Genomic DNA, 571,921 nt, shown 5'->3' on the forward strand with positions numbered 1-571,921 from the left:
TGTGACCCTAGGCAGCCGGCAGCTGGGGCCCATGGAACCAGACCTCTGGGCCTGCCCTCCGGCCTCTGCCTGGGTCACGGCAGGGTGAACCCCTCAGGCCTTGGCCAGACCTCCCAGCACTAGGCCTCCTCTCTAGAGGCGGCATCAGGCCACAGCGCTTCCCCTGTGCCTAGTGGCCCCGCCCTCAACTCTCTCTCTCTCCATCCTGCCCAGGCACTGGGTGCCATCTCCTGACACTCCATCGGGCCTTCCCCTCCCCCTGCCCCTCCCCTTCCCCACCCCACAGGGAACAGGGCATCTCTCCCTGAAGCCCCCTGACCCTGGGATCTTGCCTGTGGAGCCTCCTCAGGCCCCGGAGTCCCCAGGAAAGGTCTCGGGTCCAGACCATAGGGCCAGGCTGCTGTGCTGAAACTCTGCCCACGTGTACCCAGCACCCCTGACTGCAGGAGACAGAAAACCGGGAAGGTGGCCAGCACCAGCCTAGCCAGGGGCCGCTCCCCTTACTCTGCCTGCCTTGCTGCGTGTCGTCCCAGGCACCAGAGACTGCAGCCTGTTTACTCTCCAATGGAACCCCGTCCCGATGCAGATCCGATGCAGCTCAGTTCAGTTCAGCCGCTCAGTCGTGTCCGACTCTTTGTGACCCCATGAATTGCAGCATGCCAGGCCTCCCTGTCCATCACCAACTCCCGGAGTTCACTCAGACTCACGTCCATCGAGTCATTGATGCCATCCAGCCATCTCATCTTGGGTCGTCCCCTTCTCCTCCTGCCCCCAATCCCTCCTAGCATCAGAGTCTTTTCCAATGAGTCAACTATTCGCATGAGGTGGCCAAAGTACTGGAATTTCAGCTTTAGCATCATTCTTTCCAAAGAAATCCCAGGGCTGATCTCCTTCAGAATGGACTGGTTGGATCTCCTTGCAGTCCAAGGGACTCGCAAGAGTCTTCTCCAACACCACACTTCAAAAGCATCAATTCTTCGGCGCTCAGCCTTCTTCATAGTCCAACTCTCACATCCATACGTGACCACTGGAAAAATCATAGCCTTGACTAGACCGACCTTAGTCGGCAAAGTAATGTCTCTGCTTTTGAATATACTATCTAGGTTGGTCATAACTTTTCTTCCAAGGAGTAAGCTCTTTTAATTTCATGGCTGCAGTCACCATCTTCAGTGATTTTGGAGCCCAGAAAAATAAAGTCTGACACTGTTTCCACTGTTTCCCCATCTATTTCCCATGAAGTGATGGGACCGGATGCCATGATCTTTGTTTTCTGAATGTTGAGTTTTAAGCCAACTTTTTCACTCTCCTCTTTCACTTTCATCAAGAGGCTTTTTAGTTCCTCTTCACTTTCTGCCATAAGCGTGGTGTCATCTGCGTATCTGAGGTTATTGATATTTCTCCCGGCAATCTTGATTCCAATCTGTGTTTCTTCCAGTCCAGCTCCAATCCTTAGCTCAGGACATCACAAACACTTGTTCCGCTCACACAGCGCTTCGTGCTCTGTGCACAGCTGTCCTCTCTCCCCGCCTGCCCCGCCCCCCATAGAGCAGCTGTCCCCGCTCTGCGGGGCAGGTGATGTCCCCGCCAAGAGCCTGGACTGTGGACCCCAGCAGCCTGGGTCCCCATGCTGCTGTGTGGCCTGGGGCGAGCTACTTCACCTCTCTGGACCCTTGTAAAATGAGAAGGGTCGCTGCCTCCTAGGCAATACTAGGCACATACTGTGGGATGGAATGATGAATACATACACCAAAGCTAAAACTAGGGCGTGGCACATAGCATACGCCCGGCAAATGCGGCTCTTCTCACTGGGGTTCTCACAGCTCTCCTTGAGGTCAGGGCTGTTTTTCTTTTTTTATCCTTAGATGAGGAAACGGGGGCTCAGAGGAGTCCAATAGCTTGTGGACGGCTGCATGTGCTGAGTGGCAGCAGGGGTCGGGACCTGGGTCACTCGCTGCTCCCAGGACTCCAGGAGATGACCAGCAGGCCGGTGCTTTGCCCTCAGTCGCCGTCGGGGTTGCTGAAGGCATCCGGGCTCGCGGGGCCCCTGCCTTCTTCCCCCAACCCAGGTGAACGAACGTCGCCCGGCGCTCCTCCTCCCGCCTCCCAAAGGACCCCGGCGTCCCGGATGCCCCGATGCAGGGCCTCGGTTGGGTTCCGGCGCCGCGGCAGAGCCGGAAGGCGCGGGCTTCATTGAGATGCGCCCGGGGCGCGCGATCCCGGGCGCTCCCCTCGCGTGTGCGCTGCTGGGGTTGGCCCGACAGGCTCCCGCTCCTGTAGCTCGCGCCCTCCGAAGCGAGGAGCAAATGACATTCGTCCTCTGCGCCCCTCCCCCCAGCCAGCTGGCGAACATTAGCATCCGGTCCCAGCCGCAGTGATGCCGATCTGGGGGCTTTCCGGCCAGGAGAGGCCCAGTCCTGTGGCTGGAGGGCAAATGTCGTGTTAATTCTCAGATGAGGGGCTGTGCTTGAAGTTAACCTCTGAGGTCTGATTAAGGTCAACTTGCAAGAGAACAGTCGTGCCTTTGTCGACATTAAAGCAGTCCCCTCGTTCACCTCCAGCCTCTTATCCTGTTGGCACTACAAGCTCTCCCGCCTCTCTCTTACACCCGACCCCCTGGCCCCGGTCTGTGTTTGTCCAGCCCCTCCCTTCCCTGCTCGCACTGGGCAATCCAGACGCTCCAGAGGCTCGTTTGGGGTGTCTGGTCGTCCCCACCCCGCAAGTGTGTCTCCTGTGGGACCCGGACCTGGTTGCCGCTGCTGAGCCCAGGCGTATGTATACCTGCGCTTCCTCTGAGCCGGCGAATCAGCTTCTCTCTCCCAGGAATCTGGGAAGAGAAGCGAGGGCACGGGTCCCTCTCTTCCTGCGGCTTGGGGAAAGGAGAGGATGCTGGGGTCTGTCTGGCCCATGCGCAGCACCGCAGAGCAATGCAAGTTCATCTGGTGGAACCGAGAGAGGCAGACACGTGCCTGCCCCATTCATTCCACTGGTTCTTGTTGAGTGCCTACTGTGTGCCTGGCACTGAGCATAGAGCAGATGGGAAAAAAGACAAAAATCCCTGTCCTAACGAGTCTTCTGTGCACGCATGCTAAGTCGCTTCTTCAGTCATGCCTCTGTATGACCCCATGGACTGGAATCTGCCAGGCTCTTCTATCCATGGGATTTCCCAGGCAAGAGTACTGGAGTGGGTTGCCAGGCTCATCTCCAGGGGATCTTCCTGGCCCAAGGATCAAACCTGCGTCTTTTATGTCTCCTGCATTTGCAGGCGGGTTTTTTTGTTTTTACCGCTAGTGGCAACTGGGAAGCCCCGTTGAGGCTTTGTGTGTGCGTGTGCTTGCTAAGTTGATTCTGTCGTGTCCTACACTTTGCGACCCTATGGACTGTAGCCCACCAGGTTCTTCTGTCCATGAGATTCTCCAGATGACAATACTGGAGTGGGTTGAGGCTTACATTTTACCAAAAAAATGACAGAAACGAGAGAGAAAAAGACACCACCTAATTTCTGATAGTTCCTAAGATCATCTCTGCCCCTAGGTCCCCTGAAACAGCCCTGCACCGTCCCAGCCAGCTCTTTTTTCCATAGGGGATCAGATAAGATTCCTGGGCACAGTGCATAGAGTGCATGTCCAGGGCCAGGCAGCAGGTAGCAGGGAATTTAAATGTAGTCAGGACTTACAGGAGACCCCCTAGGGGAGGTGACAGTGGCTTGGGAGCTGACTTCTGAGGCACATGAGAGTTTGAAGGCACAGGAAAAAGTGACTCTGAGTTGATCATGGAAATGCTGCCATTAAAAAATTGAAATGATTATTTTTATTATTAAAATGTTACTTATAAAAAAAGAGCCAAACAGTACATCAGAAGCTCATCCCTTAGGAAGGGAAACTCCCATCCTCTCCACAATTAAATCCTTAGGTGTCATTCGCTGGAGATAACTGTATTTCAAAGTCTGAAGCGGATGGATGGATGGATGGACGGATGAGTGAATGGACAGGTGGACAGATAAGTGGTATAAATACACCAATGGGACTGTATTGTATATATTGCCCTATAACCTGCTTTTTAGAAAACTGTGGTAAGGACACTTAACAGATCTACTCTCCTAAATTTTTCAGGGTACAGTACAGTGTCGACTCTAGGCTCATTGTTGTGGGTGACTCTCTAGAATCTTTATTCCACTTGGGTAACTAAAGCTCTGTACCTGGGGAACAGCAGCACCCCACTCCCCTCCCCCAGCCCCAGGCAGTCCCCGGCCTGCTCCCTGCTTCTGTGAGCCTATCTCAGATCCCGCATGTAAGTGAAATCACACAGTGCTTGTCCTCTGTGGCGGGTTGATTTCACCGAGAACAATGCCCTGAGTTCACCCACGTCATCACATAAGCCAGGCACCTTTCTTCAGCAAAACGCTTTCCTGATTTTTTTTCCCCCACCAGCCATTCAAGGCCATCAAATAAGTTACTGAGCCACCAATGTGGCCATTCCTTCCCCAGGGCAAGAGGGCTGAGCTTGGTTCTCAGCGGTCACTTTTGCTCAACCGTAGACTGGTTTTTAGTGATGCCCATGTGAAGTCCAGTGTTTCCTGTCAAGCTCTTGTTGCCTTTGCAAATCTTTCTTACCCAGACAGGATGACACTATCGTGTAATTTACGTGTAAATAGCCAACAGAGCACTAACTGAGTCATACTTCAGAAACAGTGGGACCCTCCCACTGATCTCCAGGTGGAGAGGAAGAACAAGCAGGGACCAGCTCACAGGCCCGGTGCATTGAACCTGCCGCCTCGGATCCATGGGGAGGCTGAACCACAGGTGTGCCCGAGTTGGGGTCTCCTTTGCAGTGATAACTTTATATGCTCTCTGCAAAGCCACCAGAGCTTGGAGGTCGTGGTGTGTGATGGAGAAGATGCAGCAATGTAAACTTTCCAGCTACATCAACTTTATTGAGATCTAATTCCCATATCATAGAAGTTGTTCATTCAAAGCAAGAATTCATTCATTTAAAGTGTATTAAATGCAGATGAGGGTCCCAGTGAGAGCTGCCTGCACAGCACCACCCGCCCCCCGCCCCACCCCCGCCACCCCAGCCAGTTTTTAATGAAGCTGTCATCACAAAGTGTTGGCACCAGGACGGAGACACTGGAACTCCCCTCCCTGCAGTACTGGGGGGCAGGAGCATTGGTTTAACCATTCAGAAGACCGTGAAGCAGATGTCTACCCATGCTACACATGGGTGCCTGCCCCTCGACCTGGCATTCCTCTCCTAGTAGTGCCAAGAGAAATGTGTGAGTCTGTATACAAACTTGTTAACAGCAGCTGTGTCCATATTAACCCTAAACTGGAAACAATACTGGCCATCAGTTGTGGCGTTATCACACAGGTAGACGATCTGTAGAACAGAACAAACCCCTGGTAAAGGCCCCAGGGCAAGCGACTCTCACAAGCAGACCTGGAAGACTCGATGTCATGATCTGATGTGGATGGAGTTCATGAACAGATACAAACGAATCCCTGCTAACAGAAATCAGAAATAACTAAGACCTTTGAGCAGATCATTGCCGGAGGAGGGGGTTGGTGCCAGGAACCTTTTGGACACCGTCAAGTTTTCATCAGTCTGGTAGAAGTTATGCCCAAATCTTAAGCCATACACTTCGTTATATATGTTAATTAAAAAGCTGAATGCATTTAGGATAGACCTAAATGGCAGCACACACGAACATGTGACTGAGAAGTGTGAACAAGGCATAATTGGACATTTTACAGAAGAAAACATGACCAGCCGACTGGATATATTTAAAAAACCCTACCTTTTTAGTAGCCGGGGACATGCACACTGTACTGGGATAGTGCCACATGCTCCCAGACTGGCAATAATTTAACGGCCTGGCAGCTCCTAGTGTTGAAAGAATGTGGCCCAACGGGAACGCATGCAGACTGCCAGTGGGGCCGGGGAAGCTACCAGCTTTGGAAGTGATCGGGTCACTCGGTAGAGTGAAGCTGCGGTGTGTGCACGCGTGTGTGGAGGAGCGCCCTGAGAGGCTGCAGGTGAGTTCACAAGTGCATAAGCATCCCCTGAGGTACACGCAGCTTGGAGCTTCTCAGAGCCCACCTCCGGCCACTCAAAAGATACTTGCCCCCTTAGGTGCTGCCAGGCGTGGGCACCACCTTGAAAACATTTCTCCAGTTAGCCGGCACATATCTTGCTACCAGCCTGACGAGGAAGCTGAAATGCAAAGAAGGGCAGAGCTGAGAGAATCAGAGACTCAAGGACTCAGACCTGGGGCTGGATTGAGCCCCCCCCCGACACCCAGCCTCCCCCGAAATCCCGAGAGACTCTTGGAGGCACCTGTCTTGAACGATCACCCCACTCTTCCTACACTGGTCCGTGTCCCCAGTGAGCAGACCTGGGTGGCAGACGTGACGGTCTCTTGTCAAAGAGTCACAGCTAGAGGACCATCCCCGCTAACGGCGTCAGCATCATTGCCTCCCTCTCACCCCTGACTTCCTTGGCTCGTTTGAAGAAGACAGGGAAAGGAGGAGATGGTAACAGAACCTGAATGTGGAAGCACAGCCAAGGATGGCGTTAGCCATGGCTGTGGGCTGGCTGCGATCCTGGCAACGATGGGGTCCTTCCTGGTGACTGCAGAGATGCCCTTGGAGTCCCAGGCTTCTCCCTTCCGCTTAAAAGCTCTTTAGTTCATGTTTGAGGAGCATGGTTTGCAGGGTGAATCAGTGTCCCAGTATCCACAGGTCTGAAGGCATTGTGGGACTTTCAACGTTAAAACCGGGCCAGTCTTGGACAAACTGGCATGAGTTGGTCACCCTACCAGGCTGATCAAATCTGGGACCCACGGGCCAGCTGCCCTCATGGTTGGAGACACTTAGCAAAGCCTGGGGCAGAGCATCAGTGACAATCCTCTGTAGCCGTGGTCACAGCTGCTGAGGAGGAGGAGGAGAGGTAAGGAGGAGAGGAGGGACAAAGTCCAGCAGACCCAGGAAACCCCTTCCTTCTGCAGTGTCCTTCCAGCACCTTCTATCGACAAGCTTAGCATCGTGCTCATTGCCAAGGAGCGATGCTGACGGAGGGAGCCCACTTGAGCCGAGGCGGCACTGAAGGGTGCCTGGAGCTGAACGTTGAGCATTCAGAAAAGCGGCACACATGTGTCACGGCCCTGCTCCTTTTTCACTGCTGTGTAATATGCCTTTGTGTGGATAGTCTACATTTTTAAAATATATTTACCTATTGATGGGCATTTGTGTTGTTTCCAGGCTCTAGAATATTATGAACAGAACTGTCATAAACATTTCTATCTTTTTTTTTTTTTTGGTTTTTATCCAGAAACCTTGCTAATCTCACTTAGTTCTGAAAATTTACCAGTGGGTTCTTTTATACTTTTTTCATGCCCAGTCATATTGACTGAGAATACGGTGCCTATTTTTCCCAATTTTTATACCTGTCTCTTTCTTGTCTTATTGCAATGGCCAGGACCTATAGTACGATACTGAGCAGAAGTGCTAATAACAAGTCTCTTTTTTTTCTCATTCCTGATTTCAGCAGAGTTCTCAATATTTTACCATCAAGCATAACATTTGTTGTAAGAATTTTTTTAGATATATTTTATTAAATTAGGAAGTTAACTGTTCCTTTTCCAAGATTGATGAGATAGTTATTTTTTAAAAAAATCATTGTTATTGAATTTCATCAATCTTCTTTTTCCATCTTTTGAGATGATCTCTTTATTTTTCTCTTCATTTTCTGTAGTAAACTGAAGAATGATTGGTTCTTTCTGGTTCATTTCTAGAGTAAACCACTTTGGTTGTGATGTAGTATAATTTTTGTTGTTGAGTGGCTACGTCGTGTCTGACTCGTTGTGACCCCATGAACTGCAACATGCCAGGTTGCCCTGTTTTTCACTATCTCCCAGACTTTGCTCAAACTCATGTCCGTTGAGTCAACAATGCCATCTAACCATCTCATCCTCTGTCGTCCCCCTTCTCCTCCTGCCTTCAATCTTTCCCAGCATTAGGGTATTTTCCAGTGAGTTGACTCTTTCCATCAGGTGGCCAAAGTACTGGAGCTTCAGCATCAGTCCTTCCAATGAATATCCAAGGTTGATTTCCTTTAGGATTGACCAGTTTGATCTCCTTGCAGTCCCAGGGACTCACAAGAGTCTTCTCTGGGGCAGAGCAGCAATGGCGACCCTCTGCAGTGGTGGTCACAGCTGCTGAGTAGGAGGAAGAGGATGGGGAGGAAGGAAAGGAAGGACAAAATCCACCAGACCCAGGAGGCCTCTTCCTTCTGCAGTGTCCCTTCAGCACCCTCAAGTGACAAGCTTAACACCACAGTTAGAAAGCATCAATTCTTTGGCACTCCGCCTTCTTTATTTTTATTATATATTAAATATATTTAATCATATATATAATGAATCCATTTAGATAATCTTTGTTTAGGAGTTTTGCACCTAAATTTTTGCTTGTCTGTAAGACTGGCTTTGTCTTGTTTGGGTTCACACCAAAGCAGATCCTGGGACAAGGAGGGTCTTGGGTACTGGGAGGTGATCTTAGGAAGTACGTGTAGGGCTGGGAGACAGGAAAGGGAGAGAGGTCAATAAAGTCTAGGTTGATGGGCAGGATACTGCTGTAGGTTACCAGGCTGCATCCCATTGGGGTATCCTCCAAAAAACCATGGGAACACCCCTTGAGATCATCCTTCCCAGGGACTAACCTTCATTTCTCATTTCCCATTGCTTTAGAGTTACCCTCAGGGGAGTTGACTCCCCAAGACTACTGCTATCTGGCAACCAAGTAAGTCCCTGGGGTGCCAGGAGAAGCCCTCCCACAGGAGAGGAGAGAAACCAATGCTCAAGCTGAGAAGGTATCAGGAACTGCTGACACTGCTACCACATCTAATTGTGGACTCAGGGGAGTCAAGACGATATGTGAGAGGCATCCAGTTTCTGCTACTATCTACCCCTTTGGCTGCCCACATAATGTCCTTGCTGGAGCTGTTTTAGGGTAGTGGCCTGCACAATCTTCAAAGCAAGCTTTACAGAAGAGAATTAGTATACAAAAGGCCCCAAATAGACAAAGCAATCTTGAGAAAGAAAAACACAGCTGGAGGAATAAGGCTCCTTGACTTCAGACTATACTACAAAGCTAGTCATCAAAACCGCATGGTACTGACAGAAAAAGAGAAATACAGATCAACGGAACAGGGTAGAAAGCCCAGAGATAAACCCACACAAACATGACCAATGAATCTATGACAAAAGTGGCAAGAATATACAATGGAGAAAAGACAATCTCGTCAGTAAGTGGTGCTGGGAAAACCAGACAGCTACGTGTAAAAGAATGAAATTAGAACACTCCCTAACATGATACACAAAAATGAACTCAAAATGGATTTTAAAAGAATGACTGGAACCAGCCGTTTCTAATGGCAGAAAGTGAAGAGAAACTAAAGAGCCTCTTGAAGAGGGTGAAAGAGGAGAGTGAAAAAGCTGGCTTAAAATTCAACATTCAAAAAATGTTGGAAGGCATGGAATCTGGTTCCATCACTTCATGGCAAATAGATAGGGAAAAAAAATGGAAACAGTGACAGGTTTTATTTTCTTGGACTCCAGAATCACTGTGGATGGTGACTGCAGCAATGAAATTAAAAGATGCTTGTTCCTTGGAAGAAAAGTTATGATAAACCTAGACAGCATATTAAAAAGTAGAGACATCACTTTGCCAACAAAGATCTGTAAAATCAAAGTTATGGTTTTTCCAGCAGTCATGAACAGATGTGAGAGTTGGACCATAAAGAACGCTGAATGCTGAAGAATTGGTGCTTTCAAACTGTGGTTTTGGAGAACTCCTGAGAGTCCCTTGGACTACAAGGAGATCAAACCAGTCAATCCTAAAGGAAATCAACCCTGAATATTCACTGCAAGGACTGATACTGAAGCTGAAACTCCAATACTTTGGCCACCTGATGTGAAGAGCTGACTCACTGGAAAAGACCCTGATGCAGGGAAAGACTGAAGACAGGCAGAGAAGGGGACGACAGAGGACAAGATGGCTGGATGGTATCACTGACTCAACGGATAGGAGTTTGAGCAAACTCCAGGAGACACTGAAGGACAGGGAAGCCTGGTGTGCTGTCCATGGGGTCCCAAAGAGTTGGACATGACTCATGACTGAGCAACTGAACAATAGTCAGTGATGTTGAACATTTTTCTAATGTGCTTTTTGACCATCTGTATGTCAAGGCTGTATATTGTCACCCTGATTATTTAACTTATATGCAGAGTACATCATGAGAAACACTGGGCTGGAAGAAGCACAAGCTGGAATCAAGATTGCCGAGAGAAATATCAATAACCTCAGATATGCAGATGACACCACCCTTATGGCAGAAAGTGAAGAGGAACTAAAAGTCTCTTGATGAAAGTGAAAGAGGAGAGTGAAAAAGTTGGCTTAAAGCTCAACATTCAGAAAACGAAGATCATGGCATCTGGTCCCATCACTTCATGGCAAATAGATGGGGAAACAGTGCAAACGGTGTCAGACTTTATTTTTTTGGGCTCCAAAATCACTGAAGATGGTGACTGCAGCCATGAAATTAAAAGACGCTCACTCCTTGGAAGGAAAGTTATGACCAACCTAAATAGCATATTCAAAAGCAGAGACATTTTTGCCAACAAAGGTCCGTCTAGGCAAGGCTATGGTTTTCCAGTGGTCATGTATGGATGTGAGAGTCGGACTGTGAAGAAAGCCGAGCGCCGAAGAATTGATGCTTTTGAACTGCGGTGTTGGAGAAGACTCTTGAGTCCCTTGGTCTGCAAGGAGATCCAACCAGTCCATTTTAAAGGACATCAGACCTGGGTGTTCATTGGAAGGACTGATGCTAAAGCTGAAACTCCAATACTTTGGCCACCTCATGTGAACAGTTGACTCACTGGAAAAACTCTGATGCTGGGAGGGAATGGGGGCAGGAGGAGAAGGGGACAACAGGATGAGATGGCTGAATGGCATCACCGACTCGATGGACATGAGTTTGAGTGAACTCCAGGAGTTGGTGGTGATGGACAGGGAGGCCTGTCCACAAAGAGAAGGACACGACTGAGTGACTGAACTGAACTGAACTGAACTGAACTGACGGGCTCAATAAAGGACAGAAATGGTAGGGACCTAACAGAAGCAGAAGATATTAAGAAGAGGTAGCAAGAATACACGGAACTGTAAAAAAAGATCTTCACGACCCAGATAATCACAATGGTGTGATCACTCACCTAGAGCCAGACATCCTGGAATGTGAAGTCAAATGGGCCTTAGGAAGCATCACTATGAACAAAGCTAGTGGAGGTGATGGAATTCCAGTTGAGCTGTTTCAAATCCTGAAAGATGATGCTGTGAAAGTGCTGCACTCAATATGCCAGCAAATTTGGAAAACTCAGCAGTGGCCGCAGGACTGGAAAGGGTCAGTTTTCATTCCAATCCCAAAGAAAGGCAATGCCAAAGAATGCTCCAACTACCACACAATTGCACTCATCTCATATGCTAGTAAAGTAATGCTTAAAATTCTCCAAGCCAGGCTTCAGCAATACGTGAATCATGAACTTCCACATGTTCAAGCTGGATTTAGAAAAGGCAGAGGAACCAGAGATCAAATTGCCAACATCCGCTGGATCATCGAAAAAGCAGGACAGTTCCAGAAAAGCATCTATTTCTGCTTTATTGACTACGCCAAAGCCTTTAACTGTGGAATCACAACAAACTGTGGAAAATTCTGAAAGAGATGGGAATACCAGACCACCTGACCTGCCTCTTGAGAAATCTGTATGCAGGTCAGGAAGTAACAGTTAGAACTGGACATGGAGCAACAGACTGGTTCCAAATAGGAAAAGGAGTATGTCAAGGCTGTATACTGTCACCCTGCTTATTTAACTTATATGCAGAGTACATCATGAGAAATGCTGGGCTGGAAGAAGCACAAGCTGGAATCAAGATGCCAGGAGAAGTATCAATAACCTCAGATATGCAGATGACACCATCCTTATGGCAGAAAGTGAAGAACTAAAGAGCCTCTTGATGAAAGTGAAAGAAGAGAGTGAAAAAGTTGGCTTAAAGCTCAACATTCAGAAAACTAAGTTCATGGCGTCTGGTCCCATCACTTCATGGCAGGTAGATGGGGAAACAGCAGAAACAGTGGCTGACTTTATTTTTCTGGGCTTCAAAATTGCTGCAGATGGTGATTGCAGCCATTAAATTTCCCTGGTGGCTCAGAGGTTAAAGCGTCTGCCTCCAACGCAGGAGACTCGGGTTCGATCCCTGGGTTGGGAAGATACCCTGGAGAAGGAAATGGCAATCCACTCCAGTATTCTTGTCTGGAGAATCCCATGGACAGAGAAGCCTAGTAGGTTACAGTCCATGGGGTCGCAAAGAGTCGGACACGACTGAGCGACTTCACCTTACCTTACCTTACCTTACTCCTTGGAAATAAAGTTATGACCCACCTAGACAGCATATTGAAAAGCAGAGACATTACTTTGTAAGCAAAGGTCCATCTAGTCAAGGCTATGGCTTTTCCAGTGGTCATGTATGGATGTGAGAGTTGGACTATAAAGAAAGCTGAGCACCGAAGAATTGATGCTTTTGAACTGTGGTGTTGGAGAAGACTCTTGAGAGTCCCTTTGCAAGGAGATCTAACCAGTCCATCCTAAAGGAGATCAGTCCTGAATATTCATTGGAAGGACTGATGCTGAAGCTGAAACTCCAATACTTTGGCTACCTGATGCGAAGAGCTGACTCATTGGAAAAGACCCTGATGCTGGGAAAGATTGAGGGCAGGATGAGAAAGGGATGACAGAGGATGAGATAGTTGGATGGCATGACCGACTCAATGGACATGGGTTTGGGTGGACTCTGGGTGTTGGTGATGGACAGGGAGGCCTGGCATGCTGTGGTTCATGGGGTCGCAAAGAGTCGGGACACGACTGAGTGAGTGAACTGAACTGATGTCTTCTTTGGAAAAATGTCTATTTAAATCTTCTGCCTAATTTTGGATTGGGTTTTTTCTCTTCTTTTTTTTTGATATTGAGCTGTGTGAGTGGTTTATATGTTTTGGAGATTAATTCCTTGTCAGTTACATCATTTGCAGATATTTTCTCCCATTCCGTAGGCTGCCTTTTTGATTTATGATTTCCTTTGCTGTGCAAAAGCTTTTAAGTTTAATTAGATCCAGTTTGTTTTTATTTCCATTACTCTAGGAGATGGATCCAAAAAAGTATTTCTGCGCTTTATGTCAGAGTGTTCTGCCTTTGTTTCCCTCTAGTTTTATAGTGTCTGGTCTTACATTTAGGCCTGTAATCCATTTTATTTTTGTGTGTACTTTTAGAGGATGTTCTAATTTCATTCTTTTATACGTAGCTGAACAATTTTTCCAGCACCACTTATTAAAGAAATTCTTTTCTCCATTGAATATTCTTGCCTCCTTTGTCATCTATCATTGGCCGTAAGTGCATGGGTTTGTCTCTGGGCGTTCTATCCCATGCCATTGATCTGTATTTCTGGTTCTGTGCCAGTACCATACTATTTTAATGACTGTAGTTTTTTTAGTATAGTCTGACGTCAAGGAGCCTTATTCCTCCAGCTGTTTTTCTTTCTCAAGATTTCTTTGGCTATTTGGAGTCTTTTGTGTTTCCACACAAATAAAAAAATTTTTTGTTCTACTTTTGTGAAAAATGCCATTGGTAATTTGATAGGGATTGCACTGAATCTATAGACTGCCTTGGGTAGTATAGTCATTTTGACAATACTGAGTCTTCCAATCCAATGAAATATCAACCACCTTTTGACTAATGTTTGCATGGTATAGTTTTCCATCCTTTAAAAGTTCCGGTATCCTTATATTTTAGCACTTTTAACACTTAAAAAAATCAATCTGACAATCTTGCTTTGACTGGATGGTTTATTTATATTTGATGTAATTACCACTGCAATTACTGCTCTATTTTAGTGTAAATCCATTATCTTATTTGCTTTTCATTTTCACAGACTATTCTATGTTTATCTTTCCTCCTTTCTTGCCTTTCGCTGTTGTTGCTCAGTCGCTTAGTAGTGTCCACCTCTTTGTGACCCCAAGGACTGCAGCATGCCAGGCTTCCCTGTCCTTCACCATCTCCTGGAGCTTGCTCAAACTCATGTATATTCAATCGATGATGCCAACCAACCGTCTCATCCTCTGTCGTCCCCTTCTTCTGCCTTCCATCTTTACCAGCATCAGGGTCTTTTCAAATGAGTCAGGCCTTCATATCAGGTGGCCAAAATACTGGAGCTTCAGCTTCAGCATCAGTGCTTCCAATGAATATTCAGGGTTGATTTCCTTTAGGATTGACTGGTTTGATCTCCTTGAGTCCAAAGGACTCTCAAGAGTCTTCTCCAACACCACAGTTCAAAGCATCAATTCTCCAACAATCACCCTTCTTTATGGTCCAACTCTTCACATCCATTCATGACTACTGGAAAAACCATAGCTTTGTTGGCGAAGTCTCTGTTTTTTAATATGCTGTCTAGGTTTGTCATAGCTTTTCTTCTAAGGAGCAAGCATCTTAATTTCATGGCTGCAGTCACCATCTGCAGTGATTCTGGAGTCCAAGAAAGTAAAGTCTCTGTTTCCATTGTTTCCCCATCTATTTGCTATGAAGTGATGGGACCGGATGCCATGATCTTCATTTTTTGAATGTTTAAAGTCAGCTTTTTCACTCTCCTCTTTCACCTTCATCAAGGGATTCTTTTGTTCCTCTTCACTGTCTACCATAAGGGTGGTGTCATCTGCTTATCTGAGGTTCTTGATATTTCTCCCAGCAACCTCAATTCCAGCTGTGCTTCATCCAGCCTGCATTTCTCATGATGTGCTCTGCATATAAGTTAAAGAAGCAGGGTGACAATATACAGCCTTGACGTACTCCTTTCCCAACTTGGAACCAGTCCCTTATTCCATGCCCAGTTATAACTGTTGCCCATAGTTGTCCCTTGTGTTGTTGGAAGAGGGTGTTTGCTATGACCAGTGTGTTCTCTTGGCAAAACTCTGTTAGCCCTTGCCCTGCTTCATTTTGTACTCCATGGCCAAACTTGCCTGTTACTTCAGGTTCTCTTGACTTCCTGCTTTTGCATTCCAGTCCCCTATGATGAAAAGGACATCCTTTTTTGCTGTTAGTTTTAGAAGGTCTTGTAGGTCTTCATAGAACCGTTCAACTTCAGCTTCTTTGGCATTACTGGTTGGGGCATAGACTGGGATTACTGTGATACTGAATGGTTTGCCTTGGAAATGAACAGAGATCATTCTATCATTTTTGAGATTGCACCTAAGTACTGCATTTAGGATTCTTGTTGACTATGACAGCAACTCCATTTCTTCTAAGGGATTCTTTCTAAAATGTTCTGGTTTCCGTCCTCCATGAGCTTAATTTTAGACCCTTTGCTTTTCTTCAGGTATTTAGAGAAAAAACGTATCCAGTCTAATATGGATTAGTTATACCTGCTCCTAGGTAGGGCTTGGATTTAGAGAGCCAAACACTCCTGACTTGCAGGTATGTTTTGTTTCAGAACCGCAGGATGTTCTGTTTGCTTCACATGTTCACAGCCTTGCCCTCCCGCCTCCGCTTCCTAGTGCTCATCTGACGTCACTCTAGAATTTCCTCTGGTGCTTTCATTTTCCATTCTTGTTTGCCTGAACGTGTCTGACGTTTCTGCTGTGCTCTGAATCCGAGGCTGGAAGTTACTCTCAGCCCCCAAAGGCCCCTTTTCACTGCCTTCTCATCTTCACCATTTCCACGAGAAGTCATCTTTAAATCTTACTACTGTTTTCTTCTTCTTCTTCTTTTTTTTTTTAAGGTTAACTTGTTTTCTTTGGAGAAAATTTTTTTTTTTTTTTTTTTTTGCTTAAAGTTTTTTTCTCTTTGATCTTTCAGCAGTTTTATTAGCACACATTGAGGCATGTTATTAATTTTCTTTCTCCTGTTTGGTGTTTATCTAGCTTTTCTGGTTGTTCTCACCAGGAGGATTTGTCTGAATCACATGCTTATTGTTGATGAAATCCTGGTAATGAGCACTTCACTTCACCAGATGCTAGTCAACTGACATTAAGTACATGTGGTCTAACAGCGTACTGAAGCTGTCTGATTTCCCCTTACGTTCCTCAACTTGTTCTAGAATAAACTACTGAAGGCATACTGCATTGCTTCTGGGGTCCTTGCTGATGGCCATTTCTCTGAGGCACAATTCTTTCCCTTCTCTTCTCTCAGCACCTTTGCTGGTGCTGGGTAGGGCAGAATGTTTCTAACCCTTGCTACAAACTGGTGAACCCGACAAAATATGCACACGATATACAAATAACTTGATTATTTTATTTATTTTGAATTAAAAAAGTGGCCAAGATAACAATACTAGTGGCTCTGCATACAAAACACAACATAATTGAGGTTATTTCACATTTACAAAACTGCCATTATGTACAGCACTGGATATTCACAGCAACTCTAATAGACTCTAAGTACTAGAATCATAAAGAGCAATTGAGGAGGGGATCCAAAATGGGAAAAAGTTTAAAAAAAAACCAATGATCTTTCATAACTGGAAAATTGGCCAACCAGCTAACTGGTAAAGAAAGAGAATTGCTATCCTTTCCTTTAGTAATAACTAAAGTAAGATTGCCCCATAGGACTGCATTTGACAAACACCCTACAAAGTTTCCACTTCATTTTCTCTACAATCTTTCCCACTTTAAACTTTGCCCAGAGACTGCTGCCCTTTTATCATATAAAAGCTCAGGACACTAGTATATCTTCAGGGCAAGAAGATAACTAGTGCCATGGAGACAGCATGGTCTGCTTCAGCTCAGGAGACCCAGCTGAAATCCAAGGAAGAATTTTGCCCTCTTCCCATCATTAGTACTTTGCAGTTCTCAACACAGCGGAGAAAGTAAACCAAGCTTCCTCATAAAGGTGGCAGGAAGATACTCACTCCTTCTCTGTGTCACCAGCACCTACGCTGTGCAAGGCACTTCACACTCGGCACCGCAGGAACTCCCAAGACAAGACGACAGTTCCTGCCCTCGAGGAGCTTACAATCTAATTGTGGACACTATGTACATATGTACAGTGCAGAGAAGCAGTGGATTCCTCTGGATGGGGTATTCCAAGCAAAATGTGCTATTTAGTCTCAAGGCTGTTTTACTTACACACTAAAAGTCTAAAACACACCACCTAATCAGATGGTAAGAATTTTTAAAAGTCCCCTTTCTATAACCCAAGTTTTTGGATGCCTGTTCTTTTTATTTCAAAAAATATTGCATGTAAACAAACACATAGTTTGAAGCCAAGCACAAAGGTAGCACAGGCACAGGATAAACATAGAAGATATACCGCTATACATAACACACTTATTTTCCTATAGTCTTATTTCTGTATACACAAGATTGATACTCACTTTCCTTTCATACACCGAAGTACAAATCTGTGTCAAAGTCTTTAAAAAGTCATAATTCATTTTGCATTTAATTTTGTATTAGTACCAAAAACAAAACACCTTTGACCTCACCAATCTATTAGCCAAATGTCAAACTGATAAAATACAAAATGCTTCAAAGCCACCACCTCTTACACCATCCCATGAGACCACTTCATGGGACCTTTTTATGAAACTAACAGGATCTCATGATAGTGACGTAAGCAAGTTTTTACCTTAGGAAAAAATTACAAGATTTAGAGTTTTGAAATTCAATTCCAGTCAACTCATTAACAGTATTTCCACTAGGGAGTCTGCACCTTCACTTTATCATGTCAGTATGAAAGTACCATCATTCCCTGCTTTGCGGCCCCTCCCAAGCCTGGAATGAACGGATAAACAGCATGCAGGGGAGCCACTAATACTGTGTTAAATAAGCTCGCTGTCTAGGATCTCAGATCCTATACTAAGTCTCTCCCCTGGAGTATAGTTACAACCTAAAAAAAAAAGCAAGATAAGAAAAGCTGAATCACCTAATCAAAGAGGCTGTGGGGGGTGGGTGGATGGATGTTAAATACGCATGTACCAAAAGGACTAAACTTCCTTATAGGACACCTATATATAAACAGTCACTTCCCTGTTAGAACTTACTGATCCCTCAGTAGGTTTGCAGAAATAGCCATCATAAAACACCACACATGCCGATGGGAGGCTGTACCCACCTTACCAGACTCAGGCCAGCCAGCCAGTCCTGACGCTGATGTGCATCTGTGCCATGGAAACTAGTCTTCATCTTCTGAAAAACCCAGCTCTATACCGGGACCGTGATGCTGTGGTGAGTGGTCATTAGAAGCAACTCTGCAAATCTGACTTAATTCAATATGCGCTGTGCTTAGTCGCTTAGTCATGTCCAACTCTTTGTGACCCCATGGACTGCAGCCTGCTAGGCTCCTCTGTCTGTGGGGATTTTTCAGGCAAGAATACTGGAGTGGGCTGCCATGCCCTCCTCCCAACCGGGGATCTTCCCAACCCGGGGATCGAACCCAAGCCTCCCGCATTGCAGGCAGATTCTTTACTGACTGAACCAGCAGGGAAGCCCTCATTCAATATGGCAGTCCAACTGCACACACTCTAACATCAGTCTGAACAGCAGACACAAAGATCTCAGCTCCAAAAACTTCTTTCAGGGTCAAGAAAGAGCAGTGCAAAGCTCAATGCCTATACGACTTGAGACATGGCCCAAAACTCTGCTTGCAGCTGCCAGGTGATGCTTCCACTAAGAGCTGCAGGGCAAGCGCCTCACTTGAGCTCCGTTAGAGGCATTCTAACAGTCCAACAGTGTTGAGGGGGAGGCTAGATGCTCAAGCCACTGTGTGGTGACCAGCCCTGCCGAGCTCCACAGACACGGGGAGTGGTGGGAGAGTGCACGGCGGTGTTCACGCTCCACAGCCCATGGCAGGCTAGCAGAAAGAAATGCATTATCTATCTGGCTATTTGCTGTCTGTGCTGTCCAATCTCTAAAATGGAAAAAAAAAAAAAAAAAAAGGCAAAATCTACCTTTTATTTAAAAATTTGAGGCCTGCTGACCTGGAACATAACCTGAATTTTTGCTTGTCAGGACTTACTGGTATGGGAAGCAGAGCGGGTGTGGCAGGGAGCAGAAATGTAGTCCATTCTGCCTGAAATCCAGTCTGGAGGTGCTGGGCACTCCAACAGGGAGACTTTGAGGGAAAAATCAGATACAGTTTATTGAGCTCTTAACAGCTAACACTATTATATTACCTTCAGCAAGAAAAACTACTGTTTAATAGTTTCTTATAGGAAGGGAAGCCTTCTAGGAATGTAGCTTTTAGAAATTTTATCACAAACCTAATTTTCTATCAGACAGATAGCTCAGAGGGTGTCCTAAGGCTGAGAGAAGGAAAGGGAGAGAAATAGAGAGGGCCTCTCCTGGCAGGAGGAGCGAGGCAGAAAGGGGCCAGGAGCAGCGGGGACGGACGGAGGGATGGGCCTGTGGAAGTCGGACACTGACAGCACCCCTCCTTTCACTCTGGGAGCTATGGCAACTCGCCTGACATGGTTCAGTGCTGCCCAGGGAGCGGGGACTCCATAAATGCAGCTCCATGTTCTTCCTGACAAGACCCATGAGCCTTGCTTTCTTCTGCATCTTAGCTCACACCATCACAATTACAACAGAATATATTTTAATATTTAATTATTACCCCGTGACATTCTTTTAACCTAATTAACTGGTGACGGCTGCTAACAGGTCTAGTCCCCACGCCCAACATTAACATTATCAAAAACTTCCTAGAGGGAGAAGCAGAAAAATGTCACACTCCACCACGAGCTTCGCCAGTGCTTCTAATAACTTCTGACATTGAAAAATAATTGGTAGTTTTGGCAGATATGATAGCAGGCAGAGATGGCTTGAAGTCTGGGTCATGGACACAGGAGGATTTCAGAATGAATATCAGGCCTAACAAGCTATCAATTTCCTATCTAGGATAATGGGAACAAACTAACCTTAGGCAGGGAAGACGTGACACAGGTGTGGATATCAGGTTCCCACGATGCAGTGCTGCCCTGGCTTCAAAGGTCCAGTCGTGGGGGACCTTTGCTTCTGCGCCGTCACACAGAGCAGCGGCATCACTGCCACTGCATCCACACCTATAGAGCCACAGAGCCTACAGAGCAGTGACAGCTGAAATTAACTTGAAATACACCCCCCAGGCCAGGGACATTTCAGGATGGAAGAGAGCGTACGGTACAAGTAAACCAGGAGAGACGGCCGGTCTGAAGACTCCCAGTGTCCCACCCACTCTTCCAGGGCTTCACTGCTTGGCACTGTCACCATGTGAGCTGACGTTTGGGACATTCAGAAGGGTACTGTGTCTGTGACGCTGCCATTAACTCACAGTCACCTCTCACCCTCACAGGTCAATGGATTAACCTCCATGGAAGAGGGGAGGGGTGAGGAAACAGAGGAGGACTCCTGACTCAATGGGCAGAAGTTTAGGCTGAGGCAGGTGTCAGCTGGACTTCAAAGTCTTAAGAATGCTGTTGGGCAGAGCCCCTGTACAGAGAAGCCACTTTCCAGTAAAATAGTTGCCAAGTTTACCCCTACAGATATACAGAATAATAACTCAGGCAACCCTTTTTAAGTTCACTCCTAAGAGTCAAAATTTCCCCCCAAATGCACAATAGATTTGAATAAAAACTTAATGTAAGTTTTAAATGGCAGCCCCACAAAGTTCCGCAATAAGAACAGAACAAGCACTAACTCTGATCTGTCGTTGCTGCTCAGTCCCTCAGGCGTGTCTCTTTGGGACCCCATGGACTGCAGCACGCCAGGCCTCCCTGTCCTTCACCATCTCCCAGAGCTGCTCACACTCACGTCCATTGAGTCAGCGTGCCATCCAATCACCTTGTCCTCTGTTGTCCCTGTCTCCTCCTGCCTTCAATCTTTCCCAGCATCAGGGTCTTTTCTAATGAATCAGCTCTTCACATCAAGTGGTCAAAGTATTGGAGCTTCAGCATCAGTCCTTCTAATGAATATTCAGGACTGATTTCCTTTAAGATTGACTGGTTTGATCTTGCAGTCCAAGGACCAAAAAAGTAAGTGAAACTAAGCCTGCTATGGCAGAGAAGGCAATGGTACCCCATTGCAGTACTCTTGCCTGGAGAACCCCATGGATGGAGGAGCCTGGTAGGCTGAGTCCATGGGGTCGCACAGAGTCGGACACGACTGCAGCAACTTAGCAGCAGTAGCAGTAGGCATGCCATGGGGCTTCCCTCGGGTCACACAGAGTCGGACACGGCTGAAGCGGCTGAGCACACACACAAGCAGGCACACTACGACTGTACAAACCGCAGCAAGGCCGCGACAGGACCTCAGCTTTTCCTGCCATGCCTGCTGTAAAGGCTACAACTTTCTGGATTGTGCGCTCCATGATCTTCATGAGACTTCCCTGGTGGCTCAGACGGTAAAGCGTCTGCTGGCAATGCAGGAGACCCGGATTCGACCCCTGGGTTGGCAAGATCCCCTGGAGAAGGCAATGGCAACCCACTTCAGTACTCTTGCCTAGAAAATCCCATGGACAGAGGAGCCTGGTAGCTACAGCCCATGGGGTCGCAAAGAGTTGGACACGACTGAGTGACTTTGCTTTCACTTTCTTTCTTCATGATCTTAATGCTGCCTAGCTCTCGTTCTCTTGATAATCAATTGAACATGGTGAACCCTGAAGTCTGGACAAACACTCCACTTGAAATTGCCACCAAAATGAGAAAGACAAGCAGAAGACACCAGCAGAATGAAACAGCAGCAGAAATGCAGAATTAAACACAGGGGACAAAAATTTGAATGGGAAACAAAAGACATTTCCAAGCAGACTGTTTGGAAGCGCCTCATAAAGGCCCGTCTCCAATATGTATGGACAGAGGGGGAAGATAGACACTACAGGAGGGAGCAGTGCTTGTATTACATGCTCTCCAAAGAATAAGAGTTTCTCAGCAAGTCACCTCTGGGAGACAGTGGAGGACAGAGGAGCCTGGCGGGCTGCAGCCTGGGGGGTCGCAAAGAGTCAGACATGACTGAGAGACTGAAAAAAACAACTACTCAGTGAGGGCAAAAGTCTTTCACTAAGGACACAAAAATGAAAGCATGAAGAAGTGTTAGTATCAGTTAAATTTCACATTTTGTATTTCCTATTCAACTTCTCAGAAACAGGCACCTTTTCAAGGTGCGGGCATTACAGTCCTGTTAATAATTAGCACCAATCCCTCAGATACTTATTTAAAAATCCAAGAACACTGTAGTTCTAGAATGTCTATTTTTGGTTTTAGGTTTTAAGACCAATTAACGTCTAACATCTCTTAACAGCCCACAGAAAAATACCTGTGTTATAAATACCAAGGATCTTTGCAGAGAGAAGGCATTCCCAGGCTCTGGTTGACCCAGCCACATACACCATAGCACCAAGGCTCAAGGGTCCACATTCTGAGCTGTCCAGCTCTCTCTAGAAGTCTCTAGACAGACTTGGGATAGAAATGAGACATCTGAACATGTCAACATGAAAAATAGTAAGGGTTTTAATACTAGGAGAAAATAAAGGAGAGAATATTCTTTTTCCTCTATGTACAAACATCTCACCTGGTCATCACAGTTAAGTCTGAAGAGAGGTGTGACACAGGTTAACAGGAATACTATGACACCCTCATACACATGGAGGAGTTGGGGCAGAACTGACGACATGGGAGAGATCGTTAAAAAACAAGTCACAATTACGAGAGTCACCTGATGTTCCGACACATTAAAACTAACTTTAGTCTTGGCTTTAACCTCTTAAAAATATATAGTTTTAAGAAAATGGTTTCAATACGCACGAAAAAAAACTGGCGGGATGCAGATCTGAAGCTATTTGTTGAGAACAAAATATCAGGCCCACATACTGTTTTAGACAGTTGAGTATCTGCTAGACACCATGTGCCATGTGCCTGGTAACTAAAGCCTCCTGAAGCCACGAGACAGTTCCAGACCTGGGCCAGGATTAAAGCCTAATTCGGCCTAGCGAGGCCCTTACCCACACTCCCTAGAAGAGGTCACTCTGTTGAGAAACAACAGGGTATCCACTGTGTTCAAACTGCTTCAGTCAAGATACTTCAACACTTGAAAAATAAGTGGTAGGAGTGGGGGCTAACATTCATCTCAAAATGACTTAAGATCTCCGCACACAGTCCCTTTACAGATATCCTGTAGTCCCTGGAGATGGAGCACACACTTCAGCAGGGAGTTCCCAGGCTTACCGACCGTCACAAGGGCACCTTTCCACTTGTGGAGGCCAGGCCTGCGCCAGCGCGTCCCAGTGCTTCAGGATAGACGACACTCTCTGTCTTCCCACCGTGGACACTCAGAAGACAGGAGAGTCGCAGAAAGGGCAGGGGCTCTGCAGTAACCTCTTGATCCAGTCAGGGTCTGCCAAAGGGAGACGAGTGATGGTGAGTGCACACTTCAGAGAAGGCAGTCAAATGGGACACGCCCTGGGCCGACCAGTGTGCACATGTGGGTATTCTGGCCCCAATGCACAGAGGTCCTCACTGTAACATTCCAGACGAGGCTGGACTAAAGCTGTGGTTCCCAAAGTTAAATGTGTGATGAAACAGGAAAATAAAGATAACAAGCAAGTGTTTCTCATACATGGTTAATGTTAAAACTTACTCTGAAAACACTGTGTCGACACTCTCCTCCTTTTACAGAACTCCCTGGCCTGTGAAATGCTCTGCCTACTGGTGAGTACTCTCCAGAGCTCAGAGATTCCCGTTCTCCACAGGAGCTGTATGTGGCTCGGTGCAAAGTCAACTGGCAGGTGTGCTTGTTTTTGAGTTTGTTCCCATCTTCCCTGATTTCCTGTCTAAACTGTAAACCAATTCTCAGTTGCAACAAGTGTTTAAAAGTCCCCCAAACTTGTTTCAAAATACTGCAGCCAGAGGAGAGGGGGAGGAGGCCTAGAGAGGAATCAAAAGATTATGAGCTGACGATTTCTGAAGCACAGGCACATAAAAGTTTCTCATCCTCTTTTTCTCTACTTTTAGGATTACATTTTCCACAATAAAGAATTAAAACAGAACATAACATGCCAACACATCCACTTCTCAGAATTAGAGAGCTTCAGCCAGTTTACAGCAAAAATCAAGAAGGCTGTGTGGTTTTACACAGAACATTCTGTGTAAAACATTTGATACCACACGTTACCCCCAAAGTGTACACCGCCGTACACGTGCTGTCTAGTAAGCTCATTTGGTTAGTGTGATATTAATGAACCTTAGGTTATAAACTGGCATTCATGTGACTATTTAAATCGTCAATTCCTGGTTCATGTCTATGATCTTATTCCAACAGTTGATTCAGGAATGTGCACTTCGTCACTAGGGCTATCAGGAAGGAGAATATTGATGAACCAGAACAATAGCCCCACCGTGTCTACTAGAAGGATGCCTCCAGGTTCATGTCCCGTTTCAGCAAGGCTGTCTTTATCTATGTTACCAGCTGCAGAGTTTTCATTCAAATATAATCTACATATGCCATCTAAAACAAAGTCACTGACATTTTTTGAATGAATAATTTGCAGTGACAGAACAGCAAACTGCAGCCCTACTTACTCACATAGTATAATGCTATTTGGATGTTGGTGATTCCAGTGATCGTATGTTAATCGGTGGTGGGTTCATAACAACACTGTACAGAGTAAAGCGAACCTGCTCACTGTTCCCAATAGCCAAAGACCGAGGTGGGGGAGAGGGGGTGCCCCCGAGGCATCAGCATGTGAGTGTGCTCAACCCCCCTGCCAAGGCCAGGGGAGCACCCACCTTCTGGAATTGGATGGCGAGCGATGCTGTCATGGAGCAAACACCTTCTGTATATCAAACTCTGGCAGGACTGGTAGGTTAGAAAGCACCTGAAAGCAGAGAGATGGTATCATCAGTGCTAGCAACAGTGGAAAGCAGCACAGCGTTGAGGGTTAACTCACCACGGACAATTATCCTCAAATGAGTTAACTAAGTGAAGGGCAAAAATGGTTGACAAATTCACAGCAACCATGTATCCCCCTGCACAGGACAGCTGGCTAGACCCACCACACATTAGTAAAGGGGAAGTGCCTGTGTCAGGCTAAGCCAAGAGATACAAGGCTTCTAATCCAGACAGTCACTGCAGCCTGGGAAAGAATGCAGTCTGTTTATACCCGACGATACTGTGAGTTTTCATACGTTAAAAAAAATCAACTATATATCAGAAATTATTGCTAGTGATTTTTAAGATTAGGTACAAGCACAATGTTTAAGACTAATGGCACAGTGGTGAAACCTTGAAAGATATAGAAGACACAATTAGCGGTACAAAAAAATAAGGGCCATAAACAAACGCTCAGAGATTCAATTCCATCCAATGACCCTTCACTGAGCATCGGCCAGGATCTGGCAAGTAAGGGCAGGTGGGAGCAATGGGAGGTCAGAGAGAGCTGCTGGGTTCTGCAGGGAAGGGTTTCTGAAAGCTAACAGGATTTAGGAAGAGCAATAATGAGTAAATCACACAAAGAAGGGAGGTGGGGGCACCTGGGTGCATAGGAAGAAAGCCTATACCTGAATGAGAGCAGGCACCCATTCTCACTGGAAGTTACTTCAGTCAGCAAAAATGCAAATGATTTTTGTGGAAGAAGCCATTCGAGTGACAACAGAGGTTACACGTGAAAACTCTGGAGCCAGAAGGCCAGGTTCTCAGCTCTGCCACTAACCACCTGTATGACTGTGGACAAATTACTGAACATCCCCAGGCCCCAGTTTCCTCGTCTGTGCCCAACATGTGGCTTGAGGTGTGTGCTGCTGAGCACCGTGCCTGGTGCACTGGCAGCACCAAGAAGCGCTGGTTGCTGTTGTTACAAGACCACTACTATTCCTAGTCTCCCCTGAAACGTAAGTCTGAACAGTTAAATTAGAAAAAAGTATAGGTATACAATAAAGACTGGAAAAAAATCCCAATATCAGTCAACAAGTGAGGAAATAATGGAATATCCATACAATGGGAAACTCTATGGCTGTTAAGAATGGAATCTATCCACTGATATAGAAAATAACCACAACATTTTGATAAGAGAATCAGGACATTATTAAGGTAGTTATATGTAGTAAAATCCTGTTTCTATCGAAAATAAAAGTAAACAATTTAGCGAGTGCCTATCACATATCAGACATTGTTCCAGAAATAGCCAGGAACAAAACAACAAAATTCCCTGTCTTCACGAAGCTTTCTACTCTAGAGGGAGGAGAAAAATCCAAAGTAAAAAAATATATTAAGTAGTGATAACTGCTAAGGAGGGAAACAGAGCCAGGATGAGGGATGAAGGCTACCAAGAGGGGAGAGGGATGTCATTGGGTGTCATGATGTTAGGCAGCCTGGTTGGGAAGAAGCCCTGCTGGAAGAGCGGTCCGAGCAGAGAGGACGGCCAGTGCAGATGTCCGGGGTGGGAGGGATGTCGCGTGTACGAGGAAAGACATAGAAGATGGGTTGGGAGATAACTGTAATAATCTGGGCAAGAGATGATGTTTCTTGGACCAGGGATGTAGAGGTGGAGGTAGTGGGAAAAGCTGGATTCAAGTCTGAAATGCCTTTAAAACTTCCAAACAAAGCAACTGAGCAGGTGCTTAGATATGAAGCCTGGACTGAGGGAAGAGATTCAGACTAAAGTGATGTTTACGTCGCCAGTGCACAGATCATACGCAGCAGCCCAGGGAGAGAGCTGTGGGCTTCCCAGGCGGCTCAGTGGTTACAAATCCACTTGCCAGTGCAGGAGCTGCAGGCAACTTGGTTCGATCCCTGGGTTGGGAAGAACCCCTGGAGAAGGGAATGGCAACCCACTCCAGTGTTCTTGCTTGGAGAATCCCAAGGACAGAGGAGCATGGTGGGCCATAGCCCACGGAGTCGCCGAGAGTCGGACATGACTTAGCACACACACTGTAGGGAGAGTGCTGATAGAAGAAAAACAGGTCCAAAGATGGACATCAAGGAGATACTGTGTCCAGGAAGCCAGACGATGCAACGGTGCTCTATGGAGGAGGAAAAGGGCGGGATCAACAGCGTCAAACACAGCCCACAGGGCCACAGAGTGGTCCTCTCAGAGTGAGACTGAGGAGAGAGAAGGGGAAGACTTCTACCCTTTGTTAAACCAAACAGTACAGGAGCACTTTATTTCCTATTAACTTTATTGGCCTTTGCTTTCATCATAATGATTTTTTAAATTTCAGCACTAACTTCAAAGTAAAATAGTATTGTGTGTTAGTCACTCAGTCATGTTTGACTCTGTGACCCCATGGACCATAGCCTGCCAGGCTCCGCTGTCCATGGAATTTTCCAGGCAAGGATACTGGAGCGGGTTGCCATTTCCTTTTCCAGGGCATCTTCCCGACCCAGGGATCGAACCTGGGTCTCCTGCATGGCAGGTGGTTGCTTTACCATCAGAGCTACCAGGGAAGTCGAATATAGTATTACCAAAACTAACAGAGAAACCCCTATTACGACAAGCAGTTACAAAAACACTACTACTAAAGGGTTTCAGTCAAACAGATGGAAAAAAAACCACAGCAGGTTTTATGGCAGCAGCTTTTCTCCAACCTGATGGCATGGGCACCATACCCTTTGGATAAACACTTGACAGTGGTCTGTGGGGCACAGAGCTGGAAAACGCGCAAAAGCAGCTTACCGGAGCCAAATGTGGCCATTGGAGCAGACGGCCTGCTTGCGATCTGTGAACGGCAAGATTTCCTTACACAAACTACAGTGCTCAGGGAAGGTCTGCTTGTTCATCTTCTTTGAGATGTGTCCAATCAGCACCTAGTAAAACAAAGGGGTCAGTGGCACTTCATGGTGAGCACAGGGCTTCCCAACACCAAGGAGAAAAGGACAACTCCGTGGCGTCTTCCACCAGAGAGGAGTGCTGCGTCCCCACGTGGGCCTGCCACACTGTGTAGAAAGTAAAGAAGCTGGACCTTCAACTTGCGTCAACTGGTTGAGTAAAATAAAATAAATTCAGTCAGGCACCCCTGTGACAACGGTGAACTTTACTCACTAAAGGAGAAATGTTCTGAAACACAAATCTTATTATTTGCCTTTACTTGCTTCTGAAAGGACTTCAGAGTTCTGTCAGAAGACAAAGTATTCAGCTATCCTTGCAATGTTTGACTTTTAAGGAAGAAAAGCACAATCTGTACAGGCAAAGTATCATGTGAAATACTAACTCTAAAACAAAACAAATGTCTGTTCTTTCAGAAAAGCTTACAAAGTAAAAAGATGATCGAGATTAAAAATAATACCTTCTCCTTCTGATGGTCCAAAGACCCACGACCAATCTAGTGAGCCCGAGATAGGAGACCCGCCAGCCCCACAGCAAAGGTATGGGGGACCCGCTGTGGAGTAGGGAGGTAGACAGGGGAGCTTGCAGCCTTGGCCCTACTTCAGTTTTGCTTCTTTCTCTGCTTTATTAGGATTGCATCACTTCAATGAAAGTCTGAAAAACACTAAATCTACTTCATTATCTTGTTGGAAAAAACCTTCACAAGCTACGTTTTTGGGAGGCATGGAATATGTCAATCCTTAAGAACCACTTTATCTTATTAGCAGATAATGGCTTTCAAAGTTATAACCCATTTACACTTGAGCTCTCGTGTAAGAAGAACTTACTAGTTTGCCATTCACTAAAATTAGCTCACTCATGTTCTGAAGGGTATCTTAATAGCTCAGAAGGGTGTCTTACCTACTGTGCATATAATTTGCAAATTTAAAGTCCACTAACTTTTGACTTTTTTTAAAGGTCTTGAGAATTCTAATTTATGGTCCCTTACAGCAAGGACAACTACTGTACCAGGTTTGAAAAGATTCATTTTAGGTACACAGAAGGATTTTAAAACAAGACATGTATTGTTTTCAATCTAAACTCAGCTGCTGTAGCTGGGCAGAGGTATAATCTTCCTTTCTTTAAACTGGCTTTGTTGGAACCAAGCCAACTGTGCTAAATGTAGCTTTTCATGCTCATACAGCATGTGCAATAATTATGCTAAACCACTGCAAACCAACCTCCATTTTAGATTTACTAATAAGTTTTTGTTAATATTTTACACTTATAATATCCTTACTTGGTCCTACGAACCAGTGGTAACCAGAAAACTCCTTCACATCATTGAGATCACAATGAAACGATCTTCAAAAGTTGACTTTCGGAGATGAAAAGTCAGTTACATGAACAGTGGATCTTAACTGCTCCTGAGTGTGAATGAACACATGGCTGCTGTACATCAGTAAACAAAAGGTGCGGCAGCCAGGAGCTATCACGTTACCGCTGCCCAAGGGTGAGCCCTGAGGGAACTCAGGATGGAGGTAGGATGGGCCCCATCCAGCTTTCAGCCGCTGCGGTGCCCCCAGTGGGGCATCCTAAGGAGACTGAGGCTGAGAATCACAGGATATGTGGCCCCAGACAGCTGAGGTACACATCACAGTAATGATTTTAGTGAGCCCAGACCCTCTTATCTTCCCATACAGAGAAAAGCCCTAAATTCCTTAACCTGATATGTCTTGGTTTCCTTATTTGCAACAAAGACTGACTATGGTCTTTTGTGTAAAAACGCTTATATATCCTAGCTCCACACCCTTGCCCTTCTGGTGCAGTCTCTCCGAGTTATCTTAGATGCTGTGTCCCAGGCTTAAGTCCTCAGTTTTGCCTGATGAATAAAACATAAGTCAACTTTTAAGGTTGTGCTTTTTCTTTTCCAGTCAACATCAGATTGTTGCAAACATCCTTAAATAAGTTTAGGGGTATTTGGATACATACACACAACTTTCCAACAGAAAAATGCAACAAGTGACTTGTGAATGGTTTAACATTATGCATGAAGATACCTGAATTTATTACCTTCAATTAACACTTTAGATTTTAGATAAGACTTCAGGCAGTGAGAATAAACATCAAATTTCAGAGTAAAAAGGACCATAGTCTTGTCTTCTTGAATATTTTTAGTATACAGTATGTTCCTTAAAACAATTTTTCAGGATTTTAGAAGATGTTAGCTTAGGATTCCTGATTAAAAAGTCTACACAACACTGAACTGCACAAAATTAAAGGCCTCTTTCCTCTAGGAATTCGCAGAACCTTTAGAAGGACGATGTATACTGGAAACCTCGAACAGAAATACGGCTTGGGATATCCCAAGCTTGGAACCCTACTGTTCTGTCAGAGAACTTTAATTCTGTGAAATACGTTTTAGATAACACTGTAAGGTTGTTTACCACCAAAATAAAGATTATACTCAGTTTTTGCGGGGGGTGGGGGGGGGGTGGGGGGAACAAACACACAATGGATAATCGTTTTACTTCCTATGCCCTTGTAGGCTAAATCAGAAAACCTCCTGAAGTCCTATCAAATGCAAAGAATCCCCGCCACAGGCCTCCCCCTCCCAGAAAGATCTGCAGACAGGAAGGGGAGGGAGGGCCTGTCATCCTTCCCCTGCAGTGTCTGCCCAAGTTTGCTCCTGGAGCTTATCCACAGGCTGAAATCGCCCAAATTTTGACCATCAATCAAAGCGCCAGTAAGAGTAAGAACTGACATAACTCTTAGTGGGACATGAATATGTCCTCTGCATTAACCTGTTTCCTATTTATTTTCCTGCACCTCTTGCTCATCAATTACCTAAAAATGTCAAAGCAGAGGTTGAGTTTTACGAATTAAGTTTAAGTCATTTCTTTCTCGTGAAGCAAGCAGATTTTTTGGTTTTCAGTTTTTGTCGACAAACACCTACCCGTGCGGTTCTGTCATCATACTCCTCATCAGACATCAGGAAGTTACAGAGTCCCCTGGTGGGGATGCTAGTGTTTTCTGTGATCCAGGTGTGCAGGTACACTTCGCCCAGGACTCGCTTCATGTGCTCCCTCGTCAAGTGCATTTCCACTGCTTCAATTTTTCCCTGGATTTCAAGGAGTTTCTCTTCCATTGGCTCTCGGCCTCCAGTATCCCCAGATTGAGGGAGTGAGTCCTCTGTGGGGTCCTCTGGATCCCCGTCTTTGCCTTGCTTACTAATCTGTTTGGAAGAGGTGCCTTCCTCCTGCTGTTCATCCTCAGCATTGCCCATCCCAGGTGAGTCAACTAGTAAGATTTTTGAGTCCTCGTGGGTGGGTTTGCATAAGGCTTCTGAAGGGGTTTTCTGCATCGACTGGTATAAAATCCTCAGGAGGAAGAGTTTGAAACGCCAGTAATAGGTGGCCCCACTGCTTTCAATCTTTTTTTCCAAAGCTTCATGTAAAAATTGAGGGATATGCTTATCCTTTAAAATCTTCCAGCGTACTAGGTCTATTAAATCTACCTGCTTAAAGAGATTCTGGACAGAAGACTCCAGAAGCTGAGCAGCTGCCTCTTCAAAGGTTTTGAGAGTAACGAACTGAACCTGGTAGTTTTTGTTGACAGGATGGAGGCCGTTGACCATGCCCTCAGTGGTGATGACGGCCAGGTACGCGCCGCAGGGGCTCACGGCTATCCCGTGTGTCCTCACGGAGCCAAACACATCAGAGAGTTTAATCAACTGGTGCTCAAACTTCAACGCCACATCTGTGAAAATGGGGATCAGCTGCCTCACCTTGCCGTCACTGGAGCAAGTATACACCGTCCCATTCTGCTTGTCGGCAGTCATGGAGACGATGGGCAGGGAGTGCAGGCCTGTGACGTGAGAGTTGTGAACATTCAGACCTGCTTTGGAGATCAGGAGAAGACACCAAAACACATAGGATCCTCGTGCGGCTACCACCAAGCTACAGCTGCACTTCTGGTAAGGGTGATACAGCGGCACGCACTTGATGCTGTGGACTGGCAACTGGTCCATTTCTTTCCACAAGACGACAGGCTGCCTTAAGGTGAAATAGCCTTTGACTGCTTTAAGATTGACAGGAAGGATTTTTACAGGCCCGAAAGCACTCCCCACAATAAGGCCGCTCATTTTCCGATTGTTGTGCTCGTATTCCCACCAAAACAAAACGCTAGGAGAGCTGATTCCTGACTCGATGGTGTTGCATGAAGAGATGGACTCCTTCCCTGCGAACGGGAGCTGGAACTGCCACACGGCGATGTTCCCGTTCTCGAAGAGGACCGCCAGGAGCACGCTGCCCACGTCGCGGCACTCGTTGTTGTGCTTGACCTGCTGGGTGGTGCAGATGCCCGACCACTCCATCCGCACCGGCGCCTGCATGCTGTGTCGCCTCTGAAACTCGGCGAAGTCCCTGAGACTGCCCTCCGGGGCCTCATTTCTGGAGAACCTGTAGCTTGTCTCATAGAGACGCTCTCCGTAAATCTCCGTCAGGTCCACCAGCTGGACCCACTGCAGTCTGTTGAGGTTAGCCTGGATGGTCAGGCGATTGTCCATGGTCAGTGCGGCCAGCAGGCACCTGCCGTTAGCGTCACAGCCCACGGGGGACCAGCTAGTGTACTTGAACCCTCTCAGCGGTGGCAGAGCCTTCCCCTCAGGGTTGAACACCCTGTCCAACATGAAAGTCTGACTGACTGTGGGGTCTTCAGAGGTGGCAAACCTCTGTTTGCACTCGGCAACCTCCCTTTTTGAGCCAACCTGAAAATAAGATATAAAAACTATCAGATAAATATTTCATTCGAAGAGGAACAGATTTACATTGCATAGGGTGGATTAACTGATCCACATACATATGTACAGTAATTTGACATCAATTCTATTAATACTGACACGACATGCATTTAAAAGATCAAGTACATGTCTAAAACTTAAGCATTCACTCAGGAAATGGCAATTTTTAAAATTTTAGTTTGTTTACAGGAAATGGCAGTATTTTTAAGGGTCAGAGAAAGTGCTGTGGTTACTCACAGCCTGGTTCCCACCTCCTTCTCAGAATTAACAAACGCAGTAGCAATGACAGAAGTGTACTTGATTCTAAAGAGTCAACTAAGCATTCTGCTAAACTAGTCACCAACAGTAAAGGAGTTCAAAAGTCATGAAAACACATGTATCTATATCTATATATAAATATACATATATCTTTGATACAATTAGATGTTTGGATTTTTAACAACGCCTTTGCAATATAAGTCTTCCATCTGAAATTTCACTGACAGATTACTCTGAGAACCAGCTCCAATAGCTCTTTCCATTGTTTCTACAGAATAATGTCCACCCTGCCTTCCCTGGCTCCCTCTTGTGTAGAATTATCTTTCTTCCTGTCTGAACCCATCTATCCTAAAAGGTCAAGCTCTATGAGACTTTCTGAGAACATTCTCGCTTTCACTTATCTCTCTCTCCTCCAAGTTTGCAACATACACGTGCAGTTCTATTTATTTAATGTCGAGGTATACAATGGTAAGCTCTTTAGAAACATTTTTAAAGGAACATTAAAGATAGAGGAGAGAGAAATGACCAAAAGAAGGTGATCCAGAGTCATAAGAAGATAGCCAGGAAGACTAGAGCCAAAGAGAGCAGAGGTCGGAAGTAGGAAGTAGGAAGAAGGACCTGATCTACTGTCTTGTCTTCTCTTCCAAAGGGAAAGGGTACAGTAAACATGATCAATAAGGGATTCTAGCCTAAATATACATGGATATAACAACAACAACAAACTCACTTTAAATGAGTTTAAGCCCCCAAGCCCAGAAGAATTACACTCCAGAACATAGAAGATGAACTCAGAACTATAACATTCCTCGATAAAGCTCGGACAACCAGAAATGTGTCAGAAAACCATAATGCAATGAATAGTTAACTGCTAGATCACACTAACAAATAAGCTTATAAAGTGGAAGGTAGATAAAGATGCCCTGGAGAAGGAAATGGCAACCCACTCCAGTATTCTTGCTGGGAAAATCCCACTGACAGAGGAGCCTGGCAGGCTAGTCCATGGGGTCACGAAGAGTTGGACGTGACTGTCCACACAGACATAGATACAAATCCAACAAATGAATTAGAAGACTAACTTTTTCTGAAGCGTGTTAAACAGAACATCACTCTACCAAATTGCCCCTTGAAAAAGTTTTGTAACTAAAACTGTTTTGAAAGTGCTGTTTATTACACATTATTCCCCCTTCAAGAGTTGCAGCTGGGAGCTACTATGGAGTAGCTCTGTAGCTGCCATAGAGCTACAGAGTTACCTGAACTTTTTTTTAACAACAGAACCTTATGGCGTTGGTGGAGGGGCGGGGCAGTGCAGGGGCAGTTATCTTTCTTCATCCTAAGTAACACTCTGGAAATGGGCTCTTAGGCAGTGTATCTTAATTGCAGGGTAGTCTCTTGGATACACCTATGGATATACTGGAGAAATACAGACCAGAAATTCCAATTAAATAGAGGTGTCACTTGCTAGTCTGTTAATAAAACGACGCTAATCAAAGCCCACAGCTTTGTATGGGGTAGATAAAATTTGATTGAAAATCTGCAGATTGCCTGGATTCAAATCCTGGCTCTGTCACATACTGGCTCTGTGACCCTGAGCAAATTGTTTAAACCTTCTGGCTTTAATTTCCTCATCTATAAAGAGTGCAATGACACATTCTCGCAGAGTTAGGAAGGTTAATTAAGTCAATATATGTAAAGCATATATTAACAAATACTCAATAAATATTATCTGATGACAAGTAGTAGTACTCTCTGAGGATTCAGTAAATGTTAATGAGACCTAATAAAAGTAAAATGCAGGTTAGGTAGGTATTAAGTTGTCTGCCAAATGGAGGGTAGATATAAAATTATTCACCAAATCCCATAATACTACAAACTAAGCAATAATCCTCAGACTAGGATAATTTACTACAATAAAAACTACTATAGAACTGAAAATAAAGAGAAAGCATAACTCCAAACAGCAGTACAGAATGAAATAAAGGAAGCTCAAGCTTGGTCCTAACTCACAGCAGCAAGAATCCTTGATAGGATGGACAGCAGCTTGGATGTCAGCCAGTAAGGAAAATCCTTAGGGTTTTGTGCAATAATTTCCATTTTAGGTAATCTGAATTAACCTACTGCACCTCCCCTCAACTCCACACATCACAAAACTGGTTAATGAATCAAAACAAGTACTCAGATGCCCCAGGAGCATGTTAGTTAAGAGTCCAGCTCTCAGAGGCTGACCCCCAGTCAATCTTTTCACTATATGCTATCCTGTTTCTAGTTGGCCACTATGACAACTAATCAGCACATACTTTGTAAGCACCTAACAAAAACTCACTTGAAGCTCGTAGACAGTAAGCTTCTTGAGGGCAGGAATATAATTCCAAAGACAGGAAACAGTTATTTAACTTAGTGGAGTAGATGGCGTTGATATTACTAAAGTTCCTAACAGTTGAAACAAACAAAAGTAGTCATGCACGTATTATTAGATTTTGGAACTGTCTGCAACTAGATGATTCACTAAATCAGCAGTCCAGTGGGAAGAGAAATTGCAAACTTGTTCTTAAGTCACTACTTCACTGGTTCTCAGATTTATGCCATTCGCTTTTATATCAATGCCCAGGACTGCTGCTGTTAAGTTGCTTCAGTCGTGTCCAACTCTGTGCGACCCCATAGATGGCAGCCCACCAGGCTCCGCTGTCCCTGGGATTCTCCAGGCAAGAACACTGGAGTGGGTTGCTATTTCCTTCTCCAATGCATGAAAGTGAAAAAGGAAAGTGAAGTCGCTCAGTCGTGTCCAACTCTTAGCGACCTCATGGACTGCAGCCTACCAGGCTCCTCCATCCATGGGGTTTTCCAGGCAGGCCCAGGGCAGTAACTTGCAAAGAGCAGACAATATGTGAACTATTATTATAACTGTGTATTTTCCTGAAAAAACACATAATCTAAATAACGATCAGAGCAAAAGCTTTAAAGAGGTTTAGCATCTAGCCTTTTAGCAGTTCTACACACTAAAACTGTGATCTACGTTGTAGGAGTCCATCTTCCTTGTTGGAGCAAACTGGCCAGCACCAAAGAGATTGCAGTCCCCAGGGCCTACCAGTGGGCAGCGCCACCAAAGCACAGACTTCCTACACTCCCACCATCACTCCAGCGTTACCCTTCAGAGGCCTCTCTCAGAACTGCAGGGGCATCTCAGCCTTCATTTCCCAGGCAGGGCCTGCGAATTAGACTGCCAACTGACCAGTGCTTTCTGTGAGGTGCACACCAAAGCAGAAGGGGAAGACACCACTGACTAATTTCAGGAAAGCAATTGATTACTAGAGCGATATAGAAGGATTTCCTGTTACTCATTTTCCAGTTGTGGAACCAATGACAAGAATCAAATTTTTATCAGAATACAGCGATAAGAGATAACTTTGTATCCATAGCCAAAGCATTAACCAGAGTCCTTCCTTCATATTTGCATGACTGTTTTTTAACCTGAGCATTTACAGTGTGCCAGGAGCTGTGCTAAGTAATCACATGTGTACATGTGTGTCCATATAGGTTGCCATTTCCTTCTCCAATACATGAAAGTGAAAAGTGAAAGTGAAGTCGCTTAGTCGTGTCCAACTCTTAGCGACCCCATGGACTGTAACCTACCAGGCTCCTCTGTCCATGGGATTTTCCAGGCCAGAGTACTAGAGTGGGGTGCCATTGCCACACTGAGACACACTTAAAATTTTCTCTACCTGATGTGCAAATAGTTAGCAACAGTAAGTTCCTTTTCAGCAGAGGAGACACCTTTTAAAACCCCTCTGTTTTGCCTCCCTCCTTGAGTGTTTCTCAGTTTCATAGGATTATCAACATCTATTCACCTGACTGGTTTATCAGTTGAGTTGCTCAGGCGTGTCTGACTCTTTGTGATCCCATGGACAGTTGCACGCCAGGCTTCCTTGTCCATCACCAACTTCCAGGCGATTGGTTTATACTTGAATCAATTTGTTCACACCCTGTCCAAGATCTTTGAAAGCTGTCATACAAACTTATCAATGATCTAATTCAACATCAAGCTGTCACTTTCAAACTTGGATTAATAAAAGTGGTGTGGGTTCTCTGCACCCCATTCAGTTACTGATCTATATTTTAAATGGCTTGGCAGAGTAGTTTTTTTTTTTAACTTCTCATTCACAGAAACACTTTCTCTCTATATAGATACATATTACAACTTATTACTACCTATTATTACATTGTTGTTTCTGACCTGTCAAAAGAATGAATGCAAGCTTCAAGAGGACAAGGATTTTGTTTTTGTACAATGTTTTACTTCTGGAGCCTAGATTGATGTCTAGCTGATAAATTGTTGCTGTTGTTTCAGTCACTAAGTCCTACCAACTCCTAGCCCACCCTATGGCAACCCCATGGACTGTGTAGCGCCCCAGGCTCCTCAGTCCATGAGATTTCCATAGTGGTACTCAAAAGTGTGTTGAAAGAATGAATGTACACTTGGATAATCACACATATGCATACAGGCCTATAAAGGAAATAGTAATAAAGTTTTAATATTTTTAAACCATTAAATGAACAACACGACTTACTACTTTAAAACTTTGAAAATGGTGATGATCGAACAATAAAACTTTAGCAGCTTTAAAGTTCTGAAGGCAAACTTAGTTAATCTGAAGCCTAAGGCACGAAATCTACATGAAGCATTCAATCTATACGAAGATCTTAAGTTTAAGAGTTGCATTTATTTCCAGAAGCTTTATTTTTCATTCTACATCCCAAAGCCTTTTCCTTACTGAAGAAAAACTGGAGTACTAACGCCCGACATCCAGTATCTATCCATCTGCCCAAGATGAGAAGGACCACACATATAACAAAGTCACTGAAACAGTTAAAGACAAAGCAAAAAAAAAAAAAAAAAAAACCCCATAATTTTCTGTCTTCCAAAGCCAAGGAGGCGGAAGAGGAGGGCACATCACAGTAAACAAAGCCAGCCAGGAGCCTCGGGGACCAGGCCCCAGACAATAGGAGCGGGTGGCAGAGGCAGGTCTGGGGTTGGGTCAACAGCTGGGTGGAGCCTAAGAAAGCACCAAGGGAAGAAATCTGCGCCAGCAGCCGGCCAGAAGCCGGGCCGTAGGGAGAACTCGGCTCCGGAGAGGGACGTTCCGAAATGTACCTGTGTCTCGGGAGTGGGTGGGCGATCCGGGAAACTGGGCATACACGGCGTCCCCCCCTCCCCCGCCCTTAAGCTACGGCGGGGACCCTAAAGACTCAGGGTGCGAGAAGGCGGGAATCCCCGGCCGAGGCAAGGGCCCGGGGATTCCCCCAGGGACCCGCGGGGACAAGGCCGCGGGAAGGGAAGGAGGGAGGCGGGCAGGAGACCCCCAGAGCCCGGGGCGGCGGGCATGACTTACTTTGAGGAAGCAGCTGTGGAGAGGGGCGGGCACCGACGTGCGGTGGATAACCAGGTCCTGGCCCGGGTTGTGCACGTCGCAGATGAGTTCCAGCACGGCGATGCTGCGGGCGGTGGACACCGACACGCGGTGGTCCTCGGACCACGCCAGCGGCTCCAGGCCGCTCACCGCGTACTGCAGCCTCACCGCGGGCTCGCGCCGAGTCACCAGGAGGCGGAACGCCGTGCTGGGCCCCGGGGCCGCGTCCGCCGCCGGCTCCTTCCCGCCGGTCTCAGAGCTCTCCACCTCCTCGGGCGGCGCGGGCCTCTCGGCCGCGGGCCCCACCCGGGTCAGGGCCGTATTCATCTCTCCTCGGAGGCAGAGGCCGGGCCCCGGGGCGCGCGCCAACCTCCCCCCCCCTTCTCCTCCCCGCCCCGCTCCGCCCCGCCCCGCGTCGCCGTCCAGTTGCCGCCTCCCGCACCGCGGCCGCCGCCGGGCCCCCAGATTTCCTCAGCGGTGGTTTCCCCCCCTCAGGCCCGGAGCACCGCCGAACCACGAAGGACCCCGCCGTTGCTAGGCAACCCAGCCCCTGCCGGGTGGCCAAGGCGCTGCCTGTCAAAAAAATAAATTAAAAAAAAAAAATCTAACCTTGTAGTGGGGCCGGATCGCGGGTGGGCAAGGGTCAGGGAGTCCCCCCGACCTCCACCCCCGGCGCTGACAACTAAAGTGCTGAGGAGAGTCAAAGGAGGAGGCGTTGGTTCGACGGGACACGCCTCTCCTCTTTCCTGAGAGGAATTTCAAAAGAACGTCAAGAGCAATAACTCTGGGGTTCGGTGTGACTTGGCATCCCTCCACCCCCGGCACAGGCCGCGCCACGAGGGACGGCCCTGTGGCCCGGGGCGCCGCTGATCCGGCCGCTAGTGGCGCGGGCCCCTTCGTGAGGGGGGCGGGGGACCCCAGAAAGCGCGCGCGGGCGCGCAGGACTCGGCGGGACAGCTACAGCGGGGTCCTCGCGCGCGTCCCACGTGGGGTCTCGCGGCGCCTCGCTCCGGGTTTCGCGAGATCCGGACGCGCCTCTCTGTCGACATGGCAGCCGCCAGCGGAGTCCTTCCTCAGGTCCCCGAGCCCCGGCCCGCCGTCTTCAGAACCTTCTCCAAACCCCGCCCGGCCCACGCGAGGCGGGTGAGTTCTGATCCGGTTTTCTGGATGCGTTCGCTCCCGGGGGGAGGCGGGGGGGGAGGTGGGGCCTCGGTGCGCAGGGAAGCTGCCGTCGAGGCCTTCTCCGTTGGGACTCGAATTAATTCCGCGGAGTTGAGGTGGGGAAAAGTCAGACATCGGGCAGCTCCCGGAGGAGTCGCTGAGCCGCGCGTGTCTTAAGAGCCGACCACGGCCCGCAAAGACGTGCTCGGAGCGGGAGCGGGAGCGGGAGCGCAAGCGCAGCGGGCGGAGGCGGGCGGAGCTGGCTGGGGGCCGCTTGTTAGCTGAAGGCGGGGATGCGAGTCTTGTTACCCGAAGTTAGAAACGGACTGTCGGGGCGTTGAGTCCCTTAGCAGCCCCATCTTCTAATCTTCTCTCAGCCACTCTTATGGGTCAGTTTGTTTCGGGAATGAGGACTGGAGGCTAGAAATTTCTTTGAAGAATGTTCGAAACCGAGGTATACATCGACGCGCCATGAAGGGGTGGAAGGGCGGGGAAGAAAAATACAACTCATCAATGTAATATCTTCGTTAGAGAGACAAAGATGCCTGAAATTTAGCCCAAACCAGAGCAGAAAATTGGTTTTTAGGATGGCTGACTTAGTTCCTAGCTAAGAGGAGGACTGTGGGACGGAAAATCTGTTGAAAAATCGTGTTGCCTTAAATAACCAGGAAGGATACAGTTTGCTGCCAAGGAAAGTGCGCGTATGTGTGTGTTTTCTCGAAAAAGCATCATTTAACGCCATTGAAAAATTATTTGTCAAAGTTCGGTTCAGTTCCTTTCAACTAGTGTAGTGCCGCTGAAGTTCCTTGAATTTACATCAGTTCATAGCAACTGTCTGGGTTATTGTCTAGACTTTTTTCGTGGTAATCAAGTTTAGGGTTTAGAGGCTTGTGAGTAAAAACTTTTCGGCTGGGCCACGTTGTGGCTTCATCTATTCTGAAGGGGGAGGGAAGTACAAAAGAGCCAGTTGGGCACAGGGGCTTTGGAATAGGACAGACCTGGGATTAGATGCCAGCGTTGCAACATGCGGCTCTGTGACCTTGAAGAAATTACTTCACCTCCCTGATCCTCACTTTTCCTATCTATAATATGGGAACAGTAATTTCGACTTCGTATAAGGTTATAAATCATATTGACTCCATTTTGGGTGATAGAATTGCTCCATCAGGTCACTAAGGTGCTTATACCAAGTACATGCAAGACATAGAAAATACTTGCTAAAAGTTCATTGAGTGGGTTGAATAAGTAAACGTAATTTATCTGGTTTTATGATTGCTTGAACCACTGTATCAAAAGGATATTGTTAAACAGCTATCTGTCTGTGTTGGCCTTGTCTGCATATTTGTTGTGTTTTGAATGAGAATTCTGTGTATGCTGACCAAATTTGCCTGAACTTGGCATGAGTAGCTAATTTAACTGTACTTGGAAAGACCTTGACAGCTTAAATTATGCTCTAACACTACATGGAATGTTTTTCCTTAAAAAAAAGAAAAAAAATATATACAGATTTATTGTAGGGAATTTGGAAAGTAGATTTTTTTTTTTTTTTTTTAAAGCCCACAATTGCCACACTCAGAGATAACTCTGGGTAACATTGTGATGTATGTCCTTCTAGAAAAGAAGCAGAGCAAACTAGGGATCAAACTGCACATGATGTTTTCTAACCAAACAGGATACAGTTTCTAAATGGTATTGCAGCATTACTCTTAGAAACTAGGCTGTGGAATTAATGCTTGGGCAAAGCCTTGATCCCTCAGTGATGCGGGTTCAGGTCACCCCCCATCGCCACCTCAGTGTTGTTACCTTAAGATGGGGCAATACCAGTACTGTATGGCCCAGTGACATCACTCATGTAAGTACTTAGCGTACTGGCTGGTGCATAGTAACTACTTAATATGCTTATTAATATCAAAGACTGTTAGGCGTGGATGGGCCCTTATTAGGCAGGTGGGGGAGCGGACACAAGGACTTGCATATTTTTAAAGAGATCCAGGTATATCTTTTCTCCTCTGTGCTCAGCTGCCACCCCATGAAGCATTTCTGTATCTTTGCCTCCCTCCCCCTCGCCGTGGGCCACGGTAGTCTTCTTGTTTTGTGCCCTTAGAACGCTTTGTCCACATCTGTTCCGTAGTACAAATACAGGTTTGGTTTGCAGTCTTACACTTTTGTCTCGTCCACTTGTCTCTGACTTATTCACGGGCTTGTCAGATCTTTGTACCTTTAGAACCAAGCTACTTGGCAGTTACTAAGTGGTCAGTTTTTTGTAATGAATATGTTGTGGATGCTGGGGGCAAGGGGACTGACAAGTAGAACAGTGTCCAGAGTACAGAAAAGGATCATTCCGTGACGTGTTGTTCATTCAGCCACAAGTATTTATTGAGCACTTACTTTGTGCCAAACACGGTCCTGTGCAGGGGATGCAGTGCTATCCAGCACAGGCTTGTCCATTTATAACAATCTAATGGGAAAGACAGACATCACACAGCGAATGACATCCTGTATTTACTGTTGCACTGAGTGCTACAAAGGAGAAGCATGCCAGGAGAGCCAAGGAGTTTGATAGGTGGAGGCAGGAAGTCTGGAAAGGCTCCTCTGAGGATGTAGCAGGTGAGCCTGGATTTGAGGAATGAGTACAAGAGGGTGGGTTGGGGACTTGGGTTTGGGAGTAGCATGTGCAAAGGCCCTGAGGAGAGAAGGAGTTCGGGACATCCTCAGAATTTAAGGAAGACCAGGATGGCAGAGAGTAAAGCTGAGGCTGGTGAGCTGGACAAAGGCAGATTCTTCATAGCTCAGGTCACACATTCTGGATTTTAGCCTGAGCGCAGTGGAAAGCCCGCCTGATACTGTGTTTAACTCGAAACACTTAGAAAGACGTTGACATGGAAATAAAGAATGACCAGGGTGATAGGGGGTCTAAAGTTTGTGTCGCGTTTGGAATATTTGGTGCAAAGAAGGAGAAAAAAAATGGAATTCTATGGTGAACAGGAGTGTTGTGTATAAGAGTTGGTGCCAAGAACAAACTGCAGACGAGGACTTGGATCTTCCAGGAAACAGATTTTGCCTGAATGTCAGAAAGAACTTCCTGACCCCTGGAATTTGGTTGGGAACAGAATGGGCTGCCTCGTGGGGTGGAGAACACTAGGAGGAGGTGCAGGCAGGAGCTGCAGGGCTGCCTGGCAGGGCTCCTGCAATGGGAGGTCCACGCATGCGCAGCGGGAGAGGCCTTTAGGCCTTTTTGTGCTTCAGGAGCCTGTGATTCTATAAACCAAGCAAGATCTGCACATTTCATCCCATCTTGCAAATGAGACCTAATTCTTGACTTCATTTCTTTTTCAGTCTGAATATTAAGGATTTTGTAAAAATAAATTTGTGACATTTGTAAAATGAAGCAGATTATCAATACTAAATGTTAATACCAATGCTAAATATTAATACCAAATATTTGAAGTTATATATATTGAATTAGCTACCCTTAGGGTTGCCAGGAACAGAGAACTGTTGTTAATGCTGGGTTAGTCAGAAGCTGACAGTCACAGTTAAAGCACACAGAAGTCCTGATCTCAAGCCAGGAGGAAGATGGCATGTTCCAAGAGAAACCAGAACTCCAGAATAGTGAGCCCCAGCTACTCAGGGGATGTTTGTATATTCATGTGTAATGTAAATTGGACGAGAAGGTCAAGGAAAATAGAGGAATTGGATATTCTTCTCCTAGGGGAAGTTTGGACGTCATGCATTTAACAACATTCATGTTGTGGAAATAAGAAGCAACAGGCAAGAAAATATCTCATGTTGTTTCCCATAATCGGTGATCAGATGGGGAATGGAAAGGCGAGAAGTGTTGGAAATAATTGCAATGGAGGTGATGGATGGAGCAGAATTCTCATTTGGAATGGAAGCTGGGAGGAGGAATCGTCTCCAAACCCCCTGAATCTGGGGGAGCAGCATGAGGGCAGAGAATGACAGCCATCCAAGCGCTCAGGCTAGGCGGTAATGAAGGTTTCCGCTTCCTGGGCACGTGCAGTAAGCGATGGGCTTTGTTGGTAGAGAGGCAAGATTCATCGCTCCCCTTCCCCGTGCTTGCCGTATAAATGGATTCCTAGGGATTTGGATCAACTTAGCTGCACATTTCACTAGGTGGGTCCTCCCTTCCCTGCAAACAGACTCCAGTTGTTAACATTCAGCCTGAAAAATGTCTCTCTCGGTGGTCTTGGTGGAAGTAGAGGTTAAGATGATTGGTAAGGTCTGGTAGATGTATCAGCTGAGATTTGTGGGCTTTTTTTTAAAAAAGGGCCGAATTAAAGAATCTGATTGCATACCCTAAACTTGCTTGACATATGGGGAGTAATGATCTCTGCAGGGAGAGATGCAATTCTGTGGGCAGTCAGGCTTCACTCTGAGGTCTGTCTTCATGGACTGACGCATCTCTTGTCGCTCTTTCCTTTTGGGAACAACGCAGCAAGCAGCAGCCACCAAAAGAAAATGCCAGGCATCCAGCGAGGCTCCCCCAGCGAAACGGAGGAGCAAAGCCTCTTTTCTCCCGGCCAAGAAAACTGCCGCGAAAGAAACTCGCAGGACCCTGAAGGGGAAGGCACAGAGGACGTTTTCTCCCAAGAAGCCCTCAGCCGGCGCGAGGGACGGAGACCAGGAGCAGAAGCCGGGCGCCAAGACTTCATCGCTGTTCAAAAACAACCCTGAGATCCCGGAACTCCCCAGGTATGGCCAGGGGCTGACGCCCTGCGGGAACGAAAGGGATTAAGTGTCTTCTGCCCTTTTCTTTGTCTCTTGGAACTGATGGCCTGCATCTTATTCGTTATTTGCAGACCTGTAGTAGAGCAGGTGCAAGAGAAGGTGTTCACTTCAGATGCTTTTCAAGCCCTGGATCTCCACCCACATCTCGTAAGTATCCCTCCTTGTTTTCTGGGTGTCTCGATTTTGAGGGTCTGTTTGTTCATTCAGAATGTCTGTGAAGTGACAGTTCTAGGAAGAAAAAAAAAATCAAAGAAGGGTTATATCTGCTCCAGGTACCCAGCTAAACTGAGATTGATAAGACGCTTTTCCAGGACAGTTCACGTGAGCTTAGGAATCTGTTCACTGTCCTCACCCCTACCCCAGCCCAGCCCCCTTTTTTGTTTTTTGCTCACCTAACTCACGTTAGGGCTGGGACTCCACTTGCTTGACTTGAAGACCACCTCATATTACTGGATAAGTACGCATCAAGACTGTTTTGGGTGGCCAGTGTCACAGTGACCCTAGGAGAGGGGGATGAATTGTTGTCTTGCTATTAAGGGAGTTATAAGAACTGAAGGAAGAAGGGTCTTTTAGAACATGGACACTTAAGAAACCCAGACAGCCATGAGTGAGTGTTCCAGGCGTGTTTACGAGTAAGGCGAGAAAAGTACATCCACTTCTGGGAGGTCCAGCTTTTCTTGGCTCAGACGGTCATGGCTTCACCTGCTGCTGCTTCTGGGCAGGTTACCTTTGCTCGAATTCTCAGCACAGAGTGCAGCAGCTTTCTGCGTCTGGGTACTGTGCGCGCTGGGAGATGGGACCTCTGTGTCTCAGGGGCTGCCCCGCGTGTTGTAGGATGTTTGGCAGGTCCTGTGCTTACCCACTGCCAGGAGCATCCCTGCCCCCCAGTTGTAACAACCAGCAGTTTCTCCAGATGTTGCCACACGTCCTAGGCAAGCTGGCGGGGCAGCAGTGTGCAGAACCACCCCTAGTTGAGAACCATTGGTTTGGAGGAACTTGATTGGATTGTGATGATCAGTTTTTACCCCAGTATTTTCCCCTTCTTTGCATCCTTATTTGCATTAAATGTATTTATACCAAAAAAATTATATAAAGTATTTAATTTATTTTTTGTCATTTCTCTTAGATTTCCACGATAAATACAGTCTTAAAAATGTCTAGTATGACCAGGTAAGAGTTCTGGGTCACTTGATTTTCTCAGGATTTAAGTGGGTATAAGCAAATAAAATCTGAGTTGTCCCTGGAGGACAGCAAACTCATGTCTTGGCTTAGAGAGCAATGCCAGGTTATTAACCCTGAGGGCTTGGTAACCACTCGGCTTCCCCATGCAGTACGTGGGACTGGGTCTCCATCCCTGCCACCCTCAACTCTAAACTCTTAAGAGGTCTCTCGTCCAGAGGTGGTCTGCGTGGGATGCCACTGTGGTCTGTGCTGCCTGAAAATAATTTGTCTAAAATACAAAATTTATCTTGTCATTTCTTAGTAGTAAGAAGTAGAGTCAGCTACAAGATAGGAGTAAATACTTGGTTGGATGTAATGGGATGCTGAAAAAAGATTTTAAATGGTAGTGACAACTCCTGGAAAATGGAAATGGAGTAGTGGGAGGGAGAGGTCTGGAGCAAAAATGACCCCCGCCCCCCACCCCCCCACCGGCCTTGAGTATGTGTGCTCATGCACGTTTTCATGTCGCCCGTCACTTGGAACTGTTAGTAAAAGTATCAAAGAAAAAATGAGCCCCTTTGTTACTGATTTGTTCAGTTTTAGCAATCAAATGTGGTTTCCATATTCTTTGTTTTTTTTCAATTTTCTTGAAATAGAATTCGTTTATAATGTCTTAATTTCTGCTGTTACAGCAGAGTGATTCGATTATATATATGTATATTCTTTTTCATGTTCTTTTCCGTTGTAGTTTATCACAGGACATTAGTTCCCTATACTATGCAGTAAGACCTTGTCATTTTAGTTGTTTGTTTTTGAATACACACCTGGACACACATCTTACCGTGTCTGTGGTAGTCATATTTGGTTTTCTAGAGAATGGGCAGCAATTCCTGGCTGTCTGCGGGGCTCACAAGTCTCCCTTTCTCTATTCTGCTTGAGAATCTTTCCATAACGTCTTATTGCTTCGTATTCCCTGGTTCAGAAGATAATATGATATGCTTTGTAGTGGCTCCAGCTTGTCATCATGCTGGTCACATTTTTCTTTTTAATTAGTGTAGCATACCAGCCAATCTCTGGGCTGCCTCAACTTTTTCAGCCCCCAAAGTTCCAAAAATTTAACTAGGGTTTTGCCCTTCTAACCATCAAGGGTTTCTCAGCCCTTCCCACGACTGTTCAGGTGACCTCCAAGGTGACATAGAGCCTGGGGCAGTTGCATTCTGTGGATCTTGTGTCTCTGCCTGTAAACCTGGGCAGGTAGTAAGTACATCATAGATAAGCATGTGCTCTTTCTTTCGGGCGGCCCAAGCGTTCAGAAGCAGAGCATCCCCGTGTTGCTGGAAGGCAGAGATGCCCTCGTGCGATCCCAGACGGGCTCAGGTCAGTCATCACTTGATTTCTGCCCTTCCTCCACAGTCATGTGGTGAGCTGTCTGTTGATGATGGTGGCTGCTTTGTTTGGTGGGGGGAGGGGAGCCCGTGCTTGCTTCTGATCAGAGCCTTGAAAGGAGGGGGATGATCAATAGGACCACGATCAGGAATGATCAGAAGGGAGTCAGGTTCCATGGTCATTTCTCAGCGCTCTGGCTAGAGCCGTCCATCTTTACTCCAGTGGCAATGAATTTTTTTTTCTGGTGTTAAAGCACTCTTCCCATGAACACGCACTGATCAGATGCCAGTTGTTGTGCTCAATCACGGAACACTGGTTTTGTTCCAAAACAGTCTGGAAGGGCTTTTCTGACCTTTTGTGCCTGTAAGAGCAGGTCAGCTGTCCTTTCCGCCCCCGCTCAGCCACTGTCCAGGTGGGCGGAAGCCCAAGGGTTTTGCCATCCATGGTTTCTCCTTGGTTTCTGGAGGCGGGCTCTGGGCTTCCAACTGGCTCCTGACTCTGAAAGCACCACCGAGGACACTTCTGCCTTCAGAAGCTCCTTTGAGAGGTTGAGGGTGACCCTGGGGAGGGGAGCTTCTCTAGTTCCTAGGAACATTCACTGAGCTGAGCTTCTGTGAGATTTGGGGAGCGTGTCATTGTCTTCTTTGTTAGACGTTAAAGGAGCGAAGCTGCAGGCTTATTAGAAGCACTGCATTCACAGAGCAGAGCTGTGACAGACAGGTGCCTTCCGTTTTCCCCTGAATGTGAGTGCACTTTTCCTATCCCCAGACTTCAGAGCGGTGCCAGTTTCCTTTACTATCTTTGGTTTTCTGACGTCCTCAGGCTCTGGTTTTAATTCCTCTTGTCTTCTTTTAAAAGGTAAAACTCTTGCCTATTGCATCCCTATGGTCCAGTCTCTTCAAGCAATGCAATCCAAAATACAGGTGAGTAGGAAGGCTGTCTTTCTGGGAGTTTCCTGGCGGTCCAATGGTTAGGACTTGGAGTTTCACTGCCAGGGCCCTGGGTTCAGTCCCTAGTTGGAGAACAAATGTCCATTTTTCTGTTATTGTTCATGGTGCATATGAAACCATCAAACTGAACCAAAGCAGTAAAATCTTTTCACTTAGCTTTGTTTTCCTATCTCTGTTGAATTCATTTACTATATAAGCGTGTTGCATCTAAAGATTGTGCCCAGAGTGGGAGATAGAATAAAAAGTAGAACAAATAATAGACAACTGTAACAGTCATTCTAGCAGGTCTACGAGGGAACATTTGTAAGATGCCACCTCTGTGTCAGACATGGTGCTGTATGCTTTGCTCAGGTTATCTTCTTGGCTTGCTAACTGCCCTAATCGCACTGAATTGGAAGGAATTACTGTTACCTCAATTTGACAAAAAAACAAGGAGACTTGAAGTTAAATACCATTCTAAGGCCATGCGGGGAGTGAGCCTGAAGTTGGGCCTCCACCTCCATTCTCTTTGGCTCCAGAGGCCAAGCTCTTCTTACCAGAAAAGGTTAGCATTGTATTAAAAACAGGGATTTGGCATGAATGGTAGAAGGGCAAAGAAGCACCCCGTTAGTGAGTGTGACAGTTGGGCCGCCTTATGTTTCGTATTTTCTTGGACCTCTCTTTAATTGTGAAAGAGGGGCCCACTTAGCACCTGGGCCAGAGGGGCCAGAACTAGGTTCCTTGGCGTGGATCCTGAGGAGGCCGCAGGAGTGCCATGTTCCATGGGCATCAGGATCATCTCAGAACCCAACTTGGAATCTCACGAGTACACCCTGGTTATTCTGAGTTGAGAGGAAACGGTGAGAATAGAAATAGGAAGTGGAGTAGTTCACAGGCAGATGAGAAGAGCTGGTTGGTCACTTTTTTCCTTGGTTTGGGCACGCAGAATTGGATGTGTGTTGAGCCTTCCTGTTATTGCAGTGACAAAATAAATAGTGATAGTGTTGGGTTCCTGTCCACAGTCTAAAACAAAGACCCTGAGTCCAAACTGACACAAATGAATTATTGGCTAAACAGACGGGACAAGGGGAAGCCCTTCCTTACAGTAGAATTCCGGTGAATTCGTATAGGACATCATCATATAGCAAGCAGTGATACTGCTTCAGGCAGGAGTCACCAGAGATGCGAGAGTGAGTGGATTAAAGTGTGATGAAAATGGGATATTTACACACTCAAGTTATCTTTCCAGGAAATAGAGGAAACAGTGGTAGCCTTATAGTGGGGGGCCTGGCTGTCACCACCTCGGCCACGTGGTCACGGGGGACCTCACCAGTGCTGGGTTGTGTTGACCTCACAGGTCTCCTGCTAGGGGTATGAAGGATAAAATTGTACTTCCCTGGTTTTCTTTCATGTATATATTTTTTTCTTTTTAATTTTCCTTTATTTTTGCTGTTTGTTTGTTTTTGGTTGTGCTGGGTCTCCATTGTTACACAGGCTGTTCTCTGGTTGCGGCAGATGGGGCTGCTCTCTAGGTGTAGTGTGAGGCTTCCGTGGTTGCAGCTCCCAGGCTCTGAGCACAGGCTCAGTAGTCGCGGTGTGTGGGCTTAGTTGTTCCGTGGCATGTAGGATCTTCCAGGGTCAGGGACTGAGCCTGTGTCTCCTGCATTGGCAGCTGGATTCTTTACCACTGAGCCACAAAGGAAGTCCTTCTCTGGTTTTCTTGCCAAAAATGCACAATTCTAATTTGATCACAAACATCAAATAAAGCCAAGTCAAAAGACATTCTACACAGCAACTGCCAAGTACTCTTCAAAAGTATTAAGGTCACAGAAGACAAAGATACACTAAACCTCTACCCGAGAGTAAAGGAGATGAAAAAAACACGACAGCTGAGTGCTGTGTGCGGCCCTGAATTGGATCTGAGTCTGGAAAAAGGCGTGTTAGAAAATCAGGTAACAAAATTTGAATAAGGTCTTTGGATTAACTGATAATATTGATTCAGTGTTAATTTCCAGTGTATCAGGTTGGCCCAAATGTTTGTTCAGATTTTTCCATAAGATCTTAACACAATGATTTTGAGAATCAATGTCATATAAGGAAGCTGGGAGGAGGGGATAAGGGAGTTCTTTGAACTATTTGTGTAGTTTTGTGTAAGCCCGAAATTATTTCAGAATGAACATGTTCAAATTTATTTAAACTTTATTTAGATGATTTTAAGTCAATAAAACAAATCCTACACAATCATTCAAGTGACAGAACCTTATGTAGTTATTGGAAGTGATGTTTTCTTCAGTTCCTCTTTGTGAACTTGATAGGCATTCTTGCTGTGTTAACAAAGGGAGGTTACACAGCAGTGTGTATAATGAGAGTCCAGTTTCATAACTGATGGTGGCGGATGTGCACGTACGTATGTGCGTGCACACTCAGATGAGAAAGACACTTTTCAAACTAATACTGGGTTTCTCTGAGGTGGATGAGTGAGAATTCTGTTTCCTGTGGACGACTGGTGTTTCCTTCCACTGGGTACTTCAGAGTGCTGGGATTCATACAAGGGCTTTCACATTGTACCTGGTACAGGTTAGAGAAGAAATATGAATTCTTAGGTCAGTGTGGTAAAGTCTCAGCCCTTTATAGATACTCCAGGAGAACGTCTGTAGACAGTGGAGGGTTTTTTCCTTCTTGGAAAGTTGCAGGGTTTGGGCGTATATCTGAGTTGGCGTGGGTCCCACAGTTCCAGCGCAGCTGACTCATTTCCTGGACCTGTGAACTAAGGACAGCAGAGATGTAATTGTGTTCCTAGAGCGGACAGTGTGGTGGGGCTCTGCTCAGAACCTGGGTCTGAGTGAGACGTTGAGTGCATCATTCCATCCCTGTATGCCCCAGGGGGAGTCACGGGGAGCCTGTGTCCTGCGGTTGCCAGGATTAAGGAAGGTGTTGCACCAGGAGAGTGGAGCCCTGCTTCCCCGATCCTGGCAAACAGTACGTGCCTGCTCAGTGTCCTCGTCGTCAGCAACATGGACTTGTATGAAGGGCAGTGTCCTGAATTGCTTATATTCAGAGCATTAACCAGCCGTGTATGTCATTGCTTTTATTTACTCAAGTATTTTTTAAATATCAATAACAGCTCATTCTATTAAAGATGGAAGTATTCTGTAGAAACGGTTTTCCAAGCCCAAATTTATTTCAAGTAACATTCAATATAGGCCCTTGTGGTTCAATGTAAATGGATCCGGCCTCTTAAAAACCCGTCTGGAGGGAGCATCGAATTCAAGGCACCCAGCAGAGTCGTCAATTACTGTAGTGATGGGACGAGAATGGACCAATTTTCTGTGTTTCCACGCTTTCAGCTCCTTGGGCTCTCTTTTTTTTTTTTAACATCCCATCCATCCTTCCTCACTCCCTTCTGCCTTGCGCGGAACTGATTGTTCTTTCTTCTTCTCTGTGTAGTAACACCTTTTGAAATGTCAGAATCTCTAACGCTGCGGTGTTGATACCGTTGTACTAACATGTTTACTGTTCCCCGCCCGGGCTTCAGTGCCGTCTTGCAAAGATGTTGAGTACAGACACTCCTAGTTTGAATTCCAAATCTTTTTCTCCTTATGGGTAAATATTTCCTATGCAAAACATGAAAACCATCCTTGTAATTTGATTTGCCACTAAATCTGTGCTTAGCTTCTACACTAATGTGTTTTTTTTTTTTTCCCAAGATTTTTTTTTTTTTTATGTGGACCATTTTTTTAAAGCCTTTATTGAATTTGGTGCAGTATTGCTTCTGTTTTCTCTCTTGATTCTTCGGCTGCGAGGCATGTGGGGTCTTAGTTCCCTGACCAGGGATCGAACCCACACCCCCTGCATTGGAAGGTGAAGTCCTAGCCACTGGACCACCAGGGAAGTTCCCTAACAGAGTTTTGGTTCCTCCCATGTCCCAGCACTTTGGAGACGCAGGGCACCACTGGACTGTTTTCAGATTACTTTGTTTTCTTCTATCATTGTTACTGTTATTTATGGATATAATGTATAGAAAGGGAAAGTGAAGTCGCTCAGGCATGTCCGACTCTTTGCGACCCCGTGGACTATAGCCAGCCAGGCTCCTCTGTCCATGGCATTCTCCAGGCAAGAGTACTGGAGTGGGTTGCCATTTCCTTCTCCAGGGGATCTTCCCGACCCAGGGATTGAACCCGGGTCTCCTGCATTGCAGGCAGACGCTTTATCCTCTGAGCCACCAGGGAAGCCCATGGTAAAAAAAATCTCTTGAAGAGTACCAGAGAACATGCAGTGATCAGTGAGTCGTTCTACTGCCCCTTGGCCCAAATGGCACAGCTCTTAGGATAGTGTGGTCCTTAGCAGCAGCTTCTTGTTTATCCTGCCAGGGATATTCTTTGAGTGTAAAGTAAGTCTGAGTATGCATAGTTCCCCCCACTTTGGCTGAAGTTTTTGTTTGTTTGATACAGAAATGGTTGCTTGCTCTGTATGATTTTGCCTTGCTTTTTTTCACTTAATATGTTTTGGGGATGGTTTCTTATCATTACTGTGTTGACCTGCTTTTTTTTTTATGGCCTTCTAGTATTCCACTATATGTTTGTACCATAAATTATTGAGTCATTCCCTCATTGATGGAATTCATGTTGTATTCAACATTTTGCTACAAAGCAATTAAACAACTTCTTTACACACACTTATGAATCTTTTTGAGAAATTCTTATGAATGGAATTTGTATTTTTATTTGGTAGATAATGCCAAAATTGATCTTAAAAGGAGTTATACCAATTTTCATTCCCACCAACAGTGTACAAGAGTTTCTGTGTCCCTATGCCTTTATCAACACTGTCAGCTGTTTTATTTTTGCTCATTGACGGGAAAAATATTGTGTCATAGTTTTAATTTGAATTTCTCATGGGAGTAAAGTTGAGCATCTTTTCACATGTTTAAAAGTCATATTTTGAGTTATTATTTCCATAAATTAACTGTTATGCCCTTCTCCATTTTTCTGTTTGAGTTGATGTGTTTTTTATTTTTATTTTTAGTTGAATTACAAACATTTATAAACTAATAAATGGTCCTTTCTCTTATGTATGGCATATTTTTCCCCATGTTATTTGATTCAATTTTGTTTAGGTATTACTTTTTCATTGTGAAATTTTAAATTTTTTGTGTAATAAAATTCTTCATGTTTGATAGTTTCTGAGTTTTATGTCATCTATAAAAAGGCCAGCTTAACTCCAACTTTATTTTTCTAGCTTAGTTTTAAAAGGGCATTTAAATTGTTCATCTTTTCATTGCTGATATAAATTACCCCTTACTGTATTTCCTGACTTTTTATATGTATTTGATTTAATTCTGGACTGTATTTGCTATTATAATCTCTTATGTGCTAGCATCAATTTTTAAAAAACTACTACAGATTTAAGTTGTTTTAACGCTTGATGTTCAGAAATATCTTGATTATTCCTGCATATTTGTTTTTCCATGTGAACTTTGAAATCAGCTTATCTGGTTATGTATATTATTTATGTATATTATTTTTTATATGCATGTATATGTATATTTGTGACATTTTATATATGCATAAATATGCATGTTCATGACATTTTTATTAGAATTTTATTACATTTATGGATTGATTTAGGGAGATTGGCTTATTAATAATATTGAGTCTTCTTATCCAAGAATCATTTATTTAAATTTTATTTTATGTTCCTCAGAGGTATTTAACATTTTTTTATTGTATTTTTGTGAAGTGTAGTTTTTATGTTGAGTTTTTTTTTTTTTGCTATTCCCAAACATGGTTCCATCTAACTTTCTGCATTGGAAGGTTATTGATTTTTATATATTAATTTTATATTCAGCTAGTTGACGGAGTTGTCTTTCTGTAATAGATTTTCAAGTGATTTCTTAAGCTTTTTTTTTTCATTAGGATAAAATATCATCTGCTAATAATGACAACTTTACCTCCTACTTTCCAGATTCATGCATATTTCTTTGTCTGATGGCATGGGTCAGGACTTCTAGATCATTGTTCCATGATAATGGGCTTCCCTGGAGGCTCAGACTATATAGAATCCCAGGGAGACCTGGGTTCGACCCCTGGGTTGGGAAGATCCCCTGGAGGAGAAAATGGCATCCCACTCCGGTACTCTTGCCTGGAGAATCCCATGGACAGGGGAGCCTGGCGGGCTCCAGTCCACGGGGTCACAGAGAGTCAGACACACTGAGCGACTGAGCCCAGGCACAGTGGACCGTCTTGTCACTTTGTTTAAGAAGACTGCTCCTGATGTTTACAAGTGGCTACCCTTAGTATCTCCAGATTCCTATGACCTGTGTTCATTCAACTCATGGCATTTCTTTCCTTCTGTTCAACAGCGTGGTGATGGCCCCTACGCTCTGATACTAGTGCCAACAAGAGAGGTAAGCAGTCCCACTTTCGGGATGTGTGCTGATAACAAGTTCTTTCAGCAATATCATTGAATAAGGTTCAGGTGTTTTAACTATTTTTCTCCCTACTGCACCAATCACCGCACTCTTTTCCTTTGCCAGGGAACCATCCTCTGGTTCCTGACAAGAAGAAAAATTTGAGTAGTCTTAGAAACCAGAAGTTTTTGGTTTTGGAGAAGTGTGTTTCTATTATCTAAAAACTAATGACATTATAGATTTCTTTTAAGAGGAATTAGAATAATTGCATTTTTGTACATTTTTTTTTCTTTTACAACTTAATTAAAAATTAAAAGCAGTTGACCCTAAAAATGAACCTTTTTTTTTTTTTTTTTTACTTGTTTCTGAAAGTTAAGCTTTTTGATATTTTTCTTCTTTCTTGGTGGAAGTCTCTTCTATCCAGTTTATTTTATTTGCCTGTGGAGGCAATTGCAGATCAGGATGTGTGTTTCCTATATCAAATGCCAATCACTTCCTTGCAGAGAACAGATCTCGGCGACGGAGGTTTCAGCCCAGCCTTTTGTATATCCTGCAGTGCCCTGTCTCAGCTCCATCCAGTGAAGGAGCAGGCATGGAGCTATTTAAATTTTTACAGCAGCAACCTCGCCTCTTCCCTGGGATGCTTCATGAATACTAAACACATGGAAACTGTGTATCTTCCTTGGATAAAGGGATTACGTAGAGGCTTTGTTGATGGTTGTTAATGGCTGTAACCTACGTTTATTTTCTCTTTCTCTGATTTCCACTGGGCTTGTTGGTTTCTATGTTATTTCTGCCCCCCTTAATAAACTTGGGAAATGATCATCTCTGTCTTTAGCTGCTGCTCTGCCCCAACATTAGGAAATAGTCTTGTCACCTCTACAGCAGCGACCCCAAGGCTAGCCTGTTGCGTCACCATACCCCTTCACACATACTACGTTCTCTCTTTCCAGAGGGAGCCAGATTCAGGTCACCTCTGCTTCATTTTCTTCCATCTTTATGCACCATAGATGGTACCTGTCTGCACGGTACTCTGGGAATTTGAGCCAGCAGAGGGAGCCCAGGACACTGTGTTTGCGTCTGTCCAAGAAATAGACTCTCCAGACTGACAGGTTTCAGCATCGGCCTGAGAACAAGATGTATTTCCCAAGGAGATCCTGTGCATAGGACTTTTTAAATCCTGGCTTGAGGTCCTAGGTTGCATCCTTATCATGTCACACTGTCTAAATTTTAAAAATTAAATGAAAAGGAAGGGCGGGATCTTGCTCATCATTTCTCACTTTTTCATGTTTACAGCTGGCTCTGCAAAGCTTTGATACTGTCCAGAAACTGCTTAAGGTAAGGCAAGCCACGAGTTCAGCTTTGTCTTTTTTTCCCGACTTTTTGAGGAAAGAGATCCCACAGTCTTTTTTTTATTTTCAAAGAGCTAGGAATCACTCCAGTGTCTCTCCATTCCCTGGTTGTCTCTGCTCTCCCCAGGTACAGTTTGTAGGTTTTTGTTGATCTAAACCTATGAATCACTGATTTCTGGCTTAGCGAGTTTACTAATGTTTCCTGGGACTTCCATTCCTATAATCTATTCATCGTCGTCACTAGCAAGCAACGTACAGAGCTTCACAGGTACAACCTTAAGGTGATCCAGTGAAAGCAACTTAACAGGCTGCAAGCAGGGTTTGTTTCAGAATGAAGAGAGAGAGAGCTTCCAAGTCAAAGCCTGCCAGCCCACCAAATTATAATGAGAATTGATCTCTCCTTTTCTTTCATCATGGGTGGCAATGAGGAAGCATTGTATTTGGGTTTGATCTTAACCAAAAAGGAAAAAATAAAAAATGGCAGTAGACTCACTGAAACGTTTTTTCAGTTCAGGCTCTATGGGGAAAGGCAGAGAAGCTCTTGAATCATTTAAAAAGCTCATATTCCTCTCTCGCAGTGTCAGAAGCTAGTTGAATAGTTGTAATTTAAGTTAGTGCTGGTAACCACTGGCCTGGCAGTGCCTTGGAACTGTGTCTGCACAGTATTGCCTCCTGCCCTGAGAAGCTCTCCCTCCCAACTTCCGGAAGGAGCAGGAATTTGCAGTTAGGCTCTGTTCTGTAAACGGGGTTTCACATTGATTATGGTCTGATGTCTTTCTGTAGCCGTTTACCTGGATTGTGCCTGGAGTGTTAATGGGAGGAGAGAAGAGAAAATCAGAAAAGGCCAGGTAGGGAGAGTTTTGTTTGTTGTTAATTCCTCTTTCAATCTGCCCTGTCTTCCTCTTCTCTAAGACTTTGGCCCTTCTCAGTCTGGGGAGAGCCTTGTCCCAGACGGTGGTTCCTAGTCCCAGGATGTACAGACAGCTCGAGTCCCCTTGAGGGATCGTTCTAAACAGTGCTATTTGTTTTAAATATTGATGAGCCTACCAGTGGCTCGCTTTTGATGAGATCAGTGACAGCTCCTTACTTTCTTAACTCGCACCCTCAACCCCTCCCATCCCCCCAATATCCATGGTCCCCCTTGCTAAGGATACATCACCTTAGACTCCCTTTTGTGACATTGGGAGTTTGGGAATTTGATGTTTGATTTTACAAAAACAAGATTATAAACCTACATGATTCTTTCCATCTTGCTTTTTATACCCAAATGCATTTATTTGTAATGCTGTGTTAGAATTGCTCACGGGTGTCAGTAGAAAATTGTTGCAAAAAGTACATCCCAAATTGTCTGCGTTCTCTTGAAGACGTTTTTATTTTATTGTAGCCTCATGCTTAGTAGTTATGTCCAGCCCTGTGTGTAATGTGTAACCAAGGAGCAGATACTAAACGTGAAGTCTTCAAATATTGGCTAGGATGAGATTCCACTCCACTGTAAATAACAGCAACGGTGCCACAAATGATATGGAAGTTTTTTTTCTTTTTCTTTCACATTTAAGAAGCTGGCTGGCGTGGTGCATGCACCAGCGTGAGCATCCCTGGCTCATTCTGTGTTTTCTGTGCCATTAAGTGAGGCTTTTGTTTTCAATCTTTCCTCATAGTGTTAGGTAGTTGTTGGAGCTCCAGCCATTATATCTAGCTTCCTGTCATACCTCCTTCTTCTAAAGGTACTGAAAGGATTTGCATCTTTCCTTTTTCCACATATCTTGTTGCTAGAACATAGCCATGCGTCCACTTAATGACAAGGGCAGCTGGACAATGTACTCACCTGAAGACTGTAAACTTTTATTACCGCGGGCTGATGGGATAAAGGACATCTGGGGAGTAAGAAGTTAAATTTGTTCTGCCTAGTCTATGGGGCAAGGTGGGGTACATTGCCTGGAAGTTACAACAAGGATTCAGTGTAAGAAACCTTCCAGCCATTAGAGCACATTGACATGGGATGACTCATTCATGTAAAGGGATTCCCTGGCACAAGCGAGGTGACAATCTGGAATGTTCTAGAAAGCATCTGTGGATCAGATAAAGGGCATTGGGTTATATAGTAAAGATTCGTTTGAGACTTAACGGTTTTACGATTTTAATAGAATTTCAGCACTTGCAGTTATTTTCTGCAAGAAAGGGAAACTACAGGGAAAAGCTAAAACCTAAATGTATCTTTGTATCTCTCTGTTGTCGGGTTTACCATGACTCAGACTGGAGCACCGTGGCTCTGGCCAGGAAACTGTCTTCCTTAACCCTTTTCGCTATGTCTTCCATTGATGCGGCTCTGTCAGATTTACTTTCTGTTGTGATGTATACTTTTAAACAGGCTCCGAAAAGGAATAAATATCCTTATCTCCACTCCTGGGCGCCTGGTGGATCATATAAAATCCACCAAGAACATCCATTTCCGTCAGATCCGTTGGCTCATTCTGGATGAAGCAGACAGGTGAGCCCTTCCGGGAAGCATGAGAGGTGAAGGGAAAGGGCTGTTGCTGGGTCTTCACTGAAACTTCTGGAGCCCTGTAGCATCCCATGTATTCATGGAGATTAAAACTCCTTCCTTGAAACCACAGAATCTTGGATTTGGGTTTTGAAAAGGACCTCACGGTGATCCTCAACGCTGTGAATGCTGAGTGCCAGGAACGACAGAATGTCTTGCTGTCGGCAACGCTCACGGAAGGTGAGTTGAAAAGAGACTCTTTGTTCTCAGTGAAGAGGAGGGGCTAGACATGAGCTGCCCCTCGGCTGTCTGCCTGGCTTGGTTCTCAGCCTCAAGGTAGGGGCCGGGGAGGCAAGGAGGAAGATGTCCTGAGAGTGACTGCTCTCCAAACCGCATGTCCTGCGTGCCCGGCCTCCTCCCCCCACATCCTGACTCTCTAGTCCCTGGCGTCTGGGCAGAAGGAGAAAGGGCAGGTCCCAGGTCCAGCACCCTCACGGGAGGGAGAGGCTACTGGCACTCATGTCAGTGTGGAGGTAGGAGGAGGCTGGTGGTCTCTAAAGGTTGTGATGGCGGGTGCTGCCCACTCAGGGCAGGGCTCCTGTCCTGAAGGAGGTGACCTCTCTGCCAGCACATTTCTAAGTATCATCATCCTGACTTTCTCCTAAAGACACTATGGTGGTGTTTAGTTGCTCAGTCATGTCTGACTCTTGTGACCGTCAGGCTCCTCTGTCCTTGGGATTTTCCAGGCAAGAATACTGGAGTGGGTTGCCATTTCCTTCTCCAGGAGATCTTCCCGACCCAGGGACTGAAGCCACATCTGCATTGGCAGGCGGTTTCTTTACCACTGAGCCACCAGGGAAGCCCAGCTGGGACTTTTAAGGCTCTTTTTTTTTAAATTAAACCTGAAAAGTACATTCCGTGAACTCATTTCTGTCTTTTCATCCTCGTGAGATGGGGCTTCTTAGCTCTCTGTCGTAGATGGGAGCACTGAGGCTCCACCAGGATCCCCTGCACGCAGAGCACTGCAGGGCGCTTCAGCTCCCGTGTTCCTGTTTGACCTGGTTTACCAGCCAGTGCACGTGTATCAGACGCCATCCGCCTGCCCTACCAGCAGTTCTCAGAGTGTGTTCCAACTAGCAGTGACCTGAGAGAGAATCCGTGAAAAAGGGATTCTGTGCTCAAAGAGTGGGGGAAATGCCACATTCCTACCCCTCTAGGAGGTTCATGGGCACAGTCACACAAGTAAAGGTCCTGACAAGGCCTGTAAACATGGGAAGCCCTGTGAAAGAATCCCAGGAAACCTTTTTATCAGGATTTCCATAATTTGCTTGACCACCGAAGCCTTTCTGGGGAGTGATGGGCAGACATCTGTTGCAGTGGTCTTCCACAGGTCAGAGTTTAGAGACATTGGTGGTGTATATGGGTTTTTAGACCCTGGGAAGAAATTGGTGGATCCCTGGGAGACTGACAGTGGGGCAGATGAGTGTTAGCGTTTGGAGGTACCCATCAGGGATTTCTTAGTAAGCCTGGATGTGTGGTGTCGGCGTCTGCGGATGTGGCGGTTGTACAGCGCACGCCTGTCAGCTGTTCTTCTCCCTTTCTCTCAAAGGTGTAGCGCGGCTAGCTGACATCAGTTTACACGACCCTGTCAGCATCTCCGTCCTGGATGAGAGCCACGACCTGTCGAGCCCAGAGAGCGAGGCCTCTCTCGAAGCTTCTCCTCCACAGGCGACTGACGAGCTGGACAGCTTCGCCATCCCAGCCGGTCTCGAGCAGCATGTGGTGGTGGTCCCCAGCAAGCTGAGACTCGTCTGCCTGGCGGCCTTCATCCTGCAGAAGTGCAAGGTAGGTCTGAGGGCTGGGCCTGACCTGATCCTGAAAGGACCACAGTATTGTTTACGTCAGGTATGGAGGCCAGTGAACTGAGATGCACGTGAAGTTACCAGCTCCACCATGGTGGCGAGTGCAGGCCATAGCAGAGCTCTTCTCAGTCAGTGGTTCTAGAATTGCAGTAAGGACTCAAGGTTCACTGTGTGCAACTTGAGATCTGCCTCATAGACCAGTCCTAGACTGACACCAGGGACGTCACGTGGTTGAAGCATGCCGGATGTGAGCCAGATTACATGGGTCTGTGTGCGTGTTTTTAGAGACTCATCCTATTTGTGTGTTTACTGGATCCATGTGATAACTTTCTCTGGTACATGGAAAAATAGTACGTGGAAGGGCTTGAGGGTGCAGCTTCTAGACTGCCTGCGATCTCAGGGTCCCCATGAGGAGGGCTGTGCGTGGCAAGCCCTGAGTGAGTGAGGGAGGCTGAGCTCACATCAGCTTAGCTCTGAAGCGTATTTGTTTTCTCAGATGCAGGAGGCCTGTTTGAGGTGGCAGCTAAGTCATTTTCCTGTCCTGCATTCTTTGTATGAATAGTGTGGCAGACCAGTGTTGTTTTAAAAAATAATTCAAAGCCATCTGTCACCTCTGTTTCCAGTTCGGGGCCAGCCTGCCCACGTGTTTTACAGAGAGATTCATTTTAGTGTCACCTGATCTTAAAAATACATGGTGGTGTTTTCCCCCCTTTGTGTCCGTGCAGTTTGAGAGAGACCAGAAGGTGATCGTCTTCTTCTCAAGTTGCGAGCTGGTGGAGTTCCACTACATCCTCTTCCTCCAGACCCTGCTGAGCGACTCAGGGGCCCTGGCCCCAGAGCGTTTGCCAGCCACCTCCATGCCGTTAAAATTCCTGCGGCTGCACAGCGCCCTGGAGCAAGAGGTGAGCCCTGGCCTCCCCGGACCGGGACCCTGCTGGACCAGGGAAGAGCGTGGCTAAAGTGGGCGACCCCCTGGAGGCCACAGCGGGTGACACAGCCGTTCTCCCGGGGGAGGTGGTGAGGAGCCCCTCGTTCCTGTTCACTTGTGCTCCAGGAGCGGGTCTCTTCCACCTGAGAGAGCGCGCGGGCTGGCTTGGCCGGACTCTGCCCCCGCCAGCTGTTAAGGCAACAGAGCACCACTAAGTAGCTGGCACCAGGGAAGGCTTTTGCCTTTTTAGTACCCAGTGTGTAATTAGGGCTTGATGTCTTCAAATTAAGAGCATTAATGGAGCTAAATTGTGGCTCCCATATGGTACTGCTGAGCGTGACTGCTGTCACTGTCAACAAGATGCAGAGCTTTCCCTCGGAGCACTCGGGCCGAGAGAGGACGCGGGCGCCAGGGGCTGCGGGGGCTCCGCGCGGCGAGTGGTTCTGAGCAGGAAGGAGGGTGAAACACTCTCTTCATCTTGGGTAGTTAGGTACTGAGCTGCGTTCACTCTCATTCCGCGGCTGGTCACGGAGCCAGCCGTTCGGGGAGTCGAGCAGGATGTAGGACAAGGTGAGCTTGCCGGAACTGTGACAGGAGCGACAGGCAGGCCTTGAAGAGGGAGCCAGCTTGTCTTAGAGGAGAGGCTACCAGGCGGCTGAGGAAACGGAGAGCCCGAAAGCAGAGGATGGTTTGGCTAGAGCCACCTTAGGAAAGTCCGAGCATTTTTGGAGCCAGAGAAGGCCGTCAAGTCTAGCCCCTCTTTATGTTATTGCTTTTTTGTTTTAATAATTAAGGAAATGGAGGCTCAGAAAAATGAAGTTACTCAAGGTCACTCAAGGACACAGCTTCTTAACATAAGACTATGCCAAATGTCCTGAATAGTCCAGCCTTAATGAGTTTTGTAAACTCTTGAGTTTTACCTCCAGGTTCCCCATTTCAGTTGAGTTTGTTGATTTCATAATGTAATGCCATTTATGGTTTGTTTTTTAACTCAGTTTACTAGTCCTCTAGGTCTCTTTTCTCCAGAGTCATCCCTTAGAGGAGGTGTGAGGATAAAGAAGAAGCTGAATGTGAGCTCAGGAGCATCTAGGACTTGCAGTTAGGGTGTTTCAGACAGTGCATCTCATAGGGCAGCAGGGCGTTTACAGCTGTGTGCGCTGGGGCAGGCTGCCATTCACTGGCTGTGTGACCTCAGGGAAGGATCTGGCCTCTCTGTGCTCGGTGTCCAGGCCTCAAAAGTGGAGAGAACAGTTGTACAGACTTCCGGAGTTGTGGCGGTTCACTGAGTTAGTGCAGACCGAGTGCTCAGTACATGTCAGGGGCCATCCTTGTTATTTCTCTTTCAGAAAAAGTAATTTTTTCATCATTAAATAATTTCTAGTATTTTATTCATGTTGTCCTGTTTGTTAGGTGTTTAGCCGTCACACCCTCCCTGTGAGATGGGCAGGAGGTTGAAGGGAGGGTCTCTATTTAGTTTTTTAAACACGAGTGAAGTGTCTTGTCCCGAGGACTAAGCTAAAACCAGGCCCATCACATCTTCCTGGCTAGTTGCCCTGCCCACTGTTCCACGTGATCTCAGTGTGGTCTCCCTGAGTGGCCAACTCAGTGCTTTACGAGCATCACAGAGGGGCTGCTGTTGAAGGAGTTGTCTCCTGATGGCCATGCTGAATCCTCAGGGGTCTGGTCATTGTATTCCTTGCTCCATGTCTGCATACAGCATGTCCTGCCTTTAAGGTGTTTCATGGGTTCTTAGGAACTTTTTTGGTTTTGACTCCACGGAGAAGCCATGAACTCCCAGGGTTCAGAAACCAGTTCAGCCCTTTACTAACAGTGGATGCACATTAGGAGGCAAGTTCCTTAACCTGTTATGCCTCAGTTTCTCCCCCTGGCCTGGGGGCTGGTGACAGTACCTGTGCAGATCGGGTACGTTCAGACACGTAGAGCGCAGGCCAGCTCTGGTACCTGGGAGCCCTCAGTAGGAGCCCTCAGAGGGAGCCTCATGATGTTGCCAGCTGTGTGGTTTGCTTTAAGAGGTGGGATGATTTCATTTCCTTCCTTTGACTTGAAATATTTTTTTCCAGTTAAGACATATGGTTCTTAACAATTTTACAATCATTTTAAAAATAAATTTTAAAAAAATTGCTCTATAGGAAAGGTTGGTTGCTGTTCATCCTCCAGACCATCTCTAGAAAAGGTGTTAGAATAAATTCTGAGTTGGGACCCCCAAGGGCAGGCACTTGCCTTCGGCACCCCTATTCTTGGTGTTGGCCGTCTCTGGAGGGTGTGCCCCCTCCCTGCATTATCTTAATGAAACGTGCTGCTCTCCATTATTTGCCTCTGTCTGGAAGAAGCCTAGTGCTGTAGGAACAGGGTCTTGTTGGATGATATGAAGAATCCACTTCTTCCTCTTCCTCGGCAAAACCTTTCTGTGCCTAGAAGTGGTTACAGTAGTAGGACGTCGGGAGACTTGTGAGAATCTAAGCCCACCACCTAGCTGGCATTGAGCTGAGTTATAAAGACCCTATTTTTTCTTGTTTTTGTAGGAAAGAACAGCAGTGTTTCAAGATTTCACGCATTCCAAAACAGGCATTCTTTTTTGCACGGTATGTATCGCTCTGTGCTCCATGGGAAGGTTGGAAATTGATGGTGGTGGTGGTGGTTGCAATCTTTTGTCTCTGGACGGTTTGCCTTGCAGTCAGCGGCCCTACAGGGAGCAGGGTTCCCGGGGGCCACTGGCCGTGCTGGTCTCCTTGCCCTCCTGGTTTGTCACCCCGCTGCCACGGGTGGCGGGCTGCCACTGCCCAGAAGACTTGGCGATTTGCTCACTAATGGTGGCAGCTGTTGGTCTGAAAATGTGTGAATCTTGGTGATTTCTATCCACCAAGAACTTGTAAATTACAGCTATCGGGAGTAATTAGAGCTGAGAAAGCCTTTTCACAACAAAATCACTCTGCTTGCCTCTGCTCACCTTTTCTTAAAGGAAACTAGACACGCTTGGACAGATTCTGTGTGCTCTTGTTTAAACCTACCATTTGCCCTACAGTTTTCAGAGCCATTTCACTCGGCCTCGGTCTTGACGATTGTGGTTAGTCGGCCTCTCCGGTACCGCTCTGACCTTTTTCCTGCACATCTCTTGTGCTCTTTCAAGCTTGGAAACACACTTTCAATGTCCCCGCTTCTCCAGGGACTCACTTCACCAAAGGTGCTGCTCGCTCCCAAGATTAAAATGCCTTCCCCATGTGTTCCATCTCAGAAGATATAACTTAATCCCCAGCGGTTGTTTAAGAAATCCGTATCTATACAGTAATGAAATCTCACCGTGGATTTAGTAACCCCGTGAACAAGTGCGAGGTAGAAACAAAGACAGTTGGCTGTTTGAAGGCCTCTTTAGGGCTCACTTAATACAATTACTTTTGAAGGAACCCTTGTTTTCTATTTAGTTTTGAAGGTAATAGAGATGGTTTTCTTTCTAAATTGAGAGTTTATGAGTGAGTATAACTTTGTTACTTGTGTGTATGTACATACGATCATCTACAAGACAGGCCTGCCTGGTCACCTGCTGACGATTCTCAAGTGCACACTCGTGTGTGTGTGTGTGTGTGTGTGTGTGTGCGCGCGCGCGCATGTGTGTGTGCCCAGCAGTGTTTCTGCTGGCCCTGGTGATTCAGATCTTAGAGCAGCGACTGCTGGAACACTTGCCTGCAAAGGAGGTCTGAGTCTGGCCAAGTAGCCCTTGTCTTTATGACCCCCATCAAGTCAGATGCTTGTGTTTATCCTAAACCATCTTTACATGTCCAGAGTAAAGAGAAGATCGGTCCAGACAGTCTACTTGACACAGAAATTTGTTAAGAATCCTATGTCCGTTGACACTTCTGGAGCCTGACCCCTTCCTGTCCCTTCTGTCCCCACTTTCCCCTTATGCTGCATCCTTCAGCCAAACAGGCCCCTCTCTCGGCTCCTTCTGGCCTAAGGGCTCTAGTACATGAATTCCCTCCTCCTGGGACACCCCACCCTGACTTAGACTCACCCGTTCTTAGGTCTCAGCTTCATTGTCATTTTTTCTGGAAACAGAAGCCCCCGTGCTTCCCCATGAGACACTGCCAGGGCAGCCTGCGTTTCTCAGTGATGCTCCTCCCAGCTGGCCTCGGTGTCTTCCCACCGAACCCCAAGCTTATGAAGCTGGGGGCTGTGTGCTGTTTGCAGTCCTGTCCCAGCGCCTGGCACAGAGCAGTGTGCAGTAGGCACCGATATTTGTGGGTTAAATGGGTGGATACTTGGGGATCAGTGTTGAGAACCACTGATACATATCTTCGTCTAAAGACTGAGGCTGACATTAGTATACTTGTTCACTAGGGAATACTACTCAGCCATAACAGAATGGAATCATGCATTTGCAGCAACGTGGGTGGGCCTAGAGATGACCATTTTGAGTGAAATAGGCAGACTGGACTGCGAAGACAGATATCAAATGGTATCACTTATATGTGGGATCTAAAGTACTGTACAAATGAACTCATTTATAAAACAGAGACGGACTCACAGAAATAGAAAACAAACTTACGGTTATCAAAAGGGAATGAGGGAGGGATAAAATAGTTTGGGATTAGCAGATACAAACTGTATATGTAAAACAGATGGACAACAGGCTCTTAACTATATAGCATAGGGAACTATATTCAGTTTCCTGAAATAAATGACAATGGAAAATAATACAAAAAAGAATATGTGTGTGTATGTACAGACACACACACACATAAACTGAGTTACTTTGCTCTACACCAGAAACTAATACAACATTGTAAGTCAACCGTACCTCAATAAAAAAATAATAAAATAAAAATTCAGTTTTACCCATGGGATTCTCGTAAACATTCCTATAAAGGATTGTTTATGACATCTTTTTTTTAAAGTGCTCATTGGGAATCAGTTTACTTTTTCATGTCCATGGTGTTTTCTGAAGAGTGAGCGTTGGAGATCACCTATGTTGAAACAGAAGGCAGCAGGAGCCCTTGTGTTGGAGTTTGGGTTAGGACCGGAACAAAGTGCTTTCTTTGACCCTTACGATGCTGGAAATGTCCCTGGTGGGAAATTGTCAAGTCTCCCAAGGTAAGCAAATGCGACTGTGTATTTCACAGATGTGGGTGAGCTCCAAGTCTCAAAGAAAACTTCAGGTATTTGAAGTTCAGTTTTTGGTTTTTGTCTTTTTCTAGTAGCTCCATGGAAGCAAAGATCATTTTCTGAAATGCAGCTCTTGGTGGGGTCAAGAGTACTTGATGGCTTTCCTGGTTCAGCCTGGCTGCTGCCTGCAAGCAGGTGATGTCAGCTAGATGATGAGTACTCCTGACTTGGCAACATGCGGCGCCCCCCACCTCTGCCCCCTACCAGGCCCCGGTGCCATGTGAAAAGCACCCTCTTGCCATCATCTGATTTCTCTAAGCCCCTGAGTGTTCATTTGCTGGTCTAGGTCGCGTCTAGTATGCTGAGCCTCTGCCAGTCTCTTCTTTATTCTGCTTGAAGAAATGACTGGAAGAGAGCCGGGTGGGGGCTCGTTTCCCTCCATTTCTAAGCCAGGATGCCAGCCCAGGTCCCTGATGATACGAAGTTCTTCATTTCTGCTCGGTCTTCCTCCTCCTTCTGCCGCATGTGGTCGCTGTGGCCCGAAACTTGGGGCGTCTGAGACTCGCAGGCTGTTATCGGTGGTGCCTGGGTTGGGGAGGCGTTGTCACTGCATCTCTGGCAGCAGTCTGTTGCTCACCACGCTCTGACTGCTCTCCGGGAGCCTCCTGGGTGCTAATGAGCAGTGGGGCCACAGGACGAGGCAGATGGAGACTCATGTCTTCGCATGAAGGGAACCCACGTTGTTAACTGTTGCGTGGAGACTTTCTGCCTTTGTACCGTCTCTTTTGCCATTTTGATTTTTCCCAAGATTCTTTTAACAAGGCCAGAAGGCTGAATGTCTTGTGTGGGAAATTGGGAATTGTGGTGTAAGCACACAAAAGTTCACATTTCTGCTATTTCCTTTTCTTCTAGAAAGTACCTTCCTGCTCCCCATTCCCCTCCATTGTATTTTTTCTGTGGTGAAGGAAGTTAAGGGTGTGCGTGTCTGTGTGTTTAATTATAAACATCTTAAAAGCAAGGACTACCTTAATTTCATGAAGTCTTTCAGGACCTGATACATGACTATATAACATGAGTTCTCGGTGCACATGTGACCGCAGTGGCGTGGAGTCTGGGCAGAGGTGAAAGGATACTTGGGCAGGAGAGACCAATCTGGGAAAGAAGAGTTCTTACATACTTGGAATGTAATTCTGTGTAATTTTCCAGCTTTTTCTAGAAAACTGGATCTAAAGAAACCAAGGTAAGGAGGGAGCAAAGTACTAGCAGGAAGGAGTCATTTGAAAGTTCAGAGCCCACTTTCCTCAATGAAATTAAGAAATCAGAAGAACCAGACAGAGGAGATGGGCTTATCTTCATGCTAATTCCTTTGACTCATAGTGAAGCACTCACGCAAAGCCAGAGGTTTTGAACATCACTGTTAAATCGAGCGGTTGGGAAAGAGAAACCCCAGTAAGTGGCTTCAGTGTGGCGTCTCCAGTTCCTTCTGGCCTTAGGGCTGGCGGGCGGCCCTCCTTGGTTGTCCCTGGTGGTGCCCAGTGCTGTGGCCCCCCGGCAAGGACGGGCCCTTCCTGCTCCGCCCGCGTCTGCTGGCTGAGCCTCTTGGAATGTGTGTGGTTGCCCGCACAGGCCTTATGTTTCAGAAGAGACCTAAAGCGCCCGTGCTGCTCTCCTTCACCTGCTCGCGTTCTCTTTTTTTGCTTGAATCACACCATTAGGTCTCTGCACTTCTTAATTTCCTTTCCTCCTGGGGAATTTCCGCAGTGCCAGGTGGCCAGGAGACAAAGGATGCTTCTACACGTCCCAAGAATGTCCCTTCACTGCCCCTAAGAAATGGAGACTTTCTGGGTTTTCTCTGGCCTATGCCTTTTAGGTAAAATTTATCTTTTCCGCTCGTATTTCATCCCTGTTCATGGCGAGATCATTTGGAGACGGTCGGCTGTTGACTCAGTTACGCTAACTCATGTTGCCAGGTTTCTGGCGGCTCCAGCCAAGCTCTCGCGCCTCTGACAGCTTCTGCGCGCTCTCCTTCCCCCTCTGATTACGCAGCCCAATCTGTCACCCGGACGACGGGGGCCCGGACCCCGCTGATGGCTTTCCACACACGGCAGTAATGACTTCTGGCAGGCCGGGAAGGCGGCAGAGGCGAATTTGCTGCGTCCCTTGCTCAGAGAGCCACAGGCCCCCTCTCCCTGTTAGTAAAAGCACTTTGTGAGGTTCTTGGGTAAATAAATGAGTCATTTTAATCCAACTGACAGGCTGGCACCTGAGCAAGCTGCCTTCCATCTGTACCCCTCGGTCTCGTGGAGGCAGCCAATTGTCAGCCCACGGCCTTCAAGGCCTCGCCCGCGAGTGTCTTTCAGAACTGACTTTAGTGAGTTCTTTCATCTGAATTAGGTTAAAGGAATACAGGCGGGTTGGATCGTAAGTTCTGAGGGTGGGCACGGAACTGAGTCTCGGCCGCGTCTTGTGCAGGTCAGAGTCCTCTGGTCTGGTCCTGCCACAGCGTCCGGGAGGATGGAGCCGTCTCCCCCTCCTCTTCAGTCCTCTGCCTGCGTAGGGTGATGGGCTGTGAGTGGGGAAGAGAACCCAGAAGCTTTGACAGTCCCACCTCATTGCCTGCATGCCCGTTTCTACTTCATCACCAGCCAGAACACTCAGATCAGTGATTCTCAAGACACTTTTCACGTCCACTGTCTCATTGGATCGTCATAGCAACCTGGGGAGATAAATCAATTGCAGCCATTTTATAGGTGGGTAAACTGAGGCTCGGAGAGCAGAGTTGACTTGCCCAGATTGGATGGCTGCCTCAGTTGTCCTGGAGTCCAGTTCTTCATGTTCCTCCCTCCCACCCTCAGTGTAGCCCCAGCCGAGACTGCCAAGAATTGCTGAAGGAAACAGCAGGGTTGAGTCCAAGCAGTGGCTGGCTGTGAGGTGATCCCTCCCCAACACCAGGAGTCGTGGGAAGTGGGAGACTCTCAGCCTGGAGTCCTGGGCTGGCTCTCCCAGCCTGAGTGGGAAAACCATGAATGGTCTGATGGCGGTGGCAGCCGAGCCCCCCGACTCACTGATTCAGTGTGTTTGTGCTTGGAGTGATTTTCCTGAACATCACATGCTGTGTGAGAGTTCCATCTGTGTTCCTTAGTTGGATTTACTAAACCAATGAGTACTAAATTTTTTACAAAGCCTGTCTTTAAATCTCAGACAGCCGTTGTCGCCATGCCTCTCCCACTGCAGAGCGCCTAAATGAAATAAATCATTTCTTCATGAGAGCTTTGCAGATTTAAGAGCCTGACAGTTTCTCTAAAGACAGTGACTGGTTTGTGTCAAGAACACTCTGAGTTGTGTTCTCAGAGGCATCGGCCCCGGAACATCCGCCTTCAGCTTTCAGGGCACCTGGGAGCTGTCAGGAAACACTTCCTGGGTGGTTGACACACTTCTACTACATGAAATGTCTACGTAACACCCACAAACGCAGCGTCTTGCCACCGTTCAGAGGGGACCTGCAATCCAGGTGGGATTTAATCAGCGAGAAGGCAGCCCACCCTGACGTGCCCACCGGTAGTCGTTCTGGCGTGCTCAGGTGACGGGTAGTGTCTTCCTCGGGTCCTGCTCTGACCCTGGAAGATCCGGGAGTGGTGTTTTAATGTGGTTCTTGCAGAACTTTGCATTGAGTTGTTGTTGTTTTTTTAAGAAACTTTATAGGGATGTCCTTGGTGATCCAGTGGTGAAGACTACCCATCCAGTGCAGGAGGTGCAGGTTCAGTCCCTGTCGGGGAACTAAAATCCCACATGCCATATGGTGTGGCCAAAAAACAGTAAAAGCTGCTTTATATACAAATAAATCCTTAATGATACTGAAAAGTGAGGGGAGAGGCAGAAAAGCTGTCCTTTACAGAAGGGTGCCAGTTATGAAATGGAAGCGGTCATAGGCTTAGAAAGCCCTCATCTGGTAGCCATCAGGGTATCAACTGATAGAGGCAAGCAGCCTCGACAGATGCGAATCCCACTGGGCAGAAGGTTCTGGGAATCAGTCTCAGGGTTTCCCTCACTCATCACAAGGAGAAAGGGCCCTCCTTGAGGGAGGGCGAGGGTGGCCGCCACCTGCTCCGGCGACTGAGCCCAGCTTCCCCACACAGGAGAGACTGTGTCTCCTGAGGTCACGTGCTGGGCAGCACACCCCACCCTGGTGGTGTCCTTCTGCCAGGACGCTCTACCTGAATCTTGCCACAAGGAGTCAGAAAAACTCCAGATTCTGGGATGTGCCTCCAGACAGTTGGACTCCTCAAAAACTGTTAATATATTAAAAAAGTAAATGTTAAGGGCAGGGATACACCATTCTAGGTTAAGGAAGGCTGTTGTTTAGTCGCTAAGTCGTGCATGACTCTTTGTGACCCCATGGACTGCAGCACACCAGGCTTCCCTGTCCTCCACTATCTCCTGGAATTTGCTCACGTTCATGTCCATTGAGCTGGTGATGCTATCTGACTGTCTCATCCTATGCTCCCTTCTTCTTATGGATCAGCCTTGTCGTGGCGAAGGGGCTTACATAACTCAGTGAAGCTCTGAACCATGCCATGCAGGGCGCCCCAAGACGGACAGGTCGTAGTGGAGAGTTCTTAAACAGTGTGGTCCACTGGAGGAGGAAATGGGAAACCACCCCAGTATTCTTGCTGCGAGAACCCCATGAACAGTACAATTAGGAAGGCTAGATGGCTGTAATAAAAATAGAACACAGTGATCTAGGCTTTAGTCCAGGGTTAGGGAAGGAAAACTGTTAAGGTTGGTGCAAAAGTAATTGCGGTTTTGCATTGTTGAACTTCGTTGTTTGATATTGGGATGCATTCTTAAGTAAATGTGGTAATGTTATACATCATTTTAATGTGCATTTCTCACTTTATGTTTTTTTTGCTAATGATACTACTTGCTGTGTATTTTATATTTATTTTAGACTAGGGTGATGTTGTTAGACAAAAAGCAAATTCAAGCAGTTTTCTTAATTCAAGTTCAATTTGGCCAAGGAACTGCTAACTAATGTACAGTGTGGTGGTGGTTCAGGATTCTGCAAAGGAAACGAGAGCCTTGAAGATGAGCATAGTGGCTGGCCATCAGAAGTTGAAAACGACCAATTGAGAGTATCTTCGAAGCTGATCCTCTTACAACTACACAAGAAATTGTGGGACAACTCACTGTCGACCATTCTACGGTCATTAGGCATTTGAAGCAAATTAGAAAGATGAAAATGCTTGATAAGTGGGTCCCTCATGAGCTAACCCCAAATCAAAAAAAGTAATCATTCCGAAGTGTCGTCATCTCTTCCTGTATGCAACAGCAGTGACCCATTTCTCAATTGGATTCTGACATATGACGAAAAGCGGATTTTACATGACAACCAGTGACAACCAGCTCAGTGGTTGGACAGAGAGAAAGCTCCAAAGCACTTCCCAAAGCCAAACTTGCACTGAAAAAAGGTCCTGGTCACTGTTTGTTGGTCTGTTACTAGTCTGATCGACAGCTTTCTGAATCCCAGTGAAACCATTCCATCTGAGAAGTGTGCTCAGCGAATCGATAAGATGTCCAGAACACTGCCGAACCTGCAGTCAGCACGGGTCAACAAGAAGGGGCCAGTTCTCTGCAATAATGTCCGCCCACACGCCACACAGCCAACACTGCAAGAGTTGAACAAATGGGACTACGAAGTTTCGCCTCGTCCGCCATGTTCACCTGACCTCTTGGCAACCGCCTACCACTTCTTCAAGCATTTCAAAAAGTTTTTGCAGGGAAAACACTTCCACAACCAACAGAAGGCAGAAAATGCTTTCCAAGAGTTGGTTGAATCATGAAGCACGAATTTTTACACTACAGGAGTAAACTTATTTCTTGCTGGCAAAAATGTGTCGATTGCAGTGGTTCCTGTTTTGATTAATAAAGATACGTTTGAGCCTAGTTATAATGACTTAAAATCACAATACTTTTTCACTGACCTATTATAAAAGTCATCTCAGGTACAGTTGGTGAAACTTGAAATGGACTGATTATTAGAAAATAAAATTATTTAAAGTTTTGTAGGTGTGCCCAGAGTGTTGTGACTGGTAGGAGAATGTCATTTTACTGAGGCGATCTGTGCTGAAGTATGAGGGGCGAGATGTCATCATATTTGCAACTTCCTTTCGGGAGGTTCTGAAAAATGTGACTGTACAGAGAGGAAAAAAACAGATGTGACAGTTTAGCAGTTGGAGAATCGGGAGGAAGGGTTGGCAAGTGTTAATGGTACTATTCTTTCGGTTTTTTGTAGGTTTAAATCTTTCTAAAATAAAAATGGGGGGGTTAATACACATTCATTGTCAAAAGAAAGATGAAGCAAAGGACACAGGGAGCTGCAGAAAGTGAAAGTGAAAGTCGCTCAGTCGTGTCCAGCTCTTTGCAACCCATGGTCTATATAGTCCATGGGATTCTCCAGGCCACAATACTGGAGTGGGTGACTGTTCCCTTCTCCAGGGGATCTTCTCAACTCAGGGATCAAACCTAGGTCTCTTGCATTGCAGGTGGATTCTTTACCAGCTGAGCCACCAGGGAAGCCCAAGTATACTGGAGTGGATAGCCTATAATGCCCCCAAGCCTCTGGACCTGGGGATAACCACAGCTGACAGTTTGGTGAACCTCCTTCCAGGTGTCGGTTCTTGGAATGTCAGTCTGTCTATCCATTTATCCATCTGCCTAATGTCTTCTATGTATTTCTTTGGGTGCGTCAGCCCCATCTTAGTTGCAGCGCATAGAATCTTTGCAGGACACAGACTCTCTGTTTGTGGCCTGCAGGCTAGTTGCCCCATGGGATGTGGGATCTTAGTTCCTGGACCAGGGATTGAACCTGTGTCCCCTGCGTTGTAAGGCAGATTCTTAACCACTGGACCACCAGGGAAGTCTTCCCCTAAAGTTTTCTATTTTTATTACCCTCCTTTTTTTGCCCTGGACTTTTTAGCTGAAGAAAGACTGTTATTCTTTAGAATAAATACCCTGCATCCCGGATTTGGCTATTTTTTAGTTGTGTCCTTAAGGTGCTGTTTGCCTTGTTCTTCCCTCCCCGCAGTAGGTGTGGACATTCGTTTAGATTACAGTCTTAGGATTTTGTTTGTGTTTTGGCAAGAATGTGTCATGGGTGACACTCTGTCCTTCCTGTTGCGTGACAGCAGGTTGTCTTCCTTTTTAATTGCATTGAAACATGGTCTCAGGGTTAGAATTATAAGGGCCTTAAAGGCGTACAGGACCCATCCCGGTCCCCTCCCCCCTGTTCTCTTCTTTTCCCTTTAGCTCACTATTTTTATAAGCTTTGGGGTTTTCCCCTCCAGTATTTCCTTTTGAAATATGAGCCCAGTATATTTGTATTTTCTCCACTCCTTATGCAAAAGCATACTATTTGCACTCAAAATATGGCCTCAATGATCTCCATGTCAGTGCAGAGGCGCCTCCCTCTTTTTGAAGCTGTGTTCTGTTGCTCTGTTCTAACAGTGTGGTGGTTATTGCCATGTTTTATTCAGCCTGTCTCCTGCTGGACACTGGGGTGTTCACCAGACCTGCAGTCATAAGCAGTGCGAAATGAAGAGCCTTGTGCATTAGTCATTTACATTTTCACCAGTGCACCTTTGGGATGGATTTCTAGAGGGGAGATCGCTTTGGGTCAGAGAGCAACTGCGTGTGTAATTTTTCTGGCTATCCCCAGATTCCTTGCCATAGTATTTTGCATTCCCACCGCGTACAAGGGACACAGCGTCGTCTTTGATGGCGGAACCGTGCAGTGTAATTTGGTCTTAGAAAAGAGCAGACCTGGGTGGGCGGGCTGCCCTCTGCTTGTTGGCTGTGTGTCCCTGGACAAGTTCCTTAACCTCTCTGAATCTTGGTTCCCCTCTGTTTTGAGGCATTATTTTGACGATGAGTTAAGATAACGCAGGTACAGTGTTCTCATGTACCGCGAGTGCTCAGAGCCTGCTGCCTGGGGCTGCTCTTGGTATGTCTCGCCCTTGGAGGTGGATGCTGGCTGTGTGTTTACTGCCAAAGACGGAAAGATTCCCATTTTCCAGTCTCCCTGCCAGAGTGGCCATACATACCAGCAAGCAGAGTCTTTGCTCTTGAGACGGTGGCCAGCGCAAAGGAAAAGAGCAGTCTCCATTGCTTTTGTACTTTGTGTCCGTCTGGTTAAATCTCTGGCCGGTGTTCTGATTGTAACCACCTATCAGAAGAGGGAGCGTCGTTCGGTCCTTCTCGCTCTCCAAGGCCCATGAGCAGCGTCCTTGGTCAGTGACTCTGGGGCTCACCCTCATGAGGACGTATCTCGGGGTGACCTTCCAGAATTATGCCTCAAAGCACATTATCGTTCAGCATTGCTAATAAGACCAGGCATATACCAGGCAGATTCTTAACCACCGGACCACCAGGGAAGTCTTCCCCCTAAAGTTTTCCATTGCTAATAAGACCAGGCAATACCCATGACTGTGTTCACCATAAAGGGGTGTTTCTGATAAAATGTAAAGCATGCCAGCAGTTCTCTGAATTCCTAACACGACACAACAGCCCACGACTCATTCCAGTTCTCCGGTCTGCATGCAGGTGGTGTTTTGCAGTGAAGTGGGTTGCGGCCGCCTCACCGCAGGTTCAGTAGAACTCATCCCTGAATCAGAATTTTACCCACAGGTGGACAACAGTGCGTTCCTGAAGTTGTATGCACGCCTGTGCACATTCCCAGGGATGAGCCCTCAGTGTTTGAACTAGATCATCAAATGGGCCTAGGACCCCAAAAAGGTTGAAAACTCCATCCTAAGCCATGTTCTTTTGTTCTTTTCTGTTTTGAAGGATATTGCGGCTCGGGGCTTGGATCTCCCTCAAGTCACATGGATTGTCCAGGTAACATCTCTCGTTTTTATGGTGCAGGCTTGAGGCCGGAATGTATGATCACGAGCAGATGCATTGGCTCGAAGTAGAGTAATTATTAAGATCCTCTTGGGTGTTGCCCTGGTCCCTAGGCAGCCACCAGCCTGATCTGCACCATTCTCCTGCCGTCTCTCCTTACCCCAGCCCCCCTGACCATCACAGCTCAGCCTCCAGGCTGCACAGCTGCGGGAAGGAGGGGCGGGCTCCCCAGCCCCCAGACAAATGCGTGTCACACCCCGAGTTTCAGCACTCTGAAAATAACGGGAACCACTGGGCCCCTGGGAAGACAGTGGCTCAGCTGTCCTGAGAGCTGCCGGTGCACGCTGACCTGCGGGGGCAATTAAGGCCTGACAGCATCTTAGCGCACACCTCCGGCCTTCGCCGCCTTGCCAGAGGGTACTGGTGTCAGCCCTGGAGCCTGGTGGTTTCAGTTGTGTTTTTTCTTTTCGTTAGTCTGCAGAGTGGTATTTTTAAGCCCTTCTGTGAGAGGGCTAGGGGACACATGCCCTGTTTACGTGAGTCATAGTTTATTCACATTTTAGTGGAATTGCAGGATTGGCACCAGCTAGAGATCTGCTCTGCTCACCGCACATGACGACTTTGCTACCAGAGGCATTGTGTCTTCTCTCCTGCCGGCCACAGGGCAGATGTGAACTAGGATGATTTTAATGTGTGGGAAACGAGCCACGTAGAATTGATCATTGAGTGCCTCCTTGTAATTGTGGGTGTTGATTAGCTTAATATGCCTGGCCTGCCGCTGTGGTCATCTTGGCCCGTGGTCTTTGAGTCGGGTAGCAGCAGAGGACAAAAGGGCAGAATGAGCGCAGGGTCAGTCAGCGCTGATGATGACCAGTTACTGCCAGGGAGCACGCCTGTTCTGCCGAGTTCGAGCATTTGCCTGTCTCCTGGGCCAGGAACGCTGTCCGCAGGAGCAGCATGTGTCCCTTAGGAAGGGAACCTGCCTCTGAATCCGCCTGCAGCCCCGCTTCACAGGGACTGGGGACCCTGCGGCGAGGCGCTGGGACCTGATCCCTCTACCCTGTGCGCCATCTTCCATGCCCGCAGCCCTGCTGTTCTGTCTCTCGAGGAAGTAGGCCAAGGTCGTGCGGCCATCCTGCCTGCATTCTCACCTTGCCCAGTCACCTCGGTGAAAAGATGCAAATAGGAAAGCGAGGAGACCTGTGGAGAAGTGAAATTAAAAAGGAGATATTGGGACGGGAAGATGTCTCGTTTATCTGAAACTTGGCCACTGTTCCCGTTGGCATGTCGGAGCCTTGTTATTTCCAATGAAGCCGGGAGTTTCAGGGTTGAGTGACTTCTCCTTGTGATGGTGGTGGGGTAACCATAGCACCAGGATTTAATTCTTGGGATACCTGGAGGCAGGTGAGGGGTATTGCACTTCCAATTAATGGCAATCCCTTGATCTGTGAATGCCTTCCTTTTCATGCCCCTCTTTTAGTACAATCCTCCGTCTTCACCTGCCGAGTACATCCACCGGGTCGGGAGGACGGCCCGGATTGGCTGCCATGGGAGCAGCCTGCTCGTCTTGGCTCCTTCGGAGGCAGAATATGTCAACTCGTTGGCTTCTCACAAAATCAAGTGAGTCAGAAACCTGAACGGGGTTTCCGCTGATCTCTCCTAATTAACTCTCTGTCGCTTCTTACAGTGGCTGGGCCTTGTAAGCCTACGAAGAGCCATTAACCCTTGTGATCCCTCATTGAGTCCCAGAATAGCCAGTGGCAAAGACTAAAACCCTTCATGCCGCCAGCACATGACAGCTGTGAGTCAGGGAGTGAGCGGTTGCAGTCCGTCTCTCTTTCGGGGAGAGGTCTGCACTCCCTCGCTCTTGCCGTGGAGTGAGTGTGCACCACCCTCCCAGCCAGCTCCACTGCGGTCTCTTACTGTCATCGAGTTTTGTCTCTTGCAGTTCATTAACGTTTTGGACCTTTAGAGGTGATTTATCTGTGAGAAAAATGATGCTTTGGATTCATCACTTTCCCTCCTCCTGGAAAGTACGCCGAGGGAGGAAACCGTTCCTAGCGGGTGAATTATTGTGCACCCCACGTTTGTGGGCAAGGGCGCCCAGTCAGATGGCAGTGTCTCACATCCCCCAGTGTGAAGCCCCAGTCCCCACTCCCTCCACCTGGGCTGGGGACCCCACAGGGCTCGGCAGCTTTGAACCTGGGCCGGGGGCTTCCATCCAACCCCGATCTCCCCAAGCAAGGACAAAGACGGAGGGCAGCAGCTCAAGCTGGCCAGGCAGTTCTGATGAAAGCAGGGAGTGTTGACCTGGGCCCCAGAGATGAGGTAGTTTTGTCACGTTTTCTGTAAAATCTCCAACACCTGCAGTAATAGGCCCTCAAAATGTGCTTCAAAAGGCATGTGGGAAAAACTCACACTCATCTACATAGGTTCACGCGTTTCCTCTGCTCAAAGCACAGTGATGCCAAGAGCATGTTCGGAACTCAGGCTGGCAGCCCAGTGCACGCTGGGCACGAGAGTGGCCGGCTGCCGTGACATCACGCGGTGACGTGGTGCACAGCGTAGCTAACCGGAGGGTTGCGTTTCTGGGTGGCTTCCTCACCCAGCCTGTGTTTTACGTAACAAGGCTTTTCCCCTTGAAGTGCAGAGCTGGGAACGCAATCGCCTTGCCATCTGCACTGACATGCCCCGGCTGCCCGCTCAGACGGGAGAACTCTGCGTGGCTGTCCCCACGGGGAGCACCCCACTCCTCGCCCTGCGCCTCAGCCAACTGCAGCACTCCCAGCACTGTTGCAGTTGCTGGTGTGGTGGTTCATGGGGTGCAGCTTCCTCAGAAACCACGCTCCCCACCCTTCAGGGTTGGGGAGGGCGGGGCCTGCTCTGATGGGTCCAGGGGGTCATGTCAGGAGGGTCCGAGTGAAAGCTGGAGCTTTCCTCTCAGTTCTCTCATCTCATCTCTTACTCTGTCAGGCCAAAGAGTGTTTTTGTTTGTTTCAGTAAGGCGTGCGTCTTTTCTCTTGTGAGAAAAGACTACTACTTTGGCTACCCCTGGCTACTTTGTGGGTGAGCTCTGGTCACCCTGAGTGTGACCAGGTCTGCTGCTGCGGTACTGCCGAGCGTTGTTACACGTGCTGGTTTCCGTTCAAGGCAGGGCTGTCTGCGGGGGAAGTGTATGCAGACTGTTTCTTTGATTTCATACAGTAAAATTAAATCTAACAAGTCATTCCAGAGTGTGCTGTGGGAAAAGGCAGACTTGAAGATTTTTGAAATCCAAAAGGTACACATGTAAACATCCAAAAAACAGGAAGAAGAAGGAGTATGTGCCTATCTGGTGTCTGAGGACCTGAGAGCCAGGCGGTGGGATGCTGGCTGATGAGTTACAGGGAAGATTCAGGAAGGCAGGCGGCAGCAAGGGCCATCACAGCGAACTGCCACCCACCTCCATGCGCCTAGCGCCGCGGAACCAGCCCGGACAGTGTACTTCAGCAGAGGGAGCGAGAGACCCGGGCCATGCCGCCTCTGAGTGCATACTCAGAGCTTTGTCTCTGCATCCTTGTGACTTCTTGGTTTTTGCCAACTTCTTCACTTTTCCCCACTTCTCCTTAAAATGTTTTTCTAATGAAAGTCACTGTAGGTTTATTAAAATGGGAAAACCTCCTCAAAATGCATGTCTCTTAGATCAGGCTTAAGAAAGACAGTTCCTTGAATCTGTTCCCGCTCTCTCTCCATAGCCAGGTGGGGGTGACTCAGGTCTGTTGATAGAACCATACATAGGCAAAATAGATTGGCTTTGTTCCTCAGAAGTAGTGGCGTCTTAGACAAGGAGGAGGCCCTTTTAAACTGTAAATCTCTGTGGGCCAGCCCCAGCTCCTGCTCACCTCAGGGAAACAGTGCCCCACCACAGCCCACGCGCGGTGCCGACTGCACGACAGCACTCCCACGCACCTGAGGAAACTGCCCCTTCCTCTGGCATTATTGTTCTCTGTATCCCTGGCGGTGAACGACACTGTACCTGCCTTCCTTCTTCTCACTTCAGGATCTGACCCCAAGTTTTTACATTGCTTTCCCTTTTGTTTTCTTCCTCTTCTTTTTTTTTAATAGAGGCAAGGCAGCTGGACAAAGGGAAAGACGGGACTGGGCTCTGGTTTTTACTTTGCTCCAGCTTTGCAGGCATAAGTAAGAGGCAAATTCAATACCCATAACATTTTTCTCCCACATGAAAAAATAGATTTTCCAGGAAACTATGAATAGTTTCTCCAGCTCCTACCCTCTCCGCATGTACCTCGCCTTCTTGGGTTGAGTCTTAACTGCCGTGAAAAGATGTCCTGAATCTGGCAGCCGAGAAGGAGCGGTGCGGGCTGGGGACTGAGGGCGTTTCGGGAAAGCAGTGACACAGCGCAGGTACATCGCTGTCAGAGACGTGACGTGTTCATTCATAGCTTTGTCAGAGTCACCTTTGGGGGAGGGAATGGGGGTTGTCTTCTCCCTCAGAAGAGGTTGCCATTCACATTCTAATTTGCTGTTACATTTTGAAAAAACAACATACAAGAAAAGCGTTTTTCCTTTTTTTTTTTTTTGGCTGCGCTGAGTCATTGTGGCACGCAGGCTTTTCTCTGCGCCTCACAGGGACTTCTTTAGTTGTGGCCCCAGGGCTGAATTGCCCTGTGGCGTGTGGGATCTTTGTTCCTTGACCAGGGATCGAACCCACGCCCCCTGCATCGGAGGGAGGTGGATTCTTAACCACTGGACCACCAGGGAAGTCCCGAAAGTCATTTACCTTTTTAGAATCTGTTTTCCTGCCCTAGAACTCCTCTTTCCCTCTCCCTTCCTCCCTGGGAAGTCTGTTCTCCTTGTCTCTGCCTCAGGACTCTGATGTGTGCCCTTCCCCAGGGCAAAGGCTGGGGCCTTCCAGAGCCAAGGGGGACAGTGTGCTGTCCAGACTCCCCCAAGAGGCTGCTTGGAGATCTCATCCAGAACTCAGGCTTCCCCTGTGAATGGGAGCCACGAGGAGCCAGGGAGGTCACAGGAAGGTCCCCCAGGGTGGATTAGGATGGAGTTCTGCTGCTGTCAGTGGGAGACATTGGTCAGCTGTTTACTTTCACTCAGGTGTTTGTTTACCCCACTGTTAAGGGTCTTCAGCCACCTTAATGTTTTTTTGGCTTGTTGCCTTCTGCTCAAGTCCAGGTAATAATATGTCAATAAGCAGGCCTATGTAGTTTTCCAGATCTGTTAAGAAATAATGATGTGATCCCCATAAAGGAGATTGTAAACGTAGCCTCTGTACATGTATCCGAGAGGATGAGAATTGGTGGCGATGTCACCCCTTCTGTCCTTCTAATACCATAGAGTCCTCTTCCTTCTGAATTCCTGGAAGGTTAGGAAAACATTCCCTTTCCCATGACCAAGCATCACTTCTCCTGTATTTCTGATTAGCCGGAAGAGAGGCCAGTGTTATGCATCACAGTTGATAGAATAATGTTTTTGGAAGAATGGAAAGCTTACCTCTATATGTCCTTCTTTTTACAGCGTTTCTGAGATGAAGATGGAAGACATTTTGTCTGTTCTGACAAAGGATGATTGTTTTAAAGGGAGACGAGGGGGAGGCCAGGTGAGTTTCATTGTTGACTGTGCTTGCTGCTCACAGATATGATTCATCTCCTGGTGTGGGGAGGCAGCGACTCTGAGAACTGGGCAGTTCCTGCCACTGGCGAGTAAAGTGTGTGTTTTCGGGACCATGAACATTAGACAAGGCCACATCTTGCTGGCGTTTCTCTCTCTTTGCTTCTGGATGCATTTGCTGGCCCGTCCAGTTAATGGGCCCCCATCCATCCTGGGTGTCTGCCAGGTGGCAGCAGGCTCCCCAAAAGGAGGGCTCGTCCCCAGCCAGAAAGAGTCTGGAGGCAGCAGCGCTCCGTGCTCAGCCCTGGTGGTCCCCCTCCAGCTTACCCACACGGACACCTGGCCTGACCTGTCCACCCAGGGCTGCGTGGCAAAAATAAATGTCTCAGAACCTCCTTTCAGACACACTTAATTCATCCATTTTTTACCGTGTGCTGTACACAGAGGAAGAGCAAAGCCGAGGCCGTTAGGAAGAAGAATCTTTATCATCTGAGCACTTCCATATAGAGATCCTGAGCAGCGCAGGCATCCCTGGACAGCCTTTCCTGCTGCTTTCCAAGGCCTCCCCCTGCTCAGAAGCACTTCCACCCCCACTCTACTGTGTTCCAGGTGTACTACGTAGACTTGTATGTGTGTATCTGTGTGTGTGTAGTGTTGCTCTGTATAATTTTGTCCCTGAAATTTTAATATTTGGATATTTTTGCATCTCTATTCTGATGCCTGTGGATAGACTGGAAAATCGGAGCCAAATAGGTGAAGTTTAAGAGTCTCTTTTGTTCGTCAGTACATGTCTTTGTTTGGAGCAGTATTCTCCCTGAGGCAAGAAATCCGTTTGCCTGACCCAGATTTAAGTTCTCCTGTTTGAGAGAACCTGCCGAAATGCAGTAAAGAAAGGACAGGAGCAGATGCCTGTTGCCTACCATGTGTTCTGGGCCTGGCTCTGTGCTGATGAGCTCTTCCCATGCTTGGTCCCGTCTTAGCCTCTCAGCAGCCCACAAGGCGGGTGTTACTCTCCCACTTCATAGATGAGAAAACTGAGGCTTAGAGAGCTGAAGGAACATCCGTGAGGGTGCACTGATAATTGTGGGTCCTTTTGGTGTGAAAGCAGGCCACTTGTCCTTCACAGTATACCAGCAAGCCTCCATTAGTGCTAATTAGACCAAGTAAATGAAACTAAAATGCTTTCTAAATTGGGTAACATTAGCGGTTTTCATGGCTTCCCCGGTGGTTCAGTGGGTAAAGAACCCGCTTGTGAATGCAGGAGACGCAGATTCAATCCCTGGGTTGGGAAGATCCCCTGAGAAGGCAGTGGCAACCCATTCCAGTATTCTTGCCTGGAGAATTCCGTAGACAGAGGAGCCTGGTGGGCTACTGTCCATGGGGTCCCAAAGAGTTGGACATGACTGAGCAACTAAGCAGCTGTGTTCATAGAGGTAAAATTTGGCCAGTAAATGGTACCACAGCAACAATCCCCATGAACAAGAAAAGCTATTAAGGACTTGGTTGATCAACCTGTTATATTAAGTGATATTTCACTACAGAGGGTCCTGGCTCCACAGGCCTTCAGGCCATCCCATAATAATAGACTGTTGTCATGGGAACTGGCTGGAAACTATAGAGAATCATGGGTCTTGGCACACTTCTCTGTTCTTCTGAAACTACTGCAAATTCTAGTTAGGGGGCAGGGTTTGTTTTCTGTTTTTCCAGATGTTCCCACAGCTATGTAATTACAGCCCCAGGGCAGCTCTGTGGGCTGAGCAGGGGCACCCGGGGAGCTGTGTGAGGATGGGATAGCTCAGTGGTCAGGAGCACGGCCTTTGGGCCTGAGTCCCATCTCACCAGCTGTGTGGCTTTGGGCCAGGACTAGACCTTGGGGTCAATTTCTTCCTGTGTACAACTGAGATAATTTTAGTTTTCTTCTCAGAAGGAGATTGAAGAATTGAGCGAAAAATAACCCAAGAGTTCCAACACCGGGACCGAGTGTATTTATTGTTATTATTATTATATCACATCAGTTAATAGTACAAGCATATATGGAATTGAAGCTCAGACTCATTGACACGAAGCCCAGTGCCTTTTTTTTTTTGCAGTTTCACACTAAGTGGAAAATTGGCACTTGGCTTCCCTGGTGGCTCAGATGGTAAAGAATCTGCCTGCAATGTGGGACACCTGGGTTCTATCCCTGTTTGGGGAAGATCCCCTGGAGAAGGGAATGGCTACCCATTCCAGTATTCTTACCTGGAGAATTCCATGAACAGAGAAGCCTGGCAGGCTACAGTCCATGGGGTCACAAAGAGTCAGACACGACTGAGCAACTTTCACTTTGACCATTCTCCAGAATTAAGAGCAAGCAGCCAAGTTACACAAGGAGATGGTGAAGGGTCCAGTAACCTTGTCTTCACCTACACTGTTGCCAGGACCGGCTTTGGTGTCCGTATTTATCCCCGAGCACAGCCCAGTTCTGTCCCGGGTGGTCATGTGTCTCCCGAGTATCTCTGGGGAGGCTGTGGATGGGCCCAGGGTACCTCCTGCAGGACGCTTCCCCAGAGCAAGAGAGCCTTCCTCTGCTCTCTCCAAAACGAGCCACAGCCATTCTGTAAACATCTGCCCTGTGGCTGGTGGCCCTAGTTCCTCTCCTTAAGCCTTTTCTGTGGCTCGAGACCAGCCTGGAAGGCTGGCTGGGGTTTGAGGAGCCCTCCTGAGATGGTGGGTGAGAGGCGGGGCCCAGAGTCCGACAGGCTCGGATCACGAGTCCTGGCTTCACAGTCAGTCATTCTGCAACCTGGGGCAGATTTTCCCCAGCCTGGGTTTTCCCCGCTGGAGAAGGAAGACGTCTTGAGTACCTGTCCTGCCAGGCCGCTGTGAGGTTTAAATAGAACAAGACATGGAGCGCTGTGCACACTCTGGGTCATGTGAGTTCACCTCTGCCCTGAACTGCTGCCTTGATGGACATGATGTTTCGATATTTTTACGGTCTGGTGATCTTTGAAAGAGAAAAAGCGCTAAGTAAGGCCGGGCTTTCACCACACCAAAATAACTAACTGGTTAACTTAGAAAACTCAACTAGTCATGCCAGATTCTAGATGTCACATCTATCAGCACCACCTGTTTGACCACATTTACCTTTCATTCACAGGACAAAGCAAAGCAAAAACTAAGTTGGCTGCATTACTGATTATCATGTAGATTACTGCCTTCAAGTGTGCGTGAATCCTATGAATGGTAAAGAGAATAAAGTGAATGGTGGACACAACTTTTGATTCTGTTTCGCCTGAAAGATGCAGTGCCCTAATTGGCATCTTTGATGTGGGCGATTCTTGCTGGTGTACCAGCCAGTGCCTGGCACACAAAGGTGGGTGCAGTGGCTGGGCCTTCATGCCGAGCCAGATGCCTCACCATGAAGCCCATCCTCGCCCAGCTTGGTTGAAGGCCATTGTAAATGTCCCTGTGGCACATACATTTTAGGGCTTCCGTGAACAGAAAGCAAGTGAGTGAAGCATCTGTAAAATGTATATTTCATATTTAGGTATATAAAATATATATAGCTGCATCTGGGCGCGCGAATGTTCACCCACCTACAAAGAGAATAAATCTGATCTTTCAACTTGACTGGGAAGTGCTCAGAGGGTTCTAGGGACTGTGGCGGTAGAACTCAGCTTGGCAGCAAAGTGATTAAAACAAAGTCCTTCCATTTAGTTTAAAAGCACCTCAGAAGTTGTCGATGTCAAGACACGTGCTTCAGACCAAAAAAAGTCTCCCACCCCAACTGCTCCCACCTAAAACTTTTTGCAACAAAAATAACCCCATCCAGCTGTCTTGGACTCATCTGTTGACTCTTGATAGGCATGAATTTCCATCTCCACAGTATAAACATACACCCAAATATATTCTTCCTAAAAGTTTTTTTTTGTCCAATGAGATGCACCTATAAGCTCATCCTAACAGAAAGCTCCCTGGCATCATGAGAGATTTAAGATCACTAGCCATCGCCTGGTTTTTGTGGTCTGTTTCTTCTTGCCAAGACCAGTAGAATCTCTGCAGACACAGAGTATCGAGTGTGTCTAGACCTTTGGAAATGTTTTTTTTTTCCTAAACCACCCACCGTCTGCTAGTTGCAAGCTGCTTCATTAAGCGGGAGTAAGTCTGCGTCTTTGAGGGTTAGGGGGGCCGGTCCTCGGAGATGTGCCCTCTGGGGTCTCACCCCCCTCATTATGGGAGCTTCTTCCCTGTCTGGGGCTGAGCCAGTGCTGCCTGACTCTGCCCCCTCTGTCTTCAGTTTAAATTTAGACTGTCCTCCCCAGAAGACAACGGAAAAATACCTCGTTCATTCTCAAGAGGGGCAATTTTAAAATAAAGTATTTCTGGAAGTGGCAAGGGGCGGGGGGGCTAAGACCTGCTTTCTCTTCAGTGTATGATGTTTCCTGCCATTAACTTTTTCTTACATTCTACTAAAACTGACCTCATCATTTCAAATGTGCGAACCTAGTTTTATCGCCTTTTTTCTACATATTTTACTGGTATACACACATATATATGTGTATATGTAATTTTTTTTTTTTTTTTTTTGGTTGGAAAGAAAAGATGCCTCATTTTGAAACCTAAAGGGGGGAATAAGAAAAGCCCTTTGTAATATATTGCCATATTATCACTAAATCCCCTGACAGTTGTGACACAGAAGCAAGTCACCTGTCACTTAAGCTTGAGGTCTCTTTAATTTTCTCCTGGAATTCGCACCAGGCTGTCTTTAATTTGAGGCCTTTATTGGAATTCTGAAACCTCTCTGCCTCCCTGGCTCTCAGATCTATTCTGAGAGCTGTTACAGAATGTATACAATAACCAACAGAGGGATTGGAGAGGGCTGGAGCTCTGTTTATTTAACACTCTGGAGGGATTTTTGTGCTTATTCGGTCCTGGCTGCCCGGCTTTCAATATCGCTTTGACAACCATTCTGCCCTTCTCATTAATTTTAAACAGTTAAAACACAGGAAAAAGAGGAAAAAGTTTTCATTATTAAAGTGCTTTACTTTTTAATAACAGAGGATTCTGTCCGCCAGGGGAAAGGGCATCCTTGCTAATTTCACATTCATATTAAAAAAAAAAGTGCGAGGAAGGTGACAGTTTCGTTGCTGAGGTGGCTTAACGAAAGGAGGACGGCAAAAAAAAAAAAAAGTTTGCATTTCACATCAGTTAAGAGGGTAAAAAAAAATCCTTGTTAATGACAACAGCAAATGTCCACTTTCGTAACACAGCTCCTGAGTGACTTTTCTCTTGACATTTGAGTGGATAAAACCCTTAGGGGGACCATGTACTGTGAAATCAGCTAGACTGTCATCAGCCAAACAGGTAGCAGGAATGATTTGACTAAACTACAACCATTTTCAGGTTGTTAAGTCTCTATTAACACAGAGACTGCTCCCAGGAAGGAGGCTTTTTCTCCTCCCGCCCCGCCCTTCATTCTTCCTGCAGCAGCTTTCACCGTGAAAGATGCCAGGGCGCCTGGGAGAGGCACGGCCAGGAGACCCTGGAGCATGCCCCTGTCCTCTACAGGAGTCAAAAAGGAGCATGAACTGGTTCTCACGCTGGTTTTCTCCTGGTGACCCACATGGGGCGTGGCGGGTGAGGAGGGCTGGAGCTTCATTAGCACCATCCAAAGGATCAGCACCTCTGGGAAGGTGGGTTAGCCAAGTTTGGGGTCACATTCAGGAGACAGCGTTCCTGTCAAGATACAGGACACATAAGCCACGTGTTTTCAGGGAGATGTAAAGAAAGGAAATCTTTTCTCTGGGGTTGCTAAAGGTTGAAAAGAAATGAAATTTTGGTTTTATTCACATTTTCCACCTGTAGGGTCTTTTGTGCATACAAATATGACTTACAGAGGGACCGTTGGCTGCAGAGATGCGTGGCAGCGGCCTCGCATGGTTGGCGGGAACAGCCCAGTCCTCCGTGGGTTCCTGGGCACAGGGGTCTGGGCTGCAAGAATGTTTCTGGAACACTGAGAGTCTGGACCTCTCAGGAGTGAGGACACGTGCTCTGTGATTCAGGGACAGACTACCTTGTGGGCAGATGGCTGTGGGTTGCTCTTAGACAGAAATGGCCTGGGCTCCACCGATGAATGCCAGGCAGGGGGCAGGTTGAAAGCCTGAGTGGGACACACAAGGTTCCTCTGAAACCGCTTCTGTCCCATCATGTTTTAAAGGCCTGAATTGGACTTGGAAAATTCCAAGGTGTCTCCCATAGACTTTCACCTTAAACATGAGTGATGAGAGGCCAGGAAGAAAAGTAAACAAGTAAATAAATAAGAGACCCGACCTACTCCCTCACAAAGCCATCCTCATCTTTGCTTGACTTTAACATCTTTATCGTTCCCTTTTCTTCCCTAGTAATATTGAAAGGATTACCCTTTTTGGCCCCTTGGTGGTTACTGTGTGATTTTACTGTTATTAAATCTATTATAAACCGCTTCATTATTCCTGACTCTGACTGACTGTCCTCTAATCCTTCCGTCACCTTCCCAGAAATCCCGCGCCACTGGCCCCCAGGAAATCCAAGAACGAGCCACGGTCTTGCAGACGGTGTTTGAAGATTATGTGCACTCCAGTGAGGAGACAGTCTCCAGTGCCAAGAAAGGTTGGTCAATTTCTTGGGTGGTTTTAGATGGATAACCCAACCGGGCATTGTCCCACGTCCACCCACATGCCCCCAGACAGGTTGGGAGGCCAACCAGGCAGCTCTGCTCACCAGCCAAAGCCTTCAATCTCCCTAATTCTGCAGGGATTGGAAGCTGGCACGGAAGGCTTTAAAGTGATATTAAATGTTAATTTCATCCATCCTCGCGTTTTGCACAAGTGAGGCTTTATCTTGGTTTACGTCAGGTCTAGAGCTGTGACCCAGCAACTTGGGTCTCTGGGACCCATTTTCCTCTTTCTTTGAAAACTGGATAGATGAGATTCGGCACGTCGGTAGGAGTTGTAGAGATGGAAATCAGAGATGAAGGCAAGGTCTGGAAATGTTAGACCAAAGCAGTTCCTCCTTGAAAATACAAAGAAAAACTAGAAAGAGCAGTGCTGAGGAAGGGCCGCAGACCATGAACCCAGCTCCTGGGAAATTTATGAAAGGGTTAGGTATTAATTCAGTATTCAGCACCTTTGTAGCATAAATTGGCCCCTGGGATCACCAGGCATTAGGTGTGGACTCAGTAGTTCACTCTGAGCGCCGAACAGAGGAGAGGAGGGCTCAGAACAGCCCAATATCTTCCATGCTGGAATGTGTGTGTCTTGGCTACTGACTGTCCCATGTCTGCTGATGAGACTCACCCCCGCTATGGGGAGATCCACAGTGACCCATGATTTGGAGAAGAATGCCAGGCTGGCTTACCAAGAGATAAACGCTGCAGCCTGTTGTTTTCTTCTTTTTATGAACTGAAACGTTTTTTTTAAATTCCTTTAATATTTATTGAATTGGGCACCATTCCCGGTGCTTGGCACACACCAGGGATCAGAAGACACAAAAATCGTCACCTTTGTACCATTCTAGTGGGGAAGCAGACAGTGAAAGTAATAAACATAATGAATGAATCACGCATAAGTTAGATAGTCTCGGGACTTCACTGGTGGTCCAGTGGCTAAGACTCTGAGCTCCCAATGCAGGGGACCTGGGTTCAAGCTCTGGTCAGGGAACTAAATCCCACGGGCTGCAGCTAAGAGTTCTCGTGCCACAACTGAAGATTCTGTGCCACAACTAAGACTTGGCAAAGCCAGATAATTAATTAGTTTAATTCAGTAGTCCAGTGAAAGGTGATGAGAGCGATAGAGGGAACAGAGCAGATGAGGGAGATGGAGGGCTAAGGGCAGACTGAGCCGTGTTGGGATGGTTGCCATGCGAGCGAAACCTTGAAGAAGGGCCACCCTGGGGCTCTGACTGAGGGCATCCAGGCAGGCACCTTGTGCAGTATGCCCAGAAGGAGGGGAGGGGCAGCAGAGGCAGGGCGTGGAGGCGTCCAGGGCACCCAGCTACCCTGAGCGAAAGGGGAGCCATCGGAGGCCTTGGGACAGGGAGGTGGTCTGGCGGTTCTGAGAAGGTCACGTGCGGCTGGGTGAGAATAGACCCGGATAAAGATGAAGGCCAGGAGACCAGCTCCCAGGCAGTTACAGTAATCAGGAAACCAATGAAGTCTGGTTTCTAATAATATCCCATTCACGTGTCTCCCTGCAGTGAATTCAGCAACTCCTAAGGTTCTTCCTGAGAACCTGCCTTTGGAGATGTACTAGAACATTCTCTCATGGAGAACAGAATGTCTCGGGGAGGGTTTGGGCACATGTTGAAAGTTCGACGAACTCAACTTGCTGTGGGATACCTGACCAAGTGTTGGCCACAAGGTTGATAACAGAGTTGGAGTGAAGAAGAGAAAGCAAAGCCACACCAGCGCTGTATTGCTGGCGTCAGAGGTGCTTTGGATATCCTAGCGAGCCCACAACTATTTCAGCGTGTCTGGGTCATCAGGCTAAAAGTGACAGGGAATGGTCCTTAGAGAATATGGTTTGGGGTTGTCTCTTCATCATTACCATTGAACTTACTAACACCAAGAGGCTGGCAGGGTTACTTGTCGTCTTTTCAAAGGATGTTGAAATGGGGCCACTCTCAATGTTTATGGGCCGAGAAGGAAATGAATACATTATCTTTTAAGGGAACTGCCTGTAGAACAGCTTGGTCACCCCACAGCAGGCACTGGTGCTCTGCTCTGCTCTGCTCCTAGGACTGACTTCTGGAGGTTTGAGGAGAGGAGACCTGTAATTGCCATACCCCAGGAGCTGATACTGTCTTTTGCATTTCCCTATCTCCATATGCAATTCTCTACCCCTGACTCTCCTCCCTTTTAGCCATTTCAGAACCCACCTCATGAATAACTAACAAAAGCAGCTGGGTTTTGCCTTCATGGCAGAAAACTAGTTGCAAACTGGGCCAAGTATGCATTTGTTTTCCTTTTGTCCTTTCTGACCCAGCTATTGCTAATATCCAGCATTTCATCATGGTCAATTTCCAGAAGCAGTTAGCCCTTTTCCCCCTCACATCTTGCATCTTGTGAGTAGAGCTTCAAGTAGTACAAATCGTGGTAATATAAGTTTGAACTCCAGACTCCTGAACAAAAATTTCAGAAAGCGGAGTCCTTCAGCTGTGCGGCACCGCTTCCACTTCCTCTTGGGGGTCCTCCCCGAAGAGCAGGAGTTATGTGTTAGGGCTGCGCCTGGCTCGGGAGGGATCATCCCTCCCTGTGATTAGAGGGAGGCTGGCTCCTTGGTCACTTAGCCTTTAAGAGAATTGGTGCAAGCCGCCTCTCCCACTCCCTTTGGGTGGTTGTCGCTGTTAATATGCCAGACGTGTGCTCCTCTGGGGCAGGACTGGGGTTGGGAGGAGCAAGGATGGGCAGCACCTTCCAGACTGGAGTTTCGCTCCTTTCGGCCTCCTTGACCCTGAGCATCATCCGCAAGACGCTGCTCTCCCTGACCAGATGCCCAAGAATAGACTCGGTTTATTGCTCAAAAGGACAAAATGTCCTATGTCCTTGGAAGGTATTTTGAAATAGATTTCCCTAAATCCTGTCATCCTTACGGCTCTGAAATGGGATTCAGTGAGAGCACCAGCTCTGAGTGGCTGGAGCGTCATCCGACTTGCATCCCACAAGTCTCCTATCATGAAAGGTCTCCTTCCATGACCTCTCCTCTTCTGCCCCATCTCCGCCTCACAGCCCCTCTTCCTTCCACTCATTCCTGGCACTGCCAGCACGAGCCACTTCCTGCCCCCTGGAAGTACAACCTGCCTGTCGAGGGGGAGAACTCTGCTGCCATTTCCTGGCAGACCCCTTTCCCCGTAGCTGTTCGGTCAGTCAGTTCAGTCTCTCAGTCGTGTCCAGCTGTTTGCAACCCCATGGACTGCAGCACACCAGGCCTCCCTGTCTATCACCAACTCCGGGAGTTCACTCAGATTCATGTCCATTGAGTCAGTGATGCCATCCAACTATCTCATCCTCTGTCGTCCCCTTCTCCTCCTGCCTTCAATCTTTCCAGCATCAGGGTCTTTTCCAGTGAGTCAGTACTTCACATCAGGTGGCCAAAGTATTGGAGTTTCAGCTTCAGCATCAGTCCTTCCAATGAATATTCAGGATGGATTTCCTTTAGAATGGACTGGTTGGATCTCCTTGCAGTCCAAGGGACTCTCAAGAGTCTTCTCCAACACCACAGTTCAGAAGCATCAGTTCTTTGGTGCTCAGCTTTCTTTATAGTCCAGCTCTCACATCCATACATGGATGGATTAGCTATTAGTGGAGCACCTATATCTCCCAGGACTAGGCTCTGCAGCCTCAGCTCTCAGGATTGGTGTGGAGAAGAGCAGTTGTTCTATTCTGCTCCAGCACAAGGGCAGTGTGAGTGAGGAGGCCTGGGCCAGCATTGGGGTAAATGAGCTTTTAAAGGTGCAGACTCTTTGGTGTGTCCTGGTCCCAGCCTGCTCTTTCTGTCTAGAGTAGATGTTGGGGGTTGGGAAGAGGCAGAATCTCCTGGGTCATGGTGGTTGTAGCACTTTCCCCTCTGAGGACTTGAATTCGTGTCAGAACCTTCCCAACTGCAGAGACCATTTGAAGCATTAAAGATCTTCCTTGAAAAACCTCGTCCCCAGTTATTAAAAAGGGGAGTGAACACAGATGACAAGAGGGGTGCAGAGGAGTCGCCTTGGTTATTATTTCTCATCGATTGGGAAAAGGAGTTCACTTTGCTCAGTAAATAGAGCTTTGATGGGTTCCCAGGATCCTTCCAGGAGCTGATCTGCTAAAATGACACTTTTTATTACTGTTCATAAACGCTGATCTCCAGGTGCTGCCTGGATATTACATTTAAGCTGTGGGCAAACTTGCCAGTCCAGTGGCTCAAACAGTGAGAGCGAGGGAGACTGGTGCCTGCTTCCAGCAACTGGGTGGAGAGGGGCGGGGCTACGACTGGGCCAGGAAGGCAGGGACGCTCAGTCCGTGGATGAGGAAGAGCGCCGGTGAGGAAAGGGCAAGATACTTGACTGTCACTGTTGTCCAGAGACATTCCGGGGAAACCAGGGATGGAAGAATGGTTCCTCCAGGGAGCATCCAGTGAAGGTGGATCCAGAGTGCCGCCTGCCTGGGAGCCACCTCTGGCTTCTCTCTGGCCAGTGAGAGGTCCAGAACACGGGCCTCTCTCTAGCTTTAAAACAGGACCCAGACGTTCCTGGTTAGACTGTGGTGAATAGCTCTAAACCCATGGCGATCAATGACTGTTTTGAGAGCTCGTTTAGAAACTACATCCTTTTCTTTCTCCTCTTTAAAATTTCTTTTTTCATTTTTTACACAGTCTTTGAATGGGTAAGAAACACTGCATTGGTCAATCCTGCATGCTTTCACGTGAATTTGGTTTTAAAATTTCATGAGTCTATGGCGAACTGGTGTCAGTGATTCCTGTGGCTGGGGAGCTGGAGGTGTGGCTCCGGGTGGAGGCAGGGTTTATAATAACATTGATAATAATAACGTGTAGGAATAATGAGCATGACCTACAATCATGATACAGCCTTGTGGACCTTTCGGATTTTATAACATTTGTTTGTGTTAGCTATTCAAAAAACTAAAATGTGATAGAAAATGTGTTCCCAGTGTAAAGATCTAATGACTTCATTTTTCATGAGAAACTGGTATGCATTGATCCTGTCTTAGTTTCTTCACTCATTCTCTTGCTCATTCACTTGCACAACAAAGACCTACTGTGGGGCTTCCCTAGAAGTCCAGTGGTTAAGACTCCATGCTTCCAGCACAACGGGCATGGGTTCGATTCTTGGTGGGGGCACTGAGATTCCACATGTCATGTGGTGCAGCCAAAAAAAAACATGCTGTCTGCCAGGTACTGTGCTGGCCCCAAGTCTATAATGAGGAAGAAGACAGGACCCTGCCTTCTAGGCTCATTATAAGCTACACTGTAAAATCTGAGATAATATCAGGTTTATTAAAGTGAAGTTATGTTGGGTTTATTCACTGTGTCCAGTGTTAGTCACTCAGTCATACCTGGCTCTTTGTGACCCCATGGACTGCAGCCCACTAGGTTCCTCTGTCCATGAGATTTTCCAGGCAAGGATACTGGAGTAGGTTGCCATTTCCTTCTCCAGAGGTTCTTCCCAACCCAGGGATCGAACCCAGGTCTCCTGCATTGCAGGCAGATTCTTTAGCAACTGAGCTACAGGGGAAGCCCGTAGACTTCCCCTGTGGCCAGTAGACTTATTTATTTTAGGAATTAAACAAATATATGAGTATACATTTAGGTTGTTCATATCTGTCACGCCATCCTGGTTGTGTGTCCGTCGTTGCCTGGCAGGGTGAACTGCACAGGACGGGCCTTAGGCTGGGGCAGCAGAGACCTGTCCTGACACCCCCACCCCCACCCCACTGTCTTCCAGCCCTGCAGTCCTTCATCCGGGCCTATGCTACCTACCCCCGGGAGCTGAAGCATATCTTCCACATCCGACTGCTCCACCTCGGGCACATGGCTAAGAGCTTTGGGCTGAGAGATGCCCCTAAAAATCTTTGCGCCTCGGCCATGAAGAAGAAGAAAGCAAACCTGAAAAGGTAAGGCGGACAAGAGGCTGAGGGTCAGGTGGGTGTCAAGGGCCCTGTTCAGATTGGCGGTGGTGTGGTGGGCTGCTGTGTGCTTAGGGTAGACTCTGCCAGCTCAGGTTTTTGCGATTCTCTCAGCATACTGAGTACTTGGATCAACCGGGAGAATGCCTAATCTGACGCTTGTAAGGCATCTGCAGGAAGTTGGTGATGTCTCCTTTTGGGTCCTGAGTGGTGGGGATTATTGGACCTACAAGACAAATTCACTGGACCATCTTCACTGCCCACGGGTAGAGTAACTCAGGGCTTGCCAGGGTCAGAGCTCTGGATGTGCTGTGGGCTGCGGTCCACCCTGGAAGACTGGGGTGTCCATGAAACTCTGTTGAGGCCTCCGGGGGCCCCCAGCACCGCGTGCTGCTCTCCGTGGTGCTGATGTGCAACCTCCCATGGAGAGGTTGCACTGGCATCATCTCCCACCCATCTCCCCCCTAAAAACACCTTAGCAACTGCCCAGGGGCCCTGGTGAGAGGAGAGCCTATGTGAGGAGGGTTGCCCAGCGGTTGGGCGCTGGGCTCTGAGGCCATCTTCACAATTTCAGGAAGCCCTGAGATGATTCCCCTCAGCAAAATGCAGTTGTGAGAGCTCTTCTTTCTCTCCTCAGAGATGGGGTGTTCTCTCGGTACCAGCTCCAGGCTGTGTGGAAGCTAGAGTATCTTAGATGCCAAGAGCTGCTTTTACAGGAAGTTTGGGTGGATCGTGGTTACTACTTGTGTAATGTGTGGGTGGGAAGGACTCAGAGAACCCCCAAGTGCTCCGGACAGTTATCTCCCAGTGTCCATCCTTTTTGCACGTTAGTTACAAATGCCAGTGCATCCTTGCCTGCTGCCGAGTGCCTGTGGGCAGCACCACACTGTCACCTGTTCCCACGCCGTGTCTGTCTTGCACATTCACCCAGAAGTGCTGATCACATGATCAGCCTCTCTGGGGCCTGGTTTCTCTGCTGTGAAATGACAGAGGGGCGAGGCCATTGGTCTTGGAGTCGCGGGACTTGGCCTTCAGCTCCAGCTCCAGTTCTGATGTGAGCCTGTGAGCCTCAGACCATATCTTTGCTTAATGTCTCAGAGCCTTGTTTTCCTCAACCATAAGAGGGAAGAGGAAATCTGTGCTTTTAGCTACTTCACAAGAAGCAGAGGTCTGTGATGCGTGTCACTGTGCCTTTTGAAGCATGAAGGGCCATCGAGATGAAACACCGTAGGGCAGAGAGCTGGAGGCCAGGTGAGTTAGGATTTCAGAACACCCAGCGGGAGCTGTCCAGGGGCTTGGCCCTCATGAAGCTCTTCATGATGGATAAAAGGTTACCTGATTTTAGTTTCCATTTTGGAATTTTTAAGATGCTCGGTCTTTTCTCTTATACCGACCCCTGTCATATAGGACCACACTCCAGTGCTTCTGCAAGGCAGGCGCTTCTCCACATGCCCTTCTCTGATGCCTGGAGGAGACGGAGACGCGTCCAGCTCTGACTTCTTCCAGGCGGTTCCGAGTTGCAGAGCATTGCCTGCTGCCACACACGGGCTGTCCTGGGCGAGGCTGTGGACCGAGACCCCTCTGCTGGAGCCAGGTCCTCCCAGAGGGAAAGGGTGCCCCAGCTCCACCCAGATTTGGGGCGCTGTGCACCAGAGTTAGCTTCCTGCCCTTGGGTTTGGGGTAGCTGTCATCTGTCCATGGTAACTGATTTTTAAGAATGTGGCAAAACCCTGAGGCTCACAGTCAGATCTGGAGTGACTGCCTAGTGGTCCGGAAGCCTGACCGTCGTGTCACCATCTCTAAAATGCTGACACTTGCAGAGGTAAGACTCGAGCTGCCAGGTGGAGGCTGGTAAGAGACTCGCGTCGTGTATCCCCTCCCTGCAGATCAGTGTGGCCCCAGCAGCTCACTGTCGGCGGCTGAGGTGCCTCCGCCAGCGTCGGCAGCAGCCCCTCTGCCAGGGCGTGCCTGCCCTCGCCCCAGGAGCACAGGGCAGGAGGCGGGGGCTCGGCGCCGGCATTGTCCTCACCTTGCGAAGCCACCAGGGAGCGCGCCAGCCGCCGCCTCCCGCCCCTGCTGACCCGCGCTGGCAGATGGGCACCAGGACGAGTGTCCCCCTGCGAGCAGGGGATTTAACAGGGCTTTATTTAAGGAAGAATGGGCTGATTAGCCAATAAAGAGCATGTAAGATGGTATGGGGCAGCCTTTGATGTCTGGCTGGCGCGGCAGGGAGCCAGGCGCTGAGTGACAGCAGTGTGTCACAGGATTACTCCGCCCGGGACAATGCCGCGTGCTGTTCCTGCCATGTCACTGCCCTGATACAGCCACTTTCCCGTTGTTACGCCCGTCTTTTGAAGGCATTTCTTCCCTCACCCCTTGCACCCTCCCGCCCCACCCCTGACTCGCCAAGGCAGACGGGCCCTCAAGGATACAGTAAGGTACTTTTTCTTAGTGGGCGGGGGCGGGGGAAGGATTCTTGTTGCCCCTGGAAGAAGAATGGCCGCGCAGCTAATCTGCTCATGGACCGTGTCATCATGGCCAGGGAGGCGGCAGAGAGACCTGACAAATTCTCCACACCTCAGGCAGTGCTCGAGCCAGTGCCAGTTGCTGCTCTTTGAGGACGGGAAAGAAAAGTCCATTAAACCCTGCACGAGTGTGGAGAGTTATGCCACGGCCACAATAATCGTTCCGAGCTGAGGCGTCTCCTCTGAAATCCATCTGTTGAGAAAGAGAACAGCTTCCCTGGGTTTTGTATGGGTGGATAAAATAATAGTGCTAAATTCTCCAAACTATTCTGCAGTCCATTTAATGGTGTTTACTTCCTCGAAGAATTATGTCAGGCGTAAACCTCTGATAATCTGCAAACCAAATTTATGAGACCATAAGCATAATCCCGACTCACCTGCCATCACCACCCAGGGTTCAGCCAGGTGTTAGCAGGTGAGGCCAGGGCAGGGCAGGCGAGGTGATGGCCAGGCATTTCTATGCAGTGACAACGGGACTTCTGTCTCCTCTACATGCCTTTATTTCAGAGAAAGGAAAGACCGAGCTACTGTCTCCAAATGAGACCTCGCTCAGCAGGCATGTCTCCGTCTCCCCCTTCAGTCCTCCATTCTGGAAGGGGACAGTAAGTGCCTTTCCCCTGTGCACAGAACTCTCCTGACGCTGACACCCAGACCTGTCAGACAGCCCCCACCCCGGACACCGGCACACCATGCACACAGGGAGTCGGTGCTGCTGGCAAAATACTGAGTGGCCCCTTAGCAACATCCAGCACAAACACAGCATCTTCTTCTCGTGAAACGTGGTTCTTAGTTTAAAGCCAGGTGTATTCAGCAATTCCTGAAAGGAAACGTACCTTCCAAAATCTCCATCTTCCCCGAAGACAGCACTGTCAGCCCTGGGAGGGCAGAGTTGTGTTGTTCACCAGGGTGTTTGTCTGCCTCTCTAGGCAGTCACGTGTGTGAGTAGAACCTGTCCAGCACCAGTGAGCAGACAGTTCCCTCATCTGCTTGACACTCCGTGAACAGTGGTTCAGGGATGTGGAAACTCTGAGCCTCGAGGAAGGGCTTACTGTTACAGTGGCAGTGTGGAAGGGCCTTAAATCAGCCTGTCTAATTTGGATTATATGCTATAATTGTAAATTTATCAAGACTTTTTCCCAGTCTAGTTGGTAGCTACCTGAGACCGGCCCCACCCCTGGCTTCTACCATCTGGGTCTTTCTGATGTTGCTGTTAATGCATAGATACATCTTTCAATAAATTTTCTCACACCAGCTGAGCTAAGTGTTACCTGGTGGTACTAATTTGATCAAACAGGTGAACAGTCTAAACGTAGGGCTCTCTGGTCCCTTGGTGCTCCCTGGGTGCACTCTCAGGGCCTGGCAGGCTGGGATCCGCAGTGGAAGGGGGCGTGGGCTGGTCCCCTTTGTCCTGCCCTTACCTCCCAGTCACCATCCCCAGCACCACAGAGCACGTCCTTCACCTCTGTTACTCCAAAGTTCTACATTTAGTGTGCTGGCTAAAATGAGGAAACGTCCTTGGGGGCGGAATCATACTGCCAGACTTTGCTCATCTGTGAAATGCTTCATCACTAAAATTCAAATCAGATTGCGCAAACCTTTTCTTCAGTGTCTTACAATCTTGTGGCTGCACTCGCCGTCCACAGTGACTCTGGAGCCCAAGAAAATAAAGTCTGTCACTGTTTCCACTTTTACCCATCTATTTGCCAAGAAGTGATGGAACCAGATACCATGATCTTAGTGTTTTGAATGTTGAGTTTTAAGCCAGCTTTTTCACTCTCCTCTTTCAAGAGGCTCTTTAGTTTCTCTTCACTTTCTGCCTTTAGCCTGGTATCATCTGCATATCTGAGGTTGTTGATATTTCCCCTGGCAATCTTAATTCCAGCTTGTGCTTCATCCAGCCCAGCATTTCGCATGATGTCCCCTGCATAGCAGTTAAATAAGCAGGGTGACACTGTACAGCCCTGATGGACTCGTTTCCCAGTTTGGAACCAGCCCGTTGTTCCATGTCCAGTTCTAACCGCTGCTTCTTAACTGCCATCCAGGTTCCTCAGGAGATAGGTAAGGTGGTCTGGTATTCCCATCTCTAAGAATTTTCTGCAGTTTGTTGTGGTCAACAGAGTCAAAGGCTTTAATATAGTCAATGAAGCAGAAGTAGATGTTTTTCTGGAATTCTCTTGGTTTTTCTATAATTCAGTGGATGTTGGCAATTTGATCTCTCGTTGCTCTGCCTTTTCTAAAGTCAATTTGTACATCTGGAAGTTCTCGGTTCACGTACTGTTGAAGCCTAGCTTGAAGGATTTTGAGCATTACCTTGCTAGCATGTGAAATGAGTGCAGTTGTGCAGTAGTTTGAGCATTCTTTGGCATTGCCTTTTTTTGAAATTGGAATGAAAACTGACCTTTTCCAGTCCTGGGGCCACTGGTGAGTTTTCCAAATTTGTTGGCATATTGAGTGCAGCACTTTCGCAGCATCATCTTTTAGGAGATGAAATAGCTCAGCTGGAATTATATCGTTTCCATTAGCTTTGTTCGTAGTAATGCTTCCTAAGGCCCACCTGACTTCACACTCCAGGATGTCCGGCTGTAGGTGAGTGATCACACCATTGTGGTTATCTGGGTCATGAAGATCTTTTTTGTACAGTTCTTCTGTGTGTTCTTGCCGCCTCTTTTTGATCTCACCTGCTTCTGTGAGGTCCAGACCATTTCTGCCCTTTATTGTGCACTTCTTTGCATGAAATGTTCCTTTGGTATCTCCAGTTTTCTTGAAGAGATCTCTAGTCTTTCCCATTCTGTCGTTTTCCTCTATTTCTTTGCATTGTTCACTTAAGAAGGCTTTCTTGTCTCTCCTTGCTATTCTCTGGAACTCTGCATTCAGTGGGGTATGGTATCTTCCCTTTCTCTTTTGCCTTTTTCTTCTCTTCTTTTCTCAGCTATTTGTAAGGCCTTCTCAGACAATCACTTCGCCTTCTTGAATTTCTTTTTCTTTGGGGTGCTTTTGGTCACTGCCTCCTCTGCAGTGTTGCAAACCACCATCCATCATTCTTCAGGCACTCTGTCTTACCACATCTAATCCCTCGAATCTATTTATCATCTCCATTGTATAGTCATACACTTTGTTTATGGTTCAGCTGGTAAAGAATTTGCCCACAGTGCGGGAGACCTGGGTTTGATTCCTGGGTTGGGAAGATCCCCTGGAGAAGGGAAAGGCAAAATTCCATGGACTGCATGAGGTCACAAAGAGTTGGACACAACTGAGCAACTTTCACTTACAGTGTATAATCATAAGGAATTTGATTTAGGTCATATCTAAATGGTCTAGTGATTTTCCCTACTCTTTTCAGTTTAAGCCTGAATTTTGCCATAAGGAGCTCATGATCTGAGCCACAGTCACCTGCAGGTCTTGTTTTTGCTGTTTGAATGGAGCTTTGCCATCTTCAGTTGTAAAGAATATAACCAGTCTGATTTCAGTATTAGTATTGACCATGTGGTGATGTCCATGTGTAGAGTCATCTCTTGTGTTGGTAGAAGAGGGTGTTTGTTCTGACCAGTGGGTTCTCATGGCAAAACTCAGTTTGCCTTTGCCCTGCCTCGTCCTGTACTCCAAGGCCAGACTTCCCCTCTGCTGTATACACGGTAATGTGTACATTTCAGTGCTACTTTCTTAGTCTGTCCCACCCTCTCCTTTGTGTATCTGTTTTGTATACAGCAGTGTTATCTGTTTATCCCAAACTCCTAATTTATCCCTCCCCTGCCTTTCCCCTTCGGTAACCGTAATTTTGGTTTCTACTTTCTGGGAGTCTGTTTCTATTTTGGAAGTAAGTTTATTTGTATCATTCTTTAGACTCCACATAAAAGTGGTGTCTTGGTATTTTGTCTTTGTCAGACTTGCTCATTTAGTATGGTCATCTCTAGATACATCCTTGTTGCCGCAGGTGACGTCACCTCATTCCTCTCTATGGCTGAGTAGTGCTCCTTTGTAAATGTCCGCATCTGCTCTGCCCATCCCTCTGCCAGGGGACACTTAGGCTGCTTCCATGTCTTGGCTACTGTGGCTAGTGCTGCCGTGAGCATTAGGGTCCATGCGTCTTTTTGAGTGAGAGTTTCCTCGCATTTTTCATCTTTAAAGGCCTTTGCTCTGTTCTTCTCTGATTCTCACTTGTTTAATAACTGTTAATAACCTGCAAGAGTTACCGTGTTGGATCTACTCTGGTATGAGAAGTTCTTGGGGCTCGGATGGTAAAGAATCTACCTTGCCCCCATCAGCCATCTCCTTGCCCTCCTCATTCCTTAGACGCTGATTGTGTCATGCAGTGATGAAGGGGCTGGGTTTTGCCCACACGGGCATCTTGGTTGGATCACTTACCGTTTCTGGGGATCAACCAGGTGATGAGTACAAAGCCTCAACGCCATGTCTGGGACTGGCCTTGGGCGCACTTGTGGATATGCTGGCCGGGAGAGGAGTGCTGGTTCTTCCCGCCGGCCTACATGACACTTCAGTGTCCGTGGAGCAGAGAGCGTGGACGTGCCATTCACTGCCAGCCTCTTAGCACCTTGAACTTTGCTTATCAGGAAGCACCTTGAACACACGAGCTGGTGCCTGCAAGACAAACATGAAGACACTGCAGCTGCGTCTCCCTGCAAAGCAATATTCTCATCGTTAGGAGCAGCTCGCCTGCCAGTTTTTATGTGGCATTTACAACCTCCCTAATATCACTTAATTAGCTGAAGGCAATCCTGGAATCTTGCCCACTGTGAGATTTCTCTCCATTTCGTGGAGCCAGTTGTCATTCTGTCAGAAGACAGATCGGCCAGACGTGAGTGCAGAGGCTGGAGCGAGCCCCCCTTGGACGCATGGGGTATCTCTCTGCCCCCAGTCTCAGGGCAGTGTCTTGCTCTGCTGACCCATCTCCTGGCCCCTCTGGCCTCCTGGTGGTGATGGTCTCTTCCCTTAGCTCCCCAGCACCACCTGCCGTGAATCCCCGCAACTGCACTGCTGGAACAGTCCGCTGTTGAGTCTCCTGCGGCCCCTGTGCTCCCTGCTGACCGGCGCTCCCCTCACCCCATCAGCCCCTTGCTCCTTCCAGTGTTTCGGTGAGGTCTCCGTACTCTTGTGATGAGAACACACCCTGGCTTCCCGCAGCCCGGCTGACACCCCTGCTCCCTCGTGCTCCTGTTGGGCCTTTGCCCAGCGTGCTGCAAGCCTGGGCCTCTCCCCTCTCCTCTTTGCCTTCAGGCCTTCGTCCATCCTGCAGGGAAGCCTTCTCTGGCCCGCCTGCCCAGGTGGACACCTCACCATCCCTCAACACGCTGCCGTCGCCACAGCCCTCCGCCGTCTGTGGTGTCTGCATGTGTGGGTTGAGCCTGCGCCTCCTCTGCCCCCATGTAGCTCAGGGTGGAAACTCTGTTTGGTTTTTCTCATCACTGACCTGGCATGTAGTAGGCGCTCGGGAAATATTTTCGAATAGATGGCTGGAACCTCAGAGCCTGAGAGGAAGACAAAGGGAAAGAGAAGAGAAGAATTGTTGCTGCGTGGGAACCAGGCAGATGCTTCTTAATTGTTTCATGAGCCCAGCAAACAGCAAATCCTGCTTTTTGAAGCCCCGACCACTCCTCGGCTAGTCTGTCCTTATAGAACAAGCACACAGTCACTTTCGTCATAGCGTGAAGCAGTCCCAAGAAGGACCAAGCTTCTGGCCCTGTTCGCCTGATGTTGCAGTGTAGGAGGCATGGGGACTGACCTGCAGAACGTAGAGACGAGTGGGTTTGCAATGGCGGCCTCCACCAGCCTGGACAAGACCAGAGCAGATGCCCCGTGGAGGGTCAGTTCGCTGGACCTTAGCCTGAAGGAAGTGTGGAATCCTGAAGAGTGAGATGGAAGTGGCCCTGAACTTGACTGTTAAACCTGGAACATCTAGACCATGTCAGCCCTGGGAACCTGGAAGAGTGTGTCTTCAGAACAGGTGATGGGGTATCCCCAAGACAGGAGGGCAGTGAGGAGCTCACCACGTGAACCTGTGGTTTAAAGATGAGTTAGGATTAAGATTTTATTTTCTTGGGTTCCAGAATCACTGTGGATGGTGACTGCAGCCATGAAATTAAAAGACACTTGTTTCTTTGAAGAAAAGCTATCACAAACATAGCGTATCAAAAAGTAGAGACATTACTTTGCTGACAAAGGTTCGTACAGTCAAAGCTATGATTTTTCCAATCCAGTGGTCATGAGTGGGTGTGAGAGTTGGACTGTAAAGAAGGCTGAGTGCCAAAGAACTGATGCTTTCAAATTGTGATGCTAGAGAAGAGTTGAGAGTCCCTTGGACAGCAAGGAGATCAAATTAGTCAATCCTAAAGGAAATCAACCCTGAATATTCATTTGAAGGATTGGTGCTGAAGCTGAAGTTTTAGTGTTTTGGCCACCTGATGCCAAGACGTGACTCATTGGAAAAGCCCTTGATGCTGGGAAAGATTGAGGGCAGGAAGAGAAGAGGGCAGCAGAGGATGAGATGATTGGATAGCATCACCAAGTCAGTGAACCTGAATTTGAGCAAACTCTGGGAGATAGTAAAGGACAGGGAAGCCTGGTGTGCTGCAGTCCGTGGGGATGCAGAGTCGGGCATGACTTAGTGACTCAACAACAATGATTAAAAGAGAATTTTCACATAGAACCTGGGTAAGCTGTACAGGGTGTAGACAAGAGTATATTCTCCCAGCCTCTCTGTCAAGGGCAGCCTTGAAGCCTACACTGGATTGTCTCTGGGACAATTGTACGAAGAAGAAGCCTCCAGACTGAGACACAGGGCAGGACCAGCGCTGTCGTCGGTGACTGGGCCGCTTCTGGGCGGAGAACCCAGGTACACTGTGGTCGCTCAGGGATGATGTGTTTACTGGGTCCTCGGTCATCTTCACAGGCAGCCCGGCAGGCTGAGCCTTGCAGGCAGGGCTCTGCAGAGAACTGGCCCTCCTGCTCTCAGCACACTGCTGCGGCCGTCAGTCGCCCCCTGCCCTCCGCTGCAACCCAGCTCCATGTGATGACAACTCTGCACACCCGCCCCTTTGCATCTGACCCTTGCTTCTACCCCTGTTTATTTCCTACCTGACACCGTGCAATTACCAGCTCTCTGCCTCCTCATGGAGCACACGCCCCCTGGTCCCCACCAGGCTAATGAGGCGATTAGAGGGATTTCATGGTGACCCTGCGCTTCCTCCACACCTGGGTCACCTGCAGACAGCGGGAACCATGGGGCACACTTTCAGGCAAGCAGTCCGGACTGACAAGAAAGAGCAGGAACCCAGCCAGCTTCTCCCGGGAGGCTGCTGGGATGGCCGCATTCACCGTTGGAGCCTTCCTGGCGCGGGAACCAGGAGATGTGGCCGGCCCAGCATTCATCAGCAGACGCCAGACAAGCCCTCGTGCAGCAGAAGACACAGCCCTCCTTGTCCTGGCTTAAGGCTCCCCTAGTTCAGACCGACGGAGAAGTCAGGAGGGAGCACGCCGGTCCCACAGTTCTCCACGTGCTGCTCACACAGCTTCTGTTCCCCTAAAGGCGACCACTCCCCTCCTCTCACCTCTCCCCACGTTCCTTGGGCTCCTTCCCGTCGCCAGCGTTCCACGTCCTCTCTGCTTTTACGACCCAGAGCCTTTCCGTCTGGTTAGGGCCCACACAAAATGCCTCCAGGTCTCTTTCAGAGGTGACCTGTCTGCGTTGTGGTCCTGAGGTTCTGGCAGCAGTCTGAAGCATGGAGGGATGTCTTACCCACCGAACGGCCCAGAAGGGGGACGTGGTTTGAGAACCAACATCCCAGGGTGTGGTGTGTGGCTCTTTGCCTGTGGGTTTTCTGTTCTTTGCTGGTGACAGCAGCATCTCTCCCAAGGGCACCTGTATGCCCTTGGCTGTGTAGAATCTGTGTGCGTGGTCTTGGTGACGTCACGTGGCCCCAAGTCTGGGTGACCCCAGAGCCTGCGTGCCTGGTGCTTTGCTGCCTTGCATGCACCCTCAAGAGCCTTCTGGCTTCTGGAGTCAGTACTGGGCTGAGTAACAGGTCGATGGATTCTGTGAAGAGTGTTTTTTCCACGTGAACAGATAATTCTCTGTGGAACAGAAGCAGACTTGGCACGAGAGCTGTTTTGGTGCCTGTGTGGAAGGATTTGATCTGGAGCCAGCAGAGCAGCGACCCTTCCTGGAGTGAGTTGGAGAAGCTTTCTGCTCCTGAGACAGATCTTTGAGAAGAGACAGCTGCGGGCAAGATGTGGGTCCGACTTTTTCTCTTGTTTCCTTCCCAGTCTAAGCAGAGGGTGCAGGGGAAAGGGGCTGGGTTGGATGATCAGCTTGTGTGGAGTGTGGGGAGAGACGACAGACACGCGGCGCCCAGCCAGGCTTGGAGTCGTTGTCCAGTAAATGCTGTTCCCTTCCCCCTGCCCGCTTCTCTCCGAGCCTGTGAACAAACAGTGCAGGCTTCACAGACGCGTCCTGAACGCTCCCGCATGCCCGCGCCCTGTGCCGTTGGTCACAGTGCTCCTTGGTCTTCCGTAAGGCCTGTGTTTCCAGCTCCTGGTGGAGGTAGGGTGCTCACAGCCTCCAGGGTGGACCCTGCTCACTAGTTGGGGCTCCTGAAATAAGCCCAAAGTGACCATTTTCATCTTCCACCTTTTAGTCTCTGAGATTGAAATGCCAAATGTGCATGGTTTACAAACAGAACAGTCAGTGTTGTTCTCACTGATCAAAGCTGCCCCGGGTGCGCGTGACAGTGCGCCAGGAGTCTGATGACGCCCCTTGCCTGCTCTCTCCTCGCCGCTGATGACAGTAGCGCTTCCCGAGTGCCTTCATGATCGGTTCTGATACTCGCTTTAGTTCGTTGGTTCGTTTCATCCTTTGAGAGTAAGCAGACTGGCACTGGGAGAGCTGGGTGCCTTGAAACTCAGAGAGCAGGTCCCATGGCCGCTGCAGGGTCCTCCCCCACCCGTGGCTGCCCCATGCCTAGCCCGGCATCTGGGTGGCTTTTCTCTCCCCCCAGGTTCTTTTCAAAACCTGGCTCATCTAGCTGCCTAAACATGCAGTAGAGACCGGCCAGCCCAGAGAGGAGGGCGGTCACGTCTGTCACCGCAGCCAGTGGTGACAGCAGGGGTCACGGTTGCCCACGTGGCACTCAGCCCCAGCCGGGCTCCCGCAGAGCAATGGGGCTCCTCCTCTGGTCCTCCGTGTCCTCAGGTACTGTCCCTCCCCAGAGCAGGGCAGGGTAGGGACTCACACCCAGGCCTCCTGGCATCACACTGTAGCTTCTCCTATCCTTGGCATCAGGTCCGCCCCACGGTTCAGGTGGAAACTCCTGGCAGCCTACCTCCTGCCCATGTGCAGGTGTGACGATCCAGACCACCCACCTTCTCTGACCCACCAGCAAGCCCTCCAGTGGCCCCAGTCTAGGGTCGCCTTTCAGCGAGCCCATCTTTCCGGCCTGCTGGGGTGTTGTGGGTGTCCTGGCATCCGTTGTGTTAGCCTCCCTGCTGGCTTCCTGTCTGCAGGTGTGATAAACACACCTCGTAATGTCATGCAAGTCACTGATAATAGTGTCAGGCAGGACAGGCCCAGAGGGACTGGTCCCGGAATCCTGCCCCGAGCTCAACTGTCTCAGGCAGTATTCACGGGATGCGGTCACACCAGCTCCAAAATTTCATCGTTTCCGTGTCCAGCCTGTGCTTCTCCATCTTGACAGTTTCACAGAGAATTAGACTTTATAAAGCGTTGTTTTCCCTTCACACAACCCCTACCACACCCCGTAGAGGCCTTTCCTGACATGTAAGGAATCTCAGCTTAGAGGAAGCCGCCGACTCTGGAGGGCCGTCAGGGGAGGGCATGCTGGGCCATCAGAGTCCTCGGCTGCATCCTGCTGGGACCCGTGGAAGGTTTCTGGCACTTGGGTAACCCTGAAGCTCCACGCACTTCTGGGGTTCTCACTCAGGGTGTCACTCTCAGGCCCTGGCTATCTCTGGGCATTGTCTCTGTCCCCCTTCCAGCATGGCGCCTCTCCAGGCAGGCGGCAGGGCAGGCCGGCATCTCCCCACTGATCACCTGGGACCTGCACGGCCTGACACCTGCCCGTGCCCGGCTCCTCGCGGGGGCCGGCGCTCAGGGGTGAGGCTGAGACCCACTTTTCTTCCATCTCTGTGTCCACGAGCCACTCAGGCACTTTGCTGGGATAGCATGTACAGCCCTAACAGGGCTCCCCTGGAATGCAGTGTCTTCTGGGGCCCTGGAGTTTTACAGACGCTCGAGTTGGTTTGATCCTAAGATGCCGCAGAGAAGGCATCCTTAAGACAGGCTGCCCACCAGTGCCTGTCTCTGCCAGAACAGAAGCTGGGGTTGAAGAGCCTGACGCACTTCCTCCCCTTCCGTGGCTGTCAGAGGTCTGACAGTGTGTGTTCCTTCAGTGTGCTGACCTTCCTGTCCACACTAGCGGATTCTGTGCCTGAACGACTTTGTTGCACATGGAGGGCTGCCTGTCACCTTCTCCCTGGAGTTATCAGTCACTCTCACTGTCACCAGAGAGCCACCCAAACCCCCTCAGATTCGGGGCCTTTCTTCATCCGCAAGGGTAGGGGCCAGGCAGGAGGGTACAGACCTGGAGGCGGCCTCAAGCCATCTTTTCAGTGGCTATGACTTGACTTGCTTCCGTATTTAGGTTTGCTGACCACCCCCGTGGTTCTTACCTGCCTGTGTGTTAATGTTTGGTGGGCCTGTTGCCCGGCCAGCTTGCCAGCATCACCATCACCATTATCATGTACTCTCTAAGTTGGCCAGTAGAGAGTGTTCTGAGAGTCTGAAGGAGTGTTCTGAGAGTCTGAAGGAATGTTCTAGAGGGAGATTTCAAGACCATGGGGAAAGAGTTCTTGTCCAATGACTGTGGTAACTGGATAACTCTTGGGAAGAAAAGGTTGAATTTGCCACATCCTACCGTAAACCAAAACAAAATCTAGATAGAATTAAAGCAGTGGAAAGTGAAGTCACTCATCGTGTCCGACTCTTTGTGACCCCAAGGAGTGTAGCTTACCAAGTTTCTCGGTCCATGGGATTTTCCAGGCAATAGTACTGGAGTGGATTGCCATTTCCTTCTCTAGAGGATCTTTCCGACCCAGGGATTAAACCTGGGTCTCCCGCGTTGTAGACAGACGCTTTACCGCCTGAGCCACCAGGGAAGTAACGTAAAATTAAAGCAATAGCAGGCTCAAAGAAAATTGTTGTTGTTCAGTTACTAAGTTGTGTCCGACCCTTTAAGACCCCCTGGACTGCAGCGTACCAGGCTTCCCTGTCTACCACCAACTCCCGAAGTTTGTTCAGACTCATGTCCATTGAGTCAGCAATGCCATCCAACCATCTCATCCTCTGCCACCCCTTCTTCTTTTGCCCTCAGTCTTTCCAGCATCAGGATCTTTTCCAGTGAGGCAGCTCTTCGCATCAGGTGGCCAAAGTATTGGAGCTTCAGCCTCAGCATCAGTCCTTCCAATGAATACTCAGGGTTGATTTCCTTTGGGATTGACTAGTTTGATTTCCTTTCAAGAAAGACAGTATACTTGAATATTTTAAAAAGCTGGAATGAGGAAGACTTTCCTAAGCATGATCCTAAAGCTATAAAATGTAGTTTTGAGAGACTAGACAATACATAAAAATGCATTGTTATCCTCTGATGCAATTTACAGTTCTGTCCTGCAAAAGCATGCCATGTGTGTTAGACTGACTTTTTACCTAGGATGGTTGTCTCTGAATTTATTGGTGCTGTTGGGAGAAGGTCCTGAGAGCTCTCCTTTTCAATGGTCATCCTTGCAGGCGTATGGATTTCCTAATTAGGCTGGATTTCACCTCATTGGCAGTGGAAGTGGCATCTGCCTGTCCTGCTGGGTAATCCAGCCTGGTAACGAGGGGGGGTTATCCAGCCTTCACTACAAGGGAGTTCCCTGTGGTTAGATAAACTGATCTGTTGCTTGGTAACCACGGGATTACTCCGGTGGATGCTCAGGATGCCCACTTGAGAGGGGCTTGGGTGTTTGGAGGGCAAGGAGGGCAAGAAAGTTGGCAAGTTTCTGGGAGAACTGCAGCTTGGCAGGAGAAGGAGCCGAGGCCCCATGCACCCGTCGTTTCATCTTCCCATCTGTACTTCGCCCATTCGGGCGTTGGGCCCCAGAACAAAGAAGCAGGCGGCGAGCCGGCCGAGTGAAAGGAGGGTCCCATCAGGGTGTCTCCTGACAGCAGGGGGAACCTGTGCAGGGCTGACCCTGAGGCCCTTCCTCCCGCAGGAGAGGACCCAGCCTGGAAGGCAGGACCCCCTGTTTGCTCTCTGGACAGTCACTCAAGAGCTGGAGTTTGGGTCTCAAGTCGGAAGAATAGTGATTAGAGTAAAATCATAAAATAGCTAGGAAATGTTGAGATCATAACCTCAAGACAAGCACATCCGACTTCCTGCCAGCATCTTCTGCCTCAGTCAGGGTAGACTCGGAGACCCTGAGAAATGTTCCTGATCAACGCACCACTTGCCCAGCAGAGGTCACCCTCCAGAGCCCCAGGCCTGGATCAAGGGTAGGAGCCACCCCCAGGTCACCTTCCCAGCCCAGGCCTGGCTGAGTTTGTCAGCCAGGAAGGACCGATCTCCCATGACTCGGAGGCAGAATGAGGGGGGACCTCGGGGGCGGCGTGTGTATACAGTTACGCGTCACACTGTGTGTGTACACACTGGTACATCGCAGCGTGTGTGTGTGTACAGTCACGCATCACTCTGTGTGCGTGTAGTTATGCATCACTCTGTGTGCGTACGTGTGTATACACTGGTATATCGCACGCGCGTGTGTGTATACAGTTATGTGTCACACTGTGTGTGTGTGTGTATACACTGGTACATTGCGCGTGCGTGTGTGTATATACAGTTATGTGTCACTGTGTGTGTGTATACACTGGTACATTGCACGCGTGTGTGTGTGTGTATACAGTTATGTGTCACACTGTGTGTGTGTGTATACACTGGTACATCGCACATGTGTGTACAGTTACGCATCACTGTGTACACTGGTACATTGCACGCATGTGTGTAGTTATGCATCACACTGTGTGTGTGTATACACTGGTATATCGCACGCATGTGTGTGTACAGTTATGCGTCACTCTGTGTGTGTATACACTGGTATATTGCACGTGTGTGTGTGTACAGTTATGCATCACTGTGTGTGTGTGTATACACTGGTATATCGCACGCATGTGTGTGTACAGTTATGCGTCACTCTGTGTGTGTATACACTGATACATTGCACGTGTGTGTGTACAGTTATGCGTCACACTGTGTGTGTATACACTGGTATATTGCACGTGTGTATGTGTACAATTATGCATCACTGTGTGTGCGTGTGTGTATACACTGGTATATTGCACGTGTGTATGTGTACAATTATGCATCACTGTGTGTGCGTGTGTGTGTACACTGGTACATTGCACACGCGTGTGTGTACAGTTATGTGTCACTCTGTGTGTGTGTGTGTGTATGCACGCGCACGCACTGGTGCATCGGCATGGCCTCTGATGCCAGGTCTAGAGCCCAGTGGCCTGAGCACAGGCGGCTGCTGAGCCCCTGGGCTGGAAGCGGGCCGCATCCTTGCTCTGCGCCCGGGCTGCCAGCAATTAGCGTATTAATCCCTGTAAGATGCCGGTTATTTATGTTGCCTTAACAGTGGCAGGAGCCAGCATCAGAGTGGTAGCGCTTAGGCTGCTGGGAGGATATTTTGACTGAAATTTTGCATATTTTGAAACTCGGGTTGTTACATTTAAAATTATACACGATGTGAATACCTGGCTTCAAACAAGAGGGGGAGAAAAAGCATTCCTTCCTGTCAGAACCTTTCCAGTCTGTCTGTCATGTCACCTGACTAAAAATAAACCGCACGCCCGGGAACTGGCAGCATTCCGTTTGGAACACGCTGGGCGCATTCAGCAGCAGGCCCATTTCCCACTGCGTGCCACCCGCACATGAGCCCCGAGGGTGGACGGACCTCCACCAGGGCCCGGGGGTCAGAGCCACTGCCCATCTGAAAGGGTGAGCCCAGCACTGACATCAAGACCCCAGAGTCGGTCCCAGCTCCCCTGGGGCCTGGCGGGAGTCTCTTGGCCCTCTGGACTTCAGCTGCCCTGGTTTTAACTGTGGTTGTCTGCAGCCCACGTGCCAGCCACCAGCCAGCACTCCATATGTCTTATTCTCTTTCATGTTCACAAAGCCTGTGAACTACATTTCAGGGATCGTCCCCATTTTTCAGATGCGGAAGCCCAAGTTCCCCGTCGATGTCATTCAGCTAGTGAGTGACAGAGCAGGGTTCCAGGCCCGGACCCCCCCTTCACGCTGCAGCTCTCCCCTCACAGCTGCCCCTGTCCTCCGGCCTCCACCCGCATTGCCCCACCGAAACATCCCTGTGAGGCGCGAAGGCCTCCTCCGTGTCAAATCGTGGTGGCTTGTCATCCTTGATCCTGCTGGGGCCTCCTGTCCCGCCCGATGGTTTCATCCGGGACCGGCTGGTGGGAGGAGCTCAGGCTTGAGTCCATGGCCCGTGTGTGCATCGGGCTTACGGTCTTGGGGCGGTACTTGCCCTCCTCCGGCCTCAGTTTCCTTGTCTGTAACGTGAGATGGTGACCGAGCCTGCCTTGTGGAGTGACAGTCCTCCCCCGGCCCGCTCTGACCTCCTCACCACGCCCTGTCCTGCACTGACACACAGGCGTGTTGCTGCAGACGCCTGACCCTTAACCGTAGGGCACTGTCCGGCCTCGAGTCTTCTTCCCCGCACAGGTTGCCTTTGCATTTCTCCCCGTTTGTGACAGTGAAAATGTGACTGGCATGGATTGAGACCCCCGCCCCCCACATCGCGTGCACCCCGCCCTCTGCAGTGTGAGCGTAAAGGGAGACGGTAGCTTTAACCTAGTTACAGACTTTGTAATCACTTTACCGGCACAGTATTGGTCTCGTAGTTAATTCCTGGGCTTTGAAGGAGTTCTGTTGTATTTATTTTCAGTCTGATGTATCCTCTGATTTTTACAGCAAAGGGAATGCTGTCGATGCAGGTAGCAGAGGGTAGCGTCTGCCTTCTTTTGGAGCCTGCGCTGTTGCCACCTCAGGGTTGAAGGCACCATGGGCACAACAAGATGGACCCTGTTGTTTTGGATAAAATCCTGTCTTAAGCATTATTTTACTGTTCAGTTTTCATAATCGTTTTTTCTGTGTACGATTGAACTTCTACAAATTTCCCCCTCTGATCTTCCGATCAAATAAATGATGAAGCGGCTGCCTTTTGAAACCAGTTACTAGGATTCACCATCTGCCATTGATTTCCAGGCTTCGGGACTTTCCGTGTGGGTCGAGTCCATCCCTGGTGCAGACGCCGCACTGCCGTCTGCCCAGGCGCACCTGGGTGTGGGACTGTCAGGGTCAGAAATGATCTCTTCCGTCAGGGAAGAGGTGTCGGTGGCAGGCACCGCAGCCCCCACCAGCCTCCCAGCCGGGGCCGCAGGAGGCAGCCAAGGGCAGGGGCTCCCAGGCACTGGCGTGCAGAGTGCTGTGAATTTCAGGGCCGGTTTTCCCCCCACCCTTTGGAAACTGCTGTATCATACACCTCATTCGCCATCAGAGTGTGAGTGTGTTTCATTCTTTTCTTTCCGTGAAAACAACACAGAACAAAGCCTCACTTTTAAAAATGCCATGATATTTTGCCACCGTTATGAAAATCTGTCAGCAGCGTATCTAATCTTGCGGTGCATAGAATATCAAAACAAGCGCTATTGAAGGGATTGTACTTCTGTTAATACAAAAATGTCAGTTCCGCACTCTCGGAACCAGCTGCCATCCGCCTCTTCCCAAATGGAGAAGGAAAAAAGAGAGAATAATAAAGTTTCCTTTCTCCCCCCTCCCCACCACCCCACTGTCGCTGCTCCCCAGGCCTGACCTTCAGAGGAAGAAGACCCAGAGTAAGCAGCGCCTGGCTGAAATCTTGCGTTCCGAATATGCCAGCGGGATGGAGACCGGCGGCGCCAAGGTCAGGAAGCAGAACACGCGCGGGGGGCCGGCCAGCCAGCCCCGTGGCGCCGCCCGCACCCCGGGCCCAGCCTCCGAGGGAACAGATTAAACACACCCCCCCTCCCACCCCAGGCCTCCCGGAGGGACGGGGAGACGTCCCAGAAAGTATGTTAACCTCTGCCTGCACAGGGACGCCTGGAGTGGGCGTCCTGTTCTCATCAGGAGCCCTGTGAGAACTGAGGGTGCCACCGCCACCCCCTGCAGACCCCTGCCCCTGCGGGGGCAGGGGTCAACAGAGGGTGGATTAGCTGATTACCCTGCCTTGTGTAAGACCCCTCTCAGATGTATTCCATCACTGCCCGTAGATCACATGAGCACTTAATCACTTAATGTAAATCCTGACGTCCTGCGGCACCCACCCGGAGGGGATCCTGCCTGGTGGTGCCGCTCTGAAGAAGTTTCACCGTTCACTTTAAGCTGCCCTCTACACGTATGTTAGCCTGAATTTTGTAAAACAGGATTTTAAAAACTGGAATTGGTAGAGAAAAGCCTATCAGATCCTTTTCTTGATGTATACAAATGCTTTATTAAAAAGGACCAAATGAGCTTTTGGTGTGGGTCACAAATGCCTCCGGGGTCTCAGTTCCCGCGTATGCAGGCAGCTCTGAGCGCCCACGTCACACTCACCTGCTGCTCTGTCCTTCTTGTCAAGGGGAAAATGTACTTTCTTGGGACTAATTGATTTACTGTTGCCTTTTTCTAGTTTGCCTTTGAAGTCAAAAGGCACCGCTGTCCTGAGCGTTCTCTTCCATCTTGCACTCCAGAAAGGCTCGGGGTCTGTACTGTGGCCCGGGCCACAGCTGCCCCTCCCCCATTGTGTTTTCTGGGAGGTCTGAAGGAGAACCCCCCGGGTCGTATTGATTTCCCAATAAATGTAAGATTTGGGCGGGGTAACTCCAGTGGCCCAGGAGAGGGGAGCAGAGCCTCCTGGCCTTCTGTCCTCGGGCAGTACTGTCTCCACCTCTCCTCTTGTTCTCTCCCCCATTCTCTGAAGTTACTAGCACAAGTGTGGAGGCCCCCCTAGCCCCTCCAGAGCCATGTGAGCTCAAGGGCCCGGCGAGGATGGTGAGCGTTACACAGGCAAGTGGTCTGCAGGAGCCATGGGGAGGGGAGGCCTCCTGGCCTCCATCCCTCAAGTGTAAGGTGAACGTGGCTGGACATCCCACCAGAAGGGACGTGTCCTGAAGGTGAGGGTGAGTCTCAGAAGCCCTGGCCCACCAGTGCAGGGAAATGTGACCTCAGAGACTTGGCTGTCGCATCGGAATTAATAGGGGTCTTTGGTGAAATCTGTAACAGTGATAATAAATAAATACACTTGCACACACGCCATACTGACTGGGTAAATCTGCCACCTACTTTTTATTTCCATATGTGAGGGTCCACAAGATTGGGATGAGAAAAGGGGGGATCAAACTTTGTCAACAAAACCCAGCTGTCTGAGAGAGGGTTAATGCCAGTGATCTGGAATGATCAAAGAGAAACTCTGCTTTGCGCCCCCCCCCCACCCACACACACACAAAGTACTCATTCCATGAAAGGAGGACTCTGCCCTGGGAGCGGGCAGAAGTGCTAGGGCCCTGCAAAGCATTTAGGTGACTGTAATTTTGAGATCTAAACTTCCTCTTCATGTGCTGAGACTTAAGTGAAGGTTTCTTGCCATGGATGCTATCCGGGCCTGTTTCTAAGTAGAATCAATACATTACCCCCAGTTAATAAAGAAACATGGATTTAGCAGATTTAGGGTTAATATTATCTAAATTTAAATAACCTTAAAATAAATCTCTTTCTCTCTTATTATGGCTCTTGACAGATTATATATTTCAGGCATCAATTAGGGAAAGCTTTAGCCTAATTCCACTATACATATCCTAATTTTGTGTGTATTTCTAATCTTGCTCTTTTTCTAATTTCCCAAACTTACCTCTTTCTCTGTCTCATAAACCTGATCCCCATATTTAGAAGTCAGAATCTGGACATTTCATGGAATGTTGCAGCCTAAAGCTTTTTTCCCTCATGGGCTTGTAAAATGCTCTTTTTTTTAATTCCAGACATCTTCATGTTTGGAACCCTGTGGGCTGCACATCTTCACAGGGGCCCCCATTCTCACGCACTACAGGGCAGAGAGCCCTCGGTGAGTGATTAAGGAAGGCCGCGCTGATGCAACGCAAGCGGCATTTTCCACTTGCAGAGAAGTGGAGCCAACCGACTCAGAGCAAAGGACATTCTGACAAAGCCTGGTGGATTCCTTTGATTTTTTTTTTTCTTCCCCACTGTGGTGAAGGGAGGCGAGATTTAGGGAAGAGAGAAGAGTCAATGAGAGCCCGTAAGGCAGGTATATCCAAACGGCTAGCACCCTAGGTATTTAGCACTTAAGCCCTTCAGTGGAAAGTCAGCGGAAGCCATTAGAATCCAGCCGTGGCTTCCAGGAGACAGAAATTTAAGCCCCCCCCCCCCCCACTGGAGAAGTTCTCCTCCTTGCAAAGGGCGCTCCACTGGTCTTGTTAAATTGCCTGCGTGACCACGACGCCTTATCTCTTAATCTGCTCCACCAGAGGAGAAGTTCAGAGCAAAGCCTTTCAGCATGGAGGCGGCTGAGCACCCCTTAAAATCAGCTCGACTTCTAAAACAGGCTCGGAAGCCTCGCAACAAGACTGCTAGGGGAATCTCAACTTCTTTTCAGCTCTGTTGCCCCTGCTCCCCTGGAGTCTAGGTTTCTAAGCAGGGTGGGGGTGGGTCAGTGGAGGCGCTGAGCCGCTGCTTTCTCAGTGCCTCTTCTATTGTCTTGCCTGCTGGGGGGCTCACACATCCCTTCTTTTTTTTTCTATCTTAAGGGAGAGTTCACCCAGCCCCCGGGGTTGGGAACAGAGAAACCGATTTAGCCTTCTAAATGGATGAAAACCGAAGCCCACCTCACTGCGGAGGTTGTAAAGTTATTATTACAGATGGGAAGTGCAGGACAATTTAAAATACTGTAATTATAAACTTGTCGGGGAGCCTTGTTCTTCATTAGTGTAAGATATGAAATCAGCTCGGAGGTACAAGGACGATTACATAGTTGGGACTGTGTCTGTGATTTACACGGCCGCTGTGTAAATGTAAGGGTGGTTGCTCCAGTCTATCTCCTTCCCTTGCACAAAATGAAAAGCACACCAGTGCAAGTTGTCCTTTGATAGATTTTTAATATGATTTTAAAGAGTTTTGTTTGGTCTCATTCTTATTCAATGAGATTAATTTAAAGCACTTATCCCCTGGGTTTAAGTCAATCCATGTAGGATTTGGGCAGGGTGTGTTGCGTGGGGGTGGGGGTGGGGGTTTGTTTGCAGGAGGCTGTGAGAGACTTCTTTCCCACTTCATTAACCCTGAGTTGGGGACAGTCCCCCCTTGCCCCCTCCTCCAGCCAGAGCTGAGGATTTACCAACCCCCATTCACATGCAAAAGAACTCGAAAGCCGAGGGGCTCCTTGACTTAATTAGCTGCTGTGCATTTGGCAAAATTAGAATAATACCCTCCTCACCCTAGGAGAGGAAAGGGGAGGCGAGAGGGTGCTGGCGGGGAGGCGGGAGGAAGCTGTAGCAGAGGCCAGCGGAGGGGAGTCAAGAGTGGAATCCGAACCCCACCCCTCCTCCACCAGGCAGTCCTCTCCTGGAGCAGTCCACCACAAACCCGGAGGGGGGCTGGGCTTGCTTGGGCCCCCAAACTTCCCAGCTCCAGGCGCCTCCTGGGAGTCTGAGCTGCAGGTGGTGTGTGGGAGCGGACCACCTGAGCCCAACTCTCCTGTGAGCAGCGGGGCCCCAGAAGGTAACCTTGGCCCTTTGAACGGGAACGTGAAGTCTGGAGTCTGGCTGGAGACTGAAATCCCTGTCCTGAGACCTGAAGTCAGAGGCTGGGGCCCCGGAGCGGACTACGGGGATTCGGCTTCCCTCTGGGTGGTGTCCCCAACATGGTCATGGGGTGAAGGGGCAGTGAGAAAATGGGGGAGTCGGGTTCCCCAGCGAGGGCTCGTCAGGTCCTACCCGGGGCAGGGGCCGGGAGCTGCCTCGCCAGCCGCTGATGCACGCCGCCGAGGCGCAGGGCGGAGAGGCCCACGGGGGGAGCAGCCTCGGAGCCCATCTGTCGGCCCCCGCGCCGGGCCGGCCGGTCACCAGCTGCTGGCGCCCTTGTTGCGGCCAGATGAGCTGGCTCAGCCAGGGCACCGCATCCCGGCCCGCAGCCGAGCCTGCCCGGGCGCTGACCCCACCCCGGCCCCCGGGACCGGCTGAACAGCGCGGAACCAGATGGAGAGGCAGGAGCAGGTGGGGGAGCCGCGCGCTCGCCTCACTATAGAGATGGGAAGACTGAGGCCCGGGAGGCGGACTCCTGCCCCCAACCGCAGCTCCCAGGAAGAGAGGGAGATGAGTCACAGTGCTTCCTTACTGAGGGTGAAGAGCCTGAGTCCCAGAAGCGGGAAAGGAACCTTTGGGAGGAATGGGGAAGGGCCGAGCGCGGACCGACCAACGGAGCGCGCGGACAAGCGCCTGGTCATTTGTAAGAAGTTTATTTTCGACATTAAAAAAGAGAGGGAACCCGAGGGGTCTGACTGTCCCCCAGACGGAAGCTGGACGCGGGGGTTGGGGTGTGGGTGGGCAAGTCCCCTGGCCTCGGCCTGCCCCGCCTGGCACTGCGGGCGGTGGGTGGGCACAGGCCACAGGCTCACTGATTCACAGACACAGTCACGGGCTGATGGGTCACGAATAAATAACTTCATATACACTTTGCACACGGTATGTACAGCTCTACTGCCGGCCCTGGCGCGGGGGTGGGGGTGGGGGCGGCGGGGGGCTCCGCACTCCCCTTCCCCTCCGTGTGTCAGGGCTGCGGGGTGAGGGCTTGGTGTACAGCTGGAACGGGAAGGGGGAGAGCGCTGCAAGGAGGTCGCCCCACCTGCTCCCGGGAGGGGGCGCGCCGGTGGCGGGGTTGGGGGGGTGGATGAGGGGATAGGACGTATGTACACCGGATGGAAGTGGCTCCCTGATGGAGTGACCGGGAGAGAGGACGGCGCGGGGGGGTTAGGGGGACTCAGTCCGGGGGTCCGGGCCTTAGAAGACTTGGCATTTGGCCCTTTTGAGGACCCTGGGCCCGACGACAGGGAGGGCAGGTCGGGGAGCCGCCCCCGCCCCGGGAAGAGGCGTGAAACCCTGCGCCCTCCCAGAGCGCGGAGGACCCAGCGCGGAGCCCCGGGGCAGGGGGCCGGGTGCTCCCGGGCGGGCGGGCCGGCGGGCTGGCGGGCGTTCACCGAGGCTGCGCGGCGCGCGGGAGGACGCCGGCCAGCGGGGGCAGCGGCGGCGGCGGCTCGCTGGCGCCCTGGAGTCCGTGGATAAGGATGCGAGGGACCAGAGGTCTCTGCAGCGCGGGCGGCGGTGCGCTGGGCCCGCGGTACAGATAGAGCGCGGCGCCGGGATCCAGGTTGGAAACCAGACTCTGCGGGTAGAAATAAGGCGACGGGAACATCCGCTGGAGCGCCGAGTAATTGCCCGCCTCGGCCAGCAGCTCCAACCCGACGGCCGTCTGTCGCTTCCACTTAGTCCTAGGGACCGAAATAAATGCGCAAGGCAGGGATCAGGACTGGGGCGCTCGGAGACCCCTGCCCCTCAGAGTGCCTGCCCCGGAGCGCCTGCAGAGAGGCCAGGAGGGAGCCCACTAATTCGTTCAGATCACTAAATCACGGGTTGCTGGGCATCGTTATCGCGTATTAAAGGCATCTATGCTATTAATCTTCCACGAACCTTCCATGACTGTCATCCCCGCTTACAGATAAGAGAACTGAGGAGTGGGTCAGATCTCAGGACGGCCTAGAAAGAGGAGACCCCGGGTTCTAAGCTAGGCTGTTTTATCCCCAAAGCCCGGGGTCTAAGCTCGCCACACTTCGCGCAGGGTATCCCAGCCTGGGCGCTTGGGCGGGATGTCGGAGCTCTCCGCCCCGCGCCCCCGTGCATCGGCCCCCTGGGGAGGCCTTGGAACGAAAGATCACCCCGGAAAGGGCCGCAGGGGATGCCGGGGTCGGTCTGCTCGCGGCGGAATGGGGAGCGGTTGATGCTGCCAGCCGCCCCACCGGCCCGGAGGAGACCAGCCTTGCCGCGGGACCACAGTTGGCCACGGTTCTGCGGAAGCCCGCGGACCAGACACCGCGGCGACTGCAGGGGAAGAGCGCACGGCCACATCCGCCGCACCCCGCGCGCAGGTCTGAGGCTTGGGGCCAGCCCCACAGTCTGTCCGGTCCGGAAGCCGGGAGGCCCCCATCCGAGTGCCGGCTGGGGTTGGAGGAAGGCAAGGAAGCGAGGCCACGCTGGTTGCCAGGGCTGCGGCCGGACTCCTGGGTGCACCTGGCCGGTGAGGCAGCCCCACTGAGCCGGACTCAGCCACACCAACCCCCGTTTTCCTGCCTGAATTATTCATCATCATCATAATTGTGTAATTACTGTAACGGGCCTTAATTATTAATGCCCGAAGCAGTAATCGGTATTTATTATTAATGGGGCAGCGTGTTCTGAGCTTGTTTATGGAAAGCAACATTCCAGCCTCCGCTAAGAGTGTGCGGGTGACTGTGGGTGTGTTTGTATTAGTGAGTTGTGTCGACGTGAGTGTGTGACTGGACTGAGCGAATGGCTGTGTGTGTGTTTTGTATGCGCTTATGTTTCTCTTTATCCTGCGAATGTCTTGGGAAGGAAGATTAGGAAACACCAGGTTTGAGGCCAGTGCCCAGCACCAATTTTCCAGTCCCGCAGGCCCCAAGGAGCTGGTTCTGGGCCCCTTCCCTCCTTGAGTTTCAGGGACTAGAAAGACTGGGGAGGCCTGAAGAATCCTGGGAAAGCTCAGTGCCACCCCCTCTACCCCAGCGGCTGCCCAGGGCTGGAGGGAGGTGGTAGGACGTGGCCTGGGTGGGCAGGCTTGGCCCTCCCGTGCTCCGCATGTCTATCTGTCCACCTGATCGAGTCCTCCCTCTATCCCTCACTGTGGGCTTCGGGCAAGGCTTTCTCTCTCTGCCCGAGGCCTCACTTTCCCAGTTTCACAGAATGGGGAAAGCTCAGAGGTCCTCCGGGCAGTCAGACCCGTGTCCCAGGCGGGTCCGTGGAAGGGCGGGGAGGAGAGGGAGGGGGCCTCACCTGCGGTTCTGGTACCAGGTCTTGACCTGCGTGTCGGTGAGGTTGAGCGAGGCTGCGAGCTCCATGCGGTCCTGCACGCTCAGGTACTTCTGCCGCTCGAAGCTGCGCTCCAGCTGTGCCAGCTGGTGGTCGGTGAAGGCCGTGCGCGCCTTGCGTGGCTTTTTCAGGCGCACCGGAGGGCTGTCCCTGGAGCTGGAGATCTCCCGGTCGCCCTCCTCCTTCACTGCGGAGACACAGCCGTGCATCAGGGCCCAGCCTCGCCACCCGCCCGCCCTTACGGTCTTGTAAATGTGGCTCTCGGTGGTGGTGGCCCCGCTGCACTCGAGCCCGTGGGGCCGCAGCAAAGCTGCTCAGGGCTGAGACCTCCCAGCCCTCAGACCGAGGAGGATCGACACCTCCAAGAAGTAACCCAAAGCCTAGAGAGAACTCGACCCAGCTCCCACACTGCAGGGCACTCCCTGGAGGGATTAGAGGACTGACTGGGTGGATCTGCCAGGGGCGGGGAGCGGTGGGGAGGGGACCCAGGAGTTCCAGCCTGGTGGGCTGCTCCGATGCATGCTCCGGGGTTTAGGACTGTGCCCCCGATTCTCTGGCTGCATCTGGGCCAGGAAGAGAGGAAGCTGAGGACCAGAGTCTGGGGAGAAGAACCCATGTCGAGGGACAAAAACCTGTTCACCCTGGAGTGGACGGTGGTCCTGAAGGACACCCATGTCTCGCCTGGCCCCTCTTTGGGTGCGAATCTACAGGGATGGTTCCCCTGTTTCTTAAATTAAAACAGTGCACGGCGCAAAATGCAAACTGCCAGGTGCCCGATCTGGGAGCACAAAGCGTTTGGAAAAATAAGTGACATGTTTACCCCTCAGACGCACACATCTCTGAGGTCCGTGTGTCCTTGTCATTTGCCTACGGTAGCTGCCCTGTGTTTCCCCCGATGATCGAGACACACCAGCAGGGTCCCCGCTCCTGAGTCACAAGGATGGGACTGGACAGTGTGGTTTCTTTTTTCCCCAGCACTTTCCTTTAGAATTGACTGCACCAAAAATGCACACTTGCTGGAGCAAGCTCAATGACCTCCCTCCTTCTTCCCCTAAAGTGATATCACCAGAGACCATCTCCCCAAAATGGGCATGGGGCTTCCCTCCCTCTTTTTCTCTATTTTTCCTTTATGCTGAGTTTCACTGAGCATGGCGTTTGCAGTGACAGGGTTCAGCTGAATGCGAGTTGATTTCTCTCTGTAGGAAACAATAATCCGGTTAATTGAGCCACAAGGGAGCAAGACTTTTCAACCAGAAAGTGGTTCGAGACTGGGAGGGCGCCGGTCACTGGGTACACCCCAGCGGTTGAGCCAGGAGAGCGATAGCCGGTGAGAAACCGGTGAGAAGCCGGTGAGCGGGGGTCCACGCCTTCCCACTGCCTCCTCCAGACCAGCTCGCCGGCTTCTCCCTGCCCGCCTGGACTCAGGCCACGTTTGGGCAAGGCTGCCTCAGGAGATGGGGATCTGTTAGGATGGGGGATCTTTTCTGTCTAGGCCAGGCAGGTAAAGTTGGAACAAGTTTGAGGAAACGATTATCCAAACCTCTAACTTGATATTGTGGAAACCTTACTTTTTGACCTCATTGTCTGGCCTATTTGTAAAACCCCCCCATTTCTCAGGACTGAGCTCCAAGGTTGGGGGGTGGGGTGGAGGTTGAGTTTAGGGTGTCCAGAAGAACGGGTTGGCTCCTGGGGCTTTTTCTCTAATTCCTCTCTCAGGCGCAGGTTGGAGCCTTCAGATACACACTCGCGGGTGCCCAGCCTCAACCTCCGAAGCAGGCTCAGTCAATCTCAACGCCTGAGAGTTCCAGGCCCACCCCCCCCACCCCCCGCCCCAACCTTCCCGGCTGGGAGCACAGTGCCCGTTCATTTCTCCATGGATATCGGCTCTTGCAAGCCAGGCCGTGTGCTGCAGAACGCCTGACTTCAAAGCCCGGTTCCGCTTCTTTAAATGCTATGCTGAGGAACCTTTGATGCCAAAACTTGGGATAGGACTGACCTTCCCTGCGTGCCCTCCTTGGAGGAGGGACTCTTTGCATGGTAGGTGGATAGGGGAGTCGCTTAGCTGCCAACCCCGTGTGTCTGTCTGTCTCTCTGTCTCTCGGTAAGGTCTCCTGCTTCGGGTCCGCCTTTGAGAAATGCTCCGGAGGCGGTTATTTCTTCTTCTTCACCCGGGACTTTGTTGATGCAAATGTTGGGGAGACCTTCCTCTATCTTCAGCTCCAACCCTATTTAAGTGATATGTGGACAGCCGGCCCTCATCACCACCCCGATCAGATATCATCAGGGACAAGAGAAGAAAATTGATATTCCAATTATCTTAACCGAAACCTTGACTCAAAATCCCACCTATGGGCAAAAAAATAAACAAATAAAGAGACACGAGCCAAACTCTTTCACCAGCAACACGCGGTGCAGGAGGGTCTTGCGGCTTACTCTAACTATAAATCTGGGTGTTGTTGAGAATTATAAATAATAAAATATGGTGTTACACATATATATTTACCTTGCCTCCCTTGCTCCCCCTCACTTCCCCACCACACACCTGTTTTTCTCCCAGGCAAGTTTTTCTTGTCTCTCTAAACAGACCTGGGGGGAGGAGCAGGGGTCCCTGGGCCACAGGCATCTGGACCCCCTTCCTCTAGCTCCAACCCAACCTGCCCATCTAGCACGGCTGACCCAGGGAGACCTCGGAGTCTCCACCGGTTGCTTGGGGCAGTGGAGGAGGGAATGAGATGTGGAGTGGGGCCCCATATGGGTTTTGGTTTGAGGTCAGGGCGTGTCCATAATGAATTCTTGGTTGGGAGGAAAGTGTTAAATGAGCCTTCCTAAATTTTTGTGATGACTTAGTGCAAATATGGGTCAGGAGATGTAGGGCCCCCAAGACAATATAGAAGTTGGCTTTATAGGGAAGCTTTATCTCATGGAAAGCATACCGGGAATTAATTATAAGGCTGAAAGAGCTCTGAACAGCCCCTGCCAGCCCTTCATTTTCTACTGGATGGGGACACAGTGCTCTGAAACTCCTTCCCTTCCTGCCTCCTGACTTCTCCCTGAGAAAAAACTTTGTGCCTCTGGCCTCACCAAAGACCTAAAGTCAAGGCAGTGGCCAGGACGAGAAACAAAATTAAGGAATTCTTTCTCTCCTTCCTTCTTTTTTTCCTTTCTTTCTTCTTTCCTTCCTCCTTCCCTCTTCCCTCTTAGTGCTGATCTCAGCACTCTGGTTAAGGAGGATGGAAAGGAAACTATGGAAAGATTCACGGGGAGAAAAAGCAAGTAAAGGGTCCTGCAACCCCAGTATAGGCTGGGTGCTAGGGGATCTCTGGGTCCCACACACACAGCCCAAAGTTGATTGCTCAGTGCACTTCAAATGAAATCCAGTGAGAACAGTTGGGTGAGCACGGAGACCTCTGAACTCGATCCCAGCCAGCCAGCCGCCTGCCCGACTGCTGTTTCTACTTTGAACTGAGCATTTCTTTTGCAGGATTCCCTGGACCCGGATCACACCGGGGGCCAACGGGAGAGGAAGCTGAATTCCCCTCCCCATCTGGATATTCAAATTAAAGGGTGGAAAATTGACTGTTCTCAGCGCTCCAGCTGAAATTTCCTGCTAGGTTTTCCCCCTTATAAAAAAACATTCGAGCAGAACCCATTGGGTCTTCCGTTGCTTCTGCAAGGTCTTTTCCCAGAGAGCCACTGGCCTGAGAGGAACTTGCTTCTCCCATCGGAGGGTTGGTTAGTCCCAGCCGAAGTTTGGAAAGTTTGCTTTGTATGTTTTCGGGAATCTCTCCTGGGTCACATAGAATTCCTCTCCTCGCTCTCTCCGCTGGACTCTTTGTTGCTCAAAAGCATAACCACGGGGCTGACTGACTGAAAGCTTCAGATGAGACCAGCGGCTCTGCCTGGGCCCGGGGGCGCTCCGGGTGAGCATGTGCCTGTCCCTGCGTGTGTGCACCCCAGTTTTAATGCCGTGTTCAGAAATGGAGCCCCCCTCCCCTAGGTTTTCATCTCCCACTTTCTTACCTTTATACTCAGAATCCGATGAGGCGTTGCTGCCACTTTTGTCCAGCTTGTCTCTAAAGTCCTCCCCAGCCTTGGCCGCAAGACGGCCCCCAGGGTCAGGAGCGGCTGGCTGCCCGCTGCTAGAGTAGGGTGCACAGGCCGCAAGCGGTTTGCAGTCGGCAAGGATGTCCCTGATCAGAAAGGAGGAGGTCACGGTGCGAGACTGGGCTGGGGCCGAGAGCTGCCCAGGCTGCAGGTGGGAGTCCAAACCTGGTCCCGAAGCCCCGCCAGGCCGCTGGGCTCCCGTCTCCAGACAGTCCCTTCCTGGCGAGGCTGGTGAAGAGCAGTCGCTGCTGCTCTCTGAGCGAGGACTCAGCTCCAGGGGAGAGCGGCAGTCCCCGAGCAAGGGGTCCCCCTTGGGAAGGGCGGGGCTGCCCGCTCGGTGGGAGAGAATGGAGTCGATCCCAAAGCCATTGGAGCCTTCCATAGCCAAGCTGCGACCTGTCCTCCCCAAAAGCTCCCCACCCACCCCCAACCCCAGCCGCCGCTGCCCCTGCCCCTAGCTGCGGGCTGGCATGGGGAAGGCGGGCAGGGAGCCTGCGGGCACCTTGGATGGAGTTCAGCCTTGGGGGAGCCCAGGAGCTCTGGGCCAACCTCCTCTGCGCATTAGATCCAAAAGGGCTCAGCGCGTCTTCTGCAGCATCGCACCGAGCAGCCGAGCCGAGGGGGGGTGGTGGGAGTGTCAGGGAGAAACGGGAGGGAGGGTGCGCCAAGTTGGGGAGAGCCAAGGGGGAGATGGACGGCCTGAGCTCCCCTTTGGCACAGAAGAGATGCGAAGACGCTGGAATCTAAATAAAGAAGGGCTTAAAAAAAAAAAAAATCCAAACTGTACGCTTCTTCCAGGCGAGCGGTGGCCGAGGGCAGCGGGGTCAGCACCGCGGATAGCAGCGGGCCCGAGCCGCGCTACCAGCCAGGGGATCGGAGCGCACCTGGCGGCGTCAGCACCGCGGATAGCGGCGGCGGCGGCCCTCGGCGCATGACGCTCCACCTGGCCGGGGAGGTCTTCTCTCCACGCTCCCACCGCTCCGGGGGCCCCGTCAGCACCGTGGACAGCGCCTCCCAGCTCCTCGGTTGCAGCTCTCCGCCTGTCCTCTGCGCGCGCCTTCGCCTCCCCCCCTTTCCTTTAAAAAATGAACTTGTGTCACTTTTACTTTGGGGCTGGGTTTTTTTTTTTTCGTTTCTTTTTTTTTTTTTTTCCGTTGTGTTTTGTGTGTGTGTGTGTGTGTTTTTAAGGGGACTCGCCCACGTGTCCCCGGAGTGATGACGCTGATTGGCTCTGGCCGATTTTGGGGGTGATGTCACGGCTCCGCAAGCCACTGCCCGATTCCTTTCAGTTTGATTAAAAGAGACACTGAATTAATTACAGCACAGACCCAACTGTTTACCGGCGATTTCCACACGGTTTGCTTTCATTAGGCCAGTGATGAGGCTCCTAATGAGGGTGATTAGCCGAGGGGGGTACAGGCGGGCAGGGAGGGGTCCAAAGCTCGGCTGCCGCTGCCATTGGGTTAGGACGTAAGGTTTTTAAGTTTTTCCCCTACACTTTCCCACAGTTATTCAAATTATTCTTCCATCGGGCTGTCAATGATACCTTTTCTACCCCCTCCTTACCTCCCTGCCCTGCCGGTTTTTTTTTTTTTTTTTCCTTCCTCTAGCAAGAAAAAGGGACTAAACCCAGCAGAAAAAGAATTGTATGTGTGGAGAAGAGATTTTAATTTGTTGCATCGTTTTCGGGCATTTCCTTTGGGGTCTACATGTTTTTCGGGAAGGAAAATCTGTAGCCCCCCTCTCTGACCTCTTTGGATCCGGTGGGCCTGGCAGGGGTGGGGAAAGCTTGGTGTCTGCGCCTGGAAGGAGACAGAACCACGGCTTCACTGTGGGGCGAGGCTGGAAAGCTGGGCATGTCGAGTCTGGGACGTTAGAGGGACCCCAAGAAACCCGTGTGGCCCGAGAGGGGCCGCGCAAAGGACCCCAACCCAGCCGACAGTCTCTCCTGCGGCGGAGCGTGTCTCGGGGGTCGGGTGTTTTTGTGCCTCTAAAGAGGAACCTGCGCTAGCTTCTGAGTGCGAGTGTAGACGTCTGCTAACGACTTCATATTTCGCGAGCAGCGAAAGCGCGCCCGAGGATTTGTTTTCAAAGCAGCGCTGGAAACACGGTCTTTTGGCTGTGAATAACTCGCCCCCTCCACCCTCCCCAACTCCGCCACGGTGGTACTCCAGCTCTGCTCCTTTCAGGGTTCGGCCTCCCGCTCGGGGCCCAGGGCTGCGGGCAGATCTGAAGCGCGCCTGGGGCCTGGATCCTCTAGAGGCTACCCCAGGGGTGGGCGACCAGCTCTGCGGTCAAAGGGCGGAGGAAAACCAACCCGCGGGCCTACCAGAGGCGCCCTTCACCCGCCCTGCGCCCGGAGCTCAGGTCTTTCCAAGCGGGCAGGCACCCTCCTGGCCCCTCTACCCTCGGGCCCCAAGAAAATACCGTAGCCCCGCTTCAGACTGAGCATCTAAGATCGCTGCGGAATAGCGAAGCGCCCCAATCGCCCTACACCCGAGACCCGGCCGGGGAAGACCGGTGCAGCTGGACGGAGCAGAAACTTTCTTCTCCCTCGAGCCAGGCCGGCGGTGGCCCCTTGCCCGGCTCCCCGCGCTCTCCCTCTGAGCCTCCTGGCAGATTGGAAGCGGCCTCGCCGCCGGCCGAGCTGGGGGCGAGGACGGGCGGCTCCCCAGGGACGGCGGGCCCGGCTCGGCTGCAAGCTGTCGGGGGAGGCGGGAGGACAGGCGCCGAGGGGCCAGGAGCCCACAGGCCCCCGCCCTGGCCCGGCAGCCGCTGCAGCGGGCGCCTCGCCCGCCCGGACCGAGCCGGCGATTGCCGGTTTTCGTTTGGTGGATGGAGAGGGGGCCATAAATCAGGAGGACCACGGACCGCCCTCGCCCTTCCCGGCCAGTCCTCGACTTGGGCCTCGCTCCCTCTCCAGGCACCTCCGGAGGCTCCGCCACCCCCTCTACTGCTCACCCCACCCCCGCTCCCAGCCCGCTGCCTGCACCTCGGGAAGAATCTCATCTCCCCCAGATCCCAGGGTCCCAGCTTGGGTCAGCGGGCCCGTCATCCTGGGCCTGTTAGAGATCTTGCATGCCCTGGGCCCGCATCCGTGGCATGCGCTAAGCCGCAAGCAAGTCGGGTCCCGCTCCGCCCGCGGCGGTCCGAGCTGCCCCTGCCTTGGGCGGACTTTTTCTGGCCTTGGAGTCTTATGCTGGGGTTTGGATGCCCGGCCCAGCGAAATCGATGCCTCTGGCAGTGAAAGACACTGCGTGGGTATGGGGGGTGAGTAGTAAAGGTTGGGGGGCAACCTTTTACCGTGGAAATAAAAAAGGCTAACCGCTCCCCCTCCAACCTGCTGCAGCCCTAGCCAGCTTCTCTGCGATTCTTCAAGCCCAAGAATACTTAACAGGTTGTTATACTATCAGCTTTGAATTATCCTAGTATATGGTGATAAAAACATGTTATGCCATTTATCCCACCTGGAATTTGGATCCAGCCCACTGTCGCTAACATTGTCTTATTCCTATTTGGGGGTTTCCAGCTCTACTACTGTGCCCCCATCTTTTTCTTTTCTCCATCAAGGGGATAGTTCTAGCATCTCAGCCTGTCCACAGCCTGAGAGGTGTGTGTGTACCCACCTAGACTATTGTTTAGCTGGGAAGAAGCTCAAGAATTGGAACTTTACTAAGGTTCCTGGGGCTCCTGGGTGGGTGATCCACCCCTTACTTTGTGAAAGGAGCCTGACTGGTCCTGGAGGGGTGGATGGTTCAACAAAACAGGATGTGAACTATGGCAGATTAACATCTGAGAACTTCATTTACAAGGCAGGAAACAGATCTCGCTCCCTCTCTGTCCCTTCTGAGCCCCAGCCCCCTACCCAGCTGTCTTGACCCACCTCCTCCACCCAGGGAAGGGAGAGGCTTGGAAGACCTAGGGGAGAAAAGGCAACGGGGGAGATGCGGTCAGATCCAGGACTAGCACCTCCCAGACCGCTCTTCTGGGCTCCAACATCTCCTCCCCAGCCTCCTGCCTCTGGAATCCTCTAGCTTCAAATGCCAGCCCCCTGGCCATCCAGCCCTTTGAAATTGCTTTCTTTTAAACTTTCTGTCTCTCTGTGGACCCAGAGCCCTGCAAAATCCCAAACCAAGCACCCTCAGGGCAACACCAATGGAGAAGGAGCCATTGCTCTTCTCCAGGGCAAGGAGGCAGCTGCACGGACTGGCCCGCAGAAGGCCTGGGCCCTGTCCCTGCTCCTACTCCGGGCAGCTCATCTCTCTTGCCTGGACCTCAGCTTTCGCTTTGGTCTAAAGACATTAACATCGGAGGCTTGTAGCAAGAGGCCAGGATGGGAGAGGCCCATGCCCCCTATGAAGTGGCCTGTCTATGAACTCCAGGCCCTCTGCCCAACCAGGGGCTCTGGGCTTGGGTTTGGCTTTGGGTCAGGATGGGGCAATGTGTCTTAGCAACTTCCTTATCCGTAGCCCCACCTGCCTCTCCACTCTGTGTCACTCAGTAACCCTGGTCCTGAGCATGGAAAAGGCTGTATTTTGACCAGTTTTGCTCACTGACTTACAGGCAGAGTCACACAGGGAGATGTGCTCGAAGCTTTTCGTAAATGGTCCTCAAGTCTTTTCTTCTTGTGGAGGATTGTGGCTTGAATGCCGTGATTCAAGGTTCTGAGTACCTGGGACCAAGGGCAGTATAACACCAGTGGAGTGAGGTGGCTGGGGGTATGGACTCCAGGACGGGCCAGACCTAAAGTAGAATCCTGGTCCTAGAGCCCAGGGCTGGGGCTAAGGTGAGGCAAGTGAGGTGAATAACACAAGTCTATTGAACCTGTTGCCATTAAAATATATATATATGGCTGAGTGGCATGTAGGATCTTAGTTCCCTGACCAAGGATCGAACCCAAGTCCCCTGCATTGGAAGTGCAGAGTTTTAACCGCTGGACCACGAAGGAAGTCTGAACCTGTTGCTGTTTTGTCCATCAGAGATTTTTAAATTTTGATTTCAAAATATTGCATTAAAATATTGTCTGTCTTGGTTACCGAGTTTGGTGGAAAGTCAAAAGGTTTGTGTCCTAGGCTGCGGTTTGCCTCCCTCACCATAGTCCCAGCCCTGCTCTGTGACCTTGACCTTTCTCAAGGTCACTTTCTGGGCTGTATGTTTTTCAGTGGAGTTGCCCACTTCACGTGGCTGTGGTGAGGACTCTGCACTCAGCTTGGTTCCTGGAGAATAGTGATTATGCCTTTCACATGACAACTACTAAGAATGATAGCCAGAGCTTTTCCTCTGGCAGGTTAGGCACCCCCCCCCCCCCCCCCCTGCCCCGCCCGCCCGCCAACCCCGCCCAGGAGTCAGCCCTCCGCCCTGCCCTTTGCCTCAGGCCTTCCTACCAAAACCACTTTTTAACATGGCAGGGGACAAGGGATTTGGGCAATATGGGACAAGGGATTTAGGCGATATGGGCCGATATGGGCCAAGCTTGGGTGCTAATATCTTTCTGCAAACAGATGGGCTGGACAATTTGGACAGTTTGTGGGTTTCAAGGTCATGCTGCTGTCAATCACTTTTGTTGGTTCAGCTCAAAACCCCATGGAGCTCCTGAGACCAGAAAGAGAACATATTCTTTCTTTTCCTCTGTTCTTCTCTCCCTCCCTCCTACCTTCCTCTCTTCTCTTACCCTTGCCCCCCTCTCCTTCTCTTTCCCTCCCTTCCTCCTTCCTTCCTCCCCGTAAATCCTGCACACCGGAGCGCCATGCTCCCTGCTGGCGGTGTCACCAGGGCAAGATGGGATGGACTCTCGTGCCTCAATCTCACAGAGTGCAACGACGCCCATCAACCTAAATTTGTCTCCAAAGATTATTTCCCAATTGTGAATTCACATTTTTAAATTGCTTGCATTCAGTTCTAGGAACCTGTATAAAAAGCCAACCTAGATTTTTTTTCCCGTTTAATGATGATTTCAAGCATCAAAGTGTTTCCCAAGTAAAAAGAAATGCAGGCGAAAGACGGTTTTGGTTCAGAAGGATGAATGCAAGAGAGGGTTTTTGATTGGAGACACAGACCTGTGTGTCTGTCACCAGGCCCACCTTGGCGCCCGAGTTGCTGGTCTGCTTGCTGTCATGCACATGTGCTTGCTCTGGGCCCTGAGATCTGTGGGTCTAAGTTGGGAAGCTTGGATGAATGAGTCAAAGAGTAAGCCATCTCCTGCTGGACCCAGGGAACTCCCAGGACTCAATCAGTGGTGGCCTTTGAGCACTGCTTCCTCTTCAGGCTTCTAGAAGCTCCCTGCCAGGCAGAGCTCAGACATCAATCACCACTGGCTTGTTGCTACCATCCCTGCTAAACATCTTGTACAATTGTCAGACTCCAGAACCCCATCTCCTTTCTTCTGGCTGAGAAGATTGTTAGTTACCTGGTTTGATCAGAGTAGGGGGTGGCAGGGAGAGAACCAGTGGGGTTTGGGCTCTAGTTTAAAAATCTGGAAAGAGGCTGAAGTCAGTGGGGATTCAGCGTGAAAAGAAAGCTGGACCTACCAGCCAAGAAGTCTGTTCTGGTCCTGGCTTAGCCCCGGCTTCTCTGGCGGGAGCAGACATGTCCTCAGCCCCCTCCCAGTTTTGTGAGTCCTGTTTCAAAGTCTTAGTACCCCAGGGCCCCGCTTGCTCCCACCTCCTGCCTAGTGCACATGAACACAGGCATTGCCTTCCTCCCACCTCCAAGGGAACTTCTGAGAATTTCAAGCTGACTGGGTGGGGGTCCAGACCAGCCACCTCTCAGAGGGTCAGGAGGACAGTACACATGGGCCTCTTTGTCTGGTTGACTCTCGGGTGGGGTTTGGCCAAGAAACCCAACCTGGAGGCGGAAAGGCGGAATGTTCCCAAATGCCAACCACCAGGGAAATGAGCAAAACCAGGTCACATCCCTGGTGAGGGCCAGTGTGGTGAGTGCTAGCGTGGCATTCTTTGGCACTTGATCAGGAGCTGTCCCCATATCTGCCCCTCTTTAATTGAGAGGTGGCTTTGGGGGGGCAGACTCTGGGACACACAGTGGACCAATCACTGGCTTGGGGCCGACTCACTGAGTGAAGTCGGGCCCCTTCGACATCTCTTTTCCACCTGGGAAGTGGGGAGGATGGTGGAGGAGGGAGGTTAGCAGATGAGCCCTAAGGCCCCTGCAGACTGGAACCTTGGAGGGGGAGGCTCTGCCCTGGGTTGTGAAGGATGATCAAGGGCCCCAGTTGTGCCTCGAGGTCCCCCCAGCTCAGGCTCTGCGTGAGCGAGGACAGGCGTGCAGCCGACATGACAGGATACCTGAGAAGGCGGAATCGGACTGGAATCGGACCTGGGGCTTTGTGCAGGCTCAAATAATTCATGAGGAGGGAAGGACCAAGCTAGGGGAGGGAAGGAGGCCGGGATGGAAGGGCTAGGCTCCTCCTTGGCCTCCTGCTTAGACCTGCCAGCGGGTGGCGGTGTAGGACAAGGAGTCGAGCAACTCTGCTGCGTGCTTGAGCCTGGCCCTGGACCACCAGCGGCTGGGGGACTCCAGGAGAGGGGAAAGGCGTGCTCCTGGTGCATGGATCACAGCCCCGACCAGCCCCCCAAGTCCCGTCCGACCCGCTGCAGAGGCAAGAAGTAATCAGATAGACGAAAGAGATTTCCTGCTGCGTTTTCTGGCCAAGTCCGTGTTTCCCCACCTTGGCCCCGTCCTTGGTAAAGCTGGCCTGGAGGGGCCACTGACCAGTGGGGCATCTTGCTCATTGCCGTGGCAGATAGAGCCTAATTTGGGATCCTTTAGGCGATTCTGTGTCCTGATGTGTACCCTCCTATCCATTGTGGATTTCAGAGCAAGAGAGAGGGCTCCATTCAAAATATCTTGACCTTCTTGGTGCATCTGGACACAAAGGCTCCTTGGAGCATCCTGCCCTCATCCCTCGACCTCCCTCTGACATTCGGTTGTCCCTCTTCAGTGTGCTTTATTGATAAGAAAATCATCCGCATTCCCCTGTTCTTTGAAAGTGCCGGAGTCTGCTAATCACAGGAGACACGTGCTTCACTGTCATCATTACCGAAGTTCGCTTGAGAAAACATCTGGGGTGTGTCGGGGTCCTGACTCACAGATGAGGACACTGACACAGGGTTGCACAGAACACTCTCAGTGGAGCTGGGCGTCACGCCCTGGAATGGCCGCGAGCTCAGTGACCAGGCCCCTCGGGCTGGGGCGCTGCTCCCAGGGCTCAGAAGGCTGCAGGTGGGGATGCTTGTCTGGTGCATGGGGCGGGAGGGGGACTTTAGACCCTTAGGATGGGGTAGGGGTCCATCAGGGCCCCGCTGAGCCAGATTCCCGAGGGGGTTGGTTAGTGTGTGCGGCATTTTTATGGAATTAGCTTCTAAGGAGCTGCAGTGCTGGCCTGTGTTGAGGCTGGGGAGGCTGTTCAAGAAACTCCCTCAGATCTGTAGTCACAGACTCACTGTGTCTCTGCCAAGGCTGATGGACGACCCCGCCAGGTACTTGGCCTGGGTAGGGGTGGGGGGCAGGAACCACAGTGGATGTTCATACCGTGGGGCGTTCCACAGGCCCCTAGCTCTGGGCCCTGGGATCTTAGACCCATGATCCGGGGCCACTTTCCCTTCTAGAGGAGGAGACAGGCAGTGAATAAGGGCTCATTGCTTTGCTGAGAATAAAACAGGTTGGTGTGGGTTTAGCTGGGGGCTACCCCTGGTGGCTCAGAGGGTAAAGAATCTACCTGAGACGAGGGAGACTGGGGTTCTGTTGCTGGGTTGGGAAAGTCCCCTGGAGGAGGGCATGGCAACTAACTCCAGTATTCTTGCCTGGAGAATCCCCATGGACAGAGGAGCCTGGTGGGCTGCACTCCATAGGGTCACGAAGAGTTGGACACACACACACTCCAGGGAAGGCCTTTTGAATGGGAGACTTGTTCATATCTTTTTTTTTTTTTTTTTTGTCCACACCACACAACTTACAGAATCTTTAGTTCCCTGACCAGGGATTGAACCTGGACCTGAGTCCTAACCGCTGGACTATCAGGGAATTCCCATAGGGGATATCTTACCCTTTTTTACTTTTTAAACTAATTCCTGATTTTATTTTCTTTTTGGCTGTGTCATGGGTCTCCTGGGGGTCTCCTGGGGTCCCCAACCAGGGATTGAACCTGGGCCCTGGCAGTAAAAGCCGGGAACACTAACCACGAGCCTACCAGGGAACTGCCTGAGGGGGTTGAGGGGACTTGGCGTTTGAGCTAAGATCTAAATGACAAGAAGGGGTGGGCAGGTGACAAGCTGTGGAGAAGGGATTGTGGGGAGAAGCAGGAACCTGATACAATTCTCCAGACAGATGATGGGGACCTGGAGATGAATCAGGATGTTTTTGGAAGTAACACTGACAGGCTTGTTGATGGATCGGGTGCAGGAGTGGAGGAAGCGGAGTCGTGACGGTTTTTGTCTTCAGCCTCTGGGTGGTCTCAAGTATGAGATGGGGGAAATGGAGGGCGAATCGAGTTTGGTGGGGAAAACAGAACCCAGAATCCTGTCCCGGCTGTGCTGGTTTGAGATGAATGGCTGACGCTTGAGTGGAGACGCCTGGCCCGGGGCGAGGGGCCTGGGGAGTCGCAGTTGGATAAACGAGCGTGGGATTCCGGGGAGAGATCCAGGTTGAAGGTCAGTGCTGGGACCCCTCAGACTAGTCAGGGGATTTTAAAGCTTGAGAGTTTGCCTGAGGTCTTATAGGCGCTGGTCGAGATGTTGTGGAGAAAGTCAGGGCCCTTAGAGAGCCTGAGGCTGATTCTCACACTGGTTTACCTGTTTTCAAATAAAGGCACAAGAGGAGGTTGACAAATAGCTCTTTTAATTTAAAGTAGATCGGTATCTAATTTGTGGGGAGAAACCAGAGGACCTGCAGAAAGATGGAGGTGTGAAGGGCCCCAGGCTGGGTGCTTTCAGCCCTGGAGGGCATTGTCTTTCAGGAGGTGGGAGGGGTGACCTTCCCAGGTCAGTGTTGGTGGAGGCGTCTTAGCCCTGAAGAGGTGAGGGCCCGCTCCAAGTAAGGAGCTTGGGCTCTTCCTGTCCTCAGGGGTCCCAGAGAGACAGTACTGCCACGGAGAGACATCAGGCATCCCCCAAAAGAAAACTTAAACCTCATGTTTGGAACACGAAATGAGGGCTTTCAAAGCATGATACTGTCACACTTTGTACAGCAAATACATGGGTTGTTTTTAATACTTGAGGACAGAGCCTTAGTCTGGAGCCTATAAAATCTGCCTTGAAACTCGAGTTTCTCTTATCAGGCTGGGGCTTGAGAAGCGAGGTAGAGTCCTGCTGGAAGAGGGGAGTCCCTAAGTGAGGGGTTGCTGGGGCTAAGGGGAGCGAGTATGGCTAACTCTAAAGGGGGGCTCTTGGTAAAAATAAGTCATCTAAGACCCGAATCCAAGGTCCTGGCTGAGGCAGAACCCACAGAACGATGGGGGAGTGTCTTGTGTGAGTTGGGGCAAGGCAGGCGAGTCCTTCAGAGAATTTTCTACTGCATCAGACAGGCTTTAAGGGTGGGTGTAGTTGCCCATCCTCAGGGTCCCCTGGCGCACGGCACACTCTTCCCGGTGGGCTTTGAAGGCTCTCTGGCGATCGGCCTCAGTGGGGAAGGTCGCGAGATGGGGGCCCACCTGTGGACAGAGGGAGAGCCGGTCAGCGGGCATGAGTGCTCCGGGGCTCCCCCGGGGACGCCCCATCCTTCCGTCTCTGATAATGAAAGTCACTGTCAGAGGGAACCAAGTGGAGGGGAAGTGCTGTCCTGGTGTTCCAGGGTGAAGTGGGGAGGACCCACCGTGGGACAGGGAGGGGTGTCAGAGCAGAGCTGCCCAGTGCCCGCATTTCTCCCTCTGTCTCGCTTGTTGCCAGGACGACACGCACTTGATAAATATCACCTGCCGATGATGGCGGTCACCAGGCAGTGGGACCTCTCAGCCAGCATCATCCTTCAAAGCTGATTCTCCACCATTAAAACCCCAAACGAACCGCTCTCTCCAAGGGGGGCCGCCAGGCACAGTTGGGGCCCTGTCCGTCACTGTAAGACCATCTGACCTCCACCTGCATCCCCGCGGCTGACAGTTGGGCCAGAACCAGGGCCAGACCCGAGGTGTGGGGGCCTCTGCCGTGCAATTGTTGTGCAGCCAGTCTTTGGGCCAGTCTTTCCCTCTCGAGAAGTGGTGACCTGTCCCCTAGCTCTGCTGCAGCACCTCCAAATATATGAGAATCCCCCTCAAATGGCACTTCTCTTCTAACAGAGGCACGGGGTGGAAAGGGTTCGTTCAGGCTTGGTTGTTTCAAGGTGTGCATGGTTCATTCATTCATTCAGGCCACACGTGTTAACCACTGAGCACAGCTCTGTGCCAGGCACTGGCTCCCACAGTGAAGGAGGGGGACTCACTCTTCCTGGGCGGGGAAACGGTATGGGTGATGGCCACACAGCTGTTTCATGAGAGTCCGTGGAGTGCTTGGGGGCTGCGAAGAGCACAGAGAGATGGACTTGACCCTCCCCAGAGTCAGGGCCTCTCTGGGGAACAAAGGGGGCTTATAGGAGGAACTGGGGGTTCCATGCTAAGGGGGCTGCCTGTGTGCTGGCCTTGGGGCCCCCCACAGCTCAGGGTCATGAGGGGACGTGGTGGTCCAGACGAAGGGTCCGCTGGAGCTGCTGAAGGCTCTGCCGTGACTTCAGGATAAGATGGGATCCACATGGCCAGCACGGCCACAGGCTCTCGTCAAGAGCCAGGCCAAGGGACCCCTCCCTGCAGGGGTTAGCTAAGACCACAGAGCTGCAGGCAGCCTTCCAGTGATAAAAGGTGAGAGAAAAGAGAAACGGAGAGAGGATGAAGAATTAAAAGGAAACAGAGGGAAGGCGGGCCTTCCCAGGTGGCTCCAGTGGTAAAGAACCTACCCGCCTATGCAGGAGACGTAAGAGACACCCATTTTATCCCTGGATCGGGAAGATCCCCTGGAGGAGGGCAGGGCAACCCACGCCAGTATTCTTGCCGGAGAATCCCATGGACAGAGGAGTCTGGTGGGGTTGCAAAATGCTGGACACGACTGGAGCAACTTAGCATGCACAGACACAGAGGGGAGACGGGGAGGGACTTGCAGGGAACGTCTCTGTCCTCCGTGTCCCACACCCTGGTCCCCGGCAGGACTCACCGTGGCCTGGGGACCCACAGCCCCGGGGGGATGTCATGGCTCACCAGAGCTCGACCTCCTTGCAGACTCTGTCAGCCCCCCAGTCCAAGGTCTCGGTCACAGGCTAGGGTGGGACACTTCAGGTCCAGGGAGACAGTGAGTCAGGGTGCATGCAGGGCCCAATGGCATCTGACTCCACTGTGTTCATTTTACAGGTGAGGAAACTGAGGCCCAGAGCAAAGTTGGTCCAGGGCCGGCCCCAAAGGAAATCAGGGACAGAGAAGCTCTGCCTTCGCAACCCCCCCCCCCCCCACCCATGAACCCCTGGGTCCTAGCTTCTGGATTCCTTCTAGAATATTCTGCTATGGCTGCCACTCTGGCTGCGTCCAAACAGCACTGCAAAAACTTATTAGAACCTGCTAAAAAACAAAAAAATCAAATGGTGATGAGTAGATTGAGTTAGCTACTCCAGGACGTAAATCTGCATCCCTCATTCTCTGGGGGATGTGGGCCCTCTGGAGTCTCTGCAGAAAGCCATGACCCGCTCCTCTGGGAAAATATGTGCCCACGAGTCCTCAGGAACAAATAGTGCAGGAGAGTCATGGACACGCTTCCCCCATCCCTCTGTGGACACTCGTGGTGGCATTTCCGGGAGCCGTCCCAGCTCCAGCCTCAGGCCTCCCGTTTCTGGGCTGTGCATCAGGGTTGTTCCCGGGCAGGGCCCAAGCCCAGGCCTAAAGCTCTGAGTCCCCCTGGGCGGGCCCTTCCCACCGTCACCGAAGGCCACTCAGGCCCAGGCTCAAGGCCTGGGGGTCAACTGATTTCCAGCAGCCACAGTCTTTCATACTTTTGGCTATACAATAGGTCTTTGTTGGTTATCCATCTTAAATATAGCAGTGTCTACATGACACTCCACAGTGCTGTTCTCAGCTCGGTCTCCAGTTTCAGAACACTTATCAAATGGCCTCACGGAAGGTATTGAGAAGAGAGAAGTTCCAATACTTCATGCAGGACAGAAGTAGCCGTAAACAAAAGGCCTTTTCCAGGGTCCATCCTGCATCCCCTCTGGCACGGGACAGGGGCTTGTAAACAGTGACATGTGTCTCCTGACACCCGTGCTTCCCAGAAGGCAGCTAGAGACACTCAGTAAGACCTCCTGGGCAGCCCGGCCGATGGAGAGGTCGGGCTGCCTTCCGTGGTCATCTGCGGCATCCAGAGCGGCAATAGTCCTGAGCCGGGGGCCAGCCGCCAGCCGTTCCTCACTGGAAGCACAGCTCTAAAGGACCATGCACCCCTCTGGCTCTCGTAAGGGACTGAATGGTGACCTCCCGGCCAAAGGCACATCCACATTCTAACCTGGGGACCTGTGACTATGATCACTATTTGTGAAAGGGGGCTTTGTAGATATGATTACAGATCTCGAGATGAGAATTATCCCGAGTATTCAGGTGGGCTCTGAATCCAGTGACAGGCATCCTTGTAAGAGACAGAAGTCACAGGGAGAGGGGAAGGCCATGTGAAGACAGAGCCGTAGGCTGGAGTGATGAGGCCAGAACTCGGGAACGCCAAGAGCCGCCAGTGACTGCTGGGGCGTGATGCTGATGGTGAGTGGTATTGATGGTGGGTGGTGCTGGTGGTGGGTGGTGAGTGGTATTGATGGTGGGTGATGTTGATGGTGGGTGGTGAGTGGTATTAATGGTGGGTGGTGCTGATGGTGGGGAGTACTGGTGGTGGGTGGTGCTGATGGTGAGGGGTACTGATGGTGGGTGGTGCTGATGGTGGGTGGTGCTGATGGTGGGTGCTGAGTGGTACTGATGGTGAATGGTTCTGATGGTGAGTGGTACTGATGGTGAATGGTTCTGATGGTGGGTGGTGCTGATGGTGGGTGGTGCTGATGGTGGGTGGTGCTGATGGTGGGTGGTGCTGATGGTAGGTGGTGAGTGGTATTGATAGTGAGTGGTATTGATGATGGGTGGTGCTGGTGGTGGGTGGTGGGTGGTGCTGATGGTGGGTGGTGCTGATGGTGGGTGGTACTGATGGTGGGTGGTGCTGATGGTAGGTGGTGAGTGGTATTGATAATGAGTGGTTCTGATGGTGGGTGGTAAGTGGTATTGATGGTGAATGGTTCTGATGGTGGGTGCTGAGTGGTGCTGATGGTGAATGGTTCTGATGGTGGGTGCTGAGTGGTGCTGATGGTGGGTGGTGCTGATGGTGGGTGCTGAGTGGTACTGATGGTGAATGGTTCTGATGGTGGGTGGTAAGTGGTATTGATGGTGGGTGGTGCTGATGGTGGGTGCTGAGTGGTACTGATGGTGAGTGGTTCTGATGGTGGGTGGTAAGTGGTATTGATGGTGGGTGGTGCTGACGGTGGGTGATGTGGTTGTGTGCCATGCTAGTGGCAGGAGGCTTGGAACGCTGGTCTCCTGAGTAGATGTCAGGGGGACCCAGGTCCTAGGTGCTGCTCAGCTTAGAGGTAACCAGGTTAACATTAGCACACAAACAAAAGAGAAGCCCAGGGGAAGCTCTCTTTTTCCTTCCTTGGAAACTTTATCAGGGAAGAAACATTCACTCATCCACCCATCTAAAAAGTATTTATTGCGCACCTATGTGCCGAGGACGTGCTCTGGTGTTCCTGCTGCCACGTGGCCCTGGTTTTCTACAGGGGCGTCTGGGGCACAAGAGGTTCGCCCCAGTGACTGACAACACACTCTGACACCTACTGTGTTCTCAGCAGCAGTGGGCTGAAATGTGGGAGGCAGGCATTTAGTATGTGGTCCCTGCTGTTGAAGGATTCCCATTCCTGCTGGACTTTCTTCTCGGAGTTAAGTCACTCATGGGAGGGATGACTTCAGTCTTCCATGGGAGGGACCCAGGGGGGCACAGGTGAGAGTCCAGCCCTAGAACCCTGTAAGGTGGGGTTTGCACCTGCCCTGTTCCCCAGTGACCTGCAGTGCCTGGCATGGGGCCTGGCATTCAGGACATGTTGAAACAAAGTTGAAAAGACCGAACAAATGAGTGGATGAGTGAAGGAAGGAAGTGGGCGAAATTCACCGGGCTTCAGATGGTCAGGGAGGGTTTCTCAGGCCAGGTGGGACTTGATTACGGCCTGGGAGGATTGGGATGAGAGGGTGGGCCGGGGAACACAGCAGGGGAAATGGTGCCAGCAGAGGGGGAAAGTGACAATCAAAGCAGATGCTTAGTGGCTGGGGCTGGGGACTCTCCAGAGAGCTCACTCGAGCAGAAGCTTACTCCCCCGCCCTCATGGGACTGTTCTTTAGAAAGAGAAGTGAAAGTCACTCAGTTGTACCCAACACTTTGTGACCCCATGGACTGTAACCCACCAGGCTTCTCTGTCCATGGAATTCTCTAGGCAAGAATGCTGGAGTGGGTTGCCATTCCCCTTTTCAGGGGATCTCCCCGACCCAGGGATCGAACCCAGGTCTCCTGCATTGCAGGCAGATTCTTTACTGTCTGAACCACCAGGGGAATCCATGAGACAGAAGGAGAAGAGAAGGGGCCTGTTCTGTACCCATGAAGTCCCCAGCTCCTGAAGCAGAATACGGAAGTCCACGGAGAGGGGCGTTTCGGCTTTCAGAACACCAAGAGGCAAGTCCCCCTCCACAGAATGTGCCCTGGAGACCAGTGACTAGGACCTTGGGCCCATGGCTGTTTTGGTAACAGACCTGCTGTTTGCCAGGCCCGGTGCTCTTATTTAACACAAGCCTCAGAGCATCCACTGTTGTCTCCATCTTACAGATGGGGAGCCAGGGGCCCCAGAAGGTTAGGTCACTCGCCCCAGGTCTCACAGAACCCCAGAGCCGTGGGGTCATCCCGGCCCCAGATCCTCACCGAGAAACTCCACTCTCTTAACAAATGCCCAGGAAATGAGTCAAGGGAAAGGCCCTGCTAGAAACCAGGCGGCTCCCGCCCGGCTGCACGCTCTCTCCTCCGAAAATAGCAGCTCCGCCAGAGATGAGGGTCCTAATCACAAGTCAGGCCTCAAGCATGTGTGGTCACGACCCCGCAGACCCCTGGAGTCAAAGGATGAAGAGCCATGGAGCAAAGAATTCCTTCGGAGATGCTTCTAAATTAAGCCATCTGCAGTCTGTCTCCGCCTGGAGCTAAGAAACTGTAACGGCTTTGGCAGGAGACAGCTCTGCTGAATGGAGCTGAGTCGCTCTCAGGTCAATGCAGGTAAATAAGAGGCGAGCGCCACTGGCCTGCCAGCAGCCCTGGGAGCAGGATGGGCAGGTTGGCGAAGGTGCTGGTCCTGTTTGAATGGGGAGCATCTCAATACATTGCTCAAATAAGGACCAGGTGCCTGCACTACACAGGACATCCTGGGGACGTGCTGGTGAATAAGGCCGACCCACACGGACCCTGCGAGATGGCACAAGAGGCGGCTGCTAAACACACTGTACATGTCATCATTTAATGGCAATTCGTAGCGCTGTGGACTGGGGAATTCTAAGTCCATCTAGGGGCAGGAAGGTCTTTCTAGAGAGGATGAGGGAACTATCCAGGAGAAAAGGAAGGCAAGGATGTTCTAGACGAGAGGGACCAGCCCAAACCCTGAGCAAACGTGGCCAAATGGGAGAGAATGAAAGCCAGTGAGTGTGGCTGGGGGACACAGAGACAAGGCCGGGGAGGTGAGCAATTATCACTATCAATCCTTAAAAAAAAGATTTGTTAGGGACCGCAATCCCCTGCCTGGATGATACCCTTTGCCTCTCTGCAACCAGATTGGAATAAAAGATTCCCAGAAACCTAGGGTTGGAAGAGACCTCAGAGATCAGTATCTCCAACTCTCCCATTATACAGATGGAAAAGCCAAGGCGCAGAGGTGGGAAGTGATTCTCTCAGGGTCTCCGTGGTCCTGGGCAGAGCTGACACCAGGAGCCACTCCATCACCATTTCCTGAGGTCCCCGCCCCTGTCACTGTGGTCCCCATTCTGCCCCAGGGGATCTGGATTCCTGGATCCCATTTCCCAATTCATGTGAAAGCCTCTGTGCTTTTCTCGTCTGCTTTGCATCCGATTGATATCTTTAATTGTGCCTTTGACGTTCATTAATTTTGCTCTTGACTTTGTGGTTTCCTTCTTTGAAGTCTCTCTGTTGTTCTGTTTCCAGCATCTAGAGTTGTCTGCTTAGCTGTAATTGCCTTTTAATCTTTCTTTTTTCCCCTAATATTAACATTTATATAACATAGCATTGGCAACTATGTTTCCCTCTAAATTTTCTTTTATCTCATCTCACAAGTTTTGAGAATATTTATTTTTGTTTGATTCTCTTTTCATCTAATCTCCATCAAATTTCGTTTGGATTTCTTCTTTCGTCCTGAGGTTATTTATAAATAGGGTTTTACATTTCCAGGCAATTTTGTTAGTTACGTCTGTGACTGATTGTCTAATTTAATTTCTTTGGTGCCAAAGTGATCTGTGTGAATCAGATAGATTCTTTGGTGTTTGTTGAGTTCTTATGCTTGTGTGAAAAGTCGGATCCACTTTGGACGGAAAGTCACTGTGTGGAATAAACTGGTGCCATTATAGAGAAGGTGCCCACGTGACCTGGGTTAGGGGATAAGGTGTGGCCATTGCCCCTTCATCTGCATGCTCATTATTTCTCTTATTGAATAGTTACTGAGTACCCACTGTGTGCCAGGTGCTAGGAGTCAGGGAGAATTCAGATAGCCTCTGCTATCACGGAGCCAGGAAACTAGCAATAAAAATACAGTCACCCAGCTGCTTATTTGCTTATAGTCATGCTATTAAAAGAAGTACAGTGACTTCCCTGGTGGTCCAGTGGCTAAGACTCCATGCTCGCAGTGAAGGGGGCCCAGGTTCTATCCCTGATCGGGGAACTAGATCTCACATGCTGTAACTCAGATGCAACTAAGAAAGAAAGGAACATAATATGATGCCATTTACATGAAAAATTTTAAACCTACAAAATGATCCCCTGTGTTGTTCAAGCCTGTGCATGAATCTAGTTAAATAGAAAGAAATTGGAGGAAAGAATATGCCCAGAAGTCCTGCCTGGCCTCCCCTGTGGGAGAGAGATGGGAGGACAGGGAAGCAGAGAGAGCTCCGGTTTTATCTGTTCCCTTTTTGTCGTCTTAAGATGAAAACACTAGGGATGATTTTCAAACTGCATTTTGGAGAAGGAACTTAGGGCCAGAAGTTTCTCCCTCCACACACCCACAGTTTAGAGACTTATTTGTTGGTGATTTGTGTTGGATTCCATTTGAATCCTGAGTCTGGTCTCCAGGGTCATTACCAGTGGTGTGTGACTTTGGCCTGAGCTCCCAGTGGGAGGGGGCTAATCCTTGGGAATGATCTAGAGATTTTGATCACCACTGTCGAGTTCAAAAACTGAGCAGCTTTCCCACAATCCCTCTCACCCTGACACATCCTCCTAAAAGGGGCAGGGGGGCCCAGACTGCTTTCCCAAACCCCTCTCATGAGCCACACAATGATTCCCCAACTGGACACTAAAATCTCCAGTGCCCAGTCTGGGGGCCAAGAAGTCCGGGTAGAATCTGAGAAAAAATAGCTGAGTTAACAACAACAGAAAAAAAAATCTCCCCAAGAACTAAAAAAAAAAAAAAAAAAAAAGACAGCTATAGAGATTTTAGTTTAGTTTTTTTTTTTTTTTTTAAAGTGACAGCCACTCAGGTGACTGGGAGAGAGATTTCACTTTAAAAGATTGAGAGGCTGTCTCCTCTAATGAGAGGTACTTGAAAATTATGGATCAGTCCCAGGTCAGTAATTTCTGTCAAGCTCGGGCAGCTGGAGGTCAGAGGCCCCGTAGAACACAAATCCATGTAGGATGTCGCTGGCGGAAGCGGTGGGTCCTGGACTCTGATGGAGCAGGTCTGCAGTGTGAGCAATTAACAAAGGCGGAAGTCTCTCCTGAGACATCTGGTCCCCTAAATTGTTATTCTACTACAGCTCTAATTTCTCTGTGGTCCAAAAATAGATGGAGCAAGGACACAGGGCCTGACCCGCTCTGCTGACACATGCTGTGTTTTCAGAGAACAGCCAAACCTGGGCTTAGAAAACAAACTTCCTGCCTGCCTGCAACATCTAACGTGGGACCGTGGGGAACCGTGTCAGGTGAAGGGGGAGGGGGCAAGGAGTCGGGACAGGGCATCTTCACTGACAATGGAGGAGACTGATTCTCAGGATGGTTAAGACACTGGCTCAAGGAGACCCAGCTTCTACGTGGCAAAGCTGGACCCGGGAACCAGGTTTCTGCTCCACAGACTGTGAAGTTCTTGAGACTCACTGGGGCAGAAGGAAAGACAGTCACGCACTTGTCTTTGAGCAGGAGAACCGATTTGCTATTTCCAGAAGCCAAACAAAATCTCTAGATCATTCCCAAGGATTAGCTAAGGCTAGTCGGCAGCAGTTGAGATCAAAATTGAACAGTGAATCTGTTTGCCAGATGCTGGTAGATAAATCATAGGGCAACCCCAAGGCAGGGTGTTTGAATTTTCTGAAAAACTCTGGGTTGGTGCCCATCTCTGCTCCTTCCATGTCTAAGTTTAATAGGCTCCAGGTAAGTGAAGCTCCAATACTTATAGCCACCTGATCCGAAGAGTCAACTCATTGGGAAAGACCATGATGCTGGGAAAGATTGAAGGCAAAAAGAGAAGGGGGCGGCAGAAATGGTTAGATAGCGTCACCAACTCACTGGACATGAATTTGAGCAAATTCCAGGAGAAGATCCCCTGGAGGAGGGCATGGCAACCCACTCCAGTATTCTTTCTTGGAGAATCCCATGGACAGAGGAGCCTGGCGGGCTACAGTCCAGGGTCACAAAGAGTCAGACACGACTGAGTGCCTGAACGACAACAGCAACAAAAGTGGAGTCACAGCATCTCACCGGGGAGGCTGAGGACACCCCGGGCACCCCCTCATCTGAGGCCGTTTCTTGGGGCCCAATTATCCCCCTGTTCAGGGCTCCAAAGACAGAATCTGGGCGATGAGCACTCATCCGACTCCAGTGGGCTGCTTTCCCCCAGTTTTTAAAATAGCTTTATTGAGGTATAAGGGCTTTCCTGGAGGCTCAGCAGTAAAGAAGCCGCCTGCAACACAGCAGATGCAGACACAGCTTCGATCCCTGGATCGGGAAGATCCCCCTGGAGAAGGAATGGCAACCCACTCCAGTATTCTTGCTTGGGAAATCCCATGGACAGAGGACCCCATGGGCTATAGTCCATGGGGTGGCAAAAAGCTGGACATAACTTAGTGATTGAACAACAATAACAATTGAGATATAATGCATACACCGTAAAATTCACTCCAAGTATATAAATCTTTGCTGTTCACCTGAAACTAACATGACCTTGCAAATCAACTATACTCAAATATAAAGTAAAAATTAATTTAAAATTTTTTAAAGAAAAAAATAATGTTTTCTCCCAAAGAAGTGTATACATCAATGATTTTTAGTATATTCATAGGGCTATGCAACCACCAGCACAATGTAAGTTTAGAATATTTTCATAATTCTGGAAAGAAACCTTGGGCCCCTAGGAATTGCACACCACTTTTCCCTCCCTCCAGCCCCTGCAACAACAAATCTCCTCTTTGTCTCTAGGCATTTGCCCATTCTGGACATTCCCTGATGACCAAGTCATACAGTACATGGTCTTTGGTGATCAGCTTCTCTCATTCAGCTAACATCCTCAAGCTTCCCCTATGCGGTAGCGTGGCAGTTTATTCAAATAGCCCCTCTAAGGCAGCGATGGCAAGTAGGCAGCGCTCCCCAACATGATGTGGCCACATTCGGTCATAACATATTCTCAGGCTAAATAGAGGCTCCTGAAAAAGTGTGCTGTGATTGATTAGCAAGGTCTGCCACGGGCACGGGAGGGAGAGTGCGCCATGGATTTGCTCTAAGAGATCAAAACAGGGTCTCCCATGGTGACAAGGAGGCAGCACAAAGACTCAGAGCCCCGGGAGAAGACAGCCCTGTGTTCACCTGCCCTGAACTGTCTCTCTCCCTCTCGGGGCGACCTTGGGGCACCCTCACCCGGGATGGCCAGTGGGTAGGGCAGCAGGAGGGGAGAACACGGAGAACGGAAGAGAGGAGACAGAGGGACCAGCAGGAGGCTGGCGAAGGAGCCAGCAGGGACTCCCCAGAGTCTTGTTATTTACAGAGTGGGCCCCCCGCCCCGCCTTGGGCGTAGGTGCAGGAGACCAATAAGGACTAACACACGCTCCACAGTCATCCCACAGGGGATATCCCACAGGGGACAGCGCTACGTGCCACTTAGAGACATTGCTTCTGCTTTTCAAAACCATTAAACCTTCATTTAGGATGCAGAGCAGAGGCCAGAATCGTGCTGGTCGTGGCTTTCCATGGGGCCTGTAAGTAGAGTAAGTTTCCAGTGATAAAGCCTTGAGTGTGGTTCTGAACTGTGCTCAGCACCACATCTGCCCCAGCCTGCCCTTTTGTCCGGCACTCACGGGCTGGGCCAGTGCCCGCAGGCTCTGGGAGTCTGCCTGCCTCGGGGTGCCTCTGCAGAAGTTCCGTCCGGGAGGCCTGGAAGCCACCGAACCATCCAGTCATGTTGGCTCTGCTTCCTGCCTTCTCTTTGAAAGTCCCCAGGAGAAGGGTGTCAGGCCGGGAGCTGGTGTGTGGGGGCCAAATGCAACTCGGGCAGAGAAAGCCCCTTTTCCTCATCTCCACTGGAGCCCCCTACACACACACACACACACGCACACACATGCACGCACACCCCAGGATGCAAATGATAACCGCAGAGCCATCACTTGTGAAGCTTGACAGAAAATAATGAGAAACACTAAATCTTTTATAAGGTCAACACTCGCCTTAGCCGAGCAGCTGTCAAACAAGAAAAGAATTTAGCGCCGGAGCCACGAAACTTCCATCGGCTCATTAAGCCCAACAGGGCCCGGGCCTGGCGTGGCGGAGGAGACGCGGGGCCTTTCCGTTTTGTGTCAGTAATTTGCTGCGGAGGAGGAAGAAGAAACAGCCCGCGCCAAAGGGGCCTGGGGGGTGGCTGGGGAATCGTTAGGACGCCGGGAGCGGCCCCGGCTCCTAATTGGAAGCATTGGGCATTATCAACGGAGGATTTGCCTCAGTTCCCTGACAGCTCGTGGGCCCAAAATGATCGCCCACTTGTCAGTGTAAAAGACCATTAAAAACAAACCATTTTGATTTAATTGGAGGCGGTGCACCGTGGGGCCAGGTGAGGCTGCTTGGTAGCCTGGCTCCCCCCAAGCTGCCGCCCCTCTCTCTCGGTGATGGGGCTGGGAGTGGGGGTGGGGTGGAGGTGGGGGCTGGAGGCGAGCGTTTTCCAGACTTTTCTTCACCTTTCAAAAACTGTCTGAGAAAGGACTGAATGGGAGACGGAAAGAGCTTCACAGTGGCAGCGAGGGCTGTTTTCAATGGGGTTGTCAGCATGCACCGTGACAAGCAGAGCTGCCAGGAAGTGGGGGGGCCTCCCCTTGCCTTTTCAGAGCTCAGATGATGGGCGTCTGCTTGGCACTCTTCTTCTGGGAGGTGGCCCAGAGGCGTCTGGCTGGAGTGGGGTCAGCCTGCGGGGGTGGAGGGCTATCCCAGCTGGACAGGTTCACCCACCCACCCCACTTAGACCTGTCAGGATGCGGATGGTCACGGTGGGGCTCTAACCTGCAGTGGACAGCGGAACTTCCTTTACTTTAAGTGACTTTTGTTTTAAACTCAAGCGAAGGAGGGAGTTAGGGGAGGAGGCGATGTGCTGATGGAGAACCTTTGTGAACAGGGCAGGCCCCAGAGACGCGGGTGCTCACCCTATGGAGGCCGTGGCGGTGAGGATGCCTGGTTGAGAACTGCTCATCGTCTCAGAAAGAGGAGGCCGCTGGCGGCAGATACTGACCTAAACTCCCAATGGGTCCTCCCATCAGCGCAGGGGCCTCCAAGCACACGGAGCATCTATCCGCTTGTAGCTTTCTGAGTCAGAGGGTAGACTCCCCGATGCCCGGGACTGTGCTTTCCATGTGGATACTCGGTATTGTGTGCACTGTGGGTACTTGATAAATATTAATTGGTGCCTGCCAGATCTCAGAGAGGGCTATATATTTGTGTATTAATCTCACCCCCCCTACCCCGGCCCCGCAAGCAGGGATCTCATTTGCTGCCTACTGCTTCCCTGCCAAGACAACATGAGCAGACCACACAGTGCTGGAGAGCATCTTCCCGAGGGCGAGGCGGGGGGGGTCGCGCCAGCCCATCTCTTCATAAACTTCTACTGTTCATCGTGATGAAGGATCAAGCTGGGAGGAGACACCAGATCCCTGGCGAGCACTGAATTCCAGAGCTTCCAATTTTGCTGCTGAGTTTAGGCAATGGGGATTCCTTAATTACTTTCTCTGGAAATTTACCTGACAGTGCTTTCCCAGGTAGCGGCAAGGTGGTTATCCAGGCGCATGGTTCCTCGGTTGACAGATTCTTTGATTTTGTGCTTGGTTGCAAATTAAGTCCTTTGCTGAGCTGTCCATGCAGTGCCCGTCAGCACTTTATCGCTTATTCATACTGGTTGTTGAACAACTCCTGTTGCCAGGGAAGCTGGGAACATACTCAGATGTGTGGTGTCCATGGCTCTTCGGGGTGGGGTACAGGCTTGGTGTTGTCTTTCCCCTTTTTTCTTTTTAGAATAATAAGCTGGAAAAGTCTTCCAGTATCTTTTAAGGAGGAACAGACTCTGTGGTTGAGAAGGCTGATCCTGTTAAGTTACAAATAGGAATATTAGAGTTAAGGATTGTCAACTGGACAGCAAGGACATTGATGCCATATTCCAGACACTGTTCCTGGGAAATGTCAAAGGGCAGGGGACCTTACTTGACTGCTAGGGGTGCCCTGTGGACATTCAACAAATCCTGGCTGGATTATTGGATGGACAGAGGGATGGATGGATAGATGGATGGATGGTTGGATGGATGGATGGATGAATGAATGGGCAGATGGGTGGATGAATGGATGGTTGGATGGATGGATGGATAGATGGATGATTGGACTGATGGATGGATTGTTGGACTGATGGATGGATGGGTTAGGAGCCTGAGATAAGGCAACAGAGTCCTTAGAAATGCCTCTGAGATTCAAATATCCTTAAAGATCCTCTCCATCTTCTTCAGCTAAACCTCTAAGGAGAAGGGGGTTTTTATTTTCTTCAATATTTGTACCCACAGTTTTGTTCAGAAATATGTAGAAAGGCAGTTCCAGTTGACAAATCCCCTGTGACGGTGGCCAAAGAAGAGAATGTAAGTTGAGTGGCAGGCATCATGGCATTCAGGTGACCCATGGTCCCTGCAACACAGGGTCTCACCTTCCAACATTCAGGACTCTGCCTGGAGGAACAGTCCAGAACCAGGACATCAGTGACAAAACAGTATCTTACTCCAGGTATTTGCAGGGCTGTTACTTAGAAGGGGAAGCAGGTGGCTCCAGAGGGTTCCAAAAGGAGAGACACGACCTGGAGGTGGAAGGAGGTAGAAGTGGGCAGAACGTCAAGTGGACCTGAAAAAGAAGCTGCTGTGGACTGAATTGGTTCCCTCTAAAAATGCATGTGTGAAGCCCTGCCCCACAGGGTGATGGTATTTGGAGGTGGTTAAGTTTAGATGAGGTCATGAGGATGGGACCCCCATGATGAGATTAGTGCCCTTTTAGGAAGAGATGCTGGAGTGCTTGCTTTCCCACTCTTTGCTGTGTGAGGTCACAGTGAGAAGGTGGCTGTCCATAAGCCAAGAAGAGAGGCTCACCAGATCCTGTCCATGCTGGCACCTTGATTTCTAACTTCCAACCTCCAGAAATAAATATCCATTGCTTAAACCACCCAGCCTACGGTATTTTTGTAGTAGTGTTCCGAGCAGACTAAGACAGACCTCCGGGGACTTCTCTGGAGGTCCAGTGGTTAGGATTCATGCTTCTACTGCAGGGGGCACAGGTTTGATCTCTGGTCAGGGAACTAAGAACCTGCATAGTGGGCAACATCACCAAAAAATAAAAAATAAAAGACGGACATTCATAAACCTTACGGCTAGTTAACTAACAACAGCCTGCCTCCAAGGGGACGTCCCTTTTGAACCCCTGGCCTGCTTTATGTCAAACACATGAAAGGGCACTGCCTGGCTTGGTAAATATGCACTTTGAACACATCTGTGTAGGAGGAGATGATATTGACCCAGGGAGCTGGGGAGCTGCTTACTGAAAATGCAGGCTGGGCAGCTACCCCAGACCCACTGGATTGGGGGCCCTGCGGGGGGGCAGGGGGTGGACCTGGAATCTACATTTTAAACCTCTCAGAGGACTCCAGGCACAGCCAAGTTTGAGAACTGTTCTTCTAGAAGAGCAGATGGCAAAACCCTGTCCGGCCCAGAGATGCCACTGCTCCATGACCTTGCCCCAGCCAGGCCCTTGCCACGTGCTTTACGTGCACAGTTGCATCTGATTCTGCTGTGATCCCCGCTTTACAGAGGCAGAGGCAGGCTGGGTTCTGGAGCACCAGCGTAGTTTCCAAGCCCCATGGGTTCAGCCCTGTTACTGGGCTCTGTCTCTGCCTTGCACCGTTTGATACAACAAGCTTGAACCCCTGATCAATGGGCTCTTTCCTCTTTAGCCTTGGGGCCAAGCTGGAATTTAAAAAGTGCGCAGGGGGGCTGTCAAGGTCTAAAGGCAATCAGGGCAGTGGGAAGTTTTGTTTATATTGAGGGCTTCAGTCAGCCAGAGCAGGGCCAGCCATGACCCTCTGGACACCTATAAACACCTGAGTTCCTGACTACCCTTCACTTTCATTCCCAGGTCCTGCGTTTGGTCCTCACTCGTCCCTGACCCCAGTTGCAGGTCCTTAGTATTTATCAGCCCTTCCAGGGCCTGAGGCCTGGAGGTAGCAGGCCAGAGGGCTCAGCCACCATCCGCCACCTTTTAACAGCGGCCACTGAAGCCTCCAAGCTTCGATTTCCTCATCTCTGAGACACATGACTTATCCCTGTCACGTAGGGTTGCTGTGAGCATCCACACGACACAAGACCGTCCTTCAGAGCACGCGGGGGAGCCCCTCGGCAGCTCTTGGAATGTGCGAGCTGTTGCTGAGGGCTTTCTGCTGTCCTCTGGGAGCCCCATCTTCTTGGATGTCCTTTCCGCCATGCCTCCAGCCAGTGGACTTTGGTCAAACTACCCACATTGTCTGCACCGCGGAGACATCATCTCCCAGGACCCCTTTGAGCAGAGGAAGGGGAGGGGCAGAGAAAACATCGCTGTTGTGTCACTTCCTCCCCGACGCGTTGTGTGCTCTGATGTCCATGAACTTGGCACCTCCCAGGGTAACCAGGGAGGGTGTGTTTTTTGCTTGCGGCTCATGGATACGAGGACACCAGCCTCTGCATCCATCCTGCCTGACAAACTTCAGTTTGAATGAACCCCGAATTATCTGAGTAGGTGATTTGATCTACGACACCCTCCTGCTGGCCATATGCCAGGCGTCTAGGACCCCCGTTACGCCCGCAGCCTTGGTGCCAAGTGACAGAAGCTGACGAGTGGGGATGTGCAGAATTGAGGGATCCGTGGGAGATGGGGAAGGAGTCCTTCCAGAGGGGGCAGATGTTAACCTGAACGTGTTCTCAAACCCAGGGAGATTCTCTTTAGATCGCGGAGGATGGATTCTCTTACGGATGAGCTGGAAGAAGAAACCGGGGACCTGGAAAGTCTTATCAACTCCCAAAACTCAACATGAGATTCTAGCCATCTCCAGAGATTAGACGTATATAGCTGATGTCAAAACAGGCTGGTCTTAGTCTATTTTCCAGCTGATTTTCAACACGAAATGGCAACCATCTTACGGAGAAACCTGAATGAACTTTTCGGCCAACCCAATATTTTGGCCACCCAGTGGGGGAGGGCGGAAGTGCCTCCTGGATTAAATTGCAAATTCCCGGGTGCTGGAAAGATTACAGGGGCAGCCAGGCTCGGGGGCGGGGGGATCCCCAGGTTTCAGGGCTGTTTCTGGTGTGCTGGCCAGCTCCCGCCTCCCCTACGATGCCTGCCACCTCCCTCCATGACCCAGGTGTGCCCAGACTTCGAGATTTCTCCAGCAGCGCCAGAAATGCTGCCTCTGTCTCCTCTAGCCTGCCCCCGCCTCACCGGCCTCCCCTTTCCCACTTCTCCGCAGGCTCAGAGCTTCGGCTCACCGCGATTTGAGCAGCACTGTCACCTCGTGACCAGGTGCCTAAAAATTCTGCCTCTCTGAGGTGCCGGATTATGCAAAACCAATTAAGCCCCTGCCTTTATTGCTTCGGCGAGTCAGCCTTCCCGCATGCTGATCTGATTTATGATGGAGCAGGAGGTGGAATCTGAATTTAGGGAAGACATGTCAAGAGCATCAGGGCCTCTGAATCATTCTTCCCCTTGCCCCATCTCCCCGTGTGTGACATATTCCATCCCTGTTCTCAGTGCCCTACATGGCACCCTGAGATGATTCTTATTCCAACGCGACAGCGAGGCAGCGTTCTTAAAATACATCCCTGGTGCAGGGGCCTCGGGGAGGGCCAGTCGACCTGGAGTCTGCCCTTCTTGGGTCAGCAAGGAGTGACTTCGGGTCTGGAGACCGTGCGGGCCCTCTGGAAAGAGGGAGGCTGCGGGGTGGACGGGCTGAGAGGCCGCCCTGGGGCTTTAACAGAGAGTTAACCTTCCAGCCTGCTATGATTTGTAAGAGAGCTTAAAGGTGGGAAAGAAAATCCTTTTCTTAGATTCAGCAGCTTCCACTAATCAGCTGCATCTCTGGGTGTCACTGCTTGGCTGACTGCTGAATTTTTTTTTTTTTTTCCCTTCCTCGCTGTCTCCTGTTCTATTAGGGAGTCAGGGGCCCAGGAGACCCGAGGCAGGGTTAGTCTTCCACAAAGAGAGGAGTCTGATCCCAGCGTTCAGAGCACACGAGCTTGTAAATCAAACTGTTAGCTTAATAGCTTGGGCCATTATTCTAAAGCAGTGGGGCTGAAACCGAAAGCCAAATGAAAATATAGTCAATTTGTTCATACTTTAGTGATTGAATGACTATGTAATGTCGGCGGGGTATCGGGGCTGTAGCGGGCTTGGTGGGGGAGAGGCGGAGGGTTCAGGTTGGAGCAGAGACCCCGAGATGCTTGGGCAAATCCCCCTCTAGAGTGGATCTTGGCAATTATAACTCAGACGGGCATAGAGGTCCAGACTCCACAAGTCAGCCACCTTCTTGGCTGGAGGAGAGTGCCGGCCTCTGACCTTCAGGCCTGATGGAAACCGCTTAGGGGAGACCAGGCTTCGCCGGCAACTCTGGGAGCGCTCCGAAAGCCGTGGAGAGGAACAGAGCTGAGAGGGGCTTGAGCAGAGGGACAGGCACCCCGGGAAGGACGTAGAGTCCCCGCCCTTTAAAAACACTTAAAAAATTATTTTATTATTCCCATTGCTATTTTATTTATTTTCATTTTTTTGGCCTTGCCATGTGGCGGGATCTTAGTTCCTTGACCAGAGATCAAACCCGTGCCCCCTGCATTGGAAGCGAGGAGTCTTAACCACTAGCCCACCAGGGAAGTCCCTAAAAAACATTAAAAAAAAACCTAACTGGCTTTGTAAAAGTTACATGTACTCACTGTAAAAACGGAAACTGCAGGAAAGAGAGTCTGAGAAAATCAAACAGCCTCCAGCTCACCCCAGGAATTACTGCTGCTGCCACTTGGGGACCCCCCTCCCGGACATCTGTTCTGGAGCACCGACCCCACGTGACGGATGGGTGCCTCCATTCAGACAGGGTCACATAAGACAGGTTCTTTCCCCCAATAATATGTAGGCCAAGCAGTACTAAACCAGGAAAGTATGATTAAAATGCCAGTAAGTAGAGGGTAAAGTCAATATTTTCAATGGTGGACTTCCCCGGTGGTCCAGTGATAAGAATCCACCTGTCAAGGCAGGGGACACGGGGTTCGATCCTTGACCCGGGAGGACCCCACACGTCACAGGGCAGCCGAGCCCAGGCACTGCAGCTACGGAGCCCACAAGGGCTTTAGAGCCCGCGCTCGGAAACAAAAAAAGACAGCAGGGTGAGAAGCCCATTCACTGCAACCAGAGAGTTGCCCCCCACCCTGGTCGCCACACACAACGGCGAAGACCCAGCACAGCCAAACATAAATAAAATGCATTAAAATGTTTTCAGTGGCTGTGTAATATCGTGATGCTGTACATTGTCTCTGTAATATCTGTGTAATGTGTCCCAACATATACTTAAGCCAGTACTTGGCCTGTGACGTCTCCAGCCTTTCACCATCGCTGTCAAGACCACCATAAATATAGGGGGCACCCCACTCCTTCGTCTTTGGTCCTTTATCATTAGTAGTCTTTTTGTAAAAGGGGATAAAACCGTCTGCTTTTCTTGATTTAATACCAGGAGACCAGAGAATATATGGTTCAGATTGGGTCGCTTTTGAGAGCAGAGGGGCACTTATTAATAATTCTGCCTCCCAACCGGCCCCAGGGAGGGCTGTCCTGGGGAGCCAGACCCCCTCCCTGCCCAGGGACACCCAGGGAGGCTTCCACAAAAGGCCGGAGAACAGGCTGGGCCAACTGGAGTGTGCACGGTGTTGGAGGTTTTGTTATGGGGGGCTCATCCCTACCCCCAGACTTGGGGCTTTGCCAACTCAGGTTGACATCCCCCCAGCATTTCAGGCTGAGAGAATTGGACGCCCAGGGCTGGAACGTCTCCGAATTTCCCCATCTAGCCGTCCACCTGCACAGTTACGTGTCTCCACCAGCCGTCTGTCCACCTTACTCTTCGCCTGTCGCCAGCAGCCCGATGGAGGCATGCTGTCAGCGCTGAGAACAGGGTCTGACACTCAGGGATGAAGTTTGTAAATGAATGAGTGAGTGGACGAGTGAGTGGGTGAGTGGGTGATCACCAGGACCATCCTCGCGGCAGCTGCCATTTTTGGCGGCTTGATACGGGTCGGTGCTCTGCTAAACACTGGGCACGTGTTCCCATCAAACACTCCCAGCAGCTCTGCCGACAGGCACAGGCCCATTTTACAGAAGAGGAAGCAGGACCTTGGACAGGTCAAGCCACACGCCAGGTCAGGAGTGGTGGGGTCACCACCCGGCGCAGGTCTAGCCGACCCTGGAGTCACGCACGCACAAACATACCGCACCGCCCCCGTCTCCTGCTCTGCTGGCCCCCAGTGCACCTCGTGGAGGGCAGAGACAGCCCGGCCAGCAGGAACAGAAGGTGCAGGCCCCAAGCCCAGTGGTGCCCCCACTCAGGGACGAGGCGATGAATTCTTGTCCCTTCCCGAGAATGAGGGCCTGTCCCAGTTCACCCCAGCTTGGGGTCTGCACGCTCCACGAGCCCCATGCTTCCTGCCATGTGGCTGCTTGGTCCTGGAAGCTGGGGTTGGAAGAGACCCTTAAGAACCAGTGCCCCACCACCCCATTTTCAGGTGGGGAAACTGAGGCCCAGGGAGGGCCAGCCACTGGCCCAGGCCCGGGGGCTGGCTGGCGGCTCGTCGTGAGCATCCTGGCAGAGAGGCCACTCGCCAGCTGTCGGCCGACCCTCCCTCTGGGCACTGGCTGTCGCGTGGCGACTGCTGGCTGCACAGCCCAGGAGGAAGCCCTGGAACTCGTGTGTCTGGAAAGGGAGCCCCACCGAGGGGTGCTTCTGCTCTGCTCCCTCCCGCGGTCCCTCCGGGCTCAGACGGGAGGGGCCCCGAGTGGCACTGGTGGGGACGGTTGGGTGGAAAGCCAGCTCGCTCCGTACTGACCCGGCCCGGGAGCGCCCGCGCCCTGCCTGCTGCTTTTCCGTGTGAAAGGTGTTTAATTATTTCTGACAGAGTTCAGCGTCGACATCTGTTCGCGAGCGGGGAGAGTCCATTTAGGTTATCCATCACCGTGACAGATTCCACTTTTTTGGAAGCGCCTTTTCCTTTCATAATGGGGCCGGGTGGGGAAGGGGGGCAGGCGGATCAGCACAGACACGAGGCACAAAGACCTTCCCGGGGCCCCGACAACAACCAGCACCCCCTCCCCGCCCCAAGGGAGGAGCAGCTCTAGCCACGACTGGGTCCTGACCCTGTGGGTCCAGACCCTGCCGGTGGCTGCTGGGCTGGCGGGCACTGGGACGTTTAAGTTGGGAAGGGGGTCTCACAGGGCCTGTGAAAGGCTATTCGATTCTGTCCTCCTGGGCGGCACTGGCCATCCAATCGTCCGATGCTTCACTCATTCTTCCCACAAACACTTACTGGTCACCTGTTGGGTGGCTCAGTGGTAAAGAACCCACCTGCCAATGCAGGAGATGGAGGAGACCCAGGTTCAGTTTCTGGGTGGGGAAGATCCCCTGGAGGAGGAAATGGCAACCCAGTCCAGTGCTCTTGCCTGGGAAATCCCATGGACAGAGGAGCTTGGTGGACTACAGTCCATGAGGTCCCAAAAGAGTGAGATACAACTGAGGAACTAACATTGAAAGTGTTAGTCACTGCTGGGTGTCAGGCCCCATGCTGGGCTCCTGGGACCCAGCGGGGACGCAATGGACGTGTCCTTGTGGGCTCACACTTTACTGGGGAAGATGGACATTGAACAACGAGTGGCCGTTAACAAATGAATTGCAGTGCAGCTAAGCGCCTCAAGGGGGCAGAAAAGAGCCCAGTGGTATCAAAGAGGGGACCTGCCCGGGCGGGACTGGAAAGGATAGTGTCCTCAGGAGGCATCACTGCCCAGCCACCCAGAGAAGAGGCCCTGGACCAGGCAGGAACCCCTTTCTCTCAGGGCAAGTTCCTTCCCCTCTCTGAGCCTCAGTCTCCTCATCTGTAGAATGGGACCTTTGCATCTATGAGATAATGAATGTCTGGCACTTGGGACACAGTAGGAGCTCAGGAAGTACTTTTCACTGGTGGTATTTCCCAGCAAGGAGGGGGCTGAGTGTCTCGGCAGTGGCGGCAGCACCCTGGGGCTCTTGGAGCCTCTACGGGGCTGTCCTGGCTGGTGTCCAAGGACCAGCCCTGCTGAGATTCCTGTGGCTGAACTTCCAGAGCCCATGAGCCTCCCCGGGGAAGATGAGAAAACACCCTGTAAGCCCAGGTGCTTGTGTTTTATTCTACTTCGTGTTATTTCAATGGCACTGTGGGTGCCCTTGAACTTGGGCCTGGCCTGGGTTCCAGGTCCAGCCGCTTGAAAATGAACACCATCTCTGCCAGTCCTCCGCAGAAATCAGGTAATGATGCTATGTGGAATAATATGTGTAAATGACTCAGCATGAACACAGGGCTGGCATCACAGGTGGGTGGCCCTGTTCCTAACGGGTTTTTACAACAACAGTCTTAAGATCAGAAGAGACCTGTGCTCAGTTGAGTCAAATCCCCTCTCTTAGACTCATTGGAAAAGACCCTGATGCTGGGAAAGACTGAAAGTAGGAGAAGGGGGCAACAGAGGATGAGATGGTTGGATGGAATCATCGACTCAATGGACATGAGTTTGATCAAACTCCAGGAGCTGGTGATCGTCAGGGAAGCCTGGAGCGTTGCAGTCCATAGGAGAGTAGAGAGTCGGATATAACTGAGCGACTGAACAAGGAGAAGAAATAGAACTCATTTATTTCTGGATTTCTGCTCCTGCTCTGGGCCAGGCTGTGGGGGTACCTGCGGGTGAGACAGGCCTCCTGACACAGAGGACTCTGTGTTACTTGGGTGGGGCGTGTTGGACAGGGAGAGGGGCCCTTTCCTTGCTCCAGCAGGGTCAGGGGAGACCACCTGAGCCCTTTGTCCATTGCTTTGGGACCTATGTGTGTGCTTAGGTACTCAGTCGTGTCTGACTCTTTGCGGCCCCCTGGACTGTAGCTCGCTAGGCTCACCAGTCTGTGGAATTCTCCAGACGAGAATACCGCAGTGGGTAACCATTCCCTTCTCCGGGGATCTTCCTGACCCAGAGATCAAATCCAGGTCTCCTGCATTTGCTGGCGGCTTCTGTACCATCTGAGCCACCAGGGAAACCCCTGGGAACTATAGGTAGATTTAAAAGCAGAGACGAGGGGCTGAGAGGGGCTGGGGGTTGGCATTGTAGAGCAGAGTGCCAGCAGTTTATCTCGTGCCCAGGGGCCTATGGGTCCCATCCCTCCCTGGGCAGGGTCCCCAGGATGTCTATCCCCCCGCCCCACCACGGACATCAAACATCAGGAAAATCAAAAAAAGAAGAGTGAGAGGAAAGGCGACAGAAAGAGGGGCCAGAAAGGAGGCTACGGGCCAAACGCCTGAGTGTGGAGATGGGGCAGGAGGGATGAGGGCGAAAAGAAGGAGCCTGGGGGAGGCGAGGGGTGCTGCCCAGGCTGGACGGGGAGCGGCAGTGGGCCCGCAGCACACCCCGCTCCCCTGCGCTGCGCGTGGCCCTGCCCGTGTGTGCGGCGACGGCCCAGACTGACGGGCGGCGGGGCGAATGGCCACTGACATATGCTGATGGCGGCCACTTGGGCAGGACATGGGCGCCGCATCAAGGGCGGCAGGCAGGCCTCGCTGGCAGCCTGTTTGGTTGCATTAGGCTCAGGAAGGCACGGCCCCCTTCATTGTCTACATCGCAGTTTAACTCAAACAAGCGGCTGGGCCTGGTCTGGCCAGGAACGCGGCTTTGTGTGGCTGTCTCCCTGGGGCCAGGCGCGTCCCTGGTGGCGCTTAGGAAGGGTTCCAACATGTTAGCTCTTGGTAGCATTGCTGTTGCTGTTGCGCCAGTCGAGGGGCAGAAGCCCTCAGAAGCCCCTGCCTAGAGGACAGGTAAAGAACAGAAAGCAGGGCATCCGCTAGGTGCAGGGCAGGGGCGATGGGGGCGGGACTGACCTTCTGGAAGTGAGGCATGTGCCAGAGGGCGTCCAGCCCCACGGGCGGCTTGTACTTCCTCAGCTGACTGCTCCGGGTCTCATAGAGCTTCCCAAGGATCACCTGCAGGGCAGAGAAAGGCTGAGGCCCGGTGGTGACTGGCTCCTGCAGAGGCCGGAGCCACAACGACAGGGCTGGAGGGCCTGGGGCCAAGATTCCTGCTGGGGCAGCCCCGTGGGGCCCTTTCCCCCTGGTTCCCGCCCTTCTCCCAGTCTGATTTCAGGGGACCAGGTGGATTCGGGGAGGGGACCATGGGGTGCAGAGAGCGTGCTGTTTTGGTTTCTGGTTCGACCCTAGAACTCTCTGGGTTCTGGAAGGCAGCTGCCTCAAGGGCAGGGACGTGTCCTCCTTAGCTCAGACAGCCCTGGTGGTTACCAGGGATGCCACCAGGTCTGAACGAATGAATGATTTGACGGGGCTGTTGCCATTTCTGGGAAGCAGGTCCTCAGCACGGTCTGCTCGTGGAAGAGAAAGGAGGACTCCTTTGAGAGGAGGAATTAGAGGGCTCAGTGGAGAGCCCTCGAGGTCTCTGCGGGTGCGATTTCAGAGCTGCAGAGGCAGTCCAGCTCCTCCTTAGCTGCACGCCCCGTACCCACAAACAGATGCTGTGAGCCTATGGTTAGGGACCCATAGCTCATGGGGTCTGCTGTGGACTGAACTATGTCCTCTCCAAATCCATAGGGTGAAGCCCTAGCCCCCAGTGGGGACTGTATTTGGAGCTGGGCCTTTAAGGAGGTGATTAAGGCTCAGTGACATCAGAGGATGGGGCTGTAATCCAATAGGACAGATGTCCTTATACGAAGCGGAAGAGACACCAGGGGTGTCCATACAGGAAAGGCCCTGTGAGGACGGGGTGAGAAGGCGGCCGTCTTCAGGCCGAGGAGAGAGGCCTCCAGGGCAACCGAGGCTGCCACCTCCACCTTGGACTTCCAGCCTCTAGGATTTCTGTGGTTTAAGCCACCCAGTCATACGTTGTCACGGTCACTCCAGCAGACTCACCCAAGGTCCCCGGCCCCCAGTTGCAGGATCAGAGGGGACTCTGATTCAACGTGTGCCCCTGGGGAACTCCATGCACAGTCAGACCTTAGTTCACAGCTGTGACCTTGTCAGAACTCAAAACCTCCTAGGGGAGTTAGCAGACAAATAGGGGGCTCTTGTTTATACCTAGAGCTAGAGAGTTGGAATTCTACACCTGGAGTGGGTGAGCTGGACGATGCGCTGGTACCCAAGTGACCCAAAGAGCATGGGCCACTGCAGAAAGGGGCATGAGAGGGCGACACAGGTCAGATGGTGCAGCCAACAAATAAAAGCTGACCTGAATTTAGCTGAAGACACCACCACCCTATTGAACCCCTTTTATTTTACTTTTTCTTAAAGATAGCATCTCTTTATTTTATTGATTTATTTTTTGGCCAAGCCATGTGACACATGGGATCTTAGTTCCCTAACTAGGGATCAAACCAGGGTCCCCTGCATTGGGGACATGGAGCCCTAACCACTGGGCTGGCAGGGAGCCCCTTTTATTGACTTATTTTGTTACCCAATTATATTAATTTTATTTAATGTGTCTGTGGATAACTTCCAAGCCCCTTGGATCAACTCTCCCCTCTGCTTCCTAGAACAGCAGCTTTGAAACTTCATCTCAAACCAAAGCTGAGAGGCTGCCTCACTAGGGCTTAGTGAGCCGGGCTTCAGAATTAGGAGGATGAAAGTGAGTCTTAGCGCCTTTCTCAACCTCAGTTTCCGCTGCAGAAAATGGGGTACAGATGCCTAGCAAACAGGTTCTTATAGGATTTGCTGAGTTAGCTTTGGGCAGAGTGTCTGGTCCTCGACGATTGCTCACTAAATGGAAGCCAGTTTCCAAGAATTTCGTTTGGGGTCATCACCATCCAAAACCCAGCACATCCTGAGCTGCTAAGAGACCAGTTTCTCCTAAGATGGGAGCAATCTGACCTTGTAAATCAACCATCTCATCAACCCTAACAGCCTGTGTGTCAGCCCCTCCGTGTTTTGAGGGTCTGGGTATTCGTAGCCCTTTGATAGAAAGCATCACAGTCACAGAGAATCTTGGAACAGAAGAACTCTGTGGTTGGTTTGACAAGTGCTTTTTGAGTGCTTACTATGTCCTGTGAAAGTGTTAGTCACTCAGTCGTGTCTGACTCTGCAACCCTGTGGACTATAGCCTGCCAGGCTCCTCTGTCCATGAAATTCTCCAGGCAAGAATATTGGAGTGGGTGGCTGTTTCCTTCTCCAGGGGACCTCCCGACCCAGCGATCAAACTCGGGTCTCCTGAATTGCAGGTGGATTCTTTACCCTCTGAGCCACCAGGAAAGCCCCCTTCTATGTCCTGGGAAGCCCTGACTATGTGCTGGCCCCATTCAACCTGACCCCCTTTTTTGCCCATCAAGGTCATTGAGACCCCAGTTTGGATGGCATCACTGACTCAATGGACATGAGTTTGAGCAAACTCCGGGAGACAGTGAAAGACAAGGAAACCTGGTGTACTACGGTCTACGGGGTTGCAAAAAGTCAGACACGACTGAGAGGCTGAACAACCATCACAGCGGCGAGCCACTCAAAGCCACAGCCCCCTGAGCTGCACCAGTCCCTGACCAGTGCTTGGGGTGGAGCCGCTGATAGTGGGTGATTACAGGCCAATGCTTTGGCCAACCGATGTGAAGAGCTGACCCCTGGAAAAGACCCTGATGCTGGGAAAGATTGAAGGCGGGAGGAGAAGGGGACGACAGAGGATGAGATGGTTGGATGGCATCATCAACGTGGGGGACATGAGTTTGAGCAAGCTCCAGGAGTTGGTGATGGACAGGGAAGCCTGGCATGCTGCAGTCTATGGGGTCCCAGACTGAGTGACATGACTGAGTGACTGAACTGAACTGAACAGGGTTCTCTGTTGAAACAGGAGGGGCACTGGCTACGAGACTGTCTCTAGATTCAGGAGATGTGTCCTCGGAGGCTCCGGATTCCATGGACCTGTGGCCCTCTGAGTTGTTGTGAAATAGCTGCTAATTAAGAACATGACTCTGGCCTGGAGCTCTCAGTATGAAGTAGCAGCATGTAACGGTAATGCTCCCTTGGAAAAAACTGGTCGTTACCATAGTGAGCTCTCTCTTGAGCTATTAATGAATAAACTAGTCACGGACTGCTTTTAAATTATTACTACAGAGACTTCCCTGGCGGCACACTGGGTAAAAATCCACCTGCCGGTGCAAGGGATACGGGTTCGATCCCTGGTCCGGGAAGATTCTACATGCCAAGGAGCAACTAAGCCCGCATGCCACAACTACTGAGGCTGTGTGGGGCAACTGCTGAAGCCCGCGTGCCTACAAGAGAAGCCCCCACAATCAGAAGCCCATGCACCACAACCAAGAGGAGCCCCCACTCACGGCGGCTACAGAATGCCCACGTGCAGCGATGGAGACTCGTGCAGCCAAAACTAGAATTAATTAATTAATTAAAAATACGTTATTGCAGTGCTCTGCTCTAAGTGGTTGTCTCTGACTTCCGACTCTCCCCACCGCTGAGAACAGTCCAGAGGGGCCTTAGGTGGAAATCAGTCTTCCTCTCTAGGGGCTTAAGCCAAAGTTGAACCTGGTCATCACCAAGACCCTTTCAGCACAGCACTGAGCAACTCGATCGCCCAGTCAACACCCCGCCTCGCCCACCAGCAACAAGCAGGCACAGGGGGGCAGCCTCAGGCCTTGCCCCTCCGCAAGCCTCCCCTTCCCTCCCCTCCCCTTCTGCAGTCAGCATGGTGTTTACCCGCAAGCCTCCCCTTCCCTCCCCTCCCCTGCAGGGAGCATGGTGTTTACCTTTTGCTTTTTCTCCAGTTTAATGGCTTTCTGGGTGGCCTTCTGCTCCTGCACCCACAGCTGCTGGTACCGATGCTGCAGCAGATCAAAGAAGGGGGTGGAAGGCCTGTGGGGAAGAAGGCAGACGGGTTTGAGGTCCGGGAAGGGCCAGAGACCCCCCTCTCCTCAGAGGCTGCCTGCATGACTGTCAGGCCTGCGGGGAAGAGTGCCCTCCCAAAGGCTGTGAGAGCCTCTTTCTGGCTTTCTGCAGCCATGGACGAAACGGGTGCCTTCTGTAAATCATTCAATAAATGCTTACTGCCCACCAATCAAGTGCTGGGCCTTATATGGTGACAGACTCTATCCTCGACCAGATTTAAGACAGACTCCTCAGACCCCTCCTTTCCATCAGGACTTGTCCTTGGGACCTATCTTTGGCTGGATGAAGTCAGCCTTAGCAGAGAACCTTGCTAAGCCAGTCCCCTCACCCCTCATGTCTCATCACCTTGGCTTGCCTTTACCAAGAGTCCTGTTAAGGCATTTTTGTGAGAATCCCCTACCTACCCTTGAAGTCTCCCCTTCGTAACTTGCCTTCCACTCTGCTCCTTGGGTAGAAGTTCCCATTCGTGTTGTATTAAGAACTGAGTCCAGCTCTATCCTGAGGTCACTTTCCCCTTTGAAATAGTACTGAATGAAATCTGTCTTTATTGCCTTCAGCCTCTGCTCTGATTCTCATTGGCAGGGGTCTCCAGCCAAGGTGCACATACCCTGCGTACAGCATTTTGCATACCCCACTCCTCACAACACTGTGAAGTGGGTATTATTAATACTATCACTCATCCTGCAGCTGAGGGGGTCAGGTCCCAGAAGAGTGGGAGCAGGGCTGTGTGTGAGGCTCTCTCAAGGCAACCTAATGGGTGATGAGGGAAAGAACTTTCCAGAAGAACCAAAGCTAATAAGACGCAGGAGGAAGGACAGAATTGAGGGGAAGAGCATCGTTACCTTGTGACTCCTAATGAAATAATGGATTTAGGTAATGAGCGATGATGAGGTAGAAGGCTGACGGGAACTTCACAATGGATGGCTCAGGCTGCAGCAGCTGAACCACAGGATCAATTTGTTCTTATTGTGATAAATGTGCAAAACATAAAGTTTACCCAAGCGATCAATCTTACCATCACTGAAAGTGACAGACATGGGGCCAGGAATGATTTTTATTTATTTGGCTGCGCTGGGTCTTCACTGCAGCATGCGGGGGTCTTCACTGCAGCATGCGGGGTCTTCTGAGGCAGCGTGTGGATTCTCTAGTTGTGGCAGGCGGGTTCAGTAGTTGCGGCAGGCGGGCTTTGTTGCTCTGCAGCACGTGGGATCTTAATTCCCCGACCGGGGATCGAACCCTCGCCCCCTGCATTGGAAGTGCAGAGTTTTAACCACTGAGCCTCCAGGGAAACCCCCTGGCTTCGTGTTTTATACAGCCTTCATGGTGGTATTTAAAGTCTTGGAAATTGTTGTCGGCCCTTAAAAATTGGGAGATTTTACATTAAAAAAAAAAAAAAAAACCAGCTTTCCCAGATTGTCCTGAAGATGTATATGTTCTAATCACATAGGTCTGCCTTCCTACGTGGCAACAGTTGGCTGGAGCTGAGTATCAGGTGTCATTTAGCCCAAGTCCTCTCTCTTCCCTACTGCACTCTACTGCCTGCTGGACCCCTCCAAGCGTTGGATTTTGTGGCCCCAGAAACAGACACAGAGCTGGACTGGACCCTAAACACCCACCCCCATCTCTCCCACCCTCCAGGCGGAATTCTCTGGGACCAGGCTGACCTGGGACTCCTTTCGAGTGGCGCTTCCTCGGCTTTGAAATGCCACTCGAGCTCAGAGGTCTCTTTCCAGAGTAGCCTGCAGCGCATCTACAAACAGTGGCTCTTTGTTTTCTGGTTCCTTTACCCCTGCGGTGACTTTTATTACTTAATTATTACACACCCCATGCTTCTGAGCAGCCTAATTTATAGCCGTGCTTTCTAATGACGCGAGATGCGTAATCTCGCAAGATCTACCCCGAGGCCTTTCACAACAGAAAAGCTATCTTCCCAGCAGCCTCCTCTGCCCACAGCACCGCAAACCCACCCTCACGGCCCTCCCACAGCCTCGCTGACCGTCTTTGTGTCCTGTTTCGGCCAGCGGTTCTTATTGCTGGAAAGAGGCAGGGGCGGGGCGTTGGAGCAGAAGAGCTGACAAAGCTTGTAAGTTACAACAGCCCAGTCCCGACTGCCTGCTGGTGGAGGTCCAGCAGATTTTGCCCATTTTTGTTCTGGCTCATTCAATCGGATCACAAGCGGGAGAGGCTTGTTGGACATGGCGAAAACCCAGGATGTAAATTGTATCACGTCATCTCTTGCTTAAAATGCCCTCAGCAGCCTCCCATTTCTTAGATTCAATCTAGATTCCTTGCCAGAATCTGGCAAAGCCTCCCCTCCCCAAACTCCTCTCAGACCCTCAGCAACTCCTTTGCCTACAGGTCTCAGCTTTCGGGTCACCTCCTCAGAGGGCTTGCCCCTGACCAGTCCATCTTCCAACGGCCCTTGCCTGGTGCCCTCCCCTGCAGAAGCCCCCTTGCTAATTTGTCACTGGTCTATAACTGCTCTCGGCCATCGAGTACCAATGCCAGCAGGAATGGTTTGCTCTCCGTAATTATGCATTGTTGAAAAGGAGGGGGCGAGAAGAAGGGAATTAGTCAAAGAAAGAAAGATTAGGTGAACATTTTAGGAAATAAACTCTTCATAAGTCAGGGTAGTGTAAATCAAGCTATATGTGAGTTGTAATAAAATTGAGAGTAAATTGATAGAAATTATAATCCGGGAAAGGAAGGATAGTCTTTCTAACAAATGGCAGGGGAACAACTGGACACCATGGACAAAACCAAAGAGAAACCTCTTGGCCCAAGTCTCATACTTTATACAAGAATTAACTCAAAACGGAGCATAGAGTTAAATGTGAAACTGTGAAACTTTTTGAAGAAAACATAGGAGACGCTGTTTGGGACCTAGGGCTCGGCTAGGTGATGCGTTCTCAGGCTTGACACCGAAAGCATGATCCAGCAAAGAAAAAAAAAAAAAAAGGTAAATTGAACTTCCTCTAAATTAAGAACTTTTGCTCGTGGAAAGAGCCTCTTGAGACTATGACAAGGTAAACCATTACTAGGAGAAAATATTTGCAAACCATGTACCTGACAAAGGACTCCTATTTCGACTATATATAAAACTCACAAAACTCAATAAAACAAAATGAAAACAAAAAATGACTGTATTAGAAAAAGGACAAAACACGAAGAGACAGAGGGTATATGGATGGCAAATAAGTACAGGAAAAAATAGTAACATCCTTCGCCACTGGAGAAATGTAAATTGAGAGCTGGATGACATGTCCCTTCACACCTATTGGTGCAGCTAAAATAAGAAATACGTAGTGACAGTGGGCCTTCCCTGGCGGCTCAGATGCTAAAGAATCTGCCTGCAAATGCAGGAGACCTGGGTTTGATCCCTGGATCAGGAAGATTCCCTGGAGAAAGGAATGGCTACCCACTCCAGTATTCTCACCTGGGAAATCCCATGACGGAGCAGCCTGCTGGGCTACAGTCCATGGGGTTGCAAAGACATAACTGAGCGACTAACCACAGTGATAATGCTCAGTGCTGGCAAGGACACAGAGAAACTAAACCTCATACACGTTGTTGGAGAGAGCGTAACACAGCATCGTTGCTCTGGAAAATGGTTTGCTAGTTTCTTGAAAAACTAAACCGACACTTACCATCGGAGCCCAGCAATTGTGCTCCTGGGCAGTTATTCCTGAAAAATGGAAACTTAGGTCTACACAGACACCTACACACCCATGTTCATAGCTGGAATACCTGTAATATCCCCAAACTGTGAACAACCAAAACACCCTTCAGTGGGTGAATAAACTATGGTCCATCCATACTATGGAATATCATTCTATAGTAAAAAACGAAAGGACGATTGATACAGCAACAGCTTGGATGATGTCAAGGCTGTTACGCTCATGGAAAAAGGCCAGTTTCACAAGGTCACATACTGTATGATTTCATGTACATACCTTTCCTGGAATGTCCCAGGGATCAGGGAATGGCGGGGAGAGGGGTCATTACACAGGTGTGTGAAGGGGTGTCTTTGAGGTGATGGAACAGTTCTCCATCTTGATTTGTAACACAAATTTACACACGTGATAAAATGCATGGACGCCAAATACGCAGACACAAACTGCTTGTAAAACTGGTGAAATCTGAATGAAATCTGCGTATTGTATCAACGTCAGTTTTTTAGGGTTTTTTTTTTTTTATGCTTTTTCAAATTTACTTAATTTGGCCGTGTTGGGTCTTAGACCCTTCATCGCATCGCGCAGGAGCTCTTCTGGAGCACGGATTCTCCAGTTGTGGCGCACGGGCTCAGGGCTGCGTGGGCTCAGTAATTGTGGCTAGTGGGCTTAGTTGCCTTGCAGCATGTGGGTTCTTAGTTCCCAGACCAGGAATCGAACCTGTGTCCTCAGCATCAAAAGGCGGATTCTTCACCACTGGGCCATCAGGGAAGTCCCAAGTTTTTAGTTTTGATATTGCACTATAGTTACATAGGATTTTATCACAGGGATAACAGAGTGAAGAGTAAACAGCAGCTCTCTGTACTATTTTTACAACTTCCCGTGGCTTTATAATTATTTCCAAGTAAAATATTTTCTCAAAATGCAATCGAGCATGCATGAACTAGCTTTCCAACTTTATAGAAAAACTATTACAATATTACTGTCATACAAAGAGGTGATCAAAGAGCTTGGAGCCAAAAAATGTGGGGGGAAAATGAATATAGGGTGTGGCAGGAAATTAATTTTTTAAAAATGTGTTATTTTTCTGGATTTTGTGGCTTATGATATTTGTCAGCTTATTTAAAATTTTAATTTGTTCTGATTCTTTTTCTCATTCTAATTAAGTATTCAGTTTTATGCCTAAATTTGTATTCAGGATGTTGAACTTTTTTTCTTAAAGAGAACCCCCGAATATGAATATGTTCCTGGTCCCATGAAACATGGAGCTGCCCTTGTGTGAACGTAAAATGTTTCTTTTAATTATAAGAGAGTATTAGGTATAACTTCATGCTAATAATGTAAAACCAAAACAACATAGGTGATTTATCCAGGAAAATATAAAAGATCAAAGTTGACTGAAGTGCATATGTAAAACTTTAATAGAGCCACAGGTACCAGACCAAGGTATGTTCACGTGTGTGACCTCCTAGCCCTGTTGAGAACAGTATTCCAGGGCTTTCCAGAAGTTTTTACAAAAAAGCTTCCCACATCGTGCTATGATCCCAAATCGAGAGAAGGAAAATGTCTTGGTTAGTGTCACCTAGAAGAGCAAATGAAATTCTACTTGAGGGTGTGATGGATTTAGGAGTCTGGGATTGACATATAGACACTGCTAGGTATAAAAGAGATAACCTACTGTATAGCACAGGGGACCCGCTTAGCTCTGTGGTGACCTAAGTGGAAAGGAAACCCAAGAAAGAGGGGATATATGTGTGTGCGTGCTGTGTCACTTCAGCCATGTCTGACTCTTTGCAACCCGATGGACTGCAGCACACCAGCTCCTCCGTCCATGGGATTCTCCAGGCAAGAACACTGGAGTGGGTTGCCAAGCCATCCTCCAGGGGATCTTCCCGACTCAGGGATCGAACCCGCGTCTCCTGCAGCTCCTGCATTGCCAGTGGATTCTTTCCCACTGAACCACCAGGAAAGCCAGGATATATGTACACGTGTAGCTGACTCATTTTGCCCTCAGCTCGGAACTGACACAACGTTGTAAAGCAGCTACACTCCAGCTTAAAAAAAAGGGGAGGGGCCTAAAGACATGAAATAAAGTTATGCTTGAAAACTAACAAAAAAAAGAAGGAGTACTAAGTGAAATATTACTCGATCAAATCGGGCAATGTACTAATACCAGAAGGCCCTCCTGTAATGCCCTCCACCCATGCTGGAGGCGAGGAGTGGGGAGCCAAGGAGGGGTCCCAGAGGGCAGCTCGCCCCTGCCCCTTCCCACTGAGCCTCCGAGGCGGGGAGGAAAGAGACTCCTTCCAGTGCAGCCGGAAGTTGCAATGCGAGGATTACACTAGGCTGGACGCATTAACCAGTGCACTGACCTGGCCTTTTGTAATTGCAAGTGAGCAGAAGAGCCTTGGATGGCTGAGACTTCACTCAGGAAAGGCTGGGAAAGCAGCTGACCCTCAGAGCAGCTGTGAATAAGGCGAGGACGCTCATGTTCCAAAGTCCCTTGCCCCTCCCACTTGCGCACATTTATCAGGAAATATTATCAAGCTGCTAGAAAGAATGAAGCGGCCATACGAGTAATGACTCAGGAAGATCTCCAAGATGTAGGTCAAGTATCAAGAAAGAAGCTGGGGAGAAAGAGCCATACTTGCGTAAGTGCATCAACGCAGGTGTGAAGGGTGGTGAAGGACCGGAAGGAAGGCTGCAGAGGACGGTGCTGGGGGAGGGGGGCAGACGTGGTGGGCGGGGCAAGGGGCTCCTCCCCTCCAGTCTACTTACTGGTTTTATGTCACTCTTGAAAAGTGAAAGTAAAGTCGCTCAGTCGTGTCTGGCTCTTTGCGACCCCATGGACTGTAGCCCACCAGGCTCCTCCGTCCATCGGATTTTCCAGGCGAGAGTCCTGGAGTGGGTTGCCATTTCCTTCTCCAGGGGATCTTCCTGACCCAGGGATCAAACCCAGGTCTCCCGCATTGTAGGTAGACGCCTTACCATCTGAGCCACCATGTGCCTCTTATGCAACAACGAAAGCAAAAGAAGAAACCCACATCTGAGAGGTCATGGGACTCGGCGGGGGCCAAGGTCAGGGACAGGGTGATGGATCTAGGTCAGAACTGGATGCAAGTTCCTCCTCCCCCTCCCCCGCCATGCACAGCTCTGCCAACATCACACCGGAACTAGCCAGGCTGTTTGCTTTTTGCCTCTTTCATCATAATCAGATGGGGGTGGTCGGGCCTTCTGGGCACCGCTGTTTGAAGCGAAGTTTCAGCGTTTCCATGTGTACTCGGCCCTTGAAGGATGCACCTTTTTTCTTGGCATTTAAAAGAATGAATCGATTTATTTTTGGTTGCTCTGGGTCTTTGTTGCTGCACGTGGGCTCTCTCTAGCTGTGGTGAGCGGGGGCTACTCTTCGTTGAGGCGCAAGAGCTTCTCATTGCTTTGGCTTCTCTTGTTGAGAAGCACAGGCTTTAGCAGTTGCATCACCTGGGCTCTGTCGCTGGGGTGCACAGGCTTAGTTGCTCCGTGGCACGTGGAATCTTCCCAGACCAGAGATCAAACCTGTGTCTCCTGCATTTGCAGGCAGACTCCTATCCACTGTACCACCGGGGAGGTCCAGCATGGATGCATCTTAACAGCCATTTTTCTTATTTTTTTCCACAACTATCTTTTTTTCCTTTTGCTGCTACATTAAAACATGTTCAGGGTTGTCTTTTTTGTTTTAAAATAAACGTAGTTCTTTACAGTAAAGAAGACGTTTGTTCCACCTCAGAATGAATGATTTTTGCCACAGGCCGAGAGCCCCTGTGGTCACAATTACAGCCAGCCAAACTGCAGCTCTCTTTTGAGGAGCTGGAAGGGGTTCACTCAGAAGATCTCAATTATTTATCCTCACTAAATGAGACGGGAAAGGTGGGAGTGGGGAGGCTGAAGCCCAGAGAGGTCAAATGGCTGGCCCAGGGTCACACAGCACACTCGGCAGCCTAGCCTGGACCCCCACCCACACCCACACCCACACCCCTCAGGCTACACTGTCTTCAGCCAAGAGAATGCAAACCCACTTCCAAACAGGCTCACGGGGCTGCCGGCTAGCCGACTGCAGATAGAGGCCAAATCCAGGGACCTGGCTACACTCCGGCCAAGACCCGCCTTTCCAACCACATGAGTCTGATGCTGTCCCCATCAGCACCTGACCTGGCTTCTCTTTGCCCTTTGGGGTATTGGGCACAGTCTCCCAAGGCCCTGGCCTCGGGCTGCCGTCTCTGTACCCGTGTCCCCCCCAGGAGCCTCCCCACCTTCCTCCGGTCACTCCATCCCATCCTTTAGGTGTTGGTCTCAACGAGATGCCCCACCCCTACCCCCAGGTCCCTCCCTGAGACCTCCCTTAGCATTGCCAACTTTGCCTTCCTAGCTGCTCTTTGCACTTAGGAAAGTTTTGTTTTTTACAAAAATATTTTCAGTGATCAACGGATGGATTCAGTGTCTGCCTTCCTGATTAAGCTCTGAGCCCCATGTGGCAGGGACTGTGGCTGGATTGTTCACTGTGCATCCGGGCTGGGACAGTCTGCACTTTGTAAAAATGCTGAATGGCCCCAGAAGCCTTTAAAGATCGTCTTCCTGAGACACTGACCTCCTCAACGCCCAGGAGGGAGGTCTGTGGCAGAAATGAGCTTTTCCTTAGGGAGTCCAGTGACGAGACAGGGGTGGCCTGAGTCCTACAGAAGGGGTGCAGGCGCTGAGGCCTCTCCATGGACCTCTTTACTCCTCTCCCCCTCTGTCTCAGGGGCTCAGGTATTGAAGCTGGCATGTCAGAGTGAATCCTGGCTCTGGAAAGGGGCAGCAGTGGCAGTTCCTCCCCGCCCCCCCAAGAACAGAGGGTGCAGTCAGGAGGGGTGATACAGGGGAAGAGGTCCCGTCCCAGGGATGAATTAGGGGACCCATGAAGCAGAAGATGAGGCTGAACACGGGTCCTCTGAGAGCCCAGTAAACCAGGGAAACCTGGGACCCTCAGAGCCATTCATTATGAATCTTGAGAAGCACGTTCGAAAGTGATTCGGTCTTCCATGTGGTGACTTTAAAAAACAGTCACAACCGAAAAGCTGAGCGTTATGTTTTATTTGGTGGGAACTCTTAGGACTTCAAGTCCGGGAGACAGCATCTTAAGTAACCCTGAGAGAACTGCTCCTAAGAGGCGAGGGGACGAAGCAGGTCATACAGGTTTTAAACAAAGGGCAGGTAGGCTGAACATCAGATGGTTATTGTTAACTAAAGGAAATAGATATCTCAAGTCAAGGAATTGAGTGCTTTTCTATGTGTGAGAAGATGCAAAACTCCGGGCTTGCTGAATTCATTCCTTTCATATGCATCTCAGCTCTCTGGGGCCAGAATCCTGCGTTCTTCACATCCTGAGCTTCCTTGAGGCTCACTGTAGGGAGTGGCTGCAGTCTGATGGCTGGCAGACGGCAGGTACGCTTCCCCTTTCTCAGTGCCCTTGGGGCTCAGGGGCTCATATCGGAGCTGCAATCGCTGATGACTGTGGCATCCTTGTTTACTGATACAGCAGGAAATACTTCATTTCTCACATGTGATGCTGGAAGGGTTCCCCCAGTGTACTGGAGGCTTGGGGATGGAGGTTGGGGGCACTTAGAGGCAATTTGGAGCCCAGAGAGAGAGAAGAAGCAGGCTGGGCATGAATAAGCATCTGTGGAGAGGCCAGAAGGAATCAGAGCAGGTCCACACCAGCGCTGAGGAGCTTGGTCAGGGCAGGGGTCCTCCTGGAGGCGGGGGAAGGGACTGGCTACAAAGGGGCATGTGGGGGGCCGATTCTGGGGTGATGGGAACATGCTATGGCTTCATCGGGTGCCCAGTTACATAAACTTGTCAAGATTCATCAGATTAAACATAGACCACATGATTATCTGTAAATTGTACCTCAATAAAGTTGGTGCAAAGAACTGACTCATTGGGAAAGACCCTGAGGCTGGGAAAGATTGAAGGCAGGAGGAGAAGGGGACGACAGAGGATGAAATAGTTGGATGGCATCACTGACTCAATGGACATGAGTTTGAGCAAAATCTGGGAGAGAGTGAAGGACAGGGAAGCCTGGTATGCCGCAGTCCATGGGGTTGAAAGGAGTTGGACACAACTGAGCGACTGAAAAGTTGTTGGAATCTTCCCTGGTGGTTCAGATGGTAAAGAATCCGCCTGCAGTGCAGGAGACCCCGGTTCAGTCCCTGGGTTGAGGAGATCCCCTGGAGAAGGGAATGGTAACCCACTGCTTTATCCTTGCCTGCTGAATTCCATGGATAGAATTCCATGTAGCCTGACAGGCTATAGTCCACAGGGCCACAAAGAGTCGGACAAGACTGAGTAACTAACACTTTCACTTTCAAAATTGTTTTAAAAGCAAAAACTGAGAAGGCTGAGGAAGTGGGCGTCATCACAGAAAGTCTTTGCCATAGTACTAGGGAGCTATGGATGGTTTCTGAGCAAGGGGAGAGAGCATGGTGACAGTCACACTTTGGAGCAGTTGCCAGGGGTGGCGGAGTGAATTAGTGGAAAGGAAGGGAGTAGGATTTGAGGATCCAAGGCCATTTCAGGGGGAGGAAAGATAGAGCAGGAGGGCTACACACCTTGCGAATGAGACCTCGACTCTGCTCACTTACTCACATGTCCATCCATCCACCTGGCACACCCAGGAGCATTAACCAGCTCCTCGTGATGGGCCAGGCTCTGTGAGATGTGGGGACGTGTTCTCTGCACCCTGGGGTTTTGGGGCCTGCTGCAGAAGTGCTGAGATCCCCCACTGCTCACACTTCTGTCTGCTTCCTGGATCCTTAAGACAATATCTCTAGAAACAGATACTAACACCCTCTTTTCACAGAGGACAAATCTGAGGCCCAGAGAAGTTCACTGTCTTGCCTAAGACCACGCAGCCCCTGGCTGATATGTTGGCACTTGCCTGGGAGGTCCGTGAGCATATCCACCCTGCGGCTCCTTCCCCCTGCAGAGCAGAGAGCTAATTGCCAGTGCACACACGGCAGTAGGCGCTCAGAGGAGAGAATGGTTAATTGAGCAAGGGCGCGGAAAACTGAGGGCTTCCCAGGTGGCGCTAGTGGTAAAGAACCTGCCTGCCAATGCGGGAGACATAAGAGATGCAAGTTCGATCCCTGGGTTGGGAAGGTCCCCTGGAGAAGGAAATGGCAACCCACTCCAGTATTCCTGCCTGGAGAATCCCATGGACGGAGGGAGCCTGGCGGGGTACAATCTTTAGGGTCTCAAAGAGTCAGACACAACGAAAGCAACGTAGCATGCATGAAAAAAGTCTCCTCTGAGCTTTTCGGCGGGTCTAAGGGTATGAGCAGGAGGTGACTGGGTGGAGAAATGAGTAAGGAGACTCCAGAAAGAGGGCTCGGTGTGAACGAAGACAAGGCATTGGGCCTGGCTGGCACCACACCTCACAGCCCTAGAGCAGCCTGATGGGCGCTGGAGAGTAACAGGCATTCAAAACTGCCTCCCGGTTTTTAATGAGCACTTCCTACACCAAGCCCGCTGGCTGCACTTCCAACTGCAGTCCCCCTGCCTCTTTCATAACCTTGAAAGGGAGGGTTAACAGCCTGCCTTCAGGTGTGGAAAATGACATGCAGAGAAATCAAGCAAATGGCCCGAGGTTTGCTCACAGACATGGGGCAGCTGGGGGGCGGAGCCAGTGCCCCATCTGGATTCCCCAGCTCTGAAGACCCCGGGGTCGTGACAGTTAGGCTCTGAGTGATCCGTGCCAGCGAGGGCGCCATGAAGGGCTTCAACAAATTATTTGCTGATAACCTGGCAGGACCCTCTTGGAAAAGATCCTCGCCAGCCTGGCGTTAACGCTGACAACAAAACCGTGTCAAAACCCAGTCTGGTCAAGCGGAAAATGGGGACTAAAATGAAATGAAATCAGCAGCTACTCGGGGTAGGGAGAAACCTCAAATTAGTTGCATCCGGCCCATCTTCCGCTACTACTTTGCGATTGATAACCCCCAGACCAGGGGTTGATCTCCCATGGAGGCACCTGGGGACAAGCAAGGGGAATGGAAATTACCATTTGCAAACATTAGACTGACACTTTGTGCGTGTGGGGGCAGAGAGGGCTGACAGCTCTGATTTGCCGCCTGTGGCTCCTCTCTGCTGAGGAAGGCTCTAGTGGATTAGAGGGGGCCCCTTTCATGGCAAACCCATCTTCATCTTCGCTGCTCATTAAAACTTTGTGGAGCTGGAGAAGTTGGCGGAAGGGAGGAAGCTGTAGGAAGCTTCTGAGGGACACGAGGTACACATTTGTTGAAAGGTGTTTGAGAAGGGAGCCTTGGGTCTGACAAACCGGATTTTAGTGCGGCTCTCCGTTCACAGTGGGCTAAAATAATTGGTCATCAGTGACTACTAATTCGGTTTAGTAGCCAGAGGCAATTTTTTTCTTCCTAGAAAATCAATGACAGCACGGAGGTCTGTTCAACGTGATTCCGCTCGAGACGGGTCCTTATTTGGCGCTTGATGCTTCTTCCAGTGGAGACAGCTATTTTGTTAAAATAAAATTAAAATCCATCTCTAATGTGCCAGCGGTCTGCTGCTCCCAGGGGTGGGCAAGGAGAGGCCCTGGCCCTGGTCACGACACAGCCGCGGGGACTCGGGAGTGGATGGTGGCTTCTGGAATGGGCCACACGTTCCCGGCTGGGTGTGAGGTTCAGAACATGCCGTGGTCCTTTGGAGGGTCTGGTTTTGGAGGAGGGGAGAGGCTGAGGGGCTGGGCATCTCTTGGCAGCTCTAAATCAAAACCCAGCCCGCTAGGGACAGCCAACTGCGGCACAATCTGAGGAGGCTCAAATTCTGTCCCACCTCCACACTGGATGTGTTCTAGGACGGCACTGGGCAGTGAGGGGCCTCCCTTCTCAGCCTCACCTGAGGCTTCCTGAATGGGCCCATCTGTGTGGGCAGGTGGCCTCAGGGACCATGACTGGGCATTTGGCTGCTGCCTAAAGGGTATCACTGTTTCTTATAATAAGGGATTCTGGTTAACGTGGCTTCAGTTCAATTCAGTCGCTCAGTCGTGTCCGACTCTTTGTGACCCCAAGAATCGCAGCATGCCAGGCCTCCCTGTCCATCACCAACTCCCACAGGCTACCAAAGCCCAGCTAAAGCCTTTTTCTTTCTTTTTTTTTTTTTTTGCAATTGAAATTTTTTTTTTAAGGTCATTGGAGATTCACATGCAATTGTTAAGAAATAATAGAGAGAGGGAGAGGGGGAAGATATGCAGAGAAGCCTCAGTACCCCATACCCTGCTTCCCCCAGTGGTGACATCTGATAAAACTAAAGAATAGAGTCAAAACCAGGATGCTGACAGTGGATAATTCACCCATCTTCCCCTCATGGACCACACGCTTGTGGTGAAGGGGCTGGCGTAACTCAATGAAGCTATGAGCCACGCTGGGCAGGATGGGTCATAGTGAAGAGTTCTGATGAAACGTGGTGCACTGGAGGAGGGAATGAAGCCCACTCCAGTATTCTTGCCTCAAGGACACCATGGACAGTATGAAAGGCAAAGTAACTCACACTCACTGGTGTATTTGCTTGTATATAATTTCATGAGTCTATGGACTCACCATCACAGTCAAAATACAAAACAGCTCCATCACCTCAAGGATGCTTACTGTTATGCTCTTATAACATCACCCATGTTCCTCCTACGCGGCACCCACGGGCCTAGGATGTGTTCTTTTCATCCTTACGAGAGGCTAAGAATCCATATTCCCAATGCAGGGGCCCAGGTGTGATCCCTGGTCAGGGGACTAGGTCCCATGTGCCACAAAGATCCCGCATCCCGCAACTAAAGCCCAATGCAGCCAAATGAATGAATGAATGAATAAAAAGAACCCTAGCAGATAGGAACTACTATTATCTCATCTTATCGATAAAGAAACTGATCGATACAGAACTATCGATACTGCTATTGAACTATCAATAAAGCATTCAATGAGGGCTTCCCTGGTGGCTCAGTGGTAAAGAATCCACCTGCCAACGCAGGAGACACAGGTTCAATCTCTGGTCTGGGATGATCTCACATGCCGCAGAGCAACTAAGCCCGTGCCGCAACCACTGAACCTGTGCGCTCCAGAGCCCGGGAACGGCAACTACTGAATCCCGTGTGCCCTGCAGCCCGGGTTCCACAGCAAGAGAAGTCCCTGCCAGTGAGACGCCTGTGCACCACAGTAAGAGAGTAACCCCCACTTGCCACAAAAAAGAAAAGCCCGCTCAGCAACCAAGACTCCGCACAGCCAAAAATAAATAAATAAATAATTCATTTAAAAAAAGCTTAGTGAGATGAAAAACTTGCTTGGGATCGATATCAGGCAATATTGCACTATGTGATTGCAAACAGACAGCCCATGATGTGATCACTCACCTAGATCTAGCCAGACATCTTGGGGTGTGATGTCAAGTGGGCCTTAGGAAGCATCACTATGGACAAAGCTAGTGGAGGTGATGGAATTCCAGTTGAGCTATTTCAAATCTTAAAAGATGATGCTGTTAAAATGCTGCACTCAATATGCCAGCAAATTTGAAAAACTCAGCAGTGGCCACAGGACTGGAAAAGGTCAGTTTTCATTCCAATTCCAAAGAAGGACAATGCCAAAGAATGCTCAAACTACCACACAATTGCAACTCACTTCACATGTTAGCAAAGTAATGCTCAAAATTCTCCAAGACAGACTTCAACACTGTGTGAACTGAGAACTTCCAGATGTTCAAGCTGGATTTAGAAAAGGCAGAGGAACCAGAGATCAAATTGCCAACATCTGTTGGATCATAGAAAAAGCAAGAGAATTCCAGAAAAACATCTCCTTATGCTTCATTGACTACGCCAAAGCCTGCGATGGTATGGATCTCAACAAACTGTGGAAAATTCTTAAAAATTCTTCTCCAACACCACAGTTCAAAAGCATCGATTCTTCAGTGCTCAGCTTTCTTCACAGTCCAACTCTCACATCCATACATGACCACTGGAAAAACCATAGCCTTGACTAGATGGACTTTAGTCAGCAAAGTAATGTCTCTGCTTTTGAATATACTATCTAGGTTGGTCATAACTTTTCTTCCAAGGAGTAAGCGTCTTTTAATTTCATGGCTGCAATCACCATCTGCAGTGATTTTGGAGCCCCCCAAAATAGTCTGACAGTTTCCCCATCTATTTGCCATGAAGTGATGGGACCAGATGCCATGATCTTCGTTTTCTGAATGTTGAACTTTAAGCCAACTTTTTCACTCTCCTCTTTCACCTTCATCAAGAGGCTTTTAGTTCCTCTTCACTTTCTGCCATAAGGGTGGGGTCATCTGCATATCTGAGGTTATTGATATTTCTCCCGGCAATCTTGATTCCAGCTTGTGCTTCTTCCAGCCCAGTGTTTCTCATGATGTACTCTGCATATAAATTAAATAAGCAGGGTGACAATATACAGCTTTGACGTACTCCTTTTTCTATTTGGAACCAGTGTGTTGTTCCATGTTCAGTTCTAACTGTTGCTTCCTGACCTTCATATAGGTTTCTCAAGAGGCAGGTCAGGTGGTCTGGTATTCCCATCTCTCTAAGAATTTTCCACAGTTTATTGTGATCCACACAGTCAAAGGCTTTGGCATAGTCAATAAAGCAGAAATAGATGTTTTTCTGGAACTCTTGCTTTTCCATGATCCAGCGGATGTTGGTAATTTGATCTCTGGTTCCTCTGCCTTTTCTAAAACCAGCTTGAACATCTGGAAGTTCATGGTTCATGTATTGCTGAAGTCTGGCTTGGAGAATTTTGAGCATTACTTTGCTAGCGTCTGAAATGAGTGCAATTGTGCAGTAGTTTGAGCATTCTTTGGCATTGCCTTTCTTTGGGATTGGAATGAAAACTGACCTTTTCCAGTCCTGTGGCCACTGCTGAGTTTTCCAAATTTGTTGGCATATTGAGTGCAGCACTTTCACAGCATCATCTTTCAGGATTTGAAATAGCTCAACGGGAATGCCATCATCTCCATTAGCTTTGTTCGTAGTGATGTTTTCTAAGGCCCACTTGACTTCACATTCCAGGATGTCTGGCTCTAGGTGAGTGATCACACCATCGTGATTATCTGGGTCGTGAAGATCTTTTTTGTACAGTTCTTCTGTGTATTCTTGCCACCTCTTCTTAATATCTTCTGCTTCTGTTAGGTCCATACCATTTCTGTCCTTTATCGAGCCCATCTTTGCGTGAAATGTTCCCTTGGTATCTCTAATTTTCTTGAGGAGATCTCTAGTCTTTCCCATTCTGTTGTTTTCCTCTATTTCTTTGCATTGATCGCTGAAGAAGGCTTTCTTATCTCTTCTTGCTATTCTTTGGAACTCTTCATTCAGATGCTTATATCTTTCCTTTTCTCCTCTGCTTTTCGCTTCTCTTCTTTTCACAGCTATTTGTAAGGCCTCCCCAAACAGCCATTTTGCTTTTTTGCATTTCTTTTCCATGAGAATGGTCTTGATCCCTGTCTCCTGTACAATGTCATGAACCTCAGTGCATAGTTCATCAGGCACTCTATCTATCAGATCTAGTCCCTTAAATCTATTTCTCACTTCCACTGTATAATCATAAGGGACTTGATTTAGGTCATACGTGAATGGTCTAGTGGTTTTCCCTATTTTCTTCAATTTAAGTCTGAATTTGGCAATAAGGAGCTCATGATCTGAGCCACAGTTAGCTCCCGGTCTTGTTTTTGCTGACTGTATATAATCAAAGAATATAATCAATCTGATTTTGGTGTTGACCATCTGGTGATGTCCATGTGTAGAGTCTTCTCTTGTGTTGTTGGAAGACAGTGTTTGCTATGGCCAGTGCGTTCTCTTGGCAAATTCTATTAGCCTTTGCCCTGCTTCATTCCGCATTCCAAGGCCAAATTTGCCTGTTATTCCAGGTGTTTCTTGACTTCCTACTTTTGCATTGCAGTCCCTTATAATGAAAAGGACATATTTTTGGGGTGTTAGTTCTAAAAGGTCTTGTAGGTCTTCACAGAACCGTTCAACTTCAGCTTCTTCAGAGTTACTGGTTGGGACACAGATTTGGATTACTGTGATATTGAATGGTTTGCCTTGGAAACGAATGGAGATCATTCTGTCGTTTTTGAGATTGCTTCCAAGTACTGCATTTCGGACTCTTTTGTTGACCATGATGGCTACTCCATTTCTTCTAAAGATTCCTGCCCGCAGTAGTAGATATAGTGGTCATCTGAGTTAAATTCACCCATTCCAGTCCATTTTAGTTTGCTGATTCCTAGAATGTCGACGTTCACTCTTGCCATCTCCTGTTTGACCACTTTCAATTTGCCTTGATTCATGAACCTAACATTCCAGGTTCCTATGCAATATTGCTCTTTACAGCATCAGACCTTGCTTCTATCACCAGTCACATCCACACCTGGGTATTGTTTTTGCTTTGGCTCCATCACTGGTCTCATCACCTCATGGCAAATAGATGGGGAAACAATGGAAACAGTGACAGACTTAATTTTCCTCGGCTCCAAAATCACTACAGATGGTGACTGCAACCATGAAATTAAAATATGCTTACTCCTTGGAAGAAAACCCTTGACAACCTAGACAGCATATTAAAAAGCAGAGACATTACTTTGCTGACAAACGTCTGTCTAGTCAAGCTATGGTTTTTCCAGTAGTCATGTGTGGATGTGAGAGTTGGAAGGCTGAGCACCGAAGAACTGATGCTCTTGAACTGTGGTGTTGGAGAAGACTTTTGAGAGTCCCTTGGACTGCAAGGAGACCAAACCAGTCAGTCCTGAAGGAAATCAACTCTGAATATTCATTGGAAGGACTGATGCTGAAGCAGAAACTCCAATCCTTTGGCCACCTGATACAAAGAGCCAACTCATTGGAAAAGACCCTCATGCTGGGAAAGACTGAAGGCGGGAGGAGAAGGGGCCAACAGAGGATGAGATGGTTGGATGGCCTCACTGACTCAATGGGCATGAGTTTGAGCAAAGTCTGACAGATGGTGAAGGACAGGGGGCCCTGGTGTGTTGCAGTCCATGGGGTCACAGTCGGACGTGACTGAGCCATTGAATGACAACAGGCGCGTCTGGCCTGCAGACATGCTTAGTTTGGTCTTCATGTTTAAAAATTCTTGTTACCAATATATGCATTTTTAAGCCAGAAGGAAAAGCTCACATTAAAATCCCAGTGTCTGGCTTTCCTTAAGGAGGCATCAGATCATCTGATGACAGTGGACTCACATTCTCAACTGTCAGTAACTGGCTGGAGTTTGATGCAGTCCCCACCGCTCCCTATTGCCTTAACACAGGGCCAGCTTCGCCCTCAGGCCAGCCAGGCCTCTGCAGGCATGTGATGCTGTAGCCCCAGCTCTACATCTCTTAAATAACAAAATTGCTTGATATTTTCTCTATCTTCCAAGAGCCCAAAGAACTTACTGATGAACTCGCACCATTGTTCTGACACAGCAGGAGGTAGAATTGGTCTCACTTAACATATGGGGAAATGGAGGCCCACGGAGATGGTAAATAATGAGCTCAAAGTCAATGAAGGAGCAGGAGAGCTGTGTTGAGTCTAGCGTTCAGGCTTCGAGGCCAGCTGTTCATCCTCTTTCTGCCTTCATCTCTGCTCCCGCCATAAAGAGGGTGCTGGGAGGGACAGGCTGGGAGAGGAGAGGAAACCCCCCTATAGGAGGAAGGGGATGATGAGGCCTCTAGAGGAAAACAAGGGCCAACTTGCTCATTGGCCCGAGAGCATGGTGCCTGGGCCCCAGGACACTCCTAGAGACTCATCAAAAATGTTCTGCTGCTGCTGCTAAGTCACTTCAGTCATGTCCAACTCTGTGTGACCCCATAGACAGCAGCTCACCAGGCTCCCCTGTCCCTGGGATTCTCCAGGCAAGAACACTGGAGTGGTTGCCATTTCCTTCTCCAATGCATCAAAGTGAAAAGTGAAAATGAAGTCGCTCAGTCATTTCCAACTCTTCGAGACCCCATGGACTGCAGCCAACCAGGCTCGTCCATTCATGGGATTTTCCAGGCAAGAGTACTGGAGTGGGGTGCCATCGCCTTCTCCAAAAAATGTTCTAATTCCTTTTAAAATCAGAAGGGGAAAATAAAAGTAACACAGCCTGGGTTATATTCATCTTTATACCAACACAGCCATAAAAAACTTTAAATTATTATTTTTTTAATGGAGGAAGGGACTCATGAAGGCAAGAGTGCCCAAAGCCCGTAGAAGTCCTGCCCTAGAGCCAGATGCTGCATTTCATACTGTCTCTCCTCCCCTCTGTCTTCCCAGGTGGCTCAGTGGTAAAGAATCTGCCTGCCAATGCAGGAGACGTGGGCTGGATTCCCGGGTCGGGAACAGCCCTTGGAGAAGAAAATGACAACCCACTCCAGTGTTCTTGCCTGGGAAATCCATGGACAGAGGAGCCCAGCAGGCTACAGTCCATGGGGTCGCAAAGAGTCGGACACAATTAAGCGGCTAAATAACTCCCCTCTCATCCTGCTGAGGCCAGAGATTCTCTGTCTTGTGGATAAATAGGAATCATCCAGAGAGCTTATTGACAGAAGGGCAATGCCTGGGTCCCACTATCAAACAGTCTGACTCACCCAGCTTGGGCTGGGACCCAGGCCTCTACATTGTTCCTGGGGTGAACGCCCTGCCCCCTGTGGGATGCTGACCATGTGGTCCTTGGCACTCTTTGGGGGGTCTACCACTCTAAGCCTCTTCCTTGCAGAGGCCCCTCCAGCCTAGCAGCCACCAGCACCTTGCCTGGGGTGGGCTGGCCATCCGCTCTGGTCCCAAGGGATGCCCGCAGCCTCTTTGTCCCCTCTCAACCCTACCGCCTTTTTCTTAATTGTCCCCGCTTGGCCTGCGGGCCTGTCTTTTCTAACTAGCCTGGAGGAAGGGGCGGTAATTGAGGTACAGCCTCTCTCCCTGGCAGGACTCTTAGAGTTAATTAGAGGAGAGGACCTCTGGGCTGGCAGTTATTTTTTAATTGTTTGTGGGTCCAACATAAAAGCTAATGACAGAGGAGGGAGGCTTAGTTAGCAGCACACTCCTGACTTCTAAATTTGTCTAAGAGGTCATTTGCAATTTGTTAACATTTTTCACGAGGGTGAATTCAATTAGCAGTCCCTGCACCGGTGCTCAGCAGAGAGTGACAGGATTGGCAGAGAAGCTGGGCCAGGCTTCCAGGAAGCTTCTCCCAGCCTTGAGTGCCTGAGCTGGAAACTCGGGAGCTCTCCCCACACCCCGCCCCCCAACACTGCACACCCCACTCCTGACCCAGCCACCTGTGACTTGAGCCCCTCTGGAGAGAAAAGGCTCAACACAGCCAAATGGAGGAAATCACCTCTAGACAAGGGGTCCCTAAACTCCAGAATCTGACGCCTGATGATCTGCAGTGGAGTCGATGGAATCATCCCGAAAACATCCTCCTGACCCCACAATCAGTCCATGGAAAAACTGTCCTCCACAAAAGTGATCCCTGGTGCCAGAGAAGGTTGGGGACTGCCACTCTAGACTCCTAGGGAATCTGTGTGCAGGGGGATCTTGGCATCTGGGGAAACAGGTGAGCACCAGATAGGGGATCCCCACTAGGGAGTATGAGGCTGGTAGCGAGAGCACGGGCAGAAAGATCAGGCCTGATAGGGACAAAATAGGTAATTAAATAGTTAATCCCACTAGGGAATAGCAAATAGAAAAATGTAGGAGACCCCTATAAGTTAATGATCCTCGAGAAAGCAGGGTTGCTTAACCACAAAGTCAAGCAGGCTTGCTTAATAGCAAAACCATGCAACGGAAGCACCCGCCCTGCTCCCAAACAATGAAAGAGTGGAGGTGTGAGACCTACGTCCCGCCCAGCGAGCTCAGTGAGTCAGTAACCCCTCAAACGTGTTCTTTGTCTCCTAAGACATGTTCTTTGCAGCATGCCCCCCAAACAATAAAACAATAGAAAAAAAGACCTACAACCTGCCCAATGGTGTCATCAGGATAATGCCCCCCCCCGCAAAAAAAACACACACAGGCTCTGCGCGCATAGAAAACAATCCCTTATGAGGACGTGACTTTTCAAAATGAAAGACCCTCACTATATGTACCGAGACCTGAACATATTTTTTCCAAAGTGCTATGACAGTCCTGGCCTGACCGTCCAGGGAGGGGCGAGTAAAGCCCCCTGCCCTAACTGGAAGAGGGACTGGTGATGGAAATGTACATCTACTCAAGAGAGGCTTCTCCCCCTCCCCACTTCTCCTTTGATTAGAAAACTGTGGCCCACTTAGTGAAGTTCTCAGGGCACGGGCATTTCTCGCCCACTCTCGTGGAAGCCTCACAGGCATGCTGTTCTAATGAATCACTTCTTATCTACCACTTTGCTTTCGCTGAGTTCTCTGCACTGAGACATAAAGGCCTAGGGTACCGGAGGTCTTTGGAGCCCCTGAAATGACGCCAATCGGTTTCAGATCCACTGGGGTGTCTGTGTAAGCTGAGGGCGTCCCACTTTGGTGTGGAAACTCTGCTTGTGGACCATGACCCCAAAGAATTCCACATTTCCTCATCATCATGGGAGAAGTGAGAAGCAAGCTGGGTGTCAAGTGGTGGGAAAGGGATGAGTCCACCGTAGGTGATTTGGACAGTGGACCTGGGGACTTACGCAAACATGCAGAGTGAAAAAGCAAGTCGCCATGCAACGAGATTTGAATGGTTTGCCTGCCTATGTGCTGAGTCACTTCAGTCATGTCTGGCTCTCTTTTCGAGCCTATGGACTGCAACCCGCCAGGCTCTTCTGTCCCTGGGATTCTCCAGGCAAGGATACTAGAGTGGGTTGCCATTTCCTTCCGCAGAGGATCTTCCTGACCCAGGAATGGAACCCACGTCTCTTACGTCTCCTGCATTGGCAGGTGGGTTCTTCACTACTAGCGTTACCTTGAAACCATACTAAATAATATGCATTATTTATGAACATTTAAGGGTATAGCAAATATGTGAACACCTGGGGGGAAAGCCTGTTCCAGCCTCAGGATGGTCCTCAGGGGACAGAGGGGAGAGTGTGGGATTAGGAGAGTTGAGGAGGGGCTTCAACTTGTACTTGCTTTATTTCTTTAATAATGATAGTAATAGCAAAGGTTCAGGGACTTCTCTGTTGGACCAGCAGTTTAGAATCTGCTTTTCAATTAAAGGGACTCGGGTTCAATCCCTGGTTGAGGAGCTAAGATCCCACACGCCTCAGGGCAACTAAGCCCGGTGCAACGAAAATACGGAGCCAGTGTGCTCTGAAGTCTGAGTGCCACAGCCAGAGAAGTCTGCACGCAGGACGGAGAGCCCGCGCTGCAGTGGAGAGCCAGTGCAGCCGAGAATGAGGACAATGAAGATCGGAAGCAAAAATGGCCAAGTGGGGCATGTGGTAACTTGGAGCCTGGCAGTGAGTTATGTAGCTGCTGAATTTCTATTTCTTTTTTTGGAGAACTTCCTCAAAAACAAAAAAAAGAAAAAGTTGGCAGAAATAGATGTCTGATTGTTAGGAAAGCATTTACACCCATCACATGTTGGCTGATTCCAACTCTTGACTGATTACAAAGCACTTTTATATTTTTCATTGAAACATAACCTGTAGCAAGATGCCAGGGGAAGCCATTATAAAATAATAATGTTGAAGGTGGTTTTCTCAAAGTAAAAGCATTAGTCACTCAGTCATATCCAACTCTTTGTGACCCCCAGGGACTGTAGCCCGCAAAACTCCTCTGTCCATGGGATTCTCCAGGTAACAATACTGGAGCGGGCTACCATTCCCTTTTTCTACATGGAGCGCTCCAGACCAGGAGATTGAACTTGCATCTCCTGCATTGCAGGCAGATTCTTTAACCATCTGAGCCACCAGTTTTTCTCAAAAGCCAGTATCTAAAATGCAAACCTTTCTGACTTTGTTTTAAGATGCTTTGGTGATTATAGTGGGTTGAGTGGTGGGTGGCCCCCCCAAAAGATATGTCCTAATTCTAAGCCCCAGTACCCAGGAATGTGACCTTATTTGGAAAAGGAGTCTTTGAAGAGGTCATTCATTAAGGACCTTGAGATCAGACCACCCTGCTTTCCTTGGGTGAGGCCTGTATTGCATGACAAGTGTTTCTATTTGAGACAAAGGAGAAGACACAGACACACAGAAGGAGGCCACGTGAGCAGAGATTGGTGAGAAGCAGCCAGAAGCCGAGGACACTGGGGCCACCAGGAGCTGGAAGAGACAAAGGGTTTGCCCTAGAGCCTTCGGAGGGGGCACAGCCCTGTGACACCCCGACTTTGGACCTCTGGGCTCCACATTAAAAAAGAATACATTTCACATATTTCAAGCCAGTGAGTTTGTGGTCATTGTTACAGAAACCCAGAAATAACAGCTGAAGCTCAGGGCCCGGCAAGCTGTGTCCAAGAAAGGGTTGGTTGTCTCCTGAGCTCTCCAGCCTTAGAATATTGGCTGTTCTCTAAGTCAGGGGTGGATCACCGTCATGCCATCAAGCTGTCTATTCTCTTTTAAATATTGGCATTTGGGGATATCCCTGGTGGTCCAGTGGCTAAGACTCTGTGCTCCCAATGCAGGGGGCCCGGGTTCAATCCCTCGTCAGGTAACTAGATGCCACACGGCTCAACTGAAGATCCTGTATGCCACAACTAAGACTCCTGTGTAGTCAGATAAATTTTTTTTTTTCAAGAAATACTGGCATTTTGCCTTCTTTGTTTATTTGGCTGCATCAGGTCCAGTTGCAGGTATGCGGGATCTTCAGTCGCAGCATGTGGGATCTAGCTCCCTGACCAGGGATAGAACCCGGGTGCTCTGCTTTGGGAGCTGGAAATCTTAGCCACTGGACTACCAGGGAGGTGCCTGTCTATTCTCTCTTATGCAGTCAGCCAGCCAGCATTTATCAAGCACCTGCCACATCCCAGGCGCTGGAGGTAGCGGTGAGCAAAATCAGGTATGGCCCAAAGCCCCCTGGGCCCTCGGTCTTCCTCTGCTCCCCTCCCCTCTGCCCGCCCAGAAGCAGAATGTGCTGGCTGCATGGCCATTTTGCACAATCGTTGCCTGCTTCATTGTGTGTCTTCCCTCCTTCCTCTCTGTGTCCCAAATACCCAGTGTGACACGCCGCACGGGTGGGCACTAAACGAACCTGCAGTGCAGGGTGGAGGTAACAACGTGGCCTTTGAGATCATACCCTACTGTGACCACTTTCTGGCCACGCAATCCTGGACAAATGTGTCTGGGCCTTGGGGATAAGAGAGTCTTATCTGTAATATGGGGATAAGAGAGTCACTATTTGGGAATTCCCTGGAGGTCCAGTGGTTAGGACTCAGCGCTCTCACTTGTCAAGGTCTGGGGTCAATCCCTGGTTAGGGACCTAAGATCCTTCAGGCTTTGCAGTGTGGCCAGGAAAAAAAAAAAAAGTCATTACTTACAGGGCTGCTCTGAGGGTCACATAAGAGGAGGCACCTGGCCTCATAGGAGCTACAGAACCAGAAGCTGGCATTACTACTCATCAGAATTGGTGCAGGGCACCAGGAGTTTCGGCATGAATGTCTGGCCACCTCCACGTGGCCTGCAAAGGGGCCTGAGCTGAGCCCTGAACTGGTCCTTAGCATTCAATGAATTCTTGGGCTTCCGGTTCCAGCAAGGAGCAAGGACAGGAATGATGCGTCGGGCTTGAGGCCTGGTTCTTGCTGTGGCCCCAGGCGGTGCTGGCTGTCTCCCCCATAGTACCAGCTTCTCCACACCTGTGTCGAGGTAACACTGCGCCATGAGAGGGGCAGAGCAGCTGCCCCCCAGCCACCCCTCTAATTATGTCAAGGCTGGAGGCGTGCAGAGATCCTCCGCCAGGCCGGGCACCGAGCCCACTTCCCACGCTTCGCCCACCGACCTGGGAGGGTGAGGCCCGGCTCTGAAAAAATCAAAGCAGGAGCTGAAGCCTGTGAGGTGCGACTGGGGAGGCCCCGAGGGGGAGCGGCCCAGCTTCGTTAGCGCTGACCCCGGCACTGAGCCGCTCCTGATGGATGAGGTTTGGGCGGGACAGGCCCCTGGGAGACAGCGGTCCTATCCATTATGGGCCCATCAGCGCCTCCTGGAGCCCTCTCTGCTCCGAATGCCGGGAGCCTCGGGCCGGGAATAAATCTTTGTCTGGGCCACAGGAGAGAGGCGAGGGGGAAAAAGGCAAAGCATGAAAAATGTCTCCTTCGGGCCCTGGCAACAAAGCCGCCTTGGAGGAAGGAGCGAGTGAGCGGGAGTCTGGGGAGATGGGAGGCGATGGAGCAAGAGGAGTCGGGCAGGGGGTCCCCCGAGAGGCTGGGCTTCCAGGAGAGGAGGAGGGACAGAGTGCGATCCTCAGATCACAAGGTCCCGGGCTATCGCTGCCCGCCTGGGCCCCTCTTTAGCAGAACTCCCTCCAGGTCAGGCCCAGGTTCTGAGCAGGAGGCACCCCTGTCGGGTCCAGTGTGGGGTGTCCCTGGCCCGAGGCGGGCTGTGATGAGCCAGCCAACACCTCCACCTTCTGAGAATCTTTTCCGGCCACTGAGTGTGAAGGTCCTGGAGTGAACACTCACCACCTGCGGAGGGACACAACCTCCCCCTCCACGCCTTAGTTCTTCGTGGGTGAATTTGTGCCGGGTTTCAGTGAGGATGAACTGAGTTATTCTGTGGAAAGCCAGCCCCCAGCGAGTGGTCCTCGGCCTCAGCTGGTGTTCAGAGACGCCATCCTGCTCTAAGGACTCCCCTCCATGCCTGGAGGGCTGCCTCTGCCTCCTGAAGAATTCAGCCCGCTGCAGACAGGGACTGTGGCTCAGAAGGAAACGTGGCGCAAATCCTGCTGCAGCCACTGACCGGCTATGTGGCCTTGGACAAGTGAGTCTCTGGGCCTCAGTTTCCACGTCTGTAAAATGGGGACAATGGTCCAAACTTGACAGAATTGTGAGGATTTAATGAGACGATGCATGTAAAGCACTCAACATTATATCCATTGGCTGCTTAGTGAGGGCTCTGCAAATGTTAGCCACTGGGACTGCCCCCCAGACACACATACATATGCTGGTCTTCGTTTTATTTTCTGAAACCCCTCAGAGCAAAGCCCCTCCACTGTCCTCATAGCAGGGTCTCAGGATATTGAGGACCGTCTAAATCTTTTCTCAGGCAGCTGTGGAAGACCATTTCCTGCCATATTCTCTGACACAGTGATCTCCTTGCCCTTGTCCCAGGCTGATGTCTCCTGTCTGGACACTCTACTGGTTATAGGCCTTCCTCTGAATCTGTGATGGCTTACATTTTAAAATGATGCTACAAGAGTGACCTGAGTGGCAGAAGAGAATAGGAAGGTCACCTCCCTCATTCTGGACCTGCTACCTCTATTAATGCGGCCAAGAAACACATTTGATCTTTGAGGATGCGTCATTGCAATGTGGATTCATAACATCCACCATAGGGGAAGAGAGCAGAGTCTGCTAAATCAGGGGTTTTCAAACTCTGGGATCTAATGCTTGATGATCTGATAAAAACAATAATAGAAATAAAGTACACAATAAATGTAATTTGTCTGAATCATCCTGAAACCATCCCCTACACCCCAGTCCCTGGAAAAATGATCTTCCACAAAACCCGTCCCTGGTGCCAAAATTTTGGGGACCACTGTTGGCTAAATGATACAGGAATCTCTGGTTTTACCGTCTCATCTCTGCATCTCAGATCAACTTCCTCCTCACTGCGAATAATGTCTCAAAGCCTTAAAAGGCCCTGGACCGCATTTCTCCAGCAAATATTTACTGAGAGCCTACTATGTTCCAGGTTCCGACGAGAGAGTGGTGGACAAAACTGACAAGGTCCATGCCCTCCAGGACCTGAGCACCTGATGAAGAAGTAGAAGACTATTTAACCACAGTTGCAGTCAGCATTGGGGAGCAGATTGGTGGGGGGCAGGTTGCCCGGTAGGATGACCCGGTCAGCCCAGCTCTCCGGCACCGGGGTCCTTGTGAGGTCCACGTGCTCCCCCTTGTGGTCAGCCTGGTTTCACTCTGCTGAGTTTTGGCCAGCGATAACACCCAGAACCGGTCTTCCCTTTCAAAACCTGTCTCAGATCCCTAGGACAGATGCTTGGGAAGAGGCTTATTATTATTTTATAGGAGTTTGGGTGGGTGGCTTGGATTTCGGCCTTTGGCTCTGGGAGAAACAAAATAACCCAGAGTGATTGATGGGCCCCTTGTAAATTTGTAAAATAAATCAGCTTGGCAGAGAGATTCAAAAAAACCTGTCAGGCAGCGAACATTTTTTTAACAGCCCGTGAAACTTCCTCCATCCTTCACATTTGTCAGTGTCAGGCTGATGATACATCTGATAGCTGGGCGCGCAGCCGCTGCGGACGGGAGGGTGGGCTGGCAGCGCTCCCCATCTTTCTCGTGTTTCTTGTTTTCCCGTGGTCTGAACACTTTCAGCACCTGGATTGGAGGGAGTCTAGGCTAGACTAATTGGTGGATGAGGTAAGAGTTCCACTCAAGTTGCTGCTGGCTTCATAGTCAGACTTCAATGTGGCCATGTGCTCGTACACTCATTCAGCCAGTATTTACTGAGGGCTTTTCAGTAAAGGCACTGGGGTCGGCACCAGGGATGCTGGGGCGGGAGGGGCAAAACAGACCTGGAGCATCCCGTGTAGGGCAGTTCTGGATGCCCCATCACAGAGCTCGTTTACTGGGACGTGGGCGAAGGCGAAGGCGAAGGGGAAGGGAAGTGAGATTCTCAAAGGGACATTCACTGGGCTCTTACGATGCTTCCCAGGTGGCACAGCGGTCAAGAATCCTCCTGCCAACGCAGGAGACCCAGGAGACTCAGTTTCGATCCTTGGGTCGGGAAGATCCCCCAGAGTAGGAAATGGCAACCCACTCCAGTATTCTTGCCTGGAAAATCATATGGAGAGAGGAGCTTGAAGGGCTACAGTCCATAGGCTCACAAAATAGTCAGACGTGACCAAGTGACTGAGTGTGCACACACACACAGATTATGTTTAAAGCTTTAAGGAAAATCCAGACAAGATGGTCTTCCTCATATATCCTCTGTCTCAGCACACCCCTCGTGCAGGAAAAGCATCTCTACCCATGTCAGCTCCGTCCTTATGTTTGCTGGGGAGGCAGCTCACTGCCACGGTCAGCATCACAGGTGGTGGGGCCAGACCAACCTCCATCCCACCACAGAGCAGCGGGGGCAAATGACTTCTCCTCTTTGGCCCTCTGTCTCTTCTTCTGGGTGATGGGGATATAAGAGTTGTACTCACTGAGCTGTTCAGTTATTCAAGGAGAGAAGGCCTCTGCGGCGCTCAGCAATGCCGGGCACGGAGTGGTAACAATAATACTAGTTGCCGTTGTTAGTTCAAAGCAGGGTCTACCCATCTTCCACCTGCTCATGTCAGATACTGGCGTGCAGGGGGCTGTTTGCTCATTGACTGAATGATGGATACCCCACTAGCATCCATGAAGGCAGAGCTCTGGGCACCCAGAATCTGCCCAGAGCGCCAGCTGCTGCCCAGCTCTCCCCTTCCCCCACAGCCATCCTTGTCTTATCATAATTGAAAATGTTGGACCAATTAGGAGCAGTAACAATTAAGATGTGCCGAGGGCATGTGAACATTTGCAAACACTTATTAAGATGCATCAATAATTAAGCCCTTCTTTAATGGTTACATTTCTGGCCTCCAGATGTATCTGTTTACCTTTTAATGGACCTGGGGTCACAGCATGCTTTGAGATCTGTGTTATGACCTTACACGTAATGAGAATTTAAAATTCTTCCCTCGTTTGGATTCTGAGTTTGACAGTGGAACAGCAGAGCAAGGATCCCCAGGCTTCTTTCCAGCTGCCTGATCCTAGAGGTTCGCTCTTCAAAGCCTGCCAGCTAGCCAGGGTGCAAATCCAGGCTCTGCCATTGTGCAGCCTCAGGGAGTGCCCAAATCCCACCTTTCCAGCTTCCCAGGTGGCTCAGTGGTAAAGAATCGGCCTGCCCATGCAGGAGACACGAGAGACTGGGGTTCGATCCCTGCATCAGGAAGATCCCCTGGAGGAGGAAATGGCAACCCACCCCAGTATTCTTGCCTGGAGAAGCCCACGAACAGAGGAGCCTGGCGGGCTGCAGCGCATGGGGTCGCAAAGAGTTGGACACGACTGAGCACATACGCGCAAAGTGAAGAGAATGCTTCCTGCCTCGTAGGATTCATCAGTGGTTATCTGTGCAGGTAGCTGCCACGTTTAAGTTCAGTTCACAGCAGCTTCTGTTCATGGTGGCTCCTATTATCATCAGAGGATAAAAAAAGAGGAAGCAGGTAGCTGAATAGTCAAGATGACCTGTCTACACCAACAGCTGCAAACTCAATGCCTCCTGAGACCAGATGGGTCACGAAAATGAAAGAAGCCAGGCTGGGTGCAGGCTAGGATAGACAGAAGGGCACCCGTGGATTCTGCCCAGCGGGCGCTGCTGCTCAGTCCCTGCCTCCGGGGAGTGTAGGCAGGAGTGCAGACCCAGGATGCCTGGGCTTCTGGCTTTTCCTTGGTGGCTCAGTGGTAAAGAATCTGCCTGCAACGCTGAAGACCCGGGTTCAGTCCCTGGGTGGGGAAGATCCCCCGGAGAAGCAAATGGACACCCACTCCAGTATTCTTGCTTGGAAAATTCCATGGACAGAGGAGCCTGGTGGGCTATATAGTCCATGGGGTTGCAAAGAGTTGGACACAACTTAGCTACTATACTGCCTGTTTTCATATGAGATCTCCTGATTTTATTTTTATAAGTCATTCAAACTTTTCTGGCTGAGCTCTGCAGCATGTGGGATCTTCCAGCAGGGATCATACCTGTGCCCCCTGCATTGGCAGCATGGAGTCTTAACCACTGGATCGCCAGGGAAGTCCTGAAATTTTGATTTTTTAAATCACTGCCTGGGCCAAACGAACACCTCTGCAGGTTGATTTGGCCTCCACCCCTACTCTTGATCACGTGTCTTCATGGGCATCCTTTGCCAGATAATTGCTTAGATGTCCGCTTCCTTCTAGCCGGAGGCTCAAGGATTGAAATGTACCTTTCTGATTTAGGGACAATCTGTAACAAATTGGTGTGGACTGGAAACCAAATCAGCTAACTGGAAAGGGAGTAATTGAATAGTCCCAGATTCAGATTTTGACTCCGTCTGGCGTTGAGAGGTCGAATGAGAGGGTGGGTGGAGGTGCACAAGGCCACTCAGGTCCAGTTATTTTGTCCATCGTGAAATGTATAAAAGGCCAGAGGATTTGATACTGGGGGAGGCAGGGGGCAGAACTGTGATCAGAGTGTTCTCTCACTTGGCGGTTAAATCTACAAACACAGCATCCCTAGCTTAGAGTAGGCCTCTCGTGTGTTCAGTCTGAAGTGGAACTTTATTTTTTAACATATTTGTACTTGTGAATAATTAGTAGTCATTTCTTTCTTTGCTTCTTTCCTTATTGGATCAAATCACCCCGACCACTCCTCGGGTAGTTGAGTATAATCGGATTTGGTTTCTAACAGGCTTTTAAAGTAAAGAAATAAATACAATCAAGGCTTGTAAAAGGTGATCATTAGAGAATGGGCCTCGGTCCCATAACTTTAAAGTACTAGCCCCATTACGAGAGGGGGCGATGATTTTGTAACTGTTCTTGCACGGATGTTGGAAGGTTGAGGGGCTTCGTGGGCAGGTCGGGCGTTGCAGTAAAAGCTTTTCCAGCAGCCATTTAACCTCCATTTATGAAGAAATAAAACGAAATTGATGCCGATTTGGGCCTGCTTTGGGGGGTATTTTTGTTCCATAAAAGCCCTTTTGCTTGCAATTTGCTGAGCTGCCCTGTCACATCAGAAAGGGCCGCTGTTGATAAAGATAAAGCTTTATGGCCACGATATTTGCTGCTAACAGCAACCTAATGCAGCATTTTCATTTTTGTGCAATTAATGTTAACGTCTGCTACGAAAATTGTCATTAAATACCATTTTAAAATCCATTCAATTTGCATATGCAAAGCCCATTTACCATCACAGAAGATATAGCCGGCACTTCATCACGTCCTTTCCCTGGAATTGTAGCCACTCAGTTTTATAGCGATTTAAGATTTTTATATTGAAAGCTCGATGGTAATGGATGTTCTTTCTGAGCCCGGCTGACTTAAGCTTTTCCATTGTACGTAGAGCCACACAGCACCAGGACCGGACGCTATGGGAGGTCGCACTGTACCCGAAGAAAGAGCCCTGGATGGGGAGTGCTGGCTGGCCGAGATCTGACTTGGGTCTGGTCACACCCTGCCGTGTGACCTTGTGAAAATTTCTTCACCTATCTGAATTTCTGTTTTCCTGTTTCAAAGAAGGGCTTCGAACCAAATGATTGCTAAGGTGCTGTGTTTTAATATCTCATTTTTTTAAAATAAAAATTTCAGCTGCACCCCCACAGCATGCAAGATCTTAGTTCCCTGACCAGGGATCAAAACCATGCACCCTGCGAAGAAAGCACAACGTCTCACCCCCTGAGCCACGAGGGAGGCGCCTTGTATTTCTAAATGAAAGCACACCAGTTAGGAGTCCAGGCCAAGCCTTTCCGTGAAAAAGTTGTGTGAACTTAGGGAGGTCAGCTCATCTCTCCGTGGCTCAGCTGGGTGAGTAACCCTGCCTGCTTCCTGCACGGTGTTTGATTTACAATGTTGTGCTGGTTTCTCCTGTATGGCAAAGTGATTCAGTTGTGCATATATAACATATATATATTCTTTTCCATAATCTTTCCCGTTACGGTTTATTACAGGATATCGACTATAGTTCCCTGGGCTATGCAATAAGACATTGATGTCTATCTGTTCTATGTGTATCTGTAATCCCAAACTCCTAATTTATGCCTCCTCTATCCCCTCTCCCCTTTGGCAGCCATAGGTTTGCTTTCTATGTCTGGGAGTCTGTTTCTGTCTTATAAATAAGTCCATTTGTATCCTATTTTAGATTCCACATATAAGTGATAGCATATATTTGTCTTTCTCTGCCTGACTTATTCACTTAGTATGATAATCCATAGGTCTATCCACGTTGCTGCAAATTGCATTATTTCGTTCTTTTTTTATTGCTGAGTAATATTCCCTTGTGTGTATGTATATACCTGGGTTGGGAAGATCCCTTGGAGAAGGGAATGGCAACCCACTCCACTATTCTTGCCTGGAGAACTCCATGGACATAGGAGCCTGGCAGGCTGCAGTCCATGGGGTCGCAGAGAGTCAGGCAGGACTGAGCGACTCACGCTGACATACACACATGCCGCGTCTTCCCAGTCCATTCCTCTGTCCATGGACCGCTTCCAGATTGCTTCCAGATCTTGGCTAAACAGCGCTGCTACGGAACACTAGGCTGCACAGGGTTTTAATGATGATGGGATGGAACTGACATGGAGGCAGAATGTTCCCTGAGAATCCCAGAATGCTGGTTACTGCTGTAACATCCTATTTACAGATGAAGGAACAGAAGTCCTAGAAGGAAAGAGGGTTGGGAATGAAGGCGTGACTAAATGCCCGGGCGACTCCTGGCTGGGGCTCCCCCTGGACACCATGCTGTCTTCAAGACACTGGTGACCAAAATGGGCCAGGCTAGTGACCACACAGCAGGGACTCTGCACTGCACCTTGCCTTGCCTTCAGAGACTGACTTGGGTGTTTTTTCAAAACAGCAAGAAGGATGATGTACAGATAATTAGTCAATCTGGCCCACGAGTGACGCTCCAGTGTGTCTCTAGCACCACATTCCAGGCCTTGAGGGCTGATGAACAGAAATGCATTTCCATTGAGAGAGAGTGGTGTGTACTCTTTGAGGCCAGAGAGATGGGAAAGCTTAACAAAGAGAGGATGCTGCATTGAGCTTTGATGAACAAGTAGGTTTTACCAGGTAGGATGGTGAGAAAAGGCAGAGGGAAAAGCATAAAAGTATGGTGGTGGACACTGTGGGAAACACGTCAGCTAAAAAAATAAATGTAGAATTGCCATGTGGTCCAGCAATTCCACCTGTGGGTATATATGCAAAAGAATCGAAAGCAGGGACTCAAGCAGATACTTGCACACCCACATTCATAGCAGCACTATTCACAATAGCCAAAAGGTGGAAGCAACCCAAATGACTATTCTGAAAGGACAAACAAAATGTGATGTAGTTTGGACTGTTATTTAGCCTTAAGAAGGAAAGGAATTCTGATCCATACTATAGCACAGATGACTCTCAAGTACATCATGCTAGGTGAGACACGCCAGACACAAAAGGACAAACACATATTACGGGTTAGGAAACTCTGCTGTGCTGGACAATTGCTGATTTTGCCTGCCGTTCTGTTCTGTTCTCATCCTTCTGGGTCAGAACCCCTCTTTCCACATCTTTTCCACCATCAGCCCATATCGATTGTGGAGACTGATTCCAAGCAAGCTCCCTCCAACGAGGGGCCAGGGGTCAGGGCTGACCAATCAGAGCCTCAGAATCCCCTGGCCTCAGTAATTGGTGCAGAGGGAAGACACGGTGACCCAGGCCTGGGCAATCAGTGTATTTTTCGATTTCTACTCGCCCCTGCGGTTGGGTCAGGAACAAGCACGGAACTGAAGTCGGACCAAAGAATCTTAACCTCAAGGCTTTTATAGTTCCTTTCCACTGAGGTCACTAAAAGCATAGGACCTAAGGATGCGGCTGTCCCTGGCCACTTTGCCAAGTGAGGAAGAAGCTTATCAGAGACTGGAGCCAAAACTGGGAAGCACAGCCAAGTCATGGAGAGACAAACAAGACATTGCCTGATTGCCTAGATCCAGCTATGCCTGAAGCTCTTCCCTTTCACTCATGTGAGCCAATAAATTCCCCATTAAAAAAAAATCCAAGTTGTTTGAGTTGAGACTTGATTACATGCAACCACATTCTTTTATAGAATGTCACACATTGCAGAGTTGGGATGTGGGTCACATGTCTGCCTCTGAGCCGATCACCGTGAAGGTGGTTTGTGAAATACGCTGATTTCCATTGGCCTGGATCACTCACCCCTCCCTGGAGTCCAGAGTCCCACTCCCGCACTGTTCCTGACCATGAGCGCCCTATCACCGCCACAGTGAGGGGATGGAGCCTTGGGTACCAGCCGTCTTACCGTGCCCGGATCCCGAACGTCATATTTGGCGGGAGGGAGGGCGGCTCCTTCTTGAGGCGCCTGTCGTCCTGGTCACTGATGCGGATGTCGTTGAGCTGACGGTAGTGCAAATTCTCCCGGGCAGTGACCAGGCCAGCCTTCACGGCCCCTCTGTTCATGGCAATATAATTCCGGGTCAGCTCGTGGGGGCAAGTCGGCTGCTGTTTAAACACGTTCCAGTGTCCAATTGCTGAGGGCGGGGAGAGACAGAGCCCGGGCCACCAAAGTCAGTCAGGGAAGGAAAGCAATCGTGGCGTCTCTCTAGGAGGAAACTGGGGCACAAATGTCTTTCATTAACCCAGAACTGGCGGAGGGACAGCCCTGCTCAGCTCCCCGGAAAGGGAGGGGCCAGGATCCCCAGATTCTAGATGGTGCCTGAGCATCCCTCACGGAGCTGGGCTTGCCTGTCCTTGACCCCCTCTGGGGCTTCCCTGGTGGCTCAGGGGTAAAGAATCTGCCTGCCAGTGCAGGAGATGCAGGTTCCACCCCTGTGTCTTCTTTTAGAAGATCCCCTGGAGAAGAAATGGTGACCCACTCCAGTACTCTTGCCTGGGAAATCCCACGGACAGAGGAGCCTGGCAGGCTGCAGTCCGTGGGGTTACAAAGGGTCAGACATGACTTAACGACTAAGCAACAGCAGCCGCAGGCCTCCTTTGAGCGATCAGAGGGCTGGTCCTGACCCTGTCCATGCTTGCAACTCAGAAGGTGCAGAGGACAGACAGTCTCCTGCCTGGGGACAAGGCTCCACACGGTCAGGGACCCTTGCTATTTCTCTGACACATTAGACCTGGACCCTGTGTGGTCCTGTCCTTTTCAGCTAAGCTGATTTGGAATCATGCTGCTGGGCAGACCCCCGACTCTTTTCCTGGAGCGTGGCCAGCTGCCATGTGGCCTGGTTAGAGGGCTCAAGTTCCTCTGGTGACCAAGGACGCTTGCTCACCTTCGGGGACCCCTCCATCCAGCCCCCGGATGTAGAGTCCATAATTGAAATTAATTCCGGGCAGACTGCAGCTTCTTTCCCGGGGCTTCCCGAGCTCAGCCTGTTGGGGAAGGACAGAGGGCACAGGTCAGGAGTGGGATCTCAGACCCAGGGTGTTACACTGAAATCAGTGGCCCCAGGACCTGTGGACGATCTCAGCATGACTCGGGTGTGGACTGCCGACGCCCCTGAGACAAGTGCTAAGCGCTTTTGGGCATTGAGACACACCTTGGGGAAGTCTGCCGCTGGGCTCCTGCTCAGGGGCGGGTGAGGAGAGCAGAGTCAGGAGGACCCTGGTGGTAGCGGGCGGTTGGGACCCAGGCCCCAAAGGAGGAGGTAAGCATTGATGAGGCAGGAGAGGGCGGCACAGTCCCATGCCGAGCAGCCGCACTTGGGGTCCAGCCCAGATCCGCCCGCCTAGAGCTACACGTGATGTTTCATGGAAACGGATGGAAAGGCCTCGTTCACGGAGACTCCACTGGGGCCACAGCCCGAGGGAGGGGCATCTTCCTCCCTAACCCTCCACTCCTAGCTGGACCCTCCAATCCTTGTCCCTGGAGCTGCCTGAGGGTGGGGCTGCGGTGACAAGGCCCACTGTCACCCTCCCCGCGGTGGGACAGCCATTCTCACTCTGCGTCTCGGGTCAACTCCTCCTTGACCCCACAGAAGGGGTCTGCGGGGATGAAATTGCTCTGTGATCAGCCACATTGATTTCCCTATTGTACAGGTAGGGCAGCTGAGAACCAGAGAGGCAGGACCATGATCCTCAGCTCCTAAAGGACAGGGCCAGGTGTGACGTGCAGGCGCATTTGGCCTCGGGGTGAAGCTCTTTTTTTAAAAAATGAATTATTTATTTCTTTTTGACTGTGCTGGGTCTTCACTGGTGCGTGGGCTTTTCTCTAGTTGCAGAGACCAGGCTTCTCATTGTCAGGACTGTTGTTGCGGAGCACGGGCTCTAGGGCACACGGGCTTGGAAGTTGTGATCCACGGGCTTAGGTGTTCCGAAGCATGTGGGATGTTCCCAGACCAGGGGTCGAACCTGTGTCTCCTGCACTGGCAGACACATTCTTCGCCACGGAATCACCAGGTAATCCTGGGGTAAAGATCCCTCTTAAGCACGATGCTTGTGCTGCCCCTCTGTAGACGAGCAGTTAGCTCCCTGGGCGCAGGGGTCCTTACAGTGCTTAGAACGTTGCCGCTCTTTGTCAGTGGGCACCTGCTGAGGTCTGGGTTCTCCATCCACTTCTCTTACTTAGGCCTCACGGCTGCCCTGTGAGGCAGCCCATTGCTGTCCCCATTTCTCAGACAGGGAAGCTGAGGCACAGAGAGGTCAGACAGGTGGCATGAAGCCACACGGGAAGAAGCAGCAGAGCTGGGGTTTGAACCCAGGCTGTGTTCTCCAGCCCACATTCAGATCCGCCTGCTAAAGAGATACCAACCAGGGGTGCCTGGCTCCTGGTGCCATCAGGCCTAGGGGCTGGGGACTTTATGAGCTGGGTGGGTGCAGCTGCTCCTCCCACCCCGCGGGCCCCAGGCTCCCAGTTGCAGGGTGTTAAACCCCCAGGACATCACTGCTCCAGCCTCACCAGACTGTCCGGAGGCTCTGCTCTCACCCTTTCTCCTGTCCCCTGTCAGTCTCTGTCCCCAAAGCTCGGGCTCCCAGAGACCTGGGTGCACAAAAGTGGATGGCCCAGGACCACCCGTAACGGCTCGTCACCGCCTCTGGAATAACCCCCTCCCTTAGCCCGGCAGTCTGGGCCCTGTACTTTCCAACCCCGCCCACCTCTGCAAGTTTGCCCCCAGTTCCCCAGCGTGACCCTCAGACTTGGGCACAGCAGACCACTCCCCACCCTGAAGGGTCTGCAGGCATCCCAGTCGCGTTCGCTCCTGCCTGCCTTCCCTTTTCCGGTTCTTATTCTTCAAACTCACTGGACCCTCCGGCTCACAGTTTCTTCTCCCTCCTCTGGCTCCAGTAACTCTCCTATATGTTGTGTTCATTTGGATAAGCTTCGAACTTAAGTGACCTCAGTTTCTAGGAAAGCACATGCAGGCCAGCCTGCCTGGATTATAAATCCCTACGCATCTAGAACCATGGCTTCTATCAGTTTCTTTTTCCCGGTAGCACACAATGAATGCTCACTAAACGCCTGAGATTAAAAACTGCCTCCTCTGGGAAGCCCTCCTGGGTTGCCCTCAGTGCAGACAAACTTCCTTGTCTATGGCCCCATAGGGCCCTGAGCTCACATTTAGGGTGGTCCAGCGGTTAAAGATTCTGCGCTTCCAATGCAGAGGGCATGGGTTCAATTCCTCGTCAGGGAACTAAGGTCCACCATGCAGCATGGTCAAAAAAACAACCATAAAACAAAAACAAGAAAGAGAATTACACACTAGAAACAGTAGAACTGCTTCAGCGGGGACGGGCTATGACAGTATGGGACTTGGTGGACAAGTCAGTCACAGAGGACCACATATTGTATGATTTTATTTCATGAAATGTCCCGAATAGGCCAATCCATAGAAACAGAAAGTGTGTTAGTGTCTCTGCCTACGGCTGAGATGCGGAAGGGAATAGGATGATTTAGGGGTGACGGTTAAGGGGTATGAGACTTCTTTCGGGGGTAATGAAAATATTTTGAAACTGATTGTGGCGCTGGTTGCCCAGTCCTGTGTATATGCTGAAAGCCATTGGATCGTATACTTTAAACGGGTGAATTGTATAGTATGTGAATTATAGCTCAATAAAGCCATTAAAGATTACAAAGTAGTGTAATTGGGTTATTAATTGTGTGGTGATCAGTTTAATGTCTCTCTCCCTTGGTAGACTGTCTGCTCAGTCTTTCTTTCTTCTTTCCTTCTCTCTCTCTATCCCTCCCTCCCTTCTTTCCTTTTCTTTCAAGGTTGATTGTTTTAAAAATAGACTTTATTTTTAGAGCAGTCTTGGGCTTACAGAAAAAGTGAGCAGAGATTCTCAACACACCCCACAGAGACTATTTATTTTCACCCCTGATTTTCAAAGAGATCAGCAGAGAATAGATACCAGTGAGAGGGGTTGATCGAGTGAATGCATGAATGAGCTGCCCCTTTGGAGACACTATCAGTTCTTTGCTACCCACCGCCTCGCCATTTTTCTCCTTCTCCCTTCCCATCTCGGATCCCAGGCCTCGACCTTCCTCGAGAACTAGGAGCTCTGAGTTTCAGGTGGGGGCCTCAGCTGGGTGGTTTGTTTTGATTTCCTTCTACATGAGTCACTCCAGCCGTAGACAAAGCCCTGGCTCCTCATTTGTTTATGAAAATGATCTGCCCTCTCCAGTGCCGGCAAGGGAAGTTAATTAAAACGTGACTTCTCCGGGAGAGGCCCCTCCTCCCTCCCCGCAGGTGTGGGTGGGCCGACTTCCAGCTGGCAGACTCCGTGGCTGCCACTGGGCAAGGGGCGGTGGAGAAGGAGGCGGGGGGGGGGGGGGCGGGGAGCGAGTGGCACCATTTCCATGCTTTTTAGTGACGGTTGCCCAGGAACCAACAAGCGGCCAAAAACACTGAAGCTTTGGGCTGCAAAAATCATCCCAATGGGAAAGTCACTCGTTCGTTCCCTGCACAAATATTTATTTTGCATTTCCTCTGCACCAGGCTCTGTGCCAGGAGTTGCAAGGTAAACAAACTGCCCCCTGCCCTTATGAAATTCATTATCTTGCTAAAAGGACAAACTGAACAGGTAATGACAACCAAGAGCATCAGAGGGTTTGATAGCGGAGCATAGACTGCCTCTAGCTCTGAAAATGTGTGAGTCTATAGAGTGAGAGAAGGTATTTGCAATACATACATCTGACAAAGAGCTGTTAGCCATCATATATAAAGAGCTGCTACAGATGAATAAGAAAAAGGCTGCTGAGGCTGCTAAGTCGCTTCAGTCGTGTCCGACTCTGTGAGACCCCATAGAAGGCAGCCCACCAAGCTCCACTGTCCCTGGGATTCTCCAGGCAAGAACAGTGGAGTGGGTTGCCATTTCCTTCTCCAATGCATGAAAGTGAAAAGTGAAAGTGAAGTCACTCAGTCCTGTCTGACCCTCAGTGACCCCATGGACTGCAGTCTTCCAGGCTCCTCCGTCCATGGGATATTCCAGGCAAGAGTACTGGAGTGGGGTGTCATTGCCTTCTCCAAGAAAAAGGCAGGCAATCCTATAGAAAGACAAGAAAAGACTTGAATAGGCCCTTTATTAAGAGGATGTCAATGTGGCCAGGACCCCTAAGCCAAGGTGCTCAGCCTCTGAGGATTGCAAAATAGAAGCTCAGTGTTACTGGTAAAGGTGTGAAGTAACAAGAACACTCAGGTAGTTGGTAGGAGTATAAAACGGTACAAGCACCACAGAGAGCTGTTCAGCAATACCCATTAAAGCTAAGCATATACCTACCAATAACCCAACAATCCCCTCCTGGACACCCAACGGGGATGTGTGCCCATGTCCACCCAAACAGATGTCTGAGAATGCTCACAGCAGCTTGATTTGTCATAGCCAACCACCAAAATGGCCATCCCAGCTGGATAAAAAAGTGGTGATGGATTCATTCCATAGAATACTCCATAGCTGTGGTTCTTAACTGGGGGCAGTTTTGCCCTCCCAGAGGACATTTGCCCGTGTCTGGAGACATTTGTGGTTGTCACAGCCAAGGAGTCAGTCCTGCCCTCTGTCCAGTGGGTGAAGGCCAGAGATGCTGGCCAACATCCCAAGATGCACAAGACAGCCCCCACCCCCAACAACAGAGAGTCATCTGGCCCCCATGCCAGTGGGCTGAGGAACTGCCCACAGCAACAGGGATGAAAGATCAGCTCCACACAACCACACGTGGTTCTCACTCAAAGCGTGGGGTGAAAGGAGCCGGACACACAAGTTACACACTGCTTCACGTGGATGAGGTTCAAACACAGCACCACTAATGTCTGGTTTTAGAAGCCAGGAGGGTGGGTACCTCTGGGGCAGGGACACTGGCTGTAGGCAGCACACGGAGGCTTGGCGGTGTTGGTCCTGCTGCCCACCTGGCGTGGGTGCCCTACGAGGTCCTGTCCACTTCCCTCCTGCAAAGCCCGTTCGTCTGTGATAGTGGCCACATGTGGCAAGAGCAGTGGGTTCCTGATATCACCTTCATGCTTGAAATCCTACCCTTGGCAACTTAGTCCTTTAGATTCATGCTGTGTGTCTCAGAGCCCTTGCACTCACATAGAAACACCCTAGCTGTTGTGCAGTCGCTCAGTCACGTCCGACTCTTTGTGATCCCATGGACTGCAGCACGCCAGGCCTCCCTGTCCTTCACCATCTTCCGGAGTTTGCTCAAACTCATGTCCATCGAGTCGGTGATGCCATCCAACCATCTCATTGTTTGCCGCGCCCTTCTCCTCCTGGCCTCAATCTTTCCTGGCATCAGGGTCTTTTCCCCTAGGGAAATACCGCAGAGAAGCAGCGTATTCACCCACTACCAGCTAAGCTGCCCAATGAGATGGGCTAACTGGGCCCGCCCTGGTGCTACCACCGCCAACCACACAACATCATAGTCGTGGTGACCGTAGGCCAGGCTCCATGGGGGCGCTTACCCCTTGTACCACTAACAGTTAAGGCAGCCCTGCAAACTATACAGCTTTTCAGGTGGGAAAGGGAGGCCTGGACAGCTGGACTTGTTTGCCCAAAGCTTCACCACTAATGAGAGGCCACAGCTGGATCTGAACCCACGTTGGACTCCACGTCTTTGCTGCCCCCTGGGATTTAGCATCAATTGCCCGGGATCCTCCATTGTCTTTTCCTGTGCACAAAGTCAGCTCCACAGACTGGATTTTGCTCATGTTTGCATGAAGCCCTCTACACACACACAGGACATGAGTAGCCTTCTGTCCAGGAGAGCCCTGGGCACAGGCACCATTTGCTGTATAGGCAAGGGGTGATGGGAAAAGCCATCATTTCAGTGACCTGGACACAGGACACCTAAGTCATGCCTGGGTCAGAGCTGGACAGGAAAGAAGATCCAGCTCTTGGGTAGGCATTTTTGGGGAGAGCCGATCTAAAAACTATTCCAGTGGGGCAGCCAGGGAGAACAGGAGTGCTGCCGGTCCTTTGAGAGGCTCCCCAGAAGCAGTAAAAGGACCAGCCAGAGGTGGGTTGGCCTGGCACCAACTCTGGGCCTCCCTCCCCAGTTTGTCCAGAGGGGCTTTCTAGAAGCCTACAGAGAAAAGCTGCCTGGTAGAAGGGTCTGCGGTTCCCTGGGCAACTCAGAGGACTGGTTAAGGACTGACAAACTGGTGCCCAGAGGAGCTCCTGACTCTGAACTTCCAGACGCAGGCAAAAAGGTTGTGAAACTGCTGAGACGTGGTCACAAGTCAGCTCTGATTGGACACTTGGGTAAACCAGGCGCTATTCGCATTCAGCCCAGAATAGGGCGAGAGCGCTCAGCTGGGACGTTCAAAGGTCCTGGGGCAAATGCACAGATGTTGGGCCATGTGAAGGCGGAGAGCACCTGCCCACACGGGGTCCCCAGAGACCACCTTGTTCTCTTTATAACAGAAGTAAAGGAAACAACAAATAAGAGGGAATATTTACTGAGCACCAGCTACATGCAAGGCTCAAGTTATACCCTGTGACCTTGCTTATCAAGCCCTGTTAGTGAGCACTTCCTGTGTCCTGAGAGCTTGTTGCACTTCACCCCAAACTCTCCCAACCCCACTGGGAGGTTGTTCTCCCATTTGATGGGTGGGAAAACTGAAACTTAAAGAGGTTCCTACTTGCCCAAAGGCACCCAGGTGGAAGTGTGCAAAGTCGCTTCAGTCGTGTCTGACTCTGTGAGACCCCATGGACTGTGGCCTGCCAGGCTCCTCTGTCCATGGGATTCTCCAGGCAGAAATACTGGAGTGGGTTGCCGTACCGCCTTCCTGACCCAGGGATCAAACCTGTGTCTCTTGCGTCCACCTGCATTGGCAGGTGGGTTCTTACCACTAGCGCCACCTGGGAAGCCCAGTAAAGGGGAGAGCTGCAGTTGACCTCAGCCCTCTGATATCACACTTCTGCGCTCACCCTCAGCAGCCCCTTACAACCACTCTGCAAGGGAGGTCACATTGTCCCCATTGGACAGATGGGGAAATCGAGGCTCAGAAAGGGATGGAATGGCAGACTCCTTTCACTTTCCACCGCCTTCCCCGCACCGCCCCGCGACACTAAGCCCTCCTTGTATTTCTCATTCTTATGGCTGACTTCGAAGACATCGCAAGCGCGACACTCAAGGTCTTTTCAGAGGCACAACTTCACTTTGCACAGCGCGGAACTGTGAAATACGGGCAGCTGTTCAGATCCGGGCTACTAGCAGCAACCCCTTGTCCTTGTGGTGGTTAGACTCAAGAGGCGAATGTGGGAGACGAATCCCCGCCCTGAGTCTGGCCGCCCTGCCCTTCTCAGCCGTTTCAAACTGCGCCTTTCTCGGAGTTTGCTCTGTCACAGAGTGGTTTGGCTGGAATACAGCTCTGGGTGACAGCTGTCCCCATCAGCAGACAGCTTCATTAAACCTCATTAAGATGTCACCGCTCGCTGCCTTGTTTCTCGTCTCCCAGCTCTAATTAAAACCATCTCGCTCCCCGTCCCAGGGGGTCTTGGGATTCTCTGGTCTCCTTCTTGCATGGACGCTCCCCTCTTCTCCCCAACATCGAGGCCCGAGCCCTGGAAATGCACGCTGAGATCCAGGCCGGGCAGGCAGCCCCTGGCAGGGAAGCCCCCTCGGAGCGGCCTGTTGCCAGCCTCGGGACTGCTGGGGCTTTCTGGAGGCAAGTGCAGGTGGCAAGCACTGCCGGCAGGCTGCTTCTGGAGTCACCGGAGGCCCAGGAAGGAAGTACCAGGGGACAACTTCAAAAGAAGTGACTGGCCTTATAACTCGAGTGTGACGATTCTCCACCCCGTACGCTCTTAAAAAATCCTTAACTTGCCCCCATTTCTCACCTCTTACCAAGAGGTAAAAATGGGTGAAACTAACTGGCTCTGCTTCTTGGACGGTCTAAACTGGATCTCGCCCTGCACAAACGAGCTGGGGGTCATTTCCAAGACGGGTTTTCTGCCTGGGAGCTCAATGCCTGAGTTCCAGACCAGTCTTAGGTGTTCATCTGTGAGGACCGAGCCCCCTAGGCGAGTCACTCCCACCTCCTGGCAGCCACAGAACCCTGTGACTCATTAACCCTCTAGTCCAGAGTCTCAACTCAATGAACGCTGTTCGATAGTTGAGAAGCCTCCGCTCGCTTTCCCGCATCCTATTAAAGCGTAGTTCTGTGAAATCCCACGGTTATTGCCTGGTAGTTATTAAATAAATATCTGTATACGGCTCTGCCCACACCCGCGCATGCACACACATCCCGTCCTGCTCACGGAGGGGGAGTTCATTATTGTAAAACAACTTAAGATCCTCGAATGAAAAGCACAATATAAATGCAAATTGTGATCACGATTAGCATAGAGGATATTTATTTATTTCCATAATGAGAACTTCAGATAAACAATCATGTGAAATAAGGTGCATTATGCATCAAAGGACCCCGGCGTCATCTCAGAAGCCGGGTTCTTTGAACCGTGTGTGTATTGTGTGAGCAGCAGTCGAACATCGCGTTAACGCTACTAAAAAGCCACACACCAGAAGACCGCATCCATATATGATCAAAGGCATCTAAAAAAACGTTAAGTGAAAAAAAAATCAGTGGGATTCAAAAATTTGCATATACTATTGTTACAAACCCACAGAAAAGAATTCATTGAAAAAAAATAACTGGAAGTAAACATAAGAAGGTGTGTGTGAGGGTATGTCCTTAGAAATGGGGCCTTTGGGTGGGAGGCTAAGGGTGGGGGCTGGGTACTGAGAGTTTATTTTTATAATTAAAAAGGCAGAGTTAAAGCCAGTTTCTCTTTTCTGTGTTCCCTCCCGCCAAGCATCAGAGTTAGAGTTCTTCTCCCGGGTCATCGCCACTCTGCTGCACATGTGTAGTGGGGGCTGAACTGGCTTTCCCAGGTCAGGGGAGGAAAGGAGGGGAGAGGGGAGCCCCAGGCCCACAGGAAGATGTGGAAAGCCAACGTATTAAGGTCACAGAGCTGAGACCTTGCTCTGCCAGTTCCTGTGTGACCTTGGGCAAGTCACTTGGCTTCTCTGGTCCCCATCACTCACCTGTAAAACCTCCCTGACTGAGGACTGGAGCCCAATAAGCCAGTGGCCTCCATTACTGCTGTCACTGTTGGTGTTACTGGGTCAGCTCACCAGCTCAGGTCAAGGTGGGGTGGCCCGGGCAATGCAGACACCTCTTCAGGCCCCACTGAACCTGCCCAGCCACCCCATGCTCCCCTGCCTGGTTCCCATGCCCCGGGGCCACCTGTGTTTTGCTGCCTGGGGGGGTTCCTCCATCCTCCACCCCCCGGGGCAGCCCCGGCTCCCTTGGTGCTGCCAGAACCATCGCTGCAGCTGATGTATGGCCCTTGGTGTGCGAGGCGGCCACGGGGATAGGGCCCCGGCGTGTCCTCCCCTCCCCCCTCGACAGCTTGAAACCAGGTCCTTCATTTGCATTTACATGATCTCGCTGTGCAGCTTATGAGATCGAGAGATTTATTTGCTACTTAGCTTGATGTTTGATTACACTCGGAGAAGGCAGCGAGCAGCAAAGTGCACGGATGCCTCGCTCTGAGCCCACGGCCTCGGGGGGCCAGTAACTCAATAGCGGGTTTAGGTGGATGAGGGGGAAACGCTGTGCGTTTTAAAAAAGGCAAACATGAGAGGTTGGAAGGAACAAACACCATGATTTGGATTTTTTTTCTTTTAAAGCAATGAAAATTGACTAGGTATCCTCTGAGATTATGAGCAGACCTGAGCCACATTCAGGAGGCAGCTCACTGTCCTGGGAGAACTTCCTCCTGGGCAGCATCAGAAGCTCCCACAAGAGATGCTGCCTCTGCTGTCGGGAGGTGGCGGGGACGGACTCCCGCTTACAAGGACGGCTCTCGAACCAGAATGTCTGGGTCAACAGGGTCTCTGTCAGTTACACCTGTGTGGTCTTGACACAGTCTCTCAACCTGCCTGCACCCCAAGTTCCCTATCTGTAGAGTGGGGGAAACAACACCCCATTTTAGGTCTGTGGCTGAGACAAGCAGACAAGACGCTCTCGCCACCATGGTGGATAAGGAGCGGGTACCTGATGAATGAAGCTGTTATGGGCACAACTGGCCATTCTCTGCAGACACAGGGGTAAAGCTAAATGCCCCGGTGGAGAGAAATCACCGGGCGTAGGGCTTTGCTAAGTGTTACTCTCCTGTTCTGTGATTTATCCACCATGTAGGGTTTAATCCCAGACTCCCAGCAGTCCACTCTGGGAGCGCACAGCTGGGGCGAGCTCCAGGAAGGCAGACTTGTTTCCCTAATGGTCTGAGCTGGGTGTAATTAGGAGCAGCGATCTGCTGCTACCAGCATATTGCTCATCACATCCCAGCTCCAGACAGAAATCATTCTTCACCTTACTGGGACTTTACAGTTTGGTGCTAAAAACAAGTTTGGGGGCTCCCCTGGTGGTCCAGTGGTTAAGACTCTGCTCCCACTGCAGGAGGCACCGGTTGGATCCCTGGTTGGGGAACTAAGATGCCTTATGCTGCTGCTGCTGATGCTAAGTCACTTCAGTTGTGTCCGACTCTTTGTGACCCCATGGACTGCAGCCCACCAGGCTCCTCCGTCCATGGGATTTTCCATGCAAGAGTACTGGAGTGGGGTGCCATTGCCTTATGTTGCAGGGCTTAGCAAAAAAATACCCCAAAAACAAAAACCCACAGAACAACAAGAACAAAACAAAAAAAATCCCCACAAGTTTGAGGCCAAATGCACAGGTTGGAATTCTGGATTCTCAGCTCTGTGTGGCCTTGAACAAGTTGTTGAACTTCTGAGCCCCCATTTCCTTACTGATACAATAGTTACAATGGGAATACCCAGCTCGGGAAGGTTATTGGAACCTTTCATAATGTGGGGGGAGTTCTTAGTAGAGGGCCAAGAAAGTTCTCAGTAAGAAGCAGTCATACAGACTCCTCTGGTGGTTCAGTGGTTAAGAATTGGCTTAGCAATGCAGGGGAAACAAGTTTGATCCCTGGCCCAGGAAGACCTCACATGCTGCAGGGCAACAAGCCTGCATGCCACAGCCACTGAGTCCTCTCTCTAGAGCCCGTGGTCCACAACCAGAGAAGCCCCTGCATGGAGAAGCCTGCATCCCACAACGAACAGTGGCCCCCATTTGCTGCAACTAGAGAAAGCCGGGGTGAAGCAACGAAGACCCAGCACAGCCAAAATAAGTAATTTTTTTTAAAAAGAAGAAGCAGTCATACTAGCTGGTGGACGTCATTAGCCTACCCACTGGGTGGAATTATCAGTGACTTTGTCTCTATTTGAACAGAAAACTAGCTACGAAATTGATAAACCCCTTGACGGTGCCTCAAAAAAATTAAACGTAGAATTGCCATGTGTTCCAGCAATTCTGCTCCTAGATATAAGCCCAAAGGATCTGACAACAGGTGTTCAGACTAATATACGTGTCTACAGTAGCATTATTCTCAAGAGCTGAAAGACGGAAGCCACCCAAGCATGCAGCACCAGGTAATGGGAAAAGTGTGGTCTATCCATACATATATGGTAGAATGGTCCTCACATATGCATGAACCTTGAAAACACAGGTTGAGGGAGAGAAGTCAGACAACAAAGGCCACATAACGTGGGGTTTCATTTACAGGAAACATCCAGAATAGGTAAGTCCACAGAGACAGAAAGCAGGTAAGTGATTGCTGGGGATGGGGGAGCAGAGAATGGCAGTGATCGCTTCATGGCTGTGGGATCTCCTTCTGGGGTGATGAACACATCCTGGAATGAAACAGAAGGCGTGAGTGCGCAGCATTGTAAAGGTGTTAGATGCCACTGAATCATACACCAAAGAAATCGGCAATAGCTAATTTTATATAAATTTTGTCTCAATAAAAAGAAAAATTAATATGTCCATGCTGGGCTGGATGAAGCACAAGCCGGAATCAGGATTGCTGGGAGAAATATCAATAACCTCAGATATGCAGATGACACCACCCTTATGGCAGAAAATGAAGAAGAGCTAAAGAGCCTCTTGATGAAAGTGAAAGAGGGGAGTGAAAAAGTTGGCTTAAAGCTCAACATTCAGAAACTAAGATCATGGCATCTGGTCCCATCACTTCATGGCAAATAGATGGGGAAAACAGTAGAAACAGTGTCAGACTTTATTTTTGGGGGGTCCAAAATCACTGCAGATGGTGACTGCAGCCATGAAATTAAAAGATGCTTACTCCTTGGAAGGAAAGTTATGACCACCCTCAACAGCATATTAAAAAGCAGAGGCATTACTTGGTCAACAAAGGTCCGTCCAGTCAAGGCTATGGTTTTTCCAGTGGTCATGTATGGATGTGAGAGTTGGACTATAAAGAAAGCTGAGTACTGAAGAATTGATGCTTTTGAACTGTGGTGTTGGAGAAGACTCTTGAGAGTCCCTTGGACTGCAAGGAGATCCAACCAGTCCATCCTATAGGAGATCAGTCCTAAGTGTTCATTGGACAGACTAATGTTGAAGCTGAAACTCCAATACTTTGGCCACCTGATGCAAAGAGCTGACTCATTGGAAAAGACCCTGATACTGGGAAGGATTGAGGGCAGGAAGAGAAGAGGACGACAGAGGATGGGATGGTTAGATGGCATCCCTGACTCAATGGACATGAGTGTGAGTAAACTCTGGGAGTTGATGATGGGCAGGGAGGCCTGGTGTGCTGCAGTCCATGGGGTCGCAAAGAGTCCGACATGACTGAGCAACTGAACTGAACTGAATATGTCCACAGGAAGGTTCTGCCATGCCTCTTATCTGGACACTTTAGGACGTTCCTCTCTCTCTCTTCAGGATGGGAAAGGAAAGAAGTGCAAATGAAGGGTCACTGTCTCACTGTGGGATCATTGACCATGTGGTTGAAAACCTCGCGCAGCTTCAAGGAGGTGAGACTGGGTGGAAATGGATGCCGGGACTGGGGGACCGAATCCCACCCCGATTGCGTGTCTCTGATGGGAGACAGGGAGCTGGGGCAGATCCGTCTGTTAGGTGCATCTTAGAGCTCCAAGAATACTTCTGTTTGAAGGCCAACCCGAGGACCAGTGAAACTGGTTGGGCTCTGTTTCTCGAGGTATACCTTCACTTTGGGCCCTTAGCCACAGTCGGCAGAAGGAGAAGTGGCGGGGAGAAGGAACGCTGGGCTGCAGGTTTGGAGACCTGGACACTCATGCCTAGCTCCTCTCCCCTCCTTCTCAGGCCCCATCTCGCCTGTTCCTGGGACCCTGGAGGATGTCAGAGAGGAGGTCAGACAACCTCAGGTGGATGTACACCCAGAATACAAAGCCTGTGTCCTGAGCCGGCCAGGCGGCCACTGGGAGACATGTTCTATTTATGGGGGGCTCCATGTCAGTCTTCTCAGGAAGAAAGGGTTCTTCCATTGTAAGAAAAACATGAAATCGCTCAACTAAGGCCATACAGAGGTCCTCTCCTGGTGCAGACAGGTGGGATCGGGATCCAGGCTCTAATCCTTCTGCACCCCTTTGAGAGTCACCTCCTCAACCATCCCCACCTCAGCAAATAATGACAGGATTTAGACAAGACGACTGAGGAAAGGTGCCCAGGGGTGCCCAGCACACAGCAGGGGTGCCCACCAGCCGGGAAGGGCTCCCCCCCTTTGCCCTTTGCTGCGCACATGCCCCTGGCTTAGTAAAGGAAGAAATGCCTCTGGGTCGGCTTTGATGTGGCACCAAGGAGGGAAGGAGCCAGTTTCCAGATGGTGGAGAAGAAACAGAAAAAGAGTCCGCCTCTACTTTCTCACACCTGAAGGCGTAAGAAATAAATGGCATCTTCGTTTGGTCATTCGGTCAGTTCAGCTGCTAAGGGTCAAAGCCAATGGTCTGTGGAGAAATCAGATTTAAGAAAGAGGCTCCCTACCAAACGGAAAAAAAAAAAAAAAAGGAAAGAAAGAAAGAAAAAGCAAAAGCAGAGAATGATCTATGTACTTTTCAAAACTTAAAACAGAAATCAAAGGAAAATGGAACTGTTTTAAGTTTTGACAGCTGCAGGGATCATTCTGTTTGGTTACTCTATTTATGTTTTCATTTTCTTTATAGATTCATTGAAAATCGCATCATGTAATAGGGAAGAAAAATGTTCCGTGTTTTCTCCCCCCACCCCCATAAACCCTTGTTCTTTCCCAAGAACAGATGAAAACGCCAGCTCCAGTGACTTTTGTTTTGATGTATATTTCATAATATCTCATTGATTGTAAGTTTTATTTCCATGTCAATAAAAAAACCCAGTATTGTAATAAGTGAGACGGAGTTTAACACAAAATGGCAGCTGACCTGTTAGCACAGCAGATCGCAGGAGTGGAGGAAGGGGTTCTGAAACGAAGCCGGTTAATAAGGACGGCTGTTGATTCCAGCACAAAGCTGGGCGGCTGGAGAACAAGGTCCCACCTCAGCCCCGTCTTTGCAGCCTTGGGGCTGTTTTCTGGTGGGTTCTGGGTTTCCAGTTTATAGGAGAGGTCAGGCTGGCCTTAAGCAATGCTCTTTTATATAGCAGAGGTGGCGGAGGCCGCTTACAGGGCATAGGGGACCATGCTTGGCACTTGGGAGTTTTCAGAGATGGGTGATGACCTAGTTGTAGAGGAAGGAAAAAGACATGGCCACGGAGAAGCATTAACCACAAGCTCTGTTGGTGGGGCTTGGACAGGAGTGAGAGAGGGAAGAGGAATTATGAAGACTGTCCGGGGGCTTATGGCCAAGGGGCCACAGTCCAGAAAGGGAAGGGCAGGGGAACGCCGGGGTGGAGGGGGCTGGGAGAGGGGCTCAGGCGTCCACGTGAAGTTGCTCTGAGCAGGGCAGGGAGTCTCTGGGTCTGAGATCTCAAAGGTCAGCTGAGGCGTGGGGGTCTTATGACCAGGAGGCTGTATCTTATCAATGATCAGACATTGGTGTAGTATCAAGGGAACTGAAAAATGGGCAGGTCGCCAGTGGCTAAAAATCTGCCTGTTTGGGCTAGATTGGGGCTTCCCTGGTGGCTCAGGCGGTAAAGAATCTGCCTGCAATGCAGGAGACCAGGGTTTGACCCCTGGGGCGGGAAGATTCCCTGGAGAAGGGAATGGCAACCTACTCCAGTATTCTTGCCTGAGAAATCCCATGGACAGAGGAGTCTGGTGGGCTACAGTTCATGGGGTCGCACAAAGTCGGACATGACTGAGCGCCTAACACTTTCACTTTGGAGCTAGGTCCTCCAGGAAATTGAGCTATTAGGGAAAAGGCAGAAAAGCCAGCCTTGCCCCACTGTGAGCCCACAGGAAGGTAGGAGTTTCTGGATCCAGTGGGAGCAGTGAAACTGGCAGTTTGCTGCCTTGCGACCGTGGCAGGTGTGCGGCAGCCAAGAAGGACAGGCTAACGGGGAGGGCCAACCTAGGAAGGCAGCCTGGAGGAGGTTTCCTCCTCATTCCTGGGCCTCCAGTGTTCCTGTCTGTAAAATGAGGAAGCAGAGCTAGCTGATCTCCGGGCCACTCCAGCTCTAGCATTCTCTTTTTGGAGCAAGTTCCGAGTCTACATCACCTAGACCCATGTCATCTGATTCTTTTGTTCGGGAAGGCAGAGCGCACAGTGGGCACGCTTTGGGGTCACGTCAGCCTGATTTGGGTGCCACTGTCCAATCTCCCGTTTGCCACCTCCTCTCTGAACACCACCCAATTCATAGGCTTTTTGTGAGCAGAGACTGTTCAATGTCCCTCCCATAACAAGCCTCACTAAAAGTCAGCAGTAGGCTTGAGTGGCAATTGTTAGTAGAGAGAGTGGATGCTATTCTTGACACCTCTGTTAGCAGCATCTAAGCCTGGGGACCTGCCCACCTGCACTCACCCAGAACAACCAGAGCAAAGTCAACTGGGCTGCCCTGGGATGGACCTCCACCCCTTCCTCTCAGACCCAACCTGCCTGCCACTCTGAGGCCCCACCCCCCCCGGGTTTGTAGGAAATCCTCTGAACCCTGAGCAGCACCATATACAATGGATAGAAAGAATTTGGAGAATGGGATGATGAAAACCGTGGATCAGCCAAACCAAGCCCTATCCTCCAACGCCCTCCCCCTCATGTCTACATTCACAACTGAAAATTGGAACGGCCAAGGCTCTGTGGTTGGGAGGGGCTGGGGAACAGACCATGGGAGAGAAGATCTGAGCTGAGCAATATTAACTGCTCAGGATGAGAGACTGTGTGATAAATGATTTAATGGGTGGCTTCAAAGATGGAATAGGGCTGCATAACTCAGGTGAGGATTTCAAATATATGGCATAATTGCTACATGTGAAGTCTGTTTGTACTTAAGCTTTTAGTCCTGGAAATTACCAAGCTCTGTGCTGCTCCTACGATTAATCATTAAAGAATTAAGAGTGAGAATACCCATTATTGTAAAAGACTCGAGTGAAGATGGTCTTGATCCAACTTATAAAATAGACAGATTTGGTGCAACTGAATAATTTTCCTCTTCTCTGCACAAAATCAGGAATGCTAGTCATACGCAGCGGCTGGGGTGAATGCTTACAAACTGGTAGAGACCAGCCGATAATTACCAAAATGAGGAAGAAAAAAAAAGAACAGCATTTTGTAATGAATGACAAGCTGCTGAGCGGAAATCTAATTTGGTCTAATTAAGCAGCCTTTTGTGAGGATTTGTCTTTAGATGAAAAGAGGGAGCCAAGGAGATCTAAATGCAAATGAACTCCATCCTTTTGGTTTTAAAGGGCTAGGCTGAGATGAGTGCCTTCACGCCCAGCCCTCTTCTTCATTAGGTTCCTAGTCCTCTCCTTGTCACCTCGAGCCTGCACCAGGCCCCACCTGCCTCGGAGGAGCCTCACATTTCCTGTCCCTCGCCTCTCATATCTTTTCAAACAGGGTGCCTCATGTCGACAGAGCTGTCAGGGAGCTTTTGCTTATTCAGGAGCAAATTTTATTTTGCCCAAAGTAATAAAAGCCAATGGGGTTTTGCTTATTAGAGGAATCTGCTGCTATTCTCTGAGGGTGCATCTTCTGAAGTCTGGAGGGTTGAATGCACACCCAACACCATTGGCACTGACAGAGAGACTGGCGGAAAACCAACCCTGCAGCTCAACCTGCAAGGTAGACCAGATATCTGCCTGAGTGTCCCTGGCTGCTATCTGTTTGATGCTGGGGTGCCCACCTCTCTAGTCAATCACAGGATCAATCATCTGACCAGGTGGGTTCTCTTTGGCCCACAGAGAATTACAACACACATCTATCTTGCCCTACACAGAGATGCTGGCACAAGCCCCTCAGCCTCATGCAGATACTTCAGGGATAAGCAGAGGGCAAATGCTTGCTTGCTGTTCCTGCATTCACAAGATAGTTCTCAGGTTCAACAGTTCACTAGAAGGACCCCCAGAGCTCAGAAGAGCCGCTCTACTCATGGCTGTGGTTTCTTTCAGCAGAAGGAGCTAGACTAGAATCAGTAAAGGGAAGAGGCGCATGAGACAGGGTCCATGAGAGACCACTTGTCCCCTCCTGGTGTTAGGAGATGGAGCCTTTGGAAGGTGACAAGGTCTTAAGGGTGGAGCCCCCATAAATGGGATTAGTGCCCTTATAAGAAGAGACCAGAGAGCCAAATATCTATAAACCAAGAAACATACCCTGCTGACTCCCAGAACTATGAGAAGTGTTTGCTGTTTAAGCCTCCAGGCCTTGTTCTAGTAGCCCCAGCTGACAAGTACAAGCAGCCGCTGTGGGCTGAACAATTACTATGTGCCTGCTGTCTTGGTCAAGGGCCAGCACTTGATGCCTGCCGATTCCTTGACCCTTCCTGACCTGACCTTCCATTTAAACTGTGCTTAGCCTCTCCTCCTCGCCTCCCCTGCTCTCTGCTTTTCCAAAACACTTATCACCAACTCTGTGGGTTTTTTTAAAAATTCCTTTGGCCACACTGTGGCAGGCGGGATCTTAGTTCCCCAGCCAGGGATGGCACCCCTGCCCCTTGCAGGGGAAGCACAGAGTCCAAACCACTGGATTGCCAGGGAAATCGCACCAACGCTGTTTTACTGATAAAGTCTGGCCATCGCCTTTCTTCCCTCCCTAACATGGGAGCTTCATGAGGCAGGGATTATTTCTTGTGTTACTGTTGTTCCCTGCTCTGTCTTCATGCCTAGAATAATTCTTCACACATAGTAGACATTCGAGAAATCTTTGTTGAACAGGGATTGAATGAATGAATTCTCATCATAATATATGAAGCAGGTCTCCTCTTGTCCCAGTGTTACAGATGCTAAGTTACACTGAAGGACAGGGAAGCCTGGCATGCTGCAGTCCACGGGGTCGAAAAGAGTTGGACACAGCTTAGTGACTAAACAACAACTGAACAAGGCTACGTGCATGTCCAGGGTCACTCAGCTAATCGCCAGAGGCAGAGCTGGGAGACCGGGGTACCTGACTACGTGGCCTCTGACCCCTCTGTCTGTGTCTCAGATCACTCTCTTCTTTTTCTTCTAAGAACACCAGTTATTGGTCTAGAGTTTCACCCTAAATCCAGTATGGTGTCATCTAGAGATCCTTAACCTGACTACACCTGCAAAGACCTATTTCCAAATAAGGTCACATTCCCAGGCACCAGGAGTTAGGACTTGGACATGTCTTTCGAGGACATATCTTGTTAACAGCATGACATAGCGGTACCATCCAACCATCCATGCTGGCTAGCAAAGGGGGGCACTATCATTGCCCAGGCTGGAGCTAACAGCAGCTCATGGGGCTCCCCTCGGTGCTCAGTGCTGCATCAAATGAGCTAGACTTAACATAAATCAAGACTATAGTGACGCACCGCCTCACACTGGTCAGAATGGCCATCATTTAAAAGTCTACAAATAACAAATATTGGAGAGGGTGTGGAGGAAAGGAACCCTACTCTGTTGGGAATGTAAGTTGGTGCAGCCACTATGAAGAACAGTATGGAAGTTCCTCAGAAAACTAAAAATAGAATTACCCTAGGAACCCACACCAGAGAAGACAATGACAACCCACTCCAGTACTCTGGCATGGAAAATCCCGTGGATGGAGGAGCCTGGTAGGCTGCAGTCCATGGGGTCACTAAGAGTTGGACACGACTGAGCGACTTCACTTTCGCTTTTCACTTTCATGCATTGGAGAAGGAAATGGCAACCCACTCCAGTGTTCTTGCCTTGCTAATCCCAGGGATGGGGGAGCCTGGTGGGCTGCTGTCCATCCATGAGGTCGCACAGAGTCGGCATGACTGAAGTGACTTAGCAGCAGCAGCAGAATCCCGCACTCCTATTCCTGGGCATATCTCCAGATAAAACTACAATTTGAAAAGATAGACACATCTCAACGTTCATAGCAGTGCTAGTCATAATAGCCAATACCTGGAAGCAATCTGAATGCTCATCAACAACTGACGGATGAAGAAGATGTGGGGTATATATACAATGGAGTGTGCGTGTGTGCACACATGTGCTTAGTTGCTTCAGTCATGTCTGACTCTGGGACCCCATGGACTGTAGCCCGCCAGGCCCCTCTGTCCATGGGATTCTCCAGGCAAGAATACTGGAGTGGGTTGCCATGCCTTCCTCCAGGAGATCTTCCCTGCCCAGGGATTGAACCAATGTCTCTTAAGTCTCCTGCATAGGCAGGCACATTCTTTACCACTAGCACCACCTGGGAAGCCCCATTCAATGGAATACTACTCAGCTATTAAAAAGAACGAAATAATGCCGTTTGCAGCAACAAGGATGCAACTAGAGAAGTAAGTCAGAAAGCCAAATACCATACGATATCACTTCCAGGTGGAATCTACAACGCGACAGAAATGACCCTATCTACAAAACAGAAACAGACTCTCAGACACAGAGACCAGGCTCACGGTGGCCACAGGGGAGTGGTTGGGAGACAGACGGAGTTTGGGGTGAGCAGATGGAAGCTTTCATATATGGACTGGATAAACAACAAGCTCCTACCATATAGCACAGGGAACCATATTCCGTATCCTATGATAAATCATAATGGAAAAGAATATCGAAAATCATGTATACCTATATAACTGAATCACTTTGCTGTACTGCAGAAATTAACACAACATCGTACATCAACCATACTTCAGTTAAAAAAAAAAAAGATGAGCAAGACCCCCATTTCTTGGGACTGACCTCATGTGTGAATCCCTGACTATAGCTCATGAGAAAATGAGAGATCAGAGCTTGACCGGCTAGTGGCAAATAAGCTAAGTTCTGGGGCCTGGAGACCAAAAGAAGCTACCCCAGGGGAGACATTCTGGGGAAGATTTCTCAGATCATGTGGTTTCTGATGTAGAAAGGGAGGGGAGAGGCTGCTTGGAGAAGGCAATGGCACCCACTCCAGTACTCTGGCCTGGAAAATCCCATGGACGGAGGAGCCTGGTGGGCTGCAGTCCATGGGGTTGCTGGGAGTCGGACACAACTGAGCGACTTCACTTTCACTTTTCACTTTCATGCATTGGAGAAGGAAATGGCAACCCACTCCAGTGTTCTTGCCTGGAGAATCCCAGGGACCGAGGAGCCTGGTGGGCTGCCGTCTATGGGGTCGCACAGAGTCGGACACGACTGAAGCGACTTAGCTTAGCAAGGGAGGGGTGAGTGGATTCTTCTAGCCGTGACACATGATGGGCATTCCTGGTGACCAGGCAGGAGATAAGACACCTGCACAATCTCTGGGCACAAAGGAGGCTGGCCGGAGTGTCATGAGGGAAGGGAAACAGGCTGTGGGGACTCCCAGGAGGGAGCGGGGCTCATCTGCCCACCAGGCAGACCTCCAGGGAGAGGCGGCACTGGAGAAGGACTTGGAATGTCGAAGAGAGACATGCAGGGCAGCGTGCGCCGTGACGGCAAAGGGCACGAACAGGAAACAAGGGCATGTAGAAGCGCTATCCCAGGGCGTTTGTCTTTCTCTGCCTGACTTACTGCACTCAGGAATCGCTTACATAGGGAATCTTTAAAAATGGTACAGATGAACTTCTTTACAAAAAAGAAATAGAGTCACAGATGCAGAAAACAAACTTATGGAGAAAGTGAAAGTCGTTCAGTCGTGTCCGACTCTTTGTGACGCCATGGACTACACGGTCCATGGAATTCTCCAGGCCAGAATACTGGAGTGGGTGGCCTTTCCCTCCTCCAGGGCACCTTCCCAACCCAGGGATCGAACCCAGGTCTCCCACGTTGCAGGTGGATTCTTTACCATCTGAGTTACAAGGGAAATCAAAAACTTCTGGTGACTGGAGGGAAATGGGAGTACGGAGAGGGATAAATTGGGTTATTGGGGTAGGCATCTATACACTGCTATATATAAAGTAGACAACTAATAAGGACCTACTGGATAGCATAGGAAACTCTCCTCTAAACTCTACTCTAAACTCAGGAATGACCTATATGGGAAAAAAATCTTACAAAGAGTGGATACACGTATATGTGTAACTGATTTACTTTGCTGTACACCTGAAACTAACATAACATTGGAAATCAACTACACATCAATAAAAATTAAAGGGGAAAAAAGAGAGAGAGAAGGGCGGCAGAAAATGGTCCAGCCGCCCTGGGGAAAGATGGGGAGTGGGGCCAGAGCTGCCAGGCTGTCTTCTTTATGGAGTCATGGATGGCTGGGAGTCAAGGGTGGAGGGGATGACCAGTCCTGTGGTTTAGGAAAGTGGTGCCACTGGTGGGTAGGGCAGAGAGCAGGAGATGAGGGCTCCCCAGGAGTCTGGCTCTGCACTCCAGCGGGGCTCAGGGGAGGAGACAAGACCAGAACCCAGAGGGCAGCTGTCAGGACCTTCCGGACTCAGTGTCAAGGGGAGACTTTCGAGTTCTTCCCTCCCACGTGTCTCCAAAGCTGAGTCAATGCAGAGAAAGCTGCCAGCTGCATTGCATACGGCTTCTGTATGCTTCCTGCCCCTAAACTAGCCTTTCTCCTCGCCCACCTTCCCTTAATTTCTCCAGCGACTGTAAGTACTGAGGAGGTTCAAAGTGGACTATCTGCTCAGCCCCCCAAGCGGTCCTCCTCCCCACCCCTCAGCTGGGAGACTGAAGCCAGCCTGGGGCCCATGACGTTCCCTCTGTAGACGAGCCTTAGAACAAAATTTAAATCCACGCCCTGGCCTAGATTTTTCAATTCCCCACAACACATGCTTCCAGCCAGGCTGGGCTATCCCCAAAACTTTGGAAATCTGATTGTCCTTTTCAGAATATCAGAAAAGTCTGATTTTTTCTGTGTGTGTGCTTTGAGGTTTGCAAGATCTTAGTGCCCCAACCAGGGATTGAACCTGAGCCCCCAGCAGCGGAAGGGCCAAGTCCTAACCACTGGGAAACCAGGGAAGTCCCAGAAAACTAATTCTTAAAGGCCAGGGACAAGCTACAAAGCAGAGTTCCAATATTTTCTTGAAAGCTGAAAATGCAACTCTTTCCCCTGCTGAAGACCACAGGCTCAATGAATGCTGCCAGCTGGTAGCAAAAGTCTTCTTGTACCGAATCACTCCCTTTCCAACAATAAAATAGTTAACATTTTCTGTCTAAAATGATGTGCTTTCTTGATGTAAAACCAGCTCAGAAGGATGGAGCATCTTTACCATTCTACACCCCAGAATTCCCCTTAGAAATCAAATATAATCCTCTTTAAGAAGCTTTAAATAATTTTGAGCTTTCTTATTGACTTATTAAAATGCAGCTTAAAACACGTCTTCAATGCAATCCTTTTACAAGGGTCAGGGATAGAAAATTTGAAGAAATATGATTAGCAGATCAGTTGGAAAGACTTAAGTACTCAGCTGCAAGTTTGAGTATTTCAGAGAAAACTTTGGAACCCCTCACCAAGCTGCCCTGGGACAGGATCGCTCTCCACCTGCCTCCCTCCTTTCTGCCCGCAGGTCCAGGCTTCACTAACTTGGTGATGCCCTACGGGTTCTCTGCAGAGAAAAATCTGCTGCCACCACCCGACTCATGTTTCCCCTGCAATGCATCCCCAGGAGCTTCGTCTGTGAGCTTTCCTCTGGTCCTAATGACCGAACTTTCTCAGAAACCCCTTTGTTAAGAGCTTCAAAGGGCTTAGAACATTCCAAGGGTGGTCTTTGATCCCTGGCATCCTCAAGCGATAGGAGCCAGCGGTGTCCTGACTCACTGTGAACCATCCCATGTCACTGAACTCATCCCGCGTCACTGGAGTCCTGCTCTGTCCTGGGATGGATGGAGTCAGAGGCGCAGTTCAGGAATTTTCATGTTTAAGTGAATGAATGGGTGAATAATGAACAAGTGAATCAATGAATCCACAAGGCTTTCCTAAGTGTATAGCTGCCCAATAGAAAGGCATACAGGGACTTGCCTGGTGGCCCAGTGGATAGGAATCCACCGGCCAGTGCAGGTGACATGGGTTTGATCCCTCATCTGGGAAAATTACACACGCCGTGGAGCAACTAAGTCCATGAAGCACAACCACTGAGCCTGCCCACCTACAGCCCAAGCTCCGAAACAAGAGGCACCGCAAGGAAGAGCCCCTGCTCACCGCGACTAGAGAAAGCCCGTGCCCAGCAACGCAGACCAAGGGTAGCCAAAAAAGAATAAATAAATCAATGTTTTTAAAAAAGGAAAGTCACACAGAACAGGGACTAGGAAAAGCACCGTCTTTCAGGGGAAGGCTTCCATTGGACCACATGTACCCCCTGCTTAAATCAAAGACATCGATCTTAAAAAATGCACATTGAATCTTGCCTTGAATCAAGCAAGGCTTCTGTAAATGCAAATCCTTGCAAGAGACAAATCCCAATTACTTGACAGTTTGTGACACCTGCAGGGCACCTGCATTACACATCCAGGGCAGGCGATAGAGACCAGGGTTTGTCAGAAGAGGAGCTGACCTCACCGATAGGATGTCTGGCTCCAGAGATCTGAGAGGGTCAGCGCCAGCTCCTGCCACAACCAGGACCCGCGTACCAGCACCAGGGAGGGCTTCTAGGATGCATCCACGGATTGTTTGATTTCATACATCTAGTTTGGCCTAGAGCAGCCCTCTCTGGAGATCAAAGCAGTCCATCCTAAAGGAAATCAGTCCTGAATATTCATTGGAATGACTGATGCTGAAGCCTCAATACTTTGGCCATCTGATCTGAAGAGCCCACTCATTGGAAAATATCCTGACGCTGGGAAAGATGAGGGCAGGGGGAGAAGGGGGCAACAGAGGATGAGATGGTTGGATAGCATCATCAACTCAATGGTCATGAGTTTGAGCAAACTCCGGGAGATAGTGAAGGACAGGGAAGCCTGATGTGCTGCAGTTCATCGGGCTGCAAAGAATTAGACACAGCTTAGCAACTGAACAACAAGACCTCTCTGGATACAAGAAGTTATCCCGATGGGTGTGCGGTTTGGTGGGTCAATGAGCAGGTGTGGGAGCCATGATTACCTGCCTGGGCTGAAGCCCAAGCTCTGGTACCAGCTGATCAACCTTGAGCAAGTGACTTCACCCTCTGAGGAGTCTGACTCAGTCTCCCCAGTGGTAAAATGGAGATGCCAAATAGTAACTGCCTCCAGGGATTATTATGAGAATCAGAGATGATGCCCATCCAGCATGAATCCTGAAAAGTGGCTGGTTTTGTGGGTTCAAACCAGAAAAACCCTGGCCCTTTGATACTGTTTACCCCAATACTGCCTAGTACCTGTGATCCCCAAACAGTAAAGGGGGCCGTTACTGGTATGCTTGTGTTCACACTGGCCAGCACCATGAACACAGTAATCAAATCTAAGGATGTCCAAGGGCAGGTCACATTGGGACACACACTGTAGCTTGGTGGTTTCATTTTACAATAAAGAGTCTTGTAAATAATTTCCTAAGTAACCGGTCCATCTCATCACAGAAACCTCCCTAGTGAGTGAGTGTAATCACTCAACATAAATTTGCAGACAGAGGAGTGCCTGGCGTTGTGCTCGGTGCTGGGGATACTAAATGAGAGACAAAATTCTTGCCCCTCCCACCGCCCCCCTCACCCAAAAGACTTGTAATTTCCTGAAGGATAGAAAGAAAGGAGCAGGTCATAGGAGCCGTGATAGGGGTCTGCTCAGGTGCTGGGCTCTCCTGCTAGATTTAGCAAATAAAAACTACAGGTGTGCACATGTGCTTAGTCACGTCCAGCTCTTTGTGATCCAGTGGACTATAGCCCGCCAGGCTCCTCTGTCCATGGGATTTTTCAGGGAAGAATACTGGAGCGGGTTGCATGTCCTCCTCCAGGGGCTCTTCCTGACTCGGGGGTCGAACGTGTCTATGTTGCATCTCCTCCGCTGATAGGCAGATTCCTTACCCCTGTGCCATCTGGGAAGCCTCAAAAATGCAGGACACCTAGTTAAATTCATTTCAGATAAACAATGAATAACTTTTTTGATATAAGCGTGTCCCAGATATTCCATGCAGCATATACTTATCATTGCACAGGGCATTCTTATTATTCATTGGATATCTGAAATTCAAATTTAACTGGACATCCTATATTCTAGCTGGTGGCCCAAGCCACATAAAAATCCCATTTCACCCTCAGAGGAGGGCCAAAGGCTGTTGTCATCCTCATCAGAAATCATTTTGACTTGAGTGATGACCCCCGGCATATTAAGTGATGGGCCCACATACGTCATAGTCCATTTGGGCTGAGATGACAGAATGCCATTACTTGGGCAGCTTAAACAACACGTATCTATTTCTCCCAGTTTTGAAGGCTGGGAAGCCAAAGATCAAAGCCTGGCAGATTGCATGTCTGTTGAGAACCCGTTTCTGGCTTCAGATGGCTAACTTTTCATTGTGTCCTCATATGACAGAAGAGGAGAGGGAGCCACCTGGGGTCCCCATCACAAGGGCACCAATTCCATTCGTGAGGTCTCGTCCTTCATGAGCTAATCACCTCCCAAAGGCCGCCACTGCCTAACACCATCACCTGGGGGATTAGGTTTCAACATGTGAATTTTGGGAGGGGGGTTTTAACATACGAATATGGGTGCATTCAGTCCACTGCAATGCATCCTTCAGGTGAAAATTACACTACCGTCGAAACAGCACGGTGACACCGTTGGTAAAGAATCTGCCTGCCAATGCAGGAGACACTAGAGATGAGGGTTCAATCCCTGGGTTGGGAAGATCCCCTGGAGGAGGAAATAGCAATCCACTCCAGAATTCTTGCCTGGAAAATTCCATGAACAGAGGGGCCTGGCAGTCTACAGTCCATGGAGTCACAAAGAGTCAGACATGACTGAGCTCACACACACACGCATAAAACAGAATGCCCCTGCACAGAAAGCCTGTTACAGCTGTGTTAGCTAAACCCCAGGGCTGGCCAGGTTTCCCGTCACCAGCCTTCCTGATTATGTTTATAGCACAATGTAAAAATATCCCTAAGTGGAAGAAGCATGAGATGCCAACAGGTGATGTTAGAAGTCTGTGCAGGACCTGAAGGCATGGCCCTTGACTTTTGTTGTTCAGCCGCTGAATTGTGTCCAACTCTTTGCAAGCCTGTGGATTGCAGCACCCCAGCTTCCCTGTCTTTCACCATCTCTCAGACTTTGCTCAAATTCATGTCCATTGAGTCGGTGATGCGATCCAACCATCTCATCCTCTGTCATCCCCTTCTCCTCCCGCCTTCAATCTTTCCCAGCATCAGGATCTTTTCCAATGAGAGGGCTCTTCACATCAGGTGGCCAAAGTATTAGAGCTTCAGGATCAGTCTTTCCAGTGAGTATTCAGGGTTGATTTCTTTTAGGATGGACTGGTTTGATCTCCTTGCTGTCCAAGGGACTCTCAAGAGTCTTCTCCAGCACCACAATTTGAGAGCATCAGTTCTTTGGCACTCAGACTTCTTTATGGTCCAACTCTCACATGACTACTGGAAAAACCATAGGTTTGACTATATAGACCATTGTTGGCAAAGTGATGTCTCTGCTTTTTAATATGCTGTCTAGGTTGGTCATAGCTTTTATGGACTTGGGGCCCATAAAAAAGATAGAAAGAAGGGGTTGGGCCTCACTTTAGGGGCCAGGAAGCCCCTCGGGCAGACCGGGTGCTCCTGACAGTGGCGATTTCTGCCCTGGGGCTCTGTTACCTGCCTGGCCTCAGACTCCCAGGGAGCTGGGTTTGTAGCCACATCCTCCAGATTACTTTGTGAGACCTTCCCAATTTCTGCCTCTTGTCCAGTGTTATTTCCTGGCAGGTTTTGGGTGACAGTCGCCGAGGCCAAATCCTTCAAGGCCCATGACTTTCCTAACCAAGAGAGCGCTCTCACTGCTTCCCAGACACTCCGAGTTGTGTACACAAGGCTGACTCCTTTATCAGGTCCTGGGGCTCCGTGACCAGGGTTCGTGGGACTTTGATGTCTCTTCCAAGCAGAAGGAAAAAGTAAACATATCTATTCGTAAAATATAATTTTTAATCTAAAATACATGGGCTCATGAAGACAAAAGTACCCAGCGCCCGTGACCTTTAGACCATGTACGACCCAGTTTGTATGTCTGTGGTCACTCACAGAATACTCAAAGCATTGGACTTGCTTGGGAAAGGGCCCAGATTTCTTTCTCAAGCAGGAATAAGTGAGGGGACTTCCCTGGGGGTCCTGTGGTTAAGAAACTGCCTTGCAATGTGGCGCACATGGATTCAATCCCTGATAGGGAACTAAGATCCCACGTGCCTCACGGCCACTAAACCTGTGCGCGGCAGCTAGAGAAAGTCCACAGGCCCCAGCAAAGACCCAGCACAGTGAAAAAAAAGAAGAAGGAATAAGCAGCCAGATTTCAGGGCGCTGCTGCCCAAGAGGCAACACACTTCAAGCAGGAAGAACACAGAGATGGAAGGGCACTGGGCTCCACCCCCGCCCGCGACAGCGACTGCCACTCACGTGCTGAGGGAGGGTCGGCAGTCAGGCTCTGCAGTCATTTTGACCTGGGCTCTCATCCCACCTCCATTGCTGACCAGCTCGGGGCCTGGAGTAGGGGGCGTTCTTACGGAACCTCAGCTCCCTCATCTGTAAAATGGGGAGATCAAGAGACCATACCCCTCAGGGCTGCTGTTAACAACTGGGGAGAGACTGTCTGCAAGGCCTCAGAATCAGGCTGCGCACTTAGAAAATGCTCGGCAAATGATACCTGTTACCACTGTAATATTACTACTGCACACTGAGACGTCTTTGAAAAGAATCTCTTTAAAAACGAGGGAGGACATCCCTGGTGGTCCACTGGTGAAGACTCCGAGCTTCCACCGCAGGGGTGCGAGTGCAATCCCTGGTCAAGGAAAGTAAGCTTCCACATGCTACAAGACGTGGTCAAAAAGTTTAAAAAAATAAAGACGGAGCAACTGGTAGAATCTGAATAAGGCTGGTGGATGGAACCAGTGTCAATTTCCCGGCTGTGGTATTTCACTAGTTATTTAAGATGTCACCATTGAGGGAAGCTGGGTGAAGGGTGCTAGGGGCCTCTATGTATTGTTTTTGCAAACTTCCTTGGAGTCTATAATTATTTCAAAATTAAAAGTTAAAAAAAAAAAAGATGGAGCCAAGGAGATCCCCCTCATGAAAGAGAACATCAACGCCAACAAAGGGCGAATGGACTTTGCAAATAACTCATTTTCTGGGAAACACGGATGCGCCCATGTGTCCCCTCACGTCCTCCCCCCACCCCCGACCCCGTTCAGCTGCCGTGGTATTTTCCTTCATTATGCCAGCGCCTCAGAAGTAAACCTCTCTAATTTTCTACACCGCAGCTATTTATTTAAATGCTAACTCGCATTATGAAGTGATAATCCACACGCGCAGGAGATAATTTATGAAGCATTTAAATTAAGAGGAGCAGCTAATTGAGAGCATGTGTCTTATAAGCCTTGCTAACACCAGAAAACTACAAATTAGGGGGGATGCAAGATATTTCTATCTTGCTTTTATCTTCTCTTGGAAGGCGCTTGGAGGAAAAAGGCTTCCGTGACTGCACTTGCTGGCCCCACAGCCCCTCTGGTGGGGGGCGTCCCTGCCCTGGCATTCTCGGGCTGTGCAGAGACCACCTTCTCCCCAGGCAGGGTCTGCATTTTCCCCACCACCCTTTTGCTAACAAGGGAGCTTTCTTTTTTTTTCCCTTTGAAGCTTCTCTGCTGGATCACAAAGATGCAAAGTGGCAAAGACTGGTATTTACTAGGCATTTACGCCTGATTGGAGAAAGCGAGGAAATCTGGGGAAGGGGAAAATCCAAAGAAAATAGGATGTGTTTTATAATTATTTCAGTTCTTTCATTTTAAAAGGGACTGCCTGGGTTTGTGCACAGTGGCTGAGAGTTCAGCTGGGGCAGAGGGGCGCTGTGTGTGCAGGCGTATTCCTTCACTTTCCCCACGTGAGCACCTACTATGTGAAAGGGTCTCCCCTTGTGGTTCAGTGGTAAAGAATCCATCTGCCAGTGCAAGAGACACAGGTTCAATCCTGGGTTGGAAATCCCCTGGAGTAGGAAATGGCAACCCACTCCAGTATTCTTACCTGGAAAAACCCCATGGACAGAGGAGCCTGGCGAGTTACAGTCCGCTGGGTCGCAAAGAATCAGACACAGTGACTAAACAATTACTATGTGAAATACACTAGGGGAAGAGCCACGAGTGAAAGAGACATCCTAGTCCCTGGTCACGTGATGTTTACATTCTAACCAGAAAGGCAGGATGAAGTGATTAATTACCCTGTGCAGGTGTTGAGGGGAAGGGCCGCTGTGCCCTGGTCCAGGGTGGTCAGGGAAGGCTTCCTGGGAGAAAGACATTTGAGTTGGGACCTGAAGGGTGAGGAATAGCCGGGTGAGAATGGAACTTAGCAAGGGCAGGAACTGGTGGGGAAGGGGACATAAGACTCCCAGTGTCCCCTGTCCCAGGGAGGCATGACCTGAAATATGTAGAGAGGATCTTACTAAGTGAAGTAAGTCAGACAGAAAAAGACAAATACCATATGATATCACTTATATGTGAGATCTTTAAAAATGATACAAATGAACTTATTTACAAAATATACAGTTAGGGAATTTGGGGTGGACGTGTACACACTGCTATATTTAAAAAGGATGATTTACAAGGACCTACTGTATAGCATAGGGTGTCCAGTGTTATGTGGCAGCCCAGACGGTAGGGGAGTTTGGAGGAGAATGGATACATGTGTATGTATGTCAGAGTCCCTTCGCTGTTCACCTGGAGCTATCACAGCATCGTTCATCGACTATACTCCAATACAAAATAAAAAGTCTTTAAAAATAGATACAGACTCACACACACAGAAAACAAACTTATGGTTACCAAAAGGCAAGAGGGTGGAGAGGGATAAACTGTGAATTTGGGCTTAACAGGCGAACACCACTATATATTAAATAGATAAGCAAGGTCCTATTGTATAGCACAGGGAATTATATTCAATATCTGTAATAACTTATAACGGAAAAGAATCTGAAAAAGAATCTATGTAAATAAAAAATATGTATAAAATATATATGTAAAGATATAAATCTGAATCACTTTGAAACACTATGGATCAACTACACTTCAGTTTAAAAATGCTAATGTTTGGGTCCCAGCCCTAAATATTCTGCAATCAAAGAATCTTTGTAACCTAAGTTACAATCCCCTTACTTGTGGGTTTTGCAAATTCAAATAGTATTCATATCAGATATTCACAGATCAAGGCAAATATGAATGTTCTTTTTTTTAATGTAAAAGCTGATTCTACAGATTTTTTAATTGAAGTATAATTGATCTACAATGTTGTGTTAATTACTGCTGTTCAGCAAAGTGATTCAGTTATACACATAACCTTTTTAAAAATACATTCTTTTCCATTATGGTTTATTTCAGGATATTGAATATCGTTCCTTGTGCTATACAATAGGGCTTGAATAATAGCTTGCCTCTGCTAATCCCAAACTCCTATTCCATCCCTCCTCAGCCCTCACCCCTTGGCAAGCACCTCCGCTCTATGTCTGTGATTCTGTTTGTTTCATAGACAGGTTTACTTGTCAGACAGGAAGGTTCTGAGGTTTCTGCGGACAATTCTTCCTGCCCAGTTCATCTGGTGCCTCTTTTTGAGTCAATTTTTTTCTTTCGTTTTTATGTTGCCTCATGCCTTCACCCAGTTCACCCTGTTTGTTTCTAAAAACTAACTGCCAGGATCAGTGGTTAGAGAAGCTGTCTATTCTGTTCTAGGGCCCAGCAGCAGGATTTGACAAAATTGGGGGGCTTTTTAGAAAGTCCATTATGGGTAGTCTATAAAATAGTTCTTGCTTATTGTAGAAATCCAATGGTCAGATGTGTATAAAGCCAATGTAAACAGTCTTCTTGCCCACATCCCACCCACTCAAGACTCCAGGTTAACAGCTGGGCGTGTCCTTCTAGGACTTTCTCACTTAAACATATGCACATATGTTAACATTTATACAAAGAGAGGGATTTTGCCCTACATCAGTGGAATTTGCAAGGTGCCTCTCTCCCTCCAGCACAGCTTATTGGTATAACTTTTGCTTCATGTCTGACTCTGTGACCCCATGGACTGTAGCTCCCCAGACTCCTTTGTCCATGGGATTTTCCAGGCAAGAATACTGGAGTGGGGTGCCACTTCCTCCTCCAGGGGAGCGGAACTGAAACCTCAGTTCCGCCTCTTCCTGCGCTGTTAACCTGGGTAAGCCACTGAACCTTTCCAAGCCTCGGTTTCCTCATCTGCAAAATGGGGGACATCAAGAGAGCTCATGGGAAAACATCCACAGAGACTGAGCTTGGGGCCCAGCCCCAGGGCACACATTCAGTTAATGGCAGCTGTCCATATCCTATCTGTTGACCAGAAAAGTAACACATTTTCTTTCAACATGAAATTATAAAACGTGTGTGAAGGTTTTAGGTACCATTTCCTGACATAGGTACCATTTCCTGATAGCTTAGCTGGAAAAGAATCCGCCTGCAATGCAGGAGACCCTGGTTTGATTCCTGGGTCAGGAAGATCCGCTGGACAAGGGATAGGCTACCCACTCCAGTCTTCTTGGGCTTCCCTTGTGGCTCAGCTGGTAAAGAATCCGCCTACAACGCGGGAGACCTGGGTTCTATCCCTGGGTTGGGAAGATCCCCTGGAGAAGGTAACAGCTACCCACTCCAGCATTCTGGCCTGGAGAATTCCATGGACTGTTTAGTCCATGGGGTCTCAAACAGTCGGACACAACTGAGTGGCTTTCACTGTCACTTTTCCTTACAAACACCTGACAGTTTCTCTTGTTAATAGATAAAACCGTCTTCCGTATGGAGATGTTACCTGTGAGGTTTTATTTGGATTTAGGTAAATCCACCTCTTTCCATGATTCCCATCTCAGCCCCTCTGCCCAATGCCACCCCCTACTGCTGCCAAAATTAGGAAGTCCCACAGTTAGGGATTCCTAGCTCAGGGTCTCTTGGAGTAGAATTCACTCTGTGCATCTAAGATGCTTGTGCATCCAAGGCTAAGTTCATGCCCTTTGAGGCCAAGCCAGGTAAGGTTTTGCCTCTTCCCACAGGCAGGTCACAGGGACACATCTGTCCTCAGGCTGACTTCAAGTTTCCCTCCAGGGATCACATTTCACATTTCTGTCTGCCGCCAGTCACAGCGACCCCTCCCTCCTTCTTTGGATCGTTAGACTGGCACCCCCTTTGCTCCCGTGTCACTGGGGCTCTTCCACTGAGGCCAGGCCCACTCCTCTCCTGGGAGTAACCTCCAGCATGTGGGGGATGCCTGGGAAAGCCGCCTTCTTCAGGTTACCCAGGTGGGCGGCCCAGGTGGACACAGCCTCCAACCTCATCCAGCGACCCGTTCCAGTTTCCAACCATGCAGATGGGCCTGGGTCTTTGTGCAGCACTGGAAACACCTAGCACCTAGTGGGTGCTCAAAAACTCACAGTGGAGTATAAAACCTGAAGTTCCAATACTTTGACCACCTCATGCGAAGAGCTGACTCATTGGAAAAGACTCTGATGATGGGAAAGATTGAGGGCAAAAGGAGAAGGGGATGACAGAGGATGAGATGATTGGATGGCATCACTGACTCAATGGACATGAGTCTGAGCAAACTCTGGGAGATGGTGAAGGACAGGGAAGCCTGGCGTGCTGCAGTCCATGGGGTCACAAAGAGTTGGACACGACTTAGCGACTAAACAATAACTGCTTTACAATGTTGGGTTAGTTTCTGCTGTGCAACAAAGTGAATCACCTGTGTGTATACATATTTCCCTCCCAGTCGAGCCTCCCTCCTGCCTCCCCCCGCCTCCATCCCACCCCTCAACCGAGCTGAGCTCCTTGTGCCGTCCAGCAGCTTCCCACCAGCTATCGAATTTCACGTGTGGCGGTGTATGCATGTCAGTGCCACTCTCCCGATTCACCCCACCCTCCTTGGGCACTGTTCTGTGTCTTCCCGTCCCGCAGAGAGGGCTGGCTAGCAGGTTGAGGGAGGGGATGGTGAAGTCAGGGAATATGAAAGAAGCATATAAGCAGTGTGTGCATGGAAAAGGCAGCTGCCCTGGAGAAAAATGGAAGGTGGTACTCAGATGATGCGTGCCCAAGAGCCAGCGGCCAGTCCTCGAGCAAGGCAATCTGCAGCGGCTGTGCCCTCTCTAAATGTGAAGACCCTGTGGCCCAGCAACTGCTTGGTTAAGTTTTAACCTACAGAAGACTTCCCTGGTGGTCCAGTGGTTAAGACTCTGCCTGCTAATCCGGGGGATATAAATACTTGCGCTTAGTGACAAACGTGGTCTTGCAGTGTGATCTGATAATGTTGAAAACCTCAACAGGATGGTGGGGGATCCAGGGCTGATGTGGGCTGCAGATCTGATGGTCCATCCACGGAACGAGATGCTAAGCTTTGAAAAAGGAGGAAGTGGTACACCCACTGCTATGGAAAGATGTCCCACTTCTGATGGAGATGAAAAGAAAACCCACTGGTGGGAAAGCCAAACAAACCAACAGGAACGCTTGCATGCACTTGAACGTTTTCTGGAGTAACTCAGAAGACATGCCCCGCAGAGATCACTCCCAGGGAACGGGGCTGGGTTTCTTCTCCTCGTCCCAGGGGAACCCACTCCTTTCCTGTTGAGCCAAGAATGAGATTTGTATCCAACTGCTGCTGCTGCTAAGTTGCTTCAGTCATGTCCAACTCTGTGCAACCCCATAGATGGCAGCCCACAAGTCTCCCCCGTCCCTGGGATTCTCCAGGCAAGAACAGTGGAGTGGGTTGCCATTTCCTTCTCCAGTGCATGAAAGTGAAAAGTGAAAGTGAAGTTGCTTAGTCATGTCCGACTCTTCTCGACCGCATGGACTGCAGCCTACCAGGCTCCTCTGTCCACGCGATTTGCCAGGCAAGAGTACTGGAGTGGGGTGCCATTGCCTTCTCCTACCAAGGCCACACACTAAAGCAATTGGCTCCCTCCGGGACCTGAGACTCTGGCTGGGTGACAGTGACTAATTGCTACCTCTCTGAGCCTCTTTCTTCAATAAATAGATGTCAGGTGCCTACCGTGGGCCAGGGACCACAGAGTCCTCTCTGGGTTTCCCTGACCCCTCCTCCTTAACATTTGCAGAGAAAACCAGGAGGACCCTTGGGGCTTTTAAAAAATGCTTCTTGCTTTCTCAAGGACGTCGGCTCCAGAGCAGATGGGGGAAATCGCAGGCGCTGTGACTGGGCTGAAGCGGTGCCACCGGGTCCACGCAGGAAGCCTGCCTCTTTAACAAAGCATGGCCGACACCACCGGTAATTGCCTTGTTATGGCCATCGGTGTCATCGTTCACCAGCAGGTCCGGGGAAGGGCCCCGGGGAGCAGTTCTACCTTTGCTAAACCAATAGCCCCCAAGACAACCTCCTGCAGTCTTCCCTTTGCTGTCCCCGCAGAATAAATCCTCCAGTGCTCTTTGCTGAATGATCATGAAGACATGATTAAAGCTCCAGATTTATAGCTTCCCTGGGCTTGAGAAATCAAGCTGCTCCCGCTGCTAGGGCTGCCCCCCTCAGCTGCTGGGGACCGGTGAGCGGCAAAATGGAAGTGGTCCCCGAGCCAGAGGCAAGGCCGCTGAGGCAGATGCAATTAACACGTTAGCCGAATAGTAGCAGCGGCACAAATGGGAGGGGCCATGGGGTCTCTGACTCTGAAAGCACGCCCTGAACCAAACCACACATCTTCTGGATTTTGTCTGACCCGGAAGCACCTGGCTCTTCACTCAGCCTTGGCTCACCTGCGCTATCTATAAGCATCCTCCTCACATAGTCACTTTTTAAGCGTCACCCTTGAAAAGTGTGTGTGGCCTGTTCCTTTTGGAAGAACATGTCTGATCGGGAGTGAAGATTTCTACAGCTGTCAGAGCACACGTGTCAGGGTATCACTGCTATCAGAGGCCATCACTCAGTGCTATCATGTGCCAGGCATGAGGCTGAGCATTTTATGTTAAAGAACCTTCATTTTTTTTCCTATTAAAAAAAAAATTTACTGGAGTATAGTTGATTTACAATGTTATGTTAGTTTCTGCTAACAAAGTGAATCAGTTATCCATAGACATATATCCACTCTTCTCAGACTCTTTCCCCACATAGGCCGTTACAGAGTATTGAGCAGAGTTTCCTGTGCCTTACAGTAGCTCCTTATTCAGTTGCTCAGTCATGTCCAACTCTTTTCAACCCCATGGACTGCAGCATGCCAGCCTTCCCTGTCCATCACCAACTCCCAGAGCTTACTTAAACTCATGTCCATCAAGTTGGTGATGCCATCCAACCATCTCATCCTCTGTCATCCCCTTCTCCTCCTGCCTTCAATCTTTCCCATCATCAGGGTCTTTTCCAATGAGTCAGCTCTTCACATCAGGTGGCTGAAGTATTGGAGCTTCAGCTTCAGCATCAGTCCTTCCAATGGGTATTTAGGACTGATTTCCTTTAGGATGGACTGGTTGGATCTCCTTGCAGTCCAAGGGACTCTCAAGAGTCTTCTCCAACACCGCAGCTCAAAAGCATCAATTCTGCAGTGCTCAGATTTCTTTATAGTCCAACTCTCACATCCATACGTGACGACTGGAAAAACCATAGCTTTGACTATACAGACCTTTTTTGGCAAAGTAATGTCTCTGCTTTTTAATATGCTGTCTAGGTTGGTCATAACTTTTCTTCCAAGGAGCAAGCATCTTTTAATTTCATGCCTGCAGTCACCATCTGCAGTGATTTTGGAGTCCAAAAAAAAAATAAAAAATATAAATGAAATAAGGTCCTTTTTACTATCTACTTCATATATTTGAATTGTGGTACTGGAGAAAACTCTTGAGAGTCCCTTGGACTACAAGGAGATCAAACCAATCAATCATAAAGGAAATCAATCCTGGATATTCATTGGAAGGACTGAGGCTGAAGCTGAAGTTCCAATAGCTTGGCCACCGAATGCAAAGAGTCCACTCATTGGAAAAGACCCTGATGAAGGGAAATATTTAAGGCAAAAGGAGAAAGGGTAGACTAAGGATGAGATGGTTAGATAGCATCACCAACTTAATGAACATGAGTTTGAGCAAACTCTGGGAGAGAGCAAAGGACAGGGAAGCCTGGTGTGCTGCAGTCCATGAGGTCACGAAGAGTCGGACATGACTTCAAATGAACAACAGTGTGTGTGTGTCTACCTCATATATTTTTAAATTAAAAAGAATTTTTTTTAACTGAAGCTCACATAATATGAAATTGACTGCTTTAAAGTGTAAAATCTGTGTCATTTAGTACATTCACCATGTTATACAACCGTTGCCTCTGTGGAGCACCGAAACCTGTTCATCATCCAGAGAAGATCAGCACCATTAAGCATTCACTACCCCCAGCTCCTCAGCCCCAGGCACCTGCGAATCTACTTTTAGCCTCTATGGATTGATCTCTTCCAGAGATTTCATATAAATGGAATCAAACCATATGTGCCCTTTTGTGTCTGGTTTCTTTCACTTAGCATCATGTTTCTGAGGTTCGTCCACCTCAGGAGTCAGGATTTCCTCATGTGCATGGTTGTATAATATTCCATTGTCTGGAGAGACTACATTTTATTCATCCCTTCATCCATCGATGGGTGGTCATATGATTTTGACGTGGGTGCTGTCATCATTTCCATTCTACAGAGGAGGAAACGGGGGTGTTTGAAAGGTCAAGCTGCTTACCCAAAGCCCCCAAACTCACGAAGTGAAGGAGCCCAGGTGTGGTCAGGCAGTCGGACCACTGAGCTGGCCAAGAACCAGGAGAGGAATCAGGCCAAGAGCAGTGGCAGGGGGAGCAAACACAGGAAACAGGACATGGTGAGTTTTCTGCAGCAGAAACGCTCTTCGGGTAACCTTGAAGGGGGTGGTCAGGAGCGTCCCTGGCAGGCTCAGTGGTCAGGAATCCGCCTGCCAATGCAGGAGCCGTGGGTTCTATCCCCGATCTGGGAGGATCCCACACGCCTGGGATCAACTAAGTCAATGTGCCACAACTATTGAGCCTGCGCTCTAGACCCTGGAAGCCCACGCGCCTCAGCTAGTGAAGCCCGCGCTGAGAGTCCTTGCTTTGCATCATGAGAAGCCACTGCAATGCGAAGACCCCCGCACCACGACTAGAGGAAAACTCACAGGCAGCAACAGAGACCGGCATAGCCAAAAATAAATCCATAAATAAATTTTTAAAAACTTGATAAATAAAGGAGTTGGTCAGTAACTGTATGGTTTATGAAGCCTTACAGGGTATTTGGCGCAATGTACTGAATGATAATTTAAGACCGGGATGATCAAGAGTAGTTTCTTAATGTCTCCAGCACACACACACACACACACACACACACACACACACACACACACACAACCATCCATCCATCCGTCCAGGTTGGACTGGATGCAGGGGGATAAATTACACAATTCCAGGGTGTAAGCTACGCTGCTACTGAGAACACAAGTCACAGCTTACCTGATTATCTTTCCATTTTTACCCCCAAGGCAAGTTTTCCTCCAGGATCTGGTCTGGTTATCAAATCTGTGAGTGTCTTCACCCCTGGTCGTGCTTGGGGGAAAGAGTGTGACTTCAAAAGGGCTCAATCATTTCATGACTTTGTTCCCAATACTTTTATCTCCTTGTACACATCTCCATTCTTTTTCAGCAATAGCCTACTTGGAAAAGCAGCTGCTAGGTATCGTGAAAGACATAACCCAAAGAAGGCTTCCTCTCTGAATTTTCCGCAGTGTCTGTCTACATCTGCGCTGCCAAAGACAACAGCCACTAGTCACAAATGCTATTTAGGTTTATTTATTTTTAAAAAAAACTTTTTATTTTATATTGGAGTACCCTGGAGAAGGAAAGGGCAACCCACTCCAGTGTTCATGCCTGGGAGATCCTATGGACAGAGAAGCCTGGCGGGCTATAGTCCGTGGGGTCACAAAGAGTCAGACACGACTCCTTGACTAAACAGTGATGACAGCTGATTAGCTATGACAGTTTCAGGTGAACAGCAAAGGGACTCAGCCATACATACACAAATATCAATTCTCCCCTGCAAACTCCTCTCCCGTCCAGGCTGCCACATAACGCTGAGCACAGTTCCCTGTGCTATACAGGAAGTCCTTGTTGGTTATCCATTTTAACTATTTAGGTTTTTGGAAACAATTGCAAATGTAGTCTTTGGTTGCACGAGGCAGATCTCAAGTGCTCAGTATGCCCCTGAGATGGTGGTGACGCTGTCAGATGGAGCAGAAACAGGGGGCTTCCGTCACCGACGAAATCTCCATGAAGAGGGTTGCGCTGGTCTGTACAGTGCCAGATCACCGGGCAATGGTCTCCATGTCACTCTGACCTGTGTAGACCTGACCTTCAAAAGGAAATACACGTTTTCTTTATCGGAGTCACGATTATTGATAGGATACTCCTTTGCTTCCGAGGGAAGGGGAAGTGGATAGATTACACAGGGCTGGGAAGATTCAGCCCAGGTGCCCCACGTGGAGGAAAGGAGGTGGGCAAGTTGGGATCCGATGAGCTGTCCGTGCCCCCCCTGCCAGATACAAGCAGGTGGACAGGCCTGCTGATAAGGAAGACGTCAAATCCCCGGAAAAGTGGCAGCAGCTATAAACACCGCTTGGCGCAACGCAGGCCCGCTGCGGGCCCGGCCGGCACGAACACGTCTGGCTCCAGGACTATGGGATCCTTCTCGCTGTTCTGATTTAAGGCCTGGCAGGGTTCTCACTGCGGCGTCCCCCGATCTCACACGCGCAGCGAGGCCCCGCTCTGAGTCGGAAGGAGGCCCGCAGCTCAAGCCCAGTGCTTCCCTGCTGCTCTGAGCTGCCGCGAAAATGGGGCCATAAAACACGACGAGGAAGGCAAGGGCCTCAGGAAGGAAGGGACCGGGGCTGTTAGGCTCCTAACTGTGCCGGGGAGAGCTGGGCCTGGGGACCCTGGAGGCCGGGCTCGTGACGTTGGATGCACAGATGAGTTTAAGGAAGGGAACAGAAGGATGTTCTTGGAGCTGGGGTTACCCGAGGTGGACTCCAAAGACAAACATGCCCACTTCTTTATGCTCCTTCCCTGTGTGTGCGTTTCCCTTCCCTTCCTCTCTCTGCTTCCCTGGGAGCAGGCGGCAGCCGTTTGTTTTCGCCTGCCAGTGGAGGCTTGAAATATTACAAAGGTGGCGTGTGGAACGCTCCCCGCGGCCCTGGCCCGATGGCACGCGCGCAGACATAAAAAGCAAATACCATCAGTAACCCGTCGCCAGAAACCCAGCAACAAGCCGAGAGTTTTTCTCCCTGCCGGGGCTGTTAGCGGCGATGTATTTCTCCCTGCACTAAGCACCATCTTTCCCAAGGCTGCATTACAATGATTTATAAACCCCATTTCTGGGGAAAACGAATAGATCAAAGCGAGGAGAAAGAAAGGGAGACATGAGCAGCTGGAGGAAGATATTGAAGCATGAAACAAAAACACAAATGAAAAACTAGGCGGTGACACAACTGAGCAATTCCTCGCTGCACTCGTATCAGAGAAAAATAATAGTGAAATCTTGATTTTAATCCTTTCTTTCCCTTTGATGAGATGCAGCCTCCTGTCAGTTACTGGGGTTCTGAGCCACTGGAGGGCTTATGCGGGAAGAGGCTGCCCAGCGTCGCAGTGGGCAGAGGGCTCTGCCAGGGGATGCTCTGATCTCAGCTACACCCTCGCCTCCCTCACCTTCAGGGGGAGACCATCCTAGGGGCTCGGTTGGCTCCTGAGTAAACAGAGGGCTGCCCTTTGTGGCAGGTCATGGCATGTGGTCAGGGCATGACCTCTTTAAGATCTCCAGCAGCCTCTTCCAATTCGCTGTTGCCTAGACCGAACAGTTTCTTTGACCTGCTGTCGTCCCATGATGACCAGAGGGAGCAGACAGACCTGAGGTCTGGCGCGGCAGCAGGGCTACTGCGATGGACGCCTGTCTGGAAATCTCAGCTAGGCTTTGCTTCTGAGCTCCCGGCCATCCATGTGCAGGAGAGACGTGGAGTCAGCTGAGGAGGGCATGGCCAGGCACAGGCATATGGGCTGGGCAAAGCACAGGAGACGGCAGGGTGGGGGTGAGGCCAGGCTGGCTGGAGGAGGTGCCCTTGGAAATGTGTCTTGAAGGAAGGACACCCGCTACTGTGGACAGGTTCTGTCCCCAGTCATCCGCCCGAGGCAGCCTTCCTGGCCCCTGTCCAGCTGTTTGCCACAAGAAACACGTTTTTACTTAATCCTTCATGGTCTGTTTCTCCTCCATTAAAATTATCATGAGCGAGGCACGTGGTCTCTCTCATCCACCGTCATCTCCCTAGAGCCTAGGCTGGTGCCTGACACGTAGTAGATGCTTCATAAAAAGGCAGTGAATGGGACGTTCCTGGTGAACATAATTCAGGGAGCTCAGGTTTGATCCCTGGTTCGGGAAGTAAGATCCTGCATGCCCTGCAGTGCAGCCAAAAAATAAAAGAGAGGGAGACAGGGTATGAATGAATGAATGAATGGAGTGTACAAATGAATGGACGAGTGGTTAGGTGTGTGAATGAGTGAATGAGTGTGCGTATGAATGAATGAATGATTGAGTGAATGAATGAATGAATATGAATGCGCGATGAGTGTGTGTGTGAGTTAATGAGTGTGAATAAATGCGTGAGTGGATGAATGCATCGGCACTCACTTTCTCATTCAGTCCCCACAGCAATGCTCCCGGGTATGTATGATTACCCCCATTTTGACAGATGGGAAAACCAAGAGCGGTTATGTAATTTGTTCAAGGGCACACAGCTAGTAGGTGGCTGGGGCAGGATGAGAGCTGGGGGTCTGTGGACCCAAAGCTCACACACTGGCCACCACATTCCGTGGCCTCCCCAAATCCTCAAGTTAGAACTTCATGCCTTACACTGACAAGGTCGTCTTGTTGGGAACTGAGTGGGGGAAGATTATGGAGGATTTGTCCTTATTTTTAAGGTTGAGAAGCCCTCGCAAAGTACTAACGGGCTCTGCTGCAGTGACAGAGGACATTGCCAGGAGCCAGATTCCATCCATCCCTAAGGAGGCCTAAGCAAGATCCAGAGCAGGTCTGCAAGTAGAATAAGAAGGCTGCCCCCTCCTGTGTGAGATACGGCAGCAGTTCTTCCTGCAGGCTAATTTTTCCACTTCTTTTTCAAAGGCCACCGCGATGAAATGAAGTCTACACAGGACCGTAACCAGAGGATACTGTGCGTGGCGTGTCATGACGTTTGGGGTCCTCGCGGCCCTTGGGTGCTCTAAGTGACCAAGCACCTCTGATTGAAGGGGGCTTTGAAAGGGGGACCTTGGTATGTGACTCGGGTGGGGAGAACGGCCTTCAGCCAGGGGTTGGTTGAGGTCAACAGGTTGTCCTTGGGCCCTGGAGTACGTGGCCAGTCCACCCTGCAGCCTGGACCGTCCGTGACTCGTCTGCCTTGTCAGCTCAACGGTGAGGATAGCACTGGCCCTGGCTACACCTGTGGGCATGTCCACTCACCTATAAAGCCAATGTCAGGATCCCCTGACGGCCCAGTGGTTCAGAATCTACCTGCCAAGGCAGGGGACACAGGCTCGATCCCTGGTCTGGGAAGATCCCACGTGCTGTGGGGCAACTAAGCTCAAAGAGCCACGGCTACTGAGCCCAGGCACCTACAGCCTGTTACCGCAGGGAGACGCCCTCACACCGCAGCTGGCGTAGCCCCTGCGCGCCGCAACTAAAGAAAGCCCCCACGCAGCAACAGACCCAGCACAGCCAAACACCAGTAAGAAACTAAGCAAATAAATAAATACCTTATGTATAAAAAAACCCAGTGTGTCCATCGCAAAATTAAGAGCACTTATTTGCTTTTCCGATGGAGTCTTCAGTTCTATCAACAGAAAAGGATTCACCACCCCATTCCTCTCTAAAGGGTGTTGTATCACATTATCCCATCCAATTGGTAAAAAGAAAAAAAGGTGATTTGGGGGCAGCTTCTCCAGAACATAGCTGCCAGGAGGGTATGTGGAGACACTGATTCTACCATCTGTTCCCTTCCACTGCAGGCAGCAAAAACCCCAGGAATATGTGAATACTTCTGATGGAAAAATAAGCTTAGTTCCACTTTGCTCATGTTGGTTAGAAAAACCAAAGTTTCACCCTCAAAGTTGAAAGCAAGCAAACTGTCTCACACTGGTTGTTTAATATTTTAGAGAGCACTCGAGCTCCTGGCATGACAAGTTACTGTGTTTTCTGCCTGATCTGATTTTTAAATAGACGAGTTACAAACCTCCTGAAAATTGGAGTTTATAATTGAAATATTGATAAACTCTTTCCCGTAAAGAAGCTACTAGATACTGCAGTAATAACTAGGAAACAGGCAAAAAATAATAAGAATGCTTTTCTCTGCTTAGCCAAGAAATACAGTGGCAGAGTTTATTGCTTACAAAACACAGCTGCCTTTCCTCAAATTGGATAGGAAAAAAATGAACCCTGATAAATTATGATGCCCCTAAATTCCAAAGATTGTACATCAATAATTGGAGGAGGCCACCATCATCTTTCTGGGCAGCCTACTTATTAGGACCATAATTTATTATTATTATGCTTTGGTGGAAATACACAGGCTGATAAAATTCAAATCCATTAAAACAAATGTCCTCCTTTCTCTGAATCAGTAAGAGACACTGCTTCCAAAGGAAGTATTGTAAATTAGAAAAGCAAATGATTCCTATATACTCAGAAGTGAGACACTGAAAGATAATTGAAGGCGGAAACACTCACTCTTATCCAGACTTTCTGAATCTTAGCCTGGAATTCAGGAATTGCCACCACAGTGGGCAGCAAGATGCAGGATTGGGTACCACTATCTGATGCTTCTGGCCCCAGCCTCCAGACTGAAGTCCTTTTTATGAAATGTTTCTGTTTTTTTTTTTTTTTAATGAATTTTTTCAGGTGCGATTTTAACTAACATGAGACACATCTCAATGTTTCATTTGGAATGATTTTTGGAAATCACTGAGTTTCTCCCTTCCTCTTACTGAGGAGAAGCTGGAACTCACCGAGGGCATGCAGGAGAGAGTCCCAGTCAAGCATCAGGCCAGGCCCAGGCGTATCTAGCCTCCCTGCCACGATGCTTGACCAAAGAAAAGTCGAGTAGTTTGTGGTAACTGAGCACCCTGTGGTAACTGAGCGCCCAGCATGAATCCAACCTGGCATCACTAAGGGCTTTCGCAGGCATGCTCACTGTGTCCGACTCTCTGTGACTCCATGGACTGTAGTTCACCAGGCTCCTCTATCCATGGAATTTTCCAGGCAAGAATACTAGAGCGGGTTGCCATTTCATCCTCTGGGGGACCTGCCCAAGGCAGGACTGAACCAGCATCTCCTGCATTGGCAGGCGGATTCTTTACCCCTAATTTACCTGGGAAGCCAACTGCTTTTTAGGCATCATCTTATCAGAAATGCCTCTTGGAGTCAAAGAATTTGGGAGAAAGGGCCAAGAGGGCATCTGGTCTACCCTGCCACTCAGACCCGATAACTGTTCCTTGTGAAGTCCATGGCACTTTAATCATCTGGCATTTAGTTCCCATGACAAGGCACCCCTTCTGTATTAGGCAGCCCTATCCATCGAGCCTTAGTCGCCCGGCTGAGACCATACCTGGTAAGAATCCAATGTTGGTAGCATTTAAATTCTTCCTTCCTCTGGAGTGAATCAGAAAAGCTGTCTCCATTTCTATGGAACAATTCTTCAAAGACTTGAAAATTATCAAATTTAACCTTGGCCCCTTCTTCTCTTTTGACTGGTCCTCCCATGGCTTCTGATGGCTCACCACCTTTTCCCTTTTTCTTCATGCCCAGTGTACTCCGGATGGCCAGAACAGAGGAAGAAAGTGCTGGACAGGCATTGCCTATGCGTAACGTCAGTGCGCAGGCCAATACCACTTGGCCGCTTTAAGACTGTTCTGGGGAACAAGCTTGAATTTTCGCTCAGGCTCCCAAAGAAGTAGCGTCAAAGCTCTCATCAAGACAGAAGCAGCAGGGGCTTCCCTGGTGGCTCGGTGGTAAAGAATCCACCTGCCAGTGCAGGAGACATGGGTTCAATCCCCGGTCCGGGAGGATCCCACATGCAACGAACAGCAACTAAGCGCATAAGCCACAGCTACCGAGCCGGTCACCGCAGCGACTGAAGCCCACTCACGCTAGAGCCTGTGCTCCGCAGCCAGGGAAGCCGCTGCAGTGAGGAGTGCACGCAGCGCAGTGAGCAGCCCCCGCTCGCTGCACCTCGGGGAGTGCCCAGCACAGCCACAAAGGCCCAGCACAGCCAAATACGTTACTTATAATTACTAACAATTATTAATGTATATTCTTACTTATCCAGAAAACTATACATCACTGAATACCACAGGACTTCTTGCCCTTCCTGTGAGCATTAAAACCGCTAGCACCAAAAGACCACAGTTTGTGTCAGACCCATGGCCCACATCCACAAGTCTAAGCCAAATTCACCATCTTTCTGCAGACCTGCTCCCACTCTGGAATTTCCTATTTCGCTTAGATGTACCATCATTGACTCGGGTGTCCAAACCAAAATTTGATATCCACCTTCAGCTTCTTTCCCTTGCCCTCCACCCTCAATCAGGGAACTCCTAAGTAACTCCCCAAGCCATCCCCACGGCTACTGACTGAGCCTAAGACCTGCCGCCTCTCCCCTGCACAGCTGCAGTGGCCTCCCCCGGGTCTCCTGGCCTCTGGTTTATGGAATTTCTGCAGCCAGGTGGTCTTGCAAAAAAATCAGTTCCTCTCATTTCACTTCTTTATCTCGAACTTTCTAAAGTGTAGGGCCAGAACTAAGATCTCCAGGCCGGCAGCGTGGTGTAATGGTTTGAGCGCAGGCCTGGACAGCCACCGTTACTAGCTGTGTGGATGGCTATTTGGGGGGTTGTTGTGCTCGGCTCTGCTTTGGCCGCATGGGGTCTTCATTGCAGCACGTGCGCCTCTCTGGTTGTGGCACGCTGGCTCTAGAGTGTGGGAGCTAGGCAGTTGTGGTGCACGGGCTTAGTGGGACTTCATGGGATCTTAGTTACCCCACTAGGGATCAAACCCTGGCCCCCTGCATTGGGAGCGTGGAGTCTTATCCACTAAACTATCAGGTAAGTCCTTGGATGCAAGATATGAATGAATCACACCTCCATTTCCTCATTTGTAGAAGGGGACTCATCTCACAGAAGCTTAGGACTTGATGGGAGCTAGTGTTGTCAATGTTTTCATTATTCACAGTCTAGGCCCACATCCAGCATATGCCCACATTTTACAGTTATCTCTCCCAAATTCCACACTCCCAGGCCCCACCTGTTTTCCCTAGCAGCTCTCCCACACAGCATCCTTCTTGTCTCCCTGATTCTCCAGGTGCTGTTTCCTTTACCTGGAATATCTACCCCCAACTCATTTGCCTACCAAACTCTTAAGCATCCTCCAAAACTCAGGCATCAAATTTTAAAATATTGACAATAGCAAGCGTGAGTGAGAATATGGAGTACCCAGAACTCTCATCCGCTGCTGGTGAGGATGCAGAATGGCGTGGCTCTTTTGGGAAACCACATGAAGTGTCAATTGCTCAGTCATGTCTGACTCTCTGTGACCCCGTGGGCTATAGCCCCTGAGGCTCCTCTGTCCACAGAATCCTCCAGGCAAGAATACTGGACTGGGTTGCCATTTCCTTCTCCAAGAAACTCACAAGTGTACTTATATAACCCAGCTCCCACTCCTATGTATTTACCCAAGAGAAATAAAAACATATGCCTATGCAAAAACATGTGCGTGGCTATTCATCACAGAATTAGTCACAGCAGTGCCAAACTGGCCGCAACCCAAACATGCATCAGCCGGAGAAGGAATAAACAAACTGTGGTACATCCATACGATGGAAAACCACTTGGCAGTAAAAGAGAAGGAAGCACAGACGCATGCTACAAATGGATGAATCACAAATGCGTTTTGCTAACGTCAAGCACCAAAGACTGAACCGTGTGGTCCCTTTCATACAAAATTCTAGGGAAAACAGAACTCTATTGGCAGAAAGCAATCTGCGATTGCCTGGGGCCAGGAAGAGGAAAGGAGACGAAGTGTGAAGGGGCACAGGGGAGGTTTTAAGGGAAGGAAAATGGTCCCACATCTTAACCATGAGGGAGGTCATGTGACTGCACACAGCTACCAGAATCCACCAAACTGGATGCTTAAAATGTGTGAATTTTATCGATGACAATAATACCTAAGTGACAGAGAAAACTATTAAAACGAACCTCCAGACTGTCCCCCTAATAAAAAGGCCCCCCTTCTCTGATTACCCCTTCCAGCTGTCCTGTCCTGGTTCACGTCCCATTTGTTGGACTTTTCCCATGACCTTGGCATTAGTCAGACAGGTCTGTCTCCCGATCTGCCAAGAGGTGAGGGCCTGGGATCCTTCATTCACCTCTGTCCCCCACTGTGCCTTGTCACCAGGAGACAAGTTTCAAGAACTCTGCCAAGTGCTTACTGTCTTGCTGCTGCTAAGTCACTTCAGTCGAGTCCGACTCTGTTGTGACCCCATAGACGCTAGCCCACCAGGCTCCCCGGTCCCTGGGATTCTCCAGGCAAGAACACTGGAGTGGGTTGCCATTTCCTTCTCCAATGCATGAAAGTGAAAAGTGAAAATGAAGTCGCTCAATCGTATCCGACCTTCAGTGACCCCATGGACTGCAGCCCACCAGGCTCCTCCGTCCATGGGATTTTCCAGGCAAGAGTACTGGAGTGGGGTGCCATTGCCTTCTCCAGCTTAGTGTCTTACACGTCCCCAGTTGAGCCTGACAGCCACCCCAGGTGGCAGGTAGGACTGTCTCAGCTTTACAAAAAGATAGAGGTGGGACTTCCCTGGTGGTCCAGTGGCTAAGACTCTGCGCTCCCAATGCAGGGACCTGGGTTCAATCCCTAGTTGGGGAACAATATCCATATGCCGCGATTAAGACACAGCACAGCCAAATAAATAATTTTTAAAAAAAGAAGGAGGCTTAGAGACGTTGAAAGGTTGATTAAATACCTGCCCAACGTCAGGCAGCTAGAAGAGGTGGGGCTGAACTTCAAAACCAGGTCTGTCTGTCTGTCTGAGTCAAAGCTCTGCCTTAAACGCAACATTGCGCTGCCTGATGCAAGGCATGCGAGAGAGAAAGTTGTCAAGAAGGACACGTTATACTGAGTCCAGTTGAATGCAGGGCCTTCCGTTCTCCCCCTACTCAGTCTTTCCAGGGTCACACTGAGTTTTTTGTTGCACGTATAGTGTTTGTGTGTGTTCTTGATCCACTAAAATCTGAGCTTTTTCTCTTTCCTCATTTCTGAATTAAACCAAAAACCTAAATGAGCCCTCTGCCCAGGAGACCAGTATTACCTTGCAAACAGCTAGCACCTCCAAGTTTTCATCTAATTAAGCTGCCCTCCCAAACCAAGCACATAACAGTTTCCCCACGTTAACAATGGCAGCCTCCCCTGGCGGCCCCTCATTGCCTTATACAGTGTCTGGCTGTAAAACCAATAACCCCACGGCCGTGGAAACTGCACTCCTAAAGTTGGTCTTTCCCTTCAGCGGAGATCCTTTGAACGCTGGGCATTTTTACGAAGAAACATTCCAGGGCCGGGCACTGAATGGAAGGGGCAGGTGGATTCTTTCATCAGCCCCATTTCCTGGTGTGTTCTCACTTTCAGCATTCCAGAAATCTGCTCTTTCGACATATACGTTGAACAGGGTGTTTGAAGTCCTCGTGCTCGCTGCTGTCAGCAGCTTAGTGTGAGTTTAAGGGGAGGGGGAGTTTGGAGCACACGCAGGGAGGGCTCGCTGGGTGCAGCGGGCATGCCGTCCTGGGCAGACCAGAGCCATGTCTGCACCCTGCTTTGTGTGGGGTGGAGGGAGAGGTCACTCTCGCCAGGGAGCGGGAGAGGTTATCTCCTTGTGGTGGGGGGATGGTGGTGGGGGTGGAATAAGTCCTCTGCGGCTTCGCAGGTGAGCTGCTCCCAATAATTTACTAGGCTTGAAACTGGAATGAGAATGTGCGTGGCTCAGTCATTCAGCCATGTCCGACTCGTTTGCAACCCCATGGACTCTAGCCCACCAGGCTGCTTTGTCCATGGAGTTCTCCAGGCAAAAATACTGGTGTGGGTTGCCATTTCCTCCTCCAGGGGATCTTTCTTATCTGGGGATCAAACCAGCGTTTCCTGTGTCTCCTGCTTTTGCCAGAAAATTCTTTACCACTGAGCTACCTGGGAAGCCCTGGAATGAGATAATATGGCTTTTTTCCCCTTGGGAGGGGTCCCCTGAAATAGAAAAGGATCAATTAATCTGACCTAGTTTGCTCTCTGCATCCCTGCAATAGAGGCAAGGCACTAACTGATAGAGGCGGACCACCTTCAGCCGTGTTCCACAACAGATTTCACTCATTAGTTGATTTTTTAAAATATTTATTTAGCCGTGTCGGGTCTTAGTTGTGGCATGCGGGGTCTTAGTTGCAGTCTGTGGGATCTAGTTCACCATCCAGAGATGGGACCCAGGCCCCCTGCACTGGGAGTCCAGAGTCTCAGCCACTGGACCACCAGGGAAGTCCCCCCTTTGCTGATTTTAAGGGGGAAAAACACAAATTGCCGAATCAGTGACAGAGTGTCGATTCTGGCTCGAGTTTGTGTACTGGCTCCCCTATTTTACCAACTCTGAGACTTTGGGGGCTGGTCATCTGCGCTGCTGGAGCCTCTATAAAGTGGGAGAACTAATTCCTATGTCACGAGGCTGCTGAAAGGTCAGCCTGAACGAGGTGATGCCCATACATCTTTCAGCACACTCCCCGACACAGAGCAGAGCCCTCAGTCAACTGCAGGAGAAACCTTTTGGTGCAATTCCACGTCTAGTTGCAAGAGAAAAGAGCCAAACAGCTGCTCATATGGCCACTGTGTAGGTCAAGTTGACGAGTTCTCACAGTGCCCGGGGACAAACCTAGGTCTTGAGGAAAGGCTCCGCTAGGACGATCATTCACAGCAATTAAGTCAGAAAGGACCTTTGTGGTTAGCATCTCCATGTAAGGGCTGACAATATTTGCCTCTCACTTCTTGTTCAGTGGGGACAGTTTCAATTTGGGAGGAAGAAAAAGTTCTGCAGATGGATGGTGACTGTTGGACAATAACGGGAATGTATTTCACGTACTTAAAGATGGGTAAGATGGGGACTTCCCTCGTGGTCCCGTGGCTAAGACTTTATGTTCTCAAATGCAGGGGTTCGATCCCTGGATTGGGAAGATACCCTGGAGAAGGGAAAGGCTACCCACTCCAGTATTCTGGCCTGGAGAATTCCATGGACTCTATAGTCCCTGGGGTTGAAAAGAGTCTGACACGACTGAGCGACTTTCACCTTCACAGGTTCAATCGGACTGGGGGACTAGATCCACACGTCACAACTGAGAGCGCTGTGTGCCGAAGCGAAGGTCCACTGCAGCCAAACGAATAAACGCACGCATGTTTTTAAATGGGCAGGATGGTAAACGCTAAGAGTATTTCATCACAATTTGCTAAGGACCAAAAAAGCAAGGACTTGCAAAAGTCAGTTTTTCACCAGCAGCAACAAGTGATTTGCAACACACGTCCCAGTGGGTTCAAACTGTGAAGCTTTTCAGGGGTCCACAGCCAGGACCACCGGCAGGGTGGCCTTCCCGGGGGTGAGATGGGGCGCGACCCCTGAGGACAGCGGGTTGGGTCTGGGGCGTGGCCGTGCCGCGTGTGCACTGCCGCCTCATTTCCCTCTCTTTCAGCTTTCCTGGCACAAATCCAGCCCATAATTAGGAAGATCCTCCAAGGAGAGCGAATACTTCCTGCCCAAATGACAAGCTGTGGATTAGGCTGATATCTTTCCAGATGTGGCATTTGTGTCTCTGGCAATGCTGCAGGTGGCTCTGTGCTTACAGGCCGGAAAGCTCCATCTGAGCGCCTTATCCCCACAAATACCTTCTTCCTCTGCTCCCTCTGATGCCCAGGGCTTTCATTTTCAAGCTGATTTCCCTCAGAGCCACAGGCTCCCCTCAACTCTGTCATAAATAGACAACAGGAGGGGGCAGGGTGTCTTCAGAACCCAAAGAGGGGCCCGGTGGGGCCCTTCCCCCAGGTGGGCTTCCCAGCTCTCCTCCCAGGGTCTTCCAGGCATTTTACAGAGAAACCCTGAGGCCTGCTGTCATCTGTCCAGGGCCCAGCGCAGAGCTGACCCTCGATAAATGGCTGTTGATTCAATGTTGAGTGGATATGATGGGGAAGGGGCCCAGAACTGCCACTGACTTCATGCAGTGTTGTGGGTGCAAAATTCATCCTTTGCACACCCAAATGGGTGGCGTTCAAGTGCCAGTATCTACCATTCGAGCACGCCCAGGGGCCCCACGAATGTAACCTGGAGTCTTGTTCTCCAGGTGATACTCTGATTTGACCCTTATAGACTCGTCTAAGTGACAATAACTGACATTTCGATAACATGATACTCCAAAATGAGCACCGCTGCCTCACGAAGCTCCCCAGGGCGATCTGTTTCATGTAAGAAAGACACAGGCCTATTTTACTTTACTTTGTTTATTGTTATTATTTTTCTCGCTGCACAGCCTGCAAGGTCTTAGTTTGCCAACCAGGGGTTGAACCCGTGCCTCTTGCCGTGAAAGTGTGGCATCTGAACCTCTGGACCGCCAGGGGAATTCCCAACAGGGGCCTACTTTAAACTGAAAGATTTCTTTTTAATGAACATGAATGTCCATCAACAAATGAGTGGAGGACCTCCCTGGTGGCCCCGTGGTTAAGAGTCCACCTGCCAAGGCGCGGAACACGAGTTCGATCCCTGATCGGGGAAGATTCCATATGCTGAGGGCAGCTAAAGCCTGTGCTCCGCAACCACCAAGTCCTCGTGCCCGCAGCCTGTGCTCCGCACCAACAGCAACACTGCAGTGAGAAGCCTGAGTCCTGCCACTGGAGAAAGCCTGCGTGCAGTGGCCAAGGCCCAGGGCAACCGGGAGTGAGTGAATAATTTTAAAAACAATACTAATTTTTAAAAAACAAATGAATAAGTGGATAAGTAAACTGTAGTTCATTCCTACAATGGAGTAGTACTCAGCCATTAAAGGAATGGAGTACCAATATATGGCATGACAAACCTAGACAGCATATTAAAAAGCAGAGACATGACCTTGCCAACAAAGGTCCCCATAGTCAAAGCTGTGGTTTTTCCAGTAGTCATGTATGGATGTGACAGATGGACCATAAAGAAAGCTGAGCACCGAAGAATCGACGCTTCTGAACTGTGGTGTTGGAGAAGACTCTTAAGTCCCTTGGACTGCAAGGAGATCCAACCATCCTTGGATCTATCCTAAAGGAAATCAACCCTGAATATTCATTGGAAGGACTGATGCTGAAGCTGAAACTCCAGTACTTTGGCCACCTGATGTGGAGAGCCGAATCATTAGAAAAGACCCTGATGCTGGGAAAGACTGAAGGTGGGAGGAGAAGGGGATGATAGAAGATGAGATGGTTGGATGGTATCACCAACTCGATGGACCTGAGTCTGAGCAAGCTCCAGGTGATGGTGATGGACAGGGAAGCCTGGCGTGCTGCAGTCCGTGGGGTCACAAAGAGTCGGACATGACTGAGCAACTGAACAACATTATGTAGATGAACCTGGAAAACACTATGCCAAGCAAAAGAAGCCAGAATAGGCAAGTGCGCAGACAGCAAGCAGATGAGAGGTTATCAGGAGATGAGGGGAGAAGGGAGTGGAGATTGACTGCCTGGTGGGTACAAGGAGGTGGTGGTTGAAAAACATTACGAATACACTAAATGTGACTGAATTAAATCCTTCAGATGGTTAATTATATGTAGTTCACATCAGTGAAAAAACATTCAAGTACAAAATAGTCTAAGATAAGGTTTAATATGCAAAATGAAATGAGGCAGCGCAAACTGTAACACAGATTTTTTTTTCCTCATTTGAATAAATTTTCTGCTAAAGATGTTTCCTTGCTTTTGGTGTGGATCATTTTTTAAGTTTTTATTCAATTTGTTACAAACTGCTTCTGTTTTATGTTCTTGGGGGGTTTTTTGGCCACTGGGAGTGTGGGATCTTAACTCCTCCACCAGGGATCAAACCCACACTCCCTGCACTGGAAGGTGAAGCCTTAACCAGAGGACCGGCAGCAAAGTCCCTGGATAAATTCTGCCAGTTGCAATCCTGACAAGATGGAAATACTGTGCTGTCCGGGTAAGGATGCTTTCACGATCCATTCTACTTGTAATTTCTCATTCCACGACTGGCTTCACATCTAGCTGGCTAGCAAGCTGCCTAAGAAAGATCGGGGGTTCTTTTCCACCTTACTCCCTGTATTCCTAGCACCTAAGTTGGCTCCTGGCACATAGCAAATGGCAAATAATTGTGTGCTGAGCAAATGAATGATCCCAGCAACAGAATTTCACTCAGCCTGGGTGAGCAGTAGAGGGGACTCTGGGTCATCTCTTCTCAACCTGGGATGCACACACCCCTCACCTGGGACCTCGTTAGAGACGCAGATTCTGATTCATCGGCCTGGGACAGGAGCTGACATTCTGTTTCCAAGTGCCCAGGGATAAGGACGCTGCTGGTCCACCAGTCACATCTGGAGGAGTGGGAGTCCAGGCATGCCAGACCCCAAGCCTTGTCACTGAAGAAACAGTGCAGGTTTCCAGGTCAGACACCTGGGCGGTTTGCCTCCCCAGACCTCACTGCTCACTAGTCCGCCCGGCACGGAGGCGCCGGAGCACTTCCTGGTTATCCCTGGGGAGGGTGATTAAGGCAATTGGCAACTTTTTCCCATGATTCCACGGTAGGCTGTCATTTCGAGGAAAATACGTCCAACTCAATTCCCAACACTCGGTGTTGGATGTCTTCTTATGTGTGGCGGGGGGAGCGGGGAAGAGTCTGTGGCCCTCCCCCAGAGAAACCTGCTACTCTTCTGCCTTTGTGTTTCTGAGCATGTAAACTCAGCTGGAATCACAGCTAATAAACAGGTCATCTTGTACTTCCAAAATAAAAACATGCCGTCTTTCAGCGGAATAGCAACTGTACATTAAAAAGCTGTCAACTTCACTACAATTTCCCTGAACCCTGCACTGCAGAGAGATACCTTGTCACTCAGAGTTGAGCGCAGCTTTACTGAAATACCTCCTTGTCTGCGTAAATAATGAGTAGAATTGCATAAGAATACCTGGTCCCCAGCCTCCTTTCCCCCTGCTCCCAAAGAAACATGCAAATAGCAGATTTATGGGGTGAGGTGCTCAACATTTCACTTTGAAAACAAAAGCATGTGGTCCCACCAAACCCAGTGTTGTGTATTTAGGGTGCAGAGGAGGGAGTGGGGGGTGAAGGGGCAAGGAGAGAAGGGTGATGGTGATGGACATGGTGGTCTTTGCCAGCTTCCAATCAAGGAGTCAAACTGTCACTCAACAGCTATTTTGAGAACACACACAGGCTTGCATCAAAAGTGCCATATCCGGGAGATATTTGCTGAAGAAGAATGACCCAGACCTCACAAAGTGGCAGCCCACACAGCCTGCAGGTTTCAAGACCTAGATTCAAGAACCACTCTACCACCTGCCAACTGTGGGATTTTAAAGTCCCTTCACCTCTCTAAGCCTCAGATGTCAGACTCCCAAATGACAACAAGAATAATGATGGCCTCATGCAGTGAAAGCAAATGAGATGATGAATACAAAGATACTTTAAATCCTCAAGTATAATCTAATTGCTAATCATTATCATCAGTAGCTACAGAGATCAAATTGCCAACATCCGCTGGATCATCAAAAAAGCAAGAGAGTTCCAGAAAAACACCTGTTTCTGCTTTATTGACTATGCCAAAGACTTTGACTGTGTAGATCACAATAAACTGTGGAAAATTCTGAAAGAGATGGGAATACCAGACCACTTGACCTGCCTCTTGAGAAATCTGTATGCAGGTCAGGAAGCAACAGTTAGAACTGGACATGGAACAACAGACTGGGGCCAAATAGGAAAAGGAGTACGTCAAGGTTGTATATTGTCACCCTGCTTATTTAACTTATATGCAGAGTACATCATGAGAAACACTGGGCTGGAAGAAGCACAAGCTGGAATCAAGTTTGCCAGGAGAAATATCAATAACCTCAGATATGCAAATGACATCACCCTTATGGCAGAAAGTGAAGAGGAGCTAAAAAGCCTCTTGATGAAAGTGAAAGAGGAGAGTGAAAAAGTTGGCTTAAAGCTCAACATTCAGAAAACGAAGATCATGGCATCTAGTCCCATTACTTCACAGGAAATAGATGGGGAAACAGTGGAAACAGTGTCAGACTTTATTTTGGGGGGCTCCAAAATCACTGCAGATGGTGACTGCAGCCATGAAATTAAAAGATGCTTGCTCCTTGGAAGAAAAGTTATGACCAACCTAGATAGCATATTCAAAAGCAGAGACATTACTTTGCCAACAAAGGTCCGTCTAGTCAAGGCTATGGTTTTTCCTGTGGTCATGTATGGATGTGAGAGTTGGACTGTGAAGAAAGCTGAGCGCCAAAGAATTGATGCTTTTGGACTGTGGTGTTGGAGAAGACTCTTGAGAGTCCCTTGGACAGCAAGGAGATCCAATCAGTCCATCCTAAAGGAGATCAGTCCTGGGATTTCTTTGGAAGGAATGATGCTAAAGCTGAAACTCCAGTACTTTGGCCACCTCATGCGAAGAGCTGACTTATTGGAAAAGACCCTGATGCTGGGAGGGATTGGGGGCAGGAGGACATGGGGGTGACAGAAGATGAGATGGCTGGATGGCATCACGGACTCAATGGACATGAGTGTGAGTAAGCTCCGGGAGTTGGTGATGGACAGGGAGGCCTAGCGTGCTGCGATTCATGGGGTCGCAGAGTCGGACACGACTGTGTGACTGAACTGAACTGAACTGATGCAAGAATGCACGTTAAAACTACTGCCTGGCCCATAGAAAGAACCCAGGAAATGTGAGCTCTTATTATTGTTACTGCTGCTCTGGGTGATGATAGTGACAGTCCCCACTGATGGTAATGATAGTGACAAAATTGAGGATGATGTTGTCACTAATAATGATGATGATGGCGGTGATGCTGATGATGGTGGTGATGATGATGACGGGAGTGGTGCTGATGTTGACAACGGTGCTGATGTTGACGATGGTGTTGATGTGGATGATAGTGCTGATGTTGACAGTGGTGCTGATGGTGATGGTGTTGATGTGGTGTTGATGGTGACAATGGTGTTGGTGTTGATGGTGATGGTGTTGATGGTGATGGTGTTGATGCTGACGATGGTGTTGATATGGATGATGGTGCTGATGTTGACAATGGCGTTGATAGTGATGATAAGTGTTGATGTTGATGACGATGATGGTGATGATAGTGAGATGCTCCATTCTTCCTGAGTGGTGATCTAGATTGCTGCATCATAGGATCAAGGACCAAGAGAGATGCCAGCTCTAGATATGCAGATTAGGGCATGTTACCCAGACTGAGAGTTGGAACTGTAACAAAACTGATTTAGATGAGCTTGAATTGGAAAGACTGAATCAGACCATTAAGAGTGGAATCTCTCAGCCCAGAGCTCAGATGTGGAGGAAGGAAGAAGATGTTCCAGCTGCCTATATGGGTTTAATCAGGGCACTTCCTGGAGGAGGGGAGCCAAAACCAGTGATTTAAGCAGTTGACAGAATAGAGAATGGTGATTCCACATGCCCCCATCCAGAAGTCCCTTGTTGGCTTAGCAGTTGCCACCTGCATCCTCCAGGTCTTTGAAGCCTAGGGTTGGACTCAGTGCTGACAATCATTACATTCAACTTCTTCCTTAGCCTTTATTTAAGATTATTGACCATACCTCCCTGACCCTGCAAAACAAAGGGGAACTTGGAGATCCTTTTTTCCCTAAAGGTCTACAATGCAGTGGCAATTACATTCTCCTAAAATACACATATATGTATACCAAATGGTATGCAGAGCCCATGTGTTCCAGCTCATCAGAGCTGACAGTTAAACATTCAGAAATTTTGCAAGTCATTAATAAAATTAAATTATATAAGGCTACAATTAAATGAGATATAGAAGGAAATGGCAACCCACTCCAGTATTCTTACCTGGGAAATCTTATAGACAGAGGAGCCTGGCAGGCTACAGTCCTGGGGCCACAACAGTCAGACACGACTAAGCAACTAACAACAATTAAAAACAAAGGCAATTAAAAAAAAAAAAAAGCAATGAATACCTAAAACTCATCACTTTCTAATTACTTTACTGCATTTTATTATTACATTTTATGATTATCTTGAGATTTATTTACCTCTATCACATCTATATAGTGAAAATACTGTACACTCATTTCCCCCTTTAGGGTGATCTTTCTAAATTTGATCATATCCCTTTTACGGGCTTCCCACTGCCCTCATACAAAATCCAGAGACTCCTATCATGGCATCCAAGAATCCTTCCTCCAGATGCACTTCTTACCATGCTCTGCCTTGAATTTCCACCTGCGGGTGCTGACTGTCAGGCTCCCCAGGTGACACTAGTGGTAAGGAATCCGCCTGCCAGTGCAGATCCCTGGGTTGGGAAGATCCCCCTCGAAGAGGAAATAGCAATCCACTCATGTATTCTTGCTGGAAAATCCCATGGATAGAGGAGCTTCGTGGGCTGAAGTCCATGGGATTGCAAAGAGTTTGACACGCCTGAGCGTCTGATCACACACACACATGCTGACTGCCTTTCTGGCCCACATGGTCTCAGCCCACGCTGTTACCTACCCTCTAGAGGCTAGAACTACATCAGTTCAGTTCAGTCGCTCAGTCATGTCCAACTCTTTGCAACCCCATGGACTGCAGCATGCCAGGCCTCCCTGTCCATCACCAATTCCTGGAGCTTACTCAAATTTATGTCCATTAAGTTGGTGATGCCATCCAACTATCTCATCCTCTGTCATCCCCTTCTCCTCCTGCCCTCAATCTTTCCCAGCATCAGGCTCTTTTCCAGTGAGTCAGTTTATCGCATCAGGTGGCCAAAGTATTGGAGTTTCAGCTTCAGCATCAGTCCTTCCAATGAATATTCAGGACTGATTTCCTTTAGGATGGACTGGTTGGATCTCCTTGCAGTCCAAGGAACTCCCAAGAGTCTTCTCTAGCACCACAGTTCAAAAGCATCAATTCTTTTGCGCTCAGCTTTCTTTATAGTCCAACTCTCACATCCATACATGACTAATGGAAAAACCATACCTTTGACTCAGTTCAGTTCAGTTCAGTTGCTCAGTCGTGTCCGACTCTTTGCGACCCCATGAATCGCAGCACACCAGGCCTCCCTGTCCATCACCATCTCCCGGAGTTCACTCAGACTCACGTCCATCGAGTCCGTGATGCCATCCGGCCATCTCATCCTGGGTCGTCCTCCATCCTGCATCAGAGTCCGTCAACTCTTCGCAATCCCTCCCCAATCCTCTCTTGCAGTTCTCAGAGAGTTTCAATTCTTCAGCACTCAGAGTCCAACTCTTCCATATAGCCTTGGGCCAAAGTACTGCCTTCTAGCTTTAGCGTCATTTCCTTCACCAAGTGAGAGCTCCCAGGGCTGATCTCCTTCAGAATGGACTGGTTGGATCTCCTTGCAGTCCAAGGGACTTGCAAGAGTCTTCTCCAACACCACAGTTCAAACGCATCAATTCTTCAGCACTCAGCCTTCTTCACAGTCCAACTCTCACATCCATACAGTGACACAGTCAAAATAGATAAAGCCATGAACTATGATCCGGACCTTAGTCTGTAAAAGCTTAATCGTCTCACTGCTCTGGCTTGAATATACTTTACTAGCTGAGTCTAAGCATTCTTTGGCATTCTTCCAAGGAGTAAGCGTCTTTTAATTTCATGGCTGCAGTCACCATCTGCAGTGATTTTGGAGCTCCTCAAAATAAAGTCTGACACTGTTTCTGCTGTTTCCCCATCTATTTCCCAAGAGGTGATGGGACCAGATGCCATGATCTTTGTTTCCTGAATGTTGAGCTTTAAGCCAACTTTTTCACTCTCCTCTTTCACTTTCATCAAGAGGCTTTTTAGCTCCTCTTCACTTTCTGCCATAAGGGTGGAGTCATCTGCATATCTGAGGTTCTTGATATTTCTCCCGGCAATCTTGATTCCAGCTTGTGTTTCTTCCAGTCCAACATTTCTCATGATGTACTCTGCATAGAAGTTAAATAAGCAGGGTGACAATATATAGCCTTGACGTACTCCTTTTCCTATTTGGAACTAGTCTGTTGTTCCATGTCCAGTTCTAACTATTGCTTCCTGACCTGCATACAGATTTCTCAAGAGGCAGGTTGAGTAGTCTGGTATTCCCATCTCTTGAAGAATTTTCCACAGTTTATTGTGATCCACACAGTCAAAGGCTTTGGCATAGTCAGTAAAGCAGAAATAGAAGTTTTTCTGGAACTCTCTTGCTTTTTCCATGATCCAGTGGATGTTGGCAATTTGATCTCTGGTTCCTCTGCCTCTTCTAAAACCAGCTTGAACATCAGGAAGTTCACAGTTCACGTATTGCTGAAGCCTGGCTTGGAGAATTTTGAGCATTACTTTACTAGCATGTGAGATGAGTGCAATTGTGCGGTAGTTTGAGCATTCTTTGGCATTGCCTTTCTTTGGGATTGGAATGAACTCTGACCTTTTCCAGTCCTGTGGCCACTGCTTAGTTTTCCAAATTTGCTGGCATATTGAGTGCAGCACTTTCACAGCATCATCGTTCAGGATTTGACATAGCTCCACTGCAGTTCCATCACTGCCACTAGCTTTGTTCGCAGTGATGCCTCCTAAGGCCCACTGGACTTCGCCCTCCAGGATGTCTGGCTCTAGGAGTACGGTGTGATCAACCAGCGAGCAGTGTGTGACCAGTTAAAGGAGCGCTCAGAAAGTCAGCCCAGCTGCCGGGGAGATGCTGATCAGAGAAGTTTTCATGATAACAGGCCTTTTCGTCTTTTTCATTTAATTTCTTCGGCTGGGTCAGGTCTTAACTGCAGCACGCACACTCTCCCGTTGCGACACATGAGCTCTAGTTGTGGCGTGGGTTTAGCTGCTCCACAGCATGTGGCATCTTAGTTCCTCAATCAGGGATCTAACCTGTGGACCCCTGCATTGCAAGGCAGATTCTTAACCACTGGGCCACCAGGAGAGTCCCTCAGTTTTTTATGTATCTGGTGTTTTGAATAAGTATTACCGGCACATGGCACAAAATTCGGAAGAAGATATAAAGGGTGTAAAATGAAGAGGAAGTCTTCCTCCCATATCCGTCTCCCAAGAATCCCTCTCTCTCTCCTGCCCCCCGAGAGGCCACCTCTACAGGCAGATCTCATTCTACTGCGCGGTGCTGAGACTGGGGCTCTTTTGGGGGGTGGACTTGAAGGCTTACAACCACCTTGTGTTGAGCTAGTCTATCAGTGTCTTTTTCCAGCTGTGCTTTTCTCACTTCATGTCTCCGTGTCATCTTGGTAATTTCCACAACATTTCAAATTTTCCGTTAGTCTTATATTTGTTACCGTGATCTGTGATTAGGGATCTTTGATGTTATTACTGCAAAAAGACTATAACTCGCTGAAGGGTCAGATGATGTTCAGCATATTTTTGGAATGAAGTATTTTTAAATTAAGATACGTACATTTCTTTTTTTGTGGCAACATGCATGGACCTAGAGATGATCATACTAACAAAGTAAGCCAGAGAAAGACAAATATATGATGTTGCTTATATGTGGTATCTTAAAAGAGAAAAGATACAAACGAACGTATTTACAAAACAGAAATAGACCCACAGATATAAAAAACAAACTTATGGTTATCCAGGGGGAAAGGGGATGGGGGAGGGATAAAACTGGGAGTTTGGGATTAACATAGACACACTACTATATATAAAAAATATATATATAACAAGGACCTACTATATCCACAGGGAGCTATACTCAATCTTTTGTAGTAACCTATAAGAGAAAAGAATCTGAAAATATATGATATACACACATATATACATATATATATACCTATATCTGAGTCACTTCGCTGTACACCTGAAACACAACACTGTTAACCAACTGTACTTCACTTTATATATACATAATAAAAGAGATATAGAATATACGTCAATAAAAGAAATATATATTTCAATAAAAGAAATATAGAATGATGGAAATAAAAAGGTGGTGATCGGACTTCCCTGCTGGCTCACAGGTAAAGAACGTGCCTGCCAGTGCAGGAGACACAGGTTCAATCCCTGATCGGGGAAGACCCCACGTGCTGCAAAGAAACCAAGTTCCGAGTCTCAGCTATTGAGCCTGTGATCTAGAGCCTGGCAGCTGCAACTACTGAGCCCTTGCGCCCTCGAGCCTGTGCTCCACAGTGAGAGGAGGCACTGCGCTGAGAAGCCCACACGTTAGAGCTAGAAAGCAGCCCCTCCTGCTGCAACTAGAGAAAACTCCCCCCAGCAGCAAAGACCCAGCACAGTCATAAAGAAAGAAAGAAAGAAACTACATTTAAAAAGATGGTGACTGACGTCTTTAAAAAGTTGTATTCTTTTCTGGGTGTTCTTTCTATAGCAATCAGTCTGCATATATCTTCATGCCATGAAAAAAGAAGTAGAGGGGCAAATTCTTTTTTGATGCAAGAACAAGAAATGCTCCTTTAATAGACTCGGACCAACTGACCAACTCAGCTTTATTTGGTCCAACCCTGCTACACTGCATTGAATAGTGTCCCTTAGAAAGACATGTCCTCAGAGCTTGTGAGCATGACCTTACCTGGAAAATAGGTCTTTACAGATGTAATTAAATGAAGGCTCTTGAGATGAGATTTAGGGGGTGGGGCCTAAATCGAATGAAAAGTGTCCTTACAAGAAAAGACTAGGAAGAGACTGCCCTGATGGCTCAGTGGCTGAGACTGTGCTCCCAATGCAAGGGGCCCAGGTTCAATCCCTGGTCATGGAATTAGTTTCCACAGGCTGCAACTACAGATCCCACATGCTACAGCTGAGCCCTGGCACAGCCAAATAAGTACATAAATAAATATCTTTTTAAAGACTAGGAAAAGACAGACACAGAGGAGAAGGTCATGTGACCATGGAGGCTAAGACTGATATGATTGGGTCACAAACCAAGTCATATAATACCTGAGCCACCAGAGGCTGCAAGGATTCTCAGAGCAACACTGTAACTTCCGACCTCTGGTCTCCAGAACTGTGAGGGAATCTACCTCTGTCGTCTCAAGCCATCCAGGGTGAGACAGCTCGTTTTGGTAGCTGGAGGAAATGAACACACCCAGCGAATCCATAACCAGACTCTCCTCTCTTCACTGCCTGGCTTCTCTCTGGGAATGAGCACTTGCTGCTGATGAGTGGGTGACCCCAAACCTCACAGTCCACTTGTTGTACAAATACCCTCTAGTAACAAAAAAACTCAGGTTCCCCTGCATAAAAACCCCACTTGATGGAATCTATGCCAAGGTGAAGACTCTCTTCCTTTTTCCATCTGTCTTATAGACAGTGGGTGCTAATGAAGTCATCAGTTGAAATCACCAAGTATTTAGGGGATAGAAATGAACCAGGAGGGCCCTGGGGTGCCCTCAAGGTATTGACAGGTCAGGTCATGCTGGGCTCCATTAAATAACGATATTAATTGAATTCTGCCATCTTGGCGGAAACACGTGCTTGATGGGATCAATGTTAAATCTGCTCGAGTGCAGTGAACTTATCTCTCTAAACAGCACTCGGTGTCCTTGGGGTTCCTCCAGCTTCACTGGCCACTCACCCCAGGGGGTCAAGGCTTTCATAAACAAACTGTCCTCTTGGATTTGAGAAGGGGAATATGCTGAAAAGGGATTCAGATTCATTTTTATTTTGTGCAAAGCGAACACAGGCAAACCCCTCTTCCTAGAATAGTGTCATTTATTGACAACTGGACATAAAATTTCAGACCACTAATTAGCCTGTGCCTCCAGGTGACTTAGTCGTAAAGAATCTGCCTGCAATGCAGAAGAGTCAGGTTCCATCCCTGGGTTGGGAAGATCCCCCAGAGAAGGAAACGGCAGCTCACTGCAGTATTCTTGCCTGAGAATCCCATGGACAGAGGAGCCTGGCGGGCTACAGTCCATGGGGTCACAGAGAGCTGGACACGACTCAGTGATGGAACAATGACCACGATGGACGTGCTTGGTGAGAGCTCACGTTATGCAGAGCGGTGATGCGTCAGGAGGGGTCTTCGAGCAGATATTTGAAAAATCTCTCTCTCTCTCTCGCAGGACCCCAAAATGGGAGTGACGGCATTAAGTTAATAAATAAAATGAGTGGGCAATCTCGTGGTGACATTTTCATTAGCCCGCTCTCTTTCTGTCTCATTAGCCTTCATGGGGAGAGGAAGGATTGTTTTAATTAGCAGGGTTGAGAAGTCGGCCTCGGTTGCCTGCCCCCCTGCTGTTCCCAGGATTACCCTGTCAGCTGATAAATACAATACAAATCATTACAGCCCACAGTGCCACCTCAGAAGGCGACAGCAGAGAGCGGATCCACCCCAGTCCGGGGTAAGTGCCCTGGAACAATGTTCTTTCACTAGAGCATTCAAGCATAAATCAAGCGTAATATTGGGCTTTATCAAACAGCTCAATATCCTCTCACAGGAAAGCTCTTTCTAGTTTGGGACCAGCCATGTGTTCCTCTTTTCCCCTTTTGTGCCCCGGGCTGCCCAGACAGAGGCACATCTGACAAAACGGCCATGCTCAATGGGATCAAGGCTGCAAAGTCCCCCACTGGATTTACTCGTTAGATGCTCAAACCAAAAGGCTGACCAGAAACATTCCCCAGGCCCCCATCAGACTCATATATGCATTCCCATTGCTTTTAGGGACTTAGGGGCTTGATAACACTCATGCTGATATTGATTGCATTTCGTTGATGCCAAGTTCTACACTATTTTGCTTCTCCACGAGGTCAAATTGCAGATTCATAGCTTTCAGCCACCTGTGCACACAGCTATGTTTTCTTTCACAGAGAACAGTCTGTCTTTAAATCTTAAAATGAAAGCGTCTTGAGATTGAATTGAAAAATAAATCTAGACGCTCATAGACATGCCAAGATTACTATTTACCAGGAGACAGTCTCCCAGGCTCTCATTAAACCATTTATTTATTCACTCGTGCAACAAACATTTATTGAGCACCTACTTTATGCCGAGTACTGCAGGCGCTGGGGATGAAAAGATGAATTCCTGCTGGCAAGGAATGGACCCACAAGAACAGACATTTTAAATACATGTGCTAAGAGCGAGGCCAGAAAGTGAAGAGGAGCTAAAAAGCCTCTTGATGAAAGTGAAAGAGGAGAGTGAAAAAGTTGGCTTAAAGCTCAACATTCAGAAAACGAAGATCATGGCATCTGGTCCCATCACTTCATGGGAAATAGATGGGGAAACAGCAGAAACAGTGTCAGACTTTATTTTTGGGGGCTCCAAAATCACTGCAGATGATGACTGCAGCCATGAAATTAAAAGACGCTTACTCCTTGGAAGAAAAGTTATGACCAACCTAGATAGTATATTCAAAAGCAGAGACATTACTTTGCCGACTAAGGTCCGGCTAGTCAAGGCTATGGTTTTTCCTGTGGTCATGTATGGATGTGAGAGTTGGACTGTGAAGAAGGCTGAGCGCCGAAGAATGGATGCTTTTGAACTGTGGTGTTGGAGAAGACTCTTGAGGGTCCCTTGGACTGTAAGGAGATCCAACCAGTCCATTCTGAAGGAGATCAGCCCTGAGATTTCTTTGGCAGGAATGATGCTAAAGCTGAAGTTCCAGTACTTTGGCCACCTCATGCGAAGAGTTGACTCATTGGAAAAGACTCTGATGCTGGGAAGGATTGGGGGCAGGAGGAGAAGGGGACGACCCAGGATGAGATGGCTGGATGGCATCACTGACTCGATGGACGTGAGTCTGAGTGAACTCCGGGAGATGGTGATGGACAGGGAGGCCTGGTGTGCTGCGATTCATGGGGCTGCAAAGAGTCGGACACGACTGAGCGACTGAACTGAACTGAACTGAAGAGCAAGGCCAGAAATGCACTCAGGATATTTCGGAGGCAAGGGCGGGGTGAGCAGACAAAACATCTCAGGATGGGGATAGAGTCTGAAAAGCTTCTCGACGGCAAGGACTTGGAGCTGGCAGAGGAAAAGCCACAGGAGAACTGGAGGCAGGGGGAGACAGAGAAGCAGCCCCCCAGGCAGCAGCAAGGAGACGTGCCCACAGGCGGGCACCAACTAGTTCTCGGCATCTCGGGGTATCCATCCTCATGGAGGTAATAAGGCAAGACTCTCTGATCTTTCCTTCTTCATGTGTCAACACACCCATCTGCCTGCTCATAGCATAGTATCTACCCGTGCTCAGAGCCTTTCCGGAGCCCTGGGTAGTTTTCATAAATAATTTCACCTGGAGTTTATAAATGTTGTCTCTAAGAGAGTTGGTCTGGTAGGAGCTTACTAGGTCACGACCAGAAGAAGAACAAGATCTCTACTCAGTTCAGCTCAGTTCAGTCACTCAGGCATGTCCGACTCTGCAACCCCATGGACTGCAGAACGCCAGGCCCCCCTGGTTCATCACCAACTCCCGGAATTCACTCAAACTCATGTCCATCGAGTCGGTGATGCCATCCAACCATCTCATCCTCTGTCGCCCCCTTCTCCTCCCACATTCAATCTTTCCCAGCAACAGGGTCTTTTCAAATGAGTCAGCTCTTCACATCAGTTGGCCAAAGTATTGGAGTTTCAGCTTCAACATCAGTCCTTCCAATGAACACCCAGGACTGATCTTTAGGATGGACTGGCTGGATCTCCTTGCTGTCCAAGGGACTCTCAAGAGTCTTCTCCAACACCACAGTTCAAAAGCATCAATTCTTCGGTGCTCAGCTTTCTTTATAGTCCAACTCTCACATCCATACATGACCACTGGAAAAACCATAGCCTTGATTAGACGGACCTTTGTTGGCAACTGCTACTAGATAAAAATGACTTAAAAATATGTTGCCTCCTCCTTCTGACACACTCACTGAGATCCCAGGTGCCTCAAATGAGAGAACAAATCCTGTTGAGATTTTTCCACTATCTTGGAAGTCTGGAAGGAAGAAGGTTTTCTTCCGATCACAGCAAGGAAGGAATTTTCAAAGGGTAACTCCAGTCATGGGTGGGGGTGGGGGGAAGTGGAGATACTCTTTGCTGTGTTTAACTTATGGGTAGCTGCTAAGGTAATCTCTGAAGCTCTTTTTTATATGAGTGTATTTGTTTATTTTCCGGCCGTGTTGGGGCTCCACCGCTACCTGGGCTTTCCTCTCCTTGCCGAGAGGGGGGCTCCTCCCCTCCGCCGCAGCGTGTGCGCTTCTCATGCTCGGGCTTCTCTTGTTGGGGAGCACAGGCTCTGGAGCACAGGTTCAGTACTTGTGGTGCTCGGGCTTAGTTGCTCCGAGACATGTGGGATCTTCCCAGATTAGGGAAGATCCCTATGTCTCCTGCATTGGCTGGTGGATTCTTTACCACTGAGGCACCAGGGATGCCTTCTCAAGTTCTGTTTAAAAGATAAACATAACTATCTTTAGGCTATGATATGGATTACTCCTTCACAACATATCATGAGATGTAATGCCTGCGAAATCTTAGGAAAAAGAAACAAGATTTTTCCCAAACGGTGGACTGAGTGTGTATATCTACCTTCCTACTCTCCTAAAAGATCATGAAAGGATAAAGAAAGTATGTTACACAAGGAAAAACCCAAAATAGTGTAGGAAAACAAGAAAGAACTCTATCAAGGGACCAGGACTTTTGAGAAAATTCCAAATGGTCAAAATCAGACAGGATTAGAAATACAGACAGCAAAACCAGAGGAAACCATCACCAGAAACAAGTGTGGGAAATGATACGGTAGAGTCAGGGAGTGTTCAGGAGAAGGTCAAGTCCAGATCAAACACACAGGAAAGGAATGTCTCTGGAGCACTAGTCAGGGCCTATCTGAGGAGCTGTTTTTGGAACAAGCAGGTTGGCTCAGCCTTTCCGTTTCCAAGGTTCCACTAGGCAGACAGCAACGGCAACACCTGTGCCCAGACTGAAGCAGTGAGTGTGGGGAGGAGGACGGAAGGCTCCTTATTCCCCAAAGTAGGGTCTCGCCCAGAAGAAAAACCACCAGTTCATCCCACCTCCTAATATATCCAACTCTTCCCCAGCAATCACCAGAGGTAGGCCACAAGAAAGAGACAAAACTTGCACGTACGAGTATTTAAGCAATAGGAAATATAAATGTTCTGCACAACGAAGAGGAGCCAAATAGCTGAGAAAAAACATTACCAAGAAAGAAGGAAGACAAACAAAACTCACACTTGAGGAAATAGAGTTAATAAAGCAAATAGAAGATGCTTATTAAGAATTGTGATTCATTCCCTAAGAGATATCAAAGGACAACATATCTATTTTTTTCTTGAAAAAAAAAAAAAAAAACAAACCACTAGTATAGCCAAAGAAAAAATTCAAACTCTTGGAAATGAGAAGGGGAAAAAAAATAATACATGCAAAGTCACCCAGCTTGTCATTCATTCATCCCTTCAACTAACAGCCATTTATTGAGCACCTGTTATAGGCCAGGCCCTGTACAAGCTTCTAAGAATACAGAGATTAAAAGGAGCAATCTCTGGCCCAAGGACCACAGCACATCAAGGTGATTCCCACCATGAAACTGTGCACAAAGAACACACAGGCAGTGTTCAGGCCACAGAGGGAGTCAGAGAAGAAAAGGTACTATTTGGATTGAGACTTTGGGGATGAGAATGCACTTTTTCTAGCCCACGAAAAGAGTAAGGAAGCTGTTCCAGGCACAGAGAGCAGCCTGTGTAATTAGAGTTAATATTATTGGAGCATAAACATGGAGAAGAGTCCTAAAGCGCCAATACTTTGGCCACCTGATGGGAAGAGCCAATTCACTGGAAATGACCCTGATGCTGGGAAAGACGGAGGGCAGGAGCACAAGGTGGGGTGACAGAGGATGAGATGGTTGGATGGTATCACTGACTCAATGGACGTGGGTTTGAGCAAGCTCTGGGAGATAGTGAAGGGCAGGGAAGCCTGGTGTGCTGCAGTCCATGGGGTCACAGAGTCAGCCAAACAAAACAAGAACAAAAAACAAACAAGCGAAACCCGGGCCACCAGTGCCTGTGACCCCTGTTTGCTGCAACACCTCCCGTAGCCTGTCAGCAGACGCCTCTAAACCACCAGTACACTCACTCATTCATTTTCTTCTATAGTCATCTGTTCGTTTATTCGAGAGACCGTACAGAGTGCCCATGATGTGCCAAATGCTGGCTAAGAACCTGAACTAAAGCAACGAAAAAGACACAGTCCTTGCCTAGATTCACTCACAAGTCACTGCAGGTAGAGTGCAGGTAGAGTCCCCAGAAAGGGACAATTTCCACAGAGTATAAAGTGAGAGAGACGCACAGAAAGCGCTGGCGATAAAGAATCACTTTCCAGGAGAAGCTTCTTAAACTGAGTCTTAAAGAATGTGTAGGAGCAGCAAGCGGTACGGTGAACAGGCAGAGGGTAGGAATGTGGGGACTTACAGGAGGAGACACAGATGGGGATGTGCAGGGAGCTGTAGGTGGGGATATAACCGAAGTCAGGTCCAGAGAGTACCCAGAAACCTACTGATCATCAGACACTTACCAAGAGATAGATATCTGCCCACAAGAAGCACCCAAAAGCAAACCTGTGACCTTCCCACCAAACTCCTCACACTTCCTTCCCCCTCATCCCTGTGCACTCACGCATCGCGCATCACGAAGTCCCGCGAGGTCTGCGTCCCAATCTCCCTCCGATGTGCCCACCCGTCTCCATCACCTCCATCCTCATTCAAGGACTCTCTCTCACCTGCATGACTTCATAAGCGTCCCAGTGGATCTCCCTGTGGTCACCCTGGGTGCTCTGCAGTCCATTCTCCACACTGTAGCCAGAAGGGCCTTTCCAATGCCAATCCGACACACCCTTCCACCTCCAGTCCCGATCACTGCTTCACTGCTCAACAGCCTTCACTGGCTCCCCATTTGATGTCGTTCAGTCACTAAGTTAGTGGACTGCAGCACGCCAGCCTTCCCTGTCCTTCACTATCTCCCAGAGTTAGCTCAAACTCATGTCCATTGAGTTGGTGATGCCCTCCAACCATCTCATCCTCTGTCGTCCCCTTCTCCTCCTGCCCTCACTCTTTCCCAGCATCAGGGTCTTTTCAAATGAGTCAGTTGTTTGCATCAGGTGGCCAGAGTATTGGAGCTTCAGCTTCAACATCAGTCCTTCCAATGAACACCCAGGACTGATCTCCTTTAGGATGGACTGGTTGGATCTCCTTGCAGTCCAAGGGACTTGCAAGAGTCTTCTCCAACACCACAGTTCAAAAGCATCAATTCTTCAGTCCTCAGCTTTCTTTATGGTCCAACTCCCACATCCATACATGACTACTGGAAAAACCATACAGATTGTTAGTGATCCACATTAGTTGTGCTTAAGGATTAAATACCAATAATGAGGCAAAAATACCATAGATGGCATAAGATCACCATGATAGTCCTATGAATGGTGTCCACGCCACACTGGAGAAGAGACCACAGAGTTCTACATGCTTGCCACACCCACCAACATACCAGCCTGTCAAGTCCAACACAAAGGAGGCCCCTCTACTGATGGTCGTATTATCCTTACCACAATTCATGGACCAGGGACTAGGACTCAGGCCCAAAGGTGTTACATGTTGAAGTCCTAACCTCAGGACCTCAGAATGTGACCTGATTTGACCATAGGGTCATTGCAAAGGTAATTAGTTAAAATGAGATCATAATGAACCTAGGGTGGGCCCCTAATCCAAAATGACTGATGTCCTGAGAGAAAAGGGAAATTAGGAGAATTCCCTGGAGGCCCAGCAGTTGAGACTCTCTGCTTTCACGGCTGTGAACCCAGGTTCAACTGCCGGTCAGGGAACTAAGACCCGAAAAGTCAATGGGCATGACCGAAAAGGGGGCATGGATTTAGACATAGACACGCATGCAGGGGGAATGCTGTGTAGACATGGAGATGGCCTACTTTAAGAGAAAGAATCCTATAACAGATCCTTCCCAAGTGGCCCTCAGAAAGAACCAGCCCCTGATTTTTGATCCAAGGTTTCAAGGCTGAGCTGACACCTTGATCCCGGATTTCCAACCTCCAGACTGTGAAGTAATGAATTTCTGCTTTTAAGCCACCTCAATCGCGGTCATGTTTTGCCCTACCAGCCCTGGTCATCCAAAGCAGAGGGCAAGATCACTAGACCCAATAATGACCAGAGAGGTCGTGATGGAGCAGATGGGATTGGGGCTGGGCTCCAGAGGAAAGGGCAAAGGTACAGAAAAGCAGAGCTCTCGCGTTGGGAAGAAAGCAGTGGACAGGCTGGGAGGCATCTTACGCCCACGTGCAAGAGTCAGAACTCCTCATGCTCCGAGCAGTCGGTCCTGAGCTGCCCAAACCGGGTTGAGGCTGGCCCACGTGTGTCTTAACACCTACTCTCCCCAGCCTGGCACTAACTCCACTGCAGGCTTTATGTATTGATAAATTCATTGTCTTATTAGGGAGTGTCTTCTTTATATTTAGATTAATGACCACATAATGATCACCTGGGTGGATTTAGATGATGTCATTTTAAGAAATTATGGCTTAGATCCATCTTCTCTCTCCCCTTTCCCTCTGCCCTGCCTGAATTATTCCTGCGGAAGAAACCAATTAATAGCAGCTTGACTGCTGTAATGCAGGCTGCTGTACAATGTAGCGATGCCTAATGGAGTTTTAATTTCCCCGCGGTGAGTCAATATTTGCTTTAAGAAAGAAAAATGTCACCATAAACCACTGCCCCCAATGAATTTGGTAGCACAGAGGGTGAGAGAGGCTTCTTCTTTAGGTAAACAGTGATGGAGCCTGGATCTGGGGGTCCGGGGGGGTTCACTCTTCACAAATAGGGTTGCTTATGGTTTCTCGTTCTCTCCTTCAGACAATGGCGGTTATTAAATATTTTGCTTTGCAAATGTAAATAACTGTCAGAGATTCACCCACAGTTTAAAGAGTCTGAAACAAACTCATTATAACAGAGAAGAGGAACAATCTATTCCAGCCGATTAATAGCTTGAGGGGCGCAGGGAGGGAAACAGAACATGAGATGTGCCTGTTTGAAGATGTTATGGGTGTTTTCTTATTTCCCCCCAGCTAGGGTTGCAGGTGGAAACCCAATCCTACTTTTTAAAAAATGGATTAGACTTTTCAGGATCATGCAAGGAAATAAAGTTTTGCGACTCCTCTCTCTCATAATAAGTCTGTCCAAAAATGATGGTGCTCATTCTGTTGAAAGATAGTTTCATTTCCTCCTCAAAATTGGCATGAAAAATTTGCCTTGCCAAATGAACATTGTATACTGAACTTGTCAAATCCTTTCTCCTGACACAAATAAAAGATAACATTGGGTGGCAGCATGTAAAACAGCTCTGACAAGACAGCAAAGGGAAACAAAGAAATATGCATATTCTGATGCTCTCGGTTTTAGAAGCTGGGCTGGGGAGGGGTGGGGGGAAGCGGGTAGCAGCAGAATGACTGGCCAGCTTTGAATGCTTCAGGTAACAATTGAACAAGTCACTTTCATGTCGATGTTCAATGGTATAATGACCCTGCTTCCAATTAGCCAAAACATGACAAAATCCTAACTTTTATAGCGGCACAAACTGCCGGGGAGAAGATGGACGGAGTGACAGGACTCCTCATCCAGAGGTTCATGGGTGGACTGCATGGCTGCAATTACTAGTTCCGACGTAGTGGGAAAGTATTCCTGGTGTGTTTAAAAATAAATAAGGTAAATGATCACCCTTTCATTAGATCTGTACTCATATCATATAAGTGCCTTTTTCTTCCTATTAAAATTGTTGATTGAAGGCCGTTAGCTGTTTATCAGCTCGAAATTACATTTCTGCTCTCTTCGGGGCTGCCGCCCATTCAAAATCACACTCGGCGCCTAGTTAGTAACAAGAAAAGACTCCTAAAACTGCAATTGCAGGGGGGGAAAGAAAAACACATGAGCAAGAAACCCAGATTGCACCTTCACGTCCCCAAAGGCATCACGCTTCTTTGTTCTGCTAAGAAAAATTAACCTCAATCTCAGCTCCGGGTCCCTAGATTGATTATCATAGTCATTTAAATACTGTAATCTCATTTTCAGCATTGGGATAAAGAAAGGGAGGGGGGACCCTGGGAGGGTGGAAGCAAGGCTGGAGAGAGAAAGAAGGAGGCGGGGAGGGGATGGGAAAGCAGAATAAATTATCTGACAAAGGGAAGCTGGGGCCTTTCTGCTCACAGAGCCTATTTCGGATCCTTCCACTTGATTGGAAAAGTTGATGAAGTTTAAATGAAGCAGAATTAGAACCTCAGGCCGCTGAGTATTGATGGGGCAGCACGAGAATGTGCAATTCAATAGCCCTGGGTTTCGGCAGAAGACAAGGGAAGGGCCTAAATGGCGTAATCTTCAATCGAATCGAACAGCCACTCGGACAAGGCAGGGTAATGAGTGAGGGCCAGCCCGGGCCTGTTGGTTAAAGGAATTAATCCGCCCTGCCGCCCGCCCGAGCCGGGCTTTGATGCCCATTGTGTGGGACCCTGTCCCAGTCTATCTAAATGCTAACGAACCGCGGGGGTGAGCAGGGCTGTGCTTTTCTTTGCTGGCGCTAATCTGATGACAATTTGCTCTCTCTGATTAGGAGGGCGGGGAGGGAACGGCGGTGGGTGGGAGAGGAGGAGGGGAGGCCTGCCCGTTGAAAGGGGGGCCATTCTGGTGAGCCCCAGCCCCCCCACCCCCCAGAGCTCCTAGCTCCCTGGCCCGCAGACGCACACGTTTAGAGTAACATAAACTCCAGGCGTCCGTGGGAAACCAAGTGTCCATGCCCCTGTTCTCTCTCTGTCTTGTCTCTTCTTGAGACCATATGTGCGCGCTAGCGTGCTCAGTGGCGTCCGACTGTTGCGTGATCCTCACGGACTGTAGCCCACCAGCCTGCTCTGTCCGTGGGATTTTCCTGGCAAAAATACTGGAGTGGGTTGCCATGCTGAAAGGGCAGGCTTTACCTTAAGCCACCCAGCATCAGTCCCTCCTTCCCTTCTTCCTATCACACCCCCTCCAGACTTTCCCTCCAAACACACCCAAGCTCATGGCATCCAGTCTCTCACCCTGTCTGGTCATCTTCTACATCTAAAATGCTCAGCTTTCTCCTCTCAGTTCCCTGAGTCCCGCTTGGTCATCCAGAAGCTCCAACAGGCTTTTCTGGACCACTCCAGGCCACGGGGCCTCCTCCTGTTTTGTCTGTCTTGTAGGTCTGAGTCACACGGGCCCTATAGGTTTCAGCCTTAGAAGTGCAGCAACTTCTAAGGAGTGTGTGTGTGTGTGTGTGTGTGTGTGTGTGTGTGCGTCTGGTGTGGCAAACGTGCCCAAGTAGACTGTAAGCTCCTTGAGAACAGAAAACACACCTGGGGATGACGTTGACCTTTCAGACAGGTATAGGTGTAGATGGGGCTTCCCAGGTGGCACTAGTGGTAAAGAACCCGCCTGCCAATGCAGGAGATGCAAGAAAGGCGAGGTCAGTCCCTGGGTCGGGAAGATCTCCTGGAGAAGGGTATGGAAACCCAGTCCAGTATTCTTGTCTAGAGAATCCCATGGACAGAGGAGCCTGATGGGCTATGGTCCATAGGGCCACAGAGAGTTGGACATGACTGAAGCGACTTAGCATGCACGCACACACAGATGTAGATGGATTAGATTTTTCTCTCTCATAGATCGAGTTGAGATCATAGACCCAAAAGTCTGGCACTTAGCAGATATTTAACAATGAGGGCTGTGGATGTCACCAAGTTCTTTTGATTAGTCCAGTGGTTGGAACCTCAGGCTACAGAGTCCCAGACCTCTCAAAGCCTGGCACCCCCACCAATGTGCTGGATGACTGTGGGCAACTTGTGAAACCGCTCTGAGACTCAGCTTTCCCACCTGTAAAATGGGAATGATGGTAATCCCACATTTTTAGAATTGTGGCCAAGATTTTAGGGAGGTGATGCCTAAGAAGGGCCAGCAGACAGTGCCTGGTACACAGTGGGCTCCACGAAGTACAACTGCTGTCAGCTGCCTCAGGAGAGCATCAGCTGGCCAAACAGGTCACCAGCCAGGAACTGTCTGGAAACCCAGACTCTAGGCCTCCACCTCCACACACACTCCCTCTCCAGGAGAAGTCAGGCCCACGAGAGTCCTGCCAGGTGATCCTGGGAGGACCTGCCACCAGAGGACCACGCTACTGTCAAAGCAAAGATGGAGGTTTCAGAAACACCAGACAGACACTTTCCTTTTAGAAGGGGAGTTTCTGAAAGACTTGCTTAAACCTCCAGATTTATGCCCACCGCATGCCTACAAAGAGAGCAAAGTCTTAAGTGACAGTTTATAAAGGTTTTGGAGGCAGACACGAAGCCCGGCGTTCAGTCCTAAGAGATCCCTCAGAATCGCCCCAACAGGCTCACTCAAATGATGTGGGGAAAATTCAGAGCATGACGGACCAGGGGGCTTGTTTAACTTGCAAAAAGTAAACAAATCCCAGGCACTAACCCTAAACCATCATGTTGCTCATCCCACCCACGGTGCTCCAAACATGCAGCCTGGCAGGGTCCCAGGCTGCAATGACCACATCTGTCCCAGCAGAGAAGGGCTCGTGATGAGTCCTCCAGTCCACCTACAGCATCCCACAGCCAGGCATGGGTCCCTCTGCCCCCAGGAGCACTGGGGGTGGGCGTGGGGGGAGGCTGGCACTTAGACCTACTGTTGATGTCTGGATTTGTCTCTCACCTTCTGTTCTCAGTCTTGTTTATCCTACTTGCTTTGGCCCCTGCAGCTCTCAGATCCAACCGGGAGCCCCACTTTATCTGGCCTCACTCCCCATCCAGGCTCCCCTCAGCTTTTGCTTCCCTGCAGCTTTCTGAGTTCCAAGTTTCTCCTTGCCCTGGAGGCATGAAACCACTTATTTTGTCTGGAACAGTCTCTACCCACCACCCACCCAAACACAGACACACACACACTCTGGCCAGCACCCAGTAACTGTCCACTCCACTCATTCCAGGAGGTTGGGATGAGATGTCGCGTCCCTGGGCTTGGACTTTAGCCTCCTGACACTGCAACCGCCACCACGGTGCTTATCCCTAGGGAAGAGGGAGTTGCCCTATTGTCTGCCTTCACCAGGGGCTTCCCAAATGGCACTAGTGGTACAGAAGCTTGCCAAGTGCAGGAGACCTAAGAGATGAGGGTTCCATCCCTGGGTCGGGAAGATCCCCTGGAGGAAGGCATGGCAACCCACTCCAGTATTCTTGTCTGGTGAATCCCATGGACAGAGAAGCTTGGTGGGCTACAGTCCATAGGGTCGCAAAGAGTCAGACACGACTGAAGCGACTTAGCACACACGCACGCACTGTCTTCACCAGGGCTGTGCGCTGCCTTCAGACAGGAACTCAGGCTCTCCTGTCCACAGAGGTCCCTCCAGGCCCAGCATGTTGCCTGGCACCCAATAGCTCCTTGATAAACATTTTGCAAAATGTCAAAAGAGCAAATGAAAGGTAGGCTCCAGATGGTTCTCAGGGAGAAAGCCATTCAGGTGTGCAGAAACCAAGGCTTTGGGACATTCCAGGGACTTGCCCAAGGTTTCTGGGCAAGAGTATGCAGGAAACTGAGAGTTCATGACTGTGGCTCTGGGGCCTGGAGTGTCTGGTCCAGAGGAAGTATGTAGTACTGAATGAATGGATGATGGATGGATGATGGATGGATGGGTGAATGGATGATTGGATGGATGGGTGGGTGGATGGATGGATGGATGGATGGGTGGGTGGATGATGGATGGATGGATGGATGGATGATGGATGGATGGGTGGATGGATGATTGGATGGATGGGTGGGTGGATGGATGGATGAATGGATGGGTGGATGGGTGGATGGGTAGATGGGTGGATGGATGAATGGAAGGATGAGTGAATGGATGGATGGGTGGATGGATGGGTGGATGGATGGATGGATGGGTGGATGGGTGGATGGATGGATGGGTAGATGGGTAGATGATGGATGGATGGGTGGATGGATGGATGGGTGGATGAGTGAATGGATGGATGGGTGGATGGATAGATGGGTGGATGGGTGGAAGGATGGGTGGATGGATGGGTGGATGGATAGATGGATAGATGGGTGGATGGATGGGTGGATGGATAGATGGATAGATGGGTGGATGGATGGATGGATGGGTGGGTAAATGGGTGGATGGGTAGATGGGTGGATGGGTAGATGGGTAGATGGGTGGATGGATGATGGATGGATGGGTGTGTGGATGGATGGGTGGATGGGTGGATGGATGGATGGGTGGATGAGTGAATGGATGGATGATGGATGGATAGATGGGTGGATGGGTGGTTGGACGGATGGATGGATGGGTGGATGGATGAATGGATGGATGGATGGATAGATGGATGATGGCTGGATGGATGGGTGAGTGGATGGATGGATAATGGATGGATGGATGGATGGGTGGGTAGATGGATGGATGAATGGATGGGTGGATGGATGGATGGATGGATGGGTGGATGGGTGGATGGATGGATGGATGGATGGGTGGATGGGTGGATGGATAGATGGGTAGATGGGTGGATGGATGATGGATGGATGGGTGGGTGGATGGATGGATGGATGGGTAGGTGGATGGATGGATGGGCGGATGAGTGGATGATTGGATGGGTGGGTGGATGGATGATGGATGCATGTGTGGGTTGATGGATGGATAGATGGATGGATGGATGGTAGGATGGATGGGTGGATGATGGATGGACGGGTGGATGGGTAGATGGATGGATGGATGGGTGGAAGGATGGATGGGTGGATGGATGGATGGATGGATGGGTGGCTGGATGGATGGGTGGCTGGATGGGTGGATGGATGGGTGGATGGATGGGTGGATGGATGGGTGGATGGATGATGGATGGATGACACATAGCCTGAAGAGGAACTGAGGATGCTCAACTCTGACAAATCAGTGCATTTTCCCCCCTTCCACCTCCCCATGAACATGCCCTCCTTTTTCCCAGAAAGTTTCCCTCAGTCCAAATTTGATTCACCCTGAAACTAATGAAGCTTAGACTTCAGGGCCCTTCTTTGCACATGGCTCCTTCCAAGGCCTTGGATCTCATTTCCAACATCATTTTTAGTTTTATACTATTTCTTTTTCACTTCTTAATTAATTTTTTTTTTTTTTTGCCTCACCATGCAAGTTGCAGGATCGTAGTTCTCAGACCACAGACTGAAACTGGATCCCTGCCTTGAAAGCACTGAGCCCTAACCACTGGACCACCAGGGAAGTCCCTGTACTCTGTTACTTAAAAAGAGATCCCCGAATTGCATACGCTGCAGGCCACACAATACCTACCTTTCTCTACCCCTGCCCCCATCTTACCTCTCCTGGCTCGTCTTGGTGTCGAGATTCAGCTCAAGTCATCCAGTCTAGGAGACCTTCCCTCACACCCCTCCATCCAGGCACAGCTGCCCTCAGGCACTAAACACAAATCCATCCAGACCGAGTGCTTGCTCAGTCACTCAGTCATGTCCAACTCTTTGTGACCCCATGGACTGTAGCCCATCAGGCTCTTCTGTCCATGGGATTCTCCCAACAAGAATGCTGGAGTGGGTTGCCATTTCCTCCTCCAGGGGATCTTCCCAAGCCAGGGATCGAACCTGTGTCTTCTGCAATGGTAGGCAGATTCTTTACCACTGAATCACCTGGGAAGCCCAGCCAGGCTTTGCTGTTTATTTTAATGCCTGTTTCTCTCTATGAGAAGCTCTGTGACAGCAAGGCCCATAACCAGATTGGTTTACACCCCTCCCCCACCCCCGTATCCTTGGTGCCTAGCTCTGTGTCTGATACACAAGCAGTTAATTCTGTTAATTCAAGCACGGAGTGAAGGCTGTACCTTCTCTTATCCATTTCAGACCCTTGCTCGGGCCAGCTCCTCCCCAGGTGCCCCCTCCTCTCCTGTCCAGCCACTGGCATCCAACCCAGCCCGCAGCCCCAGCCCAGGTGCACAAGCTCTCAGAGCTGCCCTGGGTGCTCCAATACTGCTCTGCCTTCACCCTCAGATACACCTCTCAGCGCCCCTCCTTCCACCTCTAATAACTTTTAGGAGTCGTTTTAATGCACCAAGTCTAGCTCTCCCTGACTGGACCATAAACTCCTTAGAAACGAATCCTTAAACCTTTCCTGTTTCCACCAGTGCCTTGTGCATTATAGGTGTGCAATAAATATTTGCTCATTGACAGATGGGTTCACTGACAGCTTCAAGCACACACCAAAACGAATGTTTTAAAGTCAGTGTCTCTGTTCTTAAAGATCTGTGGGATACCACGGGGATGCATGAAGGCAGCTCTTAAACGGGACCATTAAGACAGCATTTTAGGCGGCAATATGGCCAAACTGACTAGGGTCCAGCAAAACTCACCCAAAAAGCTGCCAGCAAATTTTCCATTTCCCTTAACTGCAACTCTCTGGCCATAAGATCGCCTCTCTCCATGGCTTTTGGGGTGCCCGCATCTTTGTGAGAGGTCGCGGCCTCTGAGCTTTGGCCAGCTAGCTGGGCTTTTTCTCTGATGTGGCTAGAGAGCTTGGACGTTGTGCCATTGGTTCCAAAGGGCCAGCCACCTGGCAGTGATGTGGCCTCTCATGAATGTTTTACCTCTAAATCAAAGCGCTTCTGATTCTTCACTTTCATTCTTCTGGACAAACACAAAAGGTTTTGATCCACACAAAGAAATTCATCTTGTTCGCTTCTGGGTTCATTGGCCTCCCCACCACCCCCGGCCCACTCCCCACCAATATGTATTGTTTGGTTCATATAAAAGATCAAAAAAATCCCTTTTTTGGGCTCATTATGTGTTTTCTACAATGCTCTTGGTTAGCTATTCTCCCCCGTGTGCCCTTCATGTTGACCTTTCTGCTCACTGACCCATGTCAGTCAGTTTCTTGACCAAACCCTGATGGGCCTTTAAACTGTTGGGTGGAAAAATACAGCTGTTTTCTTTATAAAGCACGTTGACCTGCTCCCCTGAAATGTTGTCGGTAGTGCCACAACAAGAGCGTATGGGCTGGGCTGCAGCTCCGGTCCACCAGGAGTTTAATTTCCGATGAACCAAATCAATTCCATTTTAAATCTTAAATGAGTCTATGCTGAGAAAAATGCAACCGACACAAGCCGGTGGCAGGCAACGCGCCAGGGAGACAGAGCCTGTGCGCAGTGGCCAGTGGCCACTCGACAAACCGCCCCACGCTAACCAGTTGAGCTGATGAATTACCGGGCCACATCTGCGGATGGCTGGAGATGCTTTTTTTTTTTTTTTTCACTCCAACGTGGGTGAGGCTGGAGATAGACAAGCCCTGACGGAAACCAGCAAACAAATGGAACCTATAACGAAGGGAAAGGAGATGGAGCCAAAGAGGGGGGTTTGAGAGACTTCCCTGGTGGTCCAGTGGCTGGAATGTTGCCTTCCAATGCAGGGAGTGTGGGTTCAATCCTTGGTCAGAGAGCTAAGATCCCACATGCCTCATGGCCAAGAAACCAAAGCATAAAACAGAAACCACATTGTAATAAATTCCATAAAGACTTTAAAAATGGTCCAAAAAATTTTTTTTTTTAATCTTTAAATTAAAAAAAGAAAGCAAGGGATTTTAAATGGCCATAAAAGTTCCAACGGTTCTCATGGTCCGGGAGCTAAGATCTCGCAAGACGTGCCACACGGCCAATAAATAAAACTTTTTAAAAATTAAAAGAAATTATACGGCCATAAAATGAATGGAGTTGGGGGACAGAAGCAATTAAACTAAAGCATCGCATTTCTATCTTCTTTATGTTAAATTTTCAAGAGACCCTGGACCACAGATGAACTAATAATAAATCCCCACATGTTGATGTTTTCTGGTTCAGGGTTTTAGAGAAACCCTGCCTTAGCACTATTGGTACTTGGGGAGATGATTTCTTTCTTAGGGTGGTGGGGGCAGGCATCCTGTGCATTGTTGGACGGCACCCCTGGCTCCTAGCCACTAGCAGCGCCCTTTCCAGTTCTGACAACCAAAAGCCTTCTTCTGACATGGCTGGATGTTCTTTGGGGAGCCAGACTGCCCCCCGAGGTTGAGAACCACTGGTCTGCTTCTAGAGTGCCATAACCTCTTCTGTAAGATAGTGTCTCGTTCAAATCTGTCTTCCTTACATCCTTGAGAAGCAAACAAGGTAAGTATTGGCACTCATACTTTACAAATGAGGAAACAGGCTCAGACATTAAGCCATTTGCCCAAGAACCTTCAAGAGAGCTAGAAGTAGGATTGTCTTCATCCTTAGCCAGGGCGCACCCATCTGTTCCAGGATACACGGCTTTACGATACATCCGATGGGGTGGGCAATGGTATTTTCCAAAAAAAGAGCACAAAAGGGGAAAAGAGTAAGCCCCTGAGTGGATCTGTTTCATGATACATTCGTAGTTCAGACTAAGGACATTTACTGAAGGTCGATTAATGAGAATAAGGTTGTTTTGAGGAACTTAAGTGTTGGAAGCAGGATGATGGAAAATAACCAAAGTGCCCCCTTATTCAGTGCCCTCCTGAGCCTGGCACAGCCGTGTCATCTCATTTGTCACTGTTCAGTCACTAAATTATGTCCAGCTCTTTGCAGCCCCATGAACTGCAGCATGCCAGGCTTCCCTATCCTTCACTATCTCCCGGAGTTTGCCCAAACTCATGTCCACTGAGTCGACCATGCCATCCTACCATCTCCCCCTTCTCCTCCTGCCCTCAATCGTTCCCAGCATCAGGGTCTTTTCTAATGAGTCATCTCATCGAATCCTCATGACTCCCCCACGGCTGATGCTAACTATAACATCCCATTTTACAGGGAGGAAACTGAGGCTCAAAGGTAAGTAACCTCACACATGGCACAGCAAGAAAGCGGCTGAGACAGAACCCGCCCTGGGATCGGCCTGGCTCTAGCCTGCCATCCACACCGCCTTCCTCTCCAGTGTGGCGGCTGCAGTTTTATTCCAGCTTGAGCAGCCAACTTATAGCTGCATCTCTTGTGATCATACAAAAACACAAGCTGTAGCCGGGAATTGTTTTCACAGTCCTTGTTCACACAAATTCTGGTGTTTGAAAGGAGTCAGGTGGCAATTTCTCTAAAGTTGAATTGTTACCAACAGTCAACAAATGCTCGCATCTCTTTTTTCTTTACAAATATTTAATACAAGTCAGGCAAGAAGCACACAACACTCACAATATCTGCTAAAACCCACCAAAATGCAGTACAATTGTGACCGTACCTTGGCTTGTTTTTGCCCAGCCAGCCAGAGGGGTCCTGGAGTGACGGCCCAGCAGAGGACCCTAGGGTTTCACAGAGCCAGGTCCCCAGGGCTGGACGATGGCTCTGCACACTGGCCTCCAGGAATGGAATCACCCAGTCTCAAAAGTCCAGCCAGGTCTGAGCTTGCTTCCAACCCCCTCAGTCTGTGACTCATTCACTTCAGGGCCAGCACAAACAAAACAAACCAACTCAAATCATACCTGACAAGTGAGGGTCTCCATATAGCACGTTTAATTGAGTTGCCTTCCCATGATACTTTTTAAAGTTAAAGGTGCATTTTCGGGGTTTTTATAAGGTGCATTTTCTTAACAAGCAGTTTGAGTGAGACACTTTATGAGAACACATGCTGCTAGAAAGAGCTGGCCGATTTGAGAACCACTGCGATAGGAAACAGGGGCTTGACATTTCCACAGGGCCAGTCCTAAATCGAGAAAACTCTGTCTTTCAAATACAGGAAAAACGGCCTAAATTCTATGAGCGAGCAGCACTTGAGCCTGGAAGGTTCTGGAAGGTGCTGGAAACGACTGCTGACTTGTCCATACGGGACTCAGAATTCTTCCTAGAGGAACAGCCTTACTGCCAGCGATCTGAGAGTTTAGAAAGGGGCTGGGTTCATCCTGGGGAACCCAAAGTCCTGAAGTTTGAGAGCCAAAAGCCTCCTGTAGAGGGACAAAGAGGAAGGCAGGTCTCAAGCAGAGCTGCCTCCCCCCCACCAAACCTGCACCCCTACCATGATGGTAAAAAGACTGAGAGGGGGCAAGTCTGCTTTCTGAAACAGCCATAGGGCTGGGCTCTGCTACAGCCCCTGCTCGCTCACCCTGCTCACTAAAGGATGTGCCTGGGTGCCAGGAAGCCAGAAGTTTTGATTTAAAAGAAGAGAAAAGAAAAAAAGAACCGAGAGAGAAAGAGTTCCAGGGATGAATGAGCCCACAGCTTTCCCTGGGAAAATAAAAGCTTCCCACCAGCTGGCTGAGACTGTCATTAGGACGGTGGTGGAATTTCAGCCCCTTCCCCATGCTGTATTTTCCCCAGTTACTCTGTAAATTGAATGTAAAAGCATCTGAACAATCAGAGGCACATTGTCTTCAGTGCAGAAGCGGAATGTAACATTGTCACGCTTTCCTCGAACATGAAAAAGACACTGACCCGCACGGGGATGTTCCCCCGACTGTGGGTCTGCCCGTCTTGTTTGCATCTGTCTCTACCTACGCGTTGACGTCCACCAGCATCAATACTTCTTAGAGACGTTACGTTCCTAGTGTGGCTGCCTAATTTTGTCAAGCATCCAGTTTGAACACACTGGCTCTAAATAAACGCTTCCTCGTGATGACGATGACTACGATCCCAGCAGTGGTGCCAAGGCTGAGGACCTAGAACTCAGTTGGGGTTTGGGTGGAAATCTGTGAACACTTAGGATCTGAGGAGGGTGGAATCAAACAGCCCTAGAAGGCTTGGTTTCTCCTAGTCTCCACCTCCACCCCAGGACCAGAATCTACCTTTTCACCATTCAAGGTCCGGTTTAGGGACTTTTCCTTTATAAAGCCTCTCAAGTCCTGCTCAGGGTTTCCTCCTCCCAAATCTGAACCCTTTCAGGTAGTGCAGAAACTTGAAACTTACAAGGGGTGACCTATGACATTGCCTGTCTTATTATTATCTGTGTATCACACACAATAGTAACACACACACATAAATATACATGTGTTACACACGTATATACACATATACCAAGCAAACCAAAGAGACCTCGCCTGCCTCTCCAGAGTGACAGAAGATTCAAGATTGTCAGTGAAGCAAACCAAACAGTCTCTCCCCATAATTGTATTGACAGGATATCAGCTGAGTCCGACTGGCGGGAAGGGTGTATACACAGATATACACATACACATATATACAATACACCCACATGTATATATATGCCATAAATATGAAATACACATATATATGTGCACAGAGGTGCCTGGCGAGCTACATATGGAATGTATGGGGTTGCAAGAGAGTTGGACATGACTCAGCGACTAAACAACAACAATAATTTTATATATATATTTATATAATATTCCATCTCTGTAGCTGAATAATTAACTCCTTGCAGGCAAAAGCTAAGCTCTGAATTTGCCTCTATGCCTTCAACAGAGCTTAGCATGGTGCTGAGTACTTCATAAACATTCAGTAAATATTTCTTGACTCTGAACAAATCCCAAGAAATTAGTAGAGTTCACTCTGAAAGTCATGTTGCGTGAAACAATAATGGAATCAGACTCATTGGTGAACATCTTTTGACTGCCTGTGCTACAGATACATAACCAATCTGGGTCGTCACTTATTAGCTAATCATGCATTGTGGCCAAAAAGAGCTCAGGACTGGAGGCCAGGTGATGTAAGTCTCACCCCACTTTGGTGAGCAGGTCAGGGTAGCACCTTGGGCAAGTCTCTTCCCTCCTCTGAGCCTTAAGATCCTCAAAAAAAAGAATTGGACTAGATGGCTGTAAGCCTCCTTCCAGCCCCCAAATGATGTGATTCTGTAACTCTATCTTACAAACGAATGCACTTCTTATTTGTGACATAAACCCCCACAGAAAAACAAAGTCAGTGATAAATTATGAAAAAATCGGGTGCCGTGATCATTTGCACTCTCTAAGGATGCTCAATTCAATAAATTCCATCCCTGTACCGCACCTGCCTCTCTAGGGCAACGGAAGATTCAAGGCTGTCAGCGAAGCAAACCAAACAGTCTCTCCCCATAATTGTATTGACAGGATATCAGCTGAGTTCGGCTGGCAGGAAGGGCGAACCCTGACAGGTTCTGTGAAGGAGCCTTCAAGGCTATTGGAGCAGGATCCTATGTTGAGTCACAGAGTTCTGGCGGAATGAGAATCAAGGAGGGAGAAGCTGGCTTCTTTCTCTATTTAATTTTATTCTTCCCAGAGAATCACATTTGAAGGAAAACTGGCTCACATCACTTTATACAATAGAATAGGAGCCCTTTCTAGTGGAAAATATTTACATCTTCTTGGGGGCCACAGGAAAACACGGGGTTGATTCAACCAGCCCCACTCAATAGCCAGTTGGCTTGGTTTTAAATGAGGCAAACAGTTGCTGAGCATTTGCTGATAAAATATCTCTTGGATGTCTGAGGTTTTCACTTTTCACTTGGTTACGGTGGCATCTTGCAGACACATTCTTGAATAGCTGATATGTGTGCGTCCCCGTAAATTCCATAGGTGTGAAACAGCACCGTTGTATTTGTTCAAGGCAATGTGTCTGCATTTTAAATGAAAAAAAAAGCCCTGATCCTATTCACTGGAGAAAACAATCTGAGCAATAACACCCCCAGTTTCGGGGGAGTAAATGACTATAGCTATGGTGTTACATTCTCCCAATATAGATACAGCCTTCAGGTTCAGAGTGAGACAAAACCCAAATATATCTCAGTTCCAATCATCCTCCGGGCAGAGGGCACTCCTGCCTCTGCTGCACACAGTGAGAAAGCACACAGAAAGGAGGGTCTGAAAATCTGCGTTCGTGAAACTGACATGCCACAGGGAAGAAATCCATAAGCCATGCCTCAACAGAAAGTTCAGTAATACATTATTTTTGAAAAGATTTTTTTTTAAGGCTCCACCATTTTGGATACTTTCAATCTTCTCCTTTCCTCGAGAGCTGAAACCCTCCCTCCCCAAGTTTTTTCATAATTTAAATTTTCTTTAAAATACAGGAAGCTGTTTGGAGTTTGAAGTGGTAAGAGGAGAGCTGTGCTGGGAGCCAGTGAACGTCGCTTCTATCCTGAGTCCTGCCAGAACCTTGCACAGAGAGCCCACCACGCAGCCTCAGCACACCCAGGAGAAGGTAACAGTCAAGGTTACTCCTCGGGCTCAGGGTTTCTGCAGCTTTGACTTAGGTCAGGTTTTGATAGAAAATCTGGCAGCAGAGGTCAGTATTGAAATGTGGGCAAAATCTTAACTGCTACTGAAAGTACCTTCAGTTCAGTTCAGTTCAGTTCAGTTCAATTCAGTCGCTCTGTCGTGTCCGACTCTTCGCGACCCCATGGACTGCAGCACACCAGGCCTCCCTGTCCATCACCAACTCCTGGAGTTTACTCCTACTCATGTCCATCCAGTCGGTGATGCCATCCAACCATCTCATCCTCTATCTGTACCTTAGGGCCCATTAAAAACTGGAGGGATGAAAGAAAGAAGTCCAGCTGCCCCGAGACAAGCTGGGCACAGTCACCAGGACGCCCCCTGCCGCTCGAGCCCCGTCCCTGCTGGCTCTGTGTCTCAGGCCCTGAAGACAGAACCGCCACCCATAGGCCACTGACTCCTGTACATTTTCCAGCCCAAAGCTCAGGTTCAGGAATTGGGACTGAATGTCTGGAAGCTGTGCAGCTAGCGCCATCCAGAGGCCAAATGCTGTCCTTCTGGATACGCAGTACAAGCAAAAGGGAAAAGGTACAGGATTTTTTACCTAGAGATGTATGCTTGTTGCTGTTGCTTGTTGCTGTTGCTTGTTGCTGTTGTTCAGCTGTTGCTAAGCTGTGTCCAACTTTTTTGCAATCCCATGGACTGTAACCTGCCAGGCTCCTCTGTCCCTGGGATTTCCCAGGTAAGAATACTGGAGTGGGCTGCCATTTCCTTCTCTAGGGGATCTTCCTTCGATCCTAGGGAGGGAACCTTTGTCTCCTGCTTGGCAGGTGGATTCTTTGTCACTGAGCCACCTGGGAATACATGTCATGCGTACGCACATATATGCAAAACATACGTGTATGTGTTTGTGTGCATGCTAAGTCATTTCAGTCGTGTCCAGCTCTTTGTGACCTACGGACTGTGGCTTGCTATTCTTCTCTGTCCATAAAATTCTCCAGGCAAGAATACTAGAGTAGACTGCCATGCCCTCCTCCAGGGGATCTTCCCAAGCCAGGGACTGAACCTGTTTCCTACATCTGCCTGCACTGGCAGGCGGGCTCTTTACCACAGTGCCCCCTGTATATCTACACATATACCTGTATTATATATGTGTCTCTATGTATATATGGTAGCTTGGGACGGGTATCACACACTATTAATTCGCCATAGAGAATAACTCCATCATGTTGTCTGTCCATTTTGTACTGAAGTAGGAAGGTGTTGGCCCATCAGTAACTGCTTGAGTGAAAGCAATGATCAGAGGCAGGGATGTTGATGTTCTCTTGATCCCAGAATGTCTGATCTTGATCTCATCTGTGGGAGGCACCTGTCCTCTGAGAGTGACTATTCTCACTCTCAGGTGAAGAACTTTGCTCCACTTTGGGTGGCCAAAGAAGGGGAGCATATTAGATGGATGAATGTCCAGTGAAACAAGCCAGCTTCTCCCAGCTGCTGGCCCAGGAACATAACGATAGTTTGAAGAAGGCAAGAGGAGAAAGTCAAGGTTTTCAAAGGAGCCAATTAACTCAGCTCATCTTACTACGATGTTAAGATAGCCTAGGTTCCCTGTACCAAAAACAAACAAACAAACAACAACCAAAACCTCTGGGCTCTGAGCAGCTCCTGGCGTTCAGATAAATAATTGCTACTGAATCCACGGTTATCACCTGCGCCTTCCACCTCCGGCGTCTAGGGAGCTGCGCGCATTTTTAAAGGCACACTGCCCTCCAGTGGCATAAGGTAAAATTGCATGACCTGCTTTCCTAGCGCCAAATTTCAACTTGACTTTCCTGGCGCCCTCATCCCGGGAAGGCGCGTGGATGCCACGGCGTTGGGTGATCACTTTGGAAACTGCGCCTCCCTCTCGCCGTTGCCTGTGGGCCCCCTATGGCAGAGAGTTCTGCGCTTTTTGGCGGTGGGTGTGGGGACGATGCTTCGGGTCGTAATTTTGCATAAGAGTATGACCGGGTGGAAATTAACACGGAAGTGATACTTTCAGGATAGATACAGAACCCTCGTACACAATAGCAGCCCAGGCGTGCAGGAGGATTGAGGGAGGAGGCCTGCGCCCTGGGAGGGCTGGCAGGTGGTAAGGACAACCAGTCTGTCACCCCTTGGGTTCATTCTGGGCGAATACATAGGCGAACAGCAGCCGCCAACGTGGAGGGCTTACCGCGCGCGTGTCGGCGGTCCCGCAGGGATTACCTTATGCGATCTGCCCGATCACTCCCTTGAAAGAGTTCCATTTTCGACCCACTTTGAGGATGAGGAAACTAAGGCTCAGCGAGACTACGCGGCCTGCCACTGACCTCACCAAGGCCGAGGGACGGGGGGTTCCAGGTCTGTCTGAACCAGAGCTGGAGCTTCCAACGCCACGCTCGGGCGGGAGCGGTGGGACCCGGGCAAAACAGGTGAAAACCCGCGACCCCGCGGATGTCCAGTGAGGGGACGAGCGCAAAGGGGCCGGTGGGTGTGGGGCGGGCCTCACCTTGACGATGAGCGGGTTCTGAAACATGGAATCCCGCACGACCCCCAGCCTCTCGTTCTCCATGCCCGGCCGGATGTCGGCCACGGTCAGGGGCCGCCGCGGGGGTGGGCAGATCTGGCTGACCGTGCGGCGGACCGGCGGCTTCTTCTTCTTCCATCGCGTGAGGTCCTGGCAGGAGTTCCTAGCCTCTGGCATCCTGGGGGGTGGCTGGGAGTCGCCGGCCCGCTGGATTCAGCGGGCTTTCCAGCTTGGGGGAGGGCAGCCGCGGAGCTCTGAGCAGGTGAGCCCCCAATCGCGGGACGCACCACCTAGGCCCCGGGGTAGGCTCGGACGCCGGGCTCCATCCGGAGGGGGGCGTGCCCACCTCGCGCTCCCCCACCTCCTTGCGAGGAGAGCTAAGACCCACAAAAACCCCTCTGTAGGTTTATGAGAGCGTCTTCTGGGAGCCTCGCTATGGATTTGAAAAGGGGAGAAAATCATGACCACCCCTTAAGGAAAAATGGAACCGCCCGTCTCCGTGGCGACGGGACGCCAACGGCGCTGCAACAGAGCAGGTTGATTGACTTACAGGAAACTTACTAGCGGCCACCTAATTGGACCTGTTTCTGAGTTTTCTTACTCGAGGAAAACTCAGGAATCACCACTGGGCTATGAATCTACGTGAAGTCTACACAGATTTTAAAAGCGACGGATTTCTAGAGGACCACTTACACCTGATTTCCAAGTTAAAACACTCCCCTCCACTCCACCCCATCCCATTTTTCCCAGCGCCCCTCCCCTGTCTCCATCCCACCCCCCGCCCCCGCCCCGTTCCCTCGACACACACACACACACACACACACACACACACACACACACACAAAACCCCAGGGCAGGCTGCTATGCGTTTCAGGATGAAATAGAAATTTGCATTCTAGGACTGATGTTACCGCTAATCTCAAATTAGTCGCCTTCTTGAGTCCTCTGTTTTCTTCTGTGAAATGGGTAGTGAGGAAAGTCTAGAGTTGAATGAAATCAATGGTACCCAACTTTGTGCAACAGAATAAAGAGAAGTTGAAAAATACAGACTCACTGAATCAGAATATCTGGAAATGGGTTCTAGGAATCTGCATTTTAATACTCCTTCCCTTTCGGATTTTCCCCTTTTTTTTAAGTTCAAAGCTACAGAAACTTTGAAAGAAGAGTGCAATGAAAATCTGTGTAGACTTCACCTAGATTCATTCAGTTCAGTCGCTCAGTCATGCCCGATTCTTTGTGACCCCATGGACTGCAGTACTCCCGGCTTCCCTGTCCATCATCAGCTCCCAGGGCTTGCTCAGACTCGTGTCCTTTGAGTTGGTGATGCCATACAACCATCTTGTCCTCTGTCATCCCCTTCTCCTCCTGCCTTCAATCTTGCCCAGCATCAGGGTCTTTTCCAGTGAATCAGTTCTTTTCATCAGGTAGCCAAAGTACTGGAGCTTCAGCTTCAGCATCAGTCCTTCCAATGAATATTCAGCACTGATTTCCTTTAGGATTGACTGGTTAGATATCCTTGCAGTCCAAGGGACTCTCAAGAGTCTTCTCCAACACCACAGTTCAAAAGCATCGATTCTTTGGCACTCAGCTGTCTTTATGGTCCAACTCTCACATCCATATGTGACTACTGGAAAAACCATAGCTTTGACTGGATGGACCTTTGTTGGCAAAATAATGCCTCTTACATTTTAATATGCTGTCTAGGTTGGTCATAGCTTTTCTTTCAAGGAGCAAGCGTCTTCTAATTTCATGGCTGCAGTCACCATCTGCAAGGCCTAGATTCACTGGTCCTTAGTATTTGCCTTATTTTCTTTCACACACACATACTGCTGAATCATTTTGAAAATATCTGCAGATAGTATCATGCATTTGTGCTAAGTCGCTCAGTTGTGTCCGATTCTTTGCGACCCAATGGACTGTAGCCCACCAGGCTCCTCTGTCCATGGGGCAAGAATACTGGAGCAGGTTGCCATGCCCTCCTCCAGGGGGACAGTATCATATTTGACCTTAAATACATGTATCTGCCAAGAATAAGGACGTTCTCTTATAGAATGCTGTTATGTCTATGGATTTTAATGTGATACAGTGGTAGCTCAGAGGGTAAAGAATCTGACTGCAATGCCGGAGACTTGTGTTTGTTCGATCTCTGGATCAGGAAGATCCCCTGGAGAAGGGAATAGCAACCCACTCCAGAATTCATGCCCATCCATGGCTAGACCGTGGGGTTGAAAGCAGTTGGACATGAGTGAGCGACTAACACACTATGCAGTCCGTGTGCAAAGTTGGGAATCTGCACTTTTTAAGAGCTTCCTAGTAACTGCTGCACTGTTTTGGGAACCACTAGCCTGGATGTTTGGTCTGCCTTCTAGTTTCAGCCTTCTGCGGGGTCATTCACTCATCATTGTCACCTGCATTAAATGTGCAAGTATCTACAAGGCTCTGGGTAAGGGGTTCACCACAGACAACAAACCTGCCCTCAGGCCTTTCCCACCAACAGTGGACAACACCAGCACTGCATTTCCAGGGCAAGCCGGAATCCCAGCTGCTCATCCAAGGCCTGGAACAGCCGTCGAGCGTGGTGTGTATGTATGATTCAGGCTTACGGTTTCTCTAGTCTACTTTGCTTTCAGGTTTTCACATATATGTACATTATGCACTTTAAAAAATATTTGTTTGGCTGTGCCAGGTCTTAGTCATGGCACTGGAATCTTTAGTTACAGTACGTGGAATCTCTAGCTGCTGGCATGTGAACTCTTAGTTGCGGCATGTGGGATCTACTTCCCTATGGATGGAACCAGAGCCCCCTGCGTTGGAAGTGCAGTTTTTAGTGCCTGGACCACAAAGGAAGTCCCTCCTGTTCATTTTTTAATCAAAGCTGCTTGGCAGCTCAAACAGAGAAGGTCAAATGGTACAGCAAGGGGTAGGCTCCTGGAGTAATGGAAGGATCACAGGTTTTAATCCTAGCTGGGGGCAATATAAGTCCACTGGGACAAGTTACACGAAGCTCTAGCTTTCTCAGCCCCAAGGTAAGGCTGATATCACCTAATAAAGATTCCTACAACAGGAGGTTGTTATAGGATTCAATGAGATGTCTCGTCGCTGGTGTGATTATGTTCACTGTGTAATAAGGCTAAAAAGTTTGCGTGGCATGCATTCTGTCTTTGACTTGACCTGCTTAAAACTTTATTTTTAATCATGAACTATGTTTCTTCAGGACACAGCGGAAATGGAAGAATCGGAATAGATATTCGAGGCTTCTTCTAGCTCTAACTTTCACAGAAGTTCAACGTGCATCAGACCCTGCACCGGTTCACCGCTGCCAAGCCCTGAGGTCACCTCCCACCACTCTCCCCTGGTTTTCACGGTGCCCCCGCTGCCCTGGCCTTCCTTCAGTTCCTCCAGCAACCAAGCTCAGGGACTCCGGATTTCTTCCCAGCCTGGAACACTCTACCATCTCGATTTTCGTTCATCTTTTTCGTTTCAAACTCAACTGTCACTCGTCAAAGAGTCTTCTAACCTAGCACTCACTGACCCCAGTCGTTCTCCATCACATTGCCCTGTTTTCTTCTCCTTGGAGGGGGATCTGAATTATTTTGGTTGATCTGTTTGTTCTCTGGCTTCCTCGGGTAACCTTCACCTTCTTGTTCACTCCTGGACTGTAGCTCAGTTCAGTTCAGTCGCTCAGTCAAGTCTGACTCTTTGTGACCCCATGAATTGCCAGGCCTCCCTGTCCATCACTAAAGCCTGGGGTTCACTCAGACTCAGGTCCATCGAGTCAGTGATGCCATCCAGCCATCTCATTCTCGGTTGTCCCCTTCTCCTCCTGGCCCCAATCCCTCCCAGCATCAGAGTCTTTTCCAATGAGTCAACTCTTCGCATGAGGTGGCCAAGGTACTGGAGTTTCAGCTTAGCATCATTCCTTCCAAAGAAATCCCAGGACTGATCTCCTTTAGGATGGACTGGTTGAATCTCCTTGCAGTCCAAGTGACTCTCAAGAGTCTTCTCCAACACCACAGTTCAATGTAGATGGACCTCAGCAAAAAACCGTTGAATACATGGCAGTGTAGGCATGAACCAGCAAGTCGGCGGAAGAGCTCTGGCGTCCCACTTTCTCCCCTGCCCTGCGTGTGCGTGCCTGCTTGCCCTGTGCATGCATGCTAAGTCGCTTCAGTTGTGTCCGACTCTGAGACCCTATGGACCGTATCCCGCCAGGCTCCTCTGTCCATGGCAATTCTCCAGGCAAGAATACTGGTGGGTGGCCATGCCTTCCTCCAGGGAATCTTGCCCAACCCAGGGATCGAACCGTTGTCTCTAGAGTCTCCCTCATCTCCTGCATTGGAGGGCAGGTTCTTTACCAAGAGCGCCACCTGGGAAGCCCCTCCCCTGACCCACCCAACTCCCAAAGATCGCAGTAGTAAACAAAACACGCAGAAAACAACGGCCTAAGAATCACAGATGGTGACTGCAGCCAGGAGATTAAAAGACGCTTACTCCTTGGAAGAAAATTTATGGCCAATCTAGATAGCATATTGCAAAGCAGAGACATTACTTGGCCAACAAAGGCCCGTCTACTCAAGGCCATGGTTTTTCCAGTGGTCATGTATGGATGTGAGAGTTGGACTGTGAAGAAAGCTGAGCGCCGAAGAATTGATGCTTTGAACTGTGGTGTTGGAGAAGACTCTTGAGAGTCCCTTGGACTGCAAGGAGATCCAACCAGTCCATTCTGAAGGAGATCAACCCTAGGATTTCTTTGGCAGGAATGATGCTAAAGCTGAAGCTCCAGTAGTTTGGGCACCTCATGCGAAGAGTTGACTCATTGAAAAAGACTTTGATGCTGGGAGGGATTGGGGGCAGGAGGAGAAGGGGACGACAGAGGATGAGATGGCTGGATGGCATCACTGACTCGATGGACGTGAGTCTGAGTGAACTCCGGGAGTTGGTGATGGACAGGGAGGCCTGGCGTGCTGCGATTCATGGGGTCGCAAAGAGTCGGACACGACTGAGCCACTGAACTGAACTGAACTGAAGAATCACAGCCTGGAGCAGGCCAGCATGCTGTCATGGCAACGCGTTGCTGGAGGGCGGGACGGAAGTGACGCACGGCGATATCCGCTTCCACGACACCGGCACTTCCGGATTGGAAGGCAAGGGGACGACGCGTTTGGCCCGTAGGTGAGAGTGCTTTTCAGTTGTTCCGGTTTTTTCCCCCCAGTGATCGTATCTGAACCGAGCTGTTTATGGCCGCTTGTCCTCATCTCCCCAGAGGCCTGCGTTGGACCCAGGTCCCCAGGGATGGACGTGGTACCTGTTTTCTCGCAGCCGCTCCAGGCCCTTCCACGCGGGAACTTTCGTTTTTTGTTTTTTTCCTTCCTATCGGCCCCGGAATGCCCATCCCGGGGCCGAGCGGGGTCTTCATGGAACCCCAGAGTGGGGAAGGAATCCAGGACCAGGCTTGGGCACGTCCCTGCAGGGCAGGAAGTGGTCTATTCCGAATATAAATAGGGATAAATGCATATCCAGGGAACCGTTTGGGAAACAAACAGGACGAGGAGACCGCAGCCCTTGGGTGGCCGGTTACGTCCCTCCGGAGCTAAGTGCCATCGGGGAAACAGCTGGATTGTTGAGAAACCCTGTAAGGAGGAAGCGGGACCCAGGAGGAATTAGAGGAAGTGATTTTCAAACTTAAGACTAGTTATAGAAAGGTAACGCAGAGGGGAAAGCATTCCTGGGAGAATGAGATGCTTTTGTAAATCCCCTGATAAAGATATCATGGTATATTCTGGGGACATAAAGAAGACAGGATGTCTGAAACCCACAGAAAAATGAGAGATGGAGAGGTGGTCTTGGAGCAGACTAAATCATAAAGGGAATGGTAGATCTGTAAGGATTTGGGATTCTGTCTTAAGAATCATGGAGAGGCCATTAAAAAAAAAAGGGGGGGTTTTAGTGGGAAGTGACCCTGTATATAAAAGGTTGTGCTGAGTTCAAGAAACCAGAAGGAGCAACATACAAGGTATTTTCCAAAAAGAAAGAAAGAAACAGATGGAAGGTAAACGAATATTTAAAAGAATTATCTGCTCTGTTCATTGTTATTAAGAGAGCTTGAGAGAATTCTCTGGTAGTCCAGTGGTTAGGACACCATGCTTGCACTGCAGGGGACACAGGTTTGATCCCTGATCAGGGTGGCTCAGCTGGTAAAGAGTCCACATTGCATGTGGAGACCTGGGAGACCTGGGTTCAATTCCTGGGTTGGGAAGATCCCCTGGAGAAGGAAAAAGGCTACGCACTCCAGTATTCTGGCCTGGAGAATTCCATGGGTTGTATAATTCATGGGATCACAAGAGTTGGACGGGACTGAGCGACTTTCACTTTCAGGGAAGTAAGATCCCACAAGTTGTGTGGTGTGGCAAAAAAAAAAAGAAATTTTGCTGTGAAGGGGAGGAAAGAGAATAGCTAAGTGGGACTTTGGGTTTGGAGGATAGTGGCATCCTTGTTTTTTGTTTTAAGTTAGAAAATAGTCTGAAGATTGTTGGACTTTGCTGGAAGGGATCCAGTGCAGGAGGCAGAAGGGGAGAGACTGGGTAGCTGATGGGTCACCGTCTCTCTGAGGAGGAGGAGGAGGAGGTTGGGACGCAGCACACAGGGAAGAAATGGTCTCTGACAGAAGAAACACTTCCTTTGCAGCAGCAAGAGGGGAGGAGAACAGGGAAATGCAGGCAAACATGTTAGATTTGGGGGGGACATATTTCTTAGCTAATGTGTGTAAGGGTGTGAGGTCAGAGGCAAGTTAATCTACTTCAGGTCAGGGTGAAGGATGAAATTTTGTAGCTTGTTGAGAGTTTGTGTGTGCTAAATCATTTCAGTTGTGTCCAACTCTTGTGACCCCATGGACTGTACCCTGCCAGGCTCCTCTATCCATGGGATTCTCCAGGCAAGAATACTGGAGTGGGTTGCCATGCCCTCCTCCAGGGGATCTTCCCAACCCAGGGATCGAACCAGTATCTCTTATATCTCCTGCATTGGTAGGTGGGTTCTTTACCACTAGCGCCACCTGGGAAGATTTGAAATAACCATTTCAAGAAGAGTAGGCAAGTGAGCCTTCCGGACACTGTTGTTCTCAGAAAATGTAAGAACACAAGCCACATGTGTCATTTAAAATTTCCTACGTTAAAAAAAAACATAAAAAGGAAAGAAAATTAGGAATGCACATACTGAACAATATCCAAACCATCATTTCATCGTGAAAGCAGTAAACAACAGTATGGGGGAGCTATTTCTCCGTCTGTTCCAAGTCTTTGAAATGCAGTGTGTATTTACGCTTAGACGCAGTTTGGCCTAACCATGTTTAAGCACTCAGCAGCTCGTGCGGCTCGTGGCTGCCGTATTGGACAGCGCAGAACTAGAGAGACAGGGCTCAGCTGCTGGTCACTGCTTGGGTCCCAGCTGTAGTCAGCAGCCAAGGGCTTAAAGCAGTGCCCATCTGCCCAGTTGTGAGTTTTTTCCTCCGAATGTTCTTAACAGTTCCAGGGCAACCAAAGAGAAGGCATTAATTCATTCTCAAAATGTATTTATTGGATTTCTCCTGTGAACCAGGCACTGTGCTAGACGCTGGGGTCTGGTGGTGGAAGAGACAGCCAAAGCCCGCTGGGCCTTCTCTGAACAGGCCATCGAGTTGTGGCCATTACACTGCTTACAGCTGAGGTCTCAGAGAGTCAGAGATGGGTGTCCATGTATCTCTGAGTGACGCCAGGAAGAGAGGCCTCCACCAAAGCTCCTGGTGCCTCCGTTGAAGGTATAATCGTGAGGCTGGGGATTTGGCTTTTAGTCTGATCAGTCCACATGTTTGTCATTCCCAGACCTTCCAGCTACACAATTCTTTTTTTTTCTAATTTATTTATATTTGGCTGCTGCAGGGGCTTTCTCTAGTTGTGGCGAGCAGGGGCTGCTCCTGGGTGCGGGGCACAGGCTTCTCACCGGGGGGCTTCTCTTGTTGCAGAGCAGAGCACAGGCTCTAGAGTGCAGGCCCAGTTGCTCCGCAGTGTGTGGGTTCTTCCTGGACCGGGGATTGAGTTCAGGTCCGCTGCCTTGGTGGGGGGACTCTTACCCTCTGGACCACCAGGAAAGCCCCACAACTCTTACAGCTTCCTTACTACCTGGGAAAAGTAGGCGCCTTCTGTAGAAAATGTGCTCAGCGTTCCGAATTGAAAGACCATTGATACAGAGAGATCTCCAGAATCTGTTGTTAAATGAAAATCGCAAAATGCAGATCATAAAATACAGACACCGTGTGAGGGGCTTCCCAGGTGGTGCCAGTGATAAAAACCCCGCCTGCCAACGCTGGAGACAGAGGAGATGCAGGCTGGATTCCTGGGTGGGGAAGATCCCCTGGAGGCGGGGACGACAGCCCAGTCCAATGTTCTTGCCTGGAGAATCCCATGGATGGAGGAGCCTGGCGGGCTACAGTCCAGAGGGTCGCAAAGAGCCGGACACAACCAAAGTGACTTAGCACTCACGCACCTTCTGTGTGAGAAAGGAGGAGGGATATGCATAGATTACTCTGATGTTTGAGCCGTGTAAACATATTTCCTACTTACAGAGAAGTAAAATCTTAAAAATTGAAACCCAGAAGCGGTACAGAGCAAGGAAAGTTATAAGACATGTTTGTAAAATTATATTTTCAACCATGTCTTTTGTGAAGTGGGCTTCCCTGGTGGCTCAGAGGTTAAAGCGTCTGCCTCCAATTCGGGAGACCCGGTTTTGATCCCTGGGTTGGGAAGATCCCCTGGAGAAGGAAATGGTAACCCACTCTGGTATTCTTGCCTGGAGAATCCCATGGACAGAGAAGCCTGGTAGGCTACAGTCCACGGGGTCGCAAAGAGTCGGACACGACTGAGCGACTTTAACTTCACCTTCACCTTCTGTGAAGTACATTTCTGTTCCTGTACTCAACCTCCAGAGTGCACATGCTCTGTATAAGAAATGACTTGGGGGCCTTATTAAACTTTATTCCAACTGACTGCAGAACTTGGGCTCTTCTTTGACCCACTAATAAGGCCCATTCAGCCTCTTTCTCAAAGAGATAATCTTTTAGTTTGAGGTCAGTGGTTGCCTGCTGTCCTCGCTGTGAACCACAGCTGGGCTAAATGCTGTAAAAGAGAAGTAGTTTGCTGTGAAAGTGTATTGTCTGGGGAATAGACAAAGCCCAAGGGATCAGGAAAACTTTCTTTTCTGTCTTTCTTTTTTGTAGATACTTAGTACATTTATATCCTTCATTTGCTTGTTTTTAACACAAGTGAAAGCAGCCTTTGCCCTTGTTCTGCCCCTTGCTTTATAAAGTGAACTATTTAAGGCATTCAAGTAAGCATAGACAAAAATATAACAAACACCCATGTACTCATCACTCCAGTTAAGAAATAAAAGACTACAGGGGCTTCCCTGGCAGTCCAGTGGTTAAGACTCTGCACTCCCACTGCAGGGACCAAGGGTGGATCCCTGGTTACAGAGCTGAAATCCCACGTGCAGTCATAGGGCGTGGCTTAAAAAAAAAAGGAAGAGAAAGAAAACTTTACAGATATGACAATTAGGATTGTCCCTAATCCCTGATTTGCCAGTTTACTGTGTTTATAGTTTTGCCACATATATATCCATTCAGAAAAGGTACATGAAACTGTTTTTGTGTTTTAAATGTAACATATATGGTTGTTATTTAGTCTGACTCTTTGCAAACCCATGGACCTTAGCCCACCAGGCTCCTCTGTCCATGGGATTTCCCAGGCAAGGATACTGGGTGGGTTGCCATTCCCTTCTCCAGGGGATCTTCCTGACCCAAGGATCAAACCTGCGTCTCTTGCTTAGCAAGTGGATTCTTTACCACTGAGCCACCTGGGAACCATAATGTGTATATTTTTTTAATGTAGTATACATGGTATCATAATGCATATGTTCTTTTAAAGTTTTCTTGAAGAAGCGATGTTCAAGCCAAGCTCTGAAAGATAAAAGGAGGCAGGAGGCAGGGAGGGGTGGGAGGCAGTGGAGAGCATCCTGGAGAGAGGAAATCGTGTTTCATCAGACTTTGAGCCAAGGAGAGGATTGGAGCATGTTTGGGGAGCCAAAGAAAGAAAAAGAAAAAGGCATGTTTGGCTGGAACACAAAAGAGAGGTAAAGAGGAGGGAGAACAAGGGCCTGATCACGCCACAGCATTGTTCTCAGCTAACTGGTTCTTTTTCCTATATCATAAAGGCAGTGGAAGCAGACAAGAGAATTATAGTGAGCTTGCTGTGCATTTGGAATAATAGGAAATTTGTAATCATGACTCCAGGCTTATCATTTGTCATGCAGTTTCATCTTTCTGTGATTTTGTTTTCTTTCCTCTGAGGCTAACGTATAAAATGCTCTGCAAAAATAAACTGTGTTGTTAAGTTCCCCTACAGGAGTAAAATGGAAGGAAAATCAAGCCGCTTGGAAACCCAAACTCCCGTTTTCGTGAAGAAAAAGGCTAAGCATTCTAAACATAAGGACAGACACCGGAGGCATTCCCAGGAGAGTTTCAGAGCCGCCCCCCTGGCAAGTGAGCAGCGCGACATAGCGGAGAGTAAGAAAAAGAGAAAGGACAGACAGCGTCTCGTTTCCTCTCCTTTGAAGAAATCAGAAATCTGCGATGAGACCGAAATGGCCACACCTAAACCCAAAAAGAAGAAAAAGAGAAGAAAAAGTGCTTTGGGAGTCGACGAGGAAACAGGTGTTGCGTATGTCCTGGTGGATAAAGAAAATATTGAGAACACACCAAAGAATTTCAGGAGCGACGTGGATGTCGTTTACGTTGATGCAAGCAAGGAGCAGAAGTCGACAGAACAGCCTGAAGTAGATGAACCCCATTCAGTTCCCAAGCCACGTGAAAACACATCCGAGGAACTGCACAGTGAAGTTCAGAAGAAGAAGAAGAAGAAGAAGAAGAAGAAGCATAAAAAACGTCAGAGGGAAGTTGAATCCTGGGACGCTGTCCAGGAAAGTCAGGGTGCAAGCATCGCCCTGCCCAGGGCCGCCTCCCAGGACAAGGAACCGCAGCCTCAAGTGGACCAAGAGGATGGAATCATGCGACTCTCAGTGTCTGCAGGTCACAGCAAGTCCAGGAAAAGGAAGAGGAAGCATCCAGATCCCCCAGAATTCGAGGCCTTGGCTGCACCCGAGAGGGCTGAGCGCGTGTACTTGGAGGGATCCCGAGTGGCAGACGAGGTCGAGACTGCAGGAGCCAGTGAGGACTCCAGCGGCCTCAAGAAAAAGTCTAAGAAAAGGAAGCGAAGATCTCTTGAGAGCACCGTGGAGCCTGGTGATTTTTCAGTGCCCAGGAGGAACTCTGAGGACACGCCTCTTGATTCCCTGGAAGGTACCTTGGTTGAAGAAAGTGCGAAACCCAGGCCACACGAGAATCCCCAGGCCTGTTCCAAAAAGGTGCAGAGGTAACATGATGGTGTACGTCTTGTGTGTGAACCCTGCCTGTGACCTCTTTGTTCAGCCCAGCTATAGTGAGTGGTAGAGATCGTAAAGAGGTGGACCATCCGGGTATAGAGTGACGGGCAGAACTAACTGCGGAACTTGGTAGGGACCTTCCTTTCTTCGTGGATATAATAAGGCAGTTAGATTCTGTTTTCATTGAGAACTATTTTTTTTTTTTTTAACTTTTTCTTTTGTATTCAGTTCAGTCTCTCACTCGTGTCCAACTCTTTGTGACCCCATGAACCACATCACGCCAGGCCTTCCTGTCTATCACCAACTCCCGGAGTCCACCCAAACCCATGTCCATCGAGTCGGTGATGCCATCCAACCATCTCACCTTCTGTCGTGCCCTTCTCCTCCTGCTCTCAATCTTTCCCAGCATCAGGGTCTTTTCAAATGAGTTAGCTTTTCACATCAGGTGGCCAAAGTATTGGGAGTTTCAGCTTCAACATCAGTCCCTCCAGTGAACACCCAGGACTGATCTCCTTTAGGATGGACCAATTGGATCTCCTTGCAATCCAAGGGACTCTCAAGAGTCTTCTCCAACACCACAGTTCAAAAGCATCAATTCTTCAGCGCTCAGCTTTCTTCATAGTCCAACTCTCACATCCATACATGACCACTGGAAAAACCATAGCCTTGACTAGACGGACCTTTGTTGGCAAAGTAATGTCTCTGCTTTTAAATATGCTGTCTAAGTTGGTCATAACTTTCCTTCCAAGGAGTAAGCGTCTTTTAATTTCATGGCTGCAGTCACCATCTGCAGTGATTTTGGAGCCCAGAAAAATAGTCAGCTGCTGTTTCCACTGTTTCCCCATCTATTTACCATGAAGTGATGGGACCGGATGCCATGATCTAGTTTTCTGAATGCTGAGCTTTAAGTCAACTTTTTCACTCTCCTCTTTAACTTTCATCAAGAGGCTCTTTAGTTCTTCCCTTTCTGCTGTAAGGGTGGTGTCATCTGCATATCTGAGGTTATTGATATTTCTCCCAGCAGTCTTGATTCCAGCTTGTGTTTCCTCCAGCCCGGTATTTCTCATGATGTACTCTGCATACAAGTTAAATAAACAAGGTAACAATATACAGCCTTGATGTACTCCGTTTCCTATTTGGAACCAGTCTGTTTGTTGTTCCGTGTCCAGTTCTAACTGTTGCTTCTTGACCTGCATACAGGTTTCTCAAGAGGCAGGTCAGGTGGTCTGGTAAGCCCATCGCTTTCAGAATTTTCCACAGTTTATTGTGATCCACACAGTCAAAGGCTTTGGCATAGTCAATAAAGCAGAAATAGATGTTTTTCTGGAACTCTCTTGCTTTTTCCATGATCCAGCGGATGTTTGCAATTTGATCTCTGGTTCCTCTGCCTTTTCTAAAACCAGCTTGAATATCTGGAAGTTCACGGTTCACGTATTGCTGAAGCCTGGCTTGGAGAATTTTGAGCATTACTTTACTAGCATGTGAGATGAGTGCAATTGTGCGATAGTTTGAGCATTCTTTGGTATTGTCTTTCTTTGGGATTGGAATGAAAACTGACCTTTTCCAGTCCTGTGGCCACTGCTGAGTTTTCCAAACTTGCTGGCATATTGAGTGCAGCACTTTCACAGCGTCATCTTTCAGGATTTGAAATAGCTCCACTGGAATTCCATCACCTCCACTAGCTTTGTTCGTAGTGATGCTTCCTAAGGCCCACTTGACTTCACATTCCAGGATGTCTGGCTCTAGGTGAGTGATCACACCATCGTGATTATCTGGGTCGTGAAGATCTTTTTTGTACAGTTCTTCCGTGTATTCTTGCTGCCTCTTCTTAGTATCTTCTGCTTCTGTTAGGCCCCTACCGTTTATTTTGTATTGGGTATAGCCAGTTAACAATGTTGTGATAGTTTCAGGTGAACAGTGAAGGGACTCAGCCCTTACATATACATGTATCCATTCTCCCCCAAATTACACGCCCCTCTCCCCCACCAGCCCGCCACCTCCAGGCTGCCACGTAACACTGGGCAGAGTTCCTTGTGCTATACAGTGGGTCCTTGTGGTTTATCCATTTTAAATACAACAGTGTGTACATGTCCATCCCAACCCAATAACTATTCCTTCCTCCCATCTGCCCCCCTCCCCCCCGCCCCGCCCCCACAACCCTAAGTTCCTTCTTTAAGTCTCTGAGTCTCTGGCTCTGAAGTTCTATGCATAAGTTTAAAAGGCATTTTAAGGCCCCCAAATTACCTTTGTCTATATGCCCATAGATAGGAGAAAGGATTAGAGAACTTAGAATGTTACTGGAGCAGGAAGAAAACTTGAATTAGGGTTCTCCTAATAAAAGAAGTTTAGATATTGTTATTTACATAGTTATCGTTTAAATGTGCTGGCTGATGAATAAATGCAGGAGTTTTCTTAAACCACTTTATCTGAGTTCCTGGCTCTTGGGACAGGTTTCCTCCCCATTTCCTTACCACTGACGTTCTTCTCTTTGCTGACTAGAAGATTGTCCTAGCTTGAAGCAGTTTCATACAGAAGCTGAATGGCCTGGGGCCCAGCTCACGCCATCCTCTGTGTCATCTCATCAGGACAGTTTAGATCGCTCATAGCGAGGCAGGAGTGTTCTGGGCCGTGGTTCTTGTGTTGAGCTGTGAGCCTGTGAAGACTGTTGACCCTTTGCTCAGACAAGCTCGTACAGCTTCAGTTTCGTCTTGTTTCAGTCAGCTGAGCAGCTAGCTGATACAGTTGACTAAGAGTGGCTTTGGACAGCTGATTGAACGTTTCTGGGGATGAATTAATGATCAAGACATAGAAAACTGTTTCTTTATACTGCAAAGGGGAGAAAATATGGCCGTTGTTAATTGCACTGAAATACTGAACTGAACTGAACTGAGTGGTAACTATGAAGACCCTAAATATTGACTTACCTAATTAACAACCATTTTTATAGAATGTAACTCATTGAAAGAGTCCCAGAGGTGTCTTGAAAATCCATGAGCGTAGAAGAGGGCCTGGTTTATTAGGAAGTCAATATCTGAAACAAGAAAGTTGAGAAACACTAATACAAGAAGCAATACCTTGTGGAAATAGGGCTTAGGGCTGCGTGTTTACCTTCTTGTCAGCCCCAAAGGTGTATCAAATTGGTAAAGCTGTTCAATACATTAAAGAGTTCAGACATCATGGACTGAATCAACTGCAGGATCCCTGCAAGCTCTAATGTTGTCACCGTCTAAATGAGTCATTGTAAGAAAAGAATCTGAAAGCCACTGGGCATGTGACCCATCGAGGTTAATCAACCCAGTTTTTCTCCTTAGGTCAGAACCTACAAATGAAGACGAAAGCAATTTGGCTAAAGGTTCCGAAGCTAAATATTTATCTGAAGATTCGCGAGATTCCAACGATCCGGAGGTGGACTTGGAGTCTGCAGTGAAGCAGCTGCAGGAATTCATCCCCGATATCAAGGACAGGGCTGCCACCACAATCAAGCGGATGTACCGAGATGATCTGGGGCGGTTTAAAGAATTCAAAGCCCAGGGTGAGCTTGTGGACTGAGCTTGAATGTCGGTCAGATTTCTTTGCCACTAATATGTGTGTAAATTGCCCTGACCTCCTTTGTGCACAAGTTCCGCTTTATAGGTTTACGGGAAGCATCCCTTAGCTGCTTTCAGCTTCATCTCCTCCCAGAACCATCATCTGTGCTATAAAATTAGCAAAATGAAGTGCAATGGTTTTCCTCTTTTTTGACGCAAGTTTTGTTACGGGAGGTGAGGGAAGAACAAGGCTGAAAGAACCAGGTGAACACAGATTAAGCCTGGAAGATGTGGGGAAAGAGGTTAAGTGCCTAAGAGGCTGGGAAGGATGTACCAGTGAGATTAAACAAAAATAACTCGTTTCAAATATCATTGGCTTTGATGAGATGTAATTTCCAGGGTGTTAATTGGAGGGTGAGCTGGTGGTAGTTGCCATGGTTTCAAGCATCACCCGGCTTGGTCTCCTCCTTGATTTCACTGTTACAAGAACCTCTCAAAAAGCCTATTGGATTTCAGAATGAACTGCAAGCGTAGGGCTTCGTACTGCAAGTGAGTGGTATTTACTCATGGCTATCTGCCATGTGACACCCAGTGCTACTGGTTATTGAAAAAAGTGAAAAGGGGGCCGGTAGCCTTATAGAATTCATCATGTTGATAAGATTAGTTTTTTTTTTTTAATAGACAAACTAAGCAAGAACAATTCACTGAGCAATATGTATAGAAGGACGCCATTTTATTTCTGTATTCTATGTTGAAATTTTTATGAGTATGTATTTTATAAAAAGGTTTTAAAAATAAGTCTGGGACCTCCCTGGCGGTCCAGTGGTTAAGCCTCCTCACTTCCACTGCAGGGGGCACAGGTTCAATGCCTGGTTAGGAACTAAGATCCCACATGCCACGTGGCTTGGCCAAAAAATAAATAAGTCTAAGAATGGGAAGGTGTACTGTGTAACGCAGTCAGTAATAATGAGACTTAAGTGCTTGGAGTTATGACAAGGAATAGAACGTGAATCGCAGTGACCTTGACCCCTCCATCCCCCAAGGTCCACACACAGAATTTACATCGTGTTCACGTAGTGCAAGCCAATTGGCAGCACTGCTTTAGCGGACTGGGTGGCAGAGGAGAGTGAAGAGGGCTTCCTTTAAACTTCTGTTTCAATAGTTTGAATTTTTAATGTATATTACTCTTAATATTTCTTTAAAATAACTCTATAAGAAGGGATTGATGCCAAAGCAGAGGTCACAGTGGAGTAGGGTGACCAGGGAGACTTGGGGAGGACAGTGTGGCTTGAGCTGAACTCTAGGGGAGCCGATGTCCAGGGCCCAGGCAGGGGCTGCTCCCTGACACGAGGGAGGGGCTGACAGACACTGTGTCATAAGTTGCTAAAGACTTAACATTGGTTTGCTCTCATTCACTGTTGACAGTTGTGTGCCTTTTTCTCCCACTCCCACCGCCCCCCAATCCTAGGTGTCACTATTAAATTTGGCAAGTTTTCCGTGAAGGAAAATAAGCAGTTGGAGAAGAATGTGCAAGAATTCCTGTCCCTGACGGGAATCGAGAACGCAGACAAGCTGCTGTACACAGACAGATACCCGGAGGAGAAGTCTGTGATCACTGACTTAAAGAGGAAATATGCGTTCAGAGTGCACATTGGTAAGTTTAGAACTGCGGGCTCTTTGAGCCTCCACAGCCTTCCAACCGTATATGGATAATCTCGCTGATCACTGAGCACAGGGTCTGGCCCACCCACTGCAGCAGCGCATGTTGGCTGCTGTGTTAACAGTCCTTTTACTGCCAGCCTGTACTTCCAGGGGTTTGGAGCGTGTTCACTAGTGCGTTGACAGATGTTGTAGCAAATGATCAGCTTCCAGGTTTCCTGCATGCTTCTGCTTCAGTCCTCTCCGACTCTATGCTGCTTGGTAACAGTTACACTTTTGGTTTTTCTCACAGACCTGTACTGTGTTTTTGTTTTTGTTTTTTTGCATATACTGCAAAAAGTGCATCCCTCTGTGTGCCAGCATCTCCCAGGGTCTTTAAGTAGAGCCATGTGTGTGCTTTGAGCTGGGACCCTCGTCTTGGAGGTATCCTTGGAAAGTCAGAGAAGGTCATGAAGCAGTATAGGTTTGGACTGAAAAAAAATCTCTTGTGACCCCCCTGGTGGTCCAATGACTAAGACTTGGCGCTCCTAATTCAAGGGACCTGGGTTTGATCCCTGGTCAGGGAACTAGACCCCACATGCTGCAACTGAAAGAATTTCCATGCCACGACTAAGACCTGGTGGAGACAAATAAATAATAATAATAGTAAATCTCTCTTGTATTTAAAGAGGAGAATTTCTTAGGTTTTTGTCTGGAATGCACAAAGGAAAGCAGAACAGTCAGCCCCTGCTAGGGGACCATTTCATCTTTGGAGTGGAAAAGCAGGAAAAAGCTTATTGGCTTGGAGAAGTTCTTTGTTTTATCTTACAGAGAACTGCTGGCATGTGTCCTCCACCTCAGCTTCCCCTTCTCCTAATTCAGTGCCTTTGCCTCATGAGGTTCTTTTCATGAATTTAGGAGACCAGAAGCCAGAGAGCCTCCATACTGAGCATGTAGTTTTCAGAGACCATCAAGGAAATGGGATTTTGTATCAATATATCTGCTCCCCAAGACAGCTTCCTGCAGGACATAGGAAATCCCGGCCTCCACCTGGGGTCTAGGATCGCTCATGTAGTAAAAAGGGGCTCTTCTGGGTTTCTTTTATAATTGCAGCTGCATTCCCTGCCATACTCCCAGTGTCCCTCTGACCACCTCTGTTCTGGCTTCAGGTAAGGGCATTGCCCGGCCCTGGAAACTTGTATATTATCGAGCAAAGAAGATGTTCGATGTCAACAATTACAAAGGCAGGTAAGAAAAAACAGGAGCAGGACATTTTTCTCTGGTCTTTGTGATAATATAAGTCAAAGGGTCCACAACAAGATGGTGAAGATTCTTGTGTGCAAAACGAGGTGTGTTGCCATGTGTGTGTCTCCAAGGACCCTTTCAGGCATCACCTCGTGAGTAAGTCTTCCTCAGTATCTCTCTCTAAACCCCTAGTTTGTCTACTTTTGTCTTAGCACGCGCCACACGCTGCCTCTTACTGTTCCTCATGAGGTTTTCTCGGTGGCCTCCCAAGCTGTAAGCTCCTTGGGAGCCCAGACGCTCTTTCTCAGTGCCGCGTGCCTGCTGCGCTGAGCCCAGTGCTTTGGGTTTCCGGTGAATATTGGAAGGTGGAGCTGAGCACGAGTAGGAGGTCATCCCCGCGTGATGCAGTTGCATCAGTGCAGAGAGTTTCATGGGGCGATGGCCAGTCTTTCCTCTCTTTTTTTCCTAAATAAAATACCCAATTATGGTCTGTTTCTAACACTCCAAATAAAACAAATGTAGATTGAGCCTCGGTTGTGGGTAAGCACTCTGCTTCAGGACAAAGGGATGAGCAGAAAAGCGTCAGTTCCCGCCCATGAGGTTCCAGATAGCCACCAAGGGCTCAAGCACTGGTCCCACCTCCAGGAGGCAGACAGTGTGAACCTATCAGGGCCATTCGGTCCTCCTTAGCGCCATGATTCTAAACCAAGACATACGTGCAATCAGATCTTAACACAGATAGGACCTGGGTTTCTTTTTTGAAACTTTGGCCAAAAGAAAGAAAGCTGAAGTAGAGGAAAGGTGTTCCACGGGGACTGAAACCTGTCCCGCCACCCCTTCCCCAAGCCCCAGTGTCACAGCTGTGGACAGAACTTTAAGAAAATTCACCAGAGATGGCATGTTCAGTGGGACTTAAGAGAACACTTTTGCTAAATCAGTGTTGACAAATGAGGTAACCTAGGTGTGGGAATGACGTTTTTAGAATAATGGAAGTCTGTCATTCTGATCAGAAAGTTCACTGGTGCCGTATTTATGTTGTGGTGGCCATGTGCCCTATGAATGTTCTACAGTTTAAGGGATTCTTAAGTGAAAAAGCCACAGGAAGTCAAAAATCAAAGAACTGAAAGGCTCCAGGAGCTGCAGAGGTCAGAACATTTGTTTCCTCATTTTCGTCTGCTCAGTGGCTCAGCACCTCTTTTCTGTGGCTGCAAAGGTGCTCTTAAGTCATTTTTTAAATCTCAGTAAGACCCTGCCTGCCCTGGGAAGGAGACTGCTGGCAAACTTGATTCTGAGTGGTGAAGGATTGCCATTCAATGCCATTGAACCATTCTCTGCATTTTAGATACATTTCTGAGAAGGCTGGAATCTTAACTGTCCTGAGATAGTAGTGGGTCACTATCGCTAGAGATGGTTAGTATTTTATAAAGGCTGCTTTCGTGTTGTATTAGTGATAACATCAACAACCACTTCCCCCACCCCATCCATAAGGAATTGTAGAATGTCATAAAGATGGCTTTTTCTTCACTTAAACATTTTAGGTGTTTGATCTCAAAAATCTCTTTATAGTGCATTTTAGTTCTTTTCTTGAATATCTTTGCTTTTATGTGGGATTCATACACCTGAACTTCCTTAAACTGACAGATTTGTGCTAAGCCACCTGTCACGTCTTTACTGAGTGTCTATTATGTGTCAAGCACCACGGGTACCGCAGCGTAGAAAGTCCACAGGGCCCCGCCCTCCAAGGACGTCCCTCCAGAGCTGTCTGTCTCGGGACCACCACCCTCACGTGGCCGTGGAGCACTCAAGCCATGGTCAGTCCAAGCCTTGCTGTTCTGAAGAATGAAATACACACTGGATTTAGAAGGCCTAGTATGGAGAAGAAGTGGAGTGAAAGTCACTCAGTGATATCCGACTCTCTGCGTCCTAGTGTGTGGAACTCTCCAGCCCAGAACACTGGAGTGGACAGCCTTCCCTTCTCCAGGGGATCTTCCCAACCCAGGGATCGAACCCAGATCTCCTGCGTTGCAGGCAGATTGTTTACCCGCTGAGCCACAAGGGAAGCCCCAGTGTGGAGAAGGGAATATTCATACTTGGAGGTTCTGATTACATGTTGAAATGGCTGCAGGTTTAATACATTCAGTTCAGTTCAGTCACTCAGTCGTGTCCCGACTCTTTGCGAACCCATGGACTGCAGCACGCCAGGCTTCCCTGTCCATCACCAACTCCCGGAGTTTACTCAAACTTTAATACATTGGGTTAAATAAAATGTGTTATTAAATTAACTCATCTAAAACCAAATAAAATTAATTCTCACACAACCCCTAGAAATTTCTAAGTGACACAGTTGACTCAGACAACATTTCCATTGGCCAGTGGTGGTGTGGAGGAAGTCAGGCAAACCAGGGAACCACAGTACCCAGCTGGAAGTAGTGACAGGGGCAGAGATGGGATAGCAGGGCACCGCCAGCCCTGAGGGCCAAGGAAAGCCTCGCTGAAGGCACACCATTTCAACTGTATCTGAAGAGCTGCCAGGAGCTTTCCAGGGGGTTGAGTGGAAGGGAGAGGAGGGCTTCCCATCACGGGTCTAGAGGCCGAGGTGACTGGTGGAGCTGAACTGTGGAGAGTGCTGGCCTTTGCAGGCATAGTCAAAAAGTCCAGGTTTTATAGTTCGGAGCCTTTATGGGTCTGGCTGGAGAACAGTGAGATCCATGTGCCCTGGCCTCTGCGTAAGTGAGCCAGGCCTCTGGCCAGGGACCGTGGTGACCGATTTATAGAATGCCCGCAGGTGAGATGGGCTTCCGCCTGCAGTGCGAGAGACCTGGGTTCGATCCCTGGGTGGGGAAGATCCCCTGGAGAAGGGAAAGGCCACCCACTCCAGTATTCTGGCCTGGAGAATTCCATGGACTGTACAGTCCATGGGGTCACAAAGAGTCAGACACAGCTGAGTGACTTTCACTTCACTATCATGGGTGAGATGCCAAGGCAGGAAGGGGCGGGGCTCTGCTCCCTGGTAGCTGGTATCCTGATGGCCCACCCCACTCAGCTGCTTCCAGCACCGCAGAGTGCCCAGTGAGGAAACAGGTTTTAAGCTTATGGTTCCTGCTCGGCTGTGACCTGTTTTCTCTTCCTCTTAGGTACAGCAAAGGAGATACCGAGAAGCTGAAGATATACCAGTCCCTGCACGGGAACGACTGGAAGAAGATCGGCGAGATGGTGTCTCGGAGCAGCCTCTCCGTGGCCCTGAAGTTCTCCCAGATCAGCGGCCGTAAGTCGTGGTCCCTGGTGCCCACCCGGGTGAACAACCCAGCCCAGAATGACCCAGGGCCCGGGCATCACTGCCCACCTGTCTGCTGAGAGAGCCATCACTTTTTCAGCCATTCCCTGACTGATTTCATTTCTTCGTGGATCTGGTTGAAACCACACAACCCTTACTCACCAGACTGATTTCTGTGCTGCACTGAACTCAGTTCAGCAGCTTCCAGCCTAACTGTGACTGCCAGATAAACTGAGCCCCGAGGAAGCTGGCGGACAGGAGAGCCTGGGCCGCCGAGGTCTGTTCCGCAAGGTGGCCCGGGAGGCCAGGAAGCCAGGGGACAGGAGAGCCTGGGCCGCCGAGGTCTGTTCCCCGAGGTGGCCCGGGAGGCCAGGAAGCCGGCGGACAGGAGAGCCTGGGCTGCCGAGGTCTGTTCCCCGAGGTGGCCTGGGAGGCCGTCGCAGGGAGGGCCTGTCAGGTGTGGGTGCTTCCCACAGCCAGGGTCGGCCGTCTCCGGTCTCTTTTCCTTTCTCGTGTCTCTTTCATTAAAAGCTGCCTTGTTTGTACTCTCCACATTAAAAAAAGTCCCCAGTTAGCTTCAAGAGGCAGTCCTTAGTGGATGTTGGCATTAGCCCTGAGGCTAAATCAGTGTTGGATTTCCAGTAAATATTTGAAGGCGGAGCTGAGCGTGAGTGTGAGGTCACTCCAGCGCGATTCAGTTGCATCAGTGCAGAGAGTTTCATGGGGCGATGGCCAGTCTCCTGCCCTGCAGGCAGAACGGGGCAGTGGGTCCCAGCCAGGCGTCTGCGTGTCTGCGTGCAGTAGAGCCCGAGGGGGTTGGAGACCAGGGCTTCTGTGCCACCAGTGCCAGCCAAGCCTCAGCGCGGCCAATTCTGCCAGTTTCCAGGAAGTAAAGCAACCAACTGAATTTGCGTGCACATGTGAAATCACAATATCTTTGGGGAATTTTACCTTTTTTTCCTTGGGACTCTGTTGACTTCCATCCTAACTGTTATTGGGGAAATAGTAGCAGTAACACTCTGAGGCCAAATCAAAGGTAGGTGTAGCCTGCCGGTTTGTGGCCTCGTCCTGAGCATGTGAGCAGCTAGACGAGAAGAGTGAACTGTGGGTGCCCTGGCGCCTGCAGTGATGATTGGCTGTCGGGGTTCTCAGAGCCTTCGTCGTCACGTGCTGCAGCGGCCTCACTGCGCCGTGACCTCCACTCCAGGAACTCCTGTGGGGAGTTACGCGTATAACGTGGGAGACCTTTGGCTGCTTTTTTTCCCACTAAATGTTTAGGGAACTCATGCTGCCTGCAGGAGAGATTACTCTTAGAAACAGAAAGAATGAATGGCTTTTTCAAAGTTAAAAACAAAAAATAGATTGCTTTAAGAAAGGGTGTGGTTTTTGGGGTTTTTTTTTGGCCATTGGTTGTATGTGTGTGCACGCATGTACGTGTATACACACCCTTGGTTCTTAAAAAGAATCTATGGGCACTTTCATAGTTTCGTCTTGATTTGCCTGTAAACTGTTTGTGTAATTCAGATGTTGCCCGTTATCTTTTGGAAAGAGGCTGATATATCTTTTTGTTTCTAAAGACTTTGTTTTTCCAGAGCAGTTTTGGGGTCACGGTTAAAGTGAGAGGATGGTACAGAGCTTTCCTGTATGCCCCTACCCCTCACATGCACAGCCTCCCCCACCATCAGAAATCCCCCAGCAGAGTGGCCCATGTGTTACAATCCATGAACCGACGGTGGCACGTCTCAACCCTCCGGAGTCCACAGTCAACGACAGGAACCTCTCTAGCTATTGTGTGGGTTTGGACCGATGTCCATGACACATCTCCATCATTCTCGTCATGTTTTTAATACTGTGTTTGAAAGCAAATAGATTAGCAGCTTGAAGACCATCCTTTTATGTCAACAGAAATTAATCATGGTGCTTGGAGCAAGACGGAAACCCAGAAACTAATCAAGGCTGTTGAAGAAGTGATCCTGAAGAAAATGTCTCCCCAGGAGCTAAATGAGATGGATTCTAAACTGCAGCTGAACCCTGAAGGCCGTCTGTCGATTGTTCGGGAGAAGCTCTACAAAGGCATATCCTGGGTAGAAGTGGAGGCTAGAGTGGAAACCAGGAATTGGATGCAGTGTAAAAGTAAGTGGTAAGTTTGAGGCTTCTTACCTAAATCTCAACAAGGTGCCGACCTCCCCCTTCTCGGCAGTTTCTAGTGAGTGGGTGAGCTGAGGAGGTCACTAAGAATACCTGTAACTACCATGTGGAAAGCCTTGCAGGTCAAGAGGAGTCCTCTCTGATCCTCGTCTCCAGCAACTTCGATGTCAGTGTCTGATGTAAGGTGGCACTTAGCCAACCCTGATTCATCGTGTAGCTACTTCATAAATAACTTGAACCTTTTTCACTCTTTTCATTATTTTAATTGAAGTATACTTGATTTACAGCGTTGTATTAGTTTCAGAGATATAGCTAAGTGATTCAGTTATATAGAGAGAATTGTTCAAATTCTTTTCCAATATTTACAGGATACTGAGTACAGTTCTCTGTGCTTGGACCTTGTGTGTCTGTTTCATACCTAGTAGTTTATATCTGCTACTCCCCATCGCCTAATTTGTCCCTCCCCTGCTGACCTTTTCGTTACCAAACTTTGTTTTCTATGTCTGTTTCATAAATAGAACTTGAATCTTCTTAATATTAAATATTGTATTTAATATTATGAATATTGTATTGACTTCTGGTTTTTTCACTCTGTCCCTTTCTTCATAAAACAAGGTTGTTACCTATTTATAGCATGAAAAAAAAAGTACAAAACTAACATTCAGGAGAGAAATCACAAGCCTAATGATCAGAAATAGCTCTCCCTCTTTATTTTTTCTTTCTTTGGCCTTGGTTTTTTTTTTTTTTGACTGGCTTTCTCTTTCGCATTCAGACTCCCCTTTGCCGAAGCAGGGCGGTCATGCGTTCAGCCTAGGAGTTTTCAGGTGCATCCGTGGAAGTGGTTTCAGTCCAGCTCTGGCTGCATACTCTTTGCCTGGGGTGGTATTTCTCAGCCCTGGAAAGTCTGAGCTGAACTTTCAGCTGCAACATGATAGCTTGCAGCAGTGGTCCTGCAGCTCACGCCCCAGGCCTCCTACACGAAGGGGGCTCCATCGACGTGACTATTAAAGAAGAATGGACTCCAGAGTGGGCATGTTGTGCATTAAAAGCAAACTCCTGGATTATACTGTGTACCGTGTATATTCCTTGCAGCTCTGCTGTAGGGTACTTCTTTATTTTTCTAGGAGACTGTCCTCAGGACATAAACTCCAAAGAACAGATTAAGTTTTAGGTGAGGAAACGGGTACTGTGGAGGAATCAGAGACCTCTCTACCTCTGGTATCTTAGACTTAAAGAAGTGGGGGGGCTTCCCTGGCTGTCCGCTGGTCTCAGACTGCACTTCCACTGCAGGGGCCAAAGGTCCAGTCCCTGGTCGGAGAAGCTCTGCTTGCTGCAGGTTGTGGCCAAACAAAAAGCAATGAGACTTCCTGGTGTCCTGTGGTTGGGACTCCATGCCTTCACTGGGTTAGGCCTGGGTTTGATCCCTGCTCGGGGAGCTATGATCCTGCAAGTCGTGTGGCCAAGAAAAAGAGTTGGGTGATAAGCCTTAGAGATGAGACGCCAGTGTCTTAGAAAGGAAACCACCAAGAGGGGCCATGCCTCAGAATCAGTGTAACTAAATAACATGCAGGGTGTCTTTTAATTGGAAGAAACTGTAGAAAACTGGAACACTGAACATCGATTTACTTCATGAAACACTGAAGTGGCATCAGGTGGTACATTTCAAAACAGGGGACATGGGCAGCCGACCAGGAAGTGTCGGTTTCCGCGTATGAATCATGTATCTTCTCTCTTTTTTCTTCTTCTTCTTTTCTTCTCAGGAAAGCAAATGTCACAGCTTGTGACCATCAGATTGTGACAAATTTCACTGTTTAAGAGAAGCACTTTTTAAATATTTTTAATTAGGTTCCTGCTTTCATTAGGAGCCTTTGAGCCTTAGAGGAATCATTGAATCATTTATCACTTTACTCAGTGTGTCTTATTTGGTATTTCAGCAGCTCACAGGTAATAACAGCCATGTTCCTGTTTTATAAGCAAGCAAAAATAAATTGAGTCTACATAGCACCCTTTAGCACCAGCAAGCAGGCTTATTTTTTCTTTCTTCCTTTGTTTAACTGTTTATCATTAAAATTTTATGACACTCTAACTTAGAACTCCTTGTATCCATCATCCAGTTTCAATAAATAATCAACAGCTTTCTATCACTTTATTTGTACTTTCCCACTTAAAAACAACTATATTCTTGATGGTGGTAAATGCTAGCAGTGATGGGTTGCAAAAGTTAGAAAGTAGTTCTGAATAAGGACAATTTTTTTTTAATTTTTCCAAATATTTCTTTAATTTTCTCTGTGACTTGAGGGGAGGTGAGCCAGGGCTGGGGGCTACGTCAGTGCTGGAGCGTGTAACGCCTCGGGACTGGGTTGCTGCTCCGTCACTGAGTCATGTCCATCTGTGCAACCCCATGCTACCAACTACGGCACGCTGGTTTCCTCTGTCCTCCTGTGTCTCCCAGAGTTTTCTCACTCATGTCCATTGAGTCGGTGATGCCATCCAGGCATCTCTTGCTCTGTCACCCCCTTCTCTTGCCCTCAGTCCTTCCCAGCATCAGGGTCTTTTCCAATGAGTCAGCTCTTCCAGTCAGGTGGAGCTTCAGCATCAGTCCTTCTAATGAATATTCAGGGTTCATTTCCTTTAGGATTGACTGGTTTGATCTCCTTGCTGTCCAAGGGACTCTCAAGAGTCTTCTCCACTATCACAATTGAAAAGCATCGAATCTTCGGTGCTCAGGTTCCTTATGGAACTTAGGTACTTTCATCCTGGAGGAAGCACCACTGAGATACCACCTTACAGCCTGAACAACAACCTGAATAAGGACAATTTCAGTGAGGAAAACAAAGGACATCTTCATGGAAACTTGACCCTGAAAGTAAACTGTTTTTCTTTTAACACAGGACGGAAATTCTAACCAAGAGGATGACGAACGGTCGGGATGTGTACCGAGGAGTGAACGCTCTGCAGGCCAAGATCAATCTGATTGAAAGGTACAGAAATAGACAGCAACACTGTTTTACCTGTTTTTCTCTCTAGGCAAAGAGTAGTTAACCAAGCCTGTGGGTCTAATGGACCTGGGCTTGTGTCAAAGGAGGGGCGCCGAAGAGCAGAAGAAGCCTCTGGATTCTGGGCACCCTGTGCAGCTTCCTTCATCCTGTTCTCTGTCAGGGATGCCGCTGCTCCTTCCTCAGTGGGCTTCCTCGTTCTCCACGCTGGCCTGGCTGGGATCCCGCCCCCCTTTAGTTCTCTACCAGAGGGACTAGCAGAGACAAGGAGGGCCTCTCAAGTCAGGCGGGCCTGGGTTCCAGTGAGGGTGCATCGTGTTGGTGGTCCCAACAGTGACCCGAGCTCTCAGTCCATCTCCTGGTCTGCAGAATAGACACAGTCCCGCCAGCTTCATCAGATAGTGTCGAGGGTGAATGGATTCGTGGGTACGAGGCCTTAACCCAGTGTCTGCCGCATAGTCAGTGCTGAGTATACAGTCACTACTCCTGTGTGTCTGCGTTGAATGGTGAGCTTGTGTTTGTTTTTTTTAATTGAAGTATGAAAGGAAGTGAAAGTGAAGTCGCTCAGTCGTGTCCAACTCTTTGTGACCCCTTGGACTGTAGCTCACCAGGCTCCTCCGTCCATGGGATCTTCCAGGCAAGAATACTGGAGTAGGTTGCCATTTCCTTCTCCAGGAGATGTTCCCGACTCAGGGATTGAACCCAGGTCTTCCGCATTGTAGGCAGACGCTTTACCGTCTGAGTCACCAGGGAAGTCTTAAGTTGATTTAATTTCTGCTGTACAGCAAAGTGACTTAGTTATACATATATATGTATATTTCTATATATACAATATACTTTTTCATATTTCATTCTTTTCCATGATGGTTTATCATAGGATATTGAACATTAACTGTGAAGTTAATGTTTTTTACCTTGAGGAGGCAACATGGCTTGGTGGGAGGTGCAGAGGGCTCAGGAGGAGGAGAGGAGGCTTTTTGGTCTGGAGTTCACGTACCCCGTGACCTTGGGCTAACGATGGGTTTGCCTGCCTGTGTTACCCACTGGGCCTGGGTAACACAGGGAGCTGGAATAGAGGTGGACACGCTGAGGCCTTCCAGCTCTTAATTTCTGTGAGTCCATGAAGATGGCCATCATGCTGAATTTTGGCTTGAAAACTTAATTTTTATTTTTTTCTCATAGGTTGTACGAAATAAATGTGCAAGATGTTAATGAAATAGACTGGGAAGATCTTGCTAGCATCATAGGGTAAGGCCATTTGTTTAATATTAAGCCAATGAAAAGATAAGAGGTGACTTCTAATAAATGACTGGCTATCAGACTTCAAAGAACAGGACTGAAGTTCACGCCGCTTATGTCACTCACCTTATGAATTATATTTATGAACCTTATGAAATGTAGTGCATTGGTGAACCGCCCCTGCCCCGCCTTAGTACCAGACCAGGTTAATCATACCGTCCCTCCCTCTGCTCCAGCCCCCATCTCCACCCCCAGGACACCTGAGAAGAGTGGATGAAGCGTGTGTGGAGTCCCTTAAAGAACTCACCAGTTACGGCTGGCGGGAGGAACCCACGTGGTCCTCACCCATCACCAGCCTCCTGCCATCTGCCACGTTGCCTCTGTCATCCCTCCCTCCCTGTGCCCCGCCTGCTCCCCGTTCCAAGGGAATAGAATTGTTTCCATCAACCACTTGAGAGTTAGTGGTGGACAACGTGTGCTCAGCAAGGATGGTACCCTGCATCAGCCGGCACAGTGATCACGCCCGGGGCGTCTGCGTGGGTGCAGTGCTCTTCTCTAACACACGGCCCCACGCGGATTTCACCCGTTGTCCCAGAAATGCCCTTCGAAGCACGTTCCCCCATCTTAGGATCCAACCCAGGATCTGTCTCCTTAGCATCATCTAATCCGCAAAATCCTCCTGCCTTTGTCTTTCTTTCTTTTTGTCACTGCAGTGTCTTTGATTTGTTTCACCCGTACAACAAAGCGATTCAGTTTTGTGTGTGTGTGTGTGTGTGTGTGTGTGTGTGTGTTTTCAGATTCTTTTCCATTTCAAAAAAATCGTATTTATTTTGGCTACACTAAGTCTTTGTTGTGGCACTGCCCCTCCGCACGTGGGATCTTAATTCTCTGACCAGGGATGGAACCCACGCCCCCTGCGTTGGAAGGCAGGTTCTTCACCACTGGGCCACCAGGGAAGTCCCTCACAGTCTGTTCCATTATTACAAGATGTTGAATATAGTTCCCTGGGCTGTACACGAGGTCCTTGTTGTTTATTTGTTTATACACAGCAGCATGTATCTGTTAACCCCTTTGTCTTCAATGATGTTGAAACTATGGGAGAACACAGGCTAGTCGTCCTGTAGAGCTTGCCCCAGCTGAAGCTTGTCGGAGGCTCCCTCATGGCTAGATTTGAGTTTTATATTTTACCTGGGAGTCCTTCATGGGCGGGGCTGTGTCTCTCTCACCAGGTCCCACCTTGTCCTGAGGCTTGTGGTTCTGACATCGACCCCTGGGCTCTGCCTCATTTCCCCTTGTAGAAAAGTGACAGTTTCTCTCTTGGTGGTAGGAAACAGCTGCGGGGAGATATTCTGAGACCCCCTCAGGTTCCTCTTCCTCTCCAGGCCTCGCTGTGCTGATCATTTGCATTTCTCACCTGAGGAGTGCCATCTCACTCTCATCCGCTGTCACTCTCTGCCTTTGTTGCTACGGTCCTTGCATTTTCAGCCAGTGAAGGAGAGGCCACCCCTCCTAAGATAGAAGTCGCTGCTGGCCCAACAGGGAAACCTGACCGGCATAGCCCTGTGCCTCTAAGCCCAGCAGATTGGCAGGCACTGTGGGGCTCAGGGTTGGTGGGCTTTGGGAAGCGGGGCATCGAGGGACCTTCTGGCCTTTAGGTTTGAACGGTGGAGCAGGGAGCAGGGCTCCCGCAGCCTGGCTGCCTTTCAGAAGCGTGGCTGCTGATGTGAGGTTGTCATCGATCCATTAGGAAGGGTGTATACTGGTTCTAGTGGTTAGTTATTTATATCTCAGGATTATGGACAAAGCATAGTCCATAAAGCATCAGTTCAGTTCAGTCGCTCAGTCTTGTCTGACTCTTTGCGACTCCATGGACTGCAACACTCCAGGCCTCCCTGTCCATCACCAACTCCTGGAGTTTGCCCAAACTCATGTCCATTGAGTTGGTGATGCCATCCAACCATCTCATCCTCTGTCGTCCTCTTCTCCTCCCGCCTTCAGTCTTTCCCAGCATCAGGGTCTTTTCAAATGAGTCAGTTCTTTGCATCAGGTGGCCAAAGTATTGGAGTTTCAAACCATAAGGCATAGTGGTTAGTTATTTACATCTCAGGATTATGGACAAAGCACAATCAGTTTTGGTTGTTTGATTTTACTTGGCCTTGAAATCATTTAGTGGCAGGCCCTGTAAAGAGTCACACACGCCCGCAGTTCCAAACTCTCTCCGTTCTTTCTAGCTCATCTCAGCAGCACGCCATCTGTTCTTCAGTCGATGGGTCCCTAAGGGGGAGGTGTCGGGCTTTGAAGGAAGGGGATCCTGCTGTGCATCCCACCAACTCCCACCCCAAAAAGTATTCACGTGGACACATCTCTCCCTTTGCCATATCAAACCACTTTTGAGAAACCCTGACTTTTCCAATAAATGTTTGGGTATCTTGCAACATTGCCTCAAATCACATTTCTTAGAGTGGATTTTTAGTGATTTTAAGTAGAATTATATACTTAAATATTGAATGTTCTAGTTAAAATTTGGAAATCTCAGGACTTCCCTAGAGGTGCGGTGGTTAAGAGTCTGCACTGCCAATGCAGGGGGTGTGGGTTTGATCCTTGGTCGGGGAACTAAGATCCTACATGCTGTGCAGCATGGCCAAAAAATTAAAAAGAAGAAAAAGGGGATTTAGGAATCTCAAAGCTATAAAATAGACATCATGGCATCCAGTCAAATACTGTTGGAAGTAGAACGTTCTCAAAGTTTTAATAATAAATTAAAACAGTGAAAATAATTAAATTGAAAGTTTGGTCCCCTCAGGTTCTTGAAGCCTCCCTCATGAACTATTTAGGCAGGATTTTAAAGACAGCATCCTTGCCTAATGAGATGTAACACCCACTTCACTGGAAACTGTTACTTCTTGAAGCCCAAGCTTTGATCGGCAGAGCAGTCTGGCACAGGGCACTGTGGGAAGAAGGATGGTTTTCCGGATGCCCTAGAACTTGGCCTCTGCAGTCAGACGGACCGGGCGTCAAATCCTGGGACTCTGCTTGGTATTTAGCCGGCCTTCGTCAGGTGGGCCCCTTGCTTGTCTCTGCACCACCATTCCTCATTTGTGGGATGGTTGAACGCGTCCATAATCAGGACTGAAGGGGACAGTGCGTGGGCCATAGAGTGTGCTCGGCAAGCCGCCACTGCCACAAAGAGGCATAAAGAGCCCAGCTGTCTTCCACATGTGTAGCAGATCAAATTATTCCCGCTGATCATATAACATCTAGATTAGCTAACTGTCAAAACAAATTATGTCACACTTTTATGGTTTAAGGGGGAAGACATGCCCAGGAGGGCTTCCCTTGTGGCTCAGCTAGTAAAGAATCCACCTGCAATGCAGGAGACCTGGGTTCCATTCCTGGGCTGGGAAGATCCCCTGGAGAAGGGAAACGCTACCCACTCCAGTATTCTGGCCTGGAGAATTCCCTGGACTGTATAGTCTGTGGGGTCGCAAAGAGTCGGACACAACTGAGTGACTTTCACTTTCACATGCCCAGGAAGTGACATTAGCGAATTTTCAATTAAAAAAAAAAGTTTTTAAGATTTGGTTGTTTCCATCCTGCTTATTGTAAGTGGAAAATGAATTTGACTCACCAGCACACCGTAAGTGTCCACGTTCTTTAGCTTTGCAAAATTAAAAATCCAGACCCCTGCCTTTGCATTGTGATAAATATATAGTTATCCTAACCGTAGTAGTTAAAGTGTAGGACTTGTGAATAATGCCATTTGTAGCCACATAGATGGACCTAGAGATTATCGTAGTCAAGTGCAATAAGTCAAAGAGAGACAAATATCATGTGATATCACTTACATGTGGAATCTAAAAAAATGATACAAATGAACTTATTTACGAACAGAAACGGACTCATGGACACAGAAAACAGATTTATGGTTACCGAAGGAGAATAGGAAGGGGTGAGGGGATGAATTAGGAGTTGGGATTAACATACATATACAACTATATAAAGTAAACGACAAGGCCCTACTGTATAGCACCGGGAACTATGCGCCATATCCTGTACTAATCTATAATGGAAAAAATCTGAGGAAAGAATGTGTGTGACTGTGTGTGACTGAACCACTTTGCTGCACACTTGAAACTTAACATTATAAATTAACTTCAATTTAAAAAAAAAATCTGATAGCCAAAAAAGTGTAGAATTTGTAATGGACCCAAGCGACGTCCCAGCCCTTCCCCTTCGCAGCTATAAAACCTTGGCTGGCTCTCTGTGCCCTGGTTTCCCCATCTCCAAAGTGAGGGCTCAGAGTCGGAGCCCCCTCGCAGAGCGATGGTGAGGCTTGTGGCTGCTCCGTGGCGAGCTCAGAGCCAGGCGGATGACACGTAAGCGTCAGCCTGTGTACGCTAGTGTCACAGCTTGTCTTCCTTTCTGGTAGTTTATTCTAGTTTGGACAGAATTCATCTTATTGTCCTGCTGTTTTTCTTCCTTTCGTATGTGTGTGCTTAAGTGAACAGCAGCTTTTCATATGTCTTATTTTTCTCACACATGTGTAGACACGAGGATTAAGAAAGCTACTTGTGTCTGTAGACCACCCCTTAATCAGCGCGTTTAGTACACAGGACTGAAATGAGTTATTTTGAACTGCCACTAACTTTTTGATACCTTTTCCTTTCTAAAGGGATGTTCCCCCGTCTTACGTCCAAACTAAGTTTTATAAACTGAAAGCTACCTGCGTTCCCTTTTGGCAGAAGAAGACTTTCCCAGGTCAGTGTTTTTAGTAATTGAATAGTTAAAAACAGCACATGTGGGCACACATTGGTCGTGTGACCTTGGGCAGGTGACTTCTTGGAACCTCGGATTCGTCAAATTGAAAACTGACAAATTATAATCCCTACCTGCGGTGTCTCTGGCAGCTCAGTGGTAAAGAACCTGCCTGCCAATGTAGGAGACGTGGGTTCAATCCTTGGGTTACGAAGATCCCCTGGAGAAGGAAAGGGCAACCAATTCCAGTATTCTTGCCTGGAGAATCACACGGACAGAGGAGCCTAGCAAGCTACAGTCCATGGGGTCGCAAAGGGTCAGGCACAACCGAGCAAGTGAACACACACACATGCAACCCCCACCTTTGTTTGAATGCACTAGAAGAGCTGACAGACTTGTGAAATGTGGTCGCCAGGGTGCTGGGCACTTAGCAAGCACTTGACGTGTAACTGCGAGTGATCCTGGGTTGCACACACCGTACACTCACACACGCTCACACCACGTGCCTGCACACACACTGTTTCACAGACAACCGGATGTGCCCAGCTCTTTCTCTGCAGCCTTTCGTGAGTGATTTGCGAGGAAGCAGTGTACTGTAAAGTACACAAAAGCAAAACCACTTGCAGAGGATGCGTGCATGTGACAAGGTACACCAGACACGGGAGCTAACTTACACAGTTGGAGATGCAAACACATATTCGTATTTTGAGAGTTCTCAGCTGGAAGGTTGCTATGTTGGGGACTTACCCTGGGTTTCACTGCAGATACAGTGCATCCTAATGTCTAGGCTGGGTCCAGAGGCTAGATTTTTCTCTAACAAACTTACAGCAGAGACGCCAATACCCTGCCCAGCATCAGGGTTTGGGAACTGCTGGCTTGACTGATACTCTGCTCTGTAGTGTGTGACAAATTGCTTCCTGCATTCAGCAGACCCCACTTCCTGGGTTTGAAGCTGACTTTACCCTCCTGACTCCCTGACTTTGGGCAAGTTACATAATGTCTTTATGCCTCATTTGAAAAATGGGTGAACAATAGCGCCTACCTCTCAAAGGATTTTTTAGCAGGTTGAACGAGGGACTGTGAGTGAACCAGTAAGAGCTGGGTCTTGGCACACAGTAAAGCCAGTAGCGATACATTGTCATCATAAGCACCCTCTGTCCTTGACTTTAAGAAGAGGCATTGTCAGACCATCTCAAGATTCAATCTCTTTTCTTCAGAGATCATAGACTACCTGTATGAGACTAGTCTACCGCTGCTTAAAGAGAGGTTGGAGAAGAAGATGGAGAAAAAGGGGACTGAGATCCAGGCTCCAGCAGCCCCTAAGCCCGTCTTCCTGTTTCGAGACATCTTTTATTATGATGACGACGACAGTGAGGGAGAAGACAGAGATGAAAAAAGTTAAGCAGCTGTTACTCTCTCTTGTCCATTTTTCTAGGTTTGGTTTTATTTATAGATGTCAATAAAGATATTTTCACTAATGATTTTACTAAAGAAGGGTCTGAAAATGATAACTTACATTCTGGAGCATTTAAACATTGGTTCACATTTCATATTCAAGTCTGTCTGAATGTGAAAAGAAAGGTGAGTTTATGGGTTGATTTAATATTTCTGTGCCATTATGTCAAGAAGATCCCTTGGAGAAGGGAATGGCAACCCACTCCAATATTCTTGCCTAAGAAATCCCATGGGCAGAGGAGCCTGGCGGGCTACAGTCTTTGGGATTGCAGAGTCGGACACGCCCGAGTGACTAGCACTTTGACTTTGGAATGGTTTTCACAAAACAGCAGAGCAAGGTCCCAGATCCTTCTGTTGGCAACAAGGTAGTCACGTCGGAAGAACATTTTCTTTCTTTTTTTTTTTGGCTGCACTGTGCAACTTTTGGGGTCTTAGTTTCCTGACCAGGTACTGAACCCAGGCCCTAGGCAATGAAAGCACAGAATCCCAACCACTGGACCACCATGGAATTCCTCCAGTGAACATTTTCATGGTATGGATTCAACTACGTGTCCACTCAGCAAAGAAAGAATGTCAACAGTTTTGTCAGTGCCTGCCGTTTTGCTTTCTGCTTTTCAGTTGTTTAGACATATGTTCTGTGTGTGTGTTAGGAAAGTGGTACAGGGAGGTTTGTGTTTCCACAGCCCAGTTTCAGTTCCCGTGTGCCCGTCACGGTGGGTGTATCTCATCTTCCTGTGTGTGGTTCTAGTGTTGAAGATAGGTGTTGTCCATAAAAGTGGCCCATTTCAAAGCCAGTCACAGAATTCACCTGCTGTTTAACTGGAAAAAACAAACCAGCCAGCAGTCTCTTCCACTGCTTCTGGAAAAAACTGCCTCCGTTAAGACGTACTGACAGATGCTGTCTGGATCTCGGTCACAACCCATACCCGATGGAAGCTGAAAGGTAATTTTAACATTGGGCTAGTCCATCGATCTGGAAAGCAAACCGCTCTAGATATTTCAAACAAATTTAGTATAGGGATTTAGGTTATGAAATTGTTCACAGGACAAAGGGGCAAACGGGAGAGAGGCTGAACTGCCCAGCGATAGGGAAGCGAGGGGAAGCGGCTGCAGCCCCGAGCGGCCCAGGTGAACACGCCCTGATGATGACTCTGCAGACTCTGGGCTGCCTGCTGCTGCAGGAGCCTGCGCGCCTGTGTCTGCTCAGAACACAACGGCTTCTGCCCCCCTCCTCGCCTAGCCTCCGAGTGCCTCCCATGGGCGGCCCCTTAGCAGAACCCTGCTGGCGAGGGGAGTTGAGTTCCCAGGCTTCTAGCCTCGTCTGTACAGGGGAGAGCATAGAAAAGGAGGTGTGTGTGAACAGCATTCCATGCCATGATGTCCCCCTCTGTGCCGAGATGCGACATCCCCTCCCCTGAGTATTCTCTGACGCTGTTTATATAGCACCATGATGTGCAATGTTGGCTAACTCATCCCCAGAGCTAGACATTCTCCCAAACTTGCCATCATGGGAGAAGGAAGAATACAGAGAACGAGTTTAGGAGTCCTCAGTTCAGTTCAGTTCACTTCAGTCACTCAGTCGTGTCCTACTCTCTGCAACCCCGTGAACTGCGGCACACCAGGCCTCCCTGTCCATCACCAACTCCCGGAGTTAACCCAAACTCATGTCCATTGAGTCAGTGATGCCATCCAGCCATCTCATCCTCCGTCGTCCCCTTCTGCTGCCCTCAATCTTTCCTAGCATCAGGGTCTTTTCAAATGAGTCAGCTCTTCGCATCAAGTGGCCAAAGTATTGGGAGTTTCAGCTTCAACATCAGTCCTTCCAATGAACACCCAGGACTGATCTCCTTTAGGAGGGACTGGTTGGATCTCCTTGCAGTCCAAGGGACTCAAGAGTCTTCTCCAACACCACATTTCAAAAGCCATCAATTCAGCACTCAGCTTTCTTTACAGTATATCCCCAGACCTATCACCATGTTGTACACACAATAGACCCTCAATAAATATTCAGGAAACAAGTGAGGATTTTCTATTTAACAAGCATTTTGCCCTAGTCACCTCTTTCTGTCTGTCAAACATACCAATCTTCATGCTGATGGGAATATGACTTCCCTTGTGGTTCAGCTGGTAAAGAATCAGCGTGCAGTGTGGGAGACCTGGGTTCTATTCCTGGGTTGGGAAGATCCCCTGGAGAAGGGAAAGGCTCCAGTATTCTGACCTGGAGAATTCCATGGACTGTATAGTCCTTGGGGTTGCAAAGAGTTGGACACACTGAGCACTTTCACTTTTGGAGGACAATGTGGTAGAATACATCAGAGCCTTCAGAATGTACGTATTCTGAGTGTCTAAACAGGTCCTCGGGGCAGGATGCCTTCAGGGAAACCGAGAAAGCCAGATGGGATGTCCACTGTGCAGCAGACAAAGAATGTGAACCAATGTAGGGGCCAAAGCCAGTTCTGCTGTGTCCTCCAGAAACTGCAAAGCCAAGCACGGTGCCTGGCATGGAGTGCCACCCAAGACCACCTTTGCCCCCTAGGTAGTGGTGGGACTGGAATCTTATACTGCAAAGAAGGACAAGGAGGCACCTCTGACCCCTCCCTGCAGCAGGCCTCTGAAGCAACCCAGGAAGTCCCAGAGAGAGGAAGAGAAAGGATGAAGGAAGCAGAGTCAGGGTGGAGCAACACCAGGTCGGGATCTGCTGTGTCTGTCTTTGAAGAAGAAGAGGCCACCAGCCAAGGAATACAGGAGGCCTCTAGGAACTGGGAAAGGTGAGGAAGTGAATTCTTCCCCAGCATGCTAAGGGGGAAGACAGCCGTGATGACACCTTGATTTTAGAGACCCATGTCAGACTTCCGACTTGCAGAACTGTAACATAATCATTTGCATCATTTAAAGCTACTAAGTGTGCAGCAATTTGTGATGGCAGCAACAGGAAACTCCTGCCCTGCCAGCGCTCTCCCCTGCGCTGGAAACCCCGCAGCTTCAGAGGCACAGGCTCTACATGCCAGGCTTCAAGGCCACCAGTGCTCCATGCGCTGACTCAGGCCCTGCAGGGCTGTGGGTAATTGGGAAGAGGTTCCAGTCAGCCCTTGGGGAGGCCAGAGTTCTACCCTGGGCCCCAGTGGGGAACAGGCCTGCCAGCTGCTACACGTGGAAAAGAGCACTTGTGCTTTGGAGTCTGAAGGGCCTGAATCCAAATCCTGAATTGGCCCTTTACTAAGTGCGTGAGTGTGGACAAGACACTTAATCTTTTGCTGCCTTAGTTTCCTTCTGTGTAAAATGGGGAGAGTGGTACATGCCTTAGAAGATTGTTAGGTTAAATAAGTTCACACAGGTAAAGTGCTTAGAACAGTGCCTGACACCTAATAAATGCTCCAAAAAATGTGGAAAAAAAAAAAAAAAAAGAATGTACATATTCTGTGATCCAGCAACTGTGTTTCTAGGACCTAAAGAGAAAATAGAACAAGTGTAAAAGACTGGCAGATTTACAATATGAAACCTAGAAATGAGTGTTTCTTATAGGAAATTCACTGTATTATGGTATATTCCTCGAATCAAATACTGTTCAGTCTCTAAGTCGTGTCCAGCTCTTTGTGACCCCACGACTGCAGCATGCCAGGCTTCCCTGACCTTCACTATCTCCCAGAGTTTGCTCAGAACTCCTGTCCATTGAGAATGGAATATTAGGCAGTAATTAAAAATGATGATAGATTTGGTTAACATAAAAGGTGAACAGTATTATCTAAAATACTGAATGAAGTACTTTCTGTATTTAGTTCAGAAAGGTACATATATTTTCTTAATTTTGTTACCAGTAAAAGAAAATTGTGTAAGTACAGATGCATTAGAATGTGTAAGTAAGTAAAGTCGCTCAGTCATGTCCGACTCTTTGCGACCCCATGGACTGTAGCCTACCAGGCTCCTCCCTCCATGGGATTCTCCAGGCAAGAGTACTGGAGTGGGTTGCCATTGCCTTCTCCAGGGGATCTTCCCTATCCAGGGATTGAACCCAGGTCTCCTGCATTCCAGGCAGGCACTTTAACCTCTGAGCCAATGAAACCTGAAGTGCTGACAGTGGTTCTCTCCAGGCAGTGGGATTGTTGAGTTTTGGGGCTAGAACTCTCAATCTGCAAATGCCAGAAAATCAGACTCAGGTAGACCAAAGGGATTTGGAAACTCTCAAGACTGGAAGTCCAGAGGGAGAGGATGGGTCCAGTTACTCAGCATCCTCAAAAACGTGTGTTTTTGCTGATTCTAGGCTCTCCCTTCTCCAGAGTCCACTTCGTCTTCAGTCCACACAAGGGGGGCCCCTTTTGCCCCAAGGATGTCTTCATGGAGCCTCATGTTATAGCATTCTTATTATTTAAATAGAGGGTGTCATTCAGAGAAGAGAACAAGAGCTGTTGCTCAAATCCTGGCTTTTGTTCCCAGCACCCAAATTAGAGCTTGTGCCCAACTCTGAGCCATCACCGCAGCCAGGAAAACAGGATGGTCTTCAACCTACCTGGGTCCTTTCTGGAGCTCAGCATGCCTATGTGACTGAAAGGGTAAACGGCCCAATGGAAAACCAGGGTCTCAATATAGCAGAAGAGGTGAATGGACTCAGAGAAAGCAACCCACACATGCAGGAGTGTGGGTAATTACCTGTGTTGTGGATTTGACCCGATAAACTGGGACACTTTGTGAAAGTTTAGTTTTTTAATTTTTTCTCATCCCTAGCTCCATGCCCCTCCACCCTCCCAAAAAAATCTTACCTTTGCCAAACATCCTTTTTACATATAAAGATCCCGAAATCTGGAAGACAGAGACGGGACGGATAGACTGTATTTGTCAAATGCAGGTCTGAGAGGAGAGAAAAGGGAAAACCCTGAGTTTGGTTTGAATGTGTAGACTGTAGGATCAACAGGGACTATTTGAGGAGACCCCTGTCCACAGCATGGAGAGAAGAGACGAAAAAGCCGCACTGGAGTGATGGGTTGGTATGTTAACTCCACCAGGGTGAAAGTGGGAGCCGTGAAAAGAACAACCCCATTCAGAGTGAGAAAAAGGGCAGAAGAGGAAACCTGTACTACTCTGAGGAGTAGACTCAGAAATTGAACAGAGTTGTAAAGAGAAAAAAAATGACAACAAGACATTAGAACAAGTAAAACTTTTAATAGTCCTGACTGCATTTATTTGCATTCTTGACCCTGTTCTTGGCCACTGAGCACTTTCAATAAGCATAACTTTTAGCTGTTTATCTTAATTTGTAGACTTCATTGTCTAACGAAGAGGTCCAGGACCACAGCACAAAGGAGGTAAACAATGAGTGTCGTTGCAGGAGCAGGGCGTCTGTTCTCCTCGGAACATTACTTTCAGTTCAACGAACATCGTCGGCCACCTGTGCTGTGAGCCAGGCACTGTTAGGAGCTAAAGATGCAAGAGGGAACCACACAGACTTGGTGCCTGTTTTCCTGGAGGCCACACAACCTAGCACTTCCTGAACACGTTTTCAAATTCACCTCCTGAAATACACGCCACAGTTTTAATTCTTCAACCTCATCAAATAATCCATTGATCCATCAGCCCACTCCTAGCCTATCCAGGGCTTCATCGTGATAATCCTTCCCTTCTGAACAAGACCTGGGTGAGCCCTTCCGTCTGCCTTCTACTTGCACCACAAGAGCCAGGTATTCCTAGAAGAAAATCACACAACTGAGCTGGTTGAATGCCTGTAAACCTTGAAAGGACCCAGTGTTATCAGCAACCCTCTGACAGGCTTGCTGTTCTTTGACCCGCATCAGCTATTCTATATATTCAGCACTCCCACGCCCCTCCTCTGTTCTTTCCACGGTTCAGTGAGAAAATTGAAGCCATTCTCCATCAACTCCCTCTCCCCTGCACCAACCAGTCAACCGCGCCTTCATCTATACTCATTCGTCCTACTGCAAGCCGAGTCCCTCCACCTGAGCCCTTCAGTCTCTCCTCTGTCTTAGAGATTTCGAACTTTTGCTGATTTTTCTAAATTGTCAGTTTCATCATCTATTCTGGAGGAGAAGCGGATGACATCGGATGAGATGGTTGAATGGCATCACCAACTCAATGGACATGAGTTTGAGCATACTCCGGGAGATGATGAAGGACAGGGAAGCCTGGCATGCTGCAATCCCTGGGGTGGCAAAGAGTCGCACACGACTTGGTGACTGAATAACACCAACCTATCCAGAACCTATTCTGGATCCTTCAGGCCACCTTTGATTCTACGTATACAGAATCAAATAGCACTTTCTGCTACGCTCCTCCCATTGCCCTCAACTTCTAATTGTTCATGTTCCTAGAGGCTCTGGGAGGCTCTTCACAGTCTCCCAATGCCTTGAAATAACATCTATAGGTTGATGGCTCTGAAATGTATAGTTAGAGGTCAGATTCTCCCACAAACCCCAAGCTACGATTTATCTGCCTACCTGCCATCTCCGCTTAAGCATCTTACACCTCACTTTGACTTGTTACAAACAACTTTCTAGTTGTCTACACACACCTCAGAGTCTCAACCGCTCCCAGACTTTCTGCTGGGAGCAGACATTGCTGCTGGTGGTGTCACTGTTCACTCCACTGCTCCAGTCAGAAACCTAGGAGTCATCTGTCCTTGCTGGGTGCACCTCCCCCGAGTACCTCCACGGTCAGTCCATTAGCAAGCCCCATCAATTCTGCCTCTGAAAACTGACCTGCACCTGAGGTGTGCCTCCACCAGCTACCTTAATCTTAGGCATCACCCTCTTTGTATGAAATATACTGACCTCCCTGCATTCACTAGTGGTCCTTTTTCAAGCTAGACTCTCCACAGCTGAAAAATTGATCATGTCATCACTCTGTTTAGAACATTTGAAATGATTTCTCACTGCACTTTTGGATAATTTTCAAAATCTATGTTGTTGTCTACAAAGGTTCTGCACAATCTTATCTTTCCAGGCTCCCATTCCCCTCGCTCCACAAAAAAATAAATAAAATAAAAATTTAAGGAAACCCATCAGTACAATTCACCACGTTAATGAGGAATAAAAGCTACATGTGGGGCCAAAAAATAAGGAAATTGCACTTGATAAATTCCAGATCCAACCAATAAGAATAGAAGGCAACCACCTCAAACTGGTAAAGGTTATCTGCAAAAACCTGCAGCCAACATTATTCTTAAAGGCAACACACTGAAATGTTTCACTTTGAGATAAAGAAAGAGAAGGATGCCTACACTCAACTCTTCTCAGCCTTAGCCAGTCAGTGCTGTCAGGGAAGGAAAGGAAGTGAAAGCTACATGGATTGGGAATGAAGGTCTAAAACGGCCATTATCCATAGATGATTTGAGTGTGAGCTCAGGAAATCCGAAAGACTCTATAAAGGATGCATTGGAATTAATGTGTTAACCAAAGTTACTAGAGACAAGGTCAATATATAAAAGTCAATTCCATCTCTATACTAGTGATAAACAAAATTTTAAATTTTATGGAACTATTAAATTCCTATGCTGCCATAAAAAAATCATCCCAAGGTGCGTGGCCTAAAACCACACAAATTATTATTTTATTGTCCTGTGAGTCAGAAGTCTTGTATGGGTGTAATGAGGCTGAGATTAGGATGTCAGCAGGACTGGAGGCTTTCTTGTCTGGAGGCTCTTGGAGGGAGTCTGGCTCCTGCTCCTCTGGCTCATTGAAAGAATATAGTTCTTAGTGGTTGTGGAGCTGTTTTCTTGCTGGCTGTAAGCTAAAAGCTTAGACCATAACCACAATCTCCAGGGAGGCAGTGTGGTGTACTGATTAAGCACATGGCCTGGACAACTACGGTTACTAGCTATGTAGATGCAAGATATGAATGAACCATGCCTCCCTTCCCTCACTTGTAGAAGGGGACCTACCTTACAGAAGCTTAGGACTTAATGAGAGCTAGTGTTGTCAGTGCTTTCATTATTAACAATCTAGGCCCACATCCAGCATATGCCCACATTTTGCAGTCATCTCCTCTCCCAAATTCCACACTCCCAGAAAGTGAAGAAAGTGAAAGCCACTCAGTCATATCTGACTCTTTGCGACCCCATGGACTATACAGTCCATGGAATTCTCCAGGGCAGAATACTGGAGTGGGTAGCCTTTCCCTTCTCCAGGGGATTTTCCCAACCCAGGGATCGAACCCAGGCCTCCCTCATTGCAGGCGATTTCTTTACCAGCTGAGCCACAAGTGAAGCCCAAGAATACTGGAATGGGTAGCCTATCCCTTCTCCAGCGGATCTTCCGAACTCAGGAATCGAACTGGGGTCTCCTGCATCACAGGCGGATTCTTTACCAACTGAGCAACAGGGAAGCTTCCACACTCCCAGTCCCCAATGTTTTTCTCTAGCAGGTCTCACACACAGCATCCTTCCTGTCCCTGATTCTCCAGGTGCTATTTCCTTTACCTGGAATATCCTCCCCACCTCATTTGCTTACCAAACTCTGAAGCATCCTCCAAAGCTCAGGCATCAGGACTTTCCTGCTGGTTCAGTGGTGAAGACTGCCCATGATAGGGGACATACGTTCAATCTCTGGTCCAGGAAGATGCCACATGCCTCAGAGCAACTAAGTCCACGTGCCATGACTACTGAACCCCAGTGCTGCAACTACTGAAGCCCAAATGCCTACAGCCCACGCTCCCCAAGAAAAGCCACTGCAATGAGAAGCCCGTGCCACACAATGAAGAGTAACCCCTGCTCACTGCATATAAACTCTACTTGGCATGGGACCAACCTCAGATAGAGAAGAGCCATAATTTATATACACGTACCTGCTCAGGTGCATTAAACCTCAACAGCTTCCATGAAAGAATTTACTTTTAAAAAAATAACATTTCCATTTCTGGTTGTGCTGGGTCTTCTTGCGGTATGTGGGCCTCCCGTTTCAGTGGCTTCTCTTGTTGAGGTGCACGGGCTCTAGGCGCACGGGCTCTAGGCGCACGGGCTACAGTAGTTATGGCACACAGGCTTAGTTGCTCCACAGAATGAGGAGTCTTCCTTGACCAGTAATCGAACGTGTGTCCCCTGAATCGGCAGGCAGACTCCCATCCTCTGTACCACCAGGGAAGTCCGAGAATTTACTTTATTTCCTTTTGAACTTTTTGTATTGGGGTATGACTGATTAACAATATTGTCATAGTTTCAGGTGAACAGCGAAGGGGAAGAACTTACTTTTAAGAGGAGAAATTATGTACTTTTAAAGTCATATGTAGGAGAAGGCAATGGCACCCCCCTCCAGTACTCTTGCCTGGAAAATCCCAAGGACAGAGGAGCCTGGTAGGCTGCGGTCCATGGAGTCGCTAAGAGTCAGACACAGCTGAGCGACTTCCCTTTCACTTTTCGCTCTCATGCATTGGGGAAGGAAATGGCAACCCACTCCAGTGTTCTTGCCTGGAGAATCCTAGGGACAGGGGAGACTGGTGGGCTGCCGTCTATGGGGTCGCACAGAGTCAGACACGACTGAAGCGACTTAGCAACAGCAGCAGTCATATGTATTTGTATTCATATCAACTATCCTGCAGTATTATAAACCCACTGTGAAAGCTACAACGTTCTGTTTTGGTACTTAAAATTATATTTTTAGCATGAAAACTATCAAGAGAGTAACATGTGACTTCAACAAAAGTATTATTTTTATTGTATTATAGGCCACTAGCTTGATTTGGCAAAATTTTGTAACTTGGTAAAGTTATTTGTACTTCCAAAGGTCCTTATTTAGTACATTGTCCCTATGAGCTGAATGGGCTTTCCGGGTGGCTCAGGAGTAAAGAATCTGCCTGCTAGTGCAGGAGATTCAGGTTCGATCCCTGAGTCGGGAAGATCCACTGGAGAAGGAAATGGCAACCCACTTTAGTATTTTCGCCTGGGAAGTCCTATGGACGGAGGAGCCTGGTGGGCTATAATTCCTGGGGGCACAAGAGTCAGACACAACTTAGTGACCAAGCCACCACCGCTGTGGGCTGGGTAAGTCAGCTGAAAAAGCAAAGTCATCACTGGAGTTTTGTAGCACTGCAAACTTACACAGAAGGATGGCTGTTCTCATCCTTCAGCATCTCACATTTTCTTAGCTTAAAAAATTGTACGTGTCAACACCATGCTTTTGTGAGTTCTAACACATGGTATATCAGGCTGTTGGAATATAATTATTTTTAGACTTGTGACCATAAAGGACCTTTTTTACATGAAGAGCTGTACATTATTTGAAATTACCCAAATGATGTCTTGATTTGAGGCACAAATCCTAGGTACTTATAGCTTTTAGTAATATGGTGCCACTGTGAGAAGAGGGCTGGGGAGAAAAATGATTAATATAAAGTAATTATTAAGTGAATTTCACCACAGTTTATATTTATAGGAAATCTTTATATTGGATGCCAAAGGGCAGGTGCAATCTGGAAAACAATCTAGCAAATATATTTTGTTACATGTTTTGTATCAGATAATTATCAACCGCTACAAACTCTGGTGGCTCAGATGGTAAAGAATCAGTCTGCCAATGCAGGAGACTCGGGTTTGATCCCTGGGCTGGGAAGATCCCCTGGAGTAGGTTATGGCAACCCACTCCAGTACTCCTGCCTGGAGAATTCCATGGATAGAGGAGCCTGGCGAGCTACAGTTCATGAGGTTGAAGAGTCGGACAAGACTGGAGTGATTTAGCATGCACACACAACTGAAAAATCAACCCTTCTAACATCTGTAAGAGAGCAGGAAACAAGGGCAGTATGCCACCTGAAAGACTGGAGGGATAGAGGCAAATACAAAGAACAACAATTTACAGAAACCCACAAATGAAAACTGCCATGGGAACCAGTGCTACTTAAGAACATCTGAACTACAATTGAGGCTTCCCTGGTGGCTCAGGGACTTTCCTGGTAACTCAGCTGGTAAAGAATCTGCCTGCAATGCAGGAGACCCTGGTTCAATCCCTGGGTCGGGAAGATCCGGTCGAGAAGGGATAGACTACCCACTCCAGTATTCTGGTGGCTAAACTGGTAAAGAATCCGCCTGCAATGCAGGAGACCTGGGTTCGATTCCTGGGTTGGGAAGATCCCCTGGAGAAAAACGTCTACCCACTCCAGTGTTCTTGCCTGGAGAATTCTATGGACTATCCATGGGGCCGCAAAGAGTCAGACACGACTGAGCGACTTTCACTTTCACTGGTGGCGCAGACGGTAAAAAAAATCTGCCTGCAATGCAGGAGATCCAGGTTACTGTGGACAACTTGGAGGGTTAACAACTCTAGGAGCACTGACTCACAGAGAAGGGCCCCCCTTCCCCTCCCCACCCCCCGCCAATTTTATGAGTTTTACCTCCAGGAATTTGATGAGGTTCCCACAGTACCAAAGAAAATTCCCCTTGTTCTTTCAGTAGGAAGAGAAGAAGAAATGCACCAGAGCATTCTGTTCTCAACAAAACCTACCTTCAGGACAACCTAGCAGGCAGAGTATTATCAGAGCCTAACTGACCTGGGGGAAGGGAAAGACCCAGCTCCTGCAGTTCTAGCCACCCACTCCAACCGAAACAGGGAGAAAAAAAAAGTAAAAACACTGTGGGGAAAAAAAGGGAAAACACTTGTGAAATTCACAGTTCAGTGGTAGATCAGTAAAAGATTTGGACCTAATCACAGGACTATACAACAATGCCTCCCGCCACACCTCACCACCATTTCCAAAACTTACTTTTACATAGTACATTCTGTCCCACAATCAAGAACAATTTACAGGGAGGTCCCTTGTCCAGTGGTGAGAACTCTACTCTTCCACTGCAAGGGGCACAGATTCAATTCTGGTTGGGGAGCTAAGATTCCCCATGTCCCCCTCTGCAGCCAAAAAAATAACAAAACCAACAAACAACAACAACAAAACCCAAAGGCATACCATGAGGTGAAACCACAATTTGAAGAGACAGAGCAAGCATCAGAGCAAGCATCCCTAGACATGGGAGGGTTTTCAGACTGTAAAGATAAGCACTATAATTACTATGCTAAGAGCTCTAATGGATAAAGCAGACAGCATGCAAGAAAAGATACAGAAGCAGAGACTTGGAAATCCTAAGAAAGAACCAAAAAAAAAAAAAAAGAAGAAGAAGCTAGAGATAAAAAAACATTGTAACAGACATAAATACCCCTAATGGGCTTACTGGATTTCCCTGATGGCTCAGCAGGTGAAGAATCTGCCTGCAATGCAGAAGACACAGGAAATGCGAGTTTGATCCCTGGGTTGGGAGGATTCCTTGGAAAAGGAAATGGCACCCACTCCAGTATTCTTGCCTGAAAAATCCCATGAACAGAGGAGCCTGATGGGCTACGGTCCATGGGGTTACAGAGAATCAGAAATGACTGAGTGACTAAGCACGCAAGCAATGGGCTTAAGAAAAGAATCTGAGCTTGAGGATATCTCAGGACAAACAACCAAAGCTAAGAGCAAAAGGAACAAAGACTGAAAAACAAAACAGTGAATCCAAGGACTGAGGGACAACCACAAAACCTGTAACATACGCGTACTAGGAGTACAAGAAGAAAGACGAGAATGGAAGAAATATTTGGAACAGAAAGGATGGAAAATTTTCCCAAATTAATGTCAGACACCAAATTTCAGGCCCAGGCAGCTCAGAGACCACCAGGTAGGATAAATGTCCCTAAACTACAACTAGGCGTGTGTGTGTGTGTGTGTGTGTGTGTGCTCAGTTGTGTCTGACTCTTTGGGACCCCACAGACTGTAGCCCGCCAGGCTCCTCTTCCATGGGATTTTTCCGGCAAGAATGCTGGAGTGGGTTGACATTTCCTCCTCCAAGGGATTTGTCCCTACCCAGGGATCGAACCTGCGTCTCCTGCATCTCCGGCATTGGCAGGCGAATTCCTTACCACTACAACTAGATAAGGGAGGCCCCACAACTACAGCTACAACCACAAGCACAACTGGGAAGCCCTGCAACTAGGCAGAGCATGCTCAAAGTGCAGAAAACCAAAGACAAACTCCTGAAAGGAGAACAATGACACACTTAATTCTCTGTGTCCTACTTAAAGTGAGAAACTCAAAGCCCTTCCATTCAGATAAGGCACAACGCAAGGATGTCCGCTGTCACCACTTCTTTTCACCCTCATTCTGGAAGTCCTTGCTAATGCATTAAGGACAGAAAGGGAAAAAAATGTGAACAGATTGTGAAGGAAGAAATAAAACCGACTTTTTAGACAGGTGAAATTATAATCTATGTAGAAAATCCAAAGTAATTGAAAAAAAAAGAATAAGTGATTTTAGTAAGGTAGCAGGACCTAGGTTAATTATTGACATTATTAACTGGGGGATTTTTGCAGAAACTAATGCCTATGGCCTCTGATTTGTTATGTAAGTGAATACTGAAACATCTCCGATAAATAATGTTCAAGTTAAAAAAAGATGTATTAATATATCTCTGATCAGTTCAGTTCAGTCACTCAGTCCTGTCCAACTCTTTGCGACCCCATGAATCGCAGTACGGCAGGCCTCCCTGTCCATCACCAACTCCCAGAGTTCACTCAAATTTACGTCCATCGAGTCGGTGATGCCATCCAGCCATCTCATCCTCTGTCATCCCCTTCTCCTCCTGCCCCCAATCCCTCCCAGCATCAAAGTCTTTTTCAATGATTCAACTCTTCGCATGAGGTGCCCAAACTACTGGAGCTTCAGCTTTAGCATCATTCCTTCCAAAGAAATCTCAGGGCTGATCTCCTTCAGAATGGACTGGTTGGATCTCCTTGCAGTCCAAGGGACCCTCAAGAGTCTTCTCCAACACCACAGTTCAAAAGCATCAATTCTTCAGCACTCAGCCTTCTTCACAGTCCAACTCTCACATCCATACATGACTACTGGAAAAACCATAGCCTTGGCTAGACGGACTTTAGTCAGCAAAGTAATGTCTCTGCTTTTGAATATGCTATCTAGGTTGGTCATAACTTTTCTTCCAAGGAGTAAGCGTCTTTTAATTTCATGGCTGCAGTCACCATCTGCAGTTATTTTGGAGCCCCAAAAGAGAAAATCTGACACTGTTTCCACTGTTTCCCATCTATTTCCCATGAAGTGATGGGACCAGATGCCATGATCGTCATTTTCTGAATGTTGAGCTTAAGGCCAACTTTTTCACTCTCCTCTTTCACTTTCATCAAGAGGCTTTCTAGATCCTCTTCACTTTCTGCCATAAGGGTGGTGTCATCTGCATATCTCAGGTTATTGATATTTCTCCCGGCAACCTTGATTCCAGCTTGTGTTTCTTCCAGTCCCAGCATTTCTCATGATGTACTCTGCATATAAGTTAAATAAGCAGGGTGACAAGATACAGCCTTGATGTACTCCTTTTCCTATTTGGAACCAGTCTGTTGTTCCATGTCCAGTTCTAACTGTTGCTTCTTGACCTGCATACAGATTTCTCAAGAGGCAGGTTAGGTGGTCTGGTATTCCCATCTCTTGAAGAATTTTCCACAGTTTATTGTGATCCACACAGTCAAAGGCTTTGGCATAGTCAATAAAGCAGAAGTAGATGTTTTTCTGGGACTCTCTTCCTTTTTCCATGATCCAGCGGATGTTTGCAATTTGATCTCTGGTCCCTCTGCCTTCTCTAAAACCAGCTTGAACATCAGGAAGTTCACGGTTCACATATTGCTGAAGCCTGCTTGGAGAATTTTGAGCATTACTTTACTAGCATGTGAGATGAGTGCAATTGTGCAGTAGTTTGAGCATTCCTTGGCATTGCCTTTCTTTGGGATTGGAATGAAAACTGACCTTTTCCAGTCCTGTGCCTACTGCTGAGTCTTCCAAATTTGCTGGCATATTGAGTGCAGCACTTTCATATCATCATCTTTCAGGATTTGAAATAGCTCCACTGGAATTCCATCACCTCCACTAGCTTTGTTTGTAGTGATACTTTCTAAGGCCCACTTGACTTCACATTCCAGGATGTCTGGCTCTAGGTGAGTGATCACACCATCGTGATTATCTTGGTCTTGAAGATCTTTTTAGTACAGTTCTTCTGTGTATTCTTGCTGCCTCTTCTTCTTAATATCTTCTGCTTCTGTTAGGTCCAGACCATTTCTGTCCTTTATTGAGCCCATCTTTGCATGATATGTTCCCTTGGTATCTCTAATTTTCTTGAAGAGATCTCTAGTCTTTCCATTCTGTTCTTTTCCTCTATTTCTTTGCATTGATCCCTGAAGAAGGCTTTCTTATCTCTTCTTGCTGTTCTTTGGAACTCTCCATTCAGATGCTTATATCTTTCCTTTTCTCCTTGGCTTTTCGCTTCTCTTCTTTTCACAGCTATTTGTAAGGCCTCTCCAGACAGCCATTTTGCTTTTTTGCATTTCTTTTCCATGGGGATGATCTTGATCCCTGTCTTCTGTACAATGTCACGAACCTCATTCCATAGTTCATCAGGCACTCTATCTATCAGATCTAGGCCCTTAAATCTATTTCTCACTTCCACTGTATAATCATAAGGGATTTGATTTAGGTCATACCTGAATGGTCTAGCGATTTTCCCTACTTTCTTTAATTTTTCCTATTTGGAACCAGTCTATTGTTCCATGTCCAGTTCTAACTGTTGCTTCCTGACCTGCATACAGGTTTCTCAAGAGACAGGTCAGATGGTCTGGTATTCCCATCTCTTGAAGAATTTTCCACAGTGTATTGTGATCCACACAGTAAAAGGCTTTGGCATAGTCAAAACTCACTGCTGAGTTTTACAAATTTGCTGGCATATTGAGTGCAGCACTTTCACAGCATCATCTTTCAGGATTTGAAATAGCTCAACTTGAATTCCATCACCTCCACTAGCTTTGGTCAATAATGTGTTAATATACAAAAGTCAACTGCTTTCCTATACACCACCAATGAAAACATGGAATTTGAATTATAAATACAACAGCATTTACATTGTTCTTCTTTAGTCACTAAGTCGTGTCCAACTCTTTTGCCACCCTGTGGACTCTAGCCCACCAGGCTCCTCTGTCCATGGGATTATCCAGGCAAGACTACTGAACTGCGTTTCTATTTCCTTCTCTCGGGGGGGGGGGGGGTCTCCCTGACCCAAGGATCAAACCTGTGTCACCTGCATTGCAGGCAGATTCTTTACCACTGAGCCACCAGGGAAGCTCAAAGTTTACATAAGCACCACCCCCCCCCCCCACCGAGTGAAACGCTTACATATAAATCTAACAAAATATGTACAAGTTTGATGCCAATACAACTACAAAGCTTTGACAAGAGCTACCAAAGAAGAACAAAATAAATGGAGAGACGTTCCATTTTCATGGACAGGAAGACTCATAGTATCAAGGTGTCTGTTCTTCTCAACTTAAGCTATGGAATCAAGCCACAAAATAATTTTCTGGCTATTGACAAACTGACTGTAAAGTTTGTATGGAGAAGGAAAAGACCCAGAGTAGCCAACTCAATATTGAAGGTGAAGAAGTCAGAAGAAGTCGGAAGAATGATGTTACCCAACTTCAAGACTATTATAAAGCTATTCAAGACAGTGTGGTATTCGTGAAAGAATAGACGAGTAGATCTATGGAACAGAATATAGAGCCCAGTTGCAGATCCCCTTAGATGATCTGACCCCAGTCTACTGGTCACTGATAAAGTAAAAATAATCTCTTCAGCAAATGGTGCTGGAACAACTGGACAACCACATCCATTAAAGAAACAATGAAGATAGTCACACACCTTATACCCTTAACAAAAATGAACTAGAAATGGATCAGAGATATACATGTAAAATGCCAGAACTATAAGACTCCTGGTGATAACAGGAGAAAACCTAGATGACCTTCGGCATGCCTATACTTTGTAGATACAACATCGAAGTTAGGATCCATGAAGAAAATAATTGATAAGCTAGACTTTATTAAAATTAGAAACTTGTGCTTTGTGAAAGATAATTTCAAGATAATCAGAAGAGAAGCTACAGACTTGGAACAAATATTTGCAAAATAGATACCTTACAGAGGACTGTTATCCAAAACATACAAAGAACTCATAACACTCAACATTAAGAAAACAAACAACCCAACAACCCAAAACATACAAAGAACAGTTAAAACTTAACATTAAGAAAACAAACTACACTTCACCGAGATAGATATATGGACTGTAAATTAGTATATGAAGAAATGTTCCATATCATGTCATCAAAAAATACAAATTAAAACAATAATGAGATACTCTTATACACCTATAAGAGTGGCCAAAACCTGGGACACTGACAGCACCAAATGGTACTGCTACTTTAGAAAACCATTTGGTGATTCCTTATAAAACTAAATATACGTTTACTGTTGGATCCAGCAATGGTGCCCTAGATATTTATCCAAATGAACTGAAAACTTGTATTTACATAAAAACCTGCACATGGATGTCTACCGCAGCTTTATTCATAATTGCCTAAACTTGGAAGCAACCAAGATGCCCTTCAGTGGGTGAATGGATAACTAAACTGTGGTACATGCAGACAACAGAATATTAATTAGTGCTAAAAAGGAATTAAAGTGAAAGTTGCTGAGTTGTGTCTGACTCTTTGGAACCCTGTGGACTATACAGTCCATAGAATTCTCCAGGCCAGAATACTGGAGTAGGTAGCCTTTCCTTTCTCCAGGAGATCTTCCCAACGCAGGAATCAAACCAGTCTCCCACATTGCAGGTGGATTCTTTACCAGCTGAGCCACAAGAGAAGCTCTCAAAAAAGAAATGAGCTATGAAGCCATGAAATGGTGCAAAGGAACGTGAAATACACATTATTAAGTGAAAGAAGCCAATCAGAAAAGGCTACATACTGTGTGGCTCCAATGCTGAAGGCAAAACTATGGAGACAGTAAAAGAATGAGTGGTTGCCAGGGATGAGACTAGGGAGGGATGAACAGGCAGTGCACAGAGGATTCTTAGCGCAGTGAAAGTGCTCTTGACATGGTAAGGACTGATACATGTCATTATACATTTGTCTAAATCCATAGAATGTACATATCAGGAGTGAATCCTAATGCAAACAGTGGACTCTGGGTGTCATGACATGTCAATGTAGGCTCATCACTTGTAACAAATGTACTACATACACTGAGGGGGGATGTTGATAGTGGGGGATGCTATGCATATGAGGGAGGGTTATGTGTGTGTCCTTAGTCACTAACTCATGTCTGACGCTTTGTGACCCCATGGACTGTAGCCCATCAGGCTCCTCTGTCTGTGGGACTTTCCAGGCAAGAATACTGGAGTAGTGGATTGCCGTTTCCACCTCCAAGGAATCTTCCTGACCCAGGAATTGAACCTGTGTCTTCGCATCCTCTGCACTGGCATGTGGATTCTTTACCGCTAGCCATCTGCGAAGCTCCATGGCGGGTAGGGCAGCAAGTGAATATTTCAGAAATCTCTGTACCTTCCTCTGAATTTTGCTCTGAACCTAAAACTGCTGAAAAAATAAAGTCCCTTTTAACCTTATGGTCAAAGGGCTCATGCAGTCAGTTCAAAAGAAGAGACACTAATTCCCAATCTTTAGGTGAAAAGACATTCTGCATCATTAGTTTTTAGGGAAATACAAATGAGGCACACCTTTAATCCACTGGTATGACTGAAATTTTAAAGATTCATAATAGGAATAGTATTGACAAGATTGTGGAGCAAATGGAAATCTTATACTTTGCTTATAGTAATTTAATATGGTAAAATCACCTTGGAAAATGGATTGTAATTTCTCAAAATTAAAGACACACCTACTCTGTAATCCAGCAATTTCTCCCCTGCATATTTATCCAAGTTAAATGGGCTTCCCAGATGGCTCAGTGGTAAAGTATCCACCTGCCAAGGCATGAAACATGGATTTGACCCCTGGGTCAGGGAGATCCCCTGGAAAAGGAAATGGCAACACACTCCAGCATTCTTGCCTGGGAAACCCCAAGGACAGAGGAGGCTGGTGGGTTACAGTCCATGGGGTCACAAAGCAGCTGGATACAACTTAGTAATTAAAAAACAACCACAGAAATGAAAACATATGTCAGTTTGAAGACTTCTACAGTAATGTTCATAACAGCTTTATTAATAATAGTGGAAAACATGAAACTATCCAATATCCATCATTAGATGACTGAAAACAACCAAATTGTGGTGTATTCATTGAATGACATCCTTCTTTGCAATAAAAATGAATTCCTGAACATGCAAAACATTTGGGAACAGCACACACTTCATTTTGAACAAAAGCAGATGGTTAAAAGAGTACATTATTCCATCAACAGAGTTCTAGAATAGTCTAAAATGAATATATGGTGACAGATATGTTAATAGAAATTAGATCAATCATTGGGTGAATGGGAAGATTTACTGCCAAGTATCCCAAGAGCAATTTTCTGGCAGGAAGAAACTGTTTTATATTTTGATTAGAGATGGTTACAGGATATTACAGAGTTGCTAAAATTCCTCAACCATACACCTACAATCTGAATTTATTGTGTATAATTGTATATAAAGTTGACAAAAAATCATGGAATATGAGGCAAAATTGAAGGTTAATGATGCTGAAGGAGATCAACCCTGGGATTTCTTTGGAAGGAATGATGCTGAAGCTGAAACTCCAGTACTTTGGCCACCTCATGCGAAGAGTTGACTCATTGGAAAAGTCTCTGATGCTGGGAGGGATTGGGGGCAGGAGAGGAAGGGGACGACAGAGGATGAGATGGCTGGATGGCATCACTGACTTGATGGACGCGAGTCTGAGTGAACTCCGGGAGTTGGCGATGGACAGGGAGGCCTGGCGTGCTGCGATTCATGGGGTCGCAGAGAGTCGGACATGACTGAGCGACTGAACTGAATGATGAAATCAATAGAAATTATTATGACAGTTTAGTAATTCATTAAGAACAGATCAATTTTAAACAGAAATAATGAGTAACATGTTGTTACTGGATTGCTGTTAATCCAAACGATGAGTAATGAGTCAAATGATCAAACTGGAAAAAGTACCGAAATTTTGACATAAAATACTGACATATAAAACTCACAATATATGTCTAAAAATGAGAAAATCTGTAACAACCTAGTAGTAGTAATGTGTTATCTGTTCCAAGTATTTAATGTCAATCATTACACCAGAAACTTTTATGTGCTCTAAATTTTATACATTGTATATGAAAAAAAGCTTGATAGAAAATTTTTTAAACTTGATAATCCTAAAAATTTGCACATTATCAAGTGAAATATTAACTTGAAACTTTTATAAACTCAATAACATTTTATCAACCTTATTAGAAAAAAGACTGAATTATCTTTGTGTTCCCTGTGTAATAATCTTCAACCTCATTGTTGAGGTTAAAGGGTATGAGGTCCAAATACACAACTTTTAGTGAATTGTTTGCAGCTTACATGTTTGTCTCAAAATTTTTAGTATCTGTGGGTTTTGTCCATTTAAAACATTTGCAGTTTGTGGCATTCATTTTACATAAACATTAAAGACACACCCTTCAAGTTGTCTAGACTTTGGGCTCTAACTCCTGAACATAGCTTGGATCAATGGGTCTCTGAGTGTAAAAAGCAAAGTTGTGGGAGACCACCTTCAGTCTAATTTCATAAAGTTTAAAAACATTCAAAACTTAATATAGTTACAGATTAAAGACAACCGTGGTAAAATGATAAGGAAATGCCTACAGTGGGCTCAGAGGCAGGATGACTTTATGACTTTAGTGGGCAGTAGGCACTTTTTGCCTTTCATGGGCACTTTTCTCCTTAAAAATACCCAAAATCGTATTTTAGGACTGTGTTGGTATAACGACAGATGGTAACTATTAATAGATTTTCCTCAACCTAAAATTTCACTTGTTTTCTGATTCTCCAAGAAGTTAAAAGTTTCATGTGTCCCTAGCCCAAGCTATAACGTGTAATGGAGAAGCCTTTCTGCTCAGTGTTCATTGTAATATTCCGTTTCTTACACCATGGTGAGTTTTAGCATTTTATACAACCATCCTTTCATGGCTAGTTTAATAACGTATCTCATGCATCGTGCAAGGATATAAATGAAAATGATTATCTCAGGCACATAGAAATAAGTGATTTTTACTATCTTGTTTCTCTTTCAAAAAAAATTTTTTTTTCAATAGCCAGCTGGATCCCTATTTTTCAGAAGTACTATTTTTTAAAGGATATACACACACAACTTATAGCACAATATATAATTTGTGACTTTCCTATTTAACCCCTGGATTTTACTTTGGCCAACACCGTCCAAGAGACAGAGGAAAACCGAGAAATGAGAATTAACGGTCACCGCCTTGGGCCTGGACGGTTAAAATTTCCATAACGGGCACAGGGCTTTCCGATAAGCCACGCCCCCTTCTGGAATGTTCACCAGCACCCTTCCCCCGCTTCACCCACTGCCCCTTCTCATTCTGCGGGTCGAGTTCTCCGGGGTAAGGTCGTCGCTGGCCCTCTTCTCCAGCTGTGCCCGCCTCGGCCTCTCTGCTTTGCTTCTCCGAACTGGGCCCGCCTCGGCCTCTGCTTTCCTTTAGAGCCTTGATCATAACTAATAATTATTACTTTTTTTCCTGTCACCGTCTCAGCTAGTGGTGGCGCCTCGTCGTTGTCGTCGTCAGTAGTAGCGTCAAGAAAGAAAAGGGTAGGCTTTCCAGGGGTTGTACTGTTTTCCTCTGTATTTCTTCTCTTTGCAGTCTTTTTTTTTTTTTTACTAAGTATATATCTGTTTCCCACGAATTACGTGTTGTTTACGCACTATTCTGTTTTAGGTCTTAAATCTAAAAAGAAAAAAAATTGCTTCGCAACTCATAACAGGCTCTGCTGAAACTCGTGAGGCGTCGAAGAGAGAAGAAACAGAACCTAACGGAAAAGGCAGGAGGGTAGGCGTACAGGGGCCCCAAGGTGGGCCCGTCAGGCGCGGCTGCTGCCGGCACAAATCCTGGGCCAGGCCCGGGTCAACGTTAGGCCGCGAGCTTGCCTCTGGGGCCTTGGGGGCCTCTGCCCCTCCCGCCCATGCCTCCCTGCCCCTCCTGCCCCTCCTGCCCCTCCTGCCCCTCCTGCCCCTCCTGCCCCTCCTGCCCCTCCTGCCCCTCCTGCCCCTCCTGCCCCTCCTGCCCCTCCTGCCCCCGCCCTCCCCCCTCCCTGCCCCTCCTGCCCCTCCCTCCCCCTCCCCCCCTCCTCCCCCCTCCCCCCTCCTCCCCTCCCCCTCCCCTCCCCTCCCCTCCCCTCCCCTCCCCCCTCCCTCCCCCTCCCTCCTGCCTTCCTGCCCTCCTGCCCCTGCCCGCCTCCTTCCGCCTCCTGCCCCCTCCTCCCTGCCCCTCCCGCCCCTCCCGCCCCTCCCGCCCCTCCCGCCCCTCCCGCCCCTCCCGCTCCTCCCGCTCCTCCCGCTCCGCAAGACACTCCTGATTGGCCAGGCCCTAGCCCGGAAGTGGCGCCACGCCGGGCTCCCGGGCTCCTGGCTGAGCCCCGGCGCACTTCCCCACGCCCCGCCCCTCGGTGGGGGCATCAAAACAAGAGAGCGGCGGCTGGGGCGGGCCTGCGGACGGCCGACGCCGCGCAGGGGGCGGGGCCTGAGCTCGCGGCGTCCGCTAGTTGGCTGACGGGGGAACTTGGGGTTGCGCGGCCGCGCTTCCGCCCTCGGCCGACTGTGGAGCCGAGGCATGGAGGCGGGTTAACCCCCGGCGCGAGGCCGAGCAGGCGGTGAGGAGAACGGCGGGCTCGAGGCTGCAAGCCCGGCGGGCCCGAGTGCGCTCGCGGCGGGTGAGTGCCGGGCCGCGTGGAGTAACCGTCGCGGCGCGTGAGGCAGGGGCGGGTGGGGGAGGGGCGGCGCGAGCTTGGCCGCGTCCTTCGGGAGAGTTGAGGCGCGCGAAGCGGGAGCATCCCCGCCGCGGCCGAATCCCCGCCGCGGCCGCTGGACCGCCCTCCTGTGTCTCTCGCGCCCCGGGGCCTCGGGCATTGGGACCCCCGTCCTCTCCTTTCACGTCGTTTACACTGCGGTCCCGTGTGAGCGGCACTGCGTAGTTTCGGTGGGACTGATGGGGGGGGGATCTCTCACTGTGGAAAGTCTCTGCCCTCTCGACGCCCCCTCCTTTCTCCTGATGGGGTCCGTGGCTTTGGAGAGAGTGCCACTCCCGAGTGGCCACCTGAGCCCTCCTGCCCCACCTGAAGGCGATGTATCGCTGACAGCCACAAGGGGCTTTGCCTCCTTCCCCACCTCCTAGGAGCGACAGTACCAAGAGCCTGAAGGAACCGTCACGAGGTTCGAGGTTCGAAGGATCGGTTTGCCATTTAAAGCGACAGAGATGAATTAGTTGCTGACGGTCCTAGGGCTGAACTCACATTTGCTAATTGGGGTTTTTTTTGACAAAAGTGGCTCGCTGTCCCCTATGTGGGGACGAGGTCTCCTGTGAAACTAATCTCCCCTGTGGAGTCAGAATGGCAGTAGACCCACAGGCAAGTTGTTTATAATCTCTGAGCCCGAGCTTTTTCATCAAATGGTTACATTCCGCTCTGTAAGTATTGACGTGAAACTCAAATGAGAGTATATAAACCACTTCCTCAGTTTTGTTTTGCCTTTTCAGAAATGTTCTTTGCGGAGCCAGAGTCTGGGTGTATATGAATGCAGATCCTCACCCATTCCCAAATAAATCCAGGCATCTCAACTGAGAGGATCACTTCTCTGTAGGCCATCACCTCAGGTAATTTTTTTTTTTTTTAAGATTTATGTATTTTTGACTGCGCTGGGTCTTAGTTGCTGTGGGCATTCTCTAGTTGTGGTGTGTGGGCTTCTCACTGAGGTGGCTTCTCTTGTGGAGCATGGTTTCTAGGGCAGAGTTCAGTAGTTGTCCCAGGGCATGTGCGATTTTCCTGGACCAGGGATGGAACCTATGGCTCCTGCATTGGCAGGTGATTTCTTAACCAGTGGACCACCAGGAACTACTCCAGGTAATTGTTAAATTAACATTTAAGGCATTTTTTTTTCAGTCACTTAATATGTGCCCAGCACTGAAGTAAAGTATATACAAAACAGATCCTTGCCCACTGAAAAACTCAAAATTTTTGAGGATGGAGCATGGATGTGGGAAACATCTGATAGTAAGTACCTCAGCCTGACAAGGTGAATGTAGTGATAGAAACTGTATAGAGTCCTGAGAAGAAAGTCAAAGAAACTGGACAGGGAGGGGCTGAGATAGACTACTAGCTCCCAGGCATGATGATGCTCAGAGATGAATTGCACATAAGTGAAGTGAAGTGAAGTCGCTCACTCGTGTCCGACTCTTTGCCACCCCGTGGACTGTAACCTACTAGGCTTCTCCGTCCATGGTTTTCTCCAGGCAAGAATACTGGAGTGGGTTGCCATTTCCTTCTCCAGGGGAATTGCACATAAGTAGATCTCAAATCTGTCTTTTTATTGGACTTACTGCTGGAATTGTTTTAGATTGAACCTGAATTTTATCAGTGGTATCGCACCATCTGCTTTTTTCTCCCAAGTTCCTTTGGTGAGTCATGCGTATTCAGGTTTAAGATCCAGGTAGAGGTCTGCCAAGTTCCTTTGGTGAGTCATGTGTGTTCAGGTTTAAGATCCAGGTAGAGGTCTGAAGGGTAGGTGTTAAAGGCAGAAGAGCTCCCATAAATGAAGGTAATGCCAAATACAAGGAGGCATTTTAGGAAGAGCAAATGACGGGGAAATGGCAAGAGATGATCCTGAAGCCAGCTCTTGCAGGGACTGTGTGGTGAGCTCAAAAGTTATTGCCCAGATGTAGAGGAGTCATTTGTGCTTTCAAAGTCCAGTTTTTGGTTTGGCCTTTGGCAGCGTTTTGGGAAAGAATTGATGGTGGATCAAAGAAGCTCGGCTCAGTTCAGTTCAGTTGCTCAGTCGTGTCCGACTCTTTGTGACCCCATGAACTGTAGCACGCCAGGCCTCCCTGGAGTCCACCCAAACCCATGTCTGTTGAGTCGGTGATGCCATCCAACCATCTCATCCTCTGTCATCCCCTTCTCCTGCCCTCAATCTTTCCCAGCATCAGGGTTTTTTCAAATGAGTCAGCTTTTCACATCAGGTCGCCAAAGTATTGGGAGTTTCAGCTTCAACATCAGTCCTTTCAATAAACACCCAGGACTGATCTTTAGGATCAAACAAGAGGCAGATCATTTATGTTTTCTTATGGAATCTAGGCAAATAGTGAAAATGTATTAAGGTAGTGACAGTCTCACTGACGGTTAAGTGCAGATGTAATTAAGGTGGTAGACACTGTGAAACTTGTAGAGATGGGTCAAAGGGAAGAGAGAATACAATTAACAGATCACTGGTTTGAAAACTGCATGGTAATACCATGGATATAGAGAATACAGGACAGATCACAGATTTAAGGGAAGGACTTTGTTCTCTTCTGGTCCTGTTTACTCTGACGCACCAGTCAAGTGAGTAGAGCTTTTCTATACAGTTGGATATTGGGTAGAGTTGGCCTTCCATATCTTCAGGTTTCACATATGTGAATAGAGAGAGCCAGCTGTGTTCTTTGTGCTACACTGTTTTATGTGGGGCATTGAGTATCTGCAGATCCATGGTGGGGGTTTAGCTTCTAGAACCAATTGCTTGCAGGTACTGAGGGACAGTTGTATATCTTTCTGGAATTTTAGGCTAGGCTATCATTATTGAGTAGCTGAAACATAGGTAAGCATTGCACTGAGTTTACATACATTTTTAGTCTTTGGGAAGCTTCAGTGTAAGTAGTAGTTAATGGGTTGAATTAAGTCACCTAGAAAGAGGATACTGAATGAAGAGGAGGATGGAACCCTGAGGACAAATCTTTGGACATTAAAGGAACCAGATGGTTCTGGAGATTGGGTAGAGGAAGTGAAAGGAGAATTGTATCTTGGCTGTGGATTAAATGTTGGCATTTTCACATTCTGGAGTCCAGTAAAGAACCACCTGGATTTGATATTACAGAGATTATTAGGGACTTTTGTGAAAACATTCAGTGAAATGTAAGACAGAACCCAGAGTGCAAAGGAACCAAGTTATTTTTTCAAGGGTTAGTTTCCTGCTGTGGAAACGTTCTTAGTGGACTCAGTGCTTTCACTGCTGCAGCCTGGGTTCAGTCCCTTAGTTCAGTTTTGGGGAACTAAGATCCCACAAGCCACTTGACCCAGCTGAGGGGGGGAAAATAAAAATAAATGAAAACAATTGCAAAGAAGTTTTGCATAATTAAAATTTCCAAGAAGTGGGACTTCTCTGGTGGTCCAGTGGTTAGGACTCTGCCTTCTAATGCAGGGGCCACTGATTTGATACCTGGTGGGGGAGCTAGGTTCCCACATGCTGTGTGGTGCAGCCAATAAATAAAAAATTCCAAGAAGTTTTAGCTAGGACAGGTAGAAGAAGTGATTGTTTTATGAAGTGTCTGGCCAGCTGTTATTTAGAAATAGCAGCCCTGGCTAAGTCAGTGGAAAGTAACAGTTACATCTCTGTTGAAGCATCCTTTGTGATCGTCAAATCAGCTCTCTCTCTAATGCACAGGAGCAGCTCTGATTTCTGCAGCTTGAGGATTCCCTGGACACCCGCATTTGTCAGTAATGGTTCCCAGCAGTAAAAACGCTGATGAAATTAACAAAACTGCCTTCCAGAAGAAGTGAGTTGTGCATAAACTTGCAAGGTTCATGGCCATCTACCAACAGTTTTCCCTTTAAAGAAAAATCACAATATACTTAACTATACCCTGTTCACATTTTTTGGGCTTAACTATCAGGCCAATGATTTTGTTTTAAGGACATAGCAACACCCGTTTATGACCTTTTGAGAGGAGCTATGGAAATGGATGCTTCTGTTGTTGATGGGCTCTATAGCACTGTTCTGTTTCTGAATTCCATTCTTAACCTGTTGTATGGCAGTAACTTCCATCTGCTTAGAAAATTTATAGTGTTGCTTTCTGGAATGTGGAAGTAGGCTAGCTTTTGAATGAGCTGAATAAAAATCAAACTCCCTAATTGTTTTTTCCTTTGGCAGCACATGTGGGATCTTACATGTGCCCCCTGCCTTGGAAGTGTGGAGTCTTAATCACTGGACTTCTGGAAAGGTCCCTCCATAATTTTCTTAATAGAAGGTTTCTTTTGCTAACTAACCCTCAATATTTATTGGAAGGACTGATGCTGAAGCTGAAGCTCTGGTATTTTGGCCACCTGATGCGAAGAGCCAACTCATTGGAAAAGACTGATGCTGGGAAAGATTGAAGGCAAAAGGAGAAGGGGGTGGCAGAGGATGAGATGCTTAGATAGCATCACTGACTTGTGGACATGAGTCTGAGCAAACTCTGGGAGATAGTGAGGGACAGGGAAGACTGGTATGCTGTAGTCTGGAGGGTTGCAAAGAGTTGGATAAGACTTAACGTCTGAACAGCTGTTAATAGTTAAAGTACACAGCATTTTATTTGTATTTCAGGATGTTCATTTCTTCAAAGTTTCAGTTGACTGCAGTCCGTTTCCTGTGCAAATCAAGCTTGAAGCAATTGATGTTTGAGAAATCTCCCCTAAGTTTTGTTTTCTGTTTCCACACCCTGTAGAAAGTGAAACTTAATAAATTAGATTTCATCAACAGGAAAATCCAGCTTGTGCAGACTTTCTGGTATTATAGTACAGTTTTTTAAGGTATAAGAAGTTCTTTGAAATTTATATTCTGCAGAGACATGGTGACATAGTGTCCATTATTTTACTCAGTATTCCCTTGCTTGCAGCACCCTTAAAAAAATGTTATTGAATTAGAAGTAGTGTCAAGAAGGCAATGACACCCCACTCCAGTACTCTTGCCTGGAAAATCCCATGGGCGGCAGAGCCTGGTAAGCTGCAGTCCATGGGGTGGCGAAGAATTGGACATGGCTGAGCGACTTCACTTTCACTTTTTACTTTCATGCATTGGAGAAGGAAATGGCAACCCATCCAGTACTCTTGTCTGGAGAGTCCCAGGGATGGGGGAGCCTGTTTGGCTTCCATCTATAGGATCGCACAGAGTCGGACACGACTGAAGTGCCTTAGCAGCAGCAGCAGCAGCAGCGTCAAGAAAGGGCAAGCCTCTCTAGTCTAACTCACATATTGTTTGTTTTTCAGATGAGGACTGTGTAATTCGTGTTATCTTTGCTCTGCTTTTCAAGAAGCTCCTAAATTAGGACTTAGTGAAATTTTTTCTAAATCAGTTTTGGTTTCTCTCTCTAAATCTCCTTTTAAAATGTTCTTTTCTGTATGTACTTTAATGTTGAAAGCTTCCCTGAATTCTTTTCAGAAGCATGAAAAAAAATGCAGCTAATATTTAATTTAAAAATTCAGTTCACAAGGCATGCATGTTTTTGATTATACAGAAGTTATAAGATTTGTCAAGATGTGATCGACCTCCCATTTATTCATTCTGAATTTTAGGGTGATACGCATTTAAAAATTTCACACATTGAAGTTTCTGTCCCCAAATAAGCAATGACTTGAATCATATTTCTTAACCTTTTGTTGTCGCTTCTCCCTCTCTGAAAGGAAGCTTTTTAGGCATTTCTTTCCTATGAATTTCCCATAGATTTTAATAGCACCAATATATTACATACCTCTTTATGTATATCTGTGGTTTATACATAAAAAGAGTGGGACTTTTTTTGTGTCCCACTAGTTTTCATCTCTTAAGAATGTTGTCCCTCTCGATGAGAATGAATGGTTTAAGTTGATCCAGTGAGGAAATGAATTTCATTGGGTTTACAAATGGGTTTGTAACTTTCCCGTTAGGCTGATACTTTACATTCATTAGATAGTTAAGATCAAGGTTTCAAGATCAAGTTTGTTGGGTAATTTCCTGGCCTAGTTCCCAATAAAACATAAAACATTTTCATAGTATAAAACACTTGGTTTGATTTTCCTTGGGTGTGGTTTTCTTTTTTGTCGTCAAAGACAGCTCATAGCTATTTGGATAATGCCTTGTCTGATGTTTTTCTTGGGAATAGACTGGGGCTGTGGTTTGGGGGCAGCATATTGCAGAGTTGAAGTTCCTGCCTCATCATACTGTGTCTGGGGTTACCAACATGGCTTAGCACCAGTGATATTAACCTTGATGGCTTGGTTAAGGTTTTGTTTGCCAGGCGTCTCTGCTGTATGTGTGATTTTCACTTTCCATTGAAAGTGTTTCACCAAGTCCAGCCTTGACTCAAGATTAAGCTCCACTCCTGGAATAGGGAGTATCTATATTATTTGCAGTTCTTTTATAAGAAAAATTTGTCTCTTTCTCCACATTTGTTTATTCATTTGTATCAGTATGGGTTCATGTATATTTGTACTGTGGCTTATAATCCAATAGTGTGCTATTTTGTTAATCAAAATTCTTTCAGCTTTGGCCACAGGGATCTCTTTCAAGTTGGTGGCTAATATGTCCCTTTGACATGCCCCCATCCATCTGTGTTTTGAGCACTTTATTTCTGTTGCTACAAGATGCCCCAGACTCACTTATATTTTCCCTGCCCCGGGCTTTTGTTTCAGTGCAAAACATGTGCTTTCTGTTTAGCCATAGTATATTGCTTACTGACAGTGAACTTTCTCTTTGCTTTTATATGCATTTAGTGACATCTTAGCCTGCTTTTATTACACCTCATTAGAATTGGAGATCTCTTTGGATTTGGCTTCCACCCTGTTTGCTAATCCTCTGCTTCATGCCATCTGTAGTTCTGATAAACTTGTCTTTGTTTTCCTTCAGGCCTTTGACATATTTGGTTCTTGGGATTTCCTCTTGTTTCCAGGTACCATCTTGCTACTTTGTTCTCTTTGAGACTGCTAGGATTTGGGAAATTAATTTTATCTTAACTCTTTTTACTTGAGTTTGGATGGGGGAAGCTCTGATGGTATTATACAATTCAAAATTGGAAACTCTGAAAGACTCAGTAGTATGAAAGTATGAAATTCAGTAGTAGTAGGCTTGTAGCTGTTGTATTTGTAGCCATTATGGTTTATACTAAATTGATGAGCAGTGAGTTATGGGCAGCAATTTATACACACACGTGCAAATTCATATATGTTCTTTCTAACCAATAGAAAAAATTCTCTGTATGAAGTTTTGTTATTGGTGTGGACTAATATTTATGGATTTTTTTAGGCTTCCAGGGATTTCTGGAAGATGGCCTCAGAGAATGTGAAAGGTTTCCTGAGCTTATCAGTTAACTCCAGTACGTGATTTAGAATACTCCAAGTCTATTTATTTTTGACTGTGCTGGGTCTCAGTTGCTGCATGGGCTTTTCTCTAGTTGTGGTGCGTAGGGGCTATTCTTCATTGCAGTGCTCAAGCTTCTCATTGTGATGTGTTCTCTTGTTGCAGAGTATGGGTTGTAAGGCACTCAGGCACAGTAGTTGTGGCTCCCAGGTTCTAGAGCACAGGCTCAATAGTTGTGGTACACGGGCTTAATTGCTCCAAGGCATGTGGAATCTTGGACCAAGGATCGAACCTGTCTTCTTCATTGGCAGGTGGATTCTACACCATTGAACCACCAGGGAAGCCCTCCAAAGTCTGTACTTTGAGAACATTGATGATTCTGTTTCTGTATATTTTCCATTGGTACTGAGTAGTTTGGAGCCTTCTTTATAGCACAGCTGTATGTCACCTTATGATTGTTACTAACTGCTTTCATTGCATTATTTTTCATATGTCACAGATAAGTTTTTACAAGTAGTCTCAGATTGAGTTTAGCCAGGGATTGGTAAGCTGGCCAGCAGAATGTTCTGGATGTGATGGAGGCACATTTAAGTTGAAGAACAGGATCATTAGTAGGAAATGTACCCATTCTCCACCAGAATAGTCCTGAAGTGTTATGTGATGTTTTCCTTTAATCTTTCAATGTCTTCTTTTCTGAGTACAGGTGCAGAATGAGTACATGTTGTTGGTGTACCCCAGGGGGTACTTCCACCACTGACTTCCTGCAACGCTATGCATCCAAGACCCGCTCCAGTGAATTTCAGACAGCTGATGAAGACCTCTGCTACTGCTTGGAGTGTGTGGCTGAGTACCACAAAGCAAGGGACGAATTGCCATTCTTACATGAGGTAATTTATATGAGATGGGTGGTTTGCCGTTCTTACATGAGGTAATTTATATGAGATGGGCAGTTTTTCCGAGCTTGATAACTAGGAAGGGGATACATTTGAACTGTATTGGAAGCATTCAAGGAGCTTGACAGTATGATTTAAACTGTGAAGGTTAAAATACTGCTAGTACCTAACTCATTACCTGTAGAGAGTGGGTGCTGAGTAATTGCTTATTGTCTAATGAAATTGAATTGACACCTAAGGCAGAATTTTATAATTCTCCTTTTATAGTCATTTTATGTAAAGCAGTTTTATGAAATGATGTATGGGGTTTTTTTTTGCTTCCATGTTTTTATGTCATTGTGTTTGACGGTGTTACAGGCAGGTGTTTGAATGGCCAATAGTTATTTTTTTTTCCTCTTTTCATTTTTTAAAAACAGTTTAAATTATTTCTTTTAATTGGAGGCTAATTACTTTACGCTATTGTGGCTTTTGCCATACATTGACATGAGTCAGCCACGGGTGTACATGTGTCCCCCCCATCCTGAACCCCCTTCCTATCTTCCTTGCCACGCCATCCTCCTGGGTTGTCCCAGAGCACTGGCTTTGAGTGCCCGTTAACACTGGTGATCTGTTTTACACATGGTAATATACATGCTTCGATGCTATTCTCTCAAATCATCCCACCCTCGCCTTCTTCCACGTAGTCCAAAAGTTTGTTCTTTACATCTGTATCTCTTGCTGTCTTGCATATAGTGTCATTGTTACTGTCTTTTCTAAATTCCATATATATGCGTTGATATACTGTATTGTATTGGTATTTCTCTTTCTGACTTCTCTGTATGATAGGCTCCAGTTATATCTACCTCATTAGAACTGACTCAGACGTGTTCTTTTTTATAGCTGAATAATATTCCATTGTGTATATGTACCAAAACTTCCTTATCCATTTGTCTGCGATGGACATCTAGGTCCCATGTCCTAGCGGTTGTCACTGCAGTGTTGCAGTGAACATTGGGATACATGTGTCTCTTTCAGTTCTGGTTTCCTCAGTGTCCCCAGCAGCAGGATTGCTGGATCGTATGGCAGTTTTATTTCTATTTTTTTAAGGAATTGCCACATGGTTCTCCATAGTGACTATGCCAATTTGCATTCCCACCAACAATGTAAGAGGGTTCCCTTTTTTCCATACACTCTCCAACATTTATTGTTTGTAGACTTTTTGATGGCAGCCATTCTGACTGGCATGAGATGGTACCTCATTGTGGTTTTGATTTGAATTTTTCTGATAATGAGTGATGTTGAGCATCTTTTCATGTGTTTGTTAGCCATCTATCTATCTTCTTTGGGGAAATGTCTGTTTAGTTTTTTGGCCCACGTTTGATTGGGTCGTTTAGTTTTCTGGTATTGAGCTGCTTATATATTTTAGAGATTAATTTTTTGTTTTCTTTGCTGTTATTTTCTCCTATTCTGAAGGCTGCCTTTTCACCTTGCTAATAGTTTCCTTTGTTGTGCAAAGCTTTTAGGTTTAATTAGGTCCCATTTGTTTATTTTTGTTTTTATTTCCATTACTCTGGGAGGTGGAGTAATAGAGGATCTTGCTGTGATTTATGTCAGACAGTGTTCTACCTATGCTTTCCTCTAAGAGTTACTTAGTTTTTGGTCTTACATTTATATCTTTATTCCATTTTGAGTTTATTTTTGTGTATGGTGTTAGAAAATGTACTAGTTTCAATCTTTTACAGATGGTTGACCAGTTTTCCCAGCACCACTTGTTAAAGAGATTCTCTTTTCTCCATTGTATATTTTTGCCTCCTTTGTCAAAGATAAGGTGTCCATAGGTGTGTGGGTTTATCTCTGTCTGGGCTTTCTATTTTGTTCCATTGATCTGTATTTGTGTCAGTACCATACTGTCTTGATGACTAGCTTTGTAGCATAGTCTGAAGTCAGGCAGGTTGATTCCTCCAGGTCCATTTTTCTTTTTCTAGATTGCTTTGGCTATTCAAGGTCTTTTTGTATTTCCATACAAATTTTGAAATTATTTGTTCTAGTTCTGTGAGAAAATACTGTTGGTATCTTGATAGGGATTACATTGACTCTATAGATTGTTTTGGGTAGTATACTCATTTTCATTATATTGATTCTTCCACACCATGAACATGGTATATTTCTCCATCTATTTGTGTCATCTTTGATTTTTTCCATCAGTGTTTTATAGTTTTCTATATAAAAGTCTTATTTCTTTAGGTAAATTTATTCCTAAGTATTTTATTCTTATTGTTGCAGTGGTGAATGGGATTGTTTCCTTAATTTCTCTTTGTGTTTTCTGATTGTTGGTGTATAGGAATGCACGGGATTCTTGTGTATTAATTTTATATCCTGCATCTTTACTATATTCATTGATTAGCTCTAGTAATTTTCTGGTTGTGTCTTTAGGGTTTTCTATGTAGAGGATCATGTCATCTGCAAACTGAGAGTTTTACTTCTTTTCCAATCTGGATTCCCTTTATTTCTTTTTCTTCTCTGATTAGTGTGGCTAGGACTTCGAAAACTACGTTGAATAGTAGTGGTAAGAGTGGGCTTTCTTGTCTTTTTCCTGATTTTAGAGGAAATGCTTTCAGTTTTTCACCATTGAGGATACTGTTTGCTATGGGTTTGTCATATATGGCTTTTACGTTGAGGTATGTTCCTGCTATGCCTGCTTTCTGGAGTTTTTATTATTAATGGATGTTGAATTTTGTAAAAGGCTTTCTCTGTATCTGTTGAGATAATCATATGGTTTTTGTCTTTCAGTTTGTTAATATATGGTATATCACATTGATGGATTTGTGAGTATTGAACAGTCCTTGCATCCCTGGGATAAAGCCCCCTTGGTCGTGATGTATGATCTTTTTAATATGTTGTTGGATTCTGTTTGCTAGAATTTTGTTGAGGACATTTGCATCTATGTTCATCAGTGATACTGGGCTGTAGTATTCTTTTTTTGTGGCACCTTTGTCTGATTTTGTTATTTGGGTGATGCCAAATTCAGACTTAAACTGAAGAAAGTAGGGAAAACCAGTGGAAGTGAGGAATAGATTTAAGGGCCTAGATCTGATAGATAGAGTGCCTGATGAACTATGGATGGAGGTTTGTGACATTGTACAGGAGACAGGGATCAAGACCATCCCCATGGAAAATAAATGCAAAAAGGCAAAATGGCTGTCTGGGGAGGCCTTACAAGTAGCTGTGAAAAGAAGTGAAAAAAAGAGGAGAAAAGGAAAGATACAAGCATCTGAATGCAGAGTTCCAAAAGCAAGGAGAGATAAGAAAGCCTTCTTCAGTGATGAATGCAAAGAAATAGAGGAAAACAACAGAATGGGAAAGACCAGAGATCTCTTCAAGAAAATTTGAGATACCGAGGGAACATTTCCTGCAAAGATGGGCTCAGTAAAGGACAGAAATGGTATAGACCTAACAGAAGCAGAAGATGTTAAGAAGAGGTGGCAAGAATACACAGAAGAACTGTACAAAAAAGATCTTCAAGACCCGGAAAATCACGATGATGTGATCACTCACCTAGAGCCAGACATCCTGGAATGTGAAGTCAAGTGGGCCTTAGAAAACATCACTACGAACAAAGCTAATGGAGATGATGGCATTCCCGTTGAGCTATTTCAAATCCTGAAAGATGATGCTGTGAAAGTGCTGCACTCAATATGCCAGCAAGTTTGGAAAACTCAGCAGTGGCCACAGGACTGGAAAAGATCAGTTTCCATTCCAATCCCAAAGAAAGGCAATGCCAAAGAATGCTCAAACTACCACACAATGGCACTCATCTCACATGCTAGTAAAGTAATGCTCAAAATTCTCCAAGCCAGGCTTCAGCAGTACGTGAACCATGAACTTCCAGATGTTCAAGCTGGTTTTAGAAAAGGCAGAGGAACTAGAGATTAAATTGCCAACATCCGCAGGATCATGGAGAAAGGAAGAGAGTTCAGAAAAACATCTATTTCTGCTTTATTGACTATGCCAAAGCCTTTGGCTATGTGGATCGCAATACACTGGAAAATTCTTCAAGAGATGGGAATACCAGATCACTTGATCTGCCTCTTGAGAAACCTGTATGCAGGTCAGGAAGCAACAGTTAGAACTGGACATGGAACAACAAACAGACTGGTTCCAAATAGGAAAAGGAGTACGTCAAGGCTGTATCTTGTCACCCTGCTTATTTAACTTATATGCAGAGTACATCACGAGAAACGCTGGGCTGGAAGAAGCGCAAGCTGCAATCAAGATTGCTGGGAGAAATATCAAGAACCTCAGATATGCAGATGACTCCACCCTTATGGCAGAAAGTGAAGAACTAAAAAGTCTCTTGATGAAAGTGAAACACGAGAGTGAAAAAGTTGGCTCAAAGCTCAGCATTCAGAAAACAAAGATCATGGCATCTGGTCCCATCACTTCATGGGAAATAGATGGGGAAACAGTGGAAACAGTGTCAGACTTTTTCTTTTTTGGGGGCTCCAAAATCACTGCAGATGGTGATTGCAGCCATGAAATTAAAAGATGCTTACTCTTGGAAGAAAAGTTATGACCAACCTAGATAGTACATTCAAAAGCAGAGACATTACTTTACCAACAAAGGCCCATCTAGTCAAGGCTATGGTTTTTCCACTGGTCCTATATGGATGTGAGAGTTGGACAGTGAAGAAAGCTGAGCACTGAAGAATTGATGCTTTTGAAGTGTGGTGTTGGAGAATACTCTTGAGAGTCCCTTCGACTGCGAGGAGATCCAACCAGTCCATCCTAAAGGAGATCAGTCCTGGGTGTTCATTGGAAGGACTGATACTAAAGCTGAAACTCCAATACTTTGGCCACCTCATGCAAAGAGTTGACTCATTGGAAAAGACTCTGATGCTGGGAGGGAGGAGGAGAAGGGGACGACAGAGGATGAGATGGCTGGATGGCATCACCAACTTGATGGACCTGAGTTTGAGTGAACTTCGGGAGTTGGTTTTGGACAGGGAGGCCTGGCGTGCTGCAATTCATTGGATCTCAAAGAGTCGGACACAACTGAGCGACTGAACTGAACTGATAGAATGAGTTTGAGAGTTTACCCTCATCTCTGCAATTTTCTGGAAGAGTTTGAATGGGATGGGTGTTAGCACTTCTCTAAATTTTTGCTAAAATTTACCTGTGGGGTGGGGGGGGGGATTTACCTGTGAAGCCAGGTTCTGCACTTTGGTATGTTGGAAGATTTTTTATTGCAGTTTTGATTTCTGTGCCTGTGATTGGTCTGTTAAGCTTTTCTGTTTCTTCCTGCTTCAGTTTTGGAAGGTTATAATTTTCTAATTGTCCATTTCTTCCAAGTTGTTCATTTTACTGGTATATAATTGCTTATAGCAGTCTCTTAGATCTTTTGTATTTCTGTGTTGTCTGTTGTGACTTCACCATTTTCATTTCTAATTTTATGGAATTGATTCTTTTTTTTCCTTGATGAGTCTGGCTAAAGGTTTGTCTGTTTTATTTATCGTCTCAAAAAACCAGCTTTTACTTTTATTGATTTTTGCTATAGTCTCCTTCGTTTCTTTTTCACTTTATTTCTGCTCTGATTTCATGATTTCTTTCCTTCTACTAACTTCAGGATCCTTTTCACTTTTTCTAGTTGCTTTAGGTGTAAGTTAGGTTGTTTATTTGACGTTCCTCTTGTTTCTTGAGGTAGGCTTGTATTGCTTTGAGCCTACCTCTTAGCACTGCTTTTACTGAACCCCATAGATTTTGGAAAATTATTGCAAATTTTAGATTTAAATGAAGAAAGTAGGGAAAACCACTGGACCATTCATGTCTGACCTAAATCAAATCCCTTGTGATTATACACTGGAAGTGATAAATAGATTCAAGGGATTAAATGTGATAGAATGCCTGAAGAACTATGGATGGAAGTTCGTAACATTGTACAGGAGGCAGTGATTAAGACCATCTCCAAGAAAAAGAAATGCAAAAAGGCAAAATGGTAGTCTGAGAAGGCCTTAACAAATATCTGTGAAAAGAGAAGCTGAAGGCAAAGGAGAAAGGAAAGATATACCCATTTGAATGCAGAGTTCAAAGAAGAACAAGGAGAGACGAGAGCCTTCCTCAGTGATCAATGCAAAGAAATAGAGGAAAACAATAGAATGGGAAAGACTAGAGGTCTCAAGAAAATTAGAGCTACCAAGGGAACATTTCATGCAAAGATGGGCACAATAAAGGGCAGAAATGGTATGGACCTAACAGAAGCAGAAGATATTAAGATGAAGTGGCAACAATACACAGAAGAACTTTACAAAAAAGATATTCATGACTCAGATAACCACAATGGTGTGATCACTCACCTAGAGCCAGACATCCTGGAATGCGAAGTCAAGTGGGCCTTAGGAAGCCTCACTACAAACAAAGCTAGTGGAGGTGATGGAATTCCAGTTGAGCTGTCTCAAATCCTAAAAGATGATGCTGTGAAAGTGCTGCACTCAATATGCCAGCAAATTTGGAAAACTCAGTAGTGGCCACATAACAGGCAAAGGTCAGTTTTCATTCCAATGCCAAAGAAAGGCAGTGCCAAAAAATGTTCAAACTACCACATAGTTGCACTCATCTCACATGCTAGCAAAGTAATGCTCAAAATTCTCCAAGCCAGGCTTCAACAGTACATGAACTGTGAACTTCCAGATGTTCAAGCTGGCTTTAGAAAAGGCAGAGGAACCAGAGATCAAATTGCCAACATCTGTTGGATTATCGAAAAAGCAAGAGAGTTCCAGAAAAACATCTATTTCTGCTTTATTGACTATGCCAAAGCCTTTGACTGTGGATCACACAAACTGGAATATTCTTTGAGATGGAAATACCAGACCACCTGACCTGACTCCTGAGAAATATGTGTGCAAGTCAAAAAGCAACAGAACTGGACATGGCACCACAGGCTGGTTCCAAATCAGGAAAGGAGTACATCAAGGCTGTATACTGTCACCCTTCTTACTTAACTTGCAGAGTACATTATGCGAAATGCCAGGCTGGATGAAGTACAAGCTGGAATCAAGGTTGCTGGGAGAAATATCAATAACCTCGGATACGCAGATGACACCACCCTTATTGCAGAAAGTGGAGAACTAAAGAGCCTCTCGATGAAAGTGAAAGAGGAGAGTGAAAATGCTAGTTTAAAAGTCGACATTCAGAAAACGAAGATCATGGCATCCGGTCCCATCACTTCATGGCAAATAGGTGGGCAAACAATGGAAACAGTGGGAGACTTGGTTTTTTGGGTTCCAGAATCACTGCAGATGTTGATTGTAGCCTTGAAATTAAAAGATGCTTGCTTTTTTGGAAGAAAAGCTATGAGCAACCTAGACAGCATATTAGAAAACAGAGACATTACTTTGCAAACAAAGGTCCATCTAGTCAAAGCTATGTTTTTTCCAGGAGTCATGTGTGGATGTGAGACCATAAAGAAAGCTGAGTGCCAAAGGATTGATGCTTTTGAACTGTGGTATTGAAGACTCATTAGAGTCCCTTGGACTTGAAGGAGATCCAACCAGTCCATCCTAAAGGAAATCAGTCCTGAATACTCACTGGACAGACTGATGCTGAAGCTCTAGTACTTTGGCCACCTGATGCAAAGAACAGACTCACTAGAAGAGACCCTGATGCTAGGAAAGATTGAAGGCAGGAGAAGAAGGTGATGACAGAGGATGAGATGTTTGGATGGCATCACTGACTTGATGAACATGAGTTTGAGCAAGCTCCAGGAGTTGGTGATGGATAACGAGGCCTGGTGTGCTGCTGTCCGTGGGGCTGCAGAGAGTCGGACACAACTGAGCAACTGAGCTAATAGGTTTGGGATTGTCTTGTTTTCATTTGTTTCTATGCATATTTTGATTTCCTTTTTGATTTCTCTGTTGATCTGGTTATTCAGAAGCATGTTGTTCAGCCTCCATGTTTGTATTTTTAATAGTTTTTTTTCCCTGTAGTTGACATCTAATCTTAATATATTGTGATCAGGAAAGATGCTTGAAATGATTTCAGTTATTAAAAATTTCAGTTCAGTCTCTTAGTTGTGTCTGACTCTTTGTGACTGCATGAATTGCAGCACACCAGGCCTCCCTGTCCATCACCAACTCCCAGAGTTCACTCAAACTCAGGTCCATCGAGTTGGTGATGCCATCCAGCCATCTCATCCTCTGTTGTCCCGTTCTCCTCCTGCCCCCAGTCCCTCCCAGCATCAGTCTTTTCCAATGAATCAACTCTTCGTATGAGGTGGCCAAGTTTTACTAGAGTTTCAGCTTTAGCATCAGTCCTTGAAAAGAACACCCAGGACTGATCTCCTTTAGGATGGACTGGTTGGATCTCCTTGCAGTCCAAGGGACTCTCAAGAGTCTTCTCCAACACCACAGTTCAAAAGCAGTAATTCTTCGGTGCTCAGCTTTCTTCACCGTCCAACTCTCACATCCATACATGACTACTGGAAAAACCATAGCCTTACTAGACGGACCTTTGTTGGCAGGTGTTTTTTCATGTTTTTGTCTCTGGCCAACCCATGGTTTGGGTAGCTATCTCATATGAGCTCCTCAGATTGTCTTCAGGACATTCAGGCCCGGTCCTTACCCTAAGGACCAGTGATGCAGCCTGTGCCTCCCTGCACAGTCCCCAGTCACTGGTGGCAGACTTAAGCGTCTGTGCCACTTCTCCATCTCTGCTTATAGTGTGGTTAGGCACATATTCTCTGGGGTTTTTTTTTTTTTTTTCTTGCCCTTCCAGTTATGTTGCCCTCTGAGATTCCAAAACTCCCCATAGAGAGGCATGTGAGAGGGTTTCCTACTGTTGGAAACTTCTTCACGACTCCCTCCTCAGGACGTTCTCCGTCCCTAAATCTTTTGTCCCTGAATTGTCTTATATTTTGCCCTACCTCCTTTCAAAGAGATTGGGCTGCCTTTCTGGATGCCTGATGTCTTCCACCAGTGTTCAGAAGTTGTTTTGTGGAAGTTGCTTAACATTCAAATGATCTTCTCATAAATTTGTGGGGAGAGAGTGGTCTCCCTGTCCTATTCCTCTGCCTTCTTGGGACTACTCCTCTTTTCATTTTTTTAATGGGTAGGTGGTATAAGTCAGTGAAGTGAAAGTGTTAGTTGCTCAGTCCTCTCGTGACTCTTTGGATCCGATGAACACTTAGCAGCTCCTCTGTCTATGGAATTCTCCTGACAGGAATACTGGAGTGGGTAACCCTTCCTTGCTCTAGGGAATCTTCCTGACCCAGAAACTGAACCTTAGTCTCCTGCATTGCAGGTGGATTCTTTACCACCTGAGCTACCAGGGAAGCCCCCAAAGTCAGTAAGGAGAAGTATATTTTTTAGTGATAGTAACCAAAATGAAACATATAATTTTAAATGTGTGGCTGTGAATATTTAGTTTATTACATATATCTGATGGAAAATGAACACAGACCATAGAGATATGTATAATACTACAAAGAGGAGAGGGGATGATTACTTACGAACCTACTGAAAAAACTCGGACGTGTACAGAATTCTCTAGCTATGAACCTAAGTAGTGTCTTTATGCTAAAACTGATGTTTCAAGGCAGTTACCTCTGCCTGGAACGTGAAAGGGGAGTCACAGAAGGCCCAGCTTGTGCCTCAACAAAGAAGCTCCACCTTCTCCTTTCCAACAGAGGGTAGTTGACAGAGATACTGATGTATTTATAGCAAAACTCCGCAAAAGCAATGTTTTAAACATCTCACACTCTGTGTGCTCATGTTCCTGTATCATAAAAGCCACTTAAAAGTCACTAAGCCATGTTTAGTGAGTCTTTAAATAAATCTAATATGTGGTGTTAGTACTTCTCTAAACTTGTGAATTTTTATACTCAGGAAAAGGCTTTCTAGAAGGATCACTGCATGCAGTATATTTTGTTGATAATAAGATACAGAGCACACGGTTCATTTTTCTTTTCCTGTAGGTTTTATGGGAATTAGAAACCTTACGTCTCATAAATCACTTTGAAAGATCCATGAAGGCAGAAATTGGAGATGATGATGAGTTATATATAGTAGACAACAACGGAGAGGCACAGCTGTTCGACTTCACTGGCCAAGACTTTGAAAATAAGCTTCGAGTTCCTCTTCTTGAAATACTGAAATATCCATATTTGCTTTTACATGAGCATGTCAGTGAGTATCTTGGGTGTTTTCACAGTTGTATCAGTTTTATTTTAAGAATTGTAAGAATTTTGGTTATCTGTATTGAAAAATCTGTTCCTTAAATGTGTAATTAGGGTACTTGGTATTTTTTCCAAACATAGTAAAGTGAATTACACAGTGAATACCATATGTATACCACATAGATGATTCTACAGTTGTTAACATGTAACTCTACTTGCTTTATCTGTCCATTTATTCATCTGTTCATTCATTTAATTTTCATTCTTGGAATCTGTCTATAGCAGGGTTTTCAGACCTGGCACTGTTGACATTTTGAACTGGATAATTCTTGGTGGGTGGGCCTGTAGGATGTTACAGGAACATCCCTCACCTCTTTCCACTAGATGTCAGTAGTGGCTTTCTCTCCCTTCTGCCCTGGTTGTGACCACCAAAAATGTCTTTGCTGTTAAGTCACTTCAGTCGTGTCCAACTCTGTGCGACCCCATAGACAGCAGCCCACCAGACTCCCCCGCGCCTGGGATTCTCCAGGCAAGAACACTGGAGTGGGTTGCCATTTCCTTCTCCAGTGCATGAAAGTGAAAAGTGAAAGTGAAGTCTCTCAGTCGTGTCCGACTCTTAGCGACCCCATGGACCGCAGCCTACCAGGCTCCTCCATCCATAGGATTATCCAGGCAAGAGTGCTGGAGTGGGGTGCCATTGCCTTCTTTGAAAAATGTCCCTGGATAGTGTCAAATGTCCCATGGGAGTTAGGGGGTGGGGCCAGACAGAGGCAAAATTGCCAGATTCAGAACCACTGGTCTGTAGTAGTTTTTAGTAATTACTATGACATAGCATATTATAACTGCCTAGATTTTGGTCCTTTGTATTTGAATTTCTTAATAAAAGTCTCTTGAAGACATTTTTCTGATCTGTCAAATCTAACAAAACAATAGTACCTTTAGGTACCTACTACTGTATCTAGGCCATGTTCAGATTTTTCCAGTAGTTGCAGAATTGTTTTGGCAGATTTATTTAAATTAGGGTGCAGTCAAGGACTTTGCATTGGTTCCATTTAGTTTGTGTTTCTTACGTCTTTTAATCCAGAATCATTCACATACACGCACACACATTTTTTTTATTTGCCATAACTTTTGCTGAGACCAGGAGGTTGCCCTGTAGAATAATGCACTTCCTAGATTTTTTGATCGCTATCTTGTCATGTTATTTAACTTATTTCTCTATTCTGTTTCAGTATACTGAAAAGTAGATCTAAAGATTTACTAGAGAAATCAGTTCTTTCTAAATAAATTCAAAACAGATTTTTAAACTCTTTAATAAGCCACTTTTTAAGCATTTATTAAACAGTACCATATCCAGAAAAGTATATAAGTTTAGTTTTTCATAAATTAAACACACTTGTGTACCTGGCATCCAGGTCAAGAAACAAAAAAAAAACATCAACACCCCAGGAGCTCTTCTCCTACTTTTCCAGTCATTATTCCTCTTCCCCAAAGTTAACCACTGTCACTGTGATATTCTTTTGAGGCTTGATGAGTTGGCTCATCTGATAGGATGCATGTGTAAGTCTGTTCAGTACACTTCTGGAAGTAATGAAATTTCCAAAAAGCAGTGGGATTAGGATAGTGCTGGCACAGATAGACTGATGGATGGGAACAGTGTAGAGAGTCGAGAAGGAAACCAGGTATATTTGGGGAATTTAGTGTTTGATGATGATAGTATTTCAACCAGTGGAGGAAATGGGGTACTCAGTAACTCAGAGTAGGACAAAATAGCCATTTGTGGATAAAGTTGTTACCACTCTGATACAAAATGAAGTCCACATGGGGTCAACATGTAAAATACTAATGGGATTGGACTATAACCCTACTTCCAAGAAGATGCCCTCTGGAGATAATTATGCTCTGTGTGAAAGAAGATGTTTATACTAGTAAAGTCAGTCAGTCATAGGACTATATTATGAATTACATGATGACTACTATATATATATCGCAGACTTTCATGACTACCATATATATAACACAGTCTTTCAGAAGATTGAATATTGCTCCTACATTTATACAGTTTTTTGCCTCAGTTTTAAAAAAAATGAGAAACTTTTCATTTACTTACAGAGTAACTGAAGGAGCAAGACAGATTTAGGGAATCTCGTTAAGCTGATAAGTTTTGTCTTACATTTACTGCTTTATTTTTTCTATTTAGATGAATTATGTGTTGAAGCACTTTGCCGGATGGAACAAGCTAATTGCTCCTTTCAAGTTTTTGACAAACATCCAGGGATCTATTTATTTTTGGTTCATCCCAATGAAATGGTAAGTGTCAGTGACATGCAGTAGAAGAGGATATCTTCTTTTGTACCAATAGATGACTGACTAGAAATTTTGGTGTGTACTTTGTGTAAAATATTTGCCAAAATTATTCTTTTGTTGTAAAATTACTGCAGTTAAGGAGAGAGTGCTTTAGTGGGGGTGGAGGGCCCAAAGAAGAAGAGATTTAAGAGAGTAGGGAATCCGACTGATAGGTGATGCTCCAATTTGAAAGCCAAGGGGATGATTCAGACTTCTTTTAATATGTTGATCTGAGCCAATGAAGGACTGTTCTCTGTTGCTTTTCTTGCCAGCCTGCCCCACTCCAAGCACGTGGAAATACCACTTAAAACATTTAAAATTTGTTAGTGAATGAGGTTTTTAAAAGGTAATGGCGTATGGGGAGGACAAGATTAGTTACTAGGTGCTGGACAGAAGGAGGAACGTAAGAATCAGAGCAGTAGGTAGAACAGAAACAGAGAGCAACCCCAGAGTTTTGGAACCTGACGTTGAGCTGATGGCTGGGGTTTGCAGATTTATCACATGCGGTGAGACAGCAGGTGCTGTGGGTCTGTATATGTTGGCCTCTTGAGTTACAGTGTTAAGAAAAAAGCTGTGTAGGGCAGTTCTGCTGATGGAGGGCCAGTAAAGAGCCTGTAAGTGGCAAAGAACATGGTAATGGTGTTTCAAGAAAAATGATGATGAATTTCAGTCTCTTCCGTGCCAAACCCTAACAATGATAGAAAAAATTCAAAACAGAGGAATTTGAAAAGCTGTAATCACACAATTCAAGAAGTAAATGTTCCTTTGAACCAGTAAGGGAGCATAAGCACAAGGTGATGAGCAGTGGAAACTTGTAGGCCTGGCTGGCAGTAGGTAGCAAGGGATTGAGTTTATGCAGGATAACAGGAATTACAAGTATACTCGATGCTAGGGTAGACCCAGAGTCAAGGCCTCTGCTTAAATGAGATGGGGCCTGCCTTGCTGTGAAAGAAGGTTGACAGAAATTACCACCAGTAGCTGTCCAGGACTGGCTTTCTTAAAGCTGGAAATGAGTAGAGGAAGCTGGTCCAGCTGAGCAACCAGGATCTGGTCCTGCCATTGCAGGCTTCAGGACTGAGTCTGCAGAGCCAGGAGTGACTGGATTCTTCACTATAAGCTTATTTTACAGGTGAGGAAACTGAGTCAGGAGACTTATCCACAGTTATACATTCTAGTTTGTGGTGACTGGGATTTGTGTACAGGCAACCTGACCCCGGTGATAGAAGCAAGGTCCCATGCTATAAAGAGCAGTGTTGCATAGGAACCTGGACTGTCAGGTCCATGAATCAAGGCAAATTGGAAGTGGTCAAACAAGAGATGGCAAGAGAGAACGTAGACATGCTAGGAATCAGTGAACTAAAATGGACTGGAATGGGTGAATTTAACTCAGATGACCATTATATCTACTACTGCGGCAGGAATCCCTCAGAAGAAATGGAGTAGCCATCATGGTCAACAAGAGAGTCCGAAATGCAGTACTTTGATGCAGTCTCAAAAATGACAGAATGATCTCTATTCGTCTCCAAGGCAGACTATTCAATATCACAGTTATCCAAGTCTGTGCCCCAATCAGTAATGCTGAAGAAGCTGAAGTTGACGGTTTTATGAAGACCTATAAGACCTTTTAGAACTAACACCCAAAAAAGATGTCCTTTTCATTATACGGGACTGGAATGCAAAAGTAGGAAGTCAAGAAAGACCTGGAGTAACAGGCAAATTTGGCCTTGGAATGCAGAATGAAGCAGGGCAAAGACTAATAGAGTTTTGCCAAGAAAATGCACTGGTCATAGCAAACACCCTCTTCCAACAACACAAGAGAAGACTTTACACATGGACATCACCAGATGGTCACAGCGAAATGAGATTGATTATATTCTTTGCAGCCAAAGATGGAGAAGCTCTATAGAGTCAGCAAAAACAAGACCAAAAACAAGATCTGACTGTGGCTCAGATCATGAACTCCTTATTACCAAATTCAGACTCAAATTGAAAAAAATAGGGAAAACCACTAGACCATTCAGGTTATGACCTAAATCAAATTCCTTATGATTATACAGTGGAAGTGAGAAATAGATTTAAGGGCCTAGATCTGATAGAGTGCCCAGTGAACTATGGACGGAGGTTCGTGACATTGTACAGGAGACAGGGATCAAGACCATGCCCATTGAAAAAAAAATGCAAAAAAGCAAAATGGCTGTCTGGGGAGGCCTTACAAATAGCTGTGAAAAGAAGAGAAGCGAAAAGCCAAGGCGAAAAGGAAAGATACAAGCATCTGAATGCAGAGTTCCAGAGAATAGCAAGAAGAGATAAGAAAGCCTTCTTCAGGGATCAGTGCAAAGAAATAGAGGAAAAGAACAGAATGGGAAAGACTAGAGATCTCTTCAAGAAAATTAGAGATACCAAGGGAACATTTCATGCAAAGATGGGCTCGATAAAGGACAGATATGGTCTGGACCTAACAGAAGCAGAAGATGTTAAGAAGAGGTGGCAAGAATACACAGAAGAACTGTACAAAAAAGATCTTCACGACCCAGATAATCACGATGGTGTGATCATTCACCTAGAGCCAGACATCCTGGAATGTGAAGTCAAGTGGGCCTTAGAAAGTATCACTACGAACAAAGCTGGTGGAGGTGATGGAATTCCAGTTGAGCTATTTCAAATCCTGAAAGATGACGCTGTGAAAGTGCTGCACTCAATATGCCAGCAAGTTTGGAAAACTCAGCAGTGGCCACAGGACTGGAAAAGATCAGTTTCCATTCCAATCCCAAAGAAAGGCAATGCCAAACAATGCTCAAACTACCACACAATGGTACTCATCTCACATGCTAGTAAAGTAATGCTCAAAATTCTCCAAGCAGGCTTCAGCAATATGTGAACCGTGAACTTCCAGATGTTCAAGCTGGTTTTAGAAAAGGCAGAGGGACCAGAGATCAAATTGCCAACATCCACTGGATCATGGAAAAAGCAAGAGAGTTCCAGAAAAACATCTATTTCTGCTTTATTGACTATGCCAAAGCCTTTGACTGTGTGGATCACAATAAACTATGGAAAATTCCTCAAGAGATGGGAATACAGACCACCTGACCTGCCTCTTGAGAAATCTGTATGCAGGTCAGGAAGCAACAGTTAGAACTGGACATGGAACAACAGACTGGTTCCAAATAGGAAAAGGAGTACGTCAAGGCTGTATATTGTCACCCTGCTTATTTAACTTATATGCAGAGTACATCATGAGAAATACAGGACTGGAAGAAGCACAAGCTGGAATTAAGTTTGTGGGGAGAAATATCAATAACCTGAGATATGCAGATGACACCACCCTTATGGCAGAAAGTGAAGAGGAACAAAAGAGCCTCTTGATGAAAGTGAAAGAGGAGAGTAAATAAGTTGGCCTAAAGCTCAGCATTCAGAAAATGAAGATCATGGCATCCGGTCTCATCACTTCATGGGAAATAGATGGGAAACAGTGGAAACAGTGTCAGACTTTATTTTTTGGGGCTCCAAAATAACTGCAGATGGTGATTGCAGCCATGAAATTAAAAGATGCTTACTCCTTGGAAGAAAAGTTATGACCAACCTAAATAGCATATTCAAAAGCAGAGACATAACTTTGCCAACAAAGGTCTGTCTAATCAAGGCTATGGTTTTTCCTGTGGTCATGTATGGATGTGAGAGTTGGACTGTGAAGAAGGCTGAGCACCGAAGAATTGATGCTTTTGAACTGTGGTGTTGGAGAAGACTCTTGAGAGCCCCTTGGACTGCAAGGAGATCCAACCAGTCCATTCTGAAGGAGATCAGCCCTGGAATTTCTTTGGAAGGACTGATGCTAAAGCTGAAACTCCAATACTTTGGCCATCTCATGTGAAGAGTTGACTCATTAGAAAGGACTCTGATGCTGGGAGGGATTGGGGGCAGGAGGAGAAGGGGATGGATGACAGGATGAGATGGCTGGATGGCATCACTGACTCGATGGACATGAGTCTGAGTGAACTCCGGGAGTTGGTGTTGGACAGGGATGCCTGGCGTGCTGCGATTCATGGGGTCGCAAGGAATCGGACTCGACTGAGCGACTGAACTGAACATGACCCCATAAAGTAGGCTGTGGGAGAGGGCTCATGTTGGGTGGTCATACACCTAGGTGTGCATTCTGGGTGGATCATTCGCCAACTGTGGGACTTTGGGCAAGCCCCTCACCTATTGGGATTCCCTGGTGGCTCAGCTGGTAAAAGATCTGCCTGCAGTGCAGGATACTTGGGTTTGAATCCTGGTTGGGGAAGATCACTTGGAGAAGGGAATGGCAACCCACTCCAGTAGTCTTGTCTGGAAAATCCCATGGATGGAGGGGCCTGATAGGCTGCAGTCCATGGGGTCACTAAGAGTCGGACACGATTGAGCGACTTCACTTTCACTTTTCACTTTCATGCATTGGAGAAGGAAATGGCAACCCACTCCAGTGTTCTTGCCTGGAGAATCTCAGGGGCCGGGGAGCCTAGTGGGCTGCAGTCTATGGGGTCGCACAGAGTCGGGCATGACTGAAGCGACTTAGCAGCAGCAGCAGCAGCAGCAATGAGGCTATAGGCTCTATGGCAGGGCTATTGGCAGCCTACCTCCAAGAGTATTTATCCCATGATGTGCCTCCCAGGTCTGCTGCTCCCAGTGCCCCTGCCGACCCATGGTTTCACTGTTCTGTTCTGTGTTGTGAAGTCGCTCAGTTGTGTCCAACTGTTTGCGACCCCATGGACTGTACTGGAGACCCTCAAACATGCAAGGCAGGTCTGGCCCAATCTCTTGCGGGGGTCACTGCTCCTTTCCCCTGGGTCCTGGTACACACGGCCTTTTTTTTTTGTGGTCTTCAAGAGTTCTGTTTCTCCCAAGTCTTTGCCAAATGCCAAGGTTGGGAAGGCTGATGTGGGGCCTAGAACCTTTGCAACAGTGAGAGAACTTCTTCGGTATTAATTGTTCTCCAGTTTGTGGGTTGTCACCTGGTGAGATTGGGATTTGATTTTAACGTGTCTGCAGCCCTCCTACCATAACGTTGCCGCTTCTCCTTTGTCCTAGAAGTTCTTACAAGACCTTCTAGAACTAACACCCAAAAAAGATAACCTTTTCATCACAGGAGACTGGAATATAAAAGTAGGAAGTCAAGAAAACCTGGAGTAACAGGCAAGTTTCATCTTGGAGTACTAAATGAAGCAGGACAAAGGCTAACAGAGTTTGGGCAAGAGAACACACTGGTCATAGCAAACACCCTCTTCTAACAACACAAGAAACTACTCTACACTTGGAAATCACGAGATGGTCAGTACCAAAATCATATTGATGATAAACATGTCAGCAAATTTGGAAAACTCACCAGTGGCCACAGGACTGGAACAGGTCAGTTTTCATTCCAGTCCCAAAGAAAGGCAATGCCAAAGAATGCTCAAACTACCACACAATTGCACTCATCTACACGCTAGTAAAGTAATGCTCAAAATTCTCCAAGCCAGGCTTCAGCAATACATGAACCGTGAACTTCCAGATGTTCAAGCTGGTTTTAGAAAAGACAGAGGAACCAGAGATCAAATTGCTAAATCCACTGGATCATGGAAGAAGCAAGAGAGTTCCAGAAAAACATCTATTTCTGCTTTATTGACTATGCCAAAGCCTTTGGCAATGTGGATCATAATAAATTGTGGAAAATTCTTCAAGAGATGGGAATACCAGACCACCTGACCTGCCCCTTGAGAAACCCATATGCAGGTCAGGAAGCAGGTTAGAGCTGGACATGGAACAACAAACAGACTGGTTCCAAATAGGAAAAGGAGTACATCAAGGCTGTATATTCTCACCCTGTTTATTTAACATATATGCAGAGTACATTAATGAGAAACACAGGGCTGGAGGAAGCACAAGCTGGAATCAAGATTGTGGGGAGAAATATCAAGAACCTCAGATATGCAGATGATACCACCCTTGTGGCAGAAAGTGAAGAACAGCTAAAAAGCCTCTTGATGAGATTGAAAGAGGAGAGTGAAAAAGTTGGCTTAAAGCTCAACATTCAGAAAACAAAGATCATGGCATCTGGTCCCATCACCTCATGGGAAATAGATGGGGAAACAGTGTCAGACTTTATTTTTCTGGGCTCTGAAATCACTGCAGTTGGTCATTGCAGCCATGAAATTAAAAGACGCTTTCTACTTGGAAGGTAAGTTATGACCAACCTAGACAGCATATTGAAAAGCAGAGACATTACTTTGACAACAAAGGTCTGTCTAGTCAAGGTTATGGTTTTTCCAGTAGTCCTATATGGATGTGAGAGTTGGAGTATAAGGAAAGCTGAGCGCTGAGAAATTAATGCTTTTGAACTGTGGTGTTGGAGAAGACTCTCGAGAGTCCCTTGGACTGCAAGGAGATCCAATCAGTCCATCCTAAAGGAAATCAGTCCTGGGTGTTCATTGGAGGGACTGATGTTGAAGCTAAAACTCCAATACTTTGGCCACCTCATGCGGAGAGCTGAGTCATTTGAAAAGACCCTGATGCTGGGTAAGTTTGAGAGCAGGAGAAGGGGATGACAGAATGAGATGGTTGAATGGCATCACCGACACAATGGACATGGGTTTGGGTGGACTCCAGGAGTTGGTGATGGATCGGGAAGCCTGGCGTCCTGTGGTCCATGTGGTCGCCAAGAGTTGGACACAACTGAGTGACTGAACTGAACTGATATATATTCCTTGCTGCTGAGGATGCAGAAGCTCTTTACAGTCAGCAAAAACAAGACCTGGAGTTTACTGTGGCTCAGATCATGACTCCTTATTCCAAAACTCAGGCTTAAATTGAATAAAGTAGCGGAAACCACTTGGCCATTCAGATATAGTGGTTATGATGATACAGTAGAGGTGATGAATAGATTCAAGGGATTAGATCTGTTAGACGGAAAAACTATGGAAGAAGGTTTGTAACATTGTGTAGGAAGTAGTGACTAAAACCATCCCAAAGAAAAATGCAAGAAGGCAAAGTGGTTTTCTGGGGAGACCTTTACAGATAGCTGAGAAAAGAAGTGAAAGGCGAAGGAGAAAAGGAAAGATAAACCTAGCTGAATGCAGAGTTTCAGAAAACATTCAGGAGATAAGAGTCTTAAGTGAAAAGTGCAAGGAAATAGAGAAAAACAATAGAATGGGAAAGACTAGAGATCTTCAAGAAAATTGGAGATACCAAGGGAAAATTTGATGCAAGGATGGGCACAATAAAGGACAAAAACAGCAAGGACCTGACTTTAGCAGAAGAAATTAAGAAGAGGTGGCAAGAATACACAGAAGAACTATACAAAAAATGTCTTAATGACCCAGATAACCACAATGGTGTGATCACTCAGAAATAGACATCCTGGAGTATGAAACAAGTGGGTCTTAGGAGGCATCACTATAAACAAAGCTAGTGAAGGTGATGGAATTCCAGCTAAACTATTTAAAATTGTAAAAGATGATTCTGTAAAAGTGCTGTACTGAATATGTCAGCAAATTTGGAAAACTCAGCAGTAGTCACAGAACTGAGAAATGTCACTTTTCATTGCAGTGCCAAAGAAAGTAAGTGAAAGTGAAGTCACTCAGTCGTGTGCAACTCTTTGCGACTCCATGGACTGTACCCTACCAGGCTTCTCCCTCCATGGAATTCTCCAGGCAAGAGTACTGGAGTGGATTGCCATTTCCTTCTCCAGGGGATCTTCCCGACTCAGGGATCGAACCTGGGTCTCCTGCATTCCAGGCAGACGCTTTAACCTCTGAGCCACCAGGGAAGCAGGGCAATGCCAAAGAATGTTCAAACTACTGTACAGTTGAGCTTATTTCATATGTTGGCAAAGTAAAGCTCAAAATGCTTCAAGTTAGGCTTCAGCAGTATGTGAACTTGAGAACTTCCAGATAGATGAACAAGCTGGTTTAAAAAAGGCAGAAACCAGAGGTCAAATTGCCAACATTCATTGGATCAAAACATCTGCTTCATTGACTAGGCTAAAGCCTTTGTGTGGATCACAGCAAACTGGAAAATTCTTAAAACGGATGGGAATACCAGACCACCTTACTTGTCTTGTGAGAAACCTGTATGCAAGTCAAGAAGCAACAGTTAGAACCAGACATGAAACAACAGACTGGTTCAAAATTGAGAAAGGAGTACATCAAGGCTGATATTATCACTCTGCTTATCTAACTTATATTCAGAGTATATCATGCAAAATGTTCAACTGGATGAATCAGAAACTGGAGTACGTCAAGGCTGTATATTGTCACCCTGCTTATTTAACTTATATGCAGAGTACATCACGAGAAATGCTGGGCTGGAAGAAGCACCAGCAGGAATCAAGATTGCCAAGAGAAATATCAATAACCTCAGGCATGCAGATGACACCACCCTATGGCAGAAAGTGAAGAGGAACTAAAGAGCCTCTTGATGAAAGTGAAAGAGGAGAGTGAAAAAGTTGGCTTCAAGGTCAACATTCAGAAAACGAAGATCATGGCATCTGGTCCCATCACTTCATGGGAAATAGATGGGGACACGGTGGAAACAGTGTCAGACTTTCTTTTTTGGGGCTCCAAAATCACTGCAGATGGTGATTGCAGCCATGAAATTAAAAGACGTTTACTCCTTGGAAGGAAAGTTATGATCAACCTAGATAGCATATTGAAAAGCAGAGACATTACTTTGACAACAAAGGTCCATCTAGTCAAGGCTATGGTTTTTCCAGTGGTCCTGTATCGATGTGAGAGTTGGACTGTGAAGAAAGCTGAGCACCGAAGAATTGATGCTTTTGAACTGTGGTGTTGGAGAAGACTCTTGAGAATCCCTTGGACTGCAAGGAGATCCAACCAGTCCATTCTAAAGGAGGTTAGTCCTGGGTGTTTTTTGGAAGGACTGATGCTAAAGCTGAAACTCCAATACTTTGGCTACCTCATGTGAAGTGTTGACTCATTGGAAAAGACTGATGCTGGGAGGGATTGAGGGCAGGAGGAGAAGGGGACGACAGAGGATGAGATGGCTGGATGACATGGACATGAGTTTGAGTGAACTCTGGGAGTTGGTGATGGACAGGGAGGCCTGGTGTGCTGTGACTCATGGGGTCGCAGAGTCGGATGTGACTGAGCAACTGAACTGAAGAAGTATCAACAGCCTCAGATATGCAGATGATACCAATCTGATGGCAGTAAGCGAAGAGGAACCAAGAGCCTCTTTGATGAAAGAGGAGTGCAAAAGTTGGCTCAAAACTCAGCATTCAGAAAACTAAGGTCATGGCACCTGGTCTCATCACTTCGTGGCAATTAGATGGAGGAAAATGTGGAAACAGTGACACATTTCCTTTTCTTGGACTCTAAAATCACTGTGGATGGTGACTGCAGCCATCAAATTAAAAGACACTTAACCCCTTGGAAGAAAAGCTGTAACAATCCTAGATAATGTTTTAAGAAGCAGAGATATCACTTTGCTGACAAAAGTCTGTATAATCAAAGGTATAGTTTTTCCAGTGTCAGATAACGGATATGAGAGTTGGACCATAAAGAAGGCTGAGTGCAGAAGAGTTGCTGCTTTCAAATTGTGCTGGTGAAGACTCGAGAGTCCCTTAGACAGCAAAGAGATCAAACTAGTCAATCTTACAGGAAATCAGCCCTAAATACTCATTGGAAGGAGTGATGTTGAAACTGAAGCTTCAATACTTTGGCCACCTGATGCGAAGAGCCAACTGACTCATTGGAAAAGACCCTGATGCTGGGAAAGATTGAGGGCAGGAGAAGAGGGCAACAGAGAATGAGATGGTTGGATAGCATCATTGAGTCAGTAGACATGAGTTTGTGCGAACTCTGCGAGATAGTGAAGAACAGGGAAACCTGATGTGCTGTAGTCCATGGGGTTGCAGGGTTGGACATTACTTAGTGACTGAATAACAGCATGGTGCATTTGTCTCCTTTGATGTGCTGTAGTCCATGGGGTTGCAGGGTTGGACATTACTTAGTGACTGAACCAACAGCATGGTGCATTTGTTTCCTTTGATTTGGAACATTTCCCCAGCCTTGTGTTTTTTTGTGTTTTGTTTTTTGGCTGCTCTGGTTCAAAATCACTGCAGATGACTGCAGCCATGAAATAAAAAGACGCTTACTCCTTGGAAGGAAAGTTATGATCAACCTAGATAGCATATTGAAAAGCAGAGACATTACTTTGCCAACAAAGGGTCTATCTAGTCAAGGCTGTGGTTTTTCCAGTAGTCATGTATGGATGTGAGAGTTGGACAGTGAAGAAAGCTGAGCGCCGAAGAATTGATGCTTTTGAACTGTGGTGTTGGAGAAGACTCTTGAGAGCCCCTTGGACTGCAAGGAGATCCAACCAGTCTATCCTAAAAGAGATCAGTCCTGGGTGTTCATTGGAAGGAGTGATACTGAAGCTGAAACTCCAATACTTTGGCCTCTTCATGCGAAGAGTAGACTCATTGGAAAAGACCCTGATGCTGGGAAGGATTGGGGGCAGGAGGAGAAGGGGACGACAGAGGATGAGATGGCTGGATGGTATCACCAACTCGATGGACATGGGTTTGGGTAGACTCCGGGAGTTGGTGATGGACAGGGAGGCCTGGTGTGCTGCTGTCCATGGAGTCGCAAATAGTCGAACATGACTGAGCGACTGAACTGAACTGAATGATTCTTCCTTCAGCCAGTTTTTCTAAGACTGCAAAATAATTTCAGCCCCAGCACTTTACACAATTACTAGTCAGCACTTGACGTGGATTATACTGTAATCAAGAGCCATTTTCCCTTCTCCCGTTTATTCATCTAGTTTGTTATTAGTATAGACTCAGTGATTCCTTTGTTTTTTTTTTTGGTAACTTAAAGGTATGTTGACATAGAGCTCATTCTTTTGTCCATTAGTTCTGTGTTTTTCAAACTTTTCTGCCCATAGTCAATAAGTGTTGATAAAAATGGTTTTCATTGAGTTAACACATGTATATGCATATGTGACCTTTCACATATGCATATACATATATCAGCATTTCACAAAATAACTTTACAATGAAGGATGCACACTATTTTATTTAGTTTTTAAGGTTGGTTATGGTCACTAAGTTAAATTTGTATCTCAGAATTCTGAGTTTTAAAATCACTGTCCTGTGCTGTATTGCCATGTAGAGGTGACCTTTGATTTCTTCTCTTTTCATTGTTTCTTTCCTTTTTTAAACTTTGTAATATGGAACATTACAAACATACAGAAGTAGATAATCAGAGCATTTAATCCATAAAATGTTAGTATGTGTCTCTAAAAGGTAAGGGTTTTAAAAAAATATATCAAGATACCAATAATAGTTACTTAATATCATGTTTCTAGTTAGTGTTTAAGTGAATGGAAATGGTTATCCTAAATGCTTTACTGGAGTTAGTTTGTTCAAATCAGGATCAAATACAGTTCACACGTTGCATTACAATTTGACCCTTGAACAACATGGGTTTGAACTCTGAATTCACTTATATGCAGATTGTTTTTAATGCATTGACTTCCCAGGTGGCTTATTGGTAAAGACCTGCCAAGCAGGAGACATGGGTTTGATCCTTGGGACCGGAACGTCCTGGAGGAGGAAATGGCAACCTACTTCAGTATTCGAAATCACATGGACAGAGGAGCCTGGCAGGCTACAATCCATGGGGTCACAAAAGAGTCAAACATTACTGAGTGACTCAGAAATAACAGTTTAGTAATATACTGTTCAAGGTTAATTGAATCCATGGAACAGAATCTTGGATATGGAAGGACTGGTGACTAAGTTATATTCGGATTATACTGGTATATTCAACTATGCAGAAAGTCAGTGCTCTAACCCCTGTGTGTTGTTCAGAATTTGATTGTAATTAGTGTCTTGTGTTTTTTATTTTTCAGTCATCACCTCCTTTTGGTTTAAAATGTCTTTGAAAATCATATGTTTTTACTGAAGTACTTTATTCTGTATGATGGTTTTTCTTCCTCCAGTTTTTTTGAGATATAATGGACATATAGCACTGTACAGTTTTAAGGTGTATAGCATGGTGATTTTTAAAAGATTCTGACATATAAGGGTATATCTTGTATCTTTTAAAACCTGTAAAGAATTCCTTGGAGAAGGCAGTGGCACCCTACCCCAGTACTGTTGCTTGGAATATCCCATGGACGGAGGAGCCTAGTAGGCTGTAGTCCATGGGGTCGCTAAGAGTCGGATACGACTGAGTGACCTCACTTTCACTTTTCATTTTCATGCGTTGGAGAAGGAAATGGCAACCCACTCCAGTGTTCTTGCCTGGAGAATCCCAGGGGCGGGGGAGCCTGGTAGGCTGCCGTCTATGAGGTCGCACAGAGTCGGACATGACTGAAGTGACTTAGCAGCAGCAGCAGCGAATTCCTATTTTAAATAGATTCTTGCTGTATATAGACAGTTGTTCACTGAATGAAGTAACTGAATGAATGTGTTGTGCTTTTAGGTTCGGCGTTGGGCTATCCTGACTGCAAGAAACTTGGGGAAAGTGGATAGAGATGATTACTATGACTTACAGGAGGTTTTGACTTGCCTTTTTAAAGTTATTGAGTTGGGACTTTTAGAAAACCCAGACATTTATACTTCTTCTGTCCTTGAGAAGGGTAAACTGGTTCTTCTGCCTTCACACATGTATGATACTGCCAACTACAAAAACTATTGGTTAGGTGAGTATTGTTGCTATACAAATAGCAATTAGTATTTTCCAGTAGTGTTTTTTTTTAAGCCTACAGTAATCTGGCACTTTTATTTATTTTTTAATTGGCAGATAGTTGCTTTATATTGTGTTAGTTTTTGCCAGACATCGATGTGATCCAGTAGTTCTTACAGTTATCCAGCAAAAGTCGTCTCATTTGGTAACCTGATCGGAATTGCTAAATAAGAGATTTCGTAGTTTCCAGTTCTTGTTCTGTCATTAAATTGACCATTACAACATCTCTTTTTAAACACTTTTTATCATAGAAATCATCTGTTTAACAAGTATCTTTTGAAATATGGCAAGTAGATCTTTTATTTAAGGCATTATTAAATGTAACAAAATATTATCATAGCAGCTGACTTTAATAGATTTTGATCTTTTGGAAAAAGGAGGTTTCATACTTCTTTTCCTAGCTGTAAAATATTTCCTGGCAGAAAGAGATTAACTTTGGTTTTCAACAAATTCTATACTGAACTTAAAATAGTTCTGTCCTATTCATTGATTCAGAGTCTTGGTCATGTGTATATTTGGCAGTGATTGGTACGTGAAATATGATGATCTTAAAACTTAAGGGATTTTCAATTTTATGAGATTAAATTGTGTGTAGTCATTTGGGAAATTGCTTTTTAACAAAGTTTGTAGTGTTTTCCCTTTTATTCAGTCTAAAATTCTGTTCTTGGGAGCAGTTGTATGTGAATGTCTCAGACTTTAGTGTCTAAGGCACTGGATTATATTTTGCTTCATCTTACTGCCATGTTATTATTCTGCCAACTAAACCAGAGAAGACTTGAGAACAGCATTAGTGTCATCAGTTCAAGCAAACTATATGTGGTCTTACAGGTATTTGCATGCTGCTTACCATTCTTGAGGAGCAAGCCATGGATTCACTGTTGTTGGGCTCAGATAAACAGAATGATTTTATGCAGTCAATACTTCATACCATGGAGAGGCAATCAAATGGTAATAAACTTTATTTGCTGAATTTTGTGATGGTGGTGCACTTTAAAATTACTAGAGTCACTAAGAATTTGGATGTATGATATGGAGGAAAGAATGAACACTTTATGGTTTTTGTCACGTTCAGAATGTTAAATTGGAAAGGATCTTTAGAGTTTAACTCAGCACCTTATTTTCATAAGAGACTGAAGCCCAGAGGTGTTAACTTTCTCACATTGCAATACCCAATTAGTAGTAGAATGAAGAGTAGTCTAGAACCCAAAGGAGGTGAATTTCTAATAATGTGATAGTAAATGTATGCAGAAAGATTCTGCTGTCCCATACCTCACTTTTGCTTGGTTTTTCATTTCACTTCGGTTTTCTGTGGTTACACTGTCCAACACAGTGACTGCCAGCCAAATGTGATTGTTTAAATTTATACTAAGGAAATTTAAAAATTCAGGTTTTCAGTCCCATTAGCTGTAACTTCAAGAGCCCAGTGGCCACATGTGCCTGGCTGCTGCCATATTAAACTGGGCAGACAGTGAGCCATTTGTATCATCACAGGAAGTTCCCTTGGACAGTGCTGCTCAGATAGCCTAATAAATAGGGTCTAAAATTGTATTTGTTAGTAGAGGCCAGCTTGGTTTTATCAGGCTTATCAGTGAGAGTCTGTACTAGTGTTTCCAGTCTTAACCTTCTTTATGAAGGAATGAATCATCAAAGACCAAGCATGCCATATCCTGTGAAAATACAATTTTTTACCCACTTTAACTTCTCTTTAGGCAACTTCGGTATAGATACAATTTGTGGAGAATTTTAAAAGAAATATGTAACTGTTACTGTTTCTTTGATCACATGTGTTTTCTTGTGAGATTATTTCTGATCAAGGTTATTACTAATTCACTTAGCAGAATTTACTAAGTAATTTGTTCTTTCCCAGTGCTTTACACGTGCATTTCTGTTCTCTCTGTTAATCCAGCTCCCCTAACATGCTTCAGAATGAGTCACCTCTTTAGGAAACTTTCTGTAATTGTCTTTACCTTACTGATGACTTTGTATTTGAGAGCTTGCTAGACAAAAGATAGCTACAGTGTAGGATAAAAAAAGTATATGAGAAGTTCTACACAAATGACTATGATTTTTTTTTTTAAAGTAGAGTCTAAGAGCCCTGAAGGAAATAAAGCAGAAAGTTCTTGGGTTGTCAGAGATTGTGTGTGTGAGACCACTTACTCCAAACAGAGTACTGTGGAAGGTCGAATGACTGGGAGTGTTTGCTGCAGGGGGAGGTATTTGAGTTGAACTGTAAGGAAGGAAAGGAAACTTTTTTTTTTTGGATTGGTGGTACTAATAGTGAAACTGTTCTATCTAGTTCTTGGGAAAAGCCAGCAATCCTTTTTTTTTTTTCTATAGATGGTGTATCTTTATTTTAGTATGGAAAAATAAATCTGAGAAGAATAGAATAAGATCTTACAAGTGCTTGACTGAGAACTTTGAATTTCCTTAGAAAACAGTGAGGAGCAGTTTAAGGTCTGTGAGTGGGTCTGTGTTTTGCCACTGCACATAGAGGAGAGGGAAACGACTGGATGCCAGAGGATGGGAGTAGTGACCGTTCCTGCCACGTGGACGGAATGGAAATAACAAGGCCACATTGAGACAGGGGTGGATGAAAAGAGTGCATCTCTGCTTGTCCAGTGCCTCAGGGATTCAGTCTCGTACACCAGCCAGATGACACACACAGTTCGGGATTTCTTGTATCATGGACTTTGTTTAGATCTGGAGATACCAGGTTTTTCTTAATTCTCCCTTCCTCACTTCTGCTATTTAGTGAAGGATGAGAATATAAAGGTCTGGAAGAAGCAGAGTAGGAAAGATTCTTAAAGGTGTGGCAAACAGGGTGAGAAAGTTGAGTTTATCTATCTAGACTATCTCAGTTTGTTTCACATGAAAAAATTTCTTAACCAAGGTGTATTGCTTTTAAAAAAATGCAAACACTACTTAATTTGCCAGCTTTCTAAGACCTATAGTTGGCAGGGCTTAAATTACTTCCTGCTTTGCTTTCAGTTTTGTTGCTACCCAGGTAATGGGTGCTTAATTCTCAATATATTTTAGTACTTTTTTTCTAATTGTTTTTTAACTTGGCAATTACTCCATTGTGTTTCAGATGATAGTGTGGATCCTTTCTGGCCAGCATTACACTGTTTCATGGTGATTCTGGATCGCCTTGGATCTAAGGTCTGGGGTCAACTTATTGATCCTATTGAAGCATTTCAAACCATTATTAACAACGTGAGCTACAATAGAGAGATCCAGAACATACGGAACAGCTCTATGAGGTTTGTTCAGTTCCTTTGTCACGATTTCAAACAGTCTGCATAAGGAAGTCTATTAATTGACAGGATTTTTTTCTTCTTTTTTTACCCCCTTTAGTTCAGTAATTTCTATTTATTCTTAATATTTTTAAGGACCAAGTTAGAACCGGAGTCATATTTGGATGATATGGTGACTTGCAGCCAGATTGTATACAATTATAATCCTGAAAAGACCAAAAAGGTATAAAGCATTTTCAGAGTTCAGATGATACTGTATTGCCTTTATATTGTATTGACAGTGCAGAGATCAGTTGCAGTGCTGATTTTATGGGATATAGCTATTCTGAATCACCTGTTGCATAAAATTTTTCTGATTGAACAGTAGTGCCTGGGGACTCTTTGAAATTTTTAAGTATGGTTAGGAAGGGGGGAATGTTTATGGCATGGGGGAGATAAATCATGTGACTGGAAATCAGAACCAGCTGATGGAAAGAATTTCAGAGTGCACGGAGGTTTTGTAAATTTAACCTTTTCATGAAACTTTAACCTCAAAATTGAACTGTTTTCAATTTCTTGGGGGTCTGTATATGTGCACCAAAACAGGAGAATTGAGCAATATATTTTCTTGTTTACAACTATGTGTCAGGCAACCATGAATGATGCTTGTTTTTCTGAACATCTGTATCTCTTTCATTTTAGGATTCGGGGTGGAGATCAGCCATTTGCCCCGATTATTGTCCTAACATGTATGAAGAAATGGAAACATTAGCTAACGTGCTCCAGTCAGATATTGGTCAGGACATGCGTGTTCATAACAGCACATTTCTGTGGTTCATCCCTTTCGTGCAATCCCTCATGGACCTGAAGGATCTGGGTGTGGCTTACATAGTGGAGGTTATTCACCATCTGTACTCTGAAGTCAAAGATGTTCTCAACCAGACAGACGCTGTGTGTGACAAAGTCACTGAGTTTTTCCTTCTGATTTTGGTGTCCGTGATTGAACTGCATAGAAATAAAAAATGTCTACATTTGCTGTGGGTTAGTTCCCAGCAGTGGGTGGAGGCTGTGGTGAAGTGTGCCAAGCTACCGACCACAGCGTTTGCACGGAGTTCCGAGAAGTCATCTGGAAACTGTTCCAAAGGCACAGCAATGATATCATCCCTGTCACTGCATTCAATGCCCTCCAACTCTGTGCAGCTGGCTTGTGTGCAGCTGATTAGAAGTCTCCTGAAAGAAGGCTATCAGCTTGGGCAGCAGACTCTCTGTAAACGGTTCCGGGATAAACTCAACTTATTCCTGCGAGGGAATTTATCTTTAGGTTGGCAGTTGACTAGTCAGGAAACCCATGAGCTACAAACTTGTTTAAAGCAAATTATTAGGAACATAAAATTCAAAGTACCTCAGTTTAGCACTTCTGTCGATCTGAATCCTGCATGTAAGACACCTCCAGCATCTTTTAAAGAAGAAAGTGAACAAATAGGGAAGAAGTCTGAAAAAGATGTGCACTGTCTGGAAAATTCCAGCCCAACATCTTCTAAAGAACCAATGAAAGCTGATGCATATCAAGTGCAAGAGAGTATTTTGAGCAAAGCAAATAATGCTATAGAAGAGACTAAAGAGCCGTGTTATATAAAAGATTTGAAACTAGAAGGCCACCTCTCAGCTGAGTCATGTTTGAAGCTGAGGAGTAAAAACCTTGCCTGTGAAAGAGTTCAAAATCAAGTTAAAATAAGTACAGGGAAATATAAGTGTGTAAAAGAGAATTCCTCATGTACCCCACAGGATGGTACTTTAAGAAATGGTCCAGAAAAAGTATTTGACAGAGGAATAATAATATCAAGGCGCTTATTGACTGTTTCTAGTACGGATTCTATGGAAAAAGTGTCTGCCTCCAATGAGGACTTCTCTTTAAAGGATGATGATCTTGGCAAAAGCTCAACAGCAAAATCTAAGACACATAAAGATGGAGTCTGTGCTAAGTTGTCACATGTAATAAAAAAGCAACACAGGAAAAGTATCAGTTTAGAGGAAAACCTGACTGTATCTGGCATTGAGGGTTTCTATTCAAAGAAAGATATAGGAGGTCAGAAAGGAGGTGGAAACATATGCACTCCTTCTTTAGTCCCTAATGGTATTCTGGATGATAAAAATGGAGAACAAAAATCTCAAAGCTGTTTATTGCTGAGAAAGAAAGAAGTAAAGAAAGAAAAGTTAGATATTTTTTCTACCCCTGAAAACAGTTGTCAAATACAGGAATGTCATGTTGATACCAAAGATTTGGTCTCACTCACAGAAATGACCAATACTTTCATGATGAAAGCATCTCCCTTTAAAGAGCCTGTGACTGGACATGAATTGAGAGATAGGAAAATTAGTAGGAGCACTGATCAATTTTCTTCTAATTTAAGAGAACAGGACCTTAGCAGCAGTCCCCAGCCTGACACCTTAACAGATTCTCAGGTAGATAGAGACCTCCACAAATTATCTTTAATGGCTCAAGCCAGTGTTACTAAGTTCCCATCAGATTCAACTCAAAAAAGTTTATCCCAAATACAAAGAAAAGTAAAAGATGAGAAAAGATGTTTCACAGCAAACCAAAATATCAGGGAAACCTGCCGTGGACAGGTTATTATTATTTCAGATTCCGATGAGGAGGAGGAGGAGGAAAGAATCCTGGGTTTGAAGAAACAAATGAAAGAGATCAAAGCATGCATTGAGAAAGAATGTCCAGAGCAACATACTTCAATAGCTAACACAAATGTGGAACAGAAGGTATTAATAAAGGAAGAAAATCCAGTGTCCCTTTTGCAGTTTGAGGAATCTGATTCTCAGTTTTTTGAGTTTGAGACTCCATGTGAAGTGTTTTCAGTTTGGCATGATCAGAAACCAGACAAGAATTCAGCTCAAGAGGAGGAGAAAAATCCATGCTCGACTCCTGTGGGTGATACTGCAAATGATTTGGGTTATGAGACAGATTATGTATCTGAAGAGGTCATTAAAAAAGTAGCAGAGAACTTTGAAGAGCGCACAAAACCACGTAGTAGTACTTCTGTTGAGGAATTTTGTGAAATTGAAGTAAAAAAACCCAAGAGAAGACGGTATGAAAACCCTATAGCTGAAGATCCTCTAAGGCCTTCATCTTCTGTCAAAAATGAGGACCAGTCTGGTATTTTTAACAAGGGGAATCTGAGTAAAAATGATTTTAAAGGTGTAGACCCAAGAGCTACAGTTCCCAGTTCAAGTGTTCAGAGAAATGCTGCGGTTTCCCCAAAGAAGTCTCTTCCAAAGCCTCGCACGTATTCCAGACCTGTCAGGAAAGTTCCAGTGGTTAAAGCTTCTAAGAAATCCCCTTCAGATACCAAGAAAGGACAGAGTAAAAGTTCCCATTACATAAGCTGTAGAACAACTCCTGCTATTGTGCCGCCAAAGAAATTTCGCCAGTGTCCCGAACCAACTTCAACGGTTGAGAAACTTGGCCTGAAAAAGGCTCCTCGTAGGGCGTTTGAATTGTCCCAGCGATCTTTAGAGTGTATAGATCAGCTACGTGACCATGGCAGATCTGTTGGAGTAGTCGACACCCGGAAAAAGACAAAGTTAATTTCTCCTCAGACTCTCTCTGTCAGAAATAATAAGAAACTGCTGACGAGTCAAGACCTTCAGTTGCATAGGCAGATGAGATCCAAATCACAACGCAACAGACAAGGACGTTTTGATTATCGAAGTACAGATAAGACCCGAGCAGGGCCATGTGCTGCACAGAGCTCTGCTGTGCCGGAGTCAAGTAAGTCAGATTACAGTCATCACGGAGGAGCCGAAGTGACTGCTAACAATAAGGGAAAACAGTTACTAACATGTCAGTCTTCTGAAACAGAACCCGTGAAAGCAAACCAGTGTAATCCTGTCATGGTAAATGGAAGAACAGCAACGACTGAAGCCATTGTTCCTACCTCAGAGGCCCTGTTAGGCAGAGGTGACCCAACAGTCCATCATTTAGAGGTGGCGACTTTGAAAGAGGGAGAGCCTGAATTCAGCAGTGACATAGAGGAGGAGGATATATTCTTAACACAGCGTGACCCTGAAGACATGGATTTATGTTCACAAATTGAGGGAGAGTATGATAAACTCATTGAAGTCATTGATGGAAAAGATACCGTGCAGGGAGAGGAAGAGTGTGTGAGGCAGCCTCAGTCGGAATCTTTGAGTAGCACAAAATGTAGGTACAAAGATTGTGTTGAAACTCTGAAAAACCCAGGTGAATACTGCTCTAAACACTCAAAAACTAAAGCCACAGATGAAGATACATTTCGTAAACCTGGCTTGCCTCTGTCTGCATCAAAACGTTTGAGACCTTCCACGACCAAGGTTTTTAGTTCAAGCAGTACTTCACGGATTGCTGGTCTCTCCAAGTCTTTGGAAAGTACCGCATCCCTCCCATCATGTCTGAAAAACAAGTCAAGTGGGGCACAGTCTGTTCTGAAAGGACCACAGCCACCCCTTCTGGTGTCTCTGAAGCCAGTGGCTGAAGTGAAAGGTCTGTGCAGTGTTTTCCCTGCTCAGACTCCAAATAACTCCAACAGGCAAGTTTTGAGAGTTCCATTTGGGGAAAGCAGATCTTTTTTGACTTCCTCTCCAGTAAACATTCTCACATCGTCACAGTCCATCTCTGATACCTTTGTAAAAGAGGTCTTGAAATGGAGATACGAGATGTTTGTGAACTTTGACCAGTGTGGGCCCCCGTCGAGTCTGTGTCAGTCCATCGCAAGACGGGTGCCTATCAGGTTTCAAGACTGTGGAGATTATTTCAATGTGTTTTTCCCTTTGGTGGTACTGAATACTTTCGAAACAGTAAGTATGTGTTTTAATCGTATACATCCAGATTTTGAAATTGCCTTTTTTTTTTTTTTTTCTTTTTTACCATGCTAGGAGAACAGCTAAAATATAACTTGTAAATGTCATGTTGAAAAGACATTGTGCCAGACACTGTTCTAGATGCTGGTCATACACAGGAAATATCAGTACTTTCCTAATCTCTGCCCTTCTGGAACTTACAGACACAGTCCATGGGTGGCAAAGGAGGAAATGTTTTTCAGTGCAAAGGAAACGGAAGACTTCTCAGAGGAGATAGTTATGCATTTAATTATGTTAAAAAAATTTTTTTAATTGGAGGATAATTTATGATATTGTGTTAGTTTCTGCCACACATCAACATGACTCTGCCATAAGTATACATATGTCCCCTCCCTCTCAAACCGCTCACCCCATCCCACCCGTCTAGGTGTCACAGAGCACTGGGCTGAGCTCCCTGAGTCGCACAGCGAATCCCCCCTGGCTCCCTTACATGTGGCCGTGTGTATGCTTCAGTCCCCCCTGGCTGTCTTACATGTGGCAGTATGTATGCTTCAGTTCAGTTTGTCCATCCCTCTCTTTCCCCCACTGTGTCCACAACTCTCTTTATGTTTGTGTCTCCATTACTGCCCTGCAAATAGGTTCATCAGTACCATTTTTCTAGATTCCATATGTATGCATTAATAGTCAATCTTTGTTTTTCTGACTGACTTCACTCTGTATTCCAGGCTCCAAGTTCATCCACCTGATTAGAACTGACTCAGATGCATACCTTTTTATGGCTGAGTAATAGTCCATTGTATATGTACCATAACTTCTTTATTCATTCATCTGTCAATGGACATCTAGGTTGCTTCCATGTCCTGGCTATTGTAAATAGTGCTGCAGTGAACCATGGGGTACGTGGGTCTTTTTCAGTTCTGGCTTCCTCAGGGTATATGCCTAGTAGTGGGATTGTTGGGTCATGTGAAAGCTTTATTCTTAGTTCTTTAAGGAATCTCCATACTGTTTTCCATAGCGGCTGTATCAATTTACATTCCCACCCAACAGTGCAAGAGGGTTCCCTTTTCTCCACACCCTCTCCAGCATTTATTATTTGTAGATTTTTTGATAATGACCATTCTGACCAGTGTGAGGTGATACCTCATTGTAGTTTTGGTTTGCATTTCTCTAATAACAAGCAATGTTGAGCATATTTTCATGCGTTTATTAGCCACCTGTATGTCTTCTTTGGAGAAATGTCTGTTTAGGTCTTTTCTCCCACTGTTTGATTGGGTTGTTTTTGTGCTGTTGAGCTGTTTGTATAATTTGGAGATTAATCCTTTGTCAGTTGTTTCATTTGCAGTTATTTTCTCCCATTCTGAGGATTTGCTTCTTCATTTTGTTTATAGTTTCCTTTGCTATGCAAAACTTTTTAAGTTTAACCTATGTCCCACTTATTTTTGTTTTTATTTTAATTACTCTTGGAGGTGGGTCAAAGAGGATCTTGCTGTGATGTATGTCAAAGAGTGTTTCTCCGAGAGTTTTATAATTTCCTCCAAGAGTTTTATATACATAGGTATACCTGTGGCTGATTCATGTTGATCTTTACCCCGTCTTCTTAATCTCTTCTGCTTCTGTTAGGTCCTTGCTGTTTCTGTCCTTTACTGGGCCTGTGTTTGCATGAAATGTTCCCTTGGCATCTCCAATTTTCTTGGTGAGATCTCTAGCCTTTCCCATTCTGTTTCATTTTGCATTGTTCATTTAAGAAGGCCTTATCTCTCCTTGTGATTCTCTGGAACTCTGAATTCAGTTGAGTATGTCTTTCCCTTTCTCCCTTGCCTTTTGCTTCTCTTCTTTTCTCAGCTACTTGTAAAGCATTCTCAGACAACCATCTTGCACTCTTGCATTTCTTTTTCTTTGGATGGTTTTGGTCATTGCCTCCTGTACAGTGTTACGAACCTTTGTCCATAGTTTTTCAGGCATTCAGTCTACCAGATCTAATCCCTTGAGTCTATTCATTGTCACCACTGTGTAATGATAAGGGATTTGATTTAGGTCATACCTAAATGGCCTAGTGGTTTCCTACTTTCTTCAATTTAAGCTTGAATTTTGCAGTAAGAAGCTCATGATCTGAGACACAGTCAGCTCCAGGTGTTCTTTTTACTGACTGTATAGAGCTTCTCCATCTTTGGCTACAAAGAACATAATCAGTCTGATTTCATATTGACCGTCTCGTGAAATGCCTACATCCATGTGTAGAGTTGTCTCTTGTGTTGTTGGAGAAGGGTGTTTGCTGTGACCAGTATGTTCTCTTGACAAAACTGTGTTATCCTTGCCCTGCTTCATTTTGTACTCCAAGGCCAAACTTGCCTGTTATTCTGGGTATCTCTGAACTTCCTACTTTCGCATTCCAATCGCCTGTAATGAAAAGGACATCTTTCATTCTTGTTATTTCTAGAAGGTGTTCAAGGTCTTCATAGAACTGGTCAGCTCTTTTGATGTCAGTGATTGGGTCATAGACTTGAATTACTATGATGTTGAGTGGTTTGCCTTGGAGCTGCACTGAGATCATTTTGTCATTTTTGAGATTGCACCCAAGTATTGCATTTCAGACTCTTTTGTTGACTGTGAGGGCTATTCCATTTCTTCTTAGGGATTCTTGACCACAGTAGTAGATAAAATGGTCATCTGAATTAAATTCTCCCATTCATTTTAGTTCACTGATTCCTAAGATATTGATGTTCACTCTTGCCATCTCATGCGTGACCACGTCCAGTTTACCTTGATTCATGGCCTTAACATTCCAGGATCCTATGCAGTATTGCTCTTTACAGCATCAGACTTGACTTTCACCACTAGACACATCCACAGCTGAGCATTGCTTCCACTTTGACCTAGCCTCTTCTTTCTTTCTGGAGCTATTAGTAATTGCCCTTTGCTCTTCCCCAGTAGCACATTGGAGCTCATCTTCATTTATCATATTTTTTTGTCTTTTCACATGGAAATCAGTCCTGGGTGTTCATTGGAAGGACGGATGCTGATGCTGAAATTCCAATATTTTGGCCACCTGATGGGAAGAGCTGACTTATTTGAAAAGGCCTTGACGTTGGGAAAGATTGAAGGCAGGAGGAGAAGGGGATGGCAGAGGATGAGATGGTTAGATGGCATCACCGACTCGATGGACATGAGTTTGGGTAAATTCTGGGAGTTGGTAATGGACCAGGGAGGCCTGGCGTGCTTTGGTGCATGGGGTCACAGAGTCAACACAACTGAGCAACTGAACTGTCCATGGGGTTCTCCAGGCAAGAATACTGTAGTGTGTTGCCATTTCCTTCTCCAGTGAACCATGGTTTGTCAGAACTCTTGACTCAGATCTGTCTCTCTTGGGTGGCCCTGCACAGCATGTCTAATGGCTTCATTTAGTTACATAAGCTCCTTTACCACAACAAGGCTGTGATCCATGAAGAGGCCAGTAATGTTGTCTGCCAGAGGTTCACATAAAAAGAGCTGTTAATAGAACTGTTGATGATGAAAGGATTTGTAGTTCAGTTGCTCAGTCATGCAGTCACGTCCAACTCGTTGCAACCCCATAATAGAATGCCAGGCTTCCCTGTCCTTCACTCTCTCTCAGAGATTGCTCAGATTCATGTCCATTGAATCAGTGATGCCATCCAACCATCTCATCTTCTTGTCACCCCCTTCTCCTCTTGCCCCCAGGCTTTCCCAGCATCATTGTCTTTTCTGGTGAGTCAGCTCTTCACATCAGGTGGCCAGAGTATTGGAGCTTTAGCTTCAGCATGTTAACTGTACATGCTACTATTTTTTATGTTACCCTTGTTGTTTATTCCTGTTTTTATTGTCCCTGCTCTTGTGGTTTTGAGCATTTTATATAATTTTATTGTCTATCCTTAGAATATCAACACAATTTTTTTTTAGTGATTGCCTTAGAGCTTGTAGTATATATTTACAACCAAGTCTGTGTTCAGATAACACTTCATGGATAGTGTGTCTACCTTACAATAACAAAATATTCCTGATTTTTCCTTGTCATCCAATGTATCATTGCTGTTATTTGTTTCACATACATATAGGCCTATGTTAACAAACACACACGCACATACGTAAGCATCCATAGCTTAATATGTTGTTGCTGCTATTTTGAATAAGCTGTTATCTGTTACATGAATTAAACATAAGAAAGGTTTTAATTTTGCCTTCACAGATTCATTCTCTGATGGTCTTCCTTTGTTTATGTAGATTTGAGTTCTGACCTATTTAATTTTCCTTCTCTTTGAAGATCTTGTAACTTTTCTTGCAAGTTAGGTGCAGTGGTGACAAATGCCCTCAGATTCTGTGTGAGAAGATCCTTGTTTCCCCCCACTCGTAAAGGATGATTTTGCTGGATTCAGAATTCTAGGTCGGTAGGGTTTTTTCTCTCTTTATTTCTCCCTCACTTGTAAAGGATAATTTTGCCGGATTCAGAATTCTAGGTTGGTAGGTTTTTTTTCTCTCAGCCATCTTAAATGTTTCACTCGCTTGCGTTTTTCTGAAGAGAAGTCGGATGTAGTTCTTAATCTTCTCTGCTATAGATAGGGTGGTTTTTTTCCTCACTGGCTCAAGATTTTTTTCTGTCTTTAGTATTTCACATTCCTAAAGTGTGAATATGATACAGTATGATTCCTAAAGGTGTAGTTTCTGGCGTTTATTCTGCTTGGTCTCTGGGCTTCCTGGATCTGTGATTTGGGGTCTGATATTAATTTTGGAAAACTGAGTCGTCATTGTCTCAGGTACTGCTTCTTCCCCACCCTCGCTCCTTCTCATATCCCCATTATGTGTATGCTGCGCCTTTTGGCGTTGTGGCACCGTCCTTGGATATTCTGGGATGTGGCTTTTTTCCTCATTTTCTTTTTGTTTGTTTTTCAGCTTTGGTAGTTTCTGTTGCTGCATCCTAAATCCCAGAGATTCTTTCCTCAGCAGTGCCCATCATTCTAATGAGCCCAGTAGAGGCATCCTTCATTTCTTTTAGTGTTTTTAATCTCTAGCCTTTCCTTTGGGATCTTTTTCAAAATTGACATCTCATTCATTACTTTACCCACCTATTAGTTCATAGGGTATTTTTTCCTTTAAAGTTAGTATATAAATTAATAGGTTTTAATTTTTGAAAAATTGTTGGTCTGACAATTCCTGTATTCCTGCTATATCTGACTAGTTTTGATGCTTGTTCAGTCTCTTAAACTGTGTTTTTGCATTTGAGAATGCAGTTATTTTTTGTTGTAAGGTGGATTTGATCTACTAAGTAAAAAGAACAGTAAACAGACATTTATTAAAGAGTACTGAGGTGTGGGGGAAGGGAGAGCACGCCACAGTCCTGTGGTAAGCTGTCAGTCTTCTTTGTTTTTTGGCTGTGCTGAGTCTTCGTTGCTGCTCGGGCTTTTCTCTAGCTGTGGCGAGTGGGGGCTGCTCTCTGGTTGTGGTGCAGGGGCTTCTCTTACTCAGAGCACGAGTTGTAGGGGGTGTTGCAGTTCCTGGGCTCTAGAGCACAGGTTCAGTAGTTGTGGTGCAAGCGCTTAGTTGCTCCCTGTCATGTGGAATCTTCCTGGATCAGGGATCTAACCCATGTCTCCTGCATTGGCAGCGGGAATTTTTTTTTACCACTAAGCCACCAGGGAAGCCCAGATGTCAGTCTTTTAGTGAGCCTTTGCCTCTGGCTTTCACACTCATGCATCTTGGTTTCTCCCTGCCTCCTCAGGTGAGACAGGATGACTAGAATGATCTGGAGTAGGTTTTCTTCCTCTAAGTAGGTTAGGCTCTGATAAAAGCCTAGCAAAGTTCAGTTCAGTTCAGTTGCTCAGTTGTCTCCGACTTTGACCCCCATGGACTGCAGCACACCAGGCTCCCCTGGCCATCATCAACTCCTGTAGCATGCTCAGACTGATGTCCATCAGGTTGGTGATGCCATCCAGGCATCTCACCCATTGTCATCGAGCAAGTTTGGCTCTGGTAAAACAGTTTTTGTATAGATCAAAGCCGTGCTAAGAAGGTTAGAATGGAGGTGGGAGGGAGGCTGAAGAAGGAGGGGATATATATTTAATAGATGATTCAGGTGGTTATACAGCAGAAATCACCACAACACTGTAAAGCAATTATCCTCCAGTGAAAAAAATTTTTTAAAAGGTCAGAATGCTCTGTATTTTAAAATGGTTCTAAAATTCCTAACCCTCAACACTGCTATATCCACTCCCCCTCCCGCACCAAAGGACACAGGGAATTTTCTCCTACATTTACTGTGGGGGCCTATTAGAACTCCTAGATGTGAAACTCAGTAGAGTGTGAGATGTCCCTTATGACTGGGTCGCCCTAGGCTTTTTAAGCGTTCAGAGTCGTTTATACTGAGCCTCCAACAGTTTGCCAAATCCAGTTCAGGTTTTCTTCCTGGCATGGAGGTTTCTGCTTAAGGGTTTCTGCTCTGATAAGTCTTGATTGTCTGTATCCACCTTTTTATCTCTGTATACTTAGGATGCACTGGTGATTTTTAAGTTCCATACATGCCAAGCTGGAAACCAGAAGTCCCAAGTTAATTTTTACTATTTCTGTCACCTGGGATTTCTAGGTTCTGGATTTTATTGTTGCTTACGTTGGAAAAATTTTCAGATGTTTTTGCTTTCTTAATTTGCTTATTTTGCTTTGCTAAGGTGGCACAGGAATGGATCAGCTCTCCAAACAAAGAGAAATTCCATCAGTTGCATTTACGAAAATTTCCTGGTGATTATAAAAAATACTGGGAGTTTGTGGGTAAGTTCTTTCTTAAGTAACTTGCACTGTGTCATGTAATAATTGGAGAGATTTCTTTTGAGGGAACAGGATAATTGTTTGTATTTTCTGGGATATAGGTTTCCTAATTTGAATCTTATGTAGACTATGTTTAAAGTCTTACTTAATGAGGATAATTAGTAGTGCATATATTACTGCTAGACTTGCTCCTCATCTGTGTGTAAAGTGTGGGGAGGTGGTGAGGGGGTAGGGTTATTTTACCTATTTTGTGACTTTTTTATTTACTTACCTCAGCAAATATTTATTGACTGTGTATTGCCTGATAGTGTGTGATTCTAGATGCCAGATATGTAGCTGGGATGAGAACATAAAATTCTGCCTTCACAAAGCTTACATTTGACTTATTTTCACTTAATTTGTTGTAAATGTCTTTTCAGTATTTGTAATTATTGTTAGCATGTTCTATAGTTCTGTTTAACCAGTTTCTAGTTAGATATGTATATTGTTTATGGTTTTTCACCATTACACTGAATAAATCCTTTTGCCTGGATCACAGTGTATGCATTTTTAATCGCCAGTCTAGGTTCGATGCAGGATACAGGATGCTTGGGGCTGGTGCACTGGGATGACCCGGAGAGATGGTATGGGGAGGGAGGTGGGAGGGGGGTTCAGGATTGGGAACATGTGTACACACGTGGCGGATTCATGTTGATGTATGGCAAAACCAATACAGTATTGTAAAGTAAAATAAAGTAAAATTTAAAAAAAAAAAAGACTTGATTCATATTGCCTCTGTCTACCAAAAAGAATTCCATTATCACGTCTAACATAAGAACATAAGAATGTATCTCTCCTCATTTGCTAGTTTAAACTTTTCCCCAGTTTTACATGGGAACTGTATCTCATTTGAGATTATACATTTTGTCCCCAAGTCTTTAGTGGTCCTTTAAATTTGGGGGGGTTGGAAACGGTCACATAATTGTCTCTGCATACCATTTGTCATTTTTCTGTTAGGAAGTTTGTTATTTGTGTGCATTTGTTGTAACTTTTTTTTAGTTTCATTATTTGCGTTCATTTTCACGTTTGGTTTGTGAGGCAGTTTTTATCTGCTTATGTTCATAAACTTTACTGTTCAAATTTTGGTTTTAGAAATTAAATAGTTTCATATTTTCTTGTAGTAATTTTATATTTCTTTTTAATATTTAAGTAACTGATTTATCTGCCATTTATCTTGATTGTATGATAGAATCATAGTCTTTTCTCTTATTTCTGACTTCTTTCATTTAACATGTGTGTAATTCATCAATTTTGTTTGTATCTTTAGTATTTGTTTTCATTGCTGTGGTATTATTTCAGTGTATAACGACATTACAGTTTTACCGTTGATGGAGATTGTTATTTTATTTTTTGGTCAAGTCATGTGGCTTGTCCTAACCACTGGACCACCAGGGAGTTTCCATTAATGGGCTTTTTTTCTATCAGTTTTGGTCTGTGTATCAGGAGTTCACAAGCCCAATCCCAGGTTCAGAGATTCACTAGGACAACTCTCAGGAATTATATTCACAGCATGGCTGTGACTTCTTACTGTGAAAGGATACAAAACAAAATTAGCAAAGGGGACTAAGCACATGGGTGAAGTCTAAAGCAGACCAGGAACAACCTTCAAGAGTCCTTTCCCAGTGGAGTCACACAACAGGCACGTAATTGTCCCACTAGTGAGGTGTGACGGTACATGTGGCATGTTACCTACCAGGGAATCTGAGGGGCTCAGTGCCTGCAGCACCCTCTGCCCATTCCAGATTCATCACTTCCCTGAAGCAAAGTGGGTGTCTGACATAAACCACAGAGAACGAATTTGGCCAACAGGTTAGATGCCGTGCACCATTGTCATCAGTGAATGAGAACTGTCTGGAAATGCAAGTTCTCAGGTGCCAATGAAGGGGCAACGTGTAAGCTTTCTCAGGACAGAAGCCTCAGGCCTGCTATGTTAGTAACTCTTCACGCACAGCATGTTATGGATAATGCCACTGTGGTCGGTCATGTGTCTCTGGTGTCATGTGAAGGCATTTTTGTATTCTTGTCTCCTGAGATGAGTTGTATGAGTTCAACTGAAGTAGATAATGCCAAGCCCGTTTATACAGAAATTATGCACCCCCACCAGTGTATGGAAGTCACATTGTTCCATGTTTATAGCGACGCATTTGTGTCGATTGTGCTATTAATTTAACCTGTTACAGTGTGCATACTGATGGCCATTTGTGGTTTTATTCTGCTATAATGAACTTGAGCCCCTTTTCATATATTTGGTAGATGCTTAAGTAACCTCTTTGGGGAAGCCAAAAGACTTGTTCGTTTTCTGTTGTCTTTTTCTTACTGATTTGTAGCAAGTTCTTTGTATAGTTTGGATATGAAACATTCTCCCACTCTGGCTTGCATTATGACTCTCGTAGAGATGTCTTTAAAATTCTTGTTTAGAATTTATTTTTAACATAACAGATACATTTGTGTGTTTTTTTTATGGAATGCTCTATGACTCATTGAAGAAACCTTTCCCTGCTGCAGGTCATAAATATATTAACATCTAGAACTGGAGCCAGCAAACAACAGCTTGTACATCTACCCTATATCCTGTTTTTATATTGCCCTAGAGTAAGGTTTTTATAATAATTTTTTAAAGGTTTTGAAAAAAAGATGGTGATGATGAATATGCAGCAGATTCCATATGTGACCGGCAAAGAAAAATCTGTCTCTTTACAGAAAGTTTACCAATCCCTTTTCTAGAGGCTTCACTGTTTTGTCAACCTGGAATTGATTTTGTGCATGAGTAAGATGTAGGGGCCATGTTTCATTTTTTTCCCCTAATGGAGATGTAATTATCCCACTACTGTTAATTGAAAAGACTATCCTTTCTTCATGGTCTGTAGTGCCATGCTTGCCATAAATCTAGTGGCTATTTAATGCACTGATATTTTCTGGACGCCTTTCTCTATTGGATCATTTGCCTACCTCACTGCCCATGTCACACTGGTTGATTAGTTAAGCTTTAGAAAAAGTTTTAGTAAACAAATCCTCTTAGCTTGTTTTGCCTTATGAGTACATTGGCTATTCTTGTCCCTTTGCATTCCTGTGTAAGTTTTAGAGGAAAAAAAATGTTGAAGTTTGTTGAGAATTGGCAAAGTTGGGACTAAACTTTTTAATTAGAGCTTGCTGTTTTCCCAGCCCCATTTATTTTACTGCTGTCCTTTCCCCTTGTTTGAAATGCCACCAGTAGGCTCAAAATGCTTCTATGTACTTGGATTTGTTTCCACGTTTTCACTGGGGATTTTGAAAGTAGAGCACAAAAGTGAGAATTTTTTGATTAAAAACTAAGGTAAGTTTCAAGGAAAGGAAATTTATTAACTCCTTTTGAATATTATGACTTCATCTACTTTGGTGTTGTAGCAGTAAATTTTTAAGAAAAACTTTATAATACTCTGTGATCAATATTTGAAAACGCCCACTGGCTTTCAAAGTCTACCAGCGCTGTCTACTTGCTTGAACTCTTAGTACAAGGGTTTAATATCCCTTTAGTTAATCTTATGTAAATTTATTCTGTTAGAATAAATGCTGACTTCTTACTGTTTTACAGTTTATCTTGAGGAAAGTGAACTAGCTAAACAGCTTCATCCAAGGGAAAATGATTTGGTGTTTTTGGTTCCTGAAAGACTCAATGAGGAGAAGAAAGATTTAGAGTGGAGTCACCTGGAGGATGCCTGTGAATATTACTGTGGCTATGTTCATAAATTCCGCCGTACTTCAGTCAGTGAGTACCTCGTGAGACTCTGTAGAGATGTCTGTCAGAAACTCGTCTTCTCATTTCTTTCTAGATTAGGCTTTACCAGCCATGTATTTGCTGTACATTTAGCTGGTGTACATTTAACAGACTTGTGTTTGTGAGGTTGATGATTTACCTTTCTGAGACCTCTTTTAGATTTTCTAGACTCAGCTGGAAAAGGCCCAGTATTTCTTGCTTTAGACTTCAGATTAAAAGCTTTCTTTTGTAATGTCGTCTTCTTCTAGTAAATTCCTTCATCTATCAGTGTTTGTTATAAAACAGACAATTTGCAAGCCATCTGTTTGTTAAATCACATTCCAGCTTTGGTTTTCTGGCTAATGATTAATGAGCAGACCAAAGATGTAACTAACTGTAAGGCACCTTGAGGGCTTTACTGTTTCTGTCACTCTCCTCCATTGTGTTGTGGGGGCTTCTCTCCCTAAGGGAGCATAACAGAAATCATGTTAGCTTGAACTTAAGGAGTGCCAGCTGTGTGCCACACGGTGCGCCCTGTCCTTTCTGTGCACGTTGACTGTCTTTTCCCAGAGCCCTGCAAAGCAGAACTAGCTATTCCCTGCTTATTGGGATATCAGAGGTCGGGATGTTGAATAACTTATCCAAGGTCACCCTCAGTATTAAATGGTAGGTTCAGAATTAAAACCTAATTTTATTTGACTGTGAAGTCCACATTCTCTATATATGCCAAGCTGCCGTTTTGACATCGCTGCTTTTTTTAGTCTCTCTTATGTGAAGAGAATATGATTTCATTATTCCTTCACCTTTTTGCATTACATCTTATAAACAGCAACAAAGCTGTTGGAGTTCAGCCGTGTGCCGCGTTGTAACTGGTGTGCTGTGTTTACTCTCCTGTGAGCGCAGCTCAGCTTTTCATGTAGGATGCGTGTAGAAGAGGAGCTGTGGGGATACATCGCTTTGTCTGTGCTTTTGACTCCGACAGGTGGCTACATTTGCCAGAGTTCTGTTTCAAAGGTGGCCTCCTTCCCTGAGCTCTTCATGTATCTAATACTCTGCCATCTCTATTTGGAAATTATTAGACATTTAAAATCTGCTCCAAAAAGAAACACTTGATTTACTGCCTGATGTGCTGTTGCTTCAGCTTTTCCCATCATAGCATGCAGTACGTCCATTCTCCCAGTTACTCAGCCCCAAACCTCAGAGTCAGGCTTGAGTCTTTCTCTCCCTCGCAGGCTCCAACCAATTCATCAGGAAGTCCTGTTAACTGGCCCATCCTTTGCAGTGTATCCTCCATCCTGGCCCCACCTCTCCCACTACATTCTGGCCCACAGGACCATTCACTTTCACCTGGATTCACCTGGATTAAGTGGTCTTTTTGCTTTTCCCATTGTAGTGCATTCTTCATTCACTGTAAGTGATTCTTTTAATGTGGGCATTAGGGCAATTCCCTTCCCTACACAGAGCTGTCCTGTAGCCCTTGACCTGACTCAGAGTCATTACTGCAGAGCCCTGTGAAGAGTAGCCACCAGTGCTTTCTCAGGCTTTAAGCTCGCTTCCTTCCGGCACACCAGCCTTTTCTCTGTTCCTCAATAATCCAGGCACCCTGCTGCCTTTGCGGTTGCTGATTCTCTGCCTGTAACATAGTTTTCCAGTTACCAACATGGCTTCCTTGTATTAAGACCATGCCCAAATGTCATCTTACCAGGAAGGTCTTCCCTGACTCTCTTGTCTGCATAACACTCCCTTACATCCCTCTTCACTTCCTCATCCCCCTCCTCTGCATTCTTCATACTGCTTACCATCACCTGGCATGTTTATTTGATTATCTGCCTCCTCCTCCTAAAAAATAAGCCTCCCGAGGATAGGAATGTTGCCTGGTTTGTAGGAGCCATTCAGTAGATAAATAGTAATTTACCTTCACTGAGTAAATTATTTGAATGATGTGGAGAAAACATGTTATAAAACACTTTGTTCTGAATAACCTTTTTAACTGGACACCTTGCATTCACTGGTAACCAAGATTGCTTTTTCTCTGTCTTGGTAACAGTGCATAATGGGAAATCTGAGTGTTCGGTTTCCATCCAGACTCAAGATAATTTACCAGTCAATTTAAATGAACTCGTGAAATGCTTTGTAATCAGCTCTCTGGTGACTACACAAAGGAAGTTGAAAGCCATGTCTTTGCTGAGTGGTCGGAACCAACTGGCCAGAGCCATTCTGAATCCAAACCCCATGGACTTCTGTACAAAAGATTTACTAACTACAACGTCTGAGAGAATTGTGAGTGATGACCATTTGATACAGGGAAAGTCAGAACATTTCACGTCACGACGTTAAAGCATCATGTTCCTTTTGTCCACAGCAAAGACTTACTAGTCACAGTGTATGCCCAGTGCCTAGTCTTCTTTAATGCTGTAAAGTATGTCTTTGTGTTAGTTAGCTTACCTCAGGAAGAAGGTAGAGTGCAATAAGGAATTGAAAACACGCTTGAAGAACAACATTAAAACGTTAGGTAAACATCCTACTTAACTTTTTAGGTGGTTAAAATGCAGAAGTAAGTAGGAGTAGGTTTAATGGAATGAATTTTGCATTTGAATGACCAGTGGAGCTTTTGGTACTGTTGCCAGTTTGAAGACGAAGTTATTGTATTGTGTGAATGGATATTTCTCATTATGAAATTGTGTATAAGTTCCAGGAAGTTAACACAGAGACAGGTGAAGGGAAAGAAATGTTATTTGAACCCCTTCCTTGTGTTCAGGCTTCCATGTGTGTTTTCTGTCAATTCTCACCTTCTGAGGGATCCTATAAAGGGATTTATATAAAAATAGGTGGAGGCTGAAGTCCAGAGAGGTAAGTTTGGAAACACAGCTTGAGAGTGAACTGAGGTGTAGACGCGGAGCTGAGCCAAGATCCGTGTTCTTCCCGCTCTCGTCACTTGTGTTAGGAAAGAAAGTCTTGGAATGGTTTTGCTGTCAAGGGAGAGAATCGACTAAAATGGGAAGAAAGCGAAAGGGAAGTTGCTCAGTCATGTCCAACTCTTTGCGACCCCATGGACTGTAGCCTGTCAGGCTCCTCTGTCCATGGGACTTTCCAGGCAAGAGTGCTGGAGTGGATTGCCATTTCCTTCTCCAGGGGATCTTCCTGACTCAGGAATTGAACCCCAGTCTCCTACATTGCAGGCAGACGCTTTACCGTCTGAGCCACCAGGAAGATCAGAAAATGGGAAGAATCAGAATAAATAAAAAGGAGAGTACAAAACTAGTTTGTGATCTTTATAAGAATCACAAATAAAAATATTGTTTTATTTATAGATGGACTGAAGCCTGTAGACACTTATAAGTGACTCTTTCCAGTAGTGAATGTGCTTCTTAGATTAAAGGTCATTTTGGAGTCTTGCCTGATCATAAAGCTTCTGTTTGATGAAGGACAGGAGCAGTTCACACAGATTTTTCCACTGTCTTGATTTCCTGGGCCACCACAGAAAGAAAAAGTCATTCTCACTAATGTCTTTCATATAGGTTGCCTACTTAAAAGATTTCAATGAAGACCAGAAGAAAGCGATAGAAACTGCATATGCCATGGTGAAACACTCCCCATCAGTTGCCAAGATCTGTCTGATTCATGGACCACCTGGAACAGGAAAATCAAAAACCATTGTTGGCATCCTGTACCGCCTGCTGACCGAGGTAAAGTGTTTGTGAGGGCAGCAGCATTCTTAATTGAATATATCATTTCATGTCACTAGATTTAACTAATGTGTGAATAAGTGCTAAAGTGCCTTTTCCCCCTTCACTTTTGTGTATCTTTTGATGCTGTGTGGAACCGTACCAGATAAAGGGGTAGCAGAGATGGAGAAGGCTATAAGAAATAAAAAGGCAGAAAATATTATCTTGTGTGCAATCACTCCTGAGGGCTAGAATGGTCGTCTGGCTTTGTTAGTGGTCGTAGCTGATACCAGGAGACCATCCTGGATGTATCTATCCCTGGGCTGCATTTTGGTTGGATTGGGTATTGAATAAAATCAGTGGATAATAAGGTAAGGCTCAGAAAAGTTAACGATACAATTTTATGCCAGAGTAATTTTTTTTTAAACTTTTTATTTTGTATTGGAGTGGAGCTGTTCACAGTAATTTTAGTATCAGTGTAAGATGCAAGAGTGAACGTTGGCATTCTAGGAACCAGCGAACTAAACTGGACTGGAATGGGTGAATTTAACTCAGGTGACCATTATATCTACTACTGTGGGCAGGAATCCCTTAGAAGAAATGGAGTAGCCATCATGGTCAACAAGAGTCTGAAATGTAGTACTTTGATGCAGTCTCAAAAATGACAGCATGATCTCAGTTGGTTTCCAAGGCAAACCATTCAATATCACAGTAATCCAAGTCTATGCTCCAACCAGTAGTGCTGAAGAAGCTAAAGTTGAATGGTTCTGTGAAGACCTACAAGACCTTTTAGAACTAACACCTCCAAAAAGATGTCCTTTTCATTATAGGGGACTGGAATGCTAAAGTAGGAAGTCAAGGAACACCTGGAGTAACAGGCAAATTTGGTCTTGGAATACGGAATGAAGCAGGCAAAGGCTAATAGAATTTTGCCAAGAGAACGCACTGGTCTTAGCAAACACCCTCTACCAACAACACAAGAGAAGACTCTACACATGGACATCATGTGGTCAGCACCAAAATCAGATTGATTATATTCTTTGCAGCCAAAGATGGAGAAGCTCTATAGAGTCAGCAAAAACAAGACCAGGAGCTGACTGTGGCTCAGATCATGAACTCCTTATGCCAAATTCAGACTTAAATTGAAGAAAGTAGGGAAAATCACTAGACCATTCAGGTATGACCTAAATCAAATCCCTTATGATTATACCAGAGAAGGCGATGGCACCCCACTCCAGTACTCTTGCCTGGAAAATCCCATGGACAGAGGAGCCTGGTAGGCTGTGGTCCATGGGGTCGCGAAGAGTTGGACATGACTGAGCGACTTCCTTTCACTTTTCACTTTCATGCATTGGAGAAGGAAATGGCAACCCATTCCAGTGTCTTGCCTGGAGAATCCCAGGGATGGGGGATCCTGGTGGGCTGCCGTCTATGGGGTCACACAGAGTCGGACACGACTGAAGTGACTTAGCAGCAGTAGTATGATTATACAGTGGAAGTGAGAAACGGATCTAAGGGACTAGATCTGATAGAGTTGCCTGATGAACTATGGACAGAGGTTTATGACATTGTACAGGAGACAGGGTTCAAGACCATCCCAATTGAAAAGAAATGCAAAAAAGCAAAATGGCTGTTTGGGGAGGCCCTACAAATAGCTGTGAAAAGAAGAGAAGTGAAAAGCAAAAGAGAAAAGGAAAGATAAGCATCTGAATGCAGAGTTCCAAAGCATAGCAAGAAGAGATAAGAAAGCCTTCCTCAGCAATCAGTGCAAAGAAATAGAGGAAAACAACAGAATGGGAAACACTAGAGATCTCTTGAGGAAAATTAGAGATACCAAGGGAACATTTCACGCAAAGATGGGCTTGATAAAGGACAGAAATGGTATGGCCCTAACAGAAGCAGAAGATATTAAGAAGAGGCGGCAAGAATACATAGAAGAACTGTACAAAAAAGATGTTCACGACCCAGATAATCACGATGGTATGATCATTCACCTAGAGCCAGACATCCTGAAATGTGAAGTCCAAGTGGGCCTTAGAAAGCATCACTATGAACAAAGCTAGTGGAGGTGATGGAATTCCAGTGGAGCTATTTCAAATCCTGAAAGACGATGATATGAAAGTGCTGCACTCAATATGCCAGCAAATTTGGAAAACTCAGTAGTGGCCACAGGACTGGAAAAGGTCAGTTTTCATTCCAATCCCAAAGAAAGGCAATGCCAAAGAATGCTCCAGCTACTGCACAATTGCACTCATCTCACATGCTAGTAAAGTAATGCTCAAAATTCTCCAAGCCAGGCTTCAGCAATACGTGAACCGTGAACTTCCTGATGTTCAAGCTGGTTTTAGAGAAGGCAGAGGAACCAGAGATCAAATTGCCAGCATCCACTGGATCATGGAAAAGCAAGAGAGTTCCAGAAAAACATCTATTTCTGCTTTATTGACTATGCCAAAGCCTTTGACTATGTGGATCACAATAAAGTGTGGAAAATTCAAGAGATGGGAATACCAGACCTGACCTGACCACCTGACCTGCCTATGCAGGTCGGGAAGCAACAGTTAGAACTGGACATGGAACAACAGACTGGTTCCAGATAGGAAAAGGAGTATGTCAAGGCTGTATATTGTCACCCTGCTTATTTAACTTCTGTGCAGAGTGCATCATGAGAAACGCTGGGCTGGAAGAAGCCCAAGCTGGAATCAAGATTGCCGGGAGAAATATCAATAACCTAGATATGCAGATGACACCACCCTTATGGCAGAGAGTGAAGAGGAACTAAAGAGCCTCTTGATGAAAGTGAAAGAAGAGAGAGAAAAAGTTGGCTTAAAGCTCAACATTCAGAAAACAAAGATCATGGCATCCGGTCCCATCACTTCATGGGAAATAGATGGGGAAACAGTGGAAACAGTGTCAGACTTTCTTTTTGGGGGCTCTGAAATCACTGCAGATGGTGACTGCAGCCATGAAATTAAAAGATGCTTGCTCCTTGGAAGGAAAGTTATGACCAACTTAGATAGCATATTTAAAAGCAGAGACATTACTTTGTCAACAAAGGTCCATCTAGTCAAGGCTATGGTTTTTCCAGTGGTCCTGTATGGATGTGAGAGTTGGACTGTGAAGAAAGCTGAGCACCGAAGAATTGATGCTTTTGAACTGTGGTGTTGGAGCAGACTCTTGAGAGTCCCTTGGACTGCAAGGAGATCCAACCAGTCCATCCTAAAGGAGATCAGTCCTGGGTGTTCTTTGGAAGGACTGATGCTAAAGCTGAAACTCCAATACTCTGGCCACGTCATGCGAAGAGTTGACTCGTTGGAAAAGACTGATGCTGGGAGGGATTGGGGAGAGGAGGAGAAGGGGACGACAGAGGATGAGATGGCTGGATGACATCATCAGCTTGATGGACATGAGTTTGAGTGAACTCCGGGAGTTGGTGTTGGACAGGGAGGCCTGGCCTGCTGTGATTCATGGGGTCACAATCGGACACGAATGAGTGACTGAATTGAATTGAAGGTGGCAGGTGTTTTTTATTTTTATTATAGGAACTTTTGAATATATGTGAAAGTATGAAAGGACTGTAACATTGTGTAATAGAACTCATTAGGATATTTTGTTTGATGCAAATTGCAGAACCAAAGGAGGGGGCATTCAGATGAAAACTCCAATGCCAAAATCAAGCAAAACCGTGTCCTCGTATGTGCACCTTCCAATGCAGCTGTTGATGAGCTTATGAAAAAAATTATCCTTGAATTCAAAGAAAAGTGTAAAGACAAGAAGAATCCTATGGGTATGATATTTATGTGGGCTTTTAATTTGTTTTGTTTTCAGTGTTTAGTGTGGGGAACTTTGAATAACAAAAAGTGAGCCAGTTCTGGCTTGTTCACAACTCCCGAATTTGGTTCATGTGGCCCTCCAGGACGGTGCTTCTCTCACAGTGTGGCTTGTGACCAGTCAGTGGATTGTGAAATCAGTTTAGGGAGATCAGAACCAGCATACTTACATAAGCTAGAACAGAACCGAAGGAAGCAGCAAGGATTAGAGCATAGGCAGTGAGGGGGTAAGTAGTAATCTGTGACACATGTGGTGTTGGTGAAGGATGAGTGTACTGCTTTCAGTACAGTGTGACGTGTACCTCAGAAAAGCGCTGGCCTAGCGTGTTTACACCGAGAAGGGAAAAGGCTGGGTTGAAGGATTTGTGCATCTTCTAGATAGTGCCAGATTCTTCTAGGAAGTGGTGATGTCAGATCCCACACTGAGAACAGTTCCCAGACAGTGGGCGGGGTACTGTTTTCACTTTCCTTTTCCTGAGGAGGGGTAATAAGCACTTTTTCAGGTGTCCATTGACAACACGACAAGGCTGGATGAACGTGGGACAAAAGCCGGGTCTAGGTTGGATTTTTAACTTTTTTTGTTATACAGTGACATCTCTGTCAATAAAAAGCTTTTTTTCCTTATTTTTCAGTACTTTGATTTTTTTGTTTTTCACTGCATGTGATACATATGTTTGTGGGATTTGGTATATACCATTTATTGGGTTAAAGAAGTCCCTTTTTCGTTAGCTTTTTTATGAATGGGTGCTGAATTTTATACAGACATTCATTTGCAATGTTTTGTGTAAGAGATTATCTGTTCCTTGAAAGTTTATCTGTTTGTAGTATTGTTTTGGTGTTTGTTGTTTTGTTCTCTTTTTTCTTTTTGGTCTGTTTTTTGACAGATGGATAAGTTTCTGTCTGCTGAATGTCTTTAATTGTTGATTTATTCAAGTTTTCTGCATTTAAGTGAGTTTTGCTGATTTTTAAATGCTTGTGTTTTGTTGTATGTGAATTAAAAAAACCAACATCTCAGCACCTGGACAGTGACCGGCTCTTTATCCTTCTCCCTCCAGGGAAGCCACAGCAGCTCAGGGGCTTTCATATCTGGTTTTCACCTTTCTCTGTTTTTCACCCCTAGGAATTTCTTTTACTTCCTTCTGAGCTCACCCTGCATTTTAAAGGATTCTGTTTTAATTTCTGGAGCATTTTGAGGTGCTTAGAGTTGGGTATGAATCTCATCACCCTTCTGGCAGATATACAACTTAGCAGTTTTGAAACTTTCAAGTAAATGTTGGCTGGAGAAGATGGCTTCAAATTTAGAAAAAGGAGCTGAACTAGGAATACAGATACATGTAGACAACTGTATAATAAATTGTTAATTTATTCATTCCGCAGTTTTATTGTACTTATTCTGTGCCAGCTGCTGTTGTAGGCAGTGACCAAAACAAAACCTGATTCTATGGGGCTTGGGATTCAGTGGAAGGAGACATCAAACAATTACCTGACAGGTTGGGATAGGTGCTAATAAACACTGCTTGGTTGATGTTATTTAGTTCAGTGAAGTGGTGGGAGATTTTTAGACTAAATAATACCTGAGTGTGCTAACCTAGAATTAAAAATGTGGTTAGTAAACCAGTTTAAATGATGCTGACAGTTTTTGAAATTACCAGAATTTCCAGCACATTCTGTCCCTTAGATCCTGAGGTGGCATTGTGATGTGGAGCAGAACCTTGGTTCTGAGTATTCTACAGAAAAGGAATTGGTGGTCCCATAAGATTTCATTTGGGGAATTCAGACATGTGTTAAAAGATAAACATCTTCATCTTCGAAATATCCTGTGGTTAAGAAATCTGTTTTATTTTTAACTCAGCCGTTTTCCGAACGAATTTTATCATGAATTGTTGAATAGAACATAGTTTGAGGAACATTAGTGTAATAGAATCTCATCTCTGCTATGTACTATTTGTGCAGCCCCATTAGCTTTTATTAGGTGGAGATAAGTCCTTGCCTTTTAGGGGTTTTTATGAAGCTTTATCTAAAAGGATGTATGTGGAGCCTCTAGCACAGTTCCAGATGTCTGGTTGATTAATAGTTCATGTTAGCTCCCTTCTCTGATTGTTAATGTTTTGCTAAAAAACAGTTGTTATGTACAGAGATTGACAGTGTTCGTACTAATCTCTGTGTGACTTTTATCAACAGGAAACTGTGGAGATATAAACTTAGTACGTCTAGGTCCAGAAAAGTCTATTAATAATGAGGTCCTAAGATTCAGTTTGGACAGTCAAGTTAACCACAGAATGAGTAAGTACGGAATAAAGGTATATACTAATTAATTTTTTTCTTGTTGTATAGTTGGCTTGGGCATTAAAGGTAATTTGAAGACCCTAGAAATAGTCTGGTTTTGAAAGCTAATTTTCCTTCTCATTGTGTGTGAATATGTATATATTTGTTAGAATGAGCAATTCTTTGTCTTTTTATTTTCTTTAAAGAAAAAGACTTACCATCTCATGTTCAGGAGATGCACAAAAGAAAGGAATTTCTCGATCGTCAACTTGATGAACTTTCCCGCCAGCGTGCTTTATGCCGAGGTGGAAGGGAATCGCAGGTATCTGGACATTTCTGGATCAGTGTTTATAACAGCTTATAGATAAACTAGTTGAGTATTTGATGCTGTTCTTTTGTTGTGAAATAGTATATAATTTGTGTAAAAGATGTATACAAAAATGGTATCTTTACATTAGGAGTTAAACTTCTTTTTTAAAGGACCAGATAGTAAATATTTTAGACCTAAGTTTACAGACCTATGTGAAGTCTCTTTTAGCCACTCAACTCTGCTGTTGTAGCCTGAAGACAGCAGCAGTTGGTAACATGTAAATGATGTGCCAAGGATTGGCCTGCTAGACAGACAGGAAGAGCCAACCGACAATACCTTGGACAGATCTACATCTTAAATACAGTATTTGAGAATTTATCAGACTTTCCTGGCAGTCCAGTGGTTAAGAATCTGAGCTTTCCACTGCAGGGGGTACAGGTTCAATCCCTGGCTGAGGAACTAAGATACCACGTGCTTCACTGTGTGGTCAAAAAAAAAGAATCAATTTATCTAATTCTGTTCAGTTGGCGCAGTCGTGTCCGACTCTTTGTGACCCCATGAATTGCAGCACGCCAGGCCTTCCTGTCCATCACCAACTCCCGGAGTTCACGCAAATTCGTGTCCATCGAGTTGGTGATGCCATCCAACCATCTCCTCCTCTGTCGTCCCCTTCTCCTCCTCTCCCCAATCCCTCCCAGCATCAGTCTTTTCCAACGAGTCAACTCTTCGCATGAGGTAGCCAAAGTATTGGAGTTTCAGCTTTAGCATCAGTCCTTCCAAAGAACACCCAGGACTAACCTCCTTTAGAATGGACTGGTTGGATCTCCTTGCAGTCCAAGGGACTCTCAAGAGTCTGCTCCAACACCACAGTTTAAAAGCATCAGTTCTTCGGTGCTCAGCTTTCTTCACAGTACAACTTTCACATCCATACAGGACCACTGGAAAAACCATAGCCTTGACTAGATGGACCTTTGTTGGCAAAGTAATGTCTCTGCTTTTGAATATGCTATCTAGGTTGGTCATAACTTTCCTTCCAAGGAGCAAGCATCTTTTAATTTCATGGCTGCAGTCACCATCTGCAGTGATTTCAGAGCCCCCAAAAAGAAAGTCTGACACTGTTTCCACTGTTTCCCATCTATTTCCCGTGAAGTGATGGGACCGGATGCCATGATGTTTTCTGAATGTTGAGCTTTAAGCCAACTTTTTCACTCTCTTCTTTCACTTTCATCAAGAGGCTCTTTAGTTCCTCTTCACTCTCTGCCATAAGGGTGGTGTCATCTGCATATCTAGGTTATTGATATTTCTCCCGGCAATCTTGATTCCAGCTTGGGCTTCTTCCAGCCCAGCGTTTCTCATGATGTACTCTGCATAGAAGTTAAATAAGCAGGGTGACAGTATACAGCCTTGACATACTCCTTTTCCTATCTGGAACCAATCTGTTGTTCCATGTCCAGTTCTAACTGTTGCTTCCCGACCTGCATATAGGTTTCTCAAGAGGCAGGTCAGGTGGTCAGGTTAGGTCTGGTATTCCCATCTCTTGAAGAATTTTCCATACTTTATTGCGATCCACATAGTCAAAGGCTTTGGCATAGTCAATAAAGCAGAAATAGATGTTTTTCTGGAACTCTCTTGCTTTTTCCATGATCCAGTGGATGTTGGCAATTTGATCTCTGGTTCCTCTGCCTTCTCTAAAACCAGCTTGAACATCAGGAAGTTCACGGTTCACGTATTGCTGAAGCCTGGCTTGGAGAATTTTGAGCATTACTTTACTAGCATGTGAGATGAGTGCAATTGTGCAGTAGCTGGAGCATTCTTTGGCATTGCCTTTCTTTGGGATTGGAATGAAAACTGACCTTTTCCAGTCCTGTGGCCACTACTGAGTTTTCCAAATTTGCTGGCATATTGAGTGCAGCACTTTCATATCATCGTCTTTCAGGATTTGAAATAGCTCCACTGGAATTCCATCACCTCCACTAGCTTTGTTCATAGTGATGCTTCCTAAGGCCCACTTGACTTCACATTCCAGGATGTCTGGCTAATTAACATCTACTAAATGGAACGTGGAGTGCTAGTTGTTGGGTTGCTGGATAATGAGCTGAGGGTTCAAAACAGACTACGGGAGAAGTTGAAATAGATGTATTACTCACAGGTCCTGGAGGAGGTACATAGCATACCTTGAGGGGCCATGTAGGCGGTCCATGCAGAGTGCAGACAGGCAGGTCCTAGGCCACATATCTTTATCAGGGTCCATGGTTGGAGTGTTTTGACATATCCAGACTAGGGCTGAATTGGGCAATTTGAATGGAAAGAGCAGGGTTTTGGTAAGTTTCTTGGAATGTCTTATCTCAGGGTCACATATAAGGCATACAGATGCTGGAAGGCAAGGGAAACCATTGATCACAAGAGCAAACATTTGCTGGTGACTCTGCGTGCTATATAAGACATTTGCAAGAGTGAGGGGCTAGTGTCAGTTTGAAGTCACGGCAGGCACCTGGCCAAACACAATGGATGTCAGGGCAGCAGTGCCCTGGAGTAGCTTAGCTGAACTCTGATACACAGTAGTATAGAGAGACTGGTAGAGGAAACACACTGGGTGAATCAGCTTTTCATTGGTAAAGTACTGGCTCTCCTTTTTGAAATGTGAGGCAGTTCATTGGAAAGCATTTTAAAATGCTTAGTTTAATGATAGCTGTCTAATTTTTTCCAGAGGCAAGAATTAGATGGAAAAATTGCCAGAGTTTCAAAAGAAAGGCAGGAGCTTGCTTCTAAAATTAAAGAGGTAAGTAGTTCATCCATAGCATTTTCCTGGCATTTCTTTTTTTAAATTATGAAGTAGTTCAGACAGCCTATGGTCTTTTCTCAGTTAACATTTAAAGTTTGAGAATTCCTGGCGTTCCAGTGGTTAGGACTCTGCACATCCATGGCAGAGGATGTGAATCCAATCCCTTTTTCAGGAAACTCAGATCCCTCAAGCTGCATGTGTGGTCAAAAATGTATATAAATCAATAAAATGTTTTTATAATGAAAGATTTGAAGCATTTACAAAACTAGAGAAAGTGGTGTCACTGCACGCACATCTATAGCTTTCTCTGAAACTCTCAGTGTTCTGTTCTCCCACCCAGAAATTTATGGTAATTGTCATATGAATAATTAATGAAACTAAATTTGTAGGGTTTTCCTTTATTAAAAATAAAGAAGAAAGAACATTACGTGTCTGAATTCAGGTAGACCAGCAGTGGCTGGAATGTGGCACATGAAAAATGCCTTTTTCCCTTCCGTTTTTAGCTGAAAGCATAAGCTCTTTTTACTTGTTTTTGATCGCAAAAATCCTTTTATAGCATGTGTAACTTTTTCCCCAGTATTCTTTGGACATAAAAATATCAACTCACATTTAGATGAGTCAAAGCTAGAATGAGCCAGCATAGAGCCCTAATGAAATGAACTGGGGTTAAGGGGAGAGAGGGTACTATAAACCGGTAATGGCATTTGTATTTTTGAGCTGAGATTTTTCTCTTGAATATACTATTGACTTCTGTGTGGCTAAATGAATATAGTTGAATTTAATGCATATTTCCACTAGCAGTTTATTTCAATTAAAAATTATGTGGAAAGCTATTAAAGTTTAAACTCAGCCCAAAATTAATCTTCTCATATGTCAGGAGGAAGTCTTTGTTTACCGGTGTTACGATTTTTGCCACTGATCAGATTGTTCTGTGGGTCATTAAATTAATTGCACTTGCGGTTTTACCGTGATGCTGGCTGTAAGGAGAGGGATGTGGCAGTTACCGTGTGAGCACTGGGTGGAAGGCCACAAGCGCCGCCACCTTCTCACAGACCTGCCTCGGGGTCCAGGCTTGAGTCTGTCGTATGCTCAGCTCTAGCTTTTCAGGAGCAGAAATAGGCTAACTGAATCTCTGATGAGACTCAGTCTCCATCTCAGTTTATTCCATTAGATAGACCTGGACCACAGTGGCGGTTACTGCTGTGGAAGTAGAATGCTCATCAGTTTCACAGGTGTTTTGTTGGTACTGGCTCTTATAAAAGAAAGAATAAGCTTACATGCTTAAAACTAACAGAAAAGGGTATGTTCAGGCTTAGTTTTGTTCCTGGTTTTACTGAGATAATTGCTTCACAGTTCAGTAGAATTATTTAGTCTTTGCATATTCTGATACCTTCCCACATCAGGCTGTAATAATTGTAAGTCTACTTTGACCAAATTAAACCCTGGATAAATTTTTCTTAACGTGCTGAAATCATGTTCCAAAATTAGACTCCCCTGCAGTGTGTTCTCTTTGATGGCTTCTGAGTACCTTGAGTGCTGCTCTTTTCTAGATTGCAGGTTCCCACCTGACACTTACTGAACATTATTCTGCCACATAAGTGGCAGGTGTGTTATAGTACAAAGAGGCCTATAGTCAAGAAGTTTTTAGATACAAGTGAACATTGATGAACTTTTATTCTCTTAGGTTCAAGGACGCCCACAGAAGACACAGAGCATCATCATCTTAGAGTCGCACATCATTTGCTGCACACTGAGCACGAGTGGTGGCCTGCTGCTCGAGGCTGCTTTCCGTGGGCAGGGAGGCGTCCCCTTCAGCTGTGTCATCGTTGATGAGGTCAGTGAGCAGCTGGCCATACAGCTCTTGCCTGGTGCCTTGAGGAGGAAGTCCTAGGTGAAGAGTGGCTGCCAAGATGTGGACGTAGTGATCTTTTTGCATCTGATTTTGACCTGCTCTTAAACATGTGTATTCCTGTATGTTGAAATATGCTGCTAATAACCCACCATGATGAAAACTGCTTTTCTAGTATTGGAATTACAGTCTTAGGGATTCCTGATCTTAACAAAATCCATCCCAAGGATTGCCTAGCTCCTGCTTTGAATATCTCTGGTTACCTTTTGAAGCATTTTTAATATAATTGGATAGCTCTGAGCGCCATATTTTCAGCTTTATCATCCTAATTCCTAGTTCATTCATTGAGCAAGTATTTATTGGTTACTTACCATTTGCCAGAATCTAGAGCCAGAAGACAAAAAGAGATGGAAAAGGAAGGTTAGAGAACCCGTTCAGGAGATCCGATATCCAGTATTCACCAAAATGAAGAAATAGAAAAGATGATGAAATAATTAAAGGAAATGTTGCCAAATTGAAGTGAAGCTTGAGGGTTGCAAATGTGAAGTGGCCTCCTGAGAAGGAGAGCGGGCGGGCGGGTGGGAGTGGGGCACACAGAAATACAACCCTGTCGGGCGCATGTCCAGCGGCAACAGACACACTGACCTGGGACAGGGCTTGGCCCTTGTAGTGTATGGCTGTTTCCCAAGTGGTAGTGGCACCTGAAAGATGGCTGACTTCCAAAATGTATGTGTGTTGGGGCAGGGGAGTAGTTTGGGGGTTTTTTCCCTCGAAGTGTTTAGAATGTTTTTATTGTTTTCTAACCAAAGAAAATCTTTACTTTTGATATTTGGTGTAGAAGGAGAAGGTGTACGTTTCTTAATGGGTAAGGCTTTCATTGTGAATTAGACTGTAGATGAATAAAAAATAACAGAGGAAACTGACTATATCTCCATTTTATACTTTCTTACCAAGGCTGGACAGTCCTGTGAAGTTGAAACTCTTACTCCACTCATCCATCGTTGCAACAAGCTTGTCCTCGTAGGAGACCCTAAGCAGCTCCCTCCCACAGTCATTTCCGTGGTATGTTTTTTCACATTTGTGTTGCTCTAAAGTGGAAGGGGTCTTTTGGTTTTTTGTTTTGGGGGTTGGGCATCCTCCTTGGATCAACATCTCTTACTTGCAGGGAGAAATAGGGAATGGCTGAGGAAAGAGAACAGCCACCGTTTAGAGCCTTCATGGTAAAGTCTCCAAAAATATTCTTTGTTCATAATGAGCTCGTGTGTGTGTGACAGGAGCATGTGGGTATCAAAAGACCAGAAGCTCAGGAACAGGATGTCCCATGCTCAATGTGCTATCCCTCTGAGAAAGGCAGTGTGCAGCTTTTCTAAGGGCTGATTTGTTTTCATAACATAGCCACCAAACCCATGATAAAAGAAAAACTGTAAAAAAGCAAGGGAAAGAATCCCAACTTCCTAATTTATATTTATGTATATGCAAATTTTGAGGAAAACAGTAAGAAGATAAGTTATTCTTACAGTAATGTGTACAGTATTAGGATTCTGTATCCTATAATGTTCCTCACATGCTCTGAAAGGGAAGGTGGAAGGAAAAAGACTGGGCTCCGCTTGTGGGAAGATGAGCAGCACGGTTGTGTCCCCTTCCCTGTTGTGTGAACACTCACTAGAACTGCTCCTGGAAGTGCACAGCAAAGTCAGGATCCAGATGTTTTGGGTAATCTTGCACAGGTCTCCACCTAGGTTTTGAAACTGAATAACATTTGAGCATTTCACTGATACAGAGAGCATGTGTGCAGAGTAGTGACTGCATGAACAGTCCTACAGAACAGACCATTTTCACAGCATTTCTGTTCAGTTATGTTCTGTTTGGTTGTGGAATGAAAGCGTGTTGCTGTTTTTTGTTGTTACTGTTTTTTGACTTTGGAATCATCAGCATGACCATGCAGTTCTTTGATATCTGAGCACTTGGGCGCAACCATGTGAGGGGTGGGCTAGGAGCGCCCCTGACTTGGAGTGAGGACCTTGTCCGTGGGGAAGATATGCTGCACCAGGCTTCGTGGGGAGTTAGGAGGAGCCAGCTCTGCACTGCGCTATGTGAATAATACAGCGTTTCAGAGACTGACTGATGACTTCTCGAAGGGCCTTAGCATATAGTTAGTGAAAGAGGGTTGTTGATGGTCCTCAGCTTTACTGCCTTCTTTGGTAATTGATTAAGAACAGCAGAAATGAGAAGAATCTATTTGGGCTTTTCTTAGTGTTGTAAAAATAATAACAGGCTTATTGAGAAATTTTCAGAAAATGATTATAAAGTTTTTCTCAATGCCTTTCTGACCACCTATTTCTAGGAATAATTACTATGAATAGTGTAGTGGATAATTTGAACAGTTTGTGGTCATGGGTGTGCAAAGTTGCCTTTTTTCCAGTCTGTGTTTATTGAGTGTTAGCCTAATTCAGGCACCGTTTTAAGTTCTAGGATTATGACAGTGTTGAAAACTGACAAAAATCTCTGCCCTTACAAAGCTGGCATTCTCGTGGGTAACAGACAATAAGTTACTAAATTCAGAAGGTTGGGTAGTTACAGGGAATGTGTGCATTTGTGTGTGCCGACTTTGACCTTGTAAAGGTGGCAGAATCAGTCTGTGTCACACTGCCTGTTTCCAGTCAGTAAATAGATCAGGAATGTACATTGATGTCAAAACATGAAAATCTCTGTCATATTGTAGGATGGACTCAGGTTTTTTTTTTTTCTGTAAGTAAATGTGTTACCTCCTATAAATCCACTTTCTTTTTTTTTGCTAGAGTGAAGTAAATGAGTGTTTTTGCTAACTTGAATAGGTAAACTTCTGAGGTAGAGATGATAATGCCAAATGTCCACTAAGAATATTTTTTCTATTTAATTACACAAAGCTATTTAAAATTGCATATGTATATAATCACTTGCATAAATAATACAAATAGGAAATAATGTCTTCTTTCTCCACTCTGATAGTTTGTAAAACAGGTTTATTAAAACTTTGCGTATACATCTTCAGTGCTCATATCTGCAACATACTCATAAAGATTCCACTATTCTTTCTCAATTTTGACATGGTGCTAACATTGAAACGTATATCCCAAGTATATCCCAACTGTGATTACATGAAGACACTTTTCTTCATTTGTCAGTTAACTCCGTTTCAGTTGCGGGTTTGTTGTAACCCTTTATTGAATTTATGAAATCAACTTAGTTGTCTGTCTCCTCCATTAGAATGTTAAGTTCTGTGACACTTAATCTTATTCACCTTAGACCCTCAGCACCCGAAGCTTTAGATGCTTAGTGCATATTGCCTGAATGGATGGATGAAGAAATTGGTCTTTAAGAGGCTGGTTTACAGTGACATTCATTTTTTCAAGCTGTGGGAGTGCAGCCCAGAAATAATGGTTAAAATCTGTGTTAACATTCTTTGCTGCTTTTCTCATCAGTTCTTTCAGGCGACCTCTGTTAGCACCAAAATAGTGATGGTTGTGATCATTCACAAGATCACATCATTCATCAACAGTTTGTGGGATTTCTAAATAAGGAGAATATGCCTCAGCTTTCGTAGTCAGGCTCCATGGCTTTTCAAAGGTGGAAGTCAGAAACATCTTTCTCTGAATGTTTGGTTGTTGGTAATGCTGTGTGCGTTTTAGATGTACGTTTGCTGTGTACATTGTAGAGCTCTGTAATTGTTTTTATAATAGTGGGAAAAGTACAGGTGAATCGTTAGAGATTATTGCTTTGTCTTCCCCCTTTCAGAAGGCACAGGACTATGGCTATGACCAGTCAATGATGGCCCGCTTCCACAAGCTCCTGGAGGAGAGTGTGGAGCACAACATGATTGGCAGGCTGCCTGTCTTACAGCTCACCATCCAGTACAGGATGCACCCGGACATATGCCTCTTTCCTTCTAGTTATGTTTATGACGGAGCCTTGAAAACAAATAGGTGGGTTCTTTCCATTGCATGTTAGCTTGTTTTATTTGTAGGTTTGGCTGCTTAGGAAGAATAGCTCTTTCACAGTGCTCTGAAGTCTTGTTATTAAAAACATGAAGGTTTAATTAAATTATAAAAGACATGTAGATTGTAGCAAATGCAGATAAACGAAAAGGGGGATAAAACCAACCCCCCGTTTACACTACCCAGAAATAATCACTAGTGACATTTTAGCATATCTACGTCCAGTCCTTGTACTATGCACATCTTTTTTTTGTTTGTTTCCTTTTTCTCTTTTTGGGAAAAAAGAATCATACCATGCTTTACGTAGTATTTTATACCTTGCTTTTTTCATGTACTGTATTATGAGTAATTTTCCAATCATAATTGTTATATCTTAAATACATAGATTATTCTCCCTAGCACTAGAATAGAGGTAAAATTCACTTTCTTTTAGTGTATTGAAATTTTATTTTTTTAAAGAAGAGTCCTTCTTGTCCCCTTACTTTCCCTAGCTCTCTCCCTGCCACATACACACAGAAAAATGGTAGTAATAATTTTAAAAAATGTTTCTAACTTGACTTGTGTTCTAAATGGTGCTGCTCTTTTATAGAGGGACAGAGACCAGTCGGTGCTCATCTGACTGGCCATTTCAACCCTACCTCGTGTTTGATGTTGGAGATGGCTTAGAAAGACGGGATAATGAGTATGTTCTCTTATACTTCAGTCCTTACTGATGTGTCAGAATTTTTATATTGTTTTTGTTTATATTTAAGTTCAAAATACTTTTCATACAAATCTCTCTGCCTAGTGCCAGGACACAATCATTTTCTTTTAGCTGGATTGATAAATCCATCATAAAATTACTGCTATCTTTATGTTTTTCGGTCTTTCAGTTTTTCTTAATTGTGTTAGTGGGGATTATATTACCTAACATGTGATAAGCACTTAAGTAGATCCATGCTGAACTCAACAGTTGTGAGTAAAATAGATGTGGCCCTAGTACAAGGCTGTTGTGGTCTAACACGAGGCAGACATTAACCAGGCCATTACTGTGGTGATTGATTATTCCAGTTGGGTTAAATATTGTGAAGGAGAAATACAGGCACAGTTGAATTAAGGTGTGAGGCAGAGGGTGGACAGTACTTTGAGCTTGTTGGGTTGTGTGAATCGGGTGGTCTGTGAATGCTAGTGCATGATCCACATGGCCTGTGGTGGGGAATGAGAAAAGTGATGCACTTTTCTCAGTGTTGGGAAGATAATAAATCTGTAATAGGAGCTCTTCATTAGTCATGTCTTCATTATTATAAATGCCTTTGTTCTCACTGTGGCTGTCCCTGTTTTAACAAATGAAGAAGCTGGTGTCTGAATGACTCCAAGCTCTTTTCTGGCATACAGCTCATGTCTCACTGGGCAGTTGTGATGCTGTTTATTCTTGTATACAGTGTAATGGTCATTATCACAGCCTCTTTGAATCACTGCTGACTGAATAGAGATAAAGCCTACCAATCTACCGTTTACTGTAATAGAGAACAAAGTGGAACTTAACAATTGGACTGCGATTAGTTTTGATGTCTTGTATTTTTTTTTCCATCTTATTTAGCTCATATGTAAATGTTCAAGAGATAAAACTGGTAATGGAACTAATTAAACTTATTAAAGACAAAAGAAGGGACATTAATTTCCGAAACATTGGCATAATAACCCATTACAAGGCTCAGAAGACGATGATTCAGAAGGATTTGGACAAAGAGTTTGATAGAAAAGGGTGAGGCATCTCTATTTTTATAGCTCTTTCCAGTTTCTCTGTTGAATTAAAAAGAAGAAAGAGGGGATGGAAGGAAAGAAGAAAATGAAACTTAACCCCTGGGGCATGCATAGACCCTGGTAACATAGAACAAGGAGACCAGGACGCTGGCTCCACAGACTTGTGCTGAGAAGGGAGTGTGGTTACGCTTGTAGCACCTGTAGACGGAGTGCCTGCTGCCTTTTTGAAGGTCTTCACCATTATCCTTGACAGTGGAATTGACTGAGAAACTCTCCAGGCCTTTCCATTTAGTTGGATGATTTGTTAATCTAAATTCTAATTGTACCGAGATACCCATAGTCACATTTTCACTTAGAAAAAATTAATTAAACCTTTTAGTGCCTTCATGTAGAAGGGTGAAGATCATGTCTTCGTCTTGTTTTACCTCAACAGTAAAATTAAAAATTAAATATTGGAAATCCAGTAACTCCACGGTTTCTACACCTCAAAACACACAAACTTCCAAAATTGACGCTGGGAAGAAACCAGAAACATTGGATAGATCTATTAAACGCAAACAGATTGAGTTAGTAATCAAACACTTAACAACAGAAAACAAACCCAGGACCAGGCTTCACTAGTGAATTCTATCAAATGTTAAGAATTAACACCAGTCTTTTTGCAAATGCTTCCAAAAAGTAGAAGGGAAGACTACTCATTTTATGGGGCCACTATTACCTTGGTACCAGAGCCATGGAGACATCACCAGAAAAGAGAACTGCAGACCAATATATCCTTTATGAATGTGGATGCAAAAATTCTCAACAAAATAATGGCAGCTGAACTCAGTAGCATATTAAAAGGATTATAGACCAGGATCAAGTGGAATTTATCTCAGGAATGCAAGGTTGGTTCAGTATATGATAATCAGCGTTCTGTACCATAGTTAAAGGGAAATCCCACGTGGTTGTGATCATCTGAATAGATTTCATTTATTTGAGTGAAAACATTTGAGTGCAACAACCTTTCATGATAAAAATACTCAACAAATTTAGGAATAGAAGGGAACTTCCTTAGGCTAATAAAAGGCATCTATGAAAAACCCATAGCTCAAAAACTATACTTGATGGTAAGATGAAAACTTTCCCTATATGATCAGGAAGGATAGGATGTCTGCTCTCACTGCTTTTGTGCAGCATTGTATTAGAAATTCTGTGCAGAGCAGTTAAGAAAAGGAAATGAAATATTTGTGCAAACTGCTAGTCCTTGTAAACAAGTTCATCAGAGTTGTAGTATACAAGATGAGTATGCAGAAATCAGTTGTATTCACCAGCCACAAGAAATCTGAAAAAAAAAAAAAAATTTTTTTTAATTCCATTTGCAGCAGCATCATAAAGAACAAAATACTTAGGAATAAATATAACCAAAGAAATATAAGCTCCTACACTGAGAATTACAAAATGTTGAAAGAAATAGAAGAACTCCAGAATAAGTGGAGACAGTCCATATTCATGGATTGGAAGACTTACTAAGATGGCACCTTTCCCCATGCTGATCTACAGATGCGTTATCTCCATCAAAATTAAAACTATGATTTTGGAAAAGCTTATTGTAAAGTTCATGTGGAAGTGAAAGATCCTCTCCAAACAACTTGACAGAACAGTGTTGGGGGCTCACACTTTATCAAAATTCACTGCAAAACTGTCAGCATTGTGGTACTGTCATCAGGGTAGACATATAGACTAATAGAGGTGAGATTCCAGAAATAAATCCATATGTTTGTGGCCAGTTGATTTTCAGGAAGGGTGTCAAGACCATTCAGTGGGGAAAGAATAGTTTTTTCAACAAATGGTGCTGGAATAAGTATAGGTATCCTCCTGCAAAAGAGTGAATTTTGACCCCTGTCACACTGTATGTAATAATTAACTCAAATTAGAGCCCTGAGTTTTCAGAGACAAAATTATAAAATGTATAAGGAAACAAAAATATAAATTCATATGATCTCAGATTAGGCAACAGTCTTAGGTGTGATATCCAAGCGCAAGTAACCAGAGGAAAATTAAATTGGTCTTCATAAAAATGAAAACCCTTTGCTTCAGATGACACTATCAAAGAGTGAAAAGACAACCCACAGAATGGGAGAAAGTACTTGCAAATTTATCTGATGAGTTATATCCAGAATATAAAGAACTCATACAACTTGATAATAAAATGACAGTCTTATTTTGTTGAAAAATGTGAATAGCATTTTTCAAAAGATAAAAATCCAACAGGCACACTAAAAGGTGTTCCACATTATTTATCATTAGGGAAATGCAAATCAGAACGACAATTAGATTAACATTTCATACCCACCACGATGACTGTCATTAAAAAACAGGCATTAACATATTTTGACGAGGATGTGGCGAAATTGAAACAGTACGTTGCTGGTGAGAAGATAGAATGGTAAATCATTGTGGAAAACAGTTTGGCAGTTCCTCATAAAACATAGAATTACCACATGACCAGCAATTTCATTCGTAGATACATACCTGCATTGGGAAAATGTTCACTGGGAAGCTTGTACATGAATGTTCATAGCAACATTATTCATGATAGAAAGCAGAAGCAACTCACACTTCCAAAAATTGTGTGTGGGTAAATTGTGTATTTGTACAAGCAACTACGCAGTCGTAGAAGGAATGAAGCAGTGGGATATTTTGTGACACGTGAACCTTGGAAAACATCGTGCTAAGTGAAAGAAACCTGACACAGAAGGTCACGTGTTCTGTAACTTCATTTGTACGCTAGCTAGGTCCCGTCTAGAAAAGTCCATGAAGACAGAACATAGATTAGTGGTTGCCAGGGCCTGGCGGGGAGGAAATTGGAGACTGATGACTAATGGGCACAGGGCTTCTCTACTGGGAATAGACATGCTTTAATAACTTTTTCAGTAAATATGTTTCTCTTTCATTAATAGGGCAGCAGAAGTAGATACCGTGGATGCCTTCCAGGGCCGTCAGAAAGACTGTGTCATTGTTACATGCGTCAGAGCAAATGCCACACAGGGCTCAATTGGGTGGGTAACTGTCATCCTTGATTTTTTGCTTTGTTTATAGTCCAGAAGTAGCTCTGTTTTTAATAACTGTTGAGAGTACCATCATTTGCCAAATTACATAGAAAATTGCATAATGTCATGAAGTTGTTTTTTAAGCTGTGTAGTTGATCCATTGTTGGGTCTGCCTTTCTTGGTTCCTTGTGTCCATGTCACAGAGTGAATCTGTATTTTCACTTGAGAAGAGTGAAGTAGATGATTGAATCCAGTATATTTTGCAGGGGCATGTTCCTCTCCACAGTATGTGTCATAATTGATCTACTGTCATATTTTTAGGATGTTTTAAGACTTAAAAATCACAGCATTAAAATTTCTAATATCTAAGTCACGATAGGAAATAGGTGCCTCACTTTGAAGGAAAGCTCCAGACATCGTTTGTTTATTGTTTTTGATGAGAATTGCCCTGTGCCAGGTCCCCTGTGTTGGGAGAAGGGGTGCAAAAGCACTGTGATTTTAAAGCAGAAGGAGCCAAGAAAAGCTGTCTGAAATATCGCCTGGGTCTCACGTACACTGATACACTGCTGAGTCATTATGTACAAAGAAGTAACTTTTTTTTTTCTTCTATTGCTTAGATTTCTGGCAAGTTTGCAGAGATTGAATGTCACCATCACACGAGCCAAGTACAGCCTCTTTATCCTGGGACACTTGAGAACCCTAGTGGTAGGTACATTCTAGAGGAGCAGGGATCTCAAAGGTTGCCCCTTATTACTCATACTGGGTGGAGGTTTTGTGTTTATGTTTCATTAAAATGGAAATGATTTAGAGGTCACAAACAACAGTGTTCCTCTTAGCCCCTCACCCCCACCTTGTTAGTCCCCCAGCAGCCTCTTCATGGGAGCTTTTAGACACCCGGACTGTTCTTATCCTAGCCCAGGACCCAAGTAGTCGCAGTGTGCTCTCAAGGTGACCTTTAAGAAATTTTTTCTACATTGTGGGATTGGACAGCCCTTAGTAAACTCTGAGTTAATGTGGTCTCGGCTCAGCCTAACGCCAAGAGAGAATGGGAGTTTGCAGGTGTGTTTATGGATCTTCATTTCTGTCCTGACACTTTAAGCCACAGCACTTACTGCTTCCCTTGAGAGATGGGTGCCATCAGAGTTCTCTGTCAGAGCAGATGCTTCTCCAGAAGGGTCAGGTTCCACTTGTGGTCCATAGACAGTATAGCTTCGTTGGGTGAACTATAGCTGGATAAATGTGTATTTGCTGCTTTGTCTCATTTAGGGGTAATAACTCAGTTTCTCTAATTTTAACAGTCTTTGGTTTATCTTAGGAGTAGTGCTAACTTAGTTCAGTTCAGTCGCTCAGTCATGTCCGACCCTTTGCAACCCCATGAACCGCAGCATGCCAGGCCTCCCTGTTCATCACCAAGTCCTAGAGCTTACTCAAACTCATGTCCATTGAGTTGGTGATGCCATCCAACCGTCTCATCCTCTGTCGTCCCATTTTCCTGCCTTCAATCTTGAAGGTACTTTCCCAGCATCAGGGTCTTTTCAAATGAGTCAGCTCTCCTCATCAGGTGGCCAAAATATTGGAGTTTCAGTTTCAGCATCAGTCCTTCCAATGAACACTCGGACTGATCTCCTTTAGGATGGACTGGTTGGATCTCCTTGCAGTCCAAGGGACTCTTAAGAGTCTTCTCCAACAGCACCGTTCAAAAGCATCAATTCTTCGGCACTCAGCTTTCTTTATAGTCCAACTTTCACATCCATACAGGACCCATGGAAAAACCATAGCCTTGACTAGATGGACCTCTGTTGGTAAGGTAATGTCTCTGCTTTTCAATATGCTGTCTAGGTGGGTCGTAACTTCCCTGACAGCCTAGTGAAGTGAAGTGAAAGTTGCTTAGTCATATCTGACTCTTTGCGATTCCGTGGACTGTACAGTCCATGGAATTCTCTAGGCAAGAATACTGGAGTGGATAGCCGTTCCTTTTTCCAGGGGCTCTTCCCAACCCAGGGCTTGAACCCAGGTCTCCCGCATTGCAGGTGGATTCTTCACCAGCTGAGCCCCAAGGGAAGCTGACTTAGTATTTCCCCCTATCTCGGCTAGCTCCACCAGAGGGCGCTCAAATACAATCTTCCTCCTTCAGCTCTTTCCCAGGTCTGTGGTCTGCAGCTTTCGTTGTTTGGTCCCTCCTTGAAATAATTTTTAAAAGCTGCGTATTCTCCATTTTAAGTTGATACTGAGAATCTTTTATCAGAAGGATTGATACAACGATTTTGTTTATAATATGTTGTAAATACTGACATTTTAAAGTAAGGATAATAAAAATAAATCTATTATGTCACTCTTTTAAGTGTATCCAGTGGGGTAGAGAGCAGTGTTATTCTTTCTGCTCTTTAAAATTGAATTGTCATCTGTACTGTTCAGGATACAATTCAGTGGGGATAATGAACATGTTTTCATAATTAAAAGGCTGTTAATATGACTGTTAGGCTTTTCTGCCACAAAAAAGTTTACAATATAAATTGAATGTTTAAAGAGTTGTTTTTCATGACTATTTGGGAAAACTGTGAGAATTGTACTTCTTTGGTAACTTCTTGTAAGCCTGTTGGTGTTCAGTCACTAAGTCGTGTCTGACTCTTTGTAACCCAGTGAACTGCAGCACCCAAGGCTTCCCTGTCCTTCGTTGTCTCTGGGACTTTGCTCAAAATGTCCATTGAGTCAGTGATGCTATCTAACCCATTTCATCCTCTGCTGCCCCCTTCTCTTCTTGCCCTCAGTCTTTCCCAGCATCAGGGTCTTTTCTAATGAGTCGGATCTTTTCAAGGAGTTGGCTCTTCACATCAAGTGGTCAAAATATTGGAGCTTCAGCCTCAGCATCAGTCCTTCCAATGAATATTCAGGGTTGATTTCCTTCAAGATTGACTGGTTGATCTCCTTGCAGTCCAAGGGACTCTCAAGAGTCTTCTCCACACCACAGTTCAAAAGCATCACTTCTTCGGTGCATCAGTTCTTTATGGTCCAACTCTCACATCCGTACATGACTACTGGAAAAACCAGAGCTTTGAGTGTACAGACCCCTGTCGGCAAAGTGTTGTCTCTGCTTTTTAATATGCTGTTCAGGTTTGTCATAGCTTTCTTTCCAAGGCACAAGCATCTTTTAATTTTATGGCTGTAGTCACTGTCTGCAGTGATTTTGGAAATAACATCTGTCACTGTTTCTACTTTTTCCCCATCTGTTTGCCATGAAGTGGTAGGATTGGATGCCATGATCTTGGTTTTTTGAATGTTAAGTTTTAAGCCAGCCTTTTAACTCTCCGGGCTTCTCTCATCGCTCAGCTGGTAAAGAATCCGCCTTCACTTCAGGAGACCCCAGTTCTATTCCTGGGTCGGAAAGATCCCCTGGAGAAGGGATAGGCCACCCACTCCAGTAATATTCTGGCCTGGAGAATTCCATGGACTATATACAGTCCATGGGGTCACAGAGTTGGACACGCCTGAGCGACTTTCACTTTTCACTCTCCTTCACTCTCCTCAAGAGGCTCTTTCTGCCATTAGAGTGCGTCTGCGTATCTGAGGCTGTTGCTGTTTCTCTTGCCCGTCTTAATTCCAGCTTGTGAGTCGTCCAGCCCCACATTTCGTGTGATAGACTCTCCATATAAGTTATATAAGCAGGGTAACAATATACAGCCTTAGTGCACTCCTTTCAGAATTTTGAGCCAGTCTCTTGTTCCATTTCTGGTTCTAACTGTTGCTTCTTGCCCTGCACGTAGGTTTCTCAGGAGACAGGTAAGGTGGTCTGCTATTCCCATCTCTATTTCCCACAGTTAAAGGCTTTAGCAAATCTATAGTGAATCTATAGTTACCTCAAAATAAAGGTGGTTTTTTAACTTTTTCTTTTGTACTGGAGTACAGCCAATTTAACAAGCAGTGTGGTGATAGTGTCAGGTGAACAGCAAAGGGACCCAGCCATACATATACATGTAAGTTAAGATTTTTTAAAAAATTCTTTTTCCTGTGACCATAAGGATCAAAGGGTTTAACAACTGATATCTTATCAGTTGAAGAACATATTAACAATGATTATTTTTATACAGTTGAATTCTGATAGTATTCAAACCCGAAAAGTAAATGTTTATAGAGCTGTGTGTCTTAGGTGCCTGGATTACCGAAGCCTTCCTGGGCACCCCTGTGTTTACCGCAGATGATTGTACCTGCCCCGGCAGCTTGGTCTGTAGTCAGCCTGGGGACGGGTGAGAATTGTGATGGTGACTGGGAAGGGTGGAGTGGAAGGGTGGGAAAGCCCCAGGAAGGGACGTGGGAAACTGAAGTTTGAAAGCTGAAGTTTGGAATAGAGAACGGCCCCACATCCGTCCCCCACCAAGGGCATCTCTGAGCCCCCAGCGTCACCCACATGCAAATTCGCAGAGCGCTGCTGTCCCACTCTAGGAAGCTAGAGACAGAGAGAGCCGAGGATAAAAGCTTCCAGTGTGACCTTTGGACTTTCCAGTCCAGTTTACGGGTTTCTTCTTGGGCTTCTCCCCCGACACCTTTTTTGGTTTTTCAGCCCAGTTTCCCTTATGGGAGTGGAATGAGGACTAATATAACCCTTCCTCAGAACTGTTTCTGTGATCTAGGACTTGGATTAAACACCATGTTTAGATGCATGAGACTCAGCAAAAATCACAGCAAGGCCACCTGCTTTCCAGGTTGTAGTGCTGGCACTTTGTCATATAAGATGTCTGTGGAAAGATTTCAGGCAAGAGCCAGGACTTGTTCTTTTTAAAAATGGTTTGACTAAAAGGCAAGAGCTTGTAGTCACCCAGCTGTGAATTTCTCCAGGATTGCATACATGGAGAGTGCTACAAAAGACACAGTACAGTCAGAAATGATAAAATGTGGAAACAGAGTGCATTTCCGAGTCGTTTAAATAAAATAGCCATTCATGTATTCCAGTTGTGGGAGCAGACTCGGAGAGGTCAAGTGACTTGAGCATGGCCACACAGCAAATAAACGCTATGGCTTCCCTCGTGGCTCAGCTGGTAAAGATTTCTGCCTAGAATGCAGGAGACCTGGGTTCGATCCCTGGGTTGGGAAGATCCCCTGGAGAAGGAAACAGCTACCCACTCCAATATTCTGGCCTGGAGAATTCCATGGACTGTGTATGTATAGTCCATGGGGTCACAAAGAGTCAGACACGACTGAACTTTGACTCTACTCCCCCAGCCGCCTAGAGTGCAGGAACCCACAGGAGGGTTGTTGCTCAGTCACTGAGTCGTGTATGGCTCTTGGGTAGCCATCCTTTTTCTTCTCTTTCCTTTGTCAAAAAGTCTTCATCGTTTTTCTCCCCACTATACTCTCTCTTCCAAGGAAGCCCAAGTTTTGATGATTGTAAATAAGCAGTTTAACGCCTCTCTTCCTCTAAAAGGAAGAGAGGAGAGATACATGAGTTGAGTTTTCTTTCCACCTTCTTTAGATGTGCCTTTCATAACTTAAGGCTCTTCTAGAAGAGATAGAAAGTTTCATGATATCTTTAGAATAGTATCTCAGTGGATTAAGATAGTTTCGCCTGTTGGAGTTTGGGAATTTGGTGACAGCTATGGACCTGTTTGTAGAACAATCAACATGCACTCAAACGTTAGAGCTTTCTGAAACTGAGCCTTCCTGCTGTCTTCCGGAGGCAGGCAGTGTCAGAGGAAACCCAGTGGGATGACGGAGCCCTCCTATGACTGTGTCATCCAGGACACTAACCCCAGTCACATGTGGTAGCAGAGAGCTTGAAATGTGGCCGGTGTGACTGAGGAAATGAACTTCTAATTAACTGAAACTCAAACAGCTGCACAAGGCTACCGACAGCGGACAGAATTGCTTGGCGGCTGATTGAGCCGCAGGGCTTGAGCAGCAGCAGCAGAATGGCGGCGGTTCTTTCTTAGCGGTGGTGCTCAGTGTTGTTTTGCAGCAGCGTGTTTTATTGTTCTGTAGTCCATCTGATTTTTTCTTTCTGCTTTGTCAAGTAATGGATTCTTGAGAATCTGTTCATGAGGGTATACTTAAACTATTTATTCCCAAGCATGTGAGTGTGTTTTGGGGATGTAATTTTCTTCCTTCTCTGTTTCAAGGAAAATAGGCATTGGTATCACCTGATTCAAGATGCACAGAAACGTGGCGCCATTATTAAGACTTGCGACAAGAACTACAGACACGATGCAATGAAGATCCTGAAGCTCAAACCATTGCTTCAGAGGAGCCTTACTCACCCTCCTGCTGTCGCTCCAGAGGCATCCAGACCCCAGGGTGGCCTACCCAGCAGCAAGCAAGATGGTGAACTCAGCAAGACATCTTTTGCTTCTTCCCTGTACCACTCACCCTCTGATTCCAAAGAAGCCACAGTCACTGAGGCTGCAAAGGATCCTGAAAGGCCACCCACTCAGGACCGGCTTCGGGACCCAAGACTGCTGCGGAGGATGGGCTTAGCCTTTGATGCCCAAGGAATAAGCCTCAGGGAGCCGCAGCCCTTGAGCCCCCAGCATTCTGGAGCAGCGCCTCCGTCAGGCGCGCCAGGCTGCCCTGGGAGTCCCCAGGAGCCATGCACCGTCAGGCAGCAGGGAGTCACCCTGAACAGCCACATGCCTCACACGCAGTGCGACTCTCCAGCCGCTGGTGCTGACACTTCCACAAGCAAAAAGAAGTGTGACCAGGAAGAGGGGGTGCTCGGCCACAGGAGAGAGACCAGGGCCTTGAGTGAAGGGGATCAGGAGTGGTGGGCGAGCTCCCACACAAAGAGGAACTCAGACTGGGATGAGAGGGGCCTGGAGGAGGACAGCCACTCAAAGAAGAGACGGGTTTTATAGTATAGCCAAACAGCAGAGGCTGTTAGCCACAACCATTGCTGCAGACCTCTGATGACCAACGGACAGGCTTGTCCAGATAAGACTGCTTTTTTCCTTATAGGAGTTTGTTGTTGTTGGAAAACAAAATGTATTATAACACATGGGCCACTTGGTCCTTTTTGTCAGTTGTAAAAGCTTTCAGAGGACATTTGTGTATCAGTAATTATGTCTTTGAAGTAGGAGGCTTGCAGTGTTGATCTCTTGTTCTTGTAGAAAAGGAGGTCAGCCTGGAGAGGTTGTAGAAGTTGGAATGTATATTTGTATAGCAAATAACAAAATCCTTTTAAAATTTAATCTGGTAGACGGCTTTTCTTTCCCCTGCTTAAAATGTTAATCATTTTCAACAGAACAAACCTTATATTAAAAAAAAAAAAGTGTGAGGAGGGCAGGTCCTTTAAACCATTGTTATGGCAAAACAGATGTTTAACAGCCCAGGTAGTCTGGCAAGGAGCTGAGTTTAGTGCTGGTGGGTCAGAGGTCTCTAGTTCTGTTTTTTAAAAGCAGCTAGAGTCTGCTGGGAAGGTTTAAGTTGCACTGATGACCTTTGTAGACCAGGCACCCTGACACAGGATAGTGCGTTTCTGTGATGAGTGAATCTTCTAGTAGTGAGCACATAGCTCTCTAGCTAAAATTCTCATTCTTCTTGAATTAGGAGAATATTAAATGAAAGTGTAGTTCTTGACATGTCATTCAGATGCCCCCAGCATATCTTGAGTTTTCTGCAACTCGTGGGTTAGAAATCCAGCGGTTGCCCAGTGCAAGATCAGTGCCGAGGTGGCTTGTGTGAAAGCGTGCACTTCTTGGGTTGAGCCAGAAAACTGGGTGTTCTCCATCTTCCCAAGGGGTTCTTGGGGACTTGAGACAATATTTTAGACAGGAAAGAGACATCCTTTAAAAAGAGAGGCTGGAAGAGCAGCGCAGGTACTTGGGAGTTCAGAACCAAGGAGAGAGTTGACAGGTTTCCTCTCGTCTCTGGAGACCATTGTAATTGATGCAGATACAGCGCTGTTGTGGGGCATCTGGTTAGAGGGCTTGTGCTTCTGCGAAAGGAAGTGGCTGTGGTGGATGGAGGTCTGGTGACTTGGACGAGGGCAGGGCTGCCCAGTTTCAAAGTCTGGCTTTCCCTGCACACACACAGTGGTGCTGAAGTCTCACAGACACGAGCGTGTGTTAACAGTCAACCCGCATTTGAACCCGTGGTTGGTCGTGTACACCGTGCAGCACCCCAGCTATGCGGGGGTAGCGAGCACATCCCTGAGTGTGAACGTGTCTTTGCGAGTTCATCCCTCTGAAGTGTCTTTGCTCTTCTGCTTTTTAAGCAGAAAGGGCTTTGTGTTCGTCAGAAATTGTCCTGAAGCAGGTTATTAAGAGCTTTAAAAGTACGTTTGGTTGCCAACAGTTAAAACCCTCTACTTCTCTGTTCCTCTTATCCCTCTCACCGGTGTCTAGGCCTCTGCTTGCCCCCTCACTGGTTTCTAAGCCTCTGCTTGCCCCTCTCACTGGTATCTAGGCCTCTGCTTGGGCGTGGATACTCCCTGTCACCTGGGGAGCACGTGCTCTGTCCCGAGTCAGCCCCTGCTCCCCTGCCACGGAGGCGGGCCGAGCCCTACTTGGGGCCAGGGCTTTGTAAGCTTCCTTCCTGGCCTTTGGCAAGAAAGCTCATTATTACTGTGTTTATTTTCCTCCTGTCTTGGTAGAATGCTTGATTTAGCAGACAGTTGTAGTGATCACGGTTTAGAGAGTCTAGAAGGTGTTAGCTTATAGAAGAGGTGTGACGGACACAGCTGGGCCAGGAGCTTTCCCCACGCTGTTCACACAGCGTGAATATAAGGAAGGGTTTGTTGCCAGTTCTCACACGTCGTGTCCACCTTTTGGTTCGCCATTCACCTAGTCTGTGAATGCAAGAAGTAGCACATCAGAAAATCTACTGAGTACGTGTGTCCTGACAGCCTCTCCCAGCAGAAATGGCCATACCAGACATGGCGCTGGAGGCGCACTGTAGCTCCAGTTGGTATGCTTGTGTATCTGCACGAAGCACTTCGCATGTACCGTGTGGCCTTTCTGATTCACTGTCACAGCAGGGTTGTTGATGGGCGGTTAGTCTGCAGGTGAAAAATAACAACTTGTTAGTTTTGTCCTTGCCATGGCGTCATAAGACAGTGCCCTGTCTTCTTTCAGTCTTAATTCTTTCAACATGAAAATATTCTACTTAAAATCTTGTTTTGTTTCTTTGTATATGATTTGCCTTGAAATTACTGTGGGCAGTTTATTTAGTTCTGTTTTCATGCATTATCAGGAGCAGATTTGATAAGTACATGTGAATAACCTCCTGTAAATGAGTTTTATAACAAAATTGTACTAAACTATTTTCTAAAGTCAGTTGTGCAGATTTATAGTTTTCTTTGCTGTAGCTTTCTTTCTATGCCCTGAATTCCTAACCAGGATTTGGCGAACAATAGCTGTGTTGTCTCTGTTAAGACCTGAATATTAAGAGAAAATGGCAGAATTAAAAGCAGAAACAAGAAAGCTGATGCGGGTTAGGAGTTATTGAATGAAGATTGAAGGAACTTCCAGATAACCCATTTCGTCTGCCATTGGATTGATGTTTTCATCCAGTCTGCACCCACAGTGCTCCTAGCTTCTTACCTCTTGGAATCTTATCTGTGATAGATAAGGTAGTGAGTGAGGTGTGTGTGGCCAACTGTGGTGTCAGTTACCCTTGAGATTTGGTCCAGAAACACACGCTCACCTCCAGGCTGAGCTTGGGAGAGCAGAGCAGATGAACAGGGACCCACAGAAGGAGCTGCGGGAGCCCCAGGGGCGGGGCTGGAGGCAGATGACCAGGCCGGGGGTAAGCGCTGGTGGTTACAAAGGAGAGCACATTCTCCAAAAGCACTGGCTTCAGGGAGCGCAGTTGGACATGCTGAGCTCCACCAGGATGTGGGCCCCACCAGCCTCCCTGGGCCTCCTGCTCATCCGGGATGGAGGCACCCACCACCCGTGAGGGTAAAGAGACGACCTCGGGGGGGTCCTGGGGCAAGGTGAAGTTGTCAGGAGACCTGGTGAGAGGCGGGCGCGCCGTGATGGCCGTTTTATCCATGCAGTTGCTTCCTGCAGCAGCTGCTGCGGGGATTTTTAAAATCTCCCCTGGCCAGTACACGTAATCACCACCACCTCCTGGGTTTCACCATTTATTGTTTGAGGAATAAATAATTCAAAAAGGAAACTAAAATTTAGCTTCAGTTTAAGCAGAATTTACAGTGTTGTGTAGTACCATGAAGGCAGTTTCTGTACACAAAGGATCCCTCAGTAACTCTTAAAGGACCTGAGTTATTGTCAACCTGTCCTGCTGGACAGGAGGTGTTTTCCAAGTCCAACTGCGTAAACAGTGTCGACGGTGCCCCGACCCACAGGAGCTGTCTCTGTGTTCCCTCCCTCCCTCCAGCTTGGGCCAGCTCTGCTTGTGGCCGCCGTAGCCTTTGTTCTCAAGCAATGTTGCAAATCGAATTGTTGGTACTTTTCAGCCTGGGAGGTGTACCTGGGAGTCACCCAGAGAACTTTAAAAATTCCCTCTCCTGGGCTGTCCCCTAGAATTGCTGGTTTCTTGGGTCTGGGAGAAAGTACTTGCTGCCTTTAAAAAAAAAAAAAAAAATTAAAAGTTGAACTCACTGCAAGGTGATTGCAGTGAGTGGCCAGCCTTGAGGCCTGGCTCCTCGGGTCAGGAGGAAAGAGGAGCAGCCCTGGGGCCCATCGGGGTCCAGTCTGCCTTCTTCAGTACCTTGTCCCCTACAGGGGCTCTGGAGGGGGCGCGGCCCACCCCCAGAAGCCATCTGGACACGTATCCTTTTGTTGAGATTCCCAAGCACACTGCAGTGGGACTGGGGAAGGACAGCCGGGAACGGCTCGGTCAGGGATTGGGGGGTCCAGATGCCCTAGAGAGGAGGAGTTGGAAGGCTGCCTGTGGAGTAGAGGAAGAGCCAAGTGAGCCTGCGTCAGGTTTGAGCAGGAGTGCCCACCGAGCTGGCCATGGAGGGGCCTGAGCAGGGAGTTGGTGGTCCCGGGGAACAAGGCAGGGGGTCTGCCTTAGCTCTGCCGTCGGCTGTGGACAGCTACTGAGGGCCTCCTGTGGGCTTTGCTTTCTCCACCTGAAAATGATGGTCAGGCTGTTAGTTCTGTTTCACTGTTAAGTTCTAAAATTCCAAGTCCCAAACGCTGACATCCAAGAGAAGAAGAGGCTAAAGAGCACAGTGCGGACTTCCCTGGTGGTCCAGCGGCCAAGGGGTCTCCTGATTCTGAGCTCCTGCAGCTCCACATTCAGAGCCCCCCACTGCCCCCATCTCAGATGCTGACCCAGAATCACCCCAACACAGCTGGGCAGGGAGCCCACCGATGGCACCTACCTTTGCCCACACCTTGGTGGAGAATGTCCTCAAAGATTCTACTTATGTTTATAGTTCCTTGGGTTTCATGACAACATTCAGTTGCTCAGGCGTGTCCGACTCTGTGACCCCATGGACTGCAGCATGCCAGGCTTCCCTGTCCTGCGCCTTCTCCCGGAGCTTGCCCAGACTCAAGGCCATTGAGTTGGTGATGTTGTCAACCATCTCATCCTCTGTCATCCCCTTCACATTAGATGATTAAAGCAACAAATTAACCTAACTAACTTTCTTAGCTCCCCTATACAGATCACATTGTCAATCCCTGCACTGTAACAGATCTCCCCCTCTGGGGGAAGCAGCAAGAGAAAAGAGATTTCAAAAATAACAGCAGGGGCTCCGCCCACACGTCACTCCTCAGGCCCCCAGGACGTCTTATACGGGCTCCTCTGGGCAGAGGGGTGGGTTTATATGAGGTCGAGTCCTCTCCTCTGGTCCTCCAGAAAACAGCCAAGTATTGGCAGCACTTCGGTTGCCACATCCGGCCCTGGTATCTGTGAGTGACTGAAACAGTTGACTCTGGTGTCCGACTCTTTGCGACCCCATGGACTGTAGCCTACCAGGCTCCTCCGTCCGTGGGACTCTCCAGGCAAGAGTACTGGAGTGGGTTGCTGTTTCCTTCTCCAGGAGATCTTCCCAACCCAGGGATCGAACCTGGGTCTCCCGCATTGCAGGCAGATGCTTTACCATCTGAGCCACCAGGGAAGACTCTTATAGTCTACTGTCATAAAAAGGCATTTTTATAAGCTGCTTTTACAAATTAAATGTGTTTAGTTTTTTTAAATTAAATTTTTTAAAGAAAGAATTGAGAAATTTTACTCCAGGCAAATTTGAGGATAACCACCTAGGAAGAGCATCTCTGAAAGCTCTCAGAACTGTTCCCTGATTTTCTTTTTAAACCTTCAGATGCCACCTCTTCTAACAGTATTTAAACCAGTCTAGTAAATCTAATCAACTCTAAAGTTCTTTTAAAAAGCCCATTTAATAAAACGGTCTTACACTTTTCCATTTAATCCTAAACTGAGCAATTCAGTAGGTTTCAAGTTGAAATAACTAATCTGATGAAAATGCCAAATTTTCTTAAATGTTAAAAACCCTTGAGCCATCAAATACATTCTAAATAACAAACATAATTTGATATAAAAGCATTAGGATGGTTTCAATTTACTACATTATCTCATTTAATTTTCAGTCTTCCCAAAGTTAGAAGGCAGCCAAGATGGGATGGTTTTTATCTTCCTGAGTGACTTCAGTTTGGCATCCCAAGTAAGTTGGGCTGCAGAGCAGCTGAAGTTGTGACCCGGCAATGGTGTATGTCCACAGTGATTGTCAGACCACTGATTGGCACAGACCTGGCTCCCAAAACTCTTGTGAAATAAATTGTACACATCAGAGCATCTATGAGGCTAATGGAAAATGAAAGACATCATCAACACCTGTGTGCCACTGCCCCAACACAGAAAGCAGGAGACGGCTGATGCCTGGAAAGGTCAGTCCATGCTGCTTCCAGACATCCTCCCGCCTCCCCTTCCGCCTAGTTGTAAACAGCATCCTGAGTTCTGTAGTTTGTATAACGCTTTGTCATGTCAGTTCAGTTCAGTCGCTCAGTCACGTCCAACTCTTTGTGACCACATGGACCGCAGTACGCCAGGCCTTCCTGTCCATCCCAATTCCCGGAGCTTGCTCAAACTCATGTCCATTGAGTCGGTGATGCCATCCAACCAGCTCATCCTCTGTCATCCACTTCTCCTGCCTTCAGTCTTTCCCAGCATCAGGGTCTTTTCAAATGAGTCAGCTCTCCACATCAGGTGGCCAGAGTATTGGAGTTTCAGCATCAGACCTTCCAGTGAATATGCAGGACTGATTTCCTTTAGGATGGACTGGTTGGATCTCCTTGCAGTCCAAGGGACTCTCAAGAGTCTTCTCCAACACCACAGTTCAAAAGCATCAATTCTTCGGTACTCAGCTTCACAGTCCAACTCTTACATCCATACATGACTACTGGAAAAACCATAGCCTTGACTAGACAGACCTTTGTCAGCAAAGTAATCTCTCTGCTTTTTAGTATGCTGTCTAGGTTGGTCATAACTTTTCTTCCAAGAAGTAGGCATATTTTAATTTCATGGCTGCAGTCACCATCTGCAGTGATATTGGAGCCCCCCCAAAATAAAGTCTGTCACTGTTTCCCCATCTGTTTGCCATGAAGTGATGGGACCACCCATGCCATGATCTTAGTTTTCTGAATGTTGAACTTTAAGTCAACTTTTTCACTCTCCTCCTCCACTTTCATCAAGAGGCTCTTGAGTTCTTCGCTTTCTGCCATAAGGGTGGTGTCATCTGCATATCTGAGGTTATTGATATTCCTCCTGGCACTCTTGATTGCAGCCTGTGCTTCATCCAGCCCAGCGTTTCTCATGATGTACTCTGCATAGAAGTTAAATAAGCAGGGTGACAATATACAGCTGTGACGTACTTGACGTACTTTCCTATTTGGAACCAGTCTGTTGTTCCATGTCCAGTTCTAACTGTTGCTTCCTGACCTGCATATAGGTTTCTCAGGTGGTCTGGTAAGCCCATCTCTTTCAGAATTTTCCACAGTTTATTGTGATCCACACAGTCAAAGGCTTTGGCATAATCAATAAAGCAGAAATAGATGTTTTTCTGGAACTCTCTTGCTTTTTCCATGATCCAGCGGATGTTGGCAATTTGATCTCTGGTTCCTCTGCCTTTTCTAAAACCAGCTTGAACATCTGGAAGTTCACAGTTCACATACTGTTGAAGCCTGGCTTGGAGAATTTTGAGCATTACTTTACTAGCATGTGAGATGAGTGCAATTGTGTGGTAGTTTGAGCATTCTTTGGCATTGCCTTTCTTTGGGATTGGAACGAAAACTGGCCTTTTCCATGTCCTTTGGCCACTGCTGAGTTTTCCAAATTCGGTGACATATAGAGTGCAGCACTTTCACAGCATCATCTTTTAGGATTTGAAATAGCTCCACTGGAATTCCGTCACCTCCACTAGCTTTGTTCGTAGTGATGCTTTCTAAGGCCCACTTGACTTAACATTCCAGGATGTCTGGCTCTAGGTGAGTGATCACACCATCGTGATTATCTTGGTCTTGAAGATCTTTTTGTACAGTTTTTCTGTGTATTCTTGCCACCTCTTTTTAATATCTTCTGCTTCTGTTAGGTCCATACCGTTTCTGTCCTTTGTTGAGCCCATCTTTGCATGAAATGTTCCCTTGGTATCTCTTAATTTTCTCGAAGAGATCTCTAGTCTTTTCCATTCTATTGTTTTCCTCTATTTCTTTGCATTGATCACTGAGGAAGATTTTCTTATCTCTTGTTATTCTTTGGAACTCTGCATTCAAATGGGTATATCTTTCCTTTTCTCCTTTGCCTTTCGCGTCTCTTCTTTCACAGCTATTTGTAAGGCCTCAGCCATTTTGCTTTTTTGCATTTCTTTTCCATGGGGATGGTCTTGATCCCTGTCTCCTGTACAGTGTCACGAACCTTCGTCCATAGTTCATCAGGCACTATGTCTGTCAGATCTAATCCCTTGATTCTATTTCTCACTTCCACTGTCTAATCATAAGGGATTTGATTTAGGTCATGGTCTAGTGGTTTTCCCTACTTACTTCAGTTTAAGTCTGATTTTGGAAATAAGGAGTTCATGATCTAAGCCACAGTCCTCTTCCGGTCTTGTTTTTGCTGACTGTATAGAGCTTCTCCATCTTTGGCTGCAAAGAATATAATCAGTCTGATTTTGGTGTTGACAATCTGGTGATGTCCATGTGTAGAGTCTTGTGTTGTTGGAAGAGGGTGTTTGCTATGACCAGTGCATTCTCTTGGCAAAACTCTTTTAGCCTTTGCCCTGCTTCATTCTGTATTCCAAGGCCAAATTTGCCTGTTACTCCGTGTCTCTTGATTTCCTACTTTTGCATTGCAGTCCCCTATAATGAAAAGGACATCTTTTGGGGTGTTAGTTCTAGAAGGTCTTGTAGGTCTTCATAGAACCGTTCAACTTTGGCTTCTTCAGCATTACTGGTCGGGGCATAGGCTTGGATAACCGTGATATTGAATGGTTTGCCTTGGAAATGAACAGAGATCATTCTGTCATTTTTGAGATTGCACCAAGTACTGCATTTCGGACTCTCTTGTTGACCATGATGGCTACTCCATTTCTTCTAAGGGATTCTTGCCCACAGTAGGAGATATAATGGTCATCTGAGTTATATTTACTCATTCCTGTCTGTTTTGGTTCGCTGATTCCTAAAATGTCAATGTTCACTCTTACCATCTCCTGTTTGACCACTTCCAATTTATCTTGATTCATGGACCTAACATTCCAGGTTCCTGTGTAATATTGCACTTAACAGCATCGGGAGTTTATTTCCATCACCAGTCACCTCCACAACTGGGTGTTGTTTTTGCTTTGGCTCCGTCTCTTCACCCTTTCTGGAGTTATTTCTCCACTGATCTCCAGTAGCATATTGGGCACCTACTGACCTGGAGAGTTTATCTTTCAGTGTCCTATCTTTTTGCCTTTCCATCCTCTTCATGGGGCTCTCAAGGCAAGAATACTGGAGTGGTTGCCATTCCCTTCTCCAGTGGACCATGTTCTGTCAGACCTCTCCACCGTGACCCGTCCGTCTTGCCTACACAGCATGGCTCCTAGTTTCATTGAGTTAGACAAGGCTGTGGTCCATGCAGTCAGATTGGTTAGTTTTCTGTGATTGTGGTTTTCAGTCTGTCTGCCCTCTGATGGAGAAGGATAAGAGGCTTACGGAAGCTTCCTGATGGGAGAGACTGACTGAGGGGGAAACTGGGTCTTGCTCTGATGGGCCGGGCCATGCTCAGTAAATCTTTAATCCAGTTTTCTGTTGATGGGCAGGGCTGTGTTCCCTTCCTGTTGTTGACCTGAGGCCAAACTATGGTGGAGCTAATGAAGATGATGGCGACCTCCTTCCAAAGGTCCCAGGCACGCACTGCCACACTCAGTGCCCCGACCCTGCAGCAGGTTGCTGCTGACCCACCCCTCCCTGGAGACTCCTGGACACTCCTGGGCGAGTCTGGGTCAGTCTCTTGTGGGGTCCCGGCTCCTTTCTCCTGGGTCCTGGTGCACAAGGTTTGTCTGTGCCCTCCCAGAGTCCGTTTCCCAGTCCTGGGTAAGTTCTCATGGCTCTATGGTGGGGTTAATGGCGACCTCCTCCCAGAGGGCTTATGTCATACTCAGGGCTGTGGCACCCAGAGCCTCTGCCCCTGTGGCAGGCCACTGCTGACCCAGATCTTCTCAGGAGACACCCAAACACAGTTGTGGCTCAGTCTCTGTGGGGGTCTCTGGGTCCTCGTGGGCACAAGGTTTGTTTGGGCCCTTGAGTGTCTCTGGCGGGGATGGGGTTTGAGTCTAAATGTGATTTCACCCCTCCTACTGTCTTTCTGGGGCTTCTCCTTGGCCCTTAGACATGGGGTGTTTCCTCAAAGTTGCTCCAGCGCCACGCAGCTGCTGCTCCAGCACATATACCCCCAAATTATATTCACTCAATTTTGTGCTTGATGTGATATATACAATGGATATCCTGTGACTGAATTAATTTTCTCTCCCTCGTCCTTATATTTCTGAGATAGCTATAGCGATTGTCCACTCTGTTGGGTGGAGGATAGTATTCTGTTTTAGGAACATGCCAGAGTCTGTCCATTCCATTCTGATGCACAAACACAGGAGCCTTCCCAGGCAGGACCCAGACCTGTGTCACGCAGGGACACAGGACCGGAAGGCCCTCCAGGACGCCTGGCCGTGGGTGCTTCTGGCTTGAGGCTATGACAGGGCTCCAAACAATAGAATGGTCAGCTGCCCCCTATCCCAGCAACTGAGTGGCAAGGACACCCTGCCAGGTGGGGCCTGGTTGGAGTCCTGCCCTTGGCCTGCACCCAAATCCCCTTATCCCACCAGTAACCCCCTGATCACAGGAGCCAGCCTGTGTGGGTTCCATTCTTTGCAACGGAAATGCTTCAACTAGAAAACCCCCTACCTGGCAGTCTACCCTCAGGTAGTTACGGGGTCCAGAGACAAGCCCATCCTGCAGTCCTAGCATCGTCATTAACTCCTCGGCATGGCCTTAGAGCTAACACGAGGCGGTGGTTGATGACTGCACCTCTCTGGGGCAGAAGGACAGACCCCGATAGATCCTGGCAGGAGGAAGATGTCCGCGATCTCACGGGAAGGCGAGGGTTACAGTTTTGCTCTATGTATGTGTATGTATGTGACACCACACCTATGTGACAGGTTTTGGGGTCAAGGGGAAAGAGGGAAGAAATGGAGAACAACAGCGGATACTGGCCACGTATTTGGGCCAGCACTGTACTTCTGTGACCCTCATGATAGCCCTGTGATAGAGGTGCTAGGTTTTGTTGTCGTTTGGTTTGGTTTGATTTTCGCCCTGTGGTGCAGCTGGTGGGATCTTAGTTCCCCAACCAGGGGTTGAATCCACAGCCTCGGCAGAGAAAGCCCAAAATTCTAGCCCCTGGACCACCAGGTGCTGTTTTTCACATCCCCATTTCACAGATAAGGATACTGAGGCAGAGAGGGATTGAGTAACTTTCCCAAATTCATCCAGGTAGTAGAGGACAGCCTCAAACCCACGTGGTGGGACTTGAGAGCCCCTCAGTGCCATCCCTTCTGCCTCTGGAAACACGCCCCTCCCTGCCCCCTGCCCTCCACTCAAGGAAGGAAACGTGGGCCCTGGGTCAGCCGTGAAATGTACAGACGTATGGGTGGGCCAATGGGTGGGGAAGAGGGCCATTGGCAGGGGCAAAAAGTAAAAGGGTGGGGATTTTGCATATCCTTTTTAATAAAATTATTTATTTGGCTGAGCCGGGTCTTAGTTGTGGCGTTCGGGATCTTTGTTGAAGCATGTGGGATCCAGTTCCCTGACTAGAGATTGAGCCCTGGTCCCCCTGCATTGGGAGCTCAGAGTCTTAACCACTGGACTGCCAGGGAAGCCCCATGTGGGTCCTGTGATCTTTCAAATCATCTTTTCACCTTAAATCACCCAGTTGACTTTTGATGCCGTGTCCAAGCTCTCTGACCAAGATACTTGTGGCGCCTCAGTGTTCTCAGCTGTAAAATGGTTCTATTCCCAGAGTCTACTTCTCAGCTTCATCTCAGGGGTCCTTGATAGAAGGTATATCCAGCCTCAGCCTCAGCACAGGACTTAGCACGGTTTTAACGAATGCTGGAGACTGCATAGGGGCGGGGGGTGTTTTATGAAAAGGTGCTGGACTTGCGCATCAGAAAATATTAACAGTAGCTTTGGATGGAAGATTGTGGGTGATTTTAATTTAAAAATTCTTATCTAGCATTTCTGTTTTTTCTAACTTCCCTGAAGCTGTGATTTGTGTTTTATAAGAAAACAAAAACAAGTCAAGCTTCTCCTCCCTGGGTTTTTACCCTTTGCTCATCTGGCCTGAGATGTGCAGGGGTCCCTTAGGGACTGGGGAGACTGGCCTAGCTGGAGGTGCCGTCCTGGGGCAGGGGTGCGGGCGTGGGGGGAGCCCCCTCTCAGCCCTGCCTGCCCAGGCCTGCAGGGAGATGCCCACAGCCGCTCCCCAGGTGCCCATAAACGCCTCCTAACCAAAAGTGCCGATGCAGCAGGCCTGCTTATTTAGAGGGGGCACGTGGGGGCAGTGGGCAAGGCATTTTCTCTGACAGCAAGGCTGTTTGGATGACACCTGGCTCCCCAGGGCACCTCGCTCTGTCCTGGAGCCGCTGCAGGGGCGGAAGAGGGGGCTGGGCCAGAGCTGCAGGCCCTGCGGGGTGGACGCCTCGCACCCCTCTCCCCACCCTGGGCTTCACACTCTCGCCATCCTGAATCACTTCCTGCCCCTGCTTCTTAGCAAGTGTGACTTCAGGCAAGTTACCTCCCAAATCGGAGCCTCCACTTCCCTATCTGTTAACTGGGTAGACCAGTCCTTCCACCTAGAACATTCTCTACCAATTTGCAATGCCCAGAGGCACTTTTGGTTGTCGCCACTTGGGAGGGAAAGCGACTGTCACCTGGAGACTGGAGGCCAAGGATGCCGTTAAACATCCTAGCTGCACAGCACAGCTGCGCCCACCCGAGCCGGCAGTGCCACCAATGTCAGTGGCACTGAGGCTGAGAGTCCTGTCCTAGGGTGAAGTTCGTGACGGTGAAGCCTGAGGACGCACGGCTGGGCCCGCGGACAGTGGCTGTCACCATCCACGTTGTGAAAGCAGAGCCTTCTCCTCTCAGCTGCTCAGAACCAGATGTCCACACATGAGGTCCAGGACCAGGAAGCACCACTTTAGAGGTGGGGCTGCGTCTGGAAAATGTCAGAGTTTTTCAAATGGCCGCTGGCAACTTTCCCTCCAGCCTCTGGCCGGGGTCAGGGCCTGGGCCGCCTCCTGGGGGACCAGGGCTGCCAGTCTGATTTACGAGTGCTCCACCTCCCTGCCCCTGGCTTGTGTAGACACTGATCCCAGGGGAGCTGCCACAGCGCCACTGGCCCTGCTGAGAGGGGTCAGGGCAGGCAGGGCTCTGCCCACCTCCTCCCCGACCTCTCAGGACCCTTCCTGGGAACACATCCAGGGTGACACCAAGGGGTGTGTGTGTGTGTGTGTGTGTGTGTGTACAGTAGAAGCTGCTGATGCCCGGCCCAGAGTCCGTCTATGGGAACCACCCCTGCAATGCTGCAGTGCCTGATAGAACTTACAGCTGCTGACGTTCTGTACTGGGGGCCCCCCAAATCCAGCATGAAGCCCATGACGTGAGCCTGCCCCTTGCTTCAGGATGGAGTTTCTGCTCAGAGCCTCGGTGGGTGCCCTCAGGTATACCTCACTGGGCCTCCCCGCCCCCATCCGATTCATCTCATCCATCTTCCAAACAGCACCCACTCCATGAATCCATGCTCCGAACCTGTGTCTCAAGCTCTGCTTCTGTCAAGGGACCCAAGATTCTGTGTGTGTGTTTAGGGGTGAGTGATTGTGGCTCCTATGTTAACATCACGAGGAGGAGGAGGACGAGAAGCCACTGCTTACAAATTGCAGCCAGCAGCTGGTGTTTACCTAGAGGCGGATTTGCTCAGCCTGCTCCCCCTTCTCCTTCGTCCCCCCCAAGCCCCCACCCCCACCCCCTGCTCATCTGAAGGTGGAGGCAGGTTCTGTCCTGGAAAGAGGGTCTTGAGACAGTGAGGCCCTGAACTCCTGGGCCTAAAGCCACTGTGACCTATTGTCTTCCTCATGGGCCGTGTTACGACATGGGGGCCGTGGCTGGGAGCGTTTTAGTGTCTCAGCCTCAGTGGACTTGGGGACCCAAATGCTGAGTGGGAAAAGCCAATGACTTAGGAACCGGTAAGTTGTGACAAAAAAACCACTTGTGACAAAAAACCCGAAGACCAGTGTTTTTGATCACATCAAAGTTTATTTTTTCTCACACATGTAAGTGAAGAGGCAAGCAACCAGGGCTGGCGTCACCCAGCTCTGCTAGGTCCTCAGAAAACCAATCTCCACCTTCTGGGCTCCACCATCCTGAGCGGGTGGCTCCCCAAACCATGCTGACTGAGTATCAGGGTGAGGCGCCAGAGAGACAAGCAGGGGCCACAAACTTGCCAACTGAGACTTGGTGGGGAGTGAAGGCAAACAAAGGCTTTGAAGACTCTTTCCGGAGGCCGCGCCCATTACCCTTGCTTGTAGCCCATTGGCCAGAGCTGGGTCACGTGACCACACTAGGCAACAAGGTGCCCCAGGGATGTTTGCTTTTAGCCACTGAGCTAGTGAGCTTGTCACTAAGAAAGTAAGGGAGAGGGGGCATGGGGACCTGACAGAAGGCACTTTGGGGTTGGGAGCTGAGACAGATCCGGAGGCCAGAAGGGCCTGGTGCTTGGCCCTGAGAGGCCCTAGACACATTTTATATCACTTGTGGCCGTGTTGTAATCTCTTGTCATCTGCAAGGCCAAGTTTCATTAGACTCTGAGCCTTGCTCTGGGGACTTGCAGGAGGGATGAACACAGTTTTATGTTAAACGTCCCAGTCTGGAAAGATCGGCTGCATTCAGAGGGTAGCTGCAGGTGCTGGGGGGTGGGGGTGGGGAGGTTGTAGGAACAGCAGGGAACCAGAACCTGATCCATGTGCTGGGAATCTTCCGAGGCAGCTGGGAAGTAAGCAGGTGGCCAGGGAAAGCCAGACCTTCTTGAGAGACAGCAGGGAAGTCCAGCTCCCAAGGACCAGAAAGAGACCCACGGGCACCTCAGAAGCACAGGGCTAAGCTGATGGACCCCTTTCTTCCGAGCTTCCTTTCACAATTCCCAGGCTGTCCCTGGTCCCCTTGGCCGTCCCCTTACTGATGCTCGGGAGGGAAAGAGGAAGATGAAAGCGGGGAGAATGGTGGGTTGTGGGTCTTTGCCACCAGGGGGCGCCGGAAGGCCGCGGCCCCAGCTTGAGACACGGCCTGAGGCTGAGGGTCCAGGGGGCCTGATAGAAATCCCCCTCCGATACCGGTTTATAAACAGAATTATCGGAGTCCAGCCCTGTTCCGTGCTCTGCCAGTCCCTTCCCTGGGACTTCTCAACAAATCCTTGTCTACCATGTGCTTTTAAATTTGAGGACAGCTAAGGAAAAGTGCCAATACACTTTGGATTTTTTTTTTTTTTTTTTTTAGGGAAAGGAGGGAGACAACCTCCCAAGTTTGGGGAACATCAGAGGTCACTGCAGGGCCAGGCCTGGCCACGTAGTGAGACAGCTCTGCTGGCCACACCTGCCCGTTATTCACAGAGGGGCCTGGGGAAGAGATGGGCCTTAAGAGTGAAAGAGTGAAATCGTTTCTTTAAGGCTTTTCTGTGAATTCCCATTTCACCTCCACAGTTGCTGGGTAAAAAAAGAGCAGAAAGAACACAGGCCCCGGAGGCAGCAGTGAGCAGACTCTTTACTGTCAGATTACACACCATCAACCACCCCCCCCAACGGCGACCAGCATCCCTGCCCGGGGCCCCCTTCACAGGGGCAGCTGATACAAACAAGAATAGTTCTCTGCAAAAGGAAGCGTCCGGCCCTCCCAACCCTCCGTCCTACCTCCCTGTCCCCAGACACTGAGCTCCTTGGTCACCAGACCTCTGGAAAGGCCTGGGGTCTGGTGGGTTGCAAAGGAAAACCAAGAATAGAAAAGAGAATTGTCAGCGACTAGAGTTGTAGGCAACTGGACTTTGGGTCCGCTGGCTGGTGGTGAGCCAGGGACAGGCGTTGGGGGTGTCTGCAACAGTCGTGTGTGTGGCAGGAGGCAGAATCTGAGGGTGTGGGGTGAGCAGCGTTTCTCCCCACCCTCGGTCTCACTGCCGGCAAAAAAAAAAAAAAAAAGGAAAGGGGCGGTGGGTAATATAAAAGAAAAACTAAGACCAAAATCGCAGGCCGCTGGGGCCAGGACCCCACAGCATCCCCCGCTGCCGTGCAGGGGCGGGGGCAGGTGCCACTGGGGTAGGGGGGACGGGGCGGGAGGACTCTGCTGAGTAGCACCTGGGAGCAGCTCAGGCCGCACCCTTCTCACCGCCAGGCCTCGGACGCCGGCCCCCGGGGCCCCCCGGCTCTCCGGGCGAGGGGCGCAGGGCGCGACAGGGCGCGCGGACTGGCCCTCACCCTGCCCGGGGTGCCCTCCGTGGGGCTCAGCAGTCCAGGCGGACAGCCAGCCCCAGCAGCAGCAGGCAGCCGAGCAGGGTGGCGGGGCGCGGGGCAGCCCCCGGTGCGCGGTCGCAGTCCAGGCCGCCCTCGTCGTCGGCGGGGTCGCAGCGGGGCAGCTCGCAGCGCGCGCCGGTGTAGCCACGTGGGCAGGCGCAGCGCTGGTTCTGCACGCAGGTGCCCCCGTTCTGGCACAGCAGCTGGTCGTCGTCGCACACGTTGGCTGCGGGGCGGAGGGGCGGTTAAGGCGGGCGGCGGTCTGGTCCACCCCGAACCCACCACCACCACCACCCGCGCTGGAGCTTCTGCGACTGGGATGCGCCGGTCCAAGTACCTGGGGCGCCCTTCCACCCTCTTCCGTTGGCTAACATCGGGTCTCCGCCAGCCCATCACTTCCTCGGACAGCCTCCCTTCCTCCCCGAAAGCCCTCTCGCCTCCTGCCAACTCCAACCAACTCCCAGCTCCCCTTGCTTCCAGCTCCCTTCCTGCTACCTACACCACAGTCGCATCAGGCCCCGCCCACCACCCAGACCCCGCCTTTGACGTCAGGCTCCGCCCACCTACTGACCCCGCTCTGCAGCATCAGCCCCACCCACCTACAGGCCCCGGCAGCCTCAGGCCCCGCCCACCCACTGGCCCCGCCCGGCAGCATCAGGCCCCACCGCCCCGGGCCCCGGGCCCCGCGCCCCGGGCGCGCACTCACGGTAGCAGCCCTGGCGCCAGTAGTGCGTGGGGAGGCAGTCGTCGCACTTGGGCCCCGCCGCGCCCTCGCGGCACTCGCAGAAGCCGGTCTCGTTGCACCGGTCGTGCACGGAGCCGATCTGGTTGCAGTTACACTCTGGACCGACAGTCGCACGGCGAGTGATCAGGGTGACTTGTGGGCGCTGTCCGCACGGACCCACCCCGCCAGACCCCGCCACCCTCCCGGCCGGATCTCCGCATCCGCGGCTGGACGGTGGGGTGAGGGCTGCGTGGGGTGTCCAGATCGCGAGGGAAGACGGCATTTCCTCCCATCCAGGCAGCCCCTTCGCCTCCTTCTGGCCCTGGCGCTATGTGGCCTGGGCCAGCCCTTTCCGCTCTCTGGGCCCATCTCCCTGCTTCTCTAACTGGGGCGGGCGCTGATCCACCCCAGCTTCAAAGAGCGGTGACTGACAGGTGGGCGGGGCCTCATCGAGGCCACCTGACATCTGACCTGCGGGCTGTGCTGTGTGTGGGGACGGGAAGGTGTAGCGGGCATCCACAGCTCTCCTCCAGGGCCTCCAGCCTCACCCTGCCCCTTCCCAGTCGGTTTCCTGGGGCCTCTGCCCGCTGGGGGAGGCAAATGCCTCCACTCTGGGTGTCCTTGTCGCCTAGTGCTGGGCCGGGGGTGGAGGCAGCAGGCAAAGAAAAAGGAGGTGCTGGGGTGGGGGTGGAGGACGGCCTCTAATCGGATCCAGAGGCCCCTCCCTCTCCCCCGCGGCTGGCCAGTGTGACATGGGCTGCACGCTTCCCTTGGGATCACTTGAGAATTGATGAAATTATCTGAAGGCCGCTGCCATAATTCAGACTGACAACTGCAGCTTTGCACAGCCAGGGCCAGCCTGCTGGGCGGGGCATGGGCAGAGAGGTTCCCAAGGGCGCTCGCCATCCCAGGGCTGAGAACTGGCCTCTGCGGGGGACAGCATTGCAGTCTAGCGGGTGCTGGTTGCAGGCCATGGGGCCCACCTTTGGGGTTGGCTTGCCCCTGGCTGGGTCCAGGGCCCCTTGTAGATTTATTTCCTTCTTTACCACAAAAGCCAGGCCTGGCGCAGAGGGTAAAGAAAGCAGACCATTTGCTCACTGGAGGCGGGGGTGTGTGGAGGGCTTATAAAGCACAAGAGAAGATGCATTTGAAGAAAAGCATCAGTCCCCCCAGAAGGGTTGGGCAACCCTTTACCTGATCCCACTTTACAAACAGGGGAACAGGCTCAGAGAGGGGAAGAGAGTTGATGAAAGGCACACAGCTTGGCTTGGGAAGATCTCCCTGGAGGAGGAAATGGCACCCCACTCCAATATCCTTGCCTGGGAAATCCCATAGGCAGAGGAGCCTGGTGGGCTACAGTCCATGGGGTCGCACGAGGCGAGCACGACTTAGCGACTAAACCACCACGACCACCACACAGCCAGGCAAGCCCTAGACCCTGTCTTTGGCTCGAACACGTGGTTCTGAAACTCCAGTGCCTGCGGGGAGAACCACATGGGGAGCTTATCAATAGAGCAGATTTTGGAGGCTTCTGTCCTTAGAAACACCCAGCCGGAGTGGGCCCTGGAGTTGGAATTTTTCCGGATCAACCCTGAATATTTATTGGAAGAACTGATGCTGAAGCTGAAGCTCCAATACTTTGGCCACCTGATGTGAAGAACTGATTTACTGGAAAAGGCCCTGAAGCTGGGAAAGACTGAGGACAGGAGGAGAAGCGGGTGACAGAGGATGAGATGGTTGGATGGCATCGCCAACTCAATGGACATGAGTTTGAGCAAAGCCCAGGGGTTAGTGAAGGACAGAGAAGCCTGGTGAGCTGCAGTCCATGGGGTTGCAAAGCGTCGGACACGACTGAGCGACCGAACGACAATGACCCCCACCAGCCTCCCCCGGGGGTTCCAGTGCAGGGGTCTCCAGACTCCACCTAACGCCTCTCCGGCGCCCTGCGCCCCGCGCCCCCCGCGCCGGCGAGGGCTCACCGATGCACACGTTCTCGTCGTCCAGCTCCGCGGAGCCGTTTCGGTAGTAGCCCAGGCGGCAGTGCTGGCAGTGCTGGCCCCGCGTGTTGTGCTTGCAGCTCACGCAGGTCACCACGTTCAGGAAGTCGATGTAGCTGCAGCGGTTGGAGTGGCCGTAGCACTCGCAGTCTGGGCCGGCCGAGCATGAGAAACACCAAGGGTCAGAGAGCAAACGGAGACGGGGCCTTCCTGCGACCCTGCCCCCGTGCAGGCAGGGAAACTGAGGCAGGGGCGGGGGGGCACCTGGCACAGGAAGGTGCCCCGGGCCTCCAACACTCCTGTGCCGTTTGGGGAGGGATGGGCCCACTAGCTTTGAACCAGAATGAGAACCAGCATGGGCCCGGCCCACAAATTTCCACCTGGCCCCAAGGGCAGGGCACCAGGGAGAGCACCCGCTGAAGCCCTGGCTGGGTACCGGGGTGAAGCGCTCCCTTGAGGGATGCTGGGGTGATTAGAAATGATCCATGCAGGGAGGATGGGTCATGCTATCGGGTGGTGAGCTCAGGGAGGGCGGTGCCTGGGTACATGGCGCTCACCACGGTATCCCAGTGATTCAGTGAGGGGCAGACGCATGCATGTACGCCAGAGGTGGGAAGGACCAGGAACTTCCTCCCCGTGCTGCTTTGGAAGACGCTTCAAGGAAACCCCCACCTGCAGGACCCTTTCTTATTAGCCTGGGCTGTTCTGCAGATGTGTTTGGCAGCAGAGTGCCTGCTCTTGCACGACCCCGACAGCACGTGCCCTGAGATTTGTGCCTTGACCTCCAAGGCCAGCCTTGGCCCAGCTTCTGACTCTCACTGGAGGCACTGGGTGATCCCCAGAGGTGAGGCCCCCAGGGATTGGAGGCGGCTTCCATGACATCATCAAGGGGATGGAGTTTGGTGAGGAGGGTCACCTTCCCTGCCACAGATGGGGGCCATCCCTTGGTGTCCCCTCCTAAGGGGTTCAGCCTCTCCTTGAACAAGGAAGGATGCCCTTTGCGAGACACCATTTGTGTATCCCTAGAGGAGCCACCCTTCTCTTTGTGATGGGAGAAGGGAGGACTGACCAGGTGTCAGGGTCAAGGACGTGGGAGACCTTGAAGAAAAGAGCCTCCGAGCTGTGCCCAGGAGGAGCTGGGTGGCATTCTCGCCCCATGGCCTCCTGTCCCCGTCACCTTGTCCCTCCAGGGACAGTGAGAAGGTGAGACATCCTCCAGATGTCCCAAGGAGTACTGTTGGTGACCCCGTGTCCCTGATCTTGCTTCCACCAAGATGAGGCCCTGGGCCACACCTCCCATGGGAGCCAGGACAGACTATTTCTGGCAACTGCTCTGCATGCCCTGTGCCTGCCCACTGTGCTTCTGACTCATGCCTGCCCCCAGGTCCCTTGGGAGGGAGGACCGGAGGGGAGACAGGCTCTGCTTCACCTGACCCAGCTACTCTGGGAGGGTTTTCTGAGCCGGCTATCACTGGTCCTCGTCCAGCACTTTTTTTTGGAGGTAGGGGGAGAAATGCTGGAGGAGGGCTGATCCACCCCACGGCCTTCCTCTTACCTTCGAATTCTTCAACAGGCATCACCTGAGGAGATTTGGGCCTGAGCTGGAAAAGTTTGGAGGCCTTGGCGGGGGCAGGGGCAACAGCGGAGGTGCCCGCAGCTTGGAGAGATGAGAAACAAGCCCTTTCATCAGCCGTGGTCCAGCTGCCCAGGGCGGGCTGTCTTTGCCCAGATAAAGCCCAGTAAAGACTCCCAAGGTGCCCTGGGCAAGCTCTGGAGCAGCTTTGTCACTGCTCAGATTTGAGATGACACAGCACAGCCAGCAGCGTGCAGAACCCAGCATGCCTTGGTACCCGTCTCGGAGACCATCTACTATCAGTCCAGCTGGATTCACCCTCCCACGTTATTCTGACATCTCTCATGCTATGCTCAAGACTTTGCTGAAGCTGCACGCTTTGTTGAGTGGTTGAAAAACACCACTGTGGACTCCCTGAACTATTGCTCCTCTCCAGACTTCTGTGAGGGTTAAGTCCAGAGTGTGAACCTGGCATGCAAGATTTGGGCATCTCCCTTCCTTTCCCAGTGGTTCAGTGGTGAAGAACCCGCCTGCCAATCTAGGAGAAGCAAGAGATGCAGGTTCCATCCCTGGGTCGGGAAGATCCCCTGGAGGAGGAAATGGCAACCCACTCCCGTATTACTGCCTGGAGAATCCCATGGACAGAGGAGCCTGGCGGGCTACAGTCCATGAAGTCGCTCAGGCATGAGCGACTCAGCACTTCCTTTCTGAAGCAAGCTCCCTGCTCCACGCAGCGTGAGTCCTTTGCCTTCCACTGTCAGGAGCCATCTAGCCAGGAGCACAGACTGCCCAGAACCCAGCCCTTTATTTGTGGGGGAGCATGCCACGGTCCCCTCGGCTTCTCCCTGAGAGGCCGCGATGCCCGAGTCGGTCCAGGGCCAGGATGTGATTGCTCCAGCTGGCTCCCCATCGCCGGGGAGGATGCCCCTGGACTCAGAGGTCCCCGCAGACCCTCCCCAATTGTGATTCTGCCTCCGGAACCACTCACCAGCAGGGGGCGCGCAAAGCCCGGCTCACCATTCACAGCCCGTGAGAGGGGAACGGGAGGTGCGGGTGGGGCTGCTGCCCGAGCCTGGCATCAGGTCCTACCGCCAGGGAACGGTGAGCTGGGACCAGGGACAGTGTCCCATCTTGGAGACTCAGGCAGACCCTGTGTGCTTCCTGGGTGTGTCCACTATAAGTGCAGACGAGTCCTCGAGCCCACACGAGTTTCTTCCCAACGCAATGGGAGAATGAGGCTCTGGGCTTGGTTTCAGTGAGACCCCCCCTACCCTCCCCCCCGAGCCCTCCCCACGTCCTGCTTGGTGAAGCCACTACTCCCTGGTGTCCCACCGCCAAGCTTTTGCCGCAGCTGGTCCTGCCACCCGGAAGGCTACCTTCCCCCTTCCCCAAGAAGCGACTTCATGGACTGTAGCCCCACCAGGCTCCTCTGTCCATGGGGTTCTCCAGGCAAGAATACTGGAGTGGGTTGCCATGCCCTGCTCCAGCGGATCTTCTCGACCCAGGAGCCAAGCCCCTGCAGGAAGCCCTCTCTGGCTCTTGAGCCTCAGGGCATTACTGTTCTCAGGACAGGGTCTCCACTGGGCTTGGGAGCCCTCAGGGGTTAAGGTGAGGGTTAGAGTGCAGGACTGAAAGGGGTCGGGTGTGGTGAGGTCACGCTGGCTAAGTAGGTGGGGTTGGGGGTGTGGAGTAGAGCTCCAAGGCCCCTCCCCTCCACCCTCGGGGGGGCCCCTGCCACCCGGGGTTCCCACCACGTGGCCCTGATCCCTACTGCAGAGTCTCAGGAGCAACCCCCCCACCCCATACCTTCTGCATTGGAGGACACCTGGGGCCAAGGGACGCTCGCCCAGAGCGGGGCAGCGGTGGATGGCCTACTCCACTCTTGGGGGAGAGAAGAGAAGAAACCAAGTCACGGGAGGGGCTGGGGCTGTCCGGGGGACCTCCTGAGGCATCACCCCCTGCAGGCCCCTTATAGAAGCAGCACTCAAAGAAGCGGCTCTGTCTACACCAGCCAAGTGGAACTGGGTTCAAATCTATAGGAGAGGCAGCATCTATGCTAAGGCAGCCTGTTGAAGGGTGCAGGGATGCCAGATGGAACAGGGACCCCTGCCTAAGAATCTGCATACGTTGGACAGCCCTTTCTTCAGAGGGACTCCTCATTCTTGGAGCTTCCTTCCTGCATGGCCTCCGTTCTGAATGAAGGCTGGAGTTAGACAGAGTCCTGTATCGGGGCCCAGACCTCTCTGCACTGAAGTCTCTGGCCAATGACTGTAAAGGGAGTGTGTGTGTTCTGGCCAAGACACCAAACATGCCCAGAGGGTCCTTGAAAGCTTCCAGTCCAACCCCGATCCGGCAACCGGAGCATCCTCCCTGAGCCCTAGATTGGGCCCATCTTCACCAGGGACCCCAATATGAGTCAACCCCCAAGTGCCACACTGACCGTCTCCAGGACTAACTGGACCCACAGTAGGTGATGCGGACAGGGCTGGCAAGATGAGAAATGGAAGAATCACCCTGTGCCGAATTTCAAAGGACAAACCCAGAGGGACAAGGGGAGAAATCGGATATTTTCCGCTTCTTAAAGGGATTACGCATGATGCCAGTTGGTGGAGAAAGAGAAAGAAAATCTACCAGCTAAAAAGTGCGGGGGATGTTCCAGCTGGGAGCTGGGAGCCTCTGGATGTGAAATTGACATTTATGGGATGTTCAATGAGAAGAGGCCTCGAGACTCAAATTGGCAAGGGCTTAATTAGGGCTGTGGCAGTAAACCCGCCCTGAAGGCATGGTGCTTTGCAGTCTCGCTCCCACCACCCCCCGCAGCCACACTGGGGTCAGGGTTAGTGGTCTTGAACAGCCTCTTCTCTGGCAGTCCCCATCCTCAGGACAGCTTGACATGGGCAGCTGGGAGAGACATGCGGGCCAGTGGCCCACAGGCCCAGTTGGACTTGGTACAAAGAGCCTGAAGCACCTGTTGGGAGGCACCTGGAGAGAACCAGGACCTTTCTGGTGGCCTGGGGGTGGGAAAGACTGGACTTTCCAGGGATGCGCTCAGGTGTTCCGGAAGAGCCTTCTCAGAGTGACTCATGTTGCTTGCCAAGGCCAGATGGATGCCCGTCTGTTCCTTCGAAACTGGGGAGCCATGCAAACTTGGCCTTAAAGGCAGCACCACCTCACAGCTCCCCAGGGTCTCAGGACCGTGGCTTTGGGCAGCTGAGTGGACAGGAAGCATCAGAAGTCAGTGAGCCCCAAGGTCAGGACCTGTCTTGTTTCCTTGAGCAACTACTCTTTCTTTTTAAAACAGCTTTATTGAGGGATCATTGACATACTGTAAAAACCCAGCTGCTGCTTCCTAAGCCTTAACCTGGGGGGACTAGGAAAACCTCAGTCCCCATTTCTTGGGGCTGTGAACCAGGAATCCACTACAAGTTCCTGGCCTGGGAGGCACCCGGTCGCCCCCCCCACACTGAATGTCATCATCAGTGGCGGGGGGTGGGGAGCATCACGGGGACCCAGGCGAGGGCTTCAGGTGCTAAAGAGGACTGGTGACCCCTAAGACGTGGGCCGCTAGGGACTGGGCTCCCAGCCCGGCCCTGGGCTCAAGAGGCAAAGAGGACCCTGACCTTTCTGGATGTCCGATAGTCCAGCCTGGAGGGAGGGGTGCCTCCTTCTTAGCATCAGGGTCCTGGGGACCCTCACGATTCATACCTTCCCTCGCCCAGGCTCACTGCCCTGACTCTAACGCTCTCCTTAATTCCCAGCTTTGCAGTTGGCACTCCATGTCCCGCGTCAGAAGCAGCTCCAAAAATGGAGTCCAGGTTCCTCGTGTGTGCATGTGTGTGCATGTGTGTGCGTGTGTGTGCATGTGTGTGTGTGTCTGTCTGTCTGTCTGTCTGGCCTCCCACCCAGATAGATCACCGCCTGCAGGCAGACAAGGCACCTACCACGACTATTTTTGGTCCGGTCTGCCCATCACAGACTCAACAACAACAAAAAAGTGTGGAGTCTCAGGAGGCTGGCCCAACTTACGTCTGGAGCCTGGACTCCCAGTGACCCACGTTCTCCACCCAGAGAGATTACTGGGCCCAGGAGGCCAGCCTGAAATCCTCGGCTCTCCCAGCGGGCCCCTTCCCCCGCCCCACCCAGGCAAATGCCTCCCGTGGAGAAGGGAGGGGGACAGAAAGAAAAGACATGTGGCGTGTCAGCCTCCGGCCCCATGGAGGAGCCGGGCGCGGGCACTTTCCTGCAGCTGGGAGAGGGCTGAGCCCCATCCCCCACAACAAGCTGAGGCCAGAGAGTCGGGGACCTCTCCCAGCTGACAGGGGTTTCTAGGGTCTGTGAGCATGAGAGAGAGGAAGGGTCATGGCACTGCCCCAGGAGTAAGGAGACCCCCACCTTGCCAGCTTCTCACTGCAGAGGGGATGGGACAGGGTGGGGGCATGCAGTCAGGGCACCCCGCCCCGGACAGTGGAACCAGGGACCTTGGCCACATCTTCCTGTCACCCTTGGGGGAGGACGAGTCCTTTCAAGTCCTGGCACTCCCGGAAGGCAGGATCTGGCGGGACTCCCCCGGGGAGACCAGAGGGCCATCCCAGCAGCCAAAGCCTTCCACACACCCCTGGCTTGGCCCTCCCCTAGCACTCTGAGACCCCAAAGGCCCAGCAGTCCACAGTTTAAAAGCCCAGCTCAGAGGTTATGCAGCTCAAGGCGGCAATCCCCTCTGCCCTGCTGATCTGAAGAGTCTGTTTGCTCAGCTAACCCTGTTTGCTCAGCTAACCCTGCCCTGTCCATCTCGTAGGGGTCAGCCGCCAGGGGCAGGGGCAGGGCTGGAGGGCTGGCATGGCTGTGGGGGCAGGACCTAGGCTGGCTCCCTGGACTCTCTGGGCGACGCTGAGCAGTGCCTAGGGAGGGGGGTCCAGGGGCTTGCTGTGAGCCCTGGGCACCCTGGCTAGACTGCAGCAACAGGAGGTCCGGACTGCCTGGAGGCCTCCAGGCGCTGTGCTCCCGCAACTCTGGATCTGGCATCCTCTGCTCTAAAAGCCAAGCCCCTGCCCTCCCCAGAGCTGATACCCCCACATCGCAGAGAGGGGCAGGGACTCGGGGCAAGGAGTGGGGAAGGGCAGGGCAGCTGGGCACCCACCTGTGGGCTGTAGGGTGCTGGGGGCCCCAGGGGCCCAGGCAGCGGATGTTGGGGGGATAGGAGAGGTGGGGTCCCCCCTAATGGCCGCAGTGGCCACAGGGGCTTTGGGGACGGGCTGTTTCCGGGACCTGCTGGTGCCTGGTGAGAGATGAGAAAAGTGAGAGGGTGCAGGTGGGGGGTCAGTGGTGGGGGACCAGTGCAGACGAACAGCTTACTATCCCACTGGGGGGCCCAGCATCCCCTCCGAATCCAGCTTCCTCTGGTCCCTCTCTGCCCACTGGCGTCCCACAGGGGTTGCGTTTGGCCTCAAAGAGCCATGGCAGGGGGTGGGGTGGCACCCCTGGAAGCCTGAGATTTGGGGGTCTGCCGCTGGCTGGTTGTTTGACTCTGGCAAGTTCATTCCTGCTGAATCTGAGAGCAGATGGCAACACCCACTGGGGGGTGCTGGCTTCAAGGACAGAATGAGATAGTATGAGGGTCCTGCTTAGCTGATGCCCAGCACTGTGCACATTTGATGATGACTTAGCGACAGTCGGTCGGTCACCCCCTCCCACCCTCCCTCACCTTCCCTGTTGAATTCCTGGGACGCCCAGACCCTTCTTCTGACAGTCTGGCTGCTCCGGGGCCTGAGCTGAGCTGGACACATGGGGGTCTGGGTCACCTCCCCTAGCATCCCTGCAGCCGGGATCCTGGTTCATCTCACCCAGACTCCCCACGGGCGAGCAGCTGCCATGGTGATAGCTGTGGGCTGTGCAGAGGGAGGCCAAACCCTGTGATCAGACTGGGGTGGCTTCTGCCACCAGTCATGGAAGGTGACCCCCATTCTTGGCTGGCAGGAGTGGGAGAAGTGGGGGGTTCCCGGCGCGGGTGGGACAAAGGGATCTTTCCAAAGCAGCACCAGTCAAGAAGCTGGAGGGAAGGGCTTGTGAGACAGGAAGGAGGGAAGGAGGGGGAAGAAGCAAATGGATCAGAGGAGGGGGTGGACCTGGGGAGGGGAGGACAGGAAAGTCCCGTCTTTCCCCTCCTGTTCTTTCCAGGACGTGCAGAGAGGCTTGTGCACTGAGGGCCCCAGGCACCTTCCCCAGATGGGTGGCCCCGCCGTGTACTTACTGCCGACAGCGGAGCCTGCGGCGGCACCTGTGGAAAGAAGGGGGTCACAGCAGAGTAAGGAGGGGGTAGCAGGGCTGGGGACAGGACATCAGGGGGGCCAGAGCACCTCACCATGCAGGGACTGGGTCAGATTCTCCACTTACACCCTCACCGGTGCCTGAGAGGGAAGGGCTGCTCTGAGCCCATCGGGCAGATGGGGAAACTGAGTCTTGGAGCTGTGACTTACCCCATCAGGGGACCTGCTGATAAGCCTCTCTTGGGGGCCTCACATGCACCCTTCTCATTTGACTTTAGACTTTCAGGTCGTCCAGTGCAAGGCAAGGAGGCGGGAGGTCATTCTCTGGGGGGCAATGGGGTGTCGGAGAACATGAGGGTCCCAGGCACAGGGACAGACTGGTTTACTGGAGGCTCTGATGGAAGCTGCCACAGGAGGAAGCCGCTGTGCCTGCACCCATCTGGGAAACACAGGGATGTCTGTGGGGTTGACGGGAAGGTGATCACAGCGGCTGTCACCTGCTGAGGGTTTTCTGCACATGGGCCCATGCTGAGGACCGCCCCCACCCCGGCCATTCAGTGCTCAGGGCTTCCTGGTGGCTCAGATGGTAAAGAATCTGCCTGCAATCCAGGAGATTTGATCTCTGGAAGATTTCCTGGAGAAGGGAATGGCAACTCACTCCAGGATTCTTGCCTGGGGAAATCCCATGGACAGAGGAGGCTAGTGGGGTAGCAAAAAGTCAGACACAACTGAGCGACTAATACTTTCACTTTACAATTTGGGTTTCCCTGTAAAGAATCCATCCGGCAATGGAGGAGAGCTAAGTTCGATCCCTGGGCCGGGAAGATCCCCTGGAGAAGGAAATGGCTACCCCCTCCAGGATTCATTTCCCTGCAGAATTCCATGGACAGAGGAGCCTGGTGGGCTGCAGTTCACAACAGCCCTAGGGCAGGCTTCCAGGGTCCCGGTTCTACAAATGAGCAAAGGCTCAGCAGGAGAGATGGCTTGTCGGAGGCCCACAGTTCTGAGCGGCAGAGGCCTGACTCTGACTCTGACCTGGCCCGTTTCTGTCTATGTGTGTCTGTGCTCTGGGGCTGCGGGCGCCCAAGGCCACGGTCTGACCTGGGTGGGAGTCGTCAGTCTCAGGAGGAAGGAGCCGGGGCCACAGCGTCCCCTCCAGGCAGTCCTGACAAAGGATGGGGCATGAGGAGCCCCAGGGTGGTTGCTGGGGTGTGGGCCTCTCCTGGTGACTCTGGGGGCAGGACAGTGAGGGGTGCCTGGGGGGATGCACCTGGGGGCCCCACAGGATGACCTGCAGATAATGGTATCGGTCTGTGGGTGCCGGGGATCTCACAGATCCTTCTGGGAGGAGAACAGGGCCCAGAGAGGGGTTCGGGAGGTGGGCAGCAGAACAGTTGAAGGGAGGTGAGCCTGTGAGTCAGAGGGAGGTGACAGCAACTCAAGAACTGGTTCTGGCAACAGAGATGGGTCCTCCGGGTGGGGCAGGGCTGTCGCCCAGAGCGCTGTCTGTGCCTTTGAAGGCCCGCGGGGGGCTGCGACTCCGGTAAATCATCCTTCAAAGGCCTCGAGAGTGTCCCTGGCACACACACGACATGCTGTCACAGCCTCATCGCGAGGCTTCCAGCTTTGATCAGCCTCAAGTTACATAAAGCTTTCACCACTCGGTTGCAGGGCACCGATGGATGGGCTCCAGAGAGTGTGCTCAGGAGGGGCGGGCTGAGCAGTCCTGGTAGCCCAGCCTGGCTTGGGAACTGGCTTCAGTGCTGGCGCTTACCTTGCTGCCAAACTAGGAGGGCCCTGAGGGTCGCTGGGCCTCAGTTTGCTCACCTGGAGAGTAGGACCATAATGAAAACACCATCTGAGGGGCTATCAGAAGGCGGGGAAGCTGTATATAAAGTGCCTGGTGCAGCCTCCTCGCCAAAGCACTGGCCGAGTGTCAGCAAGTCACTTGGTGGGGTGTGGGGGGCTGGCTGGGGAACGCCCACCCTGGACAAGCTCGGGCCCTTATCCACAGCAGCTGGGGGCTCTCTGGGACTCAATTTCAAGGAGACACCCAGGGACTGTGCTGGGGAATGATGACGGGGACCCCGAAGCATGTTCATGGTGCAGGTGTGTGAGGGCACACCCTGAGGATGGACTCTGGCACTGGAAGACTGAGCCGAGAGAGCAGGGGCTGGGTAGAGGGCATGGCCAGGACCTCGGAGCATCCCTCTGCAAAATGCGGCCAGAAGACCCACTTCCAGGGGCCACCCGGAGGGTCAAGGGGGGACCCCGTAGCATTTGGTGCCATGCAGTGCCTGTAAATGTCCTGTACACACTGAGACATTTACGAGGGATGGTGCTGCTCCTCGTGGTCAGCCTGGAGGGAGGGGTCCCCACCCACTCCTCCCTGACACCCTGTGGGCCTTCTCTCCTGCCTGGGGGTCACGAAGGGGAAGGTCAGTGAGAAGGGTGCTGAGTCAGCTCATCTTAGGTTCCCAGCAGGAGGCAGGCATGCTAGAGGGTCTTGATGACAAGGCCTGGCGCTTGGGAGTTTGGTTAGAAAGGGTGTGCCCATGTGCGCACATGTGCGTGCATGTGTGTCAGTGCGTGCGTGTTTGTGTGCACACCTTTTTGCAAGTGTGGGTGCATGTGTTCACAAACGTGTCAGTGCGTGCATGTCTGTGTGCACACCTTTGTGCACGTGTGTGCATGCATGTTCGTGATGAGGTCCGCCACCCCTGAGGCTGAAGGTTGGGGGCGCCCACGGCCTTGCTGGTCTGAGGTGGGGAGGGAGGGGGGCCGGGTGCGACGGCCAGTCTGTACGCACACGCGTTGGGAGAGCCGTGGGGCAGCGGCAGGTAGGAGCCGGCGCGCCAGGACCGCGTGCGGAAGCTCCTCTTGCACTTGCCGCAGTCGGGGCCCGTGGTGTTGTGCTCACACTCGCACTGCAGGCTGCCCTCGCGCGCGGAGCACACGCTGGCGTGCAGGTTGCACTGGCACCTGGGGGGACAGGGCGGGGGAGGCGGCGGTGAGCCGGGGCGGGGGGCTCCGGCTCCCGGGGGGCTGGGAGAGTGTCGGGGTGGCCGACCTGCCGAGACTCTCCTCTGGGACAAGTGCCCCCGAGGCACCATTCTGAGTCCTTCCAGAAAGAGGCGCCCCTGGCTCCTGCCTCTCACGGGGTTGTCCCAGATGCTGTATTTTTAGTAACACAGCTTTCGATTGCCGTGGCTCTCAACCATGTGGTTGACAGGTAGCAAGAGTTACCTGCCCCTGGTTGCACGGACCTGGCCTTGGCCTCAAGTGGCATCTCCACTCTTGGCTGTGGCCCACACCCGTGCCCTTGAGGGCAGAAAGAAGCCCTGGTTCCCAAAACCCTGTCAATTCATCCATACATGTATTATTCATTCATTCATTCAAATATTTATAGGCAACTCATCATTCTGAAATCAGTAAATAAAGGGAAAGAATCAAGCATTTTTCTTGCATGTCCTATATAAAGTGTACCTCCAGGTAACCAACAGTTGAGGAGGGGATGCTTCTTTTTATAGAAGCAGTCCAGCTGCTAATTGAAGAAGGAAAGATAGAACTAGAAAGTGGTCGTGCAGCATCCCCTACTGAACGGATGGCTGTGAGCACAGAGCAGCAACAGAGACGCCCAGAGAAAAACTTCCCAGTGGGAGGGTACAGCCCACCCGAAGCAGCCTTGTCAAGACAAATCGAACTTGAATCTGATCAACGCTCTGGATCAAAGATTCTGGATCAGCTATGAACTCATTAGGGAAGACAGAGGACAGAGAAACATACTAAACACCACCAGGGGGGAATGTAGTCAGCAAAATCCAGAAGTGATGACATAGCTTGTAGGACCGATGAATTGCAAGGCGGGGCAAAACTTGATACAGAGGAAAGAGGAACCCAGATCAAGAAAAACCTCAAGGGCAAAGCAACCAAGGGCAGGACTGGACCTCATCTGGGCCTTGGTTCAAACAACCCCTAAACTCCGATAAACAAAGCGTATTTGTGAGACAGTCTGAACACTAACCACATTTGGTGATATTAAATTGTGTGTTAGTTGCTCAGTCGTGTCCGACTCTGTGACACCATGGACTGTAGCCCACCAGGTTCCTCTGTCCATGGGATTCTCCAGGCAAGAACACCGGAGTGGGTAGCCATTCCCCTCTCCAGGAGATCTTCTTGACCCAGGGATCAAACCTGGGTCTCCTGCATTGCAGGTGGGTTCTTTACCATCTGAGCCGCCAGGGAAGCCCAACGTTAAATTAATGTTTATTAACTGCAGTGATGGTATTGTGATTATATTTTTAAAAGCCTTTATCTCTAGAGACACACAAATATTTACAGATGAAGTGATCTGATGGCTGGGATCTGCTTCATAATAACACAGAAAGGGAGAACATGGGGAGAGATGCAGACAAAACAAGAAAGGCTATGAGTTAACTGCTGAAGTTGGGTGACAGGTATGTGGCAGTTCATTACAGTAGATTCTATTTTTGTATGCATGTTGGAAAACCTTTGTAATAAAAGAGAGAGAAAGAGTGCTCTACATTCTGATGTGGGAAGATTTCCAAGATATATTGTCAATATTTGTAAAAAGCAGAATAACATGTTTGGTAGAATTTTCTTTTATTAAAATAAGCAAAGAAAAATATTTATAGGGCACCTGTTATGTGCCAGACTCTGAGCTGGGAATGGTAAGTACAATGGTTGATAAAGCAGATGGGGTCCTTATTCTGATGGAGCATGGCGTCCAGCAGGGAGACAAGGAAAAAAAATCAGCAGTGGGGGAAGGGCAGGGAGCTGATTAATAGGTGGAGCCCAAGGGATTTGAAGGGCAGTGGAGTGATCAGTATGACACTGTCATGGTGGACCCAAGACGTTATGCATTTGTCAAAACCCACAGAACCCAGACAGCATCAGGACAGAGCGCTAACGTCAGCTGGACTTGAGTTGACGATGACGTATCAGTATCGGTTCATCAACTGTAACCAAGGCATCACAGGAAAGCAAGATGTTAATAACCTAGGTATTAGGAGTCCTCTGTGCAATCCACTCAATTTTCTGTAAACCTAAAACTCCACAAAGACCTAATCTTAAAATAATAATCACGCAAATCTTAATTAAACATCAATGTCAGCTGTCATCGGTGCCCATGTGTTCCATAAAGGAGAGGGGATCATAGGGTCTCAGTCTGAGTGGGGAGCAGGACACGCTTCCAGGAAGAACAATTTAAATCTGAGACCTGCAAGAGCATAAAGAGTTACTCAGGCAAAGAGGCGAGAACCTTCTGGAGGAGACAAGAACACGAGGGAAGACATCCCTGGGCCAAGAAGAGCTCAACCAATGAGGTCTGAGATGAGATGAGATGAAAGAGGGGAGGAGGTGGCCAGACCTGACATGGAGGCTGGATTCTGTTCTGGAAGCCCTGGGAAGGTCAGAGGTGTCCTGCTCTGGCTCGCATTTTATATGTCATCGTGGCGGCTCCATGAAGGATGCTTTTTCTGGGAGACCAGAGCCCGGGCATAGTGGGGTGGGGGGCGGCAGGGAGGAAGCCGTGCCCGCTGGCAGCAGAGGGCAGTGGCCTGGACGAGGGTAGAGGCACCTGCATCCCACCAGTGATGCCCAGAGTGGGCAACATTCCCCATCACTGGCTCCCAGAGTCTCTAAGACTGTTTGCTGAAAGCTTACCCAGCATTTCTACTTCAGCTCATGATTCCCCCTCCTCTTCACACCTCGCCTCCCACTCAGCGACACTCCTCCTGGATGGAGTGTCCCCCCCTTAGCCTCTGCTTATCCACATGATGAATATTTAACTTCCTGCGTCTTCCCGCCTCATAAATCTGTCCTGCCAGATCCTTCATCCTGGCTCTCACGGCCCCCACCCACTCCTACCCTCCTTGTCTCCATCTGACTGGGGCACCGCTGTGAGGCTGCCCTTCCAGGGCAAGGATCCCAAACCGGGGGGAGCTGCTTGCCAGGCTTCTAGCAGCCCTGCAGCTCTGAGTTAACCTGCTGCCTGCTGCTTCAGAAGTGTCAGAGCTGCCTTTTGTAATAAATATATTTTTTAATTTTAATAATTTTCTGTTGATACGTTACATTTTCATTTTAATTCAGTTCAAGAACTTTTTCTTTTTTGGACTGCACAGCGGGACGAATCTTAGTTCCTGGACCAGGGATTGAACTCGTACACCCCACTGCCAGTGGAAGCTCAGAGTCTTAACCACTGGACCACCAGACAAGTCCCCGCCTTCCTTCTTATAACTTCTCTCTGACATCAGATCATCTTGCAGGATGGTTATGGAAATTAGATACAGCCATGCTGTATATAAAGCCATTAAATATTTCTTTCCTGGTGGCTCAGTGGTAAAGAATCTGCCTGCATTGTGGAGACCTGGGTTCGATCCCTGGGTCAAGAAGATCCCCTGGAGAAGAAAATGGCAACCCACTCCAGTATTCTTGCCTGGGAAATCCCATGGACAGAGGAGCCTGGTAGGCTATAGTTCATGAGGTCACAAAAGAGTCAGACGTGACTTAGCGACTAAACATTTTGTTGTCAGAGGCTATTTCAAGCCCTGGGAAATGTTCCTAATACAAATGAAAAGACCAAAACTAGTGAGTGTTTGCTGTGCGCCAACGGGCATCTCATTTGGCCTCTGAATGGCTACCAGAGCTGGTATCACCGTCACCTTCGCTTTAAAGACAAGGAAACGGAGGCTCAGAGAGATTAAGCATCTTGCCCAGAGTCACAGGGCTGCCCAAAACTGACCGGGACTGGAACTCAGAGATATCCAGCTCTGGAGTCCAAGAGGTGAATATGGGATAGAATACGGATTGTAAAAGAGTAGGACACCAATTGTATGTATTATAGTGCTATGGACCGAACTGTGTCACTCTCAAATTTATACATTGAAACCCTAATACTCAATGCAGCTGTATTTGGAGACAGAGTCCTTGGACTTCCCTATAGCTCAGATGGTAAAGCGTCTGCCTACAGTGCAGGAGACCCGGGTTCAATCCCTGGGTCAGGAAGATCTCCTGGAGAAGGAAATGGCAACCCATCTCCAGTATTCTCGGGAAATCCCGTGGATGGAGGAGGCTGGTAGGCTACAGTCCGTGGGGTCGCAAAGAGTAAGACACGACAGAGCAAGTCATGTCCGACAGAGTCCTTGGAGGGGAAATTAAAGTTAAATGAGGTCAGAAGGGTGGGGCCCTAATCGCATAGGGTTAGTGCCCTTATAAGAGGAGCAACAGACCCCAGAGCTCTCTCTGTCATGTGAGGACACAGTGATAAGTAGACCATCCGCAAGCCAGAAAGAGGGGTCTCACCAGAAACTGACCCTGCCGGCATCTTGATATTGGACTTCTAACCTCCAAAATTGTGAGGGAATAAATGAGTGTTTGTAGTTAAAGCCCCACACTCTGTGGGACTCCATTATGGCGGCCCAAGCAGATTATTATCAGACTATGGGCTTCCCAGGGGGCATGAATGGTAAAGAACCCACCTGCCAATGCAGGAGACTAAGAGATTTGGGTGTGGTCCCTGGGTGGGGAAGACCCCCTGGAGGAGGGCATAGCAACCCACTCCAGTATTCTTGCCTGGAGAACCCCACAGACAGAGCAGCCTGGTGGGCTATGGTCCATAGCATCACAAAGAGTGGGACATGACTGAGGCGACTTAGCATGCACACACACATCGGACTATAGTCAGCTCCTGATTGCGTGTGACTTCACACCTGGAACGCCAGCAGACAACGCATCTCGGTACTCGTGTGGCTGTCTAGGGAGGGAGGGGATGGGATTGTAAGTGATTTCCTTCCATGTCACTTTGCATGTCTCCTACATCCTCTACAGTGAGCAGGTCACTTTGGTGAGCAGGAAACAGATGAGATTTGAAACCTGAAATCAGGCTGGTTCCTGAGCTCACACCGGTCTTTCCTCTCAGGAGGAGAAGCAGGTCTATCAGGGTCCTGTTTGAGAAGCCATCGCCCCACGTGACGCTCATGACTCTCAGTGCCCGGGTCCACAGATGTCCGCTGAATTCTCTGGACTAGAATTCTGATGCATCAGCTGGCGTGAAAGACTATGCTGTTTTAACTTCATGTTCCTTGCACCCTGGCCCTGTCAGGTTTTACTGCAGCACAAAGCTGAAATACACGGAGCTTGAGAAAGTCTGTTCCCTGTTTCTCTGGAGCTCCAATCTACTACCACACGAGTACTGTGGGCCTACTATATGCTAGGTTCTGGGAAAGGCACTAAGAGGGTTGGGCAGGCCCCAGTTGGCACTGGGGACCCTTCTTCCTGGAAACATTAGACCCAAAGATGATCCATGGCAAAGAAAGATTCTGTGTTTCAATCTTATTGGTCAACACATAGGATGCTCTCCTAACGCTGTCCTTCCCGCTCCCTGATTGGCCCCTCCGCCCAGGGCTTCCCTGGTGGCTCAGACAGTAAAGAATCTGTTCTGCCTGCAACGTAAGAGACCTGGGTTTGATCCCTGGGTTGGGAAGTTCTCCTGCTGGAGGAAATGGCTACCTACTCCAGTATTCTTGCCTGGGAAATCCCATGGACAGAGGAGCCTGGAGGGCTACAGTCTATAGGGTCACAAAGAGTTGGACATGATTGAGTGATGAACACTTTCACTTTTTCACCCAGAGTCCTAGTGTACATTAGCACATCAAAGGCTCTGACAAGTCCTGTAGGAAAGAAACCTGCTGACATTGTCTAACTAAAGTTTGCAAAACATATTTGGCCTCGGAAGGTTTTAATTTTTTTCATCTGAATTCCTGTTTAACATCCCATGGAGCTAGCTGGACAGGAACACCCCAGCTGTGTGGAGTGTACACCATGCCTCTGGCCCGAAGATCAGATATTTTTAGATATCAGCTACAGAAAGAAAAGATTGCCATCTTAACTTTGGGTGATCACACTGACCTTGGCTTGTTAAAAATTTGTTAAAGGGCAGCTGAATCTGAGAAGTGTATTGTAATTACAATAGATGAGAGTCACAGAATGTGAGAGCTGGGCAGGCCTGGCAGGGGTGAGAGATACAGGCAGGGAGAAGCCTGTCCAAGGTCATGCAGTTTAAAGGCCACTCCGGATCCAAACCCAGACATTTCTCCCTGACCCCGGCTCTGCCCCGCCCCACGTTGGCTATCCCCTCCCACCATCTTCATCTCCCAGAGGGTGTCTTGGCTTCTCTGCCTCCCTGGTTGAGCTCTGGAATGAGTATGGAGAGAAGTTCCGTGCTGGGCAGGGCTGCCAGGAGGAGCCCACACGGCGTGGGGGAAAGTCCACCAGGACTGGCACGGAAAGAGAACCCAGTCAGTGGAGCTGCTGCTCAGACTTCCTGACCTGTGCAGGGAGCTCGGGTGAGGCTGCCTGTGTGTGTGTGCGTGTGTGGGGGGGGGTGGGGGGGTGGGGGTTCACCTTTCTGGCTCTCTCTGTATCCCCCTATGTCTCTCCATGTCTCTGTCTCTCGCTGTCTCTGTCCACCACGGTTCCGACCCCGCTTTCCTCTGGACCTCTGCACATCCTGTCTTTCTGCTGGGTGCGCTGCCAGGCTCTGCTCCTTTCTCCTAAAGCTAACATCTAATGAGAGTGTCAAGTTCAAGGCCCAATGCCCCTTCTGCAGGCAGGCCTTTCATGATCCTGCCTCTGTCAGCCCCTGCTACACTTCCTTTGTCCCAGTGTTCATTGTGATCAGCGTCATCTCCCAAAGTGGACCATGCGAGATGGTTGGGAGAAATGTGAGTATGAACTGCAAAACAGTTTAATAGTTTTTGTTTAGTTTTTATTACACAGCTCCCCTGATAGCTCAACTGGTAAAGAATCTGCCTGCAATGCAGGAGACCTGGGTTCAATCCCTGGGTTGGGAAGATCCCATGGAGAAGGGATAGGTTGCTCATTCTATTATTCTGGGGCTTACCTTGTGGCTCAGTTGGTAAAGAATCCACCTGCAGTGTGGGAGACCTGGGTTCGATCCCTGGGTTGGGAAGACCCTCTGGAGAAGGGAAAGGCTACCCACTCCAGTATTCTGGCCTGGAGAATTCTATGGTCTGTATAGTCCCTGGGGTGGCAAAGAGTCAGACACAACTGAGCGACTTTCACTTTGATTACACAGTAATTTTTTAAGGGATAAATTCACCAAACCTGGGAGTCTCAGAAATACTATTGTCTAAGTGAGGCCAAAATTTAAAAGTGTATTCATTAAAAAAGATCAGTAAGTAAACAAATCATTTGAGATATCCTTATGCTAAAGACTAATATTAGAACTCAACCTCATGCCATCAACAAAACTTAACTCAAAATTGATCAAAGACCTATATGTAAGAGCTAAAATTAGATAACTGAAAAAGAAACAGGGGTAAATCTCTGAGACATTGGATTAAGCAATGGTTTCTTACACGTGACACCAAAAGTACAAGCCACAGAAGAAAAAATAGAGACCCTGGACTTCATCAAAATTACATACTTTTGTGTTTCAGGGGGAAGCCATCGGAAAGTGAAAAAACACACAGAGTGGGAGAAAAATCTTGCATTATTAACTGAATCCCTGTGAAAACCTGGAAGGCATCACTCTTCCCATTCTATAGGTGAGGAAGTAAGATTGTGGTAGGTCAAGTGCCACAAGTCACCCCAGGCCTCTAGGTGGAAGAGGCTGGATTTGAACCCAGAACTGTTGGGTGCAATACTCGGGTTTCATCTCCACTCTCCTCCCCGTGTCTCTCAGCACTCCCCTTACCTTGATTCCACCTGGATGATGAAGGCCGGGGGGAGGGCCGCTGGGCTGATCCTCCCAAGCCCATCACCAATTCTGAGGCCCAGCCTTGGCCAAGGAAATGCAGGAGAAAGAAACTGCCTTTCCTGCCTCGGTCCCAACACCAGCCGCTGCCTACATCTGGAGCGAGGCAGGTGGTCCAGACTCCTGGCTGCACCTCTGGCCCAGACATTTCTCCTGCATCCATGGGATCAATTTTCTCAAGGAATTGCTTTCTGAATTTGACCTTTGAGAGCCATCAGTCTCACCAGAAAACCATCGCCTGAGCCACCTGACCCCGCTACACAGCACTTCTCGGCTCATCCATCAGGAAGCATTATTTAATAATGAACAAAAGGGACAGGGCAAGGCCGGCCAGCCCACGGGACCTGCCCCTGGCCAGCAGTGCCCCCTCCACCCCACCCCGCCCATCAGGATCTGCTGCCCGTCCCATCACAGAATGCCAGGGCTCTGACCCTGCGGACGGCGGCAGGGGTGGATTGGTAAGAAAGGGGGTGGGGGAGGGGCAGAGGTGCTGAGTCAGCAGCCAGAGCGCCAAGCCGATTCCCTGCTCCTGTTTCGCCCAGGTGACCTTGAGCAAGTCACTTCTCCCGGCCTCAGACCTTCCAACTGCAAACGGAAGGGCTGAGTTATATCTTAGCTTTTCGACTTTTCTAATATTCAGTTGTTCGTGGGCCTAACATACTGTTGAGTTATCTGGCACACAGTGGGCTCTAATCAAGAGGGGCTGAATGACGGAGGAAGAAAGGACGGGAGGGGGCAGATGCTGCACAGAAGCTCTCTGCGCAACACCTCGCGTGGAAGGCCAAGCAGCGCCTTGGCTGGAGCAGCGTGGGGGCGGGCAGCCAGCCTCAGGGTCTTCATCTCCTGGTAAACTGGGGACTTGACGGCTCCCATAGGGCCGCGCATGAGAGGATGAGGATGGGCTGGCATGGGGGCAGTGCTCAGCACAGGGTCAGGCGCATAGCCAGCCTTCCATACACGCCAGCTGTGTTGCCCTTGTAATGGCCCACAAGTGGTATCAGTGAGAATCTGTGGATTCCTAGGAACAAAGACTGTCCTTATCTGACAGGTGCCCAGCCCCATGGGACAGTTCCCCTCATCCGAGCTGCCTTGCCAGCACCCTACCCTAGACCCCCTCTTGGCAGCCAGCACAAATGCCCCCCATCAGTTGACTTGTTCTCTGGGTCCCTGGGGGCCCCCACCAGGGGAACATGCCCAGTGTCTTAGAGTCACTTCCCTGAAGGGCCTCCTGTCCCTATGGTTACCAGATTCAGCAAATAAAAATAGAGAATCCCTGGTTAAACTTGAATTCCAGTTAAACAGGAAATAATTTTCAAGTTTAAGCAGGTCTCAGAGATTCCGTGGGTTCAGTTCCAGACCAATGAGGCAAATACAGAATAAAGGGAGTCACATGATACTTTTGGTTTCTTGAAGAATATAAACGTTACGTGCAGGGACTTCCCTGGTGGTCTAGCGGCTGGGAGTCCACCTGCCAATGTGGGGGACAGAGGTTTGATCACAGGTCTGGGAAGATCCCACAAGCCGAGGGGCAGCTAAGCCTGAGAGCGGCAACCACTGGAAGACTGGGGGCTTAGAGAATAGCGTTCTGAAGGGACTGCTCTGCAACAAGACCCCACATCGCAACGAAGAGGAGACCCCACTCACCACAACCAGAGAAAGCCTGTGCACAGCAATGAAGACCCAGAGTGGCCAAAAACAAGTTAATCTCTACCCTATACTGTAGTCTGTTCACTGCGCAACAGCATTGTGCCTACAAAAACGTACAGCTTTTAACTAAAGAAATGCTACATTTTGAAAAATGCCAGCCCTCATCTGAGCCTTTGGTGAGTCATAGTAGTAAGATCACAGACCGATGATCACCACGACAAATGTAATAATAAGAAAAGTTTGAAATAGCGCAAGAATTACCAAACCGTGACTCAGAGACCTGAAGTGAGCAAGGACGCCAAAGTCGCTCAGTCGTGTCCTACTCTTTGCGATCCCATGGACTTCTCCAGGCCAGAATACTGGAGTGGGTAGCCTTTCCCTTCTCCAGGGGATCTCCCCAAACCAGCACCAACTGACTTGCTTGATGCAGAGCTGCCACGAACCTTCAATTTGTGAAAAACACAGTATCTTCGAAGTTCAGTAAAGCAAGAGCAATAAAACAAGCTTTGCCCGCATGTCCCATGCACTAAAAACACTGTTAATACTTGTGGCTTATCTGAAATTCAGGTTTGGCCCCGCAGCCTCCATTCATCCGGCAGCCCCACCTGCCACCCCTGCTCACCCTCATGGTGAACCCCGGCCCTCCACCCAACCCCCGATCCCTTTCAAGGCCTGGCCTGAGATGTCTCTGCCCGCCCACCCACCACAAGCTGGTCCGGCTGCCTGCCCGCCCTCCCTCCAGAGAGGGGGGCACAGCTGCCTCCCCGCCTAAGTCCCTAAGTCCTTTCTTGTTCTCCAGTTGATGAGTCCCTAACGAGCCCCAGGGGAGGGCCAGGAGGGACCGGAGGCAGGGTTGAGCCTCACCTCCTGGAGCAGGCCATCACACACAACCCAAGTTCTCAGGGAAACGTGCCCTGCTCTTGCCAGGAGGAGACTGACACGCGGACTTCACCCCATCCCGTCCACCCGCTGGGCCTGGCTGGGGGCCTGACAGCCGCTCAAAGCACGAAGCTCTCGTCAGGACGGCAGGGGCACCAGCCCGTGCCAGGCGCCAGTGCGCCCTGCCCTGCAGGGAGGGGCAGGCAGTGCCCGGGAGCTGCTGGCGGGAGCGCCATCTGGACACGGGCCTGGCACTGGGGCTCCATGAAAATCGTGAGCTGGGCCCTCCCCTTCTCAGGGTGAGAGAAGCCGGGGGCTTGGAGAGCCTCCCAGACAGGAGGGCGGAGGAATGTAGGTCAACTCCTGGCTGCCGGAAAGACCGGAAAGAGTGATGTCATCGCTTTCTGGGGGAAAGAGGGGGAAGCGGTGAGTTTGGGTGAACAAGAGATCTGGGTGCTTGGAAGTGGGAGGGGAGGAGGGGGCGGGACTGGCCCCCCTCAACCATCAACCCTGCCGGGATTTCAGGGCACTCACGGGGGTGTCCAGGTCGGGGGCACACAGGCGAGCCCAGGACCCCAGGGGGTCCTTGGTAATTGCTCCCCTCTGCCTGGCACCTCCCCCACTTCTTTTACCACTTGTCCGAACGTCATTGCATATGGAGCCTTCTGGGGAAGGATGGGCGTATTTCTGACACCTTGAAGGCTAGAGTTGCTAGAAACAAACTTCTATTTTAAAGCCACCAGCAGTGTCTTCCCGTTTCTCTTGCCAGAGAGAGCATTTATCTCTGGGGAAAGACTGTTCTTTTGTTTGGGGAGAAAGATTGCAGTGGGCTGCTGGGTGTACAGGGACGCAAACGCCATGCCTCCGCCAGCCTAGAGACGTTAGCAGGTGAGGGTGGACACGTGGGGGAGAAGGCTGACCCTGAGAAGGGCACGCCCCTCGTGGAAGGGCTCATGCATCTGGGGTTAGGGGCCTGGACCCCAAGGAGGAATGGGAGGCCATGGGAGGGGGCTGGGGGCTCATGAGAGATGTGGTCCAGGGGCTGTCCCTCCCAGGCAGCAGGTGGCCCAGGCCAACGGCCGGATCTCGGGGTCATTGCTGGCTAACGGCCATTCTTTGAAGTGTCCCCTTTGTACGTGGCCATTCTCACTGACTCGCCCCAGGGGCCAAGTCCACTAGTGATGGATCCCTGTGGCCTGGGGGTGTCAAGACCTTTAGGGGGTTAAGGGAGAGACTGTGTTCTTGGCTGGTACACACCAGCAGGGAGAGACTGGCATGCATCAAGGAAGCAAGAAATTGTCAGGAGAATGCCTGGAGAGGATGGATCAAGAGGGGATGAGGGGGAGCTTCCCGCTGGTCCAGTGGTTAAGCCTCCACGCTTCCAATGCAAGGGGTGAGAGTTGCATCCCTAGTAGAAGAACTAAGACCCCACATACTGCACAGTGCGGCCAAGAAATAAAAATAAAATAGGGAATTCCCTGGCAGTCCAGTGGCTATGAGTCCATGCTCTCACTTCAATTCCTGGTTGGGGAACTAAGATCCCACAGGCCAGACAGTATGACGGCCAAAATATAAAATACAAGAGGTGACGAGTGATGAAGATAGCTGGGGATCCCAGGTAAGGGATACTGGGCTCAGAGAGAATTTGTGGAGTGGGAGCAGGAAGAGGGCTCCTGGATGCCAGAGAACTTGAGCCATCTGGGTCAAAACAGTGCGAGTCAGGGCCTGAGACCCCAAGAAGAGGGGGACTGAGTGCCGAGCTGCAGGGCACGGGTGTGCGAGACCTCGGCTGCCTGGTGTGACCCGGCGCTCTCAGGGCAATGTGGATAAATGCTGGCTGCTGGGTCTCCTGGTACGCAGTCAGGCCTGCAATCAAATTCATTGGCCAAATCTGATTTGGGCTTCTGTGCAAAGTCCTTTTGTATTAAGTGCTTTAACGGACATCACCTCCTCCAGTCCACTGATAAATCCTATTACCCATTATTAGGCCAGAGGCAGCTCCGACCAGCAGGAAGCTGAGAGAAGGGTGCTGGGGGAACTCGGGCATGTGGCTTGGGGGAGACACGGTGTGTGTGTGTGACCGGGCTGGACTAAAGCAACATCATCTCTTCGCCTGTGGGAGAGCCCAGCAGCCTGGAGGGAAGGGCCAGACCTGGTGGGGGGAGAGGAGAAACATGAGGTGCGCTGAGTGTGCTGTGGAAGCAGAGGGGCTGGAGGGACGGGGTGGGTGTCCGCAAGCCCATTGCCTTTGTTGCCTCACCTCCTGGCTCCCAGATTCCAGATGCACCCCTCTCTGAAAGAATTACTGATGGTAAGGCCCATCTGTTTGTGTAAATAAGTTTACTCGTTCATGAATGAACTACCCAAATACACAGCCCGGCTCCTGGGTCCTCGGTGCTGGCCTTACAGTCTTACAGGTCGGGAACACAGACCCAGACCTGTTCTTGCAGAGCTCAGAGCTCGGGGTGGGGAAGGGGACACAGCTGGGTGTAAGCGTGGCTGCAGCTGGGATAGCACAGTGGTACAGCTGCTCTTCTAGAAAGCCTGAGAAGGGGGCACAGAGGAGGGCCACCCAGGTCCCAGCCTCTGGGGGCCCCAGAGAGGTGCTCTCTGAGCCAAACCCTGAGGAATGAGGAGTCTGCCAGACAGCAGGGGTGAGGGTGGGCAGGCTGTGTCCCAGGAAGAAGGAACAGCTCAGAGGCAAGTCAGAGGGACCCTGCTGCGGGCAGGGGGCTGATCTGCCAGAACGCAGAACCCAGCACGCCCAGGGAGGTGGGAGGAAGGGTCTGTGGCCCATGGGGACGAAGTTTCTAAGGTCAACGGGGGACCACTGAAGGGCGCTGTTCTGGGAAGTGGTGTGACTGGGTTTGGGTTTGGAGAAAACCTCTGCGTGGAAGGGGGTGGGCCAGTCATTTCCCCAGGCAAGATCCTGATGGAGGGTGTGTCCCTCTCTGGGGGGGCAGGGGTGGTGATGGGTCCACGTAAGAAATGCTCAGGCTGACGGGCTGGGGGAGGGCTGGGTAGGAATCCAGAGGTGGTCACACTGGTCAGAATGGCCGTCATCAAAAAGTCTCTAAGTAACAAATGCTGGAGAGGGTGTGGAGAAAAGGGAACCCTCCTACACTGCTGGGGGGAATGTAAGTTGGTGTAGTCACTATGGAAAACAGTATGAAGGGTCCTCAGAAAGCTAAAAATAGAGGTGCCATATGAGCCAGCAATCCCACTCCTGGGCACACACCCAGATGAAACTGTAAGTCAAGAAGATACACGCAGTGTTTACAGCAGCTAAGACACGGGACAACATAAACATCCATCGACAGAGGAACGGACGAAGGCGGCGCGGCGGATGTTCACAGCGGGGCACTGCCCGCAGAGAAGAGGAGCGAAATCACGCCACGCGCAGCACGGATGGACCTAGGGATGATCGCTCTAAGTAAGCGAGCCAGGAGGAGAAAGACAAACGCCAGACGAAGCCACTTATACGTGGAATCTAAACCATGACGCACACGAACGCGTCTATGACACCGAACCAGGCTCACAGGCAGAGAACAGACTTGTTGCCAAAGGGGAGGGGCTTAGGGGAAGATGCAGGAGGAGGCTGGGGTGAGCAGATGTACGCTTTTATATATAGGCTGGATAAACCACAAGCGCCTACCGTATAGCACAGGGGACCACATTCAGTATCCTGTGAGAAACTCTAAATAGCCTATGAGGAACCGTAATGAGAAAGAACACGCTTACAACGTGTATACAGACGCCTAACTGGACCGCGTTGCCGTACACGAGCAATCAGCACGCTGCAAATCAACTATACTTCAATGAACAAAAAAGGGGGTGGGATCTAGAGGTAGGCATTTCCCCAGAGTGGAAGGAGGCAACTGCAAATGGGGGGAGAGGCCCCCAGACTCCCCAAGGCCGGAGCAGGCCGGCCGAGGCTCCTTGATGACCCTGGGCTGCTGAGAAAGCCCCAGCTCCGTCCTCCGGGTCGGCTTCTGTGAGCCGGGTGCACGGCGGCGGTGGGGCGTGTGATGGGTCTGTGACTGATGTGTGTGGAAGCAGATTCCCGTGTGTAGGTGGGGCTGTACATGTGTGCGGCCTGGAGGGGTACATATAAGGGAGCACCAGTGAGTCTGAAGCGTGCTTGATGTGGGCGTGTGTGCCAGTGAGCCTTCAAAATGCGCCCCCCGCCAGGCTCCCTCTGCTAAGGGGTAGAGAGGCAGCCAAGCCAGGGCGGCAGCGGAACAGGACCTCGCAATTAGCCTGCAATCGACCTGCCTCTTCCCCAGGTGGATTTCCCCTGCCCAGTCCTGTCTGTCCAGCCCACGCCTCATTAGCCCCAGATACAGCTACATAGATCCTACAGACCACCAGGCTGGGGGCGGGGCACAGGAGCCTGCCTGGTCCTCCACACTCCCTGAGATGCTGTTGGCACTAATGCTCTTCCAAGGTCACTACCTCTAACATGAAAATAAGTTTCTCTTTCCTGCACATCCAATGACTCATGAAGCAGGTGGGGCAGAGAGCCAGACAGGAGCAGAGATCCAGGGATTCATCTTGGCTGCAGCAGGTCCTCCACATGAGCGATGTATCCGTAGAAAGGGGGTTTGGTTCCCCTGACCACGTGCTGACTCCTCATGAGTGACAGGGGCACCCATCTCCTGAGCACCTGCTGCATGTCATCGGGTCTTGAGCTGCAATTCTAAGACAGTTCTCAAAACGACAGGGTCCCATTTCACAGATGGGGAAACTGAGGCCCAGGGAAATTGAAGAGACTTGATCTGGGCCACAAACTAGCAAATGAAAGAGTCTGAATTCAAATGCAGGCTTCTCTTTGACACCCAGGTGGGGCGCCACTGACTCATTTCAGAGAGACCTTGGAGCCAGGAGGATGACAGCTCTTGGTTGCCATGAGGATACGGGATCCTTAGAAATGGTGCTGCGGTCCCTCCTTCTCTTTAGGAAGAATCTTCTCTTTCCTCCAGACTCCCCATCAGCTCGTGCCCTGTTTCCCTGCTCCCTCTCAGGGTCAAATTTCTTGAAAGCCTTATCAGCACTGCCTTTTTGTTTTCCTACTCCTCACTCATTCTTTAAAAATTTTCTGCATTCACCCTGGAATCCAGTCAACCTGGCCTCCATCCCCGATTCCCCCAAACCTGCCCCTTCAAGGCCACCTTTGATCTCCCTATTGCTAAGTCCATGGACCCACCTTCCTGTCCTCTGTCTGGACCCCATAGCGACACTGGGCACTGATGCCCCTGCCCCCGTACCCACTCCTCCTGCTGGGCTTTGGGGCACTGTCCTTCCAGATTTCCTCCCCTGTGGCTCCTCATTCTCTGTGTCCTGCCGTCGCTGTCTAGCTTCCCAGGCTCCATCCCCAGTCAGCCCTGTCTTCCTCCTCTGTTTCAGAGCCTCACACCCCCCGGTGGTGTCAGGTGTCATCACAAAGCCCAGGACTCCTGGTGCCCAGTGCTGCCTGCCCTTCAGGCTTGCCTGTCCAGAGGCACCGATCTCAAGGGCATCTCATAGCAACAGGTGCAAACAGAACTCTGTCTTCCTCTTCGGGGACAGCCACTCAGAAAAACTGATCCACAGTTTCTTAGAAAGTTAAACACACACTTATCATATGAACCCACCATCCCATACCCAGGGATTCACTCAAGAGAAATGAAAGCTAATGCTTACTCCCAATCTTTCACATGAGTATTCAAGGCAGCTCTATTCATAGTTGCCCCAAACTGGAAGTGACTGAAATTCCCTTTGACAGGTGGATATCTTAGGGGACCGTTGACCAAAATTGCCCTCCTTGCCTCTGCAGGGGGCGTTCCCCACCACCTGAGCCCTGACGTCAGGTCAGTCTTCTCCCAGCCACCCTTCCTGTTTTTCCGTTTGCTACCTTCCCAGCAACCTGAGTCACCCATGGTGTTTCGTTTGTTTATTTCTGATTCTCTCAGTTCAGTTCAGTCGCTCTGTTGTGTCCGACTCTTTGCGACCCCATGAATCGCAGCACGCCAGGCCTCCCTGTCCATCACCAACTCCCGGAGTTCACTCAGATTCACGTCCATTGAGTCGGTGATGCCATCCAGCCATCTCTTCCTCTGTCGTCCCCTTCTCCTCCTGCCCTCAATCCCTCCCAGCATCAGAGTCTTTTCCAATGAGTCAACTCTTTGCATGAGGTGGCCAAAGTACTGGAGTTTCAGCTTTAGCATCAGTCCTTCCAAAGAACACCCAGGACTGATCTCCTTTAGAGTGGACTGATTGGATCTCCTTGCAGTCCAAGGGACTCTCAAGTGTCTTCTCCAACACCACAGTTCAAAAGCATCAATTCTTCGGCGCTCAGCCTTCTTCACAGTCCAACTCTCACATCCATACATGACCACTGGAAAAACCATAGCCTTGACTAGACGGACAGGACTGTAAACCCCATGAGGCCATTGGATACAAAGTGCCTGACTGTGTTGGACACATAATACCTATTGCTATGGACTGAATTGTGTCCCCCAGAAAGACAGATTGAAGTTCTAACCTCTGGTGTTTGTGACTCTGACCTGATGTGGAAATAGGGTCTTTGCAGGTGTGATCAAGGTATAAACTAAGATAAGGCGATGCTGGAGTAGGATGAGCCCTTAGCCCAACCTGACTGCTGTCCTTCTAAGAAGAGGAGACACATGGAGAACACTATGGAGGCAGAGAGCAGAGAGAAGGTACCACGCAAAGACAGAAAGGATGGGGTTGTCCATCTGCAGGCAGGGGACGCCAAAGATGCTGGCTCCCCATCGCAGTTATAGGCCAGCCTCTCCCCAACAGGTTTCAGGGAGAGCACGACACCTTGATTTCAGACTTCAAGCTTCTAGAACTCATGACAATACATTTCTATTGTTTTCAGTGCACCTGGCGTGTGGTACTTGGGGACGGCAGCCCTAACTAACACAAGGGCCCACTAGGAACATTTGTTGGGGACTTCCCTGGTGGCTCAGTGGATGGGAATCCTACTGCCGATGCAGGGGACACGGGTTTGATCCCTGGCCCAGGAAGATCCCACATGTCTCAGGACAGCTAAGCCCGTATGCCACAACTGCTGAGCCCACGCGCTATGACTACTGAAGCCTGGGTACCTAGAGCCCGTGCTCCGAAACCAGAGAAGCCAGCCCAGTGAGAAGCCTGCGGGGCATCAAAGACTAGCCCCGCCCTGCCTCGCTCTCTGCAACTGGAGAAAGCTCACTTGCAGCGACAAAGACCTGGAGCAACCAAAAATAAGTAAGTAAAGACATTTTTAAAAAGGACCAATGCTGGTCTGGCTTATTTTTGAAAAATATTTGTTGAGTAAAGTGCTACAACGGTGATGAAACTCTCAGAAGGAAATCCTCCTCGCTCAGCAGGAGAAAGGGGGGTGCTGGTGCCCCCAGGGCTGTTCAAAGGCTTTACTGTTGGTGACTCCATTCCTAACTCACCTGCAGGGCTCCCCACATCTTCCAAGATCCCACCAAACCCAGGACCCCCTTCCTGCCCCTCCCACAAGAGATGGGGCCCCACCTGGTAGACGAGCAGCCCAAAGGCATGCAAATGCCCCCCGGGTCCGCCTCCTAGACTTGGCAGTGGAGCCCGCCCCGCAATCCTCCGCACAGCCCTACCTGGACCCCATTTCTCGGCATGTCTTGACTTTGGTGGGAGGCAATGGTTCAGGAGGCTTGGCAGGTTTGGTGAAAGGGTGTTAACAACATCTCACCAAATCTCTTCCCCTAATGAGCTGGGAACACACATGCTGGGTTGAAAAAAATAGAAAGTAAAACAAAAAACAGACTCTCCAAACGTGTTGGGATCATGGACCCTCTCGGAAATGGAATAAAAACTAGGGCCCTCCCCTGGGCTGACTGCACACCCACACAGCACTTAGCACGTACTTCTGGGAGACCGGGAGCCTTAAAGCCCACCCTCCTGAAAGTCCACGGGCCCCTAGAAGGACCTCTGGAATGTGTGATCCTGGTGTTTTACCGATGCAGTGGTGACCCAAGCACTTACTGCCTGTTTACCGTGGCCCAGCCAGGGCTCTGATCCTCTTCGTGGTTTATCTCATTTAAACCCCGTGGTATTATCTCCACTTTATGGAGGTGGAAAAGGAGCCACAGACAGGCTGAGACACTTGCCCTGGGTCACCCCTGAGCCAGGAGTCGCACCTGGCCCGTCTGACATGGAAGTCATCCACCTACTTCTTGTACGTGTGTGTGTGTGTGCTAAAATACATGCAACATGTCACGTGTTAGTCGCTAAGTCGTGTCCCACTCTTTGTGACACCACGGACCATAGGCTGCCAGGCTCTCTGGCCATGGAATATCCCAGGCAAGAATACTGGAGTGGGTCGCCATTTCCTCCTCCAGGGGATCTTCCTGACCCAGGGATCAAACCCACAGCTCTTGCGTCTTTTGCATTGGCGGGCAGATTCTTTACCACTGAGCCACCGGGGAGCCCTTATACATAATATAAGACTTACTGTTTTAAGGGTATAGCTCAGTGACATTAAGTACATTCACATTATTGTGCAGCTACCATCAATATCCTTTTCCAGGGAATTCCCCGATGGTCCAGTGGTTAAGACTCCGAGCTTTCACCGCAGTGGCCCGGGTTCAATCCCTGGTTGGGGAATTAAGATCTTGCAAGCCACGTGGCATAGCCAAAAATAAAATAAAATTAACAAACAAAAGCAAAGGAATTACCTTAAAAAATACTTCTCTGGAACGCTTATAACATGTCAAAGAGAAATTCTGTACCCTCTAAATAATAACTCCATTCCCCTCTCCCCGACCCAGTAACCTCATCCCACTTTCCATCTCTAAGAATTTGCTTTTTCCTGGTGCTTTACATATGGACGCAGAAAGTATCTGTCCTGTGTCTGGTTTATTTCACTTGGCATAAAGTCCACAAGGGTCATCCAGGTTATCGCAGGTGTCAGAATACCCTTCCTTTTCAAGGCTTAATTCTTGGTATGTATAGACCACATTTTTGTCACTCCATCATCAAATGATGGACACTTGGGCTGTTTCCACCTTCTGCCCATGTAAATAATGCTGCTAAGAACATGGTTGCTCAGATATCTGTTCAAGTCTCTGCTTTCAATTCTTTGGGGTATACCCAGGAGCGGAATTGCTGGATCATATGGGAATTCTGTTTAATTATGTGAGGAATCAAACAAAACTGTTTTGCACAGTGGCTGTGCCATTTGACACTCCTATGACAGCACACAGGGGTTTCAATTTCTCCACATCCTCACCAACGCTTGCTGTTTTCCGTGTTTCTGACAACAGTCATCCTAACGGGGTACCTTTATCTATTTCTGTCTCCAAGGGGTTTCCCTGCTGGCTCAGTGGTGAAGAGTCTGCCTGCCAATCCAGGAGACACACACAGGTTTGATCCCCGGTCCAGGAAGATCCCACATGCCCCAGAGCAACTTGGCCCACACACCACAACTATTGAGCTTGTGCACTAGGACCCCAGAGTCACACTTGCTGAGCCCACATGCCACAACTGCTGGAGTCTTAGAGTCCGTGCTCCGCAACAAGAGAAGCCTCTGCGATGAGAAGCCTGCACACGGACACGAGGGGAGCCCCCACTCGCCCACATGTGGCCACAAAGACCCAGCAGAGCCAGAAAGAAAGAAAGAAAGGAAATTTTACTTAGCCTCCCAAGCCTCAGTTTCCTCATCTGTGTGCTGGGGATGATGCCCCTCATGGGGCAGGATCAATGAGACACACATAAAGGACTTAGAACGCCACGTGGCCCATCAGAACTGCTCAGCAAGGACAGTCATTATTATGGAAGGAGGAAGCCCCACCCCCAACCTCGGTGGGGATCACAGAGCTACAAGGGTCAGTGCAGACAGAACAGAACTACACGCTTCCCTTCTCGCTCATGTTTCCTGTGGGTCAGCGGAGGAAGAGGCTAGAACGTATGAAGAGTGGACTGCCTTCTGCTCTCTCTGGTCCCCTCCTTCCCCTCCCTGCCCCCCCACCAACGTGCACAAAGCCTTCTTCCCTCCTGCGGTTTCTATTCTCGTCCTAAGTTCCGTCCATCTCCAGTTACTGGGTGATCAATAGGGACAGGACGCTTATGGAAGAAGACACGAAGGCAAGAAAGGGGAAGGGGCCAACGGAGGGGTAAACCAGGTGGGTGCTGGCCAGCCCCGGGCCTTGGATGAGAAGCCAGACCCCGGCAGCATCTGGGGAAGCTGGTGGATTCCAACACCTGCCCAATTCTCAAATGGTAGCTATAGCTCCTGTTCCCTTAATCAGTGGTGTATAGAGCAGGTGCAGAGGACCTTCATCTGAGGAAGGAAACTCGTTCCACCATCTCCCACCAACACCACCCTGCTTGACTTGAGTACCTCCAGGAACGGGGAACTCATTCTTCTTTTTCTGTCCCTGGCTGACTAAGGCCCAGCTGGACGGCTTCCCTGGAGCCTTCAGGAGTTTTCTGGGTGGAGGCCTCGGGCCCAGAGCAGGGCCTGCGGGTGAGACTAGGGCAGTGAACACCTCCCTTTGCCTCTGCCCCAGACCCAGAGTCAGCAGGATCAGTGAGGCTGTTTAGCCAGAGTTTGCCTGATTTCAGATCCCAGGGTCCCCACCCTGCCAGGTGCCTGTGGAATGCTACGAGTGCGGCGGCTATGCTGCCAGGACAGTGAGAAGACAGGGACGTCCCAGAGCAGAGGGGACACACTGACACACTCGGGAGCTGCCCAGGCTGCAGGTGTGGTTTCCCTGCACAGGATTTTCAAAGAACTGTGAAGTCGGTGGCAGTATTTCAAAAAGCAAGAGATTTCATATATCTGTATCTATGCATGCGTGCTCAGTCATGTCCAACTCTTTGCAACCCTACCAAGCTCCTCTGTCCATGGGATTTTCCTGGCAAGAATACTGGAGTGGGTTGCCATTTCCTCCTCCAGGGAACCTTCCCAACCCAGGGATCAAACCTGCATCTCCTGTGTCTCCTGCATTGTAGGTAGATGCTTTACCTCTATCTATCTGTCTCTCTATATATCTGCTACGTGCCTTCTTTCACAACATCAGAGTATCTGGCAGTAACTGGTCTCTCCTCCTGTCTCCGGCCACCTAGCCAGAGGAATGGGACACCAGGGTAAGCTCTTCAAATACATCATTTCATTCAAGCCTCACCCCAAGCTGGTGAGGTCCTTACTATATCTCCATTTTGCAGATGGGAAAACTGAGGCCCAGACAAGTTTAGGTGATCCAGCTAATCAGTGATGCAGAAGGGATTCAAACCCTGGTTGGTCTAATGATGCTTTGACCTGGAGGGGTGGGGTCCACATCTCTTCAACCTGGGAGTAGCTTTGTAATGATAAAGCCTCTGGGTGTTGCCCCCAAATTTACAGGATCCAGAGCTCTCAGCAGTGGGGCTGAGTGTGCCTGCCTGTCTAAAGCTGGTTGTCTGCAGGGCCGGCTGCCCTTGACCACTGTGTTGAGAGAGGAGCAGGCCTTTGTCTCTGCTCCAAGCACCACCTCATTCCTGCTCAAATCTGGATGCCACCCCAGACGCACTGAGTTAAATAAAGCCAGCCACCCTCCCAGTCCACACCTGAGGTTCCCCGTGTGTACAAGGGGAAGATCGCACCTGCCTCTCCCAGACCTCCAGGAACGGGAGCAGGTGGGATTCCCTCTTCCATTCTCTTTATCTCAGACCCAGAGTGGGGAGGACTTCCAAGGCTGTTTGGCCTGGTCCTACAGGGAGGGGAGGCGGGTGGCGGACGGCAGTCCCCATGTGCCATTTTCTTCCTCCCAGCCCTGCCCTGGGGGCCGTCGTTCTTGCTCCCCCTTCCTCCCACCATCTGATTTGTACCAGTTCCTCATCCCCGGGGGCCCAGGCTTCTCCATCTGCCCCCATCTCCCCAGCTCAGAGCCAGGTGCCTCTGCAGGCCCGCTCCTGCCTCCCCCTCCCATCCAGGTCCCCCTTGAAGCTGGAAATAGCTGACATGAGTGACAGGGCTAGAAGCAAGCACAGTGCCAAAAGGCCTCTGGATTCCACAGAGATAGACTTGAGCTTGCCTGGGCACTCCTGGGTTGGATCTTGACTGTTTGGCATCAGTTTAGCTGTGAGGTCTACCTATGCCCGCTGACCTCGGCCTCCTTATCTAAAAACACGAGGTGGAGGGGAGTGCTGTCCCTGTGGGTAAGGGTCTATGGGGGTGGAGATCAGGTCCGGCTTGCTCAGAGATCCAGCTTGTGGGGCTTAGGGATTTACTAATCATGGGGGAATCAAATGACTATAGATTAACTAAGATACATGTGAGCCCTTAGCTCACTGCTCAACAGGAAAGGAGCCCATCGCAAATAATAAATCTCAGCTACATCATTAGCAGGCCATAGGGGGAGGCGCCGTGGACTCTGGGTCATAAAATTCTGAGCAAATCCCAGAATAGGTTCAGCCTGAAGTCCCAGCACCCGAGAGCCCTGGGTCCCCAGGTGCCTACTCAGGAACACCAGGGGCATCGTCTGGGCAGGCCATGGCTACCTCTGCCACCCCATCCTGCCTCTCTGGCTCCCTGGCACAGCTGGGCTTTCCCACCTGGAATTTGAAAAGAAGCAGCAGAGGAAGTCGTGGCCCTTTGCTGAACCATCTAACCAGACCTGATTAATCGATAAGCCAAGTTGCCACTTTCCTGCCAACCAGCCACCTGAAGAGTACTTACTTTATCTGTGAATCGATTGCGTGCTTTCGCCACCACTACGGCTAATCCCCACTGTCCACAGAGGCTGGGTGCCAACGGAAGCTGGGAGCTGCCGGGCAGGGACCGCCCTACCAACTTGCCAGGGCAGCATGGGCTCCAGGCAGCTCCGATCCTCATGTTACAGGTGGGAAACTGAGGCCCAGAGATGGGTGCAGGGGGCGGGGCTGGAACCAAGCTCAGCTGCCCACCTGCCCCCTCCCTGGCCTTGGTCACCCAGTACCAGCGCAGCCCTCTTGATTTGAATGAGGCTGAAAAGCTGAGATTCTTTTCTGCCCCTTTTGTCCCTTCCCACATATGATTTGCCCCACTTCAGCATCACAGAGTCCTTCCTAAGAGAAAAATGACCTTCACCCGCCTTGAGGTAGGAGGGGTACGGCCGGTCCTGGCTGTCAGCATCCAGCCCAGATCCTGCTGCCGGCCCAGACCTCAGGACCCTGCCTAAGCCGCCCGATAAAGTGGAAGGCGGGCCCTTGAGCAGATACCTGAAGGTGAGGAACGGTCTGTAGCAGTCCAAGGAGGACAGAAGAAAGGCCACATCCTCCAGAAAGGGTGGGGATCTGGTACTCACCCCCAAGCTGCTAAGCTGTTAAGCTGGCAGATGGGAGGGTCTTAAGCAAACCAGACTATCGTATCCCCAGGGCCGGCAGAAGTCACTGTGCTGACCAACGGCCCAAAGCCTGGACATGGATCCAAGAAGCAGGAGCAAGAACTTGATCTTTGACCCCCAGCTTCCACAATAACCACCATAAATCGGCAGTTTCCAGAACATTCCTGGTTTAAAACAGCCCACCCCAAGCGAGGGCGGGTTAGGAATCACGGGTGTCCGAACCACAGGCCCCTGCACGTGCACCTGCCTCACTGCCACCTGCCAGCCTTGAACTTGACCCCACCTCAAAGAATCGCTTGCCTTTGCCTTGGCCTTGGCCCACCTGGAATCCACACCGAGAGTCAAAGTGAAATAAAATGCAAACACAAGCTGAAAGCTAAAGCCCTACACCGCTCCTGCCCACCCCCACTCCGCAGGCACGACCACAGTGAGGGGTTAGTACACAGGCTTCCAGCCTCTCCCCTACATCCACAGTGCTCCTGGGCTAGAACAGAGCTCTTGCCAACATCAATGTCAACCTCTGTCCAATGTTAAAGTCAACAGAGAAATTATGTGTGAGGCTATATCATATATTTCACAAACTGGGATTATCCTATTCATACCATGCAGCAAACGATTTTTTGCACTCATCAGTAATTGTGTAGAAGGGCAGTCCGTGGAGCCTGCTGTGGAGAGATGCCCTGTTGCGCTGTCCCAGCTGGACTCTGGTGCAACCCCGCCCAAACTGGCCAGTGGTGTGCCCTCCTAATTCTGCTCCAACACCCCTGGGTCTCAACTCGGTCCTTCCTCAGCCTGCCCCAGCTCTCTGACACCATTATTTTGACCACTGTTTATTTTATTCAATAAGTACCTTTTCAGCATGCGTAACATAGTAAACATGTAGTTTGAATTGTTGTTGTTCAGGCACTAAGTTGTATCTGACTCTGTGACCCCATGGGCTGCAGTACACCAGGCTTCCCTGTCCTTCACTATTTCCCGGAGTTTGCTCAGACTCATATCCATTGAGTCGGTGATGCCATCCAACATCTCATCCTCTGTTGCCCACTTCTCTTGCCCTCAATCTTTTCAAGCATCAAGGTCTTTTCCAATGAGTTGGCTTACGATGTAATAAACACAGGCGCAAAGTAGTTCTGAGAGTTTCATCAACGTGAACACATTTAACTCACTGCAGCCCAAGGGGAGAAGCCTGCTTGTTATCATGCCTGTTCGACAGATGGGGAAACTGAGGCACACAGCAATCTTCCTGCAGAGGCTCACAGCCAGTCTATAGCAGATCCAGGTCATCGGCTAAAGCATGCCTACTCCCAACCATCACACCAACGGTTCTCAAACATCAGTGTGTATCAGAATTCTCCAGAAAGGCTTGTTCAAACAGATTGCCAGGCCCCTGCCCTGGAGGTTACAATATGGCAGGTCTGGCATGGGGCCTGAGAATCTGCATCTCCAGCAAGTTTCCAAGTGATGCTGATGCTGCTGGTCCAGGAACCACACTTAGGGAGCTCTTGTGTTACATGCCGCTGCCCTTTACAACTGACCCCGTGGTTGTGAGCCATAGGGCCTCCCCAAGCCTGGCTCTTGAGTGCAGGGTGTTCTATCCCCACTGTGGGATAAAGGCCTTGTTCATACTGACAAGCACATGATCTGTCGAACAAACAAAGTATCTCAGTGTGGAACTGTTTTATCAACTGCAATCTAAACAGTTCCTGGGAATCAAAGACTGCTTGTACCTCCTATGATGGTCTTTTGCCTCCCCCCAAAAGGGTCCTCAAAACATTTCCTTCTCCAAAGCTGTGAGCAAAGAAATAACTCAGCAGGTCTGGACAGCTGTCCACACCCTACATGTTCCAAAGAAAAGTGTGGCCCTTGACTAGCTCCTGGGAGGTAACTTTGAGCCTTGGAATGGCCTGCCCAATAACAGTGTCTTGGTTTACTTGGAGCCGGAGGCCACTCCACATAGCTCATAATAAAGATGTGATTTATGGTGGGGGCCTTGGGCCATGTTGTATCAACATGACCTGTGGGTCAAGGAATTAGGGGCTGTGGTCAATCATATGGCCAGTCAGCCATGCCTATGCAATCAATTCCCAATGAAAACCTGGAAATCCAGGCTCGGGCAAGCTCCCCTAGCTGGGCTACTCCCCGTGTGTTGTCACGCATCATTGCTGGGAGAGTCAAGCACTGCCTGCACGGCTGCCCTGGGACAGGACGGCCGGAAGCTTGCAATGTTGTCTCTCAGATCCTGCCCTGTGCCCCTTTCTCCACTGCCGATTTTTATCTATGTCCTTTAATTGTAACAAACAGCGGATAGGAGTATAACAGCTTTGCCAAGTTCAGTGAGTTCTTATAGCAAATCACAGAGCCTGAAGGTGATCTCATGGTCCCCCCAGACACAAGTGCCCCTCACTCAGTTGGTGGGCAGCTACACCGTACCTCCTGAGTACCAGGCTTCAGCCCTAGTCCCACCATCTGGGCCCAGCTCTGCCCATTCTCTCCAGACTTCCCAGCCCTGTGGCCAGAGGTAGCCTGGGCTTTATGGAGGGCATTTAGCATCCACCATTCATCTCCCTCTATGGAAAAATACAAGCAGCCCCTTTGATGTAACACCAGGTAAGCATTCCAGGTGCCAAGTAATGTCCCAGGTACCAGGAAACATTCCAGGAAACAGGTAACATCCCAGAAACCAGGTAACATTCTGGGCATAAGATAACGTCCCAGGAATCAAGTAATATCCTGGGTACCAGGTAATGTCTCAGGAAACAGGTAATATCCTGGGTACTAGGTAAAATCCTAGGTGTCAGATAACATCCCAGAAACCAGGTAACATCTTGGGCATAAGATAATGTCCCAGGAACCAGGTAATATCTTAGGAACAAGATAATGTTCCGGGAACCAGGTAACATCCTGGGTACCAGGTCATATCTCAGGAACCAGACAACATCCCAGAAACCAGGTAACGTCCTGGGAACCAGGGAATGTCTCAGGAACCAGACAACATCCCAGAAACCAGGTAACATCCTGGGAACCAGGGAATGTCTCAGGAACCAGACAACATCCCAGAAACCAGGTAACATCCTGGGTGTCACGGAACATTCCAGGTTATCAGGTAAGACCCAGGAACCAGGTCGCCCCCACGGCCTTACCTGCCGGTGACCTCGATGTTGGAGATGGCATAGAAGTACTTGTAGAGGTTCTCCCGCTGCACGTAGGTGCCGCCCAGCGCCGGCCGCAGCAGCCTCATGCGCAGGTCGGTGAGGGTGAAGAACTCCTTGAGGCCCTTCGCGCTCTCCAGCCGCGTGTACAGGTTGTCCATGTTGCGCAGGTCGGGGCCGGCGAAGATGGCGAAGCGGTCGCGCACCTCGAAGCGCACGTGTTTCTCCTTCTTGGAGCCGGCCCAGCGCGAGTACTCCTCGGTGCACAGCACGCGGTGCGCGCCCGCCGCCGCCAGGTCGCGCGCCCGCCGCGCAGGCATGCCGAAGGCCTCCATGCAGTCCTCCGCGAAGAACTGGTAGGGCTGCCACGTCCGCCCGTTGTCCAGCGACTTCTCCAGGACCATGGCGGTGGGCCGGCCGTACTCGAAGGTGACAACCACGTCGTCCGTCAGCTCCACGCTCTTGTTCCACGAGAGAGTGATGTTGGCCTCCAGAGGGCTGGGGTAGCGGCTCCACGTGACGCTCTGCCAGTAGGTGGCCAGGCCCTCGTCCTCCCTGTCGAACATGAGCCGTGGCGGGTGGGCCAGGTCCGGGTTGGAGGCGTCACACTCGTTGCTGCACAGGTAGGGGTTCTCCTGCAAGTGGGGGGGAGGGGAGACCAGGGTGGGCGCTGGCTCCTCTGGGTGGGTGGGGACTGGGAGCCCGGGCCCAGCCCAGCCCCTGCCGGGTGCCCAGAGGTCTCAGAGCCTGTGCTCCAGGGTCTGGGCACCAGGAAGCCTCTCTTCCGAAATCCCTAAAACACACGCAGCTCTAGGGCTTTCCCAGAAAACACATCTGTTTCTACTCTAAGCACAGACAAGCAAGAAAGGCGGGAGCTAGTCACCGCTCCAGTACTGTCTGTGGCTCCCACGGCCTGGAGGATAAAGCCCTCTGTCTTTCCTGCAATGCCCTGACCTCCTCCCTCCATACCCGGGGCCGCCATTCCTGGCCTCCGACCTGAGTACTCCTATCCTCCGAACCTCCCGTGTCTGTGCCTCTGAGCCTTTGCAGATGGTGTTCCCTGTCCTCCCCGTGCCTGTCCACCCTCTGTCTGCCTCCAAATTCCTGCTCACACTCTTGACTCTTGAATTGCCTCCTACACAGCGACGCCTTCCCGACCCTTCGAACAGCACAATCAGTAGCCACAGGAGGGCAGTGGAAGAGGTCAAAGCCTCCTGGAGCCAGGCGCAGTGTCTCATTTCTCTCCCATTTAGTGTCTCACCTCCGAGGTGCATGGTGTGGGAGTGTTAGCTCCGTGCCCCAGATGGAGCCCCCCGGGCTCGGGAAGGCGGTAGCCCTGGCCCCAAGACCCTGTGAGGAGGAACAGGGGTCCGTCTGTCACAGGAGCTTGCTCTCTGTCCCCAGAGCCTCCCTGTCTGCTTCACCCACAGCCCAGGCACGCTGAGTGTTGACCAGTCCCTCTCAAGGAGGTGCATCTGGTGGCAGGTCCTTTCCGGGTCCCTGGCACATGCCTGCTGGGCCCTGTGGGGGACACTGACTGGGAAAGGCAGAGCACAGCTCCCGAGTGCTTCCTCTTCTCCCCACCCTGCCACTTCCGAAAGCTGGCAGCCCACTCCCAGGCCCAGCTGGCTCCAGCTGGGGCTCCCCTCCTTGGTAGTTCAGACCCCCCCCCCCCCGGGTCTGGTCCACCATGTGAGTTCACCCAGAGGCCTGAAGATCTAACACAGTGGTTGCCTGGGGTGGGAGAGATGAATGGGGAAGCCCAGGGGATTTTTAGGGCAGCGAAACCCTCTAGTACAATCCTGTCGTGGTGGAGAAATGATCCATCTGTCCAAACCCACAGAAATGAACAACACAAGAGTGAACATCACTGCCGACGTGGACTTGGGTTAATCACAACACGTCTGGTTAACAAAGGCGCCACGCTAACATGGGCTGTTAATAATGGGGAACTGTGTGGGGAAACGGGTCTTAGGAGCTCTCTGGACTGCCTGCTCCATTTTAGTAAACCTCAGACTGCTCTAAAAAGTAAAGTCTATTAATTAAAAGGAAAAACTGTCACTAAGAACCACATGCGCCCCAGACCAATTGCAGCCTCTTTTGATGAATATTTCAGGTCCCTGGTTTGCTCAGAAACAAAGCGGCTTGAATCTGAGTTAAAGCCTCACATTCTAAAATGAGGCATTCGGCTCCCGGGGGTGTGGGCGCCTCGTCTCCTGAGGGGCTGAGCCTGCATCACTGCAGCGACCTCAGGCCATCAGCTTTGAAGCCGTTCGTGGAGGGCCAGATCCCAGTACCCCCTGGGATCCTCGGTGGGCAGGCTGGCCCTGGGGTTTACTGAGGCAGGCTCCACCAAAATAGCTCTGTCCTGGTCTCCTGGGGTGCCCTGTCCACTCTACCTGGTCAGTCCTGGAGTTTTATGGCTGTAGCCACTTTCCCTCTCCTGGGTTTTTAGAGAACCATCCCTGATGTACCTTCTCCAGGAAGCCCGCCTTGCCTGATTCATCTTTGAACTTAGTTCCCTCGTCACGGAGTTGTTAGTGTGTTTATCTGGGCCAGTGTGGTGAAGCCTCCGTAAAGGGCCTGGGCCTCAGTGAACACTAGTGTGGAGTGAAAGTCGCGAGTCATGTCTGGCTCTTTACGACCTCATGGACCATACAGTCCATGGAATTCTCCAGGCCAGAATACTGGAGTGGGTAGCCTTGCCCTTCTCCAGGGGGTCTTCCCAACCCAGGGATCGAACCCAGGTCTCCCACATTGCAGGCGGATTCTTTACCAGCTGAGCCACAAGGGAAGCCCAAGGGATCATTATCATTGTCACCCTATTAATTAGATATTAATAGAAGATAATTAGATTAATAGTAATAGATCTCATAGTGAATGTTGAGAGTATTCCTGTCCACCCCCAGCTGCTGTCAATCAGCCACACCTCACCTCTACCCTTCTCCATCCCCCTGCCTACCCTCCCTCACCTCCCCTCCTCCCTGGGGTCCCCGCTGAAGACTGCTCCGGCCTGTCTGTCATCAGGAAGACGGACGTGGCCTGCTCTGCCGAGGGACGGGGTCTCCAACCTGGCTGCGGGCACTAAGCTGCCCTAACCTGCCGGGCCCGCCGGCCCCCCGCCCCCCAGCCCCAGGAAGCAGATGGTCAGAAACTAATGCATCAGCCTGTGTATTTACCAGCCCCACGCCTGCTGCGGAGCGGGCTTAATCAAGAGCGAGCACAATAAATAAATCCCAAGCCATCGCCAACACAATCCCCTCTCTCCTGTCTCCCTTCTTTCTCCCTCCGCCCTCCCACCCCAAGGTCTCGGAATTCCATTTAACCATTTAGGGAACAGGGGTGCCTCCTGCTGAAGGCGGCTTCGTGGCCCACGGACTTTCCTAAGCTCACGCTCTCCTTTTCCTCCTGTTCTGCACCAGGGAGGATTCCGAGGAGCAAGCCTGGGACGCAAGCCCAAGCCCCCGACCCTGAGCGTTGCGGCATCTGATGGCTGACGGCTCTGTGTGTGAGGGAGGGGCCGGCTGGAGGGCCAACTCTTGCCGGCCTCCTAAGTCTGCACATTTCCACTCAGCTCTATGAGATCAGATTAACTAATGATGAAACAAACCATCAAGATAAACTGGCCTAATACCAGGGAGAAAGAGCCAGCGATGTTTGGGGCACACCCTTAACTTTTCAGGAAAACACCGGAGCCATCCTTTGAAATTATCAAATGTAGTAGTCATTTGTTTCTTTAGACATCTCATGAGTATCCCCCACCCCCCACACACAAATCTTACCCCTGATTGAAGGCCTTGGGGTTTGTTACAGAGAAGTGTAACACATCACATTTTCTACTCAGGGGACTCATGGAGCCCCATCTCTCCAGTTAGGAACCCCTGTTCTGGGGTCAGACAGTTGGTTTTAGGGTCTGAAAGCCTTGGGCTCAGTCTCAGCTCAATCCTTTGAGACTCATCCCATATCATGTGAGATAATCTATATGAAATGCCTAGAAAAAGTCCCCAAATGGTAGCAGTTATTATTAAACAGTAGCTTCATGTACACGAGGTTGAGGGCTTTCTCAGCAACCTTCCCCCACCCTTCATGGGGAAGCCAGGAAGTTCACACATGGACTCCAGTGGGGACTGCAGGCTTGAAAGAGTGTGGGGATTATGACAGTCACTGAATGCCCACCATGGGCCAAGAGTGGGCTGGGCCCTCCACATCCAAGCTGGCCGCATCCTCCCAGCACCCCAGGAGGCAGGTCACCTCCATTTCCCAGACGAGAAACCATGATTCTGCCAGCCCCAGCATCACCCATCATCTCTGGACCCTGCAAGCATCTTAGCGAGAAAATTCTGGGGAAACTGGGCTCGTCCATCTCTACAGACACACGAAGGCAAGTCACCTGCATGGTGGGGCAGCAAGAGAGGTGAAGGGCGAGGGGAGGGTAGCCAGCCTGGACACCAGCACCAGGTGAGAACTGGGTGGAGACCAACCACTTCATACCAGGCTTTTCATTGAAGAAACTTTGCAACTATCTCTTAATGCTTTTGCTTCTGTGATATATATATATATATATTGTACAAAGAGTGCAGCTGGAGTCAAAGGCGAGGTTGTAAACAGCAGAGAGAAGCTACCAGCAAGACATATACCATCAAGTGGGAAAGCTGACTGTTAGGATAGCAGGAACAGAGGTGACCTGCTTGGAGGATGTCTGGCTACTTGGGCGCCCAAGGAGCCCATGGATGGGCAGTCACTGGAACCGTGACCAAGTCTTAGGAGGAAGAATAAGCAGCTTCATGCAGACTGGTCTTCCCATCCATCATGTTGGGACTAAATCACACCATTGCCGGATGCTGCCAAAGCTGGTTTGGGTCCTTGCAGAGCAGTGGTGGGGTGGGAAGGGCTTTGCCCTGGGAGCCGGGAGGACAAGTGCAGTGGCCTGGCCTCTCACGGGCCACTTGATGGGAGTCACTCCGTTGCCGTGAGCCCAGTGGACTCCCCACCTCCGCCCCCACTGCAGCCCAGACCTTGGCACTCCCTGAGGACTCAGGGAGGCTTGTCCAGTGAAGGGAAGTCCGGTGAGGCTGAGAATGCTGACTTCAAGAGTGGCCCTGAGGATTATTCCGGGTTCCGTGTGGCGAGCACTTCATGGTGGCCAGGGCTCATGGGCAGCGGGTGTAGGGAGCGTGTCCAAGGGCAAGCCACGGCCACACTAAGCCCTGCGTGTGCTTTATCCTGGATGACGGGGTCCTTTCGCAAAGGAAGGGGACTGAGCCACGTCTCAAGGTCACAGAGCTCCACAGTGGCCAAGGCGGAACAGGAAGCCAGGGTGTCGGGCTCAGAGACAAGTCAGGAAGCATGTCCCTCCCCCGAAAGGAAAGGCCGCTGGCGCCCCAGGCCTCCGCCTCTCCCCCGGGACTCGGACTCGGGTGCCACTGAGGCGTGTGGGCGGCCCCAGGGAACAGTTTAGCAGCTGACGGATGTTTTTTGAACCTGTCTGCCAGAGTTGCTGGCTGAAGTCTCACCCTTAGCCCATCAACCTCAGCTGGGGCTGGGGCATCTCTGGGTGGGAGGCTGGATTTGGGCGGGGCGGGGGAGCTGCCAGGGAGACCCCAGGGCCAGGAGGGCTGGGGCGAGGACACAGAGCATGGAGGTCCCGGGAGGGATGCTTAGGGGAGTCAGAGCAGCACAGAGCCGAAGCGGAGGGGAGCCGACCCACAGTGGAGCTCGTCCCACCCTCCCCTTTGGATGATGCTTCTAGAACTTTGGGGGTAAACTCTCTGGGGCCTGGGGGCTGACCCCTGGGGTCATGGGGTTGGGATCCTGGAGACGATCCCTAGCCCCTTGTGTGAATTTGGGTGGGGCTTGGCCCTGTCTGTGCCTCAGTTTCCCTGTTCACAAAACGAGCTCTGACTCTGACCTCCCCAGCCCCAAGTTCCTCAGCGGGGAGGAAGGACGCGGAGGTACCCGCCACCCCCTCATCCCAGGGATAAAGCCAGGGTCCCAGGGGAATTCTTCTTAACAAATTATTTCCTATTTATTGGTAAGAAAAGTTGCAGCGGGGATAAATTATTAACAAATCGGAAACGGAGATTCTGTTGGGAGCTGGTTCTAATTCTAGCTGCCCTGAGGTCTCTAATTCTCTTCTCCCTCCCCCAGCTCCTAACTCGCCTGCCCCCCCCCACCCCACTTCTCGTGTGGTTTCATTGATCCCAGTTCCGCCTCCAGCTGCCCCCCACCTCATCCTCCAGGCTTCTCTCCCATCCCCTTTTTGGTTTCCTTTTCTGAGCAAAAGCCCTGGACAGCAGCAAGGTCACCCCTCCCTGCTCGTGAATCAGCGGAAACTGACCCGCGTGTTATTTCAGAGCCTGAGCAGCAGCTGGCCCGGGCAGCGCCTCTTGAGGGTTCAGGTTTTGCTTCTCATTGGTGCCATTTCTTCCCAGCCGGTCTGTCACTCAGGCAGAGGAAGGCATCTTCCTGGAGCTCATCCATCCTGGCAGAGAGTCTCCAGAAGTCCCAGTGATGCCTCATCCCCAACCCAGACCCTGATCCCAGGCCAGCCATGGTGGGCATCTCCTGGTCCAAGGTCCGCTCAGACCCAGAGGCTCAGGCCACCTCCTGAGCCCGGCCAGGCCTGGCCATAACCAAGGAAAAGCATCTCAGTTCTGCAGAGATGAGCCCTCCACTCTGCTCCTGGCCCCCTTTCACTTTAACGCTGCCCTCATTTACCTCCTTCCAGAGCCTTCTGTGATTGAGACTAGACTCTGGGATGCAGGGGCCAGGTCTGGCTCACCCTTGCCACTCCCGCCCCCAGCCCTGATTTGATAAATATTCCAAAAACGCGGCGACGATCCTTGACAGCTGGCTCTGAGGATGGTATCGGTTGAGTAGTTATTCAGCGTGCCCTCCCTAGCTCCCTCAGAGCATTCAGCACCAGGGAGGAGGGCGTGGCTACCGAGGGGAGTGGGAAGTGGCCCGCCCAGGTGCTGTTTTAGCAGCTGGGCAGGAGCCTGGTTTCTCAATGTCCCTCCTCTCCCCGATAGACCCAGCTAGCAAGCCTTTCTGATGACCTGGGGCATCAGGCCGTCCTGGTGGACAAGTTGTCCCTGAGCTGGGCAAGGATGCAGTGCCAAACACCCCTTCCCACCATGAGGGACCCAGGACGACCATCCATCAGCCGAACAGCCAGAGGGGGCTGGGTGGGGTCTTGCCAAGGTGCTGCCCTGGCCAGACAAGGGTTAATCTCTCCAGGAACTCAAAATTGTATTCCTTAAAAAAAAAAAAAAAAAGATATACTTCACTTGGTCCTGGGCATATGTAGATTCTTCCCACGGCCAGATTTCTAGGAACGTTTGGGGTGGGAAACTCTATTCCAGCTGGAGTGCCTGGGGTGATCCCTGTGGGCCCCCCACAGTCACCTTCTGCATCCCGGCGCCTCACTGGGTACCGCATGACTGACCAGATCCACGTGGGCATCTCTCTCAGACGAGGGATGGCACCTCCTCATTTGCATAACCCTCACGACAGGGAACTCATTACTATAAAAAGCAGATAGGCCAATCTGGACTGCTGGCTCCTTAGAAAGTTGGGCGATATATTTTGACTCGCACTCTGCATATTTGCTTCGCTCTAGACCCCCTGTCTTCTATGCATTTATCCTCGTTTTCTCCGGTTATGCAGTAAACAGTTTCTAATTGATTAGAGAAAGGAGAGTGAGAAGCTAGATTAGCCCAGGCCCTCCTCCTCCCCCATGCTAGGAGCGCAAACGCTTTCCCACCAGGGCCAGCGGGCGGCTCAGCTGCTCCTCCCCGCGCACACAGACTCCACCTGTTCATCCAAGGAGCCGCCTGCCTGGCAGCTGCCCGGGCCTCCCTCCGTCCTGCCAGCCCACCCCCACTCCCCATCCGAGGCTCTCACCACCCAAACAGCCCAACGCTTTTGTTGAACGCTGTTTTTAAAAAGTAAATAAAAAGTACATCAGGAGAGAGGGAACGACAAAAGAAAGAGGTAGAAAGCAGGGACCGGGTTGGGGGAGGGTGGGAGGGTGCAGAGAGGCAGAAAAGCTGCATTCAGAGAAGCTGGGTGAAGTGCATTATTGATTCAGGACTTAGAAAATGCTTAGAGCCAGGGAAAAGCGTCCTGCTCTTTAAAAGCTTGTGCAAAGCAGAAGCTAGACACCGGCAGCCTTCCCAAAGAGGGCCTGCTCTGCTGACATGAATATTTTATCACGGAGGGGGAAAAAAAATGGCCTGGAGGATTCAATGCCGGGTGATGGTGGGGGGCAGGGTGGCCCCCTCCGAGGGGCCAGGCTGGGACGCCCAGGGTAGCTGCCCTCCCCAGACCCTAGGGTCTTGCAGAGCCCCTCTCTGGCTCTCTGCAAGGTGCCCCTGGCTTTCCTGCTGAAGAACTATGGGGCCCAAAAGAGGCCCAGGAATGGTGGGGACACCGGCTGAAACAGGGGAGCCCGGGAGGGTCCAAGTGGGTTGAGGTTGAACGTTCGTTGAGCCTGGCAGCCCCCGCCCCTAAACTTTGCCCTGTCCATCCCCTGCCCTTGGCCTCCCCACCCCCACTCGATCTGGAGAAACACCTCCTCCTCCCCCCAGTTTCAGCTCCTGTGACACCCCAGAGCATTCTCTCCATAAATTCCAAACCCAAGCTGGTCCAGGCATGGAGACCAAGATTTTTTGGGTGAAACTTCCTTTCCTCTAGTCTCGTAATTATTTTCAAAAGGGAGAAACGGAGGCACCAATAGGTTAGAAAACCTATTCAACATCACTGTGCTGAGAAAAGGGCAGAATTGGGGTTAGAAGCTTGAGAATAATAGACCCTGTCGAGAGCCCACTGTGCTATCTCCTGCTTCCCTGGTGTGGAGCCAGTCCTTGGTTTAGGGAAGATGAAATGAACTTTGTGCCACGGATGTCTTTGTCTGCAAAACGTATACAGGACTTCCCTGGTGGTCCAGTGGTTCAGAATCCACCAGCCAATGCAGGGGACACGGGTTCGATCCCTGGCCCAGGAGGATCCCACATGCCGGGGAGCAACTAAGCCCGTGTGCCACCAGTACTGAAACCGAGCGCCCTAGAGCCAGCGCCCCGCAACAAGAGAAGCCGCCACAATGAGAAGCCCGCACGCACAACTAGAGAGCAGGCTCACCTCCCCAAACTAGAGAAAGACCCTGTTCAGCAACGGAGACCCAGCACACTCTAAACAAATTTAGAAAATTAAAACACAAGCAAAACTCTAACAGACCATTTTATGATCTTATTGAAGCCAACTTCCCACCTTATTTTGGATCCTCAAGTTTCCCCTTCCTTTCTTGAACCTTACTGGCTCAGCCTGGCCCATCTGCATCCTTTTGTCCAAAGCTCCTCCCCTACCCTCCTCTGCAGGTGTCTGCCAGCCCTCCCTTCCTCCGACAACACCCTGGCCGGCCACCGTGCCCTTCCCTGAGACGGGCATCTCATCAGCCTTCCTGGCCGGCCACCGTGCCCTCCCTCGAGACAGGCATCTCATCAGTTTTCCTTAGCAACTTCTTTGATTAATCATGGTGTGGCCCCTCCCCACTGTGTGCTCTGTGAAGGCAGGCCAGGGCCTGTCACGTGCAAGATGCTTAACTAAGGTTTGCAGAGTGACTCCCCCTCCCTGGGTCGCCTCTCTGGGTCCTTCGTGCTGGGAAGGTGGTGTCAGGAGTAGACGCAGCGCCCAGACGGATGGGACCTGCCTGAACCAAGAGCCACAAATCAAGGCTTCCTAGATTTCTTCTTGTTGGTCTCTGAGGAGTCAAGAAGTGGCCAGGTAGAGGAAAGAAAAGAAGTGGCTGGGTTTGCCCCACCCCCTGGCACACCTGGACAAATGTATTGCTCTATGGATGAAGCCCTGGGTAGGAATGGAAGTGGAAAGGCTGAGCCAGTAAGGTTTCATTCATTCACTCCTTCACTTATTCAACAATAGTCTCTAATGTCCTCTGTGTGCAAGATGGCCCTGAAGAAGCGGTCATCAGAACTGGCTGTCCGTCAAAATCCTTGGGAAGGGGAGTGGGATAAGAATATTTCTGGGCCCTAAGACTGGAAATTCTGCTCCAGATTGAAAGTGAACCAACCTACCAACCAACCAATTAAAACCTGCGGCGGTGACTCAGATGCCTGGCCAGGTTGGGATGCCTGGTGCAGCTGATCCAAAGAAGGGCTCGTGAACAGTGATGTCAGCCCACCTGTCACCATCACCCCTGCTTTATAGGTGAGGGGACTGAGGCCCCCAGAGGTGAGGCACTGACTCAAAGTCATACCTGCAGTAACCTGGGCACTTTTACCCCTTACAGAAGCATTTTAAAATGTTTATTTATTTGTGAGGCTGCAAGGGGTCTTAGTCATAGCATGTGAGACCTTCGATCTTCCTTGCAGCAGGTGGGATCTTTAGTTGTGGCATGCGGGATCTAGTTCCTTGACCAGGGATCAAACCCAGGCTCCCTACATTGGGAGCCCTGAGTTTTAGCCCCTGGACCACCAGGGAAGTCCCCCTTGGGGAGCACTGACCACTGTGTTGTGACCTCCAGAGTATGGCACAGATGACCAACCTGGAGGGGAACTGGCTAGGAGGGTCAGGAAGGCTTCTGGAGGAGGTGGGATTTCAGAAGGACAAGCCCAGAAGGATGGGCGGACTGGATAGGGACGGGAGGGAGGAGGGAGACCCGCCCGGGCTGTGAGGAGGGTGCCCTATGTAGCAGGAGGAAGCGAACATGCAGGAGCCGCGGGGAGAGAGGGGTTAATGAGCTGGGCTGGACCACGAGCCTGGTGGGGAGCTGGAGACAAGGCCAAAGGGGAGGCCTGGAGCCAGCGTGCAGCCTTGACATTTAGCAGCTGCAGGGAAAGCCCTGATTCTGGCTGGGCAGCCTCCTTCCAGAAAGAAAGGGTAAGAACCTGGGAACACAGGACAAGGCAGGAGCCAGCACCCTGCAAGTCCCAGGAAGCCAGAGCAAGGATGGGGTGCCCGAAGCTTGGATGCAAGGAAAAATTCCGAGAGCAACCTCTCTCCCTCTCTGGTCTTTGAATTAAAAAAATAAAAAATGAAAAAAGATGCTTAAGATTGAAAGACAAGATGCTTATAGCTGGAAGGGAACCAGTGTGGTCCTGGGCAAGACTGAAATTTGGTTCTCAAACTTGGCTGTATCCTGGGACCACCTGGGAACCTTGAATAAATCCTTAGCCCAAGCCCACCCCAGAGACTCTGCGGTAGGTGGTGAGGCTGCAGTCCCAACAGGTTGAGGGGATGTTAAGAGCCCCCAGGCGAGTCCACTGACTGGCCCAGCTGCGGACCACTCCAGTGGTGGGGGCCCCGGACAGAGCCAAAAGTCTGCACAGCTCCCTGGGCCCTGCCTCCTCCACTCCTCTGGAGGCCCAGCTGCCCGTCTGGGCTTGGGGCCTTCAGGAAGGCTGTCCCGAGGGTCAGGGGACATGGAGCTAAAGGAAGAGAGCCCCACACCTGAACCTCCATTCCTGCTGTGAGAACACCCTGACAGTGGTCCTCAGGCTGACTCACCTGGGGGCACCCCAGACAAGGCACATCAGGCCCTTGGGGGCAGGGTCCCTCCCAGAGAGTAACCATCAGGCCTCCCAGGAGACTCCCATGTGCAGCCAAGTTCGAGGCCAGAAGACCCTGCGATGGGACGTTTCTCCATCATGGGGCGGCCCCTGGCTCCCCGCCCCACTTTCCTTCCCTTCCTCGCGCCCCCTCCCCAGGCAGGGAGGCGGCCAGTCCCTTGGGGACCTCAGGTGGGAAGGGGAGGGCTGCCCGGGACAGGCAGACGCCTCGATTCCTCTCCTCCCCGACACTGCACTCCCCTCCACCCTCTATTTTTAGGTCCATTATTGTCCATTCTTGGGTGTTTTTTTTTTTTTTTTTCCCACTCCTTCCCCAGAAAAAACCAGATCAGATTCCTCCAGGCAAAGCTATCTCGTCTCCCCCGGAGCTGGTACGTGGGGGCACGCATGCGGCCAAATAGACAAGAAATAAGTGAATTATCAAATAAGTAGATTAGCAGACTCCGTGGTGTCTCAGAGGACAGGCGGGGTGGGCAAAGGCTCTGGTCCCTCCTCCCCAGCCCTCCTTCCTCCGGCAGCCAGGGCGCTCTGGGGGAGCAGAGGCAGACAGGGACCGCATACGCCCACGTGTACGTGAGCGCACACACATAACAACCACCTCAGTCTAACCGGGAGAGAGACTCAGCGCCTCAGGGCAGCTAAGCAGCCTGGCTACGAGCCAGGCACTGGGGCCAGGCAGCTATGGGTGGAGGCGCCAGGCTCCTCTTCTTAGAAGCTGTGTGACTTTGGGCAAGTGACTTAATCTCTCTGAGCCTCGGTTTCCTCATATTCAAAATGGATATAAATATAGGATCTGTTCTTAAGTGTCCCTGGAGGGTTCAGTGAGCTACATTAGGTCAAGGGCTCGAGATGCAATAGACACTCACTAGCTGTAAGCTGTTGCTGGTCTGAGGAGCTTCCCAGATGGCTCAGTGGTAAAGAGTCTGCCTGCCAGTGCAGGAGATGCAGGAGACACGAGTTCGATCCCTGAGTCGGAAGGATCCCCTGGCGAAGGGAATGGCAACCCACTCTGGTATTCTTGCCTGGGAAATCCCATGGACGGAGGAGCCTGATGGGCTGTAGCCAAGGGTCGGACACAACAGAGCAACTGAGCATGCACGCGGCTGGTCTGCAGACGTGGATCCAGAAGATGCTCAGACAACAGACCCAGTCAGCCGAGAAGACAAACGGCAGTTTTCTGAGTTTAAGGGCTCCCAGAGGGACCACAGGGGCCCAAGGGTGGACTCAGGGTGGTCTGGGGCGCCTGTGAGATTTGCAACTGTGTGTGTGTGCATTGTTCTAGGAAGAGCACCCTGATTCTCAAAGGGGCTGTGACCCCTCCAGAGTAGGAGGCCCTGCCCTGGGGTTTGGGGGCTGAGGTATGGTGGTGTCCCGCCTTTGTCCACCCGCTCTGGGTTCCACGTGCCTGGGATGTTACTGCTCTCTCCACACCTCCCCGTCTTCCTCCCTCTAAGTATCAAAGTCCCAAAAGCCAGAAGCAGACTCTGGGGATGCAGTGTGACCTGGAAAGTGGATACACAGACCCCCTCTGGGGAAGGCAGGGAATTTACATCCCAAAGTGGGGCAAGACCCGAGGGCACCCAGCCTTTGGAAGTCAATCCAGTGTGGAGCCCAGACCCAGCATGATGCTGGCCCCAGAGCCGTTGGCCAGGGATTCTCGATCGTGCCTGGGGCGGGGACAGGGGGTGTGCCTGTGGCCTGCTGGCTTCTCCTTCCGCTGTCACCTGCCTTTGCCAGCTCTAGATGCCCCAGCCGGAGGGGACAAGTCAAGGACCTGCAGTCCCCCGAACGGGCATCATGAGTTTTCTGTGGGCTCAGGTAGAGGGGGCGCTGCTGCAGCTGATGAAGGGGCCCAAGGTTACCCAAGGCTCCATCTCTCTTTCACCTCCTTTTCACCTTTAGCCTGACCACAGATTTCTGCTACAGCTGAGGGGCAATGCCTGGGTCGTGTTTCATTTCCTTTTATTTCCCTGGTTAACACTTGGAGTCGGACGAACAACTTAGGCAGCAGAAGGAGCTGGAATGAGGGACTGAGGGGGTCCAAACAGTCCCAAAACCCCCAGGACAAACTGCTGCGAGAGAAGGGTGTCTGGTCTTTGAAGATGGGGCTGGGGCCCTTTAATAGGAGGGGGCAGCTCTGAAAGCCCCAGGCGTAGATCTGAGGGGCCCATAAACTTGGATTTAATTCCTTCCTACCCATGAGACCTTGAGAGGTGAGGTGGCCCTTCCAGGGCTGCACCTTGGGACCGTGGGTCCCCGCAGACAGCCGGTCAGACTTTCGACAAGGCAGCATGGGACAGTGGCCAGGGCCCCAGAGACAGGTCCTGGCCTTGTTAATGCTGTGCAAACTTGGGTAAGTCTCTGCACCTCTCTGAGCCTCCCTCTCCTCGTTTGCAATATACCCACCCCAGTGTTGTGGACAGACACAAATGCTACGCACAGTGCTTTGCAGGGTGCCTGGAGCATAGGGAGGTCTCGGGAAATAGCAGACTAATCCTGCAATATGGGGCTGCTGCTGCTGCTGCTGCTAAGTCACTTCAGTCATGACCCCATAGACAGCAATATGGGCAGGCAGTAAAAACACTAGCAGGTGGTGAGACACAAGACCCACGAGTGTGTCCCCGGCTCTTGGTTCCTGAAGCTCCCCCTGAGGGCTGGGCCACACACACCCTGCTCCTGATGGTGGAAAGCGGCCACCGAGGCTGACTTGGCGGTGATCCCTGACATTCTGCCCAGCAGCCTGCCTCCCGCCCTGGCCTGGCCCGCCTGCCACAAACATCCCCTTCCGGTCCACCCTCCATGGCGCTGCCACAGCAAGAGCCATGGCTTGTGGGCGGGTCAGGGCAGGGGCCTTGAGAAGCCCCGAGGCCTGTGAGAGCCGACTCTGAGCAAGACTGGGTCATGGGAGGCTGCACCCAGGCAGAGAGCTCACACCTTCACAGGCCAGAGAGCAAACTCTGACCTTAAGGCCACTCCCGCCCTGAAGGTGCCGCTCAGGCACTTCTTGGGAGGCCAGCCACCAAATGCTGCCACAGCAAAGACCCAGCACCAAGAAAGGCCAAGAAAAAAGAAAACTCGATGACAAACAAAAAACCCCACAGGGCGCATTCCAGAGAGTGAAAGATGATCTGTAGAGTGGGGGAAATATTAGCAAATCACACACCTGATAAGGATTTAGTATCCGGAATATATTAAAAAACACATACAACTCAGCAACCAAGAGACAGCCCAGTGAAAAACTGGGCAAAAAGACTTGAATACACGTTTCTCCAAAGAAGATGTACAGATGGCCCGGGAGAACACGATACCAGCATCATTAGCAGAGAAACGCAAATCAAAACCCTAATGCAACACCACCTCACACCAACCGGGTTAGCCATCATAATACAAACGAAAACTGGAAAGTTACAAGTGTTGGCAGGGACACAGAGAAATTGGGCCCCTTGTAACAGTGCTGGTAAGAATGTAAAATGGTGCAACTGTTCTGGAAGACCGTTTGGCAGTTGCTCAAAAACGTAAATCTAAAATTGCGTGCGTTAGTCCCTCAGGCGTGTCTGACTCTTTGTGGCCCCGTGGACTGTGGCTCGCCAGACTCCTCTGTTTATGGAATTCTCCAGGCAAGAATACTAGAGTGGGTTGCCCTTCCCTTCTCCAGGGGATCTTCCCAACCCAGGGATCAGACTCAGGTCTCTGGCATTGCAGGCAGAGACCATTGGAGCTACCCAGGAAGCCCAATATGACCCAGCAATTCCCCTCCTAGGTGTAGCCCCAAGAGAAATGGAACCACATGTCCACACAAAAACTTGTACATAAAGCTTCATGACAATATTATTCACAACAGCCCAAAAGTGGAAACAATCCACATGCCCACCAACTAACGAAGGGATAAACAAAACGTGGGAGAGCACGCGATGGAATATTACTCAGCTAGAAAAAAAGAACACGGTACTGGTACAGGTGAAGCTCCAGAACATGATGCTGAGTGAAGGAAGCCAGATTAAAAAGTCACACCTGGTCTGATTCCATTTAAAGGACGTGTCTGGAATGGGCAAAGGCATGATGTAGGAAGCAGACTAATGATTGCCAAGGGCTGGGGACAGAGGGATGGGGAGCGGCTGCTGATAGAGATGGGATTTCCTTTCAGAAGATGATGAGAATCTCTTGGAAACAGAGATGTTGGTTGTGCAACGTTGTGAGCGTGCTAAATACCACTGAACTGAATATTTAAAAACGGCTAAAAAGGCAGATTCTATGTTATATATATTTTACCCCAGCTTTAAAAAATGGATGGTTAATTTCAAGTTATGTGACTATCATCGCAATTTTTTTTTAATTAAAAAATATTCTTAAAGTGCCTCCATCACAAGAAAATAAAATTGTAACTGTGACTATGTGGTGATAGACAGAAACTAGAGTGGTAATTCTTTTGTAATAGCTTTTTGTTTTTTTGGCCACATGTGGGATCTTAGTTCCCCAACCAGGGATCAAACCCATGCCCCGTGCATGGGAAGGGCAGAGTCTTAACCACTGGACCACTAGGGAAGTCCCTCTTTTGCAATGCGTACCTATGTCAAATCATTCTGTTGTGCACCTAAAACTAATACCACGTTCTATGTCAATTACACCTCAATTAATTTTTTTAAAAAGAATTTAGAAGCCGACACCAAAGGGAAATGATGTGATGTGCAATTATATCTTTAGCACTCAGCTTTGTTTCTCTTTGTTTTGATTTTCCTTTAATAGAATACTATAATAAAGGGATTTGAATTTGGAAATAAAAAAATCCCAGTGCTGCGCTGAGCACAGGCAATGTATTCAGAGCCCCTCTATCTGCACTGGAGCCCCCCGTTTTGTCAGTTTTTGACCAAGTCTGAACTCCGGCATAGATTTTCCCCAAACTCTGAGAAGGCATCTATGATCACACAGCCATGCTGGATGAAGTGGTTAACCTAGCCAAACCTCGTTGCACAGCTGGGGACACCTGGCTAAGGGGCTGTCCTTGCCGCGAGGAGACTGGCGGGGTCCAGCACCACCCAGCCCCCAGCCCCCTTCACTCTACCTGCTCTGACACACCACTCCCTGGCCCCCGTCGCCCTGCCAGCAGTTGGTGTGTGCTTGGGGAATTAGAAACACATTTTCATATATTTAAGCAAATCTGCTGTGATGATTCAAAAAAAAAAAAAATCAGAACCTGCAAAGCAAAGCCGAAGAGAACCATGCATCGTCTGCCGTTTCCCACTTTCTCCAACACTCTGGTTCCCTCCAGGAAGGAGCCAGGCCTCCTCGGGGGCCCGGTGGGCCCTGGCCAGGCCTGAGGCAGGAGAGCCTGGGGTCTGGGCTGTGGATTAGGAGCACAGCCTGGACCCCCTTTCTGGGGTGGTGATGGCTGGCTAGTGAGGGGAAGGGGCTGCAGCTTGGCACCTGCTTCTCTGAGCCTGCCAAGCTCTGGTCCAGCCCCAGGACTTGCATGCCCTGTGGGCCTCCTCGGGTCTCTGCCTGCCTGGTGCTCCTTTCCTCCTCCTCTCCTCCCCCGACACCCTTGGTCTAATCCCTCTGACACTGGGGAGTGGTTAGGAGCCAGGCGGAGAAGACTGAATCCCAGCTCCACCAACAGTGGGCCTTGGGGAGCCTCGGTCTATTTCTCCATCCGGGGCACAGTGACAGCCCCGCCCACAGGCTTACAGGGCAGGGGCATTGATGAAACCAACCGGCCAAGTGGCCTGTCCCCTCCGCTGTCATCCACTCTTCTGAATGCTTCCAACCCCTCAAGGTCACAGACCACCCTGGTGCCCAGCCCCCTGCCTCTGAACTCCCACGGCACACTAGCCAAAGCTCGTTGCACAGCTGGGGAAACCTGGCTAAGGGGCTGTCCTTGCGGGGGTCCTGCCCCGTCCTTCACTCTCTCTGCTCTGACACACCGCTCCGTGGCCCCACCAGCAGTTGGTGTGTGCTCCACAGCACACTTACACACTGGGCTCCCGGGCTCCTCTTCTGTTAACGTCTACTTTTACTCCTTGTGTCTCTCAAGCCAAGTTCTAGACTGGGGTGAAAAAAATTATCCCTTCTCACCCAGACAACCAGCCTTTGAGACCGTGTTTTGTGTCACCCCAGTTTTCAGATGAGAACACCGAGGCTCAGAGCATGAAGGACTTATCCAAAGTCCCACAGCCCAGAAAGGGATGAGCATGAGCCCCCACTTGTCCCATCCCGAACCTCAACTTCTCACCCACAGCTGGGGTCGCTGGCCTGTCCATCAATCCACCCCTGCTTCGTCGTCACACATGGAACTTGAGGCAGTTTGTGTTAAACACTCATTGAAACAGAAAAATGAATATATATGAAAAGTCCGGGCCAGGGGATGTAGAGAGGCAGATGAGCCTGGGGAAGGTGGGGTGCATAGACTGGAAAGTTCTCGAAGCTCTAAGTCTGACACTCTTTGGAACGATGTCTCCTCCAAGCCCTTTCCCTTTCCCTAGGCACTCCAGCGGCTCTGCCCCCCACCCTCCTCGGGGTGTCTGGACCCCAACTCCTTCCCTTGAAAAAGTAGGAGGCCAGGATTTCATCCACGGGGCCCTCGCAGGCAGGGCTGTCCCCATCCTGTCACTCGTCTGCTCCCCAGGAAGGAGGCTTCGCCAAGCAACAAGATGTCATGCATGGAACTATTCTTGTCCCAGGCTGGGACCTGCCTCGGGCATTTCAAGAGACTGAGCGGCTTTTAACTAAGGGCTGGATGAAGCTCAGTTTCCAAAATTGCTTCCTGTTTAAGGACAGAGCTGTGCAGACCTCCTGCTACCAGCTAACTGAAAACCTCACAGAATAGGAGTGCAAACTGGGGAGTAGAGGTTTTGGGTGCCTCCTCTGTCCTGATCGAAACCCTAGTTCTTCCCATAAGACTCAGCCCTAATCTCTCCTCCTCCGAGAAGACTTCCTGGACTACACTGTCCTTCCACCCACCCACTCATTGGTTCAGTAAATGCCTGCTGAGCACTGACTGAACCAAAATGGAGGGATGCGAAGACGAACAAGGCAGCCATGCCCCCGAGGAGCTCCCAGCCCAGGAGGGAGGCAAACATCAGGCGTAGAGTAATGAACGTGGATTGAGCATCCATATGTGTATTCTATCAACAGTCCTATTTAAGGAAATGAGACTCAGGGAGGTTAAGCCTCATGCCAAAGGTCACACAGCAGGGGATTCCAACCTCTACGTCTCTGCCTCTAGAGCCTGAGCTCTTAACTAGGAGGCCACATCTGTGAGCTTAAGTGACAAGGATGCAGCCAGATGAGGTCTTTTAACCCTCCTGGGCTAGGGAGTCAGGAAAAGCCTCCTGGAGAAGGTGGGTTCCAGCATGAACCTTTTTCAAAAGGTTCAAAAGCTCCTTTTTCAAAAGGAGCCTGGGTTATCTAGGTAAGCACAAAAGGGTCAGACATGAAGGAAACAAAGAAGACATTCCAGGTAGAGAAGGCGGGAAAACTCTGCGGGAAGCTGGAGCTGGGAGGGATGGGCGGGGCAGGGGGGTCAGGGTGGGTGGAGGGGAGGCGGGATGTGCCTTCATCCTTTGCAAGCTCCTTACACTAGGTCTCCATCTCACCCACTCAGTGTTAGTCGGGTACCACCCTGAACACCTGCCCTGTTTCTCTTGTTGTCTACTTGGATTTGCAAGAGTTATCTCACTTCTCCCCGACAGCTGCGCCCGGCATGAGGTCAGCCCTGGAAACTGGACAGGAGGGGTGTGATGTGGAGAAGGGGGGAGGCTGGAGAAGGGTGTTCCCCTGTCCTCTGTGGGTTTGGGGTCAGAACACAGGGGGAGAGGGGGCCCAGGCCAGTGAGCTGGGTGCTGGTAAGCTGGTGAGCTCAGTGCCACTGGATGGAAACATTTCAAGAACGTCACGTTCTGGCAGGAGGCGGGGCATCTGCGACCTTGATTGCACGTGGTATTCAATGTCACAGTGGGGAGGGGCTTGAGGTCTCCAGGACCCACCTGCCACCTGAGTTATCACCCCAGCAGACTCCCTAGGGGAGGGATGGGGGGCCATTGGCTCTTCATCTAGGTAAACTGAGGCACAGAGAAGGCAAAGCAGCTTCTGAGAAACACGTGTGCTCTGGGTTTTCCTGTATGTCAAGACCCTGGCATCTCTGTGTGCTGAAGTCTCCTTAGATGAAATGTTTAACATTCACCTATTCCACCATGGAAAAGTCCAGATGCTCAAGACTGGATCAACAGCACTATCAAAGCCTCACACTAGAAGAGAACTGGCATTCTCTAAGCACTTGCTGATATTCTGAGGGAACCACTTCCTTCTCCCAGCAAGCTGGAGAGGTGGGCAAGGCAGCCCTCATCACATCCCATTACCGGTGGGGAAACGGAGTCTCAGAGACTTGTCGCAGACCACTCAGCCCATAAGCAGCAAAGCCAGGATGCAAGCTTGAAGCTTTTGTCTGGATATCATAACACCTTTCCGGAACCTTCCACCAGGTCTCCAACATTCAGGAGTCTGAGCTCCTAGCTTCACCCCTCACTCTGGGATCCCCGCTCCTCCTGCTGTCTGCCTTCCTCCTTCAGCAGTAGTGACACCCCCTTACTCTGCAAAGGTCCCATGGGAAGCACAGGTCTCTTGCCTGCCCATCATCAATAATAAGTATCACCCATCGTTGACGGATTATGTAGAGCAGTGTTTCTCAGAGCATACCCTGTGTGCATCTGAATTACCTGAATTTCCTGTTAAAATGCAGCTTCTGGCTCTGAGGGTCTGGCAGGGGGTTGCCCAGGACCCAGTATTTCTAACAAGGTGCATCTCGGGAGGCAAGTGGGCAGCCAGCTGTAGGGCCATTCTCAACATCACCTGCCTGGTCTGTGCCCCCAGCCCTCTTTGCTCACCATCTCTCTCCTGAGGCTCAAGGCACAAGGACAAGGTCTCCCCCTTCCTTTCGTGGCTGTGCAAGTGCCTGGTGGGCAACCTCTCTTTCAGGGCGCCGTGGGACTGCTCCCCATCCTCAAGGGGCCCTGCAAGAGGCTGAGAAGCCTTTGCCTCCTTCTCTCTGGCTCTGCAGACTCAGCAGCCTGGCCCCCTCCGGCCAGGCACTGGGAGTCAGAGGTGGGAGGCCGCCCGCCATCTCCTGCGGCCCTCATTGAAATTTCGCCCTTGCCCGAGAATCTTTGGTTGAGAGCTCAGCCCTATTAATTCTCATTGTGCATTTAGAGCCAATAGGTTTTTATTTATTCATTTATCTTGGTCTTCCTCCTCCCTCCCCTTCCTCACTGGGCTGGAATTTACAATTCAGGTCTCAGGCGGCCTTGCGGAAGGACAACCAGTCCAAGGCCAGGAGAGTCTGCACACTGAAGCCTGCGAGGGGCAGTCACCCCCCTCCCCCATCCCCCCCAACGGGCAGTCACCCCCCTCCCCCACCCCCACCCCACGCCCCCAGCCCCTGGCGCACCCTCAGGACACTTCAGGGCTCACGCTCTGACCTGGACGGATGTTGCGACAGGCCCAGCACTCACCACAGGAGGGATGCCAGGAAACAGGGACCCACTGGGCAATCCTGAGGCTAAAGTGGGGCTAAGGGCTGCCTGGGTACCACTAGGGCGCCCCCTGGTGGCTGGTTAAAACCACCGGCCAAGGCTAGAGGAATTAACGACTACCTGACTACATATCCAACCGCCTGCGCCCCTTAGCCCAAGATACAGGGCGGGACGTCCTCAAGGCTGGGGTGGGGCAAAGAAGCAAAGGCCCGGACACCGCAGAGAGCACAAGAGCCGCAACAACCAGCAAACGACGGCTACCACACCGTGAGCACCTACTGTGTGCTGGTACTCGCATGGCTGGGCTGTGTCCTTTCCCAGCACTGTGACACGCCTTCAGCAGCAGCATCTCTACTTCACCGAAGCTCAGAGAGGGAAGGCTGGGCCACGTGGAGCGTAAGCACAGGCCCTGCCTGGCTGCGCACAAGTTCCCGGCCTGCCCTCGAGACTGAATGACCTTGGCGGGATTTAGCCAACACTTTCTAATCCCTAAAATGGGATTAGAACGGTCACCACCTTGGAGCATCCAAGAGGTGATTTAATGAGACACACACAGAACCTCTCGCCTGGAGAATCCAGGGACGGGGGAGCCTGGTGGGCTCCTGTCTCCGGGGTTGCACAGAGTCAGACATGACTGAAGCGACTTAGCAGCAGCAGCAGCAGCAGCAGCAGCACAGAACCTGCTCGGGGAAGCTGCGGTAAACAGCGGGGTGGTGGTCTGAATTCATCTGGATGTGACCCCCTCTTCCCTGTAGAAGCAGCCTGGGCGGTGTCCCCACACCCGTGGGCTGCATGTTCGTGATCAAAGGCAGAGGTGGATGGCAGCCCATCATGAAACATTTAAGTCCATCAGGTTGGTGTCGGGACACCGAGGACCCACCAAGCAGAGGAAGGTAGAGATGCTGTTTTTCTGCCGCCGCGCTCCTCACCATCTTCCCAGGAGAGGACAGGAAGGTGGCAGAAGCTCCTTCCACAGCCCAGGGCTCCAGGACCCAGGTTGGGCGGCATCAGGACTGTGGTGGGGTGACCACCCCACCCTGGCAGCTGCGCTGGGCTCTGTGTGAGAATGGGGGCAGCCTTGGCCAGGAGAGGGCCTCGGACTCCCACCTCATGGTCTTCCCCACTCCTCAGGCCTTGACCAGAAGCTGGTCCAGTGATTTAAGATTTCGCCACCCACCCCATGCCCCTGCCCTCGGCACATTAAAATCGCGATGAATATTTAAAAGAAGAAATACACTCAAGACTCTAACACAAGAGGCGGCAGCTGGCTCTGTTCTGGGAGTCGAGTGGAGAAGTCCTCGCATGAGCTGGGGCGGGCACTCAGCCTGAGATGCGGCTCAGAGCTGGGCTCCCCCAGCGCTGACCTTGGCCCTGACCTTCAGGGGCCAGCCCCGTTGCCCACCCCTGAGCCAGCGAAGCCCTGGGGTCCTCAGTGAAGTGGGACCAGGCGGCCCCTGGCTCCTGGCCCTGTGTGGCCTTCTCCTTCACTGTCCCCCTCTCTCCCCCGCCGGGGCTGGCCAGCCTGCCCACTGCCCACAGTGACAGCCTCCTGACCACGGACCGTCCCAGTGGGAACCCCCCTCCCCAGGCTGACTGCTCCGGGATAGGATCCATACACCCCATGGGACTGAGCCATCCTTAGGAGCCCGGTGGGGACACCCGCTCAGTCCATCCATAAACCCAGAGCGCTGGAGGCTCCCCCAGGACACATGGAGGCAGCAACCACCCAAGGATGACACTGAGCCCTTCCTGTGGCTTCAGCAGCCTGGCTTCCCTGTCCAGCCTCCTGCCTGACCCAGGGCCTGCAGGGCTCTGCCCAGTGGAAGGCATCTTTTGGGAGGCAGATCAGCTCAGTGACTCTGGAGCCAGACGCTTGCATCAGAGCTTTACCACTTCCTGGGCTATGACTTTGGGCCTCAGTTTCTCCATCTGTACAATGTGAATGCCAACAGCTACCATTTAGGTGCACTTCTTCTGTGCCAGACCCTAGTCTGAGCATTTTATTTTATTTATTTATTTTAAAATATATACTTATTTTCTTGGCTGCATCAGGACTTGGTTGTGACACGTGGGATCTTTCCTTGCAGCACACAGGCCCTCTAGTTGTGGCGCCCAGTCTCCAGAGTGCTCAGGCTTCAGTAGTTGTAGCACTCAGCCTCAGTTATTCCATGGCCTGTGGGATCTTAGTTCCCTGGCTAGGGATCAAACCCATGTCCCCTGCATAGCAAGGTGGATTCTTAACCACTGGACCACCAGGGCAGTCCCTAGTCTGAGCATGTTAGGGTGAACTAAACTCGTTAGGGTGACCTGAGTGTGTGCTCTGGGTACACACTTTAAAGGACAGCAGCTCAGAGATGCCACTGGTCCAGAGCTCACTCCTTGAAACTTTGTGTGACGCAGAATCAACCCAGCTGAGCTGAGTGAGGACTCGAAGGAATGACTCGTAGTGAGCTTTCAAGCCCCACACTTGGGGACTGGCGTAAATGACCCCCACGGTTATGACTGTCGCTGTTATCAGAGCACTGATGTGCCCTGTGGCTCTGACTCCATCTTCAACTAGAGACAAGTGACACCCACTGGAACGCCTCCCTTCCCCTGGCTTAGCCAGTGACTGCGGTCACTGCACATCAGCCACCCTGATCTGACCCCTTTCTTCCTCCCTTACGAATCCCCTCTGCACTTCCACCAAACCTTCCCCTGCAAAGGGCGCTTGGCCTCTCCTCGCCTGGCAAATGGTTTGCTGGATTGGATTGGGTGGACCAGGAGGTGGCCCCCTGAAGGGATGAACAGGGGGAAGGCAGAGTGCAATCTTGCAAATAGCACCCTGCTTGCTCGCCCAGATGCTGACTTCCTACAAGGGAGGCGGGGCTTATCTGCAAGGCTGGGCAACTATGACTACAGTGGTGGTTTGGTGGTTTTCCCAGAGAAGAGGATCCAGTGATCACCAGGCCAAGAATTTCTCCACCCCAAAGAATGGCATCACGTGACCCCAGCATCCTCAGGGCAGCCTTTGCTCTGGCGCATTTCCAAGGTGGGACAGAGACGGTCCCAGTCCTACAGGCGGGAAAGTCAGCCTGGCGTCCGGGTCCTCCCGCTGTGTTTGCCCATCCCAAGGGTCTGGCCCAGACCCCCACCCCCACCCACTTGGCCTGAGGGAAGGCCACAGCAGGGGGCCAACTTACGTGGGAACAGAATCTCTCCGGAGGGTCTCCGCATGTGATGCCAGAGGGCTCCACCTTCACTTTGACATAGTCCTTCAGGCGCATCACCTTGGGCTGGCAGGCATAGAACTCCCAGGTGGGGCCTTCGTCCGTGGTCACCCAGGATTTGCAGATGTCGTAGTCCCCGGAGGCCAGCGGCAGGCAGTGCAGGAGGACCAGCAGGCGCAGCATGGCGGCGCAGTCCCCAGGGGCGCGGCCCGCAGGGGGCCCAGTGAGGCGGCAGCTGGCTCAGGCGGGGCGCACAGCCTCAGCATGGAAGAGCCACATCTACCGGGCGACGGAGGCCAGATGTCCCAGGGACTCGGCCAGCTTGCAAACAGCGAGGAAACTTGGTTTTTCCAAGAGGCCGATACGGAAAACCAAGAGCCGGCGTTTCTCAGAGTGTTGATGGGCAGATCAAGAAGTTGCCCACAACTTGGCGTCCTCCTCACCTTGGCATCACCCCTCTCCCAGAGGTGAATCTGATCAAATCAGGCAAACGCTCCAATTGTGACCGTGGATGGAAATGGGAGATGGAGAGAGTCCGCAGGGATCTGGCATGAGGCCGGATCAGATTGCTTTTAATTTTTGTCCTTCCAATCAATCCAGCTCTTTTAAGGGCCCTTTCATGTGTGATGTGTGCTCAACACAACTGCACAACAACCCTCTGGCCTGCATTGTAAAGATAAAACAAAATCAGGCGGCGTACCTGTTAGCTGCACACACGTCCCCCTACGGGACTGGACTTGGCATTTTGGCCAGTGAAAGAGATTTCTTTTCATATGGGCTGAAAGCGACAACAATCACAGCTGGACTGAAGCACGAAAAGCAGCGACTGAGGTGTTAACTGGGGAGCACCTTATTGGGCTCTGCTTTGGTGGGGACAGGCGCTAATGGGGGCAGCTGACCTTGGCTGGTAGCCATCGGCAACTTATCAGGAAGTTTCTGAGACTTCAGCTCCCAATCCATCCAGGTACCCGGGGTCTGGCTTGTCTTTCATTGCAGGGAGGGAGGAGAGAGAGCTCATTAGCAACAACACCTGCAACAAATTACATAGAGAAAGAGGGGGATAAAGACGTAGAAGAACAAAAGCTCTCTGGCAAAACGTGCAGAACACGAAGCTGCATTAGCAAGGTCTCTGGAGAAAACTGGGTTATTTTCATTAATACCGGAGAAGCACATTTGGAGACGGGGTAGATTATTCAAGAAGGCGATGCGCTTTCTCCTTATTTCTGGGGGTCCTGAGGTCAGCAGAAGCGTCCCTGTTTGGGGTCAATGACTTTCTAAAAAGCCCCAGGAGCCGAGACGGAATGGTGGCTTTAAAATACTGCAACTGACAAGTCAAAATGTCAAAACCGTTGAAGGCAGAGATGAGGCTGTAATTATAGGTGTCGATGAGGCTGTGTGGACAGGCTCAGATAGAGAACGGTCCACGCATGGCCAAAAGTTACACACCAGGTGCTAATAACTGTCTCCAAAATTCTGAAATGGTGAATTTAATTTTCAACTGTAAGGAACTAGGGATGTTGAATACTTTGACGGAAGTGACGATGGTGTGTCCTATTAGATTTTTCCGATCGAGGCCAAAATTTCGCAGTCATCCTTAGAGGGTATGTTTATAAACAGGTCACCATTATGATTATTGCTTTACTATTTTAAGCTACTTGTAATTATTTAAAAGCCCTAAATAGATATAACTAACGACTCCAGTAATGTGATGTGTTCCCAGACATTTGATATATCCCCAGGAGAATCTGGTCCCCCAGTGAGGGATCCTGGTCAGAAATACTTAGCCAATAAATAGGGTAAAGGTTACTGCAGTGAGTCACACCAGAGCCATGTGTGTTATTAATTCTGGTAATTATGTCTCTGATTGTTGCACCTAAATTCCCAAACTATTGCAGCAGCCATGCTACCTTCACCGCTCACCTGACTCTTCAGCCATTGTATCTAGAAGGTCCTGAAGAGACAACTACGTTTCCATGCTCCTCCATTCTCCATCCAGACACAAACCCACTCCTGCCCCAAATGACAAACTAGAGGGCTGGGGACACTGTCCAAATGGGGTCTGGCCGCTCAGCTCCTCCCCAGGCGGAGTCCCCAGCCTAGGTCCCAACGCTCCAGGCTGGGGGCATCATAAATCTGCATTAAGGCAGCCCCTGCCCCTCTCTCTGGCTGAAGGGCTCTTGATGGAGATGAATGAGGAGCCAGGGGGACACATTTTCACATCTCACCTCTGGCTGTTTCGAGAGAAACGGTGTTACAGAGTCCTCCTGGCCTTGAATGTGCTCCTTGCTAGAAAACTCTCAGAAAGAATCCGCCTGGAGACTATTTTTACAACCTGAGAAAATGTAGTAAAAATAAAATAGCGCCGGCCGGCAAAGGTTTGGATGCCTCTATCTGAGCTTTGTGCTGCCCAGAAAACAGCATGTCCCTAATTAATTCTTCCAGCCGCAGGCTCCCAACTGTTCACTCCCAGGTGGGGCGCTCCTGATACGGGACACCAGGGCGCCAGGCTTCTCGGCTCCCAGGAAGGACCCACCCAGCCTGGGGCTTCCTTCATCTGCAGTGATGCTCCCAGCCTGAACGCTGCTGGACGTGGGGAGGCAGCGAGGCCCGGAGGCCAGGAGGCCCGCCAGACCCACGAGGCAGCATGCCTTGCCGAAGTATTAATTGCTTTGCAGTTGCGTTGGCTTAAATGCCATGCATTCCCTGGAAAACGCGGTGAGGGTGGGGGGCCAACAACCACAAAATCTGCCCAGGAGGGGGGCAATAACCGTGTTTACAACTAGTCAGTCAACTGGCATTGCTGGCACCATAAGGGAATTGTGAGCTCAGCACGAGAATATTATTACAGTCGGTTTTTGCCAAAGAGGAAAAAACGGGAGGGGGAGAGACGTGAGAGTCTTCGGCACCGTGAGGAGGAAAGCGAGGAGAGAGAAGCCAGTATAGGAAATTTCAGGAGTAAGAGGTTGGGTCCCAGTAGATTGTTTTCTCCTTGGAAAATAAATCTTCACCTGATATTATTAAGAAACTGCAGCTCCCAGAAACAAATAGAATCAATGCGCTTTATTTTCTTTTAAGAGTCCTCAGGAACGGGAGGGGAGGGGGAGGGGCTGATAGCCAGGGTATTAAAACCCGAAAATTAGATTTTACCAGGATTTCTGAACTCAGATTTCTCTGTCTTATTGAATTAGCGCCTCTCGAGCTGGCTGGGCTCGAAGCAAGCTCCTCCCGAGTTGCCGGCTGGGCCCTCGCCTCCTGGGAAACTTGCCTGGTGGGCGGGGACCCCCTAGAGGTGGTCCCTGGAGAGGGGGAGCTGGGAGTTTCTCCTGGGACCCAGCCCACACCCCGGTTTCTTTCTTCCTTCCCAGCCGGACAGCGGAAGAGGGGGTGAAATCTACCTTCAGATGCGGTCAGGGTCACCTTCCAGTCCCACCCCACCCTCCCAACTCTAACCATCGCCCCCCCGCCCTCGAAACCCGGGCCGGTCCCATGGGTGCACCCGCTCACCGCCGCCCCGCGAGCGTGCATCCCACTGCTGGCGGCCCGGGTGCCCCAGCCTCGGAACGGCAGCCTCTTCGGGCTCCGGATGCCCACCTCCCCCCGCCGCAAGCCCTCTCAGCTCTCAGGCAACCCCTAAAAGTTGAGCGCGGCGGGTGGGGCGCGAGGAGGCCTCCACAGGGAGTGTGGGGCTGCGGCACGGGGCTACTGGTGGGGTGGGGGGTCAGCTCCCCGCCGCGGACCCCAGGGGTTCAGAGTCCGCGCTTCGGGTGGGCTGCAGGCGTCGTGCTTCGCACGGCAACGTGCCCGGCAAGCCCTCCGTCGCTTTTTGTCTTTCCGAAGTTGAGTGTAAACCCCGGAGCAATTAATAATCACACCTTTAATAAAGGCCGGGCGAGCGCCGAGGGGTGCCCCCCTCATTTGGCACCTCCTCCCTTAATTAGGAGACGCCGAGCAAAGCGCCCGGCAATTACTCTCATCCTTTTGCCCAGCGCCGCAGCCGGCAGCGACCCCGCCGCCGCCCCCAGCCCCCAGGCAGGCAACTTACTCGGGAGCCAGAGCCGGCGGACCCTGCGAGCCCGCGGTCCTCTTCCCGCGTCCCGCGGCCCCTGCTCCCACAGTCCGCGCGCCACCCAGCTCCAGGTTCCACTCCACACTGTCCCCGAGCCGGTCCGGGCGCATAATCCTCCCCATCAGCCCACCCCTCCCAGGCGCCGAAAGAAGTTTCTAGCGGCGGCCGGAACGCAAGAGTTTTTCTGCGCAACTCGCACATTTTCCCAGTTTTCCGAGAGGGGAAGGGGATGGCAGGAATTGGCGTGGCTCTAGAGGGTGGCGATTCAATCAGGGTAGGGGAACTGCGCGAAGGAAGGGTTAATTTCCTTTCCACAAACACATCCAGGCGTTCTCTTAACATCCACCCTCCCGCCCCACTCACTCGCACAAATGGTGGGAAAAGACCCTGGTGGGGAAAAAGCCAGCCCCGAAAGACAAGCTACTCCTTTAAGATGCTGCTACAAACGCACACTCACACACCCCTCTCCAAGCGACTCCGGTCCTCCGCTAGTAGCAGTCGCCACCAATAACTTTTGCATCCGAGCCTCGGCTGGGCTACTGTTAAGTGGCTCCCGGGCCCCGGGAAAGCCTGCGCGGTCACCGAAGCCCTTTAAAAATGAAAGCAGGCTGGCCAAGCTGCAGCATATCCACCCCCCAACCCCGCTCGCCTCCCGGGCGCTCCCCGCCCGCCTTACCCCGGCTCGGAGCGGCTTCCCGGAGCGGAGACCCCGGAGGCCGCCACCCTCCGGCGCTCTGCCTCCCCCGTCTGGCTGGCGCTGGGTGGGGGCGAAGGCCGAGGGCTGCGAGCCGCTGCTCCTTCCCCCCGCCGCCTCTGTAGCTGTCAGATCGGGGCTGGGGAGCCCTCCGGCCGCCGGGGGGGCCGCCCGCAGCCGTCCCGGAGACGCGGGCCGGGGGAGGGGGCCGCCCGCGCCACCTGCATCGCCCGCCGGGGGCCGAGCCGGAGGTCGCCGCTAACAAGTGCAAACTTTTGGGGCCCCCTGGGCGGCTCTGAGAGGACCCGCGCTCGGGCACCGGGCAGCCCCCGGCCCGGGTGGGCTTCGCGGCGGCTCGTCGGGGCGCCGGGGCATCCCCCCCCCCCGGGGCGCGGCGCGGGCCAGATGGCCGGGGCGCTTCACTGCCCCCCTGCACTCCGCTCCAAGTTAATGCTGAGGCTAAATCCTCTTGCCATCACTCACGATCACCATCGGGGCTTTTATCTCCCGGTCTGATCCGGGCTGCGTAACTTCCTCTGTGTGGCTTTAACACACCATCCCACCACGGAGCAGCGGTCTTCTTAAAGGTGCAGGAAGGAAATACTGCGAGACTCGGGGGACGCGCCACGGCCCGGGGAGGGGCGCGGCGAGCAGGGGCGTCCCGGCGGGCCCGCGGCCAGGGTGGCCCCGGCGGGCGGCCGCGGGAACGAGCCTGCTCTGGGGGGGCGGGGGTCGCAGCCTACACATCGCCTCCCGGCCCGGGGGCCAGCGGGTCCGCGCACACAGAGCGCATCTCAGCCAGCTCGGGCCAGGCGCCGCGGGGCTGCGGCTTCCTTTCCCCAAACCCCGGGGGCCCGACCGGGTGCCAGCGCCCATGGGTGTGGGGGCTGCCCCATCGGCCCCGGGGGAGGGGTCCAAGTGAGTCAGTCCGCCCCCCGCCGCCCCCCGCCCCCCAAACAAGCCAGGGGCTCAAGGCTGCTGCTCCGTCTCCCTCTGTGAAGTGCTGCCACCCAGAAGGCCCCAAGCAGTGGGTAAAGGGGTGGGTGGGTGGATTTGGGGAGACGGGGAGGGGGACCATCTGAGCGCACAAGCGGAGCCTGAATACCAGCTGACACATCGCCGCCTCCACCCTGACGGGCCCTGCTTTTGACGGAGCCAAGCCAGCTCCGGAGGGAGTGCGGGGTAGGGGGCAGGAGGGGCCTCACTCCCTGGCGAGCCTGGGAGGAGGGCGTGGGAGGACTCCCGCAGGGGCCTAGGCAGAGGCCGGGGGATTGGCCGCACTGGGCAGCCCCCTGGGGCTCTTCAGCGCCCCCAGGCCCCCACCCCGGAGGTTTCCTTCCGGGCTGCCTCCCAGGCCTGTGGGGAGAGCTGTCTCCATCTTGCAGGGGCACCGGTGGCTTTCAGATGCTCCCGGGTGCGCTCCGGGTGGGTTCTCACTGCAGCTCAGGCAGCCGGCTCTGTCATTGGGAAGCATCAGGAACAAAGAGCCCGAGGTCGGAGAGAGAGAGAGAAGGAGGGACTGGACCAAGGTCACCGAGGGTGTCAGGGATAAGAGCAAGGTGTGCCCCTGGGGCCCCCACCCCGCTGCCAGCCTTAACCCTTCCCTTCTCTGGGCTCCCCCCAAGCTGGCTGAGGGGGCTGTGGTGCTGAGTAACGTTTAGCCGGTTGTTGCAGAGTGGACGTGGAATTCAAGACTGTCCTCTGCTTTAATAGTCATAATCATAATTTAACATTTATTGAGCACCTGCTTTATGCCAGGATCCATGCAAACCGCTTGGTGTGTCTTATCCACTGGTTCTTCCCCACAGACCTGGCACTTAACTCCTATTAGTCAAGTCCCAAGTTATAGTAATCGATGAAGCTTAGAGATGTGAAGTAACTCGCCCAAGGTCACACAGCTGAGGGAGACGCTGGCCTGGGAGGCAGGGCTCCTGGGCTCCCCTGTGAGGTTCTGCGGCAACTCCCTGACTTGCTGGTTGACTTGGGGTGCGAGGCGCAGATTGCCTCCAGGCCTCAGTTTCCCCATCTGTGAGATGTGAATGGTGAGTCTTTTCCTTTATCAAGGAGCAGACAGAACAAGGCCATCAAGGGCCTCCTCCCACAAGTGGTCTCAAAGCCCTTCCACTGGAGAAGCACCCCCCCCCGCCCCCTCCGCCAAAGCTGTCCAGGAGACCAGATGCTTGCCAGCCCCTTCTTACCTGTTCCCTGGGCCTTAAAGCATCCAGCAGGAGGAAGCTCCGTGGAGGAGAACACATCTCAGCAATTTGATTTTTAAGCATTTGGCCTGCAGGCAGCAGCGACGGGCACAGTGTAGGGCTCCCACCCAGGCAGGGTGAGTGATGACCCAGGCCGGCCCTCAGCCCGCTGTCGCCCCCAGGCAGGGTCATCAATTCCTGGGAAACGCCCTGCTCCTCCATCATCCAGTCTGGATGCTGTCAGGACAGCCAACGAGACTGGAGGAGGTTGCTTCTTATTCATGATTCACCTAAACGCGGTGGAGGGACCTGGGGTGTGCTCCTGTTATTTCCTGGATGGTTTAAGTGACCCATGTGCAAAGCTGTATGCCGCTGAAACGGTGTTTAAAATGTCTCTGCAGCCTCCTCTCCCCAGCACCCCCTGCCTCTCCAGTGGGTTGATGCCAAGAGACTTATTTGCGGACCCATTCCCAAACCTGTCTTCTAGTCTCCCTTTTTTCCAGATCCTGGAAGTGATGGAAAGAGTCAGAATGAAGAAGGGCTTTTCTTGGCTCCGCCCCTACTCGCCATATGGCCTGGGGCCATCACGTCCAGCCTCAGTTTCTCCCTCTGCATAATGAGGGGATTTGCCCCAGAAGGTGGTCCCCGGGCGATGATGCCAGGCTGACAGCAGGCCATAGCAACCTCCGGGAGACAGCATCCCTTTCTAGTGACTCATAAAGTGCTTTTTTTCCAAGATGGGAAACAAATAGGATTCTAGCCATGTAGGGACCAGGTGGTCAAGGGATGTTCATTTTTAAATTTCATTAAGGTATCTTGTGACAAACGACCTTTCACCAGCAATGAAAAGAAGCTGAGCACCAGGGGCAGGAGAGGGTTAATGAATCTCTCCCGCACCCCCCCCCCCATGATTACTGGCTCCCTTCTCGCAGCAGCCTCTTTGTTGGTGGAGTTTTGGCTCCATTGCACAGTTTAAATTCAAATTGTGAATGTTGAATCTACTATTAAAAAACATCTGCAGAATAATGCATTTGATTTTATTCCACCTATGTTGTTTAAACAAAGGAGATATGTATACAGATATAGACAGACAGACGGATGAATAGATAAATATGTACATATACGTGTATTTAAAATAAAGACACCAAAGTAGGAACAGGAGAGATGGAGAATGACATGCTTTATTACATATATATTCTTTCTGTGTTGCTTGACTCCTTCACAATGAGAAAATAGGCTTGCATGGGGTAAGACAAGTAACAGGAAATTATAAAGTCACACTCACAAATGACCTCCCAGCTTTGCAATGCGCAGTAACAGATGAGGTCCAGCCCCTCCGGGGATTTCCAAGAGAAGGCAAACCCTGATGCACAGACTAAAGGACAGACAGATAAAACGAGCTCACACCACTGATTAAAGTCGTGTAAGCTCAAAAGCCACCCCCATCACGTTCTCACCCTTCACCTGATTCACTCCCTTCTCAGTTATGCCAGGCCAAGGTTTCGATTTGTCCCCTTGACCTTGAGCAGTTGCGATGTGCTGGAAATAGGTGGTAAGATCCTGGGAACTAGCCCCAGGACCATCTAGGGGTTTGGAGGCATTCCTGAGCCCCTGACTTCCACAGCCAAGGCGGGGCCAGGGGCAGGAGAGACCAAGACCCAAGGCCAGGGCATTCCCCAGGGTAGCACCTCCAGGCAGCGGCAGAGGCTGTTAAGAAGCACCCCGACTCCTCCTGGCCAGTTCTCAGCTCTAATCTCCAGACCATACTCCCATTAATTATTATTACTGTATTAATCATACATGTGATTAATTCAGTAATGGTGATTCATAATTGATTGCATTTTATATGGTGCCTTTCATCCACGCTTCCCCCAAGATGTGCGCTGCCTACAACAAGAGACTAGTATAAAGCAAGACGTGTTCTTAGCTCGCCTGCGTTTTGTTGGATAAACTTCTCTTTGCAGAGGCAGGGGGCTGAGGGTTTGGGGGCAGACTGAGCTCACCAGCCTCAGCTCCGTGCCTGTCTCCGGCTCAGGCAGCGCCTCACGCAGCTGGGGACTCTGCTTCCTCCTGCCTTGCCTCATGGTGGCCACGCCCCAGGAACTCTGCCAACCCTTCTTTGGCTGTAAGTCTGCCTAGGATCCGGCTGCAAGGCAAGGCCAGCCCGGGCTTCGCAGGGAGCTGGTACCCCCAGTGGCACTGACAAGGGTTCTAGAGCTTGATTCTTTGGGTGTGGGTCTTCCCTCTCCTGTTAATTAGCTGTGTGACCTTGAATAAGTTACTGCCCCACTGCCTCAGTTGACCCAAATGAAAAATGGGGTTAATAAAAATCTCTTCCTGGGGTTATTGTAAAATTTACATTCAGTATACACCACCATGCGTAAAATAGATAGCCAATGGGATTTTGCGGTATGACTCAGGGAACTCAAACCGCGGGTCTGTCACCACCTAGAGGGGTGGGAACGAAGTGGGAGGGAGATTAAAGAGGGAGGGGACACATGTATGCCTATGGCTGAAACCAGCGCAGTATTGTGAAGCAATTTTCCTTCAATTAAAATTAAGTTTTGTTTGAAAAGAAATTCCATGCAGTGATACATATACAGCACTTCAAATCTGGCACATAGTATGTGCTCAATAAATGTGAGTAGTGGGAGACATGGGCCTGGTTCTAGCAACAGCTGCTCTGTGACTAGGCTAATCTCTTCCCTTCTCTAGGCCTCAGTTTTCTCAGCTGTAAAATGGGCTGACCAGTCAACCTTGAGGGTTCCTTTCGGATCTTAGACGAGCACTTGGTATAGTCATGGTTGGGGTTTAGAGCTTCAAAATCAAGCTGCCCTGGGCTCCCACTCTGACCATTCTCCAGTTGTGTGACCTTGGGCAAAGGACTCCCCTTGCCCAGCCTCAGTTGCCACCTCTGGAAAACGGGGATCATAATAGCATCTGACGCCTGGGCTTGATGTGAGGGTTTAATGAGCTACTGCTTGAAGCCTGTTTGGCTTCTAGAAAGGGCTTAACACAGGGTGGCTCCGGCATTGCACAGCAGGCCTGGTGCACAGCACTTATGGATAATCTCACACGTTTGCTATGCCCCTACACCGGGAAAGAAGCTCTTGTCTGCCCCACTGTTCCAAAGAGAATGGAGATGGAGGCGTCTGTCCTGGGGGAGTCAGTTAGGGGTTAAGGCAGGGGCAGTATTTGAGCCCAGGCCTCATGGCCGCACTCACCGGGGTCTGCGCCCTGTCCTGAGTTGAGTCTCCCAGGATGGTTTTCGTCCCAGTGGTTCTGGTAGGGAGCTGGTGTTGCAGACCCCACTTGTTAGCAGAAGACCTGGGGACCAGAGAGGTTCGGTGACTTCTCCAGGGCATGCAGCAAGCGAGCAGTGAGGGGTCAGAACTGGCTCTGTTGAATGGATGTGAGGCCAGCTCTAAGATGCCCGCCTTGGCCTGTGGCGTCTCCCCTACCCCACCCCCTGAAGCCTGGCTGGGTGTGCTTCCCTTTCCACGTGGACGGTCCCGTTCTTGAGCCCCAGGCAGCCTGGCACAGAGAGGGCTCGGCCCAGGAGGAAGAGCCTGTGTCCTCCCATCAAAGCTGCTCGGCTCCTACAGGAGGGTGGCTGCTGCAAAGAAGAATCCCAACCACCCCCAGTCTCTGGGGGGTCAGACCGCCAGGGCTTCAGCCCAGGGGGTCCCCATGGTGTCTCCTGCAGACAGTCAGCCTTTGGTCCACAGGTCCCACGGGCAGAACTATCTGCTGCCCTTCAGTGGCTCCCAGAGTCTCTGGGTTTCCTCTGCCTGGTAAATGGGCGTGCAGGGGAGCACTGGCTTCCCTCTGTCGGTGGGCCAGGCCACCGCGCTGACCCTGCCAGCACAGATCTCAGGACACACCTCCCAGCAGGGCACCTACTGTGTGACAGCACCCCGCAAATCTGATAGATTATCCGTGTCACAGGCATCACGCTGCCTGTGCAGCCCAGCGGTTTCAGGCATGTCCGACTTTTTGCTTCCCCATGGACCATAGCCCACCAGGCCCCTCTGTCCACGGGAATCTCCAGGCAAGAATGCTGGAGTGGGTTGCCATGCCCCCCTCCAGGGGATCTTCCCGACTCAGGAAACAGACCCGTGTCTCTCATGTCTCCTGCGTTGGCAGGTGGGTTCTTTACCACTTGTGCCACCTGGAAACCCCAAGGGTTTACTAAGCACTTACTATCTACTACATGCCAGATACTGTCAGGCTGATGCAGTGGAGCCTGGGGAAGTGTGTGTGTGTGTGTGTGTGTGTGTGTGAGTCTGTGCGCATGCAGGTACGTAAGCCCACGTGAGTAGGCCCAGTGTGAGTGTGCCAGCTTGGCAGGCTTGCCAAAAAACACTGCAGGAGAAGCAGTAGCTGCAGAGGCATGTCCGAACCCTCAGGATAGGAGATAAGTTCGAACCATGAGCGCTAAGAACAGTAAGACCCAGGCTCATGGGGACCCGGACCTGGACTCCTGCTTGCCTGAGCCTCGGTTTCTCATCTCTCAAGTGAACATAACGACAGCACCTATATCCTGGGGCTTGGGGAGCATTGCCCAATACTTTGGCCACCTGATGTGAAGAGCTGACTCATTGGAAAAGACCCTGATGCTGGGAAAGATTGAAGGCGGGAGAAGGGGACGACAGAGGATGAGATGAGTCGGCATCACCGACTCAATGGACATGGGTGTAGGTGGACTCCGGGAGTTGGTGATGGACAGGGAGGCCTGGCGTGCTGCGGTTCATGGGGTCGCAAATTGAGCGACTGAGCGACTGAACTGGACTGGGGAGCATTCACAGAGAAACACTGCGAACGCTTTCATGCTGGCAGAGAGCAAGCGCTCCATCAGTGGTCGATCTGGTGGTCTCCTTTGAGGAGGCCCTCTGTCCAGCAATGGGGGGGCATCCAAAGCCCTTTGGGAGCCTGTGGCCCAGCAGAGGACACTGCTCTGCGTCAGAAAAACACGGGCTTCCTCAAGTCTGGGAAATACACAGGGATACCAGCCCAGCTCTCCGCATGATCTCTTCTCACAAATCCGCTTTGGTGGGGTGTGTCCCCACCCCGCCCCCCCACCCAGCTTTCAGCGTGGGGGGTGCAGGAGAGCTGGGGTGTGGAGGAAGGAGCCACGCCCACCCTCACAGGTAGAATCCTACACCCCACTCCCAGGCCTGCAGGCAATTAAAGGGGCTGCTGGGGGTGGGGGAATGTGCACCCCAGCCAGGAGAGATGGAAACGCACTGTCAGCGGGAGGAAGCAGCCCCCCAACCCCATCCCACCCCCGTTCTCCTGCAGACCTCCTCCTGCTCTGACCCCTGACTCTTTGTGTAGAGGAAAGAAAGCATTTTCCTTTCTTACCTGGCAGGTGATCAGGACCGGTGATCTGGGTGCAGCAGATGCTGGGCCTTCCTCTCAGACATGTGCTGATCGCAAGAACAATTCACCCAGTTATAGAAACACTTGCCCTCTCCCTCCCGTGCCTCCTGGCAAGCTGAGGGTGACGGAGTGGGCTTCTGAGCATCTCGGCTGCCCTCCGGTCCCCACCACGTGCCAACAGGCAAAGCCTGGGGCAGACGATCGCTCGCGTGGGCAGGCTGAGAGCAGGAGGCCCTATAACCAAAGGCCACTGGAAATTCTGAAGGACAACCCTCAGCAAGAGAGAGAAATAAACAGAAAGGCATTCCCTCTGACTCTCTCCTTCCTGGTCACACGCACACGCACACGAGCCGTGTTGCAGGCAACAATTGTCTCATTAAATCGTCCACTGTAAGGAGGCCACCGTGGCATACAAAGTTCTCCGCCATCCACCCCTGAATTCTGAGAGCCCTACGACCGTGGCTCTTGGCTCCTGGCCTGGATCTTGCTGAGAGGGGCTGCTCCTAACCAGCCACGTCTGGGCTTTCAGGGACTGACGCTGGGAGAAGGCATTTCTCTTTCTTAAACCTCTTGGTCAGTCTTTTCTGCCTGAAGGAGGGTATTGGGTGGGGGCCCTCCAGCCAGCTGCACTGCTCATCAAGTGCGACTCTTGGTCTTGGGAACCAGCTTTGATTCCTCACTTAGTGGCACTTGGCCTAATGGATGGAGACAGCTTGTCGCTGGCCCTGCTCCCTGCCCTCTGTTGACCTTGATGCTGTCACCTGTGACCTCTAGGATGTCCATGCCCAGGAGGGCTCCTCAACTCCTCAGGGTCCTCACGAGCCTTTGTCTTCACCTTAGGATCCTCCTCGGCTCCTTTGCCTCCTGGTCCCACCTCACTCCTTTTCCATGATTGGTTGGTAAGTGCAGGGTGTGCAGGGCTGTGAAGGTGAGCCGACTGGTCACCTGACCCAGTGCTTTGCTTTTTATGTCACCTGATGGTTAGAAGGACATGGCTTCTAGCGTCCCACTCCATGGAGGATGCCCTGAATTACACATTTATTTATTTTTAATCTTAATTTTTGTTTATTTTAAAACAAAACTCTGTATCTGATTTCCTTTCATCTTGTCCCTGCTAATTCCTGAATCCAAATCCAAAATCAAACGGGAGAGGCCAGTTTTGGCTTTGAACTCATGAGACAGCTAAGCTAGGGGGACACCAGAAACCAAAGGGAATGTAATTCCAAGTCAAACTGGGTGATGTCCCCCTGCCCCCGATCCAGCTGAGCTCATTCTTCGAGGCCAGCTTAAATCACAGTCCACGATGAAGCTGGAGACATGAACCCCTGTCTTCCAAGCCTGCCTCCATGACCCCCCAGGCTCACTGTTGGTCCTTATGGTGCAGCCACTGCTCTCGGCCAAGGTCAGGATGCTGCTGGGGTTTCTGAAGAAAATCTCCGTGGACTGATAGCAGACCAGGTGCTAGGCTCTGGGGGAGGGACTTTATCTGCCTCCACCTTCCAGATGGGGAAACTGAGGCTCAGAGAGGGAACATCTGGCCCCAGTGTCTCACTGGAATTCAAACCCAGACCCCCCCGATCCCACAGCCAGTGCCCTTGACTACCCCCTCCCAAAACACACACATACAACCCCCAACTGGGGAGCTTCTCTTTGCAATTCTGTTCCCTGTGAACTTTGGGGGCCCCTGGTTGAGCCCTGGGTCTCCCTTTCCAGCCCTCAGGATCTTCACTGTCCAGTGAGGGGGTTGAGCTGGTGCTGCCCCAGGGTCCTTCCAGCTCTAACATTTTTCACATAAACCTCCACCTCCTGATGCAAAAGTCTGAGCTCTCCCACCACAAATGTTTCCCAAAGGATCGAGTGACAAGTCCCTAACGGGAGGGGAGATGCGCGTCAGGAGTGGGCTTGTTAGAAGCCTGACATTAACACACCTCGTGCGCACACAGGTGGGACGGGAGCCTGGTCACGGGGGAGGCAGAGGCGGTGGCGGGTAAAGGGACGGAGCTGGCTCTGGAAACACCTCTACAGCGCATGGTGGGGAGGCCTCCTTGTGTAGCTAAAGGGGCCAGCACGTGCAGACCAATTACTCCCCACCTGCGGGGTCTTGGGCACAGATGGGAACTCCTTAGCCAGATGTGACAGGGTGGTCTCTAGAAAGACCCTCGTAGCACGAGGTGTCCCCAGGCAGGGCTGTGCTCTTCAATTGGCCCGTGTGAGGATGGTCTCTTCGTTTGTTGAAATAGTGAAATGTTTCGTGCATTTACCAGTCCTGAGCCTTGGGGGAACTCCTGCCACCCCACTTCCCAGCCCAGCCAGGACCCTTCCTTGGAAACTTCTAGGCACCCCGCCCCCCTGCCAACCCAGCAGCTACCCGCACTCCTGCACTCACCTGGCACCTGCCTGGACTGGCCTGCTGACGGCTGACTATTCTTATCACTGCTGATTATACATCCCCCACATAGACACAGAGCCCAGAGTTTGGGCTGCTGTGGTTCTCCACTGTCCCCCAGGATCCTCTAGGGGTGCCAGCCCTCAGGGTCCAGCTCCTCGGGTTAGCCACGCTGGGGTCTCCCCACAGCAGGGCAGGAAGATGACTTCCGGTTCCATGGGAGTCTCAGAGTGCAGCTCCCACCCGCAGAGTCGAGGGGGCCTTTCAGAGTCCATCCTCTCCTGTCACTGGGAGGTTCTCCCCAGCCAAGCCCACCCACCACTCTGCATTTAATAACCAGAGGACGTTGAGGCTTCTGCTCATAGAGGAGGGAACTTTCCCCTGCTTGCCCTTTCTGCTCTCACTCAAATAGACTCCAGGATGGTGAAGCGTAGCGGGGGCAGAGACAGGGGCCAATCTCAATGGGCAATACGGACCACCCAGAGGGCTGTGTTGAAGGAAATCCCAGGTCATCGGGACACACAGTGCTATGATCGATTAGTCATGGCTGTCTGGTGATGGACTTGTCATGTCTGTCTGGCAGAGGGAGGCGTGAGGGGTCAGGCCGAGTGGATCTCGCATTTTCTCTCTGTGCATCCCCTGAGTGTGGGCATGAGCCTCTGTCTGCCTGTACAGAGCCCAGAACTATACCAGACACAAATATTAATAGATGCTTGGGGAATACTTCTAATTGGGGGTGAATGTTAAAATGAACTAAGCAAAAAAAAAAAAAAAAAAAGAACCAAGCAAACGGCATTTTTTGAACGTTCTTCATGCAATCACACAGATGATGAGGCAGGCAGGGGAGCTGGGAGTGCTGCTGTGAGAGGTCTGGGATCAGTTTATCCACCCATCCCGCCGTCCATTCGCGAGCGCCTGCTGCATGCTGAGCTCTGTACCGGGGGCTGGAGGTGCGGACCAGCACCGGCTCTAGGAAGCCTCTGGCCAGGAGAGGGGAGAGACACGGCGAGTACCGGTAGGGGTGGTGTGTGAGCTGCCCGGGGCGGCAGGACGGGTGGATACAACGTTTCTGTCTTCATCCCTGGCAGAGTCATACTCCAGGGACCAGCCAGGGTTATTAATACCCTGCTGAGTCAGGGGGCTCTTGAGTTTCAGCATCACAAGATGTTACATTCTTGACTCCTGACTGCCCGCTTGACTCCAAGAAGCCTATGCCTTCCTCGGGCTGTCCAGAGGGCAGCAGGTGCTGATGGAAAGAGGTCTGAAAGGGATGAGACTTGGGGTGTGAGTTCAAATCCCCACTCTGCCATCCATTAGCTTCCCCATGAGAAATGTCACCTCTCTGAGTCCCCTCATCTCTGAAAGAAGACTAGCAACCAAGCAGCAGTGAAATGGCTGTGAGTGCCAAGGGCTGACCCCCAGCAGGTGCTAGGAAGTGATGGCTGTTCATGCAAGTTCCCACTGAGACTGTTCCATGTGCCTTGTCTGGGGAAGGATGAAAACCATGACTGACCTAGTTCTGCCTTCATAAAACTCGGACAGGTTGGGAGGGTGATATGCGAGCACGATGGAGGACCCAGGACCCTGCAGCTCCCACTCGAGCCTCTGCTTACACTCTCAGGCGCTCTCTTGATTCTTTCCAGGTGACTGATGCCCCTCCTCCACGCTCCCCATGGGTCGACAAGCTCCACTTGGGAAGGCTTTGCCTGTCTGGGCCGACAGACTTCCCAGTGCCTAGCACATACTAGGTGCTCAGTAAATGTTTGCTCATGAGACCTGGGTTCGATCCTGGGGTCAGGAAGATCCTCTGGAGAAGGGACTGGCTATCCACTTCACTGTTCTTGGGGCTTCCCGGTGTGTTGCTTGAGTAGATGAGCAGTGAGTGAGAAGTGGAAGGGCTCCCATGCACAAAGGTAAAGCTGAGTAATTAGGAGATGAATAGGATCAGTAGAGTTGCTAATTGGAATATTTAAAATCAAATTTCCTTCTAGTTCTTGCTAGTGCACACACCTGGTTCCTCTCCCTCTGTCTCCTCTCCTTGTTCCCACCCCCAGCTCATCTTTCTACCCGCACCCCCCCCCCCACCACTTTCTCTCTGTCTCCTGAATAGAATGGTCTCAAGTGTCAGCTCTTGCTGATATATGTAGACTTGGATAATCACAACTTTGAAAGATCTTCTCAGCGTTCTGATAGGAGGTGAAGAGATCTATGTGTATTACTCGAGATCGCTGGGTCTTCCCTCATAGCTCAGTTGGTAAAAAATATGCCTGCAAGGCAGGAGACCTGGGTTTGATTCCTGGGTCGGGAAGATCCTCTGGAGAAGGAAATGGCTACCCTCTCCAGTATTCTTGCCTGGAGAATCCCATGGACAGAGGAGCATGGTGGGCTACAGTCCATGGGGTCACAGAGTCGGACACAACTTTGGGACTAAACAACAACAACAAGGGTTCATCAGCTACAACTGAAACACCGTATTATCCCAGATGGCTCAGTGGTAAAGACTCTGCCAGCCAACGCAGGAGACACAGGAGACATGGGTTCAATCCCAGGGTCGGGAAGGTCCCCCAGAAGAGGAAATGACAACCCGTCGCAGTATCCTTGCCTGAGAAGTCCCATGGACAGAGGAGCCTAGTGGGCTACAGTCCATGGTGTCGAAAAGAGTCGGACACCACTGGGCGATGGAGCGTACACGCACATTGTGAGTGCTCGGCAGACAGGCTGTGAGCACTGCGGTCACGATCTGACTTGCATCGTAGCTATTTGGACATATGGCTCACGTTCTCATCTAGGCTGTGAAGAACTTTAAGGCAGGGACCTCTTATGACTCATTTGAGTCTTTTACTCCTTCCCCTCCCTCTCCACCCTCACATCCCCCACCTGCTTTGTCACAGGAGGGAGGAGAGAGTGGTAACGGGAAGAACAAGTGATGCCATTGCCAGCTCCCATCACCAAGCAGCTGGCTTGTGCCAGGCTCTGTGCTTTATAACCATCATCCCGATACCCACTGCCCTACTGATGCTGGGACCGTTTGCTCCTCCTTGTTCACAAAGGAGGAAATTGAGATACAAAGTAGTTAAGTCACTGGTCCAAGACCACCCAGCTAGCGGGAGGCGCCATGCACTCGGCGGCTAGAGAGGAGCACTCACTCGCGTACACACCAAACCAGACCAAACCCGATTCCGGTCCTCAACCCATCTTCCTCGTGGTGCGTGCACGCTCAGTTGTGTCCAACTCTTTGCCACCCTGTGGACTGTAGCCCGCTAGGTTCCTCTGTCCATGGCATTTTCCAGGCAAGAAGACTGGAGTGGGTTGCCATTTCCTCCTCCAAGGGATCTTCCCGGCCCAGGAATTGAACCCACATCTCCTGCATGGGCAGGCAGATTCTTTACCACGGCAACGCCTGAGAAACCACATCTTTCTCATAAGGCACTTGAAAAATTTTTATTGAAATATGGTTGATTTGTAATGTGTTGATTTCTGCTGTGAGTTCATCACAGCAAAGTGATTCACTTATCCATATGTACACGTTCTTTTCCATCATGGTTTATCACAGGATATTGAATATAGTTCCCTGTGCTGTGCAGTAGGACATTGTTTATCCATCCTATATACACTAGGTTGCATCTGCTAATCCCAAGCTCCCAACCCTTCCCTCCCCCACGCCTCTGGTCCTTGGCAACCACAAGTCAGTTCTCCACGGTAAGAGACTTTTTAAACCAAGTTTCAGCAGGAGCTAAGGGTGGCATCACAGAAGTCTGGGGACCACCATCCTGTTGAAAGAGAGGAGCTGATGTTGAGGGTGTTGGACCAATCCCGTGCACTCTCTGCTTGGATATTATCTTCACACAGGGTGGGGGGAATAACCACCTCGTCCCCCCTCCCGTCTCAGAAGGGGTGGCTTGTAAACATATGGAGAACGGGGAAGGGAAAGTCGACGTCTTGACTCAAACTGTCATCTGTGCACCAGTTTTCTGTGCAGACTGAGATGAAAATCGGCCGTGAAACACACAGAGGGAAATGAAATTTGGAGAAAGGGAAAAACAACCCAGAGCGGCTTCTCCTCCCGGTAATTCCTGCTCCCTGGGTATAAGGCTGCATTCCATGGCAACAGCATTCGCACTTCGCTGAAAGAAAAGCTCCAACCAGCTGGACCCGTTATTAAAGTGGAGCCCCAGGATTAGCATGTTTGTGTGATGACAAAGTGAACCGGCTGCCCTGTATCAGTCAAACCGGCTTCAGGAGGCACTGGAGCCCCCGCGGCAGGAGACTGAGCATCCTTGAATGGCCAGACCCCGGAGCCTGTGGCCATTTTACCCCTCATCCCTGAGGGCCCCTGGGCTCCTATGCAGAGGAACAAGGGTCTTTTAGATCTGAAAGCGAGTCGAGCCTAGTGGTTATGGATGGGGCAGCAGGGACAAAAAGAACTGAGTTTGAATCCTGGCTCAGCTAAGAGACCTTGCTATTTGACTAGGAGTGAGTCCATTCCTTTCTCTGTGACTCAATTTTCACATCTATGAAATGGGTATAACAACACATTTCCACCAAGGATTCTATCCTGATCCAGTGAAGAAACACATGCAAAGCACTTAGCAAGCCGTTGCTGAAAACCTACTCCCAGTGAATTCTTGGACTTCCCTGGTGGCTCAGACGGTTAAGCATTTGCCTACAACGTGAGAGGCCCAGGTTCCATCCCTGGGCCTGGAAGATCTCCTGAAGAAGGAAATGGAAACCCACTCCAGTATTCTTGCCTGGAAAATCCCATGGATGGAGGAGCCTGGTAGGCTACAGTCCATGGGGTCGCAAAGAGTCAGACATGGCTGAGCCAGTTCACTTTCTTTCACTTTCACAGTCAACTTTTCAGGAATGGCCCTATTGGGGAAAGCAAGGATTCTTTAACATTTGATGCTTTGCGAAAAAATTTCACACTAGCCACTTGCTAAATACAGTCATAAAGCAATGTGTCTGTGTGAGGGACAGTGAGTGTGTGCGTGTGTGTGAGTGTGATGTGCGTGTGTGTGTGTGAGGGAGAGCGTGTGTATGTGTGTGTCGCTCATAAGGCAGAAGGAGGGAAGCACGGCAGACCCAGGCTGATGGGGTCCGAGTCCCGCCTCTCCATTCACTGAGGGGTCGTGGACAAGTCACTTCACCTCTGATCTCAGTTTGCTCTCCTCTGCAGAGTGGCAGTGCCACACCCGTGTCACAGAGTTGTCCGAAACGACACGCGAACGTGGGAATTTCCTGGTGGTCCGGTGGTCAGGACTCCTTGCTTTCACTGCCAAGTGCACAGGCTGTATGGCATGGCCAAAATTTTTTTTTAAATAAATAAAACGACATGTGCATATAAAGAACCCATTAACATCAACCATCCTCTCGAAGGACAGAAAACAGCTATGGCTCAGCACAAAGCTAGGTCACAGAAGAGAAAAAAGGACGTTAGTGGAAAACCAGTGCAATTCAGACAAAATCTGAAGTTCAGTTTCTAGTGGTTTACCGATATTAGTTTCGATAAATCTTAATTTCTTATATGAGATGATAACATTGGGGAGGCTAGGTGGAGAGTATAGAGAACTCTGTATTCGCTTTTCAACTTTTCTGTAAAGGTAACATTTTTCCTATATGTGATTTACGGAAATTATGGGCTTCCCAGGTGGCTCAGTGGGCAAAGAATCCTCCTGCAATGCAGGAGACACAGGAGACTTGGATTCAGTCCCTGAGTCGGGGAGGATCCTCTGGAGGAGGGCTTAGCAACCCACTCCACTACTCTCGCCTGGAGAATCTCACGGACAGAGGAGCCTGGCGGGCTACAGTCCATGGGGTCGCAAAGATGGGCTGCCGTCCATGGGGCCACAAAGAGTCGGACACGATTGAAGTGACTGAGCACACAAGCATATATATATATATGTGCGCACACACACACACATATACACATATCTAGGCTGAGGAACTGATCTCAAGGGACCTGATGATTAGACAGAAGAATCTGATGCAATGTGGGCTCTTGGCCTTAGTCCTGGATTAAGGGAAGCAACAAAATTGCTGAAAAGAACAGTATTGGGAAACTCAGCAAAGGGCACAGGTGGGCTGTATATAGGCTAGCAGTCTCCTATCAGTATTAAATTCCTGAGTCTGATCACCATCCTGAGGCTGTTGAGGAGAATGTCCCTCAGAAGGAAGATGGGTGGTTGCCAGGGATGTGGGGAGGGAGATGGGGGCAGTAGCTTTATGGTTAAGGAGTTTTATCTCAGAAGGATGGAAATGTTCTAGAACTAGGTAGAGATGGTGGTTGCGCACCACTGCAAGTGTACTAAATGCCACCGAATTGTTCACTTTAAAATGGCTAATTTTACGTCTCGTGAATTTTGCCTCCATGAAATTTAAAATATGTTTTAAAAAAAGAAAGGGAAATGTCCCTCTTCTTAGGAGACACAAGCTGCATGTAATTATGGGTGAAGGGACATGACTCCACATCCTTCCCCAAAATGATCAGCAAAGCACCAACAATACCAACACAAAAAGGATTATGTATGCTCAGAAAGGAAGACAAAGAAAGCCATAAAGCACATGAGGCAAAAAGTTAGCAATTGGTGAAACTAGGTGAAGGGCAGACAGGGATAAATTTTACTATTCTTGCTTGCTGCTGCTGCTGCTGCTAAGTCGCTTCAGTTGTGTCCAACTCTGTGCGACCCCAGAGACGGCAGCTCACCAGGCTCCCCTGTCCCTGGGATTCTCCAGGCAAGAACACTGGAGTGGGTTGCCATTTCCTTCTCCAATGCATGAAAATGAAAAGTGAAAGTGAAGTCGCTCAGTCATGTCCGACTCCTAGCGACTCCATGGATTGCAGCCTACCAGGCTCCTCCATCATGGGATTTTCCAGGCAAGAGTACTGGAGTGGGCTGCCAGTGCCTTCTCTGACTATTCTTGCTTACGTTTGAAATATTTTCAAATTAAAAAGCAAAACACACGGGAGACTTCCCTGGTGGTCCAGTGCTTAAGATTCCACACAGACGGCAGGGGTTGAATCCCTGGGGCTAGTGGCAAAGAACCCGCCTGCCAATGCAGGAGATGTAAGAGACCGGAGTTTGATCCCTGGGTGGGGAACATCCCCTGGAGAAGGGAATGGAAACCCACTCCAGCATCCTTGCCTGGAGAATCCTACGGACAGGGAAGCCTGGCGGGCTACAGTCCACAGGGTCGCACAGAGTCGGACACAACTGAAGCAACATAGCAGGGGGAACTAAGATCCTGTACGCCAAAAAAAATAAAAAGGCAAAAATCAACAACAATCACATTTATTTTAAAGAGCCTAGCTACCTATAGGCAACTCATTTAGTAATGGAGTTATCACTATATCCGCACACAGCTTTAGAACTTTATGTGAATGGTTATCATTTATGTTCACAGTAACCTCTTGACTCCCCCTCTGTGTGGAGGTCTGAGCTGGGCCCTGGCAGAGTCAGGGTGAACCGAGCAGTGCCCGTCCTGGTCACTCGGGGTGAAGGCCATGCCCTGGAGCTGCGGTCAGGTGACAGCAGGTTCTGTCTCCCCTGCCCAGCTGCTGGCCGGGCGCCTGCACACAGGAGATGCCTGCTAGAAAGCTGCCGGATGAAATACACAAACAAATCATCAGATCCAGGAGCTGAATATTGTAGGGGCCACAGAGAGGTCTGAGGGGCCCAGCCTGTGTGCTGGGGGGCCCTGGAGCTGTGCCAGCCCCTTGTCCTTTGCAGCCATTTGGCATTGGAGAAGTAGCCACTCGGGAGAGTTTAATGGCAGCCGAGATACCTGCGGGAGGGGGTCACCTCCATCACCGCTGCTCAGGGATGCTGGGTCCTGTTGAGCCCCATCAACACCTGAGTCTCCAAGTCCCTTGTGGGAACGATAGCAATCAAGTTAGGAGCGCGTAATTGGATAATTCAATTGCTTTCCAGGGAGAGCTGCTGTTTAATTAAAGAGGACTGAAGACAGAACCAGGAAGCTGAGGGAGCCTGGCTCGATCGTCTAGAGAGACTGCAGCCACACAAGGTGAGGGGTTGCGCTGAGTGATGCCCCAGCCGTCACCACCAGCTGTACGGTCCTGGCACCATGGACAAGGGGGTGGGGAGAGCACCAGCTTGCTGCCAGGGAAGGGCAGGGGCGGGTCATATGACAGCAAATCCAAGGAGATCCCAACTGGTCTAGGTTGCAAATATGTTTGCCTTTAAACAAACACCGCATCCTATAATCTGCTCATTTCTAGCTGTGTGACTTCAGGATGTTACTTAACCTCTCTGAGCCTCAGTAGCCTTGTCAAGGACACAGCATGTCCTTGTTGGGTAAAGTGAGAGATTCTTGTAACAGGTGAGTCTTTGTAATAAACTTTTTGTATTAGCCAGTTGCTAAACAGGCCCATGAAGCTGGAGTGTGCACACACGTGTATATGTGTGCGCGTGCATGCGTTCAGGCCTGCGTGTGATGAGCAGGGGGTGCGAGTTTGGGTCTGTTCTTCAGGACGTACTGATTCATTTGCGCTTGACTAGTTGTGGAGTGAGGCTGCCATCAGGCTTGCCTCCCAGGCTGTGTGAGGATTGAGTAAACCCTTGAAACAAGCCTGGATGCGTACCCAGCACCCAGTAAATGTCGGTTCTATTGAACAAGGAGAGGGAGGTGAGTATTGCGTGTTGGACCCGGAGCAAGAAACATGCCTGATAATTCCTGACATTAATACAGTTTCTGCCGACTGGAAGCTGCAGAAACTCACTCCCAAGACATAATGAGGTTCACATGGTTTCTGTCCCTGCCTTAGTCATTTCCAGAGACAACTGGGAGTTGCTCATAATGAATCAGAGCTAAGGAACACGGTCATGATGTTACCTGATCATTCAGGAAGTGTTTATGGAGCACCTGCTGTATGCAGGGTCTTTGCTGGGCACCAGTGGGCACGGTGGGCAGCTTCCCCACGCTCGGGAGTTCTCAGTGGGGTCCAGCCATGCCTTTGGTCTCAGAAGCAGGCTTCCCTGAGTGGCAGATGGGTGGCCGAGATGCCACGGGTATGAGAAAGCGGCAGCTGCGCCAGGAGTGGCTTTGCTACCCCCGGGACAGGCAAAAGGACCGGTAAGACTGAGTTCTTGCCACGTCCCCCCTTCAATTTCTTGCAGGGTCTCCCCTGAATCTTCCTCAAAGAGCAGAGCTGCCACCGCCGCCGTGACCAGACCCTTGGTCAGAGCCCTGGCATGGGGGTTAACATTTTTAATTGGAGGCTTCTCAGGCTGTGGTCCACTGGCCCTCGGCGGGAGCTGCCGCAGAGCTGACAGGCTCCCGGGAAGGCGGCCGCATGGGATATTGCACGCTGCCCTCCCGAGATGGGTTTGCTTCCAGTTCCCTATTGAAGCGGCCCTTTCATTCTCTCTGTGTTATCCCCCTGTTGCCGTCTGATTAGGGCAAACTCCGCCCTAAGATGTCCCTGGCGGCAGACATCGTCCTCCCCTCCCCAGAAACCACCGTGGCGTTTAACTTCAAAACAAAACTGTACAAAGGCACGTATTCCCTGCTTCCCGGCTGGTGTGGGGGGCGGGGCACAGCTCTTACTGTGTTGCCTGGCGCAGGCGGCTGGGGAGTGAACGATGGTGACCGTCCCTGAATAAGCGAGTGGCAGAAACTCTGTCCTGGTGCCCACACCCCCACCAGAGGAGACGATCTGGGGGAAGGACCCACGCTTTGGAGAGCCTAGGTAAGGGATGAGACCACACCGTAAGAGGGGCACAAATAAAGAGGAAGTGCCTGTATATGAAGTATTTTTAAGAGTCATTAATATTAATAGCATCTTCCAAATAGAATAATGAGCAGGACTCTAATTAATCATTTTTAATGGCAGATTTGCTCCCATTTTCATCCTGCATTTTTAATTAACAAGTTTCCCATGGGGCCACTGGGAATATTAACTGAAGGTAGCTGGTCCCCTCCCCTCACAGGAGCCCATTGCGATCTGGCAACTGCTTCCAGCTCAGAAAATCCATGAAGCTGCCACAGGGACCTGGCCATTGCAGAAATGATGGTCATGCAGTCATTTAACAAACATTTTAGAAATAGCCACTGTGAGGACTTCCCTGGTGGTCTAGCAGTTAAGACTCCATGCTTCCAGTGCAGGGGTGTGGGTTGGATCCCTAGTTGGGAAGCGAGGATCCCACAGACCTCATGGCCAAAAAACCAAAACCTAAAGCAGAAGCACTATTGTAACAAATTCAATAAAGACTTTTAAAATGATCCATACCAAAAAAATCTTAAAAAAAAAAAAGGAAATATGTCTATTTCATCCAGTCCATTCATGGCCTCTGAGGATGCAGTGATGGTCAGAACCATCCCATTGCCAGCAGGGAAGATAGCTGCTCCAGAGATAACAACCACGTGTAGAAGGGTTTGCCTGCAGATGGCCTGGTGTTTATCGGAGACCACCAACCAGTCCAGATGTAGCAGGGAGGCTTCCTGGAGGAAGTGACGTGAAGCTGAGCCCTGAAGTGTGGGTAGGAGTCAACAGAGGGGAGTACGGGATGGGCAGTGGACAGACATGTGCAAAGTCAAGAAGAGAGCAGTGAGCAGGTTTGAGGATCACAGGTCTTGCACAGAGTGAGGGCGTGGGCGTTGCACGCTCACTTTCCCATTGGCGCGGCTTACAACTGGTGGAAGGTGGGAGTGACCCAAGGGTCTGCCAGTGGGTGATGGGTAAACAAAAGGTGGTCGTCTCTACCATGGAGGGGAATAAAGTACTGATCCGCAGCACAACGTGGATGAACCTCAAACGCTTATGCTAAGTGCAAGGAGCTGCAGACGGAAAAGGCCATGTACTGCTTGATCCCATTCATGTGCCGCGTCCAGAACGGGCAAATCCACAGACACAAAGCAGAGGATGGTTGCCAGCGGCCAGGGGAGGGGAAGCTGGGAACTGCAGCTAACAGGAATGGGATTTTACCAGGGGGTGATGCGGGCACCCTGAAACCAGACGCAAGAGGCGGTTGCATAAGATCAGCAAGTGCTACATGCCGTTGGATTGTTCACTTTAAAACGGTTGATTCATGTTATGTGAATTTCACCTCCAGAAGAAAAAAAAAAAAAGGCGAGAGAAGAAAAAGCATGTGTGAGCAGCCATGCAAGAAGACGTGAGCTGTGTGTGGTTTGCCTCCTTTGGGCGGCCCCCAGCAAGGAGTCATTGGCCACCTGCCCCTGTGTTTCTAGTCATAAGCCCCTCGCCATCCCCTCTAAGAGAAATGTCTTTAATAAGGACCATCAGTATAACACAGGAAACTGTATTCAGTATCTTGCAATAACCTATAATGGAAAAGAATCGAAAAAAGAATATATACATGTATAACTGAATCATTTTGCTGCAGACCTGAAACTAACACAACATTGTAAGTCAGTTAACTGTACTTCAATTAAAAAGAGAAAAAGAAGTGCCAGTGTATAACGCATGATCCTTTTTACTGTGATCCCCCTCTCTCAACTTGGCATGGTGTTTCGTACTTGCTGTTAAACATAATTCTCAATTAAAAAAAAAAAACTGTAATAGCCCAAGAAAAGAGAGGAATGTCTCTAAACCTGGCATGGATACCAGTCCAGGTCTCAGATTTGCAAGAAATTTTCTAGAAGCTATTCGGATGCCTGGCTAGCTACCCCATTATTGAGGTTCCAATGAGTTAATGTACAGAAAAATGCTTCGAAGGGCCTGGCATAGGGCAAGGGCCAAGTTTTGTACCAACTGAAAAGGATCAAGCACTTTCTCTGGCTCAAATGGATGGCCAGACCCTGCTTGTATTATCCCATTTAACAACCCCCTGCCACCATCCTATCAGTCAAGCACTAACATTACCCTCATTTACAGATAGAGAAATCAGTGGCTCAGAGATGTTAAGTCATTTGCCCAAAATCACACAGTGAAGAAGTAGAGAACCAAGGCCTGGAATTTGGGCCTGTCCAACTCCAAAGTCTGCGCTCTTAACCATTGTCTGTTGCTTCCTAAATCATGAACTATTAAAAAGAGCCCGAACCTCCCTGGTGGTCCAGGGGCTAAGACTCCTTGCTTCCAATGCAGGGGGTGCAGGCTCAAGCCCTGATCAGGGAACCAGATCCCACAGGCTACAGCTAAAGACCCAGACTTCCCTGGTGGTCCAGTGGTTAAGAAGCTGCCTCCAATGCAGGGGACACGAGTTCGATCCTTGGTCCGGGAGGATTCCACGTGCTGTGGAGCAACTGAGCCCACGCGCCACAGCTACGGAAGCCTGAACACTTAGAGCCTGCATTCGGCAGCAAGAGAAGCCCCCGCAGTGAGAAGCCCCCACAGTGAGAAGCCCGTGCATCATAGCTGGAGCAGCCCTGTCTTTGCATCTAGAGAAAGGCCCAGCAGAGCAAAAAAAAAAAAATTTTTTTTTAATTAAAAAAATTAAAGATAAATAAAACATGAGGGATCTCCCTGGCAGTCCAGTGGTTAGGAGTCCACACTCCCACTGCAGGATGCCCAGGTTAGATGCCTGGTCCAGGAACTAAGATCCTGCATGTCGTGAGGCCAAAACAAACCAAAACCAAGCAAACAGAAAACCTGGCTCCCTTCCCTGACCCGACTCTGTCCCCTTGGCTATGGCGCTGTGACACTTCTCTCTCTGCTTCAAGTACCTGGACAGCCATCTTTTTTTTTTTTAATCCCCATTGTCAAACCATCCAGGACGGAAGCAGGATGAGGCTCTGGTCTCCGCACTATGTGTTCACGGCCCCGTTGAGATGTCCCTGTGTGGACACCTAAGTCCAGCCTGCAGACAGTCGACTTCTCTTCCAGGCCTGTGGGCCGGGGCCAGCGGATGTGCCGGCTGCTGTGGAAGTAGCCCTGGGGCCAGTACCAGGCTGGCGATCACCATCTTTCCCACTTTCTTGACGGCCAGAGGAGGGGCTATCGGAAATGTGCACCCAGGGCAGTGGACTTTCCAACTCGTGTATTGATTGGCCATCAGGAGTATTACGTGCCCCCAGCAAAAGCAGGTCTTCATCCCGGAAATGCTAGGAGCAGGAGAGCTCAGCTTCTTTTGTGTGCCAGGAGCCGGGCACCCACCCAGGAGCCACCTCTGCGCTGCCCCTCAAGGCCAGTTCCCCTCCCAGCCTGCTGTGTGCACTGGTGACAACCGGGCACAAGGCGACAGGACTCAGAGCTCCGAGGTGTGGACGTGTGGGCCCCTAACGCCACGGGAAGGCAACAGGGGCAGATGTCACAATCACAGAAATAAGCGAATTTGCCTCATCTTTTCCCCCTTGGGTAACCGTAAGTTTGTTTTCTATGTCTGTGAGTCTGTTTCTGCTTTGTGAAAAAAAAGGGCGGGGGGTGGTGGTGGAGAGGGATAAATTAGGAGCTAGGGATTAGCAGATACAAACTATTATATATAAAGTCGATAATCAGCAAGGTCCTACTGGATAGCACAGGGAACTATATTCAACTTCCTGTAGTAAGCTATAATTGAAAAGAATCTGAAAAAGAATATATATACACACATATGTATATATATAACTGGATCACTTTGCTGCACACCAGAAACTAACACAGCACTGCAGATCAACTATACTTTCATGAAAAAAAAAAAAAGAATGTGGCTGTGTGTGGAAAAAAAGACGATTCATTTCACCAGCAACTTCCCCAGGTCCATCTCAGAACCAGCCGTTTTCAGCACCTTTTTGCAGCTCATCGGAGGGCAATCGACGGCTTCGGGCCTCACATCGATCTGAAATATAAATACTAAAAGAGGAGGGTGAGGTGACATTTTTATTGATTCGATTGTAAAGGAAGTCAGAGGAACCAAAGGCTGATGAGTAGTGAAACGGTACCAAGTTGCCATGAGTTTGAATTCCATAGCAACAGGCAGACCCGAAAACCACCATCATTACCCAAAGACGAGGAAACCCAGGAACAAGATGGGGGAACATTCACAAGTGATATTTGGGGGCCTTTCGGCCTTGAAAAGAAGGCAGGCTCGGTGCTGTGGAGAGACCACCCACACACGTTTGCGGGGACCTTTGAGAGGGAGGAAAGGGCTGCAGGGTCTTTCCTGGGGGGCGAGGCTCAGCCGGCTCCAGAGACCTCCTGGAGGACTTGACCCAACAATGCAACCACCAAACAGCAGCCTCAGACAGAGAGCTCAGCAATCAGCCATTCTTTGCGACAGGCAGAGGCTCGGGGGCCCCAGGGTCCCAGTGCCCCCCTCCTACCCAGGCCCCCACCCCACCCCCCGGCACAGCAGTGGGCTTTGGAGCAGCCTGGCTCAGAGAAGAAGGCTGGAGTAATGGGGGCTGGAGGAGGGAGGCGGGCAGTGAGCGCAGAAGAATCCCATTAAGGAGCAAGGCTAATCAATACCAGCCTCGACCAGAAAGGTTTAAAAGCCTCTCCACCATCCCCGCTCCCCCGTCATTGGCAAACAAGTGGCAGGAGAGCTGTTTGGACCCTTCTCTGGGCAGGAGCATCGTCTCCAGTGGGGAGGAGTGCCTGGGAGGAGAGTCTCAGCCTGCGGGGTGGGCTGAGTGTGGGCCAGCTGCCTCTGGGGGTCTGGGAACACCAGAGCATCAACAGGACCCGTCCTGGGATTTTCACACCCCAGCCCTAGAAGGGACCTCGGAGGTCTCCTCAGGGCCCTTCCCTTCCATTTCACAGACAAGGACACTGACACCTATGACGGAAAGGATATGAACGAGGTGGGACTTCCCTGGTGGTCCAGGGGCTAAGATTCCATACTCCCAGTGCAGGAGGGGCCAGGTTCAATTCCTGGTCAGGGAACTAGAGCCTACATCCTGGGACTAAAAGTTTGCATGCCACAATTAAGACCCAGCACAGCTAAATAAATATTTTTTTAAAAAGAGGTCACCTGGCTAGAAGGTTCCAGGCCTCTGCCTCCCAGCATAGGTAACTTTCCCTTTCAAGGTCTGTTAACATTGCCGACTGTCTCACTTTGCTGTATCATGTCAAGGGGGTCTCTGCAATCTTACAGTCTATTACTGACTGACTGAATCTACCACTGAATGGGCAGTGCCCTGCCTGGGCGGTGTGCTCATCTGTTATGTGAATTGTGAATTGGTGTGAATGCATGAGGATTGAAACTTTCAGGCATGATGGACTTGGTCGTATTATGCTCTCCTTTTGCAGAGGGGAAACTGAGACCCAGAGGTCTCCTCACCAGCCCAGGGCCTCGCTTTGTTGTTCAGTTGCAAAGTCGTGTCTGACTGTTTGCGACCCCATGGACTGCAGCCGCCAGGCTCCTCTGTCCTCTACTATCTCCCGGAGTTTGCTCAAACTCATGTGCATCGAGTAGGTGATGCCATCCACCCATCTCATCCTCTGTCGCCTCCTTCTCCTCTGCCTTCCATCTTTCCCAGCATCACGGTCTTTTCCAGTGAGTCGGGCCTTCACATCTAAATTCAGGTGGCCAAAGTATTAGAGCTTCCTCACTGCCTGGGGGGGGGGGGGCTAAACTCCATCCCCCAGGACTCCAGAGCCCCGGTTTCTATACACCATGCTTGGGAGTCAACCTTCAGTGGAGACATGACCCAGCAAGAGACGGGGACACCCCTCTCTGATTCTTCCTGTGGCCTCAGGTTCTGGGGGCCAGTGAGTTCAGCCACCCCCCAGTTCAGCTAAATCTCCTGGTGCTGCTCCCTGGGCTGAGCTGGGTCCTGGGGCTGAAGGTGAGGGTGGTTGTGGGTGGCCAGCTCACCCCCTGAATGGATCCCAGGAGTCAGCAGGGGTGGCAGGCACTCTCACCAACCCCCCACTGGCTCCTCCTGGTCGGAGCCCCATCGGGGTCAAGGCCACCGGAGAGGAGGTAAATAAGACCGCTACCAGAGCTGGCATACAGGATGAACACCCCCGGGCCCTTTGTCCCATCAGACGACCTGGTCTCTAAACTTCTCCCAGCCCTGTCATTCAATGTTTCAGCCACAGTCGTGGACATTACGGTGTGAACCCACGATCATTCATGAAAGTGAACACCCTAACAGGTAAGTTCTGACATCATTCCCACTTTACATGGTGCTAGTGCTAAATCGCTTCAGTCGTGTCTGACTCTGTGCGACCCCATAGACGGCAGCCCACCAGGCTCCCCCATCCCTGGGATTCTCCAGGCAAGAACACTGGAGTGGGTTGCCATTTCCTTCTCCAATGCATGAAAGTGAAAAGTGAAAGTGAAGTTGCTCAGTCATGTCCGACTCTTCGCGACCCCATGGACTGTAGCCTACCAGGCTCCTCCGTCCATGGGATTTTCCAGGCAAGAGTACTGGAGTGGTGCATTGCCTTCTCTGACTTTACACAGTAGATAGATTTAAAGAGGAGCTCAGGGTTTCATACCAGGATGATCTGTGTGACTCTGGGGATGTGGTGATTGAAGTGGCCAGTCAAGTAATTTTCTGCTCTCAATTTCAGTAGGTGGAAATCGGTGTGGGCCGCAGAGATTCCCTGAAAACTTAAACATGGAATTGCTGTACGACCCAGCAATTCCACTCCTAGGTATAGACCCAAAGGAACTGGAAACAGAGGCAACAGGAAGCGCATGCACACGTGTTCCCACCAGCGTTAGTCACAGGAACCGAAAGGGGTGGTTGCTGTTCAGTCGCTCAGTCGTATCCAACTTTGCCATTTCCTTCTCCAAGGAATCTTTCCGACCCAGGGAAACACGTGCGTCTCCTTTGGCAAGCAGATTCTTTACCTCTGAGCCACCAGGGAAGCCCACAGTGGAATATTAATTAGCCGTAAAAAGAAATGAAGTGTTGATCACACGCTACAACCTTGAAAACACACGCTAAGGGAGAAAGGCCAGCCATCAGAGGACAAATATTGTGCGATTCCACTTTCAGGAGCTGGCCAGAGAAGACGTATCCATAGATACAGAACAAGATTGCTCGTCGCCAGGGTCCGAGGGTGTAGCTGTATAACAGGTGAGGGCTCCTGGTTTGGGGTGATGGAAATGTTTTGGAACTAGATGGGGGGATCAATGCATAACATCATGAATGTACTAAGTGCCAGGGCATGCCACTCGGAAATGGTTAATTTTATGTTACGTGAACTTCAGTAAAATCATTTCCAATAAAGAGTGGGTGTGGGTTTCGTTGCATTGAAACGGCCCCAGTAATGATGAGGGTTAGGTTTAAATGAGAGGGTTGGGACAGCCAGTCCGTGGGGGGTGGTGTCCTTTGACGTCACCTCTTTTCTGTCCCCCACCTCCCGATGTGTGTGGCTCAGTGAGGATCACGGGGTATCTGTATTTGCAGACCGTGGGGAGGGGGGCTGAACCCACAGCCCAAGACGGCTCACAGGAGCCCAGAGGAACAAGTCATTACACCAAACCAAAGGGGGAGGAGGGGACACCCAGCTCCGCAGGCCTGGCCGAGAACATGTATGCCATGTGACATCATGGGCTGCCAGACGAAACTCTACGAGAACCCTGGCTGGGGGGAGCCAGTCTGGTCCAACCCAGTCTCCAAATCGTGTCCCCAGAATCAAAGCGGTTTCACAACTTGTTCTCAAGGAGGAAAAACAACGCTCTGATTTGTCGTGTTGGCCAATTTCCATGGTATAAATACCCCCACAGTGGCTGATTTCACGCTGCCGACCTGATGTCGCTGACAGTGGGGTCAAGGAGAGATGCTGGGTTGCCAGCCTGATGCAGTATGTCCAACACACACACGATAAGATATAAATAAACTCAAGGGCACAGGCAATAGTAAAATATGGTGAAGAGCTACAGAGGGATGTTTTCAGTAATAGTTACCTTTGCTTTTTAATGCTATTGATTTAAAGATAAGCTTTTGTGATTTAGTTTTTAATAATGACTCTGTTCAGCAACCAGCTCACCAAATCCCTAAAAATTAAGTGATCAGCCTTGGGGAGCTGACTCCAGGGCAGTGCTGACCCTACCCTTAGCCTCTGACACTCCTCCCCTCTCTGCTTAATGGTCTCTTCAGTCCTTTTATCTTGAAGTAAAAGTTTTCCTTTCAAAAGAAGAGATCAGGTTTAAGGTTCAGGTTTAACTCACAGCCCTAGAAGGAGAAACACAGATTCAGTGCAGATTTTTCCCCTGAAGGAGACTTGATTCATGAAGATGACAAAGGCTGGGTGCTCTGGAGTCACTGGTGGTAGGTGGGCAGGGTGGGGGCGAGGTCCTAGTGGTGGGGAGGGAGGAGGCGCAGAGTAAAGGCAGGGAACAGCCAAGTGCTCGGGATGCAAATCCTCTTTTTCACAATCCCAGCTCCAATCAGCCATAGCCATGGGCTACTTGGGACAAAATTCCTGCCAACAGGCATTTGCTTTCTCTGCCAAATTTCCATCCCAAACTACCAACTGCTTCCTTGACCCATGGTACCCGATGCTGCCTAACAAAATATTCCATACCCTGGAGGCTTACACAGTGTGAAAACCAGACTGTGGTCTCTTATGGTGGGGCCTGACTGGGCTCAGCTGGGCGCATCTGGCTCAGGGTCCCAGGCTGCCGTGTGATTAGACTGTGGCTGGAGCTGGAGGCTTCCAGAGTCTCACTCACTCACACTTCTCTCTCAAACATCCAGGGCACCTGGGACGTCTGTCTCCCTGCGTGCTCACCATTGGTCTCCTTGGCATGGCTGTGTTATTCTTGTGGTTCAGTCGCTAAGTTGTGTCCGACTCTTTGTGACTCCATGGGCTGCAGCATGCCAGGCTCCTCTGTCCTCCACTATCTCCCAGAGTTTGCTCAAATCCATGTCCATTGAGCAGGTGATGCTGTCTAGCCATGTCATTCTCCGATACCCCCATCTCCTTTCACCTTCAATCTTTCCCAGCATCAGGGTCTTTTCTAATGAGTCAGCTCCTTGCATTAGGTGGCCAGAGCATTGGAGCATCAGTCCAACATCCGTCATCCGATTTCTTACTGGGCAGTTCAGAGCAGAGAGAGACAGAGACACAGAGAGATGGAGACAGAGAGAGACAGCCTGTTTTCTGACCTAGCCTCTGAAGTCTCATCACTTCTGCCTCATTCTACCCATTGGAAGTGAGTCTCCCCTCAGCCCAAGGGTGGAGAGAATTAGATTTTCACAGCAAGGATGTCAGAGGACTTGAGGACGTGTTTTAAGGCTACTGCAGTCCACTTGCTCAGCCCCATCCCAATCCCCCACCGAGAAGGTTCATTTCTGAGTTTAAGTATCTCTCAAAGTTTGGGTCAGTCTCCAGCCTGACCCTGACCCGGGTAGCATCAAACACAGCCCTTCCCAAGACCACCTGAGAGCTGGTGATGGAAGGGCCCCACACATTTGCAGCTAGTAACTTACCGGTTGTCAAACCCACGAGTTTTGATTGGTGTTTGTGGTGGCTGATCACTCCTTTCTGTTGTTGCTGTTTTTAAATTAATTTTTATTGGCGTGTAGTTGATTTACAATGCTGTGTTAGTTTTTGCTGTAGAGCAAAGTGAATCAGCCACACATATACATACATCCCCTCTCTTCTAGACCCTCACTCCCATATAACTCATTACAGAACACCATACAGAGTCCCCTGTGCTATACAGTAGATTCTTGTTAGTTAGCTTTTACATATGTATGTGTATATCACAACAGCCAGGACTTGGAAGCAGCCTAACGTCCATCAGTGGGGGAATGGGTCTCCCCTCTTGACGGTTCACCCCCTGGCCTGGTGCTGCCACGTCCCTCTGTCTGCCAGCCTCGCCGGTCCCCATCCCCTCCTCATGACACCTCAGTTGCTTCTCCGCTGCTTCCCGGCTCCATGCCCTCCCCCGGTTCTATCCCCAACTCCCAGCCTCCATCTCAGGGCCTCCATGAAACCAGGATGACCTCATAAAGGAAATTCCCTTCTACCCCATAACTTTCCCAAGCAGAAGTTTTGGGGCCCGAGTGCATCTGTGTGATCAGAACTCTTGTCTCCAGCCCGGGCTCCACCTCTGGCCCCAATCTGCCTCTGGGCCCTTCCATCTGGCCCCAAACGACCAAGAACTCCCTCCAAGCCCCCTCCTCAGCCTTCTCCCTGCTCCTGCTGTTGGTCATGTTGATGTTCCAGCATCGAGGTCCCCAAGCTTAGACTCTGGTCCGGTTGCTCCGGATCCCTCACCCCGCAGTGAACACAGGGGCCAAACCTCGGCTGTCCCTCGCAGTACTTCTCATCTCCCCCCTTCCCCCTCCCTTTTGTGTGGAGTTTATTTCACTTCTGTTTCCTTTACCTCCCATCAGAGCTCCTGGTGACATCTTTTAAAACTATGCCCACAGCAAATCCTCTCTGATCCAGAGCATCCCGTGAGAGGTGCTGGCGTGCACAGAAAGTGAGTGGGCTTTGGGCTCAGACAGCGTGTATGTGCGTGCTCAGTCATGTCAGACTCTGCAACCCCATGGACTGGAACCCGTGAGGCTCCTCTGTCCATGGCATTTTCCAGGGAAGACTACCAGAGTGGGTTGCCATTTCTTTCTCCAGGGGATCTTCCCTGGAGATTCAGTCCAGGGATTGAACCCAGGACTCCCGCACTACAGGCGGATTCTCTTGCATCTCCTGCATTGGCAGGCGGATTCTTTACCAGCTCTATCATCTGGGTAGTCCCCATGGGGTCAAACAGGGAGAGTTTAAATCCCGCATTAACCTCCCACTAACTGTAACCTCCAAGTGCTATTAGACGCTCAAGACCCTAGTCCCTACCTGTACAGTGAGAATTATAACAGCTGCCTGGTGCGCTTGAGCGGGAACTGAGTGAGGCAGACTATAAATTCCTACCTGCAACTGGCTGAATGATGGCCGCCCCCAAAGATGTCCTTGTCTTAATCCCCGGATGCTATGGGCATGTTTCTTTACACAACAGAAGGGACTTTCTAGGCATGATGAAATTCAGAGTTTTGAGGTGGGGAGATTATTCTGGGTTGTCTGGGCCGGCCCAGTGTAACCAGGAGGGTCGGAGGCAGGGAAGATGTGCTGAGGGCAGCAGAGGTCAGAGGGCTGCAGGGCCGTCGGGCAAGGAAGCCGGGAGACCTCCAGAGTTGGAAAAGGCCAGGAGTGAAGGAACTCAGCTTTGTCCGCGCCTTGATTTTAGCTCACAGACACTGCTTTTGGACTTCTGACCTTCAGAACTGTAAAATAACACATTTCTGTTGCTTTAAGCCACTAAAATGTGGGATAATTTAATGCAGAAGCAACAGGAAACTAAGACACTGGCCCAGGATAAATGCTTAGTAGGAATAAGTTTGGGGCTTTCCTACTGGTTCAGTGCTGAAGAATCCGCCCGCCAATGCAGGAGACTAGGGTTCGATCCCTGGGTGGGGAAGATCCTTTGGAGGAGGAAATGGACTCCAGTATTCTTGCCTTGGAAATCCCATGGATAGAGGAGCCTGGAGGGCTACAGTCCACAGGGTTGCAAAACTTAGCGACTAAACAACAAAGACGGCAGCAACGAAAAGGAACTGATTTCCTTCTCTCCTCCTGGAATGACCCCAGAACGTTCTTGTCTCCACTCGCTGCCTCTTCCCCTCCCCCTCCACTGGCTTTAAAAGAAAAAGAAAATCCCGTCTCCTTCACCCACCTCTTCAACCTCCTATCACATGACAGGCTTTATTCAAGCACACAATGCTGAGTTCTCCTGCCCTGTCCTGCACTTTTGCCCCCGCTATTTCCTGCCACCTCCTCTCCTCTCCACGTGCCCTGATGCAACCGCCGTGACCCCAGGGAAGCCCTCTCTGACCTCTCCTGAGGCTGGGACTCAAGAATGACTCTGTCTGTGTCTTTCTCACAGCTCATCACTGTCGACCAGGTAGGGCCGCTCATTTCTAGCCCTGCCTCACCCAGCAGGATGATAGCGTCTCCAAGGTGTGGTGCACCTTTTGTTTGCCTTCGGACCCCTCGTAGCACGTAACTCAGAGCACAGAGAGTGTGCTCAGTGAACAACTTTGGGACTGGGGGAGGGTGCCCAGGGCAGTGCCCAGCCATGACTGGCTGTGATTCGCCCAGTCACTCATCCTCCAGGAAAGGAACAGAGCCAGGAAGCTGGAGAAAGGCCCCCGCCAGCACCAAGCAGTATGAATACTTTATAACGTAGGATTTACACAAATCAGCGCAATCCCAGTCTAAAGGGAGGAGATGAAGTCCATTTATCAAAGGAAGGGAGATAGACTAAGTGCGGGCTGGAATACTCTAAAAGGGCTTGGGGAGCTCCAGACATGACATTTCTGGGCTGAAATTAGCCAAATGCCTGTGCAAACAGAACAAATCGGGGAGTCAGCTGTCTTGGAGGCTGGAACTGGCTGCCCTGGCGTGGCCCAGCCCAGCTCAGGGACCTGTTTCTGAAGGCGTCCTGGAGCTGTTCCAGGTGGGTCAGAACAGGCGTGGTGGGTGCGGCCTCTACCAGGACTAAGGCTGACTGGCAGGAGGGGAAGATGCTGGCCTGTTTTACAGAGCTGCCTGTCATGTTTTAGGTCTACATGAGACCATTACCTACGCCCTGGGTTCAGCCCCAGGGGTGGGGAGAAGCTTGGAGCCTCTGACCCGAGAGGGGTGCTAATCAGAGGGCTGTGCCAAGGCTGGCATCACTGGCAGAATGCAGAGGCCTGAAGGTCAGTCTGGGAACTGGGGCACGGGGTGTACGGGGAGGAGTTTCCAAGGCTAGAATGAGCCTTTGGGGCCAAGCTTAAGGGACTTGATGTGTGGTGAGCACACGATGTCAAGGATGGAGTGAGAACACCCTTCCAGCCTCGGATGATAGAATGACAAGAAAACCCAAGGTCCCCTCCGAGAGCTCTGGGCGCCAGGCCAAATCCCACAAAATCCTTGCCTCCCTAGATCTCTTTTTGAGGAACCCATGGGGAAGGGGCCGGGGAGACCAAAGGGAGGCCCATCCTTTAGACCAGGACAGCACAGTCTGGCCCAACTTAGAACAGCCTTGTCCACCGCGGCGACCAGTACTCAGAGCACTCTGGGTGGGAGAAATGACTCCCCTCTCACTGTGCCAGCCATGAGGAAGGGGAGCCCATTCCCAGAGCAGAGTGGACCTGGAGAAGGCTGCTTCTGTGCAAACGTTACTGAGTCCAAGCTCGCTCTGCTCACCACATGACAGCCCAGTGAACCCAAGAGACGAGGGGTTGAGGCGAGGGAGAGACCTTTTTCGGGGAGCTGGCTAAGAAGATAGCAGGCTGGTGCCTCAGGATAACCATTTATTGGGGTCCGGATGCCAGTTTCTTTTATAGATCAGAGATGAGGTGGGGGTGAGGAAGCAAAATAAAAAGGCCATTAACCTTGCCAAAATCACTGCAGATGGTGACTGCAGCCATGAAATTAAAAGACGCTTACTCCTTGGAAGGAAAGTTATGACCAACCTAGATAGCATATTCAAAAGCAGAGACATTACTTTGCCAACAAAGGTCCGTCTAGTCAAGGCTATGGTTTTTCCAGTGGTCATGTGTGGATGTGAGAGTTGGACTGTGAAGAAAGCTGAGTGCCAAAGAATTGATGCTTTTGAACTGTGGTGTTGGAGAAGACTCTTGAGAGTCCCTTGGACTGCAAGGAGATCCAAGCAGTCCATTCTAAAGGAGACCAGTCCTGGGTGTTCTTTGGAAGGAATGATGCTAAAGCTGAACTCCAGTACTTTGGCCACCTCATGCGAAGAGTTGACTCATTGGAAAAGACTCTGATGCTGGGAAAAGGGGACAATAGAGGATGAGATGGCTGGATGGCATCACCAACTCGATGGATGTAAGTTTGAGTGAACTCCGAGAGTTGGTGATGGACAGGGAGGCCTGGCGTGCTGCGATTCATGGGGTCACAAAGAGTTGGACATGACTGAGCGACTGAACTGAACTGAACTGAACTGAACCTCGCAAACATCTCCTAGGATGGCGAGCCTCAGGCCGGGGGTGTGTTCAGTTCTTCCTTCCTCCATCTACATGTGCACAGGGTCCTGAACAAAGGCACTTTAGTTTTGGTTCAACAGTCCAGCAGAGGGACAGAGTTCTCTGAGGCAGGTCCTTCTGTATGATTATAATAACAAAAGCAATGAGAAGCAAGTCAAAGAAAGGTTCCAACAGGGAGTCAGAATTGGCTTCTTCTCTGCAACACAAGGAATCCTAACAGCTTAGATCCTGGACCCAGAAGGGACCTAGAGAGACTCTCCAATCCATGTCCTCAGCCTATATGCCACAAAAGATGGGCACTTCTGGGTAAAACTGAGATTCGATGCAATCCCTCCTCCCCTGCTGCTCAAAAGAGAAAAAAAAAAAAAAAATCAGTTCACGTGTATGCAACTGGTGGGCCTGAAACTCTGAGAGCCAGGGCAAGCATTCTGGTCTCCAGAGATTTTCCAGGAGTGCCATGGGAAGTGCAGGGGCCATGTGACTTGAGACCAATCTCAGCAGCGAGCACCCTCTGTGCCCTGCAGCTCCAGACACTCGCGCTGGCCCATATGGAGGGTGCTGATCCCCTGGAGGAAGTCATGGTAGCCCACTCCAGCGTTCTTGCCTGGAGAATCCCATGGACAGAGGAGCCTGGCAGGCTATGGCCCGTGGGGAAGCAAAGAGTCAGATATGACTGAAGCAACTTGGCGTGGTGACTAATACTGCCAAACACCTTTTCAAGTGCTTAATTAGCTAGGGCTCTCTTTAGAGGACTTCCCTCCCCCACAGGAATTAGAAAGATTAGAAGCAATCACACACAAAGCACATCTCCAAACCACTGATTTGCACCGTGAGTGGGGCTTCCCAGGTGGCTCAGTGGTAAAGAATCCACCTCCCAAGGCAGGAGACACGGGTTCAATCCCTGGTTGGGAAGGTTCCCTGAAGTAGGTAATGGCAACCCACTCCAGTATACTTGCCTGGGAAATTCCATGGACAGAGAAGTCCAGAGGGCCTGTGGTCCACAAGGTTGCAAAAGAATTGGACACAATTGAGTGACTGAGCAACAACAACGAAACTCTTAGAGGCAAATGAGAGAAATGTATCGTAAACCAACGTAAGCCAAAATGCCTGTATTGCTTTAGGTCAGCAGCCAACCGAAACAGAGAGGTTGGTGAAAGGGTTCCCTTAATCCAGGGACTTGAACAGAGCCAAGGATTTCTATTTCTATCTCCCTTCTCAACTCTTCTCTCTGGATAAGCTCCATTCTCTCAGAAAGAACAGCTGTGCAGCAGCTACAGCCTTACAACTCCTTACCAAGGTCGTGTAGAAAAAAGAGGACTTTCTCCCTTAGCTCAAGTATGAAAATGTTCAGGGAAGTACTTCTATTGGCTTGCCTTGGGTCACATGACCACTCATGGACCAATCATTACAGTTTTCTGAAGGAAAGGGAGTTTTTGACCCCAAGGAGATGGGAGGAGGGGTCTGTTCAGCACAGCTCTCCCCATCTATGATGGGAAGGGAGGGAAAGGAGCAAAAAAGGAGGACAAGTGAGAAGCAATGTTCTTCAGGCTCCCATTCCTTCTCCCATCACTATTCTGGGGACAGTTTTCAGGGTCTTATCTCCCTTGACAATTCAAACAGAGCCAGATTCCCTAAGCCCCAAGAGCTCCCATGTCCCTGGAGCCTGTATTGCTAAATCCACATACTACCCAGCTTACTACTTAATTAAAAATTTCAAGTGTATTTTTTGTCCGAGCCAAGCAGTGTGTAGGATGTTAGTCCCCTGACCAGGGATCGAACCCTAGCCTCCTGCATTGGAAGCGCAGAGTCTTAACCACTGGAAGTCCCTAATTTAAAGATTTTGAATCATCTAATGTTTAACTTCATAATAAGTGCTTTCAAAAGAAACTTTATATTACAATGGTAAATGGAAAATCAGTACAGCTGGCTGCAAACACAAGGTAACTGTGAAAATAAATACAACAGAAACCGAATGATGCTGTCAATTTCAGAAGGAACTGTTCCCATTGGAAGCGGGGGAGCCTGAGGACAGATCTCCTTGTTAAGGAGAGAGATTAGAAGGTATCAGGGAGGCGTGAAAGATGCAGGAGCACCAGAGTCACAAGTTTCCCTTTAAGCAACGGCGGAGGTTGAAAAAGAATTGGAAGGAGAGTAATTCTCACTGAGATTTGACGTTATTCAACATCATGCTCAATTCTACTGAAGCTCTTCCACTTTCCACCGGGGCCACGCATCCCACACATTGGCAGACAGTGAAATAATCCATAAGGAGACTCCACTCAGGGGCTCCCTGTGTCAGATTTCAGAAATCCAAATCATCAGGTTTGCTACCCCATCCATCCGCCCTTTGCCCTTGGTTTCTGGCTGGGTGGGGAAGGGTGTGTTTGTGTATGTCTAACTGACTCCACTGTCTAAGCACGTCTTCTCATTAGGGTCCTAGGAAGGCCAGGGACGGAGGACAAGTTGGCCTGTGTTCGCCATCTCAAAGATTCCATTCAGCCAAGGTCTGGAGGTTATTACAGCCCCCTCTCCCCTGCAACTCCCTAGAAACCTCTGACACTCCATCAGCCAGGATGATAAATTGGTAACATTAGTATTTTGATAACTCCAGGCCCTGAAGCCACTCACCAACAGAGACAACCCCACCCCAGGGCTGAATTATTAAAACAATGACGATGTGATTGGAGAAACTAGAATGAGTACTCCCTGAGCCTTGCTTGGAGAGAAAGAGCGTGTACAGATCTTCAGCAAGGCCGTGGGCCGCACTGCCTGTCACTGTTTTTATTAACTGTACAAACATCAGCTCTCTGTTGCTGCTTCTTACTTTGTAATTCAAGAACAGGGGGTCGCTGGCAGGGGGTGGAGGGAATCCTCACCTTTCAAAAAGAAACTCAAGTCAGCTTTGAGAATAAGAAGCGGAGGAGGGGAAACTCTTCCCTAAGCACTGGGTTTATTTTGGGGACTTGTGGAGAGCAGGGTAGACTCTGAGACTTGCTTATTGAAACAAAGTTATCGATTGCTAGAAATCAATAGAGGGAGAGTTGTGTCTGAATCACCAGCTTTGAAGGACTCAGAAATCGCTTCCCTTCCTGAGTTCTTTCCTCTGCCAGGACTTGGAGAGTTCTTGTCGGGGGCCAGGAGAGTCTGGAATCGAGATGGTGTTGAGTGCGAGTGACTCGGGTTCGATCCCTGGGTGGGGAAGATCCCTTGGTGTAGGAAATGACAACCCACTTCAGTATTCTTGCCTGGAAAATCCCACGGACAGGGGAGCCTGGTGGGCTACAGTCCACAGGGTCATAAAGAGTTGGACGTGACTGATTGATGGAGCACAAGGGTGAAGCAGTGAATTTGCTCCCAGGAATCCAAACAGGAAGACCTTCATCCCGACATCAGATGGCCTGTGGAGTCATTTTCTGGAGGCAGACAGGCTTTTTTCCCTCAGGAAACCAAACACCGAGTTTCCTAATATGGGATCTTGGTGGTCAGGGGAGAGAGAATAGGAAGGAAGTAGGGCGGTCATCCTAAATAATGGGTTTCTAATGGACTTGGAAAAGCTTTGTTGCGTCTCTGGTGGTCTCTCCTGAAACGAAACCATCTGCTGGGGGCTAGCCACAGAAAAGGGAAGAGCGGAGGGGTGGAGAGTCTGCTGATAAAGGAGGAGGGGGGGTTGAAACATGGCCCCCCATACCCTGACAGCTGCTGCGCTGACCTTGTTTTCGCAGAAAGCTGAAATTAACAAGGACTGAAGACTTCTGGGAGTTAAGTCTTGATAACAGCGAGGAATTCAGCATTATCAGCCCTGGTCAATGTTGAGATGATGCCAATAGCACCGTCCTGTATCGTGTTTGCTGCTGTCTTGTGATGGGCGCAAATCCTTTACACAGGCTTTCACCTTTTCCTTCTAGATCCCTTTGTGGAGGAGCGGGAGGGGAGGGAAAGTGGGGAGGGGAAGGCCGAGGTCCTTCTTCCCTGACTTAAGTCAAAGTGAAAGTCACTCAGTCGTGTCCAGCTCTTTAGGACCCCATGGACTGTATATGACCCCATGGACTGTATAGTCCATGGAATTCTCCAGGCCAGAATGCTGGAGTGGGTAGCCTTTCCCTTCTCCAGGGAATCCTCCCCACCCAAGTCTCCTGCATTGAAGGTGGATTCTTTACCAACTGAGCCAGAAGGGAAGCCCAAGAATACTGGAGTGGGTAGTCTATCCCTTCTCCAGAGGATCTTCCCCACCCAGGAATCGAACCGGGGGTCTCCTGCATTGCAGTCGGATTCTTTACCAGCTGAGCTATGAGGGGAGCCCCCCCCCCCCCGTCCCCGTCCTAGGGCTGAGTGAATGAAGCCTTCAGCGCTGCAGGTGGAAAAAGTGACAGACATTCTGAGAGGGACTCACAGGAAGGGGGGGCCCCAGCCTCTCCCCTCACCTGGTTCCCTCCGGGTAAACAAATGCTCCATCAGCACGTCAGGGCAGAGCGTGGAGGGCCCTGGAGGAATTACCTAACCTACTTAGTATTTTGGGAAAATCATACTGGGTAAAGCTGAGACCTGAAATGCAAGATGATGTGAGTGTGGTATAGATACCTCAGAGAAGACAGAGGAATTGCTCTCCAGTCACTCGCCCGTGCTTGGAATGCAGCCCTCGGGCCACCTCCCCGCAGGATTCAGAACAAATTGCTCCCTTTTCCCGCTTGGTCTCATGCCCAACCCCAACCCCACCCTCGATCAACCTGTGACTAGAACCCATCAATGCGATAGCGTTTCCCCAGGTGACGACCTGCCATTGGGCAGAGAGAACAGGTCTTCTGTCTGTCTGCCGTGGGACAGACTGAGCTGAGCCCTGCCAGGCACACAACACAGCTCTCCCCGCAGAGTCCTGGCCTCACGCCAGACGCCGCTGTCCTTTGGCTTCACGTGCTCAACAACCCTTAAGATGAGAGCTGTCAAGTCAGGCGTCTGGGGAGGAGACTCGGACTCAAAGGTTGAAGGTTTTGCTCCACATGGAGGCGCGGCTCCTGCCCAGCGGGGTTGAGCAGTCCCATTATGCTTCTGGCCTTGCCTCCATCTCACCCCAGCGACCCGTGAGTCTTAGACACAGAGGAATTTAGACCTGGCAGAGCCACGTTTTCAGCCATCTTTTGCTTGTAGCCACCACCCACTCTGGGCTTCCTAAACTTCTCCAAGACTGGCTGGAATTTCCTTATACCTCTGGTCCGCTTCTCTCCCTCTCTCTCTCTGTTTAAAATCATCTATTTACTTGGCTGCATCGGGCATTCAGGATCTTGTGGTATTCAGAATCCTCCTTGCATCATGCAGGATCTTTCGGTGTGGTGCATGGGCCCTCTGGTTGCAGTGAGTGGGCTCAGGAATTGCAATGCGAGGGCTTAATTGCTCCAGGACATGTGGGATCTCAGTTCCCTGACCAGGGATCGAACCTGCCTGAAAGGTGGACTCTTAACCACTGGATCCCCAGGGAAGCCCCGCTGTTCTCCTTTGTCTGCGCTTCCCTTCCCTCTTTTCCCTCTTCCCTTCCCTTCAGAGCCCTTCCCAGACAGAGCACACTTTGGTTAATAGATGTTCGCTGTAGACTGTATGAATATATTTTGCCATTGTTGCTAAGCTGAATAATATACATATTTTTTTTGTCTACAGAGGAACCATTTGCTGTACAAAAGAATCCTAAAGTGAGTTCCTTTGCAAATGAAGAGGGTGGACATCTGGCAGGGTCATTGCTGACAAGGCTTCTCTACTTAGGGCCAGGGTAAGGATGGGGTGGAGGCTGGGTTAGTGTGAACAACCTCCGGGCTTCCGTCCAACTCAAAGGGTCCTTGTTTCACATGTGTTGGCATTCTTACTTTATCTTTAGTTCATCTTAGATGATCTCCTCGTGATCTTTCTCTGTGTTCATATTTTACATAACAGATGTCCTTTAAGATGGACTACATTTGGAATTCTACAAGATAAATGACTTATTTTCTTTCACAGCTAAATGGCATTTTAAAAAGGATATGATACAGACTAAGAGGCATGTCCATCAAATGCAATATGTGGTCCACATGTACCAACTGTATAAAAGACAGTTTTTTAGACAATCAGGGAGAACAATTGAACAAGGACCAGGTACTACGTAATATGTCATAAGGAATTACCTTCAACTGTGTTTGATATGATGATGGCGTTGTGGTTATTTTTTAAATATCTATTAAAGGTACATTGCAAAGTAATTACTGATGCTAATGATATGACGTCTGGGCTTTACTTTAAAGTGTCCTCCCCTGCCAAAAAAGGAAAAGGAGAGGTGAGGAGATATGATAAGAATGGTAAAATGTTGTAACTGTTGAAACTGGATGATGAAAACCTGGGAGATCATAGTCAAGCTGCATTTCATGCATGTTTAAATTTCCCAAAATAAAAAATTAAGGTTTTAAAACACATGTTACACTCAAGTACTATTAGATTTTCTTTCTTTTTTTTTTTTTTTGGCTATACCCCACAGCATGTGGGATCTTAGTTCCCTGACCAGGGATCTAAACTGCACCCCCTTCATTGGAAGGAGGATTCTTTCTTGTCTTTTTAAACTTTTACTTTGTACTGGGGTATAGCCAGTTAACAATGTTGTGGTAATTTCTGGTGAACAGCGAAGGGACTCAGCTCTCCACATATGTGCATCCATTCTCCTCATTTGAAAAGACCCTGATGCTAGGAAAGACTGAGGGCAGGAGGAGAAGGGGACAACAGAGGATGAAATGGCTGGATGGCATCACCGACTCAATGGATATGGGTTTGGGTGGACTCTAGGAGTTGGTGATGGACAAGGAGGCCTGGTGTGCTGCGGTTCATGGGATTGCAAAGAGTTGGACACGACTGAGCGACTGAACTGAACTGTTTCTTCTCCAAACCCTCCTCCCATCCAGGCTGGTATATAACATGGCGTAGAGTTCCCTGTGCTATGGCAGTAGGTCCTTGTTGGTTATCTGTTTTGAATATAGCAGTGTGTACATGATGGAAGGCGGATTGTTAACCACGGGAGCACCAGGGAAGTCTTGTGTAGTATTTTTAAATGTAGCCTGTGGCTGACTACATGCTGCATTCATGAACACCCAAACCTGGCCACGGCTTTCTGTGTGGTGGGCACACGTGTATATGAATGTTCTGTTTGCTTAGGTGGACTATGAGATAGAGGACAAGGTTCACTTCTTCCATGTCATCTCATCCCAGCACGGCGGAAGCCAGAATCCAGTAGGTATTTAGTGCATGGTCTTGGCTGGTTGACCGAGGAATGGAGAGATTCGCTGAAACTCAGCAAGCATCCTAAAGACCACCGTTTCCCTGGCAATGTTTCTTATGAGAGCAAGCAGGCCGCTGAGCTAAACCATCCTTCGGCTGGGACAATATATGCAGGGGAACTGTGGATAGCTATGAGATTTGATTTTAGTAAAATGTTTGCCATAATATGTTATGAAACTTTCCTTACAAAATAAATTCAACCTAGGTTGGAGAAGAACCTCATTTTGAGAATGGAACTGTGCACACACTCAAGCCAAGGGTAAATGACAGAGCGCGGTCTCGGCGAAGGTGTGTGGAATTGGTGTCTGTCCCGCTCTTATTTAACATCTTTAATAATGATCTGAAAGGTGGAGTGAACAGCTCACTAATGAAATTTGCATAAAGTCCTTAATCGGGAGGCGTTGCTATCGCCAAGAAGGGCAGAGAAGTAATGCAGAGGCCTCAGAGCAGGTTAAAGATATCGATGGAAAATAACAAAAATAAGATTTGGCTCAGAGGGAGAAAGACAAATTCAATTGGGAGGGAAGTCTAAAATGGGATATTCCTTGGGGAGAAGAACAATGCAAAAATAATGCTGAAGGAGGTTCAGGCAGAGAGCAATCGCTGCTGAAGTGAGATGCGGGGGATAACAGTCAAGATTAGGGAAGATGTTTGAAAGAAGACACACACGCCGATGGTGGGGCCCCCTTGCCCCCTGTTCCCCAGTTTCATGGGCTCCAAGGCCTCCATCCAGGGCCGCACAGGTCACTTGGGCCCCAAAACTTCTGCCTGGGAAAAGGTCCTTACTGGGCAGTAGGGAATTTCCTTTATGACGTTGTCCTGGTTTCATGGAGACTAGACAAACATTTCCCAGAATCTTTATCCACTGGGAGGGTACTGTGGACCAGGAACGTTTGGCCCCTGGAAGGTCAGTGGATGAGTGCCAGTCAGGTTGACCCAGCAGATGGCCTTTTGTGGTTTTCTGGACCAAAGGAATAGAAATTACATCTCTGGAAATGCTCCGCAAAGACAGGGAAATTCAGGAGGTTGATACTCTGCAGAAGGCCTCTTCCCCGGCGTGCAGATGCTAGTCCCGTTTCTGCTCACTGGATATAAAATTCTTTTGTTCAGCAAGTATTCTGTGAGCATCCACTGCAGTGCCAGCAGACATGGGCCCTGTCCTCCCAGAACTTAAACTCTAGTGAACATAATACTTGTCCTTCAGTGACCACCTACCTCTAAAGGAATCGAGATGAGAGTGGTGTTGTGATTATATTCTTTTCTGAGAAGATACCCGCCAGACAATTATACAAATTCCTCCCACCCCTCACCTTCCTCCCCACCCCCCGAAAAAAACAGGAAAAAAAAAAGTCCAGGAGATCGACAGGTGACAAGCCGTGATTAAAGAAGTGGGGAGAGAGATCTAGAAAGATGAAGATGAATAATAAGATCAAGAAAGTAAGATGTAGATCATTGTCAAGTTCTGATTCGAGGACGATATTTTTCAAGTGTTGGCTCCCAGGCTGATGGCTGTTTGGGTCTCAACTCTGCAATTTAATGAGAAGGACACCCAGACAATAATGTTGAATTAATTGGTTAATTTCAAGTTAATAAACCTTTGAAATTAGCAGACTGGGTTTCAAGTTCAAGCTTCAACTCTTACTAGTTGTGTGACCTTGGGCAAATCACTTGACCTCTCTGAAACTCAGTTCTTTCCTTCGTAAAGTGGGAACATCAACAGCATCTCACTCTTGGGAGATGACGTGAGATTTAAATAAAATAGTTCACATAAAGGGCTTAGTGCTGGATCCGACTCTTGGTAAACTTTCAGCAAATGTAACTCTTAATGACTTTATTAGGGACTTTCCGGAGAAGGCAATGGCACCCCACTCCAGCACTCTTGCCTGGAAAATCCCATGGATGGAGGAGCCTGGTGGGCTGCAGTCCATGGGGTTGCTAAGAGTCGGACACGACTGAGTGACTTCTCTTTCATTTTTCACTTTCATGCATTGGAGAAAGAAATGGCAACCCACTCCAGTGTTCTTGCCTGGAGAATCCCAGGGATGGCGGAGCCTGGTGGGCTGCCGTCTATGGGGTCGCACAGAGTTGGACACAACTGAAGCGACTTAGCAACAGCAGCAGCAGCAGCAGGGACTTTCCTGATAGCTCAGACAGTAAAGAATTACCTGCAATTCAGGAGATCTGGGTTCGATTCCTGGTTTGGGGAGATCCCTGGAGAAGGGAATGGCTACCCACTCCACTATTCTTGCCTGGAGAATCCCATGGACAGAGGAGCCTAGCAGGCTACAGTCCACAGGGTTGTAAAGAGTCAGACATGACCAATCAGCTAACACACGCACACGCTAGGCCATGACCTTAAACCACTGTGCACAAGACAATTGACACCACGGCTTGAGGCAGCATCCCAGCCAGCTGTTTATACTTGTGGTCTGTCGGTGGCGATGGCAGCACACTTATCCTCCCAGATGTGCAATACGGGGGAGGCAGGGCACCTTTTTCCCCCCAAGTCTTCCCTTTGGTAAAGTTATTTTCCAAACTTTTCATTCATCGTTCAACCAAATATTTATTGAGCTCCTTCTCCGTGCCAGGCTCCAAGACAAAGCAGAGTAAGCCCCATCCTTTCGCCCAGGACGCTCCCGGTTCAGAACAGACAACTCAACAAACTGCCCTGCCTGTTTCCTTGATGCCTGAGCTGAGAGGCTTGCTCCCCAAAGATAGCTCTTTGACTTTTCTTCTCCCATCTTTGGGATTTGAGCCTCTTTATACTTTATTGCAGGCTTCTCCGGTGGCTCAGTGATAAAGAATCCACCTGCAGTGCAGAAACCACAGCACATTTGGGTTCAGTCCCTGTGTCAGGAAGATCCCCAGGAGGCGGGCATGACAACACACTCCAGTGTTCTTGCCTGGAGATTCCTATGGACAAAGGATCCTGGCAGGCCAGTCCACGGGGTCGCAAAGAGCCAGAGGAGACTGAAGCGACTTAGCGTGCGTGCACGCATACTTTATTGCCACTCTTCTGACTTCCAGTCTCAGATGTTACCAGGACTGAAGTGATGGACTTTGAGTTAGGAAGACTTGGATTTGAAACCCAGGTCTGCTTCTAGTTTGCTGTGTGACCACGGAGAAGTTACGTAACCTCTCTGAACCTTAGTCTTTTTCACAGGGAAATGAGGATAATAGTGCCCACCTCCTAGGATTGCTATGAAAATTGAATGAGTTAAATCACCTGGCTTGGAAGCCCTTTTCCACAGCAGTGGGACGTGCTCAGGAAACAGTATTAAGCTGCTGTGACCTTAACCACGGCTGTAATTATGTAATTGTACATTATCTTATCCAATAGAATCCTGTGGCTTATTTCTATTTTTATGGATTTATATCCCAAAGGCCAAACTGTCTTGAAAATATTGATCTTGCAACTTTATTGAGACCATCTCTTCCCTGGGGCCTCAGTTTCCCCATCTGTCAAATAAGAGAGCTGGACTCCCAATCATTCCTATGGACCCCCCAGCTTCCAAGTCTCAGTGTCCATGGCTGGGGCAGAACAAGAGTGAGGTCCTCACTTCCTGGTTGACTTTGAAGCATCAAAAGCGATGCCAGATGAAGTGAGTAGACCACTGTTGAAAAATGGAGAGTCCTGGGGAGGAGGGAGGAATGATTAGCTGGGTCAGAGGAGGCATGATTGATGAAATTTAGAAATGGGTGGTGTAGACTACATCTCAGCGGAAGGCTCTCTGACAGTGAGAGGTCAGCCTTCTTAGAAATTCCCAGCACTTACAGCCAGGATGGGCCAGCCATCCTGAAGCGGAGATCAAGCAGACCTTTGCTGGATGGGGCTGTAGCCACTAGGAGGCCTGAGCAGTGCTGGCTAGAGGTGCAGGGAGGGGCACGTGGGAGCCAGCAGGAAGCCAGGCATGGGTGGGCAGAGGGCAGAGGCCCTGAATACGGAAGCCATCTGAGGGCCTCTGGTATCTTCTGTGTTTTCCACGTGTGTCCCATTGGACTGGGCACCCCCTCCCAAGACTCCCTACACAAGTGCTCTCCTGTCCCCATAACTGCTCTGTGAAGCAGGAATAACCATCTCAACCGTACAGATAAAGAGATTGAGAGTCAGGGAGGTTAAATGACTTGCCTGGGGTCACACAGCCAGCAAGAGATGGCAGAGGGATTCAAACCCTAAAGCTTGGAGGTTTCCACTGCCCTAGAACAGCCTTTTTGGCCCTAGGGACTGGTTTTAGGAAAGATGATTTTTCTACAGATGAGGGCCGGGATTGGTTTGGGGATGATTCAAGTGTCTTACATTTATTGTGCATTTATTGATCTCCACCTCAGATCATCAGGCATTAGATCCGGGAGGTGGGCAACCCCTGCCCTAGAAGACACATCCATCTGGACAGAACCGAGTTGGTGCCCTGACCTTAGGCATCTTGTTACCGAAAGAGTGGGGACTAAGGCCCTGACCTTAGTCCTATTGGTACCGCTTGCTGCTCAAAAGCCAATAAACAGACCAGGTTGGTGGAAGGGGAAGTTTGCTTCAGTTCAGGTGCTGGCAGCTGGGAAGGGGAAGGTGCCAGACTTCTGTCCAAAGTCTGACTCCCACCCCTGGTTTGCCAACAAGCAAGGGGTGAGAGCTTTTACAGATGGAGTTGGGGCGGGGCTGGGGGGCTACATGCAGAAACAGCACAGTCATCTCTAACAGTCATCTTCAGACTGGTCATCGGTGGTCTCACCAGAGTCATCCTGGTTGTTGTAGGTACATCAATCTTCAGTTCCAGGGTCCATTTGTTCCCATTTCTTTGTGGCCACTTCTCGGCATTGTGGCAGCTCAAGTGCTGGGTAGAGTCTGGTCATCATATAGTTAACTTCTTCCACCTGGAGATCCAGTATCTATAAGAGAGGTCACAGGATATGGCTCAGAATATTATCTACAGCCCTTGAGAAAGAGCTAAGGTCCTTAACTATGCTTAGTGACTGCATTACCATTATTCAGTCTCCTTCGATTGTTTTCCTTTATTTCCTCATTTCTCACTTCTCTGATTAAACTTATTCTTTGACTAAAGTTTTCTACAGACAAGAGGCAGGCCGAGGAAGGACCATAGGGCTCTGCTCCATTTCACTGTCTCAGGAAGTTTTTATTACACTAGTAAGCAGAGCAATAGCACTTGATGCTTTTATCTCAGGACACTTTCATATTAACCCTGTGTGACAGGAAGTATATCATTTCATTTCCGTTTTACAGGTGAGGAAACAGGTTCATGGTAGTTAAGTAGCAAGGTCATTAGATAAGCTAGTGGCAGAGTCAGATATAGAGTTCTATGTTCCTAACTCTAACCCAGTTGCTTTTCTTTCTTTCTGACTTCTTTAATTATATTCCAGTGTCATTTATTTTTTAATTGAGGGCTTGAGGTCTGGTGAGAATCACTTCCTAATAGGGAGACTTCATGAGATTTGGGGCAAGCTTCAAAGGAAAGATGGCCAGGGAGATGAGATAGACGAAAATGATTGAGGAAAGGCAGATGGTTTGGGGCAAGTCTTTTAACTTCTTAAGGTTCAGTCTTTTCTGTAAGATACGTGATAATGACCACCGATCTCTTCCAACTTCTGCAGTCCCCCACCACCTCCCGGGGGTTGCTCTTTGTAAAAAGGGTGCAGGGAAACTTTCAGTGAGAGCCTGGTGGGTAACACATGCTCCGTAAATGACATCACTGTCATTGTGAAGAAAAGTGTGTTTGGGCTAGGGCTCAGTTGCCTCCCAAACTGGGAAGCTGTGGACCACTTTAGGGAAGAGAGATGAATGTCAAAGAAGCCTAAAAATCCAGCTCTGCACATTAAAAAAAAAAAAAAAATTCTTTCTGGGAGTTCTCTGGTGGTCCAGTGGTTAGGAATCTGCCTTGCAAGGCAGGAGATGTGGTTTTGATCCCTGGTCCAGGAACTAAGATCCCACACGCCATAGAGCTACTGAACCCAAGCTAAGATCCAACATGGCAAAATAAATAAGTACCTAAATAAATAAATATTTGTTGGAAGTTCTTTCATCGCTGGCTGTGCTGGGCCTTTGTCGCTGCACGCGGGCTCTCTCCAGCTGCAGCCAGCGGGGGCCACGCTCTAGTTGTGGTCTGCGGGCTGCTCACTGTGGTGGCTTCTCTTCCTGCAGCCCACAGGCTCCGGAGTGTCAGGGCTCGGGAGTTGTGACACATGGGCATAGTGCCCCTGCAGCATGTGGAATCTTCCCGAACCAGGAGAGGATTCTTAACCGCTGGACCACCAGGGAAGTCCTCTGCACACTTCTAATATGCCTCAGAACACCGATTAGGGCTTCCCTCGTAGCTCAGTTGGTAAAGAATCTGCCTGCAGTGCAGGAGACCCTGGTTCAATTCCTGGGTCGGGAAGATCCTCCGGAGAAGGGATAGGCTACCTACTCCAGTGTTCTTGGGCTTCCCTTGTGGCTCAGCTGATAAGAAGCTGCCCTCAATGGGGGAGACCTGGGTTCGATTCCTGGGTTGGGAAGATCCCCTAGAGAAGGGAAAGGCTACCCACTCCAGTATCCTAGCCTGGAGAATTCCGTGAATGTATAGTCCCCTGGAGTCACAAAGAGTCAGAGAGACTGAGTGACTTTCACTTTCACTTTAGGACACAGATTTTCCTGGATCTTTTTGTCTCTTGAACCTCAGGGGCTTTACACAATGATTAAACATCAGGTCATTTCCCGGGCACATATTGGCCCATCTGTCTCGAGCCTTCTCATCCAGGACCTCCTTGGCAATGCTCATCCAGACCCTGGTACAGCAGAAAGCTAGGGGTGGTGTCCCCCACTGGGCCCCTTCCCTCTTTCTCATACCTCTGTCCCCCACCACTTGCAGGCGCCCCCCCCCCACCCCACTGATGGAACCAGGTACTTGCAAACAGCTTAGGCACACATGCACACAATCGATATCACAGAAGATAAATCTGCAGCAATTGACTGCAGGGTGTACTGTCACTAAGTGACAATGAAAAATGATCAGCACTTGAATACATTGCATTTTTATCTTTAAATCTTTCTACAGAAGCGGCGTCAATATCAGAGCACTAAATAATCTCTAGATAGCAGGAAGAAGCAAGAACATTTTTTTCCTTCATGGAAGATGAATGTAGCTTTTTCGAAGATCTTAAATACTGAAGCAAGGAATTAGCTCTCTAAATGCCCTACAATGACTGGCTCCCTTGTCAGTCCTCCGAGGGCGATTTGAATACCCAACTCCTCTCTTCCATCAGTGTTCTTTAAATAACAATGCTTGGATCTGAGGACTAGAGACCTCTTCCAAGCCCTAATGAGTCCATCAATCAAGGCTTGCTGCATTTTCTTCCTCAGACCCAGCTCAGCGAGCCAACAGGGGAAGTTGAGGCAGAAGGAAGTTTAGAGTCTTATCTCATAAAGTCAAGCAGGAATTATTTCCCTTCAGAGTCGACCCTCTGGTCCTTAAGAAGAGGACATAGTCAGTTTCACCTGGGGTTTTGAGATGGAACTTTCATCAGCAAACAGATTGCTTGGTTGTCACCATCAAATGGGCATCAAATGCGGGGCATTATTAAATGTAAGAGACTGATAGCAATTAGAAATGCAGAGAAATCAGCCTTCCTCTTTCAAGCTTACAAGGTATTGGGTGGAAGGACATTTGCTTAACAGTAATGACCACCATACATTGAGCGATAGCAGCACCAGGTTCTGCACTAAGAACTCTTGTTATTGATCAATCCCTAAGTCATGTCTGACTCTATGTGACCCCATGGACTGCAGCATGCCAGGCTTCCCTGTACTTCACCAACTCTTGGAGTTTACTCAAACTCATGTCAATTGAGTCGGTGATGCCATTCAACCATCTCATCTTCTGCTGCCCCCTTCTCCTTTTGACTTCAATCTTTCCCAGCATTGGAATCTTTCCCAATAAGTCAGCTCTTCACATCAGGTGGCCAAAGTATTGGAGCTTCAGCTTCAGCATCAGCCCTCCCAAAGAATATGCAGGGTAGATTTCCTTTAGGATTGACTGGTTTGATCTCCTTGCAAACCTAGGGACTTTCAAGAGTTTTCTGCAGGATCTCTACGTGTACCCTGTCAGCTGAGCAGACCTCCCAGGAAGTCCTTCAAGGGGAGCGTCATCAACCCCATTTTACAAACAAGACAACATTGCCAGTGACGGATATCCAGGGCAGGGCAGCAGACCTGGACTTGAGTCTCAGCTCTGTGGGAACTGGGGTAAGCTATGGCCCTCTTTGGCAGCTTCCTTTTAAGTAAAGTGAGGGAAGTCAGACTCTGTGCCCTGAAAAAAATACCCAGCCTTTACAATCATTTGTTCCATGACTATTCAACTAGATAGGCAAACTGTGTCTCAGCATTTGCCAAGTGCCTGCTTCACGCCAGGTCACAGTTGTCATTGAGCAATACATCTTTTGTTCTCTGTGTAGATAGAGAAGCTATGACAACCGTCCTCTCTCATAAAGTTATTATAATTAAAAAAGCAATTAAATATTAATCAACTCTAGTGTGCCTGCCACTGTCCCGGGGGGTGTTGGTGTAGAACATGCAAAGAAGAAGAAAACAAAGTTTCTGACTTGAAAGATTGTTTAGTTATGCTGGAGAGAGGAGGCTGGTGTCCAGTAAAATAGGCTTCACAATCAAATCTGGGAATAGGAGCTGGGGAGGCTGTAGGGTAGAGAGCATAGGGGAGGTGGAACCCCTTTGGTCTGTAGTTAGTCCTTAGGGAGTGGAGTAAGGTGCTCCAAGTTTGGAGCTGAAGACCCTCTACAGCAAGAATCTGGTAAGGATCAGCATGGAAGATATAAACATAGACATTTACTCACTCTGAGAAATAACCTGTGAATGCCTTGCTGACTTGGAAACACTCAAATCTAATCAAAGTGACCAAGGTATGTCATGAAGACTGACTAAAAAAGTGGTAACCCAACTGATTGGACTCTAACCTGTCTGGAGGAAAGTTATTAACAGAAAAGTACTGGTTAGCATCAAGTATGAAAGGAGGGGAGTTGAGCAGCAGGAACTAGTCAACTTTTATCCACTACTCCCCAAGGGAGAGAGAGACTGAGGCAGCATTTTCAATGCCTTTTCGTCAGCTCCCTTCAGTTCCCTGAAATGATTGGGGAAAGAGTTTCAAAATCCAGAACAGCTGGGAAAAGCTGCACCACATCCCCTCGGTGAGAGTCAATCTAGACATTAAAGCCCATTGAGGGACTTCCCTGGTGGTCTAGCGGCTAGGACTCTGAGCTCTCATTGCAGACAGTCTGGGTTCGATCCCTGGTCAGGGAACTAGATTCCATAAGCTGCAGCTAAAAAAGATCTTGCATGCTGCAACTAAGACCAGGGGCAGTCGAATAAATAAATAAATAAATACTAAAATAAATAAAGTCCCCTGAAGTTCGGAGAAGTCATATAACAAGCAAACAAACGAAAATACAAAACCTTACTTATCCTTCTTTAACCCGACATTTCCCAAACTTATTTGGAGATGAGATGGGGAAAAGAACGTCCATGAACATGAAACACAATTTAGAAAAGAATGATCTAAAGACTTAGAGGAAATGCATTAATTGGTCTCACAGAAAAAGATAAATTATGAGAAACAGGGGGAAGCAATTTTAGAGAGATGCTAAACTAATATATACAGCTGATGAGGATGATCTCCCAGGTATATTGTGTCACATGAGAAAATCTACATACAGAAGAGTGTGTGAAGTGTACTTTCATCATTTTTTAAACCAAGAGAGTAGAAGAATATACATGAATATATATATATCTATATTCTATTTATATTTGCTCACTCGTGTCTGACTCTTTGCGACCCTGTGGGCTGTAGCCCACCAGACTCCTCTGTCCATGGAATTCTCTAGGCAAGAATACTGGAGTGGGTTGCCATTTCCTTCTCCAGGGGATCTTCCTGACCTAGGGATCTAACCCTGTATATAGAAGTACATATATATACACACTTCCATAGGCATAAGACATCCCCAGAAATAGAAAAAGGAAGTCAATAACACTGGCTGACTTCTGGGAAAAAAGAGAGGAAAGAGACTTTTCAATAACTCCTTTCAAATTTTGAATCATGGAAAAGTATCATCTATTAAAAAGTAAAACAAAAATATCCTGAAATACTAATTACCATTCAATGCGGACGGAACTAACAAGTGACTATTGCTAAGAGTCACTGCTCCCCTGAAAATACTTCAGCGGCTTTCCACGTCCCCTTGAGATAAAGTCTAGACCTCCTGGAGGCCCTGCATGGTGTGTCTTATCCCTCCTTCCATTCCCATCCGTCTTCTCCACAGCAGCCATGCTGGTATTCCTGCAGCTTCTCTAACAATCTGTAGTCTTACTCTCTTCTCATGGTTTTTACACGAGCTAGACATTCCACTTGGAGTACTCTCTCCCCAAATGTTCGTATAGGAAATCCGTGCACCTCATTGAAGTTTCTCATTGGGTATATTTGATCCACCCCATTAGCCACCTCCCACCGTGTCCACTGCCTTGCGGGCCACTCGGCAGTATACACTATGTGGGTTGCTGTCCGTGGTGCTGATAACGCAATTGGGAACGGGGCGGTCTGCCCTCGCGTTGTTCCAACGCTACAGCGATGAAACTGAATGTACACATTACAAGCCATTTATTAATGGTGCCCCTTTCATTCTCAGAGTGTCATTTGGATTTTAAGTTATCAAGTCATGCCAGCTATGAAGAAAATAAAAGCACGCTAAAAAAGTAACGCGCTGTTGCTGCCTTGTGGGCCGAGGTTTTTCATGACACTTGAGTTGAATGTGCGTGAAAAACAAGCACCCAGAAACAGGAAAACAAAGTAAAGGGACAGGGTTGCTTCAAAGCCCACTAAAAGCAAAGAGGCCTCTACAAGTAGGGTCTTGTCCCTCTTGAGAATTTCTTCTGCTCTTAGATTTCATAGGTAATATCTCTTATCTTTAATCTTTCAGCAGTCACAGAAATGCTGAACTGCAGTGAAATAAAATGACCCAAGCAAAGTGGAAGTAAGATTTCCCAGTGTGGGGACCAAGGTGATATATAAACACATCTTGTATGTTTTTCTTTCTTTCTTTGCAACAGGACTTAGAAGCACCCAGGATCTTTAATTGTGGCATGTGGGGTCTAGTTCCTTGACTAGTAATTGAATCTGGGCCCCTACATTGGGAGCAGGGAGTCTTAGCCACTGGATCACCAAGGAAGTTCCTGTATGTGTGTCTTTCTAATCAACCTGTTGGAGGGCGGAGGACACAAAGAGAAGGTTAGGGAGCTAAAGAAATGTACTCCTCTGCAGCCTTATTCCCTCTTCACCCAGTGCCTGGAGTGGAAGAAGCGCATTTATGAAAATTCTATTACTTTTTAATACTGACATTGCAGACATAGACAAATGCTTTTTCACAACCAGCTTTTAATCCATTTATTCTTGTTGAATTCTACTTTCTGAATCCTGATCTCATTACTTTTTTTGAATTTTGAGGGTGTTGCCTCACTAGGCTGGGAAATGTGCATTTTGGAGAGTGGTAACTGTAAGTTTTGGTCTCGATCAATGGAGAGATTTTATTTGTGTAGCTGAAGAACTTAATCAGGACTAGGATCCAATCTTCCAGGCATATCGTTATCAACCACGGAGTGTGTGCTTTCCTTGTAAATACATGTGGTTCCTGATATGATGCCAGAAATACATTTTAGGACAGGCTTTTCTTTTCCTCCTTGTGCCCAGAGCCTATAATTGCCAGGCTATATTTGAGAAGTGAGCTCAGATGCAGATTTCTAGACTATGTTTTGTTGTAGACAGTTCTTGTCCTAACCTCCTCCCGGCCACCACAACTATCTACAGGAAACAGAATGTTTGTATCAACCTGGGTTTTGCTAACCAGTATCTCTAAAGATCTCATTTGTACCACTGTGACTGTGGGTGAGGTTTTATTTTGGGATTTTTGTTTGTTTGTTGCCTCTCATGATTATTTAATGAAGCTAGTATACACACAGAGGTTTTTGAAACTTTGGCAGGGGCGGAGAACCTCTTCTTAAAAGACAACTACTCAATTCTCAATATAAGTGGAGTAAAAATAGAGCTGTTTTTGGTTGAGGAGGGCCTGAGGATCTACTCTCTGACCATCTTTTTCCTTATCTCTTTTCTTGAGGCATACCTTATCTTCATATATTTCTAAGGACTTCTGGTGCCTTGAGGAAACCAGTTTGAAAACCACTGGTATGGAAGCATAACCCTGCTTCAAAGTTCCAAGACTTGGTCCTATATTAGTCCTCCCCTTAGCTATTGGACTTTGAGCAAGTCACTCAATTCCAGTGGGCCCAGTTTCTCTACCTATACAGTGAATTTTTCAAACTGGATAATTTCTAAAATCCTGAATTCTCAGCTTTGATATGATGAAGATCGCATGGCTGTGAAATTTCAGTTCAGTTCAGTCACTCAGTCATGTCCGACTCTCTGTGACCCCGTGGCCTACAGCACGCCAGGCCTCCCTATCCATCACCAACTCCCGGAGCTTGCTCAAATTCATGTCCATTGAGTCGGTGATGTCATCCAACCATCTCATCTTCTGTCATCCCCTTCTCATTCTGCCTTCAATCTTTCCCAGCATCAGGGTCTTTTCCAGTGAGTCAGTTCTTCCCATCAAGTGGCCAAAGTATTGGAGCTTCAGCTTCAGCATCAGTCCCTTCAGTGAATCTTCATGATTGATTTCCTTTAGGATGGACTGGTTGAATCTCCCTGCTGTCCAAGGGACTCTCAGGAGTCTTCTCTAACACCACAGTTCAAAAGCATCAGTTCTTTGGCACTCAGCTTTCTTTATAGTCCAACTCTCACGTCCATACATGACCACTGGAAAAACCATAGCCTTGACTAGACAGACCGTTGTTGGCAAAGTAATGTCTCTGTTTTTTAATATGCTGTCTATGTTGGTCATAGCTTTCCTTTCAAGGAGTAAGCATCTTAATTTCATGGCTGCAATCACCATCCGCAGTGATTTTGGAGCCCAGAAATAAAGTTGGCCACTGTTTCCACTGTTTCCCCATCTATTTGCCATGAAGTGATGGGACTGGATGTCATGATCTTCGTTTTCTGAATGTTGAGCCTTCAGCCAACTTTCTCACTCTCCTCTTTCACCTTCATCAAGAGGCTCTTTAGTTCTTCTTCACTTTCTGTCATAAGGGTGGTGTCATCTGCATATCTGAGGTTATTGATATTTCTCCTGGCAATTATGATTCCGGCCTGTGCTTCCTCCAGCCCAGCGTTTCCCATGATGTACTCTGCATATAAGTTAAATAAGCAGGGTGACAATATACAGCCTTGACGTACTTGACGTACTTTCCTATTTGGAACCAGTCTGTTGTTCCATGTCCAGTTCTAACTGTTGCTTCCTGACCTGTATACAGGTTTCTCAAGAGGCAAGTCAGGTGGTCTGGTATTCCTATCTCTTTCAGAATTTTCCACAGTTTATTGTGATCCACACAGTCAAAGGCTTTGGCATAGTCAATAAAGCAGAAATAGATGTTTTTCTGGAACTCTCTTGCTTTTTTGATGATCCAGAGGATGTTGGCAATTTGATCTCTGGTTCCTCTGCCTTTTCTAAAACCAGCTTGAACATCTGGAAGTTCATGGTTCACGTACTGTTTAAGCCTGGCTTGGAGAATTTTGAACATTACTGTGCTAGCATGTGAGATGAGTGCAATTGTGCAGTAGTTTGAGTATTTTTTGGCATTGTCTTTCTTTGGGATTGGAATGAAAACTGACCTTTTCCAGTCCTGTGGCCACTGCTGCATTTTCCAAATTTGCTGGCATGTTGAGTGCAGCACTTTCACAACATCATCTTTTAGGATCTGAAATAGCTCAACTAGAATTCCATCACCTCCACTAGCTTTGTTCATAGTGATGCTTCCTAAGGCCTACTTGACTTCTCATTCCAAGATGTCTGGCTCTAGGTGAGTGATCACACCATTGTGATTATCTGGGTCATGAAGCTCTTTTTTGTACAGTTCTTCTGTGTATTTTTGCCACCTCTTCTTAATATCTTCTGCTTCTGTTAGGTCCATACCATTTCTGTCCTTTATTGTGCCCATCTTTGCATGAAATGTTCCCTTGGTGTCTCTAATTTTCTTGAAGAGATCTCTAGTCTTTCCCATTCTGTTGTTTTCCTCTATTTCTTTGCATTGATCACTGAAGACGGCTTTCTTATCTCTCCTTGCTAGTCTTTGGAACTCTGCATTCAGATGCTTGTATCTTTCCTTTTCTCTTTTGCTTCACTTCTCTTCTTTTCACAGATATTTGTCAGGCCTCCTCAGACAGCCATCTTGCTTTTTTGCATTTCTTTTTCTTGGGAATGGACTTGATCCCTGTCTCCTATACAATGTCACGAACTTCCATCCATAGTTCATCAGGCACTCTGTCTATCAGATCTAGTCCCTTAAATCTATTTGTCACTTCTAGCGTATAATCATCGGAGAAGGCAATGGCACACCACTCCAGTACTCTTGCCTGGAAAATCCCATGGACAGAGGAGCCTGGTGGGCTGCTGTCCACTGGGTTGCTAAGAGTCAGACACGACTGAGCAACTTCACTTTCACTTTTCACTTTCATGCATTGGAGAAGGAAATGGCAACCCACTCCAGTGCTCTTGCCTGGAGCATCCCAGGGACAGGAGAGCCTGGTGAGCTGCCGTCTATGAGGTCGCACAGAGTTGGACACAACTGAAGCGACTTAGCAGCAGCAGCAGCAGTGTATAATCATAAGGGATTTGATTAGGTCATACCTGAATGGTCTAGTGGTTTTCCCTACTTTCTTCAATTTGAGTCTGAATTTGGCAATAAAGAGTTCATGATCTGAGCCATAGTCAGCTCCTGGTCTTGTTTTTGCTGACGGTGTAGGCTTCTCCACATTTGGCTGCAAAGAGTATAATCAGTCTGATTTTGGTGTTGACCATCTGGTGATGTCCATGTGCAGAGTCTTCTCTTGTGTTGTCGGAAGAGGGTGTTTGCTATGACCAGTGTGTTCTCTTGGCAAAACTCTATTAGCCTCTGCCCTGCTTCATTCTGTACTCCAAGGCCAAATTTGCTGTTACTTCAGGTGTTTCTTGACTTCCTACTTTTGTGAAATTTAGATTCCAAAATTTTATGATCCTCAAATTCTGGAAGTCTTCATCTTACAATTCCTGAGAAGGGTTGTGTACCTTAATGATAATTTCATAGTAACTATTGTATCTTTTTAAATAGGCTTTGAGTGTTAGTTTTTTTTTTTTTTTTAAGAAAGAGTAATTAGAAAATGTCTTTATGGAGGAAAGGACTGAGTAATACAAAGATCTGTGGGGAAAGTATTCCTGGAAGAAAGATGAGCATATGCCAAGGCCCTGTGGTGGGGAATGAGCTTGGCACATTCACGGGAAAAGTAAGCAGACCAGCAGGGCTGGAATGGAGTAAGCATGGGAGAGGGTGGTAAGAGGTGAGGTGGAAAGGTTGGCTGGGGTCCTCTTGGCAGAGTACTGAGTCTGGATTTCATTCCAAGTGCAATGAGAAGTCACAGGGGAGGTACAAGCAAGGGGTGACATAACCTGACTTAAAAAAAAAATATTATTTTTTGGTTGATTTACGAAGAGACCAGGCAGAAAGCTAAAACAGCATTCCAGACGAGAGGTAACTGTGACACAGATCTGGGAAGCATCAGAGGAGGTGGCGAGAAGTGGTTAGCTTTGAAATACCTTTGATGGTGGAACTCTCAGCACTTGATGACTGATTGGATGATAACTGCAGACATAAGAAACAAACAGCAGATTCTAATACGAGCCTTAAAGGTCGTGAGCACGATGCTCAGAATTGTTGATGTTGGTCTGCCATTGGGCTGCTTCTCACGTGGGCAGCTTTATGGAGAGCCTGCTCTAGGGTACAGAGGAGCAAGGGAGTATTTATTTCACAATTGCTCAAGATTCTTCTGAACCACACAAGTGAGGCCAGCTAGTACAGATGTGAACATGTATTCATAGGATATACGTAAATGGTATGTGTAGCCAAAAGTGGGATTGTGAGCAATTTTCTTTTTTCATGCACTTAAAATTTTCTAAGCTGTTTAAGACAAAAAGTAAATCTAATCCAGCACTCCTGGAGAGAGACGTAGTTTGAGAGATTCGGGGAAAAGGTGGGTTTTGTTTCCCTTGCCACCAGCAATGTCTTTCTTTAAAAAAATTTTTTTTGAGATTTCTTCATTTATTTGACTGTGTCAGGCCTTAGTTGCGGCACGTGGGGCCTTCCCTGCATCATGCGGGATCTTTCATCGCCACACATGGGCTCCAGAGCTCATGGGCTCAGTAGTTGCCACATGCAGATTTAGTCGCTCCGTGACATGTGGGATCTAAGTTCCCCAACCAAGGATGGAACTCATGTCCCTTGCATTGCAAGGCAGATTCTTAATCACTGGACCACCAGGGAAGTCCCTGCCATCTTTTATAATTCCCAGTTCTCAGCTCTTAACTGCAGCTTTGGATCATTTACCTACTGACACGTGTCCCACTTTGGCTGCCCACCCTTTCCTCCCAGCTGTCCCTTGGGTTTGGGCTTCATTGGCACCTGGGCTGTACCAGAGGGGCCCCTGGCTTTGGCACGCTGACCTACACCTGCTCAGAGCGAGGAACACCCTGCTCAGGCAGTGACTGTGATTTGACTGCCTGACTGATTCATTTGTCTAATGGTAACACATTGCTGGGATGCTAAGTTTGCTATTTCCCCAAAATGTTTTGAGGTTTTCCTCCTGACAACTGTGCTCATTGCAGTCCTGGTGAAAACAACAAAATGAAAAGGAATCTCATGGGCCACACACTTCTACACGATGAGGGAAACATTTGGTTTCTCGTAGCTGTCAACACAATTATACCCACAGAGAAAGAAAATGAAAGGCGAGGCTGAGACAGCTCAATTGGGCTTGGAGAGTGGGTGCGAAGGCTTGGGACCTTCACGCCTGGGCAGAAGGATACCAAGACCTCTCTGGCTGGGCAGGGGCCGAGCAGCCATGGAGATACACCGGTGAGAGCAAGCTGCAAGGTCGGCAATGCACGAGTGTTTAGCCAAAGACTTGCCAATCCTGCAAAGAGTGTGATGTTAAAGCCCTACGGAGGAGATTAAGGGGCAATGAGGTCTCCAGTGCTGGAGATCCCAAGAGGATGATCCTTCCTCCCAGCATGGGTGACAGTGGCTCCCAAGCCACACTTACAGTTCTTTTCCTCTCTGGGGACTCACATGAAAGAACCACACCAAACAATGGATGATTTTAGAGGAGGGCAAGATTAAGTTTTCTGGAGACTTCTTTGGACTATTGATTGCTCAGTGGAAAGAAGGGATTTCCCCTTGGGGGAGGGACAAGAGTCTCAGAGAGAGCTTTTTTCATCTAGTTCCTACCCCCACTTCCCACACATTCTAATTTTACCATCACAGGGGGAAGTGGGCTCCACCGCCAGCTACACCCATTGATGGAAATGCCTTAGTCATTCATTCGGTGACTCTGTGCCAGGCACAGGCTTCATGAGGACTGAGACTAGAAATACAGGTTCTGAGCCTCTGGGGTTTAATTTAGACTCTGTGACAAAGACTAGGTGAACACAACTGAGGTTTTGTGTTACTAAACCTCTTCCCCCTCCTTCTGATGTTCCTATTTGAAAAGCAGAGGGGAAATAATGCCCATATTGATTGAGTTCCTCCCTCCAATGTGCCAGACATCACGCTGCTGTACATGCCTCATCTCATGTGATCCTAAGAAGGTTAAGGAGTGGATATTCACCTGACATTTACAGAGGAAAAAGTGAAGGCTCAGGGAAGGTAATGAACTCACTTGGGTCACACAGCGAGTGCGTGGCAGAGTGGGACGCTGGCTCAGGTGTCTCCGACGCTACAGCACATGGATGAGGGCCCTGTGACTTACGTGGACTGGCTGCGTCCATATTACTTGGGCATTTGTTGGAAAGGCACCTGCTGAATCATGACTCGAGCTTTTAATAAGGATCGAGGTGATTCATTTACACATTAAAATTTGAGAGGCACTGAACCGGGAAACTCACACACAAAAACACTCTCAAGCACAGTACACTCTTTGGAAATCAGAAAGATTTATCACGTTTGCCCATTCTGTTTTCATCAGCTTCTCAAATGCTACACTACAGCTTTTAAAGAGACTTCCTCCCCCACCCAGAGTGAGAAAACCTTGCATTTAGGTGGCAAAGATTGCTGGGTGGCCTTTGTGTACTAAGGACGATTAGTGGATTATCCTGCTCCACGTGCTGTCCAGGACAGATCAGACAGTGGGGGAAGAGGGAGTTTTTATTTACCAATCAGAGTGGCTAAGACTGAATGCCCCAGTTTCTCAAAGGGTGGCTAGAGGATGTGGACCTTGTTTCGGGAAATAATTGGCACCAGTTCTAATAGAATTGGTCAAAGTCCGCTATTGGCTTTCTCACTTCTCAGTTGAGCTAGTGCAAGCCTGCTGCCTGGGAGACTTAACACCCACCCAGCTCAACTTTGGGGTTTGTGTGTATGAGTCACTCCGTTGTATCCGACTCTTTGTGACTCCTTGGGCTGTAGCCCACCCAGGCTCCTCTGTCCCTGGGATTTTCCAGGCAAGAATACAGGAGTGGGCTGCCATTCCCTTCTCCAAGGGATCTTCCTGACACAGGGATCACACCTGGGTTTCCTGCATTGCAGGTGGATTCTTTACCGTCTGAGCCACCAGGGGAGCTTCGGGGTTTAAAGACCCTAATAACCAGTCCAGAAATCACTGATATGAGGCTGCTCATGGATCTCTAAACCCTACAACCTAACACAAAGTCAGAGTTACTGCTGAGTCATATAGCAGTACCTTTGTGCAAGCTATTAATAGAAAAAGTGTCCCCTCCAGATAGATTGTGTTCCCCAAACCGTGTTGACTTAGTGAGGGAATGAGGGTAGATTTCAGCTCCCCATTGCCTCTTTGGCCTTGAGCCTTTGTGCAGTGAATACCCTGCACAACCACACGTGGCAGCCCCCTCAGGAAATAGTTATTTAATATCAGATATGAAGTCGTATTGTCAGCTCTACAAGCACAGAGATGACATCTGTCTTGCTCATCTGTATCCAAGCATCTAGTTCAGAGCCTGACTCAGAGTTGGTGCTTAATTAAATACATGCTGGACAGATGGATGGATGAGGAAGGAAAATAGAGTTAGTGACTCACCAAGCTCAGATCTGCAAAGTCAATGGCCTTGGAGAGCATGAGGCAAGGCGTATCCATGAGATTATCTCCATCACCCGCAACTTTCCACGCACAGGTTGAAAGCCCAAATACTGCATGAGAAGGCTCAACTGCAAGTGGACCTATGGTATTCTGCCTTTGCAAAAGGTAAAGGGGCCCTTTTTGAAATTGTTGCTTGAGGGCTTTTATTGACAAATATTCTTGTTGTTGTTCAGTGGCTAAGTCATATCTGACTCTTTGGGACCCCCCCAGAGCGCCAGGCTCCTCTGTCCCCCACTGTCTGTCAGAGTTTGCTTAAATTCATGTCCATTGAGTTGGTGATGCTATCTAACCATCTATCATCTGTTGTCCTTTTCTTCTTTTGCCTTCCATCTTTCCCAGCATTGGGGTCTTTTCCAATGAGTTGACTCTTCACATCAGGTGGCCACAAGTATTGGAGTTTCAGCTTCAATACCAGTCCTTCCAGTGAATATTCAGGGTTGATTTCCTTTAGGATTGATTGGTTTGATTTCCTTGCAGTCCAAGGGATCCAGTAATGTACATCTTAGTCCTTGGGAACTAAGGCATAAAACTAAACAATTCTGATTCTCATGGCCTAAAATTCTCATGACAAAGTTTTTTTGGGGGGGTGGGTTGAAAAGAGAGCCAAGAATTCAGGAAAGAACCAGTAGAATCAGGTCCCCTAAGGTCCTATTTCTTAAATCTCTTCTCCAGGTCTAAGAAAATCAGTTAAAAACAAAGATGCCAAAAAAAAAAAAAAAAAAAAAAGCCTTGTATGGAAACCAGCGACTACAGACTGGTGCATGAGAAAGAGATAACGTCCCGCCTGCAAACATTTCAGATTAGCCTTTCATGGTGGGGGTTGGGGAACAGAGAACATGGATGTGTTCTGACCAAGCATATCCACACATAGAGCTCCAGGTGTTCAAGCCCTCAGGTGCTCCAGATGCTTGGCCAGTGTTTCCCAAAGCCTCTTCCATCAAATTCTGATCCTGTGGGTTGCTTCTTGGGGACAGGTACCACTGTCAAAAGGAACAACCTTTTTAGGATATTTCCAATGAATATTCAACTATTTGGCATTCCTGCCCATTTCCTTTGTTTAGCCTAGCATTTTCCAGACTCACTTGATTGCAGACAACCCACCTTTCCACTACACACACCTTTCACACACCTGTGACTAATCATGAGGCTTCCCTGATGGCTCAGCAGGTAAAGAATCTGCCTGAATGCAGGAGACACAGGAGACATGGGTTCAATCCCTGGGTCAGGAAGATCCCTTGGAGAAGGAAAATGGCAACCCACTCCAGTATTCTTGCCTGAAAAATCAATCCCATGGACAAAGGAGCCTGGTGGGATACAGTCCAAAGTGTCGCGAAGAGTCGGACACGACTGAGCAACTAATCACCACCACTAGTCAGCAAGGCAAGACCTCACAGAAGCAGAAGGTAATAAGAAGAGGTGGCAGGAATACATAGAAGAACTGTGCAAAAAAGATCTTCATGACCCAGATAATCACAATGGTGTGATCACTCAACTAGAGCCAGACATCCTGGAATGTGAAGTCAAGTGGGCCTTAGGAAGCATCACTACGAACAAAGCTGGTGGACATGATGGAATTCCAATTGAGTTATTTCAAATCCTGAAAGATGATGCTGTGAAAGTGCTGCAGTCAATATGCTGGCAAGTTTGGAAAATGCAGCAGTGGCCACAGGACTGGAAAAGGTCAGTTTCCATTCCAATCCCAAAGAAAGAATGCTCAGACTACCGCACAATTGCACTCATCTCACACACTAGTAAAGTAATGCTTAAAATTCTCCAAGCCAGGCTTCAACAGTACGTGAACCATGAACTTCCAGGTGTTTAAGCTGGTTTTAGAAAAAGCAGAAGAACCAGAGATCAAATTGCCAACGCCCGCTGGATCATCAAAAAAGCAAGAGAGTTCCAGAAAACATCTATTTCTGCTTTATTGACTATGCCAAAGCCTTTAACTGTGTGGATCACCACCACAAACTGGAAAATTCTGAAAGAGATGGGAATACCAGACCACTCGACCTGCCTCTTGAGAAATCTGTATGCAGGTCAGGAAGCAACAGTTAGAACTGGACATGGAACAACAGACTGTTTCTAAATAGGAAAAGAAGTACGTCAAGGCTGTATATCATCACCCTGCTTATTTAACTTATATGCAGAGTACATTATGATAAATGCTGGGCTGGAGGAAGCACAGGCTAGAATCAAGATTTCAGGGAGAAATATCAATAACCTCAAATAAGCAGATGACACCACCCTTATGGCAGAAAGTGAAAAGGAACTAAAGAGCCTCTTGATGAAGGTGAAAGAGTAAAGTGAAAAAGTTGGCTTCAAGCTCAACATTCAGAAAATGAAGATCATGGCATCCGGTCCCATCACTTCATGGCAGATAGATGGGGAACCAGTGGAAAAGAGTGGTTGACTTTATTTTGGGGGGCTCCAAAATCACTGCAAATGGTGATTGTAGCCATGAAATTAAAAGATGCTTACTCCTTGTAAGGAAAGTTATGACCAACCTAGATAGCATATTCAAAAGCAGAGACATTACTTTGTCAGCAAAGTTTTGTCTAGTCAAAGCTATGGTTTTTCCAGTAGTCATGTATGGATGTGAGAGTTGGACTATAAAGAAAGCAGAGCACCGAAGAATTGATGCTTTTGAACTGTGGTGTTGGAGAAGACTCTTGAGAGTCCCTTGGACTGCAAGGAGATCCAACCATTCCATCCTAAAGGAGATCAGTCCTGAATATTCATTGGAAAGACTGATGTTGAAGTTGAAACTCCAATACTTTGGCCACCTGATGCGAAGAGCTTACTCATTTCCTGATGCTGGGAAAGATTGAGGGCAGGAGGAGAAGGAGATGACAGAGAAAGAGATGGTTGGATGGCATCACCGACACAATGGACATGGGTTTGAGTGAACTCTGGGAATTGGTGATGGACAGGGAGGCCTGGCGTGCTGTGGTTCGTGCAGTTGCAAAGAGTTGGACACAACTAAGCAACCGAACTGACTGAGTCAGCAAGGCCGGTCAATTACATAGGACATGGTTCTGTGGCAAATTTAGGGAATAAGCTTATTTTCCCCTGGGCTCAAGAGGAAGAAGTGTCCTGCTCAAGGGCCTCCAGATTGGGTTTCCGTCTCCCTTTCAGGATGTCAGCCCCTGGAAGTTTGGGCTTCAATGTTTTGACAGTACCTCTCACGTGAATTTTGCTTGTGGGGACCCAGCATAATCCAATGGTGATCAGCATAGCATTTTATTCATTTTTGAAATTAATTTATTTATTTCGATCAGAGTCTAATTACTTTACAATACGGTGGTGGTTTTGGCCATATCTTGACATGAATCAGCCACAGGTGAACTTGTGTCCCCCATCCTGAGCCCCCCTCCCACATCCCTCCCCATCCCATCCCTCTGGGCTGTCCCAGTGCACCATCTTTGAGCGCCCTGTTTCATGCATCAAACTTGGACTGGTCATCTATTTCACATATGGTAATATACATGTTTCAGTGCTATTCTCTCAAATCATCCCACCCTTGCCTTCTCCCACAGAGTCCAAAACTCTGTTCTTTATATCTGTGTCTCTTTTGCTGTCTTGCATATAGGGTCATCATTACCATCTTTCTAAATTTCACAGATATGCATTAATATACTGTATTGGTATTTTTCTTTCTGACTTACTTCTCTCTGTGTAATAGGCTCCAGTTT

At 48.7% G+C, this 571,921-nt stretch overlaps 7 protein-coding genes, 2 long non-coding RNA genes and 2 other non-coding genes across 31 annotated transcripts; 5 read left to right on the forward strand and 6 right to left on the reverse strand.

Moving 5' to 3' along the window:
• Window positions 1-16,358: 16,358 nt before the first annotated feature.
• GTF3C4 (general transcription factor IIIC subunit 4) lies at window positions 16,359-38,672 on the reverse strand. Of its 2 annotated transcripts, XM_015094120.4 has the most exons (5): window positions 38,300-38,672; window positions 30,813-32,624; window positions 27,728-27,858; window positions 24,843-24,931; window positions 16,359-23,451 (listed from the first exon to the last, which is right to left on the reverse strand). In XM_015094120.4, the coding sequence occupies exons 1-5, from the start codon at window positions 38,642-38,644 to the stop codon at window positions 23,387-23,389; spliced, it is 2,442 nt and encodes an 813-aa protein (XP_014949606.3). In that variant the 5' UTR covers window positions 38,645-38,672; the 3' UTR covers window positions 16,359-23,386. The 2 variants fall into 2 exon arrangements, with proteins under 2 accessions (XP_014949606.3, XP_060267635.1); XM_060411652.1 differs by lacking the exon at window positions 16,359-23,451 and having other exon boundaries at window positions 24,037-24,931.
• A 665-nt stretch (window positions 38,673-39,337) lies between these two features.
• DDX31 (DEAD-box helicase 31) lies at window positions 39,338-112,163 on the forward strand. 3 transcript variants are annotated; one of them, XR_009599723.1, is made up of 20 exons: window positions 39,338-39,460; window positions 43,935-44,191; window positions 44,299-44,374; window positions 45,354-45,397; window positions 46,695-46,765; window positions 47,633-47,697; window positions 54,065-54,109; window positions 55,409-55,450; window positions 56,248-56,312; window positions 57,833-57,952; window positions 58,080-58,186; window positions 59,556-59,791; window positions 60,534-60,710; window positions 63,280-63,339; window positions 74,696-74,746; window positions 76,233-76,372; window positions 80,282-80,363; window positions 86,890-87,001; window positions 92,831-94,262; window positions 94,419-106,257. XR_009599723.1 is itself a non-coding variant. In XM_027966236.3 (20 exons), the coding sequence occupies exons 1-20, from the start codon at window positions 39,365-39,367 to the stop codon at window positions 111,665-111,667; spliced, it is 2,202 nt and encodes a 733-aa protein (XP_027822037.1). In that variant the 5' UTR covers window positions 39,338-39,364; the 3' UTR covers window positions 111,668-112,163. The 3 variants fall into 3 exon arrangements, 2 of the variants coding, with proteins under 2 accessions (XP_027822037.1, XP_027822038.1); XM_027966236.3 differs by lacking the exon at window positions 94,419-106,257 and adding an exon at window positions 111,481-112,163 and having other exon boundaries at window positions 92,831-92,999; XM_027966237.3 differs by lacking the exon at window positions 94,419-106,257 and adding an exon at window positions 110,587-110,830 and having other exon boundaries at window positions 92,831-92,999.
• A 4,723-nt stretch (window positions 112,164-116,886) lies between these two features.
• Window positions 116,887-124,011, reverse strand: BARHL1 (BarH like homeobox 1). The gene is made up of 3 exons (XM_027968318.3): window positions 122,814-124,011; window positions 118,758-118,980; window positions 116,887-117,181 (listed from the first exon to the last, which is right to left on the reverse strand). The coding sequence occupies exons 1-3, from the start codon at window positions 123,277-123,279 to the stop codon at window positions 116,887-116,889; spliced, it is 984 nt and encodes a 327-aa protein (XP_027824119.2). The 5' UTR covers window positions 123,280-124,011.
• Window positions 124,012-132,732: 8,721 nt separating this feature from the next.
• Window positions 132,733-283,620, reverse strand: CFAP77 (cilia and flagella associated protein 77). 2 transcript variants are annotated; one of them, XM_004007129.5, is made up of 6 exons: window positions 283,327-283,620; window positions 195,738-195,837; window positions 194,759-194,987; window positions 160,770-160,875; window positions 156,904-157,005; window positions 132,733-133,560 (listed from the first exon to the last, which is right to left on the reverse strand). In XM_004007129.5, the coding sequence occupies exons 1-6, from the start codon at window positions 283,519-283,521 to the stop codon at window positions 133,438-133,440; spliced, it is 855 nt and encodes a 284-aa protein (XP_004007178.1). In that variant the 5' UTR covers window positions 283,522-283,620; the 3' UTR covers window positions 132,733-133,437. The 2 variants fall into 2 exon arrangements, with proteins under 2 accessions (XP_004007178.1, XP_027822040.1); XM_027966239.3 differs by lacking the exon at window positions 132,733-133,560 and adding an exon at window positions 143,075-147,551.
• Window positions 283,621-288,469: 4,849 nt separating this feature from the next.
• Window positions 288,470-317,123, forward strand: TTF1 (transcription termination factor 1). Of its 4 annotated transcripts, XM_027966240.2 has the most exons (11): window positions 288,470-288,516; window positions 293,764-294,800; window positions 298,122-298,342; window positions 299,806-299,991; window positions 301,145-301,223; window positions 304,355-304,485; window positions 306,400-306,634; window positions 309,534-309,623; window positions 310,821-310,886; window positions 315,550-315,635; window positions 316,850-317,123. In XM_027966240.2, the coding sequence occupies exons 2-11, from the start codon at window positions 293,782-293,784 to the stop codon at window positions 317,032-317,034; spliced, it is 2,298 nt and encodes a 765-aa protein (XP_027822041.2). In that variant the 5' UTR covers window positions 288,470-288,516; window positions 293,764-293,781; the 3' UTR covers window positions 317,035-317,123. The 4 variants fall into 4 exon arrangements, 3 of the variants coding, with proteins under 3 accessions (XP_027822041.2, XP_014949608.1, XP_027822042.2); XM_015094122.3 differs by lacking the exon at window positions 293,764-294,800; XR_003588597.3 differs by lacking the exons at window positions 315,550-315,635; window positions 316,850-317,123 and having other exon boundaries at window positions 306,400-306,627; window positions 310,821-310,966.
• A 19,009-nt stretch (window positions 317,124-336,132) lies between these two features.
• Window positions 336,133-338,743, reverse strand: LOC132659547 (uncharacterized). The gene is made up of 2 exons (XR_009600091.1): window positions 338,643-338,743; window positions 336,133-336,920 (listed from the first exon to the last, which is right to left on the reverse strand). It is a non-coding gene; the product is annotated as an uncharacterized LOC132659547 (long non-coding RNA).
• On the forward strand, window positions 338,489-435,671 carry SETX (senataxin). Of its 9 annotated transcripts, XM_042248025.2 has the most exons (28): window positions 338,489-338,721; window positions 338,849-338,959; window positions 340,661-340,777; window positions 343,597-343,708; window positions 347,945-348,128; window positions 358,078-358,288; window positions 360,479-360,588; window positions 373,089-373,308; window positions 374,181-374,300; window positions 376,441-376,612; window positions 376,742-376,829; window positions 377,288-381,433; window positions 388,108-388,207; window positions 391,815-391,988; window positions 394,024-394,256; window positions 395,495-395,662; window positions 399,269-399,425; window positions 401,650-401,751; window positions 401,940-402,055; window positions 404,751-404,822; window positions 406,510-406,659; window positions 407,629-407,736; window positions 410,449-410,636; window positions 411,238-411,330; window positions 412,228-412,392; window positions 415,334-415,432; window positions 416,041-416,128; window positions 421,531-424,680. In XM_042248025.2, exons 4-28 carry the CDS (start codon window positions 343,653-343,655, stop codon window positions 422,260-422,262), a joined length of 8,052 nt encoding a protein of 2,683 aa, XP_042103959.1. In that variant the 5' UTR covers window positions 338,489-338,721; window positions 338,849-338,959; window positions 340,661-340,777; window positions 343,597-343,652; the 3' UTR covers window positions 422,263-424,680. The 9 variants fall into 9 exon arrangements, 8 of the variants coding, with proteins under 8 accessions (XP_042103959.1, XP_060269743.1, XP_042103958.1 ...); XR_009600089.1 differs by lacking the exons at window positions 338,489-338,721; window positions 338,849-338,959; window positions 421,531-424,680 and adding exons at window positions 339,719-339,839; window positions 413,074-413,278 and having other exon boundaries at window positions 416,041-416,129; XM_060413760.1 differs by lacking the exons at window positions 338,489-338,721; window positions 338,849-338,959; window positions 421,531-424,680 and adding exons at window positions 339,719-339,839; window positions 434,911-435,671.
• On the reverse strand, window positions 368,329-368,401 carry TRNAS-GGA (transfer RNA serine (anticodon GGA)). The gene has a single exon. It is a non-coding gene; the product is annotated as a tRNA-Ser (tRNA).
• A 1,979-nt stretch (window positions 435,672-437,650) lies between the features above and the next one.
• NTNG2 (netrin G2) lies at window positions 437,651-508,400 on the reverse strand. 6 transcript variants are annotated; one of them, XM_042248032.2, is made up of 12 exons: window positions 507,841-508,400; window positions 503,998-504,082; window positions 503,072-503,761; window positions 478,775-479,418; window positions 451,783-451,955; window positions 448,958-448,984; window positions 447,848-447,985; window positions 444,517-444,591; window positions 442,693-442,794; window positions 441,120-441,287; window positions 439,123-439,257; window positions 437,651-438,642 (listed from the first exon to the last, which is right to left on the reverse strand). In XM_042248032.2, exons 3-12 carry the CDS (start codon window positions 503,279-503,281, stop codon window positions 438,407-438,409), a joined length of 1,908 nt encoding a protein of 635 aa, XP_042103966.1. In that variant the 5' UTR covers window positions 503,282-503,761; window positions 503,998-504,082; window positions 507,841-508,400; the 3' UTR covers window positions 437,651-438,406. The 6 variants fall into 6 exon arrangements, with proteins under 6 accessions (XP_042103966.1, XP_042103964.1, XP_042103965.1 ...); XM_042248030.2 differs by having other exon boundaries at window positions 503,998-504,128; XM_042248031.1 differs by lacking the exon at window positions 507,841-508,400 and adding an exon at window positions 505,324-506,611 and having other exon boundaries at window positions 503,998-504,128.
• On the forward strand, window positions 462,594-476,520 carry LOC132659546 (uncharacterized). Its single transcript, XR_009600090.1, has 3 exons — window positions 462,594-462,723; window positions 469,181-469,551; window positions 471,634-476,520. It is a non-coding gene; the product is annotated as an uncharacterized LOC132659546 (long non-coding RNA).
• On the forward strand, window positions 470,863-470,934 carry TRNAE-UUC (transfer RNA glutamic acid (anticodon UUC)). Its single transcript has one exon. It is a non-coding gene; the product is annotated as a tRNA-Glu (tRNA).
• Window positions 508,401-571,921: the final 63,521 nt, after the last annotated feature.

This window comes from Ovis aries, chromosome 3, assembly GCF_016772045.2.
Source record: "Ovis aries strain OAR_USU_Benz2616 breed Rambouillet chromosome 3, ARS-UI_Ramb_v3.0, whole genome shotgun sequence".
NCBI classification, from domain to species: Eukaryota; Metazoa; Chordata; class Mammalia; order Artiodactyla; family Bovidae; genus Ovis; species Ovis aries.

Bases quoted from the DNA above. Each gene is read 5' to 3' on its own strand.
- BARHL1 (XM_027968318.3), bottom strand. From the start codon at position 123,279: ATGGAAGGCTCCAATGGCTTTGGGATCGACTCCATTCTCTCCCACCGA. The intron at 118,981-122,813 runs GTAAGAAAGTGG...GTGTCTCCGCAG, and splicing joins ATCGGATTCTGAGTATAAAG to TGAAGGAGGAGGGCGACCGG. The intron at 117,182-118,757 runs GTGAGGCCCCCT...TTCGGTCCCTAG, and splicing joins ACCTGGTACCAGAACCGCAG to GACTAAGTGGAAGCGACAGA.
- GTF3C4 (XM_060411652.1), bottom strand. From the start codon at position 38,644: ATGAATACGGCCCTGACCCGGGTGGGGCCCGCGGCCGAGAGGCCCGCG. The intron at 32,625-38,299 runs GTAAGTCATGCC...TCTTATTTTCAG, and splicing joins TCCACAGCTGCTTCCTCAAA to GTTGGCTCAAAAAGGGAGGT. The intron at 24,932-27,727 runs GTAAGCTGCTTT...CTCTGCTTTCAG, and splicing joins AATGGCCACATTTGGCTCCG to GTGCTTTCTAACCTACCAGT.
- CFAP77 (XM_004007129.5), bottom strand. From the start codon at position 283,521: ATGCCAGAGGCTAGGAACTCCTGCCAGGACCTCACGCGATGGAAGAAG. The intron at 194,988-195,737 runs GTGAGCAAGCGT...CCCCGCCCTCAG, and splicing joins GGATGGAGGGGTCCCCGAAG to CAATTGGACACTGGAACGTG. The intron at 157,006-160,769 runs GTAAACACCATG...TCTGCCCTGCAG, and splicing joins AACTGGAGAAAAAGCAAAAG to GTGATCCTTGGGAAGCTCTA.
- SETX (XM_042248025.2), top strand. From the start codon at position 343,653: ATGGTTCCCAGCAGTAAAAACGCTGATGAAATTAACAAAACTGCCTTC. The intron at 388,208-391,814 runs GTAAGTTCTTTC...ACTGTTTTACAG, and splicing joins AAAATACTGGGAGTTTGTGG to TTTATCTTGAGGAAAGTGAA. The intron at 404,823-406,509 runs GTAAGTAGTTCA...TTATTCTCTTAG, and splicing joins TTGCTTCTAAAATTAAAGAG to GTTCAAGGACGCCCACAGAA.
- NTNG2 (XM_042248033.2), bottom strand. From the start codon at position 503,281: ATGCTGCGCCTGCTGGTCCTCCTGCACTGCCTGCCGCTGGCCTCCGGG. The intron at 451,956-478,774 runs GTAAGGCCGTGG...CTGTCCCCCCAG, and splicing joins AACATCGAGGTCACCGGCAG to GTGCCAGTGCAACCTGCACG. The intron at 447,986-448,957 runs GTAAGTACACGG...ATCTCTCACCAG, and splicing joins CGCAGGCTCCGCTGTCGGCA to GCACCAGCAGGTCCCGGAAA.
- DDX31 (XM_027966236.3), top strand. From the start codon at position 39,365: ATGGCAGCCGCCAGCGGAGTCCTTCCTCAGGTCCCCGAGCCCCGGCCC. The intron at 63,340-74,695 runs GTATGTATCGCT...TCTGTTTTGAAG, and splicing joins CAGGCATTCTTTTTTGCACG to GATATTGCGGCTCGGGGCTT. The intron at 76,373-80,281 runs GTGAGTCAGAAA...TTCTTTTTACAG, and splicing joins TTGGCTTCTCACAAAATCAA to CGTTTCTGAGATGAAGATGG.
- TTF1 (XM_027966240.2), top strand. From the start codon at position 293,782: ATGGAAGGAAAATCAAGCCGCTTGGAAACCCAAACTCCCGTTTTCGTG. The intron at 306,635-309,533 runs GTAAGTTTGAGG...CTTTTAACACAG, and splicing joins ATGCAGTGTAAAAGTAAGTG to GACGGAAATTCTAACCAAGA. The intron at 315,636-316,849 runs GTCAGTGTTTTT...TCTTTTCTTCAG, and splicing joins GCAGAAGAAGACTTTCCCAG to AGATCATAGACTACCTGTAT.